Source organism: Nycticebus coucang, chromosome 2 (assembly GCF_027406575.1).
Source record: "Nycticebus coucang isolate mNycCou1 chromosome 2, mNycCou1.pri, whole genome shotgun sequence".
NCBI lineage: Eukaryota > Metazoa > Chordata > Mammalia > Primates > Lorisidae > Nycticebus > Nycticebus coucang.
This window is the reverse complement of record NC_069781.1, coordinates 82,507,981-82,964,135: the sequence shown is the minus strand read 5'-3', so window position 1 is coordinate 82,964,135 and position 456,155 is coordinate 82,507,981. Positions and strand designations below refer to the sequence as shown.

At 40.6% G+C, this 456,155-nt stretch overlaps 3 protein-coding genes and 4 pseudogenes across 12 annotated transcripts; 5 read left to right on the top strand and 2 right to left on the bottom strand.

The window, feature by feature from the left end:
* Positions 1 to 16,458: 16,458 nt before the first annotated feature.
* LOC128597462 (growth hormone-regulated TBC protein 1-like) lies at positions 16,459 to 129,492 on the top strand (annotated as a pseudogene).
* On the bottom strand, positions 89,885 to 327,287 carry C2H9orf85 (chromosome 2 C9orf85 homolog). Of its 9 annotated transcripts, none has more exons than XM_053574994.1 (5): positions 327,089 to 327,287; positions 276,536 to 276,642; positions 240,863 to 240,976; positions 230,709 to 230,814; positions 212,875 to 212,959 (listed from the first exon to the last, which is right to left on the bottom strand). In XM_053574994.1, exons 1-4 carry the CDS (start codon positions 327,188 to 327,190, stop codon positions 230,742 to 230,744), a joined length of 396 nt encoding a protein of 131 aa, XP_053430969.1. In that variant the 5' UTR covers positions 327,191 to 327,287; the 3' UTR covers positions 212,875 to 212,959; positions 230,709 to 230,741. The 9 variants fall into 9 exon arrangements, 7 of the variants coding, with proteins under 7 accessions (XP_053430969.1, XP_053430966.1, XP_053430967.1 ...); XM_053574991.1 differs by lacking the exon at positions 212,875 to 212,959 and adding an exon at positions 221,373 to 224,763; XM_053574992.1 differs by lacking the exon at positions 212,875 to 212,959 and adding an exon at positions 221,373 to 224,427.
* Positions 129,655 to 130,262, top strand: LOC128574397 (MARCKS-related protein-like; annotated as a pseudogene).
* On the top strand, positions 144,241 to 154,027 carry C2H9orf57 (chromosome 2 C9orf57 homolog). Its single transcript, XM_053607829.1, has 3 exons — positions 144,241 to 144,292; positions 149,323 to 149,445; positions 153,903 to 154,027. The coding sequence occupies exons 1-3, from the start codon at positions 144,241 to 144,243 to the stop codon at positions 154,025 to 154,027; spliced, it is 300 nt and encodes a 99-aa protein (XP_053463804.1).
* Positions 210,171 to 212,113, bottom strand: LOC128597444 (zinc finger protein 639-like; annotated as a pseudogene).
* Positions 261,624 to 262,745, top strand: LOC128574381 (TLC domain-containing protein 4-like; annotated as a pseudogene).
* A 388-nt stretch (positions 327,288 to 327,675) lies between the features above and the next one.
* On the top strand, positions 327,676 to 379,016 carry ABHD17B (abhydrolase domain containing 17B, depalmitoylase). 2 transcript variants are annotated; one of them, XM_053574996.1, is made up of 4 exons: positions 327,676 to 328,287; positions 369,882 to 370,351; positions 373,309 to 373,488; positions 377,475 to 379,016. In XM_053574996.1, the coding sequence occupies exons 2-4, from the start codon at positions 369,885 to 369,887 to the stop codon at positions 377,692 to 377,694; spliced, it is 867 nt and encodes a 288-aa protein (XP_053430971.1). In that variant the 5' UTR covers positions 327,676 to 328,287; positions 369,882 to 369,884; the 3' UTR covers positions 377,695 to 379,016. The 2 variants fall into 2 exon arrangements, with proteins under 2 accessions (XP_053430971.1, XP_053430972.1); XM_053574997.1 differs by having other exon boundaries at positions 327,701 to 328,287; positions 369,885 to 370,351.
* Positions 379,017 to 456,155: the final 77,139 nt, after the last annotated feature.

Here is a 456,155-nt window from a genome sequence, read left to right as displayed (position 1 = left end):
TTGTGTCCATCAGTAAACAATTCCAATACCAATTTCTCTCATGTCTTTGATTTACTTCCAGCTGTACAAGAGGAGAAAATTAAGTCAAATCCGGGAAAGGCAGCCTGGCCTAGGGTACTGAAGTAGGAGCCAAAGAACTGTGGACAAGACATGGGGACCTCGGCTGCCTTATCATCCTTGCTTGTGAGAACAGAGCTTGGACTGAGTCACTGCTGCCACTGCTTGCAGGTCAGCATTCCTTTCCCACACAGCAGCCACAGGAAGACCCTCTGGTCTCCACTGGGGCCTTCCTGTGCTGTTCCTTCTACCCCCGTGCTTCCTGTGGCCCTTCCCTGGCCACTCCTCTCATCACTGGTTTGCCTCAAGTGTCAGGTCTTTGGAGTGACCGTCCCTGACCACTAACTCAGTGGCGCCCCACCCCCAGCAGTTTTTATTCCATTAGTCCATCTTACCTCCTCCATTGTGTTTACATATCCATCGTTGTTTATTTCGTGTTTTCCCATCATTTGTTTCCTTCCCCCAGTACACACAGGCACACATACCAATAACAGAAGTGGGAGACATGTCTTGCTTGTGCCTAGAATAATCCCTGGTGGTCTGTATTTATTGAATAAATAAATGAATGGGTTTTTCTGTGAGCACACTTATAACCTGAGATAAATATCTATTTAGGCTCCTACATAAAGGGTGAAGGTTTCATTGCAGTGTGTGAGCAGGCTTTCTCTGAATTGCTGCTTTTAGGATACCGAGCTGAGTTACAGAAATGACTCACTCCCTTCTCAGTTCCTTTCCCTCCTCCATACCCAGGTCTAGAATGACCAACTCATCCAGGTTTCCCAGACACTTTCATATTTGTAGCACTAAAGACCTGGCCTAGGAAACCCTAGGAACACAGAGATGGTTGGTCACCGCATCAAGGATTCAGCATTCTTCATTCAAGTATGAAGCTGGGATCATGATACTTGTTTCCTGGAGACTTCAGCCCCATCTCCTGGTCACTTTCTCCTGAGTCTGCAGACCTCACCCCCTCCTTGCAGTACAGCACACTGAAAATTTTCACCTAGGCCTGGATATGCACAAATCTCAGAAAGAAAGGTAAAGAAAACGTCTAGCTTTCAATTTGAAAAAGAATTTGATTACATGTTTCCAACAGATATATTGATCGCCTGACACAGATACAGCTAATATATTTTTTTTTTATGAAAGCAACCTATATGTCCAACAATCAAGACTGGTTTTATGAGTTAGGACATATCTATTCAGTAGAATACAGGGTGGCCATAAAGTTCATGTGCAATTTAAAATAGTGTGCAATTTTTAATCACACACAAACTTTATGGCTACCCTGTATTATGTAGTTATTAAAAATAATCAGGAAAATATGTAGCCACAATGTTGAGTTTTTTTAATGGTATTAATGCTATGGTTAAAATCATGAAAAGCTATAAGCATATTGGCTAGAATTGAAAAGGTACACCCAACAATGGATAGTGTTCTGTTAAGATAATGGAATTGTAAGGTAGAGAATTTAAAAGAACATATTTATTATTTATTAATGTTCTTACACTATCCCTTGTGGAATGAGTAATCAATATGTAGTTTTAAAGCCAGGCACAGTGGCTCATGCCTGTAATCATAGCATTTGAGGAGGCTGAGGTGGGAGGATCACTTGAGCTCAGGTGTCCAAGACCAGCCTGAGCAAGAGTGAAATCCCCATCTCTACAAAAAATAGAAAAAAAAATTAGCTGTGCAGGGTAGCGCCTGTGGTTCAGTGGGTAAGGCGCCAACCCCATATACTGAGGGTGGCAGGTTTGAACCCAGCCTTGGCCAAACTGCAACAACAACAACAACAAAAAATAGCCGAGCATGTGACAAGGGCTTGTAGTCCCAGCTACTTGGGAGGCTGAGCAAGAGAATCACCTAAGCCCAGGAGTTGGAGATTGCAGTGAGCTGTGATGCCACGGCACTCTACCAAGGGCAAAAAAGTGAGAATCTGTCTCTAAAAAAAAAACAAAAACAAATATTAGCTGTGCAGCATGGTGGACACCTGTAGTCCAGCTACTCGGGAGACTGAGGCAGGATCATGGCTTGAACCCAGGAACTGCAAGTTGCTGTGAGCTGTGATGATGCCCCTGCACTCACACTCTAGGCAGGGTGACAGAGCAAGATTCCATCTCAAAAAAAAAAAGTAGCCTTAAATAAAGTTAATCTTTTTTTTTTTAGCTCTAGAATTACTACAGTTATAAATTAATCTTCTAAACAGAAGGAATGGCTATGGGCCTCCAGGTGACATGGCGTTAGCAATCGTCACAAAAGTGTTAGCTCTTTGAGCAATGCACAGTTCCACTTCATTCCAATAAAGTTGTAGGCACCTGGGCTCAGGATTTAGAACCCCTGGATGCTACCTTGCCAGACAGCAACAGCTCAACCACCCGTCAGAAATTTTGCCTTCTCTATTACACTCACCAGTTCTCTACCTTTAAACTTGGTAGCTGCTTTGAATTGTTGGTCCTCCTGAAATTTTGGCCCCTATCCTGGCAAAGGAGATAAGGAAATTTTATCCCAAAATATGACTACTTAACATAAAGAACATTTTAAATTAAAGGCCATTCAGAATCAGAAAGCATTTGAAAAGGCTTTCCCTGTATCTGCATAAACCCAACTGACCTTATCAGGGTATCAAAGGGGGGCAGCTGTCTTCCTTCCTCTCCCAGTACACTAGCAGACCTGGTCATTTAAAACTCAATACCTGTCTCTCAGGTTAATTTACAAGTAAATCTGTTTTCCCCATTTATTCATCCTTTCCTGGTTTTTTTTTTTTTTTTTTGAGACAAAGTCTCACTTTGTCACCCTCAGTAGAGGTCCCTGGTATCATAATTTACAGCAACCTCAAACTCTTAGGCTCAAACGATCTTGCCTCAGCCTCCTAGGTAGCTGAGACTGCTGGCACCAGCCACAATGCCAGGCTATTTTTAGAGATGGGTTCTTGATCTAGCTCAGGCTGGTCTCTAACTCCTGACCTCAAACAAGCTACCCTCCTGGCTTCCCAGAGTGCTGGAATTATATGAGTAAACCACCACGCCCAGCCTATTAATCCTTTCTAACAACCACTTGCTGTACCCATACTCCACCTTCTCCCCATCCCTTCTAAAAGGCATTTATAAAGGTATCTGACCATAACTGACACAATGGGTAATTATTCCTTTGGTTCCCCCAGTGGTATTTGGAAATAAACATTTGTCTTATTAATCTGCCTTAAATGAGAGTTGATTTTTCAGGGGAAAAAGGGTGAGTTTCACTATGATCCCTCCACTGGTGCTCCCAGGGTAATATTCACCTGGCTACAAGAGCTTTTGAAGAAAGCAAAGGGTACAGAGCTCTCATATTCACCATCGAAACAGAGCCTACGCACCAGCAGGGCTCTACCCTCTCCTTGCCATGAAACATTCCTGAGGTAGCCCCTGGCTGCTTTGTCAGGCCTGTCTCCCTCCTGTGGGGAAGAAATCCCCAGGACTCTGACAAAAAAGTACAGCTATTTGGAAACAGAGAAAGAAAGCAGGCCAGAAACCAAAATGCACGGTTACAGCAACCTCCTTCCCATACTCCTGTCAATCCTGGGGACCCTGACAAAAGGATAGCCATCCTGGGAGGACATCTGGACATCTAGTGATAGACAGTAGGTCAGAGATTAAATGGCATAGTCACAGCAACCCCCTCCCCACCGTCCTGAAACACTTTAAGGCTGGTGTTCCTGAGAAGCATCAGAGTCTCCCACCCTGGTCCTGACTGGCACTAGAGATAAGGCCTTCCTGCAAGCTCAACACTGTGGAAAGCAGTAATTCTGAAATCAGTCTCAGCTTCCTTCTTTTTTCTTTTCTTCCTTCCTTCCTTCCTCCTTCCTTCCTTCCTTCCTCTTCCTTCCTTCCTTCCTTCCTCCTTCCTTCCTTCCTTCCTTCTTCCTTCCTTCCTTCCTTCCTTCCTTCCTTCCTTCCTTCCTTCCTTCCTTCCTTCCTTCCTTCCTTCCTTCCTTCCTTCCTTCCTTCCTTCCTTCCTTCCTTCCTTCCTTCCTTCCTTCCTTCCTTCCTTCCTTCCTTCCTTCCTTCCTTCCTTCCTTCCTTCCTTCCTTCCTTCCTTCCTTCCTTCCTTCCTTCCTCCTTCCTTCCTTCCTTCCTTCCTTCCTTCCTTCCTTCCTTCCTTCCTTCCTTCCTTCCTTCCTTCCTTCCTCCTTCCTTCCTTCCTTCCTCCTTCCTTCCTTCCTTCCTTCCTTCCTTCCTTCCTTCCTTCCTTCCTTCCTTCCTTCCTTCCTTCCTTCCTTCCTTCCTTCCTTCCTTCCTTCCTTCCTTCCTTCCTTCCTTCCTTCCTTCCTTCCTTCCTTCCTTCCTTCCTTCCTTCCTTCCTTCCTTCCTTCCTTCCTTCCTTCCTTCCTTCCTTCCTTCCTTCCTTCCTTCCTTCCTTCCTTCCTTCCTTCCTTCCTTCCTTCCTTCCTTCCTTCCTTCCTTCCTTCCTTCCTTCCTTCCTTCTTCCTTCCTTCCTTCCTTCCTTCCTTCCTTCCTTCCTTCCTTCCTTCCTTCCTTCCTTCCTTCCTTCCTTCCTTCCTTCCTTCCTTCCTTCCTTCCTTCCTTCCTTCCTTCCTTCCTTCCTTCCTTCCTTCCTTCCTTCCTTCCTTCCTTCCTTCCTTCCTTCCTTCTTCCTTCCTTCCTTCCTTCCTTCCTTCCTTCCTTCCTCCTTCCTTCCTTCCTTCCTTCCTTCCTTCCTTCCTTCCTTCCTTCCTTCCTTCCTTCCTTCCTTCCTTCCTTCCTTCCTTCCTTCCTTCCTTCCTTCCTTCCTTCCTTCCTTCCTTCCTTCTTCCTTCCTTCCTTCCTTCCTTCCTTCCTTCCTTCCTTCCTTCCTTCCTTCCTTCCTTCCTTCCTTCCTTCCTTCCTTCCTTCCTTCCTTCCTTCCTTCCTTCCTTCCTTCCTTCCTTCCTTCCTTCCTTCCTTCCTTCCTTCCTTCCTTCCTTCCTTCCTTCCTTCCTTCCTTCCTTCCTTCCTTCCTTCCTTCCTTCCTTCCTTCCTTCCTTCCTTCCTTCCTTCCTTCCTTCCTTCCTTCCTTCCTTCCTTCCTTCCTTCCTTCCTTCCTTCCTTCCTTCCTTCCTTCCTTCCTTCCTCTCCTTCCTTCCTTCCTTCCTTCCTTCCTTCCTTCCTTCCTTCCTTCCTTCCTTCCTTCCTTCCTTCCTTCCTTCCTTCCTTCCTTCCTTCCTTCCTTCCTTCCTTCCTTCCTTCCTTCCTTCCTTCCTTCCTTCCTTCCTTCCTTCCTTCCTTCCTTCCTTCCTTCCTTCCTTCCTTCCTTCCTTCCCTTTCTTCCCTGTCTTTCTTTCTTTCTTTCTTTTTCCTTCGAGTCTCAAGCTATCGCCCTGAGTAGAGTGCCATGGCATCATAGCTCATAGTAACCCTAAACTTTTGGGCTTAAGCGATTGTCTCCCAAGTAGCTGGGACTACAGGCGCCCACCACAACTCCCAGCTATTTTGTTGCAGTTGTCATTATTGTTTTAGCTGGCCCGGGCCGGGTTTGAACCCGCCACCCTCAGGGTATGTGGCCAGCACCCTGCCCACTGACCTACAGGTGCCTCCCAGCCCCAGCATCTGTCAATCTGCAGGAAAGATAACTTCCCTCACCTGTCATGAGCCCCTCCACATTCCAACTACATTAATAAAAGTTCCTTGAAACTGTATGAGTTGAGCTGACTTCTTTCTGGTCAGACTCCATTCTGTTCCTCTAAAATAAAGCCCATCTTTCATCCCTGGGCTGGCCTCCTCTCCTTGCGAACTCTGGCAGGACTCTATCCCTAAACCTCTCTCCTCCACTCTCCCACATGTCATGAATCTGCTTTACTCACCCTCTTCTCTCTGCCTGTGCTGCCCTTTTGCTACCTAATGCTACACCTGCCTCATTTTCCCACCCACTCTCCCTATCACCAAATGCTGCAGGTTAATTGCTCAGACCGTCTCCAACCAGGAAATCTTTACACCTCTTCTCTCGCTTGAGTGTCAGGTGTTCCCCCTCTGAGTTTGGGTGTGCCGTAATTATTCCTTTACTTATCTGTCTCCCCCAGAAGACTGTGTTCTCCTGAAGGACACGTCCTCTCTCTGTCTTTCTGTGTGTCTCCTTAACACAGTGCCTGGTCACTGTGAGGTACTTGAATAGACTTACTATGTGAATGTTAAATTTCAGGAGATAGCTCTAATGCCTATATTATAGTGATACAAAATAAGAGGCTATAGTGGTGTGTGCTAATACTGAACAATTCATTGGCTTAAGGTGTAAACAGAAGCGCCAAGAGGCGAGGCCGCAGAGATATTCGGGCCAGGTTTATTGAAAGGGGAGGGTGACCAGAGCCTGGACAGAGCAAAGATGGCGTCTGCGCCCAGGGGTAGTTAGAGAACAGTTTTCTATGGGGCGGTGAGGGGGTGAGCACATTCCACAGGTTGCCTGTCAGGTTAGGGTCCTTTGGTGCCAACATCTGCCAGGTGGGGCTAGCCAGATCCTTTGCGTCTTTCTTTGTCTTAGGAGAGAAGGAGGAGGAGGGGAAAAGGATTTAAGTGGGATTGCAGTAGGCTCCCTGGCAGTTGGGACAAGAACTTAAGAGTTTTATTCTTTTTACTTAGTTTTCTAACATTTTATTATGAAAATGTTCAAACATACAAAAATGTTGAAAAGCTTTATTTCTTAAGATCACAATTCTCCCTACTCTAGATGGAGCCAAGTAGTCCCCAAACTCCCCAAGTACTGGGGGGACCAGGATGTTCTTAAACTCTAATCATCTGAGGCAAAGAACTGGACAATATCATGATCAGTTTTGACATTTTGATCATCTTATTAATACAATTATGCCTGCAGTTATCTGCTAGATAGAACATGACTGCGTAAAATTGCTTTATGTTCTACTATCTCATTTTGAGACTCACAACATCCCTAGCATAAGAGTGTACTTTAACCATTTGACAGATGGGGAAACTGAGGTTCAGGGAGGTTGACTTGTCTATCCAGTTAGTATAGGAGGGACCTGGGTCTGGGATCCAGCGGTCCTCACATAGCATTTCGCTGCAGCAGGCTGCCAGGAATTATTCATTCTGCTTTGCGATGACTCATGTGGTCACTGCAGTGTGGGTTATCATCAACTTTCACATTGTACATGATTTTCTAACAGTTGCTGGTGACACACAGATCTAGCCCGAAATGAAATCAAAGTGGGAATAATGAACCTCAAGGAGAACAAGAATCCAATCAACATAGGTCAGTAGAATGGTCCCGTAAAAATAACTCATGTTTCCATGAGGCACAGAGAGGGAAGGGCAGGCAGGTTAAATAAGAAGCCACTTTTCATCTCCTATCGAGGAGGGAAGTTGTCATTCCACAGTGAAATAAAGCCTATCTATTTTATTTATTCTTTTCGTGTAGCTAAATCTATCAGTTTCCATGGTGCCCCATGTTCACCATGGAAACTCTGACAAGCTCGTTATGCTTTAGAGAGAGAGAAAAAAAAGATACACCAAAAATTTGGGATAGGATAAATGCATTCCTTTTAAAACAGTGTGTTCTTCTGAGTGGAAAGTCTTGATAAAGTGCAGATGATAATGATCTCCATTTTCCAGTTTTTCAGGGAGAACACAGGGTTGCCTAGTCATCAAAGGAGCCCCATTGGCCTCCCCAAAATTACACTATCTGTGTAACAGTAGTCATGTCTGTGGGTACCTCCCTTCTGTATTTACTGGCCATAGAGAGATGGGTCAACCCTCATTTTGTCAGTTTTTATGAGAGCATAGTGCCTATCCCTCTCCATATATTCTTCATATGTTTGCTCATTTAACAGATATTTAGTGGGCATCTGTATTATGATAGGCACTATGTTAAGCACTATGGATATGACTACATATAAAACAGATATTGTCTGCATTTGGAATTTACACTAATCTACGTTCTCTTTGCCCCCTGTAGAATGACTGGTGAATATTTTAAATGATATGAATATAATAAAAGGCATGGAACATTGATACTGAAGGGACACATTATTATAAAACAGAAATATACTATCTATTTAACATTACTTATTTTTTTTGCAACATTACTTGTTTCAAAGAAATCTGATATTTTAAACAGCTACTTTATTACTCTTGTAATATTGACATGTTTGCTTTTTAAGATGTCAGTCTTTAAAAATACCTTATATCTCGCTACTCAGATATATTAGTGTCGGGGCGGCTCCTGTGGCTCAAAGGAGTAGGGCGCCGGCCCCATATGCTGGAGGTGGAGGGTTCAAACCCTGCCCCAGCCAAAAACTGCAAAAAAAAAAAAAAAAAGTGACATTCTTTGGGGGCAGCGCCTGTGGCTCAAAGTGATAGGGCGCTGACCCCATATGCCAGAGGTGGTGGGTTCAAACCCAGCCCCGGCCAAAAAAAAAAAAAAAAAACTGCAATAAATAAATAAATAAACGCTAAATATATATATATATATATATTAGTGCCCTTTTGGTTTCCTTATAAAAGTTCAAACATAGAGACTGAGTGCAGTGGCTCACACCTGTAATCCTAGGATTCTGGGAGGCTGAGGCGAGTGGATTGCCTGAGCTCAAAGGTTCAAGACCAACCTCAGCAAGGGGGAGACCCTCTGTCTCTAAAAAAAAAAAAAATAGCCAGGGCTCAGTGGCTGTAGCTCAGTGGTTAGGGCGCCAGCTACATGCATTGGGGCTGGTGGGTTTGAACCCTGCTGGGGCCTGCTAAACAACAATGACAACAGCAACAGAAAAATAGCTGGGCATTGTGGCAGACGCCTGTAGTCCCAGCTACTTGGGAGGCTAAGGCAAGAGAATCGTTTAAGCCCAAGAGCTTGAGGTTGCTGTGAGCTGTAATTCCATAGCACTCTACCAAGGGAGACATAGCGAGACTCTGTCTCAAAAATAATAATAACAATAATAATAATAGCCAGGCGTTGTGGCAGACACCTGTAGTCCCAGCTACTCTGGAGGCTGAGACCAGAGAATCACTTGAGCCCAAGAGTTTTTGGTTGCTGTGAGCTATGATGTCACAGCACTCTACTGAGGGTGACAAAGTGAAACTCTGTCTCACAAAAAGAAAAAAGTTCAAATATAGAAAAGACAAAAAGCTAATAGATAGCTTAGAAGTTTGTAGATGGGAAAAGTAAACTGGAGAAAACCTACATCTACTTTATAGATCAGCAATTAAATTTAGAGAAATGTATACATTTTACCCGAATTTTAATTAAAAAAAAGAAAAACTTCAAAATAAGAAGATTGAATCACAGCTTGACTTAGGTTTTATGGCAGAGAGGTGTGAGGAGACCTGCTTCCTGGATGGAAGGCATCAAGCACATGTGAGTAGCTGTTTCCATCACCTACTCAAATTGCTGGTCCCTAAAATCAGTTAGCACCTTAGTGGAGCTTAGCTTATGCCACTTTCCACCATGACAGTAAGCTTGAAGCAAATACTATCTATCTGGTGGTACCTGGATTATATAGACTTCCTACCATTTTTTTTTTTTTTTTGGAGCCAGAGTTCACTTTGTTGCCCTCACTAGAGTGCTTTGGAATCATAGCTCACAGCACCCTCAAACTCTTGGGCTCAAGTGATCCTCTTGCCTCAGCCCCCCAAGTAGCTGAGACTACAGCTGCCTGCCACAACGCCTGGCTATTTTTAGAGACGAGGTTTTGCTCTGGCTCAGGCTGGTTTTGAACAAGTGAGCTCAAGCAATCCACCCGCCTCGGCCTCCCAGAGTGCTAGGATTACAGGCATGAGCCACCACACCTGGCCTAGACTTCCTACTTTTACTATCAAGAGACAAACAATAGGAGAATCAGTATCTCTGGGTCCCTATTCCAGCTCAGCCACCAGCCAGTGACACCCTGGGAAAGTCATCCTATCTCTTCTGGACTTGGTTTCTGCAGGATGAGAAGCCACATACTGTCATTAGTTTCACGTTTCTTTATTCCCAAAGGTTCATTTTCTTATTTCTCCTGCTTAGGTCTTAAGTTTCAAAAACATTTTATCTATCAAGGAAAGTAGTACCAGATAGTAACTCCATAAAAATTGCTAAATGAAAGATTTCCCCACTTTTCATTCATTACAGATCCAAATAACTATCAATAAGAGTTTCCCATCTAGTATTATCATGCTGAGTGCACATAGATGTAACATTTTACATATGTAACCCGTGAGATCTATCTTAAGTACCTCAAGTTAAGACTTTGTGAAATGCTAGAAATAGTTTAAGAAACATAGTTTGCATTTGTGGAATATTCCTCCTAAGCATCCTGGGACTCTTAGGTGGATAAATATTGAAATAGAGTAGGGAAGGCACTGACATGATTTAAAACGTTTTTAAAAACTAATTGTCCAGCTTGGTGCCAGTGGCCCAAGGAGCTAAGGTGCCAGCCACATACACCTGAGCTGGCGGGTTCGAATCTGGCCCAGGCCTGCCAAACAACAATGACAGCTGCAACCAAATAACAGCCGGGCGTTGTGGCGGGTGCCTATAGTCCCAAATACTTGGGAGGCGGAGGCAGGAGAATCGTTTGAGCCCAGGAGTTGGAGGTTGCTGTGAGCTGTGATGCCACAGCACTCTACCCAGGGCGACAGCTTGAAGCTCTGTCTCAAAAAAAAAAAGAACTAATTGTCTATTTTTCTTCCTCACATTAGAATTTACACATCTCCAGCATGCCATATTAATGACTGAGACCTAGAGGATAAAACAAATTAAATGTTCATTTTTGAGACCACAGAGAAGGGTCTTCATGTATATTAACGTGCAACTCAATGACTTGAACTGATAGTGGTTCCAAAGTGGAAAGATGCTCACCCAAGCAAAAGACAAGTGATAGTCCATATGCCGAGTCATTGCATAAAGTTTCTAGGCTCCATGTTCACAGAAACCATGCCAAGAGCAGGTTCTACTTTGGAGAAAGTCAAACATTATCCTCATGACAGAAGCTACATAAATACTGCCCTTTTGATAGACCAGGCCTTGAGGTCATTTGAAGCACAATACCTGTCTCTCAGGTTAATTTACTAATCCATCTGTTACCCTTCATCTACCCTTCCCCCCTTAGCAACCACTTGCTACACATATACGGTCCAGTTTCTCTCCACCCTCCCTTCTAAAAGGTATCTTTAAAAGCCACCATCACTGAAACTTCGGGAAATCATTCTTGTGGTTTCCCCCAAATGCATTGTATTTTAAAATAAACCTTTCTCTTATTAATATACTATAACTGTAAGTTGATCTTTTCAGTGAACCAAACTAGGGGAAAAGAGCAAGTTTCCCTAAGACTCCCCTTCAATATGTTTGTTGACTGTAAAGAAGTGCAACTCAATAAAAATCAGGCAGATGGAGGAGGAGAGGATGGGTAAATTCACAACAAACAGGTATAATGCACACTGTCACTTTTACTCAATCTGTGCAAAAGCAAATTACGTAAACGAAATGTGTGTATCCCTATAATCTTCTGAAATTTTTTGAAAATGGGAATATATAGCCTCACATGACAAAAAAAAACATGGGTACACCCTTAATAGGCTCATCCTTACTAAGGATGAGAAAAGGTTTCTCCCTTTAATAAGGTCACAAGACAACGATGGAAACCAAAAAGCACATAGGAAACAATTCTAAACTGCGTACAGGTTTGTTTCTTCCCCCATCAATTTCTATCCCCTTTATCACCCACTGTAGAGTTCTGTGAAAACTAGGTCTGTTTCCTTTACTACTTTGGAAACAGTGCTTAACAATAGGGCCTGGCATGTTGTAAAACACTCAAATGATGCTTGCTAGATGTGTTAAAGTAATAGGAAAGATATGTGTGAGATATTTATTGATTCCTGTCTCAGAGGAGTAGATGCACAAAGGAAGGGGGTCTGCAGCATTGATTCTCAACTAAGAGTGGTTCTGCTCTCCAGAGAACATTTGGAAATGTCTGGAGATATTTTGGGTTGTCACACCTGGGGAGTACAACTGGCACATAGCGGGAAAAGACCAGGGATGCGGCTGTACATACTAAGACATAAGGACAGTCCCCCTACCACAAAGAGTCATCCAGTCCTAAATGTTAACAGTGCTGATATGGAGAATCCTTTGTCTGGGGTAAGAGCCTCAGCTACAGTATCTTAAATATTTGGTGATCTTTGAGCTACTACCAAGGGGTGCTGGCTTTTCTTTTATAGATTGGGTATAGATAGTTCCATATTGCATTTATGGCTTTATATAAAGTGCTCTAGTTAAATAATTCAGTTTCAAAAACTAAGATGTAAAGAAAATTTAGGTGAATTACAATACAGATTTATAGATAGGATAGGACAAAATCAATGTCGGTACCATATGTAATACCTGACCTTGGGGAAGTAATGACAAACTATGGTCATAGAATCAGTTAAGTGAGGAGCATCATTTTGATTTCACCTGACTTATTAGGTGATCTTGGGTGAGTTATTTAGCTATGTTTAGTGTTATTAAAATGAAGATGGTGATAATAGATACTTCACTAGGTTAGTTTTTTGTTTGTTTATTTTGTTTTGTTTTGCTTTTTTTAGAGACGGGGTTCTCGCTCTTACTCAGCCTGGTCTCAAACCCATAAGCTCAAGTAATCCACTCTCCTTGGCTTCCCAGAGTGCTAGGATTACAGGCATGAGCCACCACATTTGGCCTTTAAAATTATTTTAAATTGCACATTAACTTTATGGACAATGCGTGAGTGTGTGTGTGTACCATAAAAAACAATGGAGACCTTACATCTTTAGTATTCACCTGAAAGGATTTGAAGGACGTTCTCCTAAGTATCTCAAGAATGGAAAAGCAATGGCTTGGTGCTCAGTGGTTAGGGCTCTGGCCACATACATGGGGGCTGGTGGGTTTGAACCTGACCCAGGCCTGCTAAACAACAATGACAACTATGAAAAAAAAAATAGCTGGGCAGTGTGTCAGGTGCCTGTAGTCCCAGCTACTTGAGAGGCTGAGGCAAGAGAATCACTTAAGCCTAACAGTTTGAGGTTGCTGCGAGCTGTGACACCAAGGCACCCTACGCCAGGGTGACATAGTGAGATTCTGTCTCAAAAAAAAAAAAAGAAAAGAAAAGAAAATGGAGGACTGAAGCCAGCTTTCCACAGAGGCTCCCATCCAGAAGGAGAGTTAAAGGACAGAAATTTAGCAAGTAACCTGGTGGATTAGAGTTGCACCAAGAGAGAAGGTTGAAGAACGCACATCAACCCCACTGAGGCAAGCTGCGACCCCACGGATACAAACAAAAGGTACAAAATCCATCACCAAGCAGATGGGAGTCCCCTCCCCCATGAGAATGGCTCAGAGTACCCCATAAACAAATATGAAAAAATGCTCATCATCCTTCATCATCAGAGAATTGTAAATCAAAACTACTTTGAGATATCATCTAACTTTAGTAAGATTAGCCCATATCACAAAATCCCAAGAACAGAGATATTGGTGTGGATGTGGAGAAAAGGGAACACTTCTACACTGCTGGTGGGAAGGCAAATTAATACATTCCTTTTGGAAAGATGTTTGGAGAACACTTAGAGATCTAAAAATAGATCTGCCATTCAATCCTATAATTCCTCTATACCCAGAAGACCAAAAATAACATTATAACAAAGATATTTTACCAGAATGTTTATTGCAGCCCAATTCATAATTGCTAAGTCATGGAAAAAGCCCAAGTGCCCATCGATTCATGAATGAATTAATAAGTTGTGGTATATGTACACTGTGGAATATTATGCAGCCTTAAAGAAAGATGGAGACTTTACGTCTTTCATGTTTACATGGATGGAGCTAGAACATATTCTTCTTAGTAAAGTATCTCAAGAATGAAATAAAAAGTATCCAATATACTCAGCCCTACTATGAAACTAATTTATGGCTTTCACATGAAAGCTATAACCCAGTTATAACCTAAGAATATGGGGAAGGGTGAGAGGAAAGGGAGGGAGTGGAGAGGATGGGCAGAAGGAGACTGGTGGGATTACACTTGCAGTGCACCTTACAAGGAAGGGTACATGTAAAACTTAGTAAATGTAGAACATAAATGTCTTAACACAATAACTAAGAAAAATGCCAGGAAGGCTATGTTAACCAGTGTGCTGAAAATATGTCAAATGATATATAAAAACAGTATATGGTGCCCCATGATCACATTAATGTGCACAGCTATGATTTATTTTTAATTGTTGGGGATTCATTGAGGGTACAATAAGCCAGGTTACACTGATTGCGTTTTTTAGGTAAAGTCCCTCTTGCAATCATATCTTGCCCCCAAAAGGTTTGGCACACACCAAGGCCCCACCCCCCTCCCTCCTTCTTTCTCTCTGCTCTCCCCTTCCCCCACCCCCACAATGACCTTAATTGTCATTAATGGTCCTCATATCAAAATTGAGTACATAGGATTCATGCTTCTCCATTCTCGTGATGCTTTACTAACAATAATGTCTTCCATTTCCATCCAGGTTAATACAAAGGATGTAAAGTCTCCATTTTTTTAATGGCTGAATAGTATTCCATGGCGTACATATACCACGGCTTGTTAATCCGTTCCTGAGTTGGTGGGCATTTAGGCTGTTTCCACATTTTGGTAATTGTAAATTGAGCTGCAATAAACAGTCTAGTACAAGTGTCCTTATGATAAAAGGATTTTTTTCCTTCTGGGTAGATGCCCAGTAATGGGATTGCAGAATCAAATGGGAGGTCTAGCTTGAGTGCTTTGAGGTTTCTCCATACTTCTTTCCAAAACGGTTGTACTAGTTTGCAGTCCCACCAGCAGTGTAAAAGTGTTCCCTTCTCTCCACATCTACGCCAGCATCTGCAGTTTTGAGATTTTGTGATGTGGGCCATTCTCACTGGGGTTAGATGATATCTCAGGGTTGTTTTGATTTGCATTTCTCTAATAGATAGGGATGATGAACATTTTTTCATGTTTGTTAGCCATTCGTCTGTCTTCCTTACAGAAGGTTCTATTCATATCTTTTGCCCATTGATATATGGGATTGTTGGCTTTTTTCATGTGGATTAGTTTGAGTTGTCTATAGATCCTAGTAATCAAGCTTTTGTCTGATTCAAAATATGCAAATATCCTTTCCCATTGTGTAGGTTGTCTATTTGTTTTGGTTGGTGTCTCCTTAGCTGTACTGAAGCTTTTAAGTTCAATGAAGTCCCATTTGTTTATTTTTGTTGTTGTTGCAATTGCCATGGCAGTCTTCTTCATGAAGTCTTCCCCCAGGCCAATATCTTCCAGTGTTTTTCCTATGCTTTCTTGGAGGATTTTTATTGTTTCATGCCTTAAATTTAAGTCCTTTATCCACCTTGAATCAATTTTTGTGAGTGGGGAAAGGTGTGGGTCCAGTTTCAGTCTTTTACATGTAGACATCCAGTTCTCCCAACACCATTTATTGAATAGGGAGTCTTTCCCCCAAGGTATGTTCTTGTTTGGTTTATCAAAGATTAGGTGGTTGTAAGATGTTGGTTTCATTTCTTGGTTTTCAATTCCATTCCAAGTGTCTATGTCTCTATTTTTGTGCCAGTACCATGCTGTCTTGACCACTATAGCTTTGTAGTACAGACTAAAATCTGGCATGCTGATGCCCCCAGCTTTATTTTTATTACTAAGAACTGCCTTAGCTATACGGGTTTTTTTCTCATTCCATACAAAACGCAGAATCATTTTTTCCAAATCTTGAAAGTACGATGTTGGTATTTTAATAGGAAAAGCATTGAATAGGTAGATTCCTTTAGGAAGTATAGACATTTTAACAATGTTGATTCTTCCTATCCATGAGCATGGTGTGTTCTTCCATTTGTTAAAATCCTCTGCTATTTCCTTTCTGAGGATTTCATAATTTTCTTTATAGAGATCCTTCACCTCCTTCGTTAGGTATATTCCTAGGTATTTATTATGGTGAAGGGAGTCGTGTCCTTAATTAGCTTCTCATCTTCACTGTTATTGGCATATACAAAGGCTACTGACATGTGGACATTGATTTTATATCCTGAAACATTACTGTATTTTTTGATGACTTCTAGGAGTCTTGTGGTTGAGTCTTTGGGATTCTCTAAGTATAAGATCATGTCATCAGCAAAGAGGGAGAGTTTGACCTCCTCTGCTCCCATTTGGATTCCCTTTATTTCCTTGTCTTACCTAATTGTATTGGCTAGAACTTCCAGCACTATGTTGAATAGTAAAGGTGACAGAGGACAACCTTGTCTGGTTCCAGGTCTAAGAGGAAAAGCTTTCAGTTTTCCTCCATTCAGTAAAATATTATTTGTCATAGATAGCTTCAATCAGTTTTAGAAATGTGCCACCTATGCCTATACTCTTCAGTGTTCTAATTAGAAAAGGATGCTGGGGGAGCAGGGAGACCAACTGGGACCCGCTCTCCAGGGGGGGTCTCTCAGTGAGTGCCTCCCCCCGGCATGGAACCCCCCGCCCACCCAGCGCGGGCAGGAGGCTCGGTCTGGGTCCCCAGGGTTGATCCGGATGGATTTGAAAGGCCTGAAGACTTTGATTATGCAGCCTACAAAGAGTTTTTTTCCACCTATCTGGTGATACTCACGAGAAGAGCAATAAAATGGTCCAGACTTCTGAAGGGAAGCAGTGCGTCCAGAAAAGCATGACGGTGAAGCGCTATGTCCGCAAAGGTGTCCCGCTGGAACACCGTGCCCGAGTCTGGATGGCACTGAGTGGAGCCCAGGCCCAGATGGACCAGAACCCCGGCCACTACCACCGGCTCCTCCAAGGAGAGAGAGACCCCAGCCTAGACAACGCCATCAGGACAGATCTGAATTGGACCTTCCCAGACAATGTGAACTTCCGGAAGACTGCAGACCCCTGTTTACAGAAGTCCTTGTACAACGTGCTGTCAGCTTACGGGCAGCACAACCGAGGTGTGGGGTACTGCCAGGGAATGAACTTTATAGCGGGATATCTGATTCTCATAAGGAAGAATGAGGAACAGTCTTTCTGGCTGTTGGACACTCTTGTGGGGAGGATACTGCCTGAGCTTTTGTTGCAGTTTGGCCAGGGCTGGGTTCAAACCCGCTACCCTCAGTATATGGGGCCTGCGCCCTACCCACTGAGCCACAGGCACTGCCCAACTGAGGAGTAATTTGAAGAGGTTTATTCTGAGCCTGGTACGAGTGACCATGGCCCAGAGCCACACTCATGAGGCCTTGAGCAAGTGGACTCCCTGTGGCTGGGTCAGTTTGGAGACAGAATTGCACCTAAAGTCACATCAGTATACAAAAGGCATATATTGGTTTGGCCTAAAAAGCTGGGACATCTTCAAGCAGAGGCATTACCGGATGTAGGTGGCTTAAAGACGCTTTGGTTAAAGAAATGAAGCTTTGGCTTGGCACGTATAGCTCAAGTGGCTAAGGCGCCAGCCACATACACCAGAGCTGATGGGTTTGAATCCAGCCTGGGCCTGCCAAACAACAATAACAACTACAACCAAAAAATAGCCAGGCGCCTATAGTCCCAGCTACTCAGGAGGCTGAGGCAAGAGAATCACCTAAGCCCAGGAGTTGGAGGTTGCTGTGAGCTGTGACACCACAGCATTCCACCCAGGGTGACAAAGTGAGACTCTGTCTCAAAAAAAAAAAAAAGAAAAGAAAAGTGAAGCTTTGTCTAAAGGCTTGGAATGTTTCAAGATGAGGAAGCCTGTTAATCCCAAGCCACTGGACATGCAAAAAAAAGAAAGAAAGAAAAGGATGCTGGATTTTACCCAATGCATTTTCTGCATCTATTGAGAGGATCATATGATTTTTATTTTTGCCTCTGTTAATATGGTGGGTAACGTTTATGGACTTGAGTAGGTGAAACCAGCCTTGCATCCCTGGGATGAAACCTACTTGATCATGATGTATGACTTTTTTGATGATAAGCTGTAATCTATTGGCTAGGATTTTGTTGAGAATTTTTGCATCTATATTCATGAGTGAAATTGGTCTGAAATTCTCCTTCTTGGTTGGGTCTTTTCTTGGTTTTTGGTATCAGGGTGATGTTTGCTTCATAGAACGTGTTGGAGAAGAGTCCTTCCTCCTCAATTTTTTGGAATAATTTCTGCAGTACAAGAATAAGCTCTTCCTTGAAGGTTTGATAGAACTCTGGTGTGAAGCCATCTAGACCAGGGCATTTTTTGGTTGGAAGCTTTTTTTTATTGTTTCTTTAATCTCAGTGCTTGAAATTGGTCGGTTCAGGAGCTCTATTTCTTCCTGACTAAGTCTAGGGAGAGGGTGTGATTCCAAATATTGATCCACTTCCTTCACATTGTCACATTTCTGGACATAGAGTTTCTTGTACTATTCAGAGATGATCTCTTGTATTTCTGTGAGATCAGTTGTTATTTCCCCTTTATCATTTCTGATTGAGGTTACTAGAGATTTTACTTTTCTATTTCTAGTTAGTCTGGCCAATGGTTTATCTATTTTACTTATTTTTTCAAAAAACAAATTCCTTGTTTCATTAATTTTCTTTTTATTATTATTAAATCATAGCTGTGTACATTAATGCGATCATGGGGCACGATACACTAGTTTTATAAAATGTTTGACACATTTTCATCATACTGGTTAACATAGCCTTCCTGCCATTTTCTTTTCTTTTCTTTTCTTTTCTTTTTTTATTAAATCATAGCTGTGTACATTAATGCAATCATGGGGCACCATACACTGGTTTTATAGACCATTTGACACATTTTCAACACACTGGTTAACATAGCCTTCCTGGCATTTTCTTAGTTATTGTGTTAAGACATTTATGTTCTACATTTACTAAGTTTCACATATAACCTTGTAAAATGCCCCACAGGTGTAATCCGACCAATCACCTCCCTCTGCCCTCCTTCCTCTCCCTCCCATCCCTTTCACCCTTTCCCCTATTCTTAGGTTATAACTGGGTTATAATTTTCATGTGAAAGCCATAAATTAGTTTCATAGTAGGGCTGAGTACATTGGATACTTTTTCTTCCATTCTTGAGATACTTTACTAAGAAGAATATGTTCTAGCTCCATCCATGTAAACATGAAAGAGGTAAAGCCTCCATCTTTCTTTAAGACTGCATAATATTCCATGGGATGCATATACCACAATTTATTAATCCATTCGTGGATCGATGGGCACTTGGGCTTTTTCCATGATTTAGCAATTGCGAATTAGGCTGCAGTAAACATTCTGTACAAATATCTTTGTTATAATGTGATTTTTGGTCTTCTGGGTATATACCTAGTAGAGGAATTATAGGATTGAATGGCAGATCTATTTTTAGATCTCTAAGTGTTCTCCAAACATCTTTCCAAAAGGAATGTATTAATTTGCAATTCCACCAGCAGTGTAGAAGTGTTCCCTTTATCCACATCCACGCCAACATCTCTGTTCTTGAGATTTTGTGATATGGGCTAATCTTACTGGAGGTAGATGATATCTCAACGTATTTTTGATTTGCATTTCTATGATGATTAAAGAGGATGAGCATTTTTTCATATGTCTGTTGGCCATGCGCCTGTCTTCTTCAGAGAAGTTTCTCTTCAAGTCCCTTGCCCAGCCTTTGATGGTATCATTTGTTCTTTTCTTGCTTGTACGTTTGAGTTCTCTGTGGATTCTAGCTATTAAACCTTTGTCAGAGACATAACCTGCAAATATCTTCTCCCATTCTGAGGGCTGTTGGCTTGCTTTACTTACTGTGTTCTTGGCTGTGCAGAAGCTTTTTAGTTTGATTAGGTCCCAGTAGTGTATTTTTGAAGCTACAAAATTGCCTGGGGGGTCCTTCTCATAAAATACTTGCCCAAACCAATTTCTTCAAGGGTTTTCCCTGCACTCTCTTCTACTATTTTTATAGTTTCAGATCTTAAGTTTAAACCTTTAATCCACTGAGAGTCTATCTTAATTAATGGTGAAAGGTGTGGGTCCAGTTTCAGTCTTGTATAGGTTGCCCGCCAGTTCACCCAGCACCATTCGTTAAATAGGGAATCTTTTCCCCACTGAATGTTTTTAATTGGCTTGTCAAAGATCAAATAATGGTAAGTAGCTGGATTCATCTCTTGGTTCTCTATTCTGTTTCAGACATCTACCTCTCTGTTTTTGTGCCAGTACCATGCTGTTTTGATCACTATCAATTTATAGTATAGTCTGAGGTCTGGTAGCGTGATTCCTCCTGCTTTGTTTTTATTTGTGAATAATATCTTGGCTATACGAAGATTTTTCTGATTCCATATAAAAAGAAATATTATTTTTTCAAGATCTTTAAAGTATGGCAATGGAGCTTTAATAGGGATTGTATTAAAATTGTGTAGCTTTGGGTAGTATGGACATTTTAACAATGTTGATTCTTCCCAGCCATGAGCATGGTATGTTTTTCCACTTGTTAACATTTTCAGCTATTTCTTTTCTTAGAGTTTCATAGTTCTCTTTATAGAGATGTGTCACGTCCTTTGTTAGATAAACTCCCGAATATTTCATTTTCTTTGGCACTACTATGAATGGAATAGAGTCCTTAACTGTTTTTTTCAGCTTGACTATTGTTGGTATTTTACATATACCAATTTATGAATGTTGATTTTGTAAGCTGAGACGCTGCTGTATTACTTGATCACTTCTCTGAGTTTTGTAGTAGAATCCCTGGTGTTTTCCAGATATACAATCATATCATCCACGAAGAGTGAAAGTTTGATCTCTTCTAACCCTATATGGATACCTTGATTGCCTTTTCTTCCCAAATTGTGATGGCTAAAACTTCCATTACAATGTTAAAGAGCAGTGGAGACAATGGGCAGCCATGTCTGTACCTGATCTTAGTGAAAATGATTTCAATTAACTCCATTCAATACGATATTGGCTGTGGGTTTGCTGTAGATGGCCTCTATCAGTTTAAGAAATGTCCCCTCTATACCAATTTTCTTAAGTGTTCTGATCATGAAGGGATGTTGGATATTATCAAAAGCTTATTCTCACCAATTGAGAGAATCATATGGTCTTTGTTTTTTAATTTGTTTATGTGCTGAATTGTACTTATAGATTTAAATATATTAAACCAGCCTTGAGACCCTAGGATAAAACCAACTTCGTCATGACGTATAATTTGTTTGATGTGTTGCTGGATTCTGTTTTTAAGGATCTTGTTGGATATTTTTGCAGCTACATTCATTAGAGATATTGGTCTATAATTTTCATTTATTGTTGGGGGTTTCCTTTTTGGGGGAGCAGGGTGATGTTTGCTTCATCGAACATGTTGGGTAGTCTTCTTTCTTTTTCTACATTTTGGAACAGGTTGAGTAATATAGGCACTAACTCCTCTTTAAAGGTTTGGCAGAATTCTGACGAGAAGCCATGTGGTCCCAGGTTTTTCTTTTTAGGGAGATTTTGTATGGTTGATGCTATTTCAGAACTTGATATTGGCCTGTTCAACATTTCCACTTGATTCTGGCTAAGTCTTGGAAGATGACATGCTTCCAAGTATTGGTCAATTTCCTTCAGATTGTCATATTTCTGAGAATAAAGTTTCTTGTAATATTCATTAAGGATTTTTTGAATTTCTGAGGACTCTGTTTTTATTTTGTCCTTGTGGTTTCTGATTGACGAAATTAGAGATTTGACTCCATTTTCCCTGGTTAGGTTAGCCAAAGGTTTATCTATTTTATTGACCTTTAAAAAAAACCCAACTTTTTGATTTATTGATCTGTTATACAATTCTTTTGTTTTCAATTTCATTTAATTCTGCTCTAATTTTGGTTATTTCTTTTTTTCCACTGGGTTTGGGGTCGGAATGTTCTTCCTTTTCCAGTTGCTTGAGATGTCCCATTAAGTTCTTAAATTCCTCTCTTTCTGTTCTCTTGAGGAAGGCTTGCAGTGCTATAAATTTTCCTGTTAGGATTTTCTTTGGGGTATCCCAGAGGTTCTGATTATTCGTGTCTTTATTGTCATTTTGTTCCAAAAATTTGGCAGTTTCCTTCTTAATCTCATCTGTAACCTAGCTATCATTCAGCATAAGATTATTTAACTTCCATGTTTTTCTGTGAGTATGCAGATTCCTGTTGTTACTGAGTTCAACTTTTATTCCATGGTGGTCCGAGAAGATGTAAGGAATAATTTCTATTCCTTTAAATTTACTAAGGTTAGGCTTGTGACCTAAAATGTGATCGATTTTGTAGTATGTTCCATGGGCTGATGACAAGTATGTATATTCAGTTTTGTTGGGATGAAATGTTCTGTAGATGTCTGCTAAATCAAAATGTTGGATGGTTAGGTTTAAATAAAAAATTTCTTTGCTCAGCTTCTTCTTGGAGGATCTATCCAACACTGCCAAAGGAGTGGTGAAATCTCTGACTATTATGGAGCTGGAAGAAATCAAGTTGCTAGAGTTTCTCTTATGAATTGAGGTGCATTCAGGTTGGGTGCATAGATATTAATAATTGAAATTTCATCATATTGAGTATTACCTTAACAAATATGAAATGACCATTCTTATTCTTCCTTACTTTTGTTGGATTAAAGCCTATTGTTTCTATTAAAGCCTATAGAATTGCAACACCTGCTTTTTTCTGATTACCATTTGCCTAAAATATGGACGACCTTCCTTTCACCCTGAGTCTATATTTATCTTTTAAGGTAAGATGTGACTCTTGTATGCAGCAAATATCTGGCCTGATTTTTTTGTGTCTAGTCAGCTAACCTGTGCCTCTTTAGAGAACAGTTTAAGCTGTTCACATTAATGGGGAATATTAATAAGTCTGGTAAAATTTTGGGTATCGAGTTTATCAAAAGTCCCATGGACATTTTTAATCCTTTCGCCACTATGGAAGTTGGAGTTTGATCAAAAGTTCTTGAGTGAATTTACTTTTGTGGTAGAGGACTGGGCTGGTCATTACAGAGGATAGGTCTGAGAATATCCTGAAGAGTTGGTTTGGTTATGTCAAATTTCTTCAATATGTGAATGTCATTAATGTATTTAATTTTTCCATCATAAATGAAAGTTGAAAGTTATTTTGCTTAGGAAATTAAAAGTCGGATGGTCCCTGTGGCTCAAGGAGTAGGGCACCAGTCCCATATGCCGGAGGTGGTGGGTTCAAACCTAACCCCGGCCAAAAACCACAAAAAAAAAAAAAAAAAAAGAAATTAAAAGTCTATGACTACCCTCTTTTGGCTTGAAAAGTTTCAGCAGAGAGATCTGCAGTCATTCTAATATTCTTCCCTTTGTAGGTAATGGATTTCTTACGTCTGGCTGCTTTCAGAATTTTCTCCTTCATATTAACTTTAGTGAAGTTAATTATGATATGCCTGGGGAATGTCTTATTGAGATTGAGTCATGCTGGGGTTCTGAAACTATCTGCTATCTGAATTTCAGAATCTCTTGGCATGTCTGCAAAATTCTGTTTCATAATTTCATGGAGGAAGGCCTCTGTGCCTTGCGAGGACTCTTCATCACTTTCAGGGATTCCAATGAGGTGGATGTTAGCCTTCTTTGAATTATCCGAGAGCCCTCTGAGAGAATGATCTCTTTTTGCTATTTCTCTTCCCCTTTCAGAGTTTGGGAGTGTTCAAAAGCTTTGTCTTCAATGTCAGAAATTTTTTCTTCTGCTTGCTCCACTCTGTTACTGAGGGATTTTACTGTATTTTTCAGATCTTTGAGGGCTGCAAATTCTAGCCTCAGTGCATCAAAATCTTTGGTGGTTTTGTCTTTAAATTCATTAAATTCTTGAGACAACTTTTGAATTTCTCCTCAAATTTCTAATTCTGACTTTTGAATTGCTCCTTGAACTTCTAATTCCAAATTTACGTCCATTTTATTTAATCTTGTTTACAATCCAAAATCTGAATTCGATTTCTGACATCTTGGACAGCTGTTTATGAATGGGATCTTCAGTTACATCTGCCATATCTTTCCTTGCAGGGGTTGATGTATTCTGGTTATTCATGTTACCAGAGTTTTTCTGCTGATTCCGCCCCATGATTGTTTTACACCATTTAATTTTTCTACTGGAGCTTTGTCAAGGACCCATACAGTGCCATGGCCTGAGAAACTGGGGACCTGTTTGGTGTTGTGGGGCTAAGTGATTCTGACTTGATTTCAGCTGGTCTCTGTTCAACCCTAGTGAAACAGTTACACTGGGTTGAAGTCTCAGCAGTGGAGAAATACCAGCAAATAAGTCACACCGCCCCCATCAGGCAACAATTGGAAAAGGAAAATTAAACCTTCCTACAACCACACACCCAGGGCACCTCCTGAATAGTCCTCAGGCGATTGGATCAGTTCAAAAGGTCCAAATCAATTGTCTCAGTTAGCACCTGTCTCAGGTGGGAGAGTTTAAAAGCTCTTTGGCAACTGGATCGCAGGTTTCTGGAAACTACTCAGATATGGCTTGCTCCGTTGCTCCATGGAGTCAGGAGGACCCACCCAGCAAATAGATCAGTCTGGGAAGGTTGATGCCTCCTTCCCCACTTTGCACCTCTGTCACACCCAGTCACTGATAGCCCTGCAGGGCTGTGACTCAGTAGCCTGTAGTGAACAGATACTCCTGTGGTTTGTGTCTGCCTGAATCACAAGGAAATCTATTTCTGCTCAGCCAGGCCGTTGCACTGTGCCTCTGTCTAGCAGAGTGAGGTGAGGCCTGACAACCTTGGGCTCTTGATGGAGGCTGGGGGGTGTTCACTCAGTTCCAACACCGGCCCTGATTAATGTTACTGACAGAACAGAACAACTTTGCAGGAATTTGTTTCTGTCCCTGCTAAATTCCCCTGCAGAAGAGAAGCTGTTTTGAGTTCCCAGAGCCTGTGCCTCAGGCCCTGTCTTTGCTCCTGCAGGTTTGTATTCAGTTTCTACCCACCTGTCTTCCTTTGTCTATAGGCTGAAGATCCCCTGAGGGCCGGGTGTGTCTTAGGCTCAGTATAGTGGTCTTCTGGGTCAGCCCTGCCCTGGGAACTTCATGGCTCTGGGCTTGTGTTTCTAGTCCCCACACTCCACCCAGGCTTGTAACGCCTAAGACAAACCCATTGCTCACGGGGCCTGTGTTTTCGTCCCAGATCTGTTCCGTGGTGGTTACCCCTTGAGTAGATGCCCAGCCTCCTCTGGTGGCCCAGGGAGACAGGGGGTGTTTATTCAGAATATCCACGAGTGAGCCTTATTGTTGCTAAAAGGCAGTTGCTGCTCTGTACCTTGGGGCACCGTCACTCCTGTGTGGTTCCCTTTCAGTGGACCATCCTCTCCTCACTCCTGTGCCCCAGAGTCAGCACTGACTAGCTGCTGTTTTGACCCTGTCCACGTCCCTCAAGAAATCACCCAAGAATCTGGACTCCTGAGGGACAGGCTTCCAGACCTCAGAATGAGAGTGGAGGGGAGTGCTGGGAGCTCAGAGTTGCAGATAGAGAATATATATAGTTTTATACAGTTTTATGCCTTGCAAGAGAACGCCATGGTACCATAGTAGGGGAGTTAGGTCCAGTTATTAGAGGGTCTGTCCCGTGGAGTGTATTGGGAGGACCTTTGAACTCTGCTCATTTATTTGTGGGGCGCTCCGAGCCGTTCACATGGTGGAGGGGACTCCCATCCACTTGGTGATGGATTTTGTACCTTTTGTTTGTATCCTTGGGCTCACAGCTCGCCTCAGCGGGGTTGATGTGTGTTCTTCAACCTTCTCTCTTAGTGGAGCTCTAATCCACCAGGTTACTTGCTAAATTTCTGTCCTTTAACTCTCCTTCTGGACAGGAGCCTCTGTGGAAAGCTGGCTTCAGTCAGCCATCTTGTCTCCTCTCCACCTCATTAATTTTCTGAATGATTCTTTTGTTTTCAATTTCATTGATCTCTGATTTGATTTTGGAGATTTCTTTTCTTCTACTGAGGTTAGCCATGGATTGTTCTTCTTTTTCCAATTCCATAAGATGGCTTGAACTTTGTTGATGCGCTCTCTTTCTGTTTTTCAAATGCAGGCATCTAAAGCAATAAATTTTCCTTTCAAAACTGCTTTTGCAGTATCCCACAGGTTTGCTAGCTTGTGTCTTCACTTTTGTTATGCTCAAGGAAGTTAATGATTTCCTGTTGTATTTCTTCCTGCACTCATCTGTTATTCAACAGAAGGTTGTTTAATTTCCATGCCTTTGGTTGGGTTGAACGTTTTTGTTAGAGTTGAGTTCCACCTTTAGTGCCTGATGGTCTGAGAAGATACAAGGTAAAATTTTAATTCTTTTTATTCTGTTGTTATTTGTTTTGTGTCCCAGCATATGATCAATTTTGGAGAATATTCCATGGGGTGATGAGAAGAATGTATATTCTTTATCTTTGGGATGGAGTGTTCTATATGCATCTATCAAGCGCAGTTGTTCTAGGGTCTCATTTAAATCTCTTATATCTTCGTTTAATTTCTGTTTAGAGGCTCTGTCCAGCTCTGTAAGAGGAGTGTTAAAGTCCCCTGTTATTATGCTATTATCGGATATCATATTGCTCAGACTGAGTAAGGTCTGTTTCAAGAATCTGGGAACATTTAAATTGGGTGCATAAATATTTAGAATTGAAATGTCTTCTTGTTGTATTTTTCCCTTGACCCATATAAAGTGACCATCTTTGTCTTTTTTTACTTTAGTTCCTTTAAATCCACATGAATCTGAAAATAAGAATGCAACTCCTCTTTTATTCTGAATTCCATTTGCCTAAAAAATTGTCTTCCAACCCTCGACTTGGAGTTTTATTTTGTCTTTTGAAGCCAGGTGTGTTTCTTGCAGACAGCAAATGGATGGCTTTTTTTTTTTTAATCCAGTCAGCCAATCTATGTCTCTTTAGTGGGGAATTCAAGCCATTAACATTTATTGAGATAATTGATAAGTGTGGTAGTATTCTATTCATCTTATTTTGTGAGAGTCCATTGCTTAGTTTTATCTTTTGCATCAGTGTGGAGGTTAGGGTGTGTCCTTTAATTTCTGAGTTCTTTGTTGCTGATCCATTGTGATGGTCAGTGTGTAGAACAGGTTGAAGTATTTCTTGTAGAGCTGGTCTTGTTGTGGCGAGTTTCGTCAATGTTTGTATATCTGTAAATGATTTGATTTCTCCGTCAATTTTAAAGCTTAGCTTAGCAGGGTATAGAATTCTGGGCTGGAAATTGTTCTGTTTAAGTAGATTAAGGGTAGATGACCATTGTCTTCTTGCTTGGAAAGTTTCATTAGAGAAGTCTGCAGTCACTCTGATGGATTTGCCCCTGTAGGTCAACTGGTGCTTACTTCTGGCAGCTTGTAGAATCTTTACTTTTGTCTTGATTTGGACAGGTTCATCACAATGTGTCTTGGAGAAGCTTGGTTAGAGTTGAGGTGACCTGGTGTCTGATATCCTTTTGAAAGCAGTGTGTCAGAATCTTTGGTGATATTTGAGAAATTTTCATTTATAATATTCTCTAGTATGGCTTCCATTCCTCTGGGACATTCTTCTTCCCTGTCTGGGATTCCTATAACTCGTATGTTGGAACACTTCATAAAGTTAAATAATTCTGACCGTGAATGTTCTGCTTTCTCCCTCTTCTTTCCTGCCTCTTTAACTATCTGAGTTATCTCAAGAACTTTGTCCTCTACCTCCGAAATTCTTTCTTCTGCATGGTCTAACCTGTTGCTGATACTTTCCATTGCATCTTTAAGTTCCCTAATTGACTGCTTCAGTTCCTTCAGCTCTGCTATATCCTTTTTATATTCTTCATATCATTCATCTCTTATTTGATTCTGTTTTTGGATTTCCTTTTGGTTATTTTCCACTTTATTAGCAATTTCCTTCATTGTTCCCATCATTTCCTTCATTGTTTTCATCATGTGTATTCTAAATTCCCTTTCTGTCATTCCTAATATTTTTTATAGGTGCAATCCTCTGCAGTAGCTATCTCATGGTCCCTTGGAGGGGTTGCTCTGGACTGTTTCTTTATGTTGCCAGGAGTTTTCTGTTGATTCTTCCTTATGAATGATTTTTTTTATCTGTTTCCTTGCTCTAATTTTCCTTTTACTTCCTCTTGCTCTTTAAGTTCTCGTGCCTGTGGACTAAGGTTTCGATGAGTCCTTTTGGTACAGGACCAGAAGGATGAGAAGGTTGAAGAGCAAGAAGGGATAAAAGAAAGTAAAAGAAATAAAGAATGAAAGAAAAGAAAATATTGAAAGAGGAGGGGCTGGGTAAAAGGGAATATTGACAAAAAGAAGAGAGGCACAGAAAGAGGGAGACAGAGCAATATAGGTGTACAGTAGTGTGTACTTTGACACAGCTTAAAAAAAAACCCAACCTCTGGGGGTGTTTGGTTTGGTGGTTCCCTAGAGGTCATCAGCTCTTTGGTAACCTGATCAGACACAGTAACCCACCTCCACCAAGTAGAGAGGAAAGACAAAAATGCTACAAATGAAACCAAAACAAGCAAACAGAAAATTTTACGAGATAAAATTGGGTGAAAAACCAAATAATAGGGGTAGAAACACTAGCAAAAATGAAGTTCTAATTATTGAAAAAGGCAGCAATGAGAAATTGTATTTAAACTAGAAAAATGGAGAAGGAAAAGAAAGAAAGAAAGAAAGAAAAAGAAATGAAAACGTCTGTATGGAAAAGGTTGAAATTGAAAAACAAAAAACAACAACACAATAAACAAAAAAACAACCAAATACAAAGCAGTATATATATCTTGTTGAATATTGTCTGGGCAACAGGTGGTCTTCTGGGGTATGAGATGTTAATCACAATGTTGATACGACTGGCGGCCTCTGTTGATTTCTCAAACCCCTCAGGGTGGAGACCCTAAATCTCTCTTCAGCCTTCTTAAAAGGTACTTTAAAGTTCTAAACGTGGCTAAGCAGAAGCTTTCCCAGGAACGTGCTTGTCACTGGGATCACTGCTGAAGTGGCTATCCACTTACCCAGTGTGCCAAAGCTGGTCTCACTCTGCCCCTGACGGTTAATGCCGTTATGCGGCTCAGTCCCAGCCTTTAGGCTGCTCAGTCACTAGGTTACTAGCTCCTGCCCCATCTTTGCTCTGCGACCCTGAGGGAGGAGCATGTCTGGGCAATTCTCTCACAATGGCTCCTTGCAGTCCACAGCCAAACATCTGGCTACATCCAGCTACATTAGCTACATCCGGCTCAGCAGCTTAGTCTGGGGCCCTAGACAGTGTTCAAAGTTCTCCACATTCCTGCTCAAGCTCTCTCCAAGGCAGTTCAACTGAGTGCCAAGTCCAAAAACACAAAAACAGTTCACAAATAAGGCATTTCCGGTTTGCAGTCTCACTGGTGCTGTACTTATAGCTGCCAGCTGGATTAGACCGATCGAACACACGCAACCACTTACCAGTTTTCCACTGTTTTTGTCCTTCTCTTGGGATCCATAAGTCTCTCACTGACTTCCTGTATTCTCAAAGGGATGTTTATAGGCAGATCCCACCAGCCAGAGATGCCTGGAGTCTTATCTCCCCAGACTCATGGTGCCCAGTTGCAGGGAAGCTGTTACTTGGCCACCATCTTGCTTTCCATCACAGCTATGATTTAATAAAAAAAAAGAAAATGTAAATCAAGCATCCCATCTGACAAATAAAATTTGGTGGACCTATCCCCATCTTTGTAAATTGGCTGACAGGGACAGGCAGCCAGAACCTCTTCGTCCAGTAACAACAATAATAGCTTTAATAAAGTTCATTGAAACATTCAGTGGAAGTCAATGAGGACAGAGGTTTACTTTATTCATCCTTCCATTCCCCACTACTCAGCACATCTTCCTACTTCCATGAGAGTAGATGCTCTCATGTGAAGACAGGAGAGTGAACTGGTTAAGACCATGGTATTCAAAATCAAACAAACCTGAATTTTGAATCTGCTGCTTATGGCTATGAAACTTTGTTATGTGGTTTCATCTTGCATTTTACTTCCTCAGAATGAGAATATAAACACAACTCTGTTCCACTAGAATAAAGTGAAATAATACACATATTATTTTTAGCACAGTAGCTGGAATATTGTTGCTATTTTTATTATTTGACCATAGGATTACTTTTGTTGATTGAAATTGAAAAGAAACACATGGCCACCTGTGTGCACGCACACACAAATGTCCAGGACCATACTGTAATTCATCCTTGGCAAAAAATACTTATGTATGTATGTATGTGTGTGTATATATATATGTATGTATATATATTTGAAAAAGAACATAAAAATGATCAGTCTTGCTGAGGAATAGCTAACTATAAATTTTGCTGTAGAAAAAAACAAAATGAGGGCAGCACACTGTATTTAACTGACATTGTCTTCCTTGAATTGTAGATTCTCATAATTCCAGAGAAGTGTTTCTCAAAAAAGAAACAACCAACAGGAAATTCCTTGCATGATCACTTGCCAGTATTATCTAGCCCAACTGCTCTCTTTCCCAATACCATGATTCCCCCAAATGAGGCTGACTGACTGAGATACTCTCAGCTCTGTAATAAGATCAGAAGGACTGGCAGCTTCTTCACGTGGCTCACAAATATTAATTCAGTTCTATATGTTCTTTTGTACCCAGCTTCTTTCCTAATAGATTTTGAGGCAGGATTTGTGTATGGCTACAATACCATAACAACAACCTAGTGCTTTCCTAGAGTGCTTTCTCAAGGTGCTTTCTCAAGTGCTTTCTCTTCAGCGCTCACAGGTTTTATGGAGAGTCTTCAGAATGACAAATTTAGGTTTCATGATCAGCCAGGGAGCTCTGCAGGGCAGGTAGAGTACCTGGCATTTTATAGATAAAGGAGCTGAGATTAAATAAACAAATAAATAGGGTGGTGCCTGTGGCTCAAAGGAGTAGGATACCAGGCCCATATGCCAGAGGTGGTGGGTTCAAACCCAGCCCTGGCCAAAAACTGCAAAAATAAATAAATAAATAACATCCAAAAGCACAACTGTTCTGTAAGATCCTCAGATCTTTGGCATGTAGCTCAAAGCCTTTTTCTTTTTCTTTTCTTTTGTTTTTTCCTTTTTTTTTTTTTTTTGCAGTTTTTAGCCAGGATCTGATTTGAACCCAGCACCTCCAGTATATAGGGCTGGCGCCCTACTCCTTGAGCCACAGGCCCCACCCGGTATTTGGTCTTTTATTTGATTAAACTATTTCAGCCAAAAACTGGTGTTTATTTCTATTTGCCAAGCCTTTGCTCTTCCCTGCTCCCTCCATTTAGTCTCTGATTCATGGTCTTCCTGCTTCTTATTACACCAATGGCTTCCACTCTTTCAATAAGGAGTAAATTGGGGGGTGGTGCCTATGGCTCAGTGGGTAGGGTGCCAGCCCCATATACTGAGGGTGGTGGGTTCAAACCAAGCCCTGGCCAAACTGCAACAAAAAAATAGCCAGGCGTTGTGGCAGACACCTGTAGTCCCAGCTACTCAGGAGGCTGAGGCAAGAACAGCCTAAGCCCAGGAGTTGGAGGTTGCTGTGAGCTGTGACGGCATAGCACTCTACCAAGGGCAATAAAGTGAGACTCTGTCTCAAAAAAAAGGAGTAAATTGGGAATTTGATAGGTTCTTACATACTACTTGAGAAACATGGGGAGATTTCAATGTGTAATTCAAAGGAGCAGATGGCTAAATATTGGAACTTGATGATAGCACACTCTTGGTATAGCTCAGATTCCAACACAATGGGATCAGAGATAGGCTTCAGTGCTCACAGCAGCCTCTCCCAGTGCATGTCTTCCTCACACTAATGCAGCACTGCTTTACACAGAGTGGCTACTTTGGACCCATTCACAGAGTGACAGCAGTGTTTTAGTATTGCAGAATTTCTAGCATCTTTTGGGAGAATATTTCTAGGAAGCCAATTAATATAAAAAGAAATAACAATGCTTTCCCAGTGATTTCCAGAGAGATCACCTATTCTGCCCATGGAAATCAGGATAATGGAAAGTTGTTGTGTTTGGCAATAAATAATCAAGGAATAATTGTTGTGTGAGCTAACTAATCTGAAATAAATCATTCTTGGTTGAATGTAGTGGCTAACAGCTGTAATCTTAGCACTCTGGGAGACCAAGGCAGGAGGATCCCTTGAGCTCATGAGCGAGAGACTCTGTCTTTACAAAAAATAGAGAAAAAAAGTAGCTGGGCATCCTGTTGGGCACCTGTAATCCCAGCTACTCAGGAAGCTGAGGTAGGAGGATCCCTTGAGTCTAGGAGTTTAAGGTTGCTGTGAGCTAGGCTGGTGGATGGCATTCTAGCCTAGACAACAGAGTGAGACATATCTCTAAATAAATAAATAAAGGTAGAAACCCTTGGCAGAGGTTCCTAAGCAGAGGAAGAAAAACTGGACGGAATCTGACTCTATGAAGCCAAAGGTGGGTAGCTGAGCCAAGAAAGAAGTTCAGCAAGTTGTAACTCTAAGGAAGAACATTCAAAAAAACAAATTACAGGTACAAAGCCTATTGACTAGATGACGGGTGACCCCTCCCCCAAGCAGGAGGCCTGCCGCAGGCTATCTGTGAAAAAGCAGGGAAGAAAAGACCTCTCATTTTACCTTGCTGGAGAGAGCCGCTAAACTCCAGGTCTCTTTCTCCAGGGAGGTCCCATTTACAAACCTAGACACCACCTTGCCAGGCATAAAATTCAACAGATATTTTCCCCCAACAAGTCCAAACTCCAAGTCCACCCTTTCCCCCTTGCATGGTGGTCTGAAGTTCTTCCCCCTGCAGACCACAGTGTTTGGTATTGTCCTGAGAGATCTGGGCATAGTGTAGACCGCCAACCATCAGGACAGAATGTGTGACTAACAGGGAAGAAAGAAAGTGTGGGAAGAAAGGGACACTTGGTGGGAAGAGGAGCAGTCCCCTGGTTATGTCTATGCCAAGCCAGTGGTGGTGTTGACCATCGGTTCAGGCTATGTCTGGTGGGAGGGGGTGCAGAACCCCTGATTCTGATTGCACCCACAGTGGGAGAGTGGTTGCTCCGTGTGGACTGAGTTCAGCAGACAGGGCTGGTCCCCAGCCCCTGCTGGGCCTACAGGCAGAGGATTGCTAGATGTGGACTAAGACCTGAGAGCAAGGGCGTGGTCCCCTGATTCCAACAGAACCCTCAAGCAGTGGCTTACTGGGTGTGAACCAAGACCTGAGGGTGAGGGCATGGTCCCCTGTCTCCAGCGGGGCTGGTGAGCAGAGGCTTACCAGGTGAGGACTGAGACCTGTGGGTGGAGTGTGGTACCCTTACTCTAACACAGCTTGTGAACAGAGGCTTGCCAGGCAGTGGACTGAGACTGGAAGGTGGGGGGCATATTCCCCTGACTTCAATTGGTCTGGCAAGCAGAGGCTAGTTGGGTGTGGACTGAGACTACAGGGTGGGGGCATGGCTCCTGGCTCCAACTGGGCCTGTGAGCAGAGAAACAGACAACAGTGTGCACTGAGTTTGGCAGGTGGGAGTGTGGATCCCTGGCTCCAATTGTGCTATTGGAGACTCTTGAATCCCTCTCTCTTGAGCAGAGTTTGTACTGCCTGAGACAATTTAATTGGAACCTGTGTCTGGGGCAGGTTCCAATTGGGGACATTCTGAGGTTGATCTTTGAAGTTCTATAGCAGAAAAGAACTAAAGGGTAGGAGCTGGGCACCACAGCTGTTTGTATCTCTTCACAATCGAAATTCAAACCTAATACTGTGGCTTCTTAGAATAGGATAGAGGTTGGCTGATATCAAAACAGAGCTAGCTTACACTATCTCACCAAGTAGCTCCTCAGAGTCTCTGGCCAAAACTCTGAAAGGGACCTTTGTAAGGTTATAGGAGATAAGTCATAATTACAAAGCCTAGCACTTTGGTAAGGGGCTATCTCTACTACCTGGGAACCCCAATTCAATCTCACCCTACCAGTTCTAATAACCAAATGGTAAAAAATAAACATGGTGCACACCCAACAGAAGAACTCTGGCAACATGAATTACCAGAGTAGTTCACCCCCCAACCCCACCCCCAGAAATGACAAAGGAGAGACAACTGAAGATGTCATGCATAGACAAATGGCAGCAATGTCAGAAATCTAATTCAGAATATAGATTGTAAAATAAGATAAATAGAATGAAAGATAGAAATTGAATTCCAAAGAGTAGTTCTAAAGTTGTCTCAAGAAATTAATGAATTCAAAGCCCAAGTCACCAAAGATATGGACATAATGAGACAGTAGAACTCAAGGAAATGAAAAAGTTAGTTGAGGAACTCCAAAATACAGTAGAATCCCTCAGTAATAGAGTTGACCAGGCAGAAGAAAGAATCTCTGGAACTGAAGACAAAGCTTTTGAACACTCAAAGAGGAAGACAAATGGAGGGCAAAAACTGATCATTCCCCAAGAGAGTTGTAGGATCACTCCAAAAGATCAAACATTCATCTTATAGTAATTCCCAGAGAAGAGGATGGTTCTAAAGTTACAGATGCTCTACTCTCAGAGATTTTGGAGAATTTCCCAAGCAATGCAAGAGATACAGAACTTCAGATAGCAGACAGTTCCAGAACCCCAGCAAGACTCAATCCAAATAAAGCATCTCCTAGACACATTGTGATTAACCTTGCCAAAGTTAAGACAAAGGAGAAAATTCCACAAGCAGCCAGATGTAAGAAAAGCATCACCTACAAAGGGAGAAGTATCAGAATGACTACAGATCTCTCAACTGAAACGTTTTAAGCCAGAAGATGGTCATTGACCTTCAATCTCCTAAAACAAAACAACTTCCAGCCCAGGATCCTGTATCCAGCTAAACTAAATTCCATTTGTGATGGAGAAATTAAATACTTTAATGACATATAAATGTTGAAGAAATTTGCCATAACTAAACCAGCTCTCCAGGATATTCTCAGACCCATCCTCCACAGTGACCAGCACAATGCTCTACCTCCAAAGTAAACTCTTACAGAAATTTGTGAACAAAACCCAACTTCCATAGTGATGAAAGGATTAAAAAATGTTCATGGGACATCCGAAAATCATGACAACCAAAAGACAACCAGGCTTATCAATTCTCTCTATTAATGTGACTGGTTTAAATTGTCCTCTAAAGAGGCACAGGCTGGCTGACTGGATACATAAAGTCAGAACAGATATCTTCTGTATACAAGAATCTTGCCTTACCTTAAAGGATAAAAATAGACTCAGGGTGAGTATAATACAAGCAAATAGAAACCAGAAAAAAGGAGGGGTTGCAATTTTAGTAGCAGATACTATTGGCTTTAAGACAACAAAGATAAAGAAAAATAAGAATGGTCACGACATATTTGTCAAGAGCAACACCCAACACAAAGAGATTTTGATAATTAACATTTATGCACCCTACCAGAATGCTCCTCAATTCATAAAGCAGACCATAATGGATATGAACAATTTGATGTCTTCCTGCACTATAATAGTTGATTTTCTTTCTTTCTTTCTTTCTTTTTTTTTTTTTTTGCAGTTTTTGTCCAGAGGTGGGTTTCAACCTTCCACCTCCAGTATATGGAGCCAGCACCCCTACTCCTTAAGGCACAGGTGCTGCCCAATAGTTGGAGATTTTCACATCCCTTTGACAATTTTGTATAGATCCTCCAAGAAGAAACCAAACAAAGAAATATTAAACTTAAGCCTAACCCTAGAACAAATGGAATTTACAGACCTCTACAGAACATTTTACCCTAATAAAACTGAATATACATTCTTCTCATCAGCCCACGGGTCATCCTCCAAAATAGATCATAGCCTAGGACACAAGTCTAACCTCAGAAAATTTAAACATACATAAATTATTCCTTGTATCTTCTCGGACCACCCTGGAATAAAAGTTGAACTCAACAGCAACAGGAATCTTCATACTCAAAAAAAGTCATGGAAACTAAATAATCTTAGGCTGAATGATAGCTGGGTCAAAGATGAGATTAAGAAGAAAATCGCCAAATTTTTGGAACAAAATGATAATGAAGACACAAATTATCAAAACCTGTAGGATAATTTGGGACTGCAAAAGCAGTCCTAAGAGGGAAATTTATAGCATTGGAAGTGTTCTTCAAGAAAACAAAAAGAAAGAGAGGAAACCAACAACTTTTTTTTTTTTTTTTGCAGTTTTTGGCTGTGTCTGGGTTTGAACTCACCATCTCCAGCATTTGGGGCCAGTGCCCTACTCCTTTGAGCCACAAGCACTGCCCATGAAAGCCAACAACTTAATGGATCACCTCAAGCAACTGGAAATGGAAGAACATTCCAATCCCAAACCCAAAAGAGAAAAAAAATAACCAAAATTAGGGCAGAATTAAATGAAACTGAAAACAAAAGAATCATTCAGAAGATCAATGAAATAAATAGTTGTTTTTTTGAAAAGATTAACAAAATTGATAAACCTTTGGCCAACCTAACCAGAAATAGAAAAGTAAAATTTCTAATATCTCCTATCAGAAATGATAAAGGAGAAATAACAACAGACACATCAGAAATTCAATAAATCCTCAATGATTACTACAAAAATCTCTATTCCCAGAAATATGAAAATCTGAAGGAAATGGACAAATACTTGGAAGCATGGCCGGGCGCGGTGGCTCACGCCTGTAATCCCAGCACTGTGGGAGGCTGAGGCGGGAGGATTGCTTGAGCTCAGGAGTTCGAGGCTTGTCTGAGCGAGAGTAAGACCCCGACTCATGAAAAAAATGGAAAAACCCAGCCGGGCGCCGCGGCGAGCGTCTGTAATCCCAGCGGCTTCGGAGGCTGAGGCAGCAGGGTGCCCACAGCCCGAGTCTGAGGTTGCAGTGAGCTACGACGCCATTGCCCTCTGCTCAGGGCATAGGGTAGAACTGTGTCTCGACAAAAAAAAAAAAAAAAAACAAGGAAGCATGCCACCTTCCTAGACTCAAGCAGAAAGAATTAGAAATCTTGAATAGACCTATATCAATCACTGAAATAGCATCAACAATACAAAATCTCCCAAAAAAGAAAAGCCCGGGACCAGAGGGCTTCACATCCAAATTCTATCAAACCTTTCAAGAGGAACTAGTACCTATATTACACAATGTTTTCCAAAACATAGAAAAAGAAGGAATACTTCCCAACACATTCTATGAAGCAATTATTATCCTGATGCCCAAACCAGTAAAGGATCCAACAAAGAAAGAAAATGATAGACCAATATCATTAATGAATATTGATGAAAAAATATTCAATAAGATCTTATCAAACACAATTCAACAACACATGAAAAAAATCATACAGCATAATCAAGTTGGTTTTATTCGAGGGTTACAGGTTTGGTTCAACATATGCAAATCTATAAATATAATACATCACATCAATAAAATAAAAAACAAAGACCATATGATTCTCTCAATTGGTGCAGAAAAAGCCTTTGATAATATCTAGCATCCTTTCATGATCAGAACACTTAAGAAAATAGGCACAGAATGGACATTTCTTAAACAGATAGAGGCCATCTACAGCAAACCCACAGACAATATCGTATTGAATGGAGTTAAATTGAAAACGTTTCCACTCATATCAGGAAGTAAACAAAGATGCCCATTGTCTCCACTGCTACTCAACATTGTAATGGAAGTCATAGTCATTGCAATCAGGCAAGAGAAGGCAATCAAAGGTATCCAAATAGGGTCAGAGGAGATCAAACTCTCACTCTCACTCTCACTCTCACTTTTCTAATGATATGATCCTATACCTGAAAACTCTTAGAAGTGATCAAGGAATACAGCAGCGTCTCAGGACACAAAATCAATACTTACAAGTCAGAAGCTTTTATATATGCCAACAATAGTCAAGCTGAAAATATAGTCAAGGACTCTATTCCTTTTACAGTAGTGCCAAAGAAGACAAAATATCTGGGAATTTACCTACCAAAGGATGTGAAAGATCTCTATAAAGAGAGCTATGAAACTCTGAGAAAAGAAATAGCTGAAGATGTTAACAAATGGAAAAACGTACCATGGTCATGGCTGAGAAGAAGCAACAGTGTTAAAATGTCCGTACTACCCAAAGCAATCTACAGATTTAATGCAATCCCCATTAAAGCAACTTTGTCATACTTAAAAGAACTTGAAAAAATAGTACTTCATTTTATATGGAATTAGAAAAAAAACTGGAATAGCAAATATATTACTCAGAAACAAGAACAAATCAGGAGGTTTCACGTTACCAGACTTCAGGCTATACTATAAATCTATAGTGATCAAAACAGCATGGTACTGGCACAAAAACAGAGGTAGATGTATGGAACAGAATAGAGAACCAAGAGACGAACCCAGCTACTTATCACCATTTGATCTTAGACAAGCCTATCAAAAATATTCAGTGGGGAAAGACTCCCTATTTAACAAATGATGCTGGGTGAACTGGCTGGAGACCTGTAGAAGTCTTAGTTTGTTTGCCCCCACCTTTCACCATTAACAAAAATTGATTCTCTTTGGATAAAAGATTTAAACTTAAGACATGAAACTATACAAATATTAGAAGAAAGTGCAGGGAAAACACCTGAAGAAATTGGCCTGGGAGAATATTTTATGAAGAGGACCCCCTGGGCAATTGAAGCAACACCAAAAATACATTACTGGGATCTGATTAAGCTAAAAAGCTTTTGCACCGCCAAAAGCACAGTAAATAAAGCAAGCAGACAACCTTCAGAATGGGAGAAGATTTTTGCAGGTTATGCTTCTGACAAAGATCTGATAACTAGAATCTACAGAGAACTCAAACTAATCAACAAGAAAAGAATAAATAACACCATTTCTATGTGGACAAGAGACTTGAACAGAAACTTCCCTGATGAAGACAGGCACACAGCCTACAAACCCATGTAAAAATCCTTATCATCCTTAATCATCAGAGAAATGCAAATCAAAACCACTTTGAGATCTCATCTAACTCCCGTAAGATTAGCCCACATCACAAAATCCCAAAACTACAGATGTTGGCTGGCATGGATGCAGAGAGAAGAGAACACTTTTACACTGCTGGTGGGAATGCAAGCTAATATGACCTTTTTAGAAAGAAATTTGGAGAACACTCAAGGAACTAAAAGTAGACCTACCGTTCAATCCTGCAATTCCTCTACTAGGTATATACCCAGATGATCAAAAATTATTTTACAACAAAGACATTTGCACCAGAATGTTTATTGCAGCCCAACTCATAATAGCCAAGACATGAAAACAGCCTAAGTGCCCATGGACCCATGAATAAATTAACAAAATGTGCACCGAGGAATACTATGTAGCCATAAAAAAGATGGAGACTTCACATCTTTTATGTTTACCTGGATAGAGCTGGAACATATTCTTCTTAGTAAAGTATCTCAAGAATGGGGAAAAAAGTATCCAATATACTCAATACTACTATGAAATCAATATATAATCACCTACACACTCATATGAATGGCCAAACATAACTATCGTCCAGAAAGTAGAAGGGAAGATGAGAGAGAGGGGAGGGAAGGGGAGTTGTGGGAGGAGGAAGGGCATTTGTGGGGACCTCATCAAATGTGCATGATGCAATAGTACATTTCAAAACTGTTAAGAAATGAGTATAACTGTGATGGATGTGTTACTTAGTTCATTGTAAGCATTTCACATTGTATATTGAAGCAGTACCTTGAACCCCATAAATGCATCAATGTACAAAGTTATGGTTCAATAAAAAATCATAATTAAAAAATAATTAATAAAGCATTCTCAGCTCAACATTCCGAAAGAACAGTGTTCACATAGACAACAAAAGTCCAAGCATTATCAAAAGTATATGCTTTGCTGATTTAAAAAATTCATGTGGTAAAATAGCTGATATTCTAGAACCTACAGATCAATAGATAATATAGATTAAGGTCAGAAAGAGAAAGCTCAGAGATTGCTTCCTAAACAAAAATTACTTCTCTGATTTCAAGAATCAGTTCTTCTGAAATTGATTACCATGCAAGGGGTACCCAACTGCCTCCCTTCTTTCCCAGTTGTACTTTGTCTTTGGAGATGATGGGACCCATCTTATAGTCAAGTAATGGGTATCCAGACTGCTCTGCACAATGGGGTCTCATAAGCCAGAGCTACAAATCTGGACAGCTCCATCAGGTACAAGGAGATTGTTCTAATTGCTGTTGGGGTGGTAGGAGGTGAGGAAAACTCAAGAACTATAACTACTTGGGATCTAGAGAAACCTCAGTTGGCTGGGAGACTCTCGGTGTTTCTGGGTAACCACAGTGGTGCCCTGCGAGGCATTCTCAGGCTACTAGTTTTGACACCAATCTGCATCCACAGAACTGACTTGGAAATCTTCAGATTATTACTGAATAAAAATAGGCTAAGAGTCAGTTGTGATGGATCACACTTGTAACCCAGTACTTCAGGAGGCCGAGGCAACAGGATCACTTGAGGCCAGGAGTTTGAGATCAGACTGGCAACATAGTGAGACGTCCATCTATAGAAAAAAAAAAATTAAAATCATCTAGATGTGGTGGTGCCCACTTGTAAACATAGCTGCAAAGAAGGCTGAGCAAAGAGGATCACTAGAGGCCAGGAGCTTGAGGCTACAGTGAACAATGATTGCACCATTGCACTCCAGCCTGGCTGACAAAGCAAGACCCCTTTTCTTTTCTTTATTTTTTTGAAGAGTCTTACTTTGTTGCTCCTTGTAAAGTGCTGTGGCGTCACAGCTCACAGCAACCTCAGACTCTTGGTCTTAAGTGATTCTCTTGCCTCAGTCTCCCAAGTAGCTGGGACTACAGGTGCCCACCATAACACCTGACTATTTTTTTGTTGTAGTTGTCATTGTTGTTTAGCAGGCCATGACCAGGTTCAAACCTGTCAGCCCCGATGTATGAGGCTGGCACCCTAACCACTGAGCTACGAGTGCTGAGCCAAGACCCTATTTCTTAAAGAAAACAAAAGTAAGATTGTTTCACTTGTCATTTACCATCAAATTAGGCAACCTCCTTCCTCTCTTCATCATGTAACACTGTTACCCAATTTTGTCATTTCAACACCACTTAGTATGGTGTTCTAGGAGCCATCCCATACCATGCCCACACCCTCTGACAGGTCCTTGCCACTGTGTATTACATACTGTGACTTGGGAGAATGCTACCATATCAGTAAACTCTCTTGTATCCAAATCTCAATCTCTTTTTTTTTTTGAGACAGAGTTTCATTTTGTTGCCCTCAGTAGAGTGCTGTGGGATCACAGCTTATAGCAACCTCAAACTCTTGGGCTCCAGCAATTCTCTCGCCTCATCCTCCCAAGTAGCTGGGACTACAGGTGCCTACCACAACAACCAGCTATTTTTTTTTTAAGAGATGGGGCCTTGCTCTGGCTCAGGGTGGTCTCAAACTCATGAGCTCAGGCAATACACCCACCTTGGCTTCCCAGAGTGCTAGGATAGCAGGCGTGAGTCACCGTGCCTGGCCCGAAATTTGTCTTTTATCCAACTTGGTCGACTACCCTCAGAATCCTGTTCCCTGTATATCCTCCCAGTTGGGTAGTCTTGAAATGGGATTGGGATGTGTAGTTCCTTTTCCTCCCCTAGCAACTCCAGCATATCCTTGAAGTGTTATTTTGTGACATAACCCTGGTAATTGATCTATTGGTTGGCAGGGGAAGTGGGGGAGATACTGAAAAGACCACATGATGTCTAGTAGGGGAGAGACCTCTGCGTTTGTGTGTGTCTAGTCCTTCACAGAGAGCAGATCTGGAGACTGAAGATTCCTGGGGCGGTGAGAGGAAGGACTGCAACCCTGATGTGCCATCCCAGCATCAAGATCCATTTTTCCCAATGCTATAGGCGTACCAGACCTACCTCAGTTATTCTTACAATTAAATCCTGGCCTGGGTCTTCATATTTGAACCCCTTCCTCTGCCACTGGGTTTGTTTCTAGGGAAGGCCCTCTGGCATTCACACTTAACATTAATTTCATCACTAATTAACTGATCTCAGCTTTTTATTACCTTTTCCCAGGGCATCAGTGGGACTTAACAATAACCAGCCAATTGCACTGTCCTTGTGATTACTATTTCTCCCTTTTTTCTCAAACACCTTATGCATGGCAGAAGCCAGGAAAGTCCTTCCAAAGGGCATACATCCAGGGGTACAATGGAATGGGATTATAGGTTAAGGCTGTGGTTATGAATAGGGATGGGAGATGAAAAGGATGTCAGGAGGAAAAAGTGGAAATCTCTAAGTATTTACCTGGACATGTTTATCTGCTTGGAACATTTCCCCCCATCCTTTGCCTAATTAAACTCTACCAGCAGTTCTCAATCTGTGGATCATGACCTCTTTGGGGGTTGAATGACCTTTTCACGGGGGTCGCCTAAATACATCTGCATGTCAGATATTTACATTACGATTCATAACAGTAGCAAAATTACAGTTATGAAGTAGCCATGAAAATGATTTTATGGTTGGGGGTCACCACAACATGAGAAACTGTATTAAAGAGTCATTAGGAAGGCATTAGGAAGGTTGAAAACCACTGCTCTAGACTCACAACTCAGCTCACACAAGAATCAATTTCACTCTAAAGCCTTTAGGGAACCTCTCCAAGCCTCTAGCAGGACTGGGAAGTGGCCTCATTATTCTCACTTAGTATGGTGTTCTAGTGAGAACCTTAGCCAACTCCATCACACAGCAACCCACCTAAACATCCACTCATATGTCTCTTTTTCTACACAAGCAGCTTTCTTATTTCTTTTTCTTTCTTTTTTTTTTTTTTAGACAGAATTTCACTGTTACCCTCAGTAAAGTGTTATGCCATCACAGCTCACAGCAACCTCAGACTCTTGGGCTTAAGCGATTCTCTTGCCTCAGCTTCCCAAGTAGCTGGGAACAGGTGCCCGTCACGATGTCCGGCTATTTTTTGTTGCAATTGTCATTGTTGTTAAGCAGGCCCCAGCTGGGTTCAAACCTGCCAGCCCTGGGTCCATGTGGCCAGTGCCATAATCACTGAATTATGGGCACCAAGCCTTTTTTTTTTTTTTTTATTAAAAGACAAATTTAGCAGTGAGGGGTCATGTACCAACTTTAGTGACATTAATAAGTTCTGATAACCCACTGCCATAGGACCAGCCTACATCAGTGGTTTTTTAACCTCAGCTATACTTAACAAGGGCAGACTATGGGCACTTACATTATTTTAAAACTGCTAAGAAGACGGGGCGGCGCCTGTGGCTCAGTGAGTAGGGCGCCGGCCCCATATGCCAAAGGTGGCGGGTTCAAACCCAGCCCTGGCCAAACTGCAATAAAAATAAATAAATAAATAAATAAATAAAAATAAATTTAAAAGAAAGAAAAAATTAAAAAAAAAAAAACTGTTAAGAAGAACAAGCATAAGTTTTACCTGTGCTTCTAGCCAGTTGTGTGGGCTTTGGCAAGACTCTGTTAGTCTGAGCTGCTTCTTACATAAAGTTCTTTTTTTTTTTTATTTATTATTGGGGATTCATTGAGGGTACAATAAGCCAGGTTACACTGATTGCATTTTTTAGGTAAAGTCCCTCTTGCAATCGTATCTTGCCCCAGAAGGTATGGCACACACCAAGGCCCCATCCCCCTCCCTCCTTCCCTCTCTCTGCTCTTCTCTTCCCCACCCCTCCCTCCTTCTTTCTCTCTCTGCTGACCCCTTCCCCCACCCACACCATGACTTTAATTATCGTTAATTCACCTCATATCAAAATTGAGTACATAGGATTCATGCTTCTCCATTCTTGTGATGCTTTACTAAGAATAATGTCTTCCACTTCCACCCAGGTTAATACAAAGGATGTAAAGTCTCCATTTTTTTAATAGCTGAATAGTATTCCATGGCGTACATATACCACAGCTTGTTAATCCATTCCTGGGTTGGTGGGCATTTAGGCTGTTTCCACATTTTGGCGATTGTAAATTGAGCTGCAATAAACAGTCTAGTACAAGTGTCCTTATGATAAAAGGATTTCTTTCCTTCTGGGTAGATGCCCAGTAATGGGATTGCAGGATCGAATGGGAGGTCTAGCTTGAGTGCTTTGAGGTTTCTCCATATTTCCTTCCAGAAAGGTTGTACTAGTTTGCAGTCCCACCAGCAGTGTAAAAGTGTTCCCTTCTTTCCACATCCATGCCAGCATCTGCAGTTTTGAGATTTTGTGATGTGGGCCATTCTTGCTGCGGTTAGATGGTATCTCAGGGTGGTTTTGATTTGCATTTCTCTAATACATAGAGATGATGAACATTTTTTCATGTGTCTGTTAGCCATTCATCTGTCTTCTTTAGAGAAGGTTCTATTCATGTCTCTTGCCCATGGATATATGGGATTGTTGGCTTTTTTCAAGTGCATTAATTTGAGTTCTCTATAAATCCTAGTTATCAAGCTTTTGTCTGATTCAAAATATGCAAATATCCTTTCCCATTGTGTAGGTTGTCTCTTTGCTTTGGTTGTTGTCTCCTTAGCTGTACAGAAGCTTTTCAGTTTAATGAAGTACCATTTGTTTATTTTTATTGTTGTTGCAATTGCCATGGCAGTCTTCTTCATGAAGTCTTTCCCCAGGCCAATATCTTCCAGTGTTTTTCCTATGCTTTCTTGGAGGATTTTTATTGTATGATGCCTTAAATTTAAGTCCTTTATCCATCTTGAATCAATTTTTGTGAGTGGGGAAAGGTGTGGTTCCAGTTTCAGTCTTTTACATGTGGATATCAAGTTCTCCCAACAACATTTATTAAATAGGGAGTCTTTCCCCCCTGTATGTTCTTGTTTGGTTTATCAAAGATTAGGTGTTTGTAAGATGTTAATTTTATTTCATTATTTTCTATTCGATTCCAAGTGTCTATGTCTCTATTTTTCTGCCAGTACCATGCTGTCTTGACCACTATGGCTTTGTAGTACAGCCTAAATTCTGGTATGCTGATGCCCCCAGCTTTATTTTTATTACTAAGAACTGCCTTAGCTATACGAGTTTTTTTCTGGTTCCATACAAAATGCAGAATCATTTTTTCCAAATCTTGAAAGTACAACGTTGGTATTTTGGTAGGAATGGCATTGAATAGGTAGATTGCTTTGGGAAGTATAGACATTTTAACAATGTTGATTCTTCCTATCCATGAGCATGGTATGTTCTTCCATTTGTTAATATCCTCTGCTATTTCCTTTCTGAGGAGTTCATAGTTTTCTTTATAGAGGTCCTTCATGTCCTTCATTAGGTATATTCCGAGGTATTTCATTTTCTTTGAAACTATGGTGAAGGGAACTGTGTCCTTAATTAGCTTCTCATCTTCACTGTTATTGGCGTATACAAAGGCTGCTGACTTGTGGACATTGATTTTATATCCTGAAACATTACTGTATTTTTTGATGACTTCTAGGAGTCTTGTGGTTGAGTCTTTGGGATTCTCTAAGTATAACATCATTTCGTCAGCAAAGAGGTAGAGTTTGACCTCCTCTGCTCCCATTTGGATTCCCTTTATTTCCGTGTCCTGCCTAATTGTATTGGCTAGAACTTCCAGCACTATGTTAAATAGCAAAGGTGACTATTACTTCTCACCTTGTCTGGTTCCAGTTCTAAGAGGAAAAGCTTTCAGTTTTACCCCATTCAGTAAAATATTAGCTGTGGGTTTGTCATAGATAGCTTCAATCAGTTTTAGAAATGTGCCACCTATGCCTATACTCTTCAATGTTCTAATTAGAAAAGGATGCTGGATTTTATCAAATGCTTTTTCTGCATCTATTGAGAGGATCATGTGATCTTTATTTTTGCCTCTGTTAATACGGTGGATAACTTTTATGGACTTGCATATGTGAAACCAACCTTGCATCCCTGGGATCAAACCTACTTGATCATGATGTATGACTTTTTTGATGATAAGCTGTAATCTATTGACTAGGATTTTGTTGAGAATTTTTGCATCTATATTCATGAGTGAAATTGGTCTGAAATACTCCTTTTTGGTTGGGTCTTTTCCTGGTTTTGGTATCAGGGTGATGTTTGCTTCATAGAATGTGTTGGGGAAGATTCCTTCTTCCTCAATTTTTTGGAATAATTTCTGCAGTACAAGAATAAGCTCTTCCTTGAAGGTTTGATAGAACTCTGGTGTGAGGCCATCCGGACCAGGGCATTTTTTGGTTGGAAGCTTTTTTATTCTTTCTTTAATCTCAGTGCTTGAAATTGGTCTGTTCAGGAGCTCTATTTCTTCCTGGCTAAGTCTAGGGAAAGTGTGTGATTCCAAATATTGATCCCCTTTCTTCACATTGTCAAATTTCTGGGCATAGAGTTTCTGGTAGTATTCAGAGATGATCTCTTGTATCTCTGTGGGATCAGTTGTTATTTCCCCTTTATCATTTCTGATTGAGGTTACTAGAGATTTTACTTTTCTATTTCTAGTTAGTCTGGCCAATGGTTTATCTATTTCATTTATTTTTTCAAAAAACCAACTCCTTGTTTCATTAATTTTCTGAATGATTCTTTTGTTTTCAATTTCATTGATCTCTGATTTGATTTTGGATATTTCTTTTCTTTTACTGGGTTTAGGCTAAGATTCTTCTTCTTTTTCCAATTCCATAAGATAGCTTGTGAGTTTGTTGATGCACTCTCTTTCTGCTTTTCGAATGTAGGCATCTAAAGCGATAAATTTTCCCCTCAAAACTGCTTTTGCAGTATCCCACAGGTTTTGTAGCTTGTGTCTTCATGGTTATTATGCTCAAGGAAGTTAATGATTTCCTGTTTTATTTCTCCTGCACCCATCTGTTATTCAACAGAAGGTTGTTTAATTTCCATGCCTTTGTGTGGGGTTGAACGTTTTTGTTAGAGTTGCGTTCCACCTTTAGTGCCTTATGGTCTGAGAAGATACAAGGTAAAATTTCAATTCTTTTGATTCTGTTGATATTTGTTTTTATTTATTTATTTATTTATTTATTTATTTATTTATTTTATTGTTGGGGATTCATTGAGGGTACAATAAGCCAGTTACACTGATTGCAATTGTTAGGTAAAGTCCCTCTTGCAATCATGTCTTGCCCCCATAAAGTGTGACACACACTAAGGCCCCACCCCCCTCCCTCCATCCCTCTTTCTGCTTCCCCCCCATAACCTTAATTGTCATTAATTGTCCTCATATCAAGATTGAGTACATAGGATTCATGCTTCTCCATTCTTGTGATGCTTTACTAAGAATAATATCTTCCACTTCCATCCAGGTTAAGGTTACTAGAGATTTTACTTTTCTATTCCTCGTTAGTCTGGCCAATGGTTTATCTATTTTATTTATTTTTTCAAAAAACCAACTCCTTGTTTCATTAATTTTCTGAATGATTCTTTTGTTTTCAATTTCATTGATCTCTGATTTGATTTGGGATATTTCTTTTCTTCTACTGAGTTTAGGCTTAGATTGTTCTTCTCTTTCCAATTCCATAAGATCTCTTGTGAGATTGTTGATGTGCTTTCTTTCTGTTTTTCGAATGTAGGCATCTAAAGCGATGAATTTTCCTCTCAAAACTGCTTTTGCAGTATCCCACAGGTTTTGGGAGCTTGTGTCTTCATTGTTGTTATGCTCAAGGAAGTTAATGATTTCCTGTTTTATTTCTTCCTGCACCCATCTGTTATTCAACAGAAGATTGTTTAATTTCCATGCCTTTGGGTGGGGTCCAGCATTTTTGTTAGAGTTGAGTTCCACCTTTAGTGCCTTATGGTCTGAGAAGATACAAGGTAAAATTTCAGTTCTTTTGACTCTGTTAATATTTGTTTTGTGTCCCAGGATATGATCAATTTTGGAGAATGTTCCATGGGGTGATGAGAAGAATGTATATTCTTTATCTTTGAGATGGAGTGTTCTATATGCGTCTATCAAACACAGTTGTTCTAGGGTCTCATTTAAATCTCTTATATCTTCATTTAATTTCTGTTTAGAGGCTCTGTCCAGCTCTGTAAGAGGAGTGTTAAAGTCCCCTGTTATTATGCTATTATCAGATATAATATTGCCCAGACTGAGTAAGGTCTGTTTCAAGAATCTGGGAGCATTTAAATTGGGTGCATAAATATTTCCTTCATTGTTTTCATCATGTGTATTCTAAATTCCCTTTATGTCATTCTTAACATTTCTTTATAGGTAGAATCCTCTGCAATAGATACCTTGTGTTCCCTTGGAGGGGTTGTTCTGGACTGGTTCTTCATGTTGCCTGGAGTTTTCTGCTGATTCTCCCTCATGAGTGATTTCTTTTATCTGTTTCCTTGCCTAATTTTCCTTTCATTTCCTCGTGCTCTTTAAGTCCCCATGCTGTGGACTAAGGTTTTGATGTGTCCTTTTGGTACAGGACCAGAAGGATGAGAAGGGTGAAGAGCAAGAAGGGATAAAAGAAAGAAAAGAAAGAAAGAAAGAAAGAAAGAAAGAAAGAAAGAAAGAAAGAAAGAAAGAAAGAAAGAAAGAAAGAAAGAAAGAAAAATAGAGAAAGGAGAGGGGGGTGGGTAAAAGGGAACATTGACAAAAAGAAGAGAGGAATAAAAAAAAATAAAAAAAAATAAGAAGAGAGGCACAGAAGAGGGAGACAGAGCAATATAGGTGTACAGTAGGGTACTTTGACACAATAAAAAAAAAAAACCCTACCTCTGTGGGTGTGTGGTTGGGTGGTTCCCTAGAGGTCAGCAGCTCATTGCTAAGCTGATTGGACATAGTACCCCACCTCCACCAAGTAGACAGGAAAGACAAAAATGCTATAAATCAAACTAAAACAAGCAAACAGAAAACTTTACAGGATAAAATTGGGTGAAAAACACTAGCAAAAATGAAGTTCTAATTATTGAAAAAGGCAGCAATAGGAAATTGTATTTGAACTAGAAAAATGGAGAAAGAATAGTAACAAAAATAAGAAAAGAAAAAATCTGTATGGAAAAGGTTGAAATTAAAAAACAACAAAATAAGCAAAAAAACAAGAAAACAACAACAAAAAAGAACAACCCAAAACAAAGCAGTATATATATCTTGTTGAATATTGTCTGGGCAACAGGTGGTCTTCTGAGGTATGAAATGTTAATCACAATGCTGATACGACTGGAGGCGTCCGCTGATTTCTCAAACCCCTCAGGGTGGAGACCCTAAATCTCTCTTCAGCCCTCTTAAAAGGCACTTTAAATTTCTAAACTTGACTAAGCAGAAGCTTTCCCAGGAAAGTGCTTATCACTGTGATCACTGCTGAAATGGCTATCCACTTACCCAGTGTACCAAAACCGGTCTCACTCTGCCCCTGAGGGTTAAGGCTATAAGGTGGCTCAGTCCCTGCCTTTAGGCTGCTCAGTCACTAGGTTACCAGCTCCCACCCGATCCTTGCTCTGCAACCCTGAGGGTGGAGCTTGCCGGGGCAGTTCTCTCACAATGGCTCCCTGCGGCCCACAGCCAAACACTATTAGCTCCATCCAGCTCAGCAGCTCAGTCTGGGGCCCTAGACAGTGCCCATAGTTCTCCGCACTACCTGCTCAAGCTCTCACAAAGGCAGTTCAACTGAGTGCCAAGTCCAAAAACACCAAAACAGTTCACAGGTAAGGCCTTTGTGGTTTGCAGTCTCACTGCTGCTATACTTACAGCTGCCAGCAGGGTTAGACCTATTGAACACACGCAACCACTTACCAGTTTTCCACTGTTTTTGTCCTTCTCTTGGGGTCCAGAAGTCTCTCGCTGACTCCCTGTATCCTCAAAGGGATGATTATAGGCAGATCCCACCAGCCAGAGATGCCTGGAGTCTTATCTTCCCAGACTCACGGTGCCCAGTTGCAGGGAAGCTATTACTTGGCCACCATCTTGCTCTCACCCGCCATCTTATATAAAATTCTTAATGGTCATTTTCTACAAATCAAGCATGAGACCTCATCAAAAAATTATTCATTTAAGTATGCTAAGTTGGCTTATTGCCTGTGGCTCAAGTGGCTCAGGTGCCAGCCACATACACCTGAGCTGGCAGGTTCGAATCCAGCCGGAATCCCACTAAACAGCAATGACGGCTGCAACCAAAAAATAGCCAGGCGTTGTGGGGGGTGCCTGTAGTCTCAGGTACTTGGGAGGCAGAGAAAGGAGAATCACTTGAGCCCAGAAATTGGAGGTTGCTGTGGCTGTGATACCAGGGCACAATACCCAGGGTGACAGCTTGAGGCTCTGTCTCAAAAAAAAAAAAAAAAGTACCCTAAGTTATAAGTGCTCAGTGGACACAATCCTCTTGGTAGCATGTATTTCATAAAACAGTTCCTAGCTATATATAAAAGGCATTAAATAACCTTGAAAACTATGTGTTTGGGATAGGGATCTGCCTTTCTGTTTTTCTGTTTGATTGGGGGGTGAGGGGCTTATTTTAACCTACCACCTCCATTCTCTCACAATAAATGAATAAAAGAAAAGAAAACCACATGGTATCTTATCTTCAGAAAGGATGTGAATGCAGGTTTAGAACAAGGGCATTTCTTCTCCATGGAAAGCTGTATTTCCTGTTTATCTTTCCCTGCCTGCTCAGGGAGTGCGCTGAGGGGGGGAGGTGTCAGAAGCCAGGGAAAATATTTCCAGGGTTCATCGAACACTGTCTGGCAAGCACAAGTCATCTCCAGGACAGAAAATTTCCAGGGGAGAAAATACTCTGGCTCAAGAATTTGTCTTATACCATCTTGGTAAATAGTCCTGGCCCCAGTCTGACCTAACCTGGGCCTTTAAATATTTAACTCATTCTGCTAACTCCCCTGCCCTGCTTCAAGCTTACCAGGCAACCTTCTGATTAGCATTTAACTTCTCCATTAGATTCCATCAGCAGAGAGTCATTCCAGCTGTTACATTTCTTAGAATCAGATAAATACACTAGCAGTTTGGGCTTTCCATGAAATCCCTTGTAAACTAAGTGGACATTTCATCGGTTTCCCCTTATCTAGGAGGTTCTGGGACCCTAGTGATATTGCATCTGTAGAACTATCAGCTTGAAAGCAGAACCTGTGATAAGAAAAATATACCGCAATATATACCAGGAGGCCAGTATGGGTGCCAACTTTATTGGCTCCCCAGCCTTGTCCTGTGTGTGATTCAACACTCAACAATTCTTAACTTAGTTTGAAACCAGATGGGTGGAAACTAATCCTCCCTAAGGCCAGTGAGAACTGATGCCCACAGGTCTCTAGGTAGAGTGAGAAGAACAAACTCAAGATGGCCATGGCCAGGAGGCTAGGAGGCCAGGAGGAGTGGAGCACAGTCAGTGGCGAATGCAGCTGTGGGGCAGCACCAGTGGCTCGGTGGGTATACCCATATACCAAGGGTGGCCAAACTGCAACAAAGAAATAGCGGGGGGCAGCGCCTGTGGCTCAAAGGAGTAGGGCGCCGGCCCCATATACCAGAGGTGGCAGGTTCAAACTCAGCCCCAGCCAAAAAAAAAAAAAAGAAAGAAGTAGCCAGGCATTGTGGCAGGTGCCTCGGGAAGCTGAGGCAAGAGACTCTCCTAAGCTCAAGAGCTGGAGGTTGCTGTGAGCTGTAATGCTACAGCACTCTACCAAGGCGACAAAGTGAGACTCTGTCTCTATAAAAGAAAGAGAGAGACTGCAGCTGTGCCTGGTTTATTCCCTGCTTGACTCACTGGAGAGATGCTGCCGGCCTATATTCCATTGAAAGCTTGAATAGGTTTCTAATCAGAAAATAGAAAAAAAATTGGAGTAGTTTTATTCTGTCTCTCAATGCCAGACAAAGACACAACTTCAGATGCCTTATAAGAAACTCCAGTGAGACCCGACTCAATCTGAGAAGTAGTATATTTGTATTGTTTGGGTGGTATTGCTGTTCGCTATTTTATTTTTATTACCATGTATTGCACTCTAAAAATAAGCTAGGTGCTAGTCAGAAAACTGAAACAGGCTCAAGCCCTGCCTATGTAAAGACGCTGCTGACAGCCTGTCTCACAGCACTCGTGTGAGGGTTGAGAGCTGGCTTGAAAACCGGTAAAATGCTCCCTCAAGGTGTTGTCAAAATCATAATGCAAATGATTAATCCACTCTAATTATATTAATGTTATTTGTTTATGATAATATGTGTGTATACATGACACACACATATATATCTCAGCATTGGAAAGTGAATAATAGTATCTAGCTTCCATTCTTGTTACAAAGATAATAGATACAAAATGTCTAATATGACAAATCCTCAAAAATGCTGGTTGTTTTGGCTGGCATGACGGCTCACATCTGTAATCCTAACACTTTAGCAGGCTGAGGTCAGAGGATCACTTGAAGCCAGCCTGAGCCACATAAGGAGACCTTCATCTCTACAAAAAAATTTAAAAATTAGCTGGGCATGGTGGCATATACCTGTAGTTCCAGCTAATCAGAAGGCTGAAGCAGGAGAATAGATCACTTGAGCCCAAGAGTTTGAGGTTGCAGTGAGCTGTGATTGTGCTGTGGCACTCTAGCCCAGGCAACAGAGTGAGACCCTGTCTCAAAAAGAAAGTTGTTCCTTTAAAACTGTTATCATTATTACTGTTTTTTTTTTTTTATTATTGTTGGGGATTCATCGAGGGTACAATAAGCCAGGTTACACTGATTGCAATTGTTAGGTAAAGTCCCTCATCATTATTACTGTTATAACTAGCAAATAGATTGCCCATGTAAAGCAAATCTTTTGGAAGAATAACAAGTAAGCTACTCCACACTCTCCCACCCTTCCATATTCTATCACTTTGGTATTTGACCACTTATTTGGAAGGTGCAGGGAGTATAGAAGAGACACACAGCATTTGTCACTTTCTATTCACTAAGATATGGAGACAGCTTTGTAACTGCATCAAAAATAGTAGGTCCAGATGCAGCCACACAACAGTCATTTAATCTGTTTATTTCTTTACCACTTGCACTCATCTCATTGAGATATAAAATATTTTTCTATTTTTCATAAGTCCTTTCTCTGTGGGGACGTGGGTAACTGAGAACTAAACCCAGTAAACAGGAAAATCAGGAAGTCGTTGGCTCGAATGAAAACACCAAACAAAATAGTTGATGAGATTAATACAGGATTCAAAGTCCACTCTAATAAATCTTTTACAGTCTGAAATAGATAAGAAAAAGAACAAACAAGCCAAAAATAAAAGGTAGACAAGATACATTAAAACAGAATGGGAAAAACCGGCTAATCTCAGGAGGAGCTATTAATAAATTCCCAGGTCATCCGCTGATAGTGATAACACCTGATTTTTGCACAGACCAGTAGCGTTCACTGCCTGCTTTCATTGTTTCATTTAATCCTCACAATGACAATGTAGAAAGGTAACATCAGAGAAAGTTCAAGGACTAGCCCAAAACTAAACTTATAGACATATTATTGCTTCTTCCAGGAACAGTTTTCTTTCACATCTTCTTTGATTCTATTTTTGTTTTTTTTTCTTTTGGAAGAGGTTTATTTTTCTCGCCAACCAATTTAAATGTAAAAACTAGTTTTGAACTGGACATTGTGGTGGATGCAGATAGTCTAAGCTACTTGGGAGGCTGAGGCAAGGAGATCTCTTGAGCCCAGAGTTTGAGCTTGCTTTGAGCTATAATGCCATGGCACTCTACCAAGGGCGACAAAGTGAGATTCTATCTCAAACAAACAAACATAAAACTGGTTTTGATTCAACTTGGTTCAAATACTTCTTTTTTCTAGAAAAGAATATAATTTCTATTTTGCTCCAAGTTAGGCAGCCCATATAGCATGACACTTGATATATAAACAAGATCAGGCTAAGTCTAACATAAATGACTATAAACCTAGGATACAGTAGATTTCCCAATGACTTTGAACTGTGCAGGTAGCCAAATTGAAACATGAAAGTCCCAGAGAATATTTTATTCTGGGAAATTCCCTAAAAATGGCTCTGGTTGTCTCTCTGATCTATTGCAGGCTGGTAATTTGCTCAAAGAGGGCACCAGATACTCTCAGGAAAGATCAAGCAGTTAAAGCACAAACTGGAAATAACCAGTTTTCCAATATCCCTTTGTACTCCTAATTTCTATCTTGTGGTCAGAAAACAAATGTGGTCAGATTTCAGGTCAAGATGTTATGTGGCTATCACTACACTTCATAACTACTAGTCAACACCTGGCAAGTTTATGAGTTAACATTTATTAGATAGACTGGCATAGTGTCTGGCTTACAGAAGATGCTGAAAAAATGTTTACTGATGGATGGATGGATAAGTGAATAGATGAAGGAACAAAACAAGTACTGGGAACCACAGTAAAGGAAATATTAATTTTTTCAGAATATTCCAAAGGGGCTCACCTCAGGAATAAGTTTCTCTCTTATTTAAAAGCATTCCTGAATCTGTCCTTTATTTTACTAATTTCTGAAAAAGCCATATCTATTATGTGTGGGGGGTTTTTTTCCTGTAAATAATTGTTGAGGACTAGGATTTTGAGGGGGATTGTAGACAAAGTTAGAATTTTCCTAGGGATAGGGCCCATTCAATTTTAGATGTCAGAGAAATGAAAGGACTCCGAACGCTATACATTACCCTGAAATGTCACTCCCAAATTCATCCTAAGCTGCCCTAATGTCCACAATTCTACCACAGACGTGCTGCTAAATCTTGTTATTGGATGTGTTGGCAAATATCTATATCACTAATATCATAAATTTAATCTTTTAATATTTTGATAGCAGTATGTCATATAATTAGTCTCATTTATAATTCTAAGTATAGTCTTATATTTAATGCATATAAAATGTCATTATATTTTAAGAAAGAATCCTTCTTTGTCTTCTCCAGGGTGCCAAAGTGTCCCTGGCACAAAAGCCATTAGAAAACACTGCTGGAATGGCAGCAGAGCAGTTTACATACCTCATCTGCATTCTTGACCAATTTGTTAGAATTTTGTCACATGGCAACACCTCATTGCAAAGGAGACTAGTAAAGGTAGTCTTTTTTCCTTCCTTCCTTCCAGACAGAATCTTCCTTTGTTGGGTAGAGTGCTGTACTGTCATAGCTCACAGCAATCCCAAACCGTGGGCTCAAGTGATTCTTTTGCCTCAACCTCCTAAGTAGCTGGGACTATAGGCACCCACCACAATGCCCAGCTATTTTTAGAGATGGGGGGTCTCACTCTGGCTCAGGCTGGTCTCGAACCTGTGAGCTCAGGCAATCTACTCACCTCGGCCTCCCAAGTTGTTGGGATTACAGGTGTGAGCCACTGTGCCCAGCATAAAAGTAGTCTTTATATAGACCAATGCTATTAATGCAATCAGTTCTTTGTCCCAAATCATCCAGAATACAAACATAAAGTATCAGATGGCACTAAAAATAGTATTAATTTGTTCTAAAAAAGTAGTAACTATTTTATTACATTAGAGGCTAAAACTCTGCTCTGCAGTGGTTTCCCCAATAAGACTGATCCTCAGAATCAGCTAAGAACATTATAAAAATACATGTTCCTGGCTCCTGTCCAGAGAGATTCTGATTCACCAAGTCTGGAGAGAAATCCACATGCACATATTCTGTAATTCCTGCACTGCCTTTGATGATTGTCAGATAAGAGAAACACGACTCGTTGGTTGTTTACTGAGTTCTTCTGAGTGAATTTATGTATACTAATTACCTTGAATAATACCATTACTAAATAACAATTTCTATAAAATTTAGTGAAAATTCTGGTTTTCTTTTCTTAAAAATCCAATCATAAAATAATGGTGCGTTTGCAATACAAAGCATCTTATATGTTATAAAATATGGTAAAACAAATATTACTCTGATATTTAACACTTTGCTTTACTTGATATGGGGCATTGGTGGTTTCTACCATGATAGCCTAGAAAAGTCCTTGCTTTTTTCCTTCTCTCCCTCCTTTCCTTCCCTCCCTCTTTTCCTTCCTTCCTTCCTTTCTTTCTTCTTTTTGTTGTTATTGCTAGGAACTGTCCTTTGAGGCATGTCCTAGCAAATCTTGGTCCTCCTTTTTAGCTGTGCATAACTAGTTCTCAATTGCTGCACAGCCTATATTAACAGGACCTTAGACTTTTAAATTTATACTCACTAGTTTCTCACTGGTTTGGGTCCTATTCTACTTAATTAGAGTTTTACATACAAAACAATGCCTGATGCAATTTTAACAAAACGAGTGCTTTGCTTCATTATACTTTAGAGACTACCCAATGTCTAGTTCACAATAGCACATGATAAAGGAAAGAAAACAGTTCTCACAATGGGAAGTATTTTTTATCATGGAGAGATAAGTGAGGAATAACTGACTTGGGGCAAGATAAATAATTAGGGAACAGAAGAGAACTTCTAAAAAATTCTAAGATAAAAAAATAAGAATACAATATCAAAGACAATAACAATTAGAAAACATAAATTCTGGAATTAAAAAGTTCAAAGAAGGCCTCTAAAAGGTCATGGCCATCTCCCCCAAAGTTAAGGGGTATCCCTCTCCCTCCTACTACCTGCTGGGCAGAGAGCTAGAAAGAAGTTACTTTGGAACAAAAAAGCAAGTGTTCTGGGAGGCCACGCTGCAGCAAAGGGGAATGACAGAAAGGCTAGATAATCTTGAAGACATGGTGAAGGAACCTTATTCCACTATCATCAAGAAAAAGAAAAATGGGGGGATAGAGGCAAGATGGCAGACTGAAGCCAGCTTTCCACAGAGGGTCCCATCCAAAAGGAGAATTAAAGGACAGAAATTTAGCAAGTAACCTGGTGCATTAGAGCTACGCCAAGAGAGAAGGTTGAAGAACGAACATCAACCCTGCTGGCAAGCTGCGACCCCAAGGATATGAACAAAAGGTACAAAATCCATCACCAAGCAGACGGGAGTCCCCTCCCCCATGAGAATGGCTCAGAGTACTCCATAAACAAATGAGCAGAGTTCAAAAGCCCTCCCATTGTATCCCATGGGAGAGACCCTCTAAAAACTGGACCTAGTTCCCTTACTAGGGTGCCATGGTGCTTTCCTACCAGGCATAAAACCGTATAAAACTGTATATATTCTCTACCTGCAGTTCTGAACTCCCAGCACTTCCCTCCACTCTCACTATGAGGTCTGGAAGCCTTTCCCCCAGGAGTCCAGATTCTTGGGTATTTTCTTGAGAAGTGTGGACAGGGCATGGGCTGCTGTTAGTCAGTGCTGTTTCTGCAGCATGGGAGTGAGGAGAGGACAGTAGGCTGAGAGGGAACCATATAGAGTGGCGATGCCCCCAAGGCACAGAGCAACAGCCATTTTTGGCAACAATAGGGCTCACCCCTGGATATTCCAGAGTCATACCCACTGTCTCTCTGGGCAACCAGAGGAGGCCGGGTATCTTCTCTGGTGGCAGCCACTGGTGGAACAGACCTAGGATGGAAACACAGGCCCCATGAGTAAAGGGTTTGCCTGAAGTGGTACCAGCCTGAGCAGAGCACGGAGACTAGAAAACACATGCACAGAGCCAGCAGATTCCCATGGTGGGGCTGACAAAGAGGACCACTTTATTAAGCCTGGGACACACCCGGCCCTCAGGGGATCATTAGCCAAGACAAAGGAGGGAAAGAAGAGGCTGAAACTGACAGCCAACCATGCCCCAAATACAAACTGCAGCCAAGACCAGGCAGCGGCACAGACAGGGCCTTCGGTGCAGGTTCTGTAATTCTAGCAGCATCTCTTCTGCAGGGGAATATAGGCAAGACAGAAACAAATTCTGTGAAGTTGTTCTGCTCAGTCAGTAACATAAATCAGGGGCAGGGCTGGAACTGAGTGAATAGCACCAGCCTCCATTAAGCACCTGAGGTTGTCAGGGCTCACCTCTCCGTGCTGGATAGTGGCAGAGAGCAGCAGTCTGGCTGAGGAGACGTAGATCACCCTGTGATTCAGGCAAGTGCAAACCCTTGGAGTATCTGCTCATTGGAGGCAACTGGGTCACAGCTCTACAGGGTTGTCAGTGACTGGGTGTGACAGAGGTGCAAGGTGGGGAAGGAGGCATCAACCTTCCCAGACTAATCTATTTGTTGGATGGGTCCTCCTGACCTCATGGAGCACCAGAGAGAGTCATATTTGAGTTGTCAGCAGACCCCTGTCATCTAGTTGCCAGAGACCTTTTAAACTCTTCCACCTGAGACAGGTGCTGACAGAGACAATTGATTTGGACCTCTTGAACTGTGCCAATCGCCCGAGGTCTATCCAAGTGGTACCCTGGATGTGTGGTTGTGAGAAGGTTTGATTTTCCTTTTCCAATTGTTGTCTGTGGGGGGCAGGGTGAATTAATTGCTAGTAATTCTCCACAGCTGAGACTTCAACCAAGAGTAACTGATTCACTAGGGTAGGACAGAGACCAGCTGAAAACAAGACAGAGCCACTTAGCCCCACCACACCAAGCAGGCCCCCAGTTTTTCAGGCCATAGCACTGTATGAGTCATTGGCAAAGCTCCAGGGGAAAAGGTACAAACACCTGTCCCAGCTTTTGGGCAAAGGGCAGCTTAATCACTCTTCCTGGAGCCCCCAACCCAACTTATCTTTATCTATTCATCTAGTCAAATGGTGTAAAATACTCATGGGGTGGAATCAGTGGAAAAACTCCGGTAACATGAATAACCAGAGTAGATCAACCCCCCAAAGGAAAGATATGGCAGACACAACTGAAGATCCCATTCATAAACAGACGGCCGAGATGTCAGAAATCGAATTCAGAATTTGGATTGCAAACAAGATTAATAGAATGGAGGAAAATTTGGAATTAGAAATTCGAGGAGCAATTCAAAAGTTGTCTCAAGAATTCAACAAATTTAAAGACAAAAATCACCAAAGATTTTCACACATTAAGACAAGAAGTTGCAGCCCTCAAAGATCTGAAAAATACAGTAGAATCCCTCAGTAACACAGTGGAGCAAGCAGAAGAAAGGATTTCTGACATTGAAGACAACGCTTTTGAACGCTCCCAAACTCTCAAAGAGGAAGAGAAATGGAGAACAAAAACAGATCATTCTCTCAGAGAGCCCTGGGATGATTTGAAGAAATCTAATACTCGCATCATAGGAATCCCTGAAAGCAATTAAGTGTCCTCGCAAGGCACAGAGGCTCTTCTCCATGAAATTATGAAAGAGAATTTTCCAGACATGCCAAGAGATTCTGAAATTCAGATTGCAGACAGTTGCAGAACCTCAGCATGACTCAACCTGAATAAGACATCCCTCAGGCACATCGTAATTAACTTCACTAAAGTTAATATGAAGGAGAAAATTCTGAAAGCAGCCAGACATAAGAAAATCATAACCTACAAAGGGAAGAATATTAGAATGACTACAGATCTCTCTGCTGAAACCTTTCAAGCCAGAAGAAGGTGGTCATTGACTTTTGACCTCCTAAAACAAAATAACTTTCAACCAGGATCCTGTATCCAGCTAAACTGAGTTTCATTTATGATGCAGAAATTAAATACTTTAATGACATTCACATGTTGAAGAAATTTGCCATAACTAAATCAGTTCTTCAGGATATTCTCAGACCTATCCTCCATAATGACAAGCACAATCCTCTACCACAAAAGTAAACTAACTCAGAAACTTTTGTTCTGTGGAAGTAAACTCCAACTTCCACAGTGGTGAGGAGATTAAAAATGTCCACTAGACTTCCGAAAAACTCGATACCCAAAATTTTACCAGACTTATCAATATTCCCAATTAATGTGAATGGCCTAAACTGTCCTCTAAAGAGGCACAGGTTGGATGACTGAATACAAAAACTCAGGCCAGATATCTGCTGCATACAAGAATCTTATCTTACCTTAAAAGATATAGACTCAGGGTGAAAGGATTGTCTTCTATAATTCAGGCAAATGGAAATCAGAAAAAAGCAGGTGTTGCAATTCTATTTGCAGACACAATAGGCTTTAAACCAACAAAAGTAAGGAACGATAAGAATGGACACTTCATATTTGTTAAGGGTAATAATCAATATAATGAGATTTCAATTATTAATACATATGCACCCAACCAGAATGCACCTCAATGCATAGGAGAAATTCTACCAGACATGAGCAACTTGATTTCTTCCAGCTGCCATACAAGATTTTAACATTCCTTTGGCAGTGTTGGATAGATCCTCCACGAAGAAGCTGAGCAAAAAAATTGTAGATTTAAACCTAACCATCCAACATTTGGATTTAACAGATATCTACAGAACATTTCATCCTAACAAAACTGAATACACATTCTTCTCATCAACCCATGGAACATACTCCAAAATCGATCACATCTTAGGTTAAAAGTCTAATCTCAGTAAATTTAAAGAAATAGAAATTATTCCTTGCATCTTTGCAGACCACCATGGAATAAAAGTTGAACTCAGTAACAACAGGAATCTGCATACTCATACAAAAACATGGAAGTTAACTAACCTTATGCTGAATGATAGCTGGGTCATAGATGAGATAAAGAAGAAAATTACCAAATTTTTGGAACAAAATGACAATGAAGACACGAATTATCAGAACCTCTGGGATACCACAAAGGCAGTCCTAACAGGGAAATTTATAACACTGCAAGCCTTCCTCAGGAGAACAGAAAGAGAGGAAGTTAACAATTTAATGGGACATCTCATGCAACTGGAAAAGAAAGAACATTCCAACCCCAAACCCAGTAGAAGAAAAGAAATAACCAAAATCAGAGCAGAATTAAATGAAATTGAAAACAAAAGAATTATACAACAGATCAATAAATCCAAAAGTTGGTTTTTTTAAAAGGTCAATTAAATAGATAAACCTTCGGCTAACCTAACCAGGAAAAAAAGAGTAAAATCTCTAATGTCATCAATCAGAAATGACAAAGACAAGATATGAGGACAATTAATGACAAGGTTATGGGGGGGAAGCAGAAAGAGGGACGGAGGGAGGGGGGTGGGGCCTTGGTGTGTGTCACACTTTATGGGGGCAAGACACGATTGCAAGAGGGACTTTACCTAACAATTGCAATCAGTGGAACCTGGCTTATTGTACCCTCAATGAATCCCCAACAATAGAAAAAAAAAGAAGTGAGAACAATGTAACCTAAAAAAAAAAAAAAAGAAATGACAAAGACAAAATAACAACAACTTCTCAGAAATTCAAAAAATCCTTAATGAATATTACAAGAAAACTTATTTTCAGAAATATGAAAATCTTTCTGAAAAGATTTGGAAAATCTTTCCAAAATATTGGAAGGAAATTGACCAATACTTGGAAGCACGTCACCTTCCAAGACTTAGCTAGAATCAAGTGGAAATGTTGAACAGGCCCATATCAAGTTCGGAAACTGCATCAACCATACCTCCCTAAAAAGAAAAGCCCAGGACCAGATGGCTTCATGTCAGAATTCTACCAAGCCTTTAAAGAGGAACTAGTTCCTATATTACTCAACCTTTTTCAAAATATCGAAAAAGAAGGAATACTACCCAACATGTTCTATGAAGCAAACATCACCCTGATCCCCAAACCAGGAAAAGACCCAACAAGAAAAGAAAATTATAGACCAATATCACTAATGAATATAGATGCAAAAATATTCAACAAGATCCTAACAAACAGAATCCAGCAACACATCAAACAAATTATACATCATGACCAAGTCGATTTTATTCCAGGGTCTCAAGGCTGGCTCAATATATATAAATCTGTAAATATAATTCAGCACATAAACAAATTAAAAAACAAAGACCATATGATTCTCTCAATTGATGCAGAAAAAGCTTTTGATAATATCCAGCATCCCTTCATGATCAGAACACTTAAGAAAATTGGTATAGAAGGGACATTTCTTAAACTGATAGAGGCCATCTACAACAAACCCACAGCCAATATCGTATTGAATGGAGGTAAATTGAAATCATTTCCACTCAGATCAGGAACCAGGCAAGGTTGCCCATTTTCTCCACAGCTCTTTAACATTATAATGGAAGTTTTAGCCATCACAATTAGGAAAGAAAAGGTGATCAAGGGTAACCATATAGGGTTAGAAGAGATTAAACTTTCATTCTTTGCAGATAATATGATTGTATATCTGGAAAACACCAGGGATTCTACTACAAAACTCTTGGAAGTGATCAAGAGCAACATCTCAGGTTACAAAATCAACATTCATAAATTGGTAGCCTTTATATATATCAACAATAGTCAAGCTGAAAAAACAGTCAAGAACTCTATTCCATTCACAGTAGTGCCAAAGAAGATAAAATATTTGGGAGTTTATCTAACAAAGGACGTGAAAGATCTCTATAAAGAGAACTATAAAACTCTAAGAAAAGAAATAACTGAAAATGTTAACAAATGGAAAAACATACCATGCTCATGGCTGGGAAGAATCAACATTGTTAAAATGTCCGTACTACCCAAAATATACAATTTTAATGCAATCCCTATTAAAGCTCCACTGTCATACTTTAAAGATCTTGAAAAAATAATACTTCATTTTGTATGGAATTAGAGAAAACCTTTAATAGCCAAGACATTACTCAGAAATAAAAACAAAGCAGGAGGAATCACGCTACCAGAACTCAGACTATACTATAAATCGATAGTGATCAAAACAGCATGGTTCTGGTACAAAAACAGAGAGGTAGATGTGTGGAACAGAATAGAGAACCAAGAGATGAACCCAGCTACTTACCGTTATTTGGTCTTTGAAAGCCAATTAAAAACATTCAGTGGGGTAAAGATTTCCTATTTAACAAATGGTGCAGGGTGAACTGGCTGGTGACCTGTAGAAGACTGAAACTGGACCCACGCCTTTCACCATTAACAACGATAGACTTTGAATTAAAGGTTTAAACTTAAGACATAAAAATATAAAAATATTGGAAGAAAGTGCAGGGAAAACTCCTGAAGAAATCGGCCTGGGTGAATATTATAAATTGGCTTTCATCCAGAGATGGCCTTCTGGCATACAGGGCCAGCGCCCTACTCCTTTGAGCCACAGGCGCTGCCCCCTGGGTGAATATTTTATGAGGAGGACCCCCTGAGCATTTGAAGCAGCATCAAAAATACACTACTGGGACCTGATTGAACTATAAAGTTTCTGCACAGCCAAGAACACAGTAAGTAAAGTAAACAGACAGGCCTCAGAATGGGAGAAGATATTTGCTGGTTATATCTCCAACAAAGGTTTAATAACCAGAATCCACAGAGAACTCAAACGCATTAGCAAGAAAAGAACAAGTGATCCCATCTCAAGGAGGGCAAGGGACTTGAAGAGAAACCTCCCTGAAGAAGACAGGCACACAGCCTACAGACATATGAAAAAATGTTCATCATCCTTAATCATCAGAGAAATGCAAATCAAAACTACTTTAAGATATCATCCACCTCCAGTAAGATTAGCCCATATCACAAAATCCCAAGACCACAGATGTTGGCGTGGATGTGGAGAAAAGGGAACACTTCTACACTGCTGCTGGGAATGCAAATGAATACGTTCCTTTTGAAAGATGTTTGGAGAACACTTAGAGATGTAAAAATGGACCTGCCATTCAATCCTACAATTCCTCTACTAGGTATATACCCAGAAGACCAAAAATCACATTATAACAAAGATATTTGTACCAGAATGTTTATTGCAGCCCAATTCATAATTGCTAAGTCACGGAAAAAGCCCAAGTGCCCATCGATCCATGAATGGGTTAATAAATTGTGGTATATGTACACCAGGGAATATTATGCAGCCTTAAAGAAAGACGGAGACTTTACGTCTTTCATGTTTACATGGGTGGAGCTGGAACATATTCTTCTTAGTAAAGTATCTCAAGAATAGAAGAAAAAGTATCCAATGTACTCAGCCCTACTATGAAACTAATATGAAAGCTATAACCCAATTATAACCTAAGAATATGGGGAAGGGTGAGAGGGAGGGGTGGGGGTGCAGATGTGCAGAGGGGGGGTGATTGGTGGGACCACACCTATGGTGCATCTTACAAGGGTACATATGAAACTTACTAAATGTAGAATGTAAATGTCTCAACACAATAACTAAGAAAATGCCAGGAAGGCTGTGTTAACCAGTGTGATGAAAATATGTCAAATGGTATATAAAACCAGTGTATCGTGCCCCATGATTGCATTAATGTACATAGCTGTTATTTAATAATAAAAAAAGAAAAAGAATGGGAGCAGCGCCTATGGCTCAAAGGAGTAGGGCACCAGCACCATTTGTTGGAGGTAGTGGGTTCAAACCTAGCCCTGGTCAAAAAAAAGAAATAAAAAATAGGTTGTAACAGAAAATGTAAAGTAATAATGTTTTCATCCATTACAAGCTCTTCAGTTTCTGTCAAGTATTATTTTTTGTGCATGTGTCTGTAAATATATATATAGATTTTCAAAAGCAATGAAAATAAGATATAAAGAAATAAGTGTAAAAGGAAAGCAAAGTGGCCCTAGTATAAAAAATATGTTCTATGACATGTTAGTCTCCATTCCATGAAGTCACTAAGTTGTTAAGATCAAGCTGTGCTTTACTGAGAATTTCCTATGTGCAAAACATGGTTCCTTTGGTTTCATATTTTAACATCACTGAAATCTGAGTGTAAATTATGATTGATGGCATATTATAACTTAATAGCTGTATTTTCTTTTCTTAGTGGCTATCCCAGGGGTCCTCAAACTATGGCATGTGGGCCACATGCGGCGGTGTGATTGTATTTGTTCCCATGTTGTTTTTTTACTTCAAAGTAAGGTATGTGCAGTGTGCATAGGAATTTGTTCATAGTTTTTTTTTAAACTATAGTCCGGCCCTCCAAGGGTCTGAGGACAGTGAACTGGCACCCTGTTTAAAAAGTTTGAGGACCCCGACTCTCATCTAATACTTAGAGCAGCCCTACAGATAATGATTTTCTCCATTTTACAGTTGAGGAAATGGAAGTTCAGAGAGACAAATGCTCAGAAGTATAAAGTTCTTGATGGTGGTATCAGGATTTGCATTAGTGATCTGAGTCTACATAAGATGCTTTCAATACTTCACTACTTCACCCCTGTACCTGTAAAACACACAAAGTCAGATGTCATTTAGGCAGCAAGTATTTAGGTCTAAAGGTCAGGACAGATACATGGGCTTCAGAAAGGACTGTGAGCTTGATCCACAGCCAATAGAAGTAGAGCTATGGGTGGATGAGATCTTACAACAGTATTTGTGATAAAGAGAGGAAATCTAAAACAGATCTGATCTATCTCAACACATAAAGAATAGACAAAGAAAAAAAGCAACCTATTACCCCTAAACTAAATCAAATAGAAGAAAAACCAGCAAAATGGTGTTTCGTGAAAGTCCGTGGAAGAGAATGATTCAAGGAGAGGGTTGTCAACAGAGTCAAAGCTTTGAGTCAAGTTATGAATGGGACTCAGAAGATTCTTTGGCTTTAGAAACCAGAAGGTAATTGATGATGTTGCCTAGAACAATTTCAGCGATGTTGTGGGTTGAGGTGTGCAAAGTGAAGTGGAGATAGCAAGTGTAAACAAGAGTCTTTCAGGAAGTTTGCCTATCATGAGGATGACAGATACTGACTGGGTGCAAAAGAGAGTTTTTCAGAGACAAACAATGGAGAATAACACATGGTTAAGATATCTTGTAATCAGACAGTTCTGTTTGATTCTCTGCTTGCCACATGCATGTTGTATAATCTTGGTTTGATGCTTAACCTTTGTGACTTTCTGTTCCCCTCACGTGCATAATATGGAAAACAACATCAACCCTAAAAAGAACTTGGCCAGGCGAGGTAGATCACATCTGTAATTGTAGTACTTTGGGAGGCTGACTCAGGTTGATCACTTGAGGCCAGAAGTTCAAGACCAGCCTAAGCAACATAGCAAGACCTTGTCTCTACAAAAAATTCAAAAAATTAGCCAGGTGTGGTGATATCCATTTGTAGTCCTAGCTACTCAAGAGGCTGAGGCAGGAGGATCATTGCCACCCAGGAATTAAGGACTGCAAAGAGCTATGGTTAAGCCACTGCCCTCTAGTCTGGGTGACCAACCTCATCTCTAGAAATAAATAAATAGGTTGAGAAAAAATAAGTTTTACATATTTCAAAGCCTTTATCATCATGTTTGGTATAGACCAAATGCTTAGAAAATGAGAGTGGCCATTTTTTAATGCTACTTGCATGCTATCCAAGAGGATATTGAAATGCCCATGGAAAAAGTACGAAGCTAAAGACAAAGGTGAGAATGCTCAGAAGTGAAGTGAAGTCCCTGAGAAGGCATGGGAATATGACATCCAGAGCACAAGTAGAAAAATAATCATAGAAAAGAGAGTGGATTGGTAGGTGCTGAGGTAGGTAAATTTGTAGCTTCAGTGGAATGAAGTAGAGGCATTCTCTGCCAAGCACCTGCTATCTTCTGGGTGATGCAAGAGTTGAGACCATGTGTTCAGGGGCAGGCAGTGGATACAAGCTTGATAAGAGCAGAAACAACTTAAATGCCTACCATGGAGAACAGAGGGTGCTACCCGGAAATTTTCTAATAAACATGGTGGGATTTATTTAAACATGTTAGGGAATTTGGATCATGTACATCAAATAGGTTGTGTTAAAAATGCTACTTTTTTGTGCTTCCTGAATCCTCTCATTTGTTTCTCACCTGCAGTGATGTGGATTAATCAAAAAAACAACCAGACAGCCAACTGCTTCTGAACAGCTCTGAATATCAGTCACATGATGAATGCCATTTTACTTAGAGTTTTAAAAAATGCCACATATCTTTAAGGAAAGTATTGCTGTTGCTCGTAATTATTGATATGACTCATGCAACCTGTGGGTAAGTGTGCTTACACCCGTTTTATTTATTTATTCATTATTTTATTTATTTATTTATTTATTTTTTGAGACAATCTCACTCTGTCTCCCTGGGTAGAGTGCCATCATAGCTCACAGCAACCTCCAACTCTTGGGCTCAAGCAATCCTCTTGCCTTAGTCTCCCAAGTAGCTGGGATTATAGACACCAGCCACAAGGACTGGCTAGTTTTTTATATTTTGTAGAGACATGGTCTCACTCTTCCTCAGGCTGTACCAGTTTTAAATAGCACTAGCAAGAGGAGAGAGGTAGGCAAGCAGCTTTTGAAAACATTAACTTGCTATTGTTGCTTATGGGATATACAAGGTTGAAGCTTAACGTAGGATACAATAGGTTATATTTTGAAAGGCAGATCTTAGAGATGTGGTTATACAATTTACAAAGAAATCTTGACTCTTTTTGATAATCTTTAAAATATCATTTCAAAATATGTATCTTTTTCTGTGGAAATCACAGTGAAAAAACATCCCACATTCTGTCACAAAAATATGACTAACTGGTTCTTTATGCTTAGTTTGGTTAATAAAGTATATATCTTAAACAAGCCATCATTATTTATGCTCCAGAAAAAATAGTGACATTTGATAAGGAGTAATCAAATGAAAATAATTCTCTTTCTTTTTCTTTTTTTTTATGAGACAGAGTCTCACTTTGTGGCCCTTGGTAGAGTGCCCTGGTGTCATAGCTCATAACAACCTCAAACTCTTGAGCTCAAGCGATTCTCTTGCATCAGCCTCCAAAGTAGCTGGAACTACAGGCACCCTCCACAACACCTGGCTATTTTTACAGACAAGGTCTTGCTCTGGCTCAGACTGGTCTTGAATTTGTGAGCTCAGGCAATCCACCCTCCTCGGCCTCCCAGAGTGCTAGGATTATAGGCATAGAGCCACTGCTCCCAGCTCTTTTTTGTTTGTTTGTATTTGAGACAGACTCTCACTTTGTCGCCTGGGGTAGAATGCCGTGGTGTCATAGACCATAGCAACCTAAAACTCTTGGGCTCAAGTGATCCTCTTACCTCAGTTTTTCATTTTTAGTAGAGACGGGGTCTCACTCTTGCTCAAATTGGTCTCGAACCCATGTGCTCAAAGTGCCACTGCCATACTTTAAAGATCTTGAAAAAATAATACTTCGTTTTATATGGAATCAGAAAAAAACCTCGAATAGCCAAGACATTACACAGAAATTTAAACAAAGCAGGAGGAACGACGCTACCAGACCTCAGACTATACTATAAATTGATAGTGATCAAAACAGCATGGTACTGGCACAAAAACAGAGAAGTAGATGTCTGGAACAGAATAGAGAACCAAGAGATGAACCCAGCTACTTACTGCTATTTGATCTTTGACAAGCCAATTAAAAACATTCAGTGGGGAAAAGATTCCCTATTTAACAAATGGTTCTGGGTTAACTGGCTGGCAACCTGTAGAAGACTGAAACTGGACCCACACCTTTCACCATTAACTAAGATAGACTCTCACTGGATTAAAGGTTTAAACTTAAGACCTGAAACTATACAAATACTAGAAGAGAGCACAGGGAAAACCCTTGAAGAAATCCGTCTGGGCGAGTATTTATGAGGAGGACCCCCCGGACAATTGAAGCAGCTTCAAAAATACACTACTGGGACCTGATCAAACTAAAAAGCTTCTGCACAGCCAAGAACACAGTAAGTAAAGCAAGCAAACAGCCATCAGAATGGGAGAAGATATTTGCAGGTTATGTCTCTGACAAAGGTTTAATAACCAGAATCCACAGAGAACTCAAACGCATTAGCAAGAAAAGAACAACCGATCCCATCGCAGGCTGGGCAAGGGACTTCAAGAGAAACTTCTCTGAAGAAGACAAGTGTACAGCCTACAGACATATGAAAAAATGCTCATCATCTTTAATCATCAGAGAAATGCACATCAAAACTACCTTGAGATACCATCTAACTCCAGTAAGATTAGCCCATATCACAAAATCCCAAGACCAGAGATGTTGGCATGGATGTGGAGAAAAGGGAACACTTCTACACTGCTGGTGGGAATGCAAATTAATACATTCCTTTTGGAAAGATGTTTGGAGAACACTTAGAGATCAAAAATAGATCTACCATTCAATCCTACAATTCCTCTGCTAGGTATATACCCAGAAGACCAAAAATCACATTATAACAAATATATTTATACCAGAATGTTTATTGCAGCCCAATTCACAATTGCTAAGTCATGGAAAAAGCCCAAGTACCCATCGATCCATGAATGGATCAATAAATTGTGGTATGTGTACACCATGGAATATTACACAGCTTTAAAGAAAGATGGAGACTTTACCTCTTTCATGTTTACATGGATGGAGATGGAACATATTCTCCTTAGTAAAGTATCTCAAGAATGGAAGAAAAGGTATCAGCCCTACTATGAAACTAATCTATGGCTTTCATAGGAAAGCTATAACCCAGTTATAACCTAAGAATATGGGGAAGGGGGAGAGGGAGGGAAGGGAGAGGGGAGGTTGGGCAGAGGGAGGGTGATTGGTGGGATTACACCTGTGGTGCATCTTACAAGTGTACATGTGAAACTTAGTGAATGCAGAATGTGATTGTCTTAACACAATAACTAAGAAAATGCCAGGAAGGCTATGTTAACCAGTGTGATGAAAATGTGTCAAACTGTTTATAAAACCAGTGCATGGTGCCCCATGGTCACATTAATGTACACAGCTATGGTTTAATACTAATAAAAATAAATAAATAAATAAATAAATAAACAGACTAATGACTTTTCTAAAAAAAAAAAAAAAGAACCCATGAGCTCAAGAGATCTATCTGCCTCAGCCTCCTAGACTGCTAGGATTACAGATGTGAGCCACTGAGGCCAGCCAAAAAAAATCTTTTTCAAATCATTCACTTGTACAAAAGAATGTTTATTCTCTTTCTTTATTACAAAAACAATACTTGTTAAGTATAGAAAAACATCTAAAAAGCCTACCTTTCCACTAAATAAAGTAATGACTGTTCACATTTTGTTATATATTCTTTCAATATTTTTTCTAAACACTCACATATTTTTAACAAAAAGGCTAATATTGTTTTAAAAAAAATTTTTTTTCAGGCTTGGTGCCTATAGCTCAAGTGGCTGGGGCAGGTTTGGGGGGTTCAAACACAGCCCAGGCCTGCCAAACAACAATGACAACTACAACCAAAACATAGCTGGGTCTTGTGGTGGGTGCTTGTAATCCCCCCTACTTGGAAGGCTGAGGCAAGGGAATCGCTTAAGCCCATGAGTTTGAGGTTGCTGTGAGCTGTGACACCATAGCACTCTACCGAGGGCAACATAGTGAAACTGTCTCAAAAAAAAATTTTTTTTTTCAAACCGAGTTTTGTTCTGTCACCTGCGTTAGAGTGCAGTGGCCCCATCATAACTCATTGCAACCTCAAGTTCCTGGCCTGAAATGATCCTCCTGCCTCAGCAGCCCAAATAGCTAAGACTACAAATGTGCATCATCACACCCAGCTAATTTTTCTATGTTCTTGAGGTCTCGTTCTTGCTCAGGGTGGTCTCCAACTTCTGACTTCCAATGATCTTTCTGCCTCACCCTCCCAGAATGCTAGCATTATAGGGATGAGCTACTGCGCCCAGCCTGAAATCCTTTTTATTTGATAATACACCACATATTATAAACATCTTTCAATGTTATTAAGTAGTTGTCTTCAATGTCCTTTTCAATAGTCATTATCATCTGAATGTATAAACATTTGGTGAATTAATCCCTAATTGCTAAACATTAAGCTATTTTCTCCACTAACATTTTTTGTTGTTCATACTGTAACTTGCAATAAAATAAACATCTTTATTTACCAAGATAACTCTTGGTATATAATTCTTATATCTTTCATGCATAGCTAGAAAACTTAATGTTAGGTTAAAGATGATACTTTCTTTTTTATTTTTATTTTTTTAATGAGGCAGAGTATTACTTTGTTACCGTTGGTAGAGTGCTATAGTGTCATAGCTTACAGCAATCTCAAACTCCTGGGCTTATGCAATCCTCTTGCCTTAGTTTTTCTTTTTCTTTTTTTTTTTTTTTTAGTAGAGATAGGGTCTCACTCTTGCTCAGGCTAGTCGCAAACTCCTTAGCTCAAGCCATCCACCTGCCTTGGCCTCCCATAGTGCTACAATTATAGGCGTGAGCCACCACACCTGGCCTTATGATGCTTTCTTTTTAAACATTGGGTTATTAATTCAAAAATATTTAGTGACCATTCAATAAATGCATAAAAATTAAATATCCATTTATTGAATTATCAGTAGTCTAGGCTCCAGGAATACTCAGGCAAAGCAAATACATTCCCTGCCCTAAATGATCTTCAAGTGTAGAGAAAGAAAGTAAGCCATCTTTTGTCACATAATGCTAAAATGAAAACCAGCAAGGATACGGGAAGTACATTCCACATCCACATATGAAAGCACCTAGTTCTTTTTATGCTCAATCTACCTTTAATTCTAAGCTTAAGGGGGGAAAAAGGCCAGTTTGGTGGATGATAATGCTCCTCAGGGTAATTTGCAGTTCTTTGATTACTATTGAAGCTGAACATTTTCTTTCACATATTTATACTGCTCTGATATATTTGGGGGGGAATGCTGCCTAAAAATCTGTGCAATTGTTTGGTTTTCCTGTGCGTCTCCTGTAGTTTTATTTTCCTTTTTCATGAAATTTCTACATCTCTTTAGAGATAGAGTTGAACTAATTAATATTGCAGTAAAAAAAATTCATATTTAAACTGTGACTTTATAGAGCTCATTTGCCTTTCTAGCACCATAAGAAAGAAGGGGGAGGAAATTTTTTTTTGTATAGTACATACAAATGTGCATTATCATAAATTAGCAAGATACTTACTGGCTCTACAGAAAGAAGTAAGGAAACAATTACCTTTTTCTCAATGTCTGAATTTACTTTTTTTTTTTTTTTTTGCAGCTTTGGCTGGGGCTGGGCTTGAACCAGCTACCCCCAGTATATGGGGCCGGCATCCTACTCCTTGAGCCACAGGTGCTACCCTGAATTTACATTCTTAATATCTTTCTCTTACATAAATTTTTTTTTTTGCAGTTTTTGGCCAGGGCTGGGTTTGAACCCACCACTTCCGGCATACTGGGCTGGTGCCCTACTCTGTTGAGCCACAGGCACGGCCCAATATTTTTACTTTTATTTATTCATTCAACTGTTATTTTGTGCAGTAGAAAGAAAGACCCCTAGAATTAGCCTGGAGTATGTGACCTCAGCGATTGCTTATTGACACTCATTTCTTCCATTCTTTTGTGTTTGCAGAACCCAATTTTGTTCCATCTCTTAGAGAAAGTAACTCTCTCTCTTGTTTTTTTTTTTTGTTTTGTTTTGTTTTGTTTTTTTTGGAGATAGACTCTCACTGTGTCACTCTGGGTAGAGTGAGTGGCACGGCATGATTATAGCACTCACAGCAACCTTGAACTCCGAGGCTCAAGCAACCCTCTTGCCAGTTTTTCTATTTTTAGTAGAGACAGGGTCTCACTTTTGCTCAGGCTGGTCTTGAACTTCTGAGCTTAAGCAATCCACCCACCTCAGCCTCCCAGAGTGCTAGGATTGTTGTGCCCAGGAGTTCCACAAAGACCACCCTGCCAAACAAGCCAAATTTACAGCACAGTCCTTTTATTGAAGAGCCAGCTGGCAACTGCCTCAGCGTCCCAACATGGGGTTTCTGGGAGCAGCCCCAATGCTTAAGGAGTCAGGTTTTTAAGGCTTGGTCTGCATCCTGATTGGCACGCAGGCTGTCCAGGCGCATTCAGGTGGGGGTAGCAAGCAAGCATTGTACAGAAGCAGAATTTTGCAGTTAGTTAGCTATACGTCACACATCTCTGTTTTATTTAATTAATTTATTTTTTTTATTAAATCATAACTGTATACATTGATATGATCATGGGGCATCATACATTCGCTTCATAGACTAATTGACATCATAATGGTTAACATAGCCTTCCTGGCATTATCTCAGTTACTGTGCCAAAACATTTACATTCTACATTTACCAAGTTTCGCAAATACCCCTGTAAGATGCACCACAGGTGTGATCCCACCGATCCTCCTCCCTCTACCCAACACCCCCCTCCGTCCCCTCCCTTTCCCACTTCCCCCTATTGTTAGGTTGTAACTGGGTTATGCATTCATGTGAGAGCCCCAAATTAGTTTCATAGTAGGGCTGAGTACATTGGGTACTTTTTCTTCCATTCTTGAGATACTTTACTAAGAAGAATATGTTCCAGCTCCATCCATGTAAACATGAAAGAGGTAAAGTCTCCATCTTTCTTTAAGGCTGCATAATATTCCATGGTGTACATATACCACAATTTATTAATCCATTCATGGATCTATGGGCACTTGGGCTTTTTCCATGACTTAGCAATTATGAATTGGGCTGAAATAAACATTCTGCTACAAATATCTTTGTTATGTTGTGATTTTTGGTCTTTTGGGTATATGCCCAGCAGAGGAATTACAGGATTGAATGGCAGATCTATTTTTAGATCTCTGAGTGTTCTCCATATATCTTTCCAAAAGGAATGTATTAATTTGCATTCCCAGTAGCAGTGTAGAAGTGTTCCCTTTTCTCCGCATCCACGCCAACATCTCTGGTCTTGAGATTTTGTGATATAGGCTAGTCTCACTGGAGTTAGATGGTATCTCAAAGTAGTTTTGATTTGCATTTCTCTGATGATTAAAGATGATGAGCATTTTTTCATATGTCTGAAGGCCGTGTGCCTGTCTCCTTCAGAGAAGTTTCTCTTCAAATCCCTTGCCCAGCCTGCGATGGGATCCCTTGTTTTTTTCTTGCTGATGCGTTTGAGTTCTCTGTGGATTCTGGTTATTAAACCTTTGTCAGAGATATACCCTGCAAATATCTTCTCCCATTCTGAGGGCTGTCTGCTTGCTTTACTTACTGTGTTCTTGGCCGTGCAGAAGCTTTTTAGTTTGATCAAGTCCCAGTAGTGTATTTTTGAAGCTGCTTCAATTGCCTGGGGGGTCCTCCTCATAAAATACTCGCCCAGACCAATTTCTTCAAGGGTTTCCTGCACTCTCTTCTAGTATTTTTATAGTTTCAGGTCTTAAGTTTAAATCTTTAATCCAATGAGAGTCTATCTTAGTTAATGGTGAAAGGTATGGGTCCAATTTCAGTCTTCTGCAGGTTGCCAGCCAGTTCACCCTGCACCATTTGTTAAATAGGGAATCTTTTCCCCACTGAATGTTTTTAATTGGCTTGTCAAAGATCAAATAGCAGTAAGTAGCTGGATACATCTCTTGGTTCTCTATTCTGTTCCAGATATCTACTTCTCTGTTTTTGTGCCAGTACCATGCTGTTTTGATCACTATCGATTTGTAGTAAAGTCTGAGGTCTGGTAGCGTGATTTCTCCTGCTTTGTTTTTATTTCTGAGTAATGTCTTGGCTATTCGAGGTTTTTTCTGATTCCGTATAAAACGAAGTATTGTTTTTTCAAGATCTTTAAAATATGACAGTGGAGCTTTAATAGGGAGTGCGTTGAAATTATATATTGCTTTGGGTAGTATGGACATTTTGATAATGTTGATTCTTCCCAGCCATGAGCATGGTATGTTTTTCCATTTGTTAACATTTTCAGCTATTTCTTTTCTTAGAGTTTCATAGTTCTCTTTATAGAGATCTTTCACGTCTTTTGTTAGGTAAATTCCCAAATATTTCATCTTCTTTGGCACTACTGTGAATGGGATAGAGTCCTTAACTGTTTTTTCAACTTGACTGTTGTTGGTGTATATAAAGGCTACCGATTTATGAATGTTGATTTTGTAACCTGAGACACTGCTGTATTCCTTGATCACTTCTAGGAGTTTTGTAGTAGAGTCCCTAGTGTTTTCCAGATACACAATCATATCATCTGCGAAGAGTGAAAGTTTGATCTCTTCTGACCCTATATGGATACCCTTGATCGCCTTTTCTTCCCTAATTGTTGTGGCTAAAACTTCCATTATAATGTTGAAAAGCAATGGAGACAATGGGCAGCCTTGTCTGGTTCCTGATTTGAGTGGAAATGATTCCAATTTAACTCCATTCAATATGATATTGGCAGTGGGTTTGCTGTAGATGGCCTCTATCAGTTTAAGAAAAGTCCCTTCTAGACCAATTTTCTTGAGTGTTCTGATCATGAAGGGATGCTGGATATTATCAAAAGCTTTTTCTGCATCAATTGAGAGAATCATATGGTCTTTGTTTTTTAATTTGTTTATGTGCTGAATTACATTTATAGATTTACATATATTGAACCAGCCTTGAGACCCTGGGATAAAACCAACTTGGTCATGATGTATAATTTGTTTGATGTGTTGCTGGATTCTGTTTGTTAGGATCTTGTTGAATATTTTTGCATCTATATTCCTTAGTGATATTGGTCTATAATTTTCTTTTCTTGTTGGGTCTTTTCCTGGTTTGGGGATCAGGGTGATGTTTGCTTCATAGAACGTGTTGGGTAGTCTTCCGTCTTTTTCTACATTTTGGAACAGGTTGAGTAATATAGGTACTAATTCCTCTTTAAAGGTTTGGTAGAATTCTGATGTAAAACCATCTGGTCCTGGGCTTTTCTTTTTAGGGAGGTTTTGTATAGTTGATGCTATTTCTGAACTTGATATGGGTCTGTTCAACATTTCCACTTGATTCTGGCTAAGTCTTGGAAGGTGGCGTGCTTCCAAGTATCGGTCAATTTCCTTCAGATTTTCATATTTCTGAGAATAAAGTTTCTTGTAATATTCATTAAGGATTTTTTGGAATTCTGATGAGTCTGTTGTTATTTCATCTTTGTTGTTTCTGATTGATGATATTAGAGATTTTACTCTTTTTTTTCTGATTAGGTTAGCCAGAGGTTTATCTATTTTGTTGACCTTTTCAAAAAACCAGCTTTTTGATTTATTGATCTTTGTATTATTCTTTTGTTTTCAATTTCATTTAATTCTGCTCTAATTTTGGTTATTTCTTTCCTTCTACTGGGTTTGGGGTTGGAATGTTCTTCGTTTTCCAGTTGCTTGAGATGTCCCATTAAGTTGTTAACTTCCTCTCTTTCCGTTCTCTTGAGGAAGGCTTGCAGTGTTATAAATTTCCCTCTTAGAACTGCCTTTGCAGTGTCCCAGAGGTTCTGATAGTTTGTGTCTTCATTGTCGTTTTGTTCCAAAAAATTGGCGATTTCTTTCTTAATCTCATCTCTGACCCAGCTATCATTCAGCATAAGGTTAACTTCCATGTTTTTGTATGAGTATGCAGATTCCTGTTGTTACTCTATTCAAGTTTTATTCCATGATGGTCTGAGAAGATGCAAGGAATAATTTCTATTCCTTTAAATTTCCTGAGGTTAGACTTGTGACCTAAAATGTGGTCAATTTTGGAGTAAGTTCCGTGGGCTGATGAGAAGTATGTGTATTCAGTTTTGTTGGGATGAAATGTTCTGTAGATGTCTGCTAAATCTAAATATTGGATGGTTAGGTTTAAATCTAAGATTTCTTTGCTCAGCCTCTTGCTGGAGGATCTATCCAATACTGCCAAAGGAGTGTTGAAATCTCCGACCATTATGGAGCTAGAGGAAATCAAGTTACTCATGTCTGTTAGAGTTTCTCTTATAAATTGAGGTGCATTCTGGTTGGGTGTATAGATATTAATAATTGAGATCTCATCATATTGAGTATTACCCTTAACAAATATGATATGACCATTCTTGTCCTTCCTTACTTTTGATGGCTTAAAGCCTACTGTATCTGTAAATAAAATTGCAACACCTGCTTTTTTCTGATTACCATTTGCCTAAAATATGGATGACCATCCTTTCACCCTGAGTCTGTATTTGTCTTCTAACTTAAGATGTGACTCTTGTATGCAACAAATATCTGGCTTGAGTTTTTGTATCCAGTCAGCTAACCTATGCCTCTTTAGAGGACAGTTTAAGCCATTCACATTAATGGAGAGTATTGATAAGTCTGGTGGAATTTTGGGTATCGAGTTTTTCAAAGGTCCAGTGGACATTTTTAATCCTTCCGCCATTGTGGAAGTTGGAGTTTGATCCGAAGTCTCTGAGTGAGTTTACTTTTGTGGTATAGGATTGGGTTGGTCATTGCGGAGTATAGGTCTGAGAATATCCTGAAGAGCTGGTTTACTTATGGCAAATTTTTTCAACATATGAATGTCATTGAAGTATTCAATTTCTCCATCATAAATGAAACTCAGTTTAGCTGGATACAAGATCCTAGGTTGAAAGTTATTTTGCTTTAGGAGATTAAAAGTTGATGACCACCCTCTTCTGGCTTGAAAAGTTTCAGCGGAGAGATCTGCAGTTATTCTAATATTCTTTCCTTTGTACGTTGTAGTTTTCTTTCACCGGGCTGCTTTGAGAATCTTCTCTTTCATGTTAACTTTCGTGAAGCTAATTATGATATGCCTGGGGGATGACTTATTGGGGTTGAATCGTGCTGGGGTTCTGAAGCTGTCTGCTATCTGAATTTCAGATTCTCTAGGCATGTCTGGAAAATTTTCTTTCATAATTTCATGCAGAAGGGCCTCTGTGCCCTTTGAGGCCACTTCATCATTCTCAGAAATCCCAATTATTCATATATTGCTTTTCTTCGAATTATGTGAGAGTTCTCTGAGTGAGTGGTCCGTTTTTGCTCTCCATTTCTCTTCCTCTTTGAGAGATTGGGAGCATTCGAAGACTTTATCTTCAATGTCAGAAATCCTTTCTTCTGCTTGCTCCATTCTGTTGCTGTGGGATTCTACTGTATTTTTCATATCTTTGAGGGCTGCAAATTCTTGCTTCAGTGTGTCTAAGTCTTTGGTGGTTTTGTCTTTAAATTCGTTAAATTCTTGAGACAACTTTTGAATTTCTCCTCGAATTCCTAATTCCATTTTATTAATCTTGTCTGCAATCCAAATTCTGAATTCGATTTCTGACATCTCAGCCAGTTGTTTATGAATGGGATCTTTAATCGCATCTGCCGTATCTTTTCTTGGGGGGGGTTGATCTATTCTGGTTATTCATGTTACCAGAGTTTTTCTGTTGATTTTGCCCCAGGGTTATTTTACTCTCTTTGATTTTTCCCCTGGGGCTTTATCGAGGGCCCGTAAAGTGATGTGGCCTGAGAAACTGGGGCCCTGTCTGGTGTGGTGGGGCTAAGTGGTTCTGTCTTGTTTTCAGATGGTTTCTGTTCGATCCTATTGTAATGTTTACTCTGGCTTGAAGTCTCAGCTGTGTGGAAAAACCAGCAATTAAGTCACCCCGCCCGCCCACCTCTGGCCCCAGTTGGAAAAGGAAAATCAAACCTTCCTACAACCGCATACCCAGGGCACCGCCTGAAAAGTCCTCAGTCTATTAGTTCAGTTCAAAAGGTCCAAATCGATTGTCTCAACCAGCACCTGTCTCAGGTGGGAGAGTTCAAGAGGTCTCTGGGAACTGGATCACAGGGGTCTGATGACTCCTCTGATATGGTTTACTCCAGTGCTGCGTGGAGTCAGGAGGAGCCACCTAGCAAATAGATCAGTCTGGGAAGGTTGATGTCGCCTTCCCCACTTTGCTCCTCCATCAGACCCAGTCACTGGTATCTCTGCAGATGGCTAACCCAGTTGCCTGTAGTGAACAGATACTCCAGGGGTTTGCACCTGCCTGAATTGCAAGGAAGTCTGCCAGGCCCCTGCAGTCTGCCGCTATCTAGCAGGAGGAGATGGGGCCTGACATCTTTGAGTGCTTGATGCAGGTGGTGGGAGGGAGGTGTTCACTCAGGCTTAGCCCCATCCCTGATTGATGTTGCTAACAGAACAGAACAGAACAGACAACTTTGTGGGGTTCTGTCTCTGTTTCTGCTAAAATCGCCTACAGAAGACGGGCTGTTCTGAGTTCAAATGTCTTTGCTGCTGGAGGTTTGTGTCTGATTACCTCTCTGTGTCATCCCTGCCATGGAAGCTTCCCAGGTGTGTGAACAGCGTCAGGCAAATCCTTTGCTCACTGGTGGCCTCCTCTGGTTGCCCAGGGAGACAGTTGGTGTGGCTTCAGAATATCCAGAAGTGAGCCGTTTTGCTTTTGTTTGCGTCCTTGTGATCATAGCTTGCCTCAGCAGTGTTGATGTGCATTCTTCAACCTTCTCTCTTGGTGCAGCTCAAATCCACCAGGATACTTACTAAATTCCTGTCCCTTAACTTTCCTTCTGGATGGGAGCCTCTGTTGAAAGCTGGCTTCAGTCCACCATCTTGTCTCTCCCCCACATCTCTGTTTTAATATTTTCTCATATTATTTTGCTTTAATATTTTCCCATGAATCTTTGGATTAATATTTTTCCTTATACATCTTAGTTTCTTAGTACTTTTCCTCCATATATCTAGGTCTCAGTACTCATACATCTGTTATTGTTTAAAGGTCAGTTTGGGGACAATCAGTTCATTTCCCAGGCCCAGGAGTTAGCCAAGCAAGAAACTGGGAATGAATGAGAAGCAAGAGATCAATTAGTACTTTTTCATTTATGTTGGGGAGTGAACTGGACTTATTTATTTATTAAAGCTTGCAGTCCGGAAATTTGTCAGGAGTTATTTTTCCATCATAGCCTAGACCTAACAGGCATTAGCCATGTCATCAGTAGGACTTAAATTTCAGTCAATTTCTGAAAAGAAAGAGGTAGAACATTCTAAACAGATAAATAGCATAAACAAAAGCCCAAGTTCAAGGATAGCAATGATAAATGAAGAGGGGGAGCATGCCACATTGACTAGGATGGAGATTCCTCTCAGGGTAATGTTCCCTAAAATTAGGGTTCATGAACCTTGAGGATACATTTTTCTCAGAGGTCTTAACATTTTCAAAGATAGTTTTTATATTTAATATTTTCTTTTCATGGGTAATCTGAAACATTAGTGTAAGTATATGTAATTCATGGAGACAGCCACTTAAACCTTGTCACTTGACAAGAATATAGGGCCCATTTTGCTGTTTGTATTTACGATCTGGTTCACATAAGAACTTCTGGTCACTAAAAAGAAAAAAAAAGATATTGGTTTTTCATCTGCTATATATTTATTGTTTTCTTTTCCTTTTTAAGACACAACTAGATTGCACTTACTAGCTTCCATTGCCATTGTTTGTGATCAGGTGACTGAGTTCTGGACAATAGAATGTGGGCAGGTATTTGAGGTTGCTGTGAGTTAGGCTGACACCACAGCACTCTAGCCTGGGCAACAGTAAAAAGGTAAAATGTTAACTTTATTTTCAAAAAATAAGATAATTTACAGAGTTATAAGTGACTCCTCAGTAAAATTGGCAACTGAGCATTTCTCCTTGCCTTGAAGTTATTAATAACATCATGAACACTACAATTATGTGAATATTCGATCACTATGGGCTCTAATTATCTGTAGTAGGGATGAGTAGATACCTATTTTCTTATTTTTTTTTTTATTTTTTTAGAGACAGATCCTGGCTCTGTTGCCCAGGTTGGAATGCAGTGATGCAATAATAGCTCACTGCAGCCTTCAGCTCCTAGCTCAAGCTGTCCTCCTGCCTTGACCTCCCAAAGTGCTGGTAATACAGGCATGAGCCACCACACCCAACCAAAAGATAGATACCTTCTGATATTTTTCAAGCTAATTGGGGCAATTTAATTTCAGCAATACAGCATCATCAGTCATGTTTGCTGATTTACATGTTCTTGGCTTTGTATTTCCTCAGTATTTTATTTGTAATTTATTTTTACTTCATGCCTATATAAGAAATATAAGACAAAATAAGAAACACATTTCTTATGTATTTGAGCATCTTATGATAAAAAATTATTTATGATGACTCTGAGAATCTATATACTGCCTCTCTTAAAAGAGCTTGTGGGTTTGGCACCCATAGCACAGTGGTTATGGCGCCAGCCACATGCACTGAGGGTGGCAGATTCAAACCCGGCCTGGGCCACCTAAACAACTGCAACAAAAAATGCCTGGGCATTGTGGTGGGTGCCTGTAGTCTCAGCTACTTGGAGGTTGAGGCAAGAGAATCTCTTAAGCCCAAGAGTTTGAGGTTGCTGTGAGCTATGATGCCACAGCACTCCACCGAGGGTGACATAGTGAGACTCTATCTCAAAAAAAAAGAATGAAAAAAAAAGAGCTTGTGATTGAAAAACACTGGACAAGATCGATTCTAAAATCTCTCTACGCACTACATGAAAGCAGTGTAAACTAGGAATGAGGAGCAGGGGTTTTGCAACCAAGCCAGTCTAACCTCAGCTCTAGCCTCAGGTCTGCAACCTACAGCCTGTGTGGCTGTGGGCCAGTTGCTTTACCTCTGCAAACTCCATAATTTAACTGAAAAGTCAAGATAATAGTAATTGCCTCTTATCATTAGGCTGTGATAAAGTATTGGTATACAAAAATAGTAGCTATTACTCTCGTTTGTTGAAGATTTGTTCATTGGCATCCTCCCCTAATTTTCTAGCAGCTCAGCCCAGTTGAGTTTTTACTTACATTTGTACAACTTTCTGATTTTGTTAAATCAATATCATACTCAAAAATCAACAATTTACTTAGAAGAACTGCCTGTGTTTTGAAAATTTGATAGTATTATTGTTTTAAGTAGAAATTAGTGATCCTAACAGCCAACAGTGCATAGGTTCTACATATAAGACCAGAGTTAGACGAATCTCAACTTGCAAATACTTTAGACCAAATTAATTATATTTCTTTGATGCAAACTTAAAAAAAACCTAATGTTCCTTCTTGTATGTTACACTATAATTCAAAAGCCCAAGCTTTTAAGTCAGTAGATTGAGAAGGCTGTGCTGAAAAAGTCCTTTTTTCATGGGCTATTTGAGTAGGTTCCATTGAATTGACATTCTGTTGGTACTCCAGTAATGGGTTTACTCTTTGCCTTTTAATCTGGGTTCACAATGTAACCTGTGCACCATAGAAAAGAAATCCTTGAGTCATTGCATTGGAAGTAATCAGAGACTTTTAGACACAGGGGGTTGTTTCAGCCAGGCCAAGCAGTACTTTCAAGAAGGAGTTTTTGTAGACACAGAGATATAAGGGGACATTGAAAAGAAAGAGGGGGAAAAATAAAGAAATAAACTGTCCCCCAGAATTTTATGGAACCCCAGGAGATCTTATCCCTCTAGAACATTCAGCTTTACATTCTAGGGACACAAGGTACTCTTGAGGAATAATCATTTATAGTTGCCTAGTTCTCTGAGCAGTTCACGGTGAAAAACCACTGGTATTAATAAAAGGCCTCCCTGTTAGAAAAAGGTTATTAGGGAGTAACAGGGGAGTGCTTTTCCTTTAGAAAAGTGTGTTCAGAGCCATTAGAATGCACAGAGCTATCTAACAGGGTATTTTGACTCTCATTGAAGAGACAAAATGGCAATCATGCTGGGCTCCAGTTCACTTTTGGCCGCTAGGGAAATCATCGCTCAAAATTGCGTCCAGCAGCTTTCATTTCACAGCATCAAAACCTCAGGCCAAACAACAGGAGCATTTTCATATTATTTTAAATCTTCAAAGGCAGACAACTTCAGTCAATCTCAAGTATCACCAGATTAATTGGGAACATTTGGGTAGAGAGTAGTAAAATTGTGGTAATCAGCAAGACCTCACAGGTGTATCTGTTTAAATCCTAGCTCTTAGCCATCTTAAATAAATTACTTAACTGTTCACTGAGTTGCTGTTTCCTCTCTCATAAAATGTGGATGAAAATAGCCATTTTTCCCCTCTTGTCCTTCCTCCTTATCCAACCTCTTCTCCACTTTCTTTCTCTGTCCCTCCCATTCTCTGTTGCTTTCTCAGTTTTAAGCAGGAATATTTAGGTTAATTCATTGATCAAGTTTGGAGGTACCCACTCTGCACTAGGCACACAGCTAAGCATGTGATCTACAGAAGGAAAAGAGGTATGGCCTGGACAGGGAAGTTTTTGTGTAAACAAATGTAGCATAATGATTTGTCGATGTTGTAGTGTTATGTTATCACTTGACAGGCAAATTTAAATTGTGTAACATTTTCTTGACTAAAGGCTCAGAAGTCAGACCTGAGTTGGTAGGGCTAAGCTTCTTCTGCCTCCTTAATAGGACTTTGCTTTTCAAAATCCAGAATCAGTGATGCAAAAACCTAGGTTGTCTGAGAAGGAAAGTGTTCATGGTTTGAAGGAGAGGGGAGTGGCCCAAACCTGGGAAAAGCTGGACTCTTCAAGACTATAAGGAGAGAAAGTAGTGGTTGCATCTTTGGTGAAGATCTACTTTCTGTTCTCACACAGCACCCCCGGTGTGGATGCTTAGAGATCACTCACTGTGTGCCACATCCTTGGAAGCCACAGCTAGGTCCCAGGGGCCAAGTGGGATGGAGAGGAACGTAAGCTTGGTGCACAGGAGAGCTGCTACCTCTGAATGGACGTGGTCTTGCCCCATCCTGTAAACTGAGCAAGTCAGGGCTTTTGTATGATCCACAGAAAGAAGAAGGGGATGGAGGCCTGGAAAAATAAATGATATTGTATGTCATATCAATGCTGCCTGGGGCAGATTTGGGAAGAATAAGGCAAAATTAATTTACTTCAGAAAAACTAAGTGTGATATCATGCACTTAAGAACTATGAAGCAGCTCAAGCCTTTCTCAAAGGCTCCAATCTATTACATAGTGCCCTGGTAGTATGATCAAAGTATCAGATTGAAACTTTAAAAATTGCCATTCAGCAATTTACTATGATTAAATCTAATACGGTGGTTGCTGAGACAAGAGCATGATTGAGGCAGAAATGGAAAACATGGCACCCAGTTTATCTGATTTGCTTTTAGTTTTGGTTTTGGCTTCTACTATTTTTTAAAATGTAAATTCTGAATGTTGGGCTGGGCACGGTGGCTCACACCTGTGATCCTAGCACTCTGGGAGGCTAAGGCGGGTGGATTACTTGAGCTCAGGAATTGAGGAAGAGCAAGACCCCATTTCTAAAAAATAGCCAGGCATTGTGAAGAGCGCCTGTAGTCCCAGCTACTTGTGAGGCTGAGGCAAGAGAATCACTTGAGCCCAAGAAGTTAAGGTTGCACTCTACCCAGGGTGACAAAGTGAGACTCTGTCCCCAAATAAATAAAATGAAACAAAATGAAATAAAATAAAATAAAATTCTGAATGTATACAATTATGAGATTTCACATAAAATACTCCTGGCTTCCCTGAAATAGTCAGAATATTGGCAAATGAAGGGCCTATATTCTGCCATGGCAACAATTTTGAGTCTGTGTAGGAAATGCCCTCCTTTAGTATATGTTCTCCACTTTACCATAATCTCCACAATTCCCTGCTTTCTCTAAGGCACTGAGGTCAGTGACCAGCAGCATTTTTTTTCAAAGGCACAGTCTCACTCTGTTGCTTCAGGCTAAAGCACACTGGCATCATAGCTCACAGCAACCTTAGACTCCTGGGTTCAAGTGAGCCTCCTGACTCAGCCTCTCTAGTTGCTGCGACAACAGGTGCTCCCCATTACACTGGCTAATTTTCTAATTTTATTATTTACTTTATTTTATTTTTTTTTCTTTTAGACAGAGTTTCACTATGTAGCCCTTGGGAGAGTTCCAGGACTTCACAGCTCACAGCAACCTCAAACTCTTGGGCTTGCCTCAGCCTCCCAAGTAGCTGGGACTACAGGCACCCATCACAATGCCCAGATATGTTTTGGTTGCAATTGTCATTGTTGTTTAGCAGGCCTGGGCCAGGCGGGACTCCATCAGCCTCAGTGTATGTGGCTGGCACCCACTCGTTGAACTGTGGGCACCAAGCCAGTAATTGTTGATTAACAATTCTCTCCTTTCTTGCTACCCAGAGACCAAGGTGTTTTGTCTTTGTATTTTGCTTGGGCTGCAAATTAGTACTTAGTCTCATCATCAGATCAAGACTGGCTTAAGTCAACTATGGCAACCTCTTGAGGTAGGCTGGTAATTCACTTCTGCCCAATGAAAACAAGTCTGCTGGCTTGGCGCCTATAGCTCAGCAGCTAGGGTGCCAGCCACATACGCCGGAGCTGGTGGGTCTGAACACAGCCCAGGCCTGCCAAAACAATATTGACAACTACAACAAAAAAAATAGCTGGGCATTCTGGTGGGCATCTATAGTCCCAGCTACTTGGGAGGCAGAGGCAAGAGAATCACTTAAGCCTAAGAGTTTGAGGTTGCTGTGAGCTGTGACACCATAGCCCTCTACCAAGGGTGACATAGACTCTGTCTCAAAAAAAAAGAAAAAAGTCTTGGGCAGTGCTTGTGGATCAAGGAGTAGGGCACTGGCCCCATGTACCGGAGGTGGCGGGTTCAAACCCAGCCCCAGCCAAAAATTTCAACAACAAAAAAAAAAAAAAAAAAAAGAAAGGAAAAGAAAAGAAAAAAGTCTGCTTAGGTCTTCTTGGAAAGACTTTTCTCCCTGCTAAGAAAGGGACAGGAGTACACCATTTTATCCTGGTTTACTCTTTATTTTTGCTCCAGTCATCACCATGTGAGAGCATGAAAAGTAACTACAGCCATGCTATGCTTGTGAGAGAAAACCCAGGAGGAATCTAAAGACATTCAGTTGTTCATGCAACAAGTACTGGACACTTAATATTGCTAGGTGTTCTTGGCTTTAGTAAATAAAACATATAAAATCTTACATTGGACATTCACCGAGAGCCCTCCTATTGTGAAGCAGGAGGGATATTAGTGTCATTATTGTTTAAAATACACTAAATTAAATGTTCTGTTACTTGCAGCTCAAAGCATTCGAATTTTATTACTATTATTAAAAAGTTTAGAAGGTGTCTAAACTGAGCATAAGCTGATGTTGGTAACTTCCTCAAATTTCTACCCTCAGAGATTTATTTGCATCCATCATTCTGCATACAGGACTGCATACCCCCATACACATAGAAGGAAAGGTGGTTTTGAATACCAATCTGAACCAGAGGAAACAGAGATGCAAAAGAAGAATAGAAAAAATGTCTATTATCCAACCCTTAGAGACTTCCTAACCGCAGAAGCAGAGGTTACAACTGAAAGCAAAAATGTTAGGATGAGACTTACAAGGCTTACCTCATACACCGTAAAACTGTAAAAAAGCTTAGGTGCCCAACTGCTACCTACAGAAGAAAAGAGCATGTCCCCAATTCCTACAAATCCCAGAGTGGCATCTGGCATGAATCTCAACACAGCTGTGGAGCAGGGATGCCAGGAAGTAGCATTCCTACTGAAGATCCTGACCACCGTGGTTACACTGAGGAACTACAATGCAATGAACTTCGGTGATTATATAAAATTGGAAAAGTGTGCACTTGTTCTGAGCTCAAATGAAACACCCATAAAATTGCCAAGAAATTGAAGATGAGCTGGAGTTCTGACATATGTAAGACAGGGCTGTGAGGATACTACATTCAGGCCTTATTAATGCTCCTGTGACCTCATTTATACTCACTGGCTGGTGAGGCTCAGGACCATCAGGTTACATTGCAATATTAAAATTAAAGAAAAGTGACTGTGGTTTCTCTTTCCTCCATTATTTTCTAATTTACAAATATCTCTCCTCTGTTCCTTAATGAACAACTCCCTCAAAAACCTACTGGTTTTAATTTGTTTGTTTGATTATTGCTTGGGATTCATTGAGGGTACAAAGAATTAGGTTACACTGACTGCATTTGTTAGATGATTTCCCTCATAATTGTGTCCTGCCCTCAAGAAGTGTGCCATATACCATGACCCTCTGTCCCCCTTCTTCCTCCCTTCTCATTCCCCTACCCTTCCCCCTTGTATTAACTCAACTACTGTCCTTATATTAGAATAGAGTACATTGGATTCTTGCTTCTCCATGCCTGTGATGCTTTGCTAAGAAGAATGTGTTCCAGCTCCATCCAGGCTAATACCAAAAAAATAACATCTCCATCTTTTTTAGTGGCTGAATAGTATTTCAGGGTATACATATACCACAGCTTGTTAATCATTTCTGGGTTGGTGGACATTTAGATTGTTTCCACATTTTGGCAATTGTAAATTGAGCTGCAATAAATACTCCACTGCAAAAGTCCTTATAATAAAAGGATTTTTTTTTTTCTTCTGGGTAGATGCCTAGTAATAGGATTCCAGTATCAAATGGGGGGTCTAATTGGAGTTCTTTGAGGATTCTCCATACTTCCTGCCAAAAAGGTTGTATTAGTTTGCAGTCCCACCAGTAGTGTAAGTGTTCCCTTCTCTCCACATCCATGCCAGCATCTGCAGCTTTGAGACTTTGTGATGTGGGCCATTTTCACTGGGGTTAGGTGATATCTAAGGGCAGTTTTGATTTATATTTGTCTGTGATTAGGGAGGCTGAGCATTTTTTTCATGTTTGTTAGCCATTCATCTGTCTTCTTAGAGAAGGTTCTATTCATGTCTCTTGCCCAGTGATATGTGGGATTGTTGGATTTTTTTTGTTGTTGTTGATTAATTTGAGTTCTCTATAGATCCTAGTTTCAAGCTTTTGTCTGATTTATAAAATGCAAATATCTGCCACCTAAACAAATATCTGTTGTTTCCTTAGCTGTACAGAAGCTTTTCAGTTTAATTAAGTCCCATTTGTTCATTTTTGTTGTTGTTACAGTTGCCACAGAAGTCTTCTACATTAAATCTTTCCCCAGGCTGGTATCTTCAAGTGTTTTCCCCACACTGTCTTCCAGGATTTTTATTGTTTTATGCTTTAGATTTAAATCTTTCATCCATCTTGAATCAATTTTTATAAGTGATGAGAGGTGTGGGTCTGCTTTCAGTCTTTTTTTTTTTTCTTTTGAGACAGAGTTTCACTGTGTTCCCTCTCAGTAGAGTGCTGTGGTGTCACAGCTCCAGCAACCTCAAACTCTTGGGCTTAAGCAATTCTCTTGCCTCAGCCTCCCAAGTAGCTGGGACCACAGGCACCTGCCACAACAACACCTGGCTGTTTTTTGTTGTTGTTGTTTAGCAGGCCCAGGCTGGTTCGAACCCACCAACCTTGGTGTATGTGGACAGTGCCCTAACCATTGAGCTATGGGTGCCAAGCCCCAGTTTCAGTCTTTTACATGTGGTTACCCAATTCTCCAAGTACCATTTATTGAATAGAGATTCTTTTCCCAAGTATGTTCTTGTTTGATTTATCAAAGATCAGATGGCTGTAAGAGGTTAGTTTCATCTCATGGTTTCCTATTTGGCTCCAAATGTCAATGTCTCTATTTTTGTGCCAATATCATGCTGCTTTGATCACTATGGCCTAGTAGTATAGCTAAAAGTCTGGTAGGGTAATACCCCTGGCTTTGTTTTTATTCATAAGAATTGCCTTGGCTATCCGGGGTTTCTTCTGGCTCCATATAAAACAAAGAATTATTTTTTCCAAATCTTGAAAGTATGATGATGGTATTTTAATGGGGATTGAATTGAATCTGTAGATTGCTTTGAGTAGTATAGACATTTTCAGAATGTTGATTCTTCCCAGCCATGGGCATGGTATGTTCTTCCATTTGTTAATATCTTCTGCTATTTCTTTTCTTAGGGTTTTGTAATTTTCTTTATAGAGGTTCTTCACCTCTTTTGTTATGTATATTCCTAGGTATCTCATTTTTTTTGTGTGTGTGTGTGTGGTTTTTGGCCGAGGCTGGCTTTGAACCCACCACCTCCAGCATATGGGACTGGCGCCCTATCCCTTTGAGCCACAGGCGCCGCCCGTATCTCATTTTTTTTTAAGCTCCTGTGAAAGGAATTGTGTCCTTGATTACCTTCTCATCTTGGCAGTTATTGGCATATACAAAGGCTACTGATTTGTGGACATTGATTTTAGTCCTGAGACATTGCTGTATTTTTTGATCACTTCTAGGAGTCTTGGGGGTTCTGCAAGTACAAGATCATATCATTGGCAAAGAGTGAGAGTATGACCTCCTCTGCTTCCATTTGGATGCCCTTTATTTCCTTCTCTTGACTGATTGTATTGGCTAGAACTTCTAGCATTATGTTGAATAGTAGTAATGATAGAGGACAAATTTGTTCTAGTTCTAAATGGAAAAGCTTTCAGTTTTACTTCATTCAGTATAATATTAGCTGTGGGTTTGTTGTAGATGGCTTTGATCAGATTAAGAAATGTTCCACCTATGCCTGAATTCTTAAGTGTTCTAATTAGAAAAAGATGCTGGGGAAGGGAGGGGGGAGGTAAGGTGGAGGGAAGGTAATAGGTGGGGCCACACCTACAGTGCATCTTAGAATGGGTACAGGCGAAACTTACTAAATGCAGAATACAAATGTCTACATACAATAACTAAGAAAATGCCATGAAGGCTATGTTGAACAGTTTGATGGGAATATTTCAGATTGTATATGAAACCAGCACATTGTACCCCTTGATTGCATTAATGTATACAGCTATGATTTAACAATAATAAAAAAAAATAGAAAAAGATGCTAAATTTTATTGAATTCTTTTTCTGTATCTATTCAGAGGATCATATGGTCTTTGTTTTTGTTTCTGTTGATATGATGAATTACGTTTATGGACTTGTGTAAGTTAAACCAGCCTTGCATTCCTGGGATGAAACCTACTTGATCATGATGAACAATTTTTTTAATGTGTAGCTATAATCTATTGGTGAGGATTTTATTCAGAATTTTTATATATTTTTTCATTAGTGAAATGGGTCTGAAATTCTCCTTTTTAGTTGGATCTTTTCCTGGTTTGGTATCAGGGTGAATGTTGGCCTCATATAACATGTTGGGGAAGATTTCTTCTTTTTCAATTTTTTGGAATCATTTCTGTAGTATGGGTATAAGCTCTTCTTTGAAGGTTGGATAGAATTCTGGTGTGAAGCCATCTGGTCCAGGGCTTGTTGCTGTTGTTGTTGTTGGGAGATTTTTTATTGTTTTTTCAATCTCTGGACTTTAAATCAGTCTGTTTAAGAGATCTGTTTCTTCTTGATTAAGTCTAGGGAGAGAGTGTGATTCCAGGTATTGATCCATTTCCTCCACATTGTCAAATTTCTGGGCATAGAGTTTCTTGTAGTACTCAGAGATGATCTCTTGTATCTCTGTGGCATCAGTTGTTATTTTCCCTTTATCATTTCTGATTGAGGTCATCAGAGATTGTACTTTTCTGTTTCTAGTTAATTTGGCCAAAGGTTTATCATTTTTATCTATTTTTTTGAAAAACCAACTTTTGGTTTTATTAATTTTCTGAATGATTCTTTTGTTTTCAATTTCATTAATCTCTAATTTAACTTTGGTTATTTCTCTTCTGCTGCTGGGTTTGGGATTAGATTGTTCTTCTTTTTCCAATATCATGAGATGGTTCATGAGTTTGTTGATTTTATGTTTTTCGAATGGAGGCATCCAATGTGATAAAGTTACCCTTTTAAGACTGCTTTTGCTATATTGCACAGGTTTTGGTAATTTGTGTCTTCATTGTTGTTATGTTTGAGGAATTTAATGATTTCTTCTTTTATCTCTTCCTGAACCCAACTTTAATTCAGCATAAGGTTTTTTAATTTCCAAATCTTTGTGTGGGATGAGCGTTTTTGTTGAAGTTGAGTTCTACCTTTATCACCTGGTGGTCTGAGAAGATACAAGGTATAATTCCTATTCTTTTAATTTTGCTGAGGTTTGATTTGTATCCTACGATGTGGTCAATTTTGGAGTACTTACCATGGACTGATGAGAAAAATGTATATCCCTTAGCTTTGGGGATATGTGTTTTGTATATGCCTATTAATCCCATTTGTTCTAGGGTCACAATTAAGTCCTTTGTATCTTTGCTTAGTTTCTGTTTAGAGGATCTGTCCAGTTCTGTCAGAGGGGTTTTAAAGACCCTGACTATTATGGTGTTATGAGAGATCATATTGCTTAGACCTATTAGGGTCTGTTTCATAAATCTGGGAGCATTTAAGTTGGGTGCATAAATATTTAAAATTGAAATGTATTCTTTTTTTTTTTTTTTTTGTAGAGACAGAGTCTCACTTTATGGCCCTTGGTAGAGTGCTGTGGCCTCACACGGCTCACAGCAACCTCCAACTCCTGGGCTTAAGTGATTCTCCTGCCTCAGCCTCCCGAGCAGCTGGGACTACAGGCACTTGCCACAATGCCCGGCTATTTTTTGGATGCAGTTTGGCCGGGGCCAGGTTTGAACCCGCCACCCTCGGCATATGGGGCCAGTGCCTTACCAACTGAGCCACAGGCACTGCCCTGAAATGTATTCTTGTTGTATTGTTCCTTTGACCAGTATAAAGTGTCCATCTTTGTCTTTTTTAACTTTAGTTGCTTTAAATCTTCTTTATCTGAAAATAACTTTAGAACCCCTCCTTTCTTCTGATTTCCATTTGTTTTAAATACTGTTTTCTATCCCTTAACCTTGAGTTTTGATTTGTCCTTCAAGGCTAGGTGTGTCTCCTGGAGTCAGCATATGGATGGCTTGTGTTTTTTTATCCATTCAGCCAACCTGTGCTTCTTTAGTGGTGAATTCAGTCCATTGACATTTCTTGAGAGAATTGATAAGTGTGGTGGAGTTCTATTCATCTCTTTTGTGCAAATCCATTGTGTGGTTTTATCCTTTGCACCATTGTGGAAGCTAAGTTTTGATCTTTAGCTTCTGGGTGTTTACTTTGCTGGTTGTTCATTGTGGTGATCAGTGTTGAGAATATTTCTAAGTATTTCCTGTAGAGGTGTTCTTGTTATGGCAAATTTCCTCAGTGCTTAGATATCTGCAAAAGATTTTATTTCTTCATCAATTTTGCCTTTTAGTTTAGTGGGATGCAGAATTCTGGGCTGAAAATTGTTTTGTTTAAGAACATTGAAGGTGGATGACCATGTTCTTCTGGCTTGGAAGTTTTCAGTTGAAAAATTTGCTGTCATCCTAATGGCTCTGCCTCTGTAGGTCAGTTGGTGCTTACTCCTGGCTGCTTGCAGAATATTTTCTTTCATCTTTACTTTGGACAGTTTGTTACAATGTGGCTTGGAAAGGCTCTGAGTTGAGATGACCCAGGGTTTGATATCCATCTGAAAGGAATATATTGGGGTCTTTAGTAAAACTTGGGAAGTTTCCATTTATGATAGTCTCCGGTAGGCTTACATTCCTTTCCGACAATCTTCTCCCCCTTCAGGAATACCTATTATTCATATATTTGAATGCTTCATGGAGTCTCATAGTTCTCTAAGTCCTTGTTCGGCTTTCTTTCTCTTCTGCCTCTTTAACTATCTGGTTAACTCAAAAACTTTATCCTCTAGCTCTGAGATTCTTTTTTTCTCCATGGTCTACCTATTTTTGATAATTTCTACTGAATCTTTACATTCCCTGACTGTCTCCTTCATTTCCTTAAGGCCTGTCATATCCTTTCTATATTGTACATATCTCTCATCCAAATTTTGGTTCTGTCTTTCCATTTTCTCCTCCATGCATTTTATTGTCTTTATCATCCATATTTTAAATTCCCTTTTTGTCAAGTCCATTAATTCTTTATAAGTGGAGTTGCTGCAGCAGCTGCCTCATGGGTGAGTTCCTCTGTTTTGGTTTTTCATGTTGCCTGAATTTTTCTATTGGTTCCTCCTCATGTTTTCTTTCTTCTTGTTTACTTTCTTGTACTCTTTTTTCCCTTCTCCCTGCCTCCTTTCTACAAATAAAAGTCCTTCCTCTTGATGACATTATGTTGCAACATGTCACTGGGACACCAGGTGGTGCTGTGGTTTGTTTTTTTTTTCTTTTGTTGTTGTTGTTGTTGTTGTTGGGGATTCATTGAGGGTATAATAAGCCAGGTTACACTGATTGCAATTGTTAGGTAAAGTCCCTCTTGCAATCATGTCTTGCCCCCATAAAGTGTGACACACACCAAGGACCCAACCCCCTGCCTCCTTCCCTCTTTCTGTTTCCCCCCCATAACCGTAATTGACATTAATTGTCCTCATATCAAAATTTAGTACATAGGATTCATTCTTCTCCATTCTTGTGATGCTTTACGAAGAATAATGTCTTCCACGTCCATCCAGGTTAATACGAAGGATGTAAAGTCTCCATTTTTTTAATGGCTGAATAGTATTCCATGGTATACATATACCACAGCTTGTTAATCCATTCCTGGGTTGGTGGGCATTTAGGCTGCTTCCACATTTTGGTGATTGTAAATGGAGCTGCAATAAACAGTCTAGTACAAGTGTCCTTATGATAATAGGATTTCTTTCCTTCTGGGTAGATGCCCAGTAATGGGATTGCAGGATCAAATGGGAGGTCTAGCTTGAGTGCTTTGAGGTTTCTCCATACTTCCTTCCAGAAAGGTTGTACTAGTTTGCAGTCCCACCAGCAGTGTAAAAGTGTTCCCTTCTCTCCACATCCACGCCAGCATCTGCAGTTTTGAGATTTTATGATGTGGGCCATTCTTGCTGGGGTTAGATGATATCTCAGGGTTGTTTTGATTTGCATTTCTCTAATATATAGGGATGATGAACATTTTTTCATGTGTTTGTTAGCCATTTGTCTGTCGTCTTTAGAGAAAGTTCTATTCATGTCTCTTGCCCATTGATATATGGGATTGTTGGCTTTTTTCATGTGGATTAATTTGAGTTCTCTATAGATCCTAGTTATCAAGCTTTTGTCTGATTGAAAATATGCAAATATCCTTTCCCATTGTGTAGGTTGTCTCTTTGCTTTGGTTATTGTCTCCTTAGCTGTACAGAAGCTTTTCAGTTTAATGAAGTCCCATTTGTTTATTTTTGTTGTTGTTGCAATTGCCATGGCAGTCTTCTTCATGAAGTCTTTCCCCAGGCCAATATCTTCCAGTGTTTTTCCTATGTTTTCTTTAAGGATTTTCATTGTTTCATGCCTTAAATTTAAGTCCTTTATCCATCTTGAATCAATTTTTGTGAGTGGGGAAAGGTGCGGGTCCAGTTTCAGTCTTTTACATGTAGACATCCAGTTCTCCCAACACCATTTATTGAATAGGGAGTCTTTCCCCCAAGGTATGTTCTTGTTTGGTTTATCAAAGATTAGGTGGTTGTAAAATGTTAGTTTCATTTCTTGGTTTTCAATTCGATTCCAAGTGTCTATGTCTCTGTTTTTGTGCCAGTACCATGCTGTCTTGACCACTATGGCTTTCTAGTACAGACTAAAATCTGGTATGCTGATGCCCCCAGCTTTATTTTTGTTACAGAGAACTGCCTTAGCTATACGGGGTTTTTTCTGGTTCCATACAAAATGCAGAATCATTTTTTCCAAATCTTGAAAGTACGATGTTGGTATTTTGATAGGAATGGCATTGAATAGGTAGATTGCTTTGGGAAGTATAGACATTTTAACAATGTTGATTCTTCAAATCCATGAGCATGGTATGTTCTTCCATTTGTTAATATCCTCTGCTATTTCCTTTCTGAGGATTTCATAGTTTTCTTTATAGAGGTCCCTCACCTCCTTCGTTTGGTATACTCTTAGGTATTTCATTTTCTTTGAAACTATGGTGAAGGGAGTTGTGTCCTTAATTAGTTTCTCATCTTGACTGTTATTGGTGTATACAAAGGCTACTGACTTGTGGACATTGATTTTATATCCTGAAACATTACTGTATTTGTTGATGACTTCTAGGAGTCTTGTGGTTGAGTCTTTGGGGTTCTCTAAGTATAAGATCATGTCATCAGCAAAGAGGGAGAGTTTGACCTCCTCTGCTCCCATTTGGATTCCCTTTATTTCCTTGTCTTGCCTAATTGTATTGGCTAGAACTTCCAGCAATATGTTGAATAGTAAAGGTGACAGAGGACAACCTTGTCTGGTTCCAGTTCTAAGAGGAAAAGCTTTCACTTTTACTCCGTTCAGTAAAATATTGGCTGTGGGTTTGTCATAGATAGCTTCAATCAGTTTTAGAAATGTGCCACCTATGCCTATACTCTTCAGTGTTCTAATTAGAAAAGGAGACTGGATTTTATCAAATGCTTTTTCTGCATCTATTGAGAGGATCATGTGATCTTTATTTTTGCCTCTGTTAATATGGTGGATAATGTTTATGGACTTGTGTATGTTAAACCAGCCTTGCATCCCTGGGATGAAGCCTACTTGATCATGATGAATGACTTTTTTGATGATAAGCTGTAATCTATTGGCTAGGATTTTGTTCAGAATTTTTGCATCAATATTCATGAGTGAGATTGGTCTGAAATTCTCCTTTTTGTTTGGGTCTTTTCCTGGTTTTGGTATCAGGTTGATGTTTGCTTCATAGAATGTGTTGGGGAAGATTCCTTCTTCCTCAATTTTTTGGAATAATTTCTGCAGTACAGGAATAAGCTCTTCCTTGAAGGTTTGATAGAATTCTGGAGTGAAGCCATCTGGACCAGGGCATTTTTTGGTTGGAAGATTTTTTATTGTTTCTTTGATCTCAGTGCTTGAAATTGGTCTGTTCAGGAGCTCTATTTCTTCCTGGTTGAGTCTAGGGAGAGGGTGTGATTCCAAATATTGATCCATTTCTTTCACATTGTCAAATTTCTGGGCATAGAGTTTCTGGTAGTATTCAGAGATGATCTCTTGTATCTCTGTGGGATCAGTTGTTATTTCCCCTTTATCATTTCTGATTGAGGTTACTAGAGATTTTACTTTTCTATTCCTCGTTAGTCTGGCCAATGGTTTATCTATTTTATTTATTTTTTCAAAAAACCAACTCCTTGTTTCATTAATTTTCTGAATGATTCTTTTGTTTTCAATTTCATCGATCTCTGATTTGATTTTGGATATTTCTTTTCTTCTACTGAGTTTAGGTTTAGATTGTTCTTCTCTTTACAATTCCATAAGATCTCTTGCGAGATTGTTGATGTGCTCTCTTTCTGTTTTTCGAATGTAGGCATCTAAAGCGATGAATTTTCCTCTCAAAACTGCTTTTGCAGTATCCCACAGGTTTTGGTAGCTTGTGTCTTTATTGTTGTTATGCTCAAGGAAGTTAATGATTTCCTGTTTTATTTCTTCCTGCACCCATCTGTTATTCAACAGAAGATTGTTTAATTTCCATGCCTTTGGGTGGGGTTGAGCGTTTTTGTTAGAGTTGAGTTCCACCTTTAGTGCCTTATGGTCTGAGAGGATACAAGGTATAATTTCAATTCTTTTGACTCTGTTGATATTTGTTTTGTGTCCCAGGATATGATCAATTTTGGAGAATGTTCCATGGGGTGATGAGAAGAATGTATATTCTTTATCTTTGGGATGGAGTGTTCTATATGCGTCTATCAAGCACAGTTGTTCTAGGGTCTCATTTAAATCTCTTATATCCTTGTTTAATTTCTGTTTAGAGGATCTGTCCAGCTCTGTAAGAGGAGTGTTAAGGTCCCCTGTTATTATGGTATTATCAGATATCATATCGCTCAGACTGAGTAAGGTCTGTTTCAAGAATCTGGGAACATTTAAATTGGGTGCATAGATATTTAGAATTGAAATGTCTTCTTGTTGTATTTTTCCCTTGACCAGTATAAAGTGACCATCTTTGTCTTTTTTGACTTTAGTTGCTTTAAATCCACATGTATCTGAAAATAAGATTGCAACTCCTCCTTTCTTCTGGATTCCAGTTGCCTGAAAAATTGTCTTCCAACCCTCGACTCGGAGCTTTAGTTTGTCTTTTGAGGCCAGGTGTGTTTCTTGCAGACAGCAAATGGATGGCTTGTGTTTTTTAATCCAGTCAACCAATCTATGTCTCTTCAGTGGGGAATTCAAGCCATTAACATTTATTGAGATAATTGAGAAGTGTGGTAGTATTCTATTCATCTTATTTTGTGAGAGTCCATTGCTTAGTTTTATCTTTTGCATCAGTGTGGAGGTTAGGTTCTGTCCTTTAATTTCTGAGTTCTTACTTTGCTGCTGATCCTTTGTGGTGGTCAGTGTGCAGAACAGATTGAAGTATTTCCTGTAGAGCTGGTCTTGTTGTGGCGAAGTTCCTCAATATTTGTATATCTGTAAATGATTTTATTTCTCCGTCAATTTTGAAGCTTAGCTTCGCAGGGTACAGAATTCTGGGCTGGAAATTGTTCTGTTTAAGTAGATTAGAGGTAGATGACCATTGTCTTCTTGCTTGGAAAGTTTCATTAGAGAAGTCTGCGGTCACTCTGATGGATTTGCCCCTGTAGGTCAACTGGCGCTTACTCCTGGCAGCTTGCAGAATCTTTTCTTTTGTCTTGACTTGGGACAGGTTCATCACAATGTGTCTTGGAGAAGCTCGGTTAGAGTTGAGGTGACCTGGGGTCCAATAGCCCTCTGAAAGCAGTGTGTCAGAATCTTTGGTGATATTTGGGAAATTTTCTTTTATAATATTCTCTAGTATGGCTTCCATTCCTCTGGGGTATTCTTCTTCCCCTTCTGGAATTCCTATAACTCGTATGTTGGAACGCTTCATAAAGTCCCATAATTCTGACAGGGAACGTTCTGCTTTCTCTCTCTTCTTTTCTGCCTCTTTTACTATCTGAGTTATCTCAAAAACTTTGTCTTCTACCTCTGAAATTCTTTCTTCTGCATGGTCTAACCTGTTGCTGATACTTTCCATTGCATCTTTAAGTTCCCTGATTGACTGTTTCATTTCCTTCAGCTCTGCTATATCCTTTTTATATTCTTCATATCGTTCATCTCTTATTTGATTCTGTTTTTGAATTTCCTTTTGGTTATTTTCCACTTTATTAGCAGTTTCCTTCATTTTTTCCATCATTTCTTTCATTGTTTTCAACATGTGTATTCTAAATTCCCCTTCTGTCATTCCTAACATTTCTGTATAGGTGGAATCCTCTGCAGTAGCTACCTCATGGTCCCTTGGCGGGGTTGTTCTGGACTGGTTCTTCATGTTGCCTGGAGTTTTCTGCTGATTCTTCCTCATGAGTGATTTCTTTTATCTATTTCCTTGCCCTAATTTTCCTTTCACTTCCTCTTGCTCTTTAAGTTCTCGTGCCTGTGGAAGTTGTGGGCGGGTTTAGGCGGATTGAACACACGCGACCACTTGCCAGTTTTGCACTGTTTTAGTCCTCCTCTTGGGGTCCAGAAGTCTCTTGCTGACTCCCTGTATCCTCTCAGGGGTGATGATAGGCAGATCCCACCAGCCAGAGATACCTGGAGTCCTATCTCCCCAGACTCACGGTGCCCAGATGCAAGGAAGCTGTTACTCGGCTGCCATCTTGCTCCGCCTCCTGAACACTGGTGCTGTGGGTTTTTTTTTAAGAGACAGCATAGCCAGCAAACTCTATGGTTCTTATACTAAACTTAGTTGCCTTTGGTGATCACCTGATTATTTCCTCAGCATTCAGACCCTGCCAGGGATCTTAAAGCTCACAAGGGGGCAGTCTCACAGTACCCCCTGACTCCAGTTCCCATAGGGTATGGGAGTCCCTCAGCCTGTCCCAAGAGTGGAGTTCTAATCCCAGCAGGTATAATTGAGATGGTTGTGCTTTAGGCCCCTGCTAGGACCTTCTCATGATCTTCCCAAAATGGCAGTCCCTGACTGCCAAGACCCTCTCAGAATGGCTGCCTTGCCAGCCACCAAATTATGGCACATCCACTCCAACTGGCAATCAAATCTGGTTGCTGTATACTATTTGAGTCTGCTGACTCTTCCAACCTTTCCACTTAATGCACAGCTTCCCCCAACAACTGAAAACTCTGGAAAGGCTTCCTCCCATCCTGGGCTCTGTGGGGGGCCAGCTGATCCAAGCCTGTGGCCATCACTTGCCAAATTCATCAGATCTCCATTGCTCTGGATAATGTGCTATATCCAGCTCACCACCTCCTTGCTGTGCTCCCTGAACTATGACTCTGGGTAAGGTCCTCACACCAGGTATGGCTGGGTTCTCTCTTTCCCCTGTTATCTCAGCTGAATGATTCTTCTAGTCTACCATCTTGCTCTGTCTACCCTAATTTGTCCAATTTTAAATTGTGAGTATCCCAATAGAATTTAATTTTTCCTAGGGAAAGGAACTACAAATATTTTATGAAAAGGTATACAGCAAAGTTTGGTTAAGGAGGATATTATGGAAAACACTAGAAATTTCTTATGGTGAAAGGCTAATATATATGTTGGATTAGAGACCCCGTTAAGACTCTAAAGACAGTCTGAACTTCTTTATAGAAAAAGGTCTTTTGCAAGAGTACATCCAAAGCCCATTCATTTCCCCCAGTTTTGGATGCAGAGAGATCCTACATTAAAAGCTCTTGTACCAAGTGTCTGGATTCTAGTACCCTTGTGTAAATGAGAACATGATGACAATGAAACAAAGTCCATGACTTTGACCTACCTAATGCTAATGCAGATTAGCATTCTGCAAATCACTGAGTGCATCCCTGATTCTCACCAGAATCAAGCTACTATAGATGGATTCAGTGCTGAAAAATTACCTCTCCAGCAGAGAAAGAAAGAAGGAGGGAGAGGTGCAGAAAGGAGGAGCAAAGAGAGGGAAAGAGGGAGGGAAGTGGGGCCTTGGTGTGTGCCACACCTTTTGGGGGCAAGACATGATTGCAAGAGGGACTTTGCCTAACAAATGCAATCAGTGTAACCTGGTTTATGGTACTCTCAATGAATCCCCAACAATAAAAATAAATAAACAATAAAAAAAATTACCTCTCCAAGTAGGCAGCCTTCCTAATAGTCAATAGTTTCATGTTTCATTAAGTCACTCTGAACACACTGTCTTCTGACACAAAAGAGTGCCCACCCTCATACTGAAGTTCTATAAAAAGTGATCGATACTTTGTCCTAATAATAGCTATCCACACAAAAGGCATCACAAAACACTTTAGAAACATTGTCCCCTTTTAATTTCATAGGCGTTGTATGAGATTACAAAATATGATTCCCATTTTACAGATGAGAAAACACAGGTTAAGTGAAGTGACCAAAGTCACACAGTAATAAGTGGTAACACACATACATCCCAATGTTATAAACTGAATGTTTGTGTTCCCCTCTCAAATTCATCTGTTAAAGTCCTAAACGCTAATGTGATAATATTAGGAGGTGGGATTTGGGTTAGGTAATTAGGTTTAGATGAGGTCACAGGGGTAGAGCCCCCACGATCGTATAAATACCTTATAAGAAGAGGAAGAGACATTAGAGCTTTCATTCTCCACCAAGTGAAAATTGAGAAAGCAGCTGTCCGCAAGCCTGGAAGAGGGTCCTCAATAGATACTAATCTGCCAGTACCTTGATCTTGAACTTTGCAGCCTCCAGAATTGTGAGAAATAAATGTCTGTTGTTTAAGCCAGTCTGTAGTATTTTGTTATTACAACCTAAGAAGACTAAGGCAACCAAGATGGCTGAACTTCTGGTTTTCATAGCTATGCTTTTTGTACTCCAACAAATACAAATGTTACACTTTATAATCTAAGTCCCAAGTGTCAACCTCAAATTAAAGAGCTTAATACACATATAAACTCAACATATGTACTTATAAATCTCCCAAAGTAATTTCAATTAAATAAAGCTGGCTTTGGAAAGGCATTAAAATCACTGACATTGAAAGGAGAAAAAGATATCTTTTCACTTAATTGTTAAAAATCACCCCATCTATATCCTGCCCACATAATTCTCAACTAATAATAGCCTATTTCACTCAGTGTCAGCAAAGAATACAGAATGCTGTAATCCACATGTGTGTTATTTTGTTGCACATGTCTGCAAACTATAATTAGCAGATAACTTCTTCAAACATCAAGTCAAACATTTTGGGGAGTTTTTTCTTGCTTATAGAAAATTCAAAAGTGAACAGCTTGGAAAAACATTTAAAAAAAGGCAAGAAAAACAAACCCTGTTCTATCTTATATCACGACTTAATTTTGTATCTATGTGCTAATTCTTTTAAAATTATATCTGAAAAGGTGTGACTTGAAGCAAAGGATATATCCATCATGGTATAAACATCAAAAAAAATACATCACAGAGGATAAATTCAAGGGAGGGATGTACAAGGAGTCCCTAAAAAATGACTGAGTGGATTTAAAGATATGCAAATCATATATATATTAACCCATTGCAGTGCTGTTTTCTTGTTCGTCATAACAAAATGACCCTTGCTAAGGTCACTAATGATCTGCATATATATATATATATGGCACCTGCATACAGTGCACTATTCTATAGTGGCTAAACAGATTGAGGTGCATCTGTAAATACAAAGTTAGAAATACGTTTTTGGGAAAGCAAGTTGCCAAACAATAAGAATAGCATGATTTCCTATTTGCAAAAGTAAAATTATCAGTGTATAAAAATGCATGTAAATATAGATAGATAGCCTTCTTTGTATATTTGCAAATGCATGAGAAAACTGTTTGAAAGGACACATACTTTGTACCCTGTGTTGCACCCTCTCCAATCATCTCTAATTTCAGCCACAGCTTTGGCAGATGGTTTCACACAAACTCCAACGCAGGCTGATGATGTCCCACCTGAAGAGCAGAGCATGCCTATGCTCTTTTCATACTCTGACTTGGGGCTTCTCAAAGGAGCACACTTAGTTTTGCAAATAAGAGCCACCTAGGAAAAGTGAGTGCATGCCTCTAAGGAGGAACATTCAACCAACAGTGAACGAGAACTAATGGACAAATGCCTATCGTACCCACTGCAGCCTGGGAGTCATACTATACCATTTTTTTAATTTTTGTAAAATAGATATAACATATATTTACCACTGTAATCTTTTTTTTTTTGCAGTTTTTGGCCAGGACTGGGTTTGAACCTGCCACCTCCGTCATATGGGGCCGGCACCCTACTCCTTTGAGCCACACGCCACTATAATCATTTTTAAGTGTGCGATTCAATGGCATTAAGTACATTTACTATATAGTGTAACCATCATCATTACTCATCTCCAGAACTTTTTCATCATCCTCAACAGAAATTTTATATCCATAAACCAATAATGCTCCATTCTCCCCTTCCTTATTCCCTGGTAACCTCTATTTCACTTTCTATTCTAGATATCTCCTGTAAGTGGAATTATTCAATATTTGTCCTTTTGTCTTTGGCTTATTTTGCTTTGCACAGTGTTTCAGTATGCATCCACATTAGTATGTATTAATATTTCTTTTATTTTTAAGGCTAAATAACATTCTGTTTTTTATATATATAAACATATGGGTATATATCGCCTTTTGTTTGTCTATTGATGGACATTTGTGTTGTTTCCACCTTTGGACTATTGTGAATAATGCTGCTATGAACATTAATGTGCAAGTATCTATTTGAGCCCTGGCTTCAATTCTTTTGGGTATAAACCTAAAAATGGAAATCCTGGATTATATCTTAATTCTAAGTTAAAATTTTTGAGGGACCACCCAATTGTATACTTCTTGGAAGTCCTGGTGGAACTGAACCCCAGAATCTTTTTTCTTTTTTTTTGAGACAGAGTCTCAAGCTGTAGCACTGGGTAGAGTGCAGTGGCATCATAGCTCCCAGCAACCTCAACTCTTGGGCTCAAGCGATCCTCTTGCCTCAGTTTTTCTATTTTTAGTAGAGACGTGGTCTTGCTTTTTGCTCAGGCTGGTCTTGAACTCGTGAGCTAAAGCTATCTGTCCATCTCAGCCTTCCAGAGTGCTAGCTTTACAGGCATGAGCCACCACACCTGGCTGAACCCCAGAATCTTGACGATATGTCCATATACTGGCACGTCCTTCTTTTCTGCCTCTCTCTATCCTGTTCCCTACAATGTTGCATGTAGTCTAACTACACCTAAGTCCTCCAAATACTGTCTCAGGCTCTGTCTTAGAGGAACCCAAGCTAGGACAATACCTACCTGAAAAAGTACTAGAACATTTCTTATAGCTGAAGGTCTTAAGTATCCAGCTTAGAAGGTCTAACAAGCAGGAAGTGCAATAAAGTGAAAAAGAGAAATAGAGGTCATCATTGTGAAATTTCAAAACGCCAAGAATAATAAAGCGTCTTTGATACTTTCAGAAACAAAGAATGTGTTCTGTAGAACAGTGTATAAATTGACATGGCACTAAACTGGGACAATGAGACAAAGCCTTCAAATTTCTGATTAAAAAAAAAAAAAAAACATTTCCCATCCAGAATTCCACATCCAGGCAAACTCCCATCAAGTGTAAAGGTAGAATATGGAAACTTTCAGAACCATAAGATCTCAAAATATTTAATTTCTTAGGAAACCTCTCCCCAGAAACTACTGAAACATGTGCTCCTTGAAATCAAGGAAGTAAAACAAGAAAGAAGGTACAGGACCTGAGGACAAGGATCTCTCATGGGCACTCAGAGAAAAAGTCTTCATTTCTCTTTTTTCCATTCTCTCTCCCATGGCTTTAATTCAACTCTTTACTGTTTTTCTTTTAAACTACTGAAGTAACATTCTTTTTCTTTTTTTGAGACAGAGTCTTGCTGTGTTGCCTTTGGTAGAGTACCATGAGGCATCACAGCTCACAGCAACCTCCAACTCCTAGGCACAAGTGATTCTCTTGCCTCAGCCTCCTGAGTAACTGGGACCACAGGCGCCCTCAACAACACCTGGCTATTTTTAGAGATGAGGTCTCGCTCGGCTCAGGCTGGTTTCAAACCCATGAGCTCAGGCAATCCAATGGCCTCAGCCTTCCAAAATGCTAGAATTACAGGCATTGCCACCACGCCTGGCCTGAAATAACATTCTTTTGGGGGTGGGGGGGTTGTGTTGTTTTTTTTGTACTTTCTGGCTGGGGCTGGGTTTGAACCCACCACCTTTGGCATATGGGGCCAACGCCTTACTCCTTTGAGCCACAGGCGCCACCCGTGAAATAACATTCTTAATAGTACTCCTTCTTTTACTCTCATGCCATCTCATATGCTGCCACCAAAGTCTCATTTTATATATACAAATCTGATCATTTCCACACACGAATTTTTTTAATGCTAATGTTTCAATAATCTATTTGTGTGGTGAGGTGACTTCAAGCAATAGTCATCTATTTGACTATAATTATCCAATCTGGTCTGGGCTCAGGGAGGTGGGTCTTCTGCTGTTCTTGCCTGTAGTTACTCTTACATCTGCAGTCCTCCCACAGTTCAACTGGGCCTGGAAATCCAAGATGGCTTTACTCATATGTCTGGTATCTTCACTCAGACAGTCGGAAATACCAGGGTCTGGCAGGGAATCTCTCTCTGTCTATGTGGTCTCTCAGACAGGACAACCAGATCACTTTACATGGTAGATCAGGATTTTAAAAGAATTCCAAGAGGTTAAATTTCAATGTACTTATCAAATCTCTGCTTGCATCATATTTTTCAAGGTCTAATTGGCCAAATCAAGTCACATAGCAATATCCAGAGTCAATATCAGAGGAGATTACCCAAGGATGTAAATACATCATAGATACGCTTATAACTTACCAAAGTTTTGTCTAAGCTCACAAGTCCCTCAAGATCTAGCTTTTACCTCTCCAACCCTATCTCTCCCCACTCTACCCTCTGATCTCACACTCTATTCACACCACTAACTCTTGCATTTCACTTGGTATTTGCCAGGCACTGTTCAAACTGGTTTTCATTCCCATGATAATAATCCATTTTGCAGTTGAGTAAACTGAAGCATAATTATTAGAACAAGTTGTAGATGAAGAGACTGAGGCACCAGGAGCTTAAAGAACTTGTGCCAGGTCCTCAGATAACAAACGACAGAGGGACTTTTTGCTGTTCTTCAACACTATTATATGGTCTCTTGGGGAAAATGATCAGCTCGTGAATATCCTGAAATGTCTCTGGGCAGCCTCTGAATTTCTTGCTTTCTGCTCTTCTGGCAGAAAAAACACCTTCTCTTTTCTCAGTGTCTACACATGAGGTGAAGATTTCCTGGCTACTACTTCCAGGTGGATCTAGGTGCTATCATACCTATTTCTAATGCTCACCTACAAACACGGAGGCGATTATCATCTCTTATTGCTTCTATTCATTTTTATGATTGTCTCATTTACTGGGCATAACAATGGAGGGAAAGGGCTTATTCAAAATACAGATTCCTAAGCTGTCCTCCATGATCCTGACGCTGAAACCACTGCCCTAGACCAGAGATTTGCAAATCTCTCAGGGCCAGATAATAAATAGTTTAATCTCTGTGAGTCATATGGTCTTTATCATAATTGCTTTATCATAATTATGGTAGCAAGAAATCAGCCATAGGCAATACGTAAATGAGTGAACATGTATGTGTTTCATTAAAACTTTATGAATACTAACATTTGAATTTTATATTATTTTCTTGTGTCATAAAATATTATTTTTCTTTTAACTTTTTTGGAAAATTGAAAAAAAAAAAATATATATATATATATTTTGAGACACAGCCTCAAGCTGTTCCCCTGGGTAGAGTGCCATGGCATCACAGCTCACAGCAACCTCCAACTCCTGGACTTAAGCGATTCTCTTGCTGCAGTCTCCCAAGTAGCTGGGACTACAGGTGCCTGCCACAGTGCCCTGTTATTTTTGGTTGTAGTTGTCATTGTTGTTTGGCAGGCCCAGGCTGTATTTGAACCCGCCAGCTCTGGTGTATGTGGCTGGTGCCTTAGACACTTGAGCTACAGATGCCGGGCCTGAAAATACTTTTAAAATCATTCTTATTCTTAGATCACAGGCTATATTAAACAGGGAGTAGGCTAAATTTTGGCCTGTGGGCTATAGTTTGCTGACTCCTGCTCTAGACTAAAAGCCTATAGCGTTATGTTCATAGTATTTATTTATTTATTTTTTTGAGACAGAGCCTCAAGCTGTCACTCTGGGTAAAGTACCGTAGCATCACAGCTCACAGCAACCTCCAACTCCTGGGCTCAAGTGATTCTCCTGCCTCCACCTCCCAAGTAGCTGGGACTACAGGTGCCCGCCACAACGCCTGGCTATTTTTTGGTTGCAGCCGTCATTGTTGTTTGGCGGGCCCAGGCTGGATTTGAACCTGCCAGCTCAGGTGTATGTGGCTGGAGCCTTAGCCACTTGAGCCACAGGTGCTGAGCCAGTATTTATTTTTCAGTAAATGAATCACTGAACAAGTGAAAATAATAATAGACTGGATTTGCTTTACATTACAAAGTATTTTTTTGTTTTTTTTGTTTTTGCAGTTTTTGACTGGGGCTGGGTTTGAACCCATCACCTCCGGTATATGGGGCCAGCACCCTACTCCTTTGAGCCACAGGCACCGCCCCACATTAGAAAGTATTTTTACCTAAAAAGGATATTCTTTTTTATTTTTATAATTTGGGCAAATCTTTCATGTCTCTAATTCTGATCCTTCACCAGCAAAATAGTGTTAGGTTTAGTTAGCAGTTTTCAAATTCTGCTCCATTAACCATAATTATGGTAGCAAGAAATCAGCCATAGGCAATATGTAAATGAGTGAACATGTATGTGTTTCATTAAAACTTTATGAATACTGACATAGGATCCAGTGTGAAGGGTAAGAGAGAAGGTAGAGTTAGTGGATGTCAGGGACCCTTTATACTTACACCAGCCAGAAAAGCATCACTGTTAATCTGTTTTAAATATTTGGTTTCCAAAAAAGAATTTATTTGAAGGAAGATTTATTCTATTATTTTATTGTATTCTGAAACTACTATCAGTCTAATGAAGATAATTAGAGAAAAAGAATGAAATAAGAGTTATAAAAATTGGAAAAGAAGTTCTAAATTTTTATTATTTATAGCAGATATGATTGAATAGCTGACAAACTCTGGAAAATGCACTGAAAAATTCTTTCAGACAATAAGAAAAATCAATAAAAGGATTGAAACTATTTTTCCTTACATTTGAAAACAACCATTTACCACAATAAAAAAAAATCCAAGGATAAACTGAGCAATGGAAATGTAATATACATATAACGAGTTGTATAAATAGTACTTCAAGTCAAAGATCCAACATCATAAATATATTATTTTCTCTTAAATTATCCATATACATCAATAAGATTCTTTTGTACTAAACAGATTCTGATTTTATGGGAAAAATAAACAAGCCAGAATAGCTAGAAAAATTCTAACAAATTTTAAATGAATAATTCTATTGAATTAAATGAAAACCTGGGAAATAATAAAAATAAATGACCTTTATATTGTATATGAAAATGTAAGTCTATAAATAATTAAAACAATTTGATGGTAGTGCCTGAATAGACAGATCAATGAAATGAGATGAAGAGTCCAGAAATAGACTGAGAAGCATATGAGAATTTAGGATGTGATAAAGGTGGCATTTTAATTCAGGGTAGAAAAAATGAGTTATTCAATATATAATGAATTTGGCAAAACATAAAATAACTTCTTATAACAAAATAAATTCCATACAGATAAAAGAATTAAATCTAAGCAATGAAAGTATAAATGTACTAGAAAAAAATACAGGAGAATTTTTTATAATATTGAAATAAGTAAGATCTTTCTAGGCAAGAAACAAAGCCTAAGAGATTTTAAAGAGCTGACTTACATATTTAAAATAGAAAAAAAAGTTAAAAGTAACTTAAAAGTTACACATTTAAGCCTGGAAAAATACCATAAATTAAGAAGTTAAGCCAGGGACCGTGGTTCATGCCTATAATCCTACCATTCTGGGAGGCTGAGGCAGGTAGATTGCCTGAGCTCAGGAATTCAAGACCAGCATGAGCAAAGAGAGAGACCTCGTCTCTAAAAATAACCAGGCACTGTGGTGAGCACCTATATTACCAGCTACTTGGGAGAGAAAGGCAAGAGAATTGCTTGAGCCCAAGAGTTTGAAGTTGCTGTGAGCTATGACATCATAGCACTCCAAGTGGTGTCTCAACAAAAATTGAGACTCTGTCTCAAAAAAGAAAAAGGAAATTAAAGTTTAAGGGACAAACTGTGGGAAAAATACTTGCAGCACACATAATAGAAGATAATTTTCTCAATATATAAAGAGAGCAAATCAGTAAGAGAAAAACCTACATTCCAACGGAAAAATAACCAACTAAAATGACAAAGATCATAGAACAAAAATACCAATGGCTTTTTAAAACAAACAAGATGACAATTGTACAAGTTGACTTAAAGATCTCTCATCTACCAGAGAAGCAAAAAGTAAAATATTTATGGCACTCTCTGTCTAGAAAGTTAGGAAACAAGCATTTATCATGTGTTTTTGCAGAAAGTATAACATGGAACCAACCCATTGGAGGCAATTTGATAATAGCTATCAAAACTTAAACCCAGAAATCCCTCTTGGAATGTACATATCCTACATATTTGTTTACACATGTGAGCATACTTACAAGAATAGCTATTATAAGACATAGCAGGAAATACCAAAACATAGTTAAATGTCATTAGTAGGATTTTAGTTACAGTATATCACTTTAATGGGAAACTCTGCAGACACTGAAAAAGAATAAGATAAATCTATATCGACAGATATGGAATGACCTACTAAATATATTGTATACAAAAAATACAAATAATATTTCACTGTGCATATGTACAACGTTGTTGTTATGCTTTCATCCATTGACAGACATTGATATTGATTTGGTATCTTGGCTATTGTGAATAGCGCCTCAAGAAACATGGGAGTGCAGGTATCTCTTCAATATTCTGATTTCCTTTATTTGGATATATACCCAGCAGTAGGATTACGAGACCATATGGTGGTTTTATTTTTAATTTTTTGAAGATCCTCCATACTGATTTTATTTATTTTTATTATTTAAACTTCCACTCTTTATTCAGCCATAAAAAGCATGAAATTCTAGCAATTGCTCTAACACAATAACTAGGAAAATGCCAGGAAGGCTATGTTAACCAGTGTGATGAAAATGTGTCAAACGTCTATGTCTCTATTTTTGTGCCAGTACCATGCTGTCTTGACCACTATGGCTTTGTAGTACAGACTAAAATCTGGTATGCTGATGCTCCCAGCTTTATTTTTATTACTAAGAATTGCCTTAGCTATACAGGGGTTTTTCTGGTTCCATACAAAACGCAGAATCATTTTTTCCAAATCTTGAAAGTACAATGTTGGTATTTTGATAGGAATGGCATTGAATAGGTAGATTGCTTTGGGAAGTATAGATATTTTAACAATATTGATTCTTCCCATCCACGAGCATGGTGTGTTTTTCCATTTGTTAAAATCCTCTCCTATTTCCTTTCTGAGGATTTCATAATTTTCTTTATAGAGGTCCTTCACCTCCTTCGTTAGGTATATTCCTAGGTATTTCATTTTCTTTGAAACTATGGTGAAGGGAGTTGTGTCCTTAATTAGCTTCTCATCTTGACTGTTATTGGCGTATACAAAGACTACTGACTTGTGGACATTGATTTTATATCCTGAAACATTACTATATTTTTTGATGACTTCTAGGAGTCTTTTGGTTGAGTCTTTGGGATTCTCTAAGAAGATCATGTCGTCAGCAAAGAGGAAGAGTTTGACCTCTGCTCCCATTTGGATTCCCTTTATTTCCCTGTCTTGCCTAATCGTATTGGCTAGAACGTCCAGCACTATGTTGAATAGTAAAGGTGACAGAGGACAACCTTGTCTGGTTCCAGTTCTAAGAGGAAAAGCTTTCCGTTTTACCCCATTCAGTAAAATATTAGCTGTGGGTTTGTCATAGATAGCTTCAATCAGTTTTAGAAATGTGCCACCTATGCCTATACTCTTCAGTGTTCTAATTAGAAAAGGATGATGGATTTTATCAAATGCTTTTTCTGCATCTATTGAGAGGATCATATGATCTTTATTTTTGCCTCTATTAATATGGTGTATAACATTTATGGACTTGCGTATGTTAAACCAGCCTTGCATCCCTGGGATGAAACCTACTTGATCATGATGTATGACTTTTTTGATGATAAGCTGTAATCTATTGGCTAGGATTTTGTTGAGAATTTTTGCATCTATATTCATGAGTGAGATTGGTCTGAAATTCTCCTTTCTGGTTGGGTCTTTTCCTGGTTTTGGTATCAGGGTGATGTTTGCTTCATAGAATGTGTTAGGGAAGATTCCTTCTTCCTGAATTTTTTGGAATAATTTCTGCAGTACAGGAATAAGCTCTTCCTTGAAGGTTTGATAGAATTCTGGCATGAAGCCATCTGGACCAGGGCATTTTTTGGTTGGAAGACAACAATAGAGACATAGACCCTTGGAATCAAATAGAAAACCAAGAAATGAAACTAACATCTTACAACCACCTAATCTTCAATAAACCAAACAAGAACATACCTTGGGGGAAAGACTCCCTATTCAATAAATGGTGTTGGGAGAACTGGATATCCACATGTAAAAGACTGAAACTGGACCCACACCTTTCCCCACTCACAAAAATTGATTCAAGATGGATAAAGGACTTAAATTTAAGGCATGAAACAATAAAAATCCTCCAAGAAAGCATAGGAAAAACACTGGAAGATATTGGCCTGGGAAAAGACTTCATGAAGAAGACTGCCATGGTAATTACAACAACAACAAAAATAAACAAATGGGACTTCATTAAACTGAAAAGCTTCTGTACAGCTAAGGAGACAATAATCAAAGCAAAGAGACAACCTACTCAATGGGAAAGGATATTTGCATATTTTCAATCAGACAAAAGCTTGATAACTAGGATCTATAGAGAACTCAAATTAATGCACATGAAAAAAGCCAACAATCCCATATATCAATGGGCAAGCGACATGAATAGAACCTTCTCTAAAGAAGACAGACGAATGGCTAACAAACATATGAAAAAATGTTCATCATTCCTATATATTAGAGAAATGCAAACCAAAACCACCCTGAGATACCATCTAAACCAGCAAGAATGGCCCACATCACAAAATCTCAAAACTGCAGATGCTGGCGCAGATGTGGAGAGAAGGGAACACTTTTACACTGCTGGTGGGACTGCAAACTAGTACAACCTTTCTGGAAGGAAGTATGGAGAAACCTCAAAGCACTCAAGCTAGACCTCCCATTTGATTCTGCAATACCATTACTGGGCATCTACCCAGAAGGAAAAAAGTCCTTTTATCATAAAGATAATTGTACTAGACTGTTTATGCAGCTCAATTTACAATCGCCAAAATGTGGAAACAGCCTAAATGCCCACCAACCCAGGAATGGATTAACAAGCTGTGGTATATGTATACCATGGAATACTATTCAGCCGTTAAAAAAAATGGAGACTTACATCCTTCGTATTAACCTGGATGGAAGTGGAAGACATTATTCTTAGTAAAGCATCACAAGAATGGAGAAGCATGAATCCTATGTACTCAATTTTGATATGAGGACAATTAATGACAATTAAGGTTATGGGGGGGAGGAAAAGCAGAGAGAGGGAAGGAGGGAGGGGGGTGGGGCCTTGGTGTGTGCCACACTTTATGGGGGCAAGACATGATTGCAAGAGGGACTTTACCTAACAATTGCAATCAGTGTAACCTGGGTTATTGTACCCTCAATGAATCCCCAGCAATAAAAAAAAAAAAAAGAAAGAAAGAAAATGTGTCAAATGGTCTATAAAACCAGTGTACGGTGCCCCATGATCTCATTAATGTACACAGCTATGATTTAATAATAAAAAAATAAAAAAGAAATAAACAAATGAAAGAAATTCTAGCATTTCCAACAATGTCAATGGAAGTGGAGGACATTGCGTCAAGGGACACAAGCCAGGCACATAAAGACAAATATCGAATGTTCTCACTCATACGTGGGAGCTAAAAAAATTGACCTCGTGGGGGTGGAGAACAGAATGATGGTTACCAAAGAGACTTAGAAGAATAATGAGGGATTGGTTAATGCATATAAAAATACAGGTAGGTAGTAGGAATAAGATTTAGTGTCTGGTAGTGCAAGAGGATAACTACAGTTAATAATAGTTTATTGTATATTTCAAAATAACTAGAGGAATGTTCCCAACACAAAGAAATGATGACTGTTCACCGTGATCAATATCCCAATTACCCTGATTTGCTCATTACACATTGTATGCTTGTATTAAAATAACACATGTATCTTATACCCTCAATGAATCCCCAACAATAAAAAAAAAACACATGCACCCCCATGTACAACTCTCATGTACTCATAAAAACTAAAAGTAAATAACTAAAATAAACACAAAAAAGTAAAATATAACTTTTAGGTTTCTAGTTATTAAAAAGAAAAAGAAACAGCAGTGTGTGTATATGCATGCCCATATGCAGGACAGAATGAATGTCCTTTATCCAAAATGCTAAGGCCAGAAGTATTTCAGATTTTGTTAGGGGTTTTTTGATTTTGGAATATTTGTCTATACTTAATGAAATTTCTTGGGAATGGGACCCAAGTCTACACATGAAATTCATTTATGTTTCATGTACACCTTATACACATAACCAGAAAGAACTTTTATGCAATATTTTAAATAATTTTCTAAATGCCTATCAACCCAGGAATAGATTAATAAACTGTGGTATATGTATATTGTGGAATACTATTGAGCCATAAAAAAGATGGAGACCTTACATGTATTGTATTAACTTGCATGGAGCTAAAACACATTCTTAGTAAAGTATCACAAGAATGAAAAAAACAAGCACCCAAAGTACTCAATACTAATATGAAGCCAGTAGTCCATCTAATACATGCCCACATAGGAGAAAAAATTCAATTCCAAATGGGGGGAGAGGGAAGGATGGAGGACGCAAAAAGGAGGAGAGAGGGGGATTGGTGTGGTCCCACTTAATGCTCACAATGTGCAGGTATATGGCACACCTCCTTGGGCAAGACACAATTACATCAGGGACTGTAAATGAATAAATGCAAACATTGTAACTTAGTTCTTTGTACCCTCAAATTAACCCGTAATTTAAAAAAGAAAAAGAAATAATAAAATAATGGAAATAATAATTTTATGCATGAAACAAAGTTTGTGTACATAGAGCCATCAGAAAACAAAGGAATCAGAGGTGGAATTCTCCACTTGTGGTATCATGTTGGTGTTCAATTTCAGATTTCTGATTTTTTGGATCAGTGATGCTCAAACTGTCCTCGCATATTTATATAAATTATCTCTTGACGACTACACAGAATACTAGTATCAATAGTTGTTTATAAGGAGATGGGTTCAAAATAGTGATTGTCCCCCATTACCTAGTCACAAATTATTTCTTATAATGGATCCCCAGATGTGAGCTAATCCAATGGCCACCTGGAATAAACATTACATTTCCCAGCTTCCTTGGCAAACAAGTGGGGTTCATTTCTAACCAATGTGCGTCCTTGAAAAGGGGTTTGTGATGTTATCCTATCCTGTTATCCTCTAACCTTGTAAGGATTGTTGAGGCATCTCCCCTCTAAGATTACAACAGTTTCTGGATATAGCGTTCATTCAAAAAACCTAAAAGCCCACATGACAGACCTAAAGATTTCTTACTGAGTGTTCAGGTGTGGGAATCCATGAAAACAAGAGGCAGGTGTGTGTGTGCAGTGGGCAATGAAAGGAGGGGAGAATATTCATTGTAGCATATACCTCACTCTCAATTGGAGTCTTCCTAATTATAGATACTCCAAGTCTGAGGCTTTTTATACCATCATAAATTAAGTTGTTTGTTACTTGATCAGTTCTGAGCTGAAGTCATTCCAGCGCCCTGCTGGGAGAAGCAGATATTTTATTTAATTTAGGATGTGCTGGCAAGACTGCCAAACATCAATGAGAACCTGGAAACATTATCAAACAGAAGGCGTGACGCCTCGCAACACGGTCAATAATCTCCTGGCTTTCGATTTTGATCTATGAATATTGTTTTAAGTAAGAAAAAAGAAAAGACAGTGAATTTGGAAATACTGACTAGGATGCTAAGGAACAAAATCCTTTTCACTTTCCTCGGTGAAAGTGAATAAATTCTGTTTATATTCTTATTATCACTACTGGTCCCCAATCATAGCTGAACATTAATGTATCCTTATTTTTTTGTTTTTTTTTTTTTGTAGAGACAGGCCCTCTGTAGAGTGCCGTGGCCTCACACAGCTCGCCGCAACCTCCAACTCCTGGGCTTAAGCGATTCTCTTGCCTCAGCCTCCCGAGTAGCTGGGACTTCAGGCGCCCGCCACAACGCTGGCTATTTTTTGTTGCAGTTTGGCCGGGGCTGGGTTTGAACCTGCCACCCTCGGCATATGGGGCCGGCGCCCTACTCACTGAGCCACAGGCGCCGCCCACATTAATGTATCCTGAGAAACTTCTATTTAATATAGATTCTCAGACTCCACATCCCAAAATGCTGATTCAGTAGATATACTAAAGCCTAAATCTCTCTATTTTTAGGAAGTTGCGTTGGTCATTCTGATAGTTGAACCCTGGTTTTTCATTTAGGAAGACCTGACATAGATCAATTCAATAATCTTACATGCCCAATAATGTACTGAATATTTTATCAGATACAAGCAGGCCATGATTTGGTCTCTTGGTGATGGAATATTATACTCTAGATATGAATAGCATTGCCTTTTCCACAAACTCAGCAAAAATGTGTTCAGATTACTGTCTCATTTTGTTTTTGTTATTTTTTTTTTTCAAGTAATCATTCCATTGGTGTCATTCCAGTATTCCTCTTGGGATTTCCTCTACCTTATATTATTTAGGGTTCTTCAGAGAGAACAGGATAGATAGATGATAGATATAGATAAATATAAATATAGGTATAGATATAAATAAATAAATAAATATAAAATAAAAAAGTAAAATTCAACACAAAACTATTTAGAACAGTGGTTCTCAAACTTTATTTTTTTAACCACTGAGCTACTGGTGCTGAGCCTCGTGTTGAATTTTCATAATACATATGAAAGCTTCAAATGACCACATTGTTATTACTTACCTTTAATAAACACAGTATTCCATGTGGACTTTCTTCACAGATATTCCAGGGGGCCTCAAACTGCGGCCAGCGGGCCACATGAGGCGGTGTGATTGTATCTGTTCCGTTTTGTTTTTTACTTCAAAATAAGATATGTGCAGTGTGCATAGGAATTTGTTCATAGTATTTTTTTTTTAAACTATAGTCTGGCCCTCCAACGGTCTGAGGGACAGTGAACTGGCCCCCTGTTTAAAATGTTTGAGGACCCCTGTCCTAGATGTACAGTTGTTTCCTAACACAGGCCAACTCAGCTAAATGTGCTAATTTTGAGAATTTCCTGAGAGTTTGGAATTGTTCCTGCTTGCTTCAGGGGAGTTCATGAATCAGATCCCTTTGCTACTACCTATTTAAAATAAATAGCAAATACTGCCAATCACACAATCACTGTGATTACAAAAACAAGAAAATCAAAAATTTTTCTTTGGCAATCTCAATTTTTAGTTTGCTTGTGATATATAGTTGTTTAATTTTATTACTATTACTGAAAATAATTTTGTCATATAAAGGAGAGGGTTATTAAAAAAATGTATTCACTTCAGGTGATAAGCACACACCAGATACAAGGCTGTCTACATTCCCAAGACTTACCTTTGTTCCCTAAACCAGAGCCACTGGGTCTTGGCAGCAGAGTTCTAAGAAGCTACCAGCGTCAGCTACATACTGTGCATAAACAGTTCCTCATTAGGTCCTAACTAGATCCACAATTTAGACTTTCCTTCTCCTCAAGATAATTATATATGTACACACATATTTTTCTTTCTTAGACAGTCTCACTTTGTCTCCCTGGGTAGAGTGCGCTGGTGTCACAGCTCACAGCAACCTCAAACTCCTGGGCTCAAGTGATCCCCTTGCCTCGGCCTCCCCAGCAGCTGGGATTACAGGCTCCCACCACAACACCTGGCTATTTTTTAGAGACAGGGGTCTGGCACTTGCTCCAGCTGGTCTCTATCTTCTGAGCTGCAGCAATACACCTGCCTGGGCCTCCCAGAGTGCTAGGATTACAGGCATGAGCCACCGCGCCTGGCCAGGATAATTATATTTTTGGTGTTTTATGTTTTCACTTGTTAGGTTGCCTAGGTTGGAGCCACCCCAATTCAACCCAACAGATTTCCTAAATCACAGTGGACTAAAAGAACAGCAGTATTTTCTTTCCTGATTCTTCCAGGAAATTCTTAGACTTCATGTGCAAATGGATCCTTGATCCACCTTCCTGCCCCTTCCAAGTGATCAGCATTGCATACCAGGTGCTAAGGCAATATTTGCTCACTCCACTTTTTTTTTTTCTTTGACACAAAGTCTCACTTTGCCACCCCTCGTAGAGTGCCAAGATGTCATAGCTCATAGCAACCTCAAACTCTTGGGCTCAAGAGATCTTACCTCAGCCTTCCAAGTAGCTGGGACTACAGGCACCCACCACATGCCTGGCTATATTTTAGACAGGGGGATTTCACTCTTACTCAGGCTGGTCTTGAACTCCTGATCTCAGGCAATCCATCCATGTCAGCCTAGCCTCCCCGAGTGCTAGGATTATAGGCGTGGGCCACCTCACCTGGCCTCAGGTGCTAAGGCAATATTTGCTCACCCACTTTTTTTTGCAGGGGGTGGATAGAGTCTCACTATGTTGCCCTCAGTAGAGTGCCATAGTGTCACAGCTCACAGCAACCTCTAACTCTCGGGCTTTAGCGATTCTCTTGCCTCAGCCTCATAAGTAGCTAGGACTAGAGGAGCCCACGGCAACACCCGGCTATTTTTGTTGTTGCAGTTGTCATAGTTGTCACAGCAACCTCCAGCTCTTGCACTTAGGCGATTCTCTTGCCTCACCTGAGTAGCTGGGATTATAAGTGCCTGCCACAACACCAGCTATTTTTTTTGTTGCAGTCTGGCAGGGCCACGTTCGAACACACCACCCTCAGTATGTGGGGCTGGCGCCCTACTCACTGAGCCACAGGTGCCACACACATCTTTGTGATAGTATTTCCCCCCATACATCTTAGTTTCAGTATTTTCCCCATCTGGCATTGTTTAAAAGTCAGTCCAGGAACAGTTGGTACCTCCCGGTCTGTTTCCCAGGGAGTTAGCCAAACAAGAAACTTGGAGTGAACTAGAAGCAAGAAATTAATTAATACTTTCCCATCTATCTTGGGAGTGAACTAGACTTATTTCATTTTGTTGAGGGCTTGCAGTCCAGAAATTTGTCAGGAGTTAACTGGTATTTTTGTATTTTAGCCTAGGCCTAATGAGTCCCTGTGGTACCACTCTATCAAACCCCAGTCATTAATGAGCTTCTCTAACCAAGTGTCCTGTCTCCTTTTTCACCTCAAAAATAACTGAAATCTTGGCATACTTTCGCTTCTCACTGCAGTTCTGAGGCTTTGATCAAATGCTAAGCTTCTGACATTTTTGCTCCTAACTCAATGAATTTGAGCCACACTTAGTTCTTAGTGGTTAGTGGGAGGTAAGAGGAAATTCAGCCAGAACCTGAAAAAGAAATCATCTGAGGAAATAGAATCTAAATGTAAAATTATACACTATTTATTTATGCTTTTGTAGAATTAAAAAAAAGCCTTCAATGTCATTTGTTTTGCTATGTTTTGTTTTGTTTCGTTTGGAGACCGGGTCTTGCTCTGACTCGCAGGCTAGAACACAGTGACATCAACACAGCTCACTGCAACCTCAAATTTCTGGGCTCAAGTGATCCTCCTGACCCCGAGTTGCTAGGGCTACAGCATGCACCATCCATTCATTTTTTTGTAGAGATGAGTCTTTCTATGTTACCTAGGCTGGTCTCAAACTCCTAGGCTCAAGCAATCCTCCAACCTCAGCCTTCCAAACTGCTGGAATTATGGGTGTGAGCCACTGCCCTCAGCCTTTCACTTTTACAATATTTGCCAAAATTCCATAGTCCAATTTGATGGGCATGTGCAATGGAATGGTGACCATCTAAATTTATTTTATTTTAGAGATGGAGTCATACTTTGTTGCCCTCAGTGGAGTGTCATGGTATTAGAGCTCACAGCAACCTCAAACTTTTGGGCTTAAGCGATTCTCTTGCCTCAGCCTCCCATGTAGCTCGGACTACAGGCACCCACCACAATGCCTGGCTATTTTTAGAGGTGTGGGTCTCGCCCTGGCTCAGGCTGGTCTGGAACTTGTTAGCTCAGGCAATCTCCCAGCTCCCAGAGTGCTAGGAATACGGGCGTAAGCTACCGTGCCCAGCCCTGACCATCTAAATTTAAAAGAAGAAAATTCACACATATAGGAGGAATGATTTGAATTTCCATCCACCTGAAGGTAAGTCTTATCAACATCAAATGGTTTATGGTGAGGGGAACAGAAATTTTATAAATATGTCCACCTGTGTTCTTGAAGCAGCCTGACAACAGCAGCGAATGAGACAGCGGAATGGAAAAAGCAGCAGCGCAGGATGAACATTTAATTGATCTGGTGACTTCTAGATTTCAAAAAGTTTGGAAGACCAAGCATTATGGAAAATATCTTAGCTTCCTCTTTCCAAGATGCTCTTGGCCACTAAATTAATGTTCTTGTGGAAGACATCTGCTTGTAGGTGATGACAGAGAAATGAAATGAGAATATAGCATGAATCTGCCCCCGGTTCCCTACTCTGCCAGCCATTACTAGTACATGTGGGTGTTAATTTGGTAGTTGTCCCAGATTTCATAAAAACAAGGATAGCTTTCAGTTAAAAATGGCAACTTGAGGATACATTTAACTACCCTTCATTTCATCCATTTTTTCCTATTGAAATAACCTACAGATATTATAAATAGGGAACATCTTTTAGCACCACTGATAATTAAGAAATAAAGGAATCTTTGCTAAAGACCATAAGCTGAGGCCATGAGGAAAAGACTCTTAGGCTAGGCACAGTGGCTAACACCTGTAATCCTAGCACTCTGCCAGCCTGAGGCAGGTGGATTACTTGAGCTCATGAGTTCTAGAACAACCTGAGAAAGAGCAAGACCCTGTCTCTAAAATAGCCAGGCATTGTGTCAGGCACCCAAGTACTCAGGAGGCTGAGGCAAGAGGATTGCTCAAGCCTAAGAGTTTGAGGTTGCTGTGATCTATGATGCCACACCACTCTACTGAGGGTGACAAAGTGAGATGGAAAGGAGAGGAAAGGAAAGGAGATAGATGGAGAGGAGAGGAGAGGAGAGGGGAGGAGAGGGGAGGGGAGGGGAGGGGAGGGGAGGGGAGAGGAGGAAGGAAGGAATCCAAAATGAGAAAAGACTAAAGAAATAGAAAACCTGATTGTCAAATTTCAAACAAATCAATGAATTAGAACCCTGAGAGCTTCCGGACCCAAAAATGAAAGATTATTTCGAGGCATGAGCCGGAAAAAGGAAAAAGGAAAATGAAGTCCCGGTTCTGTGTGATCAATGTGGCTTTTATTCCACCTGGGTGCAGGTGGGGTGAAATTCCTAACTGGGAAGAAATCTACGTGGGCTATGGCAGGTGGAGATTTTAAAGGGTTAGAGAGGCAGGGATTGGGCCATTCACTATTTCCTTGGGAAGGACAAGTACTCGATGATTCCTGGCAAGGCTAATTCTACCTGGGCTGGTCAGTAATTTGATTCTATCAAACCCAAGTCCCCAGCAATCTTCCCAGAATTTAGGGTGAAACATAAAGAAATAAAAAAGGGTGACTCAGCACCTGTGGCTCAAGCGGCTAAGGCACCAACTACATACACCTGAGCTGGTGGGTTCAAATCCAGCCCGAGCCTGCCAAACAACAATGACAGCTGCAACCAAAAAATAGCCGGGCGTTGTAGCAGGCGCCTGTAATCCCAGCATCTTGGGAGGTGGAGGCAGGAGAATCGCTTGAGCCCAGGAGTTGGAGGTTGCTGTGAGTTGTGATGCCATGGCACTCTACCCAGGGCGACAGCTTGAGGCTCTGTCTCAAAAAAGAAAGAAAGAAAAGAAATAAAAAAGGGAAGGGGGGGAGCTATGAATAAATCCAAAAGATTCAATATATATATAACAAAACTATCAGAGTCAGTTTAAGAGTTTAAGTAATACCAACACTTTAGGAAGCCAAGGTAGGAGGATTGCTTGAGCCCAGGAGTTCCAAACCAGCTTGAGCAACATAGTGAGACACCCCTCTCTCCACAAAAAAAAATGTTTAAAAATTAGCTGGAAGCAGTGGGACATACTTATAATCCCAGCTACTTGGGAGGCTGATGTAGAGAGATCACTTGAGCCCCGGAGTTCAAGGTTACCCTGAACTATGGTGATGCCACTGCACTCAAGCCTGGGTAACATACAAGACTCTGTCTCTAAAAAGGAAAGAGGGCAGTGCCTGTGGCTCAAAGGAGTAAGGCACCGGCCCCATTTGCCGGAGGTGGTGGGTTCAAACGCAGCCCCAGCCAAAAAAAGAAAGAAAGAAAGAGATAACCATGTGAAATTAATATATTGGAGACCTGAAAGTATTTGAAAGTTAACTTAAGTGCTAGATTGTAAAAAGACCAATCATACAAACTACTAGAAAATATTTTTTAAAAGCAAAATATGCAAAAGTATCCATCTATAACCACAGATTTGACAGATCACATAATGTACTTAAAAATCCTCAATATAAATCTGGTAATATATTTGAAAATTCTTTTTTTTTTTGAGACAGAATCTCACTTTGTTGCCCTCAGTAGAGTGCTGTAGCATCACAGCTCACAGCAACCTCAAACTCTTGGGCTTAAGCAATTCTCTTGCCTCAACTACAGGCACCTGCCACTGCCACAATGCCCAGCTACTTTTTTTTTTTTGGCAGGCCCGGGCTGAGTTCAAACCCACCAGCCCTGGTGCATGTGGCCGGCACTCTACCCACTGAGCTACGGACACTGGCATATTTGAAATTCTTAAAGGAAAACATGAATTATAAGTGCTATATAAAATTAATAAATATAAAATTTAAAAATTTACTTAAAAAGTAGGGAAAGCTCAAATATTTAATTTTGATACAAGAAATTTAAAATTAAGTGAAGCAACTTGCCCAAAGTCATACCTTTTATAAGAAGCAGAGCATGAATTTGAAATTTTACAGCATCTAAAAAAAGTAGAAAGCTTTCCAACTTATTTTAAGAACTTCCATAATGGTGAGAGCAAACCTGACCAAAATAGCAAATGCACACACACACACACACACACATGCTCCATGTAATTAATTCCACTTTATATAGATGAAAAAAAGCAGAAATAAAACACTCGAAAATCAAGTGCATACTAAAATAAAATAGGAATACATTATTTAGTAAAGCAAGGATCGTTCCATCTTAGACGATCTATATTTTATCAGTATATCATGGGAGAAGAATTTATTACAATTTGATAAATTTGATATATCTGTGAAATGCACTTGATATAAGTCAACATCATTTTGTGATGAAAATTCTAAACTTTTTTTTTAATTTCAGAATGATAGGAACATGCAAATGATTAGATTACATTGTTTGCATTTGCTAGGTAAGGACCCTGTTGTACTTGTGTCCAGCACCCAGGAGGTACATTGTGCCCATTAGGTGGGAGCACACTGATCACTCCTCCCTCCCCTCCCTCCTCCCCCCTCCCTCTTCCCTCAACTTGAATGAAATTTTTTCTTTTACGTGGGAACATTTTCTTAATACAGTGAGACTTGTTTGTTTTTCTTATTTTCTTTTTTCTTTTTTTTTAAAAAAGCATTCAGGACCATAGTTAGGTGAAACCTAGATATTATTTCCACTGAAGTTTGGAATGTTTGTTATGATTTTCAATATTCTTACAGAAAAAGGAATGATTATAATAGGGATTGTATTTTGGTAACTATTACACTGAAACATTTCAATACTCCCCTCCCTGACCATAAATCCTGTTTCTGACAGCCTCTCACCCTTGTGAGACTTACAAGTGCAGGGCAGAAAACAGTTGCTGAAGAAGTTTTCCTAAATTCTGGTGGTTCCCGTTTAACATATGAAGAGTTAATTTCTACAAATAAGAGCATGGAGTCCCTCGCATAGAGTAGAGAAGATACCAGTGTTCATCATGGTAGTTTAACAATTGATCATAATCAGGGGACACTGAGAAAGTCACAGTCTACATATTTCTTTCTGCCTGAGGTTGGAGGTTGGATGATGGAGAAGAGGAAAGGAAATGGCGTGGTCAGATAATAAGTTCAGAGTTCTCCTCTGTGAAGGTTGTGTAAAAAGATGGTAGGAATTGAGAAGCTCACGAAGAGCAAGAAGTTTTTCCCTACATATTTGGGATTTGTAGAGGAAGCCAGGCTGGGGGCTCCAAACAGCCTATAGCTGTTGAGTAAAGTTGAAAGGTCAGATTGACACAGATGGGTACACAGAGCTTTAACTTACCATATTTTATCAAAGCTAAGTCACCTTCAATTGAAAAATATTATAAAGAAAAATTGTGTCAATTAAACTATGATATGCTTCTAAGACATAGTCCAATTTTGAATACAGTATAATGTGGGAAAAATGCACAGGAGTCTGGAGTTGTTCAGCATCTGAGTGCAGTCCTCAGAATTACTCATAACCTACTTCCCCTTCATTCATTTTTATTCCAAAGTTAACATTTTTGCTCGAACCAGCTCAGACATAACCACAGATTTTTCCACCAGGGAACTTGGCCCATTGTCTTAAATCATTTGAGATCCCATGTCTGTTCCCTTCACTTCCAGGTTGATCCTTCTCCTGTACAGAGCATACTTCAAAACTTTCTTGCTCACATGGTTCTGGGGCCAATTATGACATGTGAAAAACAAGAAGAATTGACCACAAGAAAGATCTCCAGGAGGAGAATGTACTTGACATCAGCATAAAAGGAATATAAACATCAGAAAAGTAAGACTTTTGGGGGGGGCGGGGCGGTGGCACCTATGCCTCAACGGAGTAGGGCGCCAGCCCCATATGCCAGAGGTGGCAGGTTCAAACCCAGCCCCGGCCAAAAACTGCAAAAAAAAAGTAAGACAGATGAAGGCAGAGCAATTGTTCAAATGAGTTCAGCATGCCATGTTAACAACTCAAAATGCTAAAAACAAAAGCCAAACCTTTGTGCAAAAGTATAGCTTTTCATAATGTTACATTATAATTTGCGTTTCATGTGTATGAATGAATAATGTGTTTTCTTCATACAGGTGGGCTATTATTAGGTGGGATTTCTGAAGGCAGGCTCTAGGAGACTGAAAGGGGCACACTTAACAGGTGATTGTCTAGCTATTTATAGCAGCCACTGCCTTGACCCAAGATTTGCAGATATTACCACTCTGGGAAAATGCCAACAGTCTGGTTTGTTTCCTACCTTGCTGGCTTCTCCTTCTTGGTCTCCTTTACTTGCAACACTTCTTCTTCCAGATTACTAAAATATAGAGAACTTCCATAATTCTTTTCTTTTCTTTCTTTCTTTTTTTTTTTTGAGACAGTCTCACTATGTCACCCTCTATAGAGTACTGTGGCATCACAGCTCACAGCAACCTCATATTCTTGGGCTTAAGGGATGTTCTTGGCTTAGTTTCCTGAGTAGCTGGGACTACAGGTGCCCACCACAACCCCTGGCTATTTTTTGGCTGTAGTTGTTATTGTTCTTTAGCAGGCCTGAGCCAGGCTGGACCCTGCCAGCCCTGGTGTATGTGACCAGCGCCCAAGCTGCTGAGCTACAGGCACTGAGCCAGAGACATCCTTTTTTCTTCACTTACTGTTTTTCAAAGAGTCCTCCATGTTTATGTGAACAGCTATATTTAATTCATCTGCATGGTTCTGTGGTGTTCCACTGTGTAACTGTGTTGTTTGTCCATTTTTCTACATTCTATAAACCTGTGACTTATTTCCAGTTACTCGTTAGTACAAACCCTTGCTTCTGTGAACATCGTTGCGCGTGTCTGCTGTCCACAGTCCACAAGGTTCTCTAGGCCCCAAAGTCTGCACTTAGGAAGAAATTGTCCAGTCACAGAGTGTGTGCAAGTTGATATTTACCAGATAATGCTATCTTGTCATCCTCTATACACTACCACAAAGAGTTTCTTTTACTCCTCAGGCCCAACAAAACACAACTTTTAAATTTTTACTAACCTAGTGGGTTGAAAGTATTATCTCGTTCATGTTTTGAATTTGTCTTTCTAAGAATAATAAAACCATGTTTTTGAATGCTTTCTCATAATGCATGACCATGTATTTTGCCCAATTTTATATTAGAATATACCCTCATATATGTAATATATAATAAAAATGGAGATAGAATATTTTTGAGATAGAGTCTCACTATGTCTTGTTTTCTTTCTTTCTCAGAAGATTCTTTCTATATTCTGTTTTTTGGGTTTTTTTGTTTTTTGTTTTTGTTTTTTGTAGAGACAGAGTCTCACTGTACCGCCCTCAGGTAGAGTGCCGTGGCGTCACACGGCTCACAGCAACCTCTAACTCTTGGGCTTCAGCGATTCTCCTGCCTCAGCCTCCCGAGCAGCTGGGACTACAGGCGCCCGCCACAACGCCCGGCTATTTTTTTGTTGCAGTTTGGCTGGGGCTGGGTTTGAACCCGCCACCCTGTGCATATGGGGCCGGCGCCCTACTCACTGAGCCACAGGCGCCGCCCCAGTTACAAAAATTCTTAAATTTAATGTATTCAAATTTATCATTTTTATGTTTTCTTAGTAGCACAGAAACCCCTGCTTACTCCGCTGTCATAAAGATAATTACCTGTATTTTTTTCAAATAGTATTGACGTTTTGGATTTCATGTGTAAGCCTTTAATACTAATACTGGTGTTTGAATATCATGAGGCACGGATCCAATTCATTTTCTTTTTTTTTGAAGACAGAGTCCCATGATGTTGCCCTCAGTTGATTGCTTTGGCATTGCAGCTCACAGCAATCTCAAACTCCTGGGCTCAAGTGATTCTCTTGCATCAGCCTCCCAAGTAGCTGGGACTACAGGCACCCACCACAACGCCCAGATATTTTTAGAGACCGGTCTTGTTCTTGCTCAGGCTGGTCTTGAATCTGTGAGCTCAGGCAATCTCCCCCCCCTCTCCCTCCCAGATTGCTAGGATTACAGGCATGAGCCACCACGCCTGGCCAAAGAATCCAATTCAGGTTTGTTTGTTTGTTTTTTGAGACAGAGTCTCACTATGTCACCCTCAGTAGAGTGCCACAGCGTCACAGCTCACAGCAACCTCCAACTCTTAGACTTAAGCAATTCTCTTGCCTTAGCCTCCTTAGTAGCTGGGACTACAGGTACCCAGCACAACACCTGGCTATCTTTTTTTTTTTTTTTTTTTTGGTTGTAGTTGTTGTTGTTTGGCAGGCCTGGGCTGGATTCTAACCCACCAGCTCTGGTATATGTGGCTGGTGCCCTAACTGCTGAGCTACAGGGGCTGAGCCAATTCAAGTTTTTTTTATAGACAGAGTCTCACTTTATCACTGTTAGTAGAGTGCCATAGGATCATAGCTTACAACAAACTCAAACTCACGGCACAAGCAATCCTGTTGTCTCAGCCTCCCAAGTAGCTGGGACTACAAGTGCACTAATTTTTCTTTTTTCTTTTCTTTTCTTTCCTTTCTCTTTTGAGACAGGGTCTCACTTTGGCACCTTTGGTAAAGTGCTGTGGCGTCATAGCAACCTCAAACTCTTGGGTTCAAATGATACTCCTGCCTCAGCCTCCCATGTAGTTGGGACTACTGGCACCCACCATAACGCCTGGCTATTTTTTAGAGATGGGATCTTGCCTTTGCTTAGGCTGGTTTCCATTTCCTGAGCTCAGACAATCCACCTGAGTAGGCCTCCCAAAGTGCTAGAATTACAGGAATGAGCCACCATGCCTGGCCTTAATTTTTCTACAAAGTGGTCTCACTTTTGCTCCGGCTGCTCTTGAACTCCTGGCTTCAAGTGATCCTCCAACTTTGGCCTCCCAAAGTACTAAGATTTCAGGTAAATGGCATCTTTTAAAATTTATGTTAGTGATTTATTGATAATATTCAGGAAGGCAATTAGTTTTGGACACTAGCATTGTATCCAGAAACATTGTTAAAATATTTTTTAAATAAACATGTCAACATTTTATTAAAATCTTGCATGCATTTAAAACAAAATGCTCCTTGTGGATCAATAAAAATATTTATTCCTGGAAGAGACATTTTGTTGAAGAATAAATAAATACACATGGTTTGACTAAACACGAAATAAAGAACAGTCTCTACTAGATCCTTGACTGGCAGTCAGCTGATAGTCAACAGTGTGGGTTGCTACTTACCCAGGACAAGTTTTTATTCTATCAAAATTCATTACAAACTGGAAAAAGGGTTTATTAAAAATGTTAATTATTTCCCAGAAAGAAGATATGAATTACAGCATGCAAAAGGATTATGTCCCAGATCTTTTTTTTTATTTTGTACAAGAATCAGCACATCACCAAGTAGATCTTCAAACTTCTACACTTGTTCATCTCCAATTCATTCTCCAATAGGTAGCCCTATTTTTACAGCACTCGTCTCAAGCTAATGCTTTTACTGCTAATGGCTAGCAAAACCACACTGTCCTTGGACAGAAGCCAAACTCCTGAAGTGTCCATTAGTGCTTGGTTGCTTAGAAGCACCTCCCATCACTCCTGCTCTTGTCCTCAGGACTACAAGGACAATGGCTTTCTCTCAGCTTTTGAAACAAAAAATGTTCCCTTGCTTTGTCAAGTATTTCTACAAGCTCTTTCCTCTGCCTGAGATTCTCTTTCTTCCCCATCTTCTTCATCCTTCACAGCTCAGCTTATAGTCCCCAACTCCCCCATAGGAGTTAGTGTGCCTTCATTGTTTCTATTCACTCCCAATTTCTCTCTTACCACCTTACCAGTATTCATGGAATTTTTCCCTATTAATTATTATTACTTTTTTTTTGAGACAGAGACTCGCTCTGTCACCCAGGCTAGAGTACAGTGACAGGAGCCACAATGCTCGGCTATTTTTAGAGACCAACCTCATTCTGGCTCAGGTTGGTCTCAAACTCCTGAGCTCAGGTAATCTACCCACCCTCCCAGAGTGCTGGGATTACAGGTGTGAGCCACCATGCCCAGCCCTATTTTTATTTCTTTTGAGTAAATGCGTAGGAATGAGTTTGCTGGGTCACATGATCAATATGTGTTTATCTTTGTTGGGAAACTTACACTCTTTTCCAAAGAAGCTGTGCCATTTTACATTCCCACCAACAATGAATGAGAATTCTAGGTACTTTCCATCTTCACCATTACTTGCTATTGTCAAGTTTTTTTTTGTTTTTTTTTTTTTTTGCAGTTTTTTTGGCCAGGGCTGGGTTTGAACCTACCACCTCCGGCATATGGGGCTGGCGCCATACTCCTTTGAGCCACAGTCACCTCCTAGTCAAGTTTGTTTTTTAAAAAATTTTATCTTAGCCATGCTAGTAGGTATACTTTGGTTTCTCATTGTACTTTCGATCTGTATTTAGCACTGGGGGCGAAGGCTGACACCTGTAATCCTAGCACTCTGGGAGGCCAAGGCAAGTGTATGGCTTATACTGATGAGTTAGAAACCAGCATGAGCAAGAGTGACACCTTGTCTGCACTAAAAAAAAACTACCCAGGCCTCATGGTGGGTCTCTGTTGTTCCAGCTGCTTGGGAGGCTGAATAAAGAGGATCACTTAAGCCCAAGACACTGAGGTTGCTGTGAGCTATGATGATGCCACGGCACTCTACCCAGAGCACAAAGTGAGACTCTGTCTCAAAAAAAAAAAAAATTACATTTCATTAATGACATTGACCATCTTTTCACGTGCTTATTTGTCATCTCTATATCTTCTCTGGGGAAATTTCTGGCTGGTTTTTTGGTTTAAAGTTTTGTTTCTTGGATACAGAGTATAACTCTGTTGCTCCAAGTAGCAGTATCTTAGCTCCCTGCAACCACAAACTCCTGCTGGAGCAATCCTCCTGCCTCAGCCGCCCAAGTAGCTGGGACTACAGGCTCATGTCATAATGCCTGACTAATTTTTCTATTTTTGTAGAGAGAGGTCTCCATCTTGCTCAGGCTGCTCTCAATCTCCTGAGCATAAGCAATCCTCCCATCTCTGCCTCTCAGAGTGCTAGGATCACAGAGGAGAGCCACCTGTACCTTGCCACTTTAACCATTTTTTTTTTTTCCAAATTGGACTATTTATTTTCATGTCATTGGGCTTTAAGAATTCTGTATATTTTCTGAATATAAATGCTTTATCAGACATGAGATTTACAGATATTTTCTACTAGGCTCATTTTTTCATTCTAGTAATTGCGTTTTGGAAAACAAAAGTTTTTAGTTTTGATGAAGTTCAATTTATCGGGTTTTTCTTTTTTTCTTTTATGGATCATGTTTTGATCTAAGAACTCTTTGCTTAACTCACAATCACAAAAAGTTCTCTTATGTTTTGTTCTGAAAGATTAATAGTTTTATGCTTTATATTTGATTCTATAATGCACTTTTAGTGAAGTTTTGCATAAAGTGTGAGTTATGGGTGAAGGTGTATTTTTATTCCTCTGGCATAGGTAACTGAGCATCATTTGTTGAAGAAACTATCCTTTCTTGACCTTTGCCAAAAGTCTATTAACCACATTTAATAGAGATGAAAGTCTGTTTGCTTTCATTATGGTCAGCAAACCTACATTATATGATTTCTATTTTTTTAATAGATTTAGAGGATACAAGTTGAATTCTGTTACATGTATACATTGTATAGTGGTAAAGTCTGGGCTTTCGGTGTACGTTGTACCCCACAGGATACCCCGTTGTATCCCTCCCCCTAATACCCTCCCCCTTATGAGTCTCCAATATCCGTTATACCAGTGGTCCCAATCTTTTAGGCACCAGGTACCAGTTTCATGGAAGACAATTTTTCCACAGACAGTGGCAGGGGGATGGTTTTAGGATGATTCAAGAGAATTAAACTTATTTTGCACTTTATGTCTACTACTATTATATTGTAATATATAATGAAATAATTATACAACTCACCATATTGAAGAACCAATGGGAGCCCTGAGCTAGTTTTCCTGCAACCAGGCAGTTCCACCCTGCATTTGGAGCTGCTCCTCATCACCACCAGCTCCACTTCAGATCATCAGGCATTAGATTCTCATGAGGAACACACAACCTAGATCCCTCACACGTACCGTTGGCAGTAGAGTTCACACTACCATGAGGATCTAATGCCACCACTGATCTGATAGGAGGCAGAGCTCAGGTGGTGATGAAGCAATGGGGAGCAACTGTAAACACCGGTGAAGCTTCTCTGGCTTACCTGCTCTTCACCTGCTGCTGTTCAGCCTGATTCCTAACAGGCAAAGGACCAGTACCCACCATGGCCCTGGGGTTGGGGACCAAAGCATTATATCACTCTATAGTGGTATAATGTCCTTGTATAGCCATAGTTTAGCTTCCACTTATAGGTGAGAACATGCGGCATTTATTTTTCTGTTCCCAAGTTATTTCTCATAGGAGAATTGCGTCCAGTTCCATCTAAGTTGCTGCAAAAGACATTATTTTATTCTTTATTGTGACTAGGTAGTACTCCATATAGAATACTCCACATTTTCTATATCCACTCATCAGTTGATGGGCGCTTAAGTTGATTCCATATCTTTGCAATTGTGAATTGTGCGTAATAAACACACAAGTGCAGGTATCTTGTTGATATAATGATTTTTTTTTTCTTTGAGTAGATACTCAGTAGTGAGATTGCAGGATTGAATCATAGATCTACCTTAAGTTCTTTGAGAAATCTCCATGCTGATCTCCATAGAGGTTGCACTAATTTACATTCCCATCAACAGTTTATAAGTTTGTTCACGTTTCATAGAATCCATGTCAACATCTAGTTTGTCAACTTTTTAGTAATGGCCATTCTAATTAGAGTAAGATAGTATTTCACTGTGGTTTTAATTTGAATTTCTCTGATGATTATTGATGTTGAGCATTTTTCCATGTCTGTGTGACCTTTTGTAGATCTTCTTTTGAAAAATGAATGTTTTGATTCTGGCGCGGAGCGGAGCAGCGGCGGGCGTAGCTAGCGGGTCGGCCGCGAAGCGGGGGTGCAGCTCGGTTTCCCCCCGACACCCCTCCCCCTCACGCGCCAGCCCCACCCCTCCTCCAGCCAGGCCGACCCTGTCCAACTATTCCCTGCGGCACGAGCCCGAGGTGGCTCTGGGCGGCCCCCAGCAGACTCCCCCATCATGGGCAGCCAGAGCTCCAAGGCTCCCCGGGGCGACGTGACCACCGAAGAGGCAGCAGGCGCTTCCCCTGCGAAGACCAATGGACAAGAGAATGGCCACGTGAAAAGCAATGGAGACTTATCCTCCAAGGGTGAAGGGGAATCACCTCTCCCCCCCGTGAACGCAACAGATGAGGCAGCCGGGGCGACCGGCGATGCCATCGAGCCAGCACCCCCTAGCCAGGGAGCTGAGGCAAAGGGGGAGCCCCCCCCGAAGGAGATCCCCAAGAAGAAGAAGAAATTTTCTTTCAAGAAGCCTTTCAAATTGAGCGGCCTGTCCTTCAAGAGAAATCGGAAGGAGGGTGGGCGTGATTCTTCTGCCTCCCCACCCACAGAGGAAGAGCAGGAGCGGGGGAGATTGGTGCCTGCAGCGACGAGGGCAGTGCCCAGGAAGGGAAGGCTGTTGCCACCCCCGAGAGCCAGGAGCCCCAGGCCAAGGGGGCAGAGGCTAGTGCTGCCTCCAAGGGAGGAGACACAGAAGTGGAGGCAGGGCCCCAGGCTGCAGAGCCGTCCACTCCCTCGGGGCTGGAGAGTGGCCCTACATGGGCCAGCGTTGAGCAGAATGAGTAGCGGGGTGGGGGCAGGTAGGTGGTCTCTAAACTGCAAGAACGGTGCTGTCCTTGTGAGGTCACTGCCTGGACCTGGCGCCCTGGCTGCCTTCCTGTGCCCAGAAAGGGGCTGTTGCCCCCTCCCAGCCACATTCCCTCTCCTCCTTTCCCTCCTGTGGATTCTCCCATCAACCATCTGGTCATCCTCTTAAGGCCAGTTGAAGATGGTCCCTTACAGCTTCCCAAGTTAGGGTAGTGATGTGAAACGCTCCTGTCCCCAGCCCTTCCCCCTCTCTCCCTGCCCTACCCCTGGAGAAGGCAATTGTGGTTTTCTTCCCCAGTTCTTTTCCAAGTAGGTTTTGTTTATCCTGTTTCCCAAAACCCTGAGCCAGAAGTGGGGTGCTTACACTCCCAAACCTTGAGCGTCCAGCCTTTCCCCATTTTTAGTCTCTTGTGCTGTGCCTAGTGGTGCATGGGCTGGGGAGGACACTGCCCTGTCTAGGTTTTATAAATGTCTTACTCAAGTTCAAACCTCCAGCTTGTGAATCAACTGTGTCTCTTTTTTGACTTGGTAAGCAAGTATTAATTAGGCTTTGGGGTGGCGGAGGGAAGGTCTGTAATGTGAAACAACTTCTTGTTGTCTTTTTTTCCTCCCATTGTTGTAAATAACTTTTAATGGCCAAAACCCCCGATTTGTACTTTTTTTTTTTCCCTAACTGCTAAAACCATTCTCTTCCACCTGGTTTTACTGTAACATTTGCAAAAGGAATAAATGTTGTGCCCCCGCCCAAACAAAAAGAAAAAAGAAAAGAAAAATGAATGTTTGTGTCATCTGCCCACTTTTAAATGTTTTTTTTTTTTAATTGCTGAGTTGTTTGAGTTCCTTGAAGATTCTGAATATTAGAGCCTTGTCAGATACATGGTTTGAACATATTTTCACCCATTCTGTAGGTTTTCTATTTACTCTTTTGTTTATTTCTCTTATAGTGAAGAAGATTTTTAGTTTAAGTCCCATTTAGCTGTTTTTTTTTTTGGTTTGGTTTGGTTTTTTTTGAAACAGAGTCTCACTTTGTCACCCTCAATAAAGTGCTGTGGCATTACAGCTCACAGCAACCTCAAACCGTTGGGCTTAAGTGATTCTCTTGCCTCAGCCTCCAGAGTAGAACTGGGACTACAGGCACCGGCCACAAGGCCTGGCTATTTTTTTTAGAGATTTGGGGAGGGGGGTTTCACCGTTGGTCAGACTGGTCTTGAACCTGTTAGCTCAGACAATCCACTCCCCTCGGCCCCCCAAAGTTCTAGGATTGTTAGTGTAAGCCACCACACCCCACCCCATTTAACTATTTTTCTTTTTATTGCTTTCACTTTTGAGGTCTTAGTCATAAATTCTTTGCCTAAGCCAAAGTCCAGAAGAGTTTCTCCTAGATTTTCTTCTAAGATTTATATTGTTTCTGGTCTTACATTTAAATCTTTAATCCATTTTAAATTAATTTTTATGGCGAAAGATAAAGATCCATTTTTATTCTTCTGCATGTGGCTCTCCAATATCCCCAGCATGATTTATTGAACAGGGTGTCCTTTCCCCAGTGTATTTTTTTGTCTGCTTTATTGAAAATCAGTTGGTTATAGGCATATGACTTTACCTCTGGAGTCTCTATTCTGTTCCATTAGTCTATGTGTCTGCTTGATGCCAGTACCATGCTGCTTTGGTTATTAGAGCCATGTAGTGTTAATTTAAATTCAAGTAATGTGATGCATCCGGTTTTATTCTTTTTGCTTAGGATTGCTTTGGCTCTTTGGCTCTTTTTTGGTTCCATATGAATTCTAGAATTGTTTTTTCTAATTCTGTGAAAAATGGCATTGCTATTTTGTTTTATTTTTATTTATTTTATTTTTTTTTTTTTTGTGGTTTTTGGCCGGGGCTAGGTTTGAACCCGCCACCTCCGGCATATGGGACCGGCGCCCTACTCCTTGAGCCACAGGCGCCACCCGGCATTGCTATTTTGAAAAAGATTTCACTGAATCTGTAGATTGCTTTGGGTAGTATGGTCATTTTAACAATATTCATTCTTTCCATCCATAGCATTGTATTTCCATTTTTTCTGTCATATGTGATAAAATTTTATCACATTTATCTGTCATATGTGACAACAAATTTATGGTTGTCCATCTAGAGATCTTTCCCCACCTTGGTTAAATATATATTAAATACATTCCTAGAAATTTTTTTGCAGCTATTGTAAGTGGGATTGCATTCCTTTTTTTTTTGCAGGTTTTGGCCGGGGCTGGGTATGAACCCACCACCTCCGGCATATGGGGCTGGCGCCCTACTCCTTTGAGCCACAGGCACTGCCCCAAGGGATTGCATTCTTGATTTGTTTCTCAGCTTGGTTGTTATTGGTGTATAGAAATTCTGCTGATTTTTTTACATTGATTTTTGTAACCTCAAGTTGTTCATCAAATATGGAAGTCTTTTAGAGGCATCCTTAGGGTTTTCTGTGTGTAAGATCATATCGTCAGCAAACTGATAATTTGACTTCCTCTTTTCCAATTTGGATGCCTTTTGTTTCTTTCTCTTGCCTGGTTGCTCTGGCCAGTACTACGCTGAATGTAAGTGGTGAGCGTGGGCATCATTGTCTTGTTCCAGTTCTTAGAGGGAATGCTTTCAACTTTTCTCCAGTCAGTATGATGTTGGCTGTAGGGTTGTGATATATGACTTTCATTATTTTGAGGTATGTTCCTTCTATGCTAAGTTTCTTGAGGGTTTTTATTATGAAAGGATGCTGGGTTTTATTGAATGCTTTCTCCACATCTATTGAGATGATCATATGATTTTTGTTTTTCTGATAGATAATTCACCATAATCAAGTGGATTTTTTCCCAAGGATGCAAGAATTGTTCAACATATAAAAGTCAATAAATGTGATTCACCACATAAACAGGATTTCTATTCTTCAAAATTTGTAAGGTTTGTTTTATGAATCATAATATGCTGTGCCTTAGTAAATGTTCCATGAGCACTTAAAAAGAATTCCAGGTCTTTTATATCTTTGCTGATTTTTCTGCCTACCTACTCTATTCATTACCAAGAGGGCAAATCTCTTGATATTATTTAGTAGTTGCTGTAGTGATTACAACATACATTCACCTTTCTCCTAAGTACAGCTAAAATGTTTTCATCTTAAATAAAATGTAGAGGTCTTTCAACCACATTGATCTTTTCGCTCTTCCATCTTTATGTTGTAGTTGTCCTTTGTACTACACTGGAAACTCCACCTATGTTATAGTTTTTGCTTTTGACTATCATATTTATTTTAAATAACCTGAGAAAAAGAGTAACCTTTCCATTTATCCAAATATTGTCATTTGTTGTTGTTTTTCTATTCTCAAAATCCCAAGCTCTCCTAGCTGTCATTTCCCTAAAGCTTGAGAAACTTAGAAGTAAAGCCTTTCTTTTAGAACAGGTCTGATGAGTCCAAAGAACTTAAAACCATTAAAGTGAATCTGATGATGACAAACTATGCTAGTTTTATTTCTCCCAAGAATGTCATTATTTCACTGAATTAGGGAGAGTATTTCCTTTTGCTAGATGCAGAATTCGTGATTGACAATTCTTTTCTCTTAGTGCTTTAATTATGTTACTTCACTGTCTTCTTAACTTTTATGTTTTTCTTACAAAAAATCCAAAGTCATTTGAATCATTGTTTTGAGAGGTTTTTTTGCATTCTATTTTTTCTTTAAAATTTTTATCAAGTCTGCCAATTTTCTTAGCATTTTTCAGAACCAAATTTTGACTTGTTGATCCCTTCCTTTTTTATTCTTTCTTTTAGATTTAAACTAACTATGGATATTTTTTTCACTTTATTTTTTCTTCTTGGGGGTTGGAAGATAAACACCTTATTCGTATTCTCTTAGTCACTAGACTGTCAGGGGACACTTAGCGTAACAAAATGTAAAGTTAGTCTTTATCCCCCTCACATACAAATATAAAGATTTTGAAGTGTTTTAGCTGAAATCATCTTACTGCTGGTTGTTATACAACATGAATGTATTTTAGCTCTATAACTCCATAACTTATTTAGTATTAGTGTTTTATATAATACCATCAATATTTGTTTGTATATTCCTATATATTGACCATAATCTTTATACACTAGATATATATATTTTTAAGATTTATTTATTTTGCAGTTTTGGCCAGGGCCGGGCTTGAACCCGCCACCCCCAGTATATGGGGCCAGTGCTCTACTCCTTGAGCCACAGGCAGCGCCCTACACACTATTTTGTCTTGCACCTTAAGTCATCTTTGGAATCATTTTCCTTCTTCTCAAAATGCTAATTTTAGTTTTGGGCAAGTGTCTTTTTATAGTAAGCCTCATTTTTCTTTTACTGAAATGTCTTTATAATTAATCTTTATTCTTGGAAGATTGTTTTTCCGAGTATACATTCTAGATTGCTGGTTGTTTTATCTCTTTAAAGATGCTACTTCACACTTCTGAGTCCCACACTTGAAGTTAGGTGTCAGTGTCATTGTTATTCCTTTGTGGTGTGTTTTTTCTCCAGCTAATTTTATTTTTGTTTTTTATTTTATTTATTTATTTTTTTAGAGACCGAGTCTCACTCTGTTGCCCTCAGTAGAGTGCTATGGCATCACAGCTCACAGCAACCTCAGACTCCGGGGCTCACGCATTTCTCTTATCTCAGCCTCCGGAGAAGCTGGGAGTATAGGCGCCTGCCACAAGACCCAGCTAGTTTTAGAGATGGGTTCTTGCTCTAGCTCAAACTGGTCTTGAAATCGTGAGCTCAGGCAATCCACCTGCCTCAGCCTCCCAGGATGCTGGGATTATAGGCATGGGGCACTATGGCCTGCCCTGTCTTCAGCTAATTTTAAAATCTTACTTTTGCGAGACGAATTTGAAAAATCATTACTTTCATCAAATTAGCAACCGTTAACTCTTTGAAAATTGTTTTCCCACATTCTATTATCTCCTTTCGTAACTCTGTTATATTTTATACTTTCCTTCTCTATCCTCCTTATCAACCAGTCTGTCACATTTTCCAGATCGTCGTATTTCTTTGCCCAGTGCTGCTTCATTAGATTTATTTTCCACTAAACTAACTCTTACTTCAGCTTGAATTATCAGCCCTTTTGCCCTTCCACTGTGTTTTAAATTTTATTTATTTTCTCATCTAGTGGGTAAATTCTATGAGATCAAATATTTTTGTTTTGTTCCTTGTAGTAAACCGAATCGCTAGAAAAGTGATGTAAAGCCAGGCGCACTCCTAGTACTCTGGGAGGCTGAGGTGGGCAGATCGCTTGGGCTCAGGAGTTTGAGACCAGCCTGGGCAAAAGCAAAACCCCATTCCTAAAACTAGCTGGGCACTGTGGCAGGCACCTGTAGTACCAGCTATTTGGGAGTCTGAGGTAAGAGGATTGCTTGAGCCCAAGAGTTTGAGGTTGCTTTGACCTAGGATGCCATGGCCCTCAACCCAGAGTGACAGAGTGAGATTCTGTCTCAAAGCAAAAAAAAAAAAAAAAAAAAGAAAAGAAAAGACAAGTGATACAGAGCAGGGGCTTACTGACTACTTCTTACTAAACAATTGTACTTTACTGCTGGAAATTCTACCTGCTTTTTTTCTAATCTATTTGCTCAGTTTGGTGGTCTCTTATTTCTTTGTCAGATTTTATGCCCTCCTTTTATCTTACTAAGCGATAACATCTTACATTGTATTCTATATCCAATAATTCCAAATTTGAATATTTTACAGTGACAGCTCTATTGTTTTTTGTTTTTGCTAACCTTTGTTCAAAGTAACTTGTTTCTTTGTGTTTTTAATTTACTTGCATTTTATTTGTGAGCATTCTTTAAGGCCTAAAATGAGGAGTAGTCCTCCAAAGAGTATTTGTGTTAGTTTTGCTACCTGCCTATGAAGCCTAAAGTCTTCTTTAAACTATTATAATCCCTAGCCTTTCTTAGGACCATGAAAACAAAATAAACTCAGCCAAACCTTTGACAAGGATTCTTCAGAGCAATGGTCCCCAACTTTTTTGGCACCAGGGACCGGTTTCATGAAAGACAATTTTTCCACTGACCAGCCGGGTGGGTGGAGGGAAGGTTTCAGGATGATTCAATTACATCTCCACCTCAGATCATCAGGCATTAGATTCTCGTAAGGAGTGCATGACCTAGACCCCTCACATGTGCAGTTTACTCCTGTGGGAATCTAATGTCTCCACCGAATCTGACAGGAGGCGGAGCTCAGGTGGTGATGTAAACGATGGGGAGTGGCTATGAGTACAGACAAAGCTTTGCCCCGTTGACCTGATGCTCACCTCCTGCTGTGCACCCCAGTTTCTAAACAGGCCATGGACCAGTACTAGTCAGCAGCCCGGGGTTTGGAGACCACAGCTTTAGAGGAGACTTTTTCATTCTTTTGTCTCTTCCCAGTACCATCACCAACATTGGTGCTTTCTGCTTTTGAGGGATGAGTTTTCTTTGTCTAGTTCTTTCTTTACCTAAGGATGTCCTGCATTTATATAAGGTGGAATCTAACCAATCTATACCTTGCCTTGACTCAAGACTTTGCCTCCAATCTTTTTCATATCCCACAACTCTAGGCCACCCATATCCAGTGGCATTGATATACACAGAGGCTCCTGGCTTTGTTTACTGTAACAGTTCAAGCTGCTGTAACAAAGTACCATAGACTGGGTGGCTTAGACAACATTAATTAATTTTTTCACAGTTCTGGAGGCTGGAAATCCAAAATCAAGGTTCCTGCTGATTTAATTTCTGGTTAGGGCCCTCTCCCTACCCTCTCACTGGTCCTCACACTGCCTTTCCTCAGAGCACACTTGGGAAAGGGAGTACAGAGTGAGTCTCTGGTGTCTCCTCCTATAAGGAAACTAACCATGGCTGGGTGGGGTGGATCATGCCTGTAATCCCAGCTCCCTGGGAGGCCAAGAGCTCAGGAGTTCGAGACCAGCTTGAGCAAAAGCAAAACCCTATCTCTACTAAAAATAGAAAAATTAGCTGGGTATTTGGTGGGTGCCAGTTGAGGCAAGAAGATCACTTGAGCCCAAGAATTTGAGGTTGCTGTGAGCTATGATGCCACTGCACTCCACTTAGGGCAACTGAGTGAGACTCTATCTGAAAAACAAATAGGTAAATAAATAAAGATAGAAAGAGGAAACTAATCATTATCAGATCAGGGTCCTGATCTATGACCTCATTTAACCTTGATTACTTCCTTAAAGATGCCGTCTTCAAATACAGCCACACTAGGAATTAGGGCTTCAACATATGAATTTGTGGGGGACACAAACTTTCAGTCCATTAACATTTAATTGTAGATTCTCCTGTTCCTCCTTATTCCAAACCTCAGTGGATTCCCATTAGTTTTTTTAGAGGCTCATATAATTATTTCAGAAGGGTTTTTCTTTTCATTGAATATTTTTAGATATCATGTAGCAACACGAGTTTCAAAACTCTCTAGCTTTTCATATTGCCAGAAAAATACATCTCTCCTGTATGTATAATTTTGCAATAGGCATTCTGTCTGATCTCATAGATATGCTAGAAATAATTCAGCAAACTTATATTCCCAACCCTAACTTCTTTCTTGAGATTTAGACCACAGCCAATTGCTGCTTGACGTCTTTTCTTGGAAGTTTATTAAATATTGAAATCAGAACTCATAGTTTTTTGTTTTTTTTTTTATCTAATTTGTACCTCCTCCTTTTTCCTTTCTTTTTACATGCAATCCAAGAATAAGCCCTGTCTTTCCTTTTTTTTTTTTTTTTTTTTTTTGACACAGACTCTCAATCTGTCCACTCCCCTCCGCCTCTTTGGCCAAACCACCATGAGATCTCCTCTGGCTACTGCTGTCAACCTCCTGTTTCTACATTCACTCCACTTCAACCCCGGCTCCATACAGCAGTTAAAGTGATCCTTTCAAGACATAAATCACCCAACATCACTAACTTAAAGTTCTCTACTTGTTTCCCATGATTTTTAGAATAAAATCTAAAACTTACTGTCACCCACAAGGCCTTAAATGTAATGTTCCAACTATTGTCCGGCTCTCTGAGCTCATCATTGCATGCTCCCCTGTGCCCACTACACTCCAGAAGGCACCCTGGCCCTCTGGGCCTATTTCTGCTTTTCAAATACAATAGTACCTCTGTAAGTTGATCACCCAAAAGATGGAACAAATGAATCAACAGACAAAGGTGGTTAACATAAGGAACTAGGTCTACTGTGCTGATACACATGTTCAGTGCATATCTGGTCTATAAAAATTAAGTCAACTTAAGGAAGTGGTCAATGTAGGGAGATGGTCAACTGTGGAGCTTAGTCTACTTAGGTCATTCCCATCTAAGGACACTTATACTTGTTGTTCCCTCAGCTCACATATGATCTCCTTGAAAAGACCTCCTCTGACCACACTTAAATATTTACATTTGCTCCTCCAGATTCACCCTTCTCCATCCTACTCTGTCCCCCAGAAATCAGGAGATACATCAGCAGGGGCTCTTTGCTCTCTCTTTTCACTGGGTTTTGCCAATGGGAAGCAATGGCAGGAAATAGGAGGCAGAAAGTAAGACGGATCCGGGTATGTATTTCTCGGCTTCCCCCAGGCTAAGTTACCAGAGTTTCTAACAGACTCCTCTCTAGCTGTGGGTCCCATGAGCTTCTCCTAATGGATCCTTTCTCTCATCCCTTCAGGCCTAGGTGTAATGGTCGCTTCTATTTTGAGGCTTGGGGTGTTTCACCATCCTTTGCTGGTTTCCCTTCATTGAACTCTCTTTTAGCTCAAACGTGCTGTCCATTTCTTGTTATATTAGTTTGCTAGGGCTGCCATAACAAAAGTACCACCAGTTGGGTGGCTTAAACAATGAAAATGTATTGTCCTGCAGTTCTGGAAGCTAAACGTCCAAGATTTAGGGGTCAGCAGGGTTGGTACCTTCTGAGGGCTGTGAAGGAGGATCTATTCCATGCCCCTTTCTTAGCTTCTCATGGGGTGCTAGTAATCACTGGCATTTCTTTTTTCTTTTTTTTAGACAGAGCCTCAAGCTATCACCCTGGGCAGAGTGCTGTGGCATCACAGCTCACAGCAATGTCCAACTCCTGGGCTTAAGCGGTTCTCTTGCCTCAGCCTCCCAAGTAGCTGGGACTACAGGTGCCTGTCACCACGCCCAGCTATTTTTTTGGTTGTAGTTTGTCATAGTTGTTTGGCAGGTCCGGGCTGGATTCAAACCTGCCATTTCTGTGTGGCTGGCGCCTTAGCCGCTTGAGCTACAGGTGCCGAGCCCATTGGCATTTTTAGTTTACAAGAGTATTACCCTGCCTCTGTCTTCATCTTCATATGGCATTCTCCCTGTGTGCTGTCCTTGTCCAAACGACTCATTTTTATAAGGACAGCAATTATACTGGATTATAACCCACCCTGATGACCTCATCCTAATTACATCAGCAATGACTGACCAAGACAATATAGTCATCGCTGATGTAATTATGTAGGATGAGGCCATCAGGATGGGCCACAATTCAGTATAATTGTGTTCTCCCCCTCCCCCCACTTACATGAAGTTCATAGCACCTGCTGAGACTCTGGGATGAAGATTTCCTATTCATCATCCCTGCCTATCACATTTTCTTGTTTCATTTTCTTATGGCACTTTATACCATTATTGGTATACATATTTATTTTTGGATTTTCTTTTTCTCCCAATAGAATATAAACATCATGACAGTAAACTATTGTTTATCTTGGTTTTTGCTGTCCTTGTGTAGTACCTGACACATAGTAGGAGATCAACAATTATTTATTGAATAAATGAACAAATAACTATATTTAAAATTTGCCTTATAATTACAAACTGCTATAAATTCTAATTACCTACTGCATATAAAATTATAATGGTCCTATGCTACTGAAAGGTTTCTGTCATCCATACTGGAAGTTCAGATTCTCTATGTATGTTTTAGAAATCAACCTTGTGAATAAGGAAGACATTTGGTTGGTTTTTGTCCCAGATTTACCATTGGCTTATTGTGTCATATCAAGGAAATCTTGTAATCTCTCTGAATGTGAATTTTCTCAAATGGGATTAAAAATAGTTTCTAGCCCTAACATCAAAAGGTTTTTTAAAGGTAATTATAAAGCCCAACATGCTTTGTAAAGTGAGAAGTGAGAGATAATCCCAAGCTATCATCATCATTATGATGATTATGGTTATTAGTGGGACACTATTTAGATCAGAACTTGTTCTCAAAGATGTTAAGAAGCATAAAAAGGGAAAAAATAGCCAGCTGGTCAAATAAAATTCAGGAACTATCTGGTCAAAAGAAAGTTTCTTTACTTCAGTAACTTTCAGAACTTCAATACTCCAAAGTACACATATATATGTTTTCCATTAGAGAATATCCCCTTTGTGTAACTTTTTACAAACTTATTTGCCCATGTAACATTTTTTATTCAAAGCATCTCATAGGACTAGGGGTGAGAAATGGTGAATTGGGGACTTCTGTCTAAGCTAGACATGTTAATGTTACCAATATGATATGGTGGATTTTTGCACCGAAACCGGAAAGAGAAAGAATTTGCTAAGTCAGGGCCAGGCATAGTGGCTCATTCCAGTAATCGAGCACTCTGGGGAGTCCAAGGTGGGTAGATTACTGGAGCTCAGGAGTTCAAGACCAGCCTGAGCTAGAGAAAGACCCCTGTCTCTACTAAAAATAGGATAAACTAGCCTGGCCTTGTGGCGAGTGCCTGTAGTCCCAGTTACTCGGGAGGCTGAGGCAAGAGGATCACTGTAGCCCAAGAATTTGAGGTTGCTGTGAGCTATAATACCACAGCACTCTACCCAGGATAACACAGTGAGACTCTGTCTCACAAAAAAAAAAAAAAAAAAGAATTTGCTAGGTCTGGATATAAGCAAGTTGTTGGCAATGTCTTCCACTTTCAACGCAATATAATTCATTATTAATCAGCAGCTGAAAAGCAGATGACAGTGACTCCATAGGAAAGTCACTCCTTTTGCAATAAGTATTACAGTGCTTTTGAACTCTGCTTTTACCCCCCGGGCATAAAATAAACCCCTTCATGTTTTCCATCATCATAATACCTACCAGCAAATAGGGGGAAGCATCTAAGTTTCACCCATGGCACTCTGCAGTGAGTGCATCTGCGTGTCCCCAGCAGCAGGCGTTAAGCAAGTTTGGGCAAATATACTCTCACTTGTAAGGGAGAAATGAAGATTATCATAGACTACAAAATGTCATTTCGTATTACTAGGAGGGCTTACCTGAGCTGTGATTTTAGGATGTCTCATTCTGCTTACTAACAACTAGAGGAATAAAATACAGTTATCTTATTTATAAAACAATAGAACCACGGAATACTATAATCCAGTCCCCTCACTACAGAGATGAGAACATCGAAGCCCAGGATGATGGTGAGAGTTAAGATCACTAGAGGCCTCTGTTTTGCCACAGCCATCAAGGGAGCCAGACAATCGCATCCAAGTTGCCCAGAGAGAGTTCTGTGGTGTGCCAGCCCATCCAACATCAAAGCCTCTGAACTCCTAGCTAGTTTAGATTCTCAGATTTCACTGAGAAGGTTACTTAGTGGAGTGCTAGATGTAAGAGAAGATTTGGACTAAGCTATGCCCTCACACACAGACGATTAGGGTTATGATGTTGAAAACCTAGTCCTTAGCATTTTTCTGATCTATTTCTTCTTTGACATCCTTTCTCCTTATGTCCTGGTTTTGGCCTTTACCATCTCTTTTTTTTTTCTTTTTTTTTTGAGACAGAGCCTCAAGCTGTCGCCCTGGGTAGAGAGCTGTGGCATCACAACTCATAGCAACCTACAACTCTTCGGCTCAAGCGATTCTCCTGCCTCAGCCTCCCAAGTAGCTGGGACTACAGGCGTCCGCCACAATGCCCAGCTATTTTTTGGTCGCAGCCGTTGTTGTTTGGCAGGACTGGGCTGGATTCAAACCCGCCAGCTCAGGTGTATGTGGCTGGTGCCTTAGCAGTTTGAGGCACAGGAGCGAGCCCCTTTATCATCTCTTGACTGAGCTGTGCAACACCTCTCCCTATATCCAGTCTCACCTTTGCCACCCCAACATTCATTCCTCTACTATTATAGTTTTCTTAAAAAAAAAAAAAAAAAGAAAGACAGGCCAGGCACAGTGGCTCATGCCTGTAATCCTAGCGCTGTGGGAGGCCAAGGCGAGTGGATTCCCTGAGCTTATGAGTTTAAGATGAGCCCAGGCTAGAGCAAAACCCTATCTCTAAAAATAGCCGGGCGATGTGGCGATCATCCCAGCTACTTGGGAGGCTGAGGCAAGAGGATCGCTTGAGCCCAAGAGTTTGAGGTTGCTGGTAAGCTATGATGCCACAGCACTGTACAAGGGGTGACAAGGTGAGACTCTGTCTCAAAAATAGAAAATAAAATAAATAAAATAAAATTACTTTCCATTGCACCAAATCCTGCTCTAAGATTATATGGTATTTTTTTTAATCAAGAGCAAGTACTTTATATAATAGTTTGCCCACATAGCTAGGTATATCTGAACCAACTAATCTGTAGCATAATGAACAGAAAAATCTTTAGCCAAATTTACACTTAGTCAGTTTTACTGCTAACTAACTTAGCCTTATTATGTAAATTTCATGTAAGAAAATTAAGTTCCATATAGACCAGAGTGTTCAAGTGAAAACTTTTCCTATTTACTTGGATAATTTTTACTGTTAAAACTGTTTGGAATCTAGCGGGTCGTGGTGTTGGTTTCAGTTATAAAAGACCATCAAATCAGAAATTTGGCTTCTTGTCATCCTTTCAAAGAAGTTCAGATCCAGGAAAATTCCTATACTATCTTCATGAAGATCGGTAGGTCATGAATAATTGAAATGTTATATTTTACCTAAATCTGACACTTTCTTTCCCTTCATTTTAATAAGTATCAACTATTTTAACAGTCACATAATGTTTTTCCTCATAAATATGGCCTTTTGCAATGAAAGATCATGTTCATACAAAGCATAAATAGAAACATCTATTTCACTTCATATTTTTTGTATTATACAATTAAATTCAGAGAAAAAATAAAGGGAGTAGTCTTTGGTAATAAGGAAACATCGCAGCTTAAAATATTCTGGAACTAGAAGTTTTATTTTTTATTTATTTATTTATTTGTTTATTTATTTATTTTGGAGACAGAGTCTCTCTCACTCTGTCACCCTGGATAGAGTGCTGTGGCATCATAGCTCACAACAACCTCAAACTCTTGGGCTCAGGTGATTCTCTTGCCTCAGCCTCCCTAGTAGCTGGGACCACAAGCACCTGCCTCAATGCCTGGCGCACCTGCCTCAATGCCTGGCTATTTTTAGAGATGAGGTCTCGCTCTGACTCAAGCTGGTCTTGAACCTGTGAGCTCAGGCAATCCACCCTCCTTGGCCTCCCAAAGCGCTGGGATTACAGGCATGAGGCACTGTGCCAGGCAAGGTTTCTTATTTTTCCTCCTTCACAAAATAAATTTATTTATACTATCTTACTAAAATAAATGGAACTTAAATAGTCATTTCTCTTTTTAAAATAGCCTATTGGCTGGGTGTGGTAGCTCACACCTGCAATCTCAGCGCTCTGGTAGGCTAGGGAGTAGCTTTTCAAGAGCTCAGGAATTCAGTCCCAGGTTGAGCAAGAGTGAGACCCTGTCTGTAAAAATAGCCAGGCATTATGTTGGGCACCTGTAGTCCTAGTTACTGGGGAGGCTGAGGTAAAGGAATCGCTTTAGCCCAAGGGTTTGAGTTTGCTGCGAGCTATGACAGCATGGCAATCTATTGAGGGTGAAAAAGTGAGACTTTGTCTCAAAATATATACATATAATAACATAGCTAACATAAATGTGTATTTTTATTACTTCCCCAGGATAGGTTTAATGGTGGGCCATGCCTTTCCTTCCATCTTTTTTGACTGGAACTCTAAGAATGAGAAGCATTTTCTTTGCTGGTGTTTTTATCTTATTCTGCCTCTTGGGTGGTAAGTTCTTAAGAAAGTATAAGTCAAAATGAGACAAAATTACTTAAGAAATTGCAGAATTACAATACAACTAAGTGGAAGGTGGCCTTCAGTAAGATAATTTGAAAAATACCACGTAAAAACCACCTTCTCTTGCTCCTTCCTCTAAACCTACTCAGGGCAGTGGCTCACATCAGTAATGCTAGCACTCTGGGAGGTGAAGGCAGGTAGATAACCTGGGCTCAGGAGTCCGAGCCGAGCCTCACCAAGAGCAAGACCCCATCTCTACTAAAAAAATAGAAAAACTAGCCAGGTGTTGTGGTAGTCACCTATAGCCCAGCCACGTGGGAGGCTGAGACAAGAGGATTGTTTGAGCCCAAGAGTTTGAGATTGATGTGATCAAGGCTGATGACACGGCACTCTACACAGGGTGACAAAGTGAGACTCTGTCTCAAAAATAATAATAATAATAGAAGAAATAAACCTACTGTAGTATTTGACTCTAAGAAATTCTGCCTTATTAAACTTTGGGTGCTGATAATAAGAGATAAGTAAGCTCAGTTAACATCAAGGGATCACATTTATTGGGTACTTACTATATCCAGATTTTATTGCAAATATTTCATTTATGTTAATCCATTTAATCCTCATGACCTCTAAGTTAGGTGCTGTTATTTCCCCTTTTACAGATGAGGAAACTGAGCTCATAAATGCACCAAAGTGCTAAAAGGTCTTAGAAATATGGCAAAGTAATGGTGCCCATAGCTCAGTGGGTAGGGCACTGGCCACATACACTAAATCTGGTAGGTTCGAACCCAGCCTAGGCCAGCTAAAACAACAATGACAATTGCAAGGAAAAAAATAGCCAGGTACTGTGGCAAGTGCCTGCAGTCCCAGCTACTTGGGAGGCTGAGGCAAGAGAATCACTTAAACCTAAGAGTTTGAGGTTGCTGTGAGTTGTGACATCACAGCACTCTACTGAGGGCAACATAGTAAAACTCCTTCTCGAAAAAAAAAAAAAGAAGAAGAAAGAAAGAAAAGAAATATGGCAAAGTAAGCAGATTAATTTGAACCAAAGAAGTATAGATAGGGGCCTCCTAGTACTTTACCTGAGCTGTTATAAATACTCTTATCCATCAACTCCAACATGCCCCCTATTTACAGAAGGAACACGTAAGGAGATAATAGGGAACTTTCAGCTCCTTTTACAGATTTTTTTTTTTTTTTTTTTTTAGAGAGAGAAAGTCTCACTTTATTGCCCTTGATAGAGTGCCGTGGCATTACACAGCTCACAGCAACCTCCAACTCCTGGGCTTAGGTGATTGCCTCCCTAGTAGCTGGGACTACAGGCACCTGCCACAACACCCGGCTATTTTTTTGTTGCAGTTTGGCCAGGGCTGGGTTTGAACCCGCCACCCCCTGTATATAGGACCAGCGCCTTACCGACTGAGCCACAGGCGCTGCCCCAGATTTTTTTAATTAGGAAAGGAGAGCTTTATTTCTCATAAAAGGTTGCAGCTGAAGAGTGGATAGTCTGACACTCTGGGAAGCAATAACTTCAGGCAGAAGCCAAGAGCATGTACTTCCTTTGACAGGATTCTTAAGGCCCCTTGAACTCTGTAGATGTTCATAAAGGTGATGTCTCCAAATAGGCATGTGCCAGCAGCATCATGGGAACTCGCCCTCTTGGTGAAATGGTAATGAACACAGATGGTTCGTGCTGCACACAGAGGTTAACAGAGCAGTCTCTTAGAGATAGAAAACAGAAGAGGAAGAAGCAAGGGAAGGTGGTTTCTACAGCAGGACTTTACAAATGTATTGTACACGAGTCACCAGGGGATCTTGTGAACATGAATAGTCCTAATCAGGAGGTCTGGGGTGAAGCCTGAGATTCTCCATTTCCAACAAGCTTCCAAGTAATTCTGATGCTGTTGATCTGGAAACCACACTTCAGTGGGAAGGGTCTACAAGGCATACCAGAGATAAATAAAATTGTAATTTAGATGGTCCTGGACTTAGAATGGCCAGATTTAACGATTTTTCAATTTTATGATGATGTGAAAGCAAAACCAATTCAGTAGAAATCATACTTTTAAGTACCCATATAACCATTTTGCTTTTCACTTTCACCATAGTATTAAATAAATGACATGTATTAGTCCCTGCTTTATTATAAATTAAACTTTGGGTTAGATGATTTTGCCCAACTGCAAACTAACACAAGTGTTCTGAACATGTTTAAGGTAGGCTAGGCTAACCTATGATGTTTGGCAGGTGTATTAAATGCATATTTGTTTTGTTTGTTTTGAGACAGTTTCACTTTGTCACCCTGAGTAGAGTGCTATGGCATCATAGCTCACAGCAACCTCAAAATCCAGGGCTCAAGCAATTCACTTGGGAATGGGACTGCCCATTAAGTAAGAGGAGGTTTTAAAAGATCACTATCATCATGATTTATAAAATATGTTTACATAGCTGTATATATATATATATGATTTATAATATGTATTTAAATAATGATATATATTATATTGAATATTCCTCCACTAATAGATAAAGTCATAAATAGCACAGCATACTTCAGAACTAATAGTATAAGGTAATTATTCATTTTACATATAACTAGAAATATTAAACTTAGTTGTCAAACTGAAATATTTCACATGTAGATATGTTAATAAAATTGACAACAAGTTTTCAGAGCAATAGAGAGTGTAAGAAAAGAAATGGGATCTGTGAAGATATTTATGAGTCAATTCAGGCAATTGAACAATTATAGTCAGCAAAAGGCCTGGAAGCAAAAACATCATCTTGGGCCATAGTGAAGACTGTCAGGGCCAAGATTTCAGGAAGAAAAAGGCTGTGGTGTTGGGTGTGCAGTCAGAAGGAGAGGCCATCTGAAAGGTAGAGAAAGAAGCTGGAACAGATCTCATCAGGAAGAGTCCAGAGGCCTCAGCAAGGTGGTGATCTATTTTCATGTGAGCTTTCCACCTGGGGGGATGCGATTGGTCCCTAAAGGTACAATGTTGTGAAATTGAGTAATCATAAACCCAGGAGGAAAACTCATTCAGGGATGACCCAAAGAAGTAGTAGGCCTGGTATCCCAGGCAGGCAGTTGACCCTGCTCCAAAAAGATCCAAAATCTCCAGCAAGAAGAAGGTGATGGAGCAATTTGGAATCTGCAAAATGTAGGCAACTCCAGGGCCATAGTGTGCTTGCTAAGTACAAGGGCTTAGATTCCAACAGATCTTTTTCAGTTCCTGTCTCTAACCACTTCTTCAAGCTACTCTATTAAAGACTTATTTGTCTTTGATGCAAAATGTGGACAATTCTAATACCTGCATGGTGTATTTTAGAAAATAATTAAGCTAATGAACATAAGTCGCTTAGTAGATTTCTCAGCATAAGCTCTATTCTTACAAAATATTTGTTGACTGATCATTGATTATGGATTGAAAGTCTTATCTGTCATGGTCAGTGAGAGCACTAATTTGAAATTTCTTAAATGTCTTTTTTTTTCAAGAGGCTTATTTATTTATTTATTTTGTGACTCTAGACTATGTCTCACTCTGTCGCTCTGGGTAGACTGCTGTGGCATAATCATAGTTCACCACAACCTCAAACCCTTGGGCCCAAGTCAGGCTCTTTCCTCAGCCTGTCGAGTAGCTGAGACTACATGGACTCACCACGATGCCCAGCTAGTTGTTCTGTTTTTAGTAGAGAGGGATCTTGCGCTTGCTGGGGATTGTTTCCAACACCCGAGTTCAAGTGATCCATCCACCTCAGCTTTCCAGAATGCTAGTGTTGCAGGCATGAGCCACCACCCCTGGCCTCCTAAATGTCTTTAGATGAGGTTGAACCTGAAAAGAATTAACGTTAAGAAATGTTAATTAGCCCCACTAGCCAGACTGTTTTCTATTAAAATGTATCTCTTATAACCCCCAATATGGTACAGAAAGCTTCAAAATACATTGTCTAGTAAATTCTTCTTTGGGGTTATCAATGAATGGGAGTGACATGGTAGTGATCACCATAGAGCGACAGTTGAAAACTGTCAACACTGAGACAAATTTTGGCTTAATTTCAGAAGAAAGTTAACAATCAGAGCTGTTTTTAAAGGTGATGGGTTCTCAATCCCTGACCATGGCTCCCTGCACATGTTAACCACTATACAGGAGATTCCTGAATTGGTAGAGCCAGTGGTTCTCAAACATTGATCTGGACATCTACAGAGGCCCAGGCTCCACCTATGATAGATGCTAATTCAGATCTTTGGGGGCTCTAGGAATATATGTTTATTTTATCTAACCTGCTCAAATAAATGTGATGCACATTAGAATTTGGAAAGAAGGCGGCTATGGACGCTGAGTATTAGAAGGCATAATCTTCTAGATCAGCAGTTCTCAACCTGTGGGTCACGACCCACAGGAACTGTATTAAAGAGCCGCAGCATTAGGAAGGTTGAGAACCACTGCTCTAGATAATGTCTTCCAACCTTACCTACATTGACTAAGTTCAAGAATTCCTGGGCTATTTCTACACGACCAAAATGAATACAATTTTTTCAGCCAATGAATTTGAGTATTGAAGATAACCAATATGTAAACAGTAATCAGAAAATAAATAATCATGAAGAATCCATTATATATAATGTGCTACTTTAGACATTGAAATGAAGACCTAACAGTGGATATGTGGCTGAAATTAAATTTTCTGGTAAAATAACTTTGGTTTGATTTAATTAGGTACTGAGGAACAGAATAAATGTTAGACAATAGGATTTCTTAGAGCACTTGGACTCCTTTCTGATTACTGTCACCTCTGGGTGCTTCTAATTTATAAATGTAGACTGTGCTTCTCAATTTCTCTTACTAAATTCTCAAAGTAAAAATATTTTAATTATGTAAGTTTTTAGATTTAATTTTTAAAATATTGCTTACTTTTTAGAGTCAAAAATCACTGCTTTATATTTGGATCTCTTTCCCTCTTCCTCGTTTTTTCTCTGGTCTCTATCACTACTTTCTCCTTATTTTTTCACCCCATGCGTGGAGATATTAGAGGTGTAATTTGCAGATTATGCAATCTCTCGATCCCCTTCCACGGATGTCTTCTAGACTTTGGAACCTGCAAAACAAAACCTGGTCAGTTTTGCGTAAAAGTGACCCACATTAAAGGTAAGTCTTGACATTTAAAAACTTTTGTTTAAAATGAGCACAGGAAAAATCCTTATTAAAAAATTCATTGAATATTTACCACATGGAAGATGCTATATATACTAAAAGCTTTACCAGTACTAAACATTAGTATGAGCTGTCACTGTCCCCATTTTAACACATTAATTGTTGTGTGAGTTGTATTTGACTCAAACTAGCTTTGAGCCCAGGGCTCCATGAAGCATATGTCATATATCTCTTGACCTAATAAAACACCATGGCTTCAAGGAAAAGAGTTTTCTTCTAGTAGTGTCAGTCAATGTGTTTTAAAGATAATATAAATGAGGCACAGAAAGACTAAGAAATTTGCAAAAAGTTACACAGCTAATGGATTTTGTAGCCAAGATTCAAATGTGTGCAGTTTGAATCCAGGGCATACAGTCTTTTTTTTTTTTTTTTTTTTTTTTTTCAGACAGAGTCTCACTTTGTGACCCTCAGTAGAGTGCTGTGGTGTCAAAGCTCTCACAGCAACCTCAAATTTTTGGGCTCAAGAAGAGATTCTCTTGCCTCAGCCTCCCAAGTAGCTGGGACCACAGGCGCCCACCACAACGCCCAGCCATTTTTTGGTTGCAATTGTCATTGTTGTTTAGAAGGCCCAGCCAGGGCTCAAACCCCCAGCCTCAGTGTATGTGGCCGGCACCCTACTCACTGAGCTATGGGCACCAAGCCAGGGCATGCATTCTTAATGAGTCCATATACTGCCTCATTCACACTAGCCACCTCCTCACAAAAAATTAATATACAGTTTATAGAGCCCTTCTATCCCTGGGATGTTGTGCGTGCTGGTGAAGCTGGCCCTCTCCACATCAATTAAAGAGTTAAATGTAAAAATGCAAATGATGAAACATTAGAAGAAAAGACCAGAGAACCTATTATTTCATGTTTTTTGTTTATTTGTTTGTTTGTTTCTCAGACCCAGTCAAGGCTTGAATATGCTGCCTCTCTTGTGGAGGCTGACACACTAACCACTGAACTTTGGTGGTCAGCTCAGAGTACCTTTTTTTTTTTTGGCCCGGGCCAGTTTGAACCCACCACCTCTGGTATATGGGGCTGGCGCTCTACTCCTTGAGCCACTTATTTTACATTCAAAAGAGAGGAGACTTTCTTTTTTTCTTTCTTTTCCTTCTTTCCTTCCTTCCTTCCTTCCTTCCTTCCTTCCTTTCTTTCTTGAGACAGTTTCATTTCATTTTGTCACCCTCAGTAGAGTGCTGTGGCATCATAGATCACGGCAACCTCAAACTCTTGGGCTTAAGTGATTCTCTTGCCTCAGCCTCCCAAGCAGCTGGGACTCCAGGCGCCTGCCATAATGCCCAACTATTTTTAGAGGTAGGTCTGTCTCAGGTTGGTCTCAGGCTGGTCTCAAACTCATAAACTCAGGTAATCCACCCACCTCCGCCTCCCAGAGTGCTAGGATTACAGGTGTGAGCCACCTCGCCTAGCTAAAAACAATTTTTAAAAAGGCCAATGGGCTGAGCATGGTGGCTGACGCCTGTAATCCTAGCACTTGGGAGGCCGAGGCAGATGGATTGCCTGAACTCATGGGTGTGAGACCAGCCTGAGCCAGAGCGAGATCCCATCTCTAAAAATAGCCAGGTGTTGTGGCTGGCACCTATAGTCCCAGCTACTTGGAAGGCTGAGGAAGGAGAATCACTTGAACCCAAGAGTTTGAGGTTGCTGTAAACTGTGACACCGCAGCACTCTACTGAGGATAACAAAGTAAGATTCAGTCTCAAAAAAAAAAAAAAAGGCCAATGATGGGGGGGAGACTTGTTGAAGGAAATTTAAAGGTAATTTTTAGAGGAGAAAACATAAATTATGTAAAAACATAAAAATATATAACATACTCAACATTGTTAGTAAAAATTAAGAAAATGCAAATTATGGAAATAATATAATATTTTTAGTCCATCAAATTGGAAAAATACTAAGTTTTATTACATCCAGAGTTAGTTAAAATATGTGAAATGGGAACACTTACACATTTCCAATGACAGTTTAGATTGAGTCAGCATTATTTCAGATAATCTGTGCATTTCTGTTAAAATTTTAAATAAGCATAGCCTTCTGGAAAACAATTCTATCTCTTGATAGCTACTGTGGAAAAATACTTATATGTAACACTAAGAAGGCATGTATCAAGGTTATCATAGCATTATATTTAACAATAATGTAATGGGAATGACCTAAATGTTTATATAGAGTGGACTATTAATTAAACTGCTATATTCAGGCCATTGGATGTTATGCAACACTTAGAATAAACTAGATCCATTTGTTAACATGGAAGAATCTTCAGAACATCACTCAGTGGGAAAAAAAGTCAGTTACCAACAGTACATACAGTACGCCACTTAGAAATAAAAACCCACAAAGCAATATTCTAAATGTTTCTGAAGGGCTGAGCATGGTGGCTCGTGCCTATAATCCTACACCCTACATCTGGAAGGCTCAGGTGTGTGGATTGCTAGAGCTCAGGAGTTCGAGCAAGACCCCATCTCTACTAAAAAATGGAAAAATTAGTGAGGCTTTGTGACAGACTACCTATAGTTCCAGCTACTTGGGAGGCGCAGGCAAGAGGATTGCTCAAGCCCAGGAGTCTGAGGTTGCTGTGAGCTATGAGGCTACAGCACTATACAGAGGGTGAAAGAGTGAGACTGTCAGAAAGAGAAAGAAAGGAAAAAAAGAGCCGGGAGTGGCAGCTCACACCTGTAATCCCAGCACTGTGGGAGGCTGAGGAGGGAGAATTGCTTGAACTCAGGAGTTCAAGACTCGCCTGAGTGAGAGTGAGACCCTGACTCATGAAAAAAATAGAAAAACCCAGTCGGGCAGGCACCACTGTGAGCGCCTGTCATCCCAGCAGCTTCCAGAGGCTGAGGCAGCGGGATGCCCACAGCCCGAGTCTGAGGTTGCAGTGAGCTACCTTGCCCACTGCACTCTGCTCAGGGGCATAGGGTGGGACTCTGTCTCAACAGCAACAACAACAAAAAGCAAAGAAATAAAAAATAAGCAAGGAAATAAAATAAATTTTAAAAAAAGAAAGAAGGAAGGAGGGAGGAAGGGAAGGAAAGAAGGAAGGAAGGAAAAAGGAAGAAAGTTTTCTGAGGAATTGAAAAGAAAGAACATTAGAGACCAATGTTAGTTGGGAGAGAGAAAAAGAATCGTAGGGTCATTTCTCAAGGGGTTTTGGTGTTAAAAGATTACTTGAGTTCTGTCTAATCTTTCTAACATCTGTCACATCTCTAAGCTCTAGGTTCCCTTAAAACTCTCCCCTTTGCTAGTCAGAGCCCCCCCCCCTTTTTTTTTGAGACAGTCTCGCTCTGTTGCCCAGGGTAGAGTGCCGTGGCATCATCATAGCTCACAGCAACCTCAAACTTCCTGGCCCAAGAGATCAATCCTCCTACCTAACTGGGACTACAGGTGTGCACCACCATGCCTGGTTAAATTTTCTACTTTTTATAGAGATGGGGTCTCACTCCTGATTTCAAATATTCCTCCTGCCTTGGTTTCCCAAAGTACAGTGATTATAGTCATGAGAGATAGTTTGATCAAAAGGGTTTCTCAACTTTCACAGTATCTACATTTGGGGCAGGTGAGTGCATTGTTATCAAAGGCAATCTTTCATGTTGTAAGACATATGGAAGAATCCATGGCCTCAACCTACCAGATGCCAAGACCGCCCCACAAATTCACCCTGCCACCCTAACCAGTCATGACAACAAAAATGTCTCTGGATATTACCTAATGTCCTGGGACAGGGAGAGCAAAATCATCCCCAGTCGAGAAGCCACTGTTTTCTCAAGTTCCCAGTCATCACGTTTTGCTGCCTTTGGGGAAATTTCTCCTTTTGTCCCTCTCCACACTACTGAAGCTGGGGTGATAGGACTGCAAAATGTTACTGTCACTTGTTTTTGCATATTTGAGCACTTTTTGCTTTTCCCCATCCAATTTCTTCAATCAGGGAAGAAATTAAGTGAAATCATAGATAAGCCTCTATTTCCGGGAAGTACTTAACGCATTTAAGAGCTCCCTCTGCGGATTCAGGCCTTTGAATAACTCACAACCAGGGTGAAACTGGAGGATGATTACCAGGAAGCTTCCAAATAGCTAACACTTCAGAAATGTCTACATAGTCGATGCAATTGCATGACTTTTCTACTGAATTTGAAAGCTTTTTTGTTGTACAATTTCAAAGCTTGTGTATGCAATGTACCCAACTGGAATAGTTTTAAGTGGGAGTTCTTGAAGCTAAGATGATGAAAGGAGCCATTCTTAATGGTAGAAGCTTTAGATTTGTATTGTGATACGCTTAGAGTTTTTGCTTTGTTTTGCTTTGTCTTTTTTTTTTAACCTGGTAGTTATCTGAAGCATCTGAAGGCCACAGAGGTTGTACCCACCCAGACTTCTTTTCTTCTTTCCAGGAGGCATTGAATGGTATTCAACGAAAGGCTGCACAGACAGCAGATCAGAGTGCTTCAAGAGAGTCGAGCTACCTTTTGAAATTTACACTACTCACTGTTGCCATCATCCTTTGTGCAATTTCTGAGGCAGTAGAAATTGCTTGACTGATCAGTCTCAAAGCTGCGTCTGGTTACCACAAGATGGCAGCTTCAGACTTTTGTAGAACAGAGGGGTGATGATCCTAAATTGACTTTGGTTTTCCAGGTGCTCAACGCCTCCCTGACCACCTCCAACTCAGGTTGGAAACATTCCTCTGAGCCCTCTCTCTCTCCTCCCTTCTTTCTGCTTCATTCTTCCCTCCCTTCCCACCCCCGCCGCCACCCAACATCAAGTTCAAGGCTATAAAGAAGTAAAAATGTTAGTGATTCTCCAAGTCAAACTGTGTGCACCGTCTCTAATTAGTTTAATTCTCTAAACGTTTTCACTCTCCATAATACAGTTGGTAATGAGTTATATCACAAGATGTCAAGTGACCTCCGTGTGTTCATTTGGTTTCCTAAGCAAATGGCCTTGCTCCTTAGGGATGATTTATAGCATGGGAGAAACCGACTTAATAAATACCACAGGCGCTGAGCTCAAGCGGCTAAGGCACCAGCCACATACACCTGAGCTGGCGGGTTTGAATCCAGCCCGGCCCACCAAACAACAACGGCGGCTGCAACCAAAAAATAGCCGAGCGTTGTGGCAGACGCCTGTAGTCCCAGCTACTTGGGAGGCTGAGGCAGGAGACTCACTTAAGCCCAGGAGTTGGAGGCTGCTGTGAGCTGTGATGTCACAGCACTCTACGCAGGGCAACAGCTTGAGGCTCTGTCTCAAATAAATAAATACCACAGAAAAAATAAACCAGGAAACAGCAAACCAGGCCTGCAGGAACTATGAATTCAAATGGCAAAGGGCTGTGTGAAGGTTGGCACTGATTTCTCTTGAGTCAGGATTTGCCCAAATTCTGAATTTCCATAGCTTAACTTTGCTTTACATTGGCTTATCTAATTTTGGCAGATTAAGCAATTCAAAGTAACGAGGGGAATAAAGTTCCCATTTATAAGGACTAGGCTTTAAACTACATTTCACATTTTTTTGTTACATCTTCTATTATTCCCATTCAATGCCCTTCTTTTACAACATGAAGATTATTGTCTCTTAAAATTTAATTTAGGGTGGCTCCTGTTACTCAGTGAGTAGGGCGCCAGCCCCATATACCGAGGGGGTGGTGGGTTCGAGCCTGGACCTGCCAGGCTGCAAACTGCAACAAAAAAATAGCCAGGCATTGTGCCAGGCACCTGTAGTCCCAGCTAATTGAGAGGCTGAGGCAAGAGAATTGCGTAAACCTAAGAGCTGGAGGTTGCTGTGAGCTGTGACACTATAGCACTCTACCAAGGGCGATAAAGTGAGACTCTATTTCTAAAAAAAAAAAAAAAAAAAAACATTTAACAGGCAGTGCCCCTAGCTCAGTGTGTAGGGCACTGGCCACATACATGGAGGCTGGCAGGTTTGAGCCCTGCCCAGATCTGCTAAACAACAATGACAACTGCAACCAAAAAAAAAAAAAAAAAAAAATAGCCAGGCATTATGGCGGGTGTCTGTAGTCCCAGCTACTTGAGAGGCTGAGGCAAGAGAATCATTTGAGCCCAAGAGTTTGAGGTTGCTGCGAGCTGTGACGCCACGACATTCTATCAAGGGCAACATAGTGAGACTCTATCTCAAAAAAAAAAAAAAAAAAAATTTAATGCTGTCTTTCTCTGTATTCTCAGAAGTTTGAAAATTCAAACGGTAAATAATAAATTTCTTTTTTTTTTTTTTTTTTATTGTTGGGGATTCATTGAGGGTACAATAAGCCAGGTTACACTGATTGCAATTGTTAGGTAAAGTCCCTCTTGCAATCATGTGCAATCATGTCTTGCCCCCATAAAGTGTGACACACACCAAGGCCCCACCCCCCTCCCTCCTTCCCTCATTCTGTTTCCCCCCCATAACCATAATTGTCATTACTTGTCCTCATATCAAAATTGAGTACATAGGATTCATGCTTCTCCATTCTTGTGATGCTTTACTAAGAATAATGTCTTCCACGTCCATCCAGGTTAATACGAAGGATGTAAAGTCTCCATTTTTTTTAATGGCTGAATAGTATTCCATGGTATACATATACCACAGCTTGTTAATCCATTCCTGGGTTGGTGGGCATTTAGGCTGTTTCCACATTTTGGCGATTGTAAATTGAGCTGCAATAAACAGTCTAGTACAAGTGTCCTTATGATAATAGGATTGTTTTCCTTCTGGGTAGATGCCCAGTAATGGGATTGCAGGATCAAATGGGAGGTCTAGCTTGAGTGCTTTGAGGTTTCTCCATACTTCCTTCCAGAAAGGTTGTACTAGTTTGCAGTCCCACCAGCAGTGTAAAAGTGTTCCCTTCTCTCCACATCCACGCCAGCATCTGCAGTTTTGAGATTTTGTGATGTGGGCCATTGTCACTGGGGTTAGATGATATCTCAGGGTGCTTTTGATTTGCATTTCTCTAATATATAGAGATGATGAACATTTTTTCATGTGTTTGTTAGCCATTCATCTGTTGTCTTTAAAGAAAGTTCTATTCATGTCTCTTGCCCATTGATATATGGGATTGTTGGCTTTTTTCATGTGGATTAATTTGAGTTCTCTGTAGATCCTAGTTATCAAGCTTTTGTCTGATTGAAAATATGCAAATATCCTTTCCCATTGTGTAGGTTGTCTCTTTGCTTTGGTTATTGTCTCCTTAGCTGTACAGAAGCTTTTCAGTTTAATGAAGTCCCATTTGTTTATTTTTGTTGTTGCAATTGCCATAGCAGTATTCTTCACGAAGTCTTTCCCCAGGCCAATATCTTCCAGTGTTTTTCCTATGCTTTCTTGGAGGATTTTTATTGTTTCATGCCTTAAATTTAGGTAATTTATCCATCTTGAATCAATTTTTGTGAGTGGGGAAAGGTGTGGGTCCAGTTTCAGTCTTTTACATGTAGACATCCAGTTCTCCCAACACCATTTATTGAATAGGGAGTCTTTCCCCCAAGGTATGTTCTTGTTTGGTTTATCAAAGATTAGGTGGTTGTAAAATGTTAGTTTCATTTCTTGGTTTTCAATTCGATTCCAAGTGTCTATGTCTCTGTTTTTGTGCCAGTACCATGCTGTCTTGAGCACTATGGCTTTGTAGTACAGACTAAAATCTGGTATGCTGATGCCCCCAGCTTTATTTTTGTTACTAAGAACTGCCTTAGCTATACGGGGTTTTTTCTGGTTCCATACAAAATGCAGAATCATTTTTTCCAAATCTTGAAAGTACGATGTTGGTATTTTGATAGGAATGGCATTGAATAGGTAGATTGCTTTGGGAAGTATAGACATTTTAACAATGTTGATTCTTCCCATCCATGAGCATGGTATGTTCTTCCATTTGTTAATATCCTCTGCTATTTCCTTTCTGAGGAGTTCATAGTTTTCTTTATAGAGGTCCTTCACCTCCTTCATTAGGTATACTCCTAGGTATTTCATTTTCTTTGAAACTATGGTGAAGGGAGTTGTGTCCTTAATTAGCTTCTCATCTTGACTGTTATTGGTGTACACAAAGGCTACTGACTTGTGGACATTGATTTTATATCCTGAAACATTACTGTATTTTTTGATGACTTCTAGGAGTCTTGTGGTTGAGTGTTTGGGGTTCTCTAAGTATAAGATCATGTCGTCAGCAAAGAGGGAGAGTTTGACCTCCTCTGCTCCCATTTGGATTCCCTTTATTTCCTTGTCTTGCCTGATTGTATTGGCTAGAACTTCCAGGACTACGTTGAATAGTAAAGGTGACAGAGGACAACCTTGTCTGGTTCCAGTTCTAAGAGGAAAAGCTTTCAGTTTTACTCCATTCAGTAAAATATTGGCCGTGGGTTTGTCATAGTTAGCTTCAATCAGTTTTAGAAATGTGCCACCTGGGCGGCGCCTGTGGCTCAGTGAGTAGGGCGCCGGCCCCATATGCCAAGGGTGGCTGGTTCAAACCCAGCCCCGGTCAAACTGCAACAAAAAAATAGCCTAGCGTTGTGGCGGGCACCTGTAGTCCCAGCTACTCGGGAGGCTGAGGCAGGAGAATCGCGTAAGCCCAAGAGTTAGAGGTTGCTGTGAGCCGTGTGACGCTACGGCACTCTACCCGAGGGTGGTACAGTGAGACTCTGTCTCTACAAAAAAAAAAAAGAAAAGAAAAGAAATGTGCCACCTATGCCTATACTCTTCAGTGTTCTAATTAGAAAAGGATGCTGGATTTTATCAAATGCTTTTTCTGCATCTATTGAGAGGATCATGTGATCTTTATTTTTGCCTCTGTTAATATGGTGGATAACGTTTATAGACTTGCGTAGGTTAAACCAGCCTTGCATCCCTGGGATGAGGCCTACTTGATCATGATGAATGACTTTTTTGATGATAAGCTGTAATCTATTGGCTAGGATTTTGTTGAGAATTTTTGCGTCTATATTCATGAGTGAGATTGGTCTGAAATTCTCCTTTTTGTTTGGGTCTTTTCCTGGTTTTGGTATCAGGGTGATGTTTGCTTCATAGAATGTGTTGTGGAAGATTCCTTCTTCCTCAATTTTTTGGAATAATTTCTGCAGTACAGGAATAAGCTCTTCCTTGAAGGTTTGATAGAATTCTGGAGTAAAGCCATCTGGCCCAGGGCATTTTTTGGTTGGAAGATTTTTTATTGTTTCTTTGATCTCAGTGCTTGAGAGAGCTCCTGAACAGACCAATTTCAACCATGGGGCGGAATCAGCGGAAAAACTCTGGTAACATGAATAACCAGAATAGATCAACCCCCCCAAGAAAAGATACGGCAGATGTGATTGAAGATCCCATTCATAAACAACTGGCTGAGATGTCAGAAGTCGAATTCAGAATTTGGTTTGCAGACAAGATCAATAAAATGGAATTAGGAATTCGAGGAGAAATTCAAAAATTGTCTCAAGAATTTAACGAATTTAAAGACAAAACCACCAAAGACTTAGACACACTGAAACAAGAACTTACAGCCCTCAAAGATATGAAAAATACAGTAGAATCCCTCAGTAACAGAATGGAGCAAGCAGAAGAAAGGATTTCTGAAATTGAAGATACAGTCTTCGAACGCTCCCAATCTCTCAAAGAGGAAGAGAAATGGAGAGCAAAAACGGATCACTCACTCAGAGAACTCTCAGATAATTCGAAAAAAAACAATGTAAGGGTTATAGGAATTCCGGAGAACGATGAAGTGGCTGCCAAGGGCACAGAGGCCCTTCTACATGAAATTATGAAAGAAAATTTTCCAGACATGCCCAGAGAATCTGAAATTCAGATAGCAGACAGCTTCAGAACCCCAGCACGATTCAACCCCAATAAGCCATCTCCCAGACATATCATAATTAGCTTCACTAAAGTTAACATGAAAGAGAAGATTCTCAAAGCAGCCCGGCGAAAGAAAACTATAACGTACAAAGGTAAGAATATTAGAATAACTGCAGATCTCTCTGCTGAAACTTTTCAAGCAAGAAGAGGCTGGTCATCAACTTTTAATCTCCTAAAGCAAAAAAACTTTCAACCCAGGATCTTGTATCCAGCTAAATTGAGTTTCATCTATGATGGAGAAATTAAATACTTCAATGACATTCATATGTTGAAAAAATTTGCCATAAGTAAACCAGCTCTTCAGGATGTTCTCAGACCTATCCTCCACAATGACCAACCCAATCCTATACCACAAAAGTAAAATCACCCAGAAACTTCGGATCAAACTCCAACTTCCACACTGGCGAAAGGATTAAAAATGTCCACTGGACCTTTGAAAAACTCGACACCCAAAATTCCACCAGACTTATCAATACTCTCCATCAATGTGAATGGCTTAAACTGTCCTCTAAAGAGGCATAGGTTAGCTGACTGGATACAAAAACTCAAGCCAGATATTTGTTGCATACAAGAGTCACATCTAAACTTAAAAGACAAATACAGACTCAGGGTGAAAGGATGGTCATCCATATTTCAGGCAAATGGTAATCAGAAAAAAGCAGGTGTTGCAATTTTATTTGCAGATACAGTAGGCTTTAAACCATCAAAAGTAAGGAAGGACAAGAATGGTCACTTCATATTTGTTAAGGGTAATACTCAATATGACGAGATCTCAATTATTAATATCTATGCACCCAACCAGAATGCACCTCAATTTATAAGAGAAACTCTAACAGACATGAGTAACTTGATTTCCTCCAGTTCCATAATCATTGGAGATTTCAACACTCCCTTGGCAGTGTTGGATCGATCCTCCAGAAAGAAGCTGAGCAAAGAAATCTTAGATTTAAACCTAACCATCCAATATTTAGATTTAGCAGACATCTACAGAACATTTCATCCCAACAAAACTGAATACACATACTTCTCATCAGCCCACGGAACTTACTCCAAAATTGACCACATTTTAGGTCACAAGTCTAACCTCAGTAAATTTAAAGGAATAGAAATTATTCCATGCATCTTCTCAGACCATCATGGAATAAAACTTGAATTGAGTAACAACAGGAATCTGCATACCCATACAAAAACATGGAAGTTAAATAACCTTATGCTGAATGATAGCTGGGTCAGAGATGAGATTAAGAAAGAAATCACCAATTTTTTGGAACAAAATGACAATGAAGACACAAACTATCAGAACCTCTGGGACACTGCAAAGGCAGTTCTAAGAGGGAAATTTATAGCACTGCAAGCCTTCCTCAAGAGAACGGAAAGAGAGGAAGTTAACAACTTAATGGGACATCTCACGCAACTGGAAAAGGAAGAACATTCCAAGCCCAAACCCAGTAGAAGAAAAGAAATAACCAAAATTAGAGCAGAATTAAATGAAATTGAAAACAAAAGAATAATACAACAGATCAATAAATCAAAAAGCTGGTTTTTTGAAAAGGTCAATAAAATAGATAAACCTCTGGCCAACCTAATCAGGAAAAAAAGAGTAAAATCCCTAATATCATCAATCAGAAACAACAAAGACGAAATAACCACAGACTCATCAGAAATCCAAAAAATCCTTAATGAATATTACAAGAAACTTTATTCTCAGAAATATGAAAATCTGAAGGAAATAGACCGGTACTTGGAAGCACGCCACCTTCCAAGACTTAACCAGAATCAAGTGGAAATGTTGAACAGACCCATATCAAGTTCAGAAATAGCATCAACTATACAAAACCTCCCTAAAAAGAAAAGCCCGGGACCAGATGGTTTCACGTCAGAATTCTACCAAACCTTTAAAGAGGAATTAGTCCCTATATTACTCAACCTGTTCCAAAATGTCGAAAAAGAAGGAAGACTACCCAACACGTTCTATGAAGCAAACATCACCCTGATCCCCAAACCAGGAAAAGACCCAACAAGAAAAGAAAATTATAGACCAATATCACTAATGAATATAGATGCAAAAATATTCAACAAGATCCTAACAAACAGAATCCAGCAACACATCAAACAAATTATACATCATGACCAAGTTGGTTTTATCCCAGGGTCTCAAGGCTGGTTCAATATACGTAAATCTATAAATGTAATTCAGCACATAAACAAATTAAAAAACAAAGACCATATGATTCTCTCAATTGATGCAGAAAAAGCTTTTGATAATATCCAGCATCCCTTCATGATCAGAACACTCAAGAAAATTGGTCTAGAAGGGACTTTTCTTAAACTGATAGAGGCTATCTACAGCAAACCCACAGCCAATATCATATTGAATGGAGTTCAATTGGAATCATTTCCACTCAGATCAGGAACCAGACAAGGCTGCCCACTGTCTCCATTGCTTTTCAACATTGTAATGGAAGTTTTAGCCACCGCAATTAGGGAAGAAAAGGCGATCAAGGGTATCCATATAGGGTCAGAAGAGATCAAACTCTCGCTCTTTGCAGATGATATGATTGTGTATCTGGAAAACACTAGGGACTCTACTACAAAACTCCTAGAAGTGATCAAGGAATACAGCAGCGTCTCAGGTTACAAAATCAACATTCATAAATCGGTAGCCTTTATATACACCAACAACAGTCAAATTGAAAAAGCAGTTAAGGACTCTATCCCATTCACAGTAGCGCCAAAGAAGATGAAATATTTGGGAATTTACCTAACAAAAGACGTGAAAGATCTCTATAAAGAGAACTATGAAACTCTAAGAAAAGAAATAGCTGAAAATGTTAACAAATGGAAAAACATACCATGCTCATGGCTGGGAAGAATCAACATTATCAAAATGTCCATACTACCCAAAGCAATATATAATTTCAACGCACTCCCTATTAAAGCTCCACTGTCATATTTTAAAGATCTTGAAAAAACATTACTTCGTTTTATATGGAATCAGAAAAAACCTCGAATAGCCAAGACATTACTCAGAAATAAAAACAAAACAGGAGGAATCACACTACCAGACCTCAGACTTTACTACAAATCGATAGTGATCAAAACAGCATGGTATTGGCACAAAAACAGAGAAGTAGATATCTGGAACAGAATAGAGAACCAAGAGATGAATCCAGCTACTTACCGCTATTTGATTTTTGACAAGCCAATTAAAAACATTCAGTGGGGAAAAGATTCCCTATTTAACAAATGGTGCTGGGTGAACTGGCTGGCAACCTGCAGAAGACTGAAATTGGACCCACACCTTTCACCATTAACGAAGATAGACTCTCATTGGATTAAAGATTTAAACTTAAGACCTGAAACTATAAAAATACTAGAGGAGAATGCAGGGAAAACCCTTGAAGAAATTGGTCTGGGTGAGTATTTCATGAGGAGAACCCCCCGGGCAATTGAAGCAGCTTCAAAAATACACTACTGGGACTTGATCAAACTAAAAAGCTTCTGCACAGCTAAGAACACAGTAAGCAGAGCAAGCAGACAGCCCTCAGAATGGGAGAAGATATTTGCAGGGTATATCTCTGACAAAGGTTTAATAACCAGAATCCACAGAGAACTCAAACGCATCAGCAAGAAAAAAACAAGGGATCCCATCGCAGGCTGGGCAAGGGATTTGAAGAGAAACTTCTCTGAAGAAGAGAGGCGCACGGCCTTCAGACATATGAAAAAATGCTCATCATCTTTAATCATCAGAGAAATGCAAATCAAAACTACTTTGAGATATCATCTAACTCCAATGAGACTAGCCTATATCACAAAATCTCAAGACCAGAGATGTTGGCGTGGATGCGGAGAAAAGGGAACACTTCTGCACTGCTGGTGTGAATGCAAATTAATTCATTCCTTTTGGAAAGATATATGGAGAACACTCAGAGATCTAAAAATAGATCTGCCATTCAATCCTGTAATTCCTCTGCTGGGCATATACCCAGAAGACCAAAAATCACAACATAACAAAGATATTTGTACCAGAATGTTTATTGCAGCCCAATTCATAATAGCTAAGTCATGGAAAAAGCCCAAGTGCCCATCGATCCACGAATGGATTAATAAATTGTGGTATATGTATACCATGGAATACTATGCAGCCTTAAAGAAAGATGGAGACTTTACCTCTTTCATGTTTACATGGATGGAGCTGGAACATATTCTTCTTAGTAAAGTATCCCAAGAATGGAAGAAAAAATACCCAATGTACACAGCCCTACTATGAAACTAATTTGGGACTCTCACATGAAAGCTATAACCCAGCTACAACTTAACAATAGGGAGAAGTGGGAAAGTGGGGGGTGGGTAGAGGGAGGGGAATCGGTGGGATCACACCTGTGGTGCATATTACAGGGGTATTTGCGAAACTTGGTAAATGTGGAATGTAAATGTTTTGGCGCAGTAACTGAGATAATGCCGGAAAGGCTATGTTAACCACTGTGATAAAAATGTGTCAAATGGTTTATGAAGTGAGTGTATGATGCCCCATAATTATATCATTGTATACAGTTATGATTTAATAAAAAAAATAAAAATAAAAATAAAAAAAAAAAAGAATCTGGGAGCATTTAAATTGGGTGCATAAATATTTAGAATTGAAATGTCTTCTTGTTGTATTTTTCCCTTGACCAATATAAAGTGACCATCTTTGTCTTTTTTGACTTTAGTTGCTTTATATCCACATGTATCTGAAAATAAGATTGCAACTCCTCTTTTCTTCTGAATTCCATTTGCCTGAAAAATTGTCTTCCAACCCTTGACTCGGAGCTTTAATTTGTCTTTTGAAGCCAGGTGTGTTTCTTGCAGACAGCAAATGGATGGCTTGTGGTTTTAATCCAGTCAACCAATCTATGTCTCTTCAGTGGGGAATTCAAGCCATTAACATTTATTGAGATAATTGAGAAGTGTGGTAGTATTCTATTCATCTTATTTTGTGAGAGTCCATTGCTTAGTTTTATCTTTTGCATCAGTGTGGAGGTTAGGTTCTGTCCTTTAATTTCTGAGTTCTTACTTTGCTGCTGATCCATTGTGGTGGTCAGTGTGCAGAACAGATTGAAGTATTTCATGTATAGCTGGTCTTGTTGTGGCGAATTTCCTCAATGTTTTTATATCCGTAAATGATTTGATTTCTCCGTCAATTTTGAAGCTTAGCTTAGCAGGGTACAGAATTCTGGGCTGGAAATTGTTCTGTTTAAGTAGATTAAAGGTAGGTGAACCATTGTCTTCTTGCTTGGAAAGTTTCATTAGAGAAGTCTGCGGTCACTCTGATGGATTTGCCCCTGTAGGTCAACTGGCGCTTACTCCTGGCAGCTTGCAGAATCTTTTCTTTTGTCTTGACTTTGGACAGGTTCATCACAATGTGTCTTGGAGAAGCTCGGTTAGAGTTGAGGTGACCTGGGGTCCTATATCCCTCTGAAAGCAGAGTGTCAGAATCTTTGGTTTGGGACATTTTCTTTTATAATATTCTCTAGTATGGCTTCCATTCCTCTGGGGCATTCTTCTTCCCCTTCTGGAATTCCTATAACTCGTATGTTGGAACGCTTCATAAAGTCCCATAATTCTGACAGTGAATGTTCTGCTTTCTCTCTCTTCTTTTCTGCCTCTTTTACTATCTGAGTTATCTCAAAAACTTTGTCTTCTACCTCTGAAATTCTTTCTTCTGCATGGTCTAACCTGTTGCTGATACTTTCCATTGCATCTTTAAGTTCCCTAATTGACTGTTTCAGTTCCTTCAGCTCTGCTATATCCTTTATATATTCTTCATATCGTTCATCTCTGATTTGATTCTGTTTTTGAATTTCCTTTTGGTTATTTTCCACTTTATTAGCAGTTTCCTTCATTGTTTCCATCATTTCTTTCATTGTTTTCAACATGTGTATTCTAAATTCCCTTTCTGTCATTCCTAACATTTCTGTATAGGTGGAATCCTCTGCAGTAGCTACCTCATGGTCCCTTGGCGGGGTTGTTCTGGACTGGTTCTTCATGTTGCCTGGAGTTTTCTGCTGATTCTTCCTCATGAGTGATTTCTTTTATCTGTTTCCTTGCCCTAATTTTCCTTTCGCTTCCTCTTGCTCTTTAAGTTCTCGTTCCTGTGGACTAAGGGTTATAGGACCAGAAGGGTGAGAAGGTTGAAGAGCAACAAAGGGATGAAATAAAGGAGGACCAAGTGATAAGAAAAAAAAAGAAAAATAGAGAAAGTAGAGGGGGTGGGTAAAAGGAATATTGACAAAAAGAAGAGAGGCACAGAAGGAGGGAGACAGAGCAATATAGGTGTACAGTAGGGTACTTTGATACACCTTTAAAAAAAAAAACCACCTTCTGGGGGTGCCCAGTTGGGTGGTTCCCTTGAGGTCAGCAGCTCTTTGCTAACCTGATCAGACACAGTACCCCACCTCCACCAAGTAGACAGGAAAGACAAACATGCTATAAATCAAACCAAAACAAGCAAACAGAAAACTTTACGGGATAAAATTGGCTGGAAAAACCAAATAATAGCGGTAGAAACACTAACAAAAATGAAGTTCTAATTATTGAAATAGGCAGCAATGGGAAATTATAATTAAACTAGAAAAATTGAGAAAGAAAAAGGATCTGTAAGGAAAAGGTTGAACTTAAAAAAACAAAACAACAATCAACAACATCAAAATAAACAAGAAAAACAACCAGACCAAAAAAAAAACACAACCAAAAACAAAGCAGTATGTATATGTTATTGAATATTGTCTGGGCAACACGTGGTCTTCTGGGGTATGAGATGTTAATCACAGTTCTGATACGACTGGAGGCTGCTAGTTTCTCAAACCCCAGCAGGTAGACACCCTAAATCTCTCTTCAGCCCACTTAAAAGGCACTTTGAACTTGTTCACTTGCTGAGCAGAAGCTTTTCCAGGGAAGTGCTTGTCGCTGGAATCACTGCTGAAGCGGCTATCCACTTACCCTGTGTGCCAAAACTGGTCTCCCTCTGCCCCCGAGGGTTAGGGCTGCAAGGCGGCTCAGACCCCGCCCTTAGGTACTTGGTTGCTGGGTTACCAGCTCCCACCCAATTCTAGCTCTGCGACCCTGAGGACGGAGCTTGCCGGGGCAGATCGCTCACAATGGCTGCCTGTGCCCCAGAGCCAAACACTATTAGCTCCGTCTGGCTCAGCGGCTCAGACTGGGGCCCTAGACAAAGGCCAGAGTTCTCCGCACTCCCGCTCAGGCTCTCCCCAAGGCAGTTCAGCTGTGTGCCAAGTCCAAAGACACCAAAACAGTTCACAGGTAAGGCCTTTCTGGTTTGCAGTCTCGCTGCTACTGAACTTACAGTTGCGGGCGGGTTTAGACAGATTGAACACACGCGACCACTTGCTGGTTTTCCACTGTTTTAGTCCTCCTCTTGGGGTCCAGAAGTCTCTCGCTGACTCCCTGTATCCTCTCAGGGGTGATGATAGGCAGATCCCACCAGCCAGAGATGCCTGGAGTCCTATCTCCCCAGACTCACGGTGCCCAGATGCAAGGAAGCTGTTACTCAGCTGCCATCTTGCTCCGCCTCTATCGCATTTTACCGGTAAATAATAAATTTCAATAAAACCTTCCCTCATGGTCTTTTTCTTAGGACTTAGGACAATGTTTCACAAGGTGAGCCCTCAAGAAATGCTTTCCTATAAACTTTGAAAAAAAAAAGAAAAAGAAATATTTTTTATAAAACTCAAGAAAACTAGTTTTTTCTAGTTTTTCCTACATTTCTTAAACTATATGTCTAAACCTTTTTGTGAGGGGGTAGAATGTCGTGGCATCATCATAGCCTACAGCAATCTCAAATTCTTGGGCTCAGGCGATCACCTTGCCTCAGCCTCCCGAGTAGCTGGAACTACAGACGCCTGCCACAAGGCCTGGCTAGAGAAAAAAATTCTCAATCCTGAGATCTAAATCCAATTGCCCTTATTCTGTCATATCTTGCATCAGCCACATTGGGGAAAAGTGGTTATCTCAGATCAGTGAACTTCATTGAAATTTAACATTTTTTAAAATGTAATATTATTTATTTAATATCATGGGGAGAAAATGACAAGATCACGTACCGACTATCTTCAGAGTACATCCCAAGCCTAATTCACAATCCAGGTGAAGTCATGGAGATAGAACTGGGAAGCCAGTGCTACTTTTGATGCCTCTAACTAGCTGATGACCCAGGCAAACCCCATCAGTCTCTAGGCACCTCATTCCCTTTAGTAAATTGAAGAGGAAATGGACCACTCAATTTCTTAGACCCCCTCAAGTTCTAATGTATTATGACTGAACATAAGACTCTATTGTTGTTATTTCCTTATATTAAATATAAGACTGGGACTTGAGAAGCCAAGGTGAGTGGATTGCCAGAGCTCATGAGTTCAACACCAGCCTGAGCAAGAGCGAAACCCTGTGTTTAAAAAATAGCCAGGCGGGCGGTGCCTGTGGCTCAAGGAGTAGGGCGCCGGTTCCATATGCTGGAGGTGGCGGGTTCAAACCCAGCCCCGGCCAAAAACCACAAAAAAAAAAAAAAAAAAAATAGCCAGGCATTGTGGCAGGTGCCTGTTGTCCCAGAAACTTGGGAGCCTGAGGCAAAAGGATCACTTGAACCCAAGAGTTTGAGGTTGCTGTGAGGTAAGATGCCAAGGCACTCTACCAAGGGTGACAAAGTGTCTGTCTCAAAAAAAAAAAAAGACTCGGTGCTGAACACAATCCATGAGTGAGACCCTGATCAGATGATGGATGTGTACCCAGTGCTGCATAATCCAGGAAAACAAGGGGAGAAAAGCAGCCCGTGCACAGTGACTGTCACTGAAGCAGTTGACCCGCATGCTAATTTGACCCAACAGTCACCATGGAAACATAAATAACTTTTTTTTTTTTGGCAGTTTTTTGGCTGGGGCTGGATTTGAACTCTCCACCTTCATATGGGGCTGGTGCCCTACTCCTTGAGCCACAGGCACCGCCTAAAACATAAATAACTTTGAGAACCTTGGTGTGGCAGGCCGAATTGTGGGCCTTCCTGACCCCACCCAGACAGGCCCACATCCCTGGAACCTGTAAACCTGTTACGTTCCTCCTCAAAAGAGATGTGCTTAAATTAAGGATTTGAGAATAGGCGATTCCCTCTCAGATTCCTTGGGAAGGCCCACTGTAATCACAAGTCCCACTCTTTTTGAAACCAGAGTCTCACTCTGTCACTCTGGGTAGAAAGCCATGGTGTCATAGCTCACAGCAACCTCAAACTCCTGGGTTCAAGTGACTCTCCTGCCGCAGCCTCCAGAGTAGCTGGGACTATAGGCATGTACCACTACACCTGGATAGTTTCGTTTGGCTGCTTGGTTTCTTTTCTATTTTTGGTATAGACAGTGTTTCGCTCTTGCTCAGGCTGATCTCCAACTTCTGAGCTCAAAGAGTCAACCTCCCAGAGTGCTAGGATTACAGGCGTGAGCCACTCCACTCTCCTGGACTCACAAAGATCTTTAGAAGAGGGAGGCATGAGGGTTAGAGAGAGGAGAGATGCGATTATGTGAGTAGAAATCACAGATTTGAAGATGCTGCCTTTGAAGGTGGAGAAAGTGGTCATAGCCAAGGTGTTTGGGCAACCTCTAGAAGCTGGAAAAAGCAAGGAAACAGATTCTCCCCTAGAGTTTCCAGGAGGAATACAGCCCTGCTGACACACTTTAGACTTTTGACCTCCAGAATTATAAGAGAATACATTTGCATTCTTTAAACGTGGTCATGCACGTAGCAGCCATGAGGAAATGAGGGCACAAGGCTGTGCACTGGATGGTGGGCCTCTCCCCTCCCCCAGGGCCGACACACAAAATACTTGATTTTCCTGGGATCTCATTTCAAGAGAGGCACCTAGTGTCACATTGTCCTCCTTTCATTCTCATAATTTCTCAGTCATAATCTCCCTCCAAACACGCAGATGGCCTGTACACATGTAGTCACATCTTTTCAGCTGACACTTCCCACTCAAGCCCCTATCCATTCAAAATTTTTTAGCTAACAGGTTTATTCTATTCACGCCCTTCACACCCAAAGACAAAGTGATATCAGATTAGCCTGAATGTAATTCATAGGACATCAGACTGAGAGCCAATGGATCGAGAACCTCCCTTGATCTTCTGAATACCCATTGGTGCCCATGTTGATTACATTTTTTTCTGCAAACTAAAATAGAAGTCTCAGTAGTTAATGCCTCCTAACTTATTTAAAAGAAAAGCCTCTGTAGTGGATAAATTGGGGGCATCTGGAGGATGTGGTAGAAGAGACTGAAATGATTCTGTTAGCAAAGGAGGGACATAACATTTGCAGCTGGCACTCAGTCATGCCTCCTAAAGTTCCAGGGAGCACACTTTTTATAACTCAGAGAGCAGTTGGTATTTTTCCCACTGTACTGATGAGAAATCTGAAGTCCTCCTGGCTGATGGATAGCAAAGCAGGAACTTTTGGTGATGCTCACTCCTCCACAAACACCATCCCTTGAGAGAACCACGTGGGGGGCAAGAAGCTAAGCCTGAGATGCTGCCACTCTGGATTTCTTAGCGCATGCGTCGGGTTTCTCAGAAATAAGACTTGCAGGTTTTTGAAGAAAGCACCAAAGCCAAGAAAGGGAAGGAAATGAAAGGGCGGACAATTGACCTCTGAGTTTCACAAGCAACTCTACAAGAGGACTTTGGACAGAAATAGTTACATAATGATGGAAAAAAATGTCTGAAGACCTAAAGTTGCCAGTTAAGCAAATAGGGAACCATCTATTCTTTTTTTTTTTGAATCAGAATCTCATTCTGTTGGTCAAGCTTTAGTGCTGTGGCCCCAGCCCAGTTCACAGGAACCTCAACCTCCTGGGTTCAGGTGATCTTTCTGCCTCAGCCACCCAGGTAGCTGGAACTATAGGCATGCACCACACGCCCAGCTAACTTTTTTATTTTTAGTAGAGACAGGTCGTCCTTTTACTCAGGCTAGTCTCAAACTCCTGAGCTCGAGGGACCCCTCCCCCCCCACTTCAGCCTTCCAGAGTGCTCAGATTTTAGCCATGATTTTGTTGATATTTGCAGATCACCACCTATAAATCACTTCAAATCCTCATTCTCTAATTTAGAAGGACAAATGTCAAAAGGCAGGTCTACAGTCTATCCTACCAATAACTTCCCAGTGCAGGTTTATTCCCTACCTTCTTATCCCCCCCACACACTGAGTAAAAGTTAATAAACCTGCCATCAGAAATTATTGTGTCCAGGCAGAGCTGCAACTAGCAATTTTGGTGTCCAGGCAGAGCTGCAACTAGCAATTTTGCTAGCATAAACACGCCAGCAAATCAACTTCATGATTCATGTCTCGGCTCACATATGGGCGCTATTGATCATTCTTTCCATCTGGTAGCTTCCTATTTTAACTAATTATTTTTGCTAACTAGGTGTTAAAGTTAATGATACTATAAGCACAAGGTATTGAATTAATTGCATAATTGTTTTAAAAACTGGCACACTGTAAATTTCAGAGCCCTAGAACAAAAGCACAGAGGCCAGGTCTAGTTACAGCTCTGGTTATGGAGAGAGATGAAAGAAAGAAGCAGGCCAGCATGGGAGAAATTTGAGGTGCACAGGAAATCACTGATGCAATAAACATTCATTAAGCAATTCTTGCATGTCAGGTATTATAGAAGTGATGAGGATGAAATAGTGAACAATTTCGATTTTCATGCAGTTAGCTTCTGATATGGGGAAAGAAACCACCAAAATTAGCATTTTACAATATGATGAAATAAGTCTGTGCCTTAAATAAGTACAGGGTCATATATGGGGCCTTAAAGGGAGGTATCTATACCCATGATGGTCATAAAAGGCTCTCAAAGGAAGTAGTGTCAATGCCAAAATCTGAAAGATAGAAATTAATTAGGGAGGCTGGAAGGACAAGGTTGTATGACCCATCAAGTTGGCTAGGCCACAATATCAGGCATCTGTCAAACACTATTCTAGATGTCTCTGTGAAGGTGTTTCTTCAGTAGATGAGATTTAAATCAGTAGAGTGTGTGAAAAGCAGATTAGCTGCCTTAGGAGAAAAATAACTGAACTTCCCTGAGGAGGAAGGTGTCCCAACAGACTGCCTTCAGACCTGAACTGTGACTTTTTTCTGGATCTCCAACCTGCCTGCCCACCTTGCAGATTCGGGGCTTAGCAACCACCACAATCCTGTGAGCCAATTCCTTAGACCAAATCTCTCTATATATACACATCCAATAGGTCCTCTCTCTCCGGAGAACCCTGACTAATACAGATTCTAAATAGAGCGGTCAACATGTGTCAGAGTCTTCAAGACATAAGAGAGCCTGAGTACGTCTGGTACCCAGATTGGGAGATCAAGACCATGCTGAGCTGAAAATGAAAGTTTATATTGGCCTGAAGGAGCTGAGATTCTGTTGCTTGAAATCCAAGATCTCCCTGAAATATCCAAAAAAGTCAGTGGATGAGGTTGGGTGTAGTGGTTCACGCCTGTGATCCTAGCACTCGGGGAAGCTGTGGGAGGGGTTGGGAATCCTTAAGCTCAGGAGCTCAAGACCAACCTGAGCAAGAGGGGGACCCTGTCTCTACTAAAGATAGAAAAATCAGTTGGAAATCATGGCAGGTGGCTGTAGTCCCAAGCTTCTCAGGAAGCTAAGGTAGGAGAATTGCTTAAGCCCAGCAGTTTGAGGTTGCCGTGAACTAGGCTGACATCATACCACTCTAGCCCAGAGCAACAGAATGAGATTTTGACTCTTAAAAATAAAAAGTTAGTGGATGAATAGCTTTTGTGTTTTAGAAAGGTCATAGTGGCTGGCTTCATCATCTTGGAAAATGGTTGGAACTGGAGGCAAAGAGAGCATTTAGACTTTTTTTTTTCTTTTTTGAGACAGTCCTACTATGTTGCCCTCTGTAGAGTGCTGTGGCATCACAGCTCACAGCAACCTCAAACTCTTGGGCTTAAGCAATTCTCTTGCCTCAGCCTCCCAAGTAGCTGGGCCTACAGGCACCCACCGCAATGCCGGGCTATTTTTTGGTTGTAGTTGTCATTGTCGTTTAGCAGGCCCAGGCTGGGCTCAAACCCACCAGCCTCAATGCATGTGGCCAGCACCCTAACCACCAAGCTATGGGTGCCCAGCAAGCATTTAGGCTTTTGCAGCAAGGCACAAGAGAAATAGTGGTGACCTGGGTTAGGAAAATGGCAGTGAGCAAGTAAGAATAAGAAATATTTCTTGCACATACTATGTACAGGAACCCTGCTAGATACCAGACATATAACAGTGAACAAGTTCGTGTTCTTAGAGGTATTACATGATAGTGGAAGAAAAAAAAAACAAATAATATTGTTAAATAAGCTAATTTCTGAGAGCAAGTGCTATGGAAACAAAACTAAGCAGGTGAAAGTGATGATGGGAGCTCTGATTTAGATAGGATGACCAGAGCAAGGCAACTGTGAGCCTCTACTAAGAGAGGCAGAAAGGCAAGTCATTCACCCTATGTAGGGGGAACCGGGCAGGAAGCAAGGACTTCAATGCTCTCTTCGGACACAGTAAGTATGACACAAAGATTAGACACCCACATGAAGATGCTGAATATGTGGTAGAAAATACAAATTTGAGGCGGGGGGATATGGCTGGGGAGAGAGAGATTTGGAATCCATCAGCAAATTTATTGATGGATTTGAACTGAAGTGCCTTTGAACTGAATAAGGCCTGGGAGGCTGAGGCAAGTGGACCGCTTGAGCTCAGGAGTTCAAGACCAGCCTGAACAAGAGCAAGATCCCGTCTCTAAAAAATAGCCAGGTGTTGTGGCAGGCACCTGCAGTCCGGGCTACTCAGGAGGCAGAGGCCACAAAATTGCTTGAGCCCAGGAGTCTGAGGTTGCTGTGAGCAATAACAATACACCATGCTGGCTCGGCACCTGTGGCTCAAACGGCTAAGGCGCCAGCCACATACACCTGAGCTGGCAGGTTCGAATCCAGCCCGGGCCCGCCAAACAATGATGGCTGCAACCAAAAATAGCCGGGCATTGTGGTGGACGCCTGTAGTCCCAGCTACTTGGGAGGCAGAGGCAGGAGACTCGCTTGAGCCCAGGAGTTGGAGGTTTCTGTGAGCTGTGATGCCATCGCACTCTACCCCAGGCAACAGCTTGAGGCTCTGTCTCAAAAAAAAATACACCACGCTAACAAGGGTGACAAAGTGAAACTATGTCTCAAAAAAAAAGTGAACAGAATGAGGGTACCTAAGGAATGAGCGTGGAAAGAAAGAGCATTGAACAGCCTAAATGCCCACCAACCCCAGAATGGATTAACAAGCTGTGGTATATGTACACCATGGAATACTATTCAGCCATTAAAAAAAGTGGAGACTTTATATCCTTTGTATTAACCTGGATGGACGTGGAAGACATTATTCTTAGTAAAGCATCACAAGAATGGAGAAGCATGAATCCTATGTACTCAATTTTGATATGAGGACAATTAATGACAGTTAAGGACACGGTGGGGGTGGGGGAAGGGGAGAGCAGAGAGAGAAAGAAGGAGGGAGGGGTGAGGAAAAGAAGAGCAGAGTGAGGGAAGGAGGGAAGGGGTGGGGTCTTGGTGTGTGCCACACCTTTTGGGGGCATGACACAATTGTAAGAGGGATTTTACCTAACAAATGCAATCGGTGTAAACTGGTTTCTTGTATCCTCAATGAATCCCCAACAATAAAAAAAAAAAAGAAAGAAAGAGCATGAAGGACTGAGCCCTGGGCCCTGTGAAATATAGACCTCGAAGGAAAGAGAATTGCTCTAGCCCCTGTGTTACGGGATGAAGAGGGCCCAGATTCCTGTCACTGTCAGCCAATGTGCAGAGACGGGGACGGGTCCACCAAACTTCGTCAGAAGGCCGATGATTCTGGAGAGCAGTGAGAGTAGCCTCTCCAAGACTATTCTGTTCTTCTATTTCCAGAATCACAGTTTTATACATAAAAGTTCAAAGCAAAGGCCACAGTAACCCTTATTTTAAAAAATAATCAGCATAACTCAGTGGCCTATTACAACATTCCCATTCAAATGTTACTCTCCTAAATCAATCCACCAAGATAGGCATCTTTAGGGTGGGAGCTAAATTTATAAAACAGCAAGAATAGGAGACAGGACTAAAGGTCCCATAGGGCCTAAACTGACCAGACCGGCTGTGTCGTCTCAGCCCCGGCCTGCCTGACTCCGTATTATTCTCCCTACTTGTGTTTTCGTCTGTGCTGGGGAGTCCACTACATAGAGGCTGGAAGAGATGGCAAAAGAGCCTTCCCCTAGAATCTGCCACGGCAGCTGAGGTGGTTTGTAGGAAAAGATAGTTGGAAATAAGGCCAAGGAACAGTGTCCAGTTTCTTGAATTTTAGTACTTATGGAAATGACACTAGTTCTTTGGGCATCTAGATTTCAGCTTAACAGGGAAATTCTGCTTGCAGACAGATTCAGGCATCCAGCATACAGGTGAAACAAATGAGATCAATATGGAGACCGAGAGAGAGACCCAAGCAGAACTTTTAGAAAGCCATGCATCGAATGGGGCAGAAGAAAATGACAAAGAAATCTGCGAGGAATCAAGTCCAGATTATTGCAAAATAGCAACATAAACTGAGTCGCAGGGTCTGCAATGATGCTATACTTTAAGAACAGTGGATTTAAAGCCTTAAAAAAAATGAGACTAGAAGTTTCATCCACTATTTACTAATTTTGTGACTCCAAAGCAATTATCTAACTTTTTCAACTTTAATTTCCTTATTTATAAAACAAAGTCAGGCATATGTACATCCCAGGATCTTGCAGAGTGTCTGGTATATGATCAGTGTTCATCTCCTAACTTTCTTCTTTCTTCCTTTCTGTTTTGAAGTTTTAGTTAAGAGAACAGGGAAGGGGGCGGCGCCTGTGACTCAAAGGAGTAGGGTGCCAGCCCCATATGCTGGAGGTGGCAGGTTCAAACCCAGCCCCAGCCAAAAACTGCAAAAAAAAAGATTAAAAAGAAGAAAACAGGGAAGGATGTGATAAATAGTAATACTAAACATGGGTGTGTCCAGAAGGGTGAGGCTACAGTAGTCAGTATACTAGGTAGGTGGAACAAATGTGGCCCTTTGGGAAGTGTGGGGCTCAAACTTTCAGAGACACAGACCAGCCATGGTGGCTTAATAAAATGCAAGTTCTCAAGACCCAAGACAGTCATTAGGCTGGGCTTGAGGCCGGTGATTCTGCTACAAGTAAGGCTCACACCACACAATGAGGAGACACTAACAGAGACAACAAAGAAAAAAAAAAAAAAAAGAATCAAGGGCGGCACCTGTGGCTCAAAGGAGTAGGGCGCCAACCCCATATGCCAGAGGTGGTGGGTTCAAACCCAGACCCTGCCAAAAACTGCAAAAACAAAAAAAGAATCCAAAGTGTTCTAGGGGTAGAATGTGGGAATATACTTAGATTTATGATCTATTCAATTTAAGTATAAGGTTCATGTGAAAAATCACAGCACGTAAAAGAGAACACCAAGACCCAATAACTGAACTCTAAAACTGTGGGCAAGAAGGAGAAAGAATTGAGTGTACCCATACACAGCCTTGGTTTTAAAGATGGCCATTTTATTTTATGACTAAGAAGGGTCATAGAGGAAGAAAGCCATGGAGAAAGAGAAAAGCAGACAGATCCATGGACAGGAAAGTGAAAGAGAATTTGAGAGAAAGGGAGAAGAGGAGAGCCTTTGGAAAATTCATTGCTACCAAAAGGCCACATAACCTTGGTCAAGGACAAATGCTACTCCCCTCCTGCTCATCAACTGGAAAAGGCAGAGTTGTTTAAAAATCCCTGAAGTCCTTGCAAGCACCACCTTCCCATTGTTCTCAGTAGTGGGGACTGGAGAGTGTGAGAGCAGTAGTCCATGAACTTGATAGGGGGATAAAACTCATCTCTAACTGAAATTTAGCTCTTCCCTCTGTAGTAAGTAAAAGCAGCAAGTCATAATAATATTGGCTCAAGGAGTAGGGCACCAGCTCCAAATGCTGGAGGTGGTGGGTTCAAACCCAGCCCCAACCAAAAACTGCAAAAAAGAAAGAAAGAAAGAAAGAAAGAACTGTGATTTTGTTGCCAAAAAAATAGCAATACTTTTATGTCATAGCACAGGCGTGCAGGTATCTCTTTTTTTCCTTCCCTTTTATTTTAATAGATTTGGGAAGACTGGGTGTGGTAGCTCATGCCTGTAATCCCAACACTCTGAGAGGCTGAGACGGGTGGATCATCTGAGCTCAGGAGTTAGAAACCAGTCTGAGCAAGAGTGAAACCCCATCTCTACTAAAAATAGAAAAACTAGCCTGGCATTCTGGTGGATGCCTACAGTCCCAACTACTCTGGAGGCTGAGGCAAGATCTATGAGACCACAGCACTCTACTGAGGGCAACAAAGTAAGACCCTCTCTTGAAAAAAAAAAAAAATTATTTAGGAGGTACCAGTTGAATTCAATTACATGTATATATTGCAGAGTAGTAAGTCTGGGCTTTTGTATCCATCCCTAAATTCCACAGGTAATTTTTCATCCTTCATTCCCTCCCACCCTCCCCCCTTTTAGCTTTTTCGTATCCATTATACATACCATTCTGTGTATTCCTGTGTGACCATAGTTTAGCTGCCACTTGTGAGCATTTGTGGCATTTATTTTTCTATTGCTACATGACTTCACATAGCATAATGGCCTCTATTTCCATCCAAGGTGCTGCAAAAGCCACTATTTCATTCTTTCTTATAGTTGAATAGTACTTCATGGTGTATATATGCCACATTTCCTTTATCCACTCATCAGATGATGGGCACTTCGGTTGATTCTGTATCTCTGAGATTACGTACTGTGGGCAATAAACAACCTCTTCCCCACGATGCCCTGAGTGCCTCTGCCATCTGGTGGCCAATAGTGGTAACTGCAATCTATAGTTCAGCCTGATGGTTACCGTGGTGCTCTTTCCAGAATTCAGCCAGCCAGGATGCTTTACACCTACTATCTCTTTAGGTCTCAGTGTCCCACGCGGAGTTATGAAGAGGCAACATCCTGGGATTCCCAGAACATATGCTGAATTGTCTTTGCAGCAAGTAAATAAATAAAAACCTGTAATAGTTCCTGTGGAGGAAGTTTGAAGTCTGACAGAGGCTGACAAAGTGTAAAATTTAGGCTGAAAAGGGAAGGGCAGAAGATGATTTGCAGGGCCTAGTGATTTCACTTGGCCCAATAGATTATGTAGCTCTGCAGTTCAAAAAAATAAGTGGGAATTCGGTAAGCACTGCTGAAGACTGCCGCTGGATTCTATCCTATCTGCACAACCGACTTGTTTGGGCAAGTTACCTAACTTCTCTGATCATCATCGTGATTCTAATATTGACTCTGTGTAGTTGTTCTGAAAAGTAAATAAAACATCTTATGGAAAACACCTAATACAGTGACTAGCAGGCAGTAAATGCTCAGTCATTGGTTGCTTTAATTAAGGTTACTACAAAGATGATTAAAAGTGTAAGAATTCTTTTACTGGGAGGCCAAGGTGGTTGGATCTCTTAAGTTCATGAGTTTGAGACCAGCCTGAGCAAGAGCGAGACCCCCATCTCTAAAATAGCCAGGTGTTGTGGTGGGGACCTGTAGTCCCAGCTACTCAGGAGACTGAGACGAGAGGATCACTTGAGCCCAAGAGTTTGAGGTCACTGTGAGCTATGACAACACAGCACTCTACCAAAGGCAACAAAGTGAGACTTTCTCTCAAAAAAAAAAAAGAATTCTTTTAGTGAAGACTAGGCAAACCCATCATCACAAGTGTTTATGATAAGAAAGAGATGCTAAAAATTTGGAAGAGGTTTAGATGTGCAAAAACCTAAGGGAACCATTGAAATGGAAACTTCTTTTATGGAGAAGCCATTTAAAATCTTTTTAGAGGGGCCAGCACCTGTGGCTCAGTGGGTAGGGCGCCAATCCCATACACCAAGGGTGGCGGGTTTGAACCCCTCCCAGGCCAAACTGCAACAAAAAATAGCCAGGCATTGTGGTGGGTGCCTGTAGTCCCAGCTACTTCAGTGGGTAGGGCGCCGATCCCATACACCAAGGGTGGCGGGTTTGAACCCCTCCCAGGTCAAACTGCAATAAAAAATAGCCAGGCATCATGGTGGGTGCCTGTAGTCCCAGCTACTTGGGAGGCTGAGACAAGAGAATTGCCTAAGCCCAGAAGTTGGAAGTTGCTGTGAGCTGTGATGCCGCAGCACTCTACCAAGAGTGACATAGTTAAGACTCTGTCTCAAAAAAATAAAATAAAATCTCTTTAGACTTTCAAAGATTCTCCCTTGGAGAGTGATAATGGGTCATGATGGCCACACCTCTTCTCCACTAAGGAAGAGCCAGAGAGAATAGAGACAAAGGTTTACCAGTATTTATGTCTAAACCAGAAATATCTGAAAAAAGTTTATGAACATCTTTTATTCTTTTTCTTTTTATTGAGAGGGAGTCTCACTTACTTGCCCCCCGTAGAGTGACATGGTGTCATAGTTCACAGAAATCTCAAACTATTGAGCTGAAGCAATCCTCTTGCCTTAGCCTCTCAAGCCCTCTCACTGGGCTACCGGTGCTCACCACAACATACGGCTATTTTATAGAGATGGGATTTTGTTCTTGTTTGGGCTGGTCTCCATCTAGTGAGCTCAGGCAATCTGCCCGCCTTGGCCTCCCAGAGTGCTGGGATTACAGGTGTGAGTCACCACACCCAGCCTATGGCTACCTTTTACATTTTAATCTTAAAAATATTATATTTCTACCAAAACAGAATAAATTTTCAGATATGGGTTAGCATAATATAGTCTAAATCACACCTCCAAGAAGAGACCTAATGTAACCAACCCACCACCGAGCAGCTCGTTGATACCCTCCAGAGATTGCCTGTCTTCTACCAACTGCAGGACTCAAAGTTACAGCAGCACTCCCTAATATCAACATGTCGGACAGTCAGCATTGGCAATAGACAGTAGTTGAGCATTGGTGATAGGCAGCCCATTCTGTTGGGCAAATGCAGAGCCTCCATTCCTACCAATCTAGCTACTTTATTCATGAGCTCATTGGTCAAGCTCTGGATAACCAGGGAATAATGCTGGCTAGTGTTCACCTGATAAGACCTCTCATGTTCCAGATGCTCTTTCACACCATATGCATATTTCTATAGATCCACCCTGTTCAATCTGTCTGCACTGCTATAACAAACTACCATAATAAGAGAAAAGTATTTCTTACAGTTCTAGAATTCCTTCTCAGGAAGTCCAAGATCAAGTCACCAGCAGATTCCGTGTCTGGTGAGGGTTTGCACTGTCATTCATAAACACTGCCTTCTCTCTGCATCCCGACATGGGGCAAAGAGCTAGCTAGTTCTTCAAGATTTCTTTCATAAGGACATTAATCCCACTCATGACCTTAATCCTCTCCCAAAGGCCCTATCTTCTGATACCTTCACCTGGGGGGTTAGGTTTTAAAATATGAATTTAGGGAGACTACATGTATGAATGTTCAGACCATAGTCATCCACAAGTCTCCAATCTTCTGATATTGGCTTGTTTTTCCACCTAGCCAAATAACCAAGCTATCCTCCCCACAACCCAGAAGTCTAGGCATGTCTGTATCTCTGGCCACTTCTTCCACACAAAATGAACGACCAGGCATACCAGCTATAGCTCCGTCCACTGAGAGGACTTTCCCCTCGCTCTGTCCTTGAGGGTTGATGTTAAATGAGACCATAATGTGACAATGGTCCCTTTCTTCTTTCCCCAACATACCAAGCCAAACCACCTGTGAACCAGATACAAGAGTTTTTCTTTTCCACCATTGGATCAGCCCGAAGGTGCCGTAAAGCCGAGTGCATGTCCCGAGGAAGAAGCACTTGTGACACAAAGGTGACAGGGGACCCGCCCAATCCTTATGATCCAGTCTTCATCATATAGTGGACTGTGGCAGCTCCTTATGAGTCAGTGGGATGACAATGCCCATGGGAGCAACTCTGTTTTAATTGTCACAGATGTCTTGTGGTCAGGCACTCAGTGTCCGCAAGCTTCTTTTCCTACGGTGAGTGCATCTCTGCTTCAGAAGGTGTCACTATGTCCATACCACCAGGTGGTATGTGAGCGCCTCTCCTGTTAGACCTTGTCAGAGTCTAAGCAGCAGCTTTTCACCATGGATACTTCTAGCACCATTCCAGGGAAGGTCTGCTGGGCACAAGTTTCAGGGCACATTTTACACAAGTTTGCACAAGTTTCAGGGCAGATTGTAACACTACTTGAACCTGCTATAAAATCTTTTGTTGTTCTGGTCTCCACTCAAATTTGGACGAAAATTCTAAAAGCCTCAATAATTATTGAGCCTCTTTGTAGTCAAGAGTATAAGATGTTAAAATTAGTTGCTCGCCTTAAAGGAGATAAATGTCTCAGCATGCCCCGACAATGCACCCCCAATAACTTCATCAATGTGGCACACCCCCGACTCATTTTCATTTTATCTTACATCCTTTAGACCCCATATGTCTAACAGAGCAGCTACAGTATTTGCTACTTTCTGTTCCCCAGATCCAATTAACATGATGCCAAGGATATAATAATGGGCCAGCATCTGCAAAATGTCAAGATGATCAAAGATCAGGGAGATCACTTTATGTCAAAGATCAAGAGAGTTAACATAGCCTGGAGCCAATTCAATGAATGTGCACTGCTGTCCTTCCCACATCAGTGTGAACTCTTTTGATCGTCTTTAATGACAGATTGAAAAATGTATTCTCTGGACCAGTGACCAAATACCAAGTGCCAGATCTGTTATGGTAAAGATGCTGTGTAGAGTGCAGCCGTGTAACTGGGGCTATTATTTTTATAAATACGGTAATTCTATAGGGGGTCATGCAGTTGAATTGAATAGGGATATAATGGCTATCCTTTAAAATCTGAGCTTAGACCCTGCATCCAACAGCCCTGGACAGGGCCCATATAGAACCTTCCCTAGTATGTTGTTCTATGTGGGGAAGAACGAGAGGAATGTATTGTTACACTTGGTAGAGGGCTACAGAATCCTCTAAGGATTCATGCTCCCCTCTAAATGATGGACTTTGGGTCTGAGGATTACTCAAATACCAAAACTGGGATAGAAACAATTTTTAGAGGTAACTGACATCAGACGTTTGTTCATCAATTCTTAGATTTTTTCTGCTTATACGTCCAGCATCTTCCTAGTTGGTGATACATCTGTCTCACCTCTAAGAACATGATGCTCTATGAACCACCACCCCAGAGCCCTGAAGGTCAAGGTGCTCTGCTTAACACTCCACTCCTACTGTTAATTGATGATAATTATATCTATCATGCATCTTATTTTCTTATTCTGAAATCTTACTGTCCCCTTTGACACCAGGAGATTAATTTTGCAATAGCCCCAACCTCTGGAGGATAGACACCACTGAGTTTTCAATGATTCTTTGTGGACAAGGGTACAAAATGCTATAATTAGTTTCTGTCCTTAAAGGCAATGTCTCAGCATATACCTGACAATTGCTAACCCCTAATAAGTTCACCAATATGGCAACCCCCTGTATCTTTTCCATTTTATCTTGCATCCTTTAGGCCTCATATGTCTAACATCTACACTATTTGGTACCTTCTGTTCCCCAGATCCAATTAACATGACATCAATGACATAATGGCATGAAAGTGACTCCTTATCACTTTGATAAAGAAGGACCTTTCAGGGCAGCGCCTGTGGCTCAGGGGATAGGGCACTGGCCTCATATACTGAGGGTGGCAGGTTCAAATCTGGCCCCGACCAGCTAAAACAGCAGTGGCAACTGCAACAAAAAATAGCCATGTGTTGTGGTGGGCACCTTTAGTCCCAGCTACTTGGGAGGCTGAAGCAAGAGAATTGCTTAAGCCCAAGAGTTGGAGGTTGCTGTGAGCTGTGATGCCACAGCACTCTACCGAGGGCAACAGAGTGAGACTCTGTCTCAAGAAAAATAAAAATAAAGCCTTTAAAAAAGAAAAGAAGAAGGACCTTTCAGGCCCTCTTTGAAAACTTAGTCAGCAATAAATGGTCTTATGCAATAAATCCATTCTGCCTGCCCTCCTCTCGGAGCCCTTCCTTTATACATGTCTACCTTAGTTGCTGAAGATCATCATCACGTTCAAGTTTCAAAGAGCCATTCCAGCAGCACGTTGGACCAGCTTTGTGTTTCCTTACTGAGACATTTAATTCTGAGTCATGGAACACAGCATCAGTGTTATTTTGCTTTCCTATCCAGCTTTTTTTTTTTTTTTTTTGCAGCTTTTTGGCCGGGGCTGGGTGTGAACCCGCCACCTCCAGTATATGGGGCTGGTGCCCTACTCCTTTGAGCCACAGGCGTCGCCCTCCCATCCAGCTTTTATATATTCTGCACCCCACTTTCGCTAACTCAGTACTCTCAAAACCATTTCCAATCGAAATGTTTCAGATAACTGGAGGATAGATAGCACCGCAACTTTTGAGTATGAGATAGGCAACTCCTGATTACTGAGCAGAGCTGTGTGAAGAGACACAACATTTCTGTGAGCCATGCTGACCAGCAGATTACCAAAGAACACTAGCACTTTGGCCTGGGCGCGGTAGCTCACGCCTGTAATCCTAGCACTCTGGGAGACGAAGACAGGCAGATCCCTTGAGCTCAGAAGTTAGAGACCAGCCTGGGCAAAAGCAAGATTCCATTTCTACTAAAAATAGAAAAAAATAGCAAGGTGTCTTTGCAGGCCACGTAGTCCCAGCTATTAGAGAGGTTGAGGCAAGAAGATAGTTTGAACCTAGGAGTCTGAGGTTGCTGTGAGCTAGTCTAACACCATGGCACTCTAGCCTGGGCAACAGAGTGAGACTCTGTCTCAAAAAAAGAAAAAGCCAGCAAAGAACATTATTCATGGCAAGACTATCTACCGACCACATGGATTCAGTGAAAAAGACCATTTACAATCCTCTTTTCAGTTCTTTTCACAAGGCTAGAAAGCCCTAGAAAAGAAAAGTAGAGGCTGTAAGTGAATCTAAAAGTAGAGGCAAGATTAAAAATATAAACCATTTTACTAAAATTTCAATAGGTCTTTTATATCTTAACCTTATTGTTGAAAACGTTAATTATGTTAGCACTGAACTTAAAGTAGAAATCTGTATGTTTCATGATTAATTAATGCTAATTAAAAACACAACATGAGCATGCAGTAGTAATTATAAATACTCCCTTCCCCCATGGAGGAACCCAGGAGTCTGAGGTTGCTCTGAGCTAGTCTAACACCATGGCACTCTAGCCTGGGCAACAGAGTGAGGCTCTGTCTTAAAAAAAATAAATGTCCCTGGGGTCACTAACTTCCTCACTTTCTGGAGGGGTCACCTTTCAATATTAATTAAACTAATAATCCACATAAATAGTATGTGGATGCAATTACAGTTAATAATATATCTGGGAAGATTTGAGTATTAGACAACCATCATAAGAAATGTTTAAAACTAAAGAGAAACTGCCAGGCATAGTGGCTTATGCCTGTAATCTTGGCAGTCTGGGAGGCCAATGTGAGAGAATCACTTGAGTCCAGAAGTTCGAGACAAGCCTGGGTATCGTAGTATGACCACATCTCTACAAAAAATTTAAGACAAGCATGGTAGGATGTGCATGTAGTCCCAGCTACTTGTGAGGCTGAGACAAGAGCTGGAAGGATCACTTGCGCCCAGGAGTTCAAGACCGCAGTGAGCTATGATGATGCCACTGCACCCAACCTGGGTGACAGAGTGAAATGTGGTCTTTAAAAAATAAATAAATAAAAATAATTACCAATATAAACCATATTCACAGATGATAGAAATTAAGTATTTGTGTACATATGTATTTTTATACATACATAACCATGAAATTCTCTTGGTCAAAAACCAGAGTCACTACCTGCCTGTCTCTTGGTGGAAATGAAAAGTAATAAGTATTACATGGGTCAGAGCATTGGGAAAACACAGAAAACATAAAACTAGCTGGTAAACAGGTCGAGGTTTTGGATGCAGAGACAGGTTCCCCTGAAGTAATTTCATACACCTTCCCGGTTCCCTGGCAGTTCCCACTCTCTCCATCTCTTTTTTTGAGGAGAAATTGTAGTTTTAGGTTGTTGAAGCCAGATCTCTGGCCATGACCACTGGAAGGGTCCTTCCCCTTAAATAGCATAACTTCCTCTCAGTAAGAATTCAGAGCTACCCTCTCTTTTTTTTTTTTTTTTCCTGATACAAGCATCTCAGTGACTTAATAACAAGAACATCTAAGATATTGTTGACCCCTGGTTTGAGCATTTCGCTTCAGGTTGGTAAAAGGCCTGCTACTGGGTCCAATTTAAGAGATGGTCCCTCCAGGGAGGTCCTAAGAGGCAGAGAGATTTAAAACAAAGAACGTGGGTTTGGCCATCGAGGCACATGTGGCCTTGAGTCCTAGCTCACTGAGCAGCCTTGGGGGAATAATTTATACTCTTTGAACTTTTGTTAGCTACCATAGTGGCCGCATTTCAGGACTAGTTTATAAATAATTTGTAAGAGCTCCTGTACATACTGTCCATTTAATACATAGCAGCATATTATGGGGTTGAAAGTGTGGGCTCTAGAGTTCTTGAGATGTTGTGTGATCTTACTGGTTGTGTGATCTTAGGTAAATTATTAACCTCTCAGCTTCCTTATCTGTAAAATTGCAATAATGACGATACTTTCCCACTCCAAGTACATTGACCCCTTTCTATTTCACAAGCACAGCAGCTTATTCCTATCTTAGGAACTTTGTCCCTTTCTCTGCCTAGAACATTCTTTTAAAGATGGTTTTGTTGTCTCACCTTTTCTCCTTTACGAGAGGGAACCATTACCAATTCCCTTTAGAAGTGCTGCTCTCGGGCAGCGCCTGTGGCTCAAGGAGTAGGGTGCAGGTCCCATATGCCAGAGGTGGCAGGTTCAAACCTAGCCCCGGCCAAAAACCACAAAAAAAAAAAAAAAAGAAGTGCTGCTCTCAACTTCGAAAAAAAAAGATGGTTTTGCCTGTTTATTGGTTGGTTGGTAGGTTGATTGGTTTGCAAAACATTTAGAAGCAGGCCTGGCATAGCCATAGGATTGAGCTATTACAATAATCACGAATATGACTCAACCCCGAAGGCTGGTTGAGCTGTTACTGCAAATACTGATCCACAAAGGAAAATATCTCCCCAGGACACACACTTATACATGCCAACTCCTTCGGCATGTACTTAAAATATTTACTAATAAAATACAACATCCACCTCTTATCCTTGCTCTTAATCTTACTTTGCATTCAGCTGGTACACAAGAAAATGCTAGACTCGTGATCTTAAAGATCTAGCTTTTGAGCTCTGCTCAGACTCTTGCTGGGTGACCTTTGGATCCATCACATAACATTTCAAGTACCTTCTTTTCTTTGCCTTTAAATAGTAATTTCTAAATGTGGAGAGGATGAAATGAATAATATAATTTGTATATATGTAAATTTTGGGGGGTCATTCACCAGTTCGATGGCTCTCTCCTTTGTACTTGGAATAAAATCTACACTCCTACTCAGAGCCTTTGCCTGGGGAACTTCATCCTGTTACCTCCCTCCCTCTCCCTCCACTCTAAGTACGTCCATCTCTCCCTGTTCATCACACACCAAGTTTACTCATTGCTCAAAAATGTTGTCATGTGTTTTTCCCTGACTGTAACATTCCCTTTTTTTTTTTTTTTTTTGAGACAGAGTCTCGCTCTCTCATCCTTGGTAGAGTAGAGTGCTGTGGCATCATAGCTCACAGAAACCTCAAACTCTTGGACTCCAGAATTTCTCTTGCTTCAGCCTCCTGAGTAGCTGGGACTACAGGTGCCCACCAACACTAGGCTAATTTTTCTATTTTTGGTAGAGATGGTGTCTCACTCTTGCTCAGGCTGGTCTCGAGGTCATGAGCTCAAGCAATCCACCCACCTCTGCCTCCCAGAGTCCTAGGATCACAGGTGTGAGCCATTGCTCCCAGCCTGCCCGTAATATTCTTCCTCCAGATGGTCGATTAAGTGGGTGAGTATTTTAGTGCAGTCTGTGTTGCTATAAAGGAATTTCCTGAGGTGGATAATTTATAAAGAAAAGAGGTTTGCTTGGGAGGCTAAACCTTTGTGCTTAACTGTGATTTTTGGTAGTAAATGTGCTCTATGAGGTGGGTGGTACTAGAGGCCGTGGCCTGGTGCTGGCTATGGCTCTGTGAGTCTCTGAGGCGTCCTTCTGAGGGAAGCCCTGAGGAAGCCCCACTCCAGGCAAAGGCAAGTGAGCGGCAGGGTGTGGAGGACTCCACTTGGGAAGAGAAGCACTGGGAACCCCAGAACAAGGGTGGGAGCACCTCATAACATCCATAAAAAGGCAAAAGTCACTGGAGAGGGATGCCACCCCTGGGGAGACAAGGTGAAAGACATCACATATGGGGTTAAAGAAGGAGCAAAAAGATGTTGCAGGCAGGGTTTGAAATGATTACAGAGACAGGCCAGGGACGTTGACTGTGGGAAGGGTCCATCCTGCCCTGTAGGAAGGCTGGTTTGTTTTTTTTTAATCACCAACTTTGTTTATAGCCATGAATGCCTGCTGGTAATAAAAAGCAGACTGACTTTCACTAAGCTTTTTTTTTTTTGAGACAGTGTCTCACTTTCTTGCCCTCAGTAGAGTGCTGTAACGTCACAGCTCACAGCAACCTCAAGCTTTGGGCATAAGCTATTCTCTTGCTTCAGCCTCCCAAGTAGCTGGAACTACAGGTGCCTGCCAGAATGCCCGACGATTTTTAGAGATGAGGTCTCGCTCTGACTCAGTCTGATCTCAAACTCTTGAGTTCAGGCAGTCCACCCACCTCTGCCTCCCAGAGTGCTAGGATTACAGGCATGAGCCACTAAACCCCACAGCTTTATTAATTAATTAATTAGGTTTTTTTTTTTTTTTGAGACAGGGTCTTGTTCTGTCACCCTGGTGGGAATGGCCCCTGTAGCTGGGGCTATTACACATGCCACCACACCTGCCTAATTATTTTTATAGAGTTGGGGTTTTCCTATGTTTTCCAGGCTGGTCTCAAATTCCTGGCCTCCCAAAGCACTGGAATTATAGGCATGAGCCACCATGGCCTGCAAATTGGCTTTATTATTACTGTCAAATTCCCTACAGACAGGGCAGCTCCTTATTGCCTCTACCTGGAGTGGACGCATCTCCTCTTATCTCTTTTTCACAGATTACTGGATTGGAAAAAAAAAAAAAAGAAAATTCCAGCTCGGTACCCATAGCTCAGCGGTTAGGGTGCTGGCGGGTTCAAACCCAGCCCAGGCCTGCTAAACAACAATGACAACAATAACAAAAAATAGCCAGGCATTGTGGTGGGTGCCTATAGTCCTACCTACTTGGGAGGCTGAGGCAAGAGAATCACTTAAGCCCAAGAGTTTGAGGTTGCTGTGAGCTGTGACACTACAGCACTCTATTGAGGGTGACATAGTAAGACTCTGTCTCAAAAAAAGTATTCCTTGGCTTGTTCTCACCAGAGATTCCCTCCCACCTGGGCATCACTCCTGATTCTAGACACGTCCATAAAGACCCGGGAACTGGATTCTGACCATAAGCAGAGATATTAGTGAGACTCTGGCTTGGTTCTTGTAAAATTTACTCTGAAAAGACAACAACATAGGGAGATATCTGGCATGCAGAACCCAGTCAGATGATGCCTTTGAAAACAAGATCCTTCCTAGACTGTTAGGAATTGAATGATTTCTTTGATGATGTTATGTAATGATGATACTTGTTTTTTCCCTAAACATCTACAAATTTGGTTCATTTTCAGGGACCAGGAACGATGGAAAGATTAGAAGCAGTAATACGATCTTCTTTTAATGCAATCCTCCTTCCAAAATACAGTAATTGACTCACCTTTTCTGGGCCACTTACAACCTTCCTTATAAACTGGGTTTGGTTCTTTATAGAAGCTGTTCCCAGAAAGCTCAATCAATGGTCGATCCACTCAGCATTTTCCGGGTGTTGGTTCCTCCACCCGTCCAAGTCTAAGGACCTTTGCACTTGTTCTTCCTTCCTCTTGCCTGGGACAGACTCTTCCCACGTCTTCCTGTCACCCACAACTTGGCTCAAATATTCTCTCCTCAAACAAGTCCTCCCACTGAAAAGTAAATTCCTGACAGTAGACACCCTGTCCGTCTTACTCTCTTTATCCTCCTGCTTCTAGATTAACGTCAGCTGCATGGTAGGTGATCAACAAACGTTTATCTATTCCATGAATGACATATGGATTCAGGTTTCTTGCTGGTCTGTCTATATTTGCAATTTTGTATTGCCAAGATTTCTTATGTTTGTATATTTTGTCAATGTGTTTAGCTTCAAGTTAAGAGCACTGACTTTGGAGTCAACCATATCTACATTTTAATACTGGCTTTGACATTTCTACTTTTTTTTTTTTTTTGAGACAGAGTTTCACTTTGTCACTCTTGGTAGAGTGCCATAGCATCATAGCTCACAGCAACTTCAAAATCCTGTCCAGAGGAGCTGGGACAATAGACACCCACCACAAGATAGGGCTAATTTTTTTTTTTTTTTTTTAGAGATGGTATCTTGCTCCAGGCTTGTCTTAAACTCATGAGCTCAAGCAGTCCACCAGCCTAGGCCTCCCAGAGCCCAGAGTGCTACGATTACAAACAGGAGCCACACCTCAGCTGACTTTGTCATTTCTAGATAAATAACCTTGTGAAAATGATTTAACCCTTCTGGGCGTACATTTTCTCATTTTTAATTTTATAAATAACAACACTTCTTCATAGGCTTGTTTAAGAATTAAACAAAAAGGGGCGGCACCTGTGGCTCAGTCCGGAAGGCGCCGGCCCCATATACCAAGGGTGGTGGGTTCAAACCCGGCCCCGGCCAAACTGCAACCAAAAAAAATAGCTGGGCGTTGTGGCGGGCGCCTGTAGTCCCAGCTACTTGGGAGGCTGAGGCAAGAGAATCGCTTAAGCCCAGGAGTTGGAGGTTGCTGTGAGCTGTGTGAGGCCACCGCACTCTACCGAGGGCCATAAAGTGGGACTGTGTCTCTACAAAAAAAAAAAAAAAAAGAATTAAACAAAAAGGTTTAGTTCAAAGCTTGGCACATAGTAAGATCTTAACCAAAAAAACTGATTAATGTTACATAGTAATGTCATTGTTATTACTTTTTCCTTAAGAACCAAGTGACTTAGCAGACATACTGGCTGATGATGATGACTCTGCTTGGTCAAAGGCACATGCCATATACACTCCACAGATGACTCCTGCAGGTTTATTGAGCAGCCACTACAAGTAAATCTTAAAGCAGGGGTGGACTTTTAAGAGGCTAGAGATGGACCGAGGAGGGCCCCTCCCACTGAAAGGAACTGCATGAGGAAGAGAGAATTAGAAAGTTCCAGAAAGAGCAAATAGGCCCACATGACAAGACCATGAGTTATGTTCACCCATTTAGAAAACATTTTCCAATCATCTATGATTAACAGGCACTGTGTAAACGGCAGGATAAAGAGGAAGGGGGATGCTCCATGCCCTCAAGGAGCTCTCAGTTTAGACAGGGGACCTAGTTGCAAGTACTCACGTGGGGGTGTTGCAATGGCCACATGAACACAGATGAGCTCAAGGGACGTCTTCCTGTCTTCCTACGTAGGGAGGGAGCGAGGGAGACAGAGAATGGGGACTGGCCCACTGCGGAGGCTGAGACGGCTGCGAAACGGAGAACCCCTGAAAGGTTTTGAATAGGGGAGTGAAATGAACACCAAGAACTGAGAAACAGAGTTAATAAAAACATTAAATATTTATTTTAGAATACACTCATATTTACCACCACCTCCTTTTTTTTGAGAGAGGATCTTACTCTGTCGCCCTGGACTGAGTGCTCACAACAACCTCATTCTCCTGAACTCAAAGGGACTACAGGCACCACCACAACGCCCAGCTATTTTTAGAGTCTCCCTCTTGCTCAGGCTGGTCTCCAACCTGAGAGCTCAGGTGATGCACCCACCTCGCCCTCCCAGAGTGCTGCTAGGATTAGAGGTGTGAGCCACCACACCAGGCCAATATTTACCCATTTAGAGCATGGGCTATTGGAAAGAGGAGAGCAATATTCCTCTCAAGTTGAACACGGTAGACGTCTGTGGGCGTGAGAACCCACATCTGGGCTTGGAAACGCGACCTTTGCCCCTCCTCCTCCTGGAGATCGGCCTTTTCCATGGTTGCTGTAGCCGCGTGGCCTCCAGAGGGCGCTGCTTCCTTTGCTCTCTGGGTCAGGCTGCCGTTTTGAACCCCGAGCAGCATCAGAATGTCCTGGAAGGCTCCCTAGCACACACATCACGGAATGTCAACCCCAGAGTGTCTGATCCAGTAGGACTAGGTGAGAACTGCACATGTGCGTTACTAATGAGTTCCCAGGTAGGTGATGATATGGCCCAGGGACCACACTTTTAATACCACGGCTTCCAAGAATAAAGACCCTTCTTTTTTTTTTTTTTTTTGGACACAAAGTCTCATTATGTCGCTCTCGGTAGAATGCTGTGGCATCACAGCTCACAGCAACCTCAAACTCGTGCTTAAGCGATTCTCTTGCCTCAGCCTCCCACGTAGGTGGGACTACAGGCGCCCGCCACAACACCCGGCTATTTTTTGGTTGTAGTTGTCATTGTTGTTTGGCAGGCCCCGGCCTAGTTTGAACCCCAGCCTCCGTGTATGTGGTCAGCTCCCTAATCACTGGGCTACGGGAAGTCAATGAAGACTTCTTTATGTTTTCAGAAACACAGGTAAAACAAGGCAGAATTTTGAAAGATGGCCTTACCTGATCTTTGAAAGGCTCAGGAGGAGAAAAATATATAAAATACAGTTTTTTTTGTTTGTTTGTTTGTTTTGTTTTTTTTTATTTTGGCCAGGGCTAGGTTTGAACCCGCCACCTCTGGCATATGGGACCAGTGCCCTACTCCTTGAGCCACGGGCGCCTACCCTAAAATACAGTTTTTTAGCTAAGGCGCTAGCCACATACACCCAAGCTGGCAGGTTTGAATCCGGCCTGGGCCCACCAAACAACAACGATGGCTGCAACCAAAAAAAAAAAAAAAATAGCCAGGCGTTGTGGCGGGCGCCTGTAATCACAGCTACTTGGGAGGCTGAGGCAGGAGAATAGCTGGAGCCCAGGAATTTGAGGTTGCTGTGAGCTGTGATGCCATAGTACTCTACCCAGGGTAACAGCTTGAGGTTCTGTCTGGAAAAAAAAAAACAGTTTTTTAAATTAATTTTTTAAAAGTTTTATTTATATTTACTGGTTTATTACAAAGGAGTTTTTGTTTGTTTGTTTGTTTGTTTGTTTTGTAGTTTTTGGCCGGGGCCGGGTTTGAACCTGCCACCTCCAGTATGTGGGGCTGGCGCCCTACTCCTTTGAGCCACAGGCGCCACCATTTAAATTAATTTTTAAAAACTGATGCCAGATCCAGGCATGTAATGTGGCTTATGTTTTGTGCTCTGGGCTCTGAATGCTAATTGAGTTCTGGCTCTCTGACTAAAGCTGGCCTCTTTTCCTCAGCCCTTTGCTTCAGAGCAGATAGCTCAAGAACTGCATCGTCTGAGGGGGAACATACAAATAAAATAGCAGGAAGTTGAGCTCGGTACCCATAGCTCAGTGGTTACAATGCCAGCCACATACACCAAGGATGGTGGGTTCGAGCCCGGCCCAGGCCTGCTAAACAACGATGACAACAGCAACAAAAAAATAGCTGGGCATTGTGGCCAGCACCTGTAGTCCTAGCTACTTGGGAGGCTGAGGCAAAGGAATTGCTTAAACCTAGGAGTTTGAGTGCTGTGAGCTGTGACGGCACTGCACTCTACTGAGGACATCATAGTGAGACTCTGTGTCAAAAAAAAAAAATGTAGTAAATTTTATAGTATTTCCTTAACAATGCATTATTTATTTTGTAGCGCCTTTCAATTTCCTAGAACAGAGTTTGTACCTGGTGTATGCCTAATAAACATCTGAAGCAAATTGATTTATTGACATACAACATTTCATTATGCACAGAAACATAATCTACTTTACTAGTGGTACTCATTTGCTCTTGTCTAGCTATATTTATTCAATAAACTGTGAATCATTTGTTATTTTTAACATCGTTACAGCTTTCCAGATACCATATGGGCTCAATAAACACAGATACATTCTTTCTTATCTCCAAACTATGTCTTCCTTGGATCATTATCTTGCTGAAGATTATGAAATACAGCTTAGAAACTTGTATTAGGTGTCAGGACTTCTCACGAATATGGGTTGTTTTGAAAGAAAAATAGGTATAAAATTTCTCCCTTAAATATAAACAATCATCTGTTACCCTTCCACAACATCTATGATCCTCATGGGGACTAAATATTTCTCTATTTACTGACTTTTTATTATTTGTCTGTCCCTTATATTTCCTAAAGCCAAGGGGTCCTTAAACCATAGACTAAATCAGGGGTAGAAGGAAATAAGGACAGATGACAGTAGGGTCTAGACCCCCCTGAAAGCTTCTCGGTGAAATATCCATTTAGATTCCAAATAAAACAGGACAGGAGAGAGGATGAAATGGACAGAGGATTAAGAAAGGGATTCAGGGGGCGGTGCCTGTGGCTCAGTCAGTAAGGTGCCGGCCCCATATACCGAGGGTGGCGGGTTCAAACCCGGTCCCGGCCAAACTGCAACCAAAAAATAGCCGGGCGTTGTGGCGGGCGCCTGTAGTCCCAGCTACTCGGGAGGCTGAGGCAGGAGAATCGCCTAAGCCCAGGAGTTGGAGGTTGCTGTGAGCTGTGTGAGGCCACGGCACTCTACCGAGGGCCATAAAGTGAGAAAAAAAAAAGAAAGGGATTCAGGTAAGTGCTATTAGGAACTGCCGTGGACTCACCAGTCTTCTTACCTCCCCCGCCCTGTCCTGTCACAAGGGAAAGTCTCCCACTGGTTCTTAAAAGGAAGTGAAAAAAAAAAAAAAAACAGGGTCAAAACAGGGCCTGAGAGAAAAAGTGGGAGTTCTAGAGAATGTGAGAACAAAAGCAGATGAGTGAGAAACCAGATGGACAGAGTATGGGGAAACAGAGACAGGGACTCTTCCAGAAGAACGAAAGAATTAATCCTTCTTCTCAGCAAGCTACTATCTCTCTCTCTTTCTCTCTCCACAAACAACACATGAATTCCTCATCCTGGAAGTCCAAGCCTCTCTGGGCTGAGTCACCACCCAAGCCCTAAATAAACTGCTTGACCTAGTTCTGAGGAGGATTACTTTTAGCCTCAGTCACCAAGGATTATTTCTTTATATGTACAATGGTCATTCGTCTTAGCCACCCCAGATGACTAATGGACTAATATTCTTTTTTCCTGATTACAATCTTGTGACATCAACTTCATGCAGCCATGTTTGTGTTTAAAGGATCATGCAGAGGCTGAAACTCATACAACGTTGCCTCGGATTCTCATGTAACAGTAAAACCATTGAAAGGACTTCCTTGTTCCTAGACCAGGTAAGAGAAACAAAGACATCAGAACAAATCAAACCCTTACCAAAAGTTCATCTTTTCTAAAAGAATAATACCTTGAGGAGCAAGTGTCTTCTTGGCAGATGTGTAATGGAGGAATTTAAAAACTTTCACGCTGATGGTTCATGGGCAAAGAAAAACATTTTTTTTTTTTTGTAGAGACAGAGTCTCACTTTATGGCTCTCGGTAGAGTGCCGTGGCCTCACACAGCTCACAGCAACCTCCAACTCCTGGGCTTAAGCAATTCTCTTGCCTCAGCCTCCCGAGTAGCTGGGACTACAGGCGCCCGCCACAATGCCCGGCTATTTTTTGGTTGCAGTTCAGCCGGGGCCGGGTTTGAACCCACCACCCTCGGTATATGGGGCCGGCGCCTTACGGACTGAGCCACAGGCACCGCCCGAAAAACATTTTTTAAAAATTCCATTGGGGGCGGCACCTGTGGCTCAGTGGGTAGGGTGCTGATCCCATGTACCAACAGTGGTGTGTTCAAACCCAACCCTAGCCAAACTGCAACAAAAAATAGCCGGGCTTTGTGGCGGGCACCTGTAGTCCCGGCTACTCAGGAGGCTGAGGCAAGAGAATTGCCTGCGCCCAAGAGCTAGAGGTTGCTGTGAGCTGTGATGCCACAGTACTGAGGGTGACAAAGTGAGACTCTGTCTCTCAAAAAAAAAAAAAAAAATTTCATTGGGGCTGGGCATGGCGACCAACACCTGTAATCCTCCCCAAGATGGGAGGATCACTTGAGGCCAGGACGACTTCAGGATCAGCCTGAGCAAGAGTGAGCCCTCCTCACTATAAAAAGTAGAAAAATTAGGCCAGGCATGGTGGCTCATACCTGTAATCCTAGCAGTCTGGGAGGCTGACACTGGTCGATTACCTGAGCTCAGAAGTTTGAGACCAGTAGGAGCAATACCCTGTTTCTACTAAAAATAGAAAAAAATTAGCTGGGCATTGTGGCAGGAGCTTGTAGTCCCAGCTACTTGGGAGGCTGAAGTAGGAGGATCTCTTAAACCCAGAAGTTTGAGGTTTCTGTGAGCTAGGCTGACATCACAGCACTCTAGCCTGGACAACAGAGTGAAACTCTGTCTCAAAAAAAAAGAAAGAAAGAAAGAAAAGAAAACTTAGCCAGGCATGGTGGTGTGTGCCTATAGTCCCACCTATTTGGGAGGCTAAAGCAGGCGCATTGCTTGAGCCAAGCAGTTTGAGGTTGCAGTGAGCTAAGATTGAAGAGGCCACTGCTTTCTAGCCCTGGAAATAGAGGATAAACTCTGTCACCACACACACACACACACAAAATAATAATAATTGGATCCCCATAACAGGTTAGTGAGGTAAATGAGTTTCATTTTACCCATGAGGAAACTGAAGTTCAAAGAAGGTAGATAATATGCCTCTGACTGCTCATCAAGACCCTGAAACTTGGGCGGTGCCTGTGGCTCAGTGAGTAGGGTGCCAGCCCCATATATGGAGGGTGGCAAGTTCAAACCCAGCCCCGGCCAAACTGCAACAAAAAAATAGCCAGGTGTTATGGCGGGCGCCTGTAGTCCCAGCTGCTCGGGTTGGGGGTTGAGGGGTAGGGTGGGGAGGCTGAGGCAAGAGAATTGCCTAAGCCGAGGAGTTGGAGGTTGCTGTGAGCTGTGACGTGACGGCACTCTACCCAGGGCCATAGCTTGAGGCTCAGTCTAAAAAAAAAAAAAAGAACCTGGAACTTGGCCAGGTGCAGTGGCTCATGCCTATAATTGCAGCACTCTGGGAGGCAGAGGTTGGCAGATTTCCTGAGCTCACGAGTTCCAGATCAGCCTAAGCTAGAGTGAGACACCCCACTCCCACCCCCATCTCTAAAAAAATACCCAGGCATAGTGGTGGATGCCTATAGTCCCAGCTACTTGAAAGGCTGAGGCTAAGGAATCGCTTAAGTTCAGGAGTTTGATTCCTGTGAGCTGTGACGCCATGGTACTCTACCAGGCACAACAAAATGAGACTCTGACTCAAAACAAAAAACAAAGAAAAAAATCCCAAAAAGTAGCTTTATTATGAAAAACATTGGCATGTTTGGATTGTCCCTTTACAGAGAATATGTGAACGTGAAAGATCACACTCAAGAATTAGATGTATAGTTCAAAAACAATTCACCACAGCAACATCTTTTTTAATACTTTAACTTCCTCACAATGTTCTTTCATAGGACGTTTTGTTTGTTATGAATCAAGAATAGTCAAACGCAAGTGGCCGGGCACAGTGGCTCATGCCTGTAATCCTAGCACTCTGGGAGGGCGAGATGGGCAGATTGCTTGAACTCAGGAGTTTGAGACCAGCCTGAGCCAGAGCAAGACCCCATCTCTAAAAATAGCCGGGCATTATGGTGAGTGCCTGTAGTCCCAGCTACTTGGGAGGCTGAGACCAGAGAATCACTTGAGCCCAGGAGTCTGCGGTTGCTCTGAGCTATGACACCATAGCACTCTATCCAAGGCAACATAGTGAGACTCTGTCTCAAAAAAAAAAAAATAGTCAAACATTTGTAGAAATCTTCAAGTGGGAAAAACAGGTATGCACATATGTTTACACATGGATGCACACACACACACAGAAACAGAAAAACCCAGAGGAAACAGACATAATGCAGGAAGCAGGATAAAATCCTTTTTAAACTGTTACTATTTTCAGCAAAATGAAAAATATTTTGCCCATAAAAATTAAATAGGAAGCTATGAAAAAGGCGTTGAGAATAATAAAAAGTTCTTAAAAACACAGAGTATGACTAAAAAGCTTTTAAATGAGTACAAGGGTTGAATGATATAAATTAAATCAATCTTCTAGAAGGCGGAACCATAAAAGATAAAGAGATGGAAATAGGAGCACAGGAGACTTAGAAATCAACGACATCATTTTTTTTTTTTTTTAGATAGAGTCTCACTTTGTTGCTCCTAGTAGAGTGCCGTGGCATCATAGCTCATCGCAACCTGAAATTCTTCAGCTCAAGCAACTCTCTTGCCTCAGCCTCCCAAGTAGCTGGAACTACAGGCACCTGCCACAATGCCTTGCTATTTTTTTTTTTTCTTTTTGGAGACTGGGGTCTCACTTTTGCTCAGGCTGATCTCTAACTTGTGAGCTCAAGTGATTCCCCCCTACCTCAGCCTCCCAGGTGATGGGGTTACAGGCATAAACCACCATGCCCAGCCTCAGTGGCATCTACCCTGTTTCCCCGAAAATAAGACAATGTCTTATTTTAAGGTGTGCTCTCAAAGATGCGCTAGGTCTTATTTTCAGGGGACGTCTTATCTTTCCTGTAAGTAGGTCTTATTTTCAGAGGATGTCTTATTTTCGGGGAAACGGGGTATTAAAGATATCAAGGGGACTAACAGTAATTCTAGAAAAAGTAAACACATAAACAGAGGGAATCAAATATCACAAATTTTAAAAAATTTTAGCATATAAGGATGTAAGTATGTTTCCAGGTTGAAAGAACTCACCAATGGCCTAATTTAAACAAAGGAAAATGACACACACTTCGCCATAGCAAAAATTTTTGGAGAAACAAATCAAATAACGCTTCTACATACTTTCAGAGAGGAAAAACAGGTTACAGAGAGTGGGGGACAAAAACAGGGTATTTAATTCCCCAAAGCAACACTGAAAGGTGTTGGGACAATTACTTCAAAATATTTAAGGACCCATGCCTGCCAAATTCTATATCAAATTACAAATTAAGTATGACGATGAAGACATTTACAGACATACAAGGGTTCCAAAAATTTACCTCATGTGCCCTTTGTTAAGAAGCCTCTGGAAGGTGGACTTCAGCAGAATAAAAGAAGCAAAAGGCAGCATGGGATACTGAAGGCAGAGGATCTATGCAGGGCAGTGGCCAAAGAGGCTTCAGACTAGAGCATCAGCCGGAGACCAGGCTGGTGCCTGACAGGAGAAAAAGGGATGGTCAACCTAGAATTACAAATTCTTCCTTTTCAGAAAAAGAATGACTAAGCTTGTTTGTTACCAACAGACCCTCACACACACACACACACACACAAATTAAAAGATATTACTGAAGATAAAAAATAATCACAGAAACTAGAAGGAAATTGAGACCGGGGGGAAGAGGAGGCAGAAATAAGCTAATATGCTGGCAGCCTATTATAAATAAATCATTATTACTGAATAAGTCAATAATAGTGAAGTCTAATTTGAGGGAAAAATGAAGTAAGATAGAGATAAAACACTGACAAAAATAACGTGTAAGGGAGGGTGCCTATAGCTCAGTGGCTAGAGCAATAGCCCCATGTAGCAGGGGTGGCGGGTTCAACCCAGCCTGGGCCTACCAAACTAAAATAAAAAAATTAGCCAGGCTTAGTGGCAGGTACCTGTAGTCCCCACTACTTGGTAGGCTGAGGCAAGAGGATCACTTGAACCCAAGAGTTTAAGGTTGCTGTGAGCTAAGACGCCACAGCACTCTACATGGGTGGCTAAGTGAGATTCTGTCTCAAAAATAAATAAATAAATAAAGCGTAAGACAAACAAAGATATTCCAAGGTCCTTGAATTTAGGTGGAAGAGAGTAGAAGTAATTTAGATTTTGTTAACTATATATATTAAGCTTTCTTTTTTTTTTTTTTTTCTGAGACAGCACTCTCTTGCCCATGCTAGAGTGCTGTGGCCTCAGCCTAGCTCACAACAACCCCAAACTCCTGGGGCAAGACATCCTCTTCTCTCACCCTCCTGAGTAACTGCAACTACAGGCACCTGTCACAACACCTGGCTAATTTTTTCTACTTTTAGTGGAGACAGGGATCTCACAAATGGCCTTACATATATTAAGCTTTTAAGGATTAAAAGGAAATAATTAAACCTTCCTACAATATTTGCAGTAAGAATTACACATTACATTTAACAGTAAGTTACCAAACAGCCCTAGGCAAAAGGAAAACTGTTTTTTGTTGTTTTTGTTTGTTTGTTTGAGACAGAGTCTCACTATGTCACCCTAGGTAGAGTGCTGTGGCATCGCAGCTCACAGCAACCTCCAACACTTGGGCTTAAAAGATTCTCTCGCCTCAGCCTCCCAAGTAGCTGGGACTATAGGCGCCCACCACAACACCCGGCTGTTTTTTGGTTGCAGTTGTCATTGTTGGTGAGCAGGCCCAGATTAGGCTCGAACCTGCCAGCCTCGGTGTATGTGGCTGGTGCCCTACTCACTGAGCTACTGGCACCGAGCCGAGGGAAAACTATTTTTTTATCAAAGAATTCCAGCTAATGCATGTGGAAGAATTAAAGAATTAGAAAGTCATGGTTTTGGGGGGGGAGACAAGATGGCTGACTAAAGCCAGCTTTCCACAGAGGCTCCCGTCCAGTAGGAGAGTTAAATGACAAAAATTCAGCAAGTAACCTGGTGGATTTGAGCTGCACTAAGAGAGAAGGTTGTAGAACGCACGTCAACCCCGCTGAGGTGAGCTGCGACCACAAGGATACAAACAAAAAGTACAAAATCCATCACCAAGCGGACGGGAGTCACCTCCCCCATAAGAACGGCTCAGAGTGCCCCACAAACAATCGGACAGAGTTCAAAGATCCTCCCACTACACTCCATGGGAGAGACCCTCTAAAAACTGGACCTATCTCCCCTACTAGGGTGCCACAGCGTCCTCCTGCCAGGCATAAAACTGTATAAACTGTATATAGTCTCTACCTGGAATTCTGAGCTCCCAATGCTCCCCTTTACTCACACTGAGGTCTGGAGGCCAGTCCCGGTCGGCGGAGAGGGGACGGCACTGGAGTGGCAGTTCCCTGAGGCACAGTGTGACAGCCATCTTTTGGTGACAATACGGCCAGGCATAAAACTGTGTAAAGCTGTGTGTGTTCTCTGCCCACAACCCCAGGCTCCCAGCACTCCCCGCACTCCCCTCTGCTGTCACTCCAAGGTCTGGAGGCCTGTCCCCCAGGGGTCCAGACTCTTGGGCGATTGCTCGAGGGGTGTAGACAGTGCTGGGCTGCAGCCAATCAGTGCAGACTCTGGGGTACGGGAGCAGAGAGAGGATAGTTGGCCAGAGGGGAGCTACACCAGAGGAGCAGCGGTTGCCTGAGCCATAAAACAGCAGCCCTCTTTTGCTAGCAATACGGCTTACTACCGAATATTCTGAAGCCACACCTCCTGTCTCCCTGGGCAACCAGAGACTCTGAGTATAGGATTTGCCTGAGGCTACTCCAACTTGCAAACCGGGGAAACTCCCAGGGCAGGGCTGACCCAGAGGTCCACTTTACTAAACCTAAGATGCACCTGGTCCTCAGGGGATCGTCAGCCTATAGACAATACAAAAGCAAAGACAAGCTGATTTGGAACTCAATTCACCTTCTCTTCTGCAGGGGAACCGCAGAGTTGTTCTGTTCTGTTCTGTCAGTAACATTAATCAGGGGCGAGACTGGACCTGAGTGAAAACCCCTCAACCTTCATCAAGTGCCCGAGGTTGTCAGGCCTCACCTCCTCCTGCTAGAGAGAGGCAGAGCGCAGCGGCCTGGCAGACTTCCTTGTGATTCAGGCAGGTGCAAACTCCCGGAGTACCAATTCACTACAGGCAACTGGGTCAGCCAACTGCAGGGCTATCAGTGACTGAGTGTGACAGCGGTGCAAGGTGGGGAAGGAGGCACCAACCTTCCCAGACTGATCTATTGGCTGGGTGGCTCCTCCTGACTCCACGCAGCACTGGAGCAAGCCACACCAGAATAGTCACCAGACTCCTGTGATCCAGTTCCCAGAGACCTCTTAAACTCTCACCCGAGACAGGTGCAGACTGAGACAATTGATTTGGACTTTTTGAACTGAACCAATCGCCTGAGGACAAATCAGGTGGTGCCCTGGGTACACAGTGGTACGAAGGTTTGATTTTTCTTTTCTAATTGTTTGCCGGTGGGGGATGGGGTGACTTAATTGCTGATATTTCTCCACAGCTGAGAGTTCAATCCAGAGTATCTGTTTCACTAGGGTGGAACAGAAATCAGCTGAAAACAAGACAGAACCACTTAGCCCCACCAAACCAGACAGGGCCCCAGTTTCTCAGGCCACAACACTGTACAGGCCCTCGACAAAGCCCCAGGGGAAAAAATCAGAGGGAGTAAAACAACCATGGGGCAGAATCAGCAGAAAAACTCTGGTAACATGAATAATCAACCCCCCCAAGGAAAGATATGAATAGATCAACCCCCCCAAGGAAAGATATGACAGATGCAATTGAAGATCCCATTCATAAACAACTGGCTGAGATGTCAGAAATCAAATTCAGAATTTGGATTGCAGACAAGATTAACAAAGTGGAATTAGGAATTCGAGGAGAAATTCAAAAGTTGTCTCAAGAATTTAACGAATTTAAAGACAAAACCACCAAAGAATTAGACACACTGAAGCAAGAATTTGCAGCCCTCAAAGATATGAAAAATACAGTAGAATCCCTCAGCAACAGAATGGAGCAAGCAGAAGAAAGGATTTCTGACATTGAAGATAAAGCCTTTGAATGCTCCCAAACTCTCAAAGAGGAAGAGAAATGGAGAGCAAAAATGGATCATTCTCTCAGAGAGCTCTGGGATAATTCGAAGAAGGCGAATATCTGAATCATAGAAGTTCCAGAAACAGATGAAGTGGCCTCGCTGGGCACAGAGGCCCTTCTGCATGAAATTATGAAAGAGAATTTTCCAGACATGACTAGAGATTCTGAAATTCAGATAGCGGACAGCTTCAGAACCCCAGCACAACTCAACCCCAATAAGACATCCCCCAGGCATATCATAATTAACTTTACTAAAGTTAATATGAAGGAGAAAATCCTCAAAGCTGCCAGGAGAAAGAAAACCATTACCTTCAATGGTTTTAATACACCTTCAAAGGGAAGAATATTAGAATGACTGCAGATCTCTCTGCTGAAACTTTTCAAGTCAGAAGAGGGTGGTCACTGACTTTTAATCTCCTAAAGCAAAATAACTTTCAACCCCGGATCTTGTATCCAGCTGAACTGAGTTTCATTTATGATGGAGAAATTAAATACTTTAATAATATGCATATGTTGAAGAAATTTGGCATAACCAACCCAGCTCTTCAGGATATTCTCAGACCTATCCTGCATAATGACCAACCCAATCCTCTACCACAAAAGTAAACTCACTCAGAAACTTCGATCAAACTCCAATTTCCACACTGGTGAAAGGATTAAAAATGGCCACTGGACTTTTGAAAAACTCGATACCCAAAACTTAACCAGACTTGTCAATATTCTCCATTAATGTGAACGGCTTAAAGCGTCCTCTAAAGAGGCATAGGTTACCTGACTGGATACAAAAACTCAGGCCAGATATCTGCTGCATACAAGAGTCACATCTTAACCTAAAAGACAAATACAGACTCGGGGTGAAAGGATGGTAATCCATATTTCAGGCAAATGGTAATCAGAAAAAAGCAGGTGTTGCAATTTTATTTGCAGATACAATAGGCTTTAAACCAACAAAAGTAAGGAAGGACAAGAATGGTCACTTCATATTTGTTAAGGGTAATACTCAATATGATGAGATCTCAATTATTTATATCTATGCATCCAAGAAGAATGCACCTCAATTTATAAGAGAAACTCTAACAGACATGAGCAACTTGATTTCCTCCAGCTCCATAATAGTCGAAGATTTCAACACTCCTTTGGCAGTGTTGGATCGATCCTCCAACAAGAAGCTGAGCAAAGAAATCTTAGATTTAAACCTAACCATCCAACATTTGGATTTAGCAGACATCTACAACATTTCATCCCAACAAAACTGAATACACATACTTCTCATCAGCCCATGGAACTTACTCCAAAATCGATCACATCTTAGGTCACAAGTCTAACCTCAGTAAATTTAAAGGAATAGAAATTATTCCATGCATCTTCTCAGACCACCATGGAATAAAACTTGAGCTGAGTAACAACAGGATTCTGCATACTCATACAAAAACATGGAAGTTAAATAACCTTGTGCTGAATGATAGCTGGGTCACAGATGAGATTAAGAAAGAAATCGCCAACTTTTTGGAACAAAACAATGAAGACACGAACTATCAGAACCTCTGGGACACCACAAAGGCTGTTCTAAGAGGGAAATTTATAGCACTGCAAGCCTTCCTCAAGAGAACAGAAAGAGAGGAAGTTAACAACTTAATGGGACATCTCAAGCAACTGGAAAAGGAAGAACATTCCAACCCCAAACACAGTAGAAGAAAAGAAATAACCAAAATTAGAGCAGAATTAAATAAAATTGAAAACAAAAGAATAATACAACAGATCAATAAATCAAAAAGCTGGTTTTCGAAAAGGTCAATAAAATAGATAAACCTTTGGCCAACCTAATCAGGAAAAAAAGAGTAAAATCTCTAATCTCCTCAATCAGAAACAACAAAGATGAAATAACAACAGACTTGTCAGAAATAAAAAAATCCTTAATGAATATTACAAGAAACTATATTCTCAGAAATATGAAAATCTGAAGGAAATTGACCGATACTTGGAAACACATCACCTTCCAAGACTTAGCCAGAATCAAGTGGAAATGTTGAATAGGCCCATATCAAGTTCAGAAATAGCATCAACCATATAAAACCTCCCTAAAAAGAAAGCCCAGGGGGCGGCGCCTGTGGCACAATCAGTAAGGCGCCGGCCCCATATACCGAGAGTGGCAGGTTCAAACCCGGCCCCAGCCAAACTGCAACCAAAAAATAGCCGGGCGTTGTGGCGGGCGCCTGTAGTCCCAGCTGCTCGGAGGCTGAGGCAAGAGAATCGGGTAAGCCCAGGAGTCGGAGGTTGCTGTGAGCTGTGTGAGGCCACGGCACTCTACAGAGGGCCATAAAGTGAGACTCTGTCTCTACAAAAAAAAAAAAAAAAGAAAGAAAAGCCCAGGACCAGATGGTTTCACGTCAGAATTCTACCAAACTTTTAAAGAGGAATTAGTACCTATATTACTCAACCTGTTCCAAAAGGTAGAAAAAGAAGGAAGACTACCTAACACGTTTTATGAAGCAAACATCACCCTGATCCCCAAACTAGGAAAAGACCCAACAAGAAAAGAATATTATAGACCAATATCACTAATGAATATAGATGCAAAAATATTCAACAAGATCCTAACAAACAGAATCCAGCAACACATCAAACAAATTATACATCATGACCAAGTTGGTTTTATCCCAGGGTCTCAAGGCTGGTTCAATATATGTAAATCTATAAATGTAATCCAGCATAAACAAATTGAAAAACAAAGACCATATGATTCTCTCAATGGATGCAGAAAAAGCTTTTGATAATATTCAGCATCCCTTCATGATCAGAACACTCAAGAAAATCGGTATAGAAGGGACATTTCTTAAACTGATAGAGACCATCTACAGCAAACCCACAGCCAATATCATATTGAATGGAGTTAAATTGGAATCATTTCCACTCAGATCAGGAACCAGACAAGGCTGCCCATGGTCTCCATTGCTTTTTAACATTGTAATGGAAGTTTTAGCCACCGCAATTAGGGAAGAAAAGGCGATCAAGGGTATCCATATAGGATCAGAAGAGATCAAACTTTCGCTCTTCGCAGATGATATGATTGTATATCTGGAAAACACTAGGGACTCTACTACAAAACTCTTAGAAGTGATCAAGGAATACAGCAGCATCTCAGGTTACAAAATCAACATTCATAAATCGGTAGCCTTTATATATACCAACAATAGTCAAGTTGAAAAAAACAGTTAAGGACTTTATCCCATTCACAGTAGTGCCAAAGAAGATGAAATATTTGGGAATTTATCTAACAAAGGACGCGAAAGATCTCTATAAAGAAAACTATGAAACTCTAAGAAAAGAAATAGCTGAAAATATTAACAAATGGAAAAACATACCATGCTCATGGCTGGGAAGAATCAACATTGTTAAAATGTCCATACTACCCAAAGCAATATATAATTTCAATGCAATCCCTATTAAAGTTCCACTGTCATACTTTAAAGATCTTGAAAAAAAACAATACTTCGTTTTATATGGAATCAGAAAAAACCTCTAATAGCCAAGACATTACTCAGAAATAAAAACAAAGTAGGAGGAATTACGCTACCAGACCTCAGACTATACTACAAATAGATAGTGATCAAAACAGCATGGTATTGGCACAAAAACAGAGAAGTAGATGTCTGGAACAGAATAGAGAACCAAGAGATGAATCCAGCTACTTACCGTTATTTAATCTTTGACAAGCCAATTAAAAACATTCAGTGGGGAAAAGATTCCCTATTTAACAAATGGTGCTGGGTGAACTGGCTGGCAACCTGTAGAAGACTGAAACTGGACCCACACCTTTCACCATTAACTAAGATAGACTCTCACTGGATCAAAGATTTAAACTTAAGACATGAAACTATAAAGATAATAGAAGAGAGTGCAGGGAAAACCCTTGAAGAAATTGGTCTGGGCGAGTATTTTATGAGGAGGACCCCCCAGGCAATTGAAGCAGCTTCAAAAATACACTACTGGGACTTGATCAAACTAAAAAGCTTCTGCACAGCCAAGAACACAGGAAGTAAAGCAAGCAAACAGCCCTCAGAATGGGAGAAGATATTTGCAGGTTACGTCTCCGACAAAGGTTTAATAACAAGAATTCACAGAGAACTCAAATGCATTAGCAAGAATAGAACAAGGGATTCCATGGCAGGCTGGGCAAGGGATTTGAAGAGAAACTTCTCTGAAGAAGATAGGCGCACAGCCTTCAGACATAGGAAAAAATGCTCATCATCTTTAATCATCAGAGAAATGCAAATCAAAACTACTTTGAGATACCATCTAACTCCAGTGAGACTAGCCTATATCACAAAATCCCAAGACCAGAGATGTTGGCGCGGATGTGGAGAAAAGGGAACACTTTTGCACTGCTGGTGGGAATGCAAATTAATACATTCCTTTTGGAAAGAGATATGGAGAACACTTAGAGATCTAAAAATAGATCTGCCATTCAATCCTGTAATCCCTCTACTGGGTATATACCCAGAAGGCCAAAAATCACATCATAACAAAAATATTTGTACCAGAATGTTTACTGAAGCCCAATTCATAATTGCTAAGTCATGGAAGAAGCCCAAGTGCCCATCCACCCACGAATGGATTAATAAATTGTGGTATATGTACACCATGGAATATTATACAGCCTTAAAGAAAGATGGAGACTTCCTCTTTCGTGTTTACATGGATGGAGGTGGAACATATTCTTCTTAGTAAAGTATCTCAAGAATGGAAGAAAAAGTACCCAATGTACTCAGCCCTGCTATGAAACTAATTTAGGGTTTTCACATGAAAGCTATAACCCAGTTACAACCTAAGAATATGGGGAAGGGGGAAAGAGAGGGGAGGGAGGGGGGAGGTGGGTAGAGGGAAGGGGATTGGTGGGATTACACCAGTGGTGCATCTTACAAGGGTATATGTGAAACTTGGTAAACGGTCTGTGAAGCTAGTGAATGATGCCCCATGAATATATCAATGTACACAGCTATGATTTAATTAATAAAAAAAAAGAAAGTCATGGTTTTGTAACCCCTGATTAAAAAAAAAAAACAAAGGATGCTAAAACTATGATAGGTGAAAAGTCAGTGGGGGACTGAATTATTTGCAAAGTATCACCCCACAGATTACTTGTGAATTACAAGAAGAAAAATCAAACATTATGTATGACAAAGCATCAGACTTGTTCCCCCCCAACCCAATGGTGAATATTAGCATCACTAGTAAATGGAATGAGACTTTATGTGCATCCAGTGAGATGCCATGTGAAGCAAACTGCATCGTGTATGACATGTTCTTGCCAAAAATGTTCAAGCTGAATCTAATTAAGCCTTTAGCTCTCACTTCTAGTTAACTCGAAATACAGAGGTTAGAAGAATAAGTTAGCTAACACCACAGAGAGCCAATCAAGCAATCTAAAATTTAGAACGTTCTCCAAGACAATCAACCTAGTCTACAACTAGACAATGTCACAAGAAAAGAAGGGGAGTGATGTCGGGGTCCCTTCGTGCAAGCCACTTATCAGGGCCCAGGACTAGTCTGCGGCCACAGCCTAGCTAGCTGTGTTCCCAGTTATCAGGGCCCAGGACTAGTCTGTGGCCACAGCCTAGCTAGCTGTGTTCCGCTGACCGCTATCCTGTTATCTCTCTCAGAAACAATTGCTCTTAGGTGCCTGAGGGCTATTTACTTTGGCAAACAGGGGAGAGAGAGAGAGAAAGTCTTTGAGAGAGTAAAGCAGTCTTCTTAGAAAGATAGATCTTGGGCAGCTCCTGTGGCTCAAAGGAGTAGGGCGCTGGCCCCATATGCCCGAGGTGGCGGGTTCAAACCCAACCCCGGCCAAAAACTGCAAAAAAAAAAAAAAAAAAAGAAAGAAAGATAGATCTTAGTCTTTCGCAGAGCTTAGTGATCTTCAGCACAGAGGCACCGTGCTGGTGTTCTGCAGGCAGGAGAAGTGACAGAGTCAGAGTAAGTGGGGTCCGTGATAGAATGTATGCCGGAAATGGAGGGTTCAAACCTAGCCCTGGCCAAAAACTGCAAAAAAAAAGAATGTGCATGCTCTCGACTGCCTTCTCCCCCCAGCTTAATATAAGGCTGATCTTGTGCCTCTCAGCCCCATAGGTGTAGAGACTGCCAATTCACTAAGGTTCTCATCTCGCAAGCTCTCTCATGCCCTTTTCACCGAAGTGTTCCATTATTGAGCTATACAGGTATTTCTTATACTCTCACTCCTCCTAGCCATAGGCTATACAGGCTGCTACAGAGGGGTATTCTATATTCAAAGAAGAGACATAAAACATGATTACCAAAAATAATTTACAGAACATGTTTTATGTCTCTCTTCTTAAGAGACATAAAATATGATTACCAAAAATAGTATACAGAACAAGATTAGATCCAAGTCACATCAAGCAGCAGTAAAAACTATTGTGGAAACAACTGGAGAAATTTGAATACTAATTATTATTATTATTTTGAGACAGAGTCTTTCTCTGTGGCCCTGGATAGAGTACTGTGGCATCATCACACCTTACAGCAACCTCAAACTCTTGGGCTCAAGCATTCCTCTTGCCTCAGCCTCCTCAGTAGCTGAGACTAACAGGTGTCTGCCACAATTGCCACAATGCCCAGCTAGTATTTTTTCTTTCTTGTTTATATTTGTTCATTTTTGAGACCGAGTCTCACTTTGTCACCCTTGTAGAGTGCTGTGGCATCATAGCTCACAGCATCCTCAAACTCTTGGGCTCAAGCAATCCTCTTGCCTCAGCCTCCCTATTAGTTAGGACTATAGGCACTAGCCACAACACAATGCTATTTTTTTGAGATGGGGTCGTGCTGATGCTCTGACTGGTCTCCAACTCTGGCAGAGGACAGGTTTGAACCCGCCACCTCCGGTATATGGGGCCAGTCCCCTACTCCTTAAGCAGCAGGCGCCGCCCCAGGAAAAACTATTTTTTTATCAAAGAATTCCAACTAATGCATGTGGAAGAATGAGCCACCTGGGCGGCACCTGTGGCTCAGTCGGTAAGGTGCCGGCCCCATATACTGAGGATGGCTGGTTCAAACCTGGCCCCGGCAGAACTGAAACAAAAAAATAGCTGGGTGTTGTGGCGGGCGCCTGTAGTCCCAGCTACTTGGGAGGCTGAGGCAAGAGAATCGCTTAAGCCCAGGAGTTGGAGGTTGCTGTGAGCTGTGTGAGGCCACGGCACTCTATCTAGGGCCATAAAGTGAAACTCTGTCTCTACAAAAATACTGATTCCTTTGCAATAATCTTATCAGTAGTATAGATCCAGGTGCCTTTTGGGGTCTGTCATCCCTGAAGAGATTGGTTCCGACGAACAATTCAATAGGATGTCTGAATGCAGACATATTTCGAGGACTTACCAATCTGGTTAGGCTGAACCTTTTAGGGAATTTGTTTTCTTCATTATCTCAAGGAACTTTTGATTATCTTGGCTCATTACGGTCTTTAGAATTCCAGACTGAATATCTTTTGTATAACTGTAACATACTGTGGATGCATCGCTGAGTGAAGGAGAGGAACGTCACGGTCAGGGACACCAGTTGTGTTTATCCCAAATCACTGCAGGCCCAGCCAGTCACGTGCGTGAAGCAAGAGCTCTTGACATGCGTGTTGCGTGAGGGATCGTGGAGTGACTGGCGTCACAGGTGTAAAGCCCGCTCCTGAAATGGTATGAAAGCAAGAAACGGCTACAAGTCCATGATGGCAAGCAGCGATATTCTTTGTTTCCAGCCAGCTTAAATAACCAGCTAGTCACCTACACACTGTTGATCTATAATCACCCAATAGCTTTACGAAACATATGGTAAAATCCAATGAACTTTTTCTTGGTGCCTGCTGATTAACTAATATACATTTTTCTAACCCCCCAAAAAGGAAAAAAAACCTCATTTAAGATAGAATTATGGCTGGGTATAGCATCTGTAATCCCAGCACTCTGGGAGGGCGAGGCGGGTGGATTGGTGAGCTCACGAATTTGAGACCAGCCTGAGCCAGAGTGAGACCCCCGTCTCTAAAAATAGCCAGGCATGGCTGGGCGCCTGTGCCTCAAGCAGCTAAGGCGCCAGCCACATACACCTGAGCTGGTGGGTTTGAATCCAGCCCGGCCCGCCAAACAACAAGGATGGCTGCAACCAAAAAATAGCCGGGTGTTGTGGTGGGCACCTGTAGTCCCAGCTACTTGGGAGGCAGAGGCAGGAGAATCGCTAAAGCCCAGGAGTTGAAGGTTGCTGTGAGCTGTGATGCCATGGCATTCTACCCCTGGCAACAGCTTGAGGCTCTGTCTCCAAAAAAAAAAAAAAAAAAAAAAATAGCAGTGCATTGTGGCAGGCACCTGCAGTCCCAACTACTCAGGAGGCTGAGACAAGAGAATCACTTGAGCCCAAGAGTTTGAGGTTGCTGTGAGCTATGATACCACGGTACTCTACCCAGGGCAACATAGTGAGACTGTCTCAAAACAAAAACAAAAACAAAACAAAAAAAACCACATGCAATTATATACTGGAAAATGGAGTAATGCCAAGAAAACTGGACAACGTTAAAGGCAAATTTTGTAAGTTTGGTTTAAAATCATTCATTTTAACATATCCCCCCCCAAAGCTGAATGTATTATTTTACATTAACATTCTGTAAGTTAAACAGAATAATTACATTATCTTATGGACTGGAAGGTGACTTATTAACTCCCTTTCATTCCCAAACCTCATCAAGCAGTCACTACATTTGTGAGGTAAGTCAGCTGAACGCTTGAAATCTGGATGAATTTTAAGATCTTCAGTTTGTCCTGTTGAATATTCACAATATTGACATAAATAAATCCCTTCGGATAAATGTGGATTTAGATGCTTGCAATATTCTAGCTTACTTGAAAAGCCTTTCCCACAGTCATCACAAACATGAGGAAAAATTTTAGTATGTTCAATAGCTACAAGCCTATTAACATTAGCTTGTAGTCTACTCTGAAAACCACATACCTGACATGCAAAGTTTTTACATTTGTCCAAGGTAAATTTGCTTAAGAGGCTACACTGTCAATGTTCTCCTAGACTCACCGCTTAACTGTTAATTTACATGCATGCTCATTTACCACATGGTAGTGCAAGGCTTCCGGATCATTAGTTTCATGTTCACAGAACTGGCACAAATAACTGAATGTAGGCAGGGTTCACTGCTTGAGGAGAACTGAACATCACACTGCTCACTAAAATGGGTGTCTGCAGTGTGCTGGCTTAGATTCTCAAGCATTGCTGTCTTAGCCAGACGCAGTGGCTCATGCCTGCAATCCTAGCACTCTGGGAGGCTGAGGCATATGGATCACCTGATCTCATGAGTTTGAGACCAGCCTGAGCCAGAGCGACACCCCATCTCTAAAAAAAGCAGGGTGTGTGGCAGGCGCTTGTAGTCCCAGCTACTTGGGAGACTGAGGCAAGAGGATCTCTTGAGTCCAAGAGTTTGAGGTTGTTGTGAGCTGTGATGTTACAGCACTCTACAGAGGGCAACAAAGTGAAACTCTGTTCCAAAAAAAAAAAATTACTGTCTTGTAATCACAATATTTAAAAATGTAGGGATCCTCTTCGTGTAGTTTGGCAAGTTCTATCAGAAGCAGGTTGGTAGAGAAACTTTACTTGTATACTCAACACACATTTGAATCAGTATGTTTATCCTTCAGGATCACATGCTGCTTTAAATAAGAAAAATGCTGTTGAACTCACAAAGTTCACATTTATAAAGGCCACTGCTATTACCTCTTAATAACGGCCCTTTCTGCTGGGCAGTCACATTCAAAGCCTGGCTGTTGTTAAGAATTTTAAAAATTTAGCTGGTGGCTCGTCATCAGTTTGGTCTTGGAGACTCTCAGAGGAATTGTTTTCTGTCTCTATATCATAATCCTTGGAAATTGCAAGCACTTCTACAGCAATCAGAACATCTTCAGCTGCATGAATTTCTGTAGGTCTCTCCTCTTAGGTTTTTTTTTGGTAGAGACAAAGTCTCACTGTATGGTCCTCAGGTAGCATGCCCTGATGTCACACAGCTACAGCAACCTCTAACTCTTGGGCTTACGCGATTCTCTTGCCTCAACCTCCCGAGCAGCTGGGACTACAGGCGCCCGCCACATCTCCCGGCTATTTTTTTGTTGCAGTTTGGCCAGGGCTGGGTTTGAACCCGACACCCTCGGCATATGGGGCCACAGGCACCGCCCTTCTCTTAGGTTTGTTGGTTGATTAAGTCAAGTGAGCCACTCCCTTCATCACAAATTTCAACATCAGCACATTTTTCTCTAGAAAAGGCAGTGTGATCTACAATTCTAAGTACAGAACTAGGAACCAGGTAGTCTGTTTTCTGTTTCTGGCCTTGGTTCCATCTGTAAATTTTGGCAAGTCATTTGATGTCTCACTGTCAGAATCATTGTCTTTGTCGTCAAAATATTTTAAGTCTGGTTGTCTCATAGATGCTATAACAACGTTCTGCTGTAATGATGATCAGAGAAAACGCCATTGAATCCATCTGCAATTCTGCTTATTCCAGAGGAGTCTGAATAACGAGAAGGGTGTAAAGTCTTCCTTTTTCTTTTTTTAGGATACTCATTCATATCTTCTCAATTTGATATAATTCTTACTTTTGGGGTGAAGAAAAATAAATTACAGGGAAGTTACCACAGATAGTTTAAAAAAATGCCAGGCCTCTGGGCATGACTGGCCATCCTGGAGCAGCTGGCCCGGAGACACAGCCCCTCTGCCTCCCTGGTGCCCCATGCTCTGCTGCATCAGTATTTTTTGATGGTCCCAGGTGATTCTATGGGCAGCTATAGTTGAGAACCACCAGTTGGAAAACACTACCATGCCAGATTAATGTAACAGTTACACTTTCTTTCACTTTTTTTTCAGTTCTTAGCTTTCTCATCTATAAATAATTTGAACAGCTAGTATTTACTGGGGCCCTTAATGGTTTGCTAAAGGTCAAAAGGGTTCATAAGTAGCAGTGTATGCACCAATGTCTCTCTCCACTTTGCTATTTAGTCTTCCAACTGTTGTGCCCAGGTCGCGCGGTACCCCTCATAAATCACCCGAAGACCAAGTCCGATGCAAAAGCAAGAGGTAGTTTATTCACAAGCTGGGGATTGGGCTTCTCCCTTCCTGACGCAGCAGGAGAGCAGAGAAGCCCCGACCGCAGAGGGAAGAGCAGTTTTAAGGATACAGAAAGGAAAAAGGGAGGGGGGACAGGGGCTTAGGGAACTGGACAATGTTTGTTGTCAATGTTTGATCTGGGCTAATTAGCCTGGGGGAAGGACTTACTACTACTGGGGTCGTGGGTGAGTGCCGTTATCACTGGGGGCAGACCTACTGGAGCTGGGGGTGGGGGAGGAAGCAGGTTGCCTATCATCTTTGGTATGCAACTGCAAATTGAAGGCTGTGAGGCAAAGTGGGGTCAGTGAAGTCTGTGAGACAAAATGGAGTTAGTTTTAACAAAATGGAGTTAGCTTGGTCCTTTCACAACAAAATACGAGATAAACCAAATGACCTCTATAGATGCATCCAGCTCAAAAACTCTTTAATTTTAAGATTCTTATAAATGTTTTACTAATGCCTCTGTCAAGAAGAGTGCCTGTGCACTCCAGAACTTTCTACTTTTAACTATAAATACATGAATAAATTGGATTCTCTGTCTTCTTTTTAGGTCAAGAAAGCATTAGCAATTCACTTAAATCTATTTCAAAGATGACAAAAAGCTAAGCAACATCATAGTGTATAAAACAAGAGTCCTGGTGAGATGAGTTAATTGAACTTGTGAGCTCAGACAATCCACCTGCCTCGGCCTTCCAGAGTGAGATGCAATGGTTTAGATACCCACTTCTTCTAGTGGCCTGAGGATAATTGTTGGCTATTATGTACACTAATGTTACCAAAGTAATTTGTTTAAAGATGTTTTATATTAAAACATATGCCATACCTCCCTCACAAATCCTGCTATTTAGTCTCCAACAGGATCATGGAATGTCATTGCCAGGCCATCTATTTATCCCATTCCATATTTACTGAAGCCCACAACATGGCAGACACTGTACTTGGGGTACAGTGAAAACAGGACAAACCAACTCCCTGCCCTTGTGAGGCCTGTGGTCTAGCAGGAGACAATGGTCCATGAGCAAGTCAGTAAGACCTTTAAGAAAATTTCAGATTTTGAAGATTTGAGATTGAGATTTTGAAGATTTTGAGAACAGGACAAACAAACTCCCTGCCCTGTGAGGCCTGTGGTCTAGCAGGAGACAATGGTCCATGAGCAAGTCAGTAAGACCTTTAAGAAAATTACAGATTTTGAAGAATTCTATAATATTACAATTAAAAAAAAAAACATGATGCCAAAAAGTAGAGTTTATAAGCAAGGAAACTTTAGTCTGAGCAAGAATGAGACCCTGACTCTATAAAAAAATAGAAAGAATTGGTTGGTTAGTCTCAACTCTATAGTCCCAGATACTTAGGAGGCTGAGATAGGAGGATCGTTTGACTCCAGGAGTTTGAGGCTGCAGTGAGCTTTGATAACACTACTACACTAGTCAGGGCAACAGAACAAGAACCTGTCTGAAATTAGAAAAAGAAATAACCATCCAATAAACAAATAGTTAAATTATTTAAAACATAGATAAAACGACAAGTTATTAGCACACTTTTAGAAAAGTCAAACAAAAAAGTGAATATAACTTCTTGGGTTCAGTTCTAAAATCTGTAAGTTCTTTCTAGTTAAGAAGGCAGGAATCATCTCCCTGGCTTGCCCTTACAACATGCATAGCATTATTTTATCAAAAGAGAGAAAGTTCTAACAGAATTTCAATATAAAACTATCCATCACTAGCTAGTCAGATTTAGTTTTTATTTTTATTTATTTATTTATTTGCAGTTTTTGGTCAGGGCCGAGTTTGAACCCAACACCTCTGGTATATGGGGCCAGCGCCGTACTCCTTTGAGCCACAGGCGCTGCCCCTATTTTTTCTTTTTTTGAGGCAGAGTCTCACTATGTTGCCCTCGGGAGAGTGCTGTGGTGTCCCAGCTCACAGCAACCTCCAACTCTTGGGCTAAACCATTCTCTTGCCTCAGCCTCCCAAGCAGCTGGCAATTACAGGCACCCGCCACAATGCCTGGCCATTTTTTTTGTTGTAGTTGTCATTGCTGTTTGGCAGGCCAGGCTGGGTTCGAACCTGCCAGCTCTGGTGTATGTGGCAGGAGCCAGAGCTGCTGAGCTATACAGGTGCTGAGCCTACTAGTCAGATTTTTTTTTTTTTTTAGTTTTCGTTTATTTGTTTGTTTGAGGCAGAGTCTTACTCCGTCACCCTGGATAGAGTGCTGTGGTGTCATAGCTCACAGCAACCTCAAACTCTTGGGCTTTAGAAATCCTCTTGGCTCAGACTCCCCAATAACTGGGACTACAGGCACCCACCACAATGCCTGGCTAATTATTCTATTTTTAATAGTGACAGGGTTTCACTCTTGCTCAGGCTGCTCTTGAACTCATGAACTCAAGCAGTCCACCCTCCTCAGCTTCCCAGAGTATTAGGATTAAAAGCCACCACACCCAGCCTTACGATTTTTTTTTTCCTGTTGATTGCTATTTGGATTGCTTCCAGTCTGGGGAAATTGTGAATAATCCTGGTATAAACATTCTTGTACCTATCTTTTGGGATATATTTCGGTGTTCAGTACATGTCAGGAGTAAAACTCTGCATCATAGATAAGTAACATTCAGCTTTAGAAGACACTATCATACAGATTGCAAAGTGGATATAACAGTTTACACTCCCACCAGCAACAGATGAGAGTTCAAGCTGAAGACCAGGTGTGATGGCTCATGCTTGTAATCCTAGCAATCTGGGAGGCTGAGGTAGGTGGATTGTCTGAGCTCAAGAGTTCGAGACCAGCCTGAGCCAAAGGGCGAGACCTCATCTCTAAAAAAAGAACTGGGTGTTGTGGCAGGTGCCCATAGTCCCAGCTAGTTGGGAGGCTGAGGCAAGGGAATCACTTAAGCCCAAAAGTTTGAGGTTGCTGTGAGCTGTGATACCTCAGCACTCTACCAAGGGTGACAAAGTGAGACTCTGTCTCAAAAAAAAAAAAAAAAAAAGAGTTCTACTTGTTGATATCAACACTTTGTATTAAAGTTTGTTTAATTTTAGCTATACCCATGGACTATCATTGTAGTTTATTTTTTATTTTTTTAGTTTTTGCAGTTTTTGGCCGGGGCTAGATTTGAACCCTCCACGTCTGGCATATGGGGCCGGCACCCTAACCCTTTCAACCACAGGCACAGCCCTGTAGTTTATTTTTTTAATTTTTTAAATTTCAGAAAGCCGTAGGATATAATTTTTTTTTTTTTTTTTTTTGAGACAGAGCCTCAAGCTGTCGCCCTGGGGAGAGTGCTTGGCATCACAGCTTACAGCACCCTCCAACTCCTGGGCTTAAGCGATTATCCTGCCTCTGCCTCCCAAGTAGCCAAGACTACAAGCGCCTGCCACAATACCTGGCTATTTTTTGGTTGCAGCCGTCATTGTTGTTTGGCAGGCCCAGATTTGAACCAGCCAGCGCAGGTGTATGTGGCTGGCGCCTTACCGCTTGAGCCACAGGCGCCAAGCCACTTGTTTTTAGAGGCAAGGTTTCACTTGCTTGGTTGCCCGGGGTAGACTGCTCATTGTAACACTGAACTCTTAGGCTCAAGAGACCTCCTGCAGGCAGTACCTGTGGTTCAGTGAGTAGGGCGCCGGCCCCACATACTGAGGGTGGGGCAGTTGAAACCCAGCCCCGGCCAAACTTTAACAACAGCAAAAAAAAAAAAAAAAAAATAGCTGGACATTGTGGCAGACACCTATAGTCCCAGCTACTCGGCAGGCTGAGGCAAGAGAATCACCTAAGCCCAAGAGCTGGAGGTTGCTGTGAGCTATGATGCTACAGCACTCTACCAAGGGCAATAAAGTAAGACTCTAAGAAAAAAAAAAGAGATCCTCTTGCCTCAGCCCCCCAAGTATTTCACGCAAAAAAAAAGTAGGTAGGAGGATCACTTGAGCCCAGGAGACTGTGGTTGCACTGCACTCTACTAGGGCGATGGAGTGAGACTCTATCTCAAAAAAGGAGTAGGGGCTGGGCACAGTGGCTCACGCCTATAATCCTAGCACTCTGGGAAGCCAAGGCAGGAGCATTCCTTGAGCTCAAGAGTTTGAGACCAGCCTGAGGAAGAGTGAGACATCTGCGCCTATAGCTCAGTGGGTATTGCGCTGGCCCTATATACCGAGGGTGGTGGGTTCAAACTCAGCCCTGACCAAACTGCAACAAAATAATAGCCAGGCCCTGTGGGGGTGGGGTGGGGACCTACAGTCCCAGCTACTTGGGAGGCTGAGGCAAGAGAATCGACTAAACCCAGGAGTTGGATGTTGCTGTGAGCTGTGTGACGCCACAGCACTCTACTGAGGGTGATAATGTGAGACCTCATCTCTAAAAACAGCCAGGCATTGTGGAGGCTGCCTGTAGTGCCAGCACCTTGGGAGACTGAGGCTAGAGAATTGCTTAAGCCCAAGAATTTGCTGTGACACCATTGCACTCTACCGAGGGCAACAAAGCAAGATTCTCTCTCTCTCTCTCCAAAAAAAAAAAGTGTTCTGGCAGGAATGCCAGAAGTGAGGAAGATAAATCAGCATGTAGAATATGAGTCTGATATTGTGGGTGGCAAACCACTATTCCCTCTATAATGAAAGGAGACCAGTGTAATCAGTGTGCTACCGGGTGGCTGTCTGGTGGCCCCGGGAATGGTGTCGCATCAGAGGCTCAGGTTCCCCTTTGTCTTGGGCAGGTGGGGCACTCGGCAATTACGGCAGCCCAGTGAGGGGATGCCCATTGTGTTGAGCTCTCTCCTGGCCACTGTGGCCACTTTGTACATAGGTTCACTGAGAAAACAACAGAGTGGCTGGAGAAGGAGATTAGCTGACATCAACAGGACAGGTTAGCTCACCTGCCCATGTATTAAGAGCATGGTGCACACTCTGTCCCAGACCTTTTCTCCCAAGCCTTCATGACACCATTTTTAAAATTTTTCCTTTATTAATAATAATAATAATTATTATTATTTGCAGTTTTTGGCCAGGGCCAGGTTTCTCTGTTTGAACCCACCATGTCCGGTATATGGGGCCAGCGCCCTACTCCTTTGAGCCACAGGCGCCACCCCAATTTTCTTTTTTTTATTTTGATTTTTTAAGGCCTGAAACAAAGTTTATTGAGAAAGAGAAAGATCGGCTTACAGAGTAAGAGCAAGATAGACGCTTACTGGGCAACATATATTCGCCACAGATAGTGCCATTGTCATGACAAGAAAAAGGCAAAGAGCCCATGACACCAATTTTCCCCATATTGTTTTCCAAGACTCTAAAGATCTGTTTACTACTGTTTATGAATCATTTGAGATCTGAGCCATCTGTCCTATCACACAAGGTGGACAGTCAGATGCACTTTTCAAAGTTCTGCCTATTGGTAGGCTTTCCCTCTCCATGGCCTTTCAGGGACACCCCTACAGGAAGCTGTGTGACAGAAGCCGGTTTATCCAGAAGATTCTTCATGAACACATGGTCACACCTGTAGGCAAGGAAGAGCAGTGACTCAGGAGTCCAGGAAACTTAGGAAGCCGAGCCACCTTCTTGTGCAATACCCCGGAGCCATGCAGGTCTAGGGGTGAAACTACTGCATGAGCAGGTTGATTTCACACGTCCCCGTCCATGCCTCACCGAAGGATGCTGCCTCACGTCCACAGAGGCATGGTGCAGGGACACTCCCATTCACGTGGGTAGTCTGAGTCACACAAACATGTGGTGGCCCATGGGCAGGCTTTGATGCTCTACCAGGGCCCAGGAACAAGCGAGAGCTGCCTTTGAATGGTAATAACTACCAGCAGGCCATGAGTTTCCTGTTGGGATTCCTGTTGGGATACGTTCATAAGACATCTCAGTTGGTCACAGATATTTTGAGTTATCATTGGGTCTGCTGGGTCACAGGGTTCAAGTGGAAGGGCATCTTACACCACAGCCTGGATTTGCTTCAAACCCCTTACTGCTCTGTACCCCACTCAAAACTGTCAGCATCGCAACTGAGTATGCAGTGTGTCAGAACAGCATGGTCAAAGGTGACATGTGTTGCCTCCAAAGAAATGTGGTGCCCCGTCGTGGGGGTCAAATGCAAAGTACAGCAACCTGCTTGTCACTTTTAGAGAGTGAGACATGCCCCAGCACCCCTAGAAACATTAAACCTGTGGCAGCCCCTGAACTTCCACGGACTTTCTCTCTCACCCTCTGGCATGAATGTGGCTTACTACACCTCGTGGGATACTTGCTACATGAACTTTCTGTTCGCAGTTGCAGTTAGCACTATGCCATCATTGTAAAGTATTAAACTGATGCTGTGTGGAAGATCAAGATGATCAATGTCCTTTTGGACTGTTTTATATCAGATACCAGAAGAGTTCACCTGGCCTGGGTGCAAATAAGGAAAGGTATAGTGTTGTCCTGTCTTGGCTAAGGAATTGCTTCTGAGTTTTATTAGTGATGAGAATGAGGAAAAAAGCATTTGCCAGGTCAACAGCTATAAATAGATATCTAGGGTTGTATTGATTTGTTACAGTGAATATCCTGTGTCCAGATCATCCTTGTTTTTGGCATCACCGTCTGTTTGCAGTAATATGTGATCATTCTCCATGACCAGTCTAACTTTTACACTGGCCAAATAGGCAAGTTGCATAGGCGTGAGATAAGAGTCACACCACCACATCTTTCACGCGTTGATGGTGGCACAAACCCATACAATTGGGTGGGGAATTTCTTTTGGCTCACTCTCTTGAAGGGAGGTCGGGTACAGTTCCAGGGGTTTCACTTGGCTCTTTCTACCATAGTAACCCTTGCTTCATGAATCAGAGAACAAGCATGGGCCTTTGCCTGTGACTAAGTTTATCTGGCCCTACTATACATTCCAAGATTGTGAAATAAACACAATGAGAATCCAACATCCTGCTGGACCCACTGTAAGATGGACTCGGGCCCAGACTCCATCAGTTATCTGACCAGTGGACCACAGTGGCATTTTTCAGGTCTCCTAGGGTAAATGTCAGTTCAGAGCAAGTATCTAATAACTCCCGGGAGGTCTTGTTATTCCTCTTTGCCCTATGTATAGTTTCTTAGATAAATCGCAGTAGGTTCCTCCAGGGAAGAGAAGGATGACTTTTGGTAAACACCTCTACCTCTATTACAACACCCTTCCTCAAAAGGGGGGCTTAGATGTGGGAGGTCAGAGGTCAAGATCCACTATGGAGATTTGAGGTCTTCCTACTATACCTCCAATTTTTACACTTGCATATATCAAGAATAACTTCAGTAGCTATTGCCATGGATGCCTGTGGATAAAAATGCTCTGATCACCAACTTCTCTGTTTACTGTGGTCATTCTGCTCACCTTGTCTTTGATGGTTAAACACTGCCAGGGGCCTTAAGCCTCTGGGACCCAGTATTCCCAGATCAGGGAAACCAATCCCTTCACAACATCCCCCAAGGTGATCTTCAGCCTTTCTGGGACAGCCACCAGCTTTTCAGGCATGTTGGCGTCTCCCCGCTGATGCACTTACTGCTGCCTTGGTGACGGGAGGATGAGAAGGTGGCTGCGCAGTCATTTGTAATAGAGAAGTACTGCCCTTAGGTATGCCAGCAGAGTTCTAGCATTTTGACCTAATTAACCATAGGCAAGAAGTAGGTCACAGAAACCTGGACTCACACAAGAGTGTACATCAGAATCCCCTGGAAAGCTTGTGAAATGGATTCCTGGGCCCTACCCCATGGGTTTCTGATTCAGTAGATCTGGGGTGGGGTCTGAGAATTTGCATTTCTGAGTTTCCAAATGATGCTGACACTGCTGTTTAGGGACATGGTTTGAGAACCACTATTTGACATTCCAACCTCATTATATTATAGACTTATAGAAAAATTTCCTCAAGCTTTAATATGCACACAAATCACCTGACGTCTTGCTAAAATGCAGGGCTTTGATCCACTAGGTCTGGGGTGAATGGTGAGGTTCTAGGGGACTGCGAGGGATTCTAGTCAGCTCCCAGGTGATGCCAGGCCATGGCTGCTGATTCACAGACTGCGGTGAGTATCAAAACCAATAGCCATGAGTCCAAGCTTGAATTAGCCAAGCTTGCAGACCATTAATGTCCCTCCTAGGGGCTCCTTCCAACACATTACAAACTACCCTTCTTCTGTGACTTTGATTCAATAAAGTCCTGTATTTTGAGTTCCTTAGTCTAACACTTCTGGAATCTACTCCGACATGGGCTCCCCAGACTCCTGACAACACAGATTGGTGCAATCCTGACCTGAGCTTCTTTTTGTGTGCAGGCTCCCACCACTCAGTTCAGGAACTTGCAGCTCCTTTCAGTAAGGGGCTAATGGCCCTGAGGGGTATTATGCTGAGGATGCCTGAGGAGCACGGGCATCAGCTTGTGAGACAGCTGCCCCAGGTACCGCATTGAAAGAATTTATGCAGGTGAGAATTGGTTCTCTCAAATCACGGAGGAAGAGCTTCCTTCAATAGCTAGGGAAGTACAAGAGACCTTGGAGTTTCCAAGTTCATAGTCTTACCCACATAAATCTATTCCACCTCTGCTTCAAATCCTACTCTCCACCAGCACCCTTCCCTTGGCAGAAGAAACCTAGTGAAGACTTTAGTTGGTGCTGCAGCTCTGAGTATCTTTCACCTGCAGCCACTTGTGGTAGCAACTTCAATATCAGTTAAGATCTCAGAAAGAAAGAAATGACATACTCCAACTGGACAGTTTACAAAGAGTTTAATAAAGGCACTGTCTACAAGGATGTGAGTAAGATAGGGAATTCACAAAGAATGGTACAGTACCTGTGGGGCTAGTAACAACAGGGCACCATTACCACCCCTAGACCTGAAGGATGGATGAGAATGTCCTCTCCCAAGCAGAAGTTAGAGAGAGCTGTGTGTGGAGGATTGTCAGGGTCCCACCCTGAGAGCTGCGTCCGCTGAGACCTGTGGAAACTGGTGGTGATCCACTGAAGAAATATAGAGTTAGAAGCAACAGTAAAGAAAGACAAGAGACATAGAGTATACTTTTTTTTTTTGGCAGTTTTTGGCCGGGGCTGGGTTTGAACCTGCCACCTCCGGCATATGGGGCCTGTGCCCTATTCCATTGAGCCACAGGTGCCGCCCATAGAGTAGAATTAAAAGCAGGGGCCATGGTCCATTGCCTGTCATGTGATTCCAGCAATGGCCCAGAGTGTTTGCTCCACTCTGATTTTATTGAGGTCTAGTTGAGGTCTAGTTGCCTAGAGGGTAAGATGAAGGAGGGAACAAATGCATCAGCAGTTTCTCTGATTGATCATGTCAGCTTCTATTGTTACTATAATTAACCTTAAGGGCAGCCTTCAGTAATCTGAAATCTGAGCCTTGGATTAGGAGAGCCTCCTGCTTGAGGTCACACACACAGATTTCTAGGGAGGTGTTAAGCTCCACTAGTTCTCTGTGGAGTGAAACGCCATCAGCGTTAATCTCCTGTGAGGGATTGGTTGGGGGAAGGCATTTTCCTCCCATCACCACCACAGAGGATTTTCCTCTGCTATAAGGGATATAAGCTCTTCTGCCCATATCTCAGAGCTCAAGCTACTCCTTGGTCTCTGCCCCAGGCAAATGCAAATCTCCACAATGGGTACCTGCTTTGTCTGTTTAATGGGCAGGAAACACCTAGAAGATGTATCTTTTTCTACGACTTGTCATAGACTTTTCTATGACCATTATTCTCCCCAGCGTGCTCACAGACCCAGCAGGGTGTTTGTAAGCTGTATCCCCAACAGGCTAGGATTTCAGAAAAGGCAAGAAGCTTGCTAGCAATATCTAGCTTAAACATAAACTAGCTGACTTTTCTTCGTTCCAAATCACTTAGCTTACTTTTTAGGTTTCCTCTTTTTCTGGGAGTGCTTTTCCTTTCCCAAGAATGGGGTCTTCAGTCCCCATTCTCCCAGCAGAGGATCATAAGATTCCCACCCTGTCCATAGTCATCCCACAGAAAGGGAACAGTGCACTATTGAATGAATTCAAATAGAAGTCCAAGGGCAAGGACATCCATTGATGTAAACCCTGTAGGTTAGCTGCCTGTGGGACATAGCAGGGTAGAGCAGGATCAGCAATGATTCTGCAGGAACAAATGGAAGATATCCTTGTTTACTTCATCCATAAAAATATCCAGGAAAGTAGTTCCATATCAGCATACAAAGCGCTTTTTTTTTTCTTTTTTTGGCCGGGGCTGGGTTTGAACCCACCACCTCCAGCATATGGGACCGGCGCCCTACTCCTTGAGCCACAGGCACTGCCCACAAAGTGCTTTTTTTAATGATAATATGTTATGCTATTGTGTAAATGTTCCATCTTTTACTTAATCTCTTCATGATGGACATTTAGGTGGCTTCTAATGTTTGGCCATTATAAGCAAAGGGCACCACTGTCACCACCTGTGCAGGTCCCATGACAGTCCAGCAGGGATGGGGTGGACACAGGCTTCAGGGGCTCCCAGAAAAGTGATGAAACCGGCTTCAAGGAAAGCAAGCACAGCTGTTCAAGTTACAAGGGCAGAACTCAGAAATACACTAGTCTACAACTGCTTGACCTGTGATTTTTTTTTTTTTTTCAATTAATCTGTTGTTGTTGTTGCAGTTTTTGGCCAGGGCTGGGTTTGAACCCGCCACCTCCAGTATACAAGGCTAGCGCCCTATTTCTTGAGCCACAGGTGCCACCCTCGACCAGTAATTTTTAAAAATCAACTTTTGTGGGGTTTTTTTTTTGTAGGGACAGAGTCTCACTGTACCGCCCTCGGGTAGAGTGCCGTGGCGTCACACGGCTCACAGCAACCTCTAACTCTTGGACTTACGCAATTCTCTTGCCTCGGCCTCCTGAGCAGCTGGGACTACAGGCGCCCACCATAACGCCCGGCTATTTTTTTGTTGCAGTTTGGCCGGGGCCAGGTTTGAACCCGCCACCCTCGGCATATGGGGCCGGCGCCCTACTCACTGAGCCACAGGCGCCACCCAACTTTTGTGTTTTTATGTTCAGTCTCCCCGACTGATTATAAACTCCTTGGTGGCACAGACTGTCTTGGCACAGACTGTCTGTCCACGGATCCTCCCACAGCCTCTGGGACAGTCTGGCATGAGTGAAGGAATGAGGGAACTTCGATGTTCAGAGCTGTGCCATACATCATATATCCACCGACCTAGTTGCTGGGTGGAATAAAAAAAAATTATCTGAAAACAACTTAAAAGAAAAACTACCCTGAGTATTCTACCCAACTCCAACAGAAGAACATCAAGGCGACAGAGCATCATGGCAGAACATCATGGCACAGAGCACAGCATTTCAAAATGACTATATGGTATAAAACTCTGACAACATTTAATAACACAGTTTGAGCTGAAGAAAGATTCCATTCTCCCTGAAGGATTTCATAGGTCAACATCAGCTTGTTCAGCCTTGGCTTTTGATTAATGGTGCTCAAGATCTGCTCCCTGAAATCAGATCAATCAGATCACATAGCCTGTGGCTTTAAAGTGATAGCTGAGTAATGGATGGTAATTTCCCATCTATTCTGATAGGACTCCCTTTCCAATGAATTTTTGTGCATTCTGCTAAGTGCCTCTGGTTTTCATTTCCTTTACTCATTTTTCTTCTATGAATGCCCTTCTAACATGGGTCGAGTAGGTGGTCCATGGCTTATTAAGTTTGTAGAGATTTGTTTCTGTCTGTTACAGACTGAGTCTTCTTATCTCACCTTGATTTGTTAGGATGCATTTGCCCTCCTGTCACCAAGAGCACTGGAGGTCTTTTTCTACAGATAACAAAGAGCAGGCAGTTTTATTTTTAGATTCTATTATAAGATTTGAGGAGTAAGGGAGAGATAGCAAAGGGTTTCTGTAAGACATTCAACTACTCAAGTGTATTGAGTAAGACATTCAACTACTCAAGTGTATTGCTACAGAATGTGGGCCCTGCACACATGCAAAATTCAAAACAAACCAACATTTTCAATAAGTAGAGGCCAAGAGCTGCACAGTCACACATGCCTGCAGTCCAGTTCCCTGGACGCTGAGGTGGGATGATTGCTTGAGTCTAAGTTCAAATCCAGTCTAGGCAACATGGTGAAACTGCCCCCATCCTACTGTCTCTGGGAAAAACAAAAACCAAAAAAGGGAGAAGAAACCATGCCATTTCTTGATTTGGGACCACAGGCGCTGATATATATTTACTGACCACAGATAGCACAAATAAAATAGTCTACCAAGTGATAGAGGGTGGTATGCCAGTTACCCCACTTGAAGATTACTTTTTAATTTTTGCAAATCTTTATTTATTTATTTAGACAGTTTCACTTTGTTGCCCTCAGACATCATAGCTCATAGCAACCTCAATCTCTTGGGCTCAAGAGATTGAGTCTCCTGGCTCAGCCTCCCTGGTAGCTGGGACTACAGGTGCCTGCATACCTGGCTATTTTTAGACAGAGTCTCTCTCTGGCTCAGGCTGTTCTGGAACTTGTGAGCTCAGGCAATCCACCTGCTTTGGCCTTCCAGAATGCTGGGATTACAGACATAAGCCACTGCACCTGGCCTTTTGTAAATCTTTTTTTTTTTTTTTTTAAGACAGGGTTCTACTTTGTCGCCCTCAGTAGAGTGCTATGGCACGACAGCTCACAGCAACCTCCAGCTCTTGGTCTTAGGCGATTCTTTTGCCTTAGCCTCCCCCGTAGCTGGGACTACAGGCACCCACCACAACGCCTGGATATTTTTTGTGGCAGTTTGGCCAGAGCTGGGTTTGAACCCGCCACTCTTGGTATATGGGGCAGGCACCCTACTCACTAAGCTACAGTCACTGCCCCAGCTGTATTTAGAGACTGGGTCTTACTCTTGCTCAGGCTGGTCTTGGACTCTTGAGTTTAAGCAATCCACCTGCCTTGGCCTCCCAGAGTGCTAGGATTACAGGTGTGAGCCAACAGCCTGGCCCACTAGTTTCTTTTTATCATTAAGGAGTATTCTAGTGTATGGTATATATAACACAATTTATTCATTTTGTCACTGATGAGCATTTAATTTCTTAGAATGAAATTTTAAAAATTGTAAATAAATATTTAATGAATTGTACCTAGCACTCTGGGAGGCTCAGGAGGAGAATCCCGTCAGCTCAGAAGTTTGAGACCAAGAGCAAGAGCAAGAGCAAAACCCCGTCTCTACTAAACATAGAAGTTAGTCGGGCTTTGTGGCAGGTGCCTGTAGTCCCAGCTACTTGGAAAGCTGAGGCATGAGGATCACTTGAGGCCGAGAGTTTGAGGTTGCTGTGAGCTGTGCAGTCAAGACACTCTAGCCTGGGGCAGGCACCAGGGCAAAACTGTCATGAGAAAAAAAAAAAAAAGTTAAGAAATAAATTTTTCAGCTTGGCGCCTGTGGCTCAAGCAGCTAAGGCACCAGCCACATAACACCTGAGCGGGCAGGTTCGAATCCAGCCCAGGCCTGCCAAACAATGATGGCTGCAACCAAAAAATAGCCCAGCGTTGTGGTGGGTGCTTGTAGGCCCAGCTACTTAGGAGGCAGAGGCAGGAGAATCGCTTGAGCCCAGGAGTTGCTGTGAGCTGTGATGCCACAGCACTCTACCCAGGGGGACAGCTTGAGGCTCTGTCTCAAAAAAAAAAAAAGAAATACATTTTTCCCCTCCTTATGCATATTCAAAAGTAGAGGTTTTTTTTTTTTTTTTTTTTTTTTTGCCGGGACTAGGTCCAAACCCACCACCTCCGGGATATGGGGCTGGTGCCCTATTCCTTTGAGCCACAGGGGCCGCCCTAAACATAGAGTTTTTGTATGTGTGTGTGTGTGTGTGTGGTTTTTTTTTTGTGGTTTTTGGCCGGGGCTGGGTTTGAACCCGCCACCTCCGGCATATGGGACCGGCGCCCTGCTCCTTGAGCCACAGGCACCGCCCTAAACATAGAGTTTTGACAATGCCTTTTCTTCTCTATAATAGCAACACCTAGTGGTTTAGGAAGGATATAGGTCTGGAAGGAAGTGTGTGCATTTACAACTTGGAAACACGGACTTTTAATTTTAAAAGACCTTAGCATCCTGGCTGGGCGTGGTGGCTTATGCCTTTAATCCTAGCACTCAGGGAGTCTGAGGCTTGAGCTCACAAGTTGAGGACCAGCCAGAGCAAAAGCGAGGATTCCTCCTTCCTGCTCCCCCTGTCTCTACTAAAGATAGAAAAACTGAGGTCAGAGGATTGCTTGAGCCCAAGAGTTGGAGATTGCTGTGAGCTATAATGCCACAACACTTTAACCAGGGTGATAGCTTCAGACTCAAGGAAAAAAAAAAGATCTTAGTATCCAGATGTCCTTTAGAACCACATGACGATGCCTGAACCCTAGTTGAAATCATTTAAGTCAGAATCTTTGCAGAATTCTAGGGAGAGCCCAGGATTAGGAGGTTATAAAAGCTGCCAAAGGATTTTATTTTTTCTGAGACAGAGTCTCACTTGGTCACCCTCGGAGGCGTGCCATGGTCTTAGTTCACAGCAACCTGAAATGCTTGGGTTCAAGTGACCCTCTTGCCTCAGCCTACTGAGTAGCTGGGACTACAGGCACCTGCTACAATGCCTGGCTATTTTTTAGAGACAGGGTCTTGCTCTTGCTCAGGCTGGTCACAAACTCGTGAGCTCAGGTAATCCACCCACCTCAGCCTCCCAAGTGCTGGGATTACAAGTGTGAGCTACTTTACCTGGCCTTTGCCAGGGGATTTTAATATGCAGCCAAGGCTAAGAACTGCTAATCGAGACCAGTAGTTCTGAAAACCTGGTGAAATATCAGAATCACCAAGAGGGCTCTTTTAACCACAGATTGCTGGGCTCTGCCCTCGGAGTGTCTGGGGCAGAAGCCAAGAATTTGCATTTCTAACAATTTCCCAGGTGATGCTGATTCTGTAAGTCTGAGAACCCCATGATGAGAACCACTGATCTAGACCAACTCTGTTATTTAATACAAGAAAAAAATGCAGGCCAGACAGCCAAAGTATAATAATTTGCTGAAGTCACGGAGCCAGGTAGTGGCAAAGTCATAATTAGAACAGAGGCCTCACAATTACTTTCCTCTCATCTGATAAATTCAAACTTGGATGTTGCTCAACATTATGCTATTTGAACCTATGTTAAAAGTCTTTCCCTCAACAAAAAATAAACAAAACAGATGTTTGAAGGAGTGGATGAGAGAACTGTTTTCCATAAACCTATTTGCAAAAACCTAAGATCCCAAGGAGGTGGAAGCAGAGCACTTACTGCTGAGACAAAGACTTGAGTATAAAAAGGTTGGGAAACTGAACTCAGATGGCCTGAAGGCTGACCTGTGCCCAGGAAAGGGTGCATCTGCCCTCCGGTACACCTGTCTTCTCCCCTCCTTCAACTACCCCCCAAAGGCTGAGCTGCTGCAACCTGTCTGGCTCACATGGTGACAAATCACCGAGGCAAGAGATACCTGGGCTGAAGTTTATGTTTCTTCCACATTCCTCTCATAACACAAGACCATTTTGCTATATTTCCCCGTGGCACCTAGATCTCACTCACATTTGCCCTTTACAAAAGGATTTCCCCAAATATAACTGGCTTGTCCCCAACAGTTATAGCACACGCCTGATGTTTAGACAGCCGCAGGCCCAGGTCTGTAGTGTAACAGCTGTGGAGGGGTGTGAGCCCATCCTAACTGTGCTAAGGACACTGAAATGACACATTGCACTGATAGTTTGGACCCTGCCTGCTGAACCACTCTGGCCCCAAGCTGCACGAGAGTGTGTCGTATAGCAGGAGAGCTTTACGACGGGGCTAGGGAATCTGTATTTTAAATACATCCGTGTCTGGGGAACAATGCCTAATATCATATTGAACATTTAATGAGTAATCATTAATTCCATTAGTTGCTTTGGGGGTGGTGCTACATAAAATTATACAGTGATTTTCATAGTGTTCACACTTGATAAGTGGAGAAAATATTCTCAGCTCAGGATTCAAGCAGAAACCGATCCATTCTAATAATGGGAATAGAGGAGAAAAGAAACCGCATTGGCCAGAGAATGCAATTGCAGGGCATTCCCATATAGGATATTAAAAAGGGGCGGCGCCTGTGGCTCAAAGGAGTAGGGCGCCGGCCCCATATGCTGGAGGTAGCAGCTTTAAACCCAGCCACGGCCAAAAAAAAAAAAAAAAAAGATACTAAAAAGTGTTTTCTGGGCCAGGTGTGATAGCTCAAATCTGTGATCCCGGCACAATGTGAGGTTGAGGAGGGAGGATCACTTGAAGCCAGGCATTTGATATCAGCCTGAGCCAAGAGTGAGACCCTATCTCCACAAAAAATAGAAAAATTAGCTAGGTGTGGTGGGGTCCGCCTGTAGGCCCAGCTACTTGAGAGGCTAAGGCAGGAGAATTGCTTGAGCCCAGGAATTTGAAGTTGCTATGAGTAATGATGATACCATTCCACTTCAGCCAGGGCCACAGAAACTCTGTCTCAAAAAAAAAAAATTATCTGCAGACAATGATGGATGCAGACTCATCTTTGAATAAAGACAAATGCAAAGACTTAGGGATTCTTCTGATATGGAGTAAAAAGCAGCCAGACCAAAACAGTCCTCCGCCTTGGCTCGGTGCCTGTAGCTCAAGCCACTAAGGCACCAGCCACGCACACTGGAGCTGCCGGGTTCGAATCCAGCCCGGACCTGCCAAACAGCAACAACTACAACTAAAAAATAGCCAGGCGTTGTGGCAGGCGCCTGTAGTCTCAGCTATTTGGGAGGCTGAGGCAAGAGAATCGTTTAAGCCCAGGAGTTGGAGGTTGCTGTGAGCTGTGACATCACAGCACTCTACCCAGTGACAGCTTGAGGCTCTGTCTCAAAAAGAAACGATCCCCTGCAAACTACAATTGTCATAGCAACATTTTCTTTTTTCTTTTTAGAGAGTCTCACTTATATCACCCTTGATAGAGTGCTGTGCTGTCACAGCTCACAGCAACCTCTAACTCTTGGGCTTAGGCAATTCTCTTGCCTCAGGCTCCCAAGTAGCTGGAACTACAGGCACCTGCCACAACTACCTGCTAAGTTTTTTTGTTGCAGTTTGGCTGGGCCGGGTTTGCAAACCACCACCCTCAGTATAGGGGGCCGGTGCCCTACTCACTGAGCCACAGGCGCTGCCCCAGCAACAGTTTCTTAGGAAGAATAAGGTTGATACCAGAATTCCCGTTTTGGCTTTAATAGGCTGCTGTTTATGCTGTTTTTTGTTTTTTTGTTTTTTTTTAGACATTCTGTAGAATGCCCTGGCATCATAGCTCACAGAATCCTCAAACTCTTGGGCTTGGGCTCAAACTTTGTTAGCTTATTCATGTGAAGGATATTTTTATTTATTTATTTATTTTGCAGTTTTTTGGCCGGGGCTGGGTTTGAACCCACCACCTCTGGCATATGGGGCCGGTGCCCTACTCCATTGAGCCACAGACACCGCCCTGAAGGATATTTTTAAATTGATATATAACAAGTCACACACTGGGAAAAAAATATTTCCAAGTCATACTGAAAAGGATCTGTATTCAGAGTATATATAAAGACATTTCACAACTCAACAAGAAAACAAACCCAATTTTTAAAATATCTGAATAGACATTTCAGCAAAGAAGATATAGAACTGGCTGATAAATATAAAAAAAGATGTTGCGTCAACATCATGAGTCATTAGAAATATACAAATTAAAACTACAGGGGCAAGCCCAGTGGCTCAAGCCCATAATCCTAGCACTCTAGGAGGCTGTGAGGTGGGCGTATTGCCTGAGCTCAGGAGTTGAAGACCAGCCCGAGCAAAAGCAAGACCCCATCTCTAAAAAATAGCCTGGAGCTGTGGCAGGCACCTATAGTCCCAGCTACCAGGGAGGCTAAGGCTAAAGAATCGCCTTGAGTCCAAGAGTTTGAGGTTGCTATGAGCTATGATGCTGCGGCATTCTACCAAGGGCAACAAAGTGAGACTCTGTCTCAAAAAAACACACCCTCCCCACCCAACTACAATGAGACCTCATACCCATCAGAATGGCAATAATCAAAATGGACTGACCTTTGCAAGTGTTGGTGAACACATGGAACACCTTCAGTGTGCAATCCTCACACAAAGCTGATAGGATTGTAATTTGGTGCACACTTCGGAAACAGCTTGGTAGTTCCTTAAAAATTAAAACATAAGGCTCAGTGCCTGTAGCTCAAGTGGCCAAGGCTTCTTTTTTTAATGTGAAAAACATCTTGAGGCTCTGTCTCAAAAAAGAAAAACAAACTAAAACATACATTTACTATACAATATAGCAATTTCATTCTTCAGTATATATACCCCCAAAATGAAAATGTGTCTTTGTACATAAAAATTTTGCATGCAAATGTTCACATAATTATTCATAATAGACAAAAGTGGAAAGAATCCAAATTTGAACAGGTAAACAAAATCACTATGTTCACACAATGGAATACTATTCATAAAAAGACTAATTATTGGTACATGTTTTAAAATGGATATACCTCAAAAATGTTAGGTGACAGAAGACAGACTCAAAGACTACATATTTCATAATTTATATGCAAGGTTCACAAATGGTTTGTAGATACAAAAAGGAGATTAGTTGCTTGGGTCTGGGGAATGGGAATAGGGAGTGACTATAAACAGGCATGAGGAATCTTTGTGAGGTGATGGAAAGGTTCAAAAATACGCAGGATAGATTATTATGTGTCATCTACAGCTCCTTGATACAGGAGGGGGGTCACTCAAGCAGACAGGGGCCCCTGAGTTAAAATTTTCTCAAAAGCTTTTCACCTATATGCAGCATTGAAAAAAAAAGAAGCAAAAATTGCTTTAAGTACAACTTCATGATGTTTTTAGTCATCTCTGTAATTTACAGTGGAAAGAACATGATTTACTTTGCAGACTACAAGCATGTCTTGTGTATGGACAGATGTACTTGACAAGTGGATTGCAGAAAAAGAGAACCCCTATGACTGGAAAAATACAGAAAGGTTGACTGGACTAGTCAAAAATGCTGGTCCAAACATATCGTGGAGCTGTCTCATGGATCCCCAGTTTGTCTCCAATCTATCTCCTAGGACCCCTTTCGGTCTTCAGTCATACCTGCTTGAGTCACGACACGCCTACAATGTAAGCTTTGTGTGAAATGTTCATGACCCTACAGAGGCAGCCTGTCCCTTGTGGTGGCTTTCTTCCTCTGGGAATTCAATTTTCTGTAGGACATCCTCTCAAATTTATGGACAGTAGCATAGCATCATTAAGTATTTAAAGCACAACCAGTTGAAGACTGACCACACATCAATCACTTCATAGGATCTGAAATGAACTATTTCCATTGCCAAGAAATAAACTCCAAAATGGTTTCCAAATTATTTATAAGAAACACTTGTTTGCCTGAGTCTCGTCTTTGTCACTGTCCACTGGCAGCCACACCTGCCTGGGTCAGCTGGCAGCCACAAGTGTTGCAAAGGCGAGAAAACATGGGGAAAATTATTTTTAAACAGCGTGTAACTGTTCAGTTACGCTTCCCAATAGCACAGTATGTTTTTGGGTGAATTATACTAAATATATATTCTGTTTCCAGACTCTCTGGATACTCTGTATTGCATTATTTTGTTTTTCCAAAAGAACAATAGGTCCTATTGCTTCAGAGCACTTCACCAGAAAACACTGAGCGGAGCATACTATTTGAAAGTGCAGACAACATGGATTAAAAATAATTTTATCTCATGTTTCCTGACTGCAGACGTGTTGTAATATCCTCTGCTAAGGGACGTCAGTTTTGTCCTGCAGAAGCTCATCTTTTCTAACCTCAGCTGGTTATGGCAATTTCCCCAGGGCCAATTCATTTCCTGTATCAGTTATTTAGGTCATTCTTCCCAAGATACCATGATTTTTCCTCATGGTGGTAAAAGAAATAAAGCACTCTTGCATGTTAAAAAGAAAAATCCACAAATAAATTGGTAACTAGATTAAGTTCATACTGAATTATACAAAAAGTTGTATTCATAATTTAAATATGCGAATTATAAAAGCTGAGCGTAATGGAATAGGCTTTTCTAATTCACTTTCTATTTTTAAGTTTAATTGTGTATATTTTTATTTTTATTTTTATTTTTTTTTTATTATTATTTTTTTTTATTTTTGGCCGGGGCTGGGCTTGAACCCGCCACCTCCGGCATATGGGACCGGCGCCCTACCCGTTGAGCCACAAGCGCCGCCCGTGTATATTTTTAAAATCGTTTCATCATTTGATTTTGTTCAAGTTTAAGTTTGTGTGCATGTGATCCATTTCACTTGGCAACAGGGTCTTAGTTTTGACAAAGAAATGAAGGATATTGCTAAGTGTAATGGATCACATGCGCACAAATGTAAAACTTTAGTTGTAAAGCTGTCACTGTCAATATTTGTTTCTAAAGCTTACTACTGCTCTCACACATTTGTCGTTGGTGTGACGGAAGGGTCTAATACCTCATAAGTATTGAGACTGGCTATTAGCAAGCCTGACATTACCTGCACAAACATTTTCATTGGAGGCGTTTGCTTCTCTTTCAGTGTCATAGAAACTCTGCATCAGGGCTGCTTTCTTTTTCCTTCTGTCTAAGACTTTCCAGTTTACCTGTATGGTTCCCACACCCACAGAACCCCTCAGGATAATTTGGAAGAAATGTCTAAATCAACAAATATAAAGTAGTATTTATAAACATCATGAAATAAACAACTACTATCCATATATAGTTTTCTATATATTTAATAATCACAGTAACTTTACACTGGAGATCCTTATTTTACAAATGAAGGCACACATCAGGTAACCTCACAAAGATAAGCAAATTGGCCAGAGGGACAGGACGAGTAAGAGGCAGTGAGAGGATTCAAGCAGATTTTTCTACCTCAAAATCACTTTACCCACAACTCTTGCATAAGTCAAGATGTACGTTGTTTCATTTCAAGGCATGGATTTGACAATGATATACTATTAATTTTGAAATTACCTTTTAACTGGGTAAATTTACATATAATACAGCAGACACATCTTAAGTACTAATATTATATCTCTGTATCTGTGTAACCACCTTCTGGATCTGATGATCAAAATCATCTGAGGATTTGGGGGAAAAAAATCTGGGCTAAATTCCAGAGTGAATGAAATCATAGCGTTACAGGAATAAGAATTTTCTTAAAAGCTCTTCAATGTGAATTTTCAGATCAGCATTTTGGAACTTATGTAATAAAGCACTGTAATATGTTAGATTATGTGATGAAGCCTTGATATCCTGTCACACATCAAAGTGCAACAAACATTTATTACATTAAACCGATTAGTTATATTTAAAAAAACAGGTTTTCATTTCATTTCTAGGTGCTGATTTCTGATAAAAAATAAAGTTTTCAGATTAGAAAGGACAATTTCTTTTTTATTTATTTATTTATTTATTTATTTTGTAGAGACAGAGTCTCACTTTATGGCCCTCGGTAGAGTGCTGTGGCGTCACACGGCTCACAGCAACCTCTAACTCTTGGGCTTACGCGATTCTCTTGCCTCAGCCTCCCGAGTAGCTGGGACTACAGGCGCCCGCCACAATGCCCGGCTATTTTATTTTTGTTGCAGTTTGGCCGGGGCTGGGCTTGAACCTGCCACCCTTGGCATATGGGGCCGGCGCCCTACTCACTGAGCCACAGGCGCCGCCGAAAGGACAATTTCTAAAGGAACACAAATGAACTACATATAATAAAACTTGCTTACAAAACAACCTTTCTTTGCACTAAAGAATAAAATGCAACTATTAATATGTCACTAGGTGATACTCTGTTAAATTTCTTTCTCATTAATCTGAGAAATTACAACTCATTCATTCACATGGGAAATATTTTTTTTTTTTTTTTGTAGAGACAGAGTCTCACTTTATGGCCCTCAGTAGAGTGCCGTGGCCTCACACAGCTCACAGCAACCTCCAGCTCCTGGGCTTAAGCGATTCTCTTGCCTCAGCCTCCCGAGCAGCTGGGACTACAGGCGCCCGCCACAACGCCCGGCTATTTTTTTTTTTGTTGCAGTTCGGCCGGGGCCGGGTTTGAACCCACCACCCTCGGCATATGGGGCCGGCGCCTTACATGGGAAATATTTTATGCTGAGTCTTGTAACACCTTACTCGGTTCTTCACAAAGTTAAATAGCTCAGAAAATAAAACTTATATGCCAGCGGTGTCCGTGGCTCAGTTGGCAAGGGCACTGGCCACATACACTAAGGGTGGTGGGTTCGAACCCCACTCGGGTCTGCTAAGCAACAATGACAACTGCAACCAAAAAATAGCTGGGCATTGTGGCGGGCACCTGTAGTCCCAGCTACTTGGGAGGCTGAGGCAAAAGAATCACTTAAGCCCAAGAGTTGGAGGTTGCTGTGAGCTGTGATGCCACAGCGCCCTATCCAGGATGACAGCTTGAGACTCTGTCTCAAAAACAAACAAAAAAACTTATATGCCAAAAAGGAAAGCCACACAAATAATATGGGAGAGAAATGTTCTCTAAGACTGTAAGTTTAGAATATTGAGACTTCGGTATCATGAGTATCTTCTCCATTTACTGGCAATGTTTTATTTAGTATCTTGATAAGACTTTATATTTCTTTGTATATACATATATATATATATTTTTTAGAGACAAGAGTCTCACTTTATAGCCCTCAGTTGAGTATCATGGCGTCACAGCTCACAGCAACCTCCAACTCCTGGGCTTAGATGATTCTCCTGCCTCAGCCTTCTGAGTAGCTGGCACTATAGGCACCCGCCACAACGATCAGTTATTTTTTTTTTTTTTTTTTTAATTTTTTTTGTAGAGACAGAGTCTCACTGTACCGCCCTCGGGTAGAGTGCCGTGGCGTCACACGGCTCACAGCAACCTCTAACTCTTGGGCTTACGCGATTCTCTTGCCTCAGCCTCCCGAGCAGCTGGGACTACAGGCGCCCGCCACAACGCCCGGCTATTTTTTGGTTGCAGTTTGGCCGGGGCTGGGTTTGAACCCGCCACCCTCGGCATATGGGGCCGGCGCCCTACTCACTGAGCCACAGGCGCCGCCCGATCAGTTATTTTTTGTTGCAGTTTGGCCAGGGCTGGGTTCAAACCCACCATCCTCAGTATATGGGGCTGGTGCCCTACCCACTGAGCCACAGGAACTGGACCAAGATTTTATATTTTTATTGACAGAGTTCTTAAACACTTTTTGATTTATTCCTAGGTAAGATTTTCAGGTGTCACTAAAATGTTTATTTGTCTTTATTTATTATTTTTTTTTTTTGTAGAGACAGAGTCTCACTTTATGGCCCTCTGTAGAGTGCTGTGGCCTCACACAGCTCACAGCAACCTCCAACTCCTGGGCTTAAGCGATTCTCTTGCCTCAGCCTCCCGAGCAGCTGGGACTACAGGCGCCCGCCACAACGCCTGGCTATTTTTTGGTTGCAGTTTGGCCGGGGCAAGGTTTGAACCCGCCACCCTCGGTATATGGGGCCGGCGCCTTACCGACTGAGCCACGGGCGCCGCCCATTGTCTTTATTTTTTTATGCTGAAATATTTTAAAGTAAATTGACATCACACCCCTAAATATTTCCATATGTATCTCTAAAAATTCAAGATATATATACCTGATTCCTTCTACCACTGAAACATACCTCACAGAAATGTACGTATATATCAAGAAACACATATAACTATGTTCATAACAGTATTGTTTGCAGTAAAAAAAGAAAAAATTTCAGGCTCAGCACCCTTAGCTTAGTTGTTAGGGTGCCGGCCATACACACCAGAGCTGGCACATTCAAATCCAGCCTAGGCCTGCCAAACAACAATGACAACTACAACAACAAAATAAAAAAAAAAAAACAGCTGGGTGTTGTGGCGGGTGCCTGTAGTCCCAGCAACTTGAGAGGCTCAGGCAAGAAAATCGTTTGAGCCCAAGAGTTTGAGGTTACTGTGAGCTGTGAGGTTACAGCACTCTAAAGAGGGTGACAGTGAGACTCTGTCTCAAAAAAAAAAAATTTCAAATTTGAGATAACTCAAATGTCTCTCAACATTAGAAAAAGTAAACTATGGTAAGTTAATACATGGAATAATGCACAGTAATGTAAAAAGAACAAATTAAAGCTCTTGCAACATGGACCAATCCCACAAATTTTATAACAATGAACAAAAGAGACACAACAGAGCACGTATGGTATAAATCTGTTCATACAAAATTCAAAGCCAGTGCTTGTCACTTATTTTTCAATGGTTCAGCAGATAAAATATACACATATAACCATCAATAGAGATATAAAGAAAACAAGATAAAATATTATTATTATTTTTAAATTAAAACAGAGTCTCACTTTTATCACCCTCGGTAGAGGGCCATGGCATCACAGTTCACAGCAATCTCTAACTCTTGGGCTCAAGCGATTCTCTTGCCTCCACCTTCCTAGTAGCTGGGACTACAGATGCCCACCAGAGCACCTGGCTATTTTTTTGTTGTTGTTGTTTGTTTAGCAGGCCTGGGATGGGTTTGAATTCACCAGCCCTGGAGCATGTGGCTGGTGCCCTAACCATTGAGTTATGGGTGCCACCCGGCAAAATAGAAAATAAAAGGAAAGAATATGCAAAAGTTCATTGAAAGGTTTGAGATTTCTCAAAAAAAAAAAGGCAAGGGTTCAAAAATCAGACAAAGGTAATTTATATTATTTATCAGTACAAACAGAGGTGGTAGAAAGATAAAGAAAATAATCACCAAAATTCCCAGTAGTGGCAACTTTAGGAAGGATGAACTTTTGCTGAGAGAAAGAAAGCCCTATGAGACCCAGGAAAAGAAGGAGGGTTCTGACACTGGCAGTTTCTTCCCCTAGGTGTAAATGGACAAATTTCCTTTATAATTACATATTAAACTATACATATAAATTCTATGCAGCTTTCTGTATGCATATTTCACAAAAGATAAAAGATTAAAAACAATGCAATAAAATATTCAAAAATGCTTTCAAAGAAATCCTGTATGATTTTATAAACAAATCCTGTATGATTGCTAAACATTATTATAAAAAATAAACTGCTTTTGCTTTATAATAAGCCAATCTAAGGGGATTTTTGCTATGTGAGTTGTTAATACTTGAGCACACTTGGGTGGCGTCTGTAGCTCAGTGAGTAGGGCGCTGGCCCCATATACCGAGGGTGATGGGTTCAAACCCGGCCCTAGACAAACTGCAACAACAAAAAAATAGCCGGGTGTTGTGGTGGGCGCCTGTGGTCCCAGCTACTCAGGAGGCTGAGGCAAGAGACTCTCCTAAGCCCAAGAGCTAGAGGTTGCTGTGAGCTGTGACGCCACGGCAATCTACCAAGGGCAACAAAGTGAGACTCTGTCTCTACAAAAAAAAAAAAAAAAAATACTTCAGCACACTCTATCAAAAGATACTTAGGGAGGACCAATTTTTGTGGCTATCAATATAATAATGCCATCTTATTTTACATGGGATAGTTCTTTTATGACCATCAATTCTAAATCTTGTTTAGTTTGGTATTAGATAATATATTCTTCTAAATAACTCCTATGAATTGCAGTATGATACCCCAATATTCATTTAGGCAGATATTCTAGTATATGCTACTTAAAAATTTGTTACAAGAAAACTCTGGCTGAAATATTTATAATTATTCAAATATTATACATATGTTGTTCATGTATAAATTCTACCTATTTTTTATACATTTTTCTGACTTAATCAGTAGGATTTTGCAGTATTTTCTTTTTTTTTTATTAAATCATAGCTGTGTACATTGATATGATCATGGGGCATCATTCACTAGCTTCACAGACCGTTTACCAAGTTTCACCCTTGTAAGATGCACCGCTGGTGTAATCCCACCAATCCCCTTCCCTTCACCTACCACCCACCTCCCTCCCCTCCCTTTCCCCCTTCCCCCTACTCTTAGGTTGTAACTGGGTTATAGCTTTCATGTGAAAACCCTAAATTAGTTTCACAGTAGGGCTGAGTACATTGGATACTTTTTCTTCCATTCTTGAGACACTTTACTAAGAAGAATATGTTCCAGCTCCATCCATGTAAACATGAAAGAGGTAAAGTCTCCATCTTTCTTTAAGGCTGCATAATATTCCATGGTGTACATGTACCACAATTTATTAATCCATTCATGGATGGATGGGCACTTGGGCTTCTTCCATGACTTAGCAATTATGAATTGAGCTGCAATAAACATTCTGGTACAAATATCTTTGTTATGATGTGCTTTTTGGTCTTCTGGGTATATGCCCAGTAGAGAGATTACAGGATTGAATGGCAGATCTATTTTTAGATCTCTAAGTGTTCTCCATATCTCTTTCCAAAAGGAATGTATTAATTTGCATTCCACCAGCAGTGCAAAAGTGTTCCCTTTTCTCCACATCCGCGCCAACATCTCTGGTCTTGGGATTTTGTGATATAGGCTAGTCTCACTGGAGTTAGATGGTATCTCAAAGTAGTTTTGATTTGCATTTCTCTGATGATTAAAAATGATGAGCATTTTTTCATATGTCTGAATGCCGTGTGCCTGTCTTCTTCAGAGAAGTTTCTCTTCAAATCCCTTGCCCAGCCTGCGATGGGATCCCTTGTTCTATTCTTGCTAATGCGTTTGAGTTCTCTGTAGATTCTGGTTATTAAACCTTTGTCGGAGACATAACCTGCAAATATCTTCTCGCATTCTGAGGGCTGTTTGCTTGCTTTACTTACTGTGTTCTTGGCTGTGCAGAAGCTTTTTAGTTTGATCAGCTCCCAGTAGTGTATTTTTGAAGCTGCTTCAATTGCCCGGGGGGTCCTCCTCATAAAATACTCGCCCAGCCCGATTTCTTCAAGGGTTTTCCCTGCACTCTCCTCTAGTATTTTTATAGTTTCATGTCTTAAGTTTAAATCTTTGATCCAGTGAGAGTCTATCTTAGTTAATGGTGAAAGGTGTGGATCCAGTTTCAGTCTTCTACAGGTTGCCAGCCAGTTCACCCAGCACCATTTGTTAAATAGGGAATCTTTTCCCCACTGAATGTTTTGAATTGGCTTGTCAAAGATTAAATAACGGTAAGTAGCTGGATTCATCTCTTGGTTCTCTATTCTATTCCAGACATCTACTTCTCTGTTTTTGTGCCAATACCATGCTGTTTTGATCACTATTGATTTGTAGTATAGTGTGAGGTCTGATTTTGCAGTATTTTCTGTGAAACGTTCAAATTCAAAAGTGGGCCAGAGTTTCATATTCTCAAAAAGAGAATATGCCATATTAATTTAGTTGATTGTTATCTTCTGAGTCCTCTAAATCAATATCAAAGTCTAAGTCATCATCACTTTCTTCATTTCTTTTGCAGCTTCTTCTATGGTTGGAAGTTTCATTATTTCCAAGATTTTCTGTTTTTTCTGATTCTTTATTAAACCTAAAGATGGGGAAAAAAACCTTCTAATTACTCTTCAGGTTTTCATTATTTGACTATGTAGCTTGAAAAGACTTTTACCACTAACATGTATTTCTTTCTTAACAAAAGTCTAATGAAATAAATATAGAGAAAAAGATCTTTGAACATTAATTTAACTCAAGACCCAACTAATTCTAAAACTACTGTTACTAAAGTAGGCTCAAAGCAATTAATACATATATCCATTAAAGTTGTTATATAAAGGCTGGGCATGGAGGCTCATGGCTATAATCCCAATGTTCTGGGAGGGTGAGGCTGGTAGATGTCTTGAGCTCAGGAGTTCAAGATCAGCCTGAGCGAGAGTGAGACCCCATGACAACTAAAAATAGAAAAAATCAGCCAGGTGTTGTGGTGACACCTGTAGTTACAGCTGCTGGATGGTGTAGGGGTGACACTGAGGTTCAAGGATCATTTGAACTCTAGAGTTCGAGGTTGCTGTGAACTAGGTTGATGTCATGGCATTCTAGCCTGGGCAACAGAAGCACGACTGTCTCAAAAAAAAGAATTTAACAGAAGTTGTGATATACAATGTAATTCTTTTGTAATGAATGTGAACTTAATAAATATTTTATTTTCCTAAAAATATAAAGTATTACTGTAATGACAGGCAGAGAAAGTCTACATTTGAGATATAGCGCAATTTTAGACTAAGTTACAGAACACCTCACTAAAAGAAAAGTTATATATCAATTACTAAGAATAAAATCCAAACATAAAAGGAAATACTCACGGAATAACAATGTCTTCTTTCTTTCCACATTTTGCACAAACTTCAAGTTCATAGGCACATGGTCTACACATTATGTGATAAGAATCTTTCACTGTCTTTTGTAAACATTTAACACTAGAAGTGAAAAAGAATCAAATATTAATTTTTACTAATCACTCAAGATTTATTTGTTAAAGGGTATGACTCAATGCATACGTGAAAAGCCTAAAATAAAAAATTAAAATTCGGGCGGCGCCTGTGGCTCAAGGAGTAGGGCGCCGGTCCCATATGCCGGAGGTGGCAGGTTCAAACCTAGCCCCGGCCAAAAAAAAAAAAAATTAAAATTCCTAGATTTTAATCTCAGATATTTATCTTATGTTGCTTTTAAAATTAATCTAGTATTTTTTGATAAAAGTTTATAGATAGATAATAGTTTATTACAGATAATAAATACATATTTATTATCTACTTTCATAAGGCTGTTAAAGTATAGAAAACTAGAAAATGTAAAACTGTTGGGCAGCGCCTGTGGCTCAGTGAGTAGGGCACCAGCCCCATATACCGAGGGTGACGAGTTCCAACCCGGCCCCAGCCAAACTGCAACAGAAAAGTAGCCAGATGTTGTGGCAGGTGCCTTAGTCCCAGCTACTCGGGAGGCTGAGGCAAGAGAATCGCCAAAGCCCAAGAGCTGGAGGTTGCTGTGAGCTGTGACACCACAGCACTCTACCAAGCGTGACAAAGTGAGACTCTGTCTCTAAAAAATAAATAAATACATAAATAAAATGTAAACATGTGTTAAAACAAGATCAATATACAAAAACCTATTGTATTTCTATTATATATAATCCAAAAAGGAATAAAATACTTAGATTTACAAAAGAAATGCAAGACCAATACAACAAAAACTACAATACTTTGAGAGAAACTAGACCTAATGCTATGGAAAGGTATCTGGTGTTTATGGATTGGAAGATTTCTTCTCTTTTTGAGACAAGAGTCACTTTGTCACCCTTGGTAGAATGCCATGGTACCATAGCTCACAGTAACTTCAAACTCTCGGGCTCAAGTGATTCTCTTGTCTCAGCCTCCCTAGTAGCTGGGACTATAAGTGCCGGCTACAACGCCTGGCTATTTTTAGAGATGGGGTATTGCTCTTGCTTTGGCTGGTCTCAATCCCATAAGCTCAGACAATCCACCGGTCTTGGCCTCCCAAAGTGCTGGGATTATAGGTGTGAGCCACCATGCCTGGCTGGAAGACTTCTTATAATATTGGAAGACAGCAATACTACCCCAACTGATCTATACATGCAGTGCACTCTCTATTAAAATTTCCTGCAGAAATTAGCAAGCTAACTCTAAAGTTCATAAGGAAATTCTAGAGACCCAAGATAGCCAAAACATCTTAAAAGACAGAATAAAACAGAAGGATCCACACACTTTCTCATTTCAAATCATACTACAAACCTACAGTAATCTAGACTGCGTAGTACTGACTTAAAGATTTATATATATAACTTATAGGTCAAACAGGAACTCACAAGAAAAATTAGAAAATACTTTGAATGACAATGAAAATACAACCTCAAAATTTGCACAATGAAACTGGAGTTGTTCTTGGGAAATATATATAATTAAAAATTGTATTAAACAAGATAAATTATCAAAACTTCCACTTTTTTTTTTTTTTGGTCACAGTATCACTTTGTCACCCTTGGTAGTGTGCCATTGCATCATAGCTCACAGCAACCTCAAACTCTTTGGCTCAAGTGATTCTCTTGCATCAGCTTCTCAAGTAGCCCAGACTACACGTGCCCACCACAACACCTGGCTAGTTTTAGAGACAGGGACTGGCTCTTGCTGAGGTTGGTCTTGAACTCCTGTGCTCAAGCAATCCATCCACCTCAGCCTGTCAGAGTGGTAGGATTACATGTGCAAGCCATTATGTCCAGCCTTAAAGTAAAGCAAAAGGAAGAGAGAAGTAATGATAAGAACAGAAAATAATAATATTGAAAACATGAAAATGAAGCCTGTAGTCCCAGCTACTTGGGAGGCTAAGGCAAGAGGATTGCGCAAGCCCAAGAGTTTGAGGTAGCTGTGAGCTAGGACACCAGGACACTCTACCTAGAGAGACCGAGTGACACTCTGTCTCAGAAAAAAAAGAACATTTTTACCATCAACTCTATGTACATAAATCCAATAGCTGTTGAAACGGACAAATCTTTGGAAAGATATAAAATCAAAATTCATCGAAGAAAAATGTAATCATAGTTTAAAAAATCACTAAACTTCAGGCCCAAAATGGTTTCACTGATTAATTCTATCAACAATTTAAGAACTGTTACAAATTATACACTAACCCTCCCCGAAAACATCATAAGAAGGAAGATTTTCAACTTATTTGATGAGGTCTTAATATCAAGATTAAAAAAAAAAAAAGACAATACTACAAACTTGTATCTCCAACAACATAAATATAAAAATGTATCACAAAATTTTAGTAAAGCAAATGTAACAATGTATAAAAACTAGCAATTCATACAAATTTCATGGCCAAGTGGGACTTATTCCAAGAATACAAAGATGGTTCAACATTCAAAAACCAATAAATGAAATTCACCAAAGCAATGTTCAAAGGCAGAAAAACTGTATGATTATTTCAAAAGATATGAAAAAAGCTTTTACAAAATTTGACACCATTTGCCATGTTTTATCATGTATAATGTGCTGTTAGGTATAATGCACACCCGTGTTTTCTGCTCAGACCACTTTTTATTTATTTATTATTTTTTTTTGAGACAGGGCCTTACTTTGTAGCCCCCAGTAGAGTGCCTTGGCGTTGCAGCTCACAGCAACCTCAAATTCTTTTTTTTTGCAGTTTATGGCCGGGGCTGGGTTTGAACCTGCCACCCCCGGCATATGGGGCCGGTGCCCTACATTTTGAGCCACAGGCGCCACCTCCAGCAACCTCAAATTCTTAGGCTCAAGTGATCCTTTTGCCTCAGCCTCCTGAGTAGCTGGGACTACAGGCACCCGCCACAATGCCTGGCTACCAGACTTTGATTAGAAGCTGTAATCATTTGGCTAGGATTTTTTTTTTTTTTTGTAGAGACAGAGTTTTACTTTATTACCCTCGGTAGAGTGTGGTGGCATCACACAGCTCACAGCAACCTCCAACTCCTGGGCTTAGGCGATTCTCCTGCCTCAGCCTCCCGAGTAGCTGGAACTACAGGTGCCCGCCACAACACCCGGCTATTTTTTTGTTGCAGTTTGGCCGGGGCTGGGTTTGAACCAGCCACCCTTCGCATATGGGGCCGGTGCCCTGCTCACTGAGCCACAGGCGCCGCCCCGATTTGGCTAGGATTTTATTGAGAATTTTTGCATCTATATTCATTAATGAAATTGGTCTGAAGTTCTCCTTTTTAGTTGGGTCATTTCTTGGTTTTGATATCATGGTGATGTTTGCTTTACAGAACGTCCTCCCTTCTCAATTTTTGGAATTTTTTGTAGAATGGGTATAAACTCTTTGAAGCTGTGATAGAATTTCTGGTGTGAAGCCATCTGGACCAGGGCATTTTTTTTGTTGGGAGATTTTTTTTGTTTCTTTGATCTCAGTGCTTGAAACTGGTCTGTTGTTCTTGATTAAGTCTAGGGAGAGGGTGTGATTCCAAGTATTGACCCATTTCCTCCACATTATCAAATTTCTGGGTCTACAGTTTCTTCTGTTATTCAGAGATAATCTCTTGTATCTCTGTGGCATCCGTTTTTATTTCTCCTTTATTGTTTCTGATTGAGGTTACTAGAGACTTCATTTTTCTGTTTCTGGCCAAAGGTTCATCAATTTTATTTACTTTTTCCAAAATCAACTTATTATGTTAATTTTCTAAATGACTTTTTTGTTTTCAATTTCATTAATCTCTGATTTAATTTTGGTTATTTCTTTTCTTCTGTTGGGTTTAAGGTTAGATTGTTCTTTTTCCAATTCCATAAGATGGCTTGTGAGTAGGTTGATGCGCTCACTTGGATTTTCAAGGCAGTACAAAGGAATTGAATGCAAAAGCTCATCTTTTCAACAAATGATGTTGGAACAATCAGATATCCCTAAAATTAACAGAAAATGGCTTATAAACTCAAATATAAAAAGAAGAATTATACAACTTCTAGAATAATACATAGGAAACACTATTTGCAACACTCAAGTAGTCAATGATTTCTCATTACAATAACAAACCATGAGGGAAAAGCCCAAATTTGGTCTACTCCATTGATAATAAAATGTGGAGTTACCTTATAGGTACAACAGAGACAAAAACTGCAAGGCTGGTAGCCTGGGCACACACAATCGAAAAAGCTTTGACCCCTACCTACCAAGATCCAGAGCCAACAATTCCTCCCCTCAGAACCAAGAAGACTAAGACATGACTGGAACTTGAAGGCTGAAACTCCTTCAGAAGTGAAGGGTCCATTGAACCGGAAGATCTGAGACTAACTAAAATCTGCCTCAACAAACCATAAGTGGTCAACTCAGACCCTGCCAAGCCAACATTCCTAAATCTTTTTCCTTACCCTTGAGCCCAAAAACTTGCCCCAGATCCCAAACTGGGGAGATAGATTTGAGCCCACTCCTTTTCCCCCTGTTGTCTAGTTTTGCAATTATGCCTTTGTTTCTTATTTTCATTTTTTTGGGATGGAGTCTCATTCACCTTAGAGTGATATGGAGTAATAGCTCACAGCAACCTCAAACTCTTGGGCTCAAACAATCCTCTTGGCTCACCTTCCTGAGTAGCTGGGACTACAGGTGCCTGCCATAATGCCTGCCTAGTTTTTTCTATATTTAGTGGAGACAGGGTCTCACTCCTGTGCAGACTGCCCTGAGCTCAAGCAAACTACCAGCCTCAACCTACCAGGGTGCAAGGATTACAGGTGTGAGTCACCATGCCTGGACTTAGCGCCTTTCTTTTCTTAAAAGCAAGTGCCACATGGTAATGGCTTCTGTGTGCATTAGGCAGTGAACACATTTGCTCAATAACATATAAATTCTTATTTATTAGATAAGAATTTATATGTTATCAAAATAAGAAACTTTTTTTCTTCATAAAACACTATTAAGGTGTTACAGATGAAGAGGGTCTGGGCTGCCCATTACTGTCAGCCAATTAATAGAGATAGGGACAGGTCCACCAAACTTTGTCAGAAGGCCAGTGATTCTGGAGAATAGTGAGAGTAGCCACTCCAAGACTGTTCTGTTTTTTCATTTCCAAAATCACAAGTTATATACATAATGGTTCACAATAAAGACCACAAAAACCCTATTTTAAGTAATAATCAGCACAACTCAATGACAATTTATTACAACATTTCCAATTCAAAAGTTAATTCCTATACAAGATGGGCATCTTTAGGGTGAGAGTTAAATTCACGAAACAGTGTAGGCATTGCAGCGAAACTTGCCCTTTTCCCTTTGGTTGGTTCGCTGAAAGATCAACTCACAATTATGGTACATTAGTAAGAGAAAGATTTATTTCCAAAAACCATGCACATTGGGGAAACCACAAGAATGATGGTTAGGAGAACTGCATAGATGGCTTTTGGAAGGGAGGGGGGAGAATGTGGAAAGTATAGGTGCAGTAAGTGGTTTTTTTGGGAGGGAGGGGGCATGGGGGCAGGTAGATAGAGGGAAACAGATTGATTTGTAAATTAACCTGAGAGACAGATATTGTTTTTCAAATGACCTTGGAGCCAGGTCTATTAGCATGTGATAAGGAGGCCAGCAGCCCCTCCAGATTTTAGGTAGATAGAGGAAAAGCTTCGTTTAATGTTTCATAATTATGAATGGCCTTTCATTCAAAGTAATCTTTACAACAAGAAGTCATATTTTGGGGCAAAATTTCCTTAGCTCCTTCAACAGTAAGAATGAAAGACAGGTGACCAAACCAGCTGTGTCGTGTCGGCCCTAGCCTGGCAGACTCCATCCTACTCTTACTAAATGTGCTTTCAAAGGGAATGAAAAAACAAGCTAGAGGCTGGCAGAAAATATTTGACAAACTCATATCTGATTTGTACCCATAATATACAAAGTACATGCAAAACTCAATAAGAAAACAAAATAATTCAATAAAAACAGGAGCTAAAAATCTGGACAGAAATGCCACCAAGGAAGAAATAGGGATGCAAAATGAGCACATTAAAAGATGTTTACCGGCTGGTGCCTGTGGCTCAGTGAGTAGGGCACCAGCTCCATATACTGAGGGTGGTGAGTTCGAACCCGACCCCAGCCAAACTGCAACAACAATAGAAAAAAAGATGTTGGCTCAGCTCCTGTGGCTCAAGTGACTAAGGCACCAGCCACATACACATGAGCTGGTGGGTTTGAATCCATCCTGGGCCCACCAAACAACAATGATGGCTGCAACCAAAAAATAGCCGGGCGTTGTGTCGGGCACCTGTAGTCCCAGCTACTTGGGAGGCAGAGGCAGGAGAATCACTTGAGCCCAGGAGTTGGAGGTTGCTGTGAGCTGTGATGCCATAGCACTCTACCCAGGGCGACAACTTGAGGCTCTGTCTCAAAAAAAAAAAAGATGCTTACCATCAATGGCCAAAGAAATGCAAATTAAAGTTACAATGAGGTACCCCTAACTCATTTATCACTAAAATAGAACAAAACAAAACCTTTGCAATCCTAAGCATTGTTGAGAAAGCAGAACATCAGAAACCCCCATATACTGCTGGTAAGAATTCAATAGATACAACCACTTTGAAAATAACTTGTAAGTCTCCTATAAACATACTCTTAACATAACTTGGCAAAACTCACTGCTAGAAACTAAAGGAACTAAGGAAATTTCACCCTCATGACTATTCGTTATAAACAGTACTTTAAGGCTGGGCATGGTGGCTCACGCATGTAATCCTAGCACTCTGGACAGCCCAGGCAGTAGATCCCTTGAGCTCAGGAGTTTGAAACCAGCCTGAACAAGAGTGAGATCACGTCTCTAAAAAACAGCCCCAGGCATTGTGGTGGGTGCCAGTCATCCCAATTACTTGGGAAGCTCAGGCAAGAGAATTACTTGAATCCAAGAGCTTCAGGTTGCTGTGAGCTATGATGCCAGAGCTCTCTACTCAGGGCACCACAGTGAGTCTCTGCCTCAAAAAAAGAGGATACTTTGAATTAAAAGGCTATTGGTGATCAGAAATCCAACTAACCTGATCAAAAGATCAGAGGGGGGCAACCAACTTCCTTTCCTCACCCAAATGCTAGCCAACCCGTCTCTCAGACTAATTTACAAGTCAATCTTTTTTCACCATTTATTCATCCTCCCCTAGCAACCACTTGTTGCATCTATATTCTACAAACTCCCCCCATCATAAAAGGCATCTATTAAAGTATCTGACCATCATTGAGACGCTGGGTAATCACACTTGGTCCCCATGTGCCTATTTCAAAATAATCCACTTCAATTAAGTAATTAATTGATTAATCTGCTTTAGTTGTGAATTGATCTTTCAGTGAACTTTTTGGGGAAAAGAGCAAGTTTTCCCATGCCCCTCCAATATCTACCCAAGCAAACTGAAAACGTATGTTCATATAAAACCCTATACATGAATGTTATGGCAGCACAATTCATAATTACCCCAAATGAGCAAAAGCAAAATGTCCATCAACCGCATCCTTACAATGTGATACTACCCAACAATAAAATGGACTGACTACTGATTCACAGTACTCACAGTACAGGGATGATCTCAAATTTATTATGTGATGCTAAACAAGCCAGAATCAAAATACTACAGACTATATGATTTCACAGAGATGACATTCTGGAAAAGGCAAAAGTACAGAGAAAAAAACAGATCAGTGTTTGCCAGGGGTTGGAAGTGAAGGAAGAGGGACTACGGAGTGACGTGAAGGAAAGTTGAGGGGAATGGAAATTGTTCATATTTTGACTGTTATGAACGTGTACAGTTGTGAGATCAACATCACAATCAAAACTTTAAAAACTGCACATTACAAATGGTAAATTTTACTTCACGAAAATTACAACTCGAGGTCCCTGGTCGGGAAAAATAAATTAGAATTCTTTTTAAAAATAAAATCTCTTTGATATCTGATTGAAATGAAAATAATTACCCAAAATTTTTTATTAAATTATTTTGGTATGTTTGTGATTGTGTTTTAGCATTCCAAAAAGCTGTACTTTGGCTCAGCGCCCATAGCACAGTGGTTACAGCACCAGCCACATGCTCTGAGGGTGGCAGGTTGAGGGTGGCAGGTTCCAACCCGGCCAGGGCCAGCTAAACAATAATGACAACTGCAATAACAACAACAAAAATGTTGGGCATTGTGGGAGGCATCTGTAGTCCCAGCTATTTAGGAGGCTGAAGCAAGAGAATTGCTTAAACCCAGTAGTTTGACGTTGCTATGTATGAGTTGTGACGCCATGGCACTCTCCCAAGGGCGACATAGTGAGACTCTGTCTCAAAAAACAAAAACAAAAACAACAAAAAACTCCCCAAAAGCTGTAGTTCATTACTCTGCAATAAAAAATACATATTAAAAAACTTTTATACCATTAGAATATACATGAATAAAATTCTAATAATCCAAAAGGATTAGGAAGATTTTCACAATGTTTTTCAGCTTCGATGTTTTTCAACTTTTAAAATAATGACGAAGGGGTGGCGCCTGTGACTCAAAGGCGTAGGGTGCCCACCCCATATACCAGAGGTTGTGGGTTCAAAAGTAGGCCTGGCCAAAAACTGCAAAAAAAAAAATGATGAAGAAGTTTGTCTTGGTTAGGTTCATCTGAGGCTTCAAGACAATTAGAATATGTTTTCATTTCTATGAATATTTTGCTTCATACTAGACCCCTGGGATAAACAAATCCTTAAATATTCAAACTGGTAATGCACAGATAAAACTGTAGTCTCAGAACTGTGGGTGTTCCAATTTACATGTAAAGTAGGATTAAGATGGCAGACTTTTTGGGGAATGTGGAGTCAAAAGATCCTGATTCTACATTTTCTAACTCATCTAGTCACAAGAACACAAAGCTTATTAAAATGCAGATTCCTCAGATCTGTGCGTTCTTTACATAAACATAAACATTTTGGGAATGTGTCTCAAGAATTGTTAGTTCGGGCAGCGCCTGTGGCTCAAAGGAGTAGAGCGCCAGTCCCATATGCCGGAGGTGGCGGGATCAAACCCTGCCCTGGCCAAAAACTGCAAAAAAAAGCATTTGTCAGTTAAACTCTTCTAGAAATTCTATTTACACAATCATTTGAGAACTCCTGACCTACATCAAAGTAATATTGCCTTGACATTCAAGCTTGGATACTCCAGCATTGCTATTGCTGGTAGAGGGTATAACGGACAATTTGGAGAACATCAAGAATGCTATTGCTAAAGGCAATTACACTTTTTCAAATTTAAATTCTTCTGCAAATCAATTACATTTTGTTAGGAGAGTAGCTCTGAATATATCTATCTTACAGCAAGGCATATACATATATACAATAAAAAAATGACATTTTTCCTTTTTTATAAATGGAAAAGATATCCACAAAATGTAAATTATATAAATGTTAGAACTTTACAACCTTCTAGTTTCTCTGTCACAAAAGTGGCATCTCGGGCAGTGCCTGTGGCTCAAGGAGTAAGGCGCTGGCCCCATATACCAGAGGTGGTGGGTTCAAACCCAGCCCTGGTCAAAAAAAAAAAAAAAACTGGCATCTCAGGGTGACACCTGTCGCTCAAAGGAGTAGGGCACCGGCCCCATATACCACCCCATATACGGGAGGTAGCAGGTTCAAACGTGGCCCCCGGCCAAAAACTGCAAAAAAATTAAGTGGCATCTCAGTGTGCCTTCTTTAAAAAACTCTTAATCCAGGGCAGCGCCTGTGGCTCAAGGAGTAGGGTGCCTGCCCCATATTCTGGGGGTGGTGGGTTCAAGCTCGGCCCCAGCCAAAACTCCAAAACAAACAAACAAACAAAAAATTCTTTTTTTTTTTTTTTTTTGTAGAGACAGAGTCTCACTTTATAGCCCTCGGTAGAGTGCCGTAGCCTCACACAGCTCACAGCAACCTCCAACTCCTGGGCTTAAGCGATTCTCTTGTCTCAGCCTCCCCAGTAGCTGGGACTACAGGCGCCCGCCACAACGCCCGGCTATTCAAACAAAAAATTCTTAATCCAGGCTTTAGCCCTAATGGAGATTACAGTGAAAAGAGGTCTGGAAACAATAGTTACTGCATTTTTTTTCCACATTAATATATTTACAGGTCCAAAGAATCTTGATCTTAAGTATGAGCATGATCTAGATGATATTATTATTATTATTTTTTAGAAACTGAGTCTCATTCTATCAAGAGTCTCTATCAGAGTCTCATTCTCACTTACCACGGTAGAGTGCTGTAGTGTCACAGCTCACAGCAACCTCCAATTCCTGGGCTTAGGTGATTCTCTTGCCTCAACCCAGACTTAGACTACAGGAACCCGCCACAATGCCCGCCTATTTTTTTGTTGCAGCTTGGCTAGGGCCAGGTTCAAACCCGACACCCTCAGTATAAAGGGCCAGCGCCTTACCCACTGAGCCACAGGCGCCCCCTGATTTAGATATTATTTTAATGGTAGGAGATATGCATTCCAAGTTGTCATAAAACCTAAGAAGTATCAAAATGTCTGTAAATTCTTTAATCACTCCTGGGCTTTTTCCTTATGAAATTTATGGTGAATTTAGGAAACCAAAATATTTCAGTCCAAAATATGCTTCTCTGATGTATTTTCCTTGTGGCTGTTCATAAGGCAAGCAAACTGAAGCAGCCCTGCAAAGCTCTTTTGGGAGAGACATTTGCATCTGTAGAGGAAATAAAGTGAAGTAAACATAGATGCAAGCAGGCTTTCTCTGAAGACCCCCAAGTACGGATCTAGGAAAGATTAACATTAAAGAAGAGGCTGACACCTTTAACCTTCTGACGGAAGTATTTACTACAGGAACTGAGGGGCTGGTAGCCGCGGGGTTTCATCTGCATAATCCAGACCGCCTTTGCCAGCCACGTGGCTCCTTTTCTCGTCCTGCCATAACCTGCTTTGCCATGCTCTGAGGAGCTCTATGCCTTCCATAACCTTAAGATGATATAAAAGTGCCAACCATCTTGCCATTGAATTTCTTCTGTAGTTTGTATGACTCCCATGTACACATGTGCACATACTAAAATTTGTATGCCTTTTTTTCTCAAACTGGTTTTATAGACTCAACGTATAGGAATCTCAAGGGAAAAACTTTAACTTTTTCCTTATAGTGATAGACACAAACTTTAAATTCACCTAAATATAAATGTCCTAATTTCCCTTGAATAGGGAGTCCATTGATAAGAAAACTTCAGAGATGCTAAAATAATGAGAGTTCACTTTCTTTTCATTTTTCTGTGGAGTACAATTCCTGGAAACAATAAAGCCATCCTGACGGCATATATCTCAACTAATCATTTTAGTGGAAACTGGTCAAGTAAAAACACTATGTTACTGATAAAGGAGACAGTAATATACTTTTTAAAAAATATTACCGTATCTTTTTTTTTTTTTACAATGAAATACACAAAAAGAGGCCAGGCATAGTGGTTCCTGTCTGTAATCTCAGCACTCTGGGAGGCCAAGGCAGGAGGATCCTTGGAACCCAGGAGTTTAAGACCAGCCTGATCGAGAGCAAGACCCCCTTCTCTGCCAAAAATAGAGAAATTAGATAAGCATTGTGGCAGGTGCCTATAGTCCCAGCTACTTGGGTGGCTGAGGCAGGAGGATCACTTGAACCCAGGAGTTTGAGGTTGTTGTGAGCTAGACTAAAGCCATGGCAATCTAGTCTGGGGCAACAGAGCAAGATTACGTTTCAAAAACAAACATACAAAATTCTCACAAAACAAAATGACAGAAAAACTAATTAAAATGTTACCGAACAGCAAGAAGAGTCCAAGAGCCTGTCACTGTGTCAGCAATATGCAGAGACGGGGATAGGTCCTCCAAGCTTTACTTGTCAGAAGGCCAAGATTCTGGAGAACAGTGAGAGTAGCCTCTCCAAGACGGTTCTGTTCTTCCAGTTCCAGAATTATAGTTTTACACATAAAGGTTACTTTAAATAATAATCAGCACAACTCAATGACAATCTATTACCATATTTCCAATTCAAAAGTTACCCTAAATCAATTCTCCTAAAGCAAAGACCACAGTAACCTTTATTTTAAGTAATAATCAGCATAACTCTTACCCAGTACAACATTTCTGATTCAAAAGTCAATTTCCTAAATCCATCTTCTTAAACTATTCAAGATGGGCATCTTGGGGGGGGGTGTGTGGGCTAAATTTACAAAACAATAAGAATGACAGACAGGAGGAGAAGGTCATTTAGGACCTAAAATGACCAGACTAGCTGTGTCATGTCCACCCAAGCCTGACAAACTTCTTATTCTCACTACATGTGCTTTCAAAAAGACAATAAATATTCACTATATATTTAAGATGAAAATTAGGGACAGAATTATTGTAAGTACTGGAAAATATTATGTTATTTTGAAAATAAATAGGGAAAGATCTATTAAATAGGTCTAAATACGTAGGGAAAGACCACTGGATTAGACTGGTAAACTGCAGACCTAGAATCTAGCCCAGTCTTGCCTTGTCTTTACCATAGAATGTTTGAAAGTCACCTTAACTTTTGTAAGTCTCACTCTTTATAAAGGGTATCAAAAGTGCTGGCACCTTACATGAATAATAAAAGTGGCATCAAATTATACTAGTAATCACTGTCTTTGTCACCTCCACAATTCACAGTTAAAAATGAAAAAAACCAGGCTCGGCACCTGTAGCTCAAGCGGCTAAGGCACCAGCCACATACACCTGAGCTGGCGGGTTCAAATCCAGCCTGTGCCTGCCAAACAATGATGGCTGCAACAAAAAAAATAGCCACGCATTGTGGCAGGCGCCTGTAGTCCCAGCTACCCTGTTTCCCCGAAAATATTTTAAGGTGTGCTCCCAAAGATGCACTAGGTCTTATTTTCTGAGGACGTCTTATCTTTCCTGTAAGTAGGTCTTATTTTCGGAGGATGTCTTATTTTCGGGGAAATAGGGTACTTGGGAAATAGGGTACTAGGCACAGGCACGAGAATTGCTTGAGCCCAGGAGTTTAAGGTTGCTGTGAGCTGTGATACCAGAGCACCCTACCCAGGATGACACCTTGGGTTCTGTCAAAAAAAAAAAAAAAAAGGGTGGTGCCTGTGGCTCAACCGAGTGGGGCACTGGCCCCATAACCCCGGCCAAAAACTGCAAAGGAGAAAACAAAACAAAACAAAAATAAAACCCTTAAGACTTTTTTGATGACTTTGTTGCGATAGCAACATTAACTTTTATATTCCATAATTAAGCATACCAACATCTGGAAGATTTAAGTAAGGGAAGTAAAATTTTTCCTCTACCCTCTTTGGGTCTTCCGCTGGGACTGACATAAAGCCGACAAGTACTTTCTCTTAGAATTAAGAGGCTTTATTTTACTCTGCTACAACTTTTCTGGCACTGCCTTCATTTTCTTGTTATTGCACCTTAACCTTTACCATAATTTCAGCTCCACTTGTAGTATTCTTACGTATGTGATGAGTAGGTGCTTTTGTAAACAGAGAGCTGAGTCACTCCACTCTTGTACAAATAACAGAAACTCAACATGATAGAGTTTCATAAAGTCCCATTTCCTGCAATGGCTCTAAGTAATCTGTGTTCCACATAAGAAGATTCTAAAACCATGCTATGGATTACATCATATGCTATTTATAAAATGCTTTTAAGGAAACAATATCCCCACATTTCCAAGTACTTTGAGTGTATGAAATTAAAACTTACTTCCTTGTGTCTCTAAAGTATGTGTTTGAAAGTAAATGGAGTGGTTATATTACCTTGTCTTAGGTAGTTCTTAAGTTCTTAAAATAATTCTTCAGAGTACAAAATATTCACCTCTGACCAAAAATAGTTTAGAAAAAAATAAAAAATAAAAATTATTCAATATTTTAGGCAGCTAATTTTAAGTCAAAGATTGCTAACCCAATGTCCAAAAGTTGTCTTCATGCCTTGGTGAACAAACAATAGAAGCAACAAAAACTCTTAACTTTCACCTTCAAAAATATTAAGACTGAGGTCATGGGCAAGAATAAAGCCAGAATTTATAGTCAGCACATAATAAAATGTGATGTAAAGAACTATATATCAAAATTCCACTGCAGACATTTTAATATATCTGGAATGTGGTGACACAATTCTCCTATCACTAATTAACCTTCAGCACCTCAGCCCTATTATAAGAAATATGAGAACTGAAAAGAACAGGTGAAGAGGCCAACGTGCATTGCCGCACATTTGTACACATGGAGGGAGATAAAACTGCAGAATATGACTGTTTAGAAGAAGGAAAAAACCCAGTTTTTAAAAACTAGAAATCCAGACACTAAACCAAAATTCCAAGTATTGGATTTTCTTCATTAAATGAATGTATTTGAAATACACGAAAGCTTCCTTTTGATAAACAACTTTGGTTAATGGGCATGGATCACCAAAGGTTATGTAATGAGAGGAAAGAAATTTATGTGGAACTGAAGACAGCTTGTGATTATCTGTACTGTGCAAGAAAGGAAACACGATTCTTGTTCATCTTCCCTTCATTCCCTGGTGTTCTCCTTGCAGGGTTCTCCTCTATAAACATTGTTTATTATCACTCTTCTACCTTTAACTTACGTCTTTTCTAAACTGATCTCTCGTTCTTTCACTTCATTATTCCTTTGCATCCTTAACTCTATTCTCCGGGTCTCCTTCCCCTTTTACTTACACATAGTACCTCTTATAACCTGTCCAAGTGTTATCTGTGGACCCATCTCTCCTAATAATAATTGTAAATTTTATTGTAAATTGTAAATAATTGTAAATTTCTTGTTGTCAGAGACTTCTATAATGTACAACACAGTGTCTTGTACATTGAGGATGCTATTCAAAATAATTGCAAATTGAACCAAATTTCTTATCTCTCATCCCTAATAATCTTTTTTATGTTTGGAAATTAAAAGAGCTATGCTTGGGATAATATCCTGCATCATTAACCTGGACTCTTTCCCAGAAACAATTTTTGTTTCTAATAAAACAAATGAAGTACAGTGATTATCTTTCAAATCCAGTCCAGTTTCCTGGTTCTTTTTTCTTTCTTTCTTTCTTTTCTTTTTTTTTTTTTTTTTTGAGATAGTCTCACTCTGTGGTCCTGGGTAGAGTGCTCTGGCATCATAGCTCACAGCAACCTCAAACTCATGGCCTTGAGCAATCCTCTTGCCTCAGCCTTCCCAGTAGCTGGGACTACAGGCACCTGCCACAATACCCGGCTAGTTTTTCTATTTAGTAGAGACTGGGTCTCACTCTTGCCCTGAGTTGGAACTCCTGAGTTCAATTCACCCCCACCTGCGTCGGCCTCCCAGAGTGCTAGGATTAGAGGTATGAGCCACTGTGCCCAGCCTCTAGTTTTGTGGTTCTTATAGTTTATGGAAAACTTGGTTATACAAGAGAAAGTTTACTCTTTTTCCCTCCACCGTTACTAACAAGACAAGGTTTTCTAATAGTTGTATTTTCATGTTTTAAGTCAATACTTTGTGTTGGTTAGTTTAAAATATAGGAATTGTTTAAGTCATAGTGGATGGTTTTGTGTCAAACCTTAAGAATACATTAAAATGGGGCAGCGCCTGTGGCTCAGTGAGCAGGGCGCCGGCCCCATATGCCGAGGGTGGCAGGTTCAAACCCAGCCCCGGCCAAACTGCAACAACAACAACAAAAAAATAGCTGGGCGTTGTGGTGGGCGCCTGTAGTCCCAGCTACTCGGGAGGCTGAGGCAGGAGAATCGCCTAAGCCCAGGAGTTGGAAGTTGCTGTGAGCTGTGTGATGCCACGGCACTCTACCGAGGGCAATAAAGTGAAACTCTGTCTCTACAAAAAAAAAAAAAAAAAAAAAAGAATAGATTAAAATGAAAGCCAGGAATAAGAGAATATGAAATTTTAAAAATTCAGATTCTAATTTTGAATCTGCTGCTTACTAGCTATGCCTAGGGTTAAGTCACCTAATTTTCCAAGATCACTCACTTCCTCATCTGCAGTTCCTAACTCTATAGGGCTGTTATTAGCATTAGAACCCAATATATGTGGCAGAGCTTTGAAAATATTAAGTTCAACATGAATATCCTAATTATCTACCCAATTAAAATGCAATCAGAAAATAGAAAAACTAAGTTCTAGGGTTAAAGTTAAACCCAACTATATGTAACCACCTCAGAAAGGCTATCTAAGTACTCGCCATCTTTTCCTTTCCATGTACCCTGCTTCTACAAACTGCATCAGCTTCCTAAAAATTCTCTGACAAATTCCAGCAATAATTCTCACAATTGGGGCAGTGCCTGTGGCTCAACGGAATAGGGCACCAGCCCCATATGCCAGAGGTGGCGGGTTCAAACCTAGCCCCGGCCAAAAACTGAAAAAAAAAAAAATAATAGTAATAATTCTCACAATCCCACAATGGAGTATAATTCCTCATTTTAAGGAAATTCTTAGTATTTTGGTTTCTACCTTTTACACTGAAAATGCAAACTGCAAAGGATTTAGGGTTTAATCTCTGAGATATTAAACCATACAAGTAAAACTGCATTTCCAAAATACCAGGAAAAGATGGTTATATAATATCAAAGCTATTTCTACATCTCAGAGAACAATCTTTACTAAACATACTCTATTGATCTAAGACATACTCTCTGCAATGCCATTCCTAATCCTTATTCATGGAATTCACACTGTATTATGGGGGGAAAAGTACTCAAATGAACAGTTTTCCTCAGCTGTTTATAGCTGATCTTTACTGTGTTCATAGGGGCAGAAGGGAGAAAGAAAAGACCTTAATTGTAGTTGAAGTCTTCACTACCTTTTAATTGTGCTTCCATTCTGGCAGACAGCACATATTGTCTGCTCATCTTCATCCTAATAACCTCTGCCATCGCAAACCTACCTGAATTTTCAAATAAATTACACAGGTATATATGTATCTGTATGTATCCAGAGAGAGGAAAAGGCTAAGAATGAAGGGTTTAATCATTCAAGATCCCTTCTCCTGTTACATTTTTAAACAAGTTCTTTTCCTTCCTAATTTATTATGTTCTTTTGTAGCAGTCTGTAATCAAACTTTCACCAGTACAGTAATATGGTATTTAATGTATTTATTTCTAGTAACATATTTATTTCAGTTACATTAATTGGAATCTCATTCAGAGTTTACTGCAAAATTTAATTCAACATTTAAAAACTCTAATCCTTCTCTTTTAACCAATACACTTTACAAAACATAATGGATGTAACTGGCATGAATGACACCTTCTATTTCCACGTAGTCTAATAATAACCTTAATAACAAAAATGAAGGTTGAATCATGGGGTAGGGGTAGGGCAGGGAACTGAAAATCTATCATTTAAACAATCTAATGGCTGGGGTGGCGCCTGTGGCTCAAAGGAGTAGGGCGCTGGCCCCATATGCTGCAGGTGGCAGGTTCAAAACCCAGCCCCAGCCAAAAACTGCAAAAAAATAAAATAAAATAAAATAAACCTATAAACCATCTAATGCCTACATTAATTTAAGTGGTACAAACAAAACTATAAAGTCTGTTTTTAGGCACTAACACATAAATTAAATATCTAATTTTTACCAATAACTTTTATAGACTATACCGTTTCTTTCTGTGATATGGCCTATCCTTAAGGCACTCAACTTTGTTCACTACCCTTCTCTGGCTATGATCCTACTGCTGGTTGAGTATTGCTTATACTAAATGATTGAGACCAGCAGTATTTTGTTTTTTTTTTTTTTTTTTTTAGATTTTTGGGATATTTTCCATCCCAAATCCAAAAATCCAAAATCTGAAATGCTCCCAGGAGAATTTCCTTTGAGCATCATGTTGACACTCCAGAAGTTTCAGATTTGGGGCTCCAGAAGTTTCAGATTTGGGGCAGTGCCTGTGGCTCAGTGAGTAGGGCACCGGCCCCATATACCGAGGGTGGAGGGTTCAAACCCGGTCCCAGGCAAACTGCAACAAAAAAATATCCAGGCATTGTGGCAGGCACCTGTAGTCCCAGCTACTCGGGAGGCGGAGGCAAGAGAATTGCCTAAGCCCAAGAGCTGGAGGTTGCTGTGAGCTGTAACACCACAGCACTCTACCTAGGGCGATAAAGTGAGACTCTGTCTCTCAAAAAAAAAAAGAAGTTTCAGATTTTGGAGCACTTTGAATTTCAGACTTGGGATGTTCAACCTATATTATGAAATATAAAACTTTAGCATTTCCATTTCAATAATCAATTATGACACAAACTAATGCCTTTTTCATTTAGACACTTGTTTTATTCGAAGATTTTACAGTGAACCATTTAATTTTCAGATGTCTTGAAATAAACACATCCTTTAAAGAACAAAAAGGCTTGGGGCCCGTAGCACAGTGGTTACGATGCCAGCCACATACACCGGGGCTGGCAAGTTCGAACCCAGCCCAGGCCAGCTAAACAACAATGACAACTACAACAAAAAATAGTCGGGCATTGTGGTGGGTACCTGTAGTCCCAGCTACTTGGGAAGCTGAGGCAAGAGAATCACTTAAGCCCAAGAGTTTGAGGTTGCTGTGAGCTGTGACGACACAGTACTCTACCAAGGGCGATATAGTGAGACTCTGTTTCACAAAATAAATAAATAAAAATAAAGAACAAAAAAAAGCAAAAAATTTTTCCAGTGTAATTCATTTAAAAGAATATCCATTTATTTTTCTTTTTCTTTTTTTTTTTTTTGTAGAGACAGAGTCTCACTTTATGGCCCTTGGTAGAGTGCCGTGGCCTCACACAGCTCACAGCAACCTCCAACTCCTGGGCTCAAGCAATTCTCTTGCCTCAGCCTCCCGAGTAGCTGGGACTACAGGCGCCCGCCACAACGCCCGGCTATATTTTTCTTTTTCACTGATTTTTACAATACATCAAAACAGAAGCTAGTGTTTAAAATATGCAGAGTGTAGAGTTAGCCACTTAAATCATGAATCTAAGATTACATGGAGATCAACAGCTAAGTGTAGACTGATCAGGGCACATGGCACACATTATTCCTCAGGGACCTTTTAGTGAGCAGCATGCTGAGTCTCTTAAGCAGTGAAAGTAAGTACATCTTGAACGGTTACTGCCCTTTAAAAGTAGATGGCTAGGGTGGCACTTGTGGCTCAAGGAGTAGGGTGCCAGCCCCATATACCAGAGGTGGTGGGTTCAAACCTGTCCCAGGAAAAAAACCGCAAAAAAAAAGTACTGTAGTAAAAGTAGATGGCTACTGTTAAAAGTAAATGTGGTCTAAAGCTGCTGCCTCTGTGTGTCTTTTAAGTTTGGCCTAAAGATTTCTCTGTATATAGTGAATCATAACCTAACTTGATGTATAAACAAACGATAATCTACTCTTATAACAAGTAAGCAAATCTCACTCACTCACAGCCAACTGTATAAAGCAGTTTCACGTAAGGCAAGTGCCATCCAACTGTCTCTGTACTTCATTTCCACTCTCCTTTTCCTGTCCATAAATGTTACCTGATCATGTGGCAGCCCTGGAGTTGCCCTGAACCTATTCTGGTTCTAGAGGCTGCCTGACTCTTTAATCGTTCTTTGCTCAATCAAATTCTGTTAAGCTTGTCTAAAATTTTTCTTTTAATATTACCTATTTATAAATCATGGTTATAGCTGTGAGACTATGGTTATAGCAAGGAGACTCGTGTCATAGTGTTTGCTCAACAAATACGAGTAATGAATACCAACTAATAACAGACAAATATAATAATACAGTGCCAAGGAAGGAGTATTAGGTACTGTCATGAATTTAACCATAGTAGGTAGGTATATCTGGTGCCCTCTGTACACTGATTTCTTTACTTTGAAAAATGAGGACAGGGTGGCGCCTGGGCTCAAGGAGTAGGGCGCTGGCCCCATATGCCATAGGTTGTGAGTTCAAACCCGGCCCCAGCCAAAACAAAACAAAACCAAAAAACTGCAAAAAAATAAAATAAATAAAATAAAGGTACTATTTATAAAAAAAAAAAGAAAGAAAAAAGAAAAATGAGGACAGTGATACTCTTTATTAAGTACAATTCTAGGGGTATAGAATTTCTTCCTTTTAAAAACAGGGGTTGAGGCAGCACCTGAGGCTCAGTGCGTAGGGTGCTGGCCCCATGTACCGAGGGTGGCGGGTTCAAACCCGGCCCCAGCCAAACTGCAGCAAAAAAATAGCTGGGTGTTGTGGCAGGTGCCTGTAGTCCCAGCTACTCGGGAGGCTGAGGCAAGAGAATCTCCTAAGCCCAGGATTTGGAGGTTGCTGTGAGCTGTGTGAGGCCACGGCACTCTACTGAGAGCAATAGAGTGAGACTGTCTCTACAAAAAAAAAAAAATAATAAATAAATAAAAATAAATAAAAACAGGGGTTGAAAAAAGAAGGGGGTTGGTTATAAAAGATTATCTTTATAGGATGGTGTCCTGAGACTTGTGGTTCCCACATCACCTGGACGCCCCATGTTCCACTTGCATTTCTGGCTGCATGATTCAGGCTGTCCCTGTCTGCCTGGCGGTGATTCCAGAATCTCGGCTCTAAGGGGGTGAGTGCAAACCTTTGGACACCCAGGGAAAGCTTTCTTGTTAGAGACTGATACACAATCAGGTGCATCAAGTGGGTTGAAGAAATATGAATACCAACACAAAACTGGCCATTAGCAATGTCTGTTATCAGCTTTTCCAACTTTCAGCTTCTTTTCCTTTGTAAGTTACTGGTTTTCAGCAAAAGCATCTCCAGGTTTTAATAGTCTCAGCTCTGAAAAGATCAAATGGAACTCAAGGGTAGCATCTATAATCCATTCTTTAGTGGTTGGGGTTTTTGGCCTGAACATTTTCTTATTTGATGAAGCCACTATAGCTGAGCCACTTTGGGGTGATCCATCAGTGGTGAATGTGAACATTGCTATTGTTTCAGGCTACCTCATTTCTGATTTGTTGATTCTCATTTTTTTTTTTTTTTTTTGAGACAGAGCCTCAAGCTGTGGCCCTGGGTAGAGTGCCGTAACATCACAGCTCCCAGCAACCTTCAATTTCTGAGCTCAAGTGATTCTCTTGCCTCTACCTCCCAAATAGCTGGGACTACAGGCACCTGCCACAACACCTGGCTATTTTTTGGTTGCAGCCGTCATTGTTGTATGGTGGGCCCGGGCTGGATTCAAACCCGCCAGCTCAGATGTGGCTGGCGCCTTAGCCGCTTGAGCCACAGACACTGAGCCTTGATTCTCATTTTGTATTAGAAAGTGATTGGTGACAAATTTTTTTTTTTTTTTATTGTTGGGGATTCATTGAGGGTACAATAAGCCAGTTACACTGATGGTGACAAATTTTTTATAATTCATCATTGGGCAGTGCTGTATGCATACTTCTTTGTATCTGAAATATGGAGTGCTGGCCTACACTGGGAATTTCCGCCTGCTTGCAGAACTTTCCAGCCCTTTTGCGTCTCAGTGATGGTTCTCTGAAGCTCTGAAACACCCTAAGTGTTCCAAAGCTCATGTCATCAATGGAATACTTGTGATAGTGGTGCTCTTCATCATGCGGACGCCTCAATGCCTCCTTTATTCTGTGTAAGGAACAGAACCCTACAGAAGGCTTGGATTATTAATCCAATTTTCCTGGATTGCTTCCTGTATTGTTTTAGATGTGATGAATGTCATGTGAATGATCAAAATTTCAAAAGGGTGTATCAGTTATCTCTCTCTTCAGACTAGAGAAAGGCCCAAATAGCCTTCAGAATGGAAAACTTGACTGAAGGTGTGCTACTGATAAGCAAATTTCATTACTACTCACCATTTTATCTTCTAATAGGATAAACCCTTGGCATGCTTTTGTGCTTCTTTATTAATAATAACTGTTATTCAGGTTTTCAATGTCTTGTTTGTTTGTTTGTTTTTTGTAGAGACAGAGTCTCACTTTATCGCCCTCAATAGAGTGCTGTAGTGTCATAGCTCACAGCAACCACCACCACCCTCAGTATATGGGGTTTGAACCCACCACCCTCAGTATATGGGGCCTGCGTCCTACCCACTGAGCCACAGGTGCCGCCCCAATGTCTTGTTTTTTCATTGAGAGTCTTACTTTGTCACCGTGGGTTAGAGTAATGTGCTGTCATAGCTGGCAGCAAACTCAAACTCTTGGGCTCAAGTGATCCTCTTGCTTCAGCCTCCTGAGTATGTGTGAGCACAGGTGCCTGACACAATGCCTGGCTAGTTTTTTTAAGAGATGGGGTCTCAGTTGTGCTCAGGCTGGTCTCAAACTCCTGAGCTCAAGCAATCTACCTGTCTAGGCCTCTTATTTTTTTTTTTACCCTTAGAAAAGAGAAACTAAAATTCAGTTTTCATTCTAAGCTTTCTGCTTTTCTTCTGCATTATTTATAAGCATGGATAAAATATTAAAGGTCTGAATAAAAATATATAAATATAGTGGTTAATCTTTCCAGAAATCTCTTAACCTCCATTGGTATTTTTCTCTATAGAAAGAGGACTATGATAATTTAAGGGCACTTGGTTTTTTTTTTTTTTTTTGTAGAGACAGAGTCTCACTGTACCGCCCTCGGGTAGAGTGCCGTGGCGTCACACGGCTCACAGCAACCTCTAACTCTTGGGCTTACGCGATTCTCTTGCCTCAGCCTCCCGAGCAGCTGGGACTACAGGCGCCTGCCACAATGGGCACTTGGTTTTAAGTCACCAATTCTGCGGAAAGTATGAGAACTTCTTTTAAATCTATAAATAGCTCTTAATATTTGTTATTAAGCACTCTTTTCTTACTTTGGCTGGTGACACCTCTATAGGGTTTAATTTCTGAATTGGTTGACATATTCTTTTCTTAGGCTATCATAGGGATTACAGCAAAACCTACCCTTTTCCCTTGTTTGGTTTGCAGAAAGATCAACTCACAATTATGGCAGATTAATAAGAGAAAGGTTTATTTCCAAATACCATGTACATTGGGGGGAACCACAAGAGTGATTACCCAAGGTCTCAGTGATGGTCAGAGAACTTTCAGAAGGGAGCAGGGAGAATGTGGAAAGTGTATGTGTTGTAAGTGCTTGCTGGGGGTGGTGTATAGATAGAGGGAAACAGATTGACAGGTATTGTGTTTTAAATGATTTGGAGCCAGGTCTGCTAATCTTCAGAAAAGGAAGTCAGCAGCTTTTTAATTCCTAATCAGGTTACTCAGCTTTTATGCACACAGAGGAAAGGCCTCTTGCAATGCTTTCTGATCATGAATGGCCTTAAATTCAAAATATTCATTATACCAAGGAGTCATATTTTGAGGTGAAATTTCCTTAGGTCCTTTACTATTTGGAAAGTAATATATTTTTCATTTCTGATATGGAATCATCTAAATAAATTTTTCTTTTTTTTACAGAGTTTTACTTTGTCGCCCTCTATAGAGTGCTCTGATGTCACAGCTCACAGCCACCTCCAAATCCTGGGCTTAGGCAATTCTCCCGTCTCAGCCTTCCGAGTAGCTGGGACTATAGGCGCCCACCACAATGCCCAGCTATTTTTTGCAGTTTGGCCAGGGCTGGGTTCAAACCTGCCACTCTCGGTATATAGGGCTGGCGCCCTACACACTGAGCCACAGGAGCTGCCCAGTGAAATATTTTACCACTTTGGAAATATATCATTAGTTTAGTCATGGGAAACACTTCTTCACTTTTAAGATTTTCCGGATGTAACTTTCTTATTTCTACTTTTAGCATTTTATCAAATTATTGCAGTTTGATGTTATAGTAAGCATTAAGACCTCCTTAGGAGATGAATTTCTTCAAAAAATGCATGTTGATAGATGACTATTTAGGGTCTATTGTTATCTGAAGAATCATTAAAGAAAAAGCTTTAATACTGTTGCTCCTATCTGCTTCCCTTACATTTGTATGTGAAAAATTTACCATTTCTATTTGCAAAATCTTGAGTTCAGAACCCAATATCATCAGTATCAATGTATTATGCAATATGTACTTATTGTGCTCCTAAAATAGGTGAGATTCAAACTAGTACAAAAATATCAGTATTTATAGTTTACTCACAGTCATCCCATCCTTGCTTAGTCAGCATTTTGAGTGCTTTGTTTTTCTTTTTCTTAAAGGATAGGAAGAAAATAAGATGATTTAATCCAAGTATTCTGATTGTAAAATTATTGTCTGGTTATGTGAAGACAGATGACTGGTGACTTGTGTGTTTGCTTTTACTTTGGTTCTTACAATCCAAACATCAACTTCTATATTTATCTATTATTGCTTTTATTTTTCTCAGGTACTTGACTTTAATGGTTGTTTTAAAGGTAAAAAGAAATTTAATTCAACTGGTGGTGAATAATTGAACTTAACCAAACCCAAGACAAAAGATTTAACCCTTCAGTTTCTCAGTTTGATGAAGATTCTTGGACTCATTTTCATAGTTCATGCTATATATATATATTTTTTATTTTATTTATTTATTTATTTTTAGAGACAGATAGAGTCTTACTTTATCACCCTCGGTAGAGTGCTGTGACGTCACAGCTCACAGCAACCTCCAGCTCTTGGGCTTAGGCAATTCTCTTGCCTCAGCCTCCTGAGTAGCTGGGACTACAGGCACCCGCCATAACGCCTGGCTATTTTTTGTTGCAGTTTGGCCGGGGCCGAGTTTGAACCCACCACCCTCGGTATATGATGCCAGTGCCTTACTCACTGAGCCACAGGCACTGCCCAGTTCATGCTATGTTGATGAAGAAAGGCTAGCTGAATAAAATCAAGACTTTTTATTTTTTAATTTTATTTGGTTTTCCAATGCAGATGGATCCTGATGAATTTTAGAATATTTCTAAAGAAGGGAATTGAAATCTCAATCAGTAACTAAATAATAAAATGAGATTGATTGGCTTATACTAGGTACATTTTTATTTACTTATGTATTTTTTTGAAACAGAGTCTTGCTCTGTCACCCCAGGTAGAGTGCAGTGGTGTCACAGTTTATTGCAATCTCAAACTCCTAGGCTCAAGTGATCCTCCTGAGTAGCTGGGCCTCCAGGCCAGCAACAGGATGCCTGGTTGATTTTACTATTTTTAGTAGAGACAGACAGTGGGAGGCTTACCTTTGCTCAGGCAGATCCTAAACTGCCTGGGCCTTCCAGAATGCTTAGGATTACAGGTATGAGCCAAAGCACCTGGCCTATTTTTGAAAGAATTAAAGTAATGCAAAACATAGTTATTTGTTTTTGAAACAATTAATATTAAATCGAGAATTTGTTACTAAATTTAGTGCTATCCACATCATAGGCACTAAATATATACTGGTTGTTAGGAGGGAATGGGTAAGTGATTATTACTTGTTCATGCTCTTTTGCAAGAAAAGTGGCTTTTAAAAAAAGGAAAATATTACCCCAGCAAGAATGGCCCACATCACAAAATCTCTACACTACAGATGCTGGTGTGGATATGGAGAGAAGGGAACACTTTTACACTGCTGGTGGGACTGCAAACTAGCATAACCTTTTTGGAAGGAAGTATGGAGAACCTTGCAATCCCATTACTGGGCATCTACCCAGAAGGAAAAAAATCCTTTTATTATAAGGACACTTGCACTAGACTGTTTATTGCAACTCAATGTACAATTGCCAAAATGTGGAAAAAGCCTAAATGCCCACCAACTCAGGAATGGATTAACAAGCTGTGGTATATGTACACCATGGAATACTATTCAGCCATTAAAAAAAAAATGGAGACTGCCTGTAGTCCCAGCTACTTGGGAGGCTGAGGCAGGAGAATCGCTTGGGCCCAGGAGTTGGAGGTTGCTATGAGCTGTGTGAGGCCACGGCACTCTACCGAGGGCCCTAAAGTAAGACTCTGTCTCTACAAAAAAAAAAAAAAAAGAAATGGAGACTTTACATCCTTCGTATTAACCTGGATGGAAGTGGAAGGCATTATTCTTAGTAAAGCACACAAGAATGGAGAAGCATGAATCCTATGTACTCAATTTTGATATGAGGACAATTAATAACAATTAAGGTCACGGTGGGGGTGGGGGAATGGGAGAGCAGAGAGAGAAAGAAAGAGGGAGGGGTGGGGAAAGGAAGAGCAGAGAGAGGGAAGGAGGGAGGAGGGTCGGGCCTTGGTGTGTGCCATACCTTTTGGGGGCAAGACATGATTGCAAGAGGGACTTTACCTAACAAATGGAATCAGTGTAACCTGGCTTATTGTACCCTCAATGAATCCCCAGTAATAAAAAATAAAAATAAAAAAGGAAAATACTTTTATTATAAAACTATTTTCAAAATTCATTTGGTTAGAAATAAATAAACTTTGAAATAAAAAAAAAAGATGATCTTTAAGGTCTTGGTTTGGCTAATATGGGTTTAAAAAAAGATTTATAGTATAGAGAGGGTGAGCATATTAGTCAGGGAGGCGGCCACGTGGTGGCATGATGTATTTACCAACATCCTTCTCTACCTCTACTTCTCCCAAATGGCATCACCTTTTTTGTTCCCTACAGTTTAGAGAACCAGCCCTCAACCTTCCCCCCTACTCCCCAGGGCCACAGTGGAGTAGACACAGTACAGATAAAAGCAGAAGTGGAAACAAAGTTCTACTTAGACTCCTGGGGCTAGAGTCCCACTCTTCCCCACTGGGGCCCTATAAACAATTTATGTAAAATAAGCCTTTCCTTTAAACCACTGGTTTATTCAATTCTGGAGCAACAGAGGTATTTGAATAGAGATGAGCTGAGGAGGCAAAGATAATTTTAAAAGAGTTAGGAGAATTTATTTACTCAATGCAATAAAGTATAAAGAGATAAGGGCTGTACCAGGACACTCAGTGGGACTACAATTGAAGCAATTTTATTTTCCTAAAATAAAAATTATCAATCAGTAGGTATTAAATACTTAGATATTTGGATTAGTGTAGTGACTTTAATGAAAAAGAAACAGTTTTTTAGGCATAAAGCTCCCACTTGAAATGTAAAACTGTTAGGCCAGGCATCTCTAGAGCAATGCTGCTTCCAAGGCAGGTCATTCTGGTTTTTTTTTTGTTGGGGGGGGTTCCCCCTTTTTTCACCTGAAGCATTTTATAATGAAATCTACTCTCAGGCCCGGCGTGGTGGTTCACATCTATAATCCTAGCACTCTGGGAGGTCGAGGCCGGTGGATTGCTTGAGCTCATGAGTTCAAGACCAGCCTGAGTAAAAGCGAGATCCTATCTCTACCAAAAATAGAAAAACTGAGGCAAGAGGATCGCTTGAGCCCCAGTTGGAGGTTGCTGTGAACTACGGCAGCTTGAGACTATCTCAAAAAAAGAAAGAAAGAAATCTACTGTCAAGGACATTGACCTCACAGCATTTAAGGTCTGGGCTCCCTTCTTCACACTTAGGCAGTTCTGTTCAGCCTGTTGTATTCATGGGATTTCTGGTAAGCTTTTGTTTGACTAAAATATTCTGTAGCTAGGGCGGTGCCTGTGGCTCAGTGGGTAGGGTGCCGGCCCCATATACCGAGGGTGGTGGGTTCAAACCCGGCCCCGGCCAAACTGCAACCAAAAAATAGCTGGGCGTTGTGGCGGGCGCCTGTAGTCCCAGCTATCGGGAGGCTGAGACAAGAATCACTTAAGCCCAGGAGTTTGAGGTTGCTGTGAGCTGTGTGAGGCCACAGCACTCTACAGAGGGCCATAAAGTGAGACTCTGTCTCTACAAAAAAAAAAAAAAAATATTCTGTAGCTAAAGAGTTTGAGTGCCCTGGCTCTGTGAGTATCATCTACTCCACACAGCACAGGGTTTCTCACCAAGACACTCTTGTCAGGCCGAACTGCATTTTTCCTGGTTGGGGCGGGCTAACCTGTGTACTGCAAGGTGTTTACCAGCATCCTTCCTGATGACCCCAGGCATGGCACTCAAAAATGTCTCCAAACACGGCCGATTGTCTCCAGAGGCCAAAATCTGCCCCGGCCATCCCTTCCCCAGTCGAGAACCACTAATATAGAGAACTTACAGGCCTAGTTCTAAGCAGAGATCCCCACCTGTTTGCAGCTTATTGCTGTTTTTTATATTTGCTTCGCCTTTGTTCTTCCACTGCTATGGTCATGTTAAACATGAGCTAACATTATAGTATGGGTGATCTTTTAGTGTAATGGGTGAAAAAAAAAGAAGCAGGGTAAAGAATCTAATATGCTAGACTGCTTACCACCCTTCTAAAAATTAATAGGAGAAAAAGGTTGCTTGGTGACCTGAAACAAAAGCAAAAGAAGATTCTAGGTACCAGCTTAAGCACTTCAGGACTGAAAAGCAAAACCTATTTGTCTTTCTACTTATACATGTATTAAGAAATAAAAAGCAGGTTGGTACTCAGTAGTGAATGCAGTACGCAGCAGTAGACAGCGCCCATCAACAACACAGGTGACTTTCGTAAAAATTAATGAAGTACAAGGTTCAGGTGAAGAAAGGACAGACGTTTTGACTGAATAATAACAATGCTGAGAATTCACCCTGAGAAAGTAGGAAAAAAAGGTCTTGGAATCCAGTAATTTGTATTTGAATCTTAACTCCTCAGCTTCACTTTTGTCTTGGGTAAGAAGTTTAATCCCTTTGAGCCCAGAATAAAGAAAAGAACTCATTTCCTTCAGGCCTTACACAGCTTGAAGAAAGGAACAAAATCTTTTAACCATTTATATTTCCAGTACCTGGAAAAAAATACAAATACCTATAAATCGGTTGTAAGCATTAAAAAAAAAAATAAGATTCCTTCTTTTTTAAGGAGTTATAGAAATCATTTCATATATTTTTTTAAATTTCTTTGTTTCCTAGGCATTACTGACCAAGATCATTTTATATTTATTTATAAGACCTCCTGCTTTTCTAATATTTCAGTGTCATACCCAGTTCCATATTTATAGTGTTCGTGAATGATTTGAGATTGACCAGGAATGGTAATGAATGATTTTGACTTATCTTTGAGTTTCTTTTTCAAATGTCAGAATAGGGCATTTGAAAGATAAAGTTTTATACAAAAAGACTTAGACTTGTCCTGAACCATAATTATTATATCCTATATCAATAATCTTAAAGTCTAAACCCTCTTGTCCAGGTCTAGTAATGATTATGCCACTCAGGGTGTCAAGGGAGAGGTTGATAACACCTTAGCGGCCCCCCACCAGGTACAGACTGCCTTTAAGATCAGATAAGCAGGCTCATGCCTATAATTCCAGCACTTGGGGAGGCTGAGGCAGGAGGATCCCTTGGGCCTAGAAATTGGAGGCTGCAGTGAGCTGTGATAATACCATTGCATTCCACTCTGGGTGACAGAATGAGACTCCATCTAATAACAGCAACAAAAAGACATGGGCCAAAAAAAAAAAAAAAAAAGACATGGAGAGTACTGGTACATATTGTGCTGACTTGTAATTAACTGGCAGCATATAAAACAAGGGTGGCAGCTGGCTTTTGCTTTTATCTTTATAAGCCTTTCACTTCGTTTCTATAAAGACTTAAAGCTTCGATTATTCAGAGATATTTAAAATTACCTCATCACATCAAAGGAGTGTACTAGGATCACACTGTTTACACACCACTGATAGGCCTCATGCTTTTTGTCCCCTCTCCACTCACAGGCATCATCCTATCCCTCCATCAAACATACCCAGATCTCATCTCTCTTCCAACTTAAGGTAGGACCGCTACTCTTTTCTAAAAAGTCTCTAGGGATGGTCTAGGATTATTTTCAGTAACTGGGAAAAACTGCTTCCAACAACATGCTTACAAAATTCCTGCAGCATGAGACCTCACTGACAATGGAAAAAGACAATCATGAAATACTGCCTGTTAAGTATAAACACGGTACACTTTTTGCTTCCCAGGTTGAAACAGGTCAGTTGTAAGAATTTAGATAACAAATTCTTCTCTGATCTAACTTTCACCATCAGAACCCATGGACAATAGAAATTTGCTAATTCTGTGTAGTTTTTGGTGATTTATAAGACAAACAAATGGGAGAAAAGGGTTTTTCTCAATATTTTTCCCAATATCTAGAATATTACTTCATTCAAATGGGAGAAAAGGGTTTTTCTCAATAATTTCCCCAATATCCAGAATATTACTTCATTCCAAAAGAACTGACATTTATCAAAAGTCCCACTTTCCCCTTTACTTTATGTTCTGCTGAACTTTTCTTCATGCATATCCCTTAGTCACATAATTTGTGGCAAGAGACAGCCAGACAAGTGAAAACAATATTCAGTATTTTAACCAATGGCAACACTTAATGTGCCTGAAAAAAATGAATCCTACCACAAAAGATACATCTGGTATCCAAGTAAATGTCTTAAGCAAATTATAATGAAGGACAAATTTAACTTACAGGGGATTTTTTGGAACATTTATTTTTATTTATTTATTTATTTTGAGACAGAGTCTATGTGGCACTCATAGACATGGTACAGTGCCGTGGCATCACAGCTCAACTTCAACTTCAAACTCCAAATGATTCTCTTGCCTCAGTCTCCCAAGTAGCTGGGACTACAGGTGTCTGACACAACATCTGGCTTTTTGTTGTTGTTGCAGTTGTCATTGTTGTTTTAGCTGGCTCGGGCTGGGCTCAAATGGGCCAGCCTGGGGGTATGTGGCCAGTGCCCTATCCACTGAGCTATGGGAGCTGCCTTTCTTTGAACATTCAAAATGTTAAAGCAAGTTATGCTACCATAAGCATCACCAAGAGATTCGAGTCCCTTACAATGTTGGTCAAGTCTTAATACACACAGGAAGCAAATGAGTTATACTTTCTGTAACACTCTCAATCCCAGAATTGAGTTTTGAAAGCTAGGTTTTCCAACAGTATACCTAACATACCGTGAATTCAGGACAATCTGAAATTCATGATGTTCTAGGTCAAGCAAGGAACCTCCTAAGTAATGTGTTCAGACTGACAGGTTTCAAAACATGCTATCGCAAAATACAGCTCTTTTGTATACTGAACATTTTAAGCTGAGGAAATGTGAGAAACAGCAGGCGTAGGAAGGACTCTCTGACCTTCCCCAGAAATAGGCCATAAACCCCCACCCCCCATATGACAGGTGCCCTCCCTAGAACTGGAGGAAAGAAGCATCTTTTATTTTTTTTGAAACAAGAGTCTCAGTATGTCACTCTCGGTAGAGTACGGTGGTGTCATAGCTCACAGCAACTTCAAACTCTTGGGCTCAAGTGATTCTCTTGCCTTAGCCTCCCAAGTAGTCCTATAGTTGGGACTATAGGCACCCGCCACAACACCTGGCTATTTTTAGACATGGGGTCTCGCTCTGGCTCAGGCTGGTCTCGAACCTGTGAGCTCAGGCGATCCACCCGCCTCAGTCTTCCACAATGCTAGGATTACAGGTGTAAACCACCATGCCCTGCCACGAAAGAAACATCCTTATTCCTGAAGACCAAGGGACAGTGAGAACAATCCAAACAACAGGCCTTGCTAAGTGTCTGCCCGCTTACTACCCTGTTCCCCCCAAAATAAGACATCCTCCGAAAATAAGACCTACTTACAGGAAAGATAAGACATTTCCTGAAAATAAGACCTAGCACATCTTTGGGAGCACACCTTAAAATAAGAAACAGGGTACTATTACCTCCTATCCCTTTGTCCCATCACAATTTTCCATGACTTTCTACTGTTCATCAAGTGTAGTACAAAAACACTTGCGTTTATCTATTTCTTTGGTCTAGAATTTCTTATGGGGACTCCTGTGTCCCATAAAACTTATATTAAATACATCTGAATGTTTTTCTCTTGTTAATCTGTTTTTTGTTACAGAGCCCTAACTGAGGGAAGGTTTTTTCCCCCCTTTCCCCTATAGGAGCATGTTTCCTAGTTTTTCATGAGCTATAATTTAATATTAGCTTGTTCTATACTGTGGTATAGAACAGTTAATTCATTCATGGAAAGCTAAACTTTCTAGTGTTAACAGCTGCCAAATTTCCCTACTGATAATTTTAACCAGTGAGCATAAAGCTTAGTTTTACCTGTTAAATGTCTTGTTATCTATAGTTTGGTATTTGATACACTATCGTATTTCTGTCCTTTTGCATTCATTGTGTACTAGTGTATGGCTATCCTTATCTGCCTCACTGTGATACAGAACAGCAGCTCTTGAGGTCCACTTTAGCCCTCATCTCTTTGACACCACTGAGACCCCTTGAAGACCTCTGGACCACTGTACTGCCCAGGTGGTGGCAACATCACCATAAACTCTCCTGACTTCAAGGACTTTAATGACTCCAAGATAGGACACAGTTGCTATCTTTTGGCCTATGTGTTCACATCCAACCATTCTTAAGGGTTCATGTGTCATAAACCTAAAAAACGAAATATAATATTTTCTCCTAAAACTGTTTCCTTTATACTTTTGTTTTTTAACTGAGTCTGTTCTTCTGAATAAAATATTTGTCTTTCTAGACTTAAAGCATGCAAATTCTTCTGATGTCATAAAAATCTTAAGATTATAAATAATATACAAAAAGAGTAAAAGTTGAAGAGCTGTCTAAAATACATAAGTTCAGGGGGCACCTGTAGCACCAGCCCCATGTAGCAGGGGTAGCGGGTTCACACCCAGCCTGGGCCTGCTAAAGAAAATAAATTAATGAAGATAAACATAAAGAATGCAGTACATATTAAAGGTAAGACATTAAGATACAGATAATGGATAAAGCAGGAATTTTTTTTTTTTTTTTCTGAGACAGAGTCTCACTGTATTGCCCTAGGTAGAGTTCCGTGGCGTCACAGCTCACAGCAACCTCAAACTCTTGGGCTTAAGCGATTCTCTTGCCTCAGCCTCCCAAGTAGCTGGACTACAGGTGCCTGCCACAATGCCCAGCTATTTTTCTGTTGCAGTTGTCATTGTTGCTTAGCTGGCCAGGGCTGGGTTCAAACCCGCCAGTATCGGTGCATATGACTGGAGCCGTAAGCACTGTGCTATGGGCTCCCAAGCCAGTAGGAATATTTTTAAATGATTTCCTTTGTTACAAAGCACTAATTTACTGAAGTGCTGTGGACACATACATGTTTGTTACTATATTGTACTTCAAATACTTTAGGAAACAATGCTAAGAAGAGAAAATAGGAATTAATGATGAAATCTCAAAATACCTTTGTAGAAATAAAGACTCAGTGGAAAATTTCAGAGAGCTCAAAATACTGTATTAGGCCTATTAACTAAAACAACATGATCTAATGTTCAACCAGTATCTAATTATTATGGTATAGAACAGTTAATTGACTCAGCACCCGTAGCTCTGCGCCTAGGGTGCCAACCACATACACCGGAGCTGAAGGGTTGGAACCCAGCCCAGGTCTGCCAAGCAACAATGACAACTACAACAAAAAAATAACCAGGCATTGTGGCGGGTGCCTGTAGTCCCAGCTACGTGGGAGGCCACTTAAGCCCAAGAGTTTGAGGTTGCTGTGAGCTGTGATGCCATTACACTCTACCAAGGGCAACATAGTGAGACTCTGTCTCAAAAAAAAAAAAAAAAAAAAATAGGGCGGTGCCTGTGGCTCAGTGAGTAGGGCACGGGTCCCATATATGGAGGGTGGCAGGTTTGAACTGGCCCCCGGCCAAACTGCAACAACAACAAAAAATAGCTGGGCGTTGTGGTTGGCTGTGTAGTCCCAGCTACTCGGGAGGCTAAGGCAAGAGAATCACTTGAGCCTGAGAGTTTGAGGTTGTTGTGAGCTATGATGCCACATTACTCTACCAAGGGCGATAAAGCAAGACTCTGTCTCAAAAAAACAAAAACAAAAACAAAAACAAAAAAACCAGTTAATTCATTCATAGAAATCCATACTGCTTACCTGGACAAGTGAGCATAAAACTCATTAGACTTATTTAAAAATGTTTTCTTTTAGGAGGAAATGCTGGCGAACGGGGGAAAAAAGACTGAAAGATAGGAGAGAGAAACTTGTAAAGCTATTTAAAGGGAGAGTGAACTATACCTATAATAAATACAAAAAATTCTGCTCTGAATGGGTAATACCAAAAAAGTGAAGAAGAAAAAAAAGAACTTTAAACTGTAGTCTCAGCTACTTGAGAGGCTGAAGCAGAAGGATTGTTTGAGCCCAAGAGTTCAAGGAGGCAGTGAGCTATGATCATGCCATGGCACTCCAGCCAGAGCAACAGAGCAAAATCAATCTCAAAGAAAAAATAAATAGGGTGACTTCCATTGCTCAGTGGGTAGGGCATTGGTCATATACACCAAGGCCTGGCAGGTTCGAACCCGGCCAGGGCCAGCTAAAGCAACAATGACAATTGCAACAACAACGAAAATTAGCCGACGCCTGTAGTCCCAACTACCTAAGAGGCTGAGGCAAGAGAATCACTTAAGCCCAGAAGTTTGAGGTTGCTGTGAGCTGTGACACCACGGGACTTTACCCAGGACAACAGCTTCAGACTGTATCCTGTATTCATACTTCAGACTCTGTATCCAAGAAAAATAAACAAATAAATAAATGAATAAAAAGAAGCACCTCAGGCAAAATAAACTGCTCAAGTTAAAACACTCAAAGCTCTTAAATATTGACATAAATTACAAATTATCAATCTAGTGATTCACTTGTGATACTTGACCTAAATCATTTCAGTAATCTTCATGAGTTGAATTAAAAAGGTCAGACCCCTTTTAAGAACTAAAGATAATCTATGGTAAATAGTGTTACCTCATCAGTGGGAGACAGATGTTACAAAACAAACTGTCTCCTGTTAGACTCAACTTACCTTTTATGAACAGGCTCCATAATAATGGTGCATTATTTATTTATGGAAGAAGGAGGCAGAAAATGTCAAATTTACTTTATTAATATGTCTGCCTTCACAAACCAAAATTTAGCATGCAAGATGAAATTCTACACAAGAGAACGGAATTTTTCTTTACTTACTTTAATATTTATTTGGGTACAGGGCAGTGTCTGTAGCTCAGTGGGTAGGGCACCAGCCCCTACACCGAGGGTGACGGGTTGGAACCCAGCCGCAGCCAAACTGCAACAAAACAGCTGGTGGCGGGTACCTGTGGTCCCAGTTACTGGGGAGGCTGAGGCAAGAGAATTGCCTAAGCCCAGGAGTTGGAGGTTGCTATGGGCCGTGAGGACACGGTACTCTATGGAGGGCGATAAAGTGAGACTGTCTCAAAAAAACAAAACAAAAAAAAAGGCTCAGCACCTGTAGCTCAAGCAGCTAAGGAGCCAGCCACATACACCAGAGCTGGCGGGTTCCAATCCAGCCCAGGCCTGCCAAACAACAATGACAACTACAGCCAAAAAATAGCCAGGCATTGTGGCGGGCACCTGTAGTCCTAGCTACTTGGGAGGCTGAGGCAAGAGAATCGCTTAAGCCCAAGAGTTGGAGGTTGCTATTCGCTGTGATGCCAGGGCACTCTACCCAGGGCAATAGCTTGAGGCTCTGTCTCCAAAAAAAAAAAAAAAAATATATATATATATATATATATTTATTTATTTGGGTACAATTTTGAAAAAGATGAAATGAAATAATAAACTATGATATACAGTATATTACTAGTAAGGTAATCAAGAAACTTAACTCACCATTTTTTAGGTTTTGATAATGGTTTGTATTTGCTGTATTTTACACGCCATTCAAGAACTTCTTTACAGCGCTGACACACTCCATCATGAAGTTTTGCATTAATTTTCTTAAAAACAAACAAAAACAATTGAGAACGTCAACGGCGAGGCAGCATTGCAAACCCTACAAAAAGGCACATGAGAAATTTAAGATTTTAAAAAATAAGCACCTAACTTTGATCTGTATCACGTTTTATGATATTATGTATTTTTATGTACATTGCTCGATTTAGTCTATACCAAGGCAATGGTTCTTAACTGGATGTAGCTCAGAATCATGTAGGTAACTTTTTAATCTCCTGGCAGATACATTTTGAGAAAGTTCTCCCCATTGATCTTAATTTATGCATGTGTTAAAATTCAAACTATATAGCTATGTGCATTTTATTGTAAATTACACCCCAATGAAAACATAATAATAAAAAAGAAAGTCTAGCTCCTACGTTAAGACTATCATTTTAACAATTTAAATCCTACCAGTGGGTTAAAATTCAGCTGGGAAATCAGACAGTCCTGAATTGTCAGTCTGTAGGGGAGAGCAGAGATTGAAATTTGGGGAAAGAGTACCAGGAAGAAGCTGGAAGCAAGAAGACATTCCATTATTCAGTTTATTTATTTATTATTATTATTTTTGAGACAGAGCCTCAAGCTGTCGTCCTGGGTAGAGTGCTATAGCATCACAGCTCACAGCAACCTCCAACTCCTGGGCTCAAGTGATTCTCCTGCCTCCACCTCTCAAGTAGCTGGGACCACAGGCGCCCGCCACGACACCCCGCTATTTTTTGGTTGCAGCCGTCATTGTTGTCTGGCAGGCCCGGGCTGGATTCAAACCCACCAGCTCAGGTGTATGTGGCCGGCACCTTAGCCCCTTGAGCCACGGGTGCCGAGCCCCATTATTCAGTTTAATCCTTTTGTACTCTCTCATAAAGAAAATATTTTAGAAAAGTTCCCCTTACTTACCTGGTTTCTTCAAAATAAAAAATTTATATGTGTATGTGAATACGTGTGGTAAAAAAGAGGCTTTACCAGGGGGAAAGAATATTTTTATTATAATTTTCTTCACAAAATGTATTGGGAAAGGAGGATAGTAAAAATTCAAATGTGTCAAGTATGCTATGGAACAGTTGTACGTGTTATGAAATTCTTGTGATTCAGTACACTGCTTTCACAGAGTCCTCAGGGTGCACTAATTGTTTTGGGGGTGGAAGCTTTGTCTTTGGCTGTGGAAGCTTTGTCTTTGGCTATTGTTGGAATAATGAGTAGAGGACATTTTACATTTTCTTTGTTTCTTTTGTTTCCTTTTTAAATTTCTCAAGCGGAGAGAGAAACATCACAAAGATGAGAATTCTTTGGAAGGCTATTTAATAGTAAGTTAATGTTTAGACAAGATCCTCTAATAGAAAATCCTCTAACAGAAAATGAAACTTTTGAAGAGTGCTTGATATTCTTGAAAATTCTAAACAAGGTAAAATATTTGACAAAACACTTATCCAAAGAGAAAATATATCAGAGATATTCTCAACATCCATAAAGTAAGCTGCTAATACATTATGTTTGAATTTATCTCTATAGTGGAAAACATATTCTGTTGCTTATAAATTGTGTGCAACTGTATTCCTTTTTTGCTGACATAGATGTAAAGTCTGTCAGAAAGTAAATTCTGCATATGTGGTTATATATTTTTTTCCCTTATTCTGGTCCACCAACTGCTTCCAGAAAGAAGGGACCCTGTATCTACAAACCAAACTCTTCTTCCTCTCAACCTTGGTACTTGGTCATCAAACACAGAAGTTCACATGTTATCAGTTGTTTTAACTGCCCTCGATGCGTAGAATATCTCATTAAAAGCATAACTTCTATTTTCTTAACTCTAACAATAATTGAAAAAAGCTAATGACTCTGAACTATACGATTACAATACAAATGTGATATAGACTTCCTAATTCTTAGACCACTGAACATTTCGTTATTGGCAATTTTATTGTATATGACACATTCTGCTTATTAACTAGGCAGTACTCTTTGGTTTCTTGTTTGTTTCTGTATCCAATTTCTGACCAGTTCATCTTGATTTACAAAGCTGTACATAGTTTGGAAACTGGTTTCTTTAGGGTGGATCGACAGAAGAACAAAACAGGTCTTTGTGAGAACTTGCCCTGTGAGTGAGATCTGAAGCAGTATAAATGGAGGTGCTGTACAGAGTTCACATGAATAACAGCACTACTATAAAATTAAACTTGATTTTTATGTGTTAAGAAATGAGAGTAAGAATGAAAATGAATAGTACTTTTCACTTAAAAATAGGTGCAGAAAGAAAAATGTATACCTTGTTTTACTATATTTTGGTAAAACAGAAGTGCATTCCTGAGATGTGAGCAAAGAAAAGCTAAATCTTAGTTCTAGGAATCCTTCTGCCTAAGGCAAAGGAGATGACATCTTACTTTACTCACACTTATGTTTACAACTAACTCTGTTTTGGCAATTAATTTTAGTATATTCCCCATGGTAGAAAACATAGGTTATTAAGGCTAAGATTTATATATGCCCAAATAAAAAACCAAAAGCTAGTGTTATAAATAGAAAACCCATTTAATGCAATAAGTTACTTTACAGCTTTTTAAAGAAAAAAAAATCTTCCTTGGAAGAGTCCCCTGAACTTACGAATCATCCAAATAAGAAAACTTTATCAAGTGAATATTTTCAAGTTAGAGTAAACTTAAGCTTAGCACATGAAAAATTACTCCTACTGTATATTTTTTTTTTTTTTTTTTTGTAGAGACAGAGTCTCACTTTACTGCCCTTGGTAGAGTGCCGTGGCCTCACACAGCTCACAGCAACCTCCAACTCCTGGGCTTAAGCAATTCTCTTGCCTCAGCCTCCCGAGTAGCTGGGACTACAGGCGCCTGCCACAACGCCCGGCTATTTTTTTTTTTTTGGTTGCAGTTTGGCCGGGGCTGGGTTTGAACCCGCCACCCTCGGTATATGGGGCCGGCGCCTTACTGACTGAGCCACAGGCGCCGCCCCCTACTGTATATTTTATATGTCTTAAAAATGTCCTAGGCATCATTAATTCTCCATCATATATTTGAGAGTAATTGTTGTTAGTCCAGCTTTAAGCATTTTATTGTCAAATAATATATCTTTGGCATTGTAATATAGAAATCCCAGACAGAAATTGAGTGAGGAAGGACTTCAACTCTAAAGAAGGTAGCAAGATCTAATTGTAAATATATCATCTGTATCAGTGTGCTGATGCTGAAAAGTATTTTATAAAACAAAGTGTTGTTTACCAGAAGATTAACATTGAGGGGAAAAGAATTTCAGTATCATTCACAAACTAAAGTAATTTTTCTCTAGGATTTTTTGTGCATAGTAATTCCTTCAGAAATTCCAACAGCAAAACAGTGGTGTTTTCCTTAATTAAAAAAAGTAGAATTGAAAAAGTGAAATTCTCAAAGAAAAATGTCAATTTCAACTGCTACCAAAAATGCATTACCATAAACCAACCTTGTTCTTTCCTCTGCATTATTCCTTTTAAGCTAAGGTATTTGACTGTATATAACAGTCGAACAGTCTATAACAGAAAATAGGAACTTTTTTATCTTATTTAATTATATTTAAAAGTATAAACTTTCTAATTTTCTGGAAATATCCCCTGATTTGAAATTTAGTTAGAAGATAAAAGATTCCTTGATTTGAGGACAAGAACATCTATGACAAACAATAATGATATGAAAATCTGTCTTTTAGGCTGAGACTTTCAAATGATAAACTACATTATTGTAAATCTTTTTAATATGGCTAGAACATTCTTAGACATAAAGTATCTAACAAAACAAGACAAAAAAAATACATGAGGGAATCACAATGAGAGAAAAATAATTACAGGAAAGAAAAATTACAAAGCAGACAGAAATGTAGCTAGGAAGTGCTTGTTAGACCAGGGCTACAACAAATGAGGGCAGCCAGTGAAACATAACTCAATGTGTGTAACACACCAAATATCCAGTTTCTCAGAAGCAGCACAATTATTCTGTTATTGAAACCCAAAGTTAAAAAAAAGAAACAAAGTTTCATCTTTCCCACAACATGTGATACAGTAAGCAATCTCTCCAAAACATCCTTCCATAACAAAGCATTTCACAGAACTGTCTTCTACTTTGGTTCTCAATGTAGGCCAGTGTTATAATGCCCAGGCCGAGGGCAGTAAAAAAGTTACTGTTAGTGTACTGTCCCTGACAGTCATAGGATCTATAGGAACGAACGGCACATCATAAGGTCATCTTGAATAAATACTATTTCTCTCAACTAAGCTCTAGAAATTTTACCTTTTATTATGAGAAATACCAACTTACAGAAAAAAAGTTAAAATAATAATCTTAATGGACAACCACATATATGTGCCTAAGAGACAATCATTCATATTTTACCTCTTTGCTTCTTGTAGTAGTACAGTTAAAATAAGTTACAAGACATTCACCTCTTCATACTCAAAATATCCTAGAAAAAAAAGATTTTCTCCACAACACTGTTAAATAAAAGCAACAGAGACTTTCTAATCTCAATTCTGTTACCACACCTAAGAAAAATGAAAAATGTCATCAAATGTGTTACGTCTATATTGAAATTTCAAGTTGTTCCAAAATGGGTTTCCAGAACTGTTTTTTTCCCTACCTAAATCAGTATTATTTAGCTGTTTTCTCTCTTTTGATCTACAAGGGTGCTTTACCATTCTTATCCCCTGTTACATCGATGTTTTGAAGAGAACCAGATGAGTTATTCTAGACAATTTCTAACATTCTGGATTTGTCTGGTTTTCTCTTGCTATAATTTAACTCATTACTTTATTGCCTATTAATATATGTCCTTTAAAATGGAAGTTAGGTTTATAGACTTAAATATGTCCAGGTTAATTTTTTTTATTTTGAGACAGAGTCTTACTTGGTTGCCCTGGGTACAGTGCCATGGTGTCATCATAGCTCACAACAACCTCAAACTCTTGGGTTCAAGCAATCCTTTTTTCTCAGTTTTTCTATTTTTTTTTTTTTTTTTTTTGGTAAAGACAGAGTCTTACTTTATTGCCCTCAGTAGAGTGCTGCAGCATCACACAGCTCACAGCAACCTCCAACTCCTAGGCTTAGGGGATTCTCTTGCCTCAGCCTTCCAAGTAGCTGGGACTACAGGCACCCACCACAACGTCTGGCTATTTTTTGTTGCAGTTTGGCCAGGGCCAGGTTTGAACCCACCACCCTCGGTATATGGGGCTGGCCCCTACCCACTGAACCACAGGCACCGCCCAGTTTTTCTATTTATTTTTAATAGAGATAGGTCTCACTCTTGCTCAGGATGGTCTTGAACTCCTGAGTTCAAGCAATCTGCCCATTTTGGCCTCCCAGAGTGCTAGGGTTACAGGCATGAACCACCACGCCTGGCCTCATGTTAATTACTTTTTGATCAGAATAGTTAGTTTATAGGTGATGCTGCTGCTACTATGTACTTCATATTACTCCACGTCAGAAAACACATAACATCTAGTTTTCACTTAGTCAGCAACGCTGAATTTGACTGATAACTTAATTAGGGTGGTGACCCAGATCTCTTCAAATTATAAAGATTATAATAATCTATGAAGGCAATATTAATAAACTATTCAAAAATAATATCATATCAGGATTTTAGAACCCATTCATGATCTATGCCTCAATCATTTTACTAAGAGATGAAGAATGCTAACTCTTATTCTACTCTTTCTACATTAATTAAAAAAAAAAGATTGCTAGCTTAAGTCAGTTTTAAGGTATACTATATATACAATAAAATTTGCCTATATTAGGAATATAGTTGTAGAAGTGTGACAATCAAAATATAGGGCATTTCCATCACTCCAAAAAGTTCCCTTATGCCCCTCCATTGTCAATCCCCTCTACCACCTGCTAGGTAACATTAATTTTTTTCATTTTTTTTTGCAGTTTTTGGCTGGGGCCGGATTTGAACCCACCACCTCTGGTATATGGAGCTGGCGCCCTACTCTTTTGAGCCACAGGCAACACTCCGATAACACTGATTTTTAATCTGCTCCTACAGTTTTACTTTTTCCAGAATGTCATATAAATGGAATGATAAAGTATATGGCCATTGATAAGCTCATTCCTCTTCACTGGTGAATAGTATTCCAGTGTATGAATTACTATAATATTTATTCATTCACCAATTAAAGAACATTTTGAGTTGTTTCTAGTTTGGGGTTACTAATAAGTATTTACATACAAATTTTTGTGTGGAGATATTTTTATTTATCTTGGGTTAATTCCTAGGAATAATATTGTTGGCCTAAATAACTTAATGCTTAATTTTATAAGGAACTAACAGTTTTTCAAAGTTGCTGTATCACTTTGCATTCCACCCGCCATGTATGAAGATACAGTTTTCCTACTTTCCAGCCCTTAAAGTTTTCTTCTAGGGGGAAGGGAGGAGGAAAAGGAGGGTAAATTCACATGTAAGGAGTGCAGTGCACACTGTCTCGGCACACTGAACAAGTTTGACTCAATCTGCACAAAAATTTTGTATCTAAAAATGTGTGTATCCCCTAATATTCTGAAATTTTTAAAAAGTGTCTTCTTGTTTTTGCCATTCTAATACATATGTATTGTTACCTCTTTATGAATTTAATTCACATTTCTCTAATAATTAATAATGGCAGACATCTTTTCATGTATTTACTTGCCACAATGTATTTGCTTTGCTGAAGTGTTTATTCAAATCTTTCGTCCTTTTCTTTTCTTTTCTTTTTTTTTTTTGAGGCAGTCTCATTATGTCACCCTTGGTAGAGTGCCGGGTGGCGTCACAGCTCACACACAGCAACCTCCAACTCTTGGGCTTAAGCAATTCTCTTGCATCAGCCTCCCAAAGTAGCTGGGACTATAGGCGCCCACCACAACACCGAGGGATTTTTTTTGTTGCAGTTGTCATTGCTGTTTAGCTGGCCTGGGCCTGGTTCGACCCTGCCAGCCTCAGGGTATGTGGCTGGTGTCATGACCACTATGCTACAAGCGCTGAGCCCTTTTGCCCATTTTTAAAAATTAGATGGTTCATTAATTTACTACTGAGATGTAAGAGATCTATATATATATGGACACTCGCCCTATATCAGATACGGGCTTTACAAATATATTCTCCCAATCTGTGCTTTTATTTCCATTATCATAACAGTATTTTTAAGAGATCTTTTCATTTCAAAGAGGGAAAAATTTATGAATTTTTCTTCTATAAACCATATTTTGTCTCAAATTTAACATTTTTTTTTGAGATAGTCTCACTCTGTTGTCCCAGGCTGGAGTGCTTTCGAGTCATAGATCACAGCAACCTCAAACTCTTGGGCTCAAGCAATCATCTTGCCTCCATCTCTGGAGTTGCTGGGACTACAGATGCCCACCACCATGCCTAACTAGTATTTTTATTTTTACTTTTTAGTGGAAGCAGGGTCCTGCTCTTGCTTAGGCTGGTCTCAAACTTCTGAGCTTAAGGGATCCATCTGCCTCAGCCTCCCAGAGTGCTACAACTACAGGTGTGAGCCACAGTGACCGGCCTAAAAATTCTTGCTATAATCAACTTATTATTACACTTAGCGGAGACAGAACACTACCACTATATGATCCAGGATATGAGTAGGAAGTTCTATTCACTTAAAACTCTCAAACCTACAATCCCTTTTTAAATGTGGCATGAAGTAGTACTTTGAATGTCTACTACCCTCAGAAACCTTATATTTGGACAAATTCTGGGCTAGAGAATAGGGTTAAAAGTGCTGGCACTAGTTTACAGAGTGATTGGGAAAAGCTAAGATCACTGCTGGCCCTGAGTACTAAAAACAATATTCACTATACACAGCACACTGTCTGAATCCTACATCATATTTAGTAGTGATAAGGTTAAGGCAAGACAGAAGTGCAGTAAACGGAATGTGTTTAAGAGTTGAATCATTCAGTTAAAGAAAAACTCCTTGTTTTTTAACCTTGAAGCTTTTCACTGGGCTGTATTTTCTCATGCCTGACTTTATTCAATACAACATGGACTGAGTAGGTGTTATTTATTTTGCATCAAGTTGCACTGACATTTGGGAAACTACATTTGTTCAGCATAACTAGAGATTAGCTACCAGCATTTATAAGGATTCTTCACAAAAATTTCAGTCCAAATCTCCTTCAAGCAAAATATTACCCTAAAATGCTTGATATACACACATACATCAAATACATAAATATTTCAGTAAACAATATTTGATTTTTAAAAACAATATATAAAAATTTAATTGAGATATACCTAAGGCACAAAATGAGGCATATCTGGACTGTGAGCTGCAATAATTGTTATTCTTCCCTGAAATCCCACCCATCTTCCTCCCATTCCTTTTATATTCATTACAAGTTCTTAAAACATTAATAACAAACCGAGAAAAGTAAAAATCTACAGTACAAATGCTCAAAATGCTCCTCTTGTTCAATAGACTTCCAACATAAGCTTTTTCTTGTCAAGAAATAATATTTGACTCCCTCCTCCCACTTTCCTTGTTGCTGCTGCAATCTTTAACAAACGACAGCAATCTTTACCAAATGACATCTGCAGAAATGAACAATTGCATTTTTATCTAAAGACTGAATATAAAATGGGCTCTGATCATCCCAAACAGAGAACCATTCTCTCAATAAGCGGGTAAAGCTGTTGTGAGTCACAATTACGTAGAGAGGGTCTATGTACAAATTACCTACTGATTTATTTCAGCAGCCAAGCAAACTAACCAGATTTTCCCTGACAAACTTAATGCAGATACTTAAGTAGAGCCATGTCTGCCAACAGGCAGAACATGCTATGACAGTACCTTTTTCTGGAAGTAGAGAAAACCTATTCACGCGATGTTATTTTCCAAAGTATATTTTACTCAAATACTTTTTTCTTCCATTATTGTGATACTTTACTAACGAGAATATTAGAAAGACGTATGAAATGTCCTCAAACAACTCAATATAGACCTTCCATTTGATCCTACAATCTCATTGCTAGGCATTACTCAATTACTTTCAAGGAAATTAAAATAAGTTGGTTTTGTATTTCAACAAATATTTCTGAAGCATTCTAACAACTAAACATTGATAAATACACTGTAACCTTAAAAGTCTGAACAAAGATCTCTAGTATGAAGATTTTAATTCTCTCCATTCTGTTCCAATTCAGGAGGGGAGGATGTACTATGAACATTAGAAAACATGTATTTTTTAGTATGTCACAATTTTGATTGCAATGTGGCTATTTTTGTGAGGATCACAAAACAAAACAATGTTCTATTTAAGGCTCTTTTATACAGAAATTGCCATCATGATTGATGCACAAAATATCTGTAGCATTGCAGGACCCACACGGTAAACATAAACTCCTATACTTATTGGAGTATAGCAAAACATCATAAATGACAGTAATTTTTTTAAAAAGGATATACAGGTAATAGGAATAAACACTTAGGTACTTGGACAAGTTGATGACACAGTTAATGAAACTTAATTGACATTCCTTTTGGGAGATTAAACTTGTTATTAAAAATGTTCTTTTAATGTATAGTATTAATTTATGTTGTCATGTCACAAAAATAGGCTTGCCAAGGTAAGTGAGGCATATGAATGTTTGAGCCTCATAGAACTATAATCAGGTGTAACTATAAATAATACTGCCAACAGGTTACCATGGGGCCAGTGGATAATACTTTTAAGGAATTCAAATAGCTTAACCTTTGCAGTAGTCTAAACCAGGGGTCCTCAAGCTACGGCCCGCGGGCCACATGCAGCACACCGAGGACATTTATTGGGCCCACCAAGTGTTTTTGCCACAGCTGCCTGTCCTGCTTAGTAGCCGACTTGTCCCGCCTGGGCCACAGTGTGCATGTGTGGAATGTGCGCCAACTCTCTGACTCCCTTCCTTCTCTCTGTCTCTCCCCGCCAGGTGTTATTGCCGTCCTGCTTAGCAACCCACTGTCCTGGCCACAGTGCACATGTGTGGAATGTGCCCCACACTCTCCACTTCCCCCCTACTCTCCGCCACTCTTTCTCTCTGTCTCTCCCCGCCCCTCCTTCTGTCTGTCTCTCGACTCCTCATCTAGTCTCTGGTGTAATCGTAAGAGTCACCAGGTTGCCTGTGCAGAGCCTGCTGCTGCCTAAGGACCCAGGTAAGAACAAGTTAGGATTTTTTTTTTTTTTTTTTGCAGTTAAGGGGGCCTTTTTTCCTGAAGTTAGGAGGTCTTTTTTTTTTTTTTTTTTGCAGATGGGGGCACCTTTTTTTGAAGTTAGAAGAGCCTTTTTTTGAAGTTAGGAAAGCCTTTTTATTTACGTTGGTTAATGGGTTGGGGGTAGTTTCTGGGGGGGGTTTGCATCACCGTGATAACGCAAATAGTCACTGCTCAGTGCTAAGGCAAATTGTCAATGCTCAGAGGTAATGCAAATGGTCAGAGCTCAGAGGTAATGCAAATAGTCAGTGCTCAGTGGTTATGATAATTGTAAGTGCTCAGTGTTAATGCAAATTGTTAGCGCTCAGTATTAATGCAAATTGTCAGCAGTCAGTGTTATCACAAATGGTCGGTGCTCAGTGTTATCACATGGGGGCCCCAAACTGGTAATCTGCCTAGGGCCCCATGGGAACTTAATCTGGCTCTGCAGACAGCCCAGGAGTAGGAAACCCAAATTAATTGCCAGTAAGTGCATTTATATTCTGATTGCTATTCAGTTGTGTATGATGTTGTATGTTGTGTGCTGTGTAAGCCCCAGTTCACACTGTTGCGATCTCTGAGCAATGCAAGTTCAGCCATATGCTTGTATGGCTGCACTCGCATTAGATTTGGAAGAAAAAAGGCATACGTGCCTTCTTTTTTCCTGCAGTGGAATCTGATCGCATGGGTCTTCTCACCCATGAGATCAGATTCCTGTGCGAGTTCACAGATCACAGTGCGGTCCACACAGGGTAGTGTGAACTGGAAAAGTGGCAGAGGAACCGGCTCTGTAATCATGCCTGTTCCTGCACCACACCAGTGTGAGCCTGAGGTAAAAGCGGAGTTCCACCATATGGGCACTGGCGAGGCTGAAATGATGTGGACTGGCAAGGCTGCATTGATGGACACCGATCAGACTGCATTGATGGGCACTGCTCAGACTGCATTGATGGGCAGTGCAGTCTATATGTCTCTGTGTGGGCAAAGTTATTGCTGGTATATTGTTTTTGGAGCACTGTATATATATGTATATATATATATATATACATATATGTATTTTACTAATAGCAATTTGGAATCCCTAGGAAACAATGATATCAAGAAAGAGAAAAATTGACTTGGAGTGTAGGATATTCAAAGAACAGTGGACTTATGATTACTTTTTCATGCAGTACAATAAAGAGCTGTGTGTTTGATACGCCAGAATATAGCATCTGTGTTCAAAGAACACAATTTGCGTCGACATTATCAAACTCAACATAAAGATAAATATGATAGTTTGGTTGGAGAAGTGAGAAAAGATAAAATATTAAAACTGAAATATACATTAACAACTCAGCAAAATACTTTTGTGAAGCAGAAACAGCTAAATACTTCATCAGTGTGAGCAAGTTTTCAAGTTGCCAAGCTAATAGTGTGCACTGGCAGACCATTCGTGGAGGGAGAATTTGTTAAAGAATGCCTTCTTTCTGTTGCCAACGAGATGTGTCCAGAGAAGGCCAATTTATTTAGTACAGTAAGTCTTTCAGGACCCTCAATTACACAAAAGATTGAAGAAATGGGAGACAATTTGCATCAGCATTTGCAAAACTCTGCAAAAAAACTTTCCTATTTTTCCTTGGCACTTGACGAAAGTAATGATGTTTGTGATTCTGCACAACTTCTAATTTTTATTCGTGGTACGAATGACTATTTCAAAGTCACAGAAGAGCTTGTTGCACTGCAAAGCATCAAAGGAACAACTACAGGAGAGGATATTTATGAAAAGTTTTGCCAAACTGTAAAAAGTTTGGAGCTGGACTGGGCAAAACTAGCCAGTGTGACAACTGATGGTGCTCCTAGCATGGTGGGGTCTAAGAAAGGAGTAATTGCTTGCATTAACTGAAAGATGGACAAACATAACCATTCTCATCCAATAGCCATACACTGCCTCATCCACCGACAAGCGCTGTGTAGTAAATCACTGAAGTGGGACTCTGTTATGAAAACTGTGGTATCTTGTGTTAACTTCATTAGAGGTAATGCACTAAACCACAGACAATTTCAGGCATTTCTGTCTGAGCTAAATGTTGCTTGTGAAAATGTTCCATACCACACAGAAGTCCATTGGCTGAGTTGAGAGAGAATTTTGAAACATTTCTATGACCTACTTCCACAGATTACAGCATTTCTACTCTCAAAAAACAAGTACCAGAGCTCAATGATGCAGAATGGAAATGGCACCTTGCCTTTCTGATAGATGTAACAGAGCTACTCAACAATTTCAATGTGCAACTTCAAGGAAAGGGGAAGCTCATCTGTGATATGCAATCACATGTGAAAGCATTTGAAGTAAAATTAGGTCTCCTCATCAAACAAATGAAAGAGGAAAATTTCTGCCATCTCCTCACAACTCAAAATCTGTTAGCAGAAAATCCATTGGTTGCATTCCTAAATAAAACATGTGTGGATTCACTGGAAAAGTTGCAAAAGGAGTTCCAATTTAGATTTAAAGAGCTTCATCTCCATGAACAGGACATACAGCTTTTCCGTAACCCATTTTCTATTGACATTGAAAATGTTGATACGATTTACCAAATGGAACTGGCTGAACTGCAGAATTATGACTCTCTGAAAGACACATTCAAGTCAAGCAGCCTTCCTAATTTCTATGCTTCTCTCCCCTCTTAGACATATCATAATCTCAGGAACCATGCACTCAAAATGGCAACCATCTTTGGTAGCACTTATGTCTGTGAACAAACTTTTTCCAGAATGAAACATCTGAAATCTCCAACCAGATCTAGACTAACTGATGCACACTGCATCACTTGTTACAAGTAGCAGTGACAAATATGGAACCGAACATTGACCATCTCATTAGCCAAAAGCAGGCCCATAGTTCCCATTGAAATACTGGTAAGTTTGTCAATTTAACTTTACTTGTTCTTCATTTTAAATATTGTATTTGTTCCCGTTTTGATTTTTTAATTCAAAATAAGATGTGTGCATAGGAATTTGTTCAGTTTTTTTTTTTTTTTTTAAACTATAGTACGGCCCTCCAACCGTCTGACAGACAGTGAACTGGCAACCTGTTTAAAAAGTTTGAGGACCCCTGGTCTAAACTATTCGCATTGGTAATCACATTCGTGCTTGCTTCAAGGGAGTATACAACCACCAGCTGTTCTGTCTAAAATATGATGGGAAGGCATTCCTTACGTTCACCATATAAGGAACAGTATTAAACAGGCTAGTGGCAATCACTGATAGGCTGTTTATGTATTTATTTATCTATTTATTTATTTTTGCTTTTTTTTTTTTTGAGACAGAGTCTTACTTTGTCACCCTTGGTAGAGTGCTGTGGCGTCACAGCTGTCAGCAACCTCCAACTCTTGGACTTAAGCGATTTTCTTGCCTTAGCCTCCCAAGTAGCTGGGACTACAGGCGCCTGTCACAATGCCCAGCTATTTTGTTGTTGTTGTTGTTGTTGTCATTGTTGTTTGGCAGGCCCAGGCTGGGTTCGAACTCTCCAGGTCTGGTGTATATGGCTGGCGCCCAGCCCACTGAGCTACAGGCACAGAGCCATAGGCTGTTTAAATGAATGATATTTCCTTAATTATGTTAGAGAAGCTCAGTAGAATGGGAAAAAAAAAACAAGTAAAAAACAAAACCTACTACAATTTAATGGACTGAAGTGGAGAAATGGAAGCTCCTTAAGATCCAGATGGCAACAATCATTTCTTTCTTTCTTTTTTTTTAATTTGAGACAGAGTCTCACTTTGTCATCCTGGGTAGAGTACTATGGTGTCATAGCTCACAGCAACCTCAAACTCTTGGGTTCAAGAGATTCTTTTCCCTCAGCCTCCCAACTAGCTGGGACTACAGGTGCCCACCACAACACCTGTCTATTTTTAGAGATGGGGGTCTCATTCTGGTACAGGCTGGTCTCAAACCTGTGAGCTCAGACAATCCACCCGCCTCAGCATTCCATAGTGCTAGGATTATGGGCACAAGACACTGCGCCCGACCCCTGCCTGTCATTTCATACCAGTCTTCCTCAAGTGAAACTACTACATTGCTTCCCAATTTCTCTCCAAGTGTAAAATGGTCTTAGTATTATCCAAGCCATTTATTTGCCATTAATTAATTAATTAATTTCTTTTTAATGGCATTTTTAGATGTCCTTCAGCATAAATCATCTTGCTTTTTGAAGGTGTACTTCAGGAGCTTAGAATACAAACATCAGGTAGTAGGGCTGGGAGTGGCTCACGCCTGTAATTGTAGCAATCTGGGAAGCTGAGGCAGGAGGATCACTTGAGGCCAGTTCAAGACCAGCTTGGGCACCACAGTGATACCCTATCTTTACCAAAAAAAGACAAAAACGACAATGCTACACTAAAAACATATTCTAAGTAGAATGCAAAAGGAATTATCTCCTGATAACAGGGGAAATTTTGCCTTGTAACAATTAAGACATTGGGTATTCAGTATTTTAAGATAATGCGTTTTCAATTATCTTTGAGCTATACTTATTATTCTTATCATTATTTTGTTGTTGTTGTTGTTGTTGCAGTTTGGCTGGGGCTGGGTCTGAACCCGCCACCCTCGGTATACGAGGCCGGCACCCTACCCGCTGAGCCACAGGCACCGCCCACTATACTTATTATTGACTACAGAAAATTTTTAGCAAATAATACTTTAAGAAAAACCCATCTAAATACAAACTAATAGTTTATTTATTTATTTGTTTGTTTTATTTTTATGAGAGCCACCGTGCCAAGCAGAGTTTCATTGTTAGAATGGGAAGCAAGCCCCTCTTTCCTCAAAATTCTGCTGTAAATGTTCAAAATGTCAATGGTTTCATCTAGAAATAGTGTTTCTTTCCCCCTCCAAGGCTCAACTTACAAGTAGGTGGTCCCTTCCAACCTCATTTGTTCCTTTCTCAACATCCTTTGCTAATACTTCTTCCTCTTTTAGTCATGAACTTTCAACCCAGGTGTCTGTTCAAGCCTTTCATTTCACACTGTTTATTCTTAGCCAACTGACTGCAAAACGACAGCCTCAGCAATAAGTTCTACAAAGACTATATCCAAAACTATGCCCCCAGTTCTAACTGGTGTCTCTCTGGAGGTCCTGATGTCTCAGACTGAATGCAAGATATAAGATATTCATTTTCCGCCTCACAGAAATCATTGACTTCACAATCTTAGCAATACAAACTGTTGCTCCTCTGTCCCAAATGTAAAAGGTCTTCTAACAGGCTCAGGTAAAAATATTTCATGCAGGTCATTTGTTTTTTTTTTTTTTTTGTAGAGACAGAGTCTCACTTTATGGCCCTCGGTAGAGTGCCGTGGCCTCACACAGCTCACAGCAACCTCCAGCTCCTGGGCTTAGGCGATTCTCTTGCCTCAGCCTCCCGAGTAGCTGGGACTACAGGTGCCCGCCACAACGCCCGGCTATTTTTTGGCTGCAGTTTGGCCGGGGCCGGGTTTGAACCCACCACCCTTGGTATATGGGGCCGGCGCCTTACCGACTAAGCCACAGGCGCCGCCCTTTGCAGGTCATTTTTTAATTCTCCCTCTTCATTCACCCTTTATATCTCCTTACTTTTTTTTTTTTTTTTGAGACAGAGTCTCAAGCTGCTGCTCTGGGTAGAGTGCTATGGCGTCACAGCTCACAGCAACCTCAAACTCCTGGGCCCAAGCGATTCTCTTGACTCAGCCTCCCAAGTAGCTGAGACCACAGGTGCCCACCACACGCCCAGCTATTTTTTGGCCAGGGCTGGATTCAAACCTGCCAGCTCTGGTGTATGTGGCTGGTGCCCTACCCGCCTGAGCTACAGGCACCAAACCTATATCTCCTTACCTCTTTATACCAAGTCCTCATTCCTAATCTGTATTACAGAAGTAGCTTCTCAAATGGAAAATGGATTACAGAGTGAAAATGGAGAAAAGGAGACCAAACTGCCAATAGTTCTTTTTCCAATTCTTTTCATAGTAAAATATACATAAAATTTACCATCTTAACCATTTTTTAAGCACATAGTTTGGTGGTATTAAATACATTAATATCATACAACCATAAAAAATACAGAACTTTTTCATCTTGCAAATCTGAAACTTTCATTCTCCCTTCTGTCTAGGCCCTGGCAACCAACCACTATTCTACTTTCTACAATTTTACTCCTTTAATTAACTTATATAAGTGAAATCCTACAGTATTTGTCTTTTTATGACTGGCTTATTTCACTTAACATAATTTCTTCAAGTTGTTTTTTTCTTTCTTTTCTTCTTTTTTTTTTTTTTTTTTTTTTCAGACAGAGTCTCATTATAATGCCTTCAGTAGAGAGCTGTGGCATCACAGCTTACAGCAACCTCAAACTCTTGGGTTGGGCTTAAGCTATTCTCTTGCCTCAGCCTCCCTAATAGCTGGGACTACAGGCACCCGACATAACACCCGGCTATTTTTTTTAGAGGTGGGGGGTCTCGCTCTAGCTCAAGCTGATCTCAAACTTGTGCCCTCGGGAGACCCACCCACCTTAGCCTCCCAGATTACAGGCATGACCCACCATGCCTGGCCTAATGTCAAGTTTCATTGATGTTATAGAATATGTCAGAATTTCCTTCTTTTTTAAGGCCAATATTCCACTGTATGTATATAATAAATCTTCTTTATCTTTTCGCCCCCAGATGGATAGTTGGTTTGCGTCCAGGTTTTAGCTATTATAAACAATGCTGTTATAAACGTAACTATACAAATATTTGAGACTCTGCTTTGAATTCTTTTGGGTATATACCCAGAAGTGGAATGCAGGATTCTATGATAATTTTATTTTTCATTTATTGAGGAGCCACTATACTGTTTTCCACAGCAGCTGCACCACTTTATATTTGTACCAATAGTATACACAAGTTCCAATATATCCACAAACTCACCAACACTGTTTTTTTTGTTGCAGTTTTGGCTGGGGCTGGGTTTGAACCCACCACCTCTGGCATATGGGGCTGGCGCCTACTCCTTTGAGCCACAGGTGCCACCCTCACCAATATTTGTTACTTTTTGTTAATAACAGCCATCCTAATAGGTGTGAGGTGGTACCCCATAAGGTTCATTTTGACATTTCCAGTGGTTCGTAATATTGAGAATGTTTTCCTGCGTTATTGGCCATTTATATAACTTCTTTGGAGAAATGTCTATTCAGGTCTTCTAACCATATTTGAATTAGGTTGTTTGGAGTTTTGCTGTTATTAGGGGCTCCCTTATGTATTCTGGCTATTAATCCCTCATCAGATATGTAATTTGCAAATATTTTCTCCCATTCTAAGTGGAGAATTACTCTGTTGATATTTTTTTGGTACATAAATCTTTTTTTTTTTTTTTTTTGTAGAGACAGAGTCTCACTTTATGGCCCTCGGCAGAGTGCCGTGGCCTCACACAGCTCACAGCAACCTCCAACTCCTGGGCTTAAGCGATTCTCCTGCCTCAGCCTCCGGAGCACCTGGGACCACAGGCGCCCACCACAACGCCCGGCTATTTTTTGGTTGCAGTTTGGCCGGGGCCGGGTTTGAACCCGCCACCCTCAGCATATGGGGCCGGCGCCCTGCTGACTGAGCCACAGGCGCCGCCCGGTACATAAATTTAAAAAATTTTCATGAAGGCTGGGTGTCGTGGCAGAGTGCTAGTATAATCCTAAAACTCTGGGAGGCTGAGGCGGGTGGATTGCCCTCAGCCAACAGGTTCAAGATCAGCCTGAGCAAGAGCAAGACCCTGTCTCTAAAAAAATAGCTGTGCGTTGTGGCGGTCGCCTATAGTCCCAGGTACTTGGGAGGCTGAGGCCAAGAGTTGGAGATTGCTATGAGCTATGATACCATCGCACTCTACCAAGGGTAACAAAGTGAGACTCTGTCTCAGAAAAAAAAAAAAAAAGAAATTTTTTTTCATGATGTCCAGTTTGTCTATTTTCTTCTTTTGTCATTTGTGCTCTTGGTATCATATCCAAAAAATCATTGCCAAATCAATGTCAGGAAGCTTCTGCTCTATGTTTTTAGTCTAAGAGTTTTCTGGTGTAGGTCTTTGATCCATTTTGTGTTAATTTTTGTGCAGTGTTAGGGAAGGGTCCAATTTAATTCTTTTTACATGTGCGTATCTAGTTATTCCAGCACCATTTATTGAAAAAATTGTCCTTTCCTCATTTAACAGTATTGGCACCCTTGTTAAAAATCATTTCACATTACTTGTGAGGGCTTATCCAGGGGCTTTCTGTTATATACTATTGGTTTATATACATCTTTTTATGCCTGTGGCACCACACAATTTTAATGACTAATTTCGTAGTAAGATTTAAAATCAGGAAATGTGGGCGACGCCTGTGGCTCAACCGAGTAGAGCGCCGGTCCCATATGTCAGAGGTGGCGAGTTCAAACCCAGCCCCGGCCAAACTGCAATATAATCAGGAAATGTGACTCCTTGAGAATTGTTGTTCTTTTTTTCAAGACTGCTTTAGTTAGTTGAGGTCCCTTGAGATTCCACATGAACTTTAGGATAGGTTTTTTTCTGTTTCTGAAAAAATGTTATTGGGATTTTGATAGGGAATACATTAAATTCGTAGATTGATTTGGGTCTACAGATTGTTTAGACATCTTAACAATATTAAGTCTTCTACATTCCATGAATATGGAGTATCTTTCCATTTATATGTCTTTAATATTTTTCAGCAATATTTTATAGTTTTCATTCAACAAGTTCTTTACCACCTTAGCTAATTCCTAAATATTTATTCAAAAAAATTTTTTTTTTTTTGAGAAAGAGTCTCACTTTGTTACCCTCAGTAGAGTGCCATGGCATCTTAGCTCACAGCAACCTCAGACTGTTGGGTTTAAGTGATTCCCTTGTCTCAGCCTTCTGAGTAGCTGGGACTACAGGCACCTGCCACAACGCCTGGCTATTTTTTTGAGCAGGGTCGACCCCTCTGGCTCAGGCTAGTCTCAAACTCTGAGCACAGGCAATCCACCCACCTCAGCCTCCCAGAGTGCTAGGATTACGGGTATGAGCCACCACACCTGGCCAATCTTTTTGATATTATTGTAAATGGAACTGTTTTTTAAATTTCCTTTTCAGATTGTTTACTGTTAGTTAGTGTATGGAAATACAACTGAAATTGACATATCCTGCTTCTTTACTAAATTTGTCTACTAGTTTTAACACTCTGTTTCTGTTTTTGTTTTTTTTTGAGATAAAATCTCACTTTGTTACCCCTCAGTACAGTGCTATGGCATCATAGCTCACAGGAACTTCAAACTCTTGGGCACAAGTGATCCGCCTGCCTCATCCTCTCAAGTAACTGGGACTACAAAATTTTTCCTATTTTTTAGCAGAGATGGAATTTTGCTCTTGTTCAGGCCGATCTTGAACTCCTGAGCTTAGGTGATCCACCCACTTAGGTCTCCCAGAGTGCTAGGAGTACAACCATGAGCCACCACATCTGGCCTTGTTTTAACAGTCTTATGGAATTGCTAGAATTTTCTACATATATATGATCATCTATAAATATAACAAATTTTATTTTTCCCTTTCGAATTTAGATGCTTTTTATTTCGGTCTCTGGCCTAATTGTTCTAGCTGGAACTTCAGTACTAAATAGAAACAACAAAATCAGACATACATGTCTTGATACAGACCTTCTAAGAAAAGCTTTCAGGGCTCGGCGCCTATGGCTCAAGCAGCTAAGGCACCAGCCACATACACCTGAGCTGGTGGGTTCGAATCCAGCCCTGGCCTGCCGAATTGCTTCAACCCAAAAATAGCCAGATGTTGTAGTGGGCACCTGTGGTCCCAGCTATTTGGGAGGCTGAGGCAGGAAAATCGCTTGAGCCTAGGAGTTGGAGGTTGCTGTGAGCTGTGATGCCACGGTACTCTACCCAGGGTGACAGCTTGAGGCTCTGTCTCAAAAAAAAAAAAAAAAAAAAAAAGAAAAGCTTTCAGTCTTTCACCACTGAGTATAATATTCAGTGGGGTTTATATACATGGTTTTTATTATGTTGAGTGAGGTAGGTTCCTTCTATTCCTAGTTTAAGTGTTTTTTTTTCTTTTTTTTTTTGTAGAGACAGAGTCTCACTGTACCGCCCTCTGGTAGAGTCCCGTGGCGTCACACGGCTCACAGCAACCTCCAACTCCTGGGCTTAAGCGATTCTCTTGCCTCAGCCTCCGGAGTAGCTGGGACTACAGGCGCCCGCCACAACGCCCGGCTATTTTTTGGTTGCAGTATTGGCCGGGGCTGAGGTTTGAACCCGCCACCCTCGGCATATGGGGCCGGCGCCCTACTCACTGAGCCACAGGCACCGCCCTTTTTTAATCAAAATTTTTTTGTTACTAATTTCTAACTTCACTCCATTATTTTGCAGAAGAGATACTCTGTATTACATCTTTTTTAAATCTACTGAGACTTAAATTTGTGACATAAGAGGTAATCCATCACAAATAGCCCATGTGCACTTGAGAACTAAGAGTATTTTATTGTAGGGTAGTATTCTAGTTTTTTTCCTTTACTTTTTATATTTATTTATTTATTGAGACAGAGTCTCGCTTTGTCACCCTTGGTAGAGTGCCATGGCATCATGGTTCACAGCAACCTCAAACTCTTGGGCTTAAGTGATTCTCTTATCTCAGCCTCCCAAGTAGCTGGGACTAAATGTACCTGCCCACCACAATGCCTGGCTGTTTTTAGTGAGGGGGTCTTGCTCTGGCTTAGGCTGGTCTCAAACCTGAGATCAGGCAATCCACCTGCCTCAGCTTCCCAGAGTGCTAGGATTACAGGTGTGAGCCACCTTTCCTTTTTTTAATAACAGGTTGATAACTACACTAGACAGTACCCTGTATATATCTGTTAGGTCTAGTTGGTTTATTGTGTTGTTCAAATCCTCTATTTCCTGACTTATCTTCTGTCTGGTTACACTGTTGAGAGTGGGGTATCAAAGTCTTCAATTACTATTGTAGAACTATTTCTCTCTTCAATTATTTCAATTTTTGTGTCATGTATTTTTGATGGCTTGTTATTAGATGCATAAATGTTTGTTATAACCTCTGTATAAAAATTAACATATAATGTCTTCCTTTGTCTCTTGTAAGCTTTGTTTTGAGATACAGTCTCAAGCTGTCACCCTGGGTAGAGTGCTATTGTGTCATAGCTCACAGCAACCTCCCACTCTTGGGCTCAAGAGATCCTCTTGCCTCAGTTTTCTATTTTTAGTAGAGACAGGGTCTTGTCTTTCTCAGGCTGGTCTCGTCGCTTTTGCTCAGGCTGGTCTCGAACTCTTGAGCTCAAGCAATCCACCTACCTCAGCCTCCCAGAGTGCTAGGATTACAAGGCGTGAGCCACCGAGCATGGCCATCTTGTAAGCTTTTTTGATATAAAGTCGATTTTGTACAATATTGGTATAGACTCTGCTCTCTTTTGGTTATTATTACATGGAACATCTTTTTCCATCCTTTCACTTTTAACCTATTTGTCTTTGGATCTAAAGTGAGTCACGTAAATAGCACATAGCTAGATCATATTTTTTTTTTTTTTTATTGTTGGGGATTCATTGAGGGTACAATAAGCCAGGTTACACTGATTGCAATTGCTAGATCATATTTTTAAATCCATTTTAAATCCTGTCAAAGGCCAGGAGTGGGGCTCACACCTGTAATCCTAACACTCTGGGAGGCCGAGGTAAGTGGATTGTGTGCCTGAGCTCAGGAGTTTGAGACCAGCCTGAGCCAGTGCAAGCCCTGTCTCTAAAAAAGCGCTGTGAATCAGTGTAACCTGGCTTATTGTACCCTCAATGAATCCCCAACAATTAAAAAAAAAAAAAAAAAGCACTGAGAGGCACCTGTGGCTCAAGGAGTAGGGCATCGGCCCCATATGCCAGGGGTGACAGGTTCAAATCCGGTCCCAGCCAAAAACTATTAAAAAATAAATAAATAAATAACTGAGCATTGTAGCTGGCATCTGTAGTCCCAGCTACTTGGGAGGCTGAGGCAAGAGAATTGCTAGTTCAAGAGGTTGAGGTTGCTGTGAGCTATGATGCCATGGCATCCTACCCAGGGTGACAAAGTGAGACTCTGTCAACAACAACAATCCATTCTGTCAATGTGGTTTTTCAATGGAGAGTCCAATTCATTTATATTTGAAGTAATTACTGATAAGGGACTTCTGTCATTTTGTTATTTGTTTTCTTTCCATACGCCTTCTTGTTTTTTTGTGCTTCATTAATGTCTTCTTTGTGTTGATTTTATACAGTTAAATGTTTAAACTTATTATTCCTTTTCTGTCACTTAACAGACATCTGTTCCCTCTTGTGGTCACAAACATATTCCTTAAGTCATTACTTTCAAGTTCAGCATTCTTTGCAATTTGATACCTCCTTTGCTTTCTGGTCCTACCACCTGTTTTTCTTTCCCTGTATCCAAGTACTCCCAAGTACAGTTCGCTAGTACAGAACCTGGACTATGCCTCCTCCTACATCTTTGCTCTAGTCACTTGTTCTGCCTACAGTGTTCCTCCCCCCCATGTTAATTCTTCACTCAAATTCCAGCTTTGCATTCTAAGCAACCCTTCAAATCCTTTGTGATACTTCTCCACATTCAATTCAGAAGATGTATAGAACACTTACTGCTGGCTAGGCATATATTAAACTAGAGATACAAGTCTTAGTTACAAAAAAAAAAGTAAACTTTTTGCCCTTGAGCAAGTAAGAAGACAAATAAAGAGACAAGCATAGCAGTGTGGAAACTACTACAACAGACGTAAACAAAGGACACCTTGGAATCATCCTCTACCTGACCAAGTCCAAGTGCCAGTGCACAGGGAAGGCCTTGTAGAAGCATGAGAATGTACATGACCATTTTGGCAAAGTGTAAACCATTAGAAGGACTGAAAGACAGGGTGTGAAGACAATGGTTAGATGAGCTAAATTATCAGAAAAATTCTTTCCAAGTTAAAGAATTCAGTAGACTCTTAAGCAGAGAAGACACTTCACTGGATCCAACCCTAAGCAGTAAGTAATTCAAGACAAAACTACAGGGAAGTATAGTGACCAATCAGGAGGTTGCTACAGTAATCAAGAAATGATATACTAAAACATTTACTGCCATTTGGCTGTGGCAGTAAAGATAGAAAGATTGGCACATATATAGGATGTAATAGAGATCAAGAAATGATAGATTCAGTAAATGGTTAGAGAAAAAAAGACTAGTACAGAGTTAGGAAAACCAAAGACACTGGAGGAGTCTTGTAACTGAGAGGAGTTACTACTGCACAGACCACACTTTGACAACCCGTGGGTAATGAATGGGGAGAGCATGATACAATTAATGCCAAGAAAGAGCTCAGACAGGGTGAGCTTCTAGGATAACAATTCCTGCTTCCCCTCCTCCCCATCCTAAGCTACCTAAATGCACAAACTGAGAAAAAAGTGATCCTTGGAAAGCTGCTTATGTTGACTAGAGTATTAGTTCTGAGTGCAAATACAGGGGAAGGCAATCACCACAGTAGTTTCATGTGTAATGAGGACTGTGTACACCAGAATCACCTGTGAGGATTGTTAAGCATGCTGATTCCTAGATCCAACCCCAAGATACAAACTGACAAGAGAATGTCTGACTCCTGGGATTATGCATTTTAAGCAAGGTTTCCAGATGATTCTTAAGCACACGAAAGTTTTAGAACCACTGCCCTTGGTAGCTACAGTAAGTTAATATTTCCAGAAGACCATGTATATATTTCCTACCTCACCTGTTTACCTAAAATACCTCCATTAAGGAGGTGATACACTTTTCTTTGGAAAAAAGTTGTGATTATTATGACCCTACTATAATATTATATATACCCCATTATTAATATATAACCCTACTATAATATTATATATGCCCTATTATTTACATATATAACCAATAACCCTAGATAGTGTAAGTGAAAAATAAAAATAACCTGACAAATATAAAGTCTTCTGCTTAAAAATCAATTTTTAATTATTAATCATATATATATCATATTTATATATAAGATTTATAACTACCTTGAGTGATAAATAGTAATATGCCTATTCTGCCCCACTATTCCATACTATCTTTCCTTCTTTTTTTTTTTTTTTTTTTTTTTGTAGAGACAGAGTGTCACTTTGTGGCCCTCGGTAGAGTGCCATGGCGTCACACAGCTCACAGCAACCTCCAACTCCTGGGCTTAAGCGATTCTCTTGCCTCAGCCTCCCGAGTAGCTGGGACTACAGGCGCCCGCCACAACGCCCGGCTATTTTTTGGTTGCAGTTTGGCCGGGGCCGGGTTTGAACCCGCCACCCTCGGTATATGGGGCCGGTGCCCTACCGACTGAGCCACAGGCGCCGCCCTATCTTTCCTTCTTTAAGAGACAAGAGTCTTACTTTGTCACCCTTGGTAGAGTGCCATGGTGTTACAGCTCATAGCAACCTCCAGCTCTTGGGCTTAGGCAGTTCTCTTGCCTCAGCCTCCCGAGTAGCTGGAACCACAGGCGCCCACCACAACACCCAGCTATTTTTTGTTGCAGTTTGGCCAGGGCCGGGTTTGAATCGCCACCCTTGGTATATGGGGCCGGCGCCCTACTCACTGAGCCACAGGCACAGCCCCATACTATCTTTCTTTTAAAAACTAAATCTCACATTCATTTTGGTTTCACCATTGAGAAACTTTTTTTGACAAAAGTCTCACTTTATTGCCCCAGGTTTGAGTGCCGTGTTCTCAGCCTAACTCACAGCTCAAACTCCTGGGTTCACGTGATTCTCCTGCCTCAGCCCACCAAGCCACACCCAGCAGCTGGGACTGTATGTGCCTGCCACAACACCTAATTTTTTCTATTTTTAGTAGGCATGGGGTCTCAATTTTGCTCAGGCTGTTCTAGAACTCCCTGAACTCAAGGGATGCACCCTCTTTGGCCTCCCAGAGTGCTAGGATTACAGGTGTGAGCCACCATACCTGGCCAGAGAACACAAATTCTTTGGGAAGAGAAATGTTGATCTCCTAACAAGTGACTTAAAGAAATCTTTGAAGCATACAATGTTTACAGAGTAGATTATTTGCATGAGAGTAGAGGATATCAAATATCTGAAAGTCTTCAGAATAATCTCTGAAAGACAGAAAAAGATAAGTTAGACGTTAAATAAGGAATCCAAAGAGCTGGATGCAGTGGCTCACACCTGTAATCCCAGCACTCTGGAGGGCTGAGGAAAGTGGATTGCCTGAGCTCACAGGTTCAAGACCAGCCTGAGCCAGAGTAAGACCTCATCTCTAAAAATAGCCAGGTGTTGTGGTGGGTGCCTGTAGTCCCAGCTACTCAGAAGGCTGAGGCAAGAGAATCATTTGAGCCCAAGAGTTTGAGGTTGCTGTGAGCTATGATGCCATCCAGAGTGACAAAGTGAGACTCTGTCTCAATCAATTAATCAATCAATCAATAAGGAATCCAGAAGAGCTATTATTTGAGAAGCTTTTCTAAATTGTTGTATCATAAAGTATCACCCCCAAATGTAATTTTTCTCTAATTCTCACTTTCTGTGTCTAAAGCCCTTAATTCAGGCATAGTTTAACAGTAGTACTGCACTGTATAGAAACTATTTTATGGACTGAACTTCCCAAAGTCAGAAAAAATAGAATTTATGCCAGTAGCTTCTGGCCTTTATTTCTATTCTTGAAATTTAAGCCAAATCTAAATCTGCTGAAAGCTAGAAAACTATTTCTCTCTTTACTCGTCCTTTTGTTTTAACCCTGCCATAGTTATAAGTTCAAATATCAGACCAAATCTCAATTAGAGAATCATCATATTCAGAAAATAGTATATAACAGGTGAGTGATGAATATTTTCAAGAAAGGGAGGGAAGACGGATTTTTTTTTTTTTTTTTTGAGACTGAGTTTCACTTTATCACCCTGGGTACAGCGCTAAGGCTTCACAGCTCATAGCAACCTCAAACACCTAGGCTCAAGCAATCCTCTTGTCTCAGCCTCCTGAGTAGCTGGGACTACAGGCACCCACCACAACACCCGGCTATTTTTTAGAGATGAGGCCTTGCTCCTTCCCTGCTCAGGCTGGTCTTGAACCTTGTGAGCTCAAGCAATCCACCTGCCATGGCCTCCCAGAGATCTGGGATTACAGGTGTAAGCCACCTCACCCGGCCCTGAGAGATCTTGACACATTATCTTCCAAAAGAGATATCTATACAAAAACTAAAGGAAATATAGCTATATTCATGTATTTCTATCTTCTCAGGAGATAATCTACTAGCCCATCATTTAGCTCCCTGTTTATTTATTTATGTTTCCAGTCAATGTTCTTTTTCCTACTCAAATCTTAAGTAATGTCATGCACATGGGACCATGGCGGTATTTTGGTCAGGTGTATGGACAAAGCATTCTTAGGAAAGATTTATTTATTCAGTTTATTATAAAAGAGTTCTTTGTGGTTTTCATTTAAAATAATAGGATACTATATAATTTTTGTACAAAAGGCTGCTACCATAAATCTTTAAGCCGCATGTCTAATCCTTTATAAAAATGTTCCCTGCTATTTTTACTACATTCCTGTGGCTAAGAGTAGACATAATTATCCTCATTTTGCAGATGACAAACCCAAGGCTAAGAGATTTGCTTGAGGTCACAAAATTAATCAGGACCAGGAGAAACCCATAAAAAGATGCCTTAAAGTTCAGGGTATGCTATTAAGTTGCAAGTACAAAGTATCCTCCTATAACTTTCCAGATCTTCTGAATAGTAAAAGAAAACACACACAATTTTCCAGGGAATACATTTGAACTGATGTAGTGTTTTATTAACTGCTTTGCAAAGGGCCAAACCTGCATAGTCACAAAACAAAATTCCAAAGTTAGAAAAACTCATTCAGAGACACAGTATCTTTGCTAAGCAATGTTCCAAGAGGAGGATTTACTTTTCTATCACATTGTTCACAGCTTTTCTTTCTTTTTTTTTTTTTTTTTGTGTGGTTTTTGGCCGGGGCTGGGTTTGAACCCTCCACCTCCGGCATATGGGACCGGCGCCCTACTCCTTGAGCCACAGGCGCCACCCGTTCACAGCTTTTCAATACCTTGAAATCTAAACAATGAAGGTACCTAAAGGGTAAGCAATATCGGCCAATGTATGCACAATTCAACTGGAATGCAAAAAACTCCACTGAAGCACAATTGTGTAGTGTCATGAGGCAACACATATGTTTTTATAAGCACTCATTATAAATTAGTCACAAGTGGAGAGCCTGTCCAGCCGGTAGGGTATGCCTCGAGTTAGTGACCTTCAATGAGACAAACTACTGATCAACTATTGTTTAGCATGTATTAAAAATAAAGAATGACATATCCTAATAACGTATTTTGCTGATTTATGGATTTAAATCTTTCAAATGTAGTAATAGGTAAGGTCAACAAAGGCAATGATCTTATCTTTTAAAATAAATCTACATTGTAAGTCTATTACTTGAGGGCAGATGGATGGGGACAATTACCATCTTGATGCTAATTAACTTCTTCAAAGATACTTGCTTTGTTCTGGTCATATTTGTATATCATAAGAATAACTATTTACACTGAAAATGGAAACCGAAGTCAAGTCGCATCAGGAAAAAATTAGGTTTGTACCATGATTTGTTTAAAGTTTAGTATCCACATATGACTTATCTACTTCAATTTGAATATTTTTTCACTCTTACAAAAGAGAAAGAACACAGAGATGTTTTTGATGACATGAAGATAAAAAGCTAAGGGATAAAATTAAGATACATTCTCAGCAAACAATGCAAATCACCTGTAATAAAACATTTCATACATTTTACTTCTATACTTTTTTCTTTTTCTCTCTATAGTCTAAAATTTGAATTAGTCCTATTCTCCCCCGCCCCCCCTTTATTCTTGAATCATCCTTGTTTGGAATGAAGAAAGTAGCATTGTTATTGTTATTTTAATTTACAGAGAGTTGACAGTAACTCACTCCAAGTTATATAGAGTGACTCAGCAGCCACATGCGGAAGACAACACAAGAATTGCTTGTCTTGTGTTGTCTTCGCTCCAAGTTTAGAGCTCCTTCCAACATGTCAAACTATAAAATGTGTCACAGGTTTGAATTAAGCACAGCGTGTATCATGACCATCTCCTTGTTGCCTATAGAAAAATTATGAGCTACTGTCCTCAAAGATTCAGAAGATTTATGATTTACAGTTCTTTCCTCGTAGTGCTTAAAGTCTAGTGGGAGAGAAAAAAGTAATAGGCATAAAGTAAATTTGAAGGGCAAGTGATACACTCTTAGAATTAAAATGTCTAAAAAGTAGAGATTAGGCTCGGCCCCTGTAGCTCAAGTGGCTAAGGTGCCAGCCTTATACACCAGAGCTGGCAGGTTTAAATCCAGCCCTGCCACCAAAAACGATTGACAACTACAGCCAAAAAATAGCCGGGCATTATGGCAGGTGCCTGTAGTCCCAGCTACTTGTGAGGCTGAGGCAAGAGAATTGCTTAAGCCCAGGAGTTGGATGTTGCTGTGAGCTGTGATGCCACTGCACTCTACCTAGGGTGACAGCTTGAGGCTCTGTCTCAAAAAAAAAAAAAAAAAAAAAGTAGAGATTAACCAGCTGATTTCTTCAAACTGGGCCTTTAAAAGGATTTGGACTAAAAGGGAGTAACCATAGATCCAGAGCTAATTGACACCTGTGGAAATATTCCCCCAGGCCACTGTTTCAGCTTTTCCTGAAATGCCTGTGACTCGATAAGGTACAGAGAATAAGAGATTCAGATAACTGCTTTTACAGAGAGAAGAAATTCTAAGTTCTTAATGCTAGGTCTATAAATAATACTGCAAGTCTGGGCGGCACCTGTGGCTCAGTGGGCAGGGCTCCGGCCCCAAGTACCAAGGGTGGTGGGTTTGAATCTAGCCCCGCCCAAACTGCAACCAAAAAATAGCCGGGTGTTGTGATGGGTGCCTGTAGTCCCAGCTACTCAGGAGGCTGAGGCAAGAGAATCACCTAAGCCCAAGAGTTGGAGGTTGCTGTGAGCTATGATGTCAAGCACTCCACCCAGGGTGACAAAGTGAGACTCTGTCTCTAAAAAAAAATACTGCAGGTCAACTTTTCACTTTACTAACTGAATTAAAAATTCATTTTAAGGCTGGGTGCAGTGGCTCATACCTATAATCCTAGCACTCTGGGAGGCCAAGGCGGGTAGACCTCCTGAGCTCATAGGTTTGAGACCAGTTCGGCCACAGCAAGACCAATCTCTAAAAATAGCCGGGTGTTGTGGAGGCGCCTGTGGTCCCAGCTACTAGGGAGGCAGAGGCAAGAGAATTGCTTGACCCCAGGAGTTTGAAGTTGCTGTGAGCTATGATGCTGCGGCGCTCTACCAAGGGCAACAAGTGAGTCTCTGTCTCAAAAAAATAAAGAATAGGCTCGGCGCCTGTAGCTTAGCAGCTAAGGGCACCAGCCACATACACTGGAGCTGGCAAGTTTGAATCCAGGCTGGCCCACCAAACAACAATGACAACTACAACCAAAAAATAGCTGGGCGTTGTGGCGGGTGCCTGTAATCCCAGCTACTTGGGAAGCTGAGGCAGGAGAATCGCTTGACCTCAAGAGCTGGAGGTTGCTAGGGGCTGCACAGCCCTCTACTCAGGGCGACAGCTTGAGACTCTGTCTCAAAAATAAATAAATAAATAAATAAATAAGAAATAAAAATAAATAAATAAAAATTGATTTTAAGCATTTTAGTTATTTTTAATCATAAACTTTTTACTACGGGAAGGACTTAGTAAAATTTCTTGTTTGCTCACTATTGCTTCTTATGCACTGGTCTTATCTCCCCAGCTAGACTATCAACACCATGAAGGCTAGAATGAGGTCTCATTTGATCTCTACACTGCCCAGCAGCAAGTCAAATAACATCAAGCAAGTAATAGGCACTCAGACTTTAAACTGTTGATGGCAATACTGACATTTCTTCTGTATGGCTCCTCCCTCCCCAAGAAGACAATGATCTTTACTTTCCATTTATTTTTAAGTCCCAGGTTTAGATGAAATCTAGACCCATGGTTCTAGAGATCTACCTCTTCTATAATTACAATTCTATAAACAACATTAAATTCACAATCATATTTAATCATTAAATCATTTAAATAAATCATTATTTCAAGTTAACACAGTTTTATTAGATTCCCGGTTCATTAATGCTTCTTCTATCACATCTTCTAATATTTTGGAGTATTTCCCTAAGTACATAGATTTTTTTTTTTTTTTTTTTGAGACAGAACCGCAAGCTATCGCCCTGGGTAGAGTGTCATGGCATCACAGCTCACAGCAACCTCCAACTCCTGGGCTTAAGTGATTCTCTTGCCTTAGCTTCCCGAGTAGCTGGGACTACAGGCACCTGCCACAACGCCCGGCTATTTTTTGTTGTTGTAGTTGTCATTGTTTGGCAGGCCTGGGCCGGATTCGAACCCTCTAGCTCTCGTCTATGTGGCTGGTCCCTTAGCCACTTGAGCTCCAGGCGCCACTCCATATATATTTTTTTGACAAACTTGTCATCTGGATGAGTCTTTTGCCCTGATATCCAAGCCAGACAAGAGCTCTATAAAGAGCTCTAAATGCAAAATATTCCTGTACAGTACTTTGTACACCTCGCCCCATTTTTTTTGCAGTTTTTGGCGGAGGCTGGGTTTGAACCCACCACCTCCAGCATATAGGGCCGGAGTCCTACCCCTTTGAGCCACAGGCGCCACCCACACCTTGCCCCATTTTTTATAAGTAACATGAGACATATGATGTCTACAAGATCATAGTTGTGGACATGGGTGCTTTATAGGTAACTGTTTTCTCTCTGAAAGCTAGTAAGGATTTCTATCATTGGAGTTCAGCAATATTACCACGATATGTCTAAGTAGCATCTTCTCCCCACAATATTCCTCTAAAAAAATTGTCAGAACCTTTCCACTTAAAGGACTAAAATTTCCTTAAACATTTGGAAAAACTCTGGATTTTTCTTTACTTTTTATCATTTCTTTCTCACCTTCTTTGCCTTCTGAATTTCCTATAGATAGACTGTTTTTCTTAGCATGACTCTCCCTATCTCAAATTTCATTTCATAATGTTTTACTTTGGTCTTGTAGACTAGTTTTAGACAAATCCACTGGCTTGATCTCCCAAATCACTAATTTAGTCTTTAGCCATGTCCTATTTAGCCATCCTATTAAGATGTTTACTTTAGATTTCTGCAGCTACAGTGGAAGTTTCTGAAAAGGTCACAGGGCTCTTTTTTTAATAGCAGTTTATGCTTGTTTTATGGATTTTGAAATCTTTTGAAACACTATGGACACAATTTAGGATATGTTAAGGAGATTCAATTACACTTTTTAAAAGTTCACTTCTGTGTTTTATATTACCTCTCTTAATTGGGAGATGTGGAGGGAAAGGTTTCCAGTCATGCAATTCATGGTTTTAGTTTTCTTAAAAAGTTTAGTGCAGCTTAGCAGTTTGCTTATATGTATAAATGAGGGCCTAGATCTGCACTCTCCAGCATGGTAGCCATTATCCACATGTGTCTATTCAATTTGAATTAAAATTAAATAAAATTCGATTCCTGAAGTGCCCTAATCACATTTCTAACGCTCAATAGGTATATGTGGCTATTGGCTACTATACTAGATAACACCAATATGGAATATTTACGTCATCATGGAAAGGCCTATTAGACAGTACTGATAGAAATTAATCAGCACTAGATATAGAATGGGTTACTAATGCAGAATTGGAAATCAGTATTGCCCTGGAAGCAAATTCAGATATTAATTATATAATCCTTGGCTCTGGTTGAGAGAATAAAAAATTAATAGCTTATAGCTTTTGCTTTAGTATGAAGCACGTTGCTTCTAAGTACAGGGGTTACTTTATCACACCCTAAGACCAAAAGTGATCAGGTATACTTCTCTCTCTCTCTCTCTTTTTCTTTTTTTGAAACATAGTCTCACTTCGTCACCATTGATAGAGTGCTATGGCATCATAGCGCACAGCAACCTCACACTCTTGGGCTCAAGTGATTCTCCTGCCTCAGCCTCTCAAGTAGCTGGGACTACAGGTACCCACCATAACCCCCGACTATATTTTTAGAGACAGGGTCTCCCACTTGCTCAGGCTGGCTTTGAACCTGTGAGCTGAGGCAATCCACCCGCCTTGGCTTCCCAAGTGCTGGGATTACAGGCATGAGCCACTGCGCTCAGCTATGCTCTATCTCTTTTGTGGTACTTGCCCACTGTAGAGAGGTGTTCTCACTTTCCCTTGACATTATTCTAGAGTTTTGCTAAAAAAATCTTGACTTCCATTCATACTGTGACACAGATTCATATATTGTTTAGTTGTATCAGTTTATCCTACTTACTTTATAACTGAAATTTCCTTTTCATATAAAGTAGTAACTATGTTACTTTTATTTTTGTTTAACCACTTAATGTGTGTGTTACAAAGGTCTAAACATTTGGATATATAAAAAAAATAGCTTATTCAGGTTCTGCGCCTGTGGCTCAAGTGGCTAAGGTGCTAGCCACATACATCTGAGCTGGCAGGTTCGAATCCAGCCCAGGGCCCGCCAAACAACAATGATGGCTGCAACCAAAAAATAGCCAGGCGTTGTGGCGGGTGCCTGTAGTCCCAGCTACTTGGGAGGCAGAGGCAGGAGACTCGCTTAAGCCCAGGAGTTGGAGGTTGCTGTGACCTGTGATGCTAAAGCACTCTACCCAGGGTGACAGCTTGAGGCTCTGTCTCAAAAAAAAAAAAAAAAAAACAGCTTATTCTTTCTTTCTTTTTTGAGACAGAGTATCACTGTGTTGCCCTCAGTAGAGTGCCAGTGGCTTCATAGCTCACAGGAACCTCAAACTCTTGGGCTCAAGTGATCTTCTTGCCTCAGCCTCCCTGATAGCAGGGACTACAGGCACCCATTACAACACCCAGCTATTTTTAGAGATGGGATCTTGCTCTTGCTGAAGCTAGTATCAAACTCCTGAGCTCAGGCAATCCACCTTGGCTTCCCAGAGTACTAGGATAATAGGCATGAGCCACCGCACCCCGCCTTTACTCATTTCTTATAAATGATATGACTTTCATCAGAAGCCACTGGCTGGGTTAAAACAGTGTCCTTCAGGCCAGGTGCAGTGGCTCATGCCTACAATCCCAGCACTCTGGGAGGATGAGGTAGGAAGATTGCTTGAGTTCAAGAGTCTGAGACCAGCCTCAGCAAAGCAAGACCCTATCTGCACTAAAAATACCCAGGCACCTGTAGTCCCAGCTACTCGGGAGGCAGAAGTAGGTAGGATTCCCTTGAGCCCAGGTAGTTTAGGTTGTTATGGGCTAGGCTGAAGCCATGACACTCTAGCCCACGCAAAGACAAACAACAACAACAACAACAAAAAAAAAAAACCCACTCCCCTTCAGGTGTATATTCAGTTTTTCAGAATTCTACCTTATTTTTTTTTTCTCCAAAGATAGAGTCTCAGGCGACAAGAGAGTCTCAGTAGTCTCCTCACTCTTTAGAGAAACAGCTTGTCTTTGTGCTGCTCTCTTTAATGCTCTTTTCTGCTGACAGCACCCTTTTCAGTTTTATTATATTTTTTTCTACTATCTTTTCACTGAAATTTGGGAGGAAAAGTAAGAGAGTGCATGTTTTCTGTTAGCCATTTTGAATTAGTAAAATTTGACTGATTTTTCTTACTGTACAGCAAAAAGGCCTTAATAAATGTGTCCCTAGATAAGCCTTAAAATTAAATTAATTAGTCCAGTAAGCCAGGAATTTTTGGCTTAAATAAATATACTAAGAAACAGCTGACCTTGAAATCATCATAAGAGGGTCAAAGAACTGCCCATGTTTCAACTGTAATGAGTTCAAATTCAAGCAACAACATCATAAATTTAGGAGTAACTATAATATCCTTTTTTGAGAGGATATTATAGTCTCACTTTGTTACCGTTGGTAGAGTGCTGTGGTGTCATAGCTCACAGGAACCTCACACTCTTGGGCTGAAGAATTCTCTTGCCTCAGCCTCCCGAGTAGCTGAGACTACAGACGCCCGCCACAACGCTTGATGGTCTCACCCTGGCTTAGGCTGGTATAGAGCTTATGAGCTCAGGCAATCCACCCGCCTTGGCCTCCCAAGTGCTGGGATTATAGGTCTGAGCCACTGCGCTGGGCTTTTTTTGTTTTGTTTTGTTTTTTTTAGAGAAAGGGCCTCACTTTTGTCACCCTCGGTAGAATGTCGTGGTGTCACAGCTCACAGCAACCTCCAGCTCTTGGGCTTAAGCGATTCCCTTGCCTCAGCCTCCCGAGTAGCTGGGACTACAGGCACCCACCACAACGCCCAGCTATTTTTTGTTGCAGTTTGGCTGGGGCCAGATTCAAACCCGCCATCCTCGGTATATGGGGGCGGCACCTGTGGCTCAGTGGGTGGGTGTTGGCCCCTGTTTGTTTGTTTTTTGAGATAAGACTCTCACTCTGTCACCCTGGCTAGAGTAGAATAGCATCACCACAGTTCATTGTAGCCTCAAATTCCTGGGCTCCTCAGATCCTCTTGCCTCAGCCTACCAAGTAGCTGGTGATATACTATCACACCCAGCTAATTTTGCTATTTTTTACAGATATGCGATCTTACTTTGCTCAGGCAGGTCTCAAACTCCTGAGCTCAAGGGATCCTCCTGCCTCGACTTTCCAGAGTGCTGGGAATATAGATATGCATCACTACACCTGGCCCCAATATATTCTTTTATATAGATTATAAATGACAACTTATTCCATATGACTATTCTAACTTTATAAAAAACTACATCAAGAATTATTAGGTCAGGGCGGTGCCTGTAACTCAAAGGAGTAGGACACTGGCCCCATATACCAGAGGTGGTGGGTTCAAACCCAGCCCCAGACAAAAACAGCAAGAAAAAAAAAAAAGAATTACTAGGTGATTCAAGTTCATAGGAAATATGATATCATATCACTATTGTGTCTTGTGATAAAGTTAATGATGGTATACTGAACATCATTTACATGTACAAGTATATAGCATGATGTCAACTATATTACTCAAATCGATGACTTCAGGAACAGGAGTAATTTTAAAACGAACAAGTCAGCCACCTAGTAGAAGAGGGAGGGCTGAGCATTTTATAGTATATAAACTTTCACAGAACAACAAAGTATCTAAAATGATCCTTAGCTTAGCTTGGTATTTCATCTCCATGATGTTGTAAGAGGTCTATAATAGCAAATGACCTCCAAGAGTAGGTTTGAAGTTATAATAGAATTCTACCACCGATAGACCATAATTTGAAAATTATTTTATATACAAAGCTCTATCATTTATAATAAGAAATGCCTTCTTATTTGACATGAAAAAACAAAATTAACCAAAACAGAAAACATGTCATGCAACTTAGTTCCAGAAGGATCATTTGAATAATTATATTTACTTTAGGATATAATCTCAACTATTCCAACTAGAAATAAACCTGGTGAAAGATATAAGAGAATGTTCATCATAAAGTTCTAAAAATGTAATGTAGTCTCATGAATAAACAGAGAAATTAAAAAATAATTAGGACTGAGGTTGAAACAATCAGCTCCAAAGTTATGGGAAAATCCAAGTTCACTCTTGATATTTTCAGAAGCCAAAAATCCTACAGGGACCAAATTAGTCACTGCCAGAAAATCAAATCACACTGCTTTCTTCTGGCCCAAAGGATTATCTGAAGTCAGTTGAGATGCTGTCAGGATGTCTCCTTATGTACACTAATACCATTTCTGAAGAGAGGATGGTAATCTGGGTACCTATATCTGTCCCCAAAAGCTGTGACTTAAAGGTTACTTTTAAATATTTCACATTTCTCTTCACATTTGATAAAGACAATTGAGGAAAAATTGGTTGGATAATTGTTATACGTGTTTACTATGTAAAAATTCATTGAACTGGGTTATAATCAACATGCTTTTCTATGTCTGTCTACTATATGTCAAGTTTATTAAATGAAAATGCTCCATGTTTTTTTCCACTTTTAAAATTAGTTATTAGACTAAGATTCCTGAATGAAGACTTCATATCCTACTTTTGAAGGGGCTAGAGGGTCAATAAAGGCAGGTACTCACAGATCAGTAACCAAATGTACAATGTCAGTAAGAATGCCCTGATTTCCATTCTTTCATGCCATCTCATAGAATTGTTACTACTGGGTACACTTGCATACCATGAGTAGTTCAAAACTGTTTGAATCCTTGTCTTTGAGATATGAATAGTATTTGCGCATGTGTATGAAAAACAGAAAGAAGCTAGACATGCACCCTAATCACTAGTATGACATGCACCATGTGTTTGGCAAGGGCAATAAATACCATAAAGGAGGGGCAAGACATTCCAGCCGGGATCAGCCAGGAAAGGCATAACTGAGGGAATAGCATGTGAGCATGACAAACAGGAAGATGAACGAATACACTAGCATGTACTAAATGCTTAACAAATGCTTAACACTACGTATCAGGTACCATGTGAGCATTTTCATAAACCTCACTTGGCCGTGACAAGACAGCTAGACCCACCAAGCCCCTGAGAGATTAAGTAATTGGGCCAAGATCACGCAGCCAGTAAATTAAAGAAGATCTGACCTAAATCTTTTGACTCCCAAATCAAGATCTTTTCACTACACCATGTTGCCACTATGGACATGGTCTTGAACAAGAGTTTGATACTTCGGGCTAAAAAAATCCAAAATCTCATATCTGAAATTTGACAAAAATAGGAACTTTTTTTAACCTAATGCATATATTTCACAATGTTTTTATTCTTCACAGTAATCTGACCAAAACCAACTACATGTCTGCTTACAAAGAATGATGGCCTAAAGTGATAGTATTATTTTAACTCACAATTTAAGATCAATCCATTCAGCTATGCTTTTTTTTTTGAGACAAAGTCTCACTCTGTTAACCTAGGTAGAGTGCCATGGTGTCATCATAGCTCATAGCAATCTCAAACTCTTGAGCGCAAGTAATTCTCTTGCCTCAGACTCCTGAGTAGCTAGGACTACAGGTATCCAGCATAATGCCTGGCTAGTTTTTCTGTCTTTAGTAAAGACCAGGTCTAGCTCTTGCTCAGGCTGGTGTTATACTCCTGAGTTAAAGCATTCCACCCTCTTTCCATATGAAGTCAGTTGAGATGTTGTCAGGATGCTTCCTTACATCCACTAATGCCATTTCTGAAGAGAGGCTGGTAATCTGGATACCTATATCTGTCAGAGTGCTAGGATTACAGGTGTGAGTCATTGTGCCTGGCCTCAGCTATCCTTTTTGTTAAGAAGGTCCTACTCAACTGCAGTCTTCTAACTAGAAAACCAGTTATATATATATATGTGTGTATGAGGTTTCATTCTTATGCTTTTGCCGCCATTTAATGTAATAAATTCATTTCAGCAATAAGCATGAACACCTATTTATAATCTTGTTGTGGAATAATCACTGAATGACGAAAAACTTCACAGATTCTTAACTGATTCTTGCCTTTAAGAATCTTATTCAGGGCTGGCCCCATATACCAAGGGTGGCAGATTCAAACCCGACCCTGGCCAAATTGCAACAACAATAACAACAAAAAAAAATAGCCAGGTGTTGTGGCGGGTGCCTGTAGTCCCAGCTACTCGGGAGGCTGAGGCAAGAGAATTGCTTAAGCCCAGGAGTTGGAAGTTGCTGTGAGCTGTGATGCCACAGCATTCTACCGAGAGTGATAAAGTGACTCTGTCTCTACAAAAAAAAAAAATAAAAATGGAATTTTATTCATGGGCAGCATCTGTGGCTCAAAGGAGTAAGGTGCCGGCCCCATATGCCAGAGGTGGCAGGTTCAAACCCAGCCCTGGCCAAAAACAAACAAAAAACCCAAACAAACAAAAAAAGGAATCTTTATTCATTCACTCAAAGATTATTGAGAAAACTTTAATGTGTCAGAAACTTTTCCCCTAAAGACAAATTAGAGAAAAGCCCTATTTTCAAAAGATTGTCCAGCACAACAATTGTACCTGATCTTTTTCAGTTTGTTTTATTTTCAGGTTAAACTCATTCAACTGCCTTACCCACAACCTATAAACTCATGTACCCATTCTTCTGATTTCATTCCGTTTCCCCTGCTTCTCCTTGACCCCTCATCCTTAAAGCTGTACTATCTCTTTGGAGATAATACTTTACCAATTATTCTTTTTCTCCCCCTTTTTATCTAAATGATTTTGGTACGGCCTTTGTCACAGCATTAAATACGCCATCACAGACATTCAGTTTATTCAGTTACTATTTACTAAATACTTCCTATCTACAAGTGCCTACTTTGGGAATTAAGGATATAAAAAAAAATTCTTGCCTTTATGGATATTATATTGTAAGGTGAACTCTAAATAAAATAAACAATATGTCAGAAAGTAATGAGAAAGCTATAAAAATACAATGAAACAGTTCATAATTTTGCTGATAAACTGAAACACAGAAATGAGAGAAAAGGCCAAAAGTCAAGGATGATTCTTCTGTTTGGGTGTTGAAGACCTGGGTAAGTGGTGGAGTCATTTATAGAGTTAGAGAACACCGCAGGAGGAAAAGGCTTCAGAGAAAAAAGTAAGAGTTCTTTCTTTGTCATGTTATGCTTGAGATGCCTTTCAGAAATCCAAGAACAGAGGTCAAGTAGGTAGTTAAATATATCACTGCAGCTCAGGAGAGTTTGAGCTGGAGCTTAAGATCTGGGAGTTAAAGCATAAAGATGGGATTTAAAGCCATGCACTCAGCTGAGTGAAGAAATCATTTCAAGGCAGTTTTTGAGAGGCAAATGCTGCTGAATAAAATGAGTGAAATGAGGACTGGGCATTATTTTTTTTAATGGACTTTGTTAGTGAAGTTTTAAAGTTAACAGCAAAAGTGAGAGGAAAAAACAGAGTTCTCATATACGCCCAGCTCCAACACATGCATATCTTCTCTATCATAAATATCCTCCACCAGTAGTACATTTGTTACTACTGATGAGACTACATTGACACATCGTTAGGACACAAAAACGACTGAGCGTTATTGATCAAAGAATTCACCATACAGAAATAAATGACCTTGACTAAAGTCATTTTAGCAGAATGGTGGGTGCAAAAATTATCTGGTTAGGGATGGAAACGTGAGCAATAAAGAAGTGGTGACACAGAGGATTTTCTTCAAAGAGGAAGAAATAGGATGAGCTGGAGAAGAATGTAGGGTCGATCTGGGGGGGGGGTTAAAGAAATTGTAATAACTCATTAGAAATGAAAACAATTAATGATAAAAGAGAACATGGACAACTAAGGAGGCTTATGCCTTTTAAGTCCTTTAGTAGGCAAGAGAGGATGTGCTTCAGAGCCCAAGAGGATGGGCTCGCTTTAGAGAGGGACAAGCATTTCATCTATTGTCATTTTAAGGTAGAGTACATGGGTACAGTTGTTTGGTACATGCTGGTGGAATAACAGAAAGCTGGATGTCTAAGCATAGTTAGGATGCTGTCAGGTGAATACCACAGAGGGAAAGAAAGACAAGGAAACTGAGGCATACACAAAAGAGCAGTTATATTGATGGAAACTGGATTCTAAGCTGGACAACAAGAGAAATAAGGACATGAATGAGGTATAGTGAAAAGTAGAAGGGTTAACAGGAGTATCGAATGGAGAAAAAGAAAATTACTTGAAGGATAAGGGAACTAGATAGTAGATGGTAGTCGGTTTTGTTTTTAAAGGTTTTTGTTTGTTTGTTTTTTGAGACAGATTCGCTCTGTCGCCCTAGGTAGTGCCCTGATGTCATAGCTCACAGCAGCAACCTTAAACTCCTGGGTTCAAGTGATCCTCTTGCCTCAACCTTCCGAGTAGCTGGGACTACAGGCCTGCCAAGATGCCTGGCTAGTTTTTCTGTTTTTAGTAGAGACAGTCTTGCTTTTGCTCAGGCTGGTCTCAAACTACTAAACTCAAGCAATCTAACCACCGCAGCCTCCCAGAGTGCTAGGATTATAGGCGTGAGCCACTGAGTCCAGCCTGTTTTTTAAGTAGAGTAGTTACCAGCAATGAGAAAGTTTAAGGTTTAACCACAAGAGTATAATTCTGAGGTGGGTGGCCTAAAAACTGAGAGATCAGATGTTGGACAGACTGTCCATGTGTATGCAGCAATTACCAAGAATGACGCTGGAACTGTGGAAAGACAATGAGCCAGGTACTAATAATGAGGAGGTATAACAAGTAGGTTAATACAGTAACAGCCCAACAGTATAGATTTCAGAGCAGGCTTTGAGGGAGGAGGAATGGACTAATGCATCAAATGCAAGAAAGGGTTCTAGAAGGGGAGAAGGGTGAAGATGTGGGGTGAAAATACATCATCACTTAAGAGGATTACAGGGAAGTAGTATTTCCAGGAATAATTAAGTAGGGCAAAAAAAAGGAAAGAAAAATTTTTTCCACATTGTGTTCCTGTTTACGACAAAAAACTATAAATTCCAGAAGATACAATAGCGGAGTTAAGGGAGGGATCATTGAAAGATTAGAAGATTGTTTTAGGTAAGAATATGTACAAAGCCAATGAGGAATCGATTTCCCAACATGATGGCTGATGCAGGACTTTGAGACACTAAAAAAAATCAACCAAAACAAGTCAACAAATGCCCTTTATACACTTCACGAGAGTAGCTCAGTACCTTTCCAATAAATTCCTTTTCTGCTTAAGTTAGCAACTAAAGAACCCTAATGGTAATTACCTCCACAGACCACATATTGCACAATCAGACAAAGTTCAGACAAGAAATGTTTATTTAATTCATTAAATACATTAAGTGCTATTTGGCCTGGAAAGATAAAGAAAATCTAAGAAAGGAATCTTAGGGACATTCACTATTCCTCTATTTCTTGAAGATTTTATTTCTTCCTTTCCCAAAAGTAAAAGGGCACCAAAAACTAAGGATGAAGTGAGCTGGCAGCAGGGCTATTCTGAGGACAAGGAGGATGTCCTTAACCTCATAATGACACTTCTGCAGGTGTGGAGAGTCCCAAGGCTTAAAATCACAAATGCCATAGCCTGCCACCCAAAGTTCTTGGTCTAGCTACACCACTCCTTATCACTGCACTTCTCCAAAAGGAAAATGGCACCTTTGGGGGGGAATTCACATAAATTATGACTTTCTCTCAGGTGAATGAATTTACATAGACAATTCTGAGAATAGTTTGTTTCTAACAATGCAGTACTTAACTTTACATAGAAACAAATGTTGACAATACAATTATAAAACTTCATAATTAATCCAACAATAAATATTGTTAGGGATCTATTACCTAATATAATAGATCAAGACAAATTAATTTCAGTTGTATTCATTATACATAAAATGAAATGTCTAAAATGTATGGTGAATGCAGAAAAACAATTATAGCACATCTCAACATTAAGAAATATGCAGAACTGCTTTATAGGCTCCAAGTGGAAGTAACTTGGGAATCTAAGTATGTGGACTATCCCCAAGCATGAATGAAATTTTACTGTATGACATGAAGGAGAGAAAATAAAAGGTAAGTATTAATAGAATAGAATACAATACTTCAAAACACTGAAAATGACATAAAGTAAAAGAGCCTCACCATACTATTAGCATGTGAGTTTTATTAGGTATCATTATGATTATTATTGAGACACAGAGTCACTCTGTCACCTCGGCTATAGTACTGTGGTGTCGTGTCTCACAGAAAACTTAAATTCTTGGGCTCAAGAAATCCTCCCAAATAGCTGGGGCTGCAAGCACCTGCCACAACGCCAGGCTAGTTTTTCTATTATGGTCTCACTCTTGTTCCAGCTGTTCTCCAACTCCAGAGCTCAAGCAATCCACCCGTCTCAGCCTCCCAGAGTGCTAGGATAACAGGAGTGAGCCACCGTGCCCCACTAGGTATAATATTCTTATACATGTCATGACACCCAGCACACCATAAATTAAGCAACCTTGTCTTTGCAACAAACATTGAATTTAAAGCAAATCAATGGTAGAAGTTAGAGGATACATTTAACATAAACACATTTAATGGATAGCACTGAGAAACATATCAAAGAACATTTCCCAATTTAGAAAAAGATCAAAGGGGCTCAAGCAGCTAAGGCGCCAGCCACATACACCTGAGTGGACAGGTTGGAATCCAGCCCGGGGCTGCCAAACAACAATGATGGCTGCAACCAAAAAACAGCTGGGCACTGTGGTGGGCGCCTATAGTCCCAGCTACTTGGGAGGCAGAGGCAGGAGAATCGCTTGAGCCCAGGAGTTGGAGGTTGCTGTGAGCTGTGATGCCATGGCACTGTACCCAGGGTGACAGCTTGAGGCTCTGTCTAAAAAAAAAAAAAAAAAAGATGAAAGGGAGTGATCTCTATAACAATAGAATGATCTCCAGAATACCAGAAATGGCCACATCAATTCTTTAGTAGACTCTGTATCTGGCCAACTGTTTTGCTCAGTGGCTACCCACTAAATGGCAGCCCTTACCTGCTGACATCCTCTGATTAAGAAATAATCTTTATTCCCACAACTGACACGTCATCACTTACACTAAAATGACTCACAGCAGAATTTACATGAACCAATGTGGACCTATTCCCTAAAGCTCAACATCTCTGGGGAGAGGGAGATGGGATAAAGTTCCTATAATATCTGATACCAAGCTACCTGGATGGAATGAGCCTCATAAAAAGTACACTGAGGTTTTTCCACAGCAAAGATTATTCATTCATTTTGAAGTGTTAGGTATCAAGACCTACTAAATTAGGATTATGACTTTATACTGGAGTGAAAAAGAAAAAAATCAGTATCAAGCTATGTATAACTTATACATAAAATCCACTTTATAATGCTCATATGTATTTCTATCAAAAAGATACAAATACACTCATGTGTCATGACTAGAGTTTGCAGACAAAGGCTTACAAAAAAAGCGGGGGAAGAGATGGCTCCAGTGGCTCATAACTGTAATCCTAGCACTTTGGGAGGCCAAGACTAGAGGACTGCTTGAGGCCAAGAGATAAAAACCAGCCTGGTGGAAGAGTGAGACCCCATATCTACTAAAAGTAGTAGGCTGATGACACAGCACTCTGCCAGGGTGACAGAGTGAGAGTCTATCTCAAAGAAAAAGAAAAAGACAAAAACAAGGAGGGAATTAAAAGACAATTATTAGAATAATTGTGGCTAGCTAAGATATTCATTATGTGTTATAATGCCAACCTGTTTTTGTTTTATTTGGGGAGCACAAAATGGTTTTCTTTAAAAAAAAAAAAAAAAAAAGAGGCTGAGTGTGGTAGCTCATGACTATAATCCTAGCACTCTGGGAGGTTCAGGTGGGTGGATTGCTTGAGCTCACCCAGTCTGAGCAAGAACGAGACCCCATTTGTAAAAATTGCTAGGCATTGTAGTGGGCACCTGTAGTCTCAGGAGGCTGAGGCAAGAGAATCACTTGAGACCAAGTTTGAGGTTGCTGTGTGTTAATGGCACAGCCATCTTATACACCCTCTACTGAGGGTGACAAAGTAAGATTATGTCTGAAAAAAGAAAAGACCAATATAAACAGTGTTCCAGCAACTTTCCCCACACAAAAAGCAAACAAACAAAAATAGAACTTCACAATATCTGAGTGGTTAATCAGTCCTTTTGATATAATATTTACTTTTAATTGTGGCAAAATTTACATGAATGTCATGGGCAGGCTTTAAATGTACAATTCAATGAATTTTGATAAATGTTTGCACTTTCATGATCTTCACCACTTCCATCACCCAAAATTTCCTTGTGCCCGTTATAACTAATCCCCTACCACCCAAGGCAACCATAGTGCTACAGATGGACTGCATGATTCCATTTCTACAGATAGAATCACACAATTGTGTTCTTGAGCATCTGACTTCTTTCCTGTTACATACTGTTTTTGAGATTCACACAAATATTTTGCATATATTAAATCAATGATTTTTTTATTGAACCACTTTTTTAACTCCAGAGCAGTATCGCATTGCATGTATCAGTCATAATCTATTTTATATTCTCCTGCTGATGGATATTCTAGGTTTTTCTTCATGTTTGGCTACTGTGAATAAAAGTGGTCAACACAGAACTGTGTTTTCCTGGATAAATGCAATCATACCTAACCTTAAACTTAAGACAGCTTTCTGCCTATATCAGGAGCTAAGAGACCAGATTGAAGTAGTATCTGCTTTCAGATTAAGTGAACAAAAAGAGCTTCTGCTACAGAGACCTGGCTGATAAAGTGAGATCCCTGTCAACCAGCCCATATCTGTGGCATATGACACTCCAGGGACCATATCTCATGATGAGAAACTCTTGCTAGAACATCTCAAACAGGCATCGATTAGGAGCAGTGGCAATAAAGCTCATCTCTGCTGATTCTACTCTGGTGTGAGAGTCCTTCTATTACACACAAAAATACAGTATTTTAAAAAACCACACATATGCAATGAAAGGGTTTGGTTTGTCTTTGAAGATTTCCTCACACACAGGGTGGCACCTGTCGCTCAAAGGGGTAGGATGCTATCCCATATGCCAGAGGTGGGGGGTTCAAACCCAGCCCCAGCCAAAAACTGCAAAAAAAAAAAAAAAGAAAGATTTCCTCACACAGACCTCACCCTGTCAATGTATAGCCATATGCTAATTATGTAACTTTGGGCACATCATTCAGCACTAAAGCTCAAGTTTCCCAATAGGTAAAATGGGATAATTATAGCATCTACCCTGGGGTTATTTTGAAGAGCAAATTAGATCACCATATCAAGTATACAGAGGGCCTAATACATGTTAAGTACCTAAACATTAGCTATAATAGGTTGAACATCCCTAATCCAAAAATCCAAAATCCAAAACTGTTTGAACACCAATATGATGTTGAAAGGAAATGCTTTTGGGAGCATTCTGGATTTCAGATTAGGGATGCAGATCTGGTATAATGAAAATATTCCAAAACCTGAAAAAAATCGAAAACACTAATCTAACCTAAGCATTTTAGATAATGGATACTCAACTTGTATTAATTTTCTTTTTTTTTTTTTTTGGTTTTTTGGCCAGGGCTGGGTTTGAACCCGCCACCTCCGACATATGGGACCGGCACCCTACTCCTTGAGCCACAGGCGCCACCCAATTTTCTTTTTTTTTTTTTTTGAGACAGAGTCTCATTATGTCACCCTTGGTAGAGTGCTGTTGCGTCATAGCTCACAGCAACTTTCAACTCTTGGGCTTAAGTGATTTTCTTGCCTCATTTTCCCAAGTAGCTGGAACTACAGGCACCCAACACAACACCTGGCTACAAACTTGCATTAATAAAACTATTATTTCCAAAACTATTTAAAGAGTACAGCCACAGACTTCCTTTTTCCATCTCCATAACATGGTAAAGAGCAGTTTCTAAAAATGAGTGTTGGCCGGGTACAGTGGCTCACGCCTTTAATCCTAGTACTCTGGGAAGCCGAGGTAGGTGGATTGTTTGAGCTCAGGAGCTCAAGACCAGCCTGAGCAAAAGCGAGACCCTGTCTCTACTAAAAACAGAAAAACTGAGGCAATAGGATCACTTGAGCCCAAGAGTTGGAGGTTGCTGTGAGCTACGATGCCATGGCACTCTACCCAGAGTGACAGTTTGAGACTTTGTCTCAAAAAAAAAAAAAAAAAAAGAGTGTTCTACCATAAATTAGTTCAATAGGTATTATGTAAACCAAAGAACTCCACAGCTAGGAAAGTTTTGATTAAGTAATTTGTTAAACTGCAAAGCACTGATTTATATCATTGTACACTATGACAGGTCCTCAAAGTGAGATCTCAATACAGTATTTCGGAAGTGATTTGACCATGAAATTTACCCATGCCCTATCAAGAAGATCACGTGACCCTGGAACGCTAAGAAATACCCTTTGAGAAAGACCAGTAAAAACAATGTTGACTACACACCAAAAAACAAGGAGGATGATACTTGTATATCCTCTTCCCATTTCATTTAATTAAATGCTACCCATCCTTCAGATTTCAGGAAAGCCTTCCTTAACCCTGCAAATTAATCAAGACTTCTGCCAGATATTCTTAGGGGTTCCTAGATTTTTCTTTCATAGTTCTTACAGCCATTGCTATGAACATACTTAAAAGATTATTTGATAAATGCCTGTCACTTCTCCCACCACACTGTAAGCTTCAATTAAGGCTATACTGGACATTCTCTAAACAGTTTTGGAAACAAGTTTTATTAATACATTATCCAGCCCTACTAGCTGGATGTTTGGTATTAGACAACAGATGTGCAATAAATATGTGAATACAAGAATTTCACTGCAGCCTTTATGGCACAGTGAAAAACCAAGAATAACTCAAATGCTTACTACCAGGAATGTAGTTAAATAAGTTATTCCACATCACAAAATCTTATACAGTCATTAAAAAGAATGAGCTGGGCGGCACCTGTGGCTCAGTGGGTAGGGCACCTGTCCCATATACCAAGGGTGGCGGATTCAAACCTGGCCCCAGCCAAATTACAACAAAAAAATAGGCGGGCATTGTGGCGGGTTCAAACCCAGTGCCGGCCAAACTGCAACCAAAATAATAGCCGGGTGCCTGTAGTCCCAGGTACTGCGGAGGCTGAGGCAAGAGAATCACCTAAGCCCAGGAGTTGGAGGTTACTGTGAGTTGTATGATGCCATGGCACTCTACCGAGGGCCATAAAGTGAGACTCTTTGTCTCTACAAAAAAAAAATTAAATAAATAAAAAGAATGAACTTAATCTTTATGCTCTGACACACCCATGTTACTGAAAGAAAAGGAAAAAGACATATTTTACTACATGTACACTGTATTGTACATAGATAATCTGGAAACATATTCATCAAATTGTTAATAATGACCACATCTGAATAAAACCTAGGCCTGGGAATGGAGATTTTCGCTTTCATACAATACTTTATACACTTCTCTGTTGTTGTAATATTCTTCAACAAGTGCACATTTCTAAGTAATTTTTCATCAACTGCAGGTCTACATATATAATCATGTGCTCCATTCTTAGTACACATTGTATACCTAGTTCTTAAAACAATTTTCACAATGATCCCTACAGCAATCCTGAGAGGAAAGTAAGACAAAAGATAATATTAACACAGTATTGTCTGATTTAAAGCTATAGGTAACTTGGCTAACATCACAAAGGAACATAAATAACAGAACTGGGGCTAAATCATGCCTCTTTTCTCTTAGACCAATGTTCTTTTCATTACACATCACTTCCTTTCCAGTAAGAAAAAAGAAGGCTACCTTGACAGAATCAACATTCTATTTATTTATTTAATTTTGAGACAGAGTCTCAAGCTGCCGCCCTGGGTAGAGTGGTGTCATGGCTTCACAGCAACCTCCAACTCTTGGGCTTAAGCAATTCTCTTGCCTCAGCCTACCAAGTAGCTGGGACTACAGGTGCCCGCCACAACACCTGGCTATTTTTTGGTTGCAGTTGTCATTATTGTTTGACAGGCCTGGCTGGATTCAAACCCTCCAGTTCCGCTGTATGTGGCTGGTGCCCTAGCAGCTAAGCTACAGGCACCGAACCAGAATCAACATTTTAGTAACAAATGACTAGAGAAGACTTAACCCTATTCCCACATTCACCCCTCCCAACACCCACAAGTCATTTGAGGGCCTGCTGACCAATAGTAGCTTATTTTAAATAACCCGAGTGAAGAGGTGGTTAACAAAATCGCACTGCACCCTCTTTCACTGTTAGATAATTTCCTCATATTGAGCTGAAACCTATCTTTGACCCTCTGGTCCAAGTTTGGCCATTTGGAAACTCACAAGACACACTTCTCTTCGGAATATATTACGGATAGGAAGACAGCTATCATTTGAGTCCTTTTGAGAATGGGTGCTTTACCCAAATAAACTTCCCAATAAAATATCTGTTATTATCCAACTTCTTTTTCTTTTCTTTTTCTTTTTTTTTTGAGACAGAGTCTTCACTCAATTGCATAGCTCACAGTAACTTCAAAATCCTGGACTCAAGCGATCCTCTTGCCTCAGCCCCCTGAGTAGCTAGGACTATAGGTGCCTACCACAACACCTGGCAACTTTTTCTATTTTTAGTAGAGACCAGGTCTCACTCTTGCTCAGGCTGGTTTTGAACTCCTAAGCTCAAGCAATCCACCTGCCTTAGCCTCCCAGAGTGCTAGGACATTATCTAACTTCTAACTGCAGTGAAGTCCTAACAAACTGCTTGGCAGGGAAGAAAAGGAAACTATCATGCAGAACCCCCACCATGTAATGAAGTACAAGAAGTCAACTGTTACTACATTTATTCAAGGGAATTTACAGAGAACCATGCACTTTTTACCACTCCTTTGTTAGATACCACAGAATCAAATAGCAACAAAGAATAGAAACAAAGATGGGGTCCAATGTTTCTGATCTAGTCCTGGCCTCAGCTGATTCAAGAATCTGCTATCCTCACAGCCAATTATCAGTTCTCCATCAAACAGATGAATAATCAACCTAATGATCTTTCGTCAGTAAAATATTTCTTGCTATTTTTGTCAGACCTTTCAATAACAAAGTGCCTTGTGGTCCTACGGATTGACAAATGAGACTTGTTCATGATTGAAAAGAGGAAAAAGAATTACAAATAAAAGTAATAAAAGCAAACAGTATTGAAACCGATACCCATAAAAACATTTAAGTTCAGAATGATAGTTATTAAATAATATCTAGAAAACGCACAATGAAACATACAAGTATAAGAAGTCTGGCAATAGCTATAATGTAGTTAAATATTTATTAAAACTGCTTTATGAAACAATCATGTGAAAAACAATCAGAATCAAATGTTTGTCCAAAATCTTATGTCTTGCCCTTCACCAACATCTCTAACAATTTGTAATTATATCATTCAGCTTATTTATTTTCTATATCATGCAGAAAACTATAAGCTTCATGAAGGTGGAGTCAACTATTCTGAATGCTATGAGCATTCTGGATCTTTGAGTAGGGCCTTTTAACTGAATCCACATTTTACAAAACAAATCCTTTAAATAAAGGGCTTTGTTCCAGGAAGTTTGGATTCCTAGGAGGGACTGTATAGTTGTTAGTACTCTGCTTCCTGGATTCAGTGGAGGTGTCACCCTTGGGGATCTGGAGGGACACATGCGGCCCTGAGGCCACATGTTCCACCCCTACTAGGGGCAACAAGAGATAGCTACAGCAAATTTGTAGTTATTTACAAGGGAAGTCCTCGGCTATCCATACAATTCTGAATTTTCTTCCAGTTTACAGAAAATCCTGCTAAAGAAGTAAATGACTTTACAGCAAAACATTTTAAGAATGGAAACACAGGGCGGCACCTGTGGCTCAGTGAAAAGGGCGCCGACCTCATATACCGAGGGTGGCGGGTTCAAACCCAGCCGTGCCCAAACTGCAATAAGAAATAGCCGGGAGTTGTGGCGGGCGCCTGTAGTCCGATCTACTCGGGTGATTGAGGCCAGAGAATCGCCTAGGCCCAAGAGCTGGAGGTTGCTGTGAGCTGTGACCCCACGGCACTCTGCCTCTAGGGCAGAGTGAGATGCTGTCTCTAAAATAAACAAACAAAAAAGTGGAAACACAAACACCACATGTACTCACTGTTAAACTGGAACTAACCAATGAGTACACACGTGCACAGAGAGAAGAAATCAACGTGGAGAGGAGGGGCAAAAAGCTACCTAAAGGGTACAACACTACTTGGGTGATGGACACACTTATAGCCAGGACTCCAGCATTACAACAGCAATCCACGTAACCTAAAATATTTGTACCCCTTTAATATATTGAAATTTAAAAGAAATAGAGGCAGGATAAAATTGGTGTAAAATCTGCAAGAGACACTGGTGTCATAATCCTCGTTTTCCTGCTACTAATATGTGATCCTGATGGGAGAGTTCAACAACTGTTTCTCCATTTACCCCGTAGGTTTGATGAGAGTCTCGTCCACTCTTCATGCAGTAAGTGTGCTGACCATCAACTCTATGTACTAGGAGACAACATAATCAGGTCAAAGAAAGGGCGTGGGAATAACATTTTAGAGAGTTGCACTACAGCCAAGACTAACTCTGGGCTGCGGGCCACACTAGTCCTGGCCAGCTCCTCTCATTTCCTCTCACCTCCCATCCCAAAGAATTATTCCTTCCATAAGTCAGAGACAGTGCAATAGGCAGGTTCCTACCTTGGTTTGAACACTCTTATCGAACTTGTCATTTTTGAAGCTAAACGTATTCTGGTGCTTCTGAGGCCTGGAACGAGCCACGTTGCCTTTCTGGGAGCTCATAGCCAAAACCACAGCCAACCCGCGCCGGATGCAGGGAAAAATATATTAGGAAAACCAATAAATTACCCCCTGGTATTGCCGCTTCTGTCAATGACCCGGAAGGAACTTACCCCTTCAGTCTGTCCCCGCCCCCGGCCACCCCACGTGACTCTTTTGAGCGGTCAAAGGACATCCTCCAGCCTTCCCAGCTCTACTTACAGGCTACTCCACGCGGCCGGGGCTCGACCCTCCCCCTCCGCACCGCCTCTTTCTGAAATCTGGCGTACCAGCCCCGCTTTCTTCGAAATGAGAATTCCCTCATTGGTCCGAACACGACTGTCCATCAAGGCGGAGGGGCGGGGAACCTTTGCTCGTATTGGCTTTTCTTTACCGCAATCCCCGCCTCCTGCCTAGTCAGCTCAGCCTCTCGGCGAGCCCAGAGCCCTAGGGACTCTGCTGGGCGGCTCGTGATTGGTGGATGTCGGGCGAGGCTGGGCTCAGTCCCTCCCCCCGCCCGCTCGCAGGCTGGAGCCCAGGTCAGCTTTGGCATCTTCCTTCAGTCAGTAACCAACTCCTGGCGCGGTGGGAACTCTGTTCGCCCCCTCGGTTTCCCTCCAGTCTCCCTCCTGCTACGGGAGTAAATCCCGCGTCTGGTAGGCTGAGGAGCAAAGAAAGGATTAAAGGGAAGAAAAACCTGGCTGGGTCTGAACGCCGTCTGCAGTGCCAGAAAGGGAGGTGGCGGCGGCCGCGACGACGGCCGCGCGGGACGGGAGGCCCGAGAGCAGCCGACGGCGGCGACGGTGGCGGCGGCGGCCGCAGCTCCAGCGCCTCGCGCCGGGGCCGTTAGTCAGCAGAACGCGAGCTCGTGTGGAGGAGCAGGGCCGGCGCAAGGCAAGACTCGGGAGCGCTAGCCGGGCCCACTCGGGCGCCGCCGTCCTTCTTCGTCCGGGCGCTGGGGGCTGCAGTGCTCGTCCCCCCTCCGCGGCTGGGCCGGTCCGCAGGCGAGGAGAGTCCGGCGGCAGGAGCGCGGGTCGCGCAGTGTGGAGGACAGCGCATCGGCCCCGGCTCTTTCCAGACCTTTACTGCCGGGCGCCTCGGCCCGGGCGGCTCAGGTGCAGGTGCGTGGGGCCTCAGGGGTCGGGGGTGCTGCGGCCGGGCTGGAGAAGGGGGCGCTAGGCCCAGATCCGCAGCGCGGGAGGAAAGAGCCGGGGCCGGGCGGGGGGAGGGGAGCGGGAGGCGTCTTTGTTGTTGGTGACCGGGATCCCTCTTCGCGCCAAGGAAAGGCTGAGAAGCCTCTAGCGATCGGGTGTTTCTTTAGAGGCTCTCTGGTGATTCCGTGGAGGGGAGCGGTAGGAGGGTCCCTGCGGTTCGTGAGGCTGCGGGAGTCTGGGGGCAGGGGAGAGATGGGGGATGGATGGACACACTGGAAGGGTCTCTGATCTTCTTGGAGGACCCCCCCCAGAGAAAGGTCCTTTCTCACTTCCTTTGATTTTTCTCCTAGTGGACTGAAAGATGGGTGGTCAGGTTCACATTCCCCTCCCTGGTTTATGTGCGAATCACGGATGCCTAAGCTTTCTCCTGAATGTCCTTATCTCTGCCAGCCTCGGTTTTAGATTGAATCTGCACTGAGCTTGGTGATTTGTGTATGCCGGTCAGGCTATCGTAGGGTTCTTTTTCTTTGAATGGTTGAACTTTAATCGTATCCGTTTTCGAACTCCAGGGTAGGCTAATCAGGAATCATTTTTGAATTGGAGGTTTTCTTTAGAACTGTATTTAACCCCGAAACAAGAAAGTTGTGTCAAATTAGATTGTACTGAGTGGAGACTTTTGTAAAGGAGAAAGACTCTGTTTAACCTTGGTTAAAAAAAAAAAAAAGTTCAGATCTTTGATCGATGGTGAGAATTCTGCCAAGGTCAGAACAGAATTTTTTTTTTTTTTTTTTTGAAATGATGCTTTAAGTCAGTGCGAGGTATTTTTGCCAAGCAAAGGAATGGATAACGGGATACAGAGAGGGTGACCTTTAAATTTTGGCTGTTTACAAAAGGTGTTCCTGTTTAATACATTTTGTAATATATAATGTTTGCTTGATAAGATGATTTGATTTTTTTTAAAGACTAATAAATAGAATTTGGAGTTCTTGTGTCAACGTTTAAAATTGCCTAATGAGTGTGAGTAGAAAATCATGTTGTAATATAATATTCATTTGATTACATTAACAGGGAAATTTACAATGACATGGACTTTTCTCCCTAAAGAGTTTCTCTTTCATATATTTATAGAATGCACTTAGTTGAGCGATATATCTAATCATAGCCAATATTGTGAACATGATTGCCAGTGTTCGAATTTGGGGCTGCCTAACTGCTTGCTTGTTGGTAAATTTTTTTACTTGGGGAGTGGAGGTAATGGCATTACCAAGCAGAGGTGATCATTTTTCTGCTTACTAAAGATATAAAATCTGTGTGAGAATTACTGTATTATGTGAAATTGAAGAGGAAATGAATAGCACCCTCACCCATATTTTGACCTTTCTTTTCTCCTACTCTAGTATTAATAAGGTTAATTGGCAAGGACAGGATTAGATTTTTAGCAGGCTAGGCAGTTTTAATTTTGTCCCTCAGTGTGCAGTACTCTAATTGGTTGTTAGTGGCTTGTTTACTTGAGTATCTTTGCTCATTTTGGAATATTTACTATATATTTTTTGGTTTAAATGATGCTTTAAGTCAGTGCAAGGTAGGTTTGCCAAGCAAAGGAATGGATAACAGGATACAAAGAATTTTCTATTTCCTGGGACAAACAAAATCACCATAAAGCATCATGGCAAAATAATCTTTTTAGTAGCTTGATGAACACAGAAGAAGAACTAGGCAATTAGTGTCTGTTCCAAGTTCTGAATTGGTCTACAACTCCAGGCATGCTATCCCACATGTGAATCAATTTCTCCCTCTGTAATATGGGGCTAATAAAATGTGGCACCTGCTCACTTCATAGAAAGGCGGGTGAGAATCATATAAGTAACAGTTACTCTGGTTATGTGACATTGGTTTATTTAAATGAGAATACTTTTTAATACAGTGCTCTTATTTTGGTTTGGCATTGTGAGTTTCAATTCTTTTATGAAGAATGAGCATTAAAAATGCAGTTATGATAAAGAGAGTCCCTGTCCAGATGCCATCCATCATTTAGGAGTTGATAAAATTTCTTCCTTGTTAAATTTTTGTGTTATATCTTTAGAATCAGTGATGACAAGAAAATAATTTATGGAATTGATTGGTTTATTTACTGGTAGATCTTATTTCTAATCTATTCAAAGTTTCGCTCTTAATTCTCAGAATTACTCTACTTTTCTTACCCTGTAAAAAATTTCTCACATGTGTTACCCCACTTGCCTGCCAAATCCAGCCTTGTGAGTTGGAGAGGATAAGTGATTTTAAAACATTTTTACACATGAAATAAAGCCCAGAGAAGTTAATTTTTTGTTTTTTTTTGCAGTTTTTGGCCGGGGCCAGGTTTGAACCCGCAACCTCCAGTATATGGGGCTGGCGCCGGCATAGAATAAGTTAATTAATTGAATTGCCTAAAGCTAAATAATAAGAAGCAGAACTGAGGCTTGAGCCTGGATCTTCTGATTTCTAGTCCTGAATCCTTTGCTTTGAAGTAGTGTTTTTCCAAAACCTGTCTACCCAAAAGTTTTGTTAGTCCAGGTGAAATGAGAAATAATATAGCAGTATAAATATTGGCAACATACAATATATAAAGAATATCCATGTACCCATCATGCAGTTAAGAAATGAAACAACAGACTCAGCACCTGGCTTAAGGCGATAAGGCGCCAGCCACATACACCTAAGCTGACGAGTTCAAATCCCAGCCTGGCCCACCAAACAACAATGATGGCTACAACCAAAAAATAGCCAGGCATTGTGGCGGGCGCCTGTAGTCCCAGCTACTTGGGAGGTGGAGGCAGGAGAATCGCTTGAGCCCAGGAGTTGCTGTGAGCTGTGATGCCACAGTGCTCTACCCAGGGGGACAGCTTGAGGCTCTGTCTCAAAGAAAAAAAAAAAGAAAGAAAGAAAGAAACAACAACTGAAAATGAAGTTTGTTCTATCTCGTACTGCTCTGAAACCTATTCTCTAGTTCCCCTATTCCCAGTAAGTAACCCAGAATTAACAAGCATTCTTAAGTCCATGTGTTTGTGCTTAACTACATACCTTTATATCCATTAATATCATAGTTTTGTTTTGATTTTTTTAAGGCTATTTAAATATATTCATATCTTTGTGTAACTTGGTTTCTTCACTCAGGTTGGCCAAGATTTATGTATGTTTATTTAGGTAGTTGTAGTTTATTTTTATTGTTATATGGTATGTGCTCCATCAGGTTTCTGTTGATGGTCATTTTAGTTGTTTCCAGTTGTTTGCTCTAAGGTGCTACAATGTGCTATAAGGAATATTGTTTATGTTTACTTAGGTACATGTGCAAGGCTGCTAGAGTATTGAGTCTTAACATTACATTCTATTTTTATTTTTTTTTATTTTTTTTTTATTTTTTTTATTTATTTTTTTTTTTTGTAGAGACAGAGTCTCACTGTACCACCCTCGGGTAGAGTGCCGTGGCGTCACACGGCTCACAGCAACCTCTAACTCTTGGGCTTAAGCGATTCTCTTGCCTCAGCCTCCCGAGTAGCTGGGACTACAGGCGCCTGCCACAACGCCCGGCTATTTTTTTGTTGCAGTTTGGCCGGGGCTGGGTTTGAACCCGCCACCCTCGGCATATGGGGCGGGTGCCCTACTCACTGAGCCACAGGCGCCACCCTACATCCTATTTTTAAAGAAAGTATTTTACAATTTTTCAATACTATCCTAAAACAAAATTCATAGTAATAAACCTACATTCATATTTTATTTTTTTATTTTTATTAATTAATTTTTTTATTGTTAAATCATAGCTGTGTACTAGTGCAATCAAGGGGTACAATGTGCTGGTTTCATATACAATCTGAAATATTCTTATCAAACTACATTCATATTTTAAAGAAAACCATGTCCTTATTAAATGTAAGAAGAATTTATAATAAAGTTTCACTGTTTAATTGCTTGATCTGCACTCAAGTCTTGCTACTAAGTGTGTTAGTAAGCCATTTACATCAGTATCACTTGGGAGCTTGTTAGAAGTGCTGAACCTCAGGCCTTACCCCACCGACTCAGATGCTGTAACTTAACAAAATTCCCAGGTGATTTGTGTACACATTAACATCTAAGCAGCACTACTAGAAGAAATAGTAATAGACACTTTGCACCAACGAGTTGTATTACTGTCCATACCATAGCCATGGAAACAGGTTTGTTGGATTAGCCATTCCGATACCAATAGTGGCACTATTGTTGGGCGGCGCCTGTGGCTCAGTGAGTAGGGCGCCGGCCCCATATGCCGAGGGTGGCGGGTTCAAACCCAGCCCCGGCCAAACTGCAACAAAAAAAAAAATGGCCGGGCGTTGTGGCGGGTGCCTGTGGTCCCAGCTGCTCGGGAGGCTGAGGCAAGAGAATCGCGTGGGCCCGAGAGTTGGAGGTTGCTGTGAGCCGTGTGACGCCACGGCACTCTGCCCCAGGGCGGTACAGTGAGACTCTGTCTCTCCAAAAAAAAAAAAAAAAAGAAAATGACTTTCTGAAATAACAAACTGTTGTCAGTAAAATTTGAGCAAATATAAAAGTGCAATCTTCCCACTTTACCTAAAATGGTTGCATTCTTAAGAATCATCAGGGGCGGCGCCTGTGGCTCAAGGAGTAGGGCGCCGGTCCCATATGCCTGAGGTGGCGGGTTCAAACCCAGCCCCGGCCAAAAAGAAAGAATCATCATCTGTGACCCTGTCTCTAAAAAATAGCTGGGTGTTGTGGCAGGCACCTGTAGTGCCAGCCATTTGGGAGGCTGAAGCAAGAGGATCACTGGAACCCAAGAGTCTGAGGTTGCTGTGAACTAAGATGCCATGGCCACTTTACCAAGGGTGACCAAGTTATCTCAAAAAAAAAAAAATCATCATCTATGCTAAAACAATACAAACAGACTTTGTGTTCAGTCCTGCTTAGAAATATCTGACCTTGGTGTCCCCCGTCCTTACTCCTCTATATGACTATCTAGGAGAATATTTGAAAGTCATGGGACGTGGAGCAACATAATCTTTGTACAGGAACAGTACCTGGCATTCCTGACCTCTGTTTAGCAGTGCCCCATCTTCATTATAACAGCCAAAAACTATCACTGAGAAAGAGTGCCCTAAATTATAAATTTGGTAGTAGATTGCTAGGCCATGGAGTATGAGCTTCTTATACTTTGTTAGATAACTGCTGATTTTCTTTACGAATTATACCATAATGGATGAGAAGATCTGTTTTTCTACCTTCCAGGTATTTCAGACTTCTTCATTTTTGCCATTCTGAAGAGTATGAAATGGTACCTCATCATAGTTTTTATTTGCATCTTCCCAGAGATGATGTTCATTTATTGGCCTTTTATGTTATTTTGTATGAATTGCCTGCTTAGTTTGGGTTGTCTTGTTCTTATGGATTTGTAAACAATACTTACTAGACTTTGAAAATATCTTCTTCCAGCCTTTAGTGTACCTTTTCAGTTTAAATATGGTATCTTTTAGTGACTAGAAGTTTTTGATTTTAATGTCTTTTATGATTTATGCTTTTTCTTTTCTAAGAAAACCTTTTCTATATTGATATTATAGATTCTTTTAGAGTGTCTTCTTAAAGTTTTATGTTTAACTTTTATTATTATTATTTGAGTCAGAGTCTCACTATGTTGCCTCAGCCTCCCAAGTAGCTGGGACTACAGGTGCCCACCACAACACTGGCTCTTTTTGTTGCAATTGTTATTGTCGTTTAGCTGGCCTGGGTGGGGTTTGAACCCACCACCCTGTAACACTGCACTATAGGTGCCGAGCCACATTTAACTTTTAGATCTTAAATTCATATGGTACTATTTTTATATAATAAGTACTTGTGAATCTAACTGTCCTTTATTTATACTGAAATTATGTATTTTTTTAATGTTAAGATGTTCTGATAAGGTAGATGAGGAGAGGTAGGATGGGTAAAAATAATACAATAATACAAAAATAATACAAATAATAAAATAATACAATACCAACATAATACAATGAATACTATCGGTGAAGGCACACTTACAACCCTGATTCAATCATCACAGAAGTGATCCATGTAACCAGAAACATTTGTACCCCCATTATGCTTTGAAATTATTTTTAAAATATGTTCTGATGAAATTACAGTGATAATTGTATTTATTTCTTAATCTCTCAATGGCAAAATTAAAATGTGGTAACTCACTTTTTCCTTTTTAATTTAACAGGCTTTGAAATTCCTAAGGTCTGGGAACCATGGCTTTAGATACATGTCTCATATTCAGCATTTAAAGCATCATGAAATGTGAGCAGGCACTCTTACATACTGATGATTGATCATCATCTGCATCTTCCACATTTTTCACAGTTTGTTTTACATGTCTTTTCATTACTTTTTCTTCTAGATAGGATTTTTTAAATGGTAACAGTAAATTTATTATTTGAATGTAAATTTTGATCAGATAATGGTCCCTACCAGGTATCAGTCATCCTGTATTTGGGGAAGGGGGGGATGGAACATCTGTGGGATAATCAAGCAAAGATCTAACTTCCTAGAGCTTACTGCCTAGCAGAGGACTGTAGATAATATGTGCAACAAAATGTTTAATATGTTAGAAAGTGATGAATACTTTTGGAATAAAAGAAAAAAAGATAGACAAGTGCAAGGGGCTCAAAGGAGGTAGTATGACCTGGTAAACAGGGTGATTAAGGTATGCCTTGGGCGACACCTGTGGCTCAAAGGAGTAGGGCCCTGCCCCATATGCCTGAAGTGGCAGGTTCTAACCCAGCCCCGGCCAAAAAAAAAGGTATGCCTTATTAGGCCGGACATGTAACCAGCAACATTTGTGCCTCCATTATGCTTTGAAATTGTTTTTAAAAGATTCTTCTGATGAAATTACAATGATAATAACTGTACTTATTTCTTAATCTCTCATTGGCAGAATTAAAATATGGTAATTCACTTTTTCCTTTTTTAATTTAACAGGCTTTTGAAATTCCTAAGGTTTGGGAATTTCACACCTGTAATCCTTGCTCTCTGGGAAGTCAAGGCGGGTGGCTTGCTTGAGTTCGGGGGTTTGAGATCAACCTAAGCAAGAGGGATACCCCATTCTCTACTAAAAATAGACAAAGTAGCAGGGTATTGTGGTGGGCACCTGTAGTCCTGGGTACTCAGGAGGCCGAGACAACAGAGAATTGCTCAAGCCTGAGAGTTTGAGGTTGCTATGAGTTATGATGCCAGGGCACTCTACCCAGGGTGACAGAGTGAGACTGTCTGCAATGGGGGGAAGGTAGGCCTTATTGAATAAGTAGATCTCAGTAGGGGAGAATGAGCAGAGATATGTAGTCATTGAGGGTATTGCTGTGCAGATATAGTAGAACCTCCATAGTTGACCTAATTGTCATAGACCGAATATGCACTACATGTACTTAGCAGCACAGTAGGCTAGTTCCTTATGTTGACCATTTTGTGACAGTTCTTTGGGTGATCAGCTTACAGAGCTACTTTATTAGTATAATCCTGGAAGAGTAGACAAAATAGAATACTATTTTGTAGAATACTATTTTTGTGTCTTCCTGGCTCTCCCACACAGAAGTTGTGTAAACCTTGATAAGTTAATTAACTTAAACTGAAGTCTTAATTTCTTCTTGTGTGGAAGCGTGGATGATAACCTGAGAAAAGTATTATTAAAATGAAAAGATAAAACAAGTAAAAGTGCCTACCTCCCATGCCTCACTTTGTCCTCATATAACACTCTGTACTTTTTTTTTAACACTCTGTACTTTATTTTCATAGTATTTATTATGATTTGTAAAACCCATTCTAAAATATTGATGGAAGGAACCAGTCAGTGCAATAAGACATTTCATTAACTTACATTCATTTGTAGATAACCTCTAAACTCTTTATTTGAAAATCATCTCATGAAGTTTGTTGAGAAAGTGTTTTGTATTTTTAATATCTTTTTGCTAGAGCTTCAGATTGTATTATAGGCATTTATATTTCTGCAATATTGCCAAAATTGATTCCCTTAAAAGTACAAAGGCAAAGCCATGAAAACATGGGCCCTACGTTACATTGTTAGATCATGGCCTTTTTGGAAGATCATTAGCAAACAAGCGATTAATACAATGACTTTATTTTCAGTTTTTCCCTATAAAGTTTGTTTTGTTTTGTTTTGTTTTGTTTTTTGAGACAGAGTCTCACTCCACACCACCCAGGGTAGACTGACATTGGCATGGTAGCTCACAGGAACCTCAAACCCTTGGGCTTAAGTGATCTTCTTGCCTCAGCCTCCCAAGTAGCTGGGACTATAGGCACCCATCACAATGTCTGGCTGATTTTTCTATTTTTAGCAAAGACAGGTCTGGGTCTCACTCTAGCTGAAGCTGGTCACTGAACTCTTGAGCTCAAGCAATCCACCTGTCTCAGCCTCCCAGAGTGCTAGGATTATAAGCATGAGCCACCACACCAGGCCCCCATAAAGCTTCTCACAGTGTCTGAGGAAGTGATACTAGAATTGTCAATAGAGCTAGAGGCCTTTGCAATTAAAAAAAAAAAAAAAAAACACAAAAAAGTATAGGATTAAGAAAATACTAATGAGTAGTGTACACTTAATATAGGTCAGAAGGGGGTTGAAACAACCTCACTAAATTGGTGTATTGTTAAGTCTTCATTCCAGTCCCAACAAACTTGAAGTAAACAAGTGTGTCTAGGAACAAAAATAAAAGACGTTATCAATGTGTCAATTGTAAGTAACTTGTTTGGCTTCCAAATTTACATTGTTCTTATGTATGTTTTGGAAATTAAAATCAATTGAAGTAATTTATGCAATAAACTTTTCTCAGAAGTGCCAGCTGCAGATTGTGACCTAGATATTTTGTTTCTGATTAGTATCTTGTTTCTTATTTTTGTACTGATAATTTTTTACTCTAGCTCTGCCATCCCCACTCGTAAAAGTAACAGTTATTCTCTGCAAGTCAGTTCTTGCAAATAATGTTATTTAGTAACTTGTGTTAGCAAGCTTATATCTGAAACAGTACAAGTTACGTTTTGTTCAGAGCTTTTTAAGGGATCTCATTGTTCCTTTTATTAATCAAAGATTTAAGGGTAATAAGGTAATGCCAATGAAGACTTTACATACATCAAGGATATGCTAGTACAAACTCTATGGCTTTGAATTTTTTGTTACAACCCACCAGGAACATTTGCTTCATAACCTAATATGTGTACATGCATATGCACACACAAACAGAAGTTTTCACTGAGGAGATTATCTACTTCAGCCAACATGGGCATGGTTCAAGGTAGACTCCCCTCCCACACACACACATATACACAGAAGGAAGTAAGGTTTAACTAGAGGCTTTCTTTAAAAGTTGTTTCTTTTATTTGAAGGGGGGAGTAGTAAATTTGGGCGGATTGTACTAATAGAAGGATAGTTACATGCTAAGACATAGAAGGCAAAAAAAAACATGTCTCTTAGGAAGGGATAGCATGGTCAGTAGAATAAATGAATAGGGAAGTGCTCAGAAATCTAGAGAACAGGAAATGGGGGGCGGGGTCATATATAATGTAACAACAAATTTAGACTTATTCAAAAGGTTTGTAAGACCTATTGGGAGATTTTAAACAGGAAAGTGCCATCACCTGGCAGCAATGTATAAGTATGAATTAGAGGGATATGAGGTTATTGTGTGATTGTACACTTTCCTTGAAGAGGTTGAGTTAAGATGTATCTGAGGATTGGAGATACATAGTAAATAGGCCATGATTGAATGAGGGGGAATGAAGAGGGGCAGAAGATAACAGGAGAGTAGGGGAAGGAGAGAAATGCAAATAGAGATATTAAGGATCTGCAGTTTAAGAGAGAGGTCTGAAATCTTAAGAGATTTATATTTTTTGATAGGCAACATTAATGTATAAGTGGTAATAAAAGCCCTGGGTTTGGTTAAAATAAAAAGACCAAGGAAGACAAAAGAAGACAAATCTAAAAAAAAAAAAAAAAAGTAAAACCCTTTGAAGAAATTATCAGAAAGTCAAGGTTAAGCATTAGTTTTGAGAAAGGATGGACGGTAATGTCAAATGCCCTAAAATGATCATGTAAAAGTTGAAGATAGAAGAATATTTGTTAAACTTAGAAATTGAGAATTCTGTGTTGAGCGCGGTGGCTCATGTCTGTAAGCACTCTGGGAAGCTGAGGCAGTTAGATTTCCTGAGCGCGTGAATTCAAGACCAGCCTGAGCTGGAGTGAGACCTCATCTCTAAAAATAGCTGGGCGTTGTAGTGGGCACCTGTAGTCCCAACTATTTGCAAGGCTGAAGCAAGAAAATCGCTTGAGCCCAAGAGTTTGAGGTTGCTGTGAGTGGTGACACCACGGCATTCTACCCAGGACGACAAAGTGAGACTCTGTCTCAAAAAAAAAAAAATAATAATAATAATAATAAGTTTGTGATTCTAAGTAGATCAACAAATTATTGATAGGTGCTGGATTACATTTCATATGGGCCCTGATAAGGGAACACTGGGGAGTGAAAAATAAAGAAATTTTAGTTCTGAAGGACACTCAGATATAGTTGATATAATCTAGATATAGATGCATGCACTTTTTTTAAGAAGAGAGTCTTGAATATGTTTATAAACAGCAGAGAAAGAACCAATAGAATGGGAGAGGCAGAGGATGGGGGGAACAGATACACAGGTTGGGCAACTGATGGGGCAGAATCTCTGAAGGTGCTAGAGGTAGTGGAATCCTCCAGAATATATGCAGAGGGATTAGTTTTGACGGAGTGAGACAACTTCCCAGGAATAAAAGGGCAATCGGGATTTGATTGATTTTTTTTTTTCTTACTGCATGGAGTGTAATATGAATAAAAATACAATTTGTTAATTATCGTAGTTTCCAGAAAGATTCAAGTCATAAATTATATTAGTGTTGTGTATTCCGGTTCAAAACAACAAAATGCCTTTCTAAATTACATTTAGTATTGTCTCAATTTATGCTTTGTCAGATCTTTAAGTATAACTGCAAGTTCTTATTTTCTTCACTCTTTTTGTTTAGCTTAATTACTATTGATTAGGTGTGCCTGTATAATGCTGTATAGAAGCACACATGATTACTTACCTTATAGTTTTAAGTCTAGCAAAGACACTGAACAATCAAGTAAGTTCACTAGTAAATACAGTAGAACCTCTGTAAGTTGACCACCCAAAGGTTGGTCCCAACATGAGGAACTAGGCCTACTTATGGATGTGTACATGTAGTGCATGTTGGGTTTATGAAAATTAGGTGGAAGTTCTACTCTATATGGCAAGGATCACAATTTTCAGCTATAAAGAGAAAGAACTGAGTGCTATAAGAACAAGTAACCTAATTTAGATTTGGGATTCAGAAAATCTCTTTGAAAAAATAGCATTTGATTCTGGAATTAATAAGAAGTCAGAGATTGAGTAAAGCATATGAACAAACCCTTATCTGGAAATAGCTTCATGTTTTCAAGGTACTGAAAGATGGTTAATGAGACTGCAAGTATAGTAACGAAAGAGGGGAAGTATCAAGGTAAGGTCGGACAGATAAACAAAGGCCAGTTCATATAAGCACTTCAAGGACATGTCGAGAAATTTTATATTATTACAAGTAAGGATGGAAAGCCTCAAGGAGGAGGTACTTGTAGCACACCTAGGAAAGAAATTGTAGGTCAGAAGGACATATGACTGGGAGAAATTCACATTGACTCTAAAATATTGTTGCATTTGTTAGCTTACTCACGTTTTCAGTGGTTTCTTCCATTATTTTATTCTTTATAATCTTGGTCAGATCTCTCACTTCCCAAAGTCAGGGACTAATATAGGAGGGTAGAAAAGAAAAATACAAGAAGGCATGTGTTCTCATCCAGAAAAAATATATCCAATTGAACTGCCCTTTTTGTTTGCTTGTTTGTTTTGTTTTTTCTTTTAAGTTACTGAGGCAGTGAAAATTTCCTATTTTATAATGGTTTGGCTTCTTTTTAGTAAGGCTGCCCAAGGATTTATTTTTCTTTCAGAAACATCTTATTTAGAGGCTTTAAAAATATCTGCAGTATTTCTAATGGAATGTGGAATTAGATTTCTTTTTTTCTGGTGGACCAAGCAGAGAAAAAGAGCCATGTCTAGTTGTATAAAAGATAACGTTAACATAGGATATGATGCCAAAAAAAAATAGTTTACAGAGGAAAGGGGAGATTTAGTTTTAATATCCTTGCTGAAAAAGCTCTAAGTCTTGTAATTCAGTCATTTTGCATCAAGATGGAGCCAGTTGGGGGCATAAGAGCTCATTTAATTAGAATTATATCTTTAATTGACTGTCCTTGGGTGTAAGGCAGGAAACTAGGGTCTCAAGCCCTATTCCCGCCTGAGTTTGACCAAGTGGATGTTGTGTATTGTTTTTTTATTTTGGAATTAAAGTATGCAGAATAAAGAAGATGCAGTTTAAAAAAAAAAAGAATTATATCTAACCTTAATTCCTTTTTTTTTTTTGCAGTTTTTGGCCAGGGCTGGGTTTGAACCCACCACCTCCAGTTACATGGGGCCAGCGCCCCACTCCTTTGAGCCACAGGTGCCACCCCCTAACCTTAATTTCTTAACTCCTAGCCTGGTACTCTTTCCACTGTTTTGGTATTTTACAAAAACGAAGTATATGTAATGTGAAACAAGACTTTCTCAAAGGGTTAAAAAAAGGTGTATGCAGTGCAAAAAGAAAATCAGTATAATATTTCATTGATAATTCTATATATCTGTGACATCCACACCTAACATGGTATGTAAGGTAGCATATAGTAACTCAATGGGCGACTTTGTAAGGATGAATGGGGCCACCCATCTTAAATGCTTACTTTCTTCCTCATTCCAGAAAAGTATTTATACCAGAGATGCCAAAAAAAAAAAAAAAATCACTAAAGGCTGAAGTGCAAATAATAGATTTGCCTTCACCATTTTTACAAACCTCTGTTCCCAAGATTACTTGGCATTCTACCTTGGAAATGTAGGTGTTCTCTGTCAGCTTTGGCTGTTTTTTAGACCTACCCTAGAAGTTACCTCTATAAAGGGGTGGAACACAGTGTTTACTTATGTTCTTGCTACTTGCCTCTTAAAAGAAAACTATAAAACAAAATTTTTATTAACTGTGCAATACCCATCAGATCACAGTTACCTAGCAGAAGGTTATATTTTTCACTAATTTGGAGAATTTGGAAGTTTTGAGAAGCAATTTTAAATGTATTCAAGTATTTAACTGAAGCATGTGGTTTATACATTTTGCAATATAAATGACAGACATTCGTTTTATTATTTTTTTAATAGTAGGTTGAAATGCATGTCTGTCTGAGTTGTCTATTTCAAAATAATAAATTTAGGCTAGGTGCAGTGGCTCACACTGGTAATCCTAGCACTGTGGGAGGCTGAGGCAGGGGGATCACCTGAGCTCAGGAGTTCAAAACCAGGCTGGCCTGAGTAAGAGCAAGACCCTTGTCTGTACTAAAATAAAAAAAATCAGCCAGACCCTTATGGTAGGTGCCTGTAGTCCCAGCGACTTGGGAGGCTGAGGCACAAGGATCTCTTGAGCCCAAGAGTTTAAGGTTGCTGTAAGCTATGCCATGACAGTCTACCCAGAGCAATAGAGTGAGTTTTTGTCTCAAAAAAAAAAAGTCTTAAATTTGAAATTTTAATGTAAATACAGTTAATAAAATTCTTCAGCAGTACATGTGTTACCAAGTCACTATGGTCTGCTTAAATCATTAGTACTATTAATTCTACTATAAGTCAGCAAGGTTTATATGCAGTGGCCTGCATGACTGCATCATATTGTCCATCCCACGCTTGAAGAACTAGAATGGTTTTCTATACATGATTGAATAGAAGTTTGTTGTTAAATTTCTCACATACCTAACTCCATCCTTTCCCATTTTTTTACTTCCAACTCTAAGGTTTTAACTCTTTCACAAAGTCTTTTCTAATTATTGATCTCTACTTTCTTCTGATTTCTTTTGCTTTCTTTGATTTTATTTTATTTTGATTTTACGACAGAGTCTAGCTGAGGGATGTCCAACTTCTAGGCTTCCCTGGGCCACATTAGAAGAGTTGTCTTGGGCAATACGTTAAATACACAAACACTAACAAAAGCTAATGAGCCAAAAAAAAAAAATATGTTTGTGCATAATTTTCATCATATCCGCCACTACAGATAAGCAAAAAACGTCCCATAATAATTCTAATTATGCAGCAGTACATTCAAAGCATCTTTTAAAATTGTCTAGTAGGGCTCAAGTTTGCGATCACTAATATAAAAATGTACATACTTAAGTAATAAACTATCTGGGTTTTTTGATATTTTTTATTATAAAAGTAAAAGAAAGTGGGCAACATAAAACTAGTAGGATGTTTGCCATTGTATTTGAGAAACTAATACATCAATATCTGGTTCAATGGAAGTATTGAAATTCTCAGTGAGTTTTTGAAGTGTTCAGATATTTTGGTTCTAATTTTACTTTTATTTTATTTTTTTTTGTAGAGACAGAGTCTCACTTTGTCACCCTTGGTAGAGTGCTGTGGCGTCACACAGCTCACAGCAACCTCCAGCTCTTGGGCTTAGGCGATTCACTTGCCTCAGCCTCCTGAGCAGCTGGAACTACAGGTGCCTGCCACAACACCTGGCTATTTTTTTGTTGCAGTTTGGCCGGGGCTGGGTTTGAACCTGCCACCCTCGGTATATGGGGCCAGCGCCCTACTCACTGAGCCACAGGCACCACCCTAATTTTACCTTTTTTTTTTTTTAATTTTTATTTTTTTAGAGACAGAGTCTCACTTTGTCACCCTTGGTAGAGTGCTATGGCGTCACAGCTCACAGCAACCTCCAGCTCTTGGGCTTAGGCGATTCTTTTGCCTCAGCCTCCCGAGAAGCTGGGACTACAGGCACCTGCCACAACGCCTGACTATTTTTTTGTTGCAATTTGGCCGCGGCTGGGTTCCAACCCACCATCCTCAGTATATGGGGTCAGTGCCCTACTCACTGAGCCACAGATGCCACCCAAATTTTACTCTTAATATGCTTCATTCTTGAAAATTGCTGCTCAAAAATGTAGGTTAAAAGTGATGACACAAATTAAGGCACGATTGTGAAGTGAAGGGTATGTATCTCTGGGAGGATAGGACCTATAAAAGTCTGGTAAAGAAATATGAGCAATTTTTTCTTCAAGTTGAATGTCAGATTGCAGCTCTATGCATTAGATTTGAAAATTGGGTATCATAGGAAATCGGACAATTAAGTTTGTGAACTCATCCTAGAAAAAGTACTACATACCACCTCATTGCTGAATATCACTGTAGTCACCTTTGAAGTACTCCCCTTGGGAAGGGACGCACCAATGCCAGAGCCTAGACCACCCTTCAAAGCAATTTTGGACCTCTTTCTGGAATGGGCATCAGAGCTGTCGTGGTACAAGGTCAGACAGTGAAGTTCGAGATGTGATAGTGAAGTTCTCATCCTAGGAAAAGTGCTGTATACCTCATTGCAGAATATCACCACAGTCACCTTTGAAGTACTTCCTTGGCCATCTGAGTACCTTGGTGATATTCTGCAATGAGGTATGTAGCACTTTTTCTAGAATGAGTCTTGAACTTAAATGTCTGAACTTGCATTTATGTCAACTGAAAATGGAGTTGCAAATATACCAAAGTATTATTTTCCCCAAACTATTGAAAATTTTTTTTTTTTTTTTGAGACAGAGTCTTACTATGTCACTCTCGGTAGAGTGCTATGGCATCACAGCTCACAGCAACTCAAACTCTTGGACTTAAGTGATTCTCTTGCCTCTGCCTCCTAAGTAGCTGGGACTACAAGTGCCCGCCACAGCACCTGGCTATTTTTTTGTTGTTGTAATTGTCATTGTTGTTTAGCAGGCCTGGGCTGGGTTCGAACCCACCTGCCCCAGTGTATGTGGCCAGAGCCCTAACCACTGAGCTATGGCACCGAGCCAATCTTGAAAACTGTTTGCAAATTCTTGCATCAGATCAAAAAGTAAGGTCACATATCTTTTGCTGTTCACAGGACTGTATTTACCCAACACATCAAAATACATAAATTTGTTTGCCTTAATTTGAGCTTGCCACAATTACAGTTTCATTTGGGAAACTGTTACAGTTTGAAACACTGTATTAATAGGTTTTCATCCTGAAGGTGAATGTTTAACTCACTTAGGAGTGGTTAAATCCATGCTAAATCAGTCAAGTCCTGGCACAAATTTGGTTTCTGATACCATAAACAACTTGATATTATGTCACAAATCATTAAATCTTTTCAACATTTAGCCTCGACTTAGCCATCTCCAAAAAATAAATCATGTCGCCATAGTCAGCATCAGTACTTTTAAGGAATTCCTAGAATTGACAATGATTTCATTTCATCCCTTGGCCCTTATGAAATTCAGTTTGCATAACATCCATTTTTAAAATTTTTGTGTGTAAGTGTTCTTGATGTACTTTGCAGTGATACTTCATCAAATGTAAGTTTTAGGCTTTGATTCTGTCCTCTTCTATTAGTTTTACACTTCCCTCTCTTTTACCGACCATTGCCTGGACACCATCAGTCACTATACCAGATACGTTGACAGTGAACAAAGAAAATTGCTTTAACGAATTTTTTTGCTGCTTCATCTAAATTTCTTGATTTTTGTTGTATCTTTTAATGGCTCTAAAGAAGCCATTTCTTCAGTGACATTGTATTCATCATCAATACCTCAGATAAAAATAAGCAAGGTGAGGGTGGCGCCTGTGGTTCAAAGGATTAGAGCGCCGTCCCCATATGCCGGAGATGGCGGGTTCAAACCCACCCCCGGCCAAAAAAACTGCAAAAAAATAAAAAAGGCAAGTTGAGTTATCAGCATTAGTGCTTTCATTTATTGCCAAAGCATAAAATTTAGGATTAGCAGTTTTCTCTCCAAACTTCTTTTGAGTTTCCAATTTCTTCAGTTGGCTTGGCTATAGTCTGGTAAGACAAACTGATTTTAGGAATATGCCTCTTTTTTTCAGGACTAATTATATCTTCCATGCTTACCAACAATGCTTAATAAACTCACTATCAGTAAATGGTTTTGATTTTTTTTGTTATTAAATATGCTACCACAGAAACTAACTTTTACAAAGGAATCCGTCTGAATTGTAACTTTTTTTTTCTTGCAGTTTTTTTTTTTTTTTTTTGGCCAGGGCCAGGTTTGAACCTGCCACCTCCGGTATATGGGGCCTGCGCCCTACACGTTTGAGCCTCAGGTGCTGCCCCCTGAATTGTAACTTAAAAAGAAATGTTGAGAAGATAGACTTTCCAGTTCCACTATTTTGTCCTTATGACATAGTCCCTCATAGGCATCAATTTTGGCAGCATGTTTTGCATATAACACCTTTTCAAATTGTAGCCTTTGTAAACTTGCACAAATTCCCTACATAATAAGCAGAGTGTCTGTTTGCCTAGACAAAAAAGTGGTCTAGTCATCTGTCCACTTTTCATTGAACAGTTATCTTCATCTATAATTTTTCTTTTGGGAGGGTGTTCTGGGTTTTTTTTTTGAGCTGTTGGAGCCATGCTGAGATTAAAAAAATAATAAAAGATAAGGGATTATATTTACTTTTATTATAAAAATAATCAAAAATAGAAAGGAGGATTTTGACCCTTCTACATCTTGGCTGCCAATGCAAGGCAAGATGGAGGACCAGTTGTACACTGCACCCAGCAATGTGTGAGACTTCATGAGGTGTGGAAGTACCTTTAATAATCAAATAAGAATGCTTACCTGACTTGTAAATAACATTAAAGGCCTGATGTTGTAGTGTTAGGTTGAAATTAAATATTACTGATAATTGCTGCCGCACCAAGCCACTGTGACCACATATAACATCTGATGGTGTCAATGTGACTGTGCTTGGAAGATAACATACTATAAGCCTCACACCACCACAAAACTAAAGCCACACATGCATACAGATAGCTATGGTGTACTATGTATGTTTATTTTACATAACATTGTGATATGGCATTTTCTTCTATAAAGTTCACACTCAAGAACACCGCAATCAACTTCCACAAAAAATACAATATTTTAAGTTTATGATTTGGTTTTAGGCTGTATGCATAGCCCAGGTTTAACACCCCTGGTCTAGTTCTTTGTCACTTGGGCTGGAATCCAGTGGCATCATCATACAGCTCACTGCAACCTCCTGGGCTCAAGAGATCCTTCTGCTTTACCTTCCCAAGTGGCAGGGACTATAGACTCCAGCCACCACACCCTGTATGTTTTATAGAGACTAGTCTCACTCTTGCTCAGGCTGGTCTCGAACTCCTGGCCTCAAGCAGGCCTCCTGCCTCAGCACTCCCAAAGTGCTAGGACTATAGGTGTGAGCCACTGCACCTGGCCCTTCTGATTTTTTTAAGCTTCAAATCTACCCCACAGTATATAGCACTTATTTTATTTTATTTTTTTTTGGAGACAGTCTCACTCAGTCGCCCTGGGGTTGAGTACTGAGGTGTCATAGCTCACAGCAACCTCAAACTCTTGGACTCAAGTGATTCTTTTGCCTCAGCCTGATGAGGTCTCACTTTGGCTCAGGCTGGTCTCAAATTTGTGAGCTCAGGCAGTCTACCTCCCTCAGCCTCCCAGAGTGCTAGGATTACGGGCGTGAGCCACTGTGGTGGGCCTAGCACTTAATTTTTTTATTAGAAGATCTTACAGAGTACTAAGTTATTAATAATGTTACGTAACTTGAAAAATAAGTTCATTATAATATACTTAAATATTAATTACCATTTTACAAACCAGCATGTTAAGAATTTTAAAAGAGATTTTAGGCTTGGCACCTGTAGTTTAGCAGCTAGAGCACCAGCCACATACACCAGTGTTGGGGGGTTCGAATCCAGCCCGGGCCTGGCAAACAGTGACAACTGCAGCCAAATAATAGCCGGGCGTCGTGGCGGGCACTTGTAGTAGTCCCAGCTACTTGGGAGGCTGAGGCAAGGGAATCAGTTAAGCCCAAGAGTTTAAGGTTGCTGTGAGCTGTGACGCCAGGGTACTTCTACCATGGGCGACATAGCAAGACTCTGTCTCCAAAAAAAGGAAAAAAAAAAAAAAAGCCACTGCTGCTCCTGCTGTGGTGCAAGGGTGACCTGGGACCTGGAGCCGGATCTAATATCAATGCAAAAAATCAAAAAAAAGTAAAAGAGATTTTAATGAACATTATGCCAGTTACCTTTTATTTTCAAATTAGGAAACAGACTCAGAACAGTTGTATCTGTTAAAATACTTTGTTCTTATTTTCTTTAGTTAGGTATTTTTATTTATTTAGGTGGTTAAATTAGACTGTTCTTTGAATTGATTATTTTAGTTCTTCAGATGTACTACTAATGTGTGCAAAAAGCAAAATATCCATGTTTGAAGAAACTTCAATAAAATAGACTTGTTGAGGACCAGGTGGCTAGGAAAAGTATTATGCACGAAGGATAAGTGTTTGTTATGCATCTTCTAATAATAGTGGTATTTTTGAAACTTTCACTCAGGGATGTGTGTAATTAAGGGGAAGCAGCTAGGAGTCAGAGGAAAAGGAAATAGTGTTGACGGCAGTTTATGTAGATAGACAAACTGTGAGCAGACAAACAGAATGCAAGCCATATTAGTGCAGTTTGACTGACATTTTCCAACATCTATGGAAACAGAACTAAAGAATTATACTTTAATGTTGAGGCTGCATAAATATCATAAACCTCTCCCTCCCCCCGTCCCCCCAATATCCTTACTAAATAGGTGTTTGCTATGGAAACACCTGTATGTGGAAAAGGGCCTTACTTTATTCACAGGCTGAAATTTTTACCCTCTCCCTTCTCCGGTATCTGTAAGTCTACCTCCAATAGTCCAATAAGGACTTAAGGTGTTTTTTAGAAGTATATCTTGACCAAATTTTCTTGAAACTCTACTGGTAAGTGATGAAACTAAGGGTACTCCTTAAGATCCATGTGAAAACATAATCCCAGGACAGGAATAAGAAGTCTGCTGCCAAGTTTATAATCTGGATTTTGTATAGTGCCAAACTGGAAAAAAATGAAGTTAGGAGTATAAAGTAGAAATTACTAATCTAGAACCATGAATGTTAATAATATAGAAGTAAAGTTGGGGACATAATGACCCTTTCGCAGGGATCCTCAAACTTTTTAAACAGGGGGCCAGTTCACTGTCCCTCAGACGGTTGGAGGGCCAGACTATAGTTTAAAAAAAAAACTATGAACAAATTCCTATGCACACTGCACATATCTCATTTTGAAGTAAAAAAAATAAAATGGGAACAAATACACTCACACCGTCTCATGTGGCCCACGGGCCGTAGTTTGAGGACCCCTGCTTATAGCATCAAGATATGCATAGCTGGGCGGCGCCTGTGGCTCAGTCCGTAGGGCGCCGGCCCCATATACCGAGGGTGGCGGGTTCAAACCCGGCCCCGGCCAAACTGCAACCAAAAAATAGCCGGGCGTTGTGGCGGGCGCCTGTAGTCCCAGCTACTCGGGAGGCTGAGGCAAGAGAATTGCTTAAGCCCAGGAGTTGGAGGTTGCTGTGAGCTGTGTGAGGCCACGGCACTCTACTGAGGGCCATAAAGTGAGACTCTGTCTCTACAAAAAAAAAAAAAGATATGCATAGCTTATGATCCAGTTTTATTTCTTTTATAACAGAAATGCCTCACTTACAGCACTGGAGATACCTGTCCTAACCACAAATCAGACATGTGAAAAAGAGAAGGATTCTTTTAGTTTTTTAAATATCTCTATAGAAATTAAGATACTGCAGCTGTTATAGATTGGGTGAGTGATAAAGGTGGAGAAGCATAAAGTAAAAATATAGCATTTTAACCCAAGAATTTCCAGAGTTTTAAGAAAGAAGTTTTCAGGTCACTCTCATTATGAGTAGTAAATGTTTTGGATTTCTCATTCAAATATTTTGCATGTAGTTTCAGAGGTTCTCCATGAACCAGATATCCTTAATAGTGTTGTTGCTGTCTAAGGTGATTTTTAGGCTTGACCCAAAGCTGTTGGCACATTAACTTATTTTGCCTGGAACTCATGAAGTAGTACCTTGCTCAGAACGATTCAGATAAAACAGTGTTTTTCAACTTTCTTTTTTTTTTTTTTTTTTTTAATCTCACAGCACATTTGAACCTATAGTTAAACTTGTATGGCACACTTAAATTGCGTTGATTTTAAAAAAGAGTAAAAAAAAAAAAGAAAATCACTGAGATAAAAGTCAAGTAAGAAGGCAATCTACAGTGATATGTCATCCTGATACAAAAAATAATGTAACTACTTCTCTCCCTTGAAGATCTATACTGGTTTGTGGTCTCCTTCATCCTCTCTTACATTCATTTTCATTAATACTCAGAACACTCGGGTGGCGCCTGTGGCTCAAAGGAGTAGGGCACCAGCCCCATATGCCGGAGGTGGCGGGTTCAAATCCAGCCCCAGCCAAAGAAAAAACAAAACCTGCAAAAAAATACTCAGAATACTCAAAGCTGGTATAAAAGGGCACAATAAGCAAGTCCTAAATTGTCACTTGATTAAGATCAGTGAGTGGGGCTAGGCACGGTGGCTCATGCCTGTAATCCTAGCACTCTGGAAGGCTGAGGCAGGTGGATTGCCTGAGCCTCTGGAATTCAAGACCAGCCTGAGCAAGAGCAAGACCCCATCTCTAAATGGCTGGGCATTGTGGTGGCTGCCTGTAGTCTCAGCTACTTGGGAGTCTGAGACAAGAGAATCACTTAAGCCCAAGAGTTTGAAGTTGCTTGAGCTATGGCACTGTACCAAGGGTGACAAAGTGTCTCCAAAAAAAAAAAAGGATTAGTAAATGGCCAGGCTTGGTGGCACATGACTATAGTCCCAGCTAGTTGGGAAGCTGAAGTAAGGAGGATCACTTGAGCCCAGCAGTTTGAGGTTGTAGTGAGCTGTGATGATGCCACTGCATTCTAGCCCAAGTGACACCAAGACCCTGTCTCAAAAAAAAAATAAAAGTTAGGCTAAGATTCTCCTCACTGGAGAATCTTGATAATCAAGATGTAAAGATATAATGGAGCCCTCAGAGACAATATATATATAACCCATATGGCCAGAACAATAGACCTTAAGGTGTTAGTTACGAATCTAGTCAAAGTACTTAAAGGGTTATTACTTCCTGGCTTCCAGATCTAAGGACATCCCTTCCATGATAACCTCCAAAACATATAAATATACTGCTGACATCTTTTCTTGGGGAAACAGAGGACAGAGCTTCCAAGAAATATGTAATCATGGGATTGATGATTTCTACTCAGCTCTAGCACTCACTAAAAAACAGTAAGGGAATGGCATAAATACCAGTACCTGCTTCTCCTCTAATGTCCTCTCAGACCTCTAGGGCATATTTCTGATATACCATATTTATATGCTTATCCACCCACTACCACTATTTAATAGTAACTTGTTGGACCGTAATAAATGTTAGTCTTGCTATGACCGTGCCTACTAAATTAGCACAAAGTGTATAGAACTTCACAGTGCTCAGAAGTCTACCATGTCCATGGTTCCTTAGTTATTCTAGGAGAAACAGTTGTCCGAGACATGACAAGTCAAAAATTAAACTTTAAAAAAGGGATTGACTTGGACTGAGACATCTTGGGCAACTTCTGGTTAAAACAGAGTCATCTTTGGTAACCTCCCCTTGTTTAAATGGCTTCTCTGAAGTGCAAGTGGAATTGTGATTGTACTTCCTGTCAATAAGCATGTATGTTGACTTTGATCCTCTTCAGCTGTAAGCCACACAGGGAGTGGGTACAGTAGTTCCCAGACCAATGACCTCCACTCTTAACCAAGATATACTAGACAGCTAGTTCACTTGGCTTTCAGTCTACTGCCTTCTGTACATTATTCTCCCCCCTACCACCACCCAAGTAGAAGTCTGGATTTAATGTAGGGGTGAGGTAGATGATTTAGGTACTTAGTGGCATAGAGTTGAGGGTGATATGAAAGTCAAGTAAACCATGTAGCCCAAGCCCTCAAAATTGCAAGGATATCCAGGCAGAAGACAACAGAACAGATACCAGAAATATCAAACTGTAGGAAAAGGATTCCAAAGAAGGGGTAATTATAAAATCCTGAAACATTTCCTGAGATAGAGTAGTATGGTTACATGCACTTTTATCTCCAGTGGAAAAGGAGCTATTAAGGGGCTCTAAACTGCATCAGGTTCTAAGTTTTTTATGTGCCGCCAACACCACTCCACACTTTCATGTCCTGATTAACACATACCCCAGAGTGACTCAAGCTTTCATAGAAACAAATTATTTAAGGCCCATTTTAAAACTTTGGGGTAGAATTCTGTTAAATGGCTGATAGAACCTCAGTTCTTATTCATTCCTGCAATGACTTCTTAGTTTGAATTTCAGATTTGTATCATGTCTTGTTTATGAGTAGATTTCCATTGTACTCATAAACATAAACCTGTATTCATTTGTCCTTCAGTAGTTGAAACTGTTAAATCCGTAAACTTCAAGTGTATTGAGTATCAAACATTACTCAGTTAAGATTCATTATATTAGTTTCTGTGCAGTAGGCAGCATTTTTTGAGGTATTGTCCATTTCTCTGACCTAATTTGTCCAAGTACTACAGCAGTTTTAAAGAGTTAAATTAGAGGGAGAAATAGCAGCATATGACAGCACAGAAAATACTTAGGACAAAAATATACTAAATTCAATTTTCTTAATTTTTTTTTTTTTTTTGAGACAGAATCTCACTATGTTGCCCTCAGTAGAGTGGTATGTCATCACAGCTCACAGCAACCTCAAACTCTTGGGCTTAAGTGATTCTCTTCCTTCAGCTTCTCAAGTAACTACAGTTTCAGACGTTCCCCATGGACCTCTTGATTTTGTGCAGAACAAAGGTGCTACAGAAGTCTGCTACAACACTCAGCTATTTTTTTGTTATAGTTGTTGTTGTTTAGCAGGCCCAGGCTGGGTTCAAACCTGCCAGCCCCAGTGTATGTAGCCATTGCCCTAGCCACTGAGCTATGAGCGCTGAGCCTTAAATTTAATTATTGTCTATAAGAACACGTATCTGATTTCTTTTTGGCATAGAAAGAGAGAACACTCCCCGAAGAAATGTATATGGTTAACATACCTCAATACAAAAACATAACAAGAAGTATAAAAGAGAACAATTAAAGGCCATTGTCAATCTTGAATATGAATGCCAGACTCCAATGCAAAATATTAGTGTTAGCAGTGTATTAAAAAATTATTTATTATCACCAAGTAGGGTGATTTCAGGAATGCTAGATTTGTTTTGTGAAGTTTACCCCCATTAAAACTCTTACAAAACTAGGGGAGAAAAGGAAATGCTTGATTTCTAAACGATAACCATAAAAATTCTATAGGGATGGTTATCTTTTTTAAAAAAAAGCTATCATTTCATGATTAAGAGTAAGCAGTTATTCAGAGTGTACTGGCATCTTGGCCAGTACAGTAAAGCAAGAAAAAGTGATGACTGAATAAAAATTTACAAAATTGTTGGCCAGGTCCAATGGCTCATGTCTGTAATCCTAGCAATCTGGGAGGCCTAGGTGGACAGATTGCATGAGCTCAGGAGTTCCACACCAGCCTGAGCGAAGGAGATGCCTTCTCTAAAAATAATAGCAGACATCATGACAGACTCCAGTAGTCCCAGCTATATGGGAGATTGAGGCAAGAGGATCCCTTAAGCCCAAGAGTTTGAAGCTTTGAGCTATGATGCCATGGCACTCAACCAAAGGCAAGAAAGTGAGACTTTGTCTCAAAAAAAAAAAAGTTGACGAAATTTTTACATACAAAGTCAATGTACAAAAATATTTTGCATTTCTATTTTAACAATTATGGGATTTTTCTACAAGTCTATAGTGATCAAAACAGCATGGTATTGGCATACAAATAGAGACAGATCTGTGGAACAGAATAGAGAACATAGAGATAAAACTAGTCTCATATTGCCATCTGATCATCTATGAACCAAACAAAAGCATACGTTGGGGAAAAGAATGCCTATTTAATAAATAGTGCTGGAAGAACTGGTTAGCCACGTGTAAAAGACTGAAACTGCGCTGGATGCAGTGGCTAACACCCATAATCCTAGCACTCTAGGAGGCCAAGGTGGGTGGATTGCTTGAGCTCAAGAGTTCCAAGATTAGCCTGAGGAACAGTGAGACCCCATATCTACTAAAAGAAAAACTAGCTGGGCATAGTATTGGGTGCCTGTAGTCCCAGCTACTCAGAAGGCTGAGGCAAGTGAATTGCTCAAAGCCAAGAGTTTGAGGTTGTTGTGAGCCATGATGCCAGGGCTCTCTACCCAGGGTGACAGAATGAGACTCTGTCTCGAAAAAAAGGCTGAAACTGGACATGCACCTCTCAACACATATAAAAATTACTCAGACTGGATAAAAGATTTAAGTCCAAGATATGAAACTAAAAACTATAGAAACTGTAGGGGAAATTCTTAATGGTAATTGCCTGGGGAAAGATTTTATGAAGAAGACCCCTTGGCAATTGCAAAAACAACAAAAATAAATAAACAAGATCTGATCAAGCTTAAAAGCTTCTGTACAGCTAAGGACACGATAAACAAAGCAAATAGGCAATCCCAAGTGGGAGAAGATTTTTGCATGTTATGAATCTGACAAAGGGCTAATAACCAGAATCTACAAAGAAAGCAAGTCAACAAGAAAAGAGCAAACAACCCAGTTAATCACTGGGCAAGAGACACGAACAGAACCTTCTCCAAGAAGACAGGCAAATGGCCAACAAACACATGGCAAAATTCTGATTGTCCCTAGTTATCAGAGAAATGCAAATCAAGACCACCTTGGACTATCACCTAACCCCAGTCAGAGTAGCCCACAACACAAAGTCCTAAGGCTGCATATGCAGCCTTTTGGGTGTAGAGGGAAGGGAATGCTTACACACTGTTGGTGGGATTGCAAACTAGTACAGCCTTTTTGGAAAGAAGTATGGAGAATCCTCAATGAACTAAAAGTAGACTTTTATTTGATCCCCAAATCCCATTACTAGGTATCTACCCAGAACAAAAAACATTTTATTAAAAGGACATTTGCACTTGATGTTTATAGCAGTTCAATTCACAATTGCAAGTATGTGGAAACAACCCAAGTGCCCATCAGCCCATAGATGGATTAATTAACTGTCATCTATATGTACCATGAAATACTATTCAGCCATAAAAAATGGAGACTTTACATCTTTTGTATTTGCCTGCATGGATGGATTTGAACATTCTCCTTAGTAAAGTATCTCAAGAATGGAAAAGCAAGCATCTCATGTACTCAATATTAAATTGAAACTAGTACATGAAAAACCACAGGCCCATATGAGAGAAAAACACAAGTAAATTCCAGTTAGTAAAAGGAGTGAGGGGCTTGGTAAGCTCCCACTTAATGAGTACAAAGTTAGGGGTGTATGGCACACCTGGATAAAGGACTCAACTACAACTCAGATGCTACCTAATAAACACAAACAATGTAACCTAATCATATTTACCCTTATATCAATCCAAAATAAAAAGATAAAAAAAATTAAATGAAGCCCAGGAGTTGGAGGTTGCTGTGAGCTGTGACACCACAGTACTCTACTGAGGGCGACAACATGAGACTCTATCTCTAAAAAAACAAAAAACGAACAAAAAAAATTAAATGGAATTTTTAGTAGTTATATATAGAGAGAATTTGTTCAGGAAACCAAAGACTCAATATTTCAGTTCTCAAATTGATCTCTCTGTTCACTGCCATTCATCAGCATCTCAATATAGTATCAGCTATATTCATTATAATAACAAAGTTAATTCAAATGATAATTTCCCATGATTGTGTAGGTGTCATACAAACTGATGCCACTTTTGAGAGAAGTCGGGTGGTCTATTTCAGGTTTATAAAACAGAAATTTGACAATATTAAAGTATATGTTCAAAAACTTTCCTAGAATCTTTCCTGTTTGAAAATCAAACTTTTCCTAGAATCTTTCCTGTTTATCATTTAACACAGTAACTGCCATGTGACTTGTATTTAACTTATGCTAGTTTTGAGTGTGGGGCCTTGTGAAGCATATATAACTCATACATTTCGCATCTCTTGACCTAGTAAAACAACTGTGACCCCAAGGGAAAAAATTTATTTTTCTAGTGTAGCAGTCAACGTGTTAAAATGATACTTTAGAATCTTCAGGCGAAGAGAGCAATAAAACTGAGTTTACAGTTTCCAGTCCAGGTTTTACTTACTTTTTTGTGATCTAATAGCCAAGGCTACTTCCTTCCTCTTTCCCCAGATGTATCTTCTTATATAAGATAACCTGAGTAGTTATCCCACTTTCATTTTTTTTTTTTTTTGTAGAGACAGAGTCTCACTTTATGGCCCTCGGTAGAGTGCCGTGGCCTCACACAGCTCACAGCAACCTCCAACTCCTGGGCTTAAGCGATTCTCTTGCCTCAGCCTCCCGAGTAGCTGGGACTACAGGCGCCCGCCACAACGCCCGGCTATTTTTTGGTTGCAGTTTGGCCGGGGCCGGGTTTGAACCCGCCACCCTCGGCATATGGGGCCGGCGCCTTACCCACTGAGCCACAGGCGCCGCCCTCCCACTTTCATTTTTTAAAATCCAGTATTGGGAAATTTTTGCACATGAAATGTGGGAAGGTCTTTCATCCTTATATTTCTTTTTCCATTGGACTCATTATGCCATGTTTTCATGTTCACATAGTAGCAAAGTGTTTCATTCCCACATGCTAATCTAACTTAGTAATTTAAAGCTTGGACTATGCACCAAAACTGCTGAATATGAATCCTGGCTTCGGGCGGCGCCTATGGCTCAAGGAGTAGGGTGCCGGTCCCATATGCCAGAGGTGGTGGGTTCAAACCCAGCCCTGGCCAAAAACCACAAAAAAAAAAAAAATAAATAAAGAATCCTGGCTTCACCATTTATGGCATAATGATCTTTCAGAAATTAAACTTCTCTATGCCTCTGTTTCCTTATTAGTAAATGGGGTAGGAGGAGGGAGGATAATGGTATCTGTCACATAGGGTTGTTAAAGTCCTTGGAACAAGACCTAGTAACTCTAAAGTATGTTTTCATAAATAAACAAAACTAGCCTGGCTTTTCTAACCTAACAAAATTTTAAACCTGAAAGTTTAGATTCTTCAATGCCAACACTGGTTTTGACAAACTTGAGCTCACCTAACGTTGGCTTTGGACTTGTGTGTGGCAGCCATTGATAGGTTGTAGGCATACTTGAATTTAATTAAGTATGTGCATTGCAGAGGGGTGTGTCATGCGGTTCAAAATTAATAAGGACAAGCATGTTCTTATGGTCAGGAAATAGTGGGTGATTTACAGATGGCTTCAGTTGATTAAGAGTATGAGCAAGAGGAAACATTTTTAAGCTCAAGAAATCTGGTTCCTTTTGAAACAGGACTTTGTAGGCCCTTTCTACGTATTTTCATGATTTTAGAATATATCTTTAAAATATATGTACACTGTGCAATTTAATTTTTTGGTAATAATGCACTGGGTACTACAGATGCAAATTTATAAAAATTTTGAAATTTAAAAATGTATGGGGTATATATTTGAATTTTTAATTGAAATTTATGAAGCTTTTTAGAAACTAAGGATTTTGAATACTTGACTGCTTATATAATTTAGTGATTAATATTAAAATTGAAAGTATTGGGCGGCACCTGTGGCTCAAAGGGGTAGGGCGCTGGTCCCATATGCCAGAGGTGGTGGGTTCAAACCCAGCCCTGGTCAAAAAAAAAAAAAAAAAAACATAAAATTCAAAGTATCTTTAATTGGGCAGCACCTGTGGCTCAGTGAGTATGGCACTGGCCCCATATACCAAGGGTGGCAGGTTTGAACCCAGCCCCGGCCAAACTGCAAAAAGTAAAATAAATAACTGGGCATTGTGGCAGGCGCCTGTAGTTCCAGCTACTCGGAAGGCTGAGGCAAGAGAATGGCCTAAGCCCAGGAGTTTGAGGTTGCTGTGAGCTGTGACACTCTGGCCCTCTACCAAGGGTGACAGTGAGACTCTGTCTCTAAAAAAAAAAACGTATCTTTAATTTATGTTTAAATTTTATTTTGAAGTGTTAATTCAGTTTTATTTTATATATATATACACACACACACTTTGTTTGAATTTAGTATACCTTTATTTTTAACTGTTGAAAAGTAAGAATTTAAACAAAATTATTTTATCAAGGTGAGGTCTGTGGGAAGATCCTTTGCACCCAGGAGTTCCATGGTTGCGATACATTTCAGCTTGAGTTAGACAGCAAAACCCTGTCTCTAAAAAAAACAAAAAGTAAAACTAAAAATATTTATATACTTTTCAAAACATTGTTTCCTCCTAAGAGAAATGAAATCTGGGACTAGAAAAGATATTTATCATGTTCATAGCATTATTTAGGATAGCCAAAAAGTGTCCATCAATAGATGAATGGACAAATAAAATATGGCGTATCGTGATGTTATGAATTACAGTGTTTTGCTTTCAAGTCCAATTCCTGGCATAGGACTCTTAAAAATCTTAGAAGCGCCAAAGTGAGATCTTTTTGTATGCTGAAGATTTCAGCTATCAGTAGTTATGAGAGGGGGACCTGTCATCCCAGAGACACCCCGGCAGTATTATTGGTCAGGGCCTTCAGTCCCATCCCCCAAACTCCAGGTGAAGAGGAGAGGAGCTAAATGTTAAGTTGATCACCAATGGCCATTGACTGAAACAATCATTGCCTTCTTAGTGAAGCTTTTGTAAAATCCAAACTTCTGGGGGAAAAATATTGCTGGATTTGGAGAGCTTGGGGATAGCTGAACATGTGGAGGTCCCTGGAGAGTGGCCCTCCCCTTCACATTTCTTGCCCCCATGCTTCGTTTCATCTGGACCCTCTGTTGTAACCAATAAACTGCAGAAAAACATTTGTATTTATTGGTTGCAACAAAGGTGCAAATGTTTCTGGCAAGTTAAACCCAATGAGGGGGTCATGGGAACCCCTATTTATAGGCAATGAGAAGCACAAGTAAAACAATCATATATACATACAATGGAATATTATTCGGCCCTTCCCTAGGATTCCTGGTGAAAGGGAAAAAAAACAATACTCACTTTTAAAAAGGAAGAAAAATTCTGACACATGCTACAGTGAAATAAATGAAATAAGCTGGTCACAAAAGGACAAGTATTTTATGATTCAACTTATACGTGGTACTTAGAGGGGTAAAATTTATAGAGGAATTGTAGTTGCCAGAATTTGAAGAGAGGAGAGAATGAAGGGTTATTGTTTTGGGGAAGATGAAAAAGTTCTGGCGAAGGCTGGTGGTGATTAGTGCACAACAATGTGAGTGTACTCAATGCTACAGAACTGTACTCTTAAAATGGTAAATTTTACGATATTGCAATTTATAAAACAAAACAGAAATCACTTTTGGAAAACAGAGCTGTGGGATATGGGAACTTCACTTATCCTTTTTATAAACATCTCATCAATCTGCCTGCCCCTCTTAAAATTAACTTGCTAAATATAAACTTATATTTGTTAATTTTATGTTAACTATAACTTGTATATAATGTGCTTGTTTAAGTGCTTTGATTTTAGTAATGGGGTATTTTGAAAACCTAAAGTTTTTCAATTATAAATGTCTTCATTCTTTTATATACTATAGAAAATTGTATCTGAAGCTTATGAGAAGAAAACATCTCAGTCACAAAGTTTTAGAACTAGAAGAAAACTCAGTATTAGTTCAGACTTCTCAGTTTATAGAAAAGGAAATTAAGGTTTGTAAAGAGATTGACTTTCCTAAAAGTATCAGCTTTTTAATAGTAAGACTGGAGTCATGGCTCTTAGCTGTCTTAGCTTAGTGGTTTTTGGATTATGCTCTACAAATGCTTCACTGTCTCATAGGAAGAATTTACTAATTGTATTACTGGATCAAATAGTTAAAGCTCTGCTGTGTTCCTAAATATTTGTAAAGTGATCCCATTGAAAATGGTAAACAAAACATACTTGTTTGCCCCATGGGCAGGGAAGAGTGTTTTTATAAAGGAGACTGAGACTGACTAAAGTACTCTAATTTCAGAGATCTCTATTCTAGCAGTTATAGGTAGTCTCAAACCTATAGCCAGTTACCCTTTCCATTCAGACTGTAAGCCTTCTGGGTCAACAGGTTTGCACTAATAAAAAGGAAACTCAGTTTAGGTCTTTGTTCATAAGAGCAGTCGATGTAGAAGCAGTCCAACAGCAAGAAAATTCAAGATAAAGAAACAGAGGGAATAAAGATTACCTGAAAAACACAAAGAACTTTCTTTTAGTACTTTAAGAGAAACTTGAGGATATTGCTTTTTTTTTTTTTTTTTTTTTTTTGGTTTTTTGGCCAGGGCTGGGTTTGAACCCACCATCTCTGGCATATGGGACTAGCACCCTACCACTTTGAGCCACAGGCACCACCTGGATATTGCATTCTTGAAGGAAGAACAGATGTTTTGATGTTAAAATTTATTTCTACAATTAGAAAACTGTAAGATTGAAAAGATTTTATCTCTAAAATATGAAAGGAGTGATCCATCTGTAAGATAAACTAGAGGAAATTTCCCAGGATATAGTTAAAAGAGATAGAAAAAAGGGAGAAGTTTATAGGTATAATGGATAGTTCAGGATTCCTAAATAGGAATTCCAGGTGGCACAGAGAAGAAGGGGGAAAGGAAATAAAGAAATAGAAAAATCTAAGCTGAAGAAAGTCTCTCAGGGCTTTTGATCAAAAAACCCAATAGTATAAAGCAAAATGAACAATAACACATTTAGATAATAGTGTCATGAAATTTCAGAATGAAAGGATAAAGGAAAATCTTATAAATATTTTGGGGGGGAGAAATGAAAATGACTTTTAAGAAGCAAAATTCTGATTGGTGCTAGGTATCTTTTTTTCAGATTTATACGAGGTTACAAATGATTAGGTTACATTGTTTGCATTTGTTAGATAAAGTCCCTGTTGTGGTTGTACCCCTCAAGCAGGAGATATGCCATGTACCCTTACATTGTTCCTTTTAGGTGAAGTATGAGACATCTTTATCAACATTGGATGGTGGGGAGCAGTGATTTTACATTTCGAAGAGAATTTCTTAAAAACAACCTGTAAATCTAGTTTGCTATAAGTGTGAAATCAAAATATGAGCTTTTTTTCCCTCTGAGGCAGTCTCACTCTGTCTCCCTGGGTTCTAGTGTCATCATAACTCACAGAAACCTCAAACTCAGTAAGTTCAAGAGATCCTCTGCCTCAGCCTCCTGAGTAGCTCAGACTACTATAGTCACCCACTCTTGCTCAGGCCGGTCTCGAACTCCTCAGCTCAAGCAATCCACCTGCCTCATCCTTGCAGAGTGCTAGGATTACAGGCATGAGCTACCAAGCCCAGCCAAAAAATAAGAGCTTTTTGAAAATGTGCATAAAAATGTGGTTTAGTTCCCCAGACCCTTGGGAAGAAGTTAGGGCAAAATGCTTGGAAGTATATTTCAGCAAATCAAAAAAATCTCACAAAAAGATAAGCTTGAGATTGAGAAAAACAACAAAAACATAATGAAAAGAAGTACTAGGTAGGTACGCAGCTTGAGTAGTGAACTAACTTAGAACCTAATTGTTTCAGATTAAAACAACCACTGAGATCTAAGAATGTCTTCAAGAACAACATAGATTCAATTGAACAAATTCTAAGAGTAAGTTGGAATATGTTAAATATAATGAAAAAGCAAAAACTGCAGGAAAATTAAAGGTTCTTCAGAAAGTTTAAATATGAAGGAAACAAAAATGTATCTTATTTTTGAGCAATTATAGGAGTGACACTTGGAATTTAGTGACATAAAATTAACTTACTTTCTAGGTTTTATCGTGTTGGTTGGATGGACAGTAAAAAAAATACGTAAATTCTTGTTATTACTCAATTTTTTTAAATTAACCTATAGATAAAACATGAAAACTTTATAGGTAATAATTGTAAATGATATAAAACTTAATGTAAAAGTAATTGTACAGTTAACAATAGCAGATTATAAGTACACAGGTGAGCTAATAAAGTTGATAGAACAAGAAATAGAAATCAACTATAATACTTAAAGTTGTAACTAATAAAAACTAACAAATCAGAATGAACAGAGAAAGGAGAAATTAGGGTAAACTTTATTAATCTTTTGTAATAAGGGGATACACTATAAGAAACAATGCATAGATTCATGAGTACAGTACTAAACACTGAAATAATTAAAAACAAATGACTCGGAGTTTTAATTTCTGAGAGTGAGGCTGAGGTTTGAGTTGGAAGAAGTTTTAAGTTTTTACTTTTAATCAGTTTAATGCATGCACATGATTAGGAAGCCAAATAATTCTACAGTATTTGTTACAAAAATTGGCAAGTCTTGTCCCCTGCCCTGTGAACAACTGTTTTGATGTTTTACCTCTTTCCCTAGATAATGATTCTCTATTGCTGCTTCTTGTTGATATCCCATTTGGAAGAGGATCTTCCCCTTCGTTGTCACACACATCCTTCCTATTCCCTCAACTTCCCTGTGTAACCAGCTAGTCTTGATTCCTCAGGTTCTTCTGATATAAACCTGTAGTCTTGTGAGTTGGTGGGTTGGGTATGTAGGGAAGTAAATTCTTACATTGACTTTTAACCAATCCTTATTTTAGCCTGATGAGGATACTTTTAAAAATATTTTTAACTGTGTATTTTGAATTTTTTAAATTATGTCTTATAATATTTTCATAATTGCAATGTTATTTTTTTAAACATCAGATCCCAATTGTGCACCTTGTTTAATAATTTATTTTAACAAAGTAGTAGGGTTATTCACCATTTGCATTTCTACCTTTTGACTCTAGCTAGCTCTAATATGTTTCATGACAATTTCAGCTGACTAAAAACAAAAGCTTTATGGTTTAATGACGTTTTTTTGACTTGATTGGAACAGCTTATTTTATTTACTACTTGGTAAAGAATAGCTGATTTGGTACTGTTCATGCTCTGTATTGACCTGTAATCTTTTCTTATAAATCTTAGAAATTCAAACCAGTAATTTGAGCCTTTTTTCAAAAGATTATGTTCATCATTTGTAATCAATCATCCTTAAGTTTGTCTGAAATTTTCGACTAGTTTGATTACATTCTATTGTGGTATTGTTCATGTTAGATCGTGTGAAAGGTATTGAATATTGGAGTGAAGCTGAGGTTTGAGTTGGAAGAAGTTGTAAGTTTACTCACCTGAAAAATGAGTTTAAAAAGAAGTTTTAAATATACTCACCTGAAAAATTTCTCGGGAACATATTTTACTTATAAATGAATAGGGAACCTTTGTGGAATCTTTCTAGACCAATCTTTCTGTGAACTTTGAGGAAAAGCATGGTTTGGAGTCTTAGAATAAAATTGCCAAGAGCTGATGATTAGGGGGTGGGTTGGTTCATGTTTAGTTTAGGCTTTCCGGTCATCAAAAGTTTTATGGGAATATGTGGTATTAGCATATGCAAAAATCTACGACCTGTCCTACTGCTTAATCTGGACGAGTTGGTTCACTTGTTAGGGCATTGCTCTAGTAGTGTATCATCAGGATTAAAAGTGTGTAGATAACTGTTTGGGGCCACATTCAGAAATTTGTCAGCTAACAATCTCAAGCGTCTTCCCCCACCCCCCACTGAGGTTTCTTCCAGTATACTTGCAACTTGGGCATTTTAAGAACATGAATCCCAAGTTCATGCCTTAAAATTTATAGATAGGCTAATGGATTTGCACTGCTCCTTTTTAATAAAATAGCTTTTGCGTTAGAATTGGGTTAAAATAAGTTTGTTGTAATGTTTTTTGTCAAGAGAAAGTTTTTGAAAACAGTATTGTGTAAGTAGTCGGATTTAGATCAGTACTTTGTTAATTTTCAAGAGAATCACTTGAGCCCAAGAGTTTGAGATTGCTATGAGCTGTGATACCATAGCACTCTACCGAGGGTGACCAGCAGAAACCATCAAAGTGCCTGTATGTACTTTAATTGAAAGGTCAAGAAGCAAGGAGCTCCAGCATTTGAAGCTAGCTAAGATTGGCTCTGCGGCTGTAGCACAGTTGTTGGTTATGGCACTGGCCACATGCACCAAGTCTGGTGGGTTTGAACCCAGCCTAGGCCAGCTAAACATCAATGACAATTACAACAAAAATACAGCCAGGCATTTGGCTGGCACCTGTAGTCCAGCTACTTGGGAGGCTGAGGCAGGAGAATCACTTAAGCTCAAGAGTTGGAGGTTGCTATGGCCTGTACGTCATGGTACTCAACCAGGGGTTGACAAAGTGAGACTGTCTCCAAAAAAAAGAAGAAGAAGAAGAAGAAGCTAGCTAACATGGATATAAACCATGTAAACCTTTCGTTCTGGATGGTCTAGGGATCAAAGGTTCTAGTTTAGCACTGCCCGGTAAGACTTTCCTGTAGTAAAGGGAATGTTCATTCTACACAGTACAATGTGGCTTAATGTGACTGAGGAACTGAATATATTTAATTTTAATTAATTGAAATTTAAATAACATATGTAGGTAGAGGCACCTGTGTTAGATGTAGTTCTGTGTCTAGTAGTACCAAGAAACTGAGGGACACTGAAAGTAATAGAAAGGGCTGCATTGAACTATGTAGGACTTGAGACCAAAATTAGTTTGCTTGGCAGACCTTACAGGCTCTTCAGCCTTAATTTTCACCTTCTACTATATCATCATAGATCTAACTTCCTCATTTCTGATCCTTGCTGCCTAACATTTTTTTACTAGAAAATAAGTTCATAACTTGCACTAAGACCAAGACTATTATGATGTCTCTGAATAGATGCTTGTCATTTTCACCTCACTTTTTTTTCTTTTTTCTTTTTTCAAGTTCAGCTTTTCTCACCAGTAGGAAAGAAATCTTACTTAGGCGTTGCCCCGTAAATTTTTCCCTTTTGAGAAACTTCTCTAAACTTTACTAAACTAGCAATTATTAAGGCATTTGATCAATTTACCAACGAAGCTCTCATTTCTTAGGGTGTTTTCAAGTCGACTCTAGATACATTTACTGTAAGTATATCTAGAATCTTATCAGTGTTGAAAAACTGTAACTTTGCCTAAAAAGTATCCAACATGATCCCTTTTTCAAAAAATAATTATACCCAAATTTCTCCTTTCAATCTGAAACATTAAAAAAATCTAATAACTTTTTTAAAACGTTCCCTAAATTTATATACTTCCATTCCCATGTAGCATGGTTCATGCAGTCTGTATCTTCAAGCAGAGTTGAGTTTTTCTAGCTAGGAGACCTGAGGGGTGTTTTTTTGAGACAGTCTTACTCTGATGCCCCAGGCTATGACAATACCCAGCTAATTTTTCTATTTTTAGTAGAAACAGGGGTCTAAACTCCTGAACTCAAGCAATCCACCCACCTCTGCCACCAAGAGTGCTAGGATTACAGGCATTCGCCATTGCAACCCGGCCCTACCAGACCTAAGTTTTGATTCCTGTAATGGCCTATAAAAGAAAAATATAACCTACCTTAAAGAGTTTCACAGATTATATTTCTGCAAAAGGCATACACAGGTAAAATAGAAAATGTGTTAAAACATCTATGTCGGGCGTTATGACTCACAATTGTACTCCTAGCACTCTGGGAAGGCAAGGAAGTGGATTGCTTGAGCAAGAGTGAGAACTCCATCTCTAACTGGGCATTGTGGAGGATGCCTATAGTACCAGTTACTCAGGAGGCTGAGGCAAGAGGATCACTGAAACCCAAGAGTTTGAGTTTACTGTGAGCTAAGGTGACTAGGTGAGACTCTCTCTCCCCCCAAAAAGAAGAATCATCATACTAAGCACCTTCTTTCTAAGTTACAATTAGTGATTTTTTTTCAAGGTGATTATTCAGTTTCTCTGAATGCACTGAACTTTGTGATGCTTATAGCTCTCAAAACCATAGCACTCAAGATTTCACATGTGGCTATACTTTGCCGAATGCTACTATAGATTACGTAAGATGATAATACACTCCCAGCCAGATTCAAAGTAATTCAGCTTGGATTTTAGAATGTCATTCTTAACATGAAACGCAGTATGTCAAAATTTTAATGGTTTATCATATAACAATGTACTGTTTACACTGTAAATAGGATAAGACTTTAAATGAGCATAGATATTATCTTTTGAAACATAATTGTCAACATATCACACAAAATGGAGAAAAGATGCAAGCATTCTTATTTAAAGCATTTAAGTTTTCTCTAACTCTGCTTTAAAAGACTTTTGAGAAATAATTCTGTTCAGTAAACAAAATATTAAACCTTAAAAGAATCAGTTGTCCTTTGTAGATTACTACCCCATATGGTAGTAATATACATTGGTCTGCATTACCAAGAGACTATTTATTATAAGGAGATCAAAGGGAAACATTTTCAAAAATTAGTCATTACATCAGAAATGTAATGACTGTCAGTAATTTCTTCTGTTAGAGAAGGAGATATATATATAGTAGGTCATTCTACCCGGGACTTTTTTTTTTTTTTTAGAGATAGAGTCTCACTTTATTGCCCTCGGTAGAATGCTGTAGCGTCACAGCTCACAGCAACCTCCAGCTCTTGGTCTTAGGCGATTCTCTTGCCCCACCTCCCAAGTAGCTGGGACTACGGGTACCCGGCTATTTTTTTGGTTGCAGTTTGGGTGGGGCCGAGTTTGAACCCGCCACCCTCGGTATATGGGGTCTGGCACCCTACCCACTGAGCCACAGACCCCGCCCTACTTAGGGACATTTTTAAATTATTGTTTTCATGCAGTTTTTCTTCCTGCTATAACTGAAGAAACTCTGAAGAAAGAGTCTTCTGCCAGAAGGAAAACTATGCCACAAAGGCACATTGAGGTGACCTTTCCTTTTGCATATTGATTTCAAGGAGGGACAAGATACCTTCTATCCTTCCTGAATGACTGTTCCTATTCTGTGCTTCAGAGTGCACTGAATACTTTTAGTAACTAGCAGTGCATTTCCACCTCAGCTACCTTAGGTTCATAGATTTTAATTTGACAGCTTTTACTTTGCCCCCATATGAAAAACCAAAGTAAGAGTCACAAAATATTTTTGTATCCTTTCTTAACATGTAGGTTTAGTAATTTTTTTTTTCTTTTGTGGAAGCTTCTTAGGTTCAGAGAGTTCAGTTAATCTTATTAATTTGCTAACTCATTCATTCACAAAATATTAGAAATCCGTGTCAGGTACTGCACTAGAGGTCCAATGGTAAGCAAACAGATGGAATAATAGTTGTTTTCTAGAACTTCTGATCTACCTAGTTCTTGGCATATTATCAGTCTGAACGTTTAAGTCCTGCTCTCATTTTCCTTTGTATTGTTTTTTCCCTCCACAATTTCCTCTTGCATAAGCATACTCTAATATGCATACCCTTAGATATGAAGATACGTAGTGTTTATTTTTTAATATGCTAATGGTATTATAGATCTGTTCCCTTTTTTTCACCCAGAACTATATTTCTTTTTTGTTTTGTTTTGTAGAGACAGAGTTTCACTTTATCGCCCTCATAGAGTGCCGTGGCGTCACACAGCTCACAGCAACCTCCAACTCCTCGGCTTAGGCGATTCTCCTGCCTCAGCCTCCCGAGTAGCTGGGACTACAGGCGCCTGCCACAACGCTTGGCTATTTTTTTGTTGCAGTTTGGCCTGGGCCGGGTTTGAACCCGCCACCCTCGGTATATGGGGCTGGCACCCTGCTCACTGAGCCACAGGCGCTGCCCAGAACTATATTTCTTTAAGCTGTAATCAAATGTTATTGCTTCTGATTCTGTATCATTTTCAATTATATGCCTCCAAAACATTTACTTACTCATTTTCACAGGGATAGAATCTGTGTTGCTTCTCAGGCCTCAACACAAATAATGCTGCCATGATTAGCCTTGTATTATTTATTACCTTAAGGACCCATGCAAGTGTTTCCTGGGAGTATGTAGCCAACAGTGAGATTCTCTGGGGCCTTGGTAAACTTGAATGGCTTACCAAGCAGTTCACAAAGATTCCTGTTTTCTCCCATTCTCACCATATTGCTCAGCTTTCTGATTTTTTTTCTTTGTAGTTTTAAAGTACTGTTTCTTGTAGTTCTCTCAAAATTGGAGCCTTTCTTTGAATACTTGTTTGCCATGTGAATTTATCTTTCTGTAAACTGCCTTATTCATATCTTTTGCCCATTTGTTTTAAGTATTAACTTGGACGTTTAGAGTGATGAAATTATCTTTCACAAGACATTTTTCATTGAAAAGAAATCCTTTAATTGAATGAAACTAAATCTACCAATGTTTTGTGTTTAGTGGAGTTAGTTTATATACATTTTTTGTTTTATTAGTTTTGCTCTTTAGGTTTATATTCAGTCTGGAGTTTGCTTTCTACATACTGAGAGGTAGGGATTCAACTATTTTACCCCTTCTGATAAGTTTCCCCAGCACAATGTGCTAAATATTTCTTACAGCTTTGAGAAACCAGCTGTGTAATACCCCATTTCCATTCATATGTGGATTCATTTATAAGTTCTGTTACTAGATCTGTTTCTGTGCCAGCACTAGTCTATCACTAACTTTGTGTAATGTATTTTATTATCTGAAAAGGAAAATTCCCAGATACCTGCAAATATGTGTATTTTTTTTCTTCCCAAAATTCCTTTAGCTTTCCATAGACTTCTTTTATTTGGTTAACAGCTTTGTTAAGATATAATTCACTTTCCATAAAACTCACCCATTTGAGATACACAATTCCAAATTGCACAACCACCACTCAAATCAAATTTTTTTTTTTTTTTTGAGACAGAGTCCCACTTTGTCACCCTGGTAGAGTGCTGTGGCGTCACAGCTCACAGCAGCCTCCAACTCTTGGGCTTAAGCAATTCTCTTGCCTCAGCCTCCCAAGTAGCTGGGACTACAGGTGCCCACATAGCACCCGGCTATTTTTTGTTGCAGTTGTCATTGCTGTTTTAGCTGGCCTGGGCTGGGTTCAAACCCACCAACTTCAGTGTATGTGGCTGGCACTGTAACCCCTGTGCTACAGGTGCCAAGCCTCAAATCAATTTTAGAACATTTTTATTACTACCCCAAAAGGAACTCCCTACTTTTTAACCATTGCTCTCCATCCCTTCTGTCCCCTGGATCCCTAGACAATCACTAACCTACTTTCTGTCTGTATTGATTTGCCTGTTCTGGGCATTTCATATAAATGGAACTATACAATAAATGATTGTTTATAACTAGCTACTTTTGCTTAGCATAATTTTCTAAAGTTCATCTAAGTTGTAACAAAAATCAATACTTAATTCCTTTTTATCACCAAATACTATTACACTGTTTGGATGTGTCATGTTTTTGTTTATCCATTCATCAGTTAATGAATATTTGCCTTGTTTCCACTTTTTAGCTATTATGAAAAATGCTTCTAACACTCATGAGTAAGTGTTTGTGTGGACATAGGTTCTCTTTTTTCCTGGTAGTAGAATTGCTTGATCAAATGATTGTTTTCTAAAATGGTTGGACCATTTTTCTTCCCACCAGCAGTGGGTGAGTGTTCCAGTTTCTCCACACCCTAACCAACACTTGTTATCTTTTTTTAACAACTATCCTAATGGGTATCAAGTGGTATCTCATTGTGGTTTTGATTTGCATTTCCCCAGTGATTGAGCATCTTTTCACATGCTTATTGGCCATCTGTACATCTTTAGAGAAATGTCTATTCATATCCCTTTGCCCATTTATTGAGTTGTGTTTTTATTGCTGAATTCTAAGGTTTTTTATATATTCTAAATACAAACCTTTCATTAGATATATGTTCTGCATATATTTTCTCCCACTCAGTAAATTGTCTTTTTATTGGATGGTGTCCTTTGAAACACAAAAGTTTTTAATTTTGAAGCCTAATTTATCTTTATTTTTTTCTTTGTTACTTGTGCTTTCAGCATCATGTCTAAGAAACTATTTCTTAACCCAAGGTCACAGAGATGTATGCCTGTATTTTCTTCTAAGAGCTTTATAGTTTAGACCTTGCATTTAGTCTTTAACCCATTTTGAGATGATTTTTATTTGTGATGTAAAATGGATGTAAAATTTCATTCTTTTGCATATAGTTATCAAGTTGCCTCTTTGCCATTTATTGAAAAAGACTTCTTTCATTATTGAATTCTTTTGGCACTCTTGTCAAAAATCAACTGACCATAAATGTTAGAGTTTATTTCTGCATAATATTTAGTTCTATTCCTTAGATATATTTGTCTACCTTCTTGATTACTATTGCTTTGTAGTAAGTTTTGAAATTGGAAAGTATGAATTCTCTACCTTAGTTTTTCTTGGTAGTCATCAGTCACTAATAAATTTACCCATGTCTTTGTTTTAACTTTATATGAGAATGTAAAATCTACCCTCAGTTATTAAAACATTTATTGTCTCCCTTTCTTTTTCAGAAGATGAACAATCTTTCGTTTAGTGAACTGTGTTGCCTCTTCTGCTGTCCACCTTGCCCAGGGAAAATTGCTTCAAAATTAGCATTTTTGCCACCTGATCCAACTTACACACTGATGTGTGATGAAAGTGGAAGCCGCTGGACTTTACATCTATCAGAACGAGCAGACTGGCAATACTCTTCTAGAGAAAAAGATGCTATTGAGTGTTTCATGACTAGAACCAGTAAAGGCAATAGGATTGCCTGTATGTTTGTGCGTTGCTCACCCAATGCCAAATACACTTTGCTCTTCTCACATGGAAATGCTGTTGACCTTGGTCAGATGAGCAGCTTTTACATAGGACTAGGATCACGAATTAATTGTAATATATTCTCATATGACTATTCTGGATATGGTGCAAGTTCTGGGAAACCAACAGAGAAGAATCTCTATGCAGACATTGAAGCTGCTTGGCTTGCTCTAAGGACAAGGTAAATTGTGACTGAAAATTATTCTTTATGTTTATAGTGGTTGACTAGAATTGTCCTGTGTGAGAATAAAATAAAAGCTGTTTCTATTATACATATCTTAAACTGCTGTATAGAGGTCTTGCCAGTATGTACTTATGAATGGCTAAACTACAATTTTAAATTTCTCATAATAGCAAAAAAAATAAGGCACTTTAAGTGTGTTTGTCTGCCTTAACACGTGTGTTGTATATATGATTATTATAAAAACTTAAACCTGATGACAAATATTTGGTTTTATAAACTTTTTTTTGGAGTATGACATAAAATTGCTTATTCAAAGTTGTAGCATTTCAAGCTGAAGCTAGAAGACAAAAAAAGCTTGATGTTTTTCTAATTTAATGTTTAAATATTAATGGGTTCACAGGAATAGTTTTGGATTTTTTTTAGAGAATGTCTTTAAAACAATTTTTCTCTCCAAGAAATATAATAAAGTTATTCTCTTATGGCAAAGTTCTATATATAAAGGGGATTCTTAAATGAATTAAAATGATATGAAAACATATCAGAAGACTAAAAAAAATAGGTGGTGAATAATAGGTAATGATTTCACAGGGAGGATGGTAAAATTACTGTTTCATTTGTAAATTTAAAACTGTTAAAGAGCATGATTGCAAGAGGGACTTTACCTAACAATTGTAATCCCTCTTATTGTACCCTCAATGAATCCCCAACAATAAAAAAAAAAAAAAAACTGTTAAAGAGCAAGACATGTTGGCTTATACCTATAATCTCAGCACTCTGGGAGGCCTAGGTGGGTAGATTGCTTCAGCTCAGGCATTCAAGACCAGCCTAAGCAAGAGCAAGACTCTGTCTCTAAGAGAACAGCCAGATGTTGTGGGTGCCTGTAGTCCCTGCTACTCAGGAGGCTGAGGCATAAGAATCACTTAAACCCAAAAGTTTGAGGTTGCTATGAGCTGTGATCTCACGGCACTCTACCAAGGGCAACTGTGAGTGAAACTCTGTCTCAAAACAAAACAAAACAAAAATTAGTGTTCAGTTTTCTATGTCTGTGTATAAAAAAACTTTTCGAGGGGTCAGTTTAACTATGATTTCTTTTTTTAATCTTGTCAGATATTAGTTTGAAGGAAACTTTCTAAAATGATTCCTAGTCTTGATTGATCTTATTTAAACATATTTGACCAATATTAATGAGGGACAAAGACTGATTTGCAAATAATCCCACATACTATTTTAACACTTGTATTTTAGAAATTTTAAGTTACATTTTCCCTTGTGTTGAACCTTAAAAAGAGCTGAAGATGTTAGCTAAGTGTAGATCGTTTGGGAAAATTTATTTAATTTCCCTGAACTGTTTCATTTCTTTAATGAAGAGGTTGAGTTAAATGGTCTCAGATCCTTTTCACTTCTACAATTCTGTCATCTAATAAAATGTGTGTAATTTAAAAAAAAAATGTGTGTAATTTGAATACATTCCTCTTACCCGATAAAAGAAGTTAAACCTAAGTAACCAGGAAAGAAATAATGAATAATGAACCTAAGTAATTATTATTTTAATGATGTCCTTTTCGGGAAAATGGAATATCCCTACTAACCTCAGTTTCTGACCTTCTGATGGATCAACAGAAAATAAGGGCCTGGCATTTACTATACAGCTTTCCTCCACAATCCTTGGTCCTCCTTGTCTTTGTGTTATAATGGAAAACACATTGCTCTGGGAGTCAGTATACCTAAGTTCTAATTATAGATCTCTGACTAGCTTACTATGACTTTGAACATCTGCTCATTAAGCAGCTGGGCTAGATTAAATGGGTTGCTAAAGTTCTTTCTAACTCCTATTTCTGAGTTTACTGACATTTAGAGTCAGTCTGTATGTAGTAAATGGAACCTCCCTTCTGGTCATGTCCAACACTTTCATAGGACTGATTGGAAGAAACTACCTGTGTGCTTGAAATAGTCTTTTACTCCTGGAAGAGAACCCATGGACAATTTGCCTTGCTCTTTCCTGGTGAATGTTCAGAATCTCAGAAAGCTCTTACCTTTCCAAAAGACTAGATGCTATTGTGCAAATGGCTCTTAGCTTCCAAGAATTTGACTGCTGTCTCCCTTCTAAATGGAAAGGGGTATTTATTGCCACTATAACCTTTAACCCCACATTTATTAGCTCCTGTAGACCTCACATATACTAACAACAGTTTACACTTGGGACAGTTACACTGTAGACAAATAATTTCTTCAACATAGTAGGTACCCAATAAATAAATATTTATTGAATCAATGAATTCACATATTTAAATCAGCAACCATTTTAAAGGGGATAAAACCATACTCAAGACTTTAGCATGAAGTCTAATTATAAATAATTGGACCATACAGCATTTGGAATCCTGATTCATCTTTCAATCATTATTTCTACACCTAAGCAAAGGCACATTTCAAGAAAAATAGTAATTTGCTCTTGAATAAAACTGTACACATTTATTTCCTAATATAATTATATGTAGCATTTCATCAATATGACCAATTTCAGAAAATAAAATGAACCACTTTTGATATCTAGAGAAATAAACTTGTTATATTGAATAGAAAAGAAATGCTCCATAACTATTAAACATCAGTTTGTCTAAATATTAGTGATGTGTTCAAGACATAGTCAACAGTGTGCTAGGTTGCATTATTGTGTTTTAATAAATGATTTACTAAATTCATTACTTAAGATTGAAATTTTAAAACACCTCAGCAATTACTTTTCCAAAAGATAAAACTGAAAAACATAAACTGAGAATATAAATTTTATTCTCATTCCCTTATTTAATGTTTTTATTAACATTAAAAATGATGATGGCTAAGAAATTTAAATTTTAATTACAAATTAGTTAACTTCTCATTCTGAGATTCTTAGGAATGATGGAACATTTCATACCACTCCAACTTTTTCTTTTAATTTCTGGACTTTATAGATATGGCATTCGCCCTGAAAATGTGATTATATATGGCCAAAGTATAGGGACTGTACCGTCTGTGGACCTCGCTGCTCGGTATGAGAGTGCTGCTGTTATTCTTCATTCTCCTTTGACCTCGGGAATGCGAGTTGCTTTTCCTGATACCAAGAAGACCTACTGTTTTGATGCATTCCCAAAGTAAGTGTGATGTTCAAAATAGTTCTACTGTGGCCGGGTGCAGTGGCTCACGCCTGAAATCCTAGTACTCTGGGAGATGGAGGCAGGAAGATCACATGAGCTCAGAAATTCCAGACCAGCCTGAGCAAGACCGAGACCCCATCTCTCTTAAAAATAGAAAAATTAGCCAGGTGTTGTGGCAGGTGCCTATAATGCCAGCTACTCAGGCAGCTGAGGCAGGAGTATGGCTTGAGTCCAGGAGTTTGAGGTTGCTGTGAGCTAGGCTGATACCATGGCACTGTAGACTGGAGCGTCGGAGTGTGACTCTGTCTCAGAACAAAAAAAAAATTCTGTTCCAAGAAACTTTTGAGGGAATTTTTTTTCTTTTTTTTGGCCGGGCTAGGTTTGAACCTGCCACCTCCGGCATATGGGACCGGTGCCCTACTCCTTGAGCCACAGGCGCCGCCCGGGAATTTTTTTTTCATCATGCATATGACCAATCAGGAGGCTTAAATACTTGAGCAATAGTAATTCAGATGAAAAGGGTTAAGGGCTTTATACATATACCACTGGCAAATGGCACTAATACTGGAGACAAGGGAATGAATTGAGATATAAAATTAACAGAACCAAATGTCAGACTGGATGAGAGATTCTAAAGAGAAAAGCTTAAATATGACTGCCAAGGTGTCTGCCTTGAACTGCTAATAGATGATGGTACCATTCAGTGAGACACATAATATTGGAAGTGAGGAACAGGTAGGCAGGAAAAGGAGTGAATAATATCTAACTAATGATATTAAATTTACAAAAGAAGTGAATTGCAAGAAAAGTTGACTCTTTAATTAGAGTAAGTATTGCTGCCACAAAGCCTGTAAACACAGCATTAGGTGGATTTGAAAGAAAGGCAGCTACTTCTTCATGCTTCTCACGATAGGAGGTGCTCCTCTTCATATTGAAAAAAAATTAATGGCCTATTTTTTTGAAAGAAGGCAAGATGGGAAAAGCTGGCAAGTTCAGTCTTTTTTCCTTTCCCCAATTGGCAGCAATGCAAAGAATTTCTTATTTTGAGTTTGGTTTAGATGTTTTAGATAATCGTAGATACATGCATTACATTGCTTCTGTCTAGCTCCCTCTTTAATTTCTGGGGCATCAATAAAGCAACACTAACAATAAACTATCTGGGTTCGGCACCTGTAGCTCAGCGGCTAGGGCGTCAGCCACATACACTGGAGCTGGCGGGTTGAATCCAGCCTGGGCCTGCCAAACAACAGTGACAACTACAGCCAAAAAATAGCTGGGCATTGTGGCGGGTGCCTGTAGTCCCAGCTACTTGGGAGGCTGAGGAAAGAGAATCACTTGAGCCCAAGAGTTTGAGTTGCTGTGAGCTATGACACTACGGCACTCTACCAAGAGCAACATAATGAGACTTTATCTCAAAAAAATAAACTATTTGAAAAAAATTGTAAAGGGCCAAGCGCTGTGGCTCACACCTATAATACCAGCACTCTGGGAGACCGAAGCAGTGGATCACCTAAGCTCACAAGTTCAAGACCTCATCTCTAAAAATAGCAGGCATTGTGGATGCCTGTAGTCCCAACTACTCAGGAGGTTGAAGCAAGAGAATCACTTAAGCCCGAGAGTTTCAGGTTGCTATGAGCTGTGATGCCATGGCACTTTACTGAGGGTGACAAAGTGAGACTCTGTCTTAAAAAAAAAAAAAAAAATTGTATATGTATTTATTTTTGAAACTAAGTCTCACTCTAGGGTGCAGTTGTATCAAAAATTATATATTTTCATTTTGTATTTAGGTTTTAATGTGACAGCAGACAGTACACCCAAGTATTTTTTTTTAATTATTTTTTATTAAATCATAACTTTGTACATGGATGCATTTATGGGGTTCAGGGTACCGCTTTGATATACAATGTGAAATGCTTACATTGAACTAAGTAACACATCCATCACAATTATATACTCATTTCTTTTTTTTTCTCATTTTTTTTTTTTTTTTTTTTTGTAGAGACAGAGTCTCACTTTATCACCCTTGGTAGAGTGCCGTGGCGTCACACAGCTCACAGGAACCTCCAACTCCTAGGCTTAGGCGATTCTCTTGCCTCAGCCTCCCAAGTAGCTGGGATTACAGGCGCCCGCCACAACGCCCGGCTATTTTTTTGTTGCAGTTTGGCCAGGGCCGGGTTTGAACCCACCACCCTCGGCATGTGGGGCCGGCGCCCTACCCGCTGAGCCTTTTTCTCATTTCTTAATAGTTTTGAAATGTCCAAGTATTTTTTCTTACCAAATGAGTCTTTAAATTATTTCATTGATGATTTTCTTCTTTTCAAAATTTCATTTTCATTTTGTGCTTATGTGTCTCTCTCTTTAGAGAGTCTTTAAAAGAATTGTTTATAAACTTTCTTCTCTGTGCCCTTTATTTCCTCCAAGTTGCCTTTATAAAAATTGTTTCTTCAGGCTGTGCCCGTTGCTCAGTGGGTAGAGTGCCAGCCACATACACCTGGGATGGCAGATTCAAACCCAGCCCAGATCTACTAAAACAACAATGACAACTGCAACAAAAAAAAAAGAGGACTCTATCTCCAAATAAAGGAAAATTGTTAATTCTTGGTTGTCTGTTCTTTATATGTAAGAATGAGGGACAAAAGAACTGATCTGATATAATCTCTAAAGGCTCTTTCTAAAACTCCTTGTTGGAGGACAAAAGCCTTGCTACCAGCATTCTGGGAGCCAAGTGGTGAAAATGGGTCCATAATAGCCAATAAATTTCGTATTTTCTTGGTTGGTTTCTATATGTCTGCTCTAAACTCTGGCAGTTTCCTAATCCACACACATCTCTAGTGTGAGGGAGGGCAATTACCCAGCTGTGTAAAGAGGCAGAAGTGACTAGACAAAATATCTCACGCCTGTGATCCCAGGACTTTTGGAGGCCAAGTATTGAGAAGATTGCTTGAGTCCAGGAGTCTTAACCAGCCTGGGAAACATAGCAAGACCCCATCTTTATAAAAAAAATTTTTTTAATTAGCCTGGTATGGTGGCACACACCTGTGGTTCTAGCTACTCGAAGCTGAGGCAGGAGGGTTGCTTGGCCTAGAGGTTCAAAGTTGGAGTGAGCAATAGTCACACCACTGTATTCTAGCTTGAGTGACAGAGAGAGACCCTGTCGGAAAAAAAGGGGATGGGGGTGGGGCCGAAGACCCTGGGGATTGGGGGGCTATTTCTTTCTTTCTTTTTTTTTTTTTTGCAGTTTTTGGCCAGTGCCGGGCTTGAACCTGCCACCCCCGGTATATGGGGCTGGCGCCCTACTCCTTGAGCCACAGGTGCTGCCCAGGAAGCTATTTTTTAGACTTTCAACAATTCCTATTTGCAGGTGACTAAAATATTTTAGTCACCTGTCTTTTGTAATGCCTTAGCCTTCCTGAAGTATTCTGTGTGATATAAATTGGGTTGGTTCTTTACTTTCTATTTTACTTAAAATTGTGTTTCCTTCTCTCCTTTAAATCTGTTCTAACATCAGTTCATCTTCTTTCCAGCTTCAAAATTTCACTATATTTTAGTATGTTCTCACTGTTTTTATGTTTATATTCTCAAACAAGAACAAAAAAAAACAAAACATTTTGCTATCATTATAGTAGATCAGGAGAGAAAAATAATACAATGAGTGCAGAAAATGATGAAATGAAGTTAGGCACATAATTGATAGAGTCTTTAGTTTTGTCCTCTCTAAAAATCAACATTATAGAAAGATGCCCACTAAGGTGACAGTAGCAGTGAGTGATTCCACCAAAACATAAATGCAGTAAAGGTAACTTCCATGGATAATCTTAAGATAGGCAACTTTTGAATCTTACTAGAAATCCAAGAGACATGCTCTCCTCTGAACTGATTACTACACTTGTGATGTTTGAATTCTCTACTATAGCACAAGAAAATTTGTTTTATGTTCTTTTACATACTTTATTGAATTTTCCCCTCTTCCTTTTTTCCTATAGCATTGACAAAATCTCTAAGATAACCTCTCCAGTGTTAATAATTCATGGGACTGAAGATGAAGTCATTGACTTTTCGCATGGCCTTGCATTGTTTGAGCGTTGCCAAAGACCTGTGGAGCCTCTGTGGGTTGAGGGCGCAGGTCACAATGATGTGGAACTTTATGGACAGTACCTGGAAAGGTTGAAACAGTTTGTGTCACAGGAACTGGTAAATTTGTAAAATATTCTGTAAATTTGCATACTCGGTCTTCTTTTCTTGCTAAACTGCACTCTTTGGTAAATAACATAAAACCTGAAGGTTTTGTTTGCAAATCATGTCAGTTGCCTTCATAAATGTACAGGTAATGATTTGTTAACAGACTTAATGAAGGTTTTAATTACCAGAACTAGAACTGGAAATAACAATATCATGCAGTTAGGCTGTATAATTTATATTTTTTCTGTGAATTTTTTTTAAACATCAAGATGAGTACTGTAAGAAATTTTAATTCTATAAAATCAAATGCTGTAAAAGTATTGCCAAATGCTTTTGCATATCAAACAAATTTATAAGTATTTTTAAAACATCTCAATGAACTAAATCTTATCCTGGTATACAAATGTAATCTTCTTTTGGAAGAAAAAAAAGCTGTATATCTAAAGCAATTCAAGTACTCAGAATAAACTATAAAAAAACATTTAAAAACATGCAAGATCACTAGAGTTAATCTAAACCCTGTTGTATAGGGATGAAGGTCTAAATGGTTATTTTATTGTAAAATACATTGAATTTTCTGTATTCACTGGTTATTATACATTCATCCCCCAAAATGATGTAAGTCTTAATTTTTATGCCATCTTTTAATTTACCAATTAGTTACCTTGTAAATGAGAAGTCTGACAGCACTGACTTAACTACTTTTGATATGTAAGTTTGGTACTGTGAGGCAACTACTTAAAGTTTTCATTTTGGTTATTTAAAAGGCAGTTGGAGCTTCAAGAATGATTTTGTATGCAATGTTCTTTTAAGTTTTGGCTAATCATAGAATTGCAGTAGTCTTCATTATATGAGAACCTGAAAGTCCATTACTCTATCTTCAAGACCACAAACAGACTGGCTATTTGGTCCCCTTTCGCTGTGGCTATTTTTAAGAATAGGAACTATTGTTTTGGATTACTGTCTGAATATTACATGGATTCACTCCTGGATACAGAAGATAAGAAAACATTTAATTCATAACTTTTGTATTAACCAATATAGTAAAAAATAAAGCTCACACACAAACTAAGTTGCCTTTTCTTGAATGAACCCTGCCTGAATAAAACAATGAAAGAAGAATAAAAATAAAATTAATGGTATGTAGTCTAATTTGTAAATGAATGAATATTGAAATAATACACACTGTGGATATATTTTAAGGCCTTATGTAGTTTTAATTGTTCTGCTTGTTCTGTGGTTATGTCTAAGACTATAGTATATGATTCTCTTCAAAGTATATCAAGTATTGTGAATGCTTTGGTTCAGATGTGTCAAATTAACAGTAAAACAGCAAATACACCACTCAGCTGTGTTTGTTTGCCTTCTTCCATGCTTTCTTCCCTGACACTTGAAAGAGTTTAAAAAATGTTACTACTGATCATTATAGTATAGGATATGGTTCTAAAGTTTCCTACTTTTTTTTTTTAGGAGACAAAATCTCCCAGGGTTGCCCTGGCTATGTAGTAAACTTTTGGGGCTCAAGAGGTCCTCCCAGCTCAGTCTCCCTCAAAGGCAGGATTATAGGTGTTGGTTTCCCACATTTTATCATCTTCTTCTTGTGGAGAGGTTTTTCTTTTCTCAAAATTGTGTTGTAACTTATACAGTATACCACCCAGCGCTTATATTTTCTTTGATTACCTAGGGAAATCTGTATGTTGATTGTGCTAAATTAGTATTCATTCATTTATTCATTCAGCAAATAGTTATTAAATGTCAGATCACATATACTCCTTTCCTAGGTAAGAATAGATCTAGAATTCCATGTCCTCGTAGATTTTGCAGTGTGGCTGAGGAAACAGAACTCTCATTACACAAGTGTTACCCTTTTGATAAGGGCTTCCATGCTTCCCTCCCTGACACTAGAAAGAGTAAAAAAAAAAAAAAAAAAGACAACAGGTATAGGGAATTATAACAGGTAAAAGGTATATTTGGATGGGGCAGGGAAAGGAAGGGTGCCCCAGAAACTGGCATTTAAATTGAGCTTGAAGGATGACTAAAACTTGGCTAGATCTGGGTGATTCAAAGGAAACATTCCTGGCTGAAGAAAATGAGTAGTACATAGAAGCCTAGAGCAGCAGTTCCCAACCTGTGGGTCACAACCCACAGGAACTGTATTAAAGGGTCACGGCATTAGGAAGGTTGAAAACCACTGGCCCAGAGGAAGGAGGGCGTATTTGAAATGCATGAAGACTCAAAAGAAGTCAAGGCAAAAGGTTGGCATAGGGACGAAGGCTGCACTGGTGCAAGCTAATTAGTACAAATCACAGGTGGCATCATGGACCCTCAACTTTATCCTAGAAACAATAAAAAGCCATTGATAGAAATATGAAATGGCTTGCATAGATGAAAAATTGGATTTTTTAGCTTTCTAGAAATAACAAGCACTTAAGGTGCTGAAAAATACATTATAGGAAAATAATCTCAGTATACAAAATGCTGATCAATCCACATTTGCAATATTAGTATTCTAGGATATAATGAAAAGATAATTTACAAATTAGCGTAAATTCTGAGGTGTTTCACCAATTTGGAAATGATCCCGTAAACTGAATCCTTAAGGTAGATGAAAGGTGTGACTAAGGAATGATAGCTGTTGTTATTTTTTGAGAGAGTCTCACTTTGTCGTCCTTGGTAGAGTATGTGGCATCATAGCTCACAGCAACCTCAAAATCCTGGGCTCAGGATCCTCTTGCCTCAGTCTCCCGAGTAGCTGGGACTACAGGTGCCCACCACAAAGCCTGGCTATTTTTTAGAGACAGTCTAGCGCTTGCTCAGGTTGGTGTTGAACTCATGAGCTCAGGCAATCTACCTACCTTGGTGATAGTTGTTTTAAAGTATTTGAGAGGAATGTACAATTTCTCTTTTTTGGCTCTCAGAGCAGAAGTAGGTTAAAGTTAAAAAACAAAAAATTTGAGTTCAGGGCCAGGTACAGTGGCTCACGCCTGTAATCCTAGCACTCTAGGAGGCCAAGGTGGGTGGATTGCCTGAGCTCAGGTTCAAGACCAGCCTGAGCCAGAGCAAGACTTCATCTCTTAAAAATAGCCAGGCGTTGTGGTGGGTGCCTATAGTCCCAGCTAATGGGGAGGCTGAAGCAAGAGAATCCCTTGAGTCCAAGAGTTTGAGGTCACTGTGAGCTATGACACGACGCTCTACCGAGGACAACACAGTGAGACCCTTTGTCAAAAAAATAAAAGATTTGAGTTCAATATAAGAAAGAACTTTATGGTTATTAGTCCATCAGGAAAAGGGGTTGTCTCCTAAGAATTATATCTAACTGAAAGTGTGCCACAAAAATTCCAAATTTCAATAGAAGGTTGAACTAGGTGTATTGTGTATGAAGTCTTTTAAAGATTTTATATTCCATTCAGATTTCTTAGACGTACTCCAGAGCATCACTTGCCTCATGGGTTTTTAAGAACCAGGTACTATAGAAGAATTGAATTGGCAGTCAGAGCTGGGCGTTTTTTTCTCAGCGGACATTAAACTAGATCAGCGAACTTGCAAGTCACTTCTCAAGACCTTTGTTTCATCAACTAGCAATGAAGCAGTAGAACCAAGTAAGAAATATAATCCCTTACATTTCTAATGTGATATGAAAATCTCTCGGCCCTACTCCTATCAATTTTCAACCTTTGCTAGAGTAGCCCCAGATACCTACTTTTGATATTTGGCTTTTTGTTCACATTAACATAGTGCAACCTGGATGGTAATGAGAATCCTTGAAAAATAGCACTGTACATAGCTCCTGCCATATCATATAAGTACAAAAAGCAGAATGGTATGTAAGAACTTTAATAAAATAGAAGTTTATCATTTTCACACATTTCCAGACTTCTAACTTGTACAAATTTACCTACCTAAGATTAAAAATTACAGGCCAGCCACAGTGGCTCACACCTGTAATCCTAGCACTCTGGGAGGCCAAGACAGGTGGATTTCTTGAGCTCACAGTTTGGAGACCAGCCTGAGCAACAGCGAGACCCCATCTCTAAAAGTTGCCTGGTGCGGTGTATGCCTATAGTCCCAAGCTACTCGGGAGTCTGAGGCAAGAGAATCACGCATGCCCAGGAATTTGAGGTTGCCATGAGCTATGATGCCACCATACTCTACTAAAGGTGACAAAGTGAGACTTTGTCTGAAAAGAAAAAAAATTACAGTAAATTTTCTTGATGACTTCTATAAATATAGAAGCTTGATAAATGAATTTCAGAAGGTATAGACTAACGGCTATTGCCATGTAAATGGTGATATTCTTTGTGTATTTATACATTCTATATAGAAAAACTTAGAGCAATTTTTTATGAATTAGAGATGGCATAGCTCAATCTCTTCATTTTACAGGTGCAGAAACAAATTCAGAGAAGGAAAGTGACTTTCTCAGGGTCTACTATCTTAATTGTTAACAGTGGCGCTATATCCCATTGTCTCCTCTTTACCAAATTCATCTAGAGTAATAAACTGATGATGCTTTTGAATTATACAGCATGAACTTGTTTGCTTTCCAATGTTAATCATAATTTTACTTTTCTAGTACTTTCTAAATTCTTTATCAGCTTCTTATTCATTGGATAGTAAATTAGAATTCGTAAGTGATGTGTGTGTGTGTGTGTGTGTGTGTGTACACACATTTTTTTTTCATTTTTTTTTTTATTAAATCATAGCTGTGTACATTAAAGCGATCATGGGGCACCATACACTGGTTTTATACACTGTTTGACACATTTTCATCACATTGGTTAACACAGCCTTCCTGGCATTTTCTTAGTTATTGTGTTAAGACATTTACATTCAACATTTACTAAGTTTCACATATACCCTTGTAAGATGCACTGCAGGTGTAATCCCACCAATCACCCTCCCTCTGCCCACCTCCCCCCTTCCTCCCCTCCCTTTCCACCTTTCTCCCTTTACCCTGTTCTTCAGTTATAACTGGGTTATAGCTTTCATGTGAAAGCCATACATTAGTTTCATAGTAGGGCTGAGTACATTGGATACTTTTTCTTCCATTCTTGAGATACTTTACTAAGAAGAATATGTTCCAGCTCCATCCATGTAAACATGAAAGAGGTAAAGTCTCCATCTTTCTTTAAGGCTGCATAATATTCCACAGTGTACATATACCACAATTTATTAATCCATTCATGGATCAATGGGCACTTGGGCTTTTTCCATGACTTAGCAATTATGAATTGGGCTGCAATAAACATTCTGGTACAAATATCTTTGTTATGATGTGATTTTTGGTCTTCTGGGTATATGCCTAGTAGAGGAATTATAGGATTGAATTGGCAGGTCTATTTTTAGATATCTAAGTATTCTCCAAACATCTTTCCGAAAGGAATGTATTAATTTGCATTCCCACCAGCAGTGTAGAACTGTTCCTTTTCTCCACATCCATGCCAAAATCTCTGGTCTTGGGATTATGTGATATGGGTTAATCTTACTAGAGTTAGATGATATCTCAAAGTAGTTTTGATTTGCATTTCTCTGATGATTAAAGATGATGAGCAGTTTTTCATATGTCTGTAGGCCGTGTGCCTGTCTTCTTCAGAGAAGTTTCTCTTCAAGTCCGTTGCCCAACCTGCAATGGGATCACTTGTTCTTTTCTTGCTTATACATTTGAGTTCTCTGTGGATTCTGATTATTAAACCTTTGTCGGAGACATAACCTGCAAATATCTTCTCCCATTCTGAGGGCTGTTTGCTTGCTTTACTTACTGTGTTCTTGGCTGTGTAGAAGCTTTTTAGTTTGATCAGGCCCCAGTAGTGTATTTTTGAAGCTGCTTCAATTACCCAGGGGGTTCTCCTCATAAAATACTCGCCCAGACCAATTTCTTCAAGGGTTTTCCCTGCACTCTCTTCTATTATTTATATAGTTTCATGTCTTAAGTTTAAATCTTTAATCCAGTGAGAGTCTATCTTAGTTAATGATGAAAGGTGGGGGTCCAGTTTCAATCTTCTACAGGTTGCCAGCCAGTTCACCCAGTACCATTTGTTAAATAAGGAATCTTTTCCCCACTGAATGTTTTTAATTGGCTTGTCAAAGATCAAATAATGGTAAGTAGCTGGATTCATCTCTTGGTTCTCTGTTCTGTGCCAGACATCTACTTCTCTTTTTGTGCCAGTACCATGCTGTTTTGATCACTATCAATTTGTAGTATAGTCTGAGGTCTGGTAGTGTGATTCCTCCTGCTTTGTTTTTATTTCTGAGTAATGTCTTGGCTATTCGAGTTTTTTTCTGATTCCATATAAAACAAAGTATTATTTTTTTCAAGATCTTTAAAGTATGACAGTGGAGCTTTAATAGGGATTGCATTAAAATTATATGGACATTTTAACAATGTTGATTCTTCCCAGCCATGAGCATGGTATGTTTTTCCATTCGTTAACATTTTCAGCTATATCTTTTTTTAGAGTTTCATAGTTCTCTTTATAGAGATCTTTCACGTCCTTTGTTAAATAAACTCCCAAATATTTCATCTTCGTTGACACTACTGTGAATGGAATAGAGTCCTTTACTGTTTTTTCAGCTTGACTATTGTTGGTGTATAGGCTACCAACATAAAGGCTACCAATTTATGTTTTTATTTTATTTTTTATTTTTTATTTTTTTTGGTTTTTGGCCAGGGCTAGGTTTGAACTCACCACCTCCAGCATATGGGACCGGCGCCCTACTCCTTGAGCCACAGGCACCGCCCAAGGCTACCAATTTATGAATATTGATTTTGTAACCTGAGACGCTGCTGTATTCCTTGATCACTTCTACCCTGTTTCCCCGAAAATAAGACCCATTTACAGGAAAGATAAGACATCCCCTGAAAATAAGACCTAGTGCATCTTTCGGAGTACCCTTAAAATAAGACACTGTCTTATTTTCGGGGAAACAGGGTGAGAGTTTTGTAGTAGAATCCCTATTGTTTTCCAGATAAACATATCATCTGCGAAGAGCAAAAGTTTGATCTCTTCTGACCCTGTAGGGATACCCTTGATCACCTTTTCTTCCCTAATTGTGGTGGCTAAAACTTCCATTACAATGTTAAAGAGCAGTGGAGACAATGGGCAGCCTTGTGTGGTTCCTGATCTGAGTGGAAATGATTTCAATTTAACTCCATTCAATACGATATTGGCTGTGGGTTTGCTGTAGATGGCCTCAATCAGTTTAAGAAATGTCCCTTCTTTAAAATCTGAAAGTAATTTATTGTTTCCTAGTTCCCTTGGCCCTATTTTCCTCATCCATATTTTTAAAACTCTCTTTGTGTTAATACATCATCTTATAAACCATTTCCAAAAAAAAAAAAGTCCCTTCTATACCAATTTTCTTAAGTGTTCTGATCATAAAGCGATGCTGGATATTATCAAAAGCTTTTTCTGCATCAATTGAGAGAATCATATGGTCTTTGTTTTTTAATGTATTTATGTGCTGAATTATACTTACAGATTTACGGATATTGAACCAGCCTTGAGACCCTGGGATAAAACTGACTTGGTCATGATGTATAATTTGTTTGATGTGTTGCTGGATTCTGTTTGTTAGGATCTTGTTGAATATTTTTGCATCTATATTCATTAGTGATATTGGTCTATAATTTTCTTTTCTTGTTGGGTCTTTTCCTGCTTTGGGGACCAGGGTGATGTTTGTTTCATAGAATGTGTTGGGTAGTCTTCCTTTTTTTCCTACATTTTGGAACAGGTTGAGTAATATAGGTACTAATTCCTCTTTAAAGGTTTGGTAGAATTCTGACATGAAGCCATCTGGTTCCGGGCTTTTCTTTTTAGGGAGATATTGTATGGTTTATACTATTTCAGAACTTGATGTGGGCCTGTTCAACATTTCCACTTCATTCTGGCTAAGTCTTCGAAGGTGACGTGCTTCCAAGTATTGGTCAATTTCCTTCAGATTTTCATATTTATGAGAATAAAGTTTCTTGTAATATTCATTAAGGATTTTTTGAATTTCTGAGGAGTCTGTTGTTATTTCATCTTTGTCGTTTCTGATTGATGAGATTAGAGATTTTACTCTTTTTGTTCCTGATTTGGTTAGCCAAGGGTTTATCTATTTTATTGACCTTTTCATAAAACCAACTTTTGGATTTATTGATCTGTTGTATAATTCTTTCGTTTTCAATTTCATTTAATTCTGCTCTAATTTTGGTTATTTCTTTTCTTCTACTGTGTTTGGGGTTGGAATGTTCTTCTTTTTCCAGTTGCTTGAGATGTCCCATTAGGTTGTTCACTTCCTCTCTTTCTGTTCTCTTGAGGAAGGCTTGCAGTGATAATTTTCCCTCTTAGGACTGCCTTTGTGGTATTCCAGAGGTTCTAATAATTCATGTCTTCATTGTCATTTAGTTCCAAAAATTTGGCAATTTCCTTCTTAATCTCATCTCTGACCAGCTATCATTCAGCATAAGGTTATTTAACTTGCATGTTTATGTATGAGTATGCAGATTCCTGTTGTTACTGAGTTCAACTTTTATTCCATGGTGGTCCAAGAAGATGCAAGGAATAATTTCTATTCCTTTAAGTTTACTGAAGTTAGACTTGTGACCTAAAATGTGATCGATTTTGGAGTATGTTCCGTGGGCTGATGAGAAGTATGTGTGTTCAGTTTTGTTGGGATGAAATGTTCTGTAGATGTCTGCTAAATCCAAATGTTGGATGGTTAGGTTTAAATCTAAAATTTCTTTGCTCAGCTTCTTATTGGAGAATCGATCCAATACTGCCAAAGGAGTGTTGAAATCTCCAACTATTATGGTGCTGTGGGAAGTCAAGTTGCTCATGTCTGTTAGCATTTCTCTTATAAATTGAGGTGCATTCTTGTTGGGTGCATAGATATTAATACTTGAAATCTCATCATATTGAGTATTGCCCTTAACAAATATGAAGTGACCATTCTTATCCTTGTTTAATTTTGTTGGTTTAAAGCCTATTGTATCTGCAAATAGGATTGCAATGCCTGCTTTTTTCTGATTACCATTTGCCTGAAATATGGATGACCATCCTTTCACCCTGAGTCTATATTTGTTTTTTAAGGTAAGATGTGACTCTTGTATGCAGCAAATATCTGGCCTGAGTTTTTGTATCCAGTCAGCTAATCTGTGCCTCTTTAGAGGACAGTTTAAGCCATTCACATTAATGGAGAATATTGATAAGTCTGGTAACATTTTGGGTATCGAGTTTTTCAAAAGTCCAGTGGACATTTTTAACCCTTTTGCCACTGTGGAAGTTGGAGTTGGATCAAACGTTACTAAGTGAGTTTACTTTTGTTGTAGAGGATTGGGCTGGTCCTTATGAAAGATAGGTCTGAGAATATCCAGAAGAGCTGGTTTAGTTATGGCAAATTTCTTCAACATATGAATGTCATTAAAGTGTTTAATTTTTTCATCATAAATGAAACTCAGTTTAGCTGGATACAGGATCCGGGGTTGAAAGTTATTTTGCTTTAGGAGATTAAAAGTCAATGACCACCCTCTTCTGGCTTGAAAAATTTCAACAGAGAGATCTGCAGTCATTCTAATATTCTTCCCTTTGTAGGTAATGGATTTCTTACGTATGGCTGCTTTGAGAATTTTCTCCTTCATATTAACTTTAGTAAAGTTAATAATAATATGCCTGGGGATGTCTTATTGGGGTTGAGTTGTTCTGGGGTTCTGAAACTGTCCGCTATCTGAATTTCAGAATCTCTTTGCATGTCTGGAAAATTCTCTTTCATAATTTCATGGAGAAGGGCCTCTGTGCCTAGCGAGGCCACTTCATCAGTTTCAGGGATTCCAATGAGGCAGATATTAGCGTTCTTCGAATTATCCCAGAGCTCTCTGAGAGAATGATCCGTTTTTGCTTTCCATTTCTCTTCCTCTTTGAGAGTTTGGGAGCATTCGAAGGCTTTGTCTTCAATGTCAGAAATCCTTTCTAATGCTTGCTCCACTCTGTTACTGAGGGATTCTCCTGTATTTTTCAGATCTTTTGAGGGCTGCAAATTCTTGCTTCAGTGCATCAAAATCTTTGGTGGTTTTGTCTTTAAATTCATTAAATTCTTGAGACAACTTTTGAATTTCTCCTCGAATTTCTAATTCCGACTTTTGAATTGCTGCTCGAATTTCTAATTCCAAATTTTCCTCCATTTTATTAATCTTGTTTGCAATCCAAATTCTGAATTCAATTTCTGACATCTCGGCCAGCTGTTTATGAATGGGATCTTCAGTTACATTTGCCATATCTTTCTTTGGGGTTGTTGATCTTTTCAGGTTATTCATGTTACCAGAGTTTTTCCACTGATTCCACCCCATGATTGTTTTACACCATTTGATTTTTTCCCCTGGAACTTTGTCAAGGACCCATACAGTGCTGTGGCCTGAGAAACTGGGTACCTGTTTGTTGTGGTGGGGCTAAGTGGTTCTGTCTTGTTTGCAGCTGGTTTCTGTTCAACCCTAGTGAAACAGTTACTCTGGGTTGAAGTCTCAGCTATGGAGAAATACCAGCAATTAAGTCACCCCAACCCCACCCCCCACCGGCAACAATTGGAAAATCAAACCTTCCTACAACCACACACCCAGGGCACCACCTGAAATGTCCTCGGGCGATTGGCTCAGTTCAAAAGGTCCAAATCAATTGTCTCAGTCAGCACCTGTCTCAGGTGGGAGAGTTTAAAAGGTGTCTGGCAACTGGATCACCAGGGTCTGGTGACTACTCTGATATGGCTTGCTCCAGTGCTGCATGGAGTAAGGAGGAGCCACCCAGCAAATAGATCAGTCTGGGAAGTTTGATGCCTCCTTCCCCACCTTGCACCTCTGTCATACACAGTCACTGATAGCCCTGCAGGGCTGTGACCCAGTTGCCTATAGTGAAGAGATACTCCAGGGGTTTGCACCTGCCTGAATCACAAGGAAATCTATTTCTGCTCAGCCAGCTGCTGCACTCTGCCTCTATCTAGCAGGAGGAGGTGAGGCCTGACAACCTTGGGTGCTTGATGGAGGCTGGGGGGTGTTCACTCAGTTCTAGCCCCACCCCTGATTTATGTTACTGACAGAATAGAACAGAACAACTTTGCAGGAATTTGTTTCTGGCCCAGCTAAATTCCCCTGCAGAAGAGAAGCTATTTTGAGTTCCCAGAGCCTGTACCTCAGGCCCTATCTTTGCTCCTGCAGGTTTGTATTCGTTTACTTGTCAGTTCTAGCCTGCTGCCTTCCTTTGTCTATAGGTTGACAATCCCCTGAGGACTGGGTGCATCTTAGGCTCAGTAAAGCAGTCCTCTGTGTCAGCCATGCCCTGGGAACTTCCCAGGCCTGCAAGTGTGTTTCTAGTCTCTGCGCTCCACCCAGGTTGGTACCACCTCAGGCAAACCCTTTACTCACAGGGCCTGTGTTTCCATCCCAGATCTGTTCTGTGGTGGTTGCCACCTGAGTAGATGCCCGGCCTCTGGTTACCCAGGGAGACAGGGGGTGTGGCTTCAGAATATCCGGGAGTGAGCCTTATTATTGCTAAAAGACGGCTGCTGCTCTGCACCTCAGGGCACTGCTGCTCCGGTGTGGTTCCGTCTCAGCCGACTGTCCTCTCCTCGCTCCCGTGCCCCAGAGTCAGCACTGAACAGCTGCAGTTTAGGCACTGTCCACACCCCTCGAGAAATCACCCAAGAATCTAGACTCCTGGGAGACAGGCCTCCAGACCTCAAAATGAGAGTTGAGGGGAGTGCTGGGAGCTCAGATTTTCAGGTAGAGAATATATACAGTTTTATACAGTTTTTTGCCTGGCAGGAGAATGCCGTGGCACCCTAGTAGGGGAGGTAGGTCCAGTTTTTAGAGGGTCTCTTCCGTGGAGTGTAGTGGGAGGACCTTTGAACTTTGCACATTTGTTTTTTGGCCACTCTGAGCCATTCTTATGGGGGAGGGGACTCCCATCTGCTTGGTGATGGATTTTGTACCTTTTGTTTGTATCCTTGGGGTCGCACCTCGCCTCAGCAGGGTTGATGTGCGTTCTTCAACCTTCTCTCTTGGTGCAGCTCAAATCCACCAGGTTACTTGCTAAATTTTTGTCCTTTAACTCTCCTTCTGGATGGGAGCCTCTGTGGAAAGCTGGCTTCAGTCAGCCATCTTGTCTTTGCCCCCTTTGTTTTTTTTTTTTTGTTTGTTTGTTTTTTGAGATAGTTTCACTCTGCAGCCCTAGCTAGAGTTCCATGGCAACATCTTAACTCACAGCCACCTCAAACTCCTGGACTCAAGCCATCCTTCCTTCCTCAGCCTCCCAAATACCTGGGAATACAGGTACCTGCCATGAAGCCCAGCTGGTTTTTCTGTATTTGCTCTTGTTCAGGCTGGTCTTGAACTCCTGATTACAAGGGATCCACCTGCCTCTGCGTCACAGAGTGCTGAGATTACAGGCATGAGTCATGCACTCAGCTAATAGCATATATTTGGAAATTATTTAACACTAATTCACTTTTCTAGGCACACTAACAGTGTTTTAGTTCTGTTAAAATCTAGTGAGGCCAGCCTGAGCCAGCATGAGACCTTGTCTCTAAAAATAGCTGGGCATTGTGATGGGCAGCCTGTAGTCCCAGCTACTTGGGAAGCTGAGGCAAGAGGATTGCTTAAGCTCAAAGAGTTTGAAGTTGCTGCGAAACCATCAAAGTAGTTATTACTAATTGGCTTTTAGTTTCTTTGTTTGAAAATAGGCAATGTGTTCAAACACTATGGGTGGTGCCTGTGGCTCAAGGAGTAGGGTGCTCAGTCCCATATGCCAGAGGTGGCAGGTTCAAACCCAGCCCCGGCCAAAAACCACAAAAAAAAAAAAAAGAACACTTAATAGCATGTTGCATTCTGATAATGTACAGTCCCAAATATCAAGTCACCAAAACAAGTTTGGAATTGGGTTTTGAGTTATAACTTGCAGAATGAACACAGGAAGCATTTGTCTACCACATCTCCAATGGATTATGCCTTTGACTGAATAGTTCTGAATAGTTGAATGAGTAATGCTAAGGAAGGAAACAAACACCTCTATCCTGGAAATGACCCACTTGACATTAGAGTATTATTTTGTTTTTTCAGTATAGAATCCTTACACAAATGTCAATGAGATGAAAGCTGTTAAACTTATTCTTACATATGAAGCCAGATAGACTTGAAATTATTTTACTTCCTCTCTTTATTTCCTCTTGCAGGCCACATACTAAATTTGCACAATAGAATTATAACACTTAAAAGAAAGCTTTAAAGGCTGGCTGGCGCTGTGGCTCACTCCTGAAATCCTAACACTCTGGGAGGAGGAGGTGAAAGGATTGCTTGAACTCCAGGGTTTGAGACCTACCTGAACAAGAGCAAAACCCTGTCTCTCCAAGAATTTGAAATTGCTATGAGCTACAATGACACCAGGGCATTCTACCTAAGGAAGCAGAGTGAGAATCTGTCTCAAAAAAAAAAAAAGCTTTAACTTTTATTTATTTATTTATATGTAAGACAGGTCTTGCTCCCATCTCTTGGGCTAGAGTGCAGTGGCACTGGTTCTCTACTGTCTGCTGGCCTTTACTGGTAGGTAGAAACTGGCTTCTACAGTTCTGAAACCCTAAGACTCCAGAACAGGTAAAGTGCAAACTTTCAAATGTGTTTTTAGCCTGGCTGTCTGGACAGAAAATAAAAGTTACCAGAGGAACATTTCATGTATTTGAGTGACGTTGAGTTTTTAATTTTGTTTTGTTTTGGCAGGGAGTGTAACAAACTGGACAATAATATCTGAAACTTAACCCTCATGGAGTAGCAAGTCTAAAAGGCCTAAGCATTACATCTATTAATGTTACAAACCCAACAATGCATTGTAACAGTTATTACTTTAATATCTGTATTGATTTCCTACCCCATGACAGCTTTGCTTATACTCACTTCATATGTTCTACTATTAGCAAATAAACTGCACATATATTACACATCTATATGTTATAGAACAATATATTGTATATGTATTATTTTATGAAATTGCCTTGTAAATCAAGAGAAGAAATGAGTTATTTCTTTGTTCCTATAAATTCATATTACTGTAGGATCACTTCCTTGCAGCCTGAAGAACTTCCTTTAGTTTTTCTTATAAAATTTGCTAGCAACAAATTCACTTAGTTTTATCTGGGAAAGTCTTTATTTCATCTTAATTTTTGAAAGATAACTTTACTGGGTATAAGATTCTTGGTTGCCCATCTTTGAGTGTTTTGAATGTATTTTCCCACGCCTTCTGGCTTCCATTGTTTTTGATGAGAAGTAAGATATTAAACTTAATGAAATTCCCTTGTAAATTTTTCTTGTGCTGATTTAAGATTTCTCCTGTCCTTGACTTTTAGCATTTATACGGTGATGTGTCTGTGAGTGTCTCTAAATTTACCTTTGGAGTTCATTAAGCTTCCTGGATATGTAGATTGATGTTTTTCAATAAAACTGCACAGTTTTCTGTTATTGTTTTTCCAAATACTTTTTCTTTTTTCTCTTCTCTGGTACTCTCAGCTCAAAGGTTATGGGATTACATCTGTTCTTATTTTAATGAACCCCAGGCTGCTTGGCTTTATTTATTTATTTTTTATTTTTTTAATTTATTTTTCTTTTTGAGACATAGTCTCACTTTGTTACCCTCGGTAGAGTGCTATGGCGTCATAGCTCACAGCAACATCAAACTCCTGGGCTCAAGTGATTCTCTTGCCTCAGCCTACCAAGTAGCTGGGACTACAGGCACCCACCAAATGCCAGGCTATTTTTAGAGATGGAGTCTCATTCTTACTCAGGCTAGTCTCTGAACTCCTGAACTCAGGCAATCCACCTACCTTGGCTTCCCTGCTTTGCTTTTTTTAGGTTTATATGTTTTGTTTTCCAGTTTCCTCTGTTACCCTTTTACCCTATTAACTGTCACTGTTTCTTATATTCCAACTTGCTGTTTGCGTGTTTCTACTCAGATGATGTAGGAAACCAGATGATTTGATTCATTAAATTATGCCTAAATTAAGAGCTAAATACTTCCATTTAATGCCCCAAAAGACTATGCTATGAGCCATAGCCAGATAGACAAGACCAAAGGTGCCTTACTCTGAGGTAAGCATTAGTTACTAGCTGCCTAGGAGTCTGCTTCTCTGGTGAACGTTACTGCTTTTGACTTCTATATCTTTTTTTTTTAGGTCATGTGTTTTATATTTTTCATAAAACAGCACAACGTACCATTCCCAAATCTTGCCAGTGTTGGAACAGTAGCTACTAAGTGACTCATGACCAATCTGAGAAATGAGAGGGAGCATATGAAATGGTAGTATGCATCAACCAGCCATGAGCTTAGTGTGGTTTAAGAGCCATCATTGACTGAGATGATTGGTTTGAAAGTGCTCCTTTCAGGATCAAAGAAAAAGTTCAGTAGTTGCAAACATCAGAGAATATGGAGTAGAATTTAGCATGATCTTGAAAATGGAGTCCATTCAACACTGGAAAGAAACAATAGGAAGAAGCAGAGCAATATGCATTAGGCCTAAAAATCCTTTCAGGTATGCACAATCAGGAGAAAGGGTAAACATAAATACAGCCCAAACACCAAATTAAAGGACATTTTGCAATTCATGAGATACCCTGAGCACAACATTTGGAAACAAGAAAGATTCTGGGATAATAGTTTGCTTGAATATGAATAAATAGTGTGGAATTATTTTTTGAGATACTTTGAGATTTTTTTGAGAAACAAGCTATATTGGTGAGAATATGCCTAGGAATTAGTCTTGTCATCAGCTCTCTTCAGTGCTACTTACTGTTAGGGTGGAAAGCTAACTAGGCACTCTGCACAGGACTGGAAAGAATTTTTCTAGACTAAGATTAGGATATAAAAGTATACAGGTTATCTTTTAGAAAGAGAGGGAGTGAGAAGGGAAAACAGTGAGGAGATAGAGAAAGACAGACAGACACAAACACGGCCTGGCATCCCAAAGAAAAAGAAAGAATGTCCATATTTGAGGTCAAGTGGTTAGCTGAATTTAAGGGGGTACAAAGAAAGGTAACTGTAGCCAAATTCACAAAGTATTGTAGACATGAATGTTGTGTTCCTCTTGTTTTCCTCCAGGAAATTTAAAGATAAATATTTGTCCTAGTGTTTCCAATCCTGAGAGCTGATGTTCATGCCCCATTGATCCTCTGGACACTCCAGAAATCACTTAAGGCTAAGGGAACAAATTCTAAAAGGCACAGTTCATTGATTGGTCTATGCACAGTAAAGAAAATTTACATTTCCTTTAGTCTACTAGACTCCTCAATAGCTTGTGAAAATAGAAATCCACTAGGTGCCCAGCAAGAGAATTTATAGGATTGCTCTTTAACTGTAACTAGCAAGTTGCAGGATTAGATATTTTCCTGTTATTTTTTTGTAATTTTTGCAAGTCCACCTCTTTATTTGGACTCTGCATTTTGTGCTTCAGAGAAGCCAAGGTCTACCTAAGAGAAATGAGCAAAAAATGATTGGGCCTGGCGATGTGGCTCATATTTGTAATCCTAACACTATGGGAGGCCAAGGCAGGTGAATTGATTGTCTGAGCTCAGGAGTTGAAGACCAGCCTGAGCAAGAGTGAAACACAGCCCCCACCCCCCCACCCCAAAAAATAACCAGGCATGTGGTGGGCACCTGGGAAGCTGAGACAAGAGGATTGCTTGAGCCCAGGACTTTGATGTTTTTGTGAGCTATGACCCCACAGCACTCAACCCCAGGGTGCCTGAGTAAGACTCTGTCTCAAAAAATAATAATAATATTAAAAGAATATTGAAAAGACCAGGTATGGCAGTTCACACCCCTAATCTCAGCACATTAGGCAGGAAGAAGCTAAGGCAGAAAGATCACTTCAGGCCAGGAGTTTGAGACCAGCCTGGGCAACCTAGCAACACTCTGTACAAAAACAAACAGTCATGTTTTTGAAATAGTCTCACTCAGTCACCCTGGGTACAGTGCCCTGATGTCATAGCTCATGGCAATCTCAAACTCCTGGGCTCACACAATCCTCTTGCCTCAGCCTCCCAAGTAGCTGGGCCCATAGTCCTGCGCCACCACACCTGACTGGTTTTTCTGTTTTTAGTATAGATAGGGTCTTACTCTTGCTCAGGCTAGTCTTTAATTCCTGAGCTGAAGTGAAGGAGCTAAGGAAATTTCACCACAAAGTATGACTACTTAACATAAAGAATATTTTGAATTAAAGGTCATTAGTGATCACAAACCATTGGAAGAGGCCTTTCCTCTTATCTACATAAAACCTGACTAAACTGACTGGGAATCAAAAGGGAGTGCTGAGTTCCTTTTCTGAATGCTGACAGATCCTTTCTTGTACAATGCCATTTTCCTTTCTGTCTGATTTTTCTTACTCTAAAAAAACCACTTTTTACAAAACAAGATCACAGTTTACTACAAAGTTAATTATTCACTTGGCTTAAACTGATAATTAGAAGGGTTAAAAGGCAAGAATCTTATTCTTTGACAAAGATTCAGCTTCCTAAAGAACCAAATTATTACATTTTAAAAATGAGAGACTTCATTACTTCATGGAATGTAACGTAACTTTAAGGTTTTTTTTTGTTTTTTTTTTTTATTTTGGCCGGGGCTGGGTTTGAACCCGCCACCTCCGGCATATGGGACCGGCGCCCTACCCGCTGAGCCACAGGTGCCGCCCTAACTTTAAGGTTTTAAGTTACTGAAAAATGTTCTGAAACCACAACATAGGCACTTCTGATGTCTTTTCATTGTCCCACTAAGTCTCACATGGCCACATAGCATCAAAGATGGCTGCAAAGGACAGGACCTGTGTTCTTAATTCCTTTGCCAGGTGCAGAGTTCAAGACAGAAAGCAGGAAACCAGAACATCAAGTTTCTTTCAGAATAGCGAAGTGGCGAAGTTGGAGCAGCAAACAAGGGACCATGTGGGCTATACTGTGCCTTGTAGCTGCTGGCCTAAGTATGGGGAACATGTCCCTTAGACCTCCCCATAGCACCTCTCTAGATGTCAGAATTCAGAGGCTTAAATTCAAGAACATAAGCTCACAGTCAAATCTAGCAAATTTAGAAATATTAGAGAAGTAACAGTTTTATAATCTTTGAACATTTGAACTTTAATAACAGGTTTAAAACTAATTTTATCTCAAAGGATATCACAGTCACCTTACCAACAAGGCATTTGAATCATTCCTGCTCACACAAAGTTTTCAATCTCCCCAGAGACATAGTTACCACATAGTCTCCTGTAAATCCTTTCTTAAAAACGCTTCAGCACAGTTCCCAATGGGGTGGGCTTCCCCTGTGTGTTTCCCATTTCCTTCCCTCAGACAAACCACAAACACATCACAGATGGGGTAAAAACGGGCACAAATAGGGCTGTCACACACTCATTTCACCCGGTGAAGGGGGGGCCAGACCCTCCCATCCCCATTGTTACCCATCTTAGTCTCCATGCACTCACACATACAATTCCAACCTATTTCCTCACCTGGGCAGCCTCAATTTTCCACTCAAACTGCCACTTAGCCATACAAGTCATCTATGTGACCATAGTTCAAAACCAGCATTCCCCTAGGCCTTGTGAGGGGAAGTCAGAATTCCACCCTCAGTGTCCATCTGAGTCACGCCACACCCACATTCTCTCATACACCTCCCACCAGCCCTGCTAGTGATCTAACACCCAGGAGTTTGATCAGACCCCTCTTCCACTCAAATATAATGGGTCCCACTCAGTCTTGCCTCAGACATCTCCCAGTGCGGGTGCTAATTCCTGGGTCCCAGTTTCTCCTGGTGTGACTCCTCAAAGACCCACCAGGGGAGTCCTTTCTCTTCCCAATCAAGGCATCCACACAGGGAGGCCAAGCAGCCCTTGGAGTGCTCAGTGGTTCACATCACCCATGGGTGTCTAAAGAGTTGGCAACAACCAGGTGCATCTGAGGTTGTTCTCTCCTCAGGTGGTCTTGCTTCCCTGTCAGGAAACCAGAAATGTTGCAGGAAGATGAGGCCCAATGTAGAGAAAGAACACCCAAACACAGTGTTTAAAAGAGGAAGGGCTCGGCCAGGCATGGTGGCTCATGCCTATAATCCTAGCACTCTGGGAGGCCAAGGCAGTGGATTACCTGAGCTCATGAGTTTGAGATCAGCCTGAGCCAGAGCAAGACCTCATCTCTAAAAATAACTGGGCATCGTGGCGAGCACCTGTAGTCCCAGCTACTTGGGAGGCTGAGGCAAGAGAATCCCTTGAGCCCAAGAGTTTAAGGTTGCTTTGAGCTATGATGCCAGGGCACTCTACCAAGGGCAACAAAGTGAGACTCTGTCTCAAAAAAATAAAAATAAATAAAACAAGAAGGGCTTTATTTCAGCTGGCAGAGTGATAGCATAGAATTCAAAATGGCCCCACTCTCCAACTGGCTCAGTCTTCTCCTTTTTATCCCCAGTCAAAAAGTTCTGGCCCACAGGTACCTTTCTCATTAGTCAGTTTGAATCAAAGTGGAGAAGCTGGCTCCACTTTTACAGAACCACAGAAGCTGAAGTAACCATTAGTTTCCAGGTCCCAGGAAGAGAGATGATCGCCACAGAGAAGACTTCACAGGAGGGCGGAGCCTGTGGCTCAGTGAGTAGGGCGCTGGCCCCATATACGGAGGGTGGTGGGTTCAAACCCAGCCCCGGCCAAACTGCAACAAAAAAATAGCTGGGCGTTGTGGCGGGTGCCTGTAGTCCCAGCTGCTCGGGAGGCTGAGGCAAGAGAATCACATAAGCACAAGAGCTGGAAGTTGCTGTGAGCCATGGACGCCACAGCACTCTACCGAGGGCAGTAAAGTGAAACTCTGTCTCTACAAAAAAAAAAAAAAAAAAAGACTTCACAGGAGTACCCTTGGACTCTCCTTGAGAAGACCTCTGTTCTCTTAGACCTTTTTCTAAATATCCTCTCTCACCACTACTAGGCATCTACCCAGAAGGAAAAAAATCATTTTATCATGAAGACCTTTACACAAGATTATTTGTCACAGCTCAATTTACACTCGCCAGTATGTGTAGATTCACTGTGGTATATGTATAGCATGGAATACTATTCAGCCATAAGAAAAGGTGGTGGCTTTACATCTTTTATATTAACCTGGATGGAGTTGAAACACATTTTTTTGTTGTTGTTAAGTGTCACAAGAATGGAAAAGTGGGCAGTGCCGGTGGCTCAAGGAGTAGGGCGCCAGCCCCATATACTGGAGGTGGCAGGTTCAAACCTGGCCCTGGCCAAAAACTGCCAAAAAAAAAAAAAAAAAGGAAAAGTTAAATATCCAATGTAATCCATACAAATACAAAGCCAGTAGATAATCTAATTTCATACTCACATAGGAGAAAAATTCATTTCAATTCAAGTTGTGGGGAGGGAGAACAAGAAAGGGGGATTGGGATGCACCCACTTAATGGTCACAATGTAGGGGTGTATGGCACACCTTTTGGGTGTGGGACACAACTACAAGAGGGACTCAATCTAACAAGTTAAAATATCCTGACCTGGTTGTTTGTACTCTCACATTAACCTGAAAAAGAAAAGAAAAACATCAGGAGGCCAAGGTGGGTAGATTTCCTGGTCAGGATTTGGAGACCAGCCTGAGCAAGAGCCAGTCTTCTGCCTCTATTAAAAATAAAACAACAAAAAACAAGATGGGTGTTGCGGCAGGCACCTGTTATTTGTCCCAGCTACTCCAGAGGCTGAAGCAAGAGGATCACTTGAGCCCAAAAGTTTGAGGTTGCTGTGAACTATGATGATGCCATACCACTCTACCCAGGGTGAGACTGTCACTAAGAAAAAAGAAAAAACTAAAGGATATAAAAGGACAGTCTTCTGGATCTATCTGAGTATTTCCTTGAAATCATGAGCTCCAAGACTCACTCTTTTTTTTTTTTTTTTTTTTGCAGTTTTTGGCCGGGGCTGGATTTGAACCTGCCACCTCTGGCATATGGGGCCGGCACCCTACCCATTTGAGCCACAGGCACCACCCGTCAAGACTCATTCGTAAGACTTGGAGACAAGAGACGGAATACTGTGTACAATATCCCTTTTAGTCCTACCAGTTCTAGGTGGTGCCTTAAACTGTGTGCCATGCATGTTGTAAAGGAAGAAGATGCCCAGAAACACAGGCCCTCTGAATAAAGATTTTGCCTTCCAAGAAGCTATCTGCTACCTTCTTCTCTGCTAGACTAGACGCTAAAACACAGAGACTGGGTGGCGCCTGTGGCTCAAGGAGTAGGGTGCCGGTCCCACATGCCGGAGGTGGCAGGTTCAAACCTAGCCCCGGCCAAAAACCGAAATAAATAAATAAGTTGTGTTTTTTAAAAAAAATAAAAATAAAAATAAAACGCAGAGACTGTATCTTTTCTTATCTCTTTACCCTTTCCTTGGTAACTAAAAGCTTCCTGACAGTTGAATTAATATAAAGGAAGAAAATGCTCCAAAGAGGTAAATGATCTTCATTTGGAAGTTTTAAGACAACAGGATAGCCTCATCAGTGCAAAGCTGTTAACTGTATATTTTCCTGTGTATCTTTTCAATATTATGTTAAAGAAGAAACTAGCAAAGTTCCCAGTACATGGGGAGTTGGAGGTTAGCTTTTGAAATCTTAGATAACTCCAAGCCACAGTTTCATCACAAGTTAAAGATAGATAATGATAATATCCTCTTTGTTGACCTTGTGAGAGCCCAGTAGTGAGAATAAGATGCAGTCAGTCAGGCTAGGCCAGACAGAACACAGCTGACCTGGTGGACTCAGGTCCTACATGACCCTCACCTCATGTCTTGTTGCTTTGTAAATTCACCTTTAACCTAAAAATATATGTCTTGAGTAGTTTAGGGTGATTGATTTAGGAGATTAACTTTTGAATTAGAAATGTTGTTTTGGGGCTTGGCGCCTGTGGCTTAAGCAGCTAAGGCGCCGGCCACATACACCAGAGCTGGCGGGTTCGAATCCAGCCCAGGCCTGCCAAACAATAATGACAACTACAACCAAAAAATAGCCGGGTGCCTGTAGTCCCAGCTACTCCCAGCTACTTGGGAGGCTGAGGCAAGAGAATCACTTAAGCACAGGAGTTGGAGGCTGCTGTGAGCTATGGGTGATGTGAACCATTGAGCACTCCAAGGAGCTGCTTGTCCTCCTTGTGTGGATGCTCGACTGGGTGGAGAAAGGACCCCCTTGGTGGGTCTTCGAGGAGTCACAGCAGGAGAAACTGGGACGCAGGAATTAGCACCTGCACTGGGAGATGTCTGAGGCAAGGTAAGGTTTTCAAAAAAAAGAAATGTTGGCTCAATGCCTGTGACTCAAGCATCTAGGGCGTCAGCCACATAAACCTGAGCTGGTGGGTTCGAATCCAGCACAGGCCAGCCAAACAACAATGACGGCTACAACCTAAAAAAATAGCTGGGCGTTGTGGCGGGCACCTATAGTTCCAGCTACTTGGGAGGCGGAGGCAGGAGAATCGCTTGAACCCAGGAGTTGGAGATTGCTGTGAGCTGTGATGCCACAGCACTCTACCCAGGGCGACAGCTTGAGGCTCCATCTCAAAAAAAAAAAAAAAAGAAAGGAAAGAAAAAAGAAAAAAAAGAAAGAAATGTTGTTTGGGGTCCTGGTTATGCCAATTATTGTTTATGATGAATCATAGCTTATGCTGATTATTGTTTAAGATAAGGGTTAATACAGTTTTTACTTTTATGTATAAAACTGTGGTTTTAGAAATAGAAGAACGGAACAATCTTGGAGAGGCTACTCTCACTGTTCTCCAGAATCACTGGCTTTCTGATGATAAAGCTTGTGAAACCCACCCACCACCCATCTGTTAGCTGGACAATGACAGGAGGCTGGACCCTCTTTCTCCTGTAACACTTCGGAGGCTTACTACAAAGATTTAATAGTAATTATAAATGGGAAAACATATGTTTCTCTATAAAGGAATATAAAAATTTAAGGGGTTACATATGTTCTATAGGTGGTTCTATGCCTAGCAATGAAAAATATCAGGCTATGAATTACTTTTTTTCTTTTCTTTTTTTTTTTTAAGAAATAAGGTCTCACTGGGCGGCACCTGTGGCTCAGTCGGTAGGGCGCCGGCCCCATATACCGAGGGTGGCGGATTCAAACCCGGCCCCGACCAAACTGCAACCAAAAAAATACCTGGGCGTTGTGGCGGGCTCCTGTAGTTCCAGCTACTTGGGAGGCTGAGGCAAGAGAATCGCTTAAGCCCAGGAGCTGGAGGTTGCTGTGAGCTGTGTGAGGCCATGGCACTCTACCGAGGGCCATAAAGTGAGACTCTGTCTCTACAAAAAAAAAAAAGAAAGAGAGAAATAAGGTCTCACTATGTTGCCCAGGCTGGACTAAAGCTCAAGTGATCCTCCTACATCGGCCTTGCAAGTAGTAGCTGGGACTACTTGTGCCTAGCTAATTTTTAGAAATTATTTTATGTTTTTATTTTTCATAATGTGCCAATTTACCAGTGAATTAGTGTTAAATGCTCTTCAGTCTGTGGAACTCTGATTAATGTTGACCTAAAGAGGTTTATCTGAGCCAAATTTGAAGACCATGGCCAGGAGCCACGTCCAAGAAGCCTTGAGTAAGTGGACTCACAGTGGTTGGGTTACAGTTTAGTTTTATACATTTCAGAGAGACAGAATCACATGGAGAGTTATAAATCAATACATGGAAGGTATACATTGGTTTGGCCAGAAAAGACGGGAGGTCTCATGGCAGGGGCTTATGAGTGGATTTAAAGATTCTTTAGTTGATAGCGGGTAGGGTGCCGGTCCCATATGCCGGAGGTGGCGGGTTCAAACCCAGCCCCGGCCAAATTAAAAAAAAAAAAAAAAAAAAAAAAGAATTAGGCTTTGTCTAAAAGACCAGGAGTCAGCAGAAAAGGAAAGCTTGAGTTAAGATAAGGGACTGTTAATTACAGACAAACTACCATGTATTTGTTATGTAAATTGAGGACCTGCAGGTTTGTGGGCATAACCTTAGGCCAGTTAATGAACTGCAAAGGACATCTCTAATAAGGTGGGGGGGGTGTGATGAGGCCTGTCTGGCCTCCTTTCTCCCCACTAGCAACTCAATTTTAGGGTACCCTCTTAGCCAACGGGGTCCATTCAGTCAACTGATGACGGGAGACTTAAGATTTTATTTTAGGGCGGCACCTGTGGCTCAGTGGGTAGGGAGCCAGCCCCATATACTGAGGGTGGTGGGTTCAAACCCAGCCCTGGCCAGGCGTTGTGGTGGGAGTCTGTAGTCTTGCAACAAAAAAATAGCCAGGGGTTGTGGCGGGCGCCTATAGTCCCAGCTACTTGGAAGGCTGAGGCGAGGAGGCAAGGGAATTGCCTAAGCCCAGGAGTTGGAGGTTGCTGCGAGCTGTGACAGCATAGCACTCTACCGAGGGTGATAAAATGAGACTCTGTCTCAAAAAAAAAAAAAGATTTTATTTTAGTTCACATTACTTTGGCTGTACACCACACACACACACTTTACATGTATTTATATATTATATGTGACTGGCAGAATGTAAAGGCATTATGGGAATTTCTTTCTTCAGTAGGTCCTCGGTCTTGGGGACTTAAAGAATGAACCCATGGACCGCAGATCGGAGGTAAGATAGGATTTTATTGGACAGAAAAGATTACTGAAGGAGTAAAAAAGCACCAGAACTTCTGGCAAAGTGGGAGACCCAAGTTGGGGGACTCCACATGGGTCCTTTGTCTAGGGGTATATATAGCATTAGGTCTCTGCACTTTTTGCCCCAAGGAAGGAATTAGGGAAGGTTCTCCCCCCTCAAGATGGAACCACCAAAAATCTTTCAGGCTGCTTTGTTCATGACCTTGCTAGAGCCAAGAGGAAGCCTGTTTGTACTTAGAGAATGGGGGAAGGAGGGTCCTGCCCAGCCTTGGGAAGTGGGGGGAATCCTGTATCAAAGGAAGGAAAGTTCCTGTCTAAAATGACTTAGAGTGTGGTCCCCAGGATACCTGCCAAGCTGGATGAACCACAGCAAATGAGAGCTACTGTACCTGTGTGCAGCCCAGAAAGAAATCAGTCCTGCCCAGTTTTCACGACACTTTGGCTCCAAATGTGTCCTATTGTCCCCCAAAATGCTGCCTTTGTATTCTTAGTTTTGATGCTTAAACTAGAAAGACTGGAGGCAGGCCAGATAAACAACAATGGGACAGCTGAAAGGAAAATCCCCTGGCTTCAGAAAATGTTTAGTATGTAGTGGCAAATCCTTACTGCTCACTTTTCCTTAAAAAAAAAAAAAAAAAAAATCCTGAATACATTTTCAATTTCAATACCTCTTTACTTACATAAGAATTAATTGTTCAAATTTAATTTGTTAGAGGGTTTTTTTTTTTGCAGTTTTCAGCAGGGGCTGTGTTTGAACCCATCACTTCCAGTATATGGGGCTGGCACCCTACTCCTTTGAGCCACAAGCACCACCCCGAAGTTTGAGGTTTAATTTAAAAACTTAATAAACCACTACCATGTTAGTAAGATGATTATTGTTTTCTCCTTCTAATGTAGTGACTGTAAGGTGATTCTTTGCATTAATAAGACGTTGATCTTGCCTGACATTCTTCCTCTCTTTCTTTTTTTTTGTAGAGACAGAGTCTCACTTTGTCACCCTCAGTATGAGTGCCGTGGCCTCACACAGCTCACAGCAACCTCCAACTCTTGGGCTTAAGCGATTCTCTTGCCTCAGCCTCCCGAGTAGCTGGGACTACAGGCGCCCGCCACACACCCGGCCACCTTCCTCTCTTTCTTTGGAATGTCATCCATTCTCTGGCTCCTCCTCTCCCCTTCCATCTTCCCCTCTCTCCCTCCCTGCTCTTCTTCTCTCTCTCTTTCTCATAGCTTTCCCTCCACTTTCTTCCCTTCTCTAATATAAAATAACCTTATGCTTTCATGTTCTGATTTATTTATTTGTTTATTTTTGAGGGAGAGTCTTGCTTTGTCACCCTCTGTAGAGTGTTATGGCATCACAGCTCACAGCAACCTCAAACTCTTGGGCTCAAGCGATTCTCTTGCCTCAGCCTCCCAAGTAGCTGGGACTACAGGCACCCACCACAACACCCAGCAATTTTTTAGAGACAGTCTTGCTCTTGCTCATATTGGTCTCTAACTCATGAGCTCAGGCAATCCACCTGCCTCAACCTTCCAAGTGGTGGGATGACAGGTGTGAGCCACTGCACCCAGCTCTTCATATTCTTTAGAAAAAAAGAAATGGAAGGAAAGGGAAGGGAAGGAAAGGAAAGATGGGTCAGCTCCCATAGCTCAGTGATTAGGGTGCTGGCCACATGCACCAGGGCTGGTGGGTTCGAACCCAGCCAGGGCCTGCTGAACAACAATAACAACAACAGCGACAAAATTGTGGTGGGTGCCTGTAGTCCCAGCTACTTAGGAGGCTGAGGCAAGAGAATCGCTTAAGCCCAAGAGTTTGAGGTTGCTGTGAGCTGTGAAGCCACAGCATTCTACTGAGGGTGACATAGTGAGACTTTGTCCCCCACACCAAAAAAAGATTTAATCTCCATAAAAGATTAAAAAATGTACACACTGGGCGGCGCCTGTGGCTCAGCGGGTAGGGCTCCGGTCCCATATGCCGGAGGTGGCGGGTTCAAACCCAGCCCCGGCCAAATTAAAAAAAAAAAAAAAAAAATGTACACACTTGAATTTCGTAGCATATTATTATATTTCCCTTTACCAAGACAAATATAACATACGTGAAACTCGACACCTTGATCAAGTTCCTGTCAAAATCTGTATCATTTGTTTTCTCATTCTACTGTGGTGACTATCAGGTTATTTATTCTTTGCATTAACCAGGAATCAATGGATTTAGATGAGAGAAGTTTTTAAAACAGCAGTGAGACCCATAAAAGATAATGCTTTTAAAGAGGTTTTCCACATTCATCCAGAAACCCTACTACACAACCTGATTAATACAAAATCTCCTGCTTCTGACTTTCCTAGAGTTTTCCCATACTTCTCAGTAATGACTTCATTGAAATAAGCTCATATCTAGATGGCTAAGAATCTGAATGGTTGATTACAAAAAAAGAAAGAAAGAAAGTAAGTAGCTCATCTCAGCAGACTTTGGAGAAGAAGGGAAGAAACATTTTGTTTAAATTCTTTCATGAAGAAAATACTCCTTCCACTACATGATGTGATATAAAATGTGTATAAGTGGACAAATTTTATTGTTTAACTTAATCTGCAAATGACTAATTTTTTTTATTCCAGCAACTAATCTCCCTCTTTCTATGTATTTATTTATTTTGAGACAGAGTCTCACTTTGTCACCCTGGGTAGAGTGCTGTGGTGTCACAGCTCACAGCAACCTCCAACTCTTGGGCTTAAGCAATTCTCCTGTCTCATCCTCCCAAGTAGCTGGAACTACAGGCACCCGCCACAACACCCAGCTATTTTTTGTTGCAGTTGTCATTGTTGTTTAGCTGGCCTGGGATGAGTTTGAACCTGCCAGACTCCGTGTATGTGGCTGGTGCCGTAACCACTGTGCTACGGGCGCCGAGCCTCTCTCTTTAATGAGGTTCTAAAATGCTTGTTCTGGCTTGTATAGTTCTGAAAAAGAGGGTTTTAGATTAGGGTTTAAAAATGTCCCTCATCAGCCACATCTCCAAAATTTTCCTACTCCATGCCTGTCCCACCAAAAAAGCTCTACAAACCGCAAAATAAGGGAGACTGTAAGTTGAATAATCAACTTATTGTATATAAGAAAAGAAGAACTTTTAAATCTCTGAGAAATCCTCATGGAAAAGATTATACATCCCAGAGTGTGTTCAATACAAAGGACCAAGGTACTGTGATCTCTGACCTTCCCATTTCCACAACGGTGCTTAGGACCGGGAACTATCTGATAACCCTACCTGGTGACGTATGTGAAAGGGCTCCTAAAATTGTAAAGCTACATTCCATTCTAACACTTATTACCAGAGAAAAGCTAGCACGATGACTGTGTATAATCTGTCCCCTTGATGTCTTAATAAGATGTTTTGCTGCCTCACTCATGTTTTCCCACCCTCAGCACTTAAGTGCACACAGGCCTGGTTGCCAAATGCCACTTGTATTTCTTTCTTGAGGACTTTCCTTGCCACCTGAGCTCGTTTTGTAGTCCTGTGATCTGGAAGAATTGGCAGGATTGGCTCCCCTGGGAGCAGCCCTGAACTCAAGCCAGCCAGGAGCTCAGGCTCACCCCGGCCCCCTCACCTTGCAGATGGGGTGACTTGGCCACATGTTCCACGCCGGCTACCAGAGCTTCCCCAGGGGGGTTAAGCCCCACTCAGTCCCAGCTGGCTTAATACCACACATGGTTGGCTGCCCCCCGACCCCCCATTATTCTCAATTTACTGGATTTTCTTCATCTCCAAAAATAAACTACACATCCTACCTCATTTTATTGCACTTTACTTTATTGTACTTTGTGGATATTGTGTATTTTTACAAATTGAAGGCCTGTGGCAACCCTTTGTCAATCAAGTGAATTGGTGCTGTTTTTCCAACAGCCTGTGTTCACTTCTTTTTTTTTTTTTTGTAGAGACAGAGTCTCACTTTATGGCCCTCGGTAGAGTGCTGTGGCCTCACACAGCTCACAGCAACCTCCAACTCCTGGGCTTAAGCGATTCTCTTGCCTCAGCCTCCCGAGTAGCTGGGACTACAGGCGCCCGCAACAACGCCCGGCTATTTTTTTGGTTGCAGTTTGGCCGGGGCTGGGTTTGAACCCGCCACCCTCAGTATATGGGGCCGGCGCCTTACCGACTGAGCCACAGGCGCCGCCCTTCACTTCTTATCTCTGTGTCACATTTGCTTAATTCTCACAATATTTAATTAATTCTCACAAATAATTGTTTGGGTTGGCCGTGAACTGCACTCATAAGACAGCACTGTCTTTACTGTCTCACTTTATCGCCCTCAGTAGAGTGCCATGGTGTCATAGCAACCTCCAACTCTTGGGCCTAGGGGATTCTCTTGCCTCAGCCTCCCAAGTAGCTGGGACCACAGGTGCCCACCACAATGCCCAGCTATTTTTTTGTTGTAGTTTGGCCAGGGCTGGGCTTGAACCTGTCACCCTCGGTATATGGGGCTGGAGCCTTACCCACTAAGCCATAGGTGCCGCCCACTAAACTTTTTTTTTGAGACAGTCTCATTTTGTTGTCCTCACTAGATTGCTTTGGCATTATCATAGCTCACAGCAACCTTAAACTCTGGAGCTCAAGCAATCCTCTTGCCTCAGTTTTTCTATTTTTAGTAGAGATCGCTCTTGCTTAGGCTGGTCTTAACTCCCGAGCTCAAACAATTCACCCACTTTAGCCTCCCAGAGTGCCAGGATTAGAGATGTGAGCCACCATAACTGGCAAAAATTTATTTATTTGTTTAGTTTTATTTTAACTATTTATTTATTGAGACAGTGTCTCACTTTGTTACCCTTGATAGAGTACTATGCTATCACAGCTCACAGCAACCTCAAACTCTTGGGCTCAAGTGATACTCTTGTCTCAGCCTCCCAAGTAGCTGGGATAACAGGTGCCTGCCACATCACTTGGCTATTTTTAGAGATGGGTCTCACTGTTGTGCAGGCTGGTTTTGGACTCCAGAGCTCAAGCAATCCACCTGCCTAGGCCTCCCAGAGTATTGGGAGTACAGACATGAGCCACCACACCCCAAGATAGCAAAATGGTCATAAAGCACAACAGCTTTATGGCTGATATGGAGAAAGTTTTAGTGGTCTGGACAGAAGATCAAATTAGCCACAATGTTCCCTGAAACTAAAGTATAATCTAGAGCAGGGTTTTCCAATCTTTTATCTCATGGCACACTTTTCTATAGTTAAACTTCTTCAGGACACTTAAATTACATTGATCAATAAAAGAGTAAAAAAAAAAAATAGAACATACTTACTGTGCTTTGAACTTCTTTCAAAAATAATCTAATTAATTACCTTTACAATTTTTCCTGGCACACCTAAGACCCTCTTATGGCACATCAACCATGGCATACTAGTTAAAAATCACTGATCTAGAGCAAGGGCTTAACTCTTTTATATTTTTTGAAGAATATGAGAAGTGAGAGAGCTTCAAAAGAAAAGTTGGAAGCTAGCTGAGGTTGGTTCATGAGGTTTAAGGAAAGAAGTCATCTCCTTAATATAAAAGGGAAAAGTAAAACAGCAATGTATGTAGATCAGATTTTGCTTATGTAGAAGCTGCAGAAAGTTACCCAGAAGAAATAGCTATGACAATCAATTAAGGTGGCTACACTTAAAAGAAAAAAAAAGATTTTAAATTGACAACCTTCAATTAAAAGAAGATACTATCTAGGACTTTCATAACTAGGGAGGAGAAGTGAATGCCTAACTTCAAAGCTTTAAACAACAGGTTGACTCTCTTATTAGGGGTTTTAAGACAAAGTCTCAAGCTGTCACCCTGGGTAGGGTGCTGTGGCATAACAGCTTACAGCAATCTCAAACTCTTGGGCTTAAGTGATTCTCTTGCCTTAGCCTCCCAAGTAGCTGGGACTACAGGTGCCTGCCAAAATGCCCAGCTATTTTTGTTGTTATTGTTGCAGTTATCATTGTTGTTTAGCTGGCCTGGGCCGGGTTCAAACCCACATGCCTCGGTGTATATGGCCAGTGCCATAATCACTGTGCTATGGGCTCTGCCTTATTAGGGGTTTCAAAGAATGGGCTGACTCTCTTATTAGAGGCTAATGTAGCTTATGACTTTAAATTGAAGCCAATGTTCATTTACAATTCTGAAAATCCTAGGGCCCTTAAGAATTCTGTTAAATATTCCCTGCCTGTGCCCTATAAATGGAATAACTAAGCCTGGTTGACAACACATCTTTTCATTCTGTGGTTTTCTGACTGTTTTTTTTTTTTTTTGCAGTTTTTGGCCAGGGCTGGGTTTGAACCCACCACCTCTAGCATATGGGGCCGGTGCCCTACTCCTTTGAGCCACAGGTGGCACCCAGTTTACTAAGTATTTTAAGTCCACTGTTGAGACCTACTGCTCATAAAAAAAAAAAAGGATTCCTTTTATGGGAAAAGGATCCTCAAACCTTAGATACCCTCTTCGGGTAAGCATGGCCATTTTAGTGACAGAGCCATTTAAAGGAACTAGGCCAAGAACTCTAATGAATTAAGCCAAAGGTCAAGCCACAGAACAATGGCCAAGCCAGAGGTTGGGAGGTGGAACTGCAGAACAATGATTAAAGCCCCATGTCTCTGGAATATTGTAGGGCAATTACTCCTGAAATGTTGTGGAGTGTGGACTTTCCACACTGGCTAGTGACCTCTCTGCAGTTTTAAAAGGCTCTGGGATGGGGCGGCGCCTGTGGCTCAAGGAGTAGGGCGCCGGTCCCATATGCCAGAGATGGTGGGTTCAAACCCAGCCCTGGCCAAAAAAAAAAAAAAAAAGGCTCTGGGATATTTCTTCTAGGCTTTCCTGTAGGTCCTGGACAATGTGTGAAAGAAGTATGAGGAGAACCCCAAGTCCCCAAGTCTTGCCCTGATGTCAAACAGCCTGGAATATTGGTCTTTCTCTGGCTTCAGGACTTCAAACTCTTGCTTTTCTGGTTCTGTTAAAGCTGTCCTTGCAGGTTACAGAAGATTTCCAGCCAATGACTCTCCCACCTTTTGCAAGGCCTCCAGCAGATGACCTTTTATCTCTGTCAAAGCACAACCCATCACTTCCTGAGCTACACTTATGCCACACTCTGACTTGCTTATAAGGAGGCCCCTTTCCCTAGCTTGGTGCCGTCACCAATTTCTATTTTCAATGGCAGCCCATCTGCTTGCACATGTTCTTGATAAATCTTTGCTATTAACTCTGCTCAGCCTGAATCTTAACACCTTTCTTCAACATCTTAACACCTTCAAAATGTAACTGCTCAGTGGCAATGCACCTGTTCCCTCAAGAGTTCTGACAGATGTGTATAAGGAGATTCATATTGTTTTCATGTCTGCTAACAACATCCATTCTGCAGCCCATGGCTCAAGGAGTAATTTCAACGTTCAAGCTTTATTATGTAGGAAATACATTTCTTCAACCACAAGACTCTTGAAAGTCATCAAAAAATACAATAATGTTTCAGGATATAAAATCAATGTCCACAAGTCATTTGCCTTTGTATACACCAACAACATCAAGATGAGAGGTTAATTAAGGACTCAACTCCCTACACCACAGCCCCAAAGAAAATGAAATACTTAGGGGTGTCGCCTGTGGCTCAGTGAGTAGGGCGCCAGCCCCATATGCCGAGGGTGGTGGGTTCAAACCCAGCCCCGGCCAAACTGCAACCAAAAAATAGCCGGGTGTTGTGGCGGGCACCTGTAGTCCCAGCTGCTTGGGAGGCTGAGGCAAGAGAATCACGTAAGCCCAAGAGTTAGAGGTTGCTGTGAGCAGTGTGATGCCACGGCACTCTACCCGGGGGCGGTACAGTGAGACTCTGTCTCTACAAAAAAAAAAGAGAGAAAAGAAAATGAAATACTTAGGAATATAACAAAAGAGGTGAAGGACCTCTATAAAGAAAATTATGAAATCCTCAGAAAGGAAATAGCAGAGGACTTTAACAAATGGAAGAACACACCATGCTCATGCCTGGGAAGAATCAACATTGTTAAAATGTCTATACTTCCCAGAGCAATCTACCGATTCAATGTCATCCCTATTAAAATACCAACATCCTATTTTCAAGACTTGGAAAAAATGGTTCTGCTTTTTGTATGGAACCAGGAAAAACCCCGTATGGCTAAGGCAGTTCTTAGTAATAAAAACGAAGCTGGGGGCATCGCCATACTAGATTTTAGGCTGTACTACAAGGCCATAGTGGTCAAGACAGCATGGTACTGGCACAGAAATAGACACATAGATATTTAGAGTCTAATAGAAAATCAGGAAATGAAACCAACAACTTACAACCTCCCAATCTTGATAAACCGAATAAGAACATCCACTGGGGAAAGACTTGCTATTCAATAAATGGTGCTAGGAGAACTGGATATCCACATGTAAAAAACTGAAATTGGACCCACACCTTTCTCCACTCACAAAAATTGATTCGAGATGGATAAAGGACTTAAATTTAAGGCGCGAAATGATAAAAATCCTCAAAGAAAGCATAGGAAAAACACCGGAAGCTATCGGCCTGGGGAAAGACTTTATGAAGAAGACCGCCGTGGCAATAGCAACAACGGTAATAATAAACAAATGGGATTTAATTAAACTGGAAAGCTTCTGTACAGCCAAGGAGACAACAACCAAAACAAATAGACAACCTACACAATGGGAAAGGATATTTGCATATTTTGAATCATACAAAGCTTAATAACTAGGATCTATACAGAACTTCAATTAATCCACCAGAAAAAAACCAACAATCCCATACATCAATGGGGAAGAGAAATAAACAGAACTTTCTCTAAAGAAGACAGACAAATGGCTAGCAAACACATGAAAAAATGGTCATTGGGGATGGCGCCTGTGGCTCAGTGGGTAGGGCACCATATACTGAGGGTTCAAACCCGGCCCCAGCCAAACTGCAACAAAAAATAGGCGGGCGTTGTGGCAGGTGCCTGTGGTTCAGCTACTCGGGAGGCTGAGGCAAGAGAATCGCCTAAGCCCAGGGGTTGGAGGTTGCTGTGAGCTGTGTGATGCCACGGCACTCTACCAAGGGCAATAAAGTGAGACTCTGTCTCTACAAAAAAAAGAAAAGAAAAAATGCTCATAATCCCTAATTACTAGAGAAATGCAAATTAAAACTACCCTGAGATATCATCTAACCCCAGTGAGAATGGTTTATGTCACAAAATCTCAAAACTGCAGAGGCTGGTGCAGATGTGGAGAGAAAGGAACACTTTTACACCGTTGGTGGGACTGCAAACTAATACAACCTTTTTGGAAGGAAATACAGAGAAACCTCAAAGAACTCAACCTAGACCTCCCGTTTGATCCTGCAATCCCATTACTGGGCATCTACCCAGAAGGAAAAAAACCTTTTATTATAAATACACCTGTACTAGACTGCTTATCGCAGCTCAATTTACAATCGCTAAAATGTGGAAACAACCTAAACGCCCCTCAACCCAGGAAGGATTGGCAAGCTGTGGTATATGTATACCATGAAATACTATTCAGCCATTAAAAAAATGGAGATTTTGCAGCATTTGTATTAGACTGGATGGGGGTGGAACACATTATTCTTAGTAAAGCATCACAGGAATCGAGAAGCATGAATCCTATGTATTCAACTTTGATATGAGGACAATTAATGACAATTAATGACACGGTGGGGCATGGGGGAAGGGGAGAGCAGACAGAGAGAGAAGGAAGGAGGGGGTGAGGGAAAGGAAAAGAAAAAAATAAAGAAAAGAAAATAGTGACTAATTCTTACATAAATTGGATTTAATTTTGACCAAAGTACCTTACTTGAACATTAATTTTTAATTCAACTTGTTAATATGTTGTTTAGGATATTGCATCCTCATTTATAAGTGAAATATGTTTGTAATTTCCCTTTATAGTCCAATTTTATTTATTTATTTATTTTGAGACAGAGCCTCAAGCTGTCACCCTGGGTAGAGTGCATCACAGATCACAGCAACCTCCAACTCCTGGGCTCAGGCGATTCTCCTGCCTCCACTTCCCAAGTAGCTGGGACTACAGGCGCCTGCCATAACCCCCGGCTATTTTTTTGGTTGCAGCCGTCATTGTTCTTTGGTGGGCCTGGGCTGTATTTGAACCCGCCAACTCAGGTGTATGTAGCTGGCGCCTTAGCCGCTTGAGCCACAGGAGCTAAGCCAATTTTTTCCAATTTTAATATCAGGTTTATCCAGATGAAGTAGAATGATTTTGAAGTGTTCTTCTTTTTCTATTATCTATAAGATTTGGCATGATCTATTTTTTGAAATTATCTTTTATTTTTATTAATAAATATTAGTTGTCTATTTTTGAGACTTTGGAAAAGTTAATTGAAGTCATCAGAATAACTCCATACTGAACCTTAGAGTCAAAGCATTCTATGATAGACATACTCTTTTTTTTTTTTTTTTTTTTGCAGTTTTTGGCCGGGGCGCCGCCTGATAGACATACTCTTAACTGATAGTGTTGACTGTTACTTTTTTTGCATCATTATTATTATTATTATTATTATTGCTGAATATTTTGTTGCATTCTGATTTCTTTTCTGAATGTATTTATTTTCATTCATTCTTTACAAGGTTTTTGTTTCTAGTCCTTATCTTAAACACTGTTATTGTTATTAAATTTTAAGCCTTTTTAATTTTGTGAAGGCAAAAAGTGGAAACCAAAGAAAGAAATACATTTCATAAGGTATTGCTGCAGTAAATGATGATTCCTCTGGTGGATCTGGGCAAAGTAAATTTAAAACCTTTGGAAAGGATTCACATTATAGACTTCATTAAGAACATTTGTCTGCTGGGCTAGGTGGCTCACGCCTATAATCCCAGCACTTGGGGCCAAGGTGGGTGGATTGCCTGAGCTCCTGGGTTTGAGACCAGTCTGAGCAAGAGCAAGGCTTGCCCCATCTCTAAAAATAGCAGGGCATTGTGGTGGGTGCCTGTAGACCCAGCTACTCATGAAGCTGAAGCAAGAGAATAGCTTGAGCCCAGGAGTTTGAAGTTGCTGTGAGCTGTGATGCCACCATATTCTACTAAGGGTGACAAAAGTGAGACTCTGTCTAAAAAAAAAAAAAATAACTTCAGTGGAGTAACTAACACCAAGAGAACTAGACCTAGAAGGGGATCCTCATAGGGCTGGGTGTGGTGGTTTGTGCTTGTAATCCTGGCACTCTGGGAGGCTGAGACTGTCAGGTTGCTTGAGCTCACAAGTTCAAGACTAACCTGAGCAAGAATGAGACCCCAGGCTTGGCACCTGTGGCTCAAGCAGCTAAGGTGCCAGCCATATACACCTGAACTGGCAGGTTCGAATCCAGCCCGGGCCCGCCAAACAACAATGATGACTGCAGACAAAAAATAGCTGGCAGTTGTGGCAGGTGCCTGTAGTCCCAGCTACGTGGGAGGCAGAGGCAGGAGACTCACTTGAGCCTAGGAGTTGGAGGTTGCTGTGAGCTGTGATGTCACAGCACTCTACCCAGGGTGACAGCTTGAGGATCTGTCTAAAAAAAAAAAGAATAAGACCCCAATGTCTATAAAAAAAAAATAGAAAATATGGGCGGCGCCTTTGGCTCAGTCGGTAGGTCGCCGGCTCCATATACTGAGGGTGGCGGGTTCAAACCCGGCCCCAGCTGAACTGCAACCAAAATATAGCCAGGTGTTGTGGTGGGCGCCTGTAGTCCCAGCTACTCGGGAGGCTGAGGCAAGAGAATCGCTGAAGCCCAGGAGTTGGAGGTTGCTGTGAGCTGTGTGAGGCCACGGTACTCTACTGAGGGCTATAAAGTGAGACTCTGTCTCTACAAAAAAAAAAAAAAAAGAAAGAAAGAAAATATTAGCTGAGCATTGTGGTGGGCTCCTGTAGCCCCAGCTACTCAGGAAGCTGAGGCAAGAGGATCGCTAGAGCCCCAGAATTTAAGGTTGCTATGAGCTATGAAGACAGGGCACTCTATCCAGGGCAGCAAAGTGAGACTCTGGGCAAGCTGTGGAATTTGCCCACGTTGTGCTGCCCCATATAAACGGGTCTCTAACTTCCCCTGGGCACAGACCCCACCTTTGTACCACACAGGAGGGTCACCCTTCCCTTTCAATAAACCTGGCCTGAACATGTCTGCCGCAGACTCATGTCTGGGCACCACCACTTACACCTTTCAAGGACCAAATGTAAAAATGATCTTTAGACTCACTTCTTTCCTTTTAAGCCAAGGAAAAGAGGGATGTCCTGGTCCTCAGTCTACAGTTACTTCAGAAATCACTTTTCAACCCACTCAGAGGCTGGTGTTGTGCTAGTGGCTCTATTCTTTTGGTGCCTCCATTATTAGAAACATTGCTGAGTTTCTAAGGCCAACGCACTTAGCTAATACTTGGTCTATGGGGATGTTCCTGCAGTCTTTCCTATAAGCGACCCATAAATAAATTTCAACTTCTGAAACTTAGAAGACTGTACCTTTCCTCCCAGTTTTTAGGAATGTGCCTATTTTCTAAAACAGTGTGCCATGCCACACTGGTGTGCCATGAAAGGATCTTAGGTGTGTCTTGAAAAATTTTAAAGATCAGTAATTAAATTATTTTCTAAAGACATTCAAAACACAGTAAGTATATTCTTTCTTTTACTCTTTTTTTTTTTTTTTGTGATCAACTTAAGTATGCTGCAGAAGTTTACCTAGAGGTTCAAGTGTACTATGAGGAAAAAAAGGTTGAAAAACATTGCTCTAAAATGTGGTTATCCCCCTCTGCTTTCTCTGAAGTACTACTTCATTTTCTTCCACTGTTTTGTTTTGTGTTTATTTATTTATTTAATTTTTGAGACAGAATCTCACTTTCTTGCCCCCTGTCTAGTGCTTTGGTGTCACGGCTCACAGCAACCTCCAACTCTTGAGCTCAAGTGATTCTCTTGCCTCAGCCTCCAGAGTGGCTGGGACTACAGGTGCTGCCACAACGCCCGGCTATTTTTTAGAGATGGGGGTCTTACTCCTGCTCAGGCTGGTCTCTAACTCATGATCGACCTTCCTCAGCCTCCCAGAGTGCTCAGATTACAGGTGTGAGTCATGTGACCAGCCCTTTTGTTTTGGTCTTTTTTTTTGTAGAGATAGAGTCTCACTTTATGGCCCTTGGTAGAGTGCCGTGGCCTCACACAGCTCACAGCAACCTCCAACTCCTGGGCTTAAGCGATTCTCTTGCCTCAGCCTCCCGAGTAGCTGGGACTACAGGCGCCCGCCACAATGCCCGGCTATTTTTGGTTGCAGTTTGGCTGGGGTCAGGTTTGAACCCGCCACCCTCGGTATATGGGGCCGGCGCCTTACTGAGTGAGCCATAGGTGCTGCCCGTCTTTTTTTTTTTTTTTTTTTGAGAGAGTCAGTCTCTCTCTGTCTCCCTTGGTAGAGAGGCATGGAATCACAGCAACCTCCAAACTCTTGGGCTTAAGGGATTAGTTTGCCTCAGCCTCCCAAGTAGCTGGAACTATAGGCACCTGCTACAACACCCGGTTATTTTCTTTTTTTTTTCCTTTTTTTTTTAATTTTATTGTTGGGGATTCATTGAGGGCACAATAAGCCAGGTTACACTGATTGCAATTGTTAGGTAAAGTCCCTCTTGCAATCATGTCTTGCCCCCAGAAGATGTGGCACACACCAAGGTCCCACCCCTTCCCTCCTCCTCCCATGACCTTAATTGTCATTAATTGTCCTCATATCAAAATTGAATACATAGGATTCATGCTTCTCCATTCTTGTGATGCTTTACTAAGAATAATGTCTTCCACTTCCATCCAGGTTAATACGAAGGATGTAAAGTCTCCATTTTTTTTAATGGCTGAATAGTATTCCATGGTATACATATACCACAGCTTGCTCATCCATTCCTGGGTTGGTGGGCATTTAGGCTGTTTCCACATTTTGGCGATTGTAAATTGAGCTGCAATAAACAGTCTAGTACAAGTGTCCTTATGATAAAAGGATTTTTTTCCTTCTGGGTAGATGCCCAGTAATGGGATTGCATGATCGAATGGGAAGTCTAGCTTGAGTGCTTTGAGGTTTCTCCATATTTCCTTCCAGAAAGGTTGTACTAGTTTGCAGTCCCACCAGCAGTGTAACAGTGTTCCCTTCTCTCCACATCCACGCCAGCATCTGCAGTTTTCAGATTTTGTAATGTGGGCCATTCTCACTGGGGTTAGATGATATCTCAGGGTGGTTTTGATTTGCATTTCTCTAATAGATAGGGATGATGAACATTTTTTCATATGTTTGTTAGCCATTCGTCTGTCATCTTTAGAGAAGGTTGTATTCATGTCTCTTGCCCATTGATATATGGGATTGTTGGCTTTTTTCATGTGGATTAATTTGAGTTCTCTATAGATCCTAGTTATCAAGCTTTAGTCTGATTGAAAATATGCAAATATCCTTTCCCATTGTGTAGGTTGTCTCTTTGCTTTGGTTGTTGTCTTAATGAAATCCCATTTGTTTATTTTTGTTGTTGTTGCAATTGCCATGGCAGTCTTCTTCATGAAGTCTTTCCCCAGGCCAATATCTTCCAGTGTTTTTCCTATGTTTTCTTTGAGAATTTTTATTGTTTCATGCCTTAAATTTAAGTCCTTTATCCATCTTGAATCAACTTTTGTGAGTGGGGAAAGGTGTGGGTCCAGTTTCAGTCTTTTAATGTAGACATCCAGTTCTCCCAACACCATTTATGAAATAGGGAGTCTTTCCCCCAAGGCATGTTCTTGTTTGGTTTATCGAAGATTAGGTGGTTGTAAGATGTTAGTTTCATTTCTTGGTTTTCTATTTGATTCCAAGTGTCTATGTCTCTATTTTTGTGCCAGTAACATGTGGTCTTGACCACTATGGCTTTGTAGTACAGACTAAAATCTGGTATGGTGATGCACCCAGCTTTATTTTTGTTACTAAGAACTGCCTTAGCTATATGGGTTTTTCCTGGTTCCATACAAACGCAGAATCATTTTCTCCAAATCTTGAAAGTACGATGTTGGTATTTTGATAGGAATGGCATTGAATAGGTAGATTGCTTTGGGAAGTATAGACATTTTAACCATGTTGATTCTGCCCATCAATGAGCATGAACACCCGGTTATTTTCTTATTGCAGTTGTCATTGTTGTTTAGCTGGCCCAGGCTGGGTTTGAACTTGCCAGCTTTGGTGCATGTGGCTGGCACCATAACCACCGTGCTACGGGTGCCACACCTTTGGTTTTGTTCTTAAACAGGGTCTTTCTCTGTCACACAGACAAGTACAGTGGTATCTTCATAGCTCATCACAACCTTAAGCTCCTAGACTCAAGCAATCCTCCTTTCCTCACTCAGCCTTCCTGGTGGCCAGGAGTTTAAGCATGTACCACCATGCCCAGCTAATTTTTTTATTTTTTTGTAGAGATGGAGGTTCTTACTCTTGCTCAGGTGGTCTCAAACTCCCAGCCAATAGCCACACTCTTATGTCAGCCTCTCAAAGTGCTGGCATTACAAATAGGAACCACCCCACGGCCCCAATTTTATTGCATTTTAATCTCTATGAATAAATCATTTGATAACAAAGATGTCGTAGTTGTCCTTAGGGATCAATGACACAAAGGCTTGCTTATCCCCTGGGACCAGAGTGGTGGTAAATAACTCCCCTGTCTAAGGCAAAGTAAAACAATGCAGTTAATTTTACAGTAGGTTACTGTTCTCTGCTAAATAATCAATAAATCAGCCTGCTACATGTATTGACTTTATTGCATCTTCTTGATGCTGAATATTTGAACAAAGCATATTTGGCAGTGTCACACAGTTTTAAGCCCCAGAAAGACCTCTGCAGTACAATCCCTTTTTTGGGCAGCCATTTCATACAGGGGCTTGTTCTTGGGAGAGTGAGGTGGGTGGATTTCTTTTTTTTTTTTGGTTTTTGGCCAGGGCTAGGTTTGAACCTGCCACCTCTGGCTTGTGGGACCGGCACCCTACTCCTTGAGCCACAGGCACCACCCAAGGTGGGTGGATTTCTTGAGCTCAGGAGTTTGAAACTTACCTGAGAAAGATCCAGACCTTGTCTCTACTGAAAATAGAAAAAATTAGCTGGGTGTCACAGGAGGCTCCTGTAGTCCCAGCTACTAGGGAGGCTGAGGCAAAAGGATCACCTGAGCCCAAGTTTGAGGTCGCTGTGAGCCGTGATGCCATAGCACTCTACCCAGGGTGACAGAGTGAGATTCTCAAAAAAAAAAAAAAGAAAAAGAGAGAGAGAAAGGGAAAGAACAGACAAAAAATTACACATAATTTGTTTTGTTACTTGTTCTTTGGGTGAACTTGAATTTATTACTTATGTAATCTGAATCTTTTTCTCTATCTTTAACTTGGTGTCCTAATGCACACCTTGTAAGATTGAAGGATAAAATATAATGAAACATTGGATTACAATGGTGTGCTGGTAAATATTTAATAATAGGCTCTTGGGGTTGATGGAGAATCCCTGATTTGTAACATTTGATTATTTCCATGGTATAAATATTTCTCCTGTGGCCAATTTCAAGCTACCAATGGCTCAACAACCAGCTGGAAAGATTCCTGACAATGTAACAATTGCCTCTCACAGTCCCATATGAGCTGGCGCAGGCCAGCTCCAGTAACCACTGAATGTGTAACACTTGGCATATAGCAGATACTCAACGAATAATGGTGGCCTTCTCATTCTCACCAGTCATGAGTTCTTTCTACCATGCTATGTAACTATTGTTTAATGAACACTATTTGAATTCCTCAAGATCGGAGAGCCATCATTTTACTTATCTACATAAATAAAATGAACCCTCTCATCTGAAGATGCCTGCATAACTTTCATAGCTTTTGACATGCTCTTTCTAACAATACAGGATGTGTGAAGTGCACGGAATTCATCTTGCAGGACCTTTGCAGTTTCCTGTCACCTTCTCCAGAGCAGCTGAAACTGAGGTACCTGCCAAGCCTAAACAAACCCTGAAGCAGAAGAGATGTGGTGATCTCAAATCAGAACAATGAATGAAAGGCTCTGAATTACAGCGTAGCTTTTTCTCACATAAGCAGCTGCATGTAACATACTCCAGGATGAGTGCATTTGCTATTTTTTAAATAAAATACATTGGCTCTGCGCCTGTAGCTCAAGCGGCTAAAGCTCCAGGCACATACACCAGAGCTGGTGGGTTCGAATCCAGCCTGGGCCTGCCAAACAACAATGACAACTACAACCAAAAAATAAGGCATTGTGGCAGGCAGCTGTAGTCCCAGCTACTTGGGAGGCTGAGGCAAAAGAATCGCGTAAGTCCAAGAGTTTGAGGTTGCAGTGAGGTGTGACACCATGGCACTCTACTGAGAACAACATAATGAGACTTTGTCTCAAAAATAAATAAATAAATAAACAACATAAAATATATACATAATAATACATTTATTTTATTTTTTATTTTTTTGTGCTAGAGTCTCACTCTGCTACTCTGGGTAGAGTGCTGTGGCATCAGCCTAGCTCACAGCAACCTCAAATTTCTGGGCTCAAGTGATTATCCTGCCTCAGCCTCACAAGTAGCTGGGACTACAGGTACCCACCACAATACCTGGCTAATTTGTCTATTTTTAGTAGAGATGGTGTCTTGTTCTTGCTCAGGCTAGTCTCGAACTCCTGAACTCAATCAACCCACCCACCTCAACCTCTCAGAGCACTATGAATACAAGTGTGAGTCACCATCCCAGCCATTGCTTTTTTTTTTTTTTTAATAATGTTTTCCTGAACAATTCCAGTTTGATAGGTCAGCTGTACGATGTTTGTATTTGCTTACTTGCTTTAAATCTAAAGATGAATTTAAAGATGCACCATGGACTTCTGTTTCTAGCCAAGGAGAAGTAACTAGTGTAAAATTATCCCCCCACTGTAAACAACCAGAAAACCATACAAAATATATGAAACAGCTATTTTCAGACATTGGAACCACAATATGTTCAAGATTCTGACTTCTGAGAGAACAGAATCGAAGTGAGTCTTACAATTATGCTGGCTTTCTGCCTGGAAGCAGAGTTGCTAGATGTAATATAGGGCATCTAGTTAAATTTCAGTTATATAACAAATTTCAGATTATATTGAATAATTTTTAATAAAAGTATCAAGCACCCCTACTGGAGACAATTTTAGACTGCAAAGTGGAAAAGAAAACCCAAATAGAGTATGTTAATTTTCATGAGACTTAAATTTCGTGAGACTTATGCAGCTAGAATTTGAAGGGCAGAAAACTGTAGAGGAGCAAAGTGCACAGAGAAAGAACCTCAGAAAGCTTTACAAGCACCTCCTTCTTTTCTTGGCTGAATCTCACTCTGTATATGCCTGGGCTGAAACCTCACAATTCTAGCAGGCAAAGACTAAAATGTTCACACAGGGCTTGGAGATATTTGAATCCTTTCTATCCAGGTCAAAAAGACTCCTTTGAATATTTGGGGCCATCAGAGATCTAAGAAGGTTCGTATCTTAATAGTATGCTACTTGGGGCGGCGCCTGTAGCTCAGTGGGTAGGGCGCCGGCCCCATATACCCAGGGTAGTGTGTTCGAACCTGACCCTGGCCAAACTGCAAAAATATAGCCAGGCGTTGTGGTGGGCGTCTACGTCCCAGCTACTCGGGAGGCTGAGGCAAGAGAATCACCTAAGCCTAGGTTGCTGTGAGCTGTGATGCCAGGCACTCTACCGAGGGCGACCAAGTGAAACTCTGTCTCTAAAAAAAAAAGAGAGAGAGAGAGAGAAAAAAAATAGTATGCTACTTGATTCTAGCATAAAGACAACACTAGAGGCTGCATGTGGTTGCTCGCATCTATAATCCTAGTGCTCTGGGAAGCCCAGTCGGGAGGATCACTTGAGCTCAGGAGTTGCAGGCCAGCCTTAGCAAGAATGAGACTGTCTCTACTAAAAAAAGAAAAAAAAAAAAATAGCCGGCCATTGTGCTGGGTGCCTGAAGTCCCAACTACCTGGTAGGCTGAAAAAAGAGGATCACTTGAGTCAAAGAGAGTTTGAAATTGCTCCAAGCTATGATGACACCACAGTACTCTATCCAGGGAGACAGAGTGGGACGATTTCTCAAAAAAAAAAAAAAAGAAAGAAAGAAAGAAAAGAAAAAGACAATACTAGTTCCAATGTACCAAAGGTTTAAAAGAAACTTCATAGCCAGGCATTGTGGCGGGCACCTGTAGTCTCAGCTAGTCCCAGCTACGAGAGGCTGAGGCAAGAGAATCGCTTGAGCCCAAGAGTTTGAGGTTGCTGTGAGCTGTGATATCACAGCACTCTACCGAGAGTGACATAGTGAGATTCTGTCTCAAAATAAATAAATACAATATAAACTTCAAAAGAATCAAGTGATCTGAATTAATTTAATTGCCTTCTAACACAAACTTCAACATTTTAAGAGAACAAAATATCAACACTCAAAAATATTAATACATAATGTCCAGCATCTAATTAAAAATTAGTAGATGTACAAAAACGTAGCAAACTCTGACTTATACCTAAGAAAAAAATCATAGCAACAGAACTGCAAGTGATAGAAATGATGGAATTAGCTAACAAGGGATGTAAAACAATTACAAATAAGGGCCAGGTGTGGTGGCTCATGCCTGTAATCCTAGCCCTCTGGGAGGCCAAGGTGGGTGGATCGTCTTAGCTCAGGAGTTTGAGACCAGCCTGACCAAGTGTGAGACCCCCATCTCTAAAAATAGCCAGGCATTGTGGCGGATGCCTATAATCTCAACTACTAGGGAGGCTGAGGTCCAAGAAAATCGCTTGAATCCAGGAGTTTGGGGTTGCTGGATTCAACCAGTTTGGGGTTGCATGAGCTATGCCATGCGCTCTACCCAGGGTGGAAAAGTGAGACTCTGTCTCCCAAAAAAAGGGAAAAAATTATAAATATATTAAAAAACGTAAAGGAAAACAACATGAGAAGAAAATCACAACTATAAAATTCAGCAAACAATTTACCTTCCTAATGCCCCTTTGTTTAAGTATGATAGTTTATATCATGAGCACATGCAATCTGATGGCACATAAAGGCAGGAAAACGTTTTCTCACTCACTGTTTGCTATGAGATATCCATAGTAAAGGGATAATCCAGAGAAGATTGAATTTCTCCTAAAGAGTTCATTTGCAGAGTTCATAAGAAAATAATCAACTCTCGGGCGGCACCTGTGGCTCAGTGAGTAGGCCGCCAGCCCCATATACAGAGGGTGGTCGGTTCAAGCCCGGCCCCAGCCAAACTGCAACAAAAAAAATAGCCGGACGTTGTGGTGGGCACCTGTAGTCCCAGCTACTCGGGAAGCTGAGGCAAGAAAATTGCCTAAGCCCAGGAATTGGAGGTTGCTGTGAGCTGTGTGATGCCACGGCACTCTACTGAAGGTGACGAAGTGAGACTCTGTCTCTAAAAAAAAAAAAAGAAAGAAAGAAAATAATCAACTCTCTACTATAAAACATTCAAGAAAAAGCAGCTCTGAAAAATACAGTTTTGCCCCAGCGACTCCATTTTAGAGATGCAGACAGGTGGCTGCAGAAACCATGGATTCTGTTACACCTGACCAGGTTCATCACCCGGCCACTGCACAAGAGGAGGCCAATACACTGAGACAGCAGGTGTCACAGCAGAGAGAGTTTAATCCCACGGTGTGCTGAGCAGGGAGACAGGAGAAATTTCTCAAATCTGCCTCTTCAGAAATTTCGGAGAAAGGGTTTTTAAGGACAATTTGGTGGACAAAACTGTAAGCAATTGGGTCTGCTAATTGGCTGGGTTTGGGGTGGAACTACGGGGGTGTAGAGATTATCTTCTTTGCTGAGTTGTTTCTTGGGGTGGAGGCTGCAATACCAGTTGAGTCACTTCCTTGGTATGAGCCCCTAATCTGGGTGGGTTGTCCATTCCACCGGAATGCAGGGCCTGGAGGATACAAAAAACTAGCCTTAGGTTTCACAAAGATGATGTTACTTACTGAGAAAGTTAAGAACCTTTATGACCAGCAGCTGTGTGACTCCAGAGTAGCAATTGTAGAGAAGCAAAGGGACAATGAATAATTATTATCAAGCAAATGAGAGGACAGTGGCTGATTATAATCTTTAGCTCGGCCTGTGCCTTCACAGAGTTTTAGGTCACAGAGTGCCAGGGTAGAGTGCTATGGCATCCTAGCTCATGGCAACCTCAAACTCTTGGGCTCAAGCAATCCTCTGGCCTCTGCCATCCATGTAGCTGGAACTATAGATACCTACCACGGTGCTGGACTAACTTTTTCTATGTTTAGTAGAAATGAAGTCTCACTCTTGCTCAGGCTGGTCTCAAACTTCTGAGTTCAGGCAATTTATTTGCCTCAGCTTCCCAAAGTGCTAGGATTACAGGCATGAGCCACCACCCGAGACTAAAAGATAGTTTCAATATCATGACTGTAGAGGAGCTGGAGAGGAATGGGGCACGTGTAAAAATGTTGCAGATAGGTTCTTAAATGTTTTCCCTTTGATGTGATGTGCAAATATATAGATTTACTTTGTATTTGGATTAGTCAGCTATTTTACCTGCAAGTTAAGAAAGGATTGGGGCTTTAAAATAATAATAAAGGAGGCCTGGTGCCTGTAGCTCAGCTGCTAGTGTGCCAGCCACATACACCGGAGCTGACGGGTTCAAATCCAACCCGGGCCCGCCAAACAACAATGACAACTACAACCAAAAAATAGCTGGGCGTTGTGGCGGGTGCCTGTCATCCCAGCTACATGGGAGGCTGAGGCAGGAGAATAGCTTAAGCCCAGGGAGGTGGAGTTTGCTGTGAGCTGTGATGCCACAGCACTCTACCCAGGGCCACAGCTTGAGACTCTGTCTCAAAAAAAAAGAATAAAAAAGGAAATGTTTTTGTTGCTAAAGGAACTTAATTTGTATCAAGGAAGCTTTTGCTTAGGCTCTCCATTATTCTCTCTTTTTTTGAGACAGGGTCTCTATCTCTCCAATGGCTGTGGACTTGTTGTAGCTCACAACAACCTCAAACTCCTGGACTCAAGTGATCTTCATGCCTCAGGTTCCCAAGTACCTGGGACTACAGGTACATGCCACAAAGCCCGGCTGGTTTTCTATTTTTCATAGAGACTGAATCACGTTCTTGCTCAGGGTAGTCTCGAACTTGTGAGCTCAGGGAATCCACCTTCTTTGTCTTCCCAGAGTGCTAGGATTATAGGTGTTAGCCTAGCCACACTTTCTTGTTCTCTATAGCTCTTTTTTGTCCTTTCCACATATGAAAAAACACGAGTTCTGTTTTTAGCTTCTCAGGTATACCTCTTCTCTCCCTTCCTTTCTCCTCTTCTCTCTTCCCTCTTTTGAATCCTATTCAAAATTTGCTGTAAGTCCATAATAGACAATTTTATCAAGCTGTTAGATGATTCTAACTTGGAAAATCAAAATAAACAGCAAGCACTAAAAACATATTCTTTTTTTTTTTTTTACAGAGCCTCAAGCTGTCACCCTGGGTAGAGTGCCATGGCACCACACCTCACAGCAACCTCCAACTCTTGGGCTTAGGCGATTCTCTTGCCTCAGCCTCCCAAGTAGCTGGGACTACAGGCGCCTGCCACAATGCCTGGCTATGTTGTTGTTGTTGTTGTTGCAGTTGTCATTGTTGTTTAGCTGGCCTGGGCCAGGCTCGAACCTGCCACCCTCAGGTGCATGTGGCTGGCACCATAACCACTGTGCTACAGGCACCAAGCCAAGGCTTAGCATTTTAAAACACAACTTAAGAAAAGTAAGAGAGGGTGGTGCCTGTGGCTCAGTCGGTAGGGCGCCGGCCCCATATACCGAGGGTGGTGGGTTCAAACCCTGCCCCGGCCAAACTGCAACCAAAAATAGCCGGGCGTTGTGGCGGGCGCCTGTAGTCCCAGCTGCTCTGGAGGCTGAGGCAAGAGAATCGCGTAAGCCTAAGAGCTGGAGGTTGCTGTGAGCTGTGTGAGGCCACGGCACTCTACCGAGGGCCATAAAGTGAAACTCTGTCTCTATAAAAAAAAAAAAAAAGAAAGAAAAGTAAGAGATTCTGAAAAACATGGCAAAAAATAAAATCAAATTCAAATCAAACTGTTTGCCACAGCCTTAACAGATTCAGGTCACATTGTCTTAGAAGAGACTACAGGCTTTCCGGATTGTCTCTTGTGAACAAGATGAACCCATGCTGAAAGGCTTTTGCACACAGCCTGAGGAGCACAGTCTGTTCTCAAAATTCCTGTAAACAAATGGGGTTGGGAGTGGGGCAGGAGAGGGAACCATGAGGAAAATACTAAACGGTAAAACTTATCTGGATGGGAGAAGAGAAGGAAAAAGAAAGAAGAAATAGACTTAGTACAGAGGATGATATTTTGATTTTTTGATGCTTAGGGGAGATGACAATAATGTATTGATAATTTCTTGCTCAGACAATTTCTAGCTGGGCCATTATGACTAGCCAGGGACAAAAGAGTAAGGAAACTACATACCTTCCAAGGAGGTTTTACAAAATTTGTATAAAGATTCACTTGGAGTTTTTAACTGTTTCTCAAGCTTCTGGTTGAAAGTACTTAGTACTCTGGACACTCCACCAAGGGTCACACAATCAGTAGTTGTTTCTTGTGATTCAGGAGGAAAAAAAGTAAGTGAACATTATTTAAAAGTTCTGACACACCCAGTCCAAGCTCTGATTACTGAGAATACCCCAGCAACTATTCGGCACTCTACCAAGGGCCACAAAGTGACACTGTCTCAAAAAAAAAAAAAGAAAAAAATACTCAGTCTGGAGCACTACATATTCTCTTTATTATGTATGTCACCCAACTGAAGGATTTAGTTTGATTAAACTAAAATCAGGTGCGTTGTTGGGTATGGCACCATGCCTGTAATAGCACTCTGGGAGGCCAAGGCAGGAGGATTGCTTGAGGTCAGGAGTTGGAGACCGACCTCAAGAGTGAGACCTGGTCTCTACTGAAAGCAGAAAAGTTAGCCAGGCTTTATGGTAGGCACCTGTAGTTCCAGCTACTTGGGAGGCTGAGGCAGGAGGATCGCCTGAATCCAGGAGTTTGAAGTTGTCCTGAGCTAGGCTGATGGCATAACACTCTAGCCTGGGCAACAGAGTGAGACTCTGTCTTAAAATAAATAAATAAGGCTGGATGCGGTGGCTCACGCCTGTAATCCTAACACTTTTGGAGGCCAAAGCAGGTGGATCGCCTGAGCTCAGGCGTTTAAGACCAGCCTGAACATGAGGGAGCAAATATAGTGCTGGGTGCTTGTAGTCACAGCTACTTGGGAGGCTGAGGCAAGGGGATGTCTTGAGCCCAAGAGTCTGAGGTTGCTGTGAACTGTGACTCCATGGCACTCTACCCAGGGTGACAGAGTGAGACTCTGTCTCCAAAATAAATAAATAAATACCTATTCATGTCTTTTGTCTATTTAAAAAATTGGTTATTCTTTTTTTGTTGTTGAGTTGAGTTCCTCATATATTTGGATAATAATCCTTATCGCTCTGTTGATTGTTTAGATTGCTCCTTTTCTTGTCCTGTAGCTAGAGAGAGCTAAACTTTATTGGTGCTTTTTTCTGTATCTGTTAATATCTCAGACTGCCTGCTTCTTTAGCACCCAGTCGGGCTATATAAAAGAAGAAGAAAACCTATGTTGCCATGTCATTTCTCTGGTCCTGAAATCCTTAGCCACACCATTTTCTCTCTGACTATTAGAAACGTCATCTATTAATAATTATTTTATAACAGTATCCAGGGCCTACCTATAACTGTACTTAGTAGATGATATAGAAAGATGTGTGTCTATTCAATTTTTTTTCTGGAAACAGAGACTCAGTATCAGATTTCTGTATTGGATTCTTGCTCCCACTGCCATGGCACCATCATGCAATGGTTTTAGGAAGGAACATGGACATGGTCATTAAAGTGCATATACTTTTATATTGCTAACACCTGGTTCCCCTAAGTCAGGTGGGTATAAAGAATTTTAGCTTTGGCTGGTAATGGTGGCTCCCACCTATAATCTTAGCACTCTGGGAGGCCAAGGCAGGAGGATCCCTTGAGCTCAGGAGTTTGAAACCAGCCTTAGGAAGAGTGAGACCTCATCTCTAGTAAAAAATAGAAAAATTAGCTGGGCATTGTGGTGGGCCCAGAAGTTTGAGGTTGCTGTAATGCTGTGAGCTAGGTTGATGTGATGGCATTCTAGCCAGGACAATGGAGTAAGACTGTTATGTCAAAAAAAAAAAAAAAAGTTTTAGCTCAAAACTACATAGTATTTTTTTTGTTTGTTTGTTTGTTTGTTTGTTTTTTTGGATTTTCTTGTTGTGTCTGTATAATAGGTAGAAAATGAGGCAATTCTGGGGCCAAAAATATCCCTGGTGTTGGGTTGCTTGCTTTTCTGGCTTAGGAAAGGCAGGCTTACCAGTTGTGCCTATTCGGGGGACATATCTGCTAAGACAAGATCTCAATTCTCTATCATAAAGGCTCCATCTGCTTTCACGGAATTTTAGAGCATAACTGACAGTCTCCTGAAAATAAATTCTGTGCTGGGGTAAGAGAAAAAGCCATTCACTTTCACAAATTTTAAATGTACTCTCTAACAATCAACACAAGCACATCAAACCTTTACATTTTTTCAGCTGGCGTACATTTCCAAAAGCAAACCGGGCTGCAACTTAAGGATGTGCAGTTGGTGCACTGCACAAAGGCACCTCACCAATGGGACAAAACAGAGCTAAGATCCAGCCTAAGCTCTACTTGCCAACTCATGTACCCACAGGGCAGCACCCAGAGGGGGTGCCTTTTTCAAACTCACAAAGGCTTCCTATAAGCAATCAGCTGGGCCCTGGACCTAACAATAGCAGTATTGCAACATCTCCAAAGAAACACTCTCTTGTATTCCGTAAACTCATTATACTTGAATATTCAATTGATACTCATGCATAATTTATATCATCATTTCAAAATAATTTATTTTCAGATTTTCAGGACTATTAAAATGAACTGGAAATCATTTAAGGAAAAACAGACACATTGTAAATTTTGACCAGGGTCAAATTGGCTTTTTCAAGGGATTTTCCATTGTCTCTCTGAGATAACCCTGGCCCATTGGTGAACTGTTAATTATCAGGTGCTGGGTAGGTAACATAGGCTATCTAATATGCAGCCTTAGCTGTGAACACATCCCCCCCTTTTTTTTTGGTTATAGATAAGTATGTCCTCCTAAGGCAAGTAAAAATCCCTGCCATATAAGAGTGTTTGAGGACTGGTGGGGTGGGCTGGCTCATGCTGGTAATCCTAGTACTCTGGGTGGCCAAGTTAGGTAGATGGCTTGAGCTCAGGAGTTCAAGACTAGCCTGAGCAAGAGCAAGACCCCATCTCTACTAAAAATACAAAAAACTAGCCTGGCATTGTGGTGGGTACCTATAGTCCCAACTACTTGGGAGGCTGAGGCAAGAGGATCACTGGAATCTAGGAATTTGAGGTTGCTGTGAGCTATGATGATGCCACAGCATTCTACCCAGGGCAACAGAGTGACACTTTGTTTCAAAAAAAAAAAAAAAAAAAAGAGCGTTTGAATGGCTGAATAAACACAAGTACTGAAGCTTCAAACAAGTAACGAAATAGTCATGAGACAAGGTCTCTTCCTTGTCTGCTTAGCCAGCTAGCGGTCACTTAATAGATCTATTTCTCCTCAGAATAAGAGCTTTAAGTTCCTTGGCTCCAACTAACTTTATAAAATTTATGATTGGTCCTAGTCTTACTATAAACCAAATGTTGCCTTAGACATGACAAAGACGCTCTTCTTTGACCAAACTTTAGTTGGTCTCCTCTGAGTTCTCTGCTTGAATAGACCTAGCCTTGGACATCCTGCTCTATCCTTGCAGAATCCAGTTGGAGCAAGAATTCTGCTAAATCTGTTTATTGAAACCCCCACTCTTGGCGGCTGATCACCCTCAATATCTTACTGTCTGGCCTGCCTTCAGTAATAATCCTACCAGGTGAGTTTAGCCAGAAACACCTCATACTTAATGTTCCTTCTTAGTAATATTCTTTTTTTTTTTTGCGACAGAGTCTCACTGTATCACCCTGGGGTAGAGTGCCATGACATCATAGCTCACAGCAACCTCAAACTCTTGGGCTCAAGTGATTTTCTTGCCTCAGCCTCTTGAGTAGCTGGGACTACAGGTGCCCACCACAAAATATATATATATTTTGGAGACGAGGGTCTCACTCTCGCTCAGGCTGGTCTCAAACTCCTGAGCTCAAGCAATCCACCTTCCTCGGCATGCCAGACTGCTAGGATTATAGGTGTGACCCAACCTGCCCGGCCCTCCCTTAGTAATTTTCTTTTCTGTTTTTTTTGTTTGTTTGTTTAAGAGACAGAGTCTTACTTTGTTGCCCTCGGTAGAGTGCCTTGGCGTCACAGCTCACAGCAACCTCCAACTCCTGGACTTAGGCAATTCTCTTGCCTCAGACTCCTGAGTAGCTGGGACTACAGGGACCCACCATAACGCCTGGCTGTTTTTTGTTGCTGTTTGGCCAGGGCCGGGTTCGAACCTGCCACCCTCAGTATATGGGGCCAGCACCCTACTCACTGAGCCACAGGCGCCGCTCCCTTAGTAATTTTCTATCCATTGATCCATTCTCTGCCCTTTGGTTATAAATCCCTACTTATCCTTGTTGAAGTTGAGGTCATTCTCAGCTATCCTCTGAGGCAGAAGGATAGCTCGAGGCCAGGAGTTGGAGACCAGCCTGAGCAACAGAGTGATACCTTGTATCTACCAAAACAAAACAAAACAAAACAACTACAAATCCTTGTTGAAGTTGAGGTCATTCTCTCTCCCCTGACATAAGTCCCTGAGGTAGTGGTCCCTGTCACAATAGCCCCTCTTGAATTGGTCTGTCTTACTATCTTTAACAAGTATTTGGATATTTTTTTTCCCTTTAACAGGCATAAAACAGTTTGGCTCATACCAAGACAAATAACAAGAAAGCATCAGAACCTACTATAGTCTCTTAAAATATAACACTGACCCTTTTGGTGAGCACTGTGGTTCATGCCTGAGGCAGGAGGATAGCTCAAGGCCAGGAGTTGGAGACCAGCCTGAGCAACAGAGTGACACCTTGTATCTACCAAAACAAAAGAAAACAAAATTAGCCAGGCCTGATGGTGGGTTCCTATAGTTCTAGCTACTCAGGAGGCTGAGGTGAGAGGATCACTTGAGCTCAAGACCTGAAGGCTACAGTAAGCTATGGTCATGCCACTGCACATTAGCTTGGGCAACAAAGCAAGACGCTGTCTCCAGAATAAAACAAAACAAAAAACAAGAATAACAACAGGGGGCAGCTCCTGTGGCTCAACGGAGTAGGGCGCTGGCCCCATATGCCGGAGGTGGTGGGTTCAAACCCAGCCCTGGCCAAAAACTGCAAAAAAAAAAAAAAAAAAAAAGAAGAAGAATAACAACAAAAACACTGACCCTTTATTTCTTGTCTACTCTAAAATATTAAACTGAAAAACTAACATGAAGAAGGTGAGTTAGTCACAGTGGCAGAAACACTGAACTGGACTTGAGGAGCCCTGAACTCCATCCTTCCTCTGCCATTACCATTTACTTAGTTCAGGAAATCTCTCAACACCCACGTCTACTACATGAGGGCCTTTACCTGGCCCTCAAACACTCTAATTTTGTTTTTTGTTGTTGTTGTTGAGACAGAAGCCTATGTCGCTATCGGTGGAGTGCCATGACATTACAGCTCACAGCAACCTCAAACTCTTGAGCTCAAGAGGTTCTCTGCCTCAGCCTCCCAAGTAGCTGGAACTACAGGCCCCGCCACAACACCCAGCTATTTTTTTGTTGCAGTTGTCATTGTTCAAACCAGGCCAGGTTTGAACCCACCAGCCTTGGTGTATGTGGCTGGTGCCATAACCACCGTGCTAAGGGCACCAAGCCTCTAATTTTTATATATTTAAAAATAAGGGGTGGCGCCTGTGGCTCAGTGAGCAGGGCGGCGGCCCCATATGCCGAGGGTGGCGGGTTCAAACCCAGCCCGGGCCAAACTGCAACAAAAAAATAGCCGGGCGTTGTGGCGGGTGCCTGTAGTTCCAGCTGCTCGGGAGGCTGAGGCAGGAGAATCGCGTAAGCCCAAGAGTTAGAGGTTGCTGTGAGCCGTGTGACATCATGGCACTTTACCGAGGGCGGTACAGTGAGACTCTGTCTCTACAAAAAATAAATAAATAAATAAGTACAAGTACAGTTTTGGCAAATCCTTTGAGTTGCATTTTTTTTTTCCTTTCAAACATTTGCTTTCTCTTTATCAACACATTAAAATTTTTTTTTCTCCTTTTTGTGGAAATTGATTTCCCATCTACTAATCTCTTCTTTTTCAAATATAATTATTTATAACAGTGTAGTCAAGAATTCTGTAAACAGTCTTGGCTCCCATAGCTCAGAGGTTAGGGCGCTGGCCACATGCACTGGGGCTGGTGGGTTCGAACCCAGCCAGGGCTTGCTAAACAAACAAACAAAAATAGACAGGTGTTGTGGTGGGCGCCTGCAGTCCCAGCTACAAGGGAGGCTGAGGGAAGAGAATCACTTGAGCTCAGGAGTTTGAGGTTGCTGTGAGCTGTGACTCCATGGCACTCTAGCAAGGGCAACATAGTCAAACTGTGTCTCAAAAAAAAAAAAAATTCTAAAAATAGCTTTACCCCTTTCATAAAATACTACTATGCCATAAAAAAGATTCATTTTTGAGAACTTACTGCAAAGAAAAATAAAATCAATTTACTTCCTATAAGTTTTCATTTAATAATTAGAGGTGAGCAAAATAAATTTTGCATGTTCCCACTAGTAATGTGTCCCAACATTGAATAAGGAATGGTATTTTGAAAAATAGATTAAATTTGCAAAACTTGGATAAGATGGCTCTCTGAAATGCTTATCATAAGCCCACGTTTCTACTTGCCACGTGAATGTACTTCATTATCAAAATATTTTGATTTTTTTTCTTTTTTCATTTTTGTGACAAAGTCTTTCTGTGTCACCTGGGCTAGAGTGTCACAGCCTCAGCCTACCTCATAGCAACCTCAAACTGTCGAACTCAAGCAGTCCTCCTGTCTCAGCCTCCTGAGTAGCTGTGATTACTGATGTGAGCCACTACTCCTGGCTGGTTTTTCTATTTTTAGTAGAGAAGGAGTTACATCTTATTCAGACTGGTCTTGAACTAAACTCCTGAGCTCAAGAGATCCACCCTCATTGGCCTCCCAGAGTGCTAGGATTACAAGTGGGAGTCACCTCACCCAGCCAATTTTTCTGTTTTTTTTTTTTTTTTAGTTGCAGTGCTGTCTCACTCTTGGTCAGGCTTGTCTGAACTCCTGAGCTCAAGGGATCCTCCTGCCTCAGCCTCCTAGAGTGCTAGGATTATGGGGATGAGCCATTGTGCCTGGACAAAATATTTTATTTTGAAGTGTCTAGTCTGAAAATATTCATCCAATATGAAGGATTAAAACAAAGAAAACTCATTAAAAGACCAAGTTCTGGTGGCTTGTGGATTGCTAGAGCTCAAGAGTTCAAGACCAGCCTGAGCAAGAGGGATCTAATAAAAATAGAAAAAACTAGGGCGGCGCCTGTGGCTCAGTCGGTAAGGCGCCGGCCCCATATACCGAGGGTGGTGGGTTCAAACCCTGCCCCAGACAAACTGCAACCAAAAAATAGCCGGGTGTTGTGGCGGGCGCCTGTAGTCCCAGCTACTCGGGAGGCTGAGGCAAGAGAATCGCTTAAGCCCAGGAGTTGGAGGTTGCTGTGAGCTGTGTGAGGCCACGGCACTCTACCGAGGGCCATAAAGTGAGACTCTGTCTCTACAAAAAAAAAAAAAATAGAAAAAACTAAAATAGAAAAAACTAGCTGGATGTCTTGGAGTGTGCGTATAGTCAAAACTACTCCAGAGCTTGAGTCCAGAGGATCTCTTGAGCCCAAGAGTTTGAGGTTACTATGAGCTATGATGATGCCAAGGCCCTCTATTAGGGTGACAGAATGAGACTCTGTCTCCAAAAAAAAAAAAAAAAAAATCAATTTCTTGTCCTCATTTTGCCAAATATTATGAGATATTTGTTAAAATGCTTTCTTGCCTTGGTTTCTACATCTGAAAAGTGAAGAACTTAAATTAGATGATCTGTTAGTTCAATGCATACAATCTTATAACTTTACATCAAATAGTTATTGACTATTCTGAAGTCTCAGATCTTTAGAACTAATAATTCTTAATTCATTTTTTTTTTGTGTGTGTGGTTTTTGGCCGGGGCTGGGTTTGAACCTGCCACCTCTGGCATATGGGACCGGCGCCCTACCCCCTTGAGCCACAGGCGCCGCCCAGAACTAATAATTCTTAATTTACAGATGAAAAAACTGGAATTTAAATAAATTAAATAACTTGCTCAAAGTCACAAAGCTAAACTGGGAACTACCTACTTCCTTACCCAGCTTTGATTCTAAAGTTAATGTGTTTAACTTTACCTCCAGTGAAATCTTCCTTGTTCAGGAGGCCTGGAGGAGAAAAAAATCTTCCCTGTTGTAAAAGTATGTCTCCTGTAGCCTTAGCATAAAGTCTATGCCCCAGGGATCCTCAAACTGTGGCCTGCAGGCCACATGAGGCGGTGTGAATTGTATTTGTTCCTGTTTTGTTTTTTTACTTCAAAATAAGATATGTGCAGTGTGCATAGGAATTTGTTCATAGTTTTTTTTTTTTAAACTATAGTTCGGCCCTCCAACAGTCTGAGGGACAGTGAATTGGCCCCCTGTTTAAAAAGTTTGAGGATGCCTGTGAAAAAAAGGTCCTCTTGCACCTGAAGGTTGGCCCTAATTGTAGGACAAGGTATGGTTGGTCTCCATATCTTGTCCTATAATTAACTAAGACAGTCATTCTCAAAGTGTGGCTACTGCACCAGAAGCAACAGTGACACGTGGACACTCTCTAGAAATGCAGATCCTCAGGCTCCATTCCATATATACTGGATCAGAAACGTCAGGGATGGGGACCAGAGATCTGAATTTTAACAAGACCTACAGATGACAAGCGTACTACACTGTAGTTTGAGAGCCACCAAACCACACAATGCATGCAGCAACTCGGAGCTCCAATTGCCACCTCTGAAATCCTATGGTACTTCTATGACCTAACATCTGAATTATTAATAGGAGGATCCTATCCTAATTCATATCCATAATTTTGAGAACTGATATCCAATAAAGTGAAGAAGGAGAAAGCAGACGATGAGGACAAAGAGGACATTCTTTCATATAGCCCCACGCTTAGTCGAAGCAGCAATTTTGCTTGTAATGATTTATGGCACTGATGCTTGTGACATCCCAAATTAGAACCTCTTTTTGGAGTCACTCTGAATGCAACTAGCTCTTTGGAAATTTAAAAATTTATTAGATGGACTTGGAACACAGCTCAAAGAAAGAATCAATTAAAAATATACTTTCTGTTACCTGAGCCCTGCTTTAAGTCATTCAGGAGACAGTTTCTGGGAATGACATCTAATAGATCTTTTTTGTAAACTGGAACAAAGTAATATCTCACTTCCCAGGAGTTAAAACTTCCCTCCCCTCTCAGGGGATGACATATATTTCAGGATCCATTTCAACCAGAGATGACATAACCATCCTTCCAGGGGCTTTAGGAACTCATGTTTCCCAGCTTAGCAATGACTCAGCAGATGGCAGGGAGTATGAATGGCCTTAAGTACCATCCTGGCGCCAAGGGTCATATTGTCATTATTTATTAAACATTTTACTTACACAGACACTAAATCTCTGTGACTTCATTCTTTTTTTTTTTTTGAGACAGAGCCTCAAGCTGTCACCTTGGGTAGAATGCCGTGGTGTCACAGCTCACAGCAACCTCAAACTCCCGGGCTCAAGCGATTCTCTTGCCTCAGCCTCCCAAGTAGTTGGGGCTATCACCACCCGCCACAATGCATGGCTATTTTTCTGTTGTAGTTGTCATTGTTGTTTGGCAGGCCCAGGCTGGATTCAAACCCGCCAGATCTGGTATATGTGGCTGGCACCTTAGCCGCTTGAGTTATACAAGCTTGGCGCTTGTGGCGTCATTCTTATATAGTGCATGGCTTGGGTCAGAAATCTTGTCATTAAGTCTAGCTTCATGGTTAAAAGGTTAGAAAAGACACCATTTTTCATCTATAAAATTGAAACTACCCATTTATCAACAAAATACCTGGTGCATGGCAAAATGAATTTCTGCCAAAAGCAATAATGAGAGTACAGACTTAAATTTGGTTTGTAAGTAACAGCAATAGTTCTACAGCATTTCGAACACACCCACCTATTTCTTTCATGATAGGGAGGAAATAAGTATGTTCTGAGTACTGTCTATGTCCCAAATACTTGGTGCATGTTCACGGCAGTTAATTGTCAGGACTACCCTTGAAGTTAGAGCTATTACTGTCATTTTGTAGGTGGGAAAACTGAGGCCAAGATTCTTACAATTGTACAGCTGACAAATGGCAAACCCAGGATTAAAACTTGGTTCTTACTTCCCCATACTGTCTAACGCTGGACTCAGCACATGGACAAAATGGCCCTTCTGAATTGAGGATCAGATAGTGGTTTTGAAATGAGTTGTTATTCAAGAATCACAGGCCCTGTTGGCACCTTGAGATAACAGAAACGATTAATTATGGTGGAGACACTTGATAACAAAGGGAAAAGTAATTAAACCCCTATTTTTATTTTATCAAGTATTTTATACAGGGTGGCACCCATAGCTCAGTGGGTAGGGTGCCAACCACCAACCACATACACGGAGGATGGCGGGTTCAAACACGGCCCGGACTGGCTAAAACAACAATGACAACTGCAACAACAACAACAACAAAAATAGCCAGGTGTTGTGACAGGCATCTGTAGTCCCAGCTACTTGGGAGGCTGAGGTAAGAGAATCTCTTGAGCCCAAAAGTTTAAGGTTGCTGCGAGCTGTGATGTCACAGCACTCTACCCAGGGTGATAGCTTGAAACTCTGAATCAAAAATAAATAAATAAAGTAAAATAAAGACCACTGGCAACTTTCCCCTTGCCTCTACAATATCATCTTTTGAAAAATGCCTGGCACCATGGCTCGTGCTTGTAATCTTGGACTCTGGGAGGCCAAGGTGGGTGGATTGCCCTGAGCTCACAAGTTCGAAACCAACCTGAGCAAGAGTGAGACCTGTCTCTAAAAACAGCTGATCGTTGTGGTGAGCACCTGTAGTCCCAGCTACAGGGGAAAGAATAGCTTGAGCCCAAGAGTTGAAGTTTACTGTGAGCTATGATGTCATGGCACTCTACCAAGGGCGACAAAGTGAGACTCTGTCTCAAAAAAAAAAAAAAAATGCCTGTAATGTCTGGGTGCTATGGCTCATGCCTGTAATCCTAACATTCTGGGAGGCTGACGTGGGTGGATCTTCAGAGCTCAGGAATTGGAGGCCAGCCTGAGCAAGAGTGAGGCCATGTCTCTAAAAAATAGCTGGGTGTTGAGGGGGGCGCCTATAGTTCTACCTGCTCAGGAGGCTGAGACAAGAGGATCGCTTGAGCCCAAGAGTTTAAAGTTGCTGTGAGCTGTGATGCCACAATACTCTATTCAGGGCAACTGATTCTTTTGCCTCAGTTCCCAAGTAGCTGGGACTACCGGCGCCTGCCACAATGCCCAGCTACTTTTTTTAGAAACAAGGTCTCACACCCTCCTCAGCTTCCCTAGTGCTAGGATTACAGGCGTGAGCCACCACACCTGGGCCTGGAAGACAGAATATTAATTTGTGTTGGGTAAAGGAAATTTTCTTCCCTCCCCTTTCACAAGGTTCAATAATTAGAGCCTATAAAACAAACTGATAATAGACACATTAATGGGAAAAAGTATATGAATTTATTAATGTATACATGGACACAGGTGTCCTGCAAATATGAGACTCGAAGAGCCAGATGATAAAGTGTTTGTGCTGCACAGAAAGGAACAGACCAGTGTGTTACAGCCTTTTTTATCTTGCAGTCCAATTGTACCTATATTTAAATTATGTTCATAAAAAAATAATTAAAAAAAAGAATATATGGGCGGCGCCTGTGGCTCAGTCGGTAAGGCGCCGGCCCCATATACGGAGGGTGGCGGGTTCAAACCCGGCCCCAGCTGAACTGCAACCAAAAAATAGCCAGGCGTTGCGGCGGGCGCCTGTAGTCCCAGCTACTCGGGAGGCTGAGGCAGGAGAATCGCTTAAGCCCAGGAGTTGGAGGTTGCTGTGAGCTGTGTGATGCCACGGCACTCTACCGAGGGCAATAAAGTGAGACTCTGTCTCTACAAAAAAAAAAAAAGAATATACTTACTGTGCTTTGAAGCTTTTTTGAAAATAATTTAATTAAGGATCTTTAAATGGTGGCACACTGGTTGAAAATCTCTGCAATATAGTCTTGGAGCTGAGGAGCAGGTTAAGGGAGGGCGGGAGGAGGAGAGGCTTAGTGAACAAAAGCAGGCTTGTTATGCAGATGAAGCATCTCAGGGAGCAGCCCTCAGAAAGATTGGTGGGCTAGTCTGTGATAAGGTTTATTTTTTGGTAAGACTTTAAAAAGTGTCAGACTTCTGCTTTTCCCGTGTGTTAATCTTTCCTCGATCTGGATGAGGCAGATAAGGGGGATCCTCAGAGAAAGCCTGTTTGCATCTGCTGTTTGCTTCACTAATACAGATTTCCTCCACCGATGCAACTTTGCCCCAAGAAAACACAGCTTTTCAGAGCAATTCCTTTGTCTGCAACCTCTCTGAATAAGCATATCGAACGAAATAAAACAAAGAAGTTTATATTTTGGGCTGGCACATTTTGGTTTCACTTAAGTTGTTTTCTGGTTATGTCCTTAGAGTCCTGATTTTCAACAGTGATATAATGAGTGGCAACAGGGCCAGAGCTGAAGACAGAATGAGTCATAGAACAAATTGGGTCTTTTCCGGAAGGGCTTTTCTTAGAAAGCCATTGAAGAATTTGAAGTAGAGAAATTTTGTGACCAAAATTGTATTTGTTTTAAAACAAATCCCCTGGTTTCAGGCTAAATGGTGATTTGAGGGGTAGTAGAGGCAGGAGTCAGAAAAAGAGGCCATGCTTTAGGCAAAATATGTTGGTGGCTTGGTCCAGAGCTGTGACAGTGAGGATAAAAGAAATGGAAGAGAAACTTATTTTTTTGAGACAGTGTCTCTGTCACCTTCAGTAGAGTGCTGTGGTGTGACAGCTCACAGCAACCTCAAACTCTTGGGCTCAAGAGATTCTCTTGTCTCAGCCTCCTGAGTAGCTGGGACTATAGGCGCTTGCTACAATGCCCAGCTATTTTTTTTTCAGTTTTTTTTTTTTTTTTTTTGGCTGGGACTGGGTTTGAACCCGCCACCTGAGGCATATGGGGCCAGCGCCTTACTCTTCTGAGCCACAGGCGCTGCCCTATGCCCAGCTATTTTTTAGAGGCAGCATCTCTCATTTGCTCAGGCTGGTCTCAAACCTGTGAGCTCAGGCAATCCACCTGCCTTGGCCTTCCAGAGTGCTCAGAGTGCTAGGATTACAGGTGTGAGCCACTTGTGCCCATCCTAGGAAGAGAAACTTAAAAAAAAAAATCTATTTATTTATTTTTGCAGTTTCTGGCCAGGGCTGGGTTTGAACCCGCCACCTCCAGCATATGGGGCCAGCGCCCTACTCCTTTGAGCCACAGGCACCAACCCTGAAGAGAAACTTTTAATCTGGGAAATTTGAGTCCATTTAAAATTCAGTGGTTCGGGCAGCACCTGTGGCTCAAAGGGGTAGGGCGCCAGCCCCATATGCTGGAAGTGGCGAGTTCAAACCCAGATCCGGCCAGAAATTGCAAAAAAAAAAAAAAAAATTCAGTGGTTCCCAACCTTCCTAATACCATGGCCTTTTAATATAGTTCCTATGGGTTACGACCCACAGGTTGAGAAGTGCTGGTTTAAGTTATCAGGTCCAGAGAGCCATTTAAAACATGACAGGTAGCCTGGCGTTGTGGTGGGTGCCTGTAGTCCCAGCTACTTGGGACGCTGAGGCAAGAGAATCGGCCTAGGCCAGGAGTTGGAGGTTGCTGTGAGCTGTGATGCCACAGCACTGTACCAAGGGTGACAAAGTGAGACTCTGTCTCTAAAAAAAGAAAAAAATAATAAAACACGACAGTAATCATATCTCACTCCCCTCTTGAGCTATACTTACCTCTTGAAGTCACTTGCTCTGTGGGCTCTAGACTGTCACTAAATAGCCATAAAATGCCACATTCTGGATGCCACAATTCATACCCTGTAGTTCAACAGTGGATAGTCAATTGCTAATTGATGTGACTTCTGTGAACCAAAGAAAATTCCCATCAAACAACTTTGTATCAGTCCAATCTTTGTGTCTTTTTGTTTTTAAAAACTTGCTTATAACAAAGGGCAACAGAGCACTTCCCAAGGTAACTGGGAAGTGTGTTGGGGCCATTCTCCTCACTTTGACTCAAGCAAACTCTTTAACATTATATTTTATGCTTTGGCTTCTTCTTTTAGGTCAGCAAAAGGTTTTGAGAGAAGTAATAAGCTTAGTAGTAATGGGGATGGACTTGCTGTGGGAAGTCAGGATGGCCCCCCACATTGCTAATCTGAGCCACCTGGTAGTCAGCAGTGCCATTGCCAGGGAGCTAGGGAACTCTTTTGCTCCTTTAACATTCTCTGAAGATACACCACCCAGACAACGTTGTCTCCATCTTTATTGATGTAGTAATTAATATTTGAGAAAACCAAGTAATTTGCTGAAGTCCACATATCTCATTACATTCTGAGAGCTGCTGCATTTTCTTTTCATTTTTTTAAAGACAGAGCCTTACACTGTTGCCCTAGGCTAGCAGGGACTGGCCTCAGCCTAGCTCAGAGCAATCTCAAACCCTTGGGTTAAGTGATCCTCCTGTCTGAGCCTCCCAAGTAGCAGGGACTAGAGATGACTGCAGTGATGCCCACCTAATTTTTGTATTGTTATTAGAGACAGAGCCTCACACTGTTGCCCTAGGCTAGCAGGTACTGGCCTCAGCCTAGCTCAGAGCAACCTCAAACCCTTGGGTTAAGTGATCCTCCTGTCTCAGCCTCCCAACTAGCAGGGACTAAGATGCCTGCTGTGATGCCCACCTAATTTTTGCATTTTTATTAGAGACAGAGTCTCACACTGTTGCCCTAGGCTGGCATGGTCTGGCATCAGCCTTTCTCACTCTTACTCAGAACTGGTCTTGAAGTCCTGAGCTCAAGGGATCCTCCCGCCTTGGTCTCCCAGAGTGCCTGGATTACAGGTGTGAGCCACCAGCCTGGCCGTATTTTCTATTTCAAATGACAATGCCTGCACTGTTTGCTGTCTGCTTCTCTGATGCCATGTGGAAGAAAATGCACTACCATAGGGGAAGTTAAGCATGTGATTTAAAGAAAGAGAGGAAGAAACTAGGTTCTGCTATAATCCCCAAACTTAAAACTTACACACATTCAGCAACTTTAGCAAAACATAATTATGCTTCTTGGAATCATGAAAACATTCCATGGAGCTTTTTTTCTTTTGAGACTGAGTCTCACTTTGTTGCCCTGGGTAGAGTGCCCTGTCATAGTTCACAGCGACCTCAAACTCTTGGGCTCAAGTGATCATCTTGCCTCAGCCTCCCAAGTAGCTGGGACTATAGGTGCTGGCCACCACGCCGGGCTGTTTTTAGGCTCTCAGGCTGGTCTCAAAGTACTGAGGTCAGGCTATCCACCCACCTTGACCTCTCAGAGTGCTAGGATTACAGGCATGAGCCACCTTGCCCAGCCTCTGTGAAATTCTTAATTTCAATACAGTTGAGAAAACTCTGAACTGGCCCCGGTAGCCCTTTTGTGCATTACCCAGCCACAGGAGTCTGTTATGTTGTAGAGTGGTGTTTCTCAGACCTTAGTGTGCTCTTGAATCACTTGGGGATCTTTTTAAAATGCCAATTCTACTTCAGTAGGTCTGGGGTGGGGCCCCAAGTGTCTGCCTTTTTAACAGGCTCCCACGGCAAGCCCGTGCTTCTGGTCTGGCTTTTTAGAAAGCAAGGTTTAGGTGAACTCTGAATTTCTCAAAGTAGATATGGGCACTGAACAAGATCAGAGGGAAGGAACCCAAGGGGATCTCAGGAATGTAATTATGTTGGGGATAAGGAAGGCTACATCTTGTAAAATGAGGAGGTAGACAAATGTCGTCAGCCTCTTTCTCTGCTTCCAAACCCTTTCATCATTCTGCACCTTGCCCGGGCCTCAGTCCATCTCTCTGCAGCTCCTTAATTAATCCTGGCCCAGAGGCAGACTGGAAGGTGGTTTTTCCTGTTATACCTTCCTCATCCCCTCCCTGGAAGGTGCCATTTTCAGATTTCAAGACCCAAAGGAATGAAAATTTAATGCGGAATGACAGGCAATACTTTGGTATCTGTAGGGAGCTGTCCCTGCTCAGCCCTCCCCAGTAGTAGTGAAGGGTAAATTCTGGAGAAGAAGAGAAATTCAACTTATTCTAGAAGCTTGTCCTATATGGTACACTTTCTCCTGCTTATTTCCCTGTGCTTCCTTAAAACCAATCTTTAAAGTATGCCAAATACTGAAAAGGAAGAAGTTTATCTCCAAGGAGTATCTGTTGGCAGCTCTGCCTATGAGGTGGAGCATAGGGGACACAGTAGAACTTTCAGTGAGGTCAGGGATTACCATGTGGAGATAGATGAGATCAGACAGTACTGTTCCGATGAATCATGCTGCATTTAGGACCGCGAGATGTTTGGTTCTGCTCTTGGTTTTGACATTTACATTGTCTGTGACTTGGGTAAGCCATGTCACATCTTTGATCTCAGTTTTCTCCTATAGAAAATGCAACAGTGGGACAAAATGATCTCTATGTTTCTAAAAAGTTTATTTCTAAAGTCTCAGAAAAAAAGATTTTTAGGCTGCAGATGTTCACAGTGGCTGGTCATCAAAATTATTTTGGAGAGATTTAAAAAATACAGATCTCCTCAAATGCTTCTCCAGTGATATACTGACGCAGCAACTACTGAATGTACGGGAAGTGGTCCCCGTAAATTCTGTCCTGGCCATAAACTTGGGATTCATTTCAAGCCACTAGGGGGCGCTAGGGAGCTGCTGATTTTCACCTCTGTGATATTAAACTATTTTGAAAGTCAACATAGAAATAAAATTGATTTGCCATTTTTATACCTAATTTTGTCTTATGTCATTTGAAAGAAATTTGAGTTTGAAAGCAGCTTTTGCTTTTCGGTATTTTAAGTTTAATTTTCTGCTGAGTGAGCTAAAGCTGTATTAATACAATATGAAGTAATCTCCAGCATTACAACCATACAAAATTGCCTATAAAACGTCAAGCTATCTCTTCATGTAATGAAATGTAATGAAAGTTAAGTTCAAGATTTTCCAAGACAATCCCTTGGCACATGGTCCCACTTTTTCTTTCTTTCTTTCTTTTATATAGACAGAGTCTTACTTTGCGCGCTCGATAGAGTGCTGTGGCGTCACAGCTCACAGCAACCTCCAGCTCTTGGGCTTAGGTGATTCTCTTGCCTCAGACTTCTGAGTAGCTGGGACTACAGGTGCCCGCCACAACGCCTGGCTATTCTTTTGTTGCAGTTAGGCCGGGGCCCAGTTTGAACCCACCACCCTCGGTATATGGGGCTGGCGCCCTGCTCACTGAGCCACACACCCTAGTCTTTCTATTTTTATTTTATTTTATTTTATTTTTTATTAAATCATAGCTGTGTACATTAGTATGATCATGGGGCACCATACACTTGGTTCATAGACCGTTTGACACATCTTCGTCCCGCTAGTTAACATAGCTTTCGTGGCATTTTCTTAGTTATTTTGCTAAGACCTTTACATTCCACATTTACTAGGATTCACATATACCCTTGTAAGATGCACCGCAGGTGTAATCCCATTAATCCCCCTCCCTCCACCTACCTTCCCCCTCCCTCCCCTCCCTTTCCCCCTTCTCCCTATTCTTAGGTTGTAACTGGGTTATAGCTTTCATGTGGAGGTCCTACATTAGTTTCATAATAAGGGTGAGTACATTGGGTACTTTTTCTTCCATTCTTGAGACATTTTACTAAGAAGAATATGTTCCAGCTCCATCCATGTAAACATGAAAGAGGTAAAGTCTCCATCTTTTTTTAAGGCTGCATAATATTCCATGGTGTACATATACCACAATTTATTAATCCATTCGTGGATCAATGGGCACTTGGGCTTTTTCCATGACTTAGCAATTATGAATAGGGCTGCAATAAATATTCTGATACAAATATCTTTGTTATGATGTGATTTTTGGTCTTCTGGGTATATGCCCAGTAGAGGGATTACAGGATTGAATGGCAGATCTATTTTTAGATCTCTAAGTGTTCTCCATATCTCTTTCCAAAAGGAATGTATTAATTTGCATTCCCACCAGCAGTGCAAAAGTGTTCCCTTTTCTCCACATCCGCGCCAACATCTCTGGTCTTGGGATTTTGTGATGTAGGCTAGTCTCACTGGAGTTAGATGATATCTCAAAGTAGTTTTGATTTGCATTTCTCTGATGATTAAAGATGATGAGCATTTTTTCATATGTCTGAAGGCCGGGCACCTGTCTTCTTCAGAGAATTTTCTCTTCAAGTCCCTTGCCCAGCCTGTGATGGGATCCCTTGTTCTTTTCTTGCTAATGCGTTTGAGTTCTCTGTGGATTCTGGTTATTTAACCTTTGTTGGAGACATAACCTGCAAATATCTTTTCCCATTCTGAGGGCTGTTTGCTTGCTTTACTTACTGTGCTCTTGGCTGTGCAGAAGCTTTTTAGTTTGATCAAGTCCCAGTAGTGTATTTTTGAAGCAGCTTCAATTGCCCGGGGGGTCCTTCTCATGAAAAACTCGCCCAACCCAATTTCTTCCAAGGTTTTCCCTGCACTCTCTTCTAGTATTTTTATAGTTTCATGTCTTAGGTTTAAATCTTTAATCCAATGAGAGTCTATCTTGGTTAATGGTGAGAGGTGTGGGTCCAGTTTCAGTCTTCTACAGGTTGCCAGCCAGTTCACCCAGCACCATTTGTTAAATAGGGAATCTTTTCCCCACTGAATGTTTTTAATTGGCTTGTCAAAGATTAAATAACGGTAAGTAGCTGGATTCATCTTTTGGTTCTCTATTCTGTTCCAGACATGTACTTCTCTGTTTTTGTGCCAGTACCATGCTGTTTTGATCACTATCGATTTGTAGTATAGTCTGAGGTCTGGTAGGGTAATTCCTCCTGCTTTGTTTTTATTTCTGAGTAATGTCTTGGCTATTCGAGGTTTTTTCTGATTCCATATAAAACTAAGTATTGTTTTTTCAAGATCTTTAAAGTATGACAGTGGAGCTTTAATGGGGATTGCATTGAAATTATATATTGCTTTGGGTAGTATGGACATTTAACAATGTTGATTCTTCCCAACCATGAGCATGGTATGTTTTTCCATTTGTTAACATTCTCAGCTACGTCTTTTCTTAGAGTTTCATAGTTGTCTTTATATAGATCTTTCACGTCCTTTGTTAGATAAACTCCCAAGTATTTTATCTTCTTTGCACTACTGTGAATGGGATAGAGTCCTTAATTGTTTTTTCAACTTGACTATTGTTGGTATATATAAAGGCTACCGATTTATGAATGTTGATTTTGTAACCTGAGACACTGCTGTATTCCTTGATCACTTCTAAGAGTTTTGTAGTAGAGTCCCTAGTATTTTCCAGATTTACAATCATATCATCTGTGAAGAGCGAAAGTTTGATCTCTTCTGACACTATGTGGATACCCTTGATCGCCTTTTCTTCCCTAATTGCGGTGGCTAAAACTTGCATTACAATGTTAAAGAGCAATGGAGACAATGGGCAGCCTTGTCTGGTTCCAGATCTGAGTGGAAATGATTCCAATTTAACTCCATTCAATATGATATTGGCTGTGGGTTTGCTGTAGATGACCTCTATCAGTTTAAGAAATGTCCCTTCTATACCAATTTTCTTAAGTGTTCTGATCATGAAGGATGTTGGATGTTATCAAAAGCTTTTTCTGCATCAATTGAGAGAATCATATGGTCTTTGTTTTTTAATTTGTTTATGTGCTGAATTACATTTATAGATTTACATATATTGAACCAGCCTTGAGACCCTGGGATAGAACTGACTTGGTCATGATGTATGATTTGTTTGATATGTTGCTGGATTCTGTTTGTTAGGATCTTGTTGAATATTTTTGCATCTATATTCACTAGTGATATTGGTCTATAATTTTCTTTTCTTGTTAGGTCTTTTCCTGGTTGGGGATCAGGGTGATGTTTGCTTCATAGAACGTGTTGGGTAGTCTTCCTTCTTTTTCTACCTTTTGGAACAGGTTGAGTAATATAGGTACTAATTCCTCTTTAAAGGTTTGGTATAATTCTGACGTAAAACCATCTGGTCCCGGGCTTTTCTTTTTGGGGAGATTTTGTATGGTTGATGTTATTTCCGAATTTGATATGGGTCTGTTCAACATTTCCACTTGATTTTGGTTAAGTCTTGGAAGGTGACGTGCTTCCAAGTAACAGTTAATTTCCTTCAGATTTTCGTATTTCTGAGAGTAAAGTTTCTTGTAATATTCATTAAGGATTTTTTGGATTTCTGAGGAGTCTGTTGTTATTTCGTCTTTGTTATTTCTGATTGATCAGATTAGAAATTTTACTCTTTTTTTCCTGATTAGGTTGGCCAAAGGTTTATCTATTTTGTTGACCTTTTCAAAAAACCAGCTTTTGATTTATTGATCTGTTGTATTATTCTTTTGTTTTCAATTTCATTTAGTTCTGCTCTGATTTTGGTTATTTCTTTTCTTCTTCTGGATTTGGGGTTGGAGTGTTCTTCCATTTCCAGTCTCTTGAGATGTCCCATTAAGTTGCTTACTTCCTCTCTTTCCGTTCTCCTGAGGAAGGCTTGCAGTGCTATAAATTTCCCTCTTAGAACTGCCTTTGTGGTGTCCCAGAGGTTCTGATAGTTTTTGTCTTCATTGTCATTTTGTTCCAAAAATTTGGCAGTTTCCTTCTTGATCTCATCTCTGACCCATCTATCATTCAGCATAAGGTTATTTAACTTCCATGTTTTTTTTTGAGACAGAGTCTCACTTTATGGCCCTCGGTAGAGTGCCATGGCAGCACACAGCTCACAGCAACATCCAACTCCTGGGCTTAAGCGATTCTCTTGCCTCAACCTCCCAAGCAGCTGGGAGTACAGGCGCCCAGCAGAACGCCCGGCTATTTTTTGGTTGCAGTTCAGCTGGGGCCATGTTTGAACCCGCCACCCTCGGTATATGGGGCCGGTGCCTTACCGACTGAGCCACAGGCGCCGCCCTTAACTTCCATGTTTTTGTATGAGTATATGCAGATTCCTGTTGTTACTCAGCTCAAGTTTTATTCCATGATGGTCCGAAAAGATGCATGGAATAATTTCTATTCCTTTAAATTTACTGAGGTTAGACTTGTGACCTAAGATGTGATCGATTTTGGAGTAAGTTCCGTGGGCTGATGAGAAGTATGTGTACTCAGTTTTTTTGGGATGAAATGTTCTGTAGATGTCTGCTAAATCTAAATGCTGGATGGTTAGATTTAAATCTAGAATTTCTTTACTCAGCTTTTTATTGGAGGATCGATCCATCACTGCCAAAGGAGTGTTAAAATCTCCAACTATTATAGAGTGGAGGAAATCAAGTTGCTCATGTCTGTTAGAGTTTCTCTTATAAATTGAGGTGCATTCTGGTTGGGTGCATAGATATTATAATTGAAATCTTATCATATTGAGTCTTACCCTTAACAAATATGAAGTGACCATTTTTGTCCTTCCTTACTTTTGTTGGTTTAAAGCCTATTGTATCCACAAATAAAATTGCAACATCTGCTTTTTTCTGGTTATCATTTGCCTGAAATATGGATGACCATCCTTTCACCCTGAGTCTGTATTTGTCTTTTAAGTTAAGATGCGACTCTTGTATGCAACAAATGTCTGGCCTGAGTTTTTGTATCCAGTCAGCTAACCTATGTCTCTTTAAAGGGGAGTTTAAGCCTTTCACATTAATGGAGAGTATTGATAAGTTTGGTGAAATTTTGGGTATTGAGTTTTTTGAAAGTCTAGTGGGCATTTTTAATCCTACTGCCATTGTGGAAGTTGGAGTTTGATCAGAAGTTTCTGAGTGAGTTTACTTTTGTAGTAGAGGATTGGGTTGGTTATTATGGAGGATAGGTCTGAGAATATCCTGAAGAGCTGGTTTGATTATGGCAAATTTCTTTAACATATGAATATCATTAGAGTATTTAATTTCTCCATCATAAATGAAACTCAGTTTAGCTGGGTACAAGATCCGGGGTTGAAAGTTATTTTGTTTGAGGAGATTAAACATTGATGACCACCCTCTTCTGGCTTGAAAAGTTTCAGCAGAGGGCGGTGCCTGTGGCTCAGTCAGTAAGGTGCCGGCCCCATATACCGAGGGTGGAGGGTTCAAACCCGGCTCCGGCTGAACTGCAACCAAAAAATAGCCAGGCATTGTGGCAGGCGCCTGTAGTCCCAGCTACTCGGGAGGCTGAGGCAGGAGAATCGCTTGGGCCCAGGAGTTGGAGGTTGCTGTGAGCTGTATGATGCCATGGCACTCTACCAAGGGCCATAAAGTGAAACTCTGTCTCTAAAAAAAAAAAAAAAAAAGAAAAAAAAAAAGAAAAGTTTCAGCAGAGAGATCTGCAGTCATTCTAATGTTCTTCCTTTTGAAGGTAATATTTTTGTTTCGCCTGGCCGCTTTGAGAATTTTCTCCTTCATATTAACTTTAGTGAAGTTAATTATGATACGCCTGGGGCATGTTTTATTGGGGTTGAGTCATGCTGGGGTTCTGAAGCTATCTGCTATCTGAATTTCAGGTTCTCTAGGCATGTCTGGAAAATTCTCTTTCATAATTTCATGCAGAAGGGCCTCTGTGCCCAGTGAGGCCACTTCATCTGTTTCAGGAATTCCTATGAGTCAGATATTTGCTTTCCTCGAGTTATCCCAGAGCTCTCTGAGAGAGTGATCCATTTTTGCTCTCCATTTCTCTTCCTCTTTGAGAGTTTGGGAGCGTTCAAAGGCTTTATCTTCAATGTCAGAGATCCTTTCTTCTGCTTGCTCCATTCTGTTGCTAAGGGATTCTACTGTATTTTTCATATCTTTGAGGGCTGCAAATTCTTGCTTCAGTGTGTCTAAGTCTTTGGTGGTTTTGTCTTTAAATTCATTAAATTCTTGAGACAGCTTTTGAATTTCTCCACAAATTCCTAGTTCCATTTTGTTAATCTTGTTTGCCATCCAAATTCTGAATTCGATTTCTGACATCTCAGCCAGTTGTTTGTGAATGGGATCTTCAATTACATCTGCCATATCTTTCCTTGGGGGGGGGGGGTTGATCTATTCTGGTTATTCATGTTACCAGAGTTTTTCCACTGATTCCGCCCCATGATTGTTTTACTCCCTTTGATTTCTCCCCTGGTGTTTTGTCGAGGACCCGTACAGTGTTGTGGCCTGAGAAACTGGGGCCCTGTTTGGTGTAGAGGGGCTAAGTGGTTCTGTCTTGTTTTCAGCTGGTTTCTATTTGACCCTAGTGAAACAGTTACTCTGGGTTGAAGTCTCAGCTGTGGAGAAATACCAGCAATTAAGTCACCCCACCCACCACAGGCAACAAATGGAAAAGGAAAATCAAACCTTCCTACAACCACACACCCAGGGCACCACCTGAATAGTCCCCAGGTGAGTGGCTCAGTTCAAAAGGTCCAAATCAATTGTCTCAGGCAGCAGCTGCCTCGGGTGGGAGAGTTCAAGAGGTCCCTGGGAACTGGACCACAGGTGTCTGGTGACTGCTCTAATATGGCTTGCTCCAGTGCTGCGTGGAGTCAGGAAGAGACACCCAGTAAATAGATCAGTCTGGGAAGATTGATGCCTCCTTCCCCACCTTGCAGCTCTGTCACACCCAGTTGTTGCTATCCCCACAGGGCTGTGACCCAGTCAGTTGTCTGCAGTAAGCAGATACTCCAGGGGTTTGCACCTGCCTAAGTCACAGGGTAGTCTGTGTCTGCTCGTCTAGCCCACTACTCTCTGTCTTTATTTAGCAGGAGGTAGTGTGGCCTGTCAACCTCGGGCACTTGATGGAGGCTGGAGGTGTTCACTCAGTTCCAGCCCCACCCTTAGTTTATGTTACTCGGTGAACGGAACAACCCTGTGGGAGTTTGTTTCTGACCCTGCTAGATTCTTCTGTAGAGGAGAGGCTGATTTGAGTTCCCAGAACCTGTGCCTCAGGCCCTGTCTTTAGTCCTGTGGGTTTGTATTCGCAGCATGATCAGTTGTCGGCTGTAGCCTCTTGGCCTCCTTTCTCTATAGGCTGGTGATCCCCTGAGGGCCAGGTGCGTCTTAGGCTCAGTAAAGCGGTCCTCTGGATCAGCCCCACCCTGAGAGTTTCCTGGCTCTGCGGGTGTATTTTCTAGTCCCCGTGTTCCACCCAGGTCAGTGCTGCCTCAGGTAAACCGTTTACTCACGGGGCCTGTGTTTCAGTCCCAGGTCTGTTCCATGGTGTTTGCCATCTGAGAAGATGCTCGGCCTTATCTGGTTGCCCAGGAAGACCTGGAGGAGAGGCTATGGGATATCTAGGGGTGGGCCTTATTATTGCTGAAGACAGCTGTTGCTCTGCACCTCAGGGCACCACCGCTCCAGTGTAATTCCCTCTTAGCCTACCATCATCTTCTTGCTCCTTTGCTACAAAGTCAGCATTGGCCAGCTGCAGTCCAGGTCCTGTCTGCACCTCTCGAGAGTTCACCCAAGAATCTGGACTCCTGGTGGGGCAGGTCTCCAGATCACGGAGTGAGAGTGGAGGGGAGTGTTAGGAGCTCAGAGTTGCAGGTCATAACACCAAGCTCATTGAGACCAAATGAACAAACAAACAGATACGAAGGTTACCAGGCACACGGGCCCATAGATACAGAGATAGATGGAAACACATAGACATACAGGTAACAGCTATGACAACAGCAATATAAGAACAACTGCAATAAAAATAGTGATAATCATAAAATAATTGAAAGAAAGGAAAAAAAGAGAGAAAAAAGTGGTGTTAGGAATGTTAAATGAGGAGAAAGAAGAAATTAAAATTAGAGGACATAGAAATAAAAAATATATCTATATAAAAAGTAATAATAAAAAATTATCGAAATCGGGCGGCGCCTGTGGCTCAGTGAGTAGGGCGCCGGCCCCATATGCCGAGGGTGGCGTGTTCAAACCCAGCCCCGGCCAAACTGCAACAAAAAAATAGCTGGGTGCTGTGGCAGGCACCTGTAGTCCCAGCTGCTCGGGAGGCTGAGGCATGATAATCGCTTAAGCCTAGGAGCTGGAGGTTGCTGTGAGCTGTGTGATGCCATGGCACCAAGGGCCATAAAGTGAGACTCTGTCTCTACAAAAAAAAAAAAAAATTATCCAAATCTCCTCTAAGAAAATGGTGAGGAAAAAACAGACAAAGACAAAACAAACAAAAAACCCCATGAAAACCAAAAAACAAAACAAAGTAAAACAAAAAAAACCAACTACAAAAATATTCTTGCGTGTAGAAATATACCTATATATCTACATGTCTGCTGTAGGGATCAACTTTTGTAGGAATATATTCATACTGCAATATACTTTCTGGACACCAGGTGGTGCTGTGAGTGGTTCTGAGACTTGTACCTGATTTACAGTTTATACTGTTACCATGGTAACTACCTTCCATGGCCGATCACCATTTTGGAATTTCTGTAAAAGTTTGTCGCCTAAGAATTGTGTAACCTCGGCTATTCTTTTTTTTTTCTTCACTTTCTATTCTTTTTTTTTTTATTAATATTAAATCATAGCTGTGTACATTAATGCGATCATGGAGCACCATACACTGGTTTTAGAAACAGTTTGACACATTTTCATCACACTGGTTAACATAGCCTTCCTGGCATTTTCTTAGTTATTGTGTTAAGACAATTATATTCTACATTTACTAAGTTTCACATGTACCCTTGTAAGATGCACTGCAGGTGTAATCCCACCGATCACCCTCCCTCTGCCCAACATCCCCCCTCCCTGCCGTCCCTCTGCCCCTTCCCCATATTCTTAGGTTATAACTGGGTTATAGCTTTCATATGAAAGCCATAAATTAGTTTCACAGTAGGGCTGAGTACATTGGATACTTTTTCTTCCATTTTTGAGATACTTTACTAAGAAGAATATGTTCCAGCTCTATACATGTAAACATGAAAGAGGTAAAGTCTCCACCTTTCTTTAAGGCTGCATAATATTCCACAGTGTACATATACCACAGTTTATTAATCCATTCGTGGATCGATGGGTCCTTGGGCTTTTTCCATGACTTAATAGCACAGATTCTAGTGGGCATGTCCCTGGCTGGACGCTAAGCCCCTGGGGGTCAGGATTAATGTCTATAAAGGCATGCTACAGCCTAATACAGTACATGGCATATAGGAAGGGTCTAGGAACTATTTTTAAATGCACTAAAGAAACATTGTCAGTATTTACCATGAGTTTATACTACGGTTAAACTTCCAGGGAGTAAATTTTTTATTTCTTAGATTTTCTTTTCTTTTTTTTTTTATTGTTGGGGATTCATTGACTTCAGCTGTTCTTTTCCAGACAGCACTTGCGACCACCTTCCCACTCAGTGCAGGTGTCCAAGCTTCTTAAGTCTTTCCACTCTGTTCCCAGGTTCTCCTGCAAACTGGGGACTGCAATCGGCTGTAGGGGGAGTGGTGCTGAGTTCGCGCGGTCGTTGGCGGGCTTGCGGTTTTATCTGCTGTAGCTGGCTCCCGGGGCTCAAGCCAAGTTTGCGGCTTTAGGAGCTAAAGCCGGGTCCACAGCTTCAGTAGCTTTGGGGCTTTAGCAGCCAAAGCCAGGTCCGCGGCTTCAAGCTGGTTCCCGTGGTTGGAGCGTTCGGGGGATTTATTCTGGGTTTCATGGTTCAGAGTTTCCCTTTTGGATCGGCGCCCACCTAGTCTTTCTATTTTTAACAGAGGCTGGGCCTCAGTCTTGCTCAGGCAGTTCACCTGCCTCAGCCTCTCAGGGTGCTCAGGTTACAGGCATGAGCTGGGTTCCCAGCCAGTCCCACATTTTCCTTGCTTTTGGGGGGTGAGCTTCTAGAAAGAGTAGGTTATGTTTACCATCTCGGAAACTGACTCCATTCTCTTTCTCCTCAAAATATCTTTTTTTTTCTCATCTGTAAAATTAAGTTAATAAAAGTATTAAACTCCTATGATTGTTTTAAGATTAAATGAATTTATCTAAATAATATGGGATGGTGACTAGCATATACATAGCCTTCTATGTATATAAACTTTCCATATTCTTGTTGTGTTGTTATTATTGTTGTCTGTCTTGGCAGGGCTTCCAGCCACTCTTTTTTTTTTTTTTTTTTTTTTTGAGACAGTCTCACTATGTCACCCTGGGTAGAGTGCCATGGTGTCACAGCTCACAGCTCCAACAATTGAGCTTAAGCCGTTCTCTTGCTTCAGCCTCCCAAGTAGCTGGGACTACAGGCACCTGCCACAATGCCTGGCTATTTTTTGTTGTTGTTGCAGTTGTTGTTCTTTAGGTGGCCCGGGGCGGGTTTGAACCCATCTCCCTCATTGTATGTGGCCAGCGCCATAACCACTGTGCTACAGGAGCCAAGCCATCCAGCCACTTTTATTACCCAGTCCTCAAAACCCAGGTTCCTCTCCTTTATGCACTGTCCCACAGACACCATGACCAATTGGCAATACTTACTTCTCTCTTAAAAGTATTGCTTTTCCGGGCGGCACCTGTGGCTCAGTGACTGGGGCGCCGGCCCCATATACCGAGGGTGGCGGGTTCAAACCCAGCCCCAGCCAAACTGCAACAAAAACATAGCCGGGCGTTGTGGCGGGCGCCTGTAGTCCCAGCTGCTCGGGAGGCTGAGACAAGAGAATCACGTAGGCCCAAGAGCTGGAGGTTGCTGTGAGCTGTGTGATGCCACAGTACTCTACCGAGGGCAGTAAAGTGAGACTCTGTTTCTACAAAACAATAAATGTATTGCTTTTCCTCACCCTGATAAACACAATCTTCATTTGATCTCTCATTATTTTACACTTTTTTTTTTTTTAAAGATGTGGTCTTGCACTGTCAGCTAGGCTAGAGTGCGATGGTGTGATAGTAGCTTACTACAGCCTCCATCTCCTGTGCTGAAAGGATACTCCTGTCTCAGCCTCCCAAATAGCTGGACTACAGGTATGAGCCACCTTGCCAGGCTTTATTATGTTACTTCCCAACCTTTGATATACGTATATATCCCCGAAGATCTCCCTATTTCCATGAGGGTGATTGTCATAAAATATAAATTGATAACATTGTCCCTCGAATGAAATCACTTCAGTGTCTGTATGTGATTTATTCTCAAAAAGTTCCAAAAGTCATATATATATGAGGGGAGAGAGAGAATAAATAATAATTTAAATGGAAGAAAATGTTAACAATAAGCAAATGGTATGCAGGTGATCTATGTAATCTTTTTTATTGCTGCAACTTTTCCATGAGCTTAAAATGATTTTCAAAACTGAGTTAAACCAACAAAACAAAATATTTCACTGGTTATCCTCAGAATAATGTCCAAAGTCCTTACCCACTTTTCCAGACTCATCTACTTATTTTCCTCCTTGGTATTTAAGACTTAGCGATAGTACATGATTTTAGTTCATTACCTTTGGACTTGCTATTTTCCAAGCTGGAATACTATGGTCCTTCCTTACTTCTTTACCTGGGGAACTCCTGTTTATACACTTCAGTTCCCAGAGCATAATCCCTCCTTTATTTGACGATGTGGAGGTGAAAGTTCCTTTTTCCCTCCCTCCCCAAAATTTCACTGAAATTTTAGAAATCGAGGCAGATTTCTAAAACAAAGAGGTTTATTTACCTTGCATACAAGGAGAATCAGAATATTACTCCACATCCCCAGGAGATCCAGATATTTTTATACAATACTTTTAGAGGGAAGGGAAAAATGGGGAATATAGGTAATTCTGTTTAGGAGCAATAAACAAAGGGTAAATGAATGGGGGAGCAGATTTACTTGTAAAGTAATCTGAGAGATGGGATTATGTTTAAAATGATTTGGGCTACGTCTAGATACATTTGGAATTTTTTTTGTTTTTTAGAGACAGAGTCTCACTTTGTTGCCCTTGGTAGAGTGCTGTGGTGTCACAGCTCACAGCAACCTCCAGCTCTTGGGCTTAGGTGATTCTCTTGCCTCAGCCTCCCAAGTAGCTGGGACTACAGGTGCCCGCCACAACGCTCAGCTATTTTTTTTTTTTTTTTTTGTAGAGACAGAGTTTCACTTTATCGCTCTCGGTAGAGTGCCATGGCGTCACACAGCTCACAGCAACCTCCAAATCCTGGGCTTAGGCGATTCTCCTGCCTCAGCCTCCCGAGTAGCTGGGACTACAGGCACCTGCCGCAACGCCCGGCTATTTTTTTGTTGCAGTTTGGCCGGGGCTGGGTTTGAACCCGCCACCCTCGGTATATGGGGCCGGCGCCCTGCTCACTGAGCCACAGGCGCCGCCCACTAAGCTATTTTTTTGTTGCAGTTTTGTCGGGGCCAGGTTCAAACCTGCCACCCAATATAGTGAGGTGACAGAGGAGGGAAGTCAATTGTCCTTTTGATGGGTTGGTCTAGCTATACAGGCAGAAGGAAAGCCCCTTCCAAGGACCTGTTGATCTCTAAGGGCTTTTAATATAAAGTGATCTTTATACCAAGGAGTCATATTTGGGATGAAATTTCCTGAGCTCCTTCAATTGAACTGATCACTCCCGTCCCCTGGGCCCACTGTGTTTCTTTCTTTCTTTTTTTTTTTTTTGTACGTTTATTTACAAATATTCATTACAAAGTTTTACACAACACATAGAGAATATTTGTAAATATTTTGTAACTGTTTTTTTTTTTTTTTTTGTGGTTTTTGGCTGGGGCTGGGTTTGAACCCGCCACCTCTGACATATGGGACCAGCGCCCTACTCCTTGAGCCACAGGCACGGCCCAACATTTTTTTTTTTATTGTTGGGGATTCATGGAGGGTACAATAAGCCCCACTGACATTTGCCTCCTGTTCTCAGGTGGTGTAATTAGTCCGTGTCCTCTCTAAACTCGAGTTTGCTAGAACAGAGTTTTCTGTGTCTTACTCATTACTGAGTCCTCCGAGACGGATGTCCTGATTTCGGTCCTCTTGCCTACATAGATCCGTTGTTATTTGCTGACGGTGCTGGTTGCTCACCTCCCGGCATTTGACGTGGCCACAGCGACACTCAGTGTGCTGCTGCTTCCTGTTGTTCCCAGCTGAGGCTTGGCCCTAGTTACTCTTCCTATTTGTGTTTTGTTTTTTTTTCTTTTTAACTTTTCCTCATGTGGAGGAAAAGTGAACCTGGATTGACCAGGTGCTGAAATCTGGTGGTCATCATTGTTGGTTGCAGATCTCAGCCTGGCCTTCAGCCTCCTGGTGACTTCCTGCCCTTTACCCTAATTCTGTATTTTATTTTATTTTATTTTTTTTTAATTTTTTTTTTTTGTTTGTTTGTTTGTTTTTTTGAGACAGAGTCTCAAGCTATTGCCCTGGGTAGAGTGCCAACGCATCACAGCTCACAGCAACCTCCAACTCCTGGGCTCTTGCAAGTCTCCTGCCTCCGCCTTCCAAGTAGCTGGGACTACAGGTGCCTGCCACAACGCCCAGTTAA

What these genes read in the sequence shown, in the direction of transcription:
- C2H9orf57 (XM_053607829.1), top strand. Translation starts at nt 144,241, where the DNA reads ATGAGAAGCATTTTCTTTGCTGGTGTTTTTATCTTATTCTGCCTCTTG. An exon ending in CTTATTCTGCCTCTTGGGTG is followed by an intron (nt 144,293 to 149,322) that starts GTAAGTTCTTAA and finishes CCATGCGTGGAG; the next exon opens with ATATTAGAGGTGTAATTTGC. An exon ending in AAAAGTGACCCACATTAAAG is followed by an intron (nt 149,446 to 153,902) that starts GTAAGTCTTGAC and finishes TCTTCTTTCCAG; the next exon opens with GAGGCATTGAATGGTATTCA.
- C2H9orf85 (XM_053574985.1), bottom strand. Translation starts at nt 327,190, where the DNA reads ATGAGCTCCCAGAAAGGCAACGTGGCTCGTTCCAGGCCTCAGAAGCAC. An exon ending in ATAAGAGTGTTCAAACCAAG is followed by an intron (nt 276,643 to 327,088) that starts GTAGGAACCTGC and finishes TTTGTTTTTAAG; the next exon opens with AAAATTAATGCAAAACTTCA. An exon ending in CTGCAAAAGAAATGAAGAAA is followed by an intron (nt 239,794 to 240,007) that starts GTGATGATGACT and finishes AAAACAGAGAAG; the next exon opens with TAGATGTCTGGAATAGAATA.
- ABHD17B (XM_053574996.1), top strand. Translation starts at nt 369,885, where the DNA reads ATGAACAATCTTTCGTTTAGTGAACTGTGTTGCCTCTTCTGCTGTCCA. An exon ending in TGGCTTGCTCTAAGGACAAG is followed by an intron (nt 370,352 to 373,308) that starts GTAAATTGTGAC and finishes TGGACTTTATAG; the next exon opens with ATATGGCATTCGCCCTGAAA. An exon ending in TGTTTTGATGCATTCCCAAA is followed by an intron (nt 373,489 to 377,474) that starts GTAAGTGTGATG and finishes TTTTTCCTATAG; the next exon opens with CATTGACAAAATCTCTAAGA.